Source organism: Macaca nemestrina, chromosome 4, assembly GCF_043159975.1.
Source record: "Macaca nemestrina isolate mMacNem1 chromosome 4, mMacNem.hap1, whole genome shotgun sequence".
NCBI lineage: Eukaryota > Metazoa > Chordata > Mammalia > Primates > Cercopithecidae > Macaca > Macaca nemestrina.
The window spans coordinates 159,303,150-159,879,865 of NC_092128.1; the positions used below are offsets into that span (position 1 = coordinate 159,303,150).

The following is a 576,716-nucleotide window of genomic DNA, read 5'->3' on the forward strand; positions in this document are numbered from 1 at the left end:
GTACTAGGGTGGAGGAGGGGGGCCAGTTAGCAAATATTTTGTGCAGCATAGCTTTCCTTGCAGCTTACTTGGAAATGGATGATTCACCTGTTCTACAGGAAAACATTCTAATTCTTTCCATTTTTTTTTTCCTCCTCTTTTCCCTTTTAAGATCAACCACCTCAGAAGAGCCAGATTCCACTTCTGTGGCCAGGACTTTTATATTATGGCTGGTCCGATTGTTTTACCCTGCGTTCTATGCTACTAAACCTTGGATCATTCCTAAAGTACAAATTCTGTTCTCGAACCACAAACAAGGCTAAAAGATCGGAGGAAATTCATTGAATATACAGGATTGGGGTTGTGTATTTTTAAAAGTATTGAGCTTTATAATGTAATTATTCAAGGAATAGAATCATGGTTTTTTTATGATGTTGCCAGCATTTTAAATTACATGTTTATCAAGTGGCATTGCTCAAATAACTACAGAGTATGCGTGGAAATATTTGCTGTCTGAATAGTTTGGAGATTCAAAGAGAAAAATCAAGCTTCAGAGGTATTAAATTATGACATGCAGAAAAGTTTTTGTTTTGTTCTTAACTGCAACGGTATATATTTGAATCCGATGTAAAGTGTTATATGTCCTGGGCCCACCTTACCAGTTGTGCTGTATAGCAGTGTAATGAGAAGCAAAATTTCAATTAGGGTCCCATTAACTGGCATATAATCCTTCTTTAATGTAATAGAGGCTATGGTGTTGCTGTACAAATCTGCTAGAAGCAGATTTTAACCCATGTTTAGTCTCTTTCTATGGATCTAATGGAATGACTCTTACGTGTTCATTGTCTGCCTTGTTTCTCATATTCTTCATTATTTTAAGGTCTGGAATTAGTCTATAAACGGTCGTCGTGATTACTCAGCTCATCCTAACTTTTATATATCATATATATTTCTACTTATGTATTTTAAATAGTATTTAGAGGTAAAAGCCTAAGTGAACCCAACTGTAATTTCTAAGCTATCCTTATTTCTGGAAGAAGAATTCTACTGCATCAAACCAGACTTTTCCTAGTCCCTGAGACCCTAACTTGTGAGGTATTTTAGTAACATCACAAGTCAGGCTCTTGGGACCTAGGCGGAGGGGAACCAGCAGCTTTGGACCTTATTGATTGTCTGCAGTTACCACCAGAACAAAAGAACATACATAGATTCTGCCTAGGAGAAACGAACAATGCTTTTCCTTATCATCAGTAATGTTTTCACCACGACCCAGCCCCAAAAATACTATTGTCAGAAACTGTACTCTAAAGTGATTACACAGTTGCACTGAAATAGCATTTGTATTATAACGATCATACAAAAGCAATATAAGAAACCTGTGTAAGAAGCAAAATTAAAATATAAGTGTTTTAAAATGCTTCTTTTCGTGCATTTTATGGTGGCTAGTATAAGAGGATATCTCTTCAGTTAATGAAGAGAGGGAATTATATTTATAACTTCTTTCATATGCATTGAAATATATACATTAGCTACTTAAATAAATCCTGTATGTCTCCATATAACTATGGCTTAGACTATGTCATACACAGCTATAATCATGCTTGAGGCCTAGAAATAACATGATTTACAATCTTCTTTATTGACCCTATTAGATTTTACTACCGATTTAAGAAGAATGCTGTTTTATACTTTGTATTTATTGCCAGTGCTTTCTGAGTCTTCTATCCAAACAACATACTTTATATGTCTTAACAACTCTAACAATTCTTTTGTTACGAGAGTCCAAGAGTGAAAGTTTCATTAATAAATTGGGAAAATATGTCTCTTTAAAAAATTTCTACAGTTTACTGTGTACATATCATGGGCCTATGTGAGATAAAACAGTAAATGCCACCTATGAAGTCAAACTGCTTTGACTAGCAACTGCATATGAACTGCATAGTTTTAGTTTTATAAGAATTTTAGTTTTATCAGAGGTAACTCTTCCAACCATAAGTAACATGTCATCTTTGAAAGTTTAATAGCCATTGCCACATCAGATATGTCTTTATTGGAGATAGAATCAGTATACTAAATATATTTTAAAATTTTACAGTAACGTTACGAATATCAAGATTCAAAATGGAGATGACAGACTTTCCATAATAGAAGCAACAAAGTGGCTTCATTCTTTCAACTATTGCCTTAGATGGGTGCCATAAATTATGTGTCTTCTGCATTGCTAAAATAAATTTGTGAATGTATTTTAGAATACTGTATGGAGTCTTTGTTCATCTTTTTAAAAATGTTTTATAATACCTACTTGAAATATTATAGAATACAAATCATCTAGTAGTCATAGTTATTAAAAATTAATATAACAATATCGTAAACATGCATCTGTACAAAGCATGCAGAATATGTTTAAGCATGTATGCACACTGTACCTATTCAGATCCTTTATTTATATCATCTAGTTCATTTATCTAGAAGTTCTGAAATTTTAGGTGTGTGTATGTGTATGTATAAATATAAGGTTTAAAGCTCCAAATGAAAGGAGGTAATATAAACAGTAAAGAGTTTTGGTAGTATTTATCTCTTATTTCTTTTGACCTGATTCTCATTGGAATTGAGTACTTTTTAAAACCATAAGTTTGTTAATACAAAGAAATCTATGTATGTGTGTCTACTTGTACACAGAAACTTGATTACATTTAATAGCAATGTTCACACAATGGATCTGAAAGCACTTCTTATATAAAAGAATATCACATACAAGTATGTGTTTACTGACACCTGTTTTAACATGATCATAAATAACATCTATAAGAGGTTCCATCAAGTTAGTTCCAAAACAGTGTAAGGGGTAGATGTTTATTGGCTATAGTGATATCAGATATAGGTTATTCAAATGTGAAAATTTTTCAATGTTATCATATTCATGAACCACACTATATATTAACTTCTGTCTCATAAAAGAAATATACCAAAGCTGAATTGAGAATGCAGTGATGTTTGTTCATTTTCACCATAAACATATAAAGTGTTTTTTTACTGATCATCCTGCACGAATGGAACTTCTCTATGTAACCCTCCTATGTGAACTGTCTTTTGAGAGCCTCATGATAAAGCTTTTCTCTTACTTCATAAAGGTGTGTGTAGATTTAAGTGGGTGACTTTGTTTCTATAAGCCACTTTATGCGGTATGTGCATAGACAGATGCCACTTTTTCTGCATTTCTGTCTCAGCTGTCACAGGACAATATTGTTTTAGGGCTTTATGATATGATTTGGAAAATCAGATCATACTAAGCTTAAAATAAAAAGGAGAGATCTACAACAAAGAGCGAGAAAATGATGTGTGTTGCATACAAAAAAAGCAGTGATATTAACAATTCGATGGCTTCCTGGTTGGGAGACCAGCCTGAGCCAGACGCATATATTAAGGGCTGTCTGCTGCCGATGTGAGCTTGCTCAATGCGGTGGAAATGAGGAATCATCTCCTTTCTGACACCAGCTTATTTGTACATTTTAATTTCGAAATAGCCAATCACTGTTTTACATAAATATACTAACCCCTGCCTGATTCATTTTCTTTCCCATGTTGTTTGTTCATTTACTGTGAACTTCAAGTTCCTTTTTTTAGCAAAAAAAAAAAAAAATCAACTTCAACATCTACCAAAGACCAATGAAGTATTAGTTTTTCTTTTGTCTCTTCTGTGTTGCTCTGCTCATATTGTGACACTCATGCTTTGAACTTTTAATCTCTGTAAGGAAAACATCAATTTTCAAAAATAGCATTTTTTAAAGGCTTTTAGGATCCATCAAGGAAGCCACTCTGGAATTTTGCCAAATCTAAATATGATTATATTTCATTTCAGGGTTCATGGGATCAATATCTTTTTCAGTATAAAAGTCCCAAACACTTTAGTATTCCAGTGGAACTACAGAAGAGGTGTAGAGATATTCTGAAATCATTTAAGCATTAGGCTACATTAATAATATCTTGAAGAGAAATAAGTATCTCAGGAGAATTACAGTACCAGTTAATTACTAATGAAATTAGAAAGGGATGTTCTGCCTTAAACTCCTCTTCAAATGGACATGCTGGTACATGTGCCTAGGCTTGGTCTAATACACCTTAAATATGTAAACGGTTTTACAAGCTGTCATGTTTGGATGAGTTTGAGAAAAGCAGTATATAAAGGGTTAGCTAATGCTCAAATTTTCTTGCCATTTACACATGCAATGCAGCCTACATTTCTGTAGGCAGCAAATGCAGGCATCATTTTGATTGCCTGGATTCTTTTGTTTAATTTTTTACTAGACATTTAACTTAGCACTCAAATCCCACTGATCCCTTAGAGACTGCATTTGGATAAGGAAAACAAAGTTCCTAATATAGATAAGTTTAAAAAAAAAATCCTGGGCCATTGTAAACATTTGAGAAATAGACGTTTAGTGTAGCTCTGAAAATACATATTTAGTATGCAGAAACTTAGGTACCGTCATTATATATCATCATCCTATTTAGTTTTCATATCTTTCAGTGACCAACTATACAGTGAGTCGCATATATATTTCCTATATGTCTTTATTTCTTGAAAAGGTTTAGTAAAAATAGTGTAAAAATTGAGATATCTTCATAAAATGATTCACACCATTTTTTCAATGAGCTAGCTTCAATTTTCATTAAATGTTGCTTTTCTCCACATCTCTACATGTTAAATGTAACTTTATGAAGTACGTTATCAGCCAATAATATTAACTTGTATGTAATAGTTTACTTGTAGGAATTTGAAAGCAGGTGGAACTTGAAGGTAATTGAGATTAAGTGAATTTAAGATTAAATAGCTTCATTTTATATAAGCAGTTAATTTCATGCATATTTTATGGACAACTTAAAAGTGAAAAATTCTGAAAAGGTGAACTAAATTTTTCATTATTGATTTAAGTAATGTGCTTTAAGTCTGTTACCTTAATAATTAATTTCTAAACGAACAATACAGGTGTAAAAATAATCATGGGCTATATCCGTTAGGTCAAGTAAATAAGAATAAAAACTTCCTAGGTTTTGTCTTGGCCATATAAGGTTTTGGAGGTGTTTTGGGTTCTTTTGTGTTGGCAGATTTAACTTTGCCTCTTTTCTGAGAAGTTTCTCCCTCTTTGTCAATAGGTGTCTGATGATTTGTGAGCCTCAAGTGACTACTCTGTGGAATCATCTGTCCTTGCCTTTGAATTAGCTTTTCCTAGGCCTTGAGTCAACATTGGTAGTTTATACATCCAAATTGGTAGGTCTTTATGAAATCCTTCTACGTATTTGTTCCAGACATATAAGTGAAGTATCAGAAATTATAGATTTACATTGTGGTTGTTTTTACAGCTTCTGGACATCTCTAGGAAAATCCTTGGGTGGCAATGAAACACCAGTCAATGGAAGCACTTGATTTTGTAGAATTTTGAAACACAGTGCCTTACGCATAGTACACTTCCTAGTCTTGGGCATGGGAGGACCAGAGTGTAGCTAACTTACTACTGTCTTATACATCACACTAAAGCCCAGCCTGGGCGTTTGTAAACCTCGGGGAGGTTTCTACTTTAGACAACATTTTTTGTTGGGGGATTACACCACAGCAGTTCCCTCCATTTCTCCCTCTCTTCCTGGCCTCCCTCCCACCCAACATGGAGCCTTTTCAACTTCTTCAAAGAAGTGGGGGAAAAAAAGTAGACTCTTTATTAATGGCAGAAAACAAACTGGCTGCTGTACTTCCGAGGCAGCTCTCTAATAATAAAGCAGAGAAGGCACGGCAACAAAGAATTCTTGAATGTACTAAATATATAGGGAAGCCTATTTAAATTCACCAGAGGGGCTCAGAGGACAGGCAGCAGAAAGTTTAGAATTCAATTCAAGCCATGCCAGAAAATGAAAATGTACTTAAAAAAGGATTTCTGAAACAATTGTTCAAAGAAATGTCAACTTTTAAGGTTCTTTCTAGAAGAATGAAATTTGTACTCTAATTTGTGTGGTGACTTTCTCAATTAGAGAGGAAAAGTAATTAACAGAATCTCAAAGGAATTGTATCTTACGTTTAAAGAAAACGTGTTTTCTTTCCATAGGATGTTCTCTAGTGAGGGCCACCTAGTGCACTGACTAAAAACAACCAAATATATTTATGGGACAAAGAGATAATGTATTTTTGTTCGCAATTAGACATATAACAAGTGCTCATCTTACTTTGAAAGAAAAATATTCAGCTTGTATATTCTTTCTAGGTCATCTTCTCGCATTCAGCTCTACGATTTAAAATATTTTAATTGTAACTCTGAAAGAGCAATTTGCTGATAAATAATAGGACTATGTGTTTCTAAATTTAAGAGATGAAAAAGTGATCCCTACCTTGTCTCTTAGTGATTGAGTCAAGAAATTATCTCTGCCCATTATTTACCTATTTATAAGATGTGCTTCTATATGGAATACCCACATCTATAAGAATGCATATTTTATTAATCATAATGTTGACTTTCTTTATGAAAACTGCTTATAAAGTTTATTCAAGGCCAGTATGGTCTTGACGGATGAATGAAATTTCATGCAGGCTTTCCTTAATATCTTCTTTTAGAAGTAACATAAATATTGGGAAAAAAAGAAAAATATCGTTTTTCTTTGTCCTCAAGGATTGCAAGTTTGAAAGAGAATGGAGGCTTGGACTAGCTAGTGACCATCTTTGTTGCCATTGTGGAGAGATTCTACCTGAGATTGAAACCCACATGGAATTCGTCAGTTCCTCAGTATAATTTGGCAGTTTAAAATAAGATATTTATTGATCAATTCATCTATTCTGCCCACCTTCCCCCAAGTTCTCTCTACTGGTTCTGCCTCCCCTCTCACCTGATATTTCTCCCTCTTTCTTTCTATTTCTCTCCAATGCTGACTTCATTCTCAGGTAAGCTTTCTGAATGTGGTGGCAAAGATGGCCACATACAACTTCAGACTTGCATCATGCGTCATCATCCTACAGCCTGTGAATCCAGAAAAAATAAACAAAAAGATTCTCTTTATGCCAACATCAGTGTCAGTTGTCAGAAAATCTTGGATTGGCTCTGTTTTGGTGACATGCCCATATGTGGATCCACTTATTTGATGAACAAGCACTACTCTGATTGGATGGCCAATGTAGGGAGGCAAAAGAAGACTAGCCTATCAAGGTCATGAGGAATGAGTGAGGGTCTGTCAATGGTAGAAAGTGAAAGGATTTTAAAGCAGGTGGGAATGTAAAGGAACACACAACCACCAATACACATTTTTTAATTACTGAATATAATGATGATTGATAGGCTTTTGAAATGTTTGTCTTGGTAAACTTACTGTTACCTATCAATGTGCAGGCAACATTAGTTTATTTTGCCAAATGTCCTCTTACAGCATGGAAACTATAAAACATCTGCCGCAGCAAATCTCAACCTTGAGCGTCATGAGATTAATTACCTTTATTAAACTTTCCATAAGCATTTAATATACGACATATACCAGGAAAGTCAGCATTTGGTTTCATTTAGGAATTTGAAATTTTAAAAATTATTTAGGATTACTATAAATCGTTCAGTAAAGAAGAGATGATTATTTTTTCTGTAGCTTATTGTGTCTATACTTAACCACCATATAATCAGGCCATTTCCTTACAGCAAATTTTATATCCTCCCCACTTTTACCTCCAGTGTTAGAGATAATTATGTGCTGATTCTTGGAAATTTTTATTTTTGTTTGTGAATTAATTTGTGTGTATGATGTATGTATGATGGCTACAATTATAAAATAAGGATGTTAGATTCTTATTCCTTATCCTTTACCTTTTTGCTCTTTTGTTTATCATAGTATGACCTGGGTGGTTTTTAACATTTTACTATCAAGAACTACTGTTTAGGAATCTTTCTCAATGAGAAAGAGATTAAATTACTATGAATAATGGTTCTAATGCAAAACATTTTGGGCTTTTGTTGTGATGCAGATGAGCAAAGCCATAAATATAATTTAGAGAGTTTGAAAATGTATTTTAACATTCACAATTCTTCTTACTAATTAATCAAATTACAAAATTATGCTGTGGCTTCCAGTATATTAAAATAAGTTGTCATATTTGGAACATCTGTTTATGGTCCTATTATGAATATGTATTTCTAAAGGGCTGAAATATAGATTGCCATAAATAATGTTTGCAATTTAGTCTGTGGAAAAATGATACCTATTTCCCTTCACAATGCTTGTTTATTTCCCACGAAGTAAATCTTCCAGATTGTATTTTATCATTCCCTTATCAAGACAGAGGAAGAAAGACTCGGGTCTTACTTAAGCCTTGCTGATTGGTTAAGAAAAGAGGTGGCTGTCATCGGCAGCCTTGCCAGACACTGTACCATGGCTCCAGACAGTCAGCTGGTACTATCGCTTTGTCTCAACTATAAATCACAGTCTCGTAATGGCCAAGGCTGACACCTTGACATTTTCAAGAAGAGTAAAAGACCTGATTTGAATGGAAATCAATTTCATTTCACAAATCTTGGGTTACTACTCCAAGCCTTTTCTTGTGTCTTCTTGAGACTTATTTGGGATTTCCATGACCATCAGAGGATTATTTGAGTGTTTTATTATGACTTTTTAAAGCTATAAAGCCATATTCTTACTTCCTTCTTCATTCTTAACATGAGAAAATTGGTTTTTAAAGTTTTATGTAAGAAAAATCACTAATAAGCACTGATAGTTTTTAAAATGGCAAGAGCAGCCAGTGCTATTTAGTTTTGCAAAACTTTTATAAAATGTTCTCTGATTTAAAAATACAAGCTGTGTATACACATATCCAGATTAACTTTTGATTACCTAATAATAAATGTTAACAATTATCAAGTGATTTTGCACTTCAATCAAGCACGTCTCAATGAAACTTCAAATCTTTTGAAAAGTATTTTCACTTTTATGTTCTTAGACATAACAAGAAAGTTTTAAGCTTTAAATTTTAAGTATTCTAGAGCCAATGATGACTAATAAGTACTTAATTATGTTAGGTGGGACCTTGCATTAAATTGCATCAGAGCTTTTGACCCTTCAACCCACGTGACATAGAAATAATTTCATACTTTACTAGTATGAAAAGAAATTCTTTTTAGGGCTTTTAGGAGCTTGGCATTGAATGTTTAAAATTTTTAATTTACTTATTCTGTTACATCTTTCTCCTTCGGAAGAATACTACAATTTCTTTAAAAGCATGGAGGGGAAGACATTTCTTCTTTCCAGGTGTTTTGTCTTGATCCCTCTCCAAGAGTGATCTAAGCTCAGTAAAGCCTTGGGTCTTCTACACACAAATTTAATGGAAAATGTTAACATCACCTATCTCTCGTTTTAAAGTATGGAGGGATTACCACAATGCCTTGTGATGATTTATCTTCATCTTCATTATTAGTCCTCAACGTTGTCTCAAGTCATAATTTTAAACAGATAAACTTTGATTGTTAAATTCATTATTTTATAAAGCCCTATGAACCAATGAAATTACATACAGTTGTAAACAGGATTCCCAACCCTTAAATCTTTTTATTCATCCTTCTATCCATCTACTCATTCATTCATAATCTACACAGAACATGATCCTACTGAGGTCATGAGTTCGAGACCAGGCCGACCAACATGGATAAACCCCATGTCTACTAAAAATAAATAATTAGCCAGGCATGGTGGTGCATGCCTGTAATCCCAGCTACTCGGGAGGCTGAGACAGGAGAATCGCTTGAACCCAGGAGGCAGAGGTTGTGGTGAGCCAAGATTGTGCCATTGAACTCCAGCCTGGGCAACAAGAGCAAAACTCCATCAAAAAAAAAAAAAAGAAAAAGGAAAACACACACACACACACACACACACACACACACGATCCTATGTGACGTAGGTGGGAAATACAAAATAAAATTAGAATTCCTTCCTTACAAAATACATTCTTAAGAGAATTTGTTTAAAAAACAAAAAAGTTATAAAGTCAGAATGTGATCTATCTTCAAGGAGATGTAAACACAATGTTTTGACGTTTTGGGATTCTAGAAAAGGCCTTTTTTTTTTTTTTTTTTTTGAGTCTTGCTCTGTCACCCAGGCTGTAGTGCACTGGTACAATCTTGGCTCCCTGCAACCTCCATCTCCCGAGTTCAAGCAATTCTCCTACCTCAGCCTCCAGAGTAACTGGGACTACAGGCGCCGGCCACCACACCTGACTAATTTTTTTGTATTTTTAGTAGAGATGGGGTTTCCCCGTGTTAGCCAGGATGGTCTCGATCTCCCGACCTCATGATCCGCCCACCTCGGCCTCCCAAAGTGTTGGGTTTACAAGTGTGAGCCACCACGCCCGGCCTGAAAAGTCATTTGTTTTACTCATTGAAAATCAAGAACAATTCCCCGGTGGAGGCTACATTTAGCTGGTCCCTAGATAGGAAGAATTTCTAGAGAAAGAGATAGAAGGGCTTGGGTTTCTGGGAGAATATACAGTATATACAAATGTTTAGGAACAGGAAAGATGGGCTATGTTTGGCAATGAATGTTGTTGCAAAGTTAGGTGCATTTGTTGGAAAGTTAGAATTTGAGTGCCTAATAAAAGGTAAGCTTAAATCAGTTGTTGGAGTAGCTACAGAGTTCAGGGAGGCTCTCCTGGGGACTGTGCAATTTTACAATCAAGTAGGCACTGAGGACCTTTTAAATATTTGGGGACAGACGCAAGGATGTGAAGTGCAAGATTAATGTTTCCAGTCAGTATGGCTTGATACTCCAATCCAGAGGACCTGTCACAACTGCTGAGCAAGCTTTATGTAGGCACACCATTTTTCCTACCCCCTAAATTCTGACTCACTAGGTCTGGGGTAGAGAATGTGCAGGTGTGTTTCATAAAAGCTCCTAGATGACTGGCTAGCACACAAATTGAGAAAGAGTTGGACAGAGAATGCTGAAATAAGAAGATATAAGGGATTATTAGATAGAAATAAAAACTATTGCAATGTGTAGGAAGAACAAAAATGGAGATATAAACCAGGGTTTCCTAACATGAATTTCACATGCCCCTAGACTTTTAGGGTTTTATGTTCCTATGAGAGTACATGTAATATTTTGAGTGTATGTCTATTTTTTTCTGGAAAAGGTGATCTAATCATGTATATAATATTTTCGAAGGAGACTAAAATCACCCAAAGTTAAGAACTACTAGGGCCAGTTAGTATGAAGTAAGTGGGAGAAATTTCATGAATCTACAATTGGCAGTATTTAATGACACAGTAGATTACATAGGGATGCAATTTGTGGCAACAAAGAAAGGCAGAGAAGATTTCATAAAGTTTTTCTACCTGTTGGTACTAAAAGAATTAGAATCATCATATTCCTTTTGTGAATTAGCATTAACTTCCCCTTGGACTTGTATTTCAGTTAATAGAACTTTGATATTAGGCATGGTATGAATGTGGTACCACAGGAAGATGTTGAAGCAGTAGTGAAAAATTTAGAGACGACTACATAGCTTAGGAAATCATTCTTCTAGAAACATGGTTGAATACTTTGAAGTTAGGAATCAGGTTGCTTCCATCTTGTTGCTCTGGTAGAAACGAAAGGAGAAAAATAAAGGCACTGCACTCCCTTTTAAGGAAACAATTTGGAATTTTTACAAACAGAATCTACTACGCCCTTAGAACTTAATCACAAGTTACACAAAGTTTTGGAGAAGAGGGGTGAACGAAAATGCAGACTTAATTCTAGGTAGTTATTTACCCAGCTAAAAATCAGAAGAAAAAAAGGAGTAGATATTGAAGAAAAACTATGAACCTGTCATAATGAACATCAACAATTTTGAAGCATCTGATAATAAATGAACCTAACCATAATATAAGGACATTTTATCTCAACCTTCTCCTTAAATAATATATTTTGCTTAGAAAGATATGCAGATTTCTTTATAACACATTTTATGACACATTTTAACACCTGTCTTATTCAGGTGGTTCATATCCTGAAAAGATTGGAACCCTTCCATGTTCAACTGGAAAGATAATATTACTGGTTGCAAATGCAGTTAAACTTACTATTCCAATGTTAGTAAACTTGCTAGTCTTGAACTATTTTAAAACAATTTAAGATATTTTCACATTATCTAAAGATAACTAGGTTTTTTTACAAAATAAATGAAAGTCTGGGGAGGCACAAAAGAAAAACAAAATAAAGTCTTATAGATCAATAATAGCAAATGTTCATTGTATAAAATTATAAAATGAAAAATTCCAGACTAAATAGAAAAACAAAAACATTATTAATCTCATCAGCCAGAGCATATCTCCTATTATCATGCAATGTAAACTCATGTGTCCTATCTCTCTCCCCCATCACATACATGCACTCAATATTTTTATAATCTTTTGTCACTTGTTTTTCAATTGTTATATACTGAATACTTTCCCACATATTATTTTATCATATGCTTATTGTGTTACTGTCTTATGATACACTAATACAATTTATTTAACCAGTCAGCTCACAGATGTACATTGAATTTACTTCCACCTTATTTTTAACTAATATAAACACTACTATGTTGATAAATACACTTATATATAATTATATGTAATGATTCCCTGTGGATATTCATTGGAACAGATGATAATGGCCTGAATGAAGGTGATGGCAGTGGGATTAGAAAGGCAAAGAGGGATCAGAGAAAATTTAGAAGGTAGAATTAATAGAGTCAAGTGATCGACTGTATAGTTGAATGATATCAGGAAAACCAAAATAATTACCTCCTAACATTATGCTGTTGCTCTATTTTTGTCCACTCATTTGATCTATAACGTTTATTTCTTTCATGGGAAGGAAGATGCAATCAAGAATAGAATAAACAGAGGATTTGAAGTGACGGTTAGATTATTTTTTAAACTTATAGCAAGTATAATGAGCTCTAAACAAATTGGTCTGGTTTGGAAGAGATAGAATCGTAAGAAAGAAATGGTTTCACTTTTAATTTCTAAAGTGCATGGCCAGAAATATTAACCTAATCCTAGAGATCTGGATCATAGAATTTATCATAGTTAACTATCAAACAGAGAAGACTTTACGACACGATCTGAAGGTAGTCATCCATCATATAGAACACCATGAAACTTTCCAGACTGGGGTCAGTGAAGAGACTAGTGTCCTAGAGAGAGAAGATAAAATTGAATATAGGAAAATATTCCTTATTTGACTCCTAGTTTTACACTAGTGGTCACTAGTGTCCTAGAGAGAGAAGAGAAAATTGAATATAGGCAAACATTCCCTATTTCACTGCTAGTTTTACAACCTCTACGGGAGGGAGTGAAAATCAGAGATGTGTAATTCCACCTTCATTATACACTAAATTTTCATACATTCTAGAATATTCTAGTCCATTTTAACATTGTAGATACAATAGTAATAACTATTGTTCTAGATTTTCTTTTCCTTTTCAGTGAGTGAATTAAGAACCTTGAAAACTGGAATCTTTTTTCATGGAGCTATCCAGGGGTAGCATAGGGCATAGTCTTTTTTGTTTTTTCTAAGTTTCATTCAGACTTTAGTTTTTCTTCTTTTGTCTTTATGCAGATAATCAAATCTTGATCCTTAGCAGATAGGCTCAATTATTCACTTACTCAGTCAACAAATACATTAAATACCTTCCATATGGAAAGCAAATTATTTTAAGTTGTAAAATTAGTTTCAGCTACATTTTATTGTATTGTATTTTTTTAATGTTAATTGAACACATCAAGGCTCTTATGCTGGTTGGAGCATATGCTTCACACAGATCTCACTTGGTATTTTAGGATTATAATTAGAAATAAAGCAGGCCAGGCGCAGTGACTCACGCCTGTAATCCTCTCACTTTGGGAGGCTGAGGCAGGTGGATCACCTGAGGTCAGGAGTTTGAGACCTGCCTGGCCAACATGGCGAAACTCCATCTCTACTAAAAATACAAAAATTAGCCAGGCGTGGTGGCACATGCCTATAATCTCAGCTGCTTGGGAGGCTGAGGCAGGAGAATTGCTTGAACCTGGGAGGTTGCAGTAAGCCAAGATCGCACCACTGCACTCCAACCTGGGTGACAGTGAGACTTTTAAACAAACTACAACAACAAAAAACAAAGCACACACACACACAAACACACCTACCCACAAGCCTGTAAGAAATATTGATGATGGAGCTAAAGAAACTGTGCAAAGAAACAGTTCAGAAGGACTGTCATGGCACATCTTTTCAAAATCATTGACTAAACACACCAAGAGAAAAAAAAAAGTATGATTTCTTTGTTAGTGCTTCTAATATCTTTCCCGAGAATTAAAGTGGAACAGAGAATCCGGTGAAATTTGATGCTTTGCATCATTAGTAAGCTCATATCTGCAAGCTAATCATGTGTGATAAGACTAAAATGTAAAAGCATTTGAGTCAATAGCTCTTTCAGATGGTTTTCTGATAAAATTGCTTCATTTACTTTCCTAACTAATTTATATAAGTGAAAAGATTAAGAGAAAAACTTATAGTAGGAGTAACAATATCCAAATAATGTATTGAACTTCATTGTTTTAGTTGGCATCTTTGCAAGCCTTTTAATAATCTGATCTCAGAAACATCTATCTTAGAAAGGGGTATACTTTTTGGCTTCCTTTACTTGAAAATAAATTAAGTTAGGGTCACAAGCAGAGGTTAGGTTACTTCTACCTGGAAATTAATCAGAAATTTGATTTTGCCCTTTGGTGTTGCTTTCCTGCCTACAGACCTCAACACACCTTCTGTCATACAATCCTAAAGCTCCCTTTCTTGCATAGTGGCAGTTTAAAGGAATTTGAAGTTGTGGATTTCCATATTTACATAATTATATACTGAATATATAATATAATAGGGTAGGGTAAAGTGTTTTTAAAAGATGTGACATCTTAAAGAAAATCCACAGATATCATAAGTGAGTCTAATTTATTGACAAATTTCAGGCTATGTTCTTAGTCATATTTCTGCTAGAAGAAACCTACTTTCCATTTTGTGTTTTCTCATTTGCATTACTGCAAAGTTATTCATGCATATGAAAAGGATATTATTCATCTCCATATTCCTTTCTCTCCTTATTCCAAACCCAATGGGTTCATGAGTTATACACAAAGAAACACGCTGCTATATCTATATGTTTATACGTAGATATCTATGTGATTGAAATTTGGTATTACAGCTGGATAGCAACCCCAAGTGATAGCATTATGTGCTACATGTGTCTTATTACATCATTAATGACATACCAAAATTGTCAAATATGTTGAAATCCAATAATTGTAACTGACAAGCTTTAGCATGATTTGCCTCCATTGGGAATGAAAAAGAAATAGAGGAATATATTTCTGAATTCTTCCTCAAAGTGCATATGGATGTATGATAAGCCCTTGTTTCTTACCTGCTGATATTTTTAGTGAGATGTTGTTTTCACAGTATTCAAGGTAACTGGTTTCTGAAGTTTTTATGTGCATAAAGCCATATGATCTCCTAAATTGAAATTCCAGTGGTATTCCAGAAAGAACTATGAAGGTGAACTGGCAAGAAGAAAAATGACCAACCTGACAGGGCTTTTCCCTTTCTCTAGTATTTGAATCTTCTTATCTCAATATCCCAAGGAAATCATTTCACTGGAAAGTTTAGGCAGAATCCACAGAAAAAAAAATTTCTCTTTTCCACTCTCCAGTTCTCCTACCCCTTAGAAAAGCAAATGGTATTGCTTCAATTCCTGAAAGTTTTCCTTAAAATATCTTGGCATTTGCAAGGCAGAGGAAAATAGGGTTGACAGTGAATTTCATGGACACAGACCTCATTCATGACAATGATGAGGTAGTCAAGAATTCTCACCCTTTGTGTCCTGCTTTATCTGTATTTAGGGATGGCATGAAGGAGGAGAAAGAGGAAGCTTATACTTTTCTCTTTAAAATTAATTCCCATTTAGCCATTAAAGAGTGGAATCGTTTTTAAGCCCAGAAGACATTGTAATTGCATTTTCCTTTTCAATAATTGTAGCAGATATTAAAGTGAATAGACAATGGCAGTCACATACAGAATAACCTGGTTTCCTAGATAGACCCACTTGTCGGAGATCAAACGGCTACAGCACATTTAGGGTTACACTCTCTTTCCCTTCCTCCTTATTCTCAACTGCAGTGGAGCTTTTTCCAAAGTTGCCATGGTAACACTATATCTGGCTGCTAGCTCTGTCGTAAGTTATTGAACTGAGACTGGCTTTTGGTTTAGCAGATAATTAGGTTCTGTCTCACAGGTTCATTTTCCTGTGACTGGGACGTGAATATGACCTACAGCTGGCCTCAATTTCAGTGTCACAGACAAAACTTTAACCCTTCCAAGCTCCTCTGGCACACTCCTGAGCACTGCTTGTGTGGTAGAGGAAGTCCAGTGTAGCTCACCCATACCTTGGGGAGGATTACCAAGTCCTCATTTTATTTTTTATCTTTAGCATAACACTAAAGAAGATATAGTTAAGGTTGTACACATAGAGTATTTTCAAAATTAAAAATATAACAACAACGTGATATATAGTTATATATTTTATATATACTACATGAAACTTTTTGCAGTCATATTATTTCCTTGATTCTCTAATAATTTTTAAGTCACACTGAAATTTCATTTGTTATAATTAGGAATCCACAGAATTTCAATTTCAAAACCTCTATTCTCAGAAATATTAGGTGGGTATTTTTATTCTCAGCTTTAAGAACTGTTTGCCAGTTCATTTACACCCCTCTCTCTACTCTTATATACCCTGAATTATAGATGACATTAAAAGGTTCCATTGGAGTCACAGGCAGACCCATGTGACAGGGAACACCGCTACCACTCTACTAAATGCCAAAATGTTCACTCCCAGGGCTTAAATCTTGCTGGTTTGAAAAACCAGCTACTTTTGAATGTTTCATTTGGAAGATTTCAATCAGTTAAATAGCTGCCCTTTGTTTAAGACAAAGAAAGAAACATAACTTTGGGAACAGATATTGAATTCACAATATCCATGGCAACACAGAGAGCTGTGGAATTACCAAGAGAAGATGTACCTCTGTATGTCAAACAATGGGAAAGACCTTCAAGGAAATCAGTTTAAAATTTTTAGCATATGTCGCATAGAAGCTTAACATGAACAGGTAAGAAAGGAATAGGGAGAGTTGAGTTTACCAGAATTAAAACATGAGTTAAAGGAATTCCATACCTTAATTGGCTGAAGGATCACCTAACCATGTTAATAGTGAGAGGTAAAATTTGTGAAAGGGAAGATTAGAAGATTCAACAATCGCATATTGGACTTACGATGTGTGTGTGTGTCTGTGCGCGTGTGTGTGCGCACGTGCGCGTGCGCATGTTCCTCATAGACTGTATTCTATTTTAATCCGTGCCTTTCATTCTCAAACTCTAGATGACAAGAGCACCTCAAAGGCAGCAGCCTCTAGGAGCAGCCATGGTCCCAGAGTTGTCCCACGGATGCAGAAAACGTAATGGAAGAGTCTGAGGTCAGAATGGGAAAAGGTTTTAAAAAGTAAAAAGGGGAGCTAATATGTGAGGAACCGATTGCTGTGCATTATTTTCCACTGAACAGACCTTCTTTTAACTTCTAATCTCAAGCACATAGCAGCTGTTGTTTTCAATATTAAAGATCAGTGTTTGTTGAATGAATGTGTAAATTCTTCCCCAATCTCTGTTCCATGAAGTAAGAACTCAGTTAGCATTCAATTATAAAGAGGACTTAGAAAGTCTGTAGGCATTTTTGATCAAAAATCCTTTTAACTGTCTTCTCATGGTTCCCGGTAACACCTAAGCCCAAAAAACTCAGGTCATTTCTTGCCTGTACTGTTGCAATAGCCTCATAATAACTGGTCTTCTCCTTTATCAACCACAGTAGTCTCCACGACATAAAGAAGAGAGGGTGCTAAAGTGTAAATTATTTCAAATCGGCACCCTCCTTGTAATTTCCCAGTGGTTTTTCCTGTCATAAGAATAACATGCAAAACTCCTTGCTTGCCGAAGCCAGATATGACCTTGCCCCTGTCTACCTTACTGCCATCATCTCTCATGACTCTTCCCCTTTTTCACTCTCCATCTTGCCCTTTCCCAGCCATGCCTGCTAGTGAGCCTTAGCCTATGATCTCTCTGCCAGGGATGCATGACTGGCTCCTTTACTTTATTCTGATCTCTCTGCTCAAATGTCATCTTTTTAGAGATACCTTTCCTAAACATCTTTAAAAGCACCCCATTCACTGTGGAACACCTTTCTTGCTTTAAGTTTTCTTCATAGTGCTTATCACTTCCTGATATTATATTAGACAACGAGCAAATAAATGTATGCCTATATGCTGTTCCCACTAAAATATAAGCTCCGTTTGAACAGGAGCCTTGATTATTCATGAGTATACCCCCAGTGCCCAGAACCTAGTAGGGCTTTAATAAATATTAGGGCTTTAATAAATATTAGATTAATTTGTTGAATGAAAAAATGAATGAATAATTGAATAAAGATATCCAGGTAGAGTGTCTGGGCAGCCCAACTTATGTGAAGCCAGTATAAGAATATTTCTGTGACAAAATGAATGCAATTATTCCTCTAAATGATGAAATTGCACGAGTCCACGAGTATAAAATTAAGCACGTAGTTTAGATTTCTGCTAGTCTCTTCTTCAGATTGAGGAAAAGCAAAGAAATTGAGCTTATTGCCACCTCATTCTTACATGAACTAAATCCAGAATAAAACATCATTTATATACCAAACACATGCCTACCTCAGCCACTCATGGAATGCTTTATCTTTAAAGGGACAGATAGTAAATATTTTTGGCTTTGGGGACCGTACAGTCTGTGTCACCACTACTCAGCACTTCTGTTGAGGTGTGGAAGCAGCCCTAGACAACACATAAGCAAATAGGTGTGGCTCTGTTCCAATAAAATGCTATTTGTAAAACCAGGAAATCGGCAGATTTAGCCCACAGGCTGTAGTTTGCTGACCCTTGAATTAGAGAGTCTTCCCCAAATCCTCTTCCCAAGTTCTTGAAAGAATGCCCATAGGACCGCGGCTCCCTCACCTGGTTCTTTCAAGAAATTAGACAAATTCAGAGATGGTTGGAGGGTGGAATGCCTACCTGTGACTTCACTATTTAGCCTGATTTCTTTCCTTTTATCTCTTTAAAGTGAATCAAGTCTTAATGTTAAACTGTCTCTAAAGTAGCAATAACTGGGCCATGTCAAATACTCCCAATGACAAAATTTCTTCTTGGAGAATGAATGAGGGTTGCATACAGCGGTGTGTTGGCAAATGTTTAGCAACTGGCTCTCTTACTGATTTCTCCCATCCTGGCCATCTGAAACTACCAGTATGATGTCACTTAATGTAGAGTTGGGAAAAGACAGTCTCTTGAATCAGTATGAGCTGGGTCCAACCCACTGCTGAACACTTATGTAAAAGCTACAATAGCTCTGCTCACTGCCATTGCAAAGTCTGGAGGAAAGAGTAGTGGGCTTGATAGGAGCAATTGGTTGGATAATCTTTTGCAATGCCAATAAATAATGAAAAAGTGTATAAATATAATGCTGTATAGAAAGCTCTCAAGTTCAGTGTTTGGTTAAAATACATATTCAGTAAATGGTAGCTATTATCGTCTTAGTTTAAGTTACTGAAAGCATTAAAATTAAATGTGTAGCTACAGACTCAATCCAGTTTTAATGTCATTGTGTTAATAAGGCCTCTTAACATTGAAGCAACAAAGATAAAGGAATTTTTTTGTAGCTATTCACGATTCTGCCCAGCTCAAGGTAAAGATAGTAACAAAATACTCCAACCAGAATAAAAGAAGTCTCCGCTTGACTGTAGCTCTTCACAACACTTCACAAGGGTCAAGCTGTGTTAGTTTCCTTCAGTGTTAAACAGAATGCATCTTAGGAGAATAGTTCAACTATTGATTAAATAGTAGGTTCAAGTTGACTATAATCCCGACTAGTACACTCTAAGACCAGGGATGGGCCAACAGAAGAGTAAAGTTTTCCACTGAAGTTTCGAGGCAAACACTCAGACAGAAGTAGTAATATGGATGCCTTGTATTATTTGGTCCCATACAATACTGTCCCAGCCCAGTTGTGCAAAACTGGTGGAATAAAAGGCAAAAATATTGACAACAGTTTCGATAACTGGATTCCAAAATGGACGTCCATCTAAGAGAAATTAATGAAAAAAAAGTATATGGACCTTGAAAGACATTATTACACAGTTTAGTTTTAAACACTCCGTTTTTGTTAGAAAAGGCTAATATTTGCTGTTTTGAACACTACAAAAGTGCTTTTTGAACTATTTACTCGCAAACCTCCTCCACCCATTCCACTCCATCTATAATGCTTTCTGCACACCTATGAAAGGTATGACTTAGTGTTTGGTCTGTGAAGTAAAGTTAAAAAGGAAGCATTTCTTTTTACATTCTAGCTAATGTTGATATTTTTCTCACGCTTCTATTAGCACATAATTCAGGTACATTAGTTTTGAAGTTTTTAATCTGCTGTGCATCCTGAGGGCTCTCTGTTCTAGATCAACGTTATCTGTGGAACACCAGCCACGTCCTGGGCAGAAATATTTCTCCCTGTTGTCCAAATATTACTGAATCGGTTGAGTTTTCTCTGTTTTCAATGAATTATTCCATATGTTTCTTTGCTACATTTTCTTTTGGCTTTCTGTTCACAGTAAATGATAGCTTTTGTTTTTAAAAACTTATGTTATGAAAATTCCAAATATATGCCGATTAGAGAGAATAGCATAATGAACCTCTATGTGCTTATCACACATATAGTTCAACTAATTAAATTATATCAATTTATGGCCAATCTGGTTTCATTTATTACATCATTTGCTCATTCCTAACTCCCTGGATTATTTTGAAGTGAACTCATACATCATATAATATCCATATATCAATAAATATCTCAATATGCATCTTTAAAAAGAAGGCACTGTTTTTTAAACCTCAATAGCATAATGACACCTACCAATATTTGCAGTATTTCCTTAGTATTATCAAATTCCATAAGTCTGCAAGCTTCTGATTATCTCATTTTTGTTTATACAGTTAATTTGTTTGAATGAAGATGGCATTTGATTGATATGTTTCTGAAGTCCCTTTTAATCTATAGGTTCCCCTCTCATTTAATCTTTTGCAACTTATTTATTGATGAAACTGGATTTTTTGTCCTTTATTGGTTCTCTCATTCTGAAATTTGCTGTAATGTCATTAACCATGTTCTTCTTTCCTGTATTTTCTGCAAGCTTTGAGGTAGGCAAAAATATTTTAATCAGATTCCTTTTTTTTATTTTAGCAAGATTTACTCATAAATAATATTGTATATGTTCATGAAAATAGAAATAAAAATTGAAATAAAAAAGAAATAACAGAAAAAGGACAGAAAATTTTAATAAGTAATATTGTAATAAATCCCAATACAACATAGAGAACCTGACTTTATTGAAGTTAGTGTGAGGATATTTGTGATTTTAAAACTATACATTATGGTTATGTCATCTAGAAATCAAATATTCAAGCTCATATGTTAAAATTAGTCATCGTTACGTTTTTCCAAAATAAAAAATAAAACGAAACCAACCTTAACCATCAGTGATTCCATCAACTGAGCAAGTTTGAGTAGCATTACCCTGGTGAATATCATACTATCGATTATTCTACTCTTGTACCTGAAACTGGATAACAGTATGAAGAACATCCTGAACAAATACAGGATACATATTTAGACCTTCTCCAATCTAGAGGAATACTTGGTTTTCATCAGAATGAAGAATGCGGAGTATAGTTTTAGAACCAGACTTCTTTGATGACCCTTAAGTAAACCAGTGTGGACCAGGTAACAGGAGCAATTCAAGGCATCAGAATTTTAGGGGGTTCTTGTGGTGGAGCACAATGAGGCATTTTAGCCTACTCTAAGAAAATAGTTCATCCCTGTCTATATCCTGGGAAGCAGAGTTCAGATAAAACTATGAAGACACAATGTGAAATGTCAGTTGTCTTTGCAAAACATAAGTATATGGGAATGGGGGAAAAGTATGTAATTATTTATGGCTTTTCAAAAATGTATGGCTTTTAAAAAGCCACCTGTATAGTGCCTTTTTGATTCCTCTTCTGAAAAAATAAACCTGGAAAAATTAGTAGTCTTTAATTTATAGTTAGTTAGCACATTATGACAGAACTTCAATTTCATATCTCACTTGATAGAAATGAAATAATACGTTTTCCCATTATATAATGATTGGAGTTAATTAAATATAGTTAGTATTCCATCAACATTGATGCTTTTTGTTCAAATCTATGGTATTATGTGTAAATATGCCAGTTATTCAGTAAAACATCACTAAAATTAGACCTATATTGTTTTGAAACTGTTAGAGAATATCTTCTCCGAATTCTGAGAGCTGTATTATATTAGTTTAACTAGTTATCTTCACATTCTGAAGTTCCCCGAATCTGTTTTAATTTTGTATCAGGAATTGGAGAGATTTTTCGAGAAAAATGTTACTTGAATTCACCAAACACAATGTGGGAATTTTGACCCACTTCTTGTACTTCTATTTTCCTGCTCCTTTTGCCCCCATAGGAAGAATATAAACATTTTGCTTACTGTAACACATTGCTTTGTTATGATATATTATTGTTACCATTTTTTTAAAAAAAGAATGTTTCTATATTTTAATTAAGCTCCTTCATCTAATATGTAATTTTAAAGTTATTATTTTATATAATATCTAACTTGCCACAGTTAGGAACCTGGAGCAGGCTGAACCTTTGGACAAAATGATGCTGTTATTATGAAAATAGAAAAGCATAGGCCAGGCACGGCGGCTCGCACCTGTAATTCTAGCACTTTGAGAAGCCGAGGTGGTTGGATCATTTGAGGTCAGGTGGTCAAAACCAGCCTGGCCAACACAGCAAAACGCCATCTCTACTAAAAATACAAAAATTAGCCTGAAATGGTGGTGGACACCTGTAGTCCCAGCTACTCTGGAGGCTGAGGCAGGAGAATCACTTGAACCCATAGGTAGAGGTTGCAGTGAGCTGAGATTGCACCACTGCACTCCAGCCTGGGTGACAGAGTGAGACTCTGTCTCAAAAAACAATAAATAAATAAATAAATAAATATAAAAAGAAAGAAAACCATAGCTGGCTGTAGGCAACTTCAGGCTTATAATTTTGCAGAGCAATAGCAGTAATATACTCTGTACAAAGTTAAGTCAGGGATTATTGCACATCTCATATGATGAGATTCTTTTTTTAAAAAAGTTTTATTTTATTGTCGTAAGACAATAAAGTGTCTATAAAATGTCTGTATGACAGCACTTTGAATATTGGAGGTCAGTTTTCATGTCCTTCTCCTCAGACAAACCTTTAATTTGTTACAATAATTTGTAAGGATCTCTGGAATTTTGGCATTATTGTTATGCATCTACATGAACTTATGATAAAGTTTTCCAGACCACAGAGTCTGCCCCAAATTTTGGAGTTTAACTGAACGAAATTAGAATCCAGCTACAAAGTTAAAGAGTAGACCACCTTTACTTCTGACACCCACCACTAGTTCCATATTGCCCCTAATCACCTTCAGATTCCATAATTTACTAGAAATACTCACAGAACTCGTTGAAACTTACTATACTCACCGTTTTATTTATTACAGGGGAATGATTCATAAAATCAGTCAAAGAAAGAGATACCTGGTACAGAGTCTGGAAGGGTTCCAAATGGGAGATTTGTGCTGTCTTTAGGATGTATACCTCTTCTACTATTGATGTGTGATGGTATATTTTTGGCCTATTTTGTGTTGGTATAACAGAACACCACACACTGGGTAATTAATAATGAACAGAAATTGATTTATCACAGTTCTGGAGGCTGGGGAGTCCAAGACCAAGCGAACAGCATCTAGGCCTTCTCAGTGTGTCATTGCATGGCAGAAGGTGGAAAGGCAAGAGAGGGAGAGAGAGTAAAAGAGGGACAAGAGGGTCAGTAAAAGAGGGACAAGGGGTACCTTTTGTAACAAACTCACTCCCATGATAACAGCATTGATCCATTCACTTTGCCCTCATGGACTAATCACCTCTCATTAGGCCCTACCACTCAACACTCTGGAATTGGATATTTAACTTTTAAATGCATGCTTTTGGGGGGAAGTATTCAAAACATTGCAATGCACATGAATACTTCATTCTATCAAACAGGGAAGCTCAATTGAGCTTCTGTGCTTCTGTGCTCAAAGATTTTGTTGGAATTTCAATACATAGGCATGACTGATTGATTGATTAATAATATAGCAAGTTGTCCAAAGAGCCCATCATGAATAACAAAGACATTCCTATTACCTGGTGAATTTCCAGTGTTTAACGGTTACCTCCAAAGAACCAGGTACAAAGACTAGGCCTCTCTTTGAGTGAGGCCAAATTTCTTTCTATACTGTATCATTTGCTATTTTCTTGGCTCCAAACACTCCAATTTCTTCAACTTACATGAGATATAGTTTCTGAAGTTCAACATGACTTGGATGTGTTTCTCTAGATAATCTCTAACATTTCAATTTCCTCTTTTGAAATATATACTTCCTATTGCTTGTCTTCAGAAGCTATCTCTATATTAAAGTATTAGAACCCCACTAGGAAGTGTAAAATAATACTTTGGGGTCAACCAACTTGGAGAATCCTGACATTTAACAGCTGTTAAAACTTGGAAACATTATATGTACTTTCTGAGCTTCCAGTTCATCATAGATAACAGTGTTACCAATAATACCCACTTCATATTTTATGGAGGCTAAATGAGATCACGTGTAAAATTTTTAATGCATCATAGGAGCTTGATAGATATTAGTTATTTTCTGGGACAAATACTGGACAGTCTGAATTTGTGAAAAGGTATCTTAAGCACTGCTTGCTTACCAAGTCTTCTAGACTAGATGTATGCATACATTATTAAAAACATAATTCAATTCAGTTCATTAAATATTTATCTAAGTTCAACTAAGAAGTGCACAGCATTATGCTAGTGACTGAGAGAGAAGAAGACAGTTTCTGCCTTCCTGGAGTGATAACATTTTCATAAATATCTTTGATGTAAGTAGACTGGAATAGGTGTTAAATTCAGATACATAACTAGTACAGCAATGGAAGTCCAAGAGAGAAAAAACATCTGATTGGGGTTATTGGAAGAATGCATCTCCAAGAAGGTAATATGTCCCTGGAGGCCCAGTACTGAGTAACTTTTTGAGAATTTCTGAGTGAGTTTACTTGGTAGAAAAGTAGATTTAGCAACAAGATAGAAATAAATTAATCATGAATACAGAAATAAACTTTAAACAAAATTATAAGAGAAATAAGAGCTGTCTAAAATAATTAGCAATGTTAAAAAAACAAACATAACTTTTAGCCATGAGTTTAATCTTTGCATGAAAAATATTTTATTGATTTTTATTGGAATGCAAAGAGATTGCTTTTGTGCCTCACTCTTTGAACACCCAGGAAACTTTACCCAAGTTCTGAAATTCATTATGTCAGTTTTTGATTTCAAGGAAAATATGTGTAGATTTTATTTGAGGTAGTTCGTTTGAAAACTATGAAGGAATTAAACATACATCATTTATTCCTCAAACAATTGATTCAACAAATATTCATTGCATGTATACTGTGTGCCAGGAGCTCTTCTAGGCTCTGGGAAATATGTCTCAAAGAAAGCAGACAATACCCCTGCCCTCTGTGGAAGACTGACGAATATACAAATGCATATGTATATATAGAATGTCAGATGATGTAAGTATGATGAAGAAAATGAAAGCCATATAATGGGTGATGGAGGGGGGCATAGAAAGGTGGCATTTGCTATTTTATAGAAGTAGATCAGGGAAGACCTCATGATAGACATCTGAGCAGAGACCATTCCAGATGTGGGAGCATGTCAGAGAGGTATCCAGGGGCGAAAGTTCCAGGCAGAGAAAGCATGAAGAGCAAGGTGCCCAAGGCCAGAGCATGTGTGCTTAGCATTTTCCACGAGCAGTAAGGACTCTAGTGTGGCTGAAGGAGAATGAGCAAGGGAGAAAGCAGTAGGAGAGTGCACATGAGGCCTGTGTGCCCTTACGAAGACTCTACATTTTATGACCTCACCCTCCCTACCTTTAGCCTCTGCCCACCTCTTGTCTCTGTGTTCTTCTACACCTGTGCTGTCTCGTATAGTCACCACTAGCCACTATTGTCTACTGAGAACTTGGAATGGGGCTAGCCCAAAGGGACAATATAAGAAAAATGTAAAATATCTCAATACTTTTCATATAGTTTCATATGTTGAAATAAAAAGGCTTTGAATATATTTGATTAATTAAGAAAAATGAATTTCATATTTCTTTTCTTGTAACTAACATTTTTGTTTTGAGATAATTCTAGATTTCCTTGCAGTTGTGAAAGATAATGCAGAGAAATCCTGTGTAGCCTTTATCCAGTTTTCCCAATAGCAATATCTTGCAAATCTTAGTACAATATTGTTACTAGAATATTGACAATGATACTATCTTATTCATCTTTTCCTAATTTTAATTGTACTCATTTGTGTGTGTGTGTTTGTGAGTGTGTGTAGGTGTTTAGTTCTGTGCAACTTTATCACATGTGTAGGTGTATCTACCACCACATCAGAGTACAGAACTGTTCCTTCATCACAGATTCCTTATAATTCCCTTTGATAATCACTCTGCCCTCTTTCCTGTGCCCTGTCCCCGCCCCAGTCCTGACCTCTAGCAACTACTAGTCTTTTCTCCATTTCTAGAATTTTGTCATTTAAAGAATTTTGCGTAAATGAAATCATACAGTGTGTGTCCTTTGGGGATTGCCTTTTTTTTCCCCTTAGTATAATTATCTGAAGTTTAATCCAAGTCATTTTAATAGTTCATTCTTCTTTTTTGCTGAGTAGTATCCCCTGGTAGGGATGTACCACAGATTTTATTTAACTACTCGCCCATTTAAGTACTAGGTTGGTTCCTGTTTTTGCTCTAATCATTTCTGTACAGGTTTTTGTATAATCGTGAATTGTATTTGTCTAGTGTAAAGGCTCAAGAGTCTAATTGCTAAATTGTATGGTAAGGGCATGTTTATTTTATAAGACTGCCCAATTGTTTTCCATAGTAGCTATACCCATCTGTTGCATTTTGCTCTTTTTCACTGTGGCTATTAGACAATTTAAAATTATATACATAATTTTTCACATTTGTAATAATTTTTCACATTTCAAAAGAACAGAACTCAGACAGTTCTTGTTCTCAAGAACAGGACTTGAGACAGTCCTGTTTTCCGGTACCAAGCTCTTCCCACCTCAGGCTTTCCCAGGTGCCTCGATTTCTAGCTGGAGTGTGTTCTCATTGTCCTCTCACAGATGCACAGACTTCTATGGCACAGTGAGTGGTTGCAACCTGGGTTTGGATGCTGGGTCTATCCCTTACTGGCTCTGTGATTAATTATTAAAGTATTTAATGCCTTTGTTCCTCAGTTTTCTTATCTGTGAACCGGGTGACTGTAGCAGTAGTGATCTCATTAGGTTGGTGTGAGGGTTGAGTGAGTTAGCACGTGTGAAATTATGTCCTGTTGAGACCTTCTGACTCTTTACCCAAGACTGGGTTTAAATCCTCATATATGAGGATTTCCATTGCAGTCAGTATCCTTGTCAAAATTGTAATTATATTAGTCAATTTTCATGCTGCTGATAAAGACATACCCAATACTGGGCAATTTACAAAAGAAAGAGATTTAATGAACTTACAGTTCCACATGGCTGGGGAGGCCTCACAATCATAGTGGAGGGCAAAAAGGAGCAAGTCGTGTCTTACATGGATGGCAACAGGCAAAGAGAGAGCTTGTCTAGGGAAACTCCTGTTTTTAAAACCATCAGATCTCATGAGACCCATTCATCATCATGAGAACAATGTAGGAAAGACCTGCCCCCATAAATCAATCACCTCCCACCAGGTTCCTCCCACAACACGTGGGAATTGTGTGAGTTGCAATTCAAGATGATTTTTGGGTGGAGACATGGCCATATCATATCAATGATTATTTCATATTTTTCTCCACTACTGGAATCTAAAGACCTATGAGGCCAGTGATCTCCTCTATCTGATTTACTGCTGTATCCTCATTGCTAGCACAGAACTAGTTAAGAGAAGGCACTTAAGATATCACTCAAGAATGAATGAATGAATGAATTTCCTTCAATGTAAACATTTACTCGCTATTTACTTAAAGTACTATTTTGTTTAATTTATCTTTTCTTAATGTTTAAAAGATCATGTATTATTCATGTTTCTCTGATTCAGAAGACTAGGCCTCTAACTTTATCTCAACAGTTTTTACATGAAGATCCCATGTATTCTGAAATAAAAATTGTTCCAGCATAATGACAAAATTCAAATGAAAAAATAATTAGACATATCTATAATATGATAGTTATTTGATTGTTAGTTTTGGTTAATGTGTGTGGCTTAAATAATCATTTTACTGTTATACTAGAATCCCCTAAGGTTGACAGAATCCATGTTACTTCACTGCTTCCTTTAGCTTTATGGGTCTTTTGAAGACTTAGTCCCCAAAGCATCAGTCGGTGATATTGACATTGAAGTACTTCTTCATCTCTCTGCAGATAATTTTGTCTCGTTATTTCAATTATTTATGGCTTCAATTAGGTAACCTCCATGATAATCTCAGGAAATTCAGAGAAAAACATGGCAGAACTTCAATGATTTTCGATTAGCCACTCTCTGTTTAAAACCCAAACTGTGTACCAACCGTCATGATCAACAGAAGCGCAATTTAACTTCACACAGTTATGTGATGAGACTGTGGTAAAAAACCATGACTTAAATCCGTACTGATCCTTGAGGAATAAAATGTCCCTTTTCTTCATTAACAAAATTTATACTAAAGCATATCCAGGAATAAAAGAAAGGTTTTGATGATATTTGCTTTCTAGTTTAATAAGTTTTAATACTGAATAGGTTAAATTAATACAAAATAACATAAAATGCTAATGTTTATTGAGTATTTACTTTGCACCCAGTACGATCTTACGTAATTTACTGGGATTATTTTATTTTAGTATAACAATGCAGGTAGCTACTATAGTCGTCCTTATTTTACACTTGAGGAAACAGGCTAAGAGAGATTAAATTAGTGGCTCAAGGTCAGAAAGCTAGTAATTATTGAAACCAGGATATGATTCTGTATAATGTGAGGGTTCAAGCCTTTACCTGTGATGCATGTTGCCTCTTATTTCATTAATTTAAATTGGTCATTTGGGTTAATCACATAGAAGGTGACGTTCCCTTTTTGTTTTTGTATGACTTACATTCTTCAACATTTTTCATCCACAGTGTGATAAAATAAAATCATGTTCATTCTCTTCTATACTTTTATGTTTGTGTTTCCCTATCGCCTTTACAAATAAAACAAACAATCTCAATAGCAAATCCTTGTGTGAAGTGAGTTAATGAATCTGGTTCCAGCCATTTTCCTGTTGCAACCCAAGGACTTTGAGGTTCATCATAAATATCTACCTATAGGCCAACAAAAATTTTCATGAGTGGGTAACTCTAGTACTGTAGACATGAAAATGTAATACTATATATTTTTTTAAAATTACTTCTATTTTAGTAGATCTCTATATAACTACCTTCTGGAATAACAATATTATGTGGATTATTTTTCTAATTAAAATATTAAATCCTTATTTAAAGACTGCTGTTTATTTGGCTATTTATTTACACATTACTTATGAGTCTCTGTTTGGAATTTGTTAGTTTCTATACATCTGCTCCATAAGCTATTTTTATGTGAAAGTTGCTGCTTTATAAGAACATTTGCCTCTACATGTTGCTCTTTTATTATTGCTATATTTAATTGGAATGCCTCTATTGTGTAACCAGAAAGAGTTTTTCAAACTTGGGAATGTTTGCATCACATAGTACAGAGATATGTATTTATTTATTTAATTTCATTTCCCTAAGATATCAACTTTGATTAATAATTATATACAGGCTTTGTTCTTCTTATCTGGGTGTCAACAGTAATTGGAATCCATATCCATATCCTACCTTGCAATCATGCTGCAAAAGGCCAATAAATTCCCGCTGAGTGTGTTACTTGTTAAATTTAGTGCATTACATTCAGGGTAATGAATAAAAGCAGTGGACCGTTACCGTCTGGCTGGCTAAGGAAGGCTAGAACAGCCAGACTCCCCTGAGGCCTTGAGCCAGCTTAAAAACGGTGACAGGCAGAATCAAGGGAGTCCCCAAGCATCACAGTTCAGTTTGTCTCCCTTAATTTCCTCTTCTGTAGAGACTCAGGCTGTAGGGAGGGGAGGAAATCTTATCCATTAATTCACCACACTTTCATAAAATGCTGCATGCTCTGGTTTCATTAACAAGCAAATACAGTTTAGATAAATAGTTGTGTATTTACATTTGAGCAGGGAGGTGAGAATGCTACTGAATGTAAATGAGTGGCTGTGCCTTCATGCACTTCACTTTGCATATCCACATATGTCTATTGTGTATTCATTTGTCTGTATTAAAAATGCACATAGATATTTTTGTGAGTGAATAATCAATAAAGCAAGCGCCATAGGTATATATGTCTACTTACTTCCCTCTCATATTTATTAAACATACATAAGCAGTCACTGAAAAAAGGACTACAACATTTCTAAGGCTACTTACAACTCTTTTTTAATAAATAAATATACGCTTCATATAAAAATATTATTTTAAAAACTGTAATGTGAAAATTTCAGATGTATGGTAAATATGCAAATGTGAAGATATTAGAAAAAACTGGTCTATACTCTCAGTTTACTGTTTACAGTTGTGAGAACTGAGAGTCTTTATTCTCCCAGCGTAATAATTATTACACATTATGCTTCCTGCCAAAACTAGCTGACTCCCTTAGTCCTTTGAGCTGTTGTGAATATCTATATCAATTCAAAAACAACTAGATTCTTAAAGAAAGGAAGAAAATATAATTTTGTGAAATGACCACTTTTATTATTCTTGAGTGTCTCAGAAAATTTAGTGTAAAGTGTCCTTTGCTATCCAGGATAGAACAGCTGGTTCCAGATAACATGGTGTATCTCATTAGAGAGATATTAGATCTAATTATGCAACATATAAGCGAGATCATTACAGAAACATTATCTTGATGAGGTAAGTAAAGTACATGTGAAATCTAACTCTGCTGTTTTAAAGAACTTTTGAAAGCAAATGTAAGGAATTAATGATTACTTAAGTGTATGAAGAAAGCTGTTGCAAACTACTTATGAATCTTTGACATGTAATGAAAAAATATAATAGAATGATAAGTACCCTGATTATTTGTGCTAGAGATAAAAATCAACTTCTGGGCAAATATTATCTTTTGTTATGGACAATTTTTTTTTCTAAACATAATAAAAATCAGTGCCTTTTCATAGCATTTCTACTGTGTGAGAACTTCTCAAACTTTAGAGTGTAACTGAATCACAGAGAGGGCTTATTAAAACAAAGATTGCCGGGCTCAAATCTCAGATTCTGTTCAATAAGGGTAGACCCAGAAAATTTGCATTTCTAAAATTCCCAAGTGATGTTCATGCTGCTGGCCCCGGTCCACTATTTGAGAACCACTGCACTATGTGAAAATCACTAAAGAAGATGCTTAACTTACATTATCTTCTTGATTATTTTTCTGTAAGATGAAAGTCCATGGATTCTATTCTGTTAGGTATTTTGCTTCCTTTCCTTTTTATTTTTGGAGACAGGGACTCATTATGTTGCCCAGGCTGGTATTGAACTCCTGGGCTCAAGTGGTCTTCTCACTTCAGCCTCCCAAAGTGCTGGGATTATAGGTATGAGCCACCATGCCCAGCTTGCTTGATATATTTCCATCAAGCTATCTATATTTGAAAATTTAGATTCTTTTACAAATAAATCTATCTTCAAAATGTGGTTAAGACTAGATGCCGGTCGGGCACAGGGGCTCACACCTGTAATCCCAGCACTATGGGAGGCCGAGGCGGGCGGATCACGAAGTCAGAAGTTTGAGACCAACCTGACCAACATGGTGAAACCCCATCTCTACTAAAAAATACAAAAAAGTTATCCAGGTGTGGTAGCATGTGCCTGTAATCCCAGCTACTCAGGAGGCTGAGGCGGGAGAATCGCTTGAACCTGTGAGGCAGAGGTTGCAGTGAGCCAAGATCACACCACTGCACTCCAGCTTGGATGACAGGGCAAGACTCCATCTTACAAAAAAAAAAAAAAAAAAAAAAGGCTATATGCCAAGCATTAGGCATATTTATAATAGCGTGTTTATAAACATCAGCACAAATAATAAAATGAATAGACATTACCAGTTTAATAATTGACTTAGCAAGGAAGATGCCAGGAATAAAGAGGTTTCAGCTCCACAAAGCTAATTTCGCTTACTCTTATCTGTAGACATTGTCTTTTTCCTAAGAGTTCTGAGTTTGTTTACTGAGTTTACCAATTCTGTTCATATCAATGTTAAATTTATAAAAAAGTAGCCACAGGATCAAAGTTCTTGATTTTGAAAAACTGGATTATGATCTGTTTTCCAAGTTGATTTAAACTAAGCGATTTGACTAACTCTCGTCTCCATCTTCACAGCAAAACAGAGCGTGACACTCCCAATCATCTGCATGTTGGAAATGAGGAAATGGTTACTGAATGATGCAACTGCTTTTCTATCATTTAGAAAGTTCTGTTTCCCAAGATCACTTTTTTTTGAGATGATGTCTCGCTCTGTGGCCCAGGCTGGAGTGCAGTGGTGCGATCTCGGCTCACTGCAACCTCTGCCTCCTGGGTTCAAGTGATTCTCCTGCCTCAGCCTCCTGAGTAGCTGGGACTACAAGCGTGTGCCACCAAGCCACCGACTAATTTTTGTATTTTTAGTAGAGACAGGGTTTCACTATGCTGGCCAGGCTGGTTTCAAACTCCTGACCTCGTGATCCACCCACCTTGGACTCCCAAAGTGCTGGGATTACAGTTGTGAGCCACTGTGCCTGGCCTACCAAGATCACTTTTTAAGTATCCAGAAAAGCTCTTTCTTATATTGAATTATATCCAGAGGCATAACTAGTGAAGGTTTAGACTCCATTCATTCTCCTATGTTTTTGTTCTTAACTGCATTCAGCAGTAGCATCAGGAACTTTAGAAAATACTGATGCCTGGGTCTCAACCAGAGAGAACTGAATTGAATTGGTCTGGTGAGTAGCTAGGTTATAAGGACCTTTTAAAAATCTTCTCATGTGATTACAATGTGTAGCTGAGAGTTTGAGACCAATGCGTACCGTTATTTACAGGTGAATTCATTAAAAGAGCTAACAACAATGAAGTTAATGTGCTCATCTCACCTCTCAAGAGTATTAACAGGCCAGGCATGGTGGCTCACGCCTGTAATCCCAACACTTTGGGTGGTCGAGACAGGCGGATCACCTGAGGTAAGGAGTTCAAGACCAGCCTGACCAACATGGTGAAACCCCGTCTCTACTAAAAATACAAAATTAGCCAAGCGTGGTGGTGCATCCCTGTAGTCCCAGCCACTCGGCAGGCTGAGGCACAAGAACTGCTTGAACCCAGGAGGCAGAGGTTGCGGTGAGCCAAGATCCTGCCATTGTACTCCAGCCTGGGCAACAAGAGCAAAACTCTGTCTCAAAAAAAAAAAAAAAAAAAAAGAGTATTAACACACAGGAAATCACAAAGTTTTCATTTTGAGTAGTGTAATCCACTCTATGGATTTACTATAATCATGGTGGTAACATGCTAACAGAAGCAATGTTTATTATGAGAGTTAAAGTTTCATTTGGTTTAGGTTCATATTTTCTTTCTCCTGTCAGTCTGCAATGCATCCCTAACAGAATTCCAGAGAGCATATGATGTGCCAGGCTCTGTGTATGGGACAGGGACACAGTGGTGAACCAACACAAAGGTAGGTTTATAGAATCATGAGTAATATGTTTAGAACAAATACAAATGTGAAAATCATTGGCAAAATAAAAGATTTAAATATTTAAAAAAGATTTACAAATCAACAATAATTTGATGTTAAAACATAGATTATATTGGCAAAAAGTAGAAAGGGAATGTGGATGTGAAGAGAAGGAATAAAAGGAGTACAGATGGAAAAATGTATTAATATTTTGGTCCTCACTGGGCAGGGACAACTATGTTGCTTCATTCTTGGCTTTGATACTAACACAGGTATAAAGCATAAGAAACATATGTAGACATTTTAAGGAGACATACAAAATAAATATAAAATATAAACATTGTGTATCTTATCAAATCACTAGTCAAGAATCATATAATTTAAATAACTAAAATCAAGGCAATAAAAGACAAAGTTAATAACTGTTATTTAAAAGGATTTGTACCCTACAAACAGAACTACACAGTTTTCAGCCATCTATGATTTATTTACCAAAATAGACTAGTATTCGTTAAGAACAAGATAATAATAATAAATAACAGAAATTTCAGGAATTACATAAAGTCACAACTTAATAATACAAAAAAAAAGTTTTCATAAAACATTCCCCCAAAATATTAAAATCAAACAACAAATCAATAATAACATTAAAATAAGCAAGCTATTTGCCTAAATAACTGTTGGGACAGAAAGGAAACTACACCATAATTGTAGGCCATTTAGGAACCTACTAAATTACAGCACCACATTTTAACACTGATGTATCACCAAACCTGTTCTTAGAGACAAATTCATAGGCTTTAACAGTCTATTAAAAAGAAATGTAAAAGAATCATGTCTTTATCACAGGGACTTAACTGGACTACAATAAAGCAAAGATGAAACTTAGAAGGAACACAAATATAATTGAATTCAAGAAATTGGAAAATCAACAAGTAAATCACAGAACTAATATTTTTAAAGAAAAAATTCTTTAATATTTTATAAGGAGTAAGAAGCAAGAAAAAAATGAGAAAGAATATAACATGCAGAAAATTTTTTAAAAATACTGAGGGTAATGCTTAAGAAGGTAATCGCAAATTTCTAGAAGAAACGCTAGCAAATATAATTTGTATAGGATGTTAAAACAATACCTAATAATGCATTACTACTTTATCTTAGTAATGTATAGATGATTTCAATAATCAATTTATAATATTTGACCTTATGTAATGGCATTCTCTCTCCGTGTGTTCAAATTTTCTTATAGGACTAATACATATGTTTTAATATACTTCTGACAAGTTTATGCTTTTTGTGAAAATTAGAAAGATTTTTTTCCATTACATTTTTTACCTGGTTATTGCTGGATTAGAAGAGTCACAAAATTCCACACACACAACTTGGATGTAAACAAAAAAATATATCACACATAATCTGGTCTTTTTCTGAATTCCACTTCCAAAACTTGGCAGAAAATCAAAGTGTTCAATCTCCTATGAATCTACTCTGATCTACTATACTAAAACACACCTAGTCTTTTTGTCTTGCATTTTTTCCCCTTCCCCATTATCTCTTCCTAAATCTTGCCTGGGAATTGAAAGCCCAGTAGAGATCTTATTCTGTCACTAAGCAAAATCTCATTTACAATTTTGGTTAAGGAGAGGGAACATATTAAAACATATCAACAATTTTAAAATCGATATTAATTATTAAATTTCATGTAGGTTTTAGAAATTTTTTACTTGTATACTTTTGACTTTATTTTATAAAATTACATTTTGAAAACTTCTACATTTTTAGGAAATACATGGTAGCTAAAAAGCTGTGTTTGCTCTCTGCTACATTTGCTTATCCTATCCTTCATTGCTCCTTGGATTTTAGTCTGATTGGTCTTGGGACATGCCTGTTCCCCACAAACACCCCCACCACCATACCCCATTGTTGTGACACATCTTGCTTATTAATGTGGTGGGAGTGGACCTCACTTACAGAATGTTTGCAGACTAGACATTAGGCTATAGGCCTTTACCATGGAGCAGCAAAGTGGTGTCTCACACCTCATCCACAAAGGTTGATCGAGTCCAAGCCCCTCTCCAGGTTCATGTTCATGTACAGCTCTTTGTTCTTATTGTAACAACCTACATTTTAGAATAGGCAGTGAGGACCATTACCAAGAGAAGTAGGAGGGGCAACCTTCGGCTGTTTGTTTTACAGGATCTCAACTTGTGAATTTACTCTTCTCTTCACAGAATGGGATACCTGCCTGGCACTTACCAAGCTACACTTGAAGAGGATCAGTCCATATCATCATGTCCCCAATTTCACAGCACCAAGTATTTTATTTGTTCATAAATGCCCTATTGTGGACATCTAGCAAAAAACAATACATCAAAAATGAGATATGCATAAATTTTCATGGAATAAGGTATAAAGCCCAACTCTCAATACATACTGAACATAACAGGAGTCTAGGAAATATTCTAAAACAAATGGGAATGCAGAATGTGCCACAGAAAATAAGACACATCAATGAGGGTAGGTTTGAAATACCAATTTAAGGCAGACTTTCACCCTTTGGCCAGGCTGTAACATGAAAATTCCATAGTTAAGAACTTACTATATATTCAGGCGTTTTAAGAACTCTGCATATATAATTACATTTGACCCTTCTAATGCCTTTATCAGATAGGTTCTATTATTGCTGTTTTTTAAATAAAGAAGATAAACTTTGAAGAGATTAATAAATTAATAAATTGGTCCTCCATGGCACAGATTAATAAATAGCAGAACCTTGATTCAAATTCTAATTTTGTCCTCGATATTAACTTCCTAATCCTAACGTTATAATGTTGTTTCATGTTGTTATGTGTTACTTTTATGGATTACAAAAGGTTAAAAACCCATTTATATCAGTTTAAGAAAAAGCAGAAATCATAGGAAGGTACTTCCCCCTTTCTATGAGGGGTTTCATAGAAACCAAGTACAGGAATGCAGCTGGGCCTCAGGAATAGCAGAAACCAGGGAATAAAGACGGACCAAACTTTGTTTCCACCTCTGCCCCCGCCACCTCACCACCTTCCACCACACTCCACCAATTCCCTCCACCCCCGCTCTACCCCCACCCCCACCCCCGCCCCGCAGTGTCTTACTCACTCAGTCCACTTAGTGGAAACCATAGTTACTGTGAGCTTTCTATCTTTTAGTCCAAATATTCAATGCCCAAAAAGAGATGCTTGACTGCTTGACTTTTTTTTTTCTAATCACAAACAACACTAATTGTGGGGATGGAACACTTTGGCTAGGTTTAGGTCATTGTGCATTCTAAAACTATTATCTATTCATTTTCTTAAATCAAGAATATTTTGAAAATGTTTTATATGTCTGACACTGTCTGTAGTACTGTGAATCCAGCAGTGAACCAGACAAACAAGATCTTATATTCTATAGAGAGAGACAGGGAATAAGTAAGTTAAAATATATAATAAATATCCAAGAGGCAAATACATATATAAGAGAAATACATAAGCTAATTTCAAATAGTACTATGTTAAAACAAGGTAATATAAAGCAAATGATTGATGGGGTGGAGGAGTGGAGGTCAATATTAGATATATAAGAGAATAGTTATCTGAGATAATATCTAAATAGAGACCCAGATGACAGGAAAAAAACAGCCGTCAAAAAATCAGGAAAATGATGGCAGGCAGAGAGGATGAAGGGTACAAACGCAATGAGCTGAGAATATTAGGCAGCCAGGATGGCTAGAACCTAGTAAGCAAATGGGAAAAATGTAGGAAATAAGTTAGAGGCAGGGAGGCAGATAGGGACTAAAGTTATGTATAGGAGGCTCTGCAAGGCATTTGAATGTTATTCATGTGGAAAAAGTTATAGCCAAAGGGAGGATGCTATGATTTTCTCAAGTTGGGTTAGGTACCCTTTGGGTTATGTTTTAATTTGACAGCTTTTGTTGCAGCCAGAAGATTGTAGAATGAAGTGGAGTGTTTCCCATGGGAGCTGTGGTTCTGGGCAGATAAAGCAATGCACAGTTCTATTCTCTTCACAATTCTGTTCAAGTACTTCTGCTATAAATCCCCTTAACAGTCAGTCCCCCCACTGTCAATCACAGTAGCCACTGCTCTTCCAAAACCAGCTTTAGCTAGGTTTATTTTCTACCAGTTTTCCATATTTTAAATTTTCTTATCTTTTATACAATTTTAAGGCTGTTTAAAAGGGCTAGCTCAATTGAAATATGAATAACTTTCCAGCGTTGGAAAGTGATCTTTGTTATGCTGAATTCATTGATTGATTACCTGATAGTAACACTTATTTGAATTACTGTCTCTTGCCTCTAGGCATTGGCTTCCAGGTAGATTTCACTGGGCTTTGTATTTTAAAGTTTCCTATCTTCCAAGCTCTGTTATTTGCCATGCTTATTTTCAGCTTTCTTAGGAAAAAAATGATTGGATCCTGGGGGCATTTGCTAGATATCTGGCAAGGAGCATCACACAGGTATAAAAGCAAGTCAACCTAACTGAGGAAAATGGAGTAAAATGGAAAAGGATGCCAGTAGAAAGGAGAGAATCTGGGAAGGGGAAAAAAAAAGGGAAACTATAGACAGTCAGGTAGTAGTCATATCAAAAAACAAAGGAATGCCCCCAAAGAGTTATGAATTGCTGCAGGAGAATTAATGAGATGGAAAATTTCTCAAGGAAAAAGAGCCAAGTATATATAAAGGGGAGAAAAGCATAAAAGGAAGAAAAAAAATAAGGGAAAAGAAAAAATTTTTTAAAACCCCAAGTGCAAAGTGAAAGAGTAAAACAAAAGAAAGGATAAATTAGGAAATGGTGCATTGCATTAAAGCAAATGTATTCTGTTTTCTTTATTCTTATCTTTAACTGGCTTTGCATTTCTCGGGTAGCAAAGCCAAACTGAAAGGATAATTTTGTTTATGTACCCAATTTGCATAATTGTGCAATATAAATTACAATGCTAATTAAGGACAGCCCTTGGGCTTCTGGAATTGGGTCAAAGTGGCTCCCCAAGTGCAGGGAGGTTGGGGCATTGGCTCTGTCCCCTCTCCCACTGCAGGGAAGCTGGGCAACAAAAAAGAACCTCTCTGACAGTGTGTGAAATCTTGTCAGAATTTGTTGAAGACCCAGAACTGTATGTCTCATTCCCAGACTTGGCTTTTAAAATCATTTTTGTGTGATTCCGCAATGAGGCTCTTGAAAGCTAAAATTTCTTCTAAATGTGGTGTTGGTTATCATTTTATGAGTCCCCTCCCATTTTTTTTTTTTTAATTCAGAGAATTTTGGTTGAAACACTGTAGATAACTGCACATGAACCTGGCATGCAATATTTTCTCACTGGACTCTTGCCAGAATTGTCTCAAACCAGTGGATGATATACTCTGCTCAGGCTTTTATGGAGCCAGGGGAAGATGACAAGCTGATTTCTGAGCTTGAGTTAAATCCATGTCCTTAAAACTAACTAAACAATTGTACCATAACTACATCAAATTCAGTTCCAGAGCATTTATTCCCTGCACTGTTCATAATAGAGAATTGAGAGGTATAGAGTTCTTATCATTTTTAGCTTGGGGTTTTCAAGGAAAGACTTACTTCTGAGTTACTGTTGTGAAGGCTGGCATAACTATTTTGGAGGAACCTCTGTTTAGGTCTGTTTTGAAGGTGGTGTTTGGCAAGCCTTTGGTAGCCATTGAAACTTGACCTCAAGCAAGTTGTATGCAAAGTAGAAACAAGCAGCTCTCAATCACTCAAGTACCTGAGGCACTAGTGAGGGAGACCGATTATCCTGTCTCCGTCATCTCTATTCACTTTCCTTTTTCTCCTTCTCCTTTTGAGAAAGTGTAAGCCACTTTTATAAGAGATTTATGATCTACCTTACTTGGGTAACAGCATAACAGTTAAGGCTGCTAGTTGTATACACATGATTTTGACTTTGAAATACCAAGAAGCTCTTTCCACTGGGATAATTATAGGAGTAATTGGAAAATACGTGACCTGTGTTACTTTGTTTGCTAGAGCAATGTTTTCCAAACTCTTTCATGTCCAGATATATGAAAAAACAAAAAGATAACTATGTGATCCTGGGGTGCTATAGTCCGAATATTTTTGTACCCCCTTGGAGGTAAAGATAACCCCCAAGGTAATGGGATGAGAAGGTGGGGCCTTTGGAAGGCAGTTGAATCATATTGGTGGAGTGCTCGTCAATGGAGTAAGTGCCCTTATAAAGGTGGCCTAAAAGAGGCTCCTTGCTCCTTCTGCCGTATGATATTTCAGTGAGAAGACAGCTATTTCTAAAGAAGCGGGCCCTCAGGAAACTTGGAACCTATCGTCCCTTGATCTTGGACTTTCCAACCTCCAGAACTAGGAGGAAAATATTGTGTTGTTTTTAAGCCACCCAGTCTATGGTATAGCAATCTGAATAGACTAAGACATAGGGTAAACTAGAGGAGAATTGGGACTGTGGGCAGGGCCGATCAGGTTCCAAGGTGACTGGATCTGTGGCTCTGACCAACTCAACCTTCAAATTTCCTGAAACTAAGGGGTTGGTATCTCGTGGCATGTCAGTATATCTCGAGCAAGGTCCCACACCGTAATCCATGCAGCAACAATGTTCAAGTGATCATTCGTAAGGAGTCCATGGTCAAACCAGCATGGCGTAAGTTGGGTTAAACACACAGACTTAAACATGTTTATCGCAAGGATTGTGACATTAGCAACCCTTATTTTTACCACTTATTCTCTTTTTCCCTGTGGAACCCACCTCTCTGTGCTCTCGCTTTTCTCCACGTGGTTTGGGTGGAACTAGCCTACCCTTGGCTGTAAAGGAGGGCGCTTGACCTGTTCCGGTCAGTGAGAGTAGCGTATGCCCCAGGCCATAGGGATTGGTTCAGGCTGACAGGAGACTAGAGCATGGCAAATCAGAGTCAGACTCAGGAACACTAGACAAATTTGGGAAATTCTTCGTAGTATTTTTTGAGCAGGTAGATAAAACTACGAATGAATTTTCTAAGTTACTACTGGTATCCAAGATAATATACTTCTCATTTTGCTGAAGCTAGTCTGAATTGGGTATTATTTTCAACTGGAGAAGACTTGATATTTATTTTTATTTCCTAAGATTCAGGCCTAATAGATCATGTTCCTGCTTAAAAGTCTCCAGGACTCACCGTTGCATATGGGATAAAGTCTGAGTAATTGTAACTGATCTATATGTTTTACCTATAATTGCAGTAAATGTGGGGGCGGGTTCTCTCTCACTAGTTTATTGATGAGAGTGTTAGCTAAGAGTAAACAGGGTGGTGAGAGTCTGTAGTCTAGTTAAGTATCCTTTTAATATGTTGGTTGAGGGGTCCTCAACAAACAGATTGCTTTTTGCTCCTAGAGTTGGTCATGCCTTTGGGTAGATTTTTTTTTTCTTTTTTTCTGCAATTGTTCAGGTGGATTTAGTAACTCCAGCCTTTCTTTCTGGCCTATACTTTGGTACTAATTATAAAGGCATAATCTTGACAATGTAGACATTTTAGAGAATACTCCTTCTGATGGTTGTATATGTATTGAGAACAATTACTCTAAAGCAGTGATTCTTAAAGTGTCGTCCCTGTACCAGCAGTATTGCCACCTGGGAAATTGTTAGCGATGTAAAGTCTTGGGCCAAACCTCAGATCCATTGAATCAGAAAATCTGGGGATGATGGCCAGCAATTTGTATTTTAACAAGGTGATTCTCTTGCATGACAGTTTTCAAATGGTTGACAAGAAAGGTCAAAGCCTGGAGAATATCTTGGTTGAGGACTTCCTAAAATCTTCTATCTCATTACCCCAGTATACTTTCCTCATACCTTTTTAATTGCTATTTCACTAGAGTTTTTACTTCTCTCAGGAACTCATCCTATTTAACTGGGTTTTTAGTTTTGCAATTTTATGCCCCCTCTGCATGGATGTCTATTGTCAGGTTCTCACTTTTCTTGATTGTTTTCCTGGAAAATTAAAAGATCAAGTCAACTGGATTTTTATTAGTTCAACTTCCATTATATCTTCTTCAGGGTGGAGTTTAAAATTATCATATATACTTGCTCCCCCCCCCAACTCCTTAGATTTACCATCTTGTTGATTTCAGACTAGTATTTAAATCATATTTCCTAGATAGGCAACTGATGCCATTGTGAGATACAAAATAGTTCATATAACATAGCAAGGGGATATCATTCTAGAATTAAACTCATGTTATAGAAATTTCATCACGAAGGTAAAACACATTTGTACAAATTGAATTTTGACTGTATTTGCATCCCAAGCAGTAGACCAAGACAGACACTGTTTAATCGTTTAGAGCATCAGCTATGAAGTCAGACTTCCTGAGTTCAGATCTAACCCACCACTTGCTGATTATGTGGCCTTGGGCAAACCCTCTGTACCTCAGTTTCTTTTTCTGCCTGAATAAGGAAAATGCTCAGTAAATTTTAGTTAATGTTATAGCTTTTGAGGCAACATTCTGAGAAAGGTGCCTTCACGTAATAGCCAGGCAAGGTTTGTCTAAACTAAAATCGTGTCTGTATAAACACACATAAAGGCTCGTATTTTGAAGACAAAGATAATTGGTTGAGAATGATTAAACCTATACTGGTAAATGAAAATAACAAACAGTTCTTATAAAACTTGCAGTATGTACTCAAACTTAACATAACTTTAATTGATGTGCTATCAGATTTAGTTTAGTTCACATTAACCCAAGCCCAGAAACTTGCACCAATTTTAGCTAAGATAATAGTCTCTGTTATTTCTAATCTACTCTCTTTTTATTTGACTAGAAGTTCTTATTTTCCTTTTCTGAGGGCCTGATTCTCTTCTAACTCCACTTACTCAGATGTTATCATCATGTTTATAAATGGATCAGTCTCCGGTGTTGTTACTTTCATGCCTGTGAGCACATATTATTGTTTGAAAAAAAGTGTTCTAAAGTTTTTAAATAGCTAAAAATTTATGTAAAAATTCTTGCTATACCGCAGCCCAGAAGAGCTATGGCTTTTCTCCACTATGGCTATGATGCCTGCCAGGAATTGTTAGTTGTCCCAGTAATGTCCCTAATACCTGTATGAATAATCTTTGGGTGACTGGGCATAGAATTTTACACTCTACAGCATACTGGCTATATTTGCTTCTTCACAGTTACACCCATCATATACTGTCTGGTCTTAAAAATTCACTTGCATATTACATATATACCTGCATTTGCTTATTTAAAAACTATTAAATGTCAGATACTGTTCTAGGCTTAAGGGTTAAGCAAGCTAGGCTTAAGTAAACTTAACGGTTTACTTAAGTCCCTGCCATTATGATGCTTATATTAACAATGAAATAAACTGTAATCATTCTAGAAGGCAGAAACAGAAAGTTTTCTTGTCGCCTTTTTCTTAGCAGAGCGCTGGAAACATAAGTAGGTGCTTAATAAAGACTCCTGGATTATTGAAATGCATACTATACTTAAACATTAGGAACTCCTGAGGAGCCTGGCTGAAGAAGGAAGCTCAGCAAATGCAGGCTTATGAAGTGGAAGATTATTTGAGCAGCAAATCACTTTAGAGAATACCGAGTAGAACTTTCTTAGGTGAAATAACAGAAAATACCTGTTGTTTTAGTAAGGGAGGAGACCACCCCTCATATTGTCTTATGCTGAATTTCTGCCTCCAAAGAAAAAACAAGTAAAAACTAAAAGACAGAAATGAAATCCACAGGCAGGCAGCCCAGCACCACACCCTGGGCCTGGTAGTTAAAGATCAACCCCTGACCTAATTGGTTCTGTTATCTATAAATTACAGACGTTGTATAGAAAAGCACTGTGAAAATCCCTGTCCTGCTCTGTTCCATTCTAATTACCGGTGCAAGCAGCCCCCAGTCACGTACCCCCTGCTTGCTCAATTGATCATGACCCTCTCACGTGGACCCCCTTAGAGTTGTGAGCCCTTAAAAGGGACAGGAACTGCTCACTCAGGGAACTCAGTTGTTGGAGACATGAGTCTTGCCGAAGCTCCCGGCCGAATAAAGTCCTTCCTTCTTTAACTCAGTGTCTGAGGGGTTTTGTCTGTGGCTTGTCCTGCTACACTAGCAATTAAAACTTAGCTGTACCATACAGTCAATTGACTGTACCAAAATTGACCGTACCATACAGTGTACCCTATAGTATACCCCCTGCCCCTTGCTGACCTAGTGAAGACTTGTGGGAGGTATCGGAAAGAGAACTGGAATTAAGGTGGGAAAATCAAGATCTGTGACTTTAGCCAAATGTCTTGGTTTCACGAAACCCACGTAAAATGGGACATTTTGGGGGATATTGTGAGAATTAAAAGAATAGAATATTTGAAAACACTTTGGTACATTTTTCTAGGCAGGACAGAATTGAGTCTTGGGCAAGGTGTCTTGAGTTAAAATGGTGATGAAAAAAATGAATCATTGAAAGAGAAGGAAGCATCCTAATTTACAGTCATTAAGGACTGCCATGAAATTCCACCCCATGAAACTCTGAAATGGGTGTATATACCTTCAGGAATGTGTAGCTTGATCATCAAGAGATTCCAGTATACTGCCACAACACACTTTTATAGTTTAGACCATGATCGTGTGGTGGAGATAGTTAAAAATATTTAATCTCTCTTATTCTCAAATAATGAGTATAGGAAACAAATAAGAATTTAAATATTTCTGAAGATCATTGTGAAAATGTCTAGCATATTTTGTAAACAACAATTTCTTGGATTATTAGATACTTTGCTGTTTGCTTTTCAGTAGGCACAAACATATTGTGAGATGTTCTGTATTTATGAAGTTACAATAAACTGTGAAAATAACAGAATGCATTCTGGGTAAGCTAAAGCAGTAGTCCAAATATTTCATTAATATTCAGATCCATACTTTGTGTTGTATTCTTATTCAAAAATATATTTTAAAATATTATTGTAAGTACGTTTCTTATTGCCACTTTTTAATTTTCATTTGTAGGTTGTGGAAAATGCACTAGAATCAACAAACATGGGGACAAATTCAACTCGGATATCAAGTCTTCAGAGAAGTTTTTCCTGCCTTTCTCTCCCTGTAGAATTAAGTATTCTTCCACTGTGACACCATCTAACTTGTGCTCACATCTTCCTCTATTGTAGTTATGTGTTCACACGCCTGTTTTTTTGTACCAGGTTCTCCCAAAGGGAGACATTTAGTCTTACTCTTCTTGGTAACTTTAGCACAGACCTGGCAGATTGTTGATGCTCAACAAATGTTTATTGACTCAGATACGTTCAATTGAACATTGACTTTTGATCAACTCTGGGAAAAGTCTGCAAAGCTAGTGAGGACATTCAGAAATTCATTTCATTTCAATCTTAACTAAATAAATTATTGAAGTCTCAGAACTTCTCAGTACTTATGTGTCTCAGATTTAGACACATAGAAACTTGGGTAAATAACATCTATATTGTTATATTCCTCAAAAAAGTTTATCTTTTCATGAAATGAATCTACTGAGGATATTTATAGAAGCTGAATGTAAGTGAGCAGAATAAAGTGGCGTGTGTGTGTGTATGTGTGTGTATGTAATTTGAAGAGTAGGTGGGAGAAGGTTGTGATAGGATAGCAGATCTTGATTATAATAGTCACTAGCTATAACAGACACTGACTGATGCCTTTCCAATATCCACATCCCTTTTCTTTCTTTCTTTCTTTTTTTTTTTTTTTTTTTTTTTTTTTTTTGGAACAGAGTCTCGCTCTGTCCCCCAGGCTGAAATGCAATGGCACGATCTCGGCTTACTGCATCCTCTGCCTCCCAGGTTCAAGCAATTCTCGTGCCTCAGCCTCCCGAGTAGCTGGGATTACAGGCTCCTGCCACCACGCCCAGCTAATTTTTGTATTTTTAGTAGCAGTGGGGTTTTGCCATGTTGGCCAGGCTGGTCTTGAACTCCTGACCTCAGGTGATCCACCTGCCTCAGCCTCCCAAAGTGCTGGGATTACAGGCATGAGCCACCGTGTCTGGCTCCCTTTTCTTACTTAATGGCTGTGCCAATTAACTAGAAATGTATCAAGTTAAAAACCTTCCTTCAGTAGCTTCCAATACAAATAAAGGTACCCATGTAATCCCAGTCTGGCCAACATTAAAATTGACGGAAGACTGTGGTTGGGGCTTCAAGGAAAGCGTTATAGAAAGATAAACTGACTGGATTTGTCCCTTAGTTCACTGGTCCCCAACCTTTTTGGCACCAAGAGACCAGTTTGTGGAAGACAGTTTTTTCCATGGACCAGGAGGGTGCTGGGGGATGGTTTTGGGATGAAACTGTTTCACCTCAGATATCATCAGGCCTTAGATTCTCATAAGGAGCATGCAACCTAGATACCTTACATGTGCAGTTCACAATAGGGTTCGTGCTCCTATGAGAATCTAATGCCACTGCTGATCTGACAGGAGGCAGAGCTCAGGCAGTAGTGCTCGCTGGTTCCGCTGCTCGCCTCCTGCTGTGCAGCCCAGTTCCTAACAGGCCACAGACCAGTAATGGTTTGCAGCCCAGGGTTTGGGGGCCCCTGTCTTAGTTCCTTTGCCTTCCTCCCAGATGGATGCCTGGAGGAACGATCATCCCACAATTGTGAAAATTAAAGCCACATTTTAGAGTTGGTTTCAATTGTAATACAGAAGAAATCTGGACCTTGATGACATTTGAGCTAGAGTACTAATCTTGATCTTCCTATTCATGAGCTTGTTGCAAGAGACAGATAAATCTTTTACTGATTTAACTCATTGTTGAGATTTCTTGGAACTAAACGTAGTCCTAATACATTTTTTCTTCCCCAGGAAAATGGTAGATCATGACTTTTCAAATCTAATAAAACTCGTGTAGCTAAAACCACTCTGCTGAAACAATTCCATCTCAGCCCATGGTACAAGGGATTTTCCTGGATGAAAAATGGTGTCTGATCATTTTGTTGATTTCTTTGTTGGTTTTTCCTGAAACCTAGGGTTAAAGAATCCAGGAAAGTTGTCTTAGATAGAGATATAATTTCTGTGGACATCAACTGATAAATGCAATTACAGTTTGTATGCCTAGGTTTGGCAAAAATCATATGAGCAACATCCCTCACATAATATTGTTCTAATTAAATTTTATTTCTTTCTTGGTATGAAACATGCTGCAGAAGCACAATCAATGAACACTGGACAGTTTCCTTAAATCTTGCTCTTCGTCCTATTTATATAATTTATTGTGTCAGTGGTTCTCAAGTGGTATGCTCCTGCAACTCAGCATCTGAAAATCCTTCCCAGATGTGCTGAAAAATTTTCATTAATTTGTATATTCTGTTTTATTTTTATAACCAAGTACACATGCTTGTGACTGGAAAACACCCCTCATTTAATCCCAGGGGAATATTTGGGCTTGATTCATGCCCTGCTCACTCCACCCCATTATTCAAATAGAGATCACTGAAGAAATCCCTGCCCTATAAATTTAGCTGATCCAAAAACAAAATGGAAAATTCATTATTTTAAAGGTTTCTACAAGATCTTTGTACCACTCCATTTTTTTTTCCTATTAAGAATTATATGATTCTAAAATAAGTTCCAACCCTAAGTATCAAAACTGGAACACAACTTTAAAACAGGAAGTGATTATCTCTACAGTGGTATTTAATACAGAGGTGATAGCTCTGGTTAGTGAATTTCAGGACTAGAAATCAGGCCTGCTGCCTCTTATCTTAGAGGAGGTACAATAAGAAGAGGATTAGAACTACTGTATATATTAACAAGAAGAACTCTCTATTATGTTCAGCTATGATTATATATGGTATTATGTTTCTTTTTATGAACTACAGTTCACTGTCTTTAAACATAATGTTTGCCCAAGGTGGGGGTGGGTGTGTGTCTGTGTGTATATGCATGTGTGCACATATGTGTATGTATATTTGATTCATTCATTCTGACCTACTGAATTTACTGAAGCAATGAAAAGAAATACCTTGAACTGAGGGACCTGGCTTAACTCAACATCTGTACCATCTACCTTTGAGTATACATTCCTTTACTATGAAACATGGAACCTAAAACTAAAATTGCATTTGCTAAACTACTTTGGGTGAGATTAGCTTTGGTCAATTAGATGTTCTTGTGTAACATTTAGAAGGTGATAGTAAGGCAAAGGTCATGTGACTGGCTGAATTTATGTTCAATGATCTTTATTGGGGTACACTTTGTATATAATAATAAATAATGCACACATTTAAAGTGTACAATTTGATGAGTTCTGACAAACTTACGTGCATGTATAACCAGCATCAATATCAAGATACATAATGATCCCCTCATTCCGGAATAGTCTCTTGTGTTCTTTCCAGCCAATGCCCCACCCCTGGATTCTGGCAACAATTGATCTGCTTTTTATTACCATGGATCATATTTGTCTTTCCTAGCGATACAAATAAATGAAATAACGTAGTGTGTCCTCTTTAACTTTGGCTTGTTTCTCTCAGCACACTATTTCTGAAATTTGTCCATACCGTTGATATGGCAGACAGAATTTTAAGGTGGTTCCTAAAATTCTTGCCTCCTGGTGTATATATAATTTTCTCTCAGTTTTCCACTGAACACTAATCTAGGTGCCATTGTAAAGGGATTTTTCTAGTGTAATTAAAGTCCCTAATAAGTTTGTTTTAAGTTAGAAAAATTTTCCTGGGTGAGCTTGAGTTAAGTGAGTGACCTACGCATGTGAGTCTTTAGAAAAAAATTAAGAGAGATTTGAAGCATAGACAAAATTCTGTTGGCTTTTAAAAGAAAACTTCCACGTGATAGAGAAAGCCCAGATGTTAGGGAACACCAGGTTACCTCTACATTGACAGCCAGCAAAAAAGCTAAGACCTCAGTCTTATTATCATAAAGAATTGAATTCTGTCAACAGCCAGATGACCTTAGAGGAGGACCCTGAGCCTCAGATGAGATCACGACCCTGGCCAATACCTTAAATTCAGCCTGGTGAGATATGGACAGAGAACTCAGCTATGCCGTGTTCAGATTTCTCACCTGTAGAGCGGTGAATTAATAAGTGAACATTATTTGAACCTGCTAAGTTTGTGGTGATTTGTTACACACCAAGAGAAAACATATACTGTATATATCATTAGATTTTTCCTTTATATTGGTGAGTATATTTGTTATAACTTCCTAACAAATCGACAATAATTAAATGTCTTAAGACAACACATATTTATTACCTCATAGTTTCTGTGGGTCAGAAATCTGGGCATGGTTTATGTAAGTTCTTTGATTTAAAGTTGTAGGTAAACCTGTAAACAAGGAAGCAGTCAAGACCGAGGTCTCATCTGAAAGTCAACTCGGGATGGGTCTGGTTCCAGCCTCACTTAACATAACAGTTGGCAGGATTCAGTTGCACTTGGGTAGTTGGATTGATGGCCTGAGATAATTACGTAGCTATTAGCTAGATTTCACCCTCAGTTTGTTGCCATGTGGCACTCCCCAAGGTGTCAATTTACTTCATCAAAACCAGCAAGGGAGAGAATCCGCTAGCAAGATGCTACAATCTCTAGTAATGTAGCTACAGAAATGACATCACCTTAGCAATGGGATATTTTATTGATTAGAAAGAAATTACTCAACAGGAGGGGATTACACAATGTAGTGAATACCAGGAAGCTGAGATCAGAAGGAGCTAGTTTAGAAGTTGCCTACCACAGTGAGTAGTGTTCTATTACCTGAATATACCAGAATGTCTGTATCCACTCAACGGGGCATAGACATTTGTGTTCATTCAAGATGCAGACTATTATTATTTGAACAATAAAAGTTACTATGAACATGTAAGTATAAGCTTCTGTGTGGGCATGTTTCATTTGTTTTGAGTGCAATTGCTGGGTCACATAGAAAATGCATGTTTAATCTTACAAGAAACTGCTTAAAATGCTTTACAAAGTGATTTTACCATTTTACACTTCCAGCAATGTCTAGCAATATATCATAGATCTAGTGGTTTCATATCTCCACAAACACTTGATATTGTCACTCAGTTTAATTGTAGCTCTTTAGATAGGCTTCTAATGGTACTCGTTATGATTTTAATATGCATTTCCCTAATGCTTATTAGGGACTAATTATGTTAAGCATCTTTTCATGTATTTAGAGGCCATTTCTGTATCTTTTTTTGTAAAATATCTGTTTAAGTAGCTTGCCCATTTGGATCGCTTTACATTTTATTATAGAGTCATAAGAGTTCTTTATATATTCTGAATATAACTCTTTTATCAGACATACATGTATATATATCAAATATTTTTTTCCAAGTTTGTGGCTTGTGTTTTTACTTTTTATACTGTTTATTGAACAGTAGATTTTAGATTCATTTTATCCATTCTTCTGTTATGATCGATACTTTTTGAACTACCTGTGAAAATATTGCTATGTAAAAATAAAAAATATATTTTCATCCTGAGTTTCATAATTAGCTTTCACTCATGTCTGTGATTCATTCTGAGTTGTTTTCTTGTATAGTTTAAAGTCAGAGTGGGTATTTGTTTGCTTATATATGTATAGATATTTCTAATTATTTCTAGCACCATTTATTAAAAAGTCTCTTTTTTTACCCATTGCATTATTTTGTTTAAATTATTATGACTAAAATCAAATTACCAAATACACATGGTCTATTTTGAACTATTTATTCTGTTTCATTGATTTTTATGTGTTCCTTTTCTCCAATATGATTGTCTTAATTACTGTAAATTTGTTGGAAATATGGGAGTCAAATTTAAGGATTTTAATTTTGTCCTCTTATCAAGTTGTTTTGGCTCTTCTAGGTCCTTTGCATTTTCCTGTAACATTTGGAATTAGATGGTCAATATTTCCCTGAAATAAAGCCTGCTGGGATTTTTAACAGGATTGTATGGAATCTATAAATCAATTTAGTGAGAATTAATAACTTACATTAATTAGTCTAATTGATGAACATAGTATCATCTTCCATTTATTTAGGTCTTTGACTTCTCAGAAATATTTTATAGTTTTCAGTGTGTAGGTCTGGAAGTTCACAAAATTCTAAGTGTTTTATGGTTTTGACTGTAATTGTAAATACCTCCCATTGTTAATTGTTAGTATACAGAAATACAATAAATTTTATAGTAATTTTGTCTTATGCAATCTTCTATACTCACTTCTTTCCAATAGTTTTATGTGGAATTCTTAGAAGCTTCCACTTATATCATCATGTCATTTGGTAATTAAAACAATTTTACATCCTTAATCTGTATGTCTTTTTTAAAATTTTGCTTTATTGCACTTCAGTACAATGTTGAATAGGAGTGTTGAACACTGATTCTTCCCTTATTCCTAATGCTGAGGAGAAAAGTCTTTCATTTTAAGTGTGATGTTAACTGTAACTTTTTATAGGTGCCTTTCATTGGATTGAGAATGTTCCTTTTTATCGCTCGTTTACCGATATGTTTTTATCAAAAATGGAATTTTGTCAAATGCTTTTTCTGGAATGGTGTGATGGTTCTTTTTCTGTTAATGTGGTGAATTATAATGATCGATATTCAAGTTAAACAGTGCATTCCTGGAAAAGCCCTATAGGGTTATGATATACTCCCTTTTAAAAGATTTGCGGGATTAATTTGCTAATATTTGTTCAGGATTTTGTGTCTAAATTCACGAGAAATATTTGTCTATACTTTTCTTGTAATATCATTTTAAATCAGGGAAATGCTGGCCTCATAAAATGAATTAAAGAATGCTCCACTCTCCTATAATTTTCTGGAACAGTTTGCATAGGACTGGTATTATTTTTCCTTAAAAGTGTGATAAAATTCACCAGTGAAGCCATCTGATCTGAGGATTTCTTTGTGGAATCATTTAAAATTATAATTCCAATTTTTAAATTGGAATTTTAAATTGAATTTAACTCAGATTTTCTATTTCTATTTCTTTTTGAGTCAGCTGGGTTTTTTTTTTCTGTTTAAGCAATTTGTTCATTTAATTTAATTTTTCCAACATATTGACTCAAAGCTGGTTATAGTATGCTCTTACTGTCCTTTTAATGTTAGCAGAATTTAAATTGATATGTCCCCCCTTTTTTTCATTTCTGATATTGTGAACATTTCTTCCCATGCATACTCAGTGTATTTTTTCTTTGTATTTGTCCTGCTTAGGGTTCATTGTGATTTTGTATATTTAAATTTTTCTTAAATTTGGACAAATTTTTCATTTTACCTGCAGATATTCGCTCTGCCACCCCTTATTTCTGGGCCTTAAATTATATAGCCTTTACACTGCTCAGTGTTGTCTCACAGCTCACAGAAATGCATTTCAAATTTTTTCACTCTCTCTCTGTCTTTCATTTTAGGTAGTTTTTATTGATAGTCTTCAAAAGTTCACTAATATTTTCTTTTGCAGTAAAGTTTACTAAGAGTTTTTGTCTGTAGTATCTAATCCCGTGTGGTGAACTTTTCATGCAAGATATTCTAGTTTTTATTTCTAGATAATCTAGTTTATTCTTTTTAAATTTCTTCTATCTATTAACATCATGTTTTCTTTACATAATTGAATAACACTATAACGGCTATTTTAATATCCTTGCCTTCTAATTTCATCACCTCTACCATTCATTGTTCTGTTTCTGTCGCCTAGTTTGTCTCCTCATTATGTGTCTCATTTTTCTATTTCTTAACATGCTTAATAATTTTTGGCTGGATGTTGGATGTGTGAATTTTACTGTGGTGATGGTCAGTCATAGTCATTTTTGTCCTCCATTGAAACCTAGTGAGTGGCCTTTGTTCTAGAAGGCACTTAAGATACCTGCATTTCATCTTGCTCTTTTTTGAGGTTTGTTTTTACTTTTTTTTTGATATGGCTGCAGCAGCCCTTATTCTAGGTATAATTGAACTCCACTACTAAAGATGGATTTTTTTAACATCTGTATTAAATTTTCAGAGTGATCAATGAGGATGCTCCACTCTGACTGGAATAAACCCAAGGATCCCCAGCCCTGTGTGAGCTCTAGGAACTGCTCACCTCACAACTCTCAGCCAATTTCTGCTTATTCTCATGGGGTTTTATCCTATCCAGATATATCTCACAGCTAAGTCTCAAGGGGTCCTCATTAAGATTTCTGCTGTTCTTTCTCTGTATGACTCCTTCCTCTTTGAAACTCAGATTTTTATTCCATATATGGTTGTATTCTGGGATTCCAGGTAGACATATCTTTTGGGGCCACAGTTCAACCTACTATAACACCTAATGAAAAATGTCATTTAGTATGGACCTCTTAAATTTCACGTTACAAGCTACAGAGAAACTGTGACTGTGAAATTCAACTTTTCAGGAAGTGACTATAATATCCTGAAATCAAACATATCTCTGTCTTCAAATGCTTTTACTAGATTCCTTGTACACAGATTTATGTGGTATACTATAATCGTCACAAAAGAATGACACAATACTCTCTTTCAGTATGTTTACTGTTTTTCCAGGAAGATAAGTCATGAATATACCAAAAAAAAAAAAAAAACCCCAGTTCAAGAGAGCAAATTAATAGACATCCAAAGGCAGTAATTGAGGGGTTTAAAATAGGTGAGTGCATAAGTTTAGAGAAGAAAGCTATCTGAGGTCTGGATTCAATTGAAAAGGTTTCATAAATAATAGGGAGCTAGAGAAGGAGGTTGGAGAATAAAGAATGGAATGGACCACATTCCAGAAAGGAAAAAGGAGGAAAACCACAGTGAACTAAGGGTTGAGGTAGGCAAGGGACTGGTGCTCAAGAGGAAGAGGTGGAAAATTTAGTAATTCGAGAGTAAACCATGAATTAAATGTAGAATGAGAGCTTGACTTTTATTCTACAATAAGTAAAAATCCACTGATTTTTGAAACATGGGTTATGAGTGAGCTTATCTTTTCTAGCTTATTTTTTCTACTCTCTCTCTTCTCCCATTTTATTCCAGGATAGTCTTTCCAAAACTCTACTCTGCACATCAAAAATTCCTTCCAATTTTTTTTTTATTTCTTCAGCTCCTCCCTCAAACTCATTATTTTCTCCCATCTTTTCCTCTAAACTATTTTTCTGAAAATTGTCCTAGAGCTTCTTTTGTCATTTTGATGTGCATATTTACAAACAAGTGGGCCTTACACAAAAGTACAATCACCTGCTAGGCACTTTTTTACACTTAAACCTACAGTCTATTTAGATGTTGATTATAGTTGAATATTCCTTAGATTAATAGCTGAGGTTTCTATATTTTATACAGATTTAATCCTACTGTAATGACATGCAAAGCAGATTTAAGTTCATATTTAGCAGGGATCTGTTCAAAATGTGAATGAAATTCTGTCTGAGCTGGAACCATGTTGTGCAGAGCCTGTGGTTCTTTGCTGGTGAGGCCCTTAACCCCTCTGGCTACAGAGTTATTTTTCTTTGGCACCCAAAGGTGGAGCAGGGACAGATGTTGAAGGGGACAGCAGTTCAAACATGCTGTTCTATCATGTAAATATTCTCTAAGCACCAGTGCTGGAATATTACTCTCAGCAGTTTATTAGTTCATAGGAAAAATACAAGTACATGTGGAAATAAACATTGCAGGCAAAGTTGCTTTTAATAGTGTATCTAGTCTTAATATTCCCAATTTAGTCATTTCTGGAAATGAACACAAATGAAGATTACAAGCTCGTTGCTGTATCTTTACAATGATTATTTCTAATACAATGAAAACAGATTGACAGCATAATCTACAGAGTAAGCTGTGGTTGGTTGTACATTTCCATTTCCCTTTCTGTGTCTTTTCCACCATAAATCACCTGACTACAAATAGCCAACTATCATAGACACGCTTTGTTTTCCAAACCTTGCACATTTTGAGTAGAGCACTTTAAAATGTCCCACATTGTAGAGCATAGCATGGCATAAGCCTCAGAAGAAATGCGACAGCATCAGTTGGTTGCAATCGGAAAACCATCCCAGAGCCACGATGAATAGAGAAAAGACAGAGACAGAATTAAAAATGTTGTAGACTTGCTAGACAAACCTTTTCTGAAATGTCTTCTCACCTTTCAAACAACACAAAGCTGTAGAGAAAAGGATGAGTGGCCTCTGATTCTGGATAAAGAAGAAGAATATTGTAGCTACTTTACACCAAAGTCATCCACATCCCTCCAATACCCAATCCTTCCTAAACGGTAACTAAACATATCCTTTAACAGTAAACTTGCTCCTAGATGGACTCATCTTCCACTTCACTCCCACAAATGTCAGAAAGGATTCTAAGGTTCTGAGGAAGAAAACTTATAACAAAAGGTAAAGGGTATTAGAGTTGCTGAGCCTAGAGAAAGGCAGAAAAAGCACAGGTGTAAGAATAGCCTTAGTATTGCATCTCGGCCTTTTGGCTAAGATCAAGTGAAGAATAGCCTTAGTATGTGAAGGAGCAAGCCGCTTATTCCCATGAGGATGAAAATTGTGTCTAAATTGATCTTGCCTCTGGCATGAATTTTAAAGACTGATACTTTTACGAATGTGGCTGCTGCTATTATGACTTAGCTGATGCATGTATAGAATAAAGGGTTTAGGTTCGACAGTTTAAATAATTTGTAGATTTTAGACTTTACAACAGGATTGTCAATTTGTTTCTGCAAAGGGACAGATAGTACATATTTTATGCTTTGGGGGCCATAGTCTGTCACCAGCACAGAAATGATATCGGAGCTGGAAGACAGCAATAGAGCATGGGCGTAGCAGGTTTCTGCAGACCACACATTGCAAATCCTGCTCTAAATTATTAACATTAGTTGCTAGAACGGAGCCAAAACATCGTTTTGGAGAAGTGGCTGATGTGGAGGTTTATTGACAAAGGGGAAGGCTAAACTCCAACTCCCATAGCTCCTATTAGTAAACATCTTTCTAAGAAAATAGTTCACTTGCAACGCAAAGGGAGCATCAGTGCATATTCCATAGGCCTCCTTCCAACTACACTGCTGCCCTCATGCTCCACCCCACAGCAGTATTGCAACTTGCATGGCACACAAAGATACAGAGGGTGTTTACTTAACAAAGGGAATCATTTAAGTGTCCTTTCTGCATGTTGGGGATATTGCTTCTCACAGCCAAATCAAAAGATTTTAACAGTTTCAATAAAATTGAATTTTAGTAGTGACATTACCTCAGTGGTGCTCAAGTAGGGTTTGATTTTGCCCCACAGGTGATGTTTGAAAACACCTGGAGATATAACTCCAAAATTGTCATAGCTTGGAAGGGGTTGTTACTGGCATCCTTTGGGAAGAGAGCAGGAGCTAAGATGTCTAGCGGGCATAGGTGCTGCTAAACATCCTACAGTGCACAAGGCATCTCCCCACAGCAAGGACTTATCCAATCCAAAATGTCAATAGTGTTGAGGTTGAGAAGCCCTCCAGTAGTACTTTAATAAGTTCTTCCTTTTGTGAAAATAATTACAACATAAAACATAAATTCATTTTTGGGAGGAATCTTGAGAGCCATCACTTCACAGAAGTTTTCAGATCAAAAGTCTTCCAAATAGTTTGCAGAAGGAACTCCCATGTAAATATTTTGCTTTTTGCAAATTAATACAGGAAGTAAAAGGAAGTCTCATATTTAAAGATCCGAATGCAGTATCTTTGAGAATATGAATTAAAATTACTGCTTTGAATAAAGGTGCTTGAATTCAGGTGTTTTGCAGTTTAATTTCTCTAATCCTGGCGTTGGATATAAAATACAGATATATTTAGTTTTTCTATTATGAGCATGATACAGTCTGGAATTATATCACGCCTGAGCAATAACTTACCAGATTAATGCTGAGAACTGGAACTATGTAAGAGAGAAGGCTTAAAGTACATGATAAAATAGAAGCAATGCTTTTGTAGAGTTGGAAAGAGATTAGTGGAGACTTGGAACTGCCTAAGAACTGTATGTTTTTATGTAGGGAAAGTGGTAGCTAAGATGCAGTTGAGGCTGGGCTGACAGAATCAGGTCAAAGTGTTCTGCTCCATTTTGTTGTGTCTTAATATGGAGTTACTCAGATGAAGTTAAATCTGTGTAAGTCCTGAGTCTGGATAAAGGAAAAACATTTCTGTGAACAAACGGAGTTCCCTCTAGTAGTTAAGTTTAGTCACATATATTAATCAAGGTTACCCCAAATGATCAGAAGTTATTAAAACTTATCAAAGCCTCCAAATTATCTAATGACTACGGAGTTAGGGGGCAGAAACCAACCAATAAATTCTACACTTAAAAAAAATCAACCAAGCCGGTCATTTGTGGAAATAAAAATGAAATTCCTGCTACTAGCTTATTTATTTTAATGTAAAAATTAACTTTTTACTTTAGAGTAAACTTAGATATACAGAAAAGTTTTCAAGATAGTACAGAATCCTAATACATTAGTATGGTAGACTTGTCACAAGTTACGAACCAATGTTAACACAGTATTATTAACTAAAGTCTACACTTCATTGAAATTTTCTTAGTGTTTCCCTAGCATTGCTTTTTCTGTTCCAGAATCTCATGCAAGATACTATATTACATTTGGTCAGCATGTCTTCTTAGGTTTCTCTTAGCTGTGACAGGTTCTTAGACTTTCTTTGTTTTTACTGGTGAGATATTTTACGGTATGTCCCTCCATTGGGATTCGACTGGTGTTTTCTCATAAACTAGGCTGGAGTTGTGTGTTTTGAGAAGGAGACTACAGAGATAAAATGCCAGTTCTAGAAAATCATCTCCAGGTGATACATTATCAACTTGACAGATCACTCGATAGAAACCTCACATCATCTAGCTAAAGTAGTGCACATAATTCAGTTTTAGACTGAACTCTATTTATATATTGAAATAATATATAATAAATACCACTTTTTTTTTTTTTTTTTTTTTTTTTTTTTTTTTGAGACGGAGTCTCGCTCTGCCGCTCAGGCTGGAGGGCAGTGGCCGGATCTCAGCTCACTGCAAGCTCCGCCTCCCGGGTTCCTGCCATTCTCCTGCCTCAGCCTCCCGAGTAGCTGGGACTACAGGCGCCGCCACCTCGCCCGGCTAGTTTAGCCTCCCGAGTAGCTGGGACTACAGGCGCCGCCACCTCGCCCGGCTAGTTTTTTGTAATAAATACCACATATTATGTAAAATGGTTTGGGAAAATGTTCAGACCTATATCTTTCTTTAATTTTAAAAAAAATCATTCTGTTTGCTTGAAAAGTGGTCACTAAAATATTTAACTGAAACCACAACTGTTTACTGCCTTGTTAACACCTAATCCTAGACTAACTTAGAGCTAGTATAACAAGCTTTAATTTACTTCTGTGAAATAATATTGAAGGTCATATTTTTTCCTAAAATGGAAAAAACACTACTACTACTCCTAATATTTTTAGTAAAAGTATCTTAAAATTTTTATAGCATTTTCACATGTATTATGTTTCTTGAGTATCATAACATTCCCATTAGACAATCAATGGATGTTATTTCTTTAGTCATAGTAACTGTGTTTTTGTACTTTGCTATCAAATATGACAATATTTGTCAAATATGTGTCTTTATTGCATGAGTGCAAAGATATATTAATAGATAAGGAAGTTTACCACTCTTCCTTCCCTGAAAAATTTACATTTGTACTCATTGTGTGTCTATATATATTTGTAAGAGGAATCTATCTGTTCAATAATTTCCATTATAAAGAAAATTTTGGGTTTTGCCAGGTGTGGTGACTCACGCCTGTAATCCCAGCACTTTGGGAGAACTAGGCGGGCAGATCATGAGGTCAGGAGATTGAGACCATCCTAGCCAACATGGTGAAACACCATCTCTACTAAAAATACAAAAATTAGATGGGAGTGGTGAAGCACACTTGTAGTCCCAGCTACTCTGGAAGCTGAGACAGGAGAATCCCTTGACCCCGAGGCAGAGGTTGCAGTGAGCCAAGATCGCGCCACTGCACTCCAGCTTAGTGACAGTGTGAGAGTCCATCTCAAAAAAAAAAAAAAGAAAAAAGAAAAAAAAAAAGAAAGGAAAAGAAAAGAAAAGAATGGGTTTTCCTATTTGCTAGCAGTTAGTTAAGATTTTGCATTTTACTACAATTAAGTTTCAAGCCTAGTGTGCCAATAAAAATAAACATTTTAATAGGTAAATACCAAAATCATCCTGACACTTGTAAACCAAGTTATCAGCTGAAATAGATGAAATTATTGTAGAGATTATTCTGAACATCTGATTGTTAGATTTCTAAAATATACTTAAATATTATACTGTAGTTAAGTTACTGTATAGGAATAGAAGAAATAAGCTATTATTTTTCTTTTCTTGGCATCTGCTCCCTCTAATTTGGACATTTCATGTGTTGTAATTACTTTTGAAAAGCTAATAAAACTAATATTTGCTTAGATTAAAACAATTTTTATATGGAAAAAGACCAGACTTTCCTTAGGACAGTTTATATTAATAAGCCATAATTGTTTAATGTTTGTGCTAATAAAAATAATCATCAGGCAATATTATGGACTAGATGGGTAAAGCAACTCTCCCAGTACAGAGCATCTAAATATGCTGATAAAAAATATTTTAAAATAGCTTTTCATAAAGCTACCTGGCTGATGTAAATTAATCTTAGTCCAGAAACAAAGATAAAAGATGATATCATAGGGCCAAGACATTATTAAAGCCTATTCTAACCCAAAAGGCATCTACTGATCTCTGGTAGCTTAAAGCCTAGGTTTTAATGGGACACTGAATACGAAGGACAGGAGACAGCATGTGGGCCTTAGCGTGGGAGGTCAAGGTTGCCTGCCAATAAGGGGCACAGAAAGATCAACCAGGCAATAGGGGTACACACACACATACACACACATACACAGATACATACACACATGGAAGCTTATATAGTTTCTCTGACTTGGGCGAGACTTTGCATAGAGTAGAATAAAATAAAGACTCGCTTGAAAATTCATGATCATAAACTCACATTCAAGCACATATGGGTAAGTTTAAAAAAATCCTTTTTGAAAATTTTGTTTAACATAGTCTCGGATTGTGCCTATAGTTACCTGACTGAAGCAAAAGTAAATTTTTCATGGAGAAATTCACGCTAAACACAGTTCCTAAATAATTCTTATAGCTAAAGCTCTAAGTCACATGACTCCATTATCAAAAGAAATTACAAAAGAAATAAGAAACAAGCCACCGATGATGAGTGATCATTAAAAAGTCTGGAAACAACAGATGCTGGTGAGGATGTGGAGAAATAGGAATGCTTTTACACTGTTGGTGGGAGTGTACATTAGTTCAACCACTATAAAAGACAGTGTGGTGATTCCTCAAGGATCTATAGCCAGAAATACCATTTGACCCAGCAATCCCATTACTGGGTATATACCCAAAGAATTATAAATCACCAATAAAAACACATGCATTCGTATGTTTATTGCAGCACTATTCACAATAGTAAAGGTTTGGAAACAACCCAAATGCCCATCAATGATAGTCTGGATGAGGAAAATGTGGCACATATACACCATGGAATACTATGCAGCCATAAAAAAGGATGAGTTCATGTCCTTTGCAGGGACATGGATGATGCTGGAAATAATCATCTTCAGCAAACTATCACAAGGACAGAAAACCAAACACCACATGTTCTCACTCATAAGTGGGAGTTGAACAATGAGAACACATGGACACAGGGAGGGGAACATCACACGCCAGGGCCTGTTGGGGGTTGGGGGAAAGGGGAAGGAGAGTAGTAGGACAAATACCTAGTGCATGAGGGACTCAAAACCTAGATGACAGGTTGACAGGTGCAGCAAACAACCATGACACATGTATACCTGTGTAACAAACCTGCATGTTCAGCACATGTATCCCAGAACTTAAAGTAAAATAATAATAAAAAAAAAATCAACAAACCATTATCAACAAGAATTACCAGAAACCATAAATTGTATGCTCAGACCCGTGAATATTATAGTCATTGGTACTGGTAAATGCAGAATATAAAATCTATGTATCTTACATATTTAAAAAAATGAATAAGAATTTAAAGTATAAACAAGAAATACAAGGCCATCCCATTTGATAAAGCTGTTTTAAAAGTGTTACCAACATAACTGGAAAGAATTAAAATATGTTTATGGAGGTAAAAATTTGTAAGCAAGTTTCGTATCAGGTCAGAGACAGTTGAAAACTGATTTAGTATCATGAGGACTTCCATTTGTATAATATAGTGGAATGGGTGCCAGGCCAATCATGTCACCTAAAACATCTTGCAATAACACATGAATTTAGATGATCAAATCAGACTCAAATGAATCAGAGATCTAACCCAGGATCAAGAATTACTAATTATTTTATGAATACAACTAATTTTATGGCACGGGCAAAGTGAGAAGAGACCTGGGATCATTATCAGAGCTCCCAGTTTTTCCTTTGTATATCAGAGGCACTCTGAACCCAGATTCATATATGAGGTCTCTAAGCGTGATGCAGAAGAAAATATTTCAGATTATGAAACATTTCCATTTTCATACATATTCATACAGTTACATGGCCTTTGTGACATTTTCCATTTCCCATGCCACAGAAGTCCATAGATTCCAAGTTCGTTTATGATAAACCAGTCTATGCAACCAAGAATATACTATTACAAGCTTTCCGTAAATAAGGGCTCTCCTGCTAACAAATACAATTTGCTAGTTTTCAGGAAATTCAAACTTTGGAATTTATAACCACAAACTAGTTCTGATATGGGTTTATTGCCCAAATTTATAGTCCACGAACGGCCCGAAACAACCCAAGCTGTGGACTTAGTTGAAATCCTAGACTAGTAGAGGAATATTACTAAAACAAAGACAGAAATGGTGTGATAGACCCCACATTTATTCCAGACTCCTCTATCTCTCCAAAAGAATTCACAATTAGCATTCCAACCAAAACACTCAGGAAACTATTAGAAATCAACAAATCCACAGGTAAACACATCACCATGTGCTAGAAAAATTATGATTGGAAGAACAGAAAACAGGATTCCAGCCACAAAATTGATAAAATCGAATTACTGAATACATAATATAAACTATATGATTTAATATATTTGAGATATTGATAAGAGGTTTACCTGGAATAAAGAACTTGTAAATTTACAAATGAGCTATTAGAACTCTTAGACTTGGAAAATATAATTGAAGTGAAATATTTAAAGGATTTAATAGCTGATTAAGTATGGTTGTAAAGAATTAACAAACTAATAAAATTTTAGAGAAGTTATTTGGAAGCAACCCAGAGAAAAGAGGTGGAAAATAGGGAAGAGAAGATAGAGGACAAGGATGCTAAAGACAGCAGGAAGTGATCCTAAAACAAAGTAAATATGTGAGTAAATCTAAACAAATACTGACTGCATGAAACGATGATATTAGTATTGTAAAGGGACAAAAAGTAATTAAAATAGTTGAAAATAATAGCAGAGAAATCAAAAGGCCATTTCTTGGAATTGTTTGAGAGTAAAAGACCCATTACTTTCATCATTTGGGAAAGTTAAGTATACATAGATACTTTCTAGGATAACAACTAAAATAATAGAAATAAAAAATCCAAACTAGTAGAAAAAATATGAAAAAGAAACCATAATCATTTTTTTAAAAAGGACAAAACACAAGCAAAAAATAAAACTAGGACAAATTGTTTACAATAAGATGGTAGAAATACATTTTTAAAAATCAGTATTTGCAATAAATATGAAAAGACTAACTGCTCCAAATTAGTGCTGCCATGCAAAGAAAAAAAGAATGCTTATACACTGTTAGTGGAGTGTAAACTAGTTCAACCATTGTTGAAGACATTGTGGCAATTCCTCAAAGACCTAAAAACACAAATATCATTTGACCCAGCAATCCCATTACTGGGTATATACCTAAAGGAATATAGATTGTTCTGTCATAAAGACACATGCACATGTTATGTTCATTGCAGCTCTAACAAATACAAACAAGACATGGATAATAACAAGCACAATAACAAAGACATGGAATCAACCAAAATGCCCATCAATAGTAGAATGGATAAAGAAAATGTGCTACACGTGCACCATGGAATACTATGCAATTATAAAAAAGAACAAGATCACGTGCTTTGCAGGAGCATGGATGGAGGTGGAGGACATTATTCTTAGCAAACAAATGCAGAAACGGAAACCCAAATACAGCATGTTCTCATTTATAAGTGGGAGTTAAATGATAAGAACACATGGACACATAGGATGGGAGTAGGGAGAGGATCAGGAAAAATACGAATCAGGAAAAATAATGAATGGATACTAGGCTTAATACCTGAGGTGCTAAAATAATCTGTACAACAGATCCCCATGACACAAAGTTTACCTGTGTAACAAACCTGTTCATGTGTCCCTGAACTTAAAATAAAAGTTAAATTAAAACACACACACACACACACACACACACACACACACACAAATTAATGCTGTGAGACAAAATCCTTAAGTTTTTTTAATGGATCTCTTATAAACAGAACACATAAACATTTAAGAAAATAATAACAAAACTTTCAGGCAGAAAAAATATGAGTTTCACTCATTAAACAACGATTTATTTATTCTCTGGTATGTGCCAGGCACAGTTTGGCATTCTGGAGACATCATTGCATAAAACAGTCAAAATACGTGACATCACGGAACATTAATTAACGACTTGTGGAAATGGACACATAACTAACTAAATAAATTACATTGAGTATTAGAGTACTGAAATAAACGCTATGACGAAAGATAAAACAAAGCCGAAAAGAAAGTTTTGGTGCTTAGGGAGGAATGTATACACTTGGATGTTTATGCTGAAAAAATAAAAGGCTAAAAATTTATGTGCTAGACATCTAAGTTTTAAAAGTAACTTAGATAAAGAACAACAGAATAAGCCCAAATAAAAATACAATAATAGAAATCACTTATCTAGTGCATATTATATGACAGGAAAGGTTCTAAGGATTTCCCTTATGACCTATAAACTCAACATTTATGAATCTGTTGCAATTTTAAACAGCAGCAGTAAAAAGGAAACCATTTGTAATAGCAGCAGCGAAAAAGAATGCATGTAGAAATACACCTTACAAAATGTGTTAAAACATTGTGCAAAAATTACAAAGCTACCGTGAGAGAGCGAAGATTTAAATCAATGAAGATATTTATCACTGTATGAATTGAACGATTCCATATCAATAAGATGTCAGGTTTCCCCAAACTGAATGAACTATAGATTTAGCATAATATTAGTCAGAATCCTAACAGAATATTTTGGGTGGAAATTGTCAAGCTGATTTTACATTCATATGAAAATACAAAGGAACAGCCAGGGCCATCTCGAAGAAGGCAAATTTAGAAGACTCAATCAAACATCAAGGCTTGTTAAAGCTTTAATAAGCCTTTAACAAGCCTTGATGTTTGATAATAAGAGTGTAGTATTAGTAAAAATATAAATAAAAATAAATAGAACAGAATAGAGAAATATCTCAATGTTAGTGGCAATTACACAGATTATATACCTATGAGAATATTTATCAAAATGTAGCATAATGACTTCTGTGCATTTATACATGTTTATCACACTCTAAGAAAATATATTTAACAAAGTGACAGAGAGAGCAATTGCAATGCATAGTCATACTTTAGACCCTGACTCAAACATCCTTTAAAAGATATATTTATGAGACAGTTTAAAAATTAAATACTTACTGTATATTTGAAGATATTAGGAACATTAATTTTGATGTGTACCAATTTAAAAAGAGTTCATGTATATTTATTTATTATATTTTAAGTTCTGGGGTACATGTGCGGAACGTGCAGGTTTGTTACATAGGCATACACGTGCCATGCCATGGTGTAGGCATACACGTGCCATGGTGGCTTGCTGCACCCATCAACCCATCATCTACATTAGGTATTTCTCCTAATGCTATCCCTGCCCTAGACCCCAGCCCCTGACAGGCCCTGGTGTGTGATGTTCCCCTCCCTGTGTCCGTGTGTTCTCATTGTTCAACTCCCACTTCTGAGTGAGAACACATGGTGTTTGGTTTTCTGTTCCTGTGTTAGTTTGCTGAGAATGATGGCTTCCAGCTTCATCCATGTCCCTGCAAAGGACATGAACTAATCCTAAAAAGAGTTCTTATCTTTTAGAGATACATACTAAAATAAATACAGATATAATCATGTGATGTCTGAAATTTGTTTTAAAATAATCTGGGGGGTGAGGTGGGTGCGGGTGAAGTATTCTTGGCCAGGATTTGATAAATCCTGAAGTTGAGAAAGAGGAACATTGAACTTTATATGGCTCTAATTTGTATAACCCTGAAGTTCTCCATAATAAAAAATATGTTTAAGAAAACTATTGAGAAAACCAAATACCATATGTTTTCACTTAAAAGTGGGACCTAAGCATTGGGTACACATGGACATAAAGACGGAAACAATAGGCCCTGGGGACTACTAAAATGAAGAGAGTGGAAGGGGGCAAGGGCTGAAAAACTACCTACTGGGCGTGATGCTCACTACCTGAGTGATTTAATCATTCGGACTCCAAACCTCATCACGCGATATACCCATGTAACAAACCTGCGTATATACCCCCTGAATCTACAATAAAAGTTGAAATTATTCAAAGAGGAATAAAACTGTTGGGAACTATCAGCATACATGTTTCTTCTATTAGCTACTTATTATTAAAGAATCAAATCGAAATTCTAGAACAAAAAACAGCTAATTAAAAGTGCAGTGCATCTATTCACAATAGCAAAGACTTGGAATCAACCCAAATGTCCATCAGTGACAGACTGGATTAAGAAAATGTGGCACATATACACCATGGAATACTATGCAGCCATACAAAATGATGAGTTTGTGTCCTTTGTGGGGACATGGATGAAGCTGGTAACCATCATTCTCAGCAAACTATTGCAAGAACAGAAAACCAAGCACCGCATGTCCTCACTCATAGGTGGGAACTGAACAATGAGATCACTTGGACATGGGAAGGAGAACATCACACTCCGGGGCCTATTATGGGGAGGCTGGAGGGGGGAGCGATGGCATTGGGAGTTATACCTGATGTAAATGACGAGTTGATGGGTGCTGACGAGTTGATGGGTGCAGCACACCAACATGGCACAAGTATGCATATGTAACAAACCTGCACGTTATGCATATATACCCTAGAACTTGAAGTATAATAATAATAAAAAAAAAAGTGCAGTGCATGCGTTTCATAGGGCATTAGGTGGAGCTAAAAGAGGTTTAATAAAAAAGAATACATGGGTAAGAAGAAAATGTGTGAACTGACACGATGGGCAAAGTGTCTATAACACACACACAAAGAGAGCATTATTGGCAAGTAGGGCACCAAGATCTAATATATGTGCAATTGGAGTTTTAGAAGGAGATATTAGAGAACATGGGGTAGAAACACTATACCTAATGTTAATGCTAAGAATTTCCCAATTTACAAAATAAATAATTCAAGATTTAATAATAACTACAATCTTCTGTCAGGATTCATATAGAGGAAGCTATCAAATCACAACTGCTGTAAACCCCAAACCAAGTAAAAATCCCAAAGTAGGGGAAAAAGACATGTTATTTTCAAAGGAGCGAATAGAAACAAAAACAAAAACAGACAGACTTCTCAATAGAAATAATTGAAATGAGCTGATTGGAGAATGTTAGGCTTAATGCTGAAAAAATGTACCAAACATTGTATACTCAATAAAACTTTGCTTCAAAATGAAATAAAGATGAAATAAAGATATTTTGAGATAAAAATTGAATTTGTCACCAAAAGACCTTCACTAAAGGTCATATTTGGCACTTGGAAAAGACCCACAATGGCAGCTTGAGGTAGACAAAAGAGCAAAAAGCAATGGAAAGTTAAACTATCTGGATAAACTTTAGTAAATATTTACAGCATAAATAATACTGAAGACTTTTGCAGTATAACATACATAACATATTAAAGTACAATAAGAACACATAATTAGGGAGGAAAAAAGAGAAGAAAAATTCTGAAGTATTTTCGTTTTTCTAGAAGTATTTTAGATTTATGTTAGACCTTATAAGAAAAGTATTGGTTTTGCAATCTCTATGTTAAACAAAAAAGTTCAAGTAGACCTAGAAAAATGAAATGGCAATAGAATGCAAAAAAATTCAAAAGAATGCAAAAAAGGAAAATAAATTAAAATTTAAAATAAATAGTACATTTGAAAAATTAAACTAAATTAATTATTATTTTACACTTAAAGGAAATAAAGGCTCCAATTAAAAAATTGTCACGGAGGGAAAACACCAAAATACAAGTAACTTACAAGAAATACAACTTAAATATTAGCACGCAAAAGAGGTGAAAAAAAAAAAAGACTAGAAAATGTGATCATTCAGACAGTACCCAAATAAAGCTGGTTTAAGTATACTAGCGAAGAAGACTCTCATGCCAGAAGCATAACTGACAATGAGGACATTTCATAATAATCAAAAATAAAATCTACCAAGAATATACAGCAATTTTAACTTTGTAATGAGTAAAATTCGTAACATATGAAGTAAAAGTAAAACAAAAAAGGAAAAAGAACCAAATATGTAATCATAATGAGGGATTTCAAAATTCTTTTCTCACCCCATAAATATATACACCTACTAAGTCCCCACAATAACTTTAAACAGCATCTTTTTCTCATGAAAGGCATATAACCATATGCTAGTCCATGAAACTAATCAACAAATATGAAAGAATGGCAATCTTACAGAATATGTAAGAAATTAGTGGAAATCAGCTAGAAATAAGAGCAAAAGATAACTAGAATGTTCTCAAATGTTTAGAAATTGTCCAATACATTTCTAAGTGGTCCTTGCATCAAAAAAGAAAACACAATTGAAATTAGAACATATTTTGAATTGAAGACAATAAAAATATCAAAATGTGTAGGATGTATTGAAGATTATCCTCACTGAAAAGAGCATTGTCTTACATTTCTACATTGGAAAAAAATGAAAGTTTAAAAATCTGTAATCCAAGCATTCAATTCACAAATAAAATCCAATGAGATAAAATATCTGATGAAATCCAAAGACTGCAGAAAGAAAGGAATCATAAGACAAAAGCAGAAAAATATCAATTATTTCTGTGTATTTGGAGCTTTTAAGAATCTCTCAATAAGGATATGTTAAAGTTAGTGCAGGAAATAAGAAGTTGGGTACGAAATAACTAACAATTCTTCACATTTAAAAATAGTTCATATATGATAAAGGTTAAATACCTTCACTTCTGCTCCAAAAAAGAAAAAAGGATAAAAATAGCAGAAACCAATGGGAAAACAAACAAAAAGAAAATAACCAAACCGCAAACCACAATATAGAAGATCAACAAAGCTAGAAGTTTGTTCTTTGATAAAACAAATAAAACTGGCAATCTCTTTGCAAGATAGATCAAGAATAAAAACAGAAAACACAAATTCCTAATATTCAGGAATGGATAAAGTAAACTCAATATAGATCCTAGAGACATTTAAATGATAACAACACATGTTTGAGATGCATTTATGCCAATACATTTTAAAATTTTAGATGAAACAAGACCAATTCCTAAAAGTACAAAATTTGCCAATGGAGGCAGGAATGAATAAAAATCTAAATAGTAAAAAAAATTTTTTGTTGTTGTTATTATACTTTAAGTTCTAGGGTACATGTGCACAACGTGCAGGTTTGTTACATAGGTATACGTGTAACATGTTGGTTTGCTGCACCCATTAACTTGTCATTTACATTAGGTATTTCTCCTACCCCCCCACCCCATGACAGGCCCTGGTGGGTAATGTTTTCCACCCTGTGTCCAAGTGTTCTTATTGTTCAATTCTCACCTATAAGTGAGAACATGTGGTGTTTGGTTTTCTGTCCTTGTGATAGTTTGCTCAGAATGATGGTTTCCAACTTCATCCATGTCCCTGCAAAGGACATGAACTCATCCTTTTTTATGACTGCATAGTATTCCATGGTGTATATGTGCCACATTTTCTTAATCCAGTCTATCATTGATGGACATTTGGGTTGGTTCCATGTCTTTGCTATTGTGAATAGTGCCACAATAAACATACACATGTATATGTCTTTATAGTAGCATGATTTATAATACTTTGGTTATATACCCAGTAATGGGATCACTGGGTCAAATGGTATTTCTAGCTCTAGATCCTTGAGGATTTACCACACTGTCTGGCACGATGGTTGAACTAGTTTACAGTCCCACCAACAGTGTAAAAGTGTTGCTATTTCTCCACATCCTCTCCATCATCTGTTATTTCCTGACTTTTTAATGATCGCCATTCTAACTGGTGTGAGATGGTATCTCATTGTGGTTTTGATTTTGATTTGCATTTCTCTTATGACCAGTGATGATGAACACTTTTTCATGTGTCTGTTAGCTGCATAAATGCCTTCTTTTGAGAAGTGTCTGTTCACATCCTTTGCCCACTTTTTGATGGGGTTGTTTGGTTTTTTTTCTTGTAAATTTGTTCAAGTTCTTTGTAGATTCTGGATATTAGCCCTTTGTCAAAAATATTAATCTGTAATTTAAAACTTTCCTATAAAGATAATCCCAGGAATAGATGGCTTTACCAGGCAATTCTACCAAACTTTTAAATAAAAACTAAAATGCGAAAGGTTGATAATAACAAATGTTGACAAGGATGTGGACTAACTGTATTTCTAATAAATGCATATTGGGAATTTAAATGGGTACAACCACTTTGGAAAACTGGCAATTTTTAATAGAAAGCATTTGTAAAAACTTTGTACACATGCATTAGAATTCAGTGCCGTATTTTTTTTCCAGCATATAATTTGATTATTTTGCCACATTTTTATGAAGAAACCCTTGCCATAATTCCACCCAGAGTACTTTTTCACATCCCACACAATTTTTTTGAAGCAGCACCATTTTGGATCTTTTTTCATCTGTCTCAATGTATTGCTATTATTATGTTTATAAGCTACAAAATTTATATTTCTAATTGTAGTTTCCTGTGATCAGTAAATTATTATACATTGTTAAATTCCTACTTTGTCTTGAAGTCATTCATATTAAAGAATTAATTTCACTTTAGAAATTAAATATGGCTGAGGTTTGTTTAATGAGGTCATTAAAAGGCACAGGCAGAAAAAAAAAAGATCCTGTTGCTGTTCTTTCTGTTCATGGCGATGGTGATCATAAAGAAGGACAGGCACGCAGGCTAAATGAGAGAATATACAGAATCTTCCAGGGACATGAGTGAGGAAATACAGTCTCTGGTTGGCCAATATTACTGACCTTTTGTTTTTTTGAGAAGAAAATGCAAGCCCAGTGCTTGTTTAATTGCTAGAAAAGACAAAAAGGGAGATCATGTAGAAATGAAAAAAGAAAGACAGCAATGAAGTGGTTTGTATAGGCACAAACTATGAGAAAAATACATTTTTAAAATATTTTAATGACATTTTAATATATGACATGTTAAAACCCTCTATCACATCTTCACTCAAAACATTAGGAAAATATTTTTTTTACTATTTGCATTTATTGGGTACATTTTTCATCAACATAAAGATCCCTGTTTCAATGTCAGGAGGTTGGAAATAAAATATGCCCATGAGAACCCCTCAGTATCATGATTACTACTAGAAATAACAGTACAGAAATATTTCTTAGAAAGCATCAAAGCAAAGAGAGCTTGATTTTTAAATCCTCAGGCAGTAGTGTGAAAACAGTAGAATCACTGGCTAACAAGCAGCAAATTATCTAACCTTTAAAAGCAGGAAATAGAATTTTTCTTGCTGACTTTTAGTTTACAGCCCTGTCCCTATGTCCAGAGCTCTTTATTCCACAACTTTATCAAATTCTGCCTTTACAAAACAATCTTTGTTTTCGAACTCATCATGACCCGAAATTACTAACACCAGAAATAAAATCCCAGCTGATGTCAATGTTTTAAAAAATGTAATGAGGTTTTTCTTAGAGACCCTGGATGAAAAATGCCTATTCAAAGATTCAGGATGCTTCAATTGACCCTCTCTGCATTCCTTCTATTTCTCAACAATTCTGGGAAAATCTGTTATAAAATCAAGTTATTTTTTCCAATTGAATCTCTAATTAAACTCTGATACAAAGCCAAGGGTCGCTGGAAAAATTTGGGTACTCTTGCAAGTCTCTGAAGTAGTAAAACTGTAGATTCATGAAATTATTACTATTATTCTTATTTTAAAGTTATGGAACTTCTTTGTTTGCTGTGTTCATGGACTTTCCAGGGAATTAAAGTTTCCTTAGTTTTAATTGAGAGATTTGTATGACAAATCAAATGTCACTGACCTTCTTTGAGCCTTCTTTCTTAGAAATGTGAATGATTTGGTAGTTTGATATTAAGAATCATATCTTACCTTCTTAATGGATTATTATCATGTTTTCCATGGTCTGAGATGGACAAATTGATTGCCATTTGGAAGGACTTTAATTTTTTGTTTTCTTATTTTTAAGAGCAAATGTATTCTCTGAAGACAGAAAAATATGTGAAATAATACTCATTCTTATCTTAATTGAAAATTTAATTAATTGATGAGTGAACCTTGCCATAATATTTACTTGCTAATCTTATTTTAATAACAAGCCTATAAAAAGCACAAATCTATTCATTTCAGGTAATAATGAATAGTTCACTTTAGAATGTGTCAAGGTATGTCCTAGTTCCTTAAATAAGTCTTAAAAATACACTGATGAAAAACAAGTCATTGTTTATTCTGTAGCTAGTGAAGAAAATAACAATGTATTTGGTTGTGATATTCCTTTGTTCCACATGTCCCTGTTTCTGAAGTGTTTACTTTCTCCTTTCTGGTCATCCTACATATATCCATTGTTAAAGGGCCAGCCCTGGTCTCCTCCCTGCATTCCTGGGTAGCTTGCCATACACAGCGCAGTGCATTACAGGACTTTGTACTGTTTGGTGTAATGGATTTCCCGAGTTCATGTCTTATCCCTTTAATTGGAAGCCAACAACAATTTATTTTGCTTCTTTTATATTTCCTGCATCACCTACAACATCCTGAACATTTTGTCTCTCAGTGGTATACATAATAAAATGAATACCGTGAGCAGTGGCTCACGCCTGTAATCACAGCACTTGGGAGGCCAAGGCAGGCGGATCACGAGCTCAGGAGATTGACACCATCCTGGCTAACACGGTGAAATCCCGTCTCTACTAAAAATACAAAAAATTAGCCGGGCGTGGTGGTGGCTCCTGCAGTCCCAGCTACTCAGGAGGCTGAGGCAGGAGAATGGTGGGAACCCGGGAGGCGGAGCTTGCAGGGAGCCGAGATCGCGCCACTGCACTCCAGCCTGGGCGACAAAGCAAGACTCCGCCTCCAAAAACAAAACAAACAAAGAAAAGGAATACCTGTTGACTGATAGTGTGAGGCCAGAACTCCTCTATGATGACACCAGGATGATATGATACTGTGATTAAATGAATCTGTGTGTGTCAAGAGAAGTACTGAGCTGAATTCTAATAAAACTCATAGAGTCCAGTACTTGTATAATATGCTGCTTAATATAGATTTCTTTTCAATTCAACTAAATTTAACAAGTATTGATTGAGCACCTACTATGTGTCAGACACTATATAGGTCGGTAATTGGTAGAAAATAGAGAATAGAACTGACAAAAATCTCTGCTCTTATAAAGCTTATATTCCATGGAGATTAGATAATATCTGACAGAATCATTCTGGACAAGGAAAAGACCAAGTGTGGAGACCCTGAGTCGAGAGTGTTGAGACTAGGAAGGAGGAAGTCACAGAGTTGACGGAGAGTGAGATTACATAAAGCCTTATGGCTGCTGAAGTGCAAAGAGAAGCCATTGGATGCTTCTGAGCAGAGGAATAACATAATATGACTTTAATAGCACCCGTAAAGGTACTGTATTGGATTTAAAGATTACCTGAAATTTCCCCTATAAATGAAATTCTGTGGCTGTGCGACTTTCTCTTCTATGTGGTGTTCACCCTAAAAAAAAAATATTAATTTATGATCCACATGAGTCTTTCTACTCATACCACATATGTTTTATACATGTTCATCATACATATGCAAGAATAAAATAATTTCCTTTTACATGCTTACCCAAAGAAAACTAAAACCTAACTTATAGATATTCACATGCTTTATATATGCCATTATTCCTAGCTTCACACAGAACTAGTTCTCTCTCTTAAACATGCTGATATTTAAACACAGGAGTGTTTCCAGAAAAGCTCTGAAAGTAAGCCAATATGATTTTTTAAATTATTATTTTTTATGATTATAGTCATAGTTATTTTCTATGCATATGCTTTTAACTTAAAAAAGCAATCCTTCCTCTCACCAATTAACATGTATGTCCTAGTATAGATGGATATATACAAAGCTAATTACATGTGTGTGAGTTTATTGGTTTTTATACATATTGTCCCTTTATGCTGACAGTCTTTAAGCAATAACATCCCAGTAATAACAAACATACCCAGAGCCCGGATCTTGGTTTCTACATACCATTCTTTATTGAAAGACAGCAGATACAGCTGTTTCTAGGGTTAGGACAAGGAAAACACAAGATGAGCCTACAGCATTTTGTAGTACCAAAAAGTAAGAAAGTGCTCAAAAACAAAAACATGGGGGTATTGTCAAAGGGATGAAGAAACCCACATGAAAGATTTTAATTGCCAAAGCAACAAAAAAGTAAGCAAAAAAATAAACAATGCATTATTGCTTTATAAAGCAAAGAATAAAATAAATACACCTGATTCCATTGTGGTAAAAAGAAATGATAAACAAATAGAGAAGGAGACAAATCTTCTTTACAGAATTTCAAATAATATATGTAGGGGTGGAGCTTAATTCTTATACCACTCCCTACACTTGAGGTTGAGCTTAGTGACTTGCTGTCAAAGAGCAGAGAAGGGAATGGGAAAAAAGCAAGTTTTCAGTGCAGTAACCTGGTGAACACTACTTTATCCAAATAGTCAAGGTTAACATTGTTAGTGATTTCATGTAACACCTGATATGATATGACAAAAATGGGGCTTTACCTCGTTAGTATTTTTTAAAACTCACAATCCCAATCTTATCTGAAAAAACATAAAACAAATACAGGTTGAGGAGCATTCTACAGGCTACCTGAAAATTTCTATGTAAGACTGTCAAGCTCATGAAAAACAGACAGAAATATTCACAGAGCAGAGGAGACTGAGGAGACTTGACAACTAAATGCAGTGTGGTACCCTTGATTGGATCGTAGAACACAGAGAGGAAATGATGGCATTAAAAACTGATGAAATTCAAGTAAGTTTGGAATACAGTTAACAGTAACATACTAATGTAAGGAAATTGACTGAGGGGTACATTTTGCAACCCCTTTATGCTATCTTTGCAACTTTTTCACAAATCTAAAATTATTCCAAAATAAAATTTTATTTAAAAGGTACAGTTATGAATTGCCATTTTTTATGACAAAGATGATTTGCTAGAAATAAAGGTGATTGTGTCTGAATCAAAATGCATGGGAAATGCATAAATACATTCTGCTTAGTTTCTTCTTTTTCCAGCGCTACAAAAATGAGTGCCGAATCTCTCTTTTCATCCCTTAGTGTGGTTCCTTCACTCACAATATGTATCTGAAATTAGTAAGATGAGACAAAGGAAGCACTGGCGTTTTTACTTTCATAAACATTAACAGATGCAGAGTCAGGAGGCCTTTCCAGTCACAGCCGGTGGGTGGTTTCAGTATTTTCTTCCCAGCAGGGTCTTACGTGAATAATGGGGGCAAATTATATATGACTTTATTAAGCACCTCTTTCTTTTTGGAAGAAAACTGCTTTTCATTAAATGTAAAATAATAATAGTTATATTCATAATGACACCAACCATCCATCACAAGCACCATATTCCTTTTTTTTTTTTCATTTACTATCGAAATCACCTCAGATTATGTATTGAGCTTGTTGCAAAGTCTAAATGCAACATAAATTGTCTACAGTATGACCTTTCGCAAACGTGAGTGCAAAGTGAAAATAAAATCCTGGGACTAAAAGCCTCAACTCACCATCTAGAGAAAATTTCAAGTAAAAACATAGATAAAAAATACTTTTTTTCTGAAAAATTGATAATTGAAAAGACAGGATGAGAAGTGCTACTGAAATTTGTTGATACTAGAAGCTGAACAGATTTATGAGACAGAGAGTCAACGTATCATTTTTTAAATTCCAAGTAATAGTAATAACTGTAGTAATTGGACAAATCAAGCGTTGGTGAAAAAATCACTACAAAATTTATTACAGTTCTTTTAACTCTCAAAAATGACACTGTTGTGGCTTCACTTATATTCTTGACACTCAGCAGAGGGTTCTTCCTTGAAGAATCTAAAATATGGTATATTAGGGGATCTCTGGGAATTTAATTACTAGAATAATTTGTGCTTCCTATTGCTTAAACTGATGCTGCTGTGAACAATTAATTAACCAAGTTAGCAAAATAAATTGAGCCTTTAAATCTTTTCTTTATTTGGCTTATATGTGTTATACTTTTTTTCAGAAATAAATAAGTAGGGATTTTGTACTTCAAATTAGTGAAAACTATTTTATTGAATGCCTTCCATTCATTTGACTGATAAAATAGTGGTAAATAGAAATATTGCTCATTAATGCCCACACTTAGCTATAATTCTAATTTGGGGAACTCTGAGCTCAAAACCAAACTAAATATATTTGGAAAGGAGATAGCCTATGGCCTTAAAAATAAACCATGTGAACTGACTGTCCTGTGTCTTTTTATTGTTATTTTCTTGAGACAGGCCTGTTGCTAGAACTTTCTTTTTCCAACTAATTTTCACAATTGCCGATAAAATATCTTCATTATTTTAACTCTAAATCAAGTAAGAACAATATAATTTTGTGCAAAAATCACAGAAAATTCAACATTTGGACATTCCATCATGACCTCCAATGCAACTTGTATGATGTTGAATTCATCATTTACTAATTTCCTCAAAGCTACAAACCTGTAAACAACACCATATGCTATTCTTTAATGTGAGAAATTTTGGCAATTTTTTTTTAAATCCCCCCTTTTTTTCAATTTTAAAAAAATAATTAATCACCAAAGTTGCTCATTTATCTTTTGAGATATCTTTTGGAATCACAGCTTCTTTGCCATTTTGTCCGCAATCACCATCATCCAGTTACTCACATCTAGACCACCAGGTGATCTTCCTGTTCTCAATCTCTCTCTCAGAGAATTCATCCTGCAAGAATCTCTATTGCCTAGCAAACTACAGCCAATGCCTTCTGCTAGAATTTCAGGATAATCACATTGCCCTTTACTTACTTCTCATTCTAGCTAAGTTGTTTTTCTCTGTCCCCTGGATATAACACGCAATTTTAGTTTTTGCTTCTCTTGACTCTACCTAGAAATTTATCTTAACTCTCTTCTATCTAAACTCTCATATCAACCCTTTTACCATTTTGTCTACTCATGCATACATAAATAAAACAGAAGCATTACATCTGTGTTTATAGAAGAAAGCAACAAAAAACATTTTGAGCTTATAGGAAATTCAGGGAACGTTGTTCTCAGGAAATTTTCTTATAGAAATTAGCAGAGAATCAACTTTAATCAATTAAGATATAAATCGAGAAATAACAGTAAATGAATCATGCACTGTAAATGGAACGTAAATGAATTAGTGCTGAACATGAATAAACCAAGGAATTATATTTACAGGAAGAAATATCAGTGTTATAAGCCTGACAAGGCCAAAATGAGATAATAATACTTAGTTTTAAAAAGAGAAGAGGAAGGTATACATCGTATATGTACATTATTTTCCTAATCTTCCTGGCTAAAAGTCTAGAGAGAATTTATTTTCAAAAAATCAAGGAATAAAATTACAAAATCAAAGATAAATAACATAATCAACTAAAATCATGCAGTAGAAAAAAAAAGAAAGAGGAAGGAAGAAGCAATGTATATGACATCATTGCTTATTGCAGAGAGTTCATATACCCTGTCTAAAATACAAAAAAACTTAGTGTATTACAAAAATGATAAGCAATAAACTCTGGAATATTTATTATGAAGTTATGAAGCTTAAACTGGAGGGCACCTCTTTTTCACAGACCCCTTCTACATTTTGCTGTGACTCCTTTTTAAATTCTAAAGAATTTTGTTCACTTGCCTGGTTACTTTTGATTTATTATTTTCTATTCTTTTCATTGAAGAAGTTCCCTCTAATTATGTAATCTTTAGAACTCACAAAACCTGAATCTACCCCTGATTTTAAAGATACTTCAGAAAAAAAAAAAAGCACAGCACACACACACACACGCACACACACAGCAAAAACAATAAGCAAACAAGAGTCTGTAAGTATATAAAAAGACATTGCTTGAAAAACAAAATAAACAGAATAATTATTTATAAGAACAGAACTAAACTGAAACACAAGTTTTAAAAATTATAAATTGACTTAACTCATTGAAATAATAACACTTTCATTTATATCATTATAAATATTCATCTACATAGTATGTAAAAGAGAATCACCTAAAACCAACTAAGAGAGATTGAAAAAAAATGATGGGAAACATACAGTAAATGAAAACCCAAAATAAATCAAGAGTCACAATATTAATATTTCAAAGAAGGTAAAATCCAAAGGAAAAGGCACTAAACAACATAAAGTGTACCACTATATAATAATGACTTAATCCATTCAGGCTGCTGTAACAAAATAACTTAGACTGTGTAGCTCATACGCAATAGAAATCTATTTCTCAGAGTTCTAGAGGCTGGAAATCTGAGATTAAGACACAAATTCAGTATGTGGTGAGAGCCAGTTTCCTGGGTCATAGATGGCACCTTCTCACTGCCTCCTCACAAGGTGGAAGAGGCTAATGAGCTCCTGTGGGCCTCTTTTATAAGGGCACCAATCCCATTCATGAGGACACTGTCCTTAAGATCTAATCACCTCCCAAAGGTCCTACTTCTTAATGCCATCACCTTGGAGGTTAGGATGTGAATGTATAAATTTGGGAGAGGGGACACAAATATATCTACCAAAGCAATGAATAAGGATAAAACCCACAGTCAACACCTAACAGATGAATTTCTATGCAGAAAAGGATATAGCATCAACAATCACACTGAAAATAATTTTTAAAACACTTGAAGAAAGTTATATGAATACATTAGTAGTAACTTTCATTTTCCTAAGTGCATAATAGATCAAGCAGTCATAAAATCAGTACCTAGAAGAAAGACCAAAGTATCAAAATTAATGAGATTGTAATAATTAATATTAATTTAACTTTGTTCCCTGAATATAAAGAGCAAGCCTAGTTTTCTGGTATCCTCAGAACATTCACATTGGGACACACACAGGTACACACACAACCCTTGGGCTGAAACCAGAGTAGTAAGTAAATGAAGAGCCATTGTACATACAATAACAATACATACAATAACAAATGTTGTTATTGGAAACTCAAGTTTTGAGGGAATTAGTGACCAACTCCTGTGGGTCTTCACAAGACATACAACTTAACCTGAAAGCCCTGCACAAAGCTGGGAATATCTAAGATACTATAAACTCAACGAGAGTCTTAGTTATAACAACAAATATGCCCACAAATGGAATCAGAAAGAGACGTGCTTGTCTCTGCTATAGCCCTGGACGGGGTAAGAATAGTATTTTCCACACATGATAGGCATAGGCCTACCTCATCAATTTATTCTACCTGAACAGGTCAGGAACTCCTCACATTGAGAAGTCAGTTTAAAGTTACAGGTTGTTAGCATTCTTGGGCACTACCAGAGGCAATCTCAGTTCTTCTCTGGAGATTCTTAGACTACTAGCTCAGGATTTTCCAAAATTAAAGCTAACACCTAGATTTAATTATTATGAAATGCCAAATACGTGACCTCCAAAACCCAAAAGCAAAACCAAAACAAAACCCAAGTTATCACGGTCCAAAGACAATGGAACCACAGAAAACAATTTGGTATATCAGATATTGGAATAACTAGAGAAGATAATTTAAAACTAAGTATAAAATATTTAAGACGATAAAACTGATTAAGAAAAATAGTCACATATCAAGAAACTACCATTGCTAAAATATCCAATTAGTTATGAACAACCAGAAATAGAGAACCAAGAATATAGATACTAATGGTAAATATAGGATGCATCCTAGCATTAGAAAAATTTCAAAACACAAAATGATAAAGAAATCCAACTACAGGACTCTGTAAACCAGACTTTGTATGGCAAAAACAAATCTTTTCCCTCCACTGCTACTACACAAAAGTTCAATCCTGCTGCTTTTCTTCCAAGAGGAATTGGTAATCACCTATCTGGGAGAATTGCCCTTTGAAACTGCAATCTAAATGCTAGCCTTTGCTTACTCTTGACAAATTTATCTAAAAACTGTGTAAAGGTCATTTTAACATTACCAATGAGACTAATGATAGACGTGTACTCCCTTGGCTGTAGTCACAGTGACTATTACCTGGGATATACATTTTCAACTTTAAAAATCATTTATGAGTGTGTTATCTGTCCAACAGTTACATCTGTTAGCAATGTACTATATAAACTTTACAGTTGGTAGAAAAACTTTAATATAGGCTTTTATATACTGAGATTACATGGGAAAGGAAAATAACATTTTAGTGTTGAAGGCCTTCTGGGCCTCTTTTCTTTTATTTCTCTGAGTCAGCAGCATGTGCAGGCTCATGTCTTTGAGCGGTTAGCCAAACTCTGCCAACCTTTTGCCCAATGTGAAATTCCCATTTAACAAAAAATCTAGGTCCTTTTAAAATTTAAAACATGTTGGCTCATGTCTACAGATTTAAAAGCAACAATACGAATTGCTCAAATGGAAAATCCTTAATTTAAAAATACAATCAATGCAAGCCACAACTCCTGCATACAATCTTTGAGGAATTCTCCCCTTCCCAAGGATCACATTTAATGAACTGGCAATAGCTGGATTCTGAAGGATACTCCCAGAAGTAGCACTGTAACTACGTCTTGAAACCTCAAGTGTTTAGATTGGACTTTCTTGAGGTGGTTATCTAATAAGTCGGCACTGTATGATTTTCTTTCATCTCCTATCACGGAAGTCTAATGGTCAGATATTCTGTCTTCTTGTTTCTGGCAGTAACACTTTGAGCATTTGACCTAGTGTGGAATTTGTAATCTTGGTGTGACCAAGAGCTAGCTGTGCCATTGACAGTCTAGCAGCTGCCGTCTTGTGTGTTCCAAGAAAGCCCTATGCAGGACAGCAGTACCAGGGTGAATCCTAACCCGACTGCTCTAGGGATGACTGTCTTGCTGTTTTCCTGTAGCCTCTCCTTCCTCGTTCCTTCCCCCTTTTTTGGTGCCCCCATTGTGCAAGCTATCAGATACCCTTCTAATATGATCCTTTCAGGCCAGACTATAGTCAGTTTCTGTCCCTTGCAATCAAGAAGCCTAACTGATATAATATCTCAACTAAAAAGTCAACTGTCAGTTATGAAGACTGCATATCTTTTCTCAGTCATTTGTTCAAGGTAATCCAAGTGAATTTATTGTACGTAGGTACCATTTCTCTTTATCCTCATCCCTTCCGGCTGTCTCATTTCTGAATTTGTGTATCAATAAGGAGAGTGCAAAATTAAATTAGTCTAACATCTTCTTCTCTTTTCATTGTTGCGCAGTATATATACATTGTTGTGAAGTGTATAGTTACAAGGGTTCTGGGCAGAAGCCAGAGATAGCAGTTATTAGGCTTAAATCCATTATCTAGTGTTCTGTGAATGTATTTCTCTGGGGCAAAATAAAAAATATTGGAGTAGTTTCACTCTGAAGTCAGCTGCTTCAGAAATTGCAGACTGTGTCAGATTTAACTCTCAAAGGAAAATACGAAGCACAGAAACAATGGTAAATGACAAATCATAGAAAAAGCTGTATACATTCAATAGAAGTAAAGAAACTTTAACATTTTCCAAAGAAGATTTAACTTTTTAAAAAGTATTTACTTGGTGTGAAGCATTGTGTCAAGTGATTCCAATCAGCTTTTCTCAAACTCAGTTCTGGTGACACGTGGCGTGGGAGAAAACTTTCTTGGCATTTTAGGATTGGCGGCAGCATCCTTGGCCTGTATTTATTAGATGCCAGTGGCACACACACAAACACACCATTTGCGATAAACAAAAGTGTTTTCAGGCGTGGCCAGTGTCACCTTGGCTGGGAGTTGGGGGGTGTGTGGGTGCGGCGGGGAGTCACCCCTTGTTGAGAACCACTATTTAGATGACGTAGTTATTTTAACCTTCAAAACAAACCCATGAGATAGGGATGATCATTATCTTCTACTTGTAAAGAGTTATCATTACCCTTTTACAGGCAAAGAAAAGGAGACACAAATATGTTTCATTAGTCAACCACACAAACAGCTAGTAAGTGGAAAAGCTGAGATTCAAACCTAGGCAGTCTGAGTCCAGAGTCTTTGTTCACATTGTCTGTCAGTTGTACCCAAAATGGTTGGGCTCAAGGGATAGTTGAATCCAAAGATTTATTAAATGTATCAAAGGATACAATTCAAAAAATCCTCATACATTCTGCTTATACATTCTGGTTTTTTTTTTTTTTTCAGGAACTCTTTCAAATATTCAGTGCCAGGGAAAAATTCACAATACTTAAGCTCATATTTAAGTCATTGTTCCTGGATTTTAGATATGCTTAAAAGAAGCCTGGGTAGGAAAAAGATATGGAAATATGACTTTTAAAAGTAAACCTTAGTATCTTCTAAAGTTAAACTAATAGCACATAGACAGTTCCAATCCCTCCTTTAAACATGCTATAGATCTGAGCTATGAGCTGTCTCAGTCCCATCCCGTACAAGTCCGCCTCGCATTCAAGTCCATGCTTGTCTCCAGACAGCTCACGTAGAACCAGAGTAGCACTTTGGTTTCGGCTTAAAGCAGTCTGAGTGGGAGCACCTACAGAGCTTATGGGAGAAAAACTTTGAATCTGTGGTATTTTCGTTTATGTTTTAAATTTCAAAAGGCTTGGTTTCCCCCTCACCCCCTCCTTCAAAAGCATAGGCTGTAGGTAAAAAAAGGGAGTGAAATATGGAGAAAAGGGGAATGTGGGAAGAGAAAGAAGGTCAGGAAAAGAAAAGAAGAACTGAATTTTTTACTCGAAAGCATTTTTTTTCCTTTAGAATATGTTGAAATCTGTAAGTATAATTTTGAACTGAAAGTTGAAAATGATAACTTGAGTCAGCAGAGTAATTACCTACATTGTGTCAGGAATCCTGCTTCTAGGAAACAAATGAATTCATAAAACGTCACTTTTCTTCCCAGATACACAAAAATTTATACTTACAAACTTAATATATTGAAACATACAACTTGCAGACATACTGTGTAAGAGTGTAACTTTCTAACTTGGCTAGGACAGAGCAGCAGGCTGGATGGAAATTGAGCTGTTTCTGCAAATTTTGGAGAACTAGTTCGTCAGAGATGGAGATTCCAAACAACATGCTGAAGCTAAATGGAATTAAGGGCCTATGGATTCAATGCAGGTCATAATTGAGTTTTTATTTGCCCTTTCAAGGACTTATGCAAAGCTTTATTCCCTTAGCACAGTACACACAAGGTGACATTTTTCAGCAGTCTGACTGTTCAATTATGGATCTTTTGGAAAGCTAATGATGTCTATATTGTTAATACTGCCAACATTGTGTCAGTACATTGAAGAACCTGTGATATTAAATATTCTGATGTAAAAATATATGTTATTTCTGTTCAGCCGTGTGCAAACAATCTGGCTGAAGTGCTAGAATTATAGGGAAATCCTCTCCAGAGATAAAAGCAGAATGGAATTCTGTTGAGAGCAGTTAAAAAGCTCTCTTGTTTTAAGTGGTTTCCTGAAGTACTGAGGCCAAAATTTTAGAAGCTAATTACATGGAGTCTCTCACTCAAGACTTCTGGTTAAAGTTAGAATACTCTTACCATATTATTTGTGCTTTAGGGGCAGGGGAGGGCATCATAATGTCTAAAGTTTTTAAAAATTTATACAAATAGAATTTTTGAGTAAATGATTGATGATATTAAAGGGTTTAAGAGAATAACAACTCTTCAGGCAGCAAAGAGTCTAAGACCAAATATTTTCCATCACACAGTTACTATAACAAATCCAGGATCATATTCTTAATGTTTATTCCTCACAGTAAACCCTCATTTATTAGTTATGAGCATTGGTGATTTTTCAGTGTGATGGGTTCCAGATGTCTAAATACAGTGACAACCCATTGATAAAACGAATTATAGTGACCGAAGTACCAAAAGCACATTCTCCTCAAAAGTAAAAGGAATAACAAATGTGATATTTAATTCCATATTTAAGATATTACCCTTCCATATTCTTTTCTCCGTATTTTATTACTTATTTCAAAATCTCTTGCCTACTATATCTCTTCTAGACAATAAATTCTAACAATGATTTTATTTCTCATGTATAAAAATGTCTATCTGATATTTCCAGAGAATAAAACCTTTTTGGCATGGAATTAAAATGCATGCCAAACTTAAGAAAAATTTCATTTGCTGGTAATGTCCAAATGCAACAAAATATTTGGTGCAGAATAGGACATTTGTAATGGTAACAACTAACAATAGGGCAGAAAGGTTTTTATTATAAAGGAAACTCAAGAAATAACTTCTTAGAGTAGTATACTCCTACTATCTTGGAATAGTAGTATTCTAGCATTAATTTAGAGGTAGTTAAGAAAAGTATGTGTTAAGAACTAGATAAATATTCCACAGACCATCACTATAATATAAATACTAGAATACATTATCTGAGACTATTATTTAATATAATCTTTGTCATGTTTCAGTAAATAGCTTGACTTATATTACAATATAAAAATAATTAATATTGCCTTTCAATCTATATAAATTTTAAGGTGATCATCTCATATATAAATTTCATATAATAATAATGATAAATATTTATAAAATAAAATAAAAATAAGCATGAATTAGGAAAAGGAGAGTTTTCTTTAGGTTAAATTCTGTATTATTTGTATTTGTTGATCATCTTGTACACATTTTGCAGTGAAAGTGAGTTTAATGATGGTGGAAAAGTGAAGAATAAGCACCCATCTAAAAAGAAAGACAAAATTAATCATTATATAGCAAAATTCAAAATGAGTATTACCTTTAAAAGTAACTTGTAATGATATAATTTTTTTATATTAGGTTGAAAACAATGTTTATCTTTTTTTTAACTACAAAAATGAGAAAGGTGATAAGTAATCCAGGTCCTTGAGCAGAAAGCAATATAAAAGTTTTGACATAGAAATAGTTTTGTAGGGGGCAGATTTTGGAAGAAAGAAGGGGGCAGATGCACATGAAATTATGGTTTAAAACTTTGCTAATCCTCAAACTTAAAGGTGATTCAACTATAGAAATAGCCAAAAATCTAGTAAATATTTGAGCACACTAACTGGGTAAAATTTTTATCCTCTTTTATTTTGTTGTTAATGGGTGATGAGACTAATACTAATTTTTGCATGATTTATAAAGTGCTTCTAAATATGACTCTAAATAACTCCAGAAAGTATTTTAAGTCATAACATAAAGTGAATTTCCTCTTTGAATAATTTATCTCTTTTGAATCAGTTTTCTGTTACTGTGTGATAAATTCCACAAATTTAGCAGCATGAAACAGTATTCACTTACTAGTTCATGGTTCTGTAGTTCAGAAATAAGGACATGGCATCATCAGTTCTCTGCTGAGATCTCAGAATACTAAAAATCAAGGTGTCGTCTGGTGATATGAGTTGGCTGTGTGCCCACTCAAATCTCATCTTGAATTGTAGATCCCATAATCCCCATGTGTTGTGGAGGGACCCAGTGGGAGGTAATTAAATTTAGAAGAGGATTTTTCCCATGCAGTTCCCATGATAGTGAATAACTCTCACGAGATCTGATGGTCTTGTAAAGGGCAGTTCCCCTGCACATGCTCTCTTGCCTGCTGCCATGTAAGATGTGTCTTTGCTCCTCCTTTGCCCTCCATCATGATTGTGAGGCCTCCCCAGCCATGTGGAACTGTGAGTCGATCAAACCTCTTTTTCTTTATAAACTACCCAGTCTCGGGTATATCTTTTAGCAGTGTGGGAATAAACTAATACATTTGGGCTGAATTTTTTTATGGAGCTTGAAATCTTTTTCTAAACATACATGTTTTGGGCAAGTTTCAGTTCCATGCAGTTATCACACTTAGGTCCCTGTTTCTAGCTGTCAGTCAGAGGCCACTCTCAGCTCCTTGCCAAGTGGCACCTCCAAGTTCAAAACCAGCAGCATAGTATTTCTCTTTCATCAAATCACCCTCACCTTCAAATCTCTTTGGCCAAGAATACTGCCAAGTGGATTCCCTGATTAGGTTCATCCCTCTCAAGACAATCTTCCTATATTAAAGTCAAATGGTTTGGAATCTTAATTACATTTACAGAATCCCTTTGGCATATAACACATCATCAGTGAAATGATATCTAATCATATTCACAGTTTCCACCCACACATATGGGTAAGAGATTACACAAAGGAGAGGGTCATTAGATTCATTTTGAAATTCTGGCTGCCACAACCCTCCTAACTGAGCTTTCCGCATCCTTCAACCTCTAATCTACTGCCAAATAGTTTTTTTTATAAATGCAGTTATGAAGAAGTTATTCAATACCACCATCACTATCATCTGTACCATTAATGTTTGAAGTATTTTGTTGGTTTTCACTTGTCAATTCTTATGATAGCACATTTGGCTATTGTTTCTTCCAATATTTTCTGCCTCTCAAATCTTCATACACAGTGCTCTAACTCCATTTACTTAGTTTTAGTACCTTTTGAAGACCTATTTCACCTCCAGACTCCCTTATCCTTACAGTTTGTATTTCTCCAAACCTACTGCTTATCTCTCAACTTCCACTTGTTTCTTTAGGTTCATTAAGATTCAGCTTGGATATCATATCTTTCAAGGACATTTTCTAGTACATTTCCCCATCCTCAGTTCCTTCATTTTAGAGAGATGCCTATTCTCTATAATCTCAGATAACTTGCATGATTCTCCTAAGTTCACTCTGTATTTTAATTGCCTGCTGTTTGCTTTACTCCACTGGATTGTGACCCTGTTAAGGAAGAAAGTTTCTAAAGTTTCTTCCATATCTCATTTGTTGTGTTTCTTTTTTTTTTTTTTTAATTTATTTATTATTATTATACTTTAAGTTGTAGGGTACATGTGCATAATGTGCAGGTTTGTTACATATGTATACTTGTGCCATGTTGCTGTGCTGCACCCATCAACTCGTCATTTACATCAGGTATAACTCCCAATGCAATCCCTCCCCCCTCCCCCCTCCCCATGATAGGCCCCTGTGTGTGATGTTCCCCTTCCTGAGTCCGAGTGATCTCATTGTTCAGTTCCCACCTATGAGTGAGAACATGCGGTGTTTGGTTTTCTGTTCTTGTGATAGTTTGCTAAGAATGATGGATTCCAGCTGCATCCAAGTCCCTACAAAGGACTCAAACTCATCCTTTTTGATGGCTGCATAGTATTCCATGGTGTATATGTGCCACATTTTCTTAATCCAATCTGTCACTGATGGACATTTGGGTTGATTCCAAGTCTTTGCTATTGTGAATAGTGCCGCAATAAACATACGTGTGCATGTGTCTTTATAGCAGCATAATTTATAATCCTTTGGGTATATACCCAGTAATGGGATGGCTGGGTCATATGGTACACCTAGTTCTAGATCCTTGAGGAATCGCCATACTGTTTTCCATAATGGTTGAACTAGTTTACAATCCCACCAACAGTGTAAAAGTGTTCCTATTTCTCCACATCCTCTCCAGCCCCTGTTGTTTCCTGACTTTTTAATGATCGCCATTCTAACTGGTGTGAGATGGTATCTCATTGTGGTTTTGATTTGCATTTCTCTGATGGCCAGTGATGATGAGCATTTTTTCATGTGTCTGTTGGCTGTATGAATGTCTTCTTTTGAGAAATGTCTGTTCATATCCTTTGCCCACTTTTTGATGGGGTTGTTTGTTTTTTTCTTGTAAATTTGTTTGAGTTCTTTGTAGATGCAGAAAAGGCTTTTGACAAAATTCAACAGCCCTTCATGCTAAAAATGCTCAATAAATTTGGTATTGATGGAACGTACCTCAAAATAATAAGAGCTATTTATGACAAACCCACAGCCAATATCATACTGAATGGGCAAAAACTGGAAAAATTCCCTTTGAAAACTGGCACAAGACAGGGATGCCCTCTCTCACCACTCCTATTCAACATAGTGTTGGAAGTTCTGGCTAGGGCAATCAGGCAAGAGAAAGAAATCAAGGGTATTCAGTTAGGAAAAGAAGAAGTCAAATTGTCCCTGTTTGCAGATGACATGATTGTATATTTAGAAAACCCCATTGTCTCAGCCCAAAATCTCCTTAAGCTGATAAGCAACTTCAGCAAAGTCTCAGGATACAAAATTAATGTGCAAAAATCACAAGCATTCTTATACACCAGTAACAGACAAACAGAGAGGCAAATCAGGAATGAACTTCCATTCACAATTGCTTCAAAGAGAATCAAATACCTAGGAATCCAACTTACAAGGGATGTAAAGGACCTCTTCAAGGAGAACTACAAACCACTGCTCAGTGAAATCAAAGAGGACACAAACAAATGGAAGAACATACCATGCTCCTGGATAGGAAGAATCAATATCGTGAAAATGGCCATACTGCCCAAGGTAATTTATAGATTCAATGCCATCCCCATCAAGCTACCAATGAGTTTCTTCACAGAATTGGAAAAAACTGCTTTAAAGTTCATATGGAACCAAAAAAGAGCCCGCATCTCCAAGACAATCCTAAGTCAAAAGAACAAAGCTGGAGGCATCACGCTACCTGACTTCAAACTATACTACAAGGCTACAGTAACCAAAACAGCATGGTACTGGTACCAAAACAGAGATATAGACCAATGGAACAGAACAGAGTCCTCAGAAATAATACCACACATCTACAGCCATTTGATCTTTGACAAACCTGAGAGAAACAAGAAATGGGGAAAGGATTCCCTATTTAATAAATGGTGCTGGGAAAATTGGCTAGCCATAAGTAGAAAGCTGAAACTGGATCCTTTCCTTACTCCTTATACGAAAATTAATTCAAGATGGATTAGAGACTTAAATGTTAGACCTAATACCATAAAAATCCTAGAGGAAAACCTAGGTAGTACCATTCAGGACATAGGCATGGGCAAAGACTTCATGTCTAAAACACCAAAAGCAACGGCAGCAAAAGCCAAAATTGACAAATGGGATCTCATTAAACTAAAGAGCTTCTGCACAGCAAAAGAAACTACCATCAGAGTGAACAGGCAACCTACAGAATGGGAGAAAATTTTTGCAATCTACTCATCTGACAAAGGGCTAATATCCAGAACCTACAAAGAACTCAAACAAATTTATTGTGTTTCTGATGTCCAAAATAGTTCCTGTGACCAGAAAAGAAATTTGTTAAAATTTGTGAAATTCTGACACTTTCTAATTTTCAAAACATTTCTGTAAATGACAAATAATTTGACTTTTCTGTATTCTGGTTATTTCAGTTACCTTATGGGTTAGACAAAATCCACAGTGTATTAGTCCATTCTCACGCTGCTCTAAATAAATACCCAAGACTGGGTACCTTATAAAGAAAAAGGCTTTAATTGATTCACAGTTCCACATGGCTGGGGAGGCCTCAGGAAACTTACAATCATGGCAGAAGGCAAAAGACCTTCGTTACATTGCAGCAGGAGAGAGAAGAGCAAGCACAGGAAATGCCAGACTCTTATAAAACCGTTAGATCTCATGAGAATTCACTCTCTATCACGAGAAGAGTGTGGGGGAAACCATGCCATGATCCAATCACCTCCCTGCCTCTACACGTGGGGATTACAGGTTCCTCCCTTGATACGTGGGGATTATAATTTGGGATGAGATTTGGACGGGGACACAGAGACAAACAATATCACACAGTATATTGGCTTTCATAATCAAGTGAAAGTTTAGAGCTAATTAAATAATTGAATAATTAAATAATTAAATAAATAATTAAATTTATTTAATTTAATTAAATAAATTAAATAATTAAATAATTGTCTAGGTAAATGGCTATTGTTTAGATAACTGGAAACAGGGTCTTAATTATATATATATATCAGTTATTATAACAGATAATGCTAGAGCATGGATCAAAAGGCAGAGCAACCATAAGGACCCTGTAATGGGACATAAATGAGGCAAAAGTATAAACTTCTAATAAAATTACAAAGTCAAATAGATTGGCATTGTTTATGCATTAAAGTATTACACTTATCTTGGCTGTGCTTTATATCCTAATTTGTAGTTTTCTCTTTAATTCATTATTTTAAAAAGTTTCCAATGTTAGAAAATTTCTACAGGAAACTTTAAGTCTGCTGGACATGCAAAAACATTTTTATAGTTTCTTTCATCAACATTAATTAAACGGCTACAAATGCCCTGTTAATTTTCTTATGAACTGCACACTTATTATACCATTTTATAGGCATCTTATCAGTCATGAGTACACATTGAAAGGTTTGCATTAGTTTTGCTAGCAAAGCATTTATCCTAAAATGCAGACGGTAGAATTATAGATACGATGCTTAAGGAAAATACCCTGCTGGTAAAATGAAGTATTAAATACAACATTCTCTCTCTCTCTCTCTCTCCACCCACATTTTAAAAACATATACATTAGGGAAACATTTCCTGTTGATACTGGAGAATGAGAACATATACCTTTATACTGAATCATTTTGAGTGTACAAAATTGGATATGTTCCTGAACAGAAAAAATACTTTAAGCATTAATTAGCATGTATAAATTAAGTTATAAGAAAAAACTCATCCAGTGTTTACACAACACTTCAATAAGCTGCACTAACAGAACCGTGCAAACCCATTGCACAAGTGTAGAAAAATACTTAATGGTTTTCATCTGACTTCTCCCTGAATATATTATCAAGTCTTAAAAATAACACTGTACCTTTCGTTGAGAAACATACAATAGTCTTGAAATAGACATTCATTTTCTACATTTCACTTTTAAGCAATTAACAGTTTATATTAGTTGTCAAGAGTTTGTGTTTCAAAAAAATTCTAAGTAGGATAAACATTTATAGGTGACTTTTAAACATTGGAAAACATTTATTTCAGAATCGATCATGTTTTTTAAAAGTGGTATATCTGACAAAAAAAAAACTGTCTTTTTCCTTTTCTATCTCATTTTTACGTATGAGAAATAGAGTTGTTCCAAGGATCATCTTGATTATCATACCTGCATTAAAAGTAACTGTATTTGGATTACAGTTTTGGTTATTGCTTTTTTAAAATGGAATAACGTTGACCTTGAAACTTTCACTTTTACGATGAGAATGACAGTGTTCTTCTGGGAGATATTCACATGTAATTATTAGTTGTTCTTTGCTTTGAATTTATTAAAGTGCATTCAAAGAAGTCTATTTCAAGACTCAATTTTTTATATTACATTTTTAAAATTCAATGTGAGAAACATCAAAAATGTGAAAAATTATACTGATCTCTTTCTGACCCAACAAAACACAAAATGCTATTCAGTACTTCTCAGCCTTGGCTATTTAGTAGAAGCACCTGGGGATGGAGGGGAAGATCATGAAGATTCCGATGTTCTGGCTGCACCTTGGATCATTTACACCACATTGAAATGTAGGAACTGGCACCAATATTTTTAAGAATTACCAGAAGTTTCCAGTGTGCAGACAAACTTGAGAAACACTCCTCAACTAGGTGCTCTCAATTTGTTTTACATTCTAATTACCTTTGGTGAGTTTTAAACTTTGTTTAAAAGTCAAAACTACACTCCATACCAATTAAATCAGGTAGAGTGAGACACAAGGAACAGCATTTAAAAATGTTTCAGTTGATTACAGTGTTCAGCTAAGTTTGAGAACAAGTGCTTTAGGTTGGAAATCAGTTTAGGCATATTGGTGTTCTATGTTTGTGGATTGTTTCAGTTTGTGATAGGGAGGTGGTGGGGAAGATGACAGGAAGGGAACAAATACTATTGCATTTTTTAACCAATGCTATTTTGTACATTCTACATATTTAAAGCAATTTAATAACAACTTAGCCTATATTAAAGGTAAAACACATTAACAAAAAATTTGCATGAAAACATAAGACTGTTTAATGAAGATCTGGTAGTTTTCCCTCAGAATTGCAAAGGAGAATGTAAACCGTGGTGTCATGCTTCCTTTATCTCTTCTACAGAGAAAATATACCATAAAAGTAAAAAGAACATGCTAAAGCAACTATTAGTAAAATATGTGTTTCCTTTCCTTACAAATTGTGCCCTTTGTTGAAAAAATGCGAAGTGATAGATGGCTTATTTGTTTATATTGTTAAGTTGTATAAGATATACTCTTTTCAAAAATTGTTTAACAGTTTGGTCTGAATTGAGCTTGGATTCTTCCAAATTCTATTGCCATATACATTAAGTTTCAGCCCAAGCTTTAATACGTACAGTTATGCCTTTTTCAAAAAGCATTCCAAAGAAAAGTTACAATCAGGTCAATTTGCTAAAATGTGCTAGAATAAAAAACCAATATAATAATGAACTTTTGCTCCATAATCATAATGCTTATCCCTTTATATGTCCAAATAATATTTGAAGTAGTTCACAGTCAACTGGGATAAAGTAGGGAGAGATGCCCAGTATTGTCTTTGTGTTATTCTTTCTGTAGCAAGTAAACTGTCAATTCATTACAGTATAAAGATACATAAACTCTAAAATATGGAATACATTAAATGTTGAATAAGTTTTTATTATCTAGCGATAAGGTCTGTGAAAATTATCTATTGGAACTTGAAACAAAAGCAAGAGTTTTACTAAATAGCTATTCATGTTCTTAAATTTCCATTTCTACATGTGACATCAAAATCACAATCCGGTCTTCAAAGGGATGTTATAATTATGTAGGTACAGATACAGAACTCCTACATCTCCCACTCACATAGCCACACACACTCACCTAAACATTTCTTTACAATAATTTCTCTACAGGCTTCTAAAATTATGAAGGTAATTATATTTCCACCTCCTGATTTTCACCATATTGCAGTGATCAAACATTGTACAAACAGGATTAAAGCATTTATGTTTTAATCAAGATCATTTCCCTGCTGGAACTATCATTTGCGTCAAGGGCAAATGTACGAACACAGTTTGAAAATCATCCAAGAAGCTAGAATGTGTGGAAGAGCATTTAACCAAGATTCTACATCATTAGCCAAGAACAACGTGTGTTCATGACTCTTTGTGGTGATTTATTCACATACTCCCCAGTTTACGTTGGATTAGTTTTCTAAAGATACGTTTCTATACCAGATGACTTTCTAAAGCCTTGTTGAGTATGCAACTCAATGAGTTAGGGGTTTCCTATGTTAGAAAACCTGCCCTTTCTTGACAATGAAAATTCTCACTGTGAGTGTTACATCTAGTCTGGTCTGCTGTGAAGCTCTAGCTGACATCTTGTCTCGACTGTGAGGCATACTGGATAATAAATTAGCTAAACACAGTGCTTGAGGAAAAGTAGTAGTACTTCGAGCTAATGGGTTAACGAACTCTAAGTTTAACTTCTCCGCTCCCTAGTTTTTGAAAACAGAATAGCCATCAAAGATGGAGCTATGTATACAGCTCCTGAATATAGATGTAAGGAATTCATAGCCCAACTCAATCTAATTATGCGGGAAATGTCTTATTTGTAGAAAGAACATGAGTTTCGTTTGAGATTACCAGAGAGCTCCATTACTTACTAGCTCTCTGACAAGGGCCAAATAATGTGACTTCTTAAAACCTTAGTTTATTCATCATAAAATGAAAATAATAAAACTACCAGAGTTTGTAGAGGCAATTAAATAGAATAAAACTTGTAATAAATCTAACAGGGCAAATTACACATAGCCAGGACCAAAATAATATCCATTTTCCTTCTGTATAACTGTGAGGAAAGAAATCTGGGTCTTTCCAAGAGTAAGCTGACATGCAAAGTGACAAGATAAATAATATCATCATAATACAAAACCATAAATATAATTTTTTCAACTTTTCCCTCTAATTACATTCCCTCTCCTGTGTGACCCCTTTGTTTTTCTCATTCATTTAGAAGATTGTATTTCCTTTTATTCAGCCTAACCACTCTGCATACACAGATACATACTTTGGCCATCATGCTTGAAAATATTTTTAAGAAAATGTATGAATATTAGACCAAGATATACACTGATAATCGAGTATGAATTATTTGACCTCTTAAAACGTATTTTTACATCAAGCAGTAACAACAAATGTGATAAATCAAGAAAATTAAGAGTCACCGCACATTACTGGCTTATCAAAAGCACATATATTCATGCTTCTGATGCGGTTATGCAAACACATCACCACGCTGTTTCCAAGCAGAAATTTGTGTGGCTTGGCAGTCCTAGAAGGACTGAAAAAGTTAAAAAGAATTATCACAGTATCCATTATAAAGCTCTATTCGAGATGTTTTGACGTAACTACTATTTTACTTTTTTGATTAACAAAAACTAATACTCATTTTTTTCTTAAAAAATTTTGACTCAAGAATATTATTAGATTAGTCTTGCTTTCACTGTAGGTATTTGCAGAAACTCATTCAACTTTCTAGAAACTTTTGCCCAGAATAACTCAAAAATGGCTGCTTTAAAAGAAAATTTGCTGAAAATTTGTTCAGCATTATCACCTACAAAATTGGTTTTGTAAGCTGGGCATGGGGGCTCACTCCTGTAATCCCAGAAGTCTGGGAGGCCAAGATTGGCAGATCTCTCAAGTTTAGGAGTTTGAGACCAGCCTGGGAAACCTGGCAAAAACCTGTCTGTAGTAAAAATACAAAAATTAGCTGGGTGTGATGGCGCAGTACTGTAATCCCAGTACTTGGGTGGCTGAGGCACGAGAATCCCTTGAATCCTGAAAGCAGAGGTTGCAGTGAGCCAGGATCAAGCCACTGTACCCCAGCCCGGGCGACAGAGTAAGACTCTGTCTCAAAAAAAAAAAAAAAAAAAAAAAAGAAAGAAAGAAAGAAAATAAAAGGTTTTGTGATACCATGTTCTACATACCGGTTATGATTGATGATTGTGATGTCTCAATTCACAGACATGTTCATTAGCTTTCATATTATTTTTTTTATTTTTATTTCTTTTTATTAGTAGTGTTATTTTTTTGAGACGGAGTCTCACTGTGTCACCCAGACCGGAGTGCAGTGGCGCGATCTCGGCTCAGTGCAAGCTCCGCCTCCCGGGTTCCCGCCATTCTCCTGCCTCAGCCTCCCGAGTAGCTGGGACTACAGGCGCCGCCACCTCGCCCAGCCAATTTTTTGTATTTTTAGCAGAGACGGGGTTTCACCGTGTTAGCCAGGACGGTCTCAATCTCCCGACCTTGTGATCTGCCGCCTCGGCCTCCCAAAGTGCTGGGATTACAGGCGTGAGCCACCGCGCAAAAATTAGCCTGTAAATGGTCGTTTCAAAATGCTTCCATCTGATCATGGAAAAAAATTATACAAATCCCAGTTGAAGGACATTCTGTAAAATACCTGACTAATATATCTCAAAATTATAAAAGTCGTTAAAAACAAGAAAAATACGAGAACTCTCACTATTGAAGCAACATGGCTGCTCAATATGATATACTGGATGAGATCTTGGAACAGAAAAAGATTAAGCAAACAACAGAATAAAATATGTATTATATTTCATAATGTGTCAATATTTTTTAATTGATAATAATAGATGTACCATACTAATATCTTAGTAAAAAGAAAAACTGGATGTGGGGTACATGAGAACTCTCTATATCATCTTCAGTTTTAAAATCAATCCTAACACTATTCTAAATTAAAATTTTAAATTAAAAAAGGCTCCCTTTTTGAAATTCATGATGGGTATTTGGTGTCAATCTGAAATCCCATAATAGTGTACAAATTCAAAGCAACAAGTGATTTTTAATTATTTAGCATTGAAAGTTTCCTTGCCCTTAAACTTTGCTATCTTGTGCAGATAACATATATAAGCAAGAAATATTTGACAAAAAGATCCAAGAACAATATACTATTACAGGATAAAATTAAGAGATAAGACAAAGAAGAACTCTTGGCATTGAGAAGTAAATGTGCAAAAAAGTTAACTGTCTCAGAAAAATCTTTCAGGGAAGTAGAACAGTGTTGTTTAATAAAACTTTCTGTGATGATAGAAATGATTTCATGTGCTGTATAATATGTAACCACAGCCACCTGTGGTTATAGAGAACTTGAAATATGGCTAGTGTGACTGAAGAAATGAATGTTTTATCTTCTCCAGTTTAAATGAAATTGGATTTAAATAGTGACATATGACTAGTGCCTACTGTATTAGTCAGTGTGGAATTAGTGTTTGAGCTGAACAAAAAAGCCCAAGTAAAACTTTGGTAGACAGCCCATTTCAGTGCAAGGAAACACTGTAGTTAAATAAGACACCATGCTTGTGGAACAGTGAGTAGATCCATGAGCTACTACATCAATCAACCTTCAGATCTATCCCACCTCTGTACTTCTTGTTCTTTCATCCAACTCATTGTCTATGTAAGCCAATTTTAGCTCTTCATATGAGCTATACACCCAAATTTAATCTTCTCTTTAAGGTGTTTTTCTCTTAGTTGAAACCTGGTCTTTAGAAGAGAAAATTGAGAGAAGCAAAATTACAAAAGAGAAAGAAAAAGTATATCTGATCCATGAGGGAGAACTTGCTTTTTTATGTCTCTGATGTTCTAATCTGATTTTATGCCATACTAAATTGTGATGAGTCTCATTTAACTTAACTTTATTTTTATACTAGTATGTTGGCAGCCATAGTTTTTAGATGGGTTAACTGGAGTTCTTATAAAAAGGATATCACTTTCGTCTTTCCTTACGACTCTTGTCTACCTCCATTGAAAAAGCTTGAAGAGGCCGGGCGCGGTGGCTCAAGCCTGTAATCCCAGCACTTTGGGAGGCCGAGACGAGCGGATCACGAGGTCAGGAGATCGAGACCATCCTGGCTAACACAATGAAACCCCGTCTCCACTAAAAATACAAAAAAATTAGCCGGGCGTGGTGGCGGCGCCTGTAGTCCCAGCTACTCGGGAGGCTGAGGCAGGAGAATGGCGTGAACCCGGGAGGCGGAGCTTGCAGTGAGCCGAGATCGCGCCACTGCACTCCAGCCTGGGCGACAGAGCGAGACTCCGCCTCAAAAAAAAAAAAAAAAAAAAAAAAGAAAAAAAGAAAAAGCTTGAAGAGATGAGTTGGATTTGAGATGAAGCTTCTTCAACAGGGGCAGGCACTCAACAGTCCTAGCTATAAGTGAGAGAAAGATGCATCAGGTACGTGAGGACTACTTCTACCACGTAGTTTTTCCATCAACCACTCTAAAATTGCCTAGAAGCCCGAGCCTAAGAAGAAGATTATAAGTATTGATTATTCATCTTCCCATAAAAAACCATTCAGAATAATTCCATTAAGCCTTATATCATGTTTGTATCATTGACCACCAAAAGTTCAATCCTCAAAGGTCATCCATCATCACCTGAGCACTTACACCCGAAGGCTCTATGTACCCCTCCACTAATGTGACCCTCTATCCCAACCCTCCCTGTGCTGCAAACATTTCCATTAAAGCTCCTGGGAATGTCCTTTCAGTTATCAACCAAATTGCCTATACACTCACCATCTTCTGTGACTGTTAGCTTCACTTTCTTGCTTTAATTGAAGTCTAGTGATTTCTGAGGTCACTTATTTCCTTGGAGATCTCTCTAGCAGAAAATAAATTTACTCTAGGCTCTGAGAAACCTTGAAGGTGGTATCATCCTTGCTTCTCATTGCTGGCCAATGGGTTGGCAGATCTATGCACTTCCGGAATATTTTTCTATCCTTCTCTCTCAGTCAAGCTGACTACTTTGAAGCACATGCCATCAGACTACACCAACTCTTATCCCTCCTTGTTTATTTTCCAAATTCCCAGTCACTTTCACTCATTGAAAACTTTAGTGACTGGTTCATGTGCTTCTCTTCAAAAACTACTGCAGTTGTTAGCCTCTTAAATAATAAATTCTAAATAGAAAATTAATCTATTAATAATATCTAGACTGCTTAGTCACTTTCAGTAACATATTTTTCTAAAATCCACTTCAGTCACACTCTTTTGTAATCATATCCTAAAACCTGGCATTAACTGTAACAATATTTGCAATTTAGCCATCTCTCTGAACAGAGATTCTTATTATTCCAGGTTTCTAGCACCCTATCCCCAAAATTTTATGAGCCCATTAGAGCTACCAGTCCATTGACCATTCTGTCACTTTTTCATCATGCATTAATCACCTGATATCATTATTATCCTCTTTACCTAATTTAAGTCAATGTTCAATCACTATGATTACTCTCTAGCCTTTACTCATAACTCCCTTACCTATAGTTACTCCACCATACTTCTTGGAAAAATCCTAATCAAGGTTAAACCCTACTTTCTGCTGTAATACACTTTTACTTAGGAAGTGTTGAAAAACACACAACTGTGTTGATTGGACTGTCTTTTAATTCATATGTTACAACGCTGAGGTTGTTCTTTATTAGAGTCTGTAAATCATGTTACTCTTACTTTACTCGTCTCTTAAACAATTCTTTCAAATTCTTACGTATGTTCTGTTCTGAAATACTAAACACTTGCTTTTTTTCCAACTGGTAGCTTCAATTTCTATTTGCTTGAAGACGGAAGCAATCAGGAGAGAATCCCTTAATTGCTTTCCCACTATATTTAGCAAACTCTGTTTGTGGGCACACTGTGTTCGGCGTCATGCAAGAAAAAGAGACTAAAATGCCAAGGCCTATTCTTTTACTTCTGCACCTGACCTCACCTCTTCTTTCCTATACAAGGACATTGCTCTTAATCATTATTCCTCTTTCCTAAATTATCTATTTTTTTCTGTACTGTATCTTTATGATCAGTTCGAAATTTCCATATATGTGTAATGTGAGCAACTCTCACATGGTAGCCTCTTTCACTCATTGTGGTATTCATTCAAGAATCCCCTCCACAGAGAGGCCTTCCCTGACTACCCTATCTAAATACAGGGTCTAAAGTTATCATTTTCTCTTGCTCTCGCCTGTTTTACCTTTTCTTCATAGCTCTAGTGATTACTGGAAGGTAAACCTACCACATTGGTGGCTTAGATGATTGACTCTGTTTTTAAAGTCAGGGATCAAAGCTATTGCATATTGGCACCTCCATTGTCTCATTCAGTTCCTGGATCACAGTAGGTTTTGATCATTTAAAAAAAAAACAAAAGTTCAAATTAATTGACTAGTCTTAGGCTTAAAACCATGGACTTAATATGTTACATTTCATGATATTATTGTTAGTGTCCTGAAGAAATGGCAGCCCACAAAAGAACACCATGAATGACAGGTAAAGGTCCTCAGTGCTACAGTTAAGATGGAAGTTTGTGGAATGTGACAGAAAGGGAGAGAAGCCCTCTTTCCCCCATGTGGATTTAAGTCAAGTGAGAAAAAGTAAAGAGATGGGCAAATGAAGCACAAACATTATTTTTATTAACCTAGATAGTTTATGTGAATAACCACAATGGGTTTCCAAATACAGAAGCTCAGAATTATCCAGACTTTCCATTTCTACTCAGAGTGAATAAACAAAGATTCTCATCTTGAGGTCCTGCCCTGTAAATAAAAGGGAAAAGAAGTGTATTGTAAGTTTCCTACAGGCAATAACTCTATGATTAGTTCTTACTAAAAATTCTCCAACTGGAATTCAATTCTCCTACTACTGGAAGATGCCAGTGAATTAGTAAATAAAGATGATGAGTTTTATACTAATGAATGTCACTCTACATGAAAACACAAAGAATGGAGCATAAGGACTCCATAAGAATAAGCCCTAAACCGTGGAAGACAAAATAATATTCTTGGTTTGTAGACCTAGAGAAAACACAGAGGCTCAGCTAAACTTTCTACTGCAAACTGATTAGTATATGAAAATGTTTTAATATTGGTGAGAAAAAAGCAAGTGAGAAATCATCGGTGGAATTTTTTGATATTAAATAATCTGGATATATTGTCTATGGAAGAACTTATGTGCCCCCTATTTATTGTCACAACAATACTGCAGTGATAACACCATAGAACAAACAACCACAAAAGTGTATATATGATTAATAATAATTAGTCATTGTGCATGTGTCTGTGAACAAGTGGGGGTCAGCTAAGGGGCTCCCCTGACATTGGTTATGCTTGCTTAGATACCTGGAGCACAGATGGCTGTTGAGTGAGGTAGGCTGGCTTCTGCCAGAGTGACCAGGGCAATTGAACATCTGTCATGTGACACTTAGGCCCAGTGACCCAGGCTAACTGCTGAGACACAAGAAAGAATATATTGAAGTATGTCAGACCTCTTAAGGTCTGGGTTCATACTAGGCACCTTCTCTTACAAATCATTCAATGGATCAAAGCAAGGTGTATGTCCTTGCTTTGGGATGAAGAGGTGAGTGAATATGCTCCACCTCTTTTATGGAAAGGATTGCAAGGTCACATGACAAAGGGAACAAATATAGTTAGGGAGTAAGAATTAGGGCTGTCAATGCAGTCCATCACAATGTAACACTGAGGCAGTGACTAGATTTTAAAATTTAATTACTGGCAGAAGAAAGATGGCATACATAGCCAAATTACAATGGAATTTTCCTCACTTCTAATATTTGCGACATATCCAATATATATTAATATAAATATATTCAATATATTATATCATTATCATCTTCTGCATAATTATTGTTATGTAAACAATTTATCTTGGCACGGGATACATTGTTTAGAAACAAACTTCTCTTTTAGGTTGTAAAGAATTTGTCGTCTCATAACCACTCACGTAAAGATGTAGAAACACTTGTTAATACAATGAGAACTCAAAAGTCATGATGATTCCTAATGAGGAGGTAATCCCACTCGGGGCAGCTTATGCAGAAGAATATAAACCAAACCTAGCATGTCAGGAAAATACCTACAAGTGCAAATGAGAGGCTTACTATTGAGCTACAGGATAAAGTGGAATAACAAACACTGTTTGTTCAGGTTGGCAGTCCCAGGTAACAGTTTAGTAGCTCAGCTGCAAGAGACATGAGTCTGGCCCACAGGACTCAGATTCATACGTGGGAATCCAGGGACCCAGACTGTCTATGCTAAGGAGATACTGAAGATCTTAAACAGCAAGCACTGGTGTCTCTGCTACTCCCAGACCCTAACTCATAAATTATTAATTCCTTCATCTTCGGCTTTCCTGCTTTCCTAAATAGTCTTCACATGAAATCTGTAGTTAGATTTTACTTAGTGTACAGAAAAAGAATCTTACCAAGGAAAAGCTAACATGAGAAGATTTTGAGTGCTAAAATTAGTAGTGCACTCATTGTGTTAGTCTGTTTTCTTTTTTTTTTTTTTTTGAGACGGAGTCTTGCTCTGTCACCCAGGCTGGAGTGCAGTGGCCGGATCTCAGCTCACTGCAAGCTCCGCCTCCCGGGTTTACGCCGTTCTCCTGCCTCAGCCTCCCGAGTAGCTGGGACTACAGGCGCCCGCCACCTCGCCCGGCTAGTTTTTTTTTTTTTTTTTGTATTTTTTAGTAGAGACGGGGTTTCACCGTGTTAGCCGGGATCGTCTCTCGATCTCCTGGCCTCATGATCCGCCCATCTCGGCCTCCCAAAGTGCTGGGATTACAGGCTTGAGCCACCGCGCCCAGCCAGTCTGTTTTCACACTGCTGTGAGAACTACCTGAGACTGAGAATGGGTTATTTGTAAATAAAAGAGTTTTAATTAAATCACAGTTCCACATGGCTGGGGAGGGCTCAAGAAACTTACAGTCATGGAGGAAGGCAAAGGGGAAGCAAGGCATGTCTTATATGGAGGCAGGAGAGAGAGCAAGGGAGGAAGTGCCAGACTTCTAAACCATCAGATCTCATGAGAATGGACTCAGTATCAGGAGAACAGCAAGGGAGAAGTCCACTCCCATTATTCAGTCATTTCCCACCATGTCCCTCCCTTGACATGTGGGGATTATAATTCAATATGAGATTTGGATGGGGACACAGAGCCAAACCATATCATTCCACCCCTGATCCCTGACAAATCTCATATTCTTCTCACATTGTAAAATCAATCATGCCTTCTCAACAGTGCCCCAAAGTCTTAACTCATTCCAGCATTAACTGGAAAGTCTAAGTCGAAAGTCTCATCTGAGACAAATCAAGTCTGTTCCACCTAGGACCCCGTGAAATAAAAAGTTAGTTACTTCCAAGATACAATCAGGATACAGGCATTGTGTAAATGCTGCCATTGCAGAAGGGGAAGTTGGCCAAAACAAAGGGGCTACAGGCCCCACACAAGTCCGAAACCCAGCAGGACAATCATTAAATCTTAAATCTCCAAAATAATCTCCTTTAACTTCATGTCTCACATGCAGGGCACACTAATGCAAGGGATGGGCTCCCAGAGCCTTGGACAGTTCCATCCTGTGCCTCTTCAGGGGACAGCCACCGAGGCTGCTTTCACCAGCTGGCATTGATTGCCTGTGTCCTTTACAGGGGCACAGCTGTTGGTAGATCTACCATTCTGGGGTTTGAAGGACAGTGGCCTCTTTCTCACAGTTCCACTATGCAGTGCCCCAGTGGGGATTATGTGTTTGGGGTCCAATCCCACATTTGCCCTCTACGGTGCCCTAGTGGAGGTTCTCCATGAGGGCTCCACTTCAGCAGAATTCTGACTGGACATCTAGGTGTTTCCATACATCCTCTGAAATCCAGACGGAGGTTCCCAAACCTCAGTTCTTGTCTTCTGCACACTTGCAAGACCAACACCACATGGAAGCTGCCAAGGCTTGGAGCTTTTACCCTCTGAAGCAATGGCCTGAGCTGTACCTTGTCCTCTTCTAGTTATGGCTGGACCTGGAGCAGCTGGGACACAGGGTGCCATGTCCTGAGGCTGCAGAGAACAGCAGGGTCCTGGGTTCTGCCCATGAAACCATTTTTTCCTCCTAGGCCTCCAGGCCTATGATGTGAGGGGCTGCCATGAAGGTCTCTGAAATGTCCTGGAGACATTTTCCCATTGTCTTGGTGATTAACATTCTGCTTCTCTTTAATTATGTAAATTTTTGCAGCTGGTGACTATAAAACTGCATTTTTCTTTTCTACTACATGATCAGGCTGCAAATTTTCCAAACTTTTACCCTCTGCTTCTCTTTTAAACATAAGTTCCAATTTCTGATAATCTCTTTGTGAATACATATGATTTTATGCTGTTAGGAGTGGCCAGGCCACATCTTAAATGCCTGGATGCTTAGAAATTTCTTCCACCTGATACCCTAATTAATTTCTCTCATGTCCAAAGCTCCACAGATCTCCATGACAGGGGGAAAAAGCCACCAGTCTCTTTGCTAAAGCACAGCAACAGTGACATTTACTACAGTTCCCAATAAGTTCCTCATCTCCATCTGAGACCACCTCAGCCTGGACTTCATTGTCCATATCACTATCAGCATTTTGGTCAAAAGCATCCAACAAGTCTCTAGGAAGTTCCAAACTTTCCCACATCTTCCTGTCGTTTTCTGAGCCCATCAAATTGTTTCACCCTCTGCCTGTTACCCCATTCCAATGTCACTTCCACATTTTCAGGTTCCTTTATCACACCTGGTACCAATTGTCTGTATTAGTTGGTTTTCCCACTGCTATAAAGAACTATCTGAGACTGGGCAATTTATAAAGAAAAGAGATTTAATTGACTCACAGTACAGTATGGCTGAAGAGGCCTTGGGAAACTTACAATTATGGTGGAAGGCAAAGGAGAAGGAAGGCGTGTTTTTCATGGTGGCAGGAGAGAGTGAAGGGGGAAAGTGTCATACTTTTAAACCATCAGATCTTGTGAGAACTCACTCACTATCATGATAACAGCAAGGGGGAAGTCCACCTCCATGATTCAATCACCTCCCACCATGCTCCTCCCCCAACACATGAGGATTGCAATTCAAGATGAGATTTGGGAGAGGACACAGTGCCAAATGATATCACTCTTTATGAATGACGTAAGAGTATAGCAAAGAAGATAAAAAGTCAATAAAAAGTGCTCTAGAAAAGAAAGAGAAAAAAGGAGTAAAGACTTAAAAGAGGGAAGATGAAAAAATGATATGTAGAAGAATCAGACTAAACTAGGACATAAACAGTTTTCTTCATATGTATAAAAATAGGATGATGGATTTGTCTTTTATTGCTTACATTTTTCTTGTTGACCATGATAGAGAAGAAAAATAACGGCAGAGGTTTTAGGCAAGTGTGTATCAGGGAAACATAGATCAGCCTTTGGCCCAAGAAGTATGGACTTTATGAAACTCATACTATATATACTCATTGGGTCAGTAAGTTTAATTCCAGTGAATGTGTTATATGTCAATGAGTGTGTAGAGTAAGTATATAATTATAATGTATTATGCCTTTGAATATGTGTTATGCGTGTTTTATGCCCATAAATGGGTGTGTTATTGCAGTGTTTTATGACATCAGTAGGTTAAACTACCACTTGCTTACTTTCTCCAAATGAAAGCCAGTTAAAACCATCAAAAAGCATGTCGAGGTCATTTGAATAGATCAGTGATAAAAACAGACAAAAAGGGCAGCTTTTTCATTCTGCCAGCAATATTTACTCTAAAAACCTATCTAAATAATTTAACTGGCTGCGAACAGTGCCTCACACCTGTAATCCCAACACTTTGGGAGGCCAAGGCAGCTGGATCACCTGAGGTCAACTGTTCGAGACCAGCCTGGCCAACATGGTGAAAACCCATCTCTACCAAAAATACAAAAATTAGTCAGACATGGTGTCAGGCACCTGTAATCCCAGCTACTCAGGACAATGAGGCAGGAGAATTGCTTGAACCAGGGAGGCAGAGGTTGCAGTGAGCAGAGATCATGCCACTGCACTCTAGCCTGGGTGACAGAGCAAGACTCCATCTCAAAAATAACAGTAACAACAATAATAATAATAATTTAACTGCTGACTGTATCTTAAGTAGAAAAAAAAAACTAAATTTATACTTTTAAAGCGAGAGAATGTAATTGAAATTCTTTAGCAATCTCTGTCCAGTCTACACCATTCAATTCCCTTTCATCTTAGAAGAAAATTACTGGGGTCAAAAATCACTGCTTTAAATTCCTATATATATGATATAAGGCACAGAATGCTAAACTCAAAAGCTATTATCAAGTTTCTGATAAGGGTTTTGTAATAGGAAGTCTAATTTTGTATGGCTATAGTTATTAATGAACATTGTGGAGATTTAGGCTCTCACTCCTACACATGGATTGCTGACTCAGTAGAAATGTGCTACAACTAAGTTCTCTGGGGTTGTACCTGAATTCTTTCTCCATGGCATTATTTTGGCTTAGTCTGCCTCAGGAAGTTATACCAACATGTTGCTTCCCAAGAGTGTCAATGTGTTTTCTCTTTCATGTGTTTGCTTGGAAATACAGCCTGTTGAGAGAAACAAGTGTCAACTTCTACTTAAACATATTTTACCTAAAATCTATAAAGCATCCATCCCTTTGAAGATTGTTACAGGTTTATATGTCAGTTTAATATGCCATATTCTCCTGGTAAGGCTGGTACTAGTTCACAGTAATCCCATACTTACAAAATACAAGTAGAAGTTGACAAGACCTTAAACATAATCAATTTTCTCTTTCATAAATGCATAGATCAATTGTGATGATAAATGTATTCTGACATTATTTAATCAGAATTTATTTTTGCCTTTTGGGCACTCTTGAGAATTCATATGCAGATTTTGCATTTTATAGATTTCATAAAATAAATGTTCTATACCAGGTTGATTTGGATGAGCATATAAGGGAAGCAGACATTTTTCAGTAGATGAATGTGTATTCATAATGAAAATGGGCATTCTAATCTTTGATGGGTTGTGCAAGGAAATGTCTTATATTTGCAATGCTTCCAAGCCAACGCCATGGTTCTGTGGAATATGAGACATATATTGTTTTATCTTATATTCATTTGTTTCACAGGTTATATTAAGTAAATGACATGTGTCAAATATTTATCAATAGAATTGAGGTCTTTTTATTCCCAATGTCTTTCACAGAGCCCTATCATAGAGGATGTTTAAAATGTTTGTGGTTGTATTGTCTCCCCTTCTGTAATGTTTAGTTGCTCTGTGCTTATTATTGTTACATTTTATGGAAAATTAAGTTTTTGGAAAAATCATGCTAAAATATCTATGCGACATTAGAAAGCCAAATAGAAATTTTCTCATGACTTGAGGCTGTGGAATGTTACTGCCACTGTACTTTTTCATGAGACTAAATTATTGAGAAGCAGTAAATTGCCTCAACAGCCTGAGATTTTTCCTCCTATGATTGCCTGAACATACATTTTAAATTTGGCTCTGTTTGTTTCTGCAGGAGTAAATCTACTCAGGTACTCCTAGTGAGATTTGTTAAGTATTAGAAAGTCTATTCTGCTCCCACATCCTCACAGCAATACCACAGCAGTTAAATTGAGTAGCATTACAATTTCTGTCTTTGTGGTTAAAACTTTCACCTAAAAATGTCAGTTTTGAAATGAGAGTACTCCCTAAAATAAGTTTCTTTTCTTATCCTTAACAGTTACAATTTGTCAAGTAGATGAAAAAGAAGAGAACATAGATCAAGCCGAAAATTTTAAATAACCAGTTTTATTGAACATGTTTTACATAAAGTTATTTCACTCACTTTATTACATTGAATAAGTTTTGTAAAAGGTATTACTGTGTTTTTGCCACAATCAAGAAACAGAAACCTCTTTTTTCGCCCAAAAATGATCTCTCATGGTCCTTGATATTGAAATGCATATTTCCATCCCCAGTTCATGGGAGCAGTGCTCTTTGGACCTATAGTTTGGTCTTTCATAGAGTTTCATATCCATTGAATCACACAGAATGTGGCTTTTTCGCTCAACATAATATCCATCCTTATGTTAAGGGTATTGGTAGTTTATTTAACCCTTTATATTTTGATGAAACATTAGTATTGTGTCCAGGTTTTAGCTATTACAAATACAGCTGCTACGCAAGTTCTTGTATGAGCCTTTGTACATTCATATGTTTTAATTTTTCCTGACAAATACCCGGAATTGGGATTGCTGAGCCATATGGAAAGTGTATGTTTAGCTTTATAAGAAACTGTCAAACTGTTTTCCAACGTGATCGTATAATATTACATTTCTACTAGCAATGTATGGGAATTTCAATTGCTCTACCTCCTCACCCACACGTAGTATTGTAAGCCTTTAATTTCTTCTATTCTAGTGGGTAGATAATGATGTCTAATTGTGGTTTCATTTACATTCCCTGGTGACTAAAAATGTTGATTATCTTCACATTTGATTTTTAGCTATTCACATAGTATTGTTAGTGAACTGTCTGCCCATATCTTTTGCCCATTTTAAAATTGAGTCATTAGTCTTATTATTCAGTTATGAGAGTTCTTTATATACTCTCCACACAAGTCTTTAATCAGATATAAGATTTACAAATATTTTCTCCCAGTTGTGACTTGCCTTTTCATTTTCTCAGCAGAGCCTTCAGAAAAGCAACAGTTTTCTTTTCTTATTTTCTTTTTTGGATGAAGTTCAATTTATCAAACTTTCCTTTATGTTTTGTTCTTTTGGTATTCTAGCTAAGAAGTCATTATTCAACCCAGGGCCAGGAAGAGTTTTTCCTCTATTTTCTTTTAGAAGTAGTATAATTTTAGCTCTTTCTTGTGTTCAGCTGTGAGGTAAAGGTCAAGTCCTATGTATGGATGTATGTACATATGTATACTATTTTGTATATCAATGTCCATTTCCTCATGTACCACTTGTTGAAAATATGACCTTTATTTCATTATTGAATATCACCATATTTGGGTGAGTCTATGTCCTGTTTACTGTGTTTCACTGATTATGTTTATCTACACATCAATATTTTGATGACAATCTCAATTACTACATAACTTGAAATTAGATACAAAAAATTATCTAATTTGGTTCCTCTTTTGTTAAATTGTTTTGATATTTTAGTTTCTTTGTATTTGTACTTAATTGTAGAACCAGCGTATCAATTATGACAACAAAGCTTTGTGGAAATTTGACTGCAGTGAGTCCACAGATAAATTTAAAGAAAATTGACATCTAAAAAACCTTAACTTTTCTGATCCATGCATATAGTATATTCCTCCATTTTGGGGTCTTCTTTAATTTCCTTTAGGAATATTTTAGTTTTCAGTGGATGTCTTATACATATTTTATAAAATATATTCCTAAGCATTTTGTAGTTGGATGCTATAATTAATGACATTGTTTAATTAATTTCAGTTTCTTCTTATTTATTTTTAGTGTATATCATTACAATTGACTTTTGCATAATGACCTTATATCATACAACTTTTTGAACTTACTTTTTGGCTATGAAAAGTCTGCTGTAATTATTATCTTCTTTACTTCGTATGTGATGTGTCTTTTCTCCAGCTTCTCTTCATTTTTAATTATTGGTTTCTAGTAAATTGATTATAATGTATCATGGTGTGGTTTTGTTCGTATTTATTCAAGTTAGTATCTCTTTTTAAATGTGACAATTAAAAAATTTTTTTGAAATATTTTTATTTTTATTTCTTCAACTATCTGACCTCTACCTCTATGACTCCAATTTCACTTATATATGTGTATAATGTGATGTCTTACAGCTTTCTAATGAACTACACTTTTCATTTCTTTTCTCTTACTGTGCTTTATTTTGGATAGTTTCTATTTGTAAGCCTTCAAATCCATTGGTGTTTCATTCGGTAGTGTCTAATCTTCAATTAATTGCCTCCAGTGTATTTTTTATTTTGAATATTATATTTTTCACTTTATCATTTCTAAAGTTTTTACTTTTCTACTATCCATTTCTCATTTCATGCTTTTCTTAACACCCTCAAGTAGATTTAAAAGGTTTAGACTAGAAGTTTAAAGCATTTTTATCTTACCATTCCAGTATTTTTGTCATTCTGAGCTTGTTTCTATGGGTATTTCATTCTCCTGGCTCTGTGTCATATGATCCTGTTCTTTGGTATCCCTGTTAATTCTTCATTAGATACAAGACTTTGTAAAATGTGTGGTCTTGAATGGTGATTTTTTTTTTTCTTTTAATAGTTCTTAACTTTTTTTCTGGCATGTAGTTAAGCTACCTAGAACAAGTTCAATCCTTTCAAGGATTTTTTTTCTTTTTTCTTTTTTTTTCTTTCTTTCTTTTTTTTTTTTTTTTTTTTTTTTTTTTGAGACGGAGTCTCCCTCTGTCGCCCAGGCTGGAGTGCAGTGGCCCGATCTCGGCTCACTGCAAGCTCCGCCTCCCGGGTTCCCGCCATTCTCCTACCTCAGCCTCCCGAGTAGCTGGAACCTCAGGCGCCGCCACCACGCCCGGCTAGTTTTTTGTATTTTTAATAGAGACGGGGTTTCACCATGTTAACCAGGATGGTCTCGATCTCCCGACCTCGTGATCCGCCCACTCCCGCCTCCCAAAGTGCTGGGATTACCCGAGTGAGCCACTGTGCCCAGCCCCGACTTTTTACTTGAAGTTTTAAACCAGTCTTCTAAAGCTACTGCACAGGTGTGTATCTTCTGAGGACTCTACCCATCACACATTTAACAAATCTGACTGTTGGGAACACAAATTCTTCTCAGCCTTAGGTGATCTCCAGATAATTTTCAAAATATTATTTTCTAGTTTTTTTTTTCCATGGCATTATAAAATATTACTCCATGCATTCAAGATTTCTAGTAAATCAAAGACCCAAGAAGACTCAACCGTATGCTACTCAAATTCTCTCTCTCTGTCTGAGTGTGTAAAACTTCCTCCGTTTAAATATTCTGCCACACAGAATTTAGCCACATTTTTCACTGAGCTCTAACCTTTGTCTTTTCAACTTAGCTAGATTGTTAGGTCCAGTTTGAATTTTTCCCTGGTGCACTGTGATCTGCGAACTGCTCTCTGTGTATAAACTGAGTACATTTTAAGATTCACCTAATTATTTTTCTAATCTCAGAGATCACAGTTCTGTACTATTGTCCTATGTGTGAAGTCAGTTGTTTTACATATTTTGTTCAATTTTATAAATTTTTTTGGCATAAAGGCAATTTTCAGAGCAGTTACTCTTTCATCAATGGTAGTGGAATTTCAGATACGTTTTGATGAAAGTGAGAGATAAAACATTTAGAAGAAAAAGCATGGTACTGAAGGGTAGCACTGAGTAGAGAATTGAAGCAGGGAATTTTGGAAAACCACAGGATAACAGCGAAGGACGCTTATGAATGAAAGAACAAAGACAAGTTTTACTTACTGCCCTATATTTCAAATCTAAGAATACTCTATTTTAGCCATGTTTATTTCCATGGAAAATTCTATGAAGCATTCAGCAAAGTTCCATAAGGAATCATTATCCTAAAATGACTTTTTACAGCTTCTGAACTGCTGCAGGACAGAGTCTGGGTTTGGCCTTTAAAAAATCTCAGATTGGGTAAATTTTTTTCTCCATCCTATTACTCTTTTTTGAGCTATGTGTTTACTCAGTTTGGCACCTCTGTCCTTTCTGTCCCTTGCTCCGTGCATTAAAGGTGTAAAATACCCTGCCAAGGTACTATTACCACATTTAAACCTATTTCTTCTCTAAGAATACTATTCATTTATATCATGCTTGTGCAAAGGGCTCTCATACACACATCTCAGAGAAGCAAACTCTGACATAGATTTTCCTTTCATAGTGTCAAATACCACCTATAATACTGAAAATTCCCAAACCAGTATGTGTGTCCAAAGTGTCTCTCCGACACTCAAGACTCGCACATCCAACTATTTTCCGAACACTTCCATTTCAGACAAAGCCAATATATCCCAAAGTGAATTCATCAACTTTCTTCACCAAATCTATTGTTGAAGGAAATTAGCTTTGACTATTGAGACTAGAAAGCAAGGATAGGAAGGACAAGAGATTCCTGGATTTCAATGCAAGATTTTAATATCTTTTTTTAAAAAAGTATACATTGATTACTTTTGTAAAGTTTATAAAACATTATAAATAACATAATTCAAAAAGGAAAAAAAAATACCCTCTGCCTTGAAAAACAAGTACATCCCAAATGGAATTAGGATCCTTGAACTATGGAGTAGTACAAAGCACTCTAGAGAGTCTTGAACTCCAGCCATAGGATGGCATAGAAGGCACAGATATTTTCCCCTTGACTTCAGGTTTATTCTTTCTCCTTCCACAATGGTCTAGCATAAAGTAAATCCTTTCTGTGTTTTTATTTAAGTGTGTATGCTAAAATAAATTTCGTGGAAAAAAGACAATTATCTTTTACATAGTCTAGTGATAAACTGACAGAAAATTTTTAAATACTTAGGTGATCAATTATATCAGACGATTCCCAATGAATAATGGGTGCCGATACAAACAATTCCTAATGTATAATGAGGCTGATCATTTTCCTTCTTTTGGTTTCTGTAATTAGGTTTAGAATATCCCTGCAAGGTGAAGGGAATTATACTTTTAATTTTTTAATATAATATTGAGCATATTCAATTAAGGTTGTCAACATAGCAGAGCTGATTCTATGCCTGCTATTTGGAGAGTTGCTATCACAGACCTGAGCTGTGAAGAACATTATGTTTTACTTTAAGAAGAAGATTTGTGTTATTAAATACATGGAGACACAAGGGAGAAGTCGAAGATTGGGTTAAAGAATGTAAATGTTCACTCTGAATTTATCTACTTCTAAAGACCCAAGTTAAGTAACTAAGTGTATTTTAATGTATTAAATACACTTTTTATTTAAAGTACACTTAGTGCATTTAGTTTAAATAAAACAAAATTTGCCTATATGTATTATGACTTCACTTTGAAACAATTTTCTGATGTAGTATTGTTCCAAATAGTCTAAGGAGATTGGATGGTTCATCTTGAACCATTTTATCCCTGTAGTTCTAAGTTAGAGCAAGCAACACATCTTAGTGATCAGAATGTATTTCTTGATTTAGTGATACTATGCCTTCTCCTCCATATTTGCTTTATAAAGGCTCACATAGTTGTGGTCACTGTATTTCTGCCTTGAGACTTCTATTTCATATAACAAATACTTCTGAATTCATTATATTTTCTTAAAGTTTATTCCTACCAACACATATTCTTTTATCTTCATCCTTTTGAAGTCAATTCAAGCAAATCAATGTAAATAGACTGCAAAATTTGCCATCTTCTTTGAAAATGGCCTGGCCAATTGTGACAAAGATTTTATGTTGACATTCTTAGTTTCCATTGGAATATTTCTATTTTTATTGTAGTGTAAGAAAAACCAAACATATGTGTGATATTAATGCATTACATTTGAGACTAAAAGTCTATTATTTTACTTTGTTTCTGCCTACAAAATAGATGACAGTAGAAGTTCATTTTCAGGATTCTAAATATTACAACTATTCAAATATTAAATTTTTTGAAATTATTTTCAAAATGATTACCTATTAAAAAGTCATAGCTGTATAATAATTGAGGAATCAATTGTAAAAATGAAGAGCCAAAATGTTTGCACTAGAGAGCCAAAAGGATAGATGAAGAACAAGGTGGTAGAAAAAAGATTGCTTTTTATGTCATTTCAATTTGTGAACCATATGATGTACTACCTATTTAAAACAAACTGAAAGGCTTATGATGGTGGCATTAGCCATTCTCACAAAAGCTAAAAATGAATGGTAGGTGTTCATTCAGTGGCCCAATCTATGTGACCCAGACAAGGTGTTGTCTTTTTAATGATGATTGAGAGTGTTACAAAAATTGCATAGATTTTATGAAAGATAATTTGGTACAAAACTGGAGATACTCCAGATGTACAAGATGAAAGAAGTATTTGAAAAGGAAAGACATAACAAGAGGAAGCAGATGACACTGATGGATGTTTTTTAAAATGCTCTCATATCATCCACTCCTTTGGTTTCACACATGCCGTTAGAACTAATCCTGATGAACTGTTTTCCTACAACACTATCCATAGATCAATAATGATTCTCTGGGAAATAAAGTTTATTGCTTTTTATTTGTTATTAAGCAAAATGCCTTTTGCCATTTTTAAGGGGAAAAAACCAATATTGCAAATTTATTTTCAAAATGGAATATTTGCAATGCTATTATTTTTCCACTTTTATTAAATATTTGGAATTTATTCTTCTCTACTTTTAAAGAAGGTATTTTAATATATGTAAATAGAGATATTTAATATATTTTTCTCCTGACTTACATGATACATTTATGGACAATATAAAGTTGTTTGGAACAAATATTATTAATAAATTATTGACTACTTATCATAAATCCATATTATGCAAATATATTAAAAACCACAATACCATCTTTACTTTTTATTACTGTTTTTTTCAGAATCCAAGCTATCAAATCATAGAAACACTGCTAAAATAGAGAAGGGCTAGTCCTAGACATCAAAGTTAGGTTATATATATATAAAACTTTTTTTTAGTGGAGTCTCACTCTGTCGCCCAGGCTGGAGTACAGTGGTGTGATCTCAGCTCACTGCAACCTCTGCCTCCCGGGTTCAAGCAATTATCCAGCCTCAGCCTCCAGAGTAGCTGGGATTACAGGTGCCCACTACCATACCCAGCAAATTTTTTTGTTATTTTTAGTAGAGACAGGGTTTCACCATGTTGGCCAATCTGGTCTTGAACTCCTGACCTCAAGTGATCTGCTCACTTAGGCCTCCCAAAGTGCTAGGATTACAGGCATGAACCACTGTTCCGGACCTAAAGTAATATTTTAATACAATGTAGCACCCTTTCCAAATATACTACAGTCTAATTTAAATTTATATTGAGCATTAGAAATACAAAGTTTGAAATTACTCATTGTTCAAATGAAGAAATTAAATGGATAAAAGTCTAATGATTTTATCAACACCACAGGACTAGCTAATAGACTGAGCATAGGAATGAAAGTTGCTGTCTTTTAGCCCAGTGTTCTTGCTTCTAACTCATAAACTCAATTTGCTTTTTGGAAGACTCTTCTAATGGTTATGAAAATTTGGAAATGAAATTGACTATATCCAGCTGATCTTAAGGCATAGTCATGTGTTTTGACATTGGATTGGATTTAGTTTTGAGACATTGTTCTTAATTCAAGAATGTTGACTACTGTTGGATATAGGACTGGTTTCTGGGCATTCCAAGATTGGAATCAAAGGATAAAGAAGTGTGAGAAAAAAAAGCAATCGGAAAGTCTTTTGGAAAACATTTGTAGAGCAAAGCAAAACACAATAAAGAACTGAAAAATTCAAGAAAGAAGATGAGCTGGAATACAAAGGCAAATGGTAAGCAAAGCAACATATACAACTTATATTTGGTATCAAGGAAATGTTGATGTGAAACACAGACTGAGTAAACTGAAACTAAATTGCCAGATGATATCAACATGTGTATTGGTATGAGTGACATGAAATAGGAGGCAATGAAAGCTTGATAACATTTTTGTCTCATTTGGGAACAGGTTATAGATGGTGTTAAACTTTAGATATTGATATAAAACTGTACTGGGATTAAATACTTGTACTCACAAAAGAAATAGGAAGAATTGAAATAGGATATAAAATTTCCAAATTGCCAGATAAAAACAACAAAAAGTGAGTCAAATGAAATACAAATATTAAAATTAAAAGGATGAAATGTGATAGACAGGGTAACTGTTAAAATCACTGTGGGTTGAGAAATTTTAATGTTATATATTTAATGTCTAAATATCAAAATGAAAGACTTTTTGTAATAAAAAAGTTCCAGTGACAAAAACACAAGAATAAATTAAAAATTCACAATTGTTAACTAAAAGTTTTAATATGTTTTTCCCAAATCAATGGAACAATTTTCCCAGTCATTTCATGTCATACGGTAGCTTTACATGAGATAAATTTTATTTTACATATATGTATTTATTTATATGAATTAATTAATTAATTTGTACCCAATATTTTTAACAAAGTAGACTGGACCTACATGTAATACCTTAAATTATCTTTACCCTTCATTCACATTTAAATCCATCCCATATGGTACCATACTGAGTAAAGAACTCTAAATTTGTTGTACTGTTTGCTATTGTTTCCGACAATGAATTGGGGGGAAGGAGTGGGTGGGCAGGAACAAACCCTACTTCAGAAATTTTCAAATTATAATGAAAATGTTTCATTCTTGCTCAGAATGTACATAGCATCCATGCGAATCTGGAGACTAACCAGTTTCTTTACAAGGAAGGTTTTCTAAATATGTAACAAGAGCTACAACTGCCAGATAATTCTAAATGAGAAGTTAACAGTTTTCTTCTAACTCTAAAAATACTAAGAAATCCTTCAGTGTTTCTGTTCTAATTTTCCTCATGCTAATTAGATGAGATTGTCATTTTAGAAACAACCCTACTATGTTCGTTTTCTCTTTTAATTAGCATATTAGATCATTATCTGTGTTTTAATGACCCAAAAGGGCAACAGTTACAGCTGTTACATTGAAGCCTCACTGGAATGCCCTACTTGGGGTCCATGCCACAGGCCCACTGGAGACCAAGCCATTTATGAGTCATAGTGTCTCTGTGGTAATTAAACTGCTTTTCAGCTGTGTCCCACATGTATCTTGTTCTCTGTCAGGAGAAACTCGGAATCCAGAAAACCTTCCACAAAACAAATGTCATCTACATTGTAAGACTCATCTGACTGGATCATACAAATTGTTATCTGAAGAAATAGCTCTCTATAAGATGGAGAGTTGTCATGATAAAATTCCCATTAACGTGGATCACCTCCTTGCACGAGTCAGTGTACTCTTAGATTTAAAACACTCATAAATTAATTGATGTAATGTCCCCAAAATATTTGTTGCTTTTTATATGACTTTTCCGTTGCATTATTTTTTGAGTAAATACTGGTTATGACTAATTTCTTTCATAATAAGAACTTTTGAATTAATACACTGAACTTATCCCAATGGAGTTAAGAAAGAAACAAATAATTTATATAACCCCATTCTCACGATGTTAATAAAGATATACCCAAAACTGGGTAATTTATGTAATGAAAAAAAGTTTAATGGACTCACAGTTCCACATGGCTGGGGAGGCCTCACAATCATGGTGGAAGGCAAAGGAGGAGCAAGGACACGTCTTACATAGCGGCAGGCAAGAAGGCATGTGCAGGGGAGCACTGCTTTACAAAATCAACAGATCTCGTGAGACTTATTCACTATCATGAGAACAGCACAGGGAAAACCCGCCCCATGATTCAATTACTTCCCAGTGGGACCCTCCCATGACAAGTGAGGATTATGGGAACTACAATTCAAGATGAGATTTGGGTGGAGACACCGCAAAACCATATCATAATTCCTGGTCAAAAATCTAAAATATGTGTTTCCATCAGTTTTGAAACAATGGAACTGTCATGTAAATTGATAGCCTTAGAGTCAATTATTTTTTCCTGAATGCATAATTTGGGAATCTTAATAACAACAATTTAAAAAAATAGATTGCTCAGTTACAAAAGTGCAGCAAATATTTTGGGAGGCTGAGGCAGGTAGATTGCCTGAGGTCAGGAGTTTGAGACCAGCCTGGGCAACACAGTGAAACCCCATCTCTATTAAAAATCCAAAAAGCTAGGTAGGCATGGTGGCAGGCACCTGCAATCCCAGCTACTCAGGAGGCAGAGGCAGGAAAATCATTTGAACCTGGGAGGTGGAGGTTGCAGTGAGCTGAGATTGTGCCATTACACGCCAGCCTGGGCAACAAGAGCGAAACTCCATCTCAAAAAACAAAAACAAAAACAAAAAATAGATTGCTCCATTACAAAAATATAACAAATCCCCATGGCACAACTTTACCTATGAAACAAACCTGTACTTGGACCCTGGACCTACAATGAAAGTTTAGAAAAGTACACAAACACATATTTTTATATTTAAAATAATTTCACATACCCCCACACAATGAAACCCGTTTTAATATTAAAATTATTAAGGATCTAGCTTCTCAAAAGTTTTAAATTATAAACGTCTGAATCTTGGAGGCCTAGCAGATGGGCGAGGAGAGAACAATAAACAAAGCCAAAAAAAAAAAAAATGCCTGGAATGTGATTGACTTTTGGAATTTGTGCAAACACATAGGGTGGTGCCTACTGAGGAGGCTGCAGAAAGGGAGTATAATAAAAAAATCATATTTTCCTGCTTTAAATCAGTAAAAGTAATTTTATAACAATGTGAAATAATTGTGGATGCAACTGACAGTTTGCTCAAGGGTAGTTCACTTTAAATACTCAGATACTTCCCTTGCCCTTATCACCTCAACTGTTCACTCTCCCAGAATGGACTGTGTTTATAAGTCATGAGCTGCTTCTTCCATGACTTTAGTGGCCTCTAAACTCAAGTGAAATTTATACATTTAAGTCTGGTCCAAAATGAATCACATCTGTTTTTTTGGAAACTGTGGCCAACTTAAAACTTTCAAAAGAAAATGAGAACTAAAAACGCTTCCTCTGCCTTAGCAAAGCAGAAGGAAAGGATGTGAAAGAATATACAATCTTGACATTATGGATATTACTTTATCCCCTTATATTTGCAGTTTTTATATTAGAAAAAAGTTCTAAAACTAACATTTGGACACATGTCACTGAGTGGCAGAGTTGTTTCAATCATAACTGAAATAGAACCATTCTTTCCTTTTTATAACAAAGACAAATTCTTCATTCTGTGAATGAGAATTAACAACTAAGGTTTTCAGGGGCTTAATATTGCAGAAGCTGTCATTAATTATAATGAAGCTGATTATAAAAATGGAATTGTAAGGCCGGGCGCGGTGGCTCACGCCTGTAATCCCAGCACTTCGGGAGGCCGAGGCGGGCGGATCACAAGGTCAGGAGATCGAGACCACGGTGAAACCCCGTCTCTACTAAAAATACAAAAAATTAGCCGGGCGCGGTTGTGGGCGCCTGTAGTCCCAGCTACTCGGGAGGCTGAGGCAGGAGAATGGCGTGAACCCGGGAGGCGGAGCTTGCAGTGAGCCGAGATCGCGCCACTGCACTCCAGCCTGGGCGACAGAGCGAGACTCTGTCTCAAAAAAAAAAAAAAAAAAAAAAAAAAAAAATGGAATTGTAATAAATCAGGCTGCAGTCAACTACCTTTGAACAGCTAGAATACTTACATACTCGTAATAGTTTACTTTTTTTCTTCTGTTTATTCCATATAATTACTTAGATCATCCTTTTTATCTCCTGATTCTTGTTTATGGTATTTTATTGCATAGGGAATGACAATTGAGGAAAGTATTGTAGTATTATATGAGTTTTGGTAGGGCAGTCTGGGTTAACAAATGTACTCCATAACATATAATAGACCAAAAACAATAGAAATGTATTGCTCCTACCCTTAATAGTTCAAGCAAGGGTCTACTTTTCAACTGGCAGCTCTCATCTTGTGATAATTCAGGAACCCACACTCCTTCATCTGTGACTGCCAATCCTGAGGCCAGGTTCTTCATATTTTTGTTTCTGTGCCATGAACTCATCTTTCACTCTGGTAAAGCCTAAAGATCCTTTTTAAGCACAATGCTTTAAAATACATACAATAATAAGAGGATTTAAAGGAAAACAATGATATTGACATACATTTATCAAAATACGTATATGAAATGAACTTGTGATACTGTCATATATGGTAATATATGTCCTTTTTTCTTTTTTTTTTTTTCAGAGACAAGGTCTTGTTCTCTTGCCCAGGCTAGAGTGGAGATCATGGCTCACTACAGCCTCAACTTCCTAGGCTCAACTGATCCTCCTACCTCAGCCTCTCGAGTAGCTGGGACTATAGACATGGACCACCTTGCCTGGCTAAGTTTTTCTTATTTTTTTGGAGAGACACGGTCTCACTACATTGCCCAGATTGGTCTTGAACTCGTGGCCTCAATTGATCTTCCCTCCTCACTTTCCCACAGGGCTGAGGTTACAGGTGTGACCCACTGTGCCCAGCCCTATGTGTTCTTTTAAATTAATGTTGAATAACCAGATCTTGCAACACAGTTCTAATAACCACCATAATTTTGAAGTAGTGATGAAGGCAAGCAATATTTTGATATATCTGCAGTAGAAGAACTGATATAAAAATATCTATGATTTTGACTGGCAGTCAAGTCACAGGTACTACTATGCTACTGGGATTTGTTGGCTGCCATCATAAGAGAAAGAAATTATAAATTTCAGTTAGATCCAGTTAAAACAGAGATGTAATTTGTTCCCATCCAAGTTCATGAACTCTCTGAATTCTATCCACAAATCCCCAAAGGCTAAGAATCTCAGCCCTTGTCTGCTCAAAGCCAGCGGGAGGGAAAAGTGAGCATGGAGGAGCATTTAGTTTTAGTACTTGGTGCTGATATTAACTGCAAGTACAATGGAATAAAATAATATCCACAATGTCAAAATTGTCTGTCTTTCCCCAGTTATAACCTTTGCCCCCAAAATGGCACATATAACTTTCTACGGACCATAATTCAGACATATAGGGAAGTAGGAAGGGAGGCACAGATTCCATGCAAAATATATTTTCTTTTTTTAAATTTTACTTTAATTTCTGGGATACATGTGCAGAACGTGAAGGTTTGTTATACAGGTATACATGTGCCATGGTGGTTTGCTACACCCATCAACCTGTCATCTAGGTTTTAAGCCCTGCGTGCATTAGGTGTTTGTCCTAATGCTCTCTCTCCTCTTTCCCCCAAACCCCTGACAGGCCCTGCTCTGTGATATTCCCCTCCCTGTGTCCATGCGGTCTCATTGTTCAACTCCCACTTATGAGTGGGAATATACAGTGTTTGGGTTTCTGTTCTTGTGTTAGTTTGTGGTGAATGATGGCTTCCAGCTTCCTTGATGTCCCTGCAAAGGACATGAACTCATTCTTTTTTAATGGCTGCATAGTATTCCATGGTGTACATGTGACATATTTTTTTTATTCAGTTTATCATAGGAACACTTTTACACTGTTATTGGAGTGTAAAGTAGTTCAACCATTGTGGAAGACAGTGTGGCAATTCCTCAAGTATCTAGAACCAGAAATACCATTTGACCCAGCAATCCCATTACTGGGTATATACCCAAAGGATTATAAATCATTCTACTATAAAGACACATGCACACGTATGTTTATTGCAGCACTATTTATAATTGCAAAGTCATGGAACCAACCCATAGACCCATCAATGACAGACTGGAAAATATATTTTCTAGTAGTCGAGTCAATTTACAGACCTGAAGGAGGCAGTCCAATTTAGTTCCTTTTAAAACTGTTGTGATCAGAAAGGTAAATTATCCTTGCTCGTAAAAATTGTCCCTGTCTATGTTTCCATGCCTTTAATGTTTTTGTTTTTTATTTTCTATGCCCATTTTAGTTTATTCGTCATTGTCACAAAATGTACTGACAAAGGGATGAAAATTACTGTTATAATAACACAGCATGTGGAACACATATTACTTTGTAAGTTCATGAACATCATATTTCTAGATCTAAGCTGGCTTTTAACCTAGTAACCATACATTAATGACTCATAGTCAGTACATATTCTATGTAAGTGCCACAGAAATCAAGTAAGTGTCCGATAAAGCCCAAATCACACCTCATGGCGCACCAAGGAGGAAGGGAATGACTCTCCTTGGAAATCAGAAAAATTTCTAAGTGGAGGGAAAGTTTGGGCTGTGAAGTTAGGAACTCACAGTACTTCAACTGGTGAACCTAAGGAAATTTTATCCCGGAAAACACTGTGAACAATCAACTGGTGAACCTAAGGAAATTTTATCCCGGAAAACACTGTGAACAATCAACTGGTGAACCTAAGGAAATTTTATCCCGGAAAACACTGTGAACAATCAACTGGTGGACCTAAGGAAATTTTATCCCAGAAAACACGGTGAACAAAGGAGAGGAAAAGCATATTCTGAAAATGATTATTATCTTGGGCTGACTGTAGTATGGAGTCATAAGGGAAAATAAAATGATAGTCCACTCTAAAAGGTATAAAAGGGCCAGATTGTGAATGGTCTTGATGTTCTGCCAAAATTGGCAGAGAGACTGGTTAGATAGCTATTGTAAAATTCAGAGAAGAGTAAGATATTGTACAAGTCATTGGCTACGGAAAGGGAAATAAGTGGTTTGTTTTGAAAGATAATTTAGATTTAGAAATAGTTCATTACAGAGAATGTGTTTCAGGAACAAGTGTGAGAGAGGAAGTTGAGAGAGCGGCTTCTGATGGTTAAACTAGAGGATGGTGGCGCTGTCTAAATCATGGCAGAAGACAAAGGCAGTGGGGCAGACTGAGGGAAAGAAGATAATGGGCTCAGTTTGGTACTTTTTATGTCTGCTGCATGAGCACGACATGCGTTTCACACTCAGAGAAACAGTCGAGGGTATAAGCCTGAAATGTAAGAGAGGACCAGTATTTGAGTCATATGTCTCCTGGGAACTCGTTAGGATATATGAGTAAATCAGTTAGGAAAGGACTGTCAAATAGAACATCAATTTTAAAGCACCTAGAAAAGCAGTTCCACACAGGAATCAAGACTTTCTCATACTAGCTGCATTTTTTCTTGTATTTAAGTAAAGGATGGATGAGAATAAAAAAAATCAAAAGACTCATAAGAGTAAGATTTTTAAAATATGCCCTGCTGCATTTTCAGGGACAAGATTAAAAGTAGGGGTTTACATATTCATTTCTTTTATATATTTCTTTTCTGTATTTCTTTTCTTTTATATATATATTTATTTCTCTTTATCGATGATGAATGACAAGCATGTCATTGTTAATAGTTTCACTCAAATATTGAAGAACTTAGAACCTCCAGTAGAAAATACTTCATAAGGCTGGGCATGGTGGCTCACGCCTGTAATCCCAGCACTTTGGGAGGCCAAGGAGGGTGGATCATGAGGTCAGGAGATCGAGACCATCCTGGCTAACATGGTGAAACCCCATCTCTACTGAAAAATAGAAAAAAAATTAGCCGGGCGTGGTGACGGGCACCTGTAGTCCCAGCTACTTGGGAGGCTGAGGTAGGAGAATGGCGGGAACCCGGCAGGCGGAGCTGGCAGTGAGCCGAGATCGCGCCACTGCACTCCAGCCTGGGCGACAGAGCGAGACTCTGACTCAAAAAAAAAAAAAAAAAGAAAAAGAAAAAGAAAAGAAAATACCTCATAAAGCAAAACTGGGCTGCATGTCCATTTCTGAACCAATCGCTGGCAGGGGAAATAGGGTAACTCCTTGGATTATTCGTCTTTTCCTGGAGGACGAATGGAATTTATTTCTCAAGATACTTAGTTGTGTGTATGGGGCGTGGGGTAGAGATTATCTGAAAACACAAGTCAGAATGTTCTTGGAAAGAAAGGAGGAGTGGATATTGTGAAGGCAAAAGTCATGTCTATTGTATCTTGATGATCTGGCTGATTAAACAACAATCAAAATAACAACAGCAACACATGTTTTCATTTTAACCCTTATTATTTTGTATTATTCTAAAAAGTATTAGTTATTCCTCCTTAATCGAATACAGTTTATAAAAGAGTTTGCCCTCAGGGTTATCACTCTGAATTAGCATGAATCATCAGTGTCAAAAATACACATGTAAAAGATGCAAATAATTGAGCCAAATACAAACAACATCAGAAAATATATTGGAAGATATTTGATGAATTTTTATGATATATTTATATCATAACTTTCCAATGGAGAGATGTTGTTTGTTATGTTTTCTGGTTAATGCCCAGTGCCTAAAATGAATAATAAATATGTGTGAAATGAAAAAATGATGAAAATCTTTATATCGCCTAAATTGTGATTTTATCTTTCTCTGAAAACAGAATTCTGTCTAAAGATTTTATTTCTGATGACTCTCATTCTACTATTCCCTTTTGTAATATTCTTTCTAAATTTCACTATGTGTAACCTCATTTGCCCTTCAACTTTATCCAAAGTTCTGGATGTATTCATATTCACTTCTTCTTTCCTTTTTTGGCTTTTAAATATCCTGGCATAATTTGTTTTGACTGGGTAGAACTGTGTTCTTTTGGATAGCCAACTTCCTTGAATTCTACTTTCTAGAAGAAGCCGGAGAATTCATCATACTAGTTTTCAAATTTGATACAATTAGCTTCCTAAAGTTAATTTTCTTAATTCTGCTGACATTTCCATTTCCTTCCCTTAGGGAAGAGAATTTGATTTCATTAACTTGTGATTGTTTCCTCAAGGTTTCTTTCTACTATTAGAATCCCATCTAATTTTTCCCTATGAACAAGAATAAAATCTGATGTCTGCCCTGGGAATTTTAGCTTTATTATAGAAGATCAAGCCATGAGATCTCATTGCTTCAGAACTTCTTTGTCATCAGTATTCAGTTTGATATGCGCCTGTCAATGCTTCTTCATCTTTATTTAAAATTGCTTTAAGTCAACTAAAGAAAACCTTATTAACCTTCTTTTACTGGTTTAGTGATTTATAAAATTTACATTAGGTTTATAATGTAGTTATTTTCTGTGTTCTTACCACATTAACTTTAATTCAATTATTATTTCCAAACAATCCCATTGCTACACCTTTATTCTGGATATAAAATAGCATTAATTTCACAAATAATTATGAAACGAGTTCTCTTTTCTAAGCTCATCCTCTAGTTCCAAGTGCTATTCTACTCATTGTCACCTATGTTAATAACATCTTAGCTCTGGCCCTAAGATGGGGCTTCCAGATATTCCTGATTAATTCCATCACTCAAAAGTCACCTCAAAGCCTATTTGCATCGTTGTATGATTATTTCCTCACAAAATAATATAGTAATTAATAGATAATGAGATATTTAAAACATATTATGATTGTCATTGAAATAATATGTCAATGTTCATAAGTCGATAATTTTATTAAAAAAACTTTAAAGAAAAAGAGCAAATGAAGTGACAAAAAACTAAAATCTTCAACTGGTTTGCATTAGAAAGAAAAAACAAATGGTAGAAGAGTTGGTGAGAACCCAGAGAAGAGTTAAACAGATAGCTAAACCTATTTATTAAATTAAACAGGAAGATATCAGATAGCTAAAGTGACAAGAGGGTTATTTTATAAAAACTTTAAAGTGCTTCAAATTATGCCTTATTAATTCTTTTTATTTATTCAACTAATATATTTTGAGTGTTAGTATGTGTGAGTTATTACAGAACTACTGGATGTGAGCTAGAGAAGTTGGATTAAAAATTATGGTATTGCACTTGAACTGTCTAAGGGATGTTTAGGGTAGGCCTCCACAGGTAAAGGAAGAACCTATAGAGTTAGTTATTTAAAGAAATATAGTCTATGTGTCTGTTTTTGTGCCAGGCCCATGCTGTTTTGGTTACTGTATCTTTGTAGTATAGTTTGAAGTGCCAGCTTTGTTTATTTTGCTTATAATTGCATTGGCTATTTGGGCTCTTTTTTGGTTTCATATGAGTTTTAGGATAGTTCTTTCTAATCCTATAAAAAATGACATTGGTGTAATAGTAATAACATAGAATGTGTAGATTGCTTTCAACACTGTGGCTATTTTAATGATATTGACTCTTCCAATCCATGAGTAGAGAATATTTTTCCATTTGTTTCTGTCACCTGTGATTTCTTTCAGCAATGTTTCATTGTTTTCCTTGTAGAGATCTTTCACCTCCTTGGTTAAAAGTATTCCTAGGTATTTTATCTTTTTTGTGGCTATTGTAAATGGGATTGTGTTCTTCATTTGGCTGTCAACATGAACGTAATTGATATATAGAAATGCTACTGGTTTTTGCACATTGATTTTCTATACTGAAACTTTACTGAAGTCATTTTTAAGTTCCAGGAGCCTTTTGATGGAGTCCTTGGGGTATTCTAGGAATAGAATCATATGGTCAGCAAAGATAGGCAGCTTAACTTCTTCTTTTCCCACTTGGATGAGTTTTATTTCTTTTACTTGTCTGATTGCTCTGGCTATGACTTCCAGGACTATGTTGAATAGGAGTGGTGAGAGTAGGCATTCTTGTCTTGTTCCAGTTCTTCAAGAAAATGCTTACAGCTTTTCCCATTTGTTATGATGTTGGCTGTGGGTTTTTCATAGATGGGCCTTATTATTTTGAGGTATGTTCCTTTGATGCCTAGTTTCTTGAGGGTTTTTTAAATCATGAAAAGATGTTAGATTTTATAGAAGGCTTCTTTTGCATCTATTGAGATAATTATATGGCATATGTTTTTAGTTCTGTTTATGTGGTGAATCATATGTTTGATTACTGTATGTTGAACAAACCTTGCATCCCAGTAATGAAGACTAGATACAAACAGCTCACAAACATGAGAAATTCTCAACATCACTGATCATCAGAGAAGTATAAATCAAAACCACAAAGCGATACCATTTCATACCAGTCAGAATGGCTATTATTAAAATGTCAAAAAACAACAGATGCTGGTGAGGTCATGGGTAAAAGGCAACACTTACGCACTGTTGTTGGGAATATAAATTAGTTCAGCTACTGTGTAAAGCAATTTGGAGATTTCTCAAAGAACTTTAAACGAAACTACCATTTGACACATCTATCTCATTACTGGGTATATACCCAGAAGAAAATAAATCATCCTACCCAAAAGACACATGCACTCATATGTTTGTTACAGCACTATTCACAATAGCAAAGACATGGAATCAACCTAGGTGCCCATCAGTGGTGGATTGGATAAATAAAATGTCATAAATATACACTGTGGAATACTACACAGCCATAAAAAAGAACAAAATCATATCCTTTGCAACAACATGGGTGTAACTGGAGGCCGTTAACCTAAGTAAATTAATGCAAGAACAGAAAAACAAACACCACATGTTCCCACTTATCAGTGGGAGCTAAACATCAGTTATCATGGACATAAAGATGGCAATAACAGACACTGGGGACTGCTAGAGAGGGGAGAGAAGATAGTAGTATCCAACTGACTGTTGGATACTATTTTCATTACCTGGGTGATGGGATCATTCATAAAAAAAAACCTTAACATCACACGATACATCCATGTAACAAACCTGCACACATACACCTGATCTAAAATAAAACATAAATTATTCAAAAAATAATTTAAAGTTTTTTAAAAAAAATTAGAAGTAAAGATAAATTATTTGAAGAGAAATGTGGTAATTAGGAATGGGTATTCTGTTTAATTAAAATTTACCAGTGTGTATTATGTATCAAAATACTTGATTTAAATTTTGTTCATGGCTTTCATCTCAACAATTCTACTTCTAGCAATCAGTCTAATGGAAATAACCTATAGTATCCACAAAGAATTACAGAAAGGACACTATCTGAACTGACTAGATCTTCCCACTGCTCAAGGCAGAGCCTGAAACAAGGACTTGTAATAGTGCAGTGATACCAGGCTGCTGGAATGAAGGATAGGAGAGATTAAGGGAAGGAGAAAAAGCTGTCATAATATTTGTTGTCAAGGTCACTACAGAGAGCAACTGGGACTTGGCTTTACCTGACATCTCAAAAGCCTATAGAATGCCTCTAAGTTTTTCTCTGGAGGATTAACTGAGAGATGAATTCCTCCATGAAGGCTTATATCTCATTGGCTGAGGGCTACTCTTCAGGGATTACCTATGTTATCCACTCCCACTCCACTCCCGCTACAATATGCATGAAGTAGTGCCAATTCTTGGGCATTCTTGGCCACAGAATGAGGGAAAGAAATCCGTTTCAGGAGAGATTTTGTCAGCTTACAGTAAGTTGAAACCCAAACAAAACTATCTACCGCACTTGTTGCCGAATTCGATGGGGAGACTTGGCAGGGGAGATAGCATGATCACAAAGGTGGTTTTCCCAGGGCAAGATTTATTCACTGCGCTCTGGATGTGCTGACCCCTATGACTTCCACCCAAGGGGGAAGCTTGACTGGTTAGTTAGTTGTAGCAGGGGACTATGTTCACACTTTCTCTGGGTCTAAAATATTAAACGACAACAGCAACAAAAAAATCAATGGGGAGATCTAGGACATGGAGGCAGGACATTAGAGCCATTTGATTTAAAAAATCATGGTGGTTATTTTAAAATATGTTCAAAAATTGGGGATGGCCAAATAAACAAAATATACACAAAAGTGGAGTTTGGTTACTATAGTGTACAGCTAACCTATATGACAAAATATTTTGTAGCCACCTAAATATTTTTAGAAGCGTATTTAATGCTTTAGGAAATTGTTCATAATATTAAGCGAACAAAATAAATAATAAAGTTATACAGGTCTTATTTATATATGCATAAAATTATTTGAAAAAATATATTAACGTATTAACAGTGGTGACTTGGGTGTAGTAGAATTATGGTTTATCTTCATTTACTCTTTTGTACTTCTTCATATTTCCTAAATGGTTTACAAAGATCACATATTATTTTAGTAATAAAAAATCGATGGAAACAAATTTTCATTGCATTGGACTCATTCTACAGTTCCACTTTCTAGGAATTCATCCAGGCTTTATGAACTATGGACTCACTGTAAAATCTTTTCTCAACCAAATATTCAATGTGCACCCTAAAGCCTCATTACAAATTTGACTGTCTGTGATTTGGTGATGTAGCCTCAGCTCAAGCTTCCTGTCTCACATTGACTGACCCTAAAAAGCAATACCGTGTACTTGGAGATCATCAGAATCTTCACTGTAGATAATAGCACATTCACTTAATTGAATAATTTATCCGTGATTCGGCCAGCAGAAACAGAAGAGTCAGAAAGAAAGAAAGAAAGAATGTTGAGAAAAACTCGGCAGTCACCAAACACATTTTGTGTGGAAAAATGCTTGCAGAATTATTTATTTGTTGAGAAAGAAACTATCTGGAAAGCTATAAGGGAAACTTCGTGGTTAGTTTTGTGGACACTTGATGCTCATGGAATGTGGAGCAGAGTTTAATGTCACATGACATAGCACTCGTGCTACCCTCTCTGGCTCATTTTCTGCTGCTTTTCTTTCTAAAGATTCTGACATAATAAATTGTGAATTGAGAAGATACACAGTTCCTCTGAAGATTTTATACATAAGACATAAACGATGTTGAAAAACCATGGAGATAGCCTATGATTAAGCTATGATTAAGTGAGTGAGAACAACTAGTTTGGGTATGAAAAACCTACATTACAGCTGAAAGCAACAAAATGCCAGCTGTAACCTGCTGAGAAAAGAACAATGGCAGAAAAAGAAACAAAGACTAAGCTGGTTTGTAGTAGTTGGAAATAGAGTGGCTTTTCCTGAGCAGAATTAAGACTGATGGTGAACTTAAGAGGGGAAAAAAAATTAAAAATTTGTGGCCAACAAACTTGATCATTAGAGAAATGCAAATCAAAACCACAATGAGATACCATCTCACGCCAGTTAGAATGGCGATCATTCCAAAGTCAGGAAACAACAGATGCTGGAGAGGATGTGGAGAAATAGGAATGATTTTACACTGTTGGTAGGAGTGTAAATTAGTTCAACCATTGTGGAAGACAGTGGTGATTCCTCAAGGATCTAGAACCAGAAATACTATTTGACCCAGCAATCCCATTACTGGGTATATACCCAAAGGATTATAAATCATTCTACTATAAAGAGACATGCACAAGTATGTTTACTGCAGCACTATTCACAATAGCAAAGTCATGGAGCCAACCCAAATGTCCATCAATGGTGGACTGGATGAAGAAAATGTGGCACATACACACCATGGAATACTATGCAGCCATAAAAAAGGATGAGTTCATGTCCTTTGCAGGGACATGGATGAAGCTGGAAACCGTCATTCTCAGCAAACTAAGCAGAAATACCTAATGTAGATGACGGGTTGATGGGTGTAGCAAACCACCATGACACGTGTATACCTATGTAGCAAACCTGCACATTCTGCACATGTATCCCAGAACTTAAAGTATAATTTAGAAAAGTTAGAGTTGGTGCCAGATTAAAACTATAACCCAAAAAATTATTATCAAATTTTTGAATGAATAGAAAAAAATGCTTATCTGAAAAACGGACTTTTTTCTTCTGTTACATTTTATTACTTGTACAGATAGTTGACCATCAGTAAATCACCACTGCATATGATAGAAATTTTGAAAAGTTTCAAGAGCAATAATTTATCTTGTAGTATTATCATATTGGTAAATTTCACTTCTCTGTGGAAACCTTAAAATCTACGTTCTTTTGACAAGGAAGTGCCTTCCAGTCTAAATTATAAATTCATATATTCAACACATATTTTTGCATATCTACAAGATACCAGAGAGTATAGTTGGTTCTGAAGACACAAAGACAAAAAAAAAAAAGTTTTGGTTATGAAGTTTGTTATGAACTCCCAGTATAAAAGAGAAGACGAAGATGTAGAGACAATATTGCTATACAATATACAAATACGAAGGTCAGAAAGAGACATTAGAGTGGAGTAGTAATTAACAACATAGATTCAGGAGCCATTCATCTGGGTTCAAGCTCCTCTTTCACCACTCACTGTTATGGGTACTTTTGGAGCATTTACCTAAACTACTTTTTTCTGTTTCCCCATCTATAAAATGAGGATAGTAATAATACATCTGCCTTTTATGATCTAAATGAAAACAAAGTGAATCAATATACGATTTACATATATGTAAATCAATATATGTAAAGAACAGTGTCTGGTATGTATTAGGCTTTAAGCAAATGCTAGCTAAAGCCATAAATGCGAGTAGTTGTGAATGACGAAAGGAGAAAAGGCTGCTGGGAAATTGTCAGGGAAAGGCTTGATGGGAGTATTCTGAAGATGATAGAGAATTTGTAAGATTGAATGGCAAAAATCTGATCTAACACTATTCTAGGTCATAAAGTCATTTTTAAGCAAAAAATATAATAAAACACATTTTAAAAATCTAAAACCAGTCTTGGTAGGTGGGGTTGATATTTGTGTGTGTGTGGAGGTCAAGATATTCCTGTAATAATGATATATATTGCAGCTCGTCTTTCACTGGGAAAGACTAAGGCACAGATTAATGTTTACCTCTCCTATTTTTACAATGACTTTCCACCCTGCTTTTCTCTAAACTTCAAATTTCTTAATAATTTAATCTGATATTTTTAATGTTTCAGCCACCTGGCCAGTATCTAAGTAAATTTACTGAATTAGTTTCTTAAAATGTCTGTGATCACTAACAAACTATTTTTATTCTGGAAGAGACTTTACCGTCTTTTGTTACATTTATAAGAATTGGCTCCAGAAACTTAAAGCTTACTGAAAAGAAAGCTCCTTAAGGGCTACAATTGTGTGTTTTTCATCTTAATATTCCATTTAACAAACACCCACAATGTGCAGGTACTGTATTATGAACATTTTTATATAACAGCTACCAGTTGAAACTATAACTAGATGTGGAGTAGGTGTTAAAAGCTTGTGTGTTATATTGCACTGCTGTTTGGAGTATGTTGACATATACAAGTGTTTTACTACTGTTATCTTCCTTCAATTTTTCCAGTTATTTTGATGATTATGGGATTGGGGTGTAGAAAACTAAAAGAAAATAGACTTTAATTTGGACCAACAGCTGGTGGTTACACATGTAATTAATGGGGAAGGCTGTTTACTGGTATTTATTTTAAAACTGATCCCATCCCTGCCAAAGAAAATGTCAGTACTGAAACTTCACATATTCAAACAGCCAAATTTGGCTGCCATGAACTTGTGGCTTGATAGATTTATTTAATTTTTTATACTGCTCATGTACAAGTCAGAATTTGTGTAGGTCATAGCATGTTATTTTCATTTGATAGTAATCCTCTGGTTTTAATGCAGACTAAGAGAACTTCATGGCATATACTTTGGGATATGAAATTGTCTTAAAATATATTTCGTTTGTGTTTTCCCATACTGTTGAGACATTTCAGTAGCTAATGGAAACCATAAGTTAGTCTAACGAAGCCCATGTATAATTTTATACCATAGTCTGTGCAACTTTGACATTTTCATAATTAACCAAAGTCTGGGAATTTAGTTCTAGGTTGGTCTTTTGCCCAAGCATTCAATTCTTAAATGTGATTAAGAAGCTGAATTTTATATTTGAGTACTTGGCTTCAGTTCCTAGAAGCCATGCTACTGAAATCATCTGGTTTCTAAGCATTTCCTTTTGGAGGGGATAATTGCCACAAAATAGTGTGTTTTTAAGATATATTTTGGTTCTCAGGTCTACATAACACCATTCTGTGTATGCAACATTCCCTTGCCTTTGTGTGGTTGGTTCTTCATCATTTTCTAGATTTTGGCTTAAATATCACGTCCTAAGTGACCTTTCCTAAAGAATCTCTGTAATTTATACTGGAACATTCTCTATCTCAGATTATTTTAACTAGTCATATATTTATCATTTGTGATATCTAGTATTAACTTGTATTTTTAATATACCCCAGATATATGGAAACTGTCAACTGCTCTTATTGTTTTCGCTCTTGGTGGGTGATTCAGGTAACTGTTTATTAACATTTTGAAGTTGTTCCTTTTCCTGACCTTGTGGGATACTAGCAAAGATTAATCAAAACAAAGTAACTTTTTCTTATTTTCTTAGCTGAATATGCAAGGTCAAAGAACTTAAACAACTAGAATTATTTGTATTTAGTTATATATTAGTGTATATAAGATTTTCAAAGGAACAAATCTTCAAAGCCTCTGATAGTGTTCTTCTTTTCAAGTACTCTCTTCTTTTCTCCTTTCTCCCTCCAGAGACAGTGCAACCGCTTCCCTGCTCTGCTTCAGGACTTTGCATATTTGCTCTCTGTTGCCACGCAGACCTCTCAAATTCAACATGTTTAAAGCTGAACTTATCATAAGCCACACAAACTACATTCCTAATGACTCCTCTTCTGATGTGCCTTACGTTGATTATTGCTACCACCCTTCCACCACCTTTTCTGAACCAAGATCTGAGAATGGTGTATAATTCTCTCTTAACCTACCAGCCCATAAGTCACCATACATAGCTATATGTCTGTGTATACATACATACGTATAGATTTGTAATGTTTATCTCTATCAATCACCTATTTACCTGTTTATGTTTATATTGCTCTTTCATAAAATTCAATTGAGTTCCATCCTCTCATCTCTACCACTTCTGTCACTTGTTGAATTCTGGCCATTTTTTGTGGTCTGACTACTCAATCAACCTCCTATATCGCTCCCTCCAGTTCATTCTATCATCCCTTACTGATTTTTTCTGAAAATCTTGCCCTTGATTCTTTTTATATACATCTTTCCTTCTCCCTACTTTGAACTTTCCACATGTAAAGGAGCTTCTTATAATACTTGAATGTACTCTACCCTTCCATGTCACCCATATGTTGCATATTCATTGTTTTTCTTTCTCTGAAATTGTCTCAATACTTTACTTATTCCAGTTAACTACTGTGTGCCCTTCAAATTTTACCTAAGCTACAGTTTCATCTCAAATGAGTTTTCAAACCTCTCATTTCAGGTGACTGTTTTCTATCTTCATAGTATCGTGAATGCCCTGTCAGTATTTATTACTCTGTATTTATTGTTTTTATTTTCTGCCTCTCTCACAAGGCTATAGGTGTATTTAAAAGAAGGATTATGTTCTTTATCTAAATCTCTGGTATATAGCATGGTGTCTGGCTCATGATTTATGCTCAACATATGTAAATAAAGGAGAAAATAGCCATGGAACCAAGAACATTGGCTTCTATTTGGAGAAATTTTGTGATTGGAAAAAGGTGATGTAAAAATAATTGGCACATAAACCTTTGCTTCAGGTTCTGCTTCCTGTACATCAGGAAATGTTCTAGGTGTTTTTTCATGTATAAATGCATTTGATTAGTGCAGCTATCCTAAGAGATAAGTTCTATTATTACCCATTTCCATATTAGGAAGCCAAAGTGCAAAGAAGTTAACTTACCTAAGATCGTGCGTTTTCTTAGCCTGGGTTCCTCTGAAAACTGAGTCTGTGGCAAAGGTTTATGTGCTAAAATTGGGTTAGATTAAGAGAAGCCAGGGAAGCAGGGGTTAGGGAAAAAAGATTGGAACTGGAAAGAAGAGAGTCAATGTGAGGCAGCATTACTGAGTTGATCAGCATTTGGCGACTAGTGCAAATGATGGGGATCTCTCCGGACCATCTTTTGACAGGCTTTGTAATGAATACATCTCGAGACTATCCATCGAAGGAGAGGGAAGGGGAAGAATCACCTATGGATTCATGTGTCCCATTGGTCAGACGTTTTTCTCATATTTATTTTTGGATCACGCAAGCACAGTTGTGCTTAGGATCTCCTGGTACTTTATTTTATCATCAACAGGGATGCACCAAAGAAAGGGGCACAGGGTTCAATGCAGGAGAATGATTCAAGGTAAAGTTGATTTGCTTCCTTTTGAAGTCCTTTGAAGCCCGTGCATAGTGTGTTTTTGCAGCAATGGCTTAGATGAAAGAGCAGCCAAAAGCTCTGGAGAAGTTCTGGCTGAAAGGATCTGCGGAGATGCATCAGGAAAGTCTGATATGTCCACCTAGTAAATGGTGAAACCCTAATTCAAATGCTAGAAGTCTGACTCCCGATCCTGTAGTCAGTGCCACTCTTCAGCCAGGACACAAGAGGCCTTGCCCAGTGCTTTGACTGGCCGCATATCACAAAGACACACACAAAATGAAATTATTGAAGAACACATGGATACCTCTGTTTCTAGCAAAACAACACCTTCAAGCCAATATAGTCTTTCTCTTGACTGTATACTGCTTAGGCCTCAGAGAAATGCTTCTCCACATCTCTTTTTCTGTCCCATACATCCAACGCCAGCACTGAGATTCATGGGACTGCTGACATGAAGATGGACATGACTCAGATTATGAAGAGGATGTGATCAGCTGAAGCACTTAAGTAAAAGACAAAGGGACTTGTCAAACTCTTCTTTCAGATAGAATGACAAAAGAAATTATTACCTAACAAAATGTCATTTCTCAGTGTTCCAATTTGTAGTTTAGGGGTATTCATGGAGAAGCATGATATTCTCAATAGTTGTATATAAGGTGTAAGGGATATTGCGATGATTCTAGTTCTCTACATGACCATCTGGATTACTACTGAATGTTCTGAATATGAGTAGTTTTATTTTTATAAAATTATTAGGATTCAATTAAATTTTTTATAAAATTAAACATTCAGCTCTATTATATAACCTAATTTAAAATTGTTCTATTCATCTATTATAATTTGTATTCTGTTCCTCAATTTTAGTAGATAATATTGAATCTGTTAGAGGAAAAATTACTTCTGAAGCACATATAAGAGAAAACTTTATTTTATTTTTACATTTAACTTAATGCATATTTCTTGATAAAAATCAACTCTTGTGACCTCTGAATGTAATTCAATGCTATTATTTTAGTTCTTTACATCTATAGATGGCATTAGAACACAAATTATGTGAAAAGCTTGATAATAGTACAATTCATGATTTTGCAGAAACAAAGGCACAAATAAGTGTGTGGAATCCAGATATAATAATTTATTAATTATATATGCTTATGGAATATCTATGCAGACCTCTTCAGCCATCAACAAAATACCAGCCACGTGCAATAACAATCCAATTTAGTAGCCTCTGGTATTTGGCTGACTTAGTCATTCAAAAACCATAAACTTAAAGATATTTGCTAGTTTGTTATTACTCAGGTGTATATAACACATTTTAACGGTTAGCTAGAAATATAACTTTTCCATATTTAGATATAATATATGTGTTTCTCTATTTGTACACTTGCCCCACAAATATTAGGAGTAGCTTTGCCCATGTTTACAATAAATGCCTGTGCTCTGCTCCACCGTGCTTCACCTCACTCTGCTCCACTCTGCAGAGTACACGCTCCTCTCTGTTCTGCTCCACGAGTCTACCACCCCGCCTCCTGACCATCTCATGGATTGGTTCTATGGAGCAACTTATTCCAGCTAAGCCATTGATACTAAATGGACAATACTAAGGTATCGTCGTAGCTCACTTAAACTGTACTATGTTTAACTGTCTGTAAACAAATATGAAAACAGTGACAGATGACAAAAACTAAATTTCCAAGCTACAGGACAGTACACGGTAATGCTTTGAGTTCTTGAGGAAAGCACTATTCAAATATCAGCTCCCTCCTCCAGCCTTTCACAGGACTTCATTTAAGTCATCTTATTTCATTGTTCTTCCTTGTTTTGTTCTTCCCTGACTGACTTAGTAACTCAGGTAAGTTCCCTGATACTATAAATTTCATAAGGCATTTGCTTATTGTCTCATTTTTGTTTATGACCAAATGCTTTCTAGACTTTTAAACATTTTATTGAGTAGTGCTGAAAATATTTCTAAAGGATTGTCGTTTTCTCATTTTATATATTCTCCTTTAAACGAATTTCCAAGAAGGAGCTTCTGGGGAGGGAAAAGGTAATAAAATATTGGATCATTTTTTTCCTTAACTGCTATTTCATTCCTACTTTCTCTGTTGACGTCACAGACATTGGGCAGTACTTTTAGAAGCTAAACTGTTGGTTTGACACTTAGATATTGTTTTTATGTTTATTTAACCTCATAATTTTGGCACGTTATATTCAATAAAAATCAGATGATTATAAAATGTTCCATTCTTGTTCTCCCTGGGTGGGCCACAGAGGAAGCCACGGCTGCTGTAGAGTTATCTTGAAGGAGTGCCTTCCAGTAATAAGCTCAGTTAAAACCACAGAGTAATTTAAACATGGTTTTGTTTTTCCCAACAACCATAATCTCCAACTTCTTCATAGAAATCTCCCATGATGTAAATTTTAATTATTTTGTGTTTTTGTATGACGGATATTTTGTATTTTTAATTTCTTATATATGACAACTGAAATAAAACCTCCCATTTCTTCTTCTTCAGTTCTTGTAAAATAATATTTGGTTATTCGAAAGCTCTATTTCTACTTATAGGTTATCTAGTTATCTTAATATGTTCTCCATTAAATTCAGAAATATAGAATGCAATCTTCAATATATTTCCTGAAGTTTAGTAGAGTTTAGGTCCATCATGTGAGATAGCAAAGTTATCCATCAGATAAGCATTTTTAAAATAATTCCAGTAGTCCCTCAAGTATCCATGACAATCAAACAAAAAATGGGCATAAATAATTAAATATTTATAAATAGTCTGCTCTGCTTTTTGTGGCAACACAGATGTATTATTGATGCTAAATCCTGTCATGGGAGGAAAATCAGGTGTCTAAGCATGACAGATTTCTCAGTATCAAGCAGCTCCATGTCTCAGAAATATGTTCTTAACCTTACTGGACCCAGCTGGAAGCAGGGCAGCAGCTGGGAGGAAAAGCACACTGGTGAGGGCAGAAGAATCTCTTACCCTTCTGGATGAGTTAGTTCTACAATGTATATTTTCTACTACAATTATTTGAAAGCTGAGTAAGAAGTCACGACATCCAGATAACACATCTCTTGTAAAATCCTCTTTGGTCCAGAGACATATACAGATGTCCTGCTCCAAGCCTGATTGATGTTCATGATCAAGACAATTCATGATACTCACTTGACCTCCTCAAACTACAAATATCCAGGGTATCTGGCCCTAAAGTAGGAACTTTTCAAAGTAAATTAATAATTTCTGTGGAAAATGTTTGGGTATTGAAAATCTAATGTGTGTGCATATTGTTGCTTCTGATGCTCTATACATCTCATTTATTTAGAGGTTGTAAAGTACCTTGACCTCTAACGTTAATAATATGTACCTTAAATAGCTATTATTGCAGTTATCTAAAATGACCCTTTTATCTGTGGGGAAAATGACTGCAGACGAATGGGTTATGGTTATATGTTTTAGCAATAGGTTGCTCTTTAAAGAAACATGTTTTCGAGAGCTGGCAATCTCCTACTAAGATCAAATAGCTTTTAAAGTCAAGTGGTGAAATTAAATGACTGTGAAATATTTGGAATGCAAGCTGCTGCTTAGAATGTACAAATAAGAATACTTTAGAAGATACCAACTAAAATAAAAATGTTTTGCTAAACACAGAAGTCAAAGGGTAGGCAAAGTAAAGTGCAAAGCACTTGAAGCAATATTGCCCCTACGGTGAAAGAGTAGATTCATTTATGAAAAATTTGTAGAATGATATGACAATTTACTCAACTGTAGGTAGATTATTTGTGCTGTGGTTTTCAATGTATGATAAATTCAAAATATTTTCTAATCCAGAATATATGGAACATCTCAGAATCTGTAGCGATTCCATTAAATGTCATGAGTTTTGGCTATATTGAAATGCTTTTACCGTCCTCTTCTCTACCCCTATGATTTGCAGAGAGAAACTCCTCTGCTTGTATGCTTTTCCCCCTCGTTTTTTTAAACCAATCTGAAAGACTCCTTCTCATCCCGCAAGAGCCAGCTTCAATATCACCATTGTTTTGAACATCCCTGAATTCTCCAGGCAAAGTGAATGATTCCCTCCACTCCTGAAGAAGATACTATATAACTATTAGAAACTTCAAACCTCAATGTCAAGCTATGCTTTATGAGGGAATAAAGTGTTTATGTTCTTCTCTGTATTCTTCAAACTTTCATAATGTGTTTGTATATAATAAGTACTTGAAGCACATTTATTGAATCATAGGTATGTACACGTCCTTACTTTCCATCAATCTATTTCTTCGTCTGCGTCGCTTCCTCTGTAGTTCTCCAGCTTTCATCCCCACCTTCACTCAAGCCTCCATGGGATGTGATTCTTAGTTCATAAATTCATATATGTAAAATATATAGTTTTATTTTTGCAACAACGCATTTTTTCCATCGAAACTCTATTCCTTTAGGTGGCGAAAATTTCATCTTCTTTTGTAAAGTGCTGCTGTTTCCTCTAGGGTTGTGTCTAGGTTCCAGCTGGCTCATCTACTGAAGCTTAGGGATGGGGAGATCACATGTGGTTTTCAATATTGCTTCAACCTTAGCACCCACGGAAATCTCAGGAGTCCCTTCTGGCCTTTGCTTCTCAATGCCACAGGTCATTGCTAACTTGTTCCTCTTCTCCATTTTCTGGGATTCATTCAGTTCTCTAGTTTGTCTGTTACCTCTGCAGCTCTTTAGAGAGCTCAAAAAATATTCAGTCACTCATGAGTAGTCCTGAGTGGTGAAGAATTTGAGGGATACTCTTCACTTCTTCATTACTTTATGCTCTCTCTAGGAACACAGACACCATCCCACAGTTTGCTATGTCCTACTAATAGATACAGGAATGTTCTGAGGCTTTTCTAGTTTCACCCACCTAGAAATGACATGCAGATATTTCCTTTGTCCATTCACCATGCTGGCCAAGAGTAGGCTGGAAGAGGGGAGTGCTAAGATTTTGACGACAGCAAGAACTCTACCCATGGAAGAGCTGTGCAGATCTTCTTCTGTAACCTGGGATTGGACTAGCAGTTGGTCCTGGCTGGAGATTAGAACTCAGTGCCATTTAGAGATATATCAGTATTCAAGTATTCTTTCCTTTCCTGACTTTTTATCTCCCCTGCAGGGAAAGAGAAAGTTTGGGAGAGGGTGAGTGGCACTAGAGTATAAACAATTAAGGGGGTGCAGGGAAAATGTCACTTAATAACTCAAATGTTATTCTGTAAACCAAAATTAAAATTTTAAGCCCCCCAATCAACTGAATGGACCCCTTCCTCTTGGCTAATGAGATTCCAAAGAAACCTGAAAAACTAGTTCAGGCCATGATGGGAAGGGGGACTAGATGTCTCATTATACCTTCCTCTTTTTGGAATTCAGGCACAACTAACCAGCATCAACAATAAAACCGAGACCTGCAGACTGACAAAATAGACTTTTTGTAGCAATAAGATACCAAATTCTAACTCATCTCTAGTATAGCATCACATAGCAGATAGCAGGCCCCAAAAGAAATACAAATATTTTACCCCAAAATATATTTATTTGACTTATTTTTAAATCACCCTGCAAAGCTGTCTCTTGTGGGAGAAATTTACATTCTGTAGAGAATTCCTTTCCCTTTCCATATCTTCTTCTTATCTCAAAGAGATTAGCTGAGAGCCTAGCATCTTTTAATGGTCTGAATAAGAAATGCTTGCCATCTACTGCCTCTAAGAGTGGTCATCTATGAGTCTTCACCTACAAAATAAGAGTCTTCCTCTCTATAACCCCTTATCTTAACCAAGAGACTCCTTTCTATTGATTACAGTTCCTCAGATAATAAATTAACTCTCTCAACCAGTTGCCAATCAAAAAACTTTTGAATCCTCCTGTGACCTGTAAGCCCCCTGCTTTGAGTTGTTCTGCCTTTCCAGATTGAAGCAATGTTTATACCTTACATATATTAATTGAAGTCTTATGTCTCCCTAAAACATATAAAGCAAAACTGTAACCTATTCATCTTGGGCATTTGTTCTTAGGACCTCTTGAGCCTGTTACATTGATTGTGGTCCTCACATTTGCCTCAGAATAAATCTCTTCAAATGCTTTACAGCGTTTGGCTTTTTTTCATCAATATTTATACACATGTGCACAAATATAATATGATTTTAATTACAGTCATTCAATATATTCAATTAGAATAATGGCACTCAACCATTTTGGTTACTGCAAATCCACCTATATTAAATTTGAATGCACACCCATAATATATTTATGTTTATTTATGGGTGATAAACAAGTAGTACTGCAGTAATATAATAATGTAATATCCACCTTAAAATATATGCAATGGAGATTTTAAAAGATAATATAAAAGTAACAAATAATTTTAGATAATTTATTTTATATATTAGCACTTTTTTCTTTCAATAAAACATCATTTGTGAGGTTTTGGAAGAAATTTTGTTAGTTTTCAATCATATTCCTTTTAAAAGGGTAATGTAAATATAAAATATTCAGTATTAAATTTTGTCTCTCAATAATTAAAAATTAAAAATGTTACTATCAAATGCTAATAAAGTATTTAGAAAAATTTTGAGTGACTCTATGTTAAGAAGTTATTACATTTCATTTACTCTAATGACAATTAGTAGTTCTTGGAAACTAATTGGAAGGTGTTGTGTTATCATATTTTTCATAAGTGAGTCAAATCACATTAAGATATGCACTTGGAAGATTATTTTTAAATGTTACAAACTTCTGGTTATTTAGTTTACTTTTTAAGTTTACAGATAAGACAGTTTTTGTTTTCAATTTTTACAAAGATAATCCTATCATTTAAAATGATATAATCTAAACCATACACAGACAAACATTTTGCAATAGGTATTTCAGGGGTCTGAAGGTGGATAAATCTGAAGGCACCACTGAGCTGCGGATTTTCTTCCCTCAAGATATCCTGAAAGCCATAACCAGTACCTGAGACCCTCTAACCCCACCCATGTACAGAATGAGACACATATGTGAGTTTGCATATTAAATGTCTGTAAAACTTAACATCTTTGTTCTTTATTCTAATATACATTAAGCATCACTAAAAGTTTTACTTTATTTCTTATTGGAGACCATTGCCTAAGTAATTTCTCTTTTAATTAGGTTCTACAAATGTTTTTATAGGGCTGTCTTGAAAATCACGAGGTTGCAGAGAAAAAGACATGTTTATATGCTGGTGGTAGGAGTGTAAATTAGTTCAACCATTGTGGAGGACAGTGTGGCAATTTCTCTAAGACCTAAAAATAGAACTACCATTTGACCCAGCAATCCCATTACTGGATATATAACCAAAGAAATGTAAATCATTCTATCATAAAGACACATGCATATGTATGTTCATTGCAGTACTATTCACAAAGCAAAGACACAGAATCAATATAAATGCCCATCAATAGTAGAATGGATAAAGAAAATATGGAACTTATACATTATGGAATACTATGCAGCCATTAAAAAACATCATGTCCTTTGCAAGGACATGAATGGAGCTGGAGGCCATTATCCTTAGCAAACTAATGCAGGAACAGAAAACCAAATACTGTGTGTTCTCACTTTTAAGTGGGAGCTAAATGATGGCAACACATCACATGGACACATGGGGGGAATTACACACACTGGGACCTTTCAGAGGTTGGGAGGAGGAAGAGGATCAAGAAAAATAAAACTAATGGGTACTAGGCTGAATATGTGGGTCATAGGATTGCAATATTATTTGAACTGTTACTACGAGTTTCCCTCCCTCCCTCTTTTTTTTTCTCTCTCTCTCTCTCTGTCTGTCTCTCCCATCTCTCCTTCCCCCATCCCCTTCCCCAGTAATGCTTAACCAAATTCCATTTGCCTTCCTAACGGATCTGTGAGCAACACAGGCAGTGAAAAGTCCATCTACAATTTTTCAGTTTCTCTTCTCTTGCTGCTGAGACGTCGGAAGTTTCTTCTAAGATGTCATTGTGGCCATGATCACTAAGGCCACTCCCTTAGTGATTATGTGAATAGAGGCTTTTGCTGACCTATGTTGGCCATATAACATGAATAAAGGATAAAATTCTACTATTTTAATTTGTATGTTTTATTTTGCTTTGTTTGTTTTGGCTGCCACAAACTATCATGTTCTCTCTTCACATATGTCCTTCTGCTAATTATTTTTTATTAGCTTCAAGAATCATGAGTTAGAATAGTTTTCAGGAAGGAATTTGGTGAAAATGCTTGGTTATTTAAAAGTGTCTGTCATGTGACCTGAAAGTACGATAATTTTTAGGTTACAAAATGTCTTACATAAGTTAAAATAATTTTTTCTTGTATTACAGAGGTAACAAAATTTGTATTAATACCTACTCTTGACAGATAAGGAAACTGGGGTTTAAAGTGGTTAAGCAAATTAATTGTTTAATATCGCATGCCTAGCCTGCAGTGAATTTAGGCTACAAATCTGTTCTATTTCTTTCTGGCTGATACACGTTCTACAACCCTGGGCTTCCAAGACTTCTAGGCCTTCTCTGTAAATTTTGTTCACTCATAATTTTCTAAGTTGCTGAATATATTGAGTATTTCATAGTGTTCAATGATTTGGGGTATTTCAAACAACTAGTATATTCAATCACAGCATTAATCCATTAGGTAATGATTAGAGTCATCCTCAAGTTTTTTTCAAAAGTTATCTGTGAAATCTTAAAAAAATCCAATGTGACCATGGGCCATAGGTTGGTTACCACCATTCAAAATACTTTCATATAGAAATTATGGAATTTCATAAGCCTAGTAAATATTACAAGGTACTGAAACTTGGCTGCAGCAAGACTCATTTGGTAGGGCATTTAGTAGCCTCCAGGCAAAGCTGTAATGCAAGTTGTCATGAGAGAATTCTTTTGATAGAGACTGCACGACAGTAAGATCAGGATGCATTTGGGGAATAAAGTTATGGAGAGTGAGGCATAGCACTATTCCACAAGACTTGATTCCTCTCACCTACCCATCCACCCAAATGACAAAGAAACCAGCATGTAATTAATATGAGATGCTCCTTTCTAGATGGTTGAGTATTGGTGGTATGGTTATAAAATATTGTGTCACCATAAGATCAAATTCCCTATAAAATATAAAATATTAAAAACATTAAATCTAGCTCTTAGAGACCTTTTCTTCCTGTCCAAAGAGACAACGAGAGCCAGCAAAATGCACAGTGGTTTATGTACTTTACTGTTCTGAGGTTTATTCGATACTGAATTACTCATGTGCTGAAAATTAGTTCTATTTTGGCAAAGGGATTCCAGGCAGAGAGAGCAACTGGGTTTGACTACTCTCTGACGTAATGACTAAGCAAGTGTATTCACAAGGTTAGTCCTTGAATATACGTGTGGTGCAACTTTGTACCTAAAAAGTCTAGACAGTGAGATGTTAGTAGTTTAGAACTCACTAAATTAAACAATTCTCTATTGACATACTTCTAGGAATGTTTAATGTGCTAAAGTGTGTTTTGAATTTTCCAGAAGAAGATAAAGTTCAAAATGTTTCCAATGTTTGGCAACACAATGTTATTTTTGTGGAATATCCATGGTGGAACACAATTTGGGAGATATAAATGTTGTGTTGAATATAACTCTGAGCTGGGGATAAGAATGCCTTGGACACTCAGTTCTAAAGTCTGGGGAAGCCATTTGATCTCTGGGCCTCCGTTCATAATACTATTCCTGCCTGTCTTGTGAGTAGGGTTAAGGGGACCACAAGAGTCAGAGGAATTTTTCATATTCATTGTTATATGCCCACTGCCCAGCACAGGATGAGGATATGGTGGATAATCAATACATATTTATTAAATATTTCTATAAAACAGTATCTTTGTATACATAATACATACACATATAATTTCAGATAATTATAAAGTACTTTACATATGTAGTATAGAATCTCATAATAATAGAATGACTCATCTTAACTTGAACATAATTTTTAAAGTTGTTTTATCTCTGCCATTAAAATTTCAGGTGACCCAGGATTTTTTTTCTCCTATGTAAAGAGTCATATAATTAGCCACTTCTAATGACTATTATTAATGACAAATATTATATCAGCAATAATCTTGAAAGGAGAATGATATTAGAATATGAAAAAATGTGGGGAATGTATGAGAGGAAGAGAATTAGATTACAGAATGCTATTAGCATTGATTCTTTTAACTTTTTAGATAATTTCTGTTTGGCTCAAGAATAATTATTTTAAAAATGGAGCATTTCTGTGGCATAACAAGTTACTGATAGTGACATAATTATTCTGAGGTACAAAGAATGACTTGAGATAGTGACAACAGTTTTATCGTCAAAAAAGTATTAGCCCTGGGATTTCTTCTATTGTGGCTTCTCATAAAAAAAAATTATTTATGCTTTAATCACTTCATTCTCTTCCCCTTATTCTTTTCTCTTCACAATAGTTGCTTAGAGAGCATTTACACACTTATTTGCACTGGTAGATTTCTCAAACAGTACTTATTTCAATAATCTTGATTCATGTCAACCTGGAAAGAAAAAGAAGAAAAAAATATGAAAAAGGTAAGAGTTTGGAGATCCAACATTTTGAACAAAATGATTTAGAAAATTAGGTTTTCATAGAGATTCATCATTTCAATATAAACAAAACTGCCTGTGAAATACAATGTATGATATTCCTAAAGACTCTCTGATTTTAACCAATCATTGACTGTACCTACTATAAATTCAGGAGCAGGTTTGCAAAGGCAGCATATATTTGTTCCAGATACACTTCCTTGAAGAAGTCAGCCATGTGTCCATTATACCCCCAAGGATGCAACAGGCTGATAACTTGTACAGAAACAAAGAAAAATGTGTTTTTGAAAGGGGGAAGTAAAAAATCACATCTAATTCTAAAAATATATTTCTGTTGCATTACTTTGAATAAATTATAATTCATGGGAATGGAAATTAAACATCCCAGAAATGAATAAAAATAACATTGCATTGTTTTTTGTGGTCAAAATCCAAAGTAGACTTGTGCAGCTGTGGGGGGAAGAAAAAGGCATTCAAAGCCTCTCAACACACATGCTTCAATAAGACATCCTACTGTTCTAGAAAACACCTCAACAAAAAGGTCAATTTTTAAGAAATCATTCAAAGGAATAAGCCAAAGTTAAAAGAAATTTGTCTGGGATCCTAGGTAACCTGACTTTGTCCCTTCTGAGTTGATTCTGTTTCAAGTCAGAGACACACTAGACAAGCAGATGTGAAAGGAAAGGGTGATTCAAACTTTATGGGCCAATCCATCATAGCCATTCTTGTTACATTTTCTCCATTGCCAACACTTCAAATAGAAACCATGATATGGATATTGCCAGCAAGAGATCTGGAAATGAACCACATCAATGACTCACCAACCTCCCCTTCAGGACCCCTCTGTTCCCTCAAGAATACATCAGAGCCTGGATGTCAAGATGGCCAAATAGGAAAGCTCAGGTCTGCAGCTCCCAGCGAGATCAACACAGAAGGCAGGTGATTTCTGCATTTCCAACTTAGGTACCCGGCTCACCTCTTGTATGAAGGGTCGACAGACACTTCATACAAGAGAGCTCTGCCTGGCATCTGGCAAATGCCCCTCTGGGACAAAGCTTCCAGAGGAAGGAACAGGCAGCAATCTTTGCTGTTCTGCAGCCTCCGCTAGTGATACCCAGGCAAACAGGGTCTGGAGTGGACCTCCAGCAAACTCCAGCAGATCTGCAGCAGAGGGGCCTAACTGTTAGAAAGAAAACTAACAAACAGAAAGGAATAGCATCAACATCAGCAAAAAGGATGTCCACACAGAAACCCCATGTGAAAGTCACCAACATCAACGACAAAAGGAAGATAAATCTATGGAGATGAGGAAAACCCAGCGCAAAAAGGCTGAAAATTCCAAAAACCAGAATATCTCTTCTGAGGATCATAACTCCTCACCAGCAAGGGAACAAAACTGGATGGAGAATGAGTTTGATGAATCACAGAAGTAGGCTTCAGAAGGTGGGTAATAACAAACTCCTCTGAGCTAAAGGAACATATTCTAATCTAATGCAAGGAAGCTAAGAACTTTGAAAAAAGGTTAGATGAATCACCAACTAGAATAACCAGTTTATAGAAAAACATAAATGACCTAATGGAGCTGAAAAACACAGCACAAGAACTTCATGAAGCATACTCAAGTATCAATAGCCGAATCAATCAAGCAGAAGAAAGGATATCAGAGATTGAAGATCAACTTAATGAAATAAAGTGTGAAGACATTATTAGAGAAAAAAGAATTCAAAGTAACAAAATAAAAGCCTGCAAGACATATGGGACTATGTGAAAAGACCAAATCTATGATTGATTGGTGTACCAGAAAGTGACGGAAAAAATGGAACCAAGTTGGAAAACACTCATCAGAATATTATCCAGGAGAACTTCCCCAGCCTAGCAACACAGGCCAACATTCAAATTCAGGATATACAGAGAACACCACAAAGATACTTCTTGAGAAGTGCAATCCCAAGACATATAATCATCAGATTTACCAAGGTTGATATGAAGGAAAAAATGTTAAGGGCAGCCAGACAGAAAGGTTAGGTTACTCAAAAAGGAAGCCCATCAGACTAACAGCAGACCTCTCTGCAGAAACTCTATCAAGCCAGAAGAGAGTAGGGGCCAATATACAACATTATTAAAGAACAAAATTTTCAATCCAGAATTTCATATCCAGTTAAACTAAGCTTCCTAAGCAAAGGAGAAAAAATACTTTTTCAGACAAGCAATTGCTGAGAGATTTTGTCAACACCAGGCCTGTCTTACAAGAGCTCCTGAGGAAAGCACTAAATAATGCAAAGGAAAAACTGGTAGCAGCCCCTGCAAAAACACATGAAACTGTAAAGACCATTGACATTATGAAGAAATGGCATCAACAAATAGGCAAAATAACCAGCTAGCATCACAATGACAGGATCAAATTCACACATAACAATATTAATCTTTAATGTAAATGGGCTAAATGCCCCAGTTAAAAGACACAGACTGGAAAATTGGATAAAGAGTAAAGATCCATCAGTGTGCTGTATTCAGGAGACCTATCTCATGTGCAAAGACACACATAGGCTCAAAATAAAGGGATGAAGGAATATTTTCCAAGCAAATGGAAAGTAAATAAATAAATAAATAAATAAATAAATAAATAAATAAAAGCAGGGGTTGCAATCCTAGTCTCTGATAAAACAGACTGTAAACCAACAAAGATAAAAAAAGACAAAGACGAGCATTACATATTGGTAAAGAGATCAATGCAACAAGAAGAGCTAACTATCCTAAATATATATGCGCCCCATACAGGAGCACCCAGATTCACAAAGCAAGTTTTTAGAGACCTACAAAGAGACTTAGACTCCCAGACAATAATAGTGGGATAATTTAACACCCCACTGCCAATATTAGACAGATTGACAAGATTGAGAATTAACAAGGATATTCAAGACTAGAACTCAGCTTTGGACCAAGCAGACTTAATAGATATCTACAGAACTCTCCAAACCAAATCAACAGAATATACATTCTTCTCAGCACCACATTGCAGTTATTCTAAAATTGATCACATAATTGTAAGTAAAACCTTCCTCAGCAAATCCAAAAGAATAGAAATCATAGAAAACAGTCTCTCAGACCACAGTGCAATCAAATTAGAACTCAGGATTAAGAAATTCACTCAAACCTGCACAACTACATGAAAACTGAACAACCTGCTCCTGAATGACTACTGGGTAAATAATGAAATTAAGGCAGAAATAAATAAGTTCTTTGAAACCAATGAGAACAAAGTCACAGTGTACCAGAATTTCTGGAACACAGCTAATGCAGTGTTTAGAGGGAAATTTATAGCACTAAACACCCACAGGAGAAAGCCAGAAAGATCTAAAGTTGACTCCATAACATCATGATTTAAAAAAACTAGAGAAACAAGAGCAAACAAATTCAAAGGCTAGCAGAAGATAAGAAATAACAAAGATCAGAGCAGAACTGAAGGAGATAGAGACATGAAAAACCGACAAATCAGGAGTTGGTTTTTTGAAAAGATTAACAAAATAGATAAACCACTAGCCAGACTAATAAAGAAGAAAAGAGAGAAGAATCAAATAGACACAATAAAAAATGATGAAGGGGATATCACCACTGATCCCACAGAATTACAAACTACCATCAGAGAATATTATAAACACCTCTATACAAATAATCCAGAAAATCTAGAAGAAATGGATACATTCCTGGTCACATACACCCTCCCAAGACCAAATCAGGAAGAAGTCAAATCCCTCAATAGACCAATACCAAGTTCTGAAATTGAGGCACTAATTAATAGCCTACCAACCAAAAAAAGCCCAGGACCAGACAGATTCACAGCCGAATTCTACCAGAGGTACAAAGAGCTGCTGGTACCATTCCTTCTGAAACTATTACAAACAACAGAAAATGAGGAACTCCTCCCTAACTCATTTTATGAGGCCAGCATCATCCTGATACCAAAACCAGGCAGAGACACAACAAAAAAAGAAAATTTAAGGCCAATATCCCTGATGAACATTGATGAGAAAATCCTCAATAAAACACAGGCAAACCAAATCCAGAAGCACATCAGAAAGCTTATCTACCAACATCCAGTTGGCTTCATCCCTGGAATGCAAGGCTATTTAAACATATACAAATCAATAAATGTAATCGATCATATAAACAGAACCAGTGACAAAAATCACATGATTACCTCAATAGATGCCGAAAGGCTTTTGATAAAATTCAACACTGCTTCATGCTAAAAACTCTCAATAAAGTAGGTATTGATGGAACGTATCTCAAAATAATAAGATCTATTTATGACAAACCCACAGCCAATATCATACTGAATGTGCAAAAGCTGGAAGCATTCCCTTTGAAAACCGGCACAAGACAAGGATGCCCTCTCTCACCACTCCTATTCAACACAGTATTGGAAGTTCTGGCCAGGGCAATAAGCCAACAGAAAGAAATAAAGGGTATTCAAATAGGAAGAAAGGAAGTCAAATTGTCTGTTTGCAGATGATGTGATTGTATATTTAGAAAATCCCATCATCTCAGCCCCAAATCTCCTTAAGTTGATAAGAAATTTCAGCAGTCTCAGGATACAAAATCAATGTGCAAAAATCACAAGCATTCCTATACACCAATAATAGACAGAGAGCCAAATCATGAGTGAACTCCCATTCACAATTGCTACAAAGAGAATTAAATACCTAGCAATATAACTTAAAGAGATGTGAAGGACCTCTTCAAGAACTATAAACCACTGCTCAAGGAAATAAGAGAGGACACAAACAAATGGGAAAAAATTCCATGCTTTATAAAAATATAAATATTTTTACAATATTTATAGGAAGAATAAATATTGTAAATATGGCCATACTGCCCAAAGTAGTTTACATGTGCAATGCTCTTCCCATCAAGCTACCATTGACTTTCCTCACAGAATTAGAAAAAAAACTACTTTAAATTTCATATGGAACCAAAAAAGAGCCCATATAGCCAAGACAATTCTAAGCAAAAAGAACAAAGCTGGAGGCATCATGCTACTTGATTTCGAACTATACCACAAGGTTACAGTAATCAAAACAGCATGGTACTGGCCAAAACAGATATATAGACGAATGGAACACAACAGAGGCCTCAGAAATAAAGCCACACATCTACAACCATCTGATCTTTGATAAACCTGACAAAAACAAGCAATGAGGAAAGGATTCCCTTTTTAATAAATGGTATTGGGAAAACTAGCTGGCTATATGCAGAAAACTGAAACTTGGCCGCTTCCTTACACCTTATACAATAATTAATTCAAGATGAAGTAAAGGCTTAAACATAAGACCTAAAGCCATAAAAACCCTAGAAGAAAACCTAGGCAATACCATTCAGGACATAGGCATGAGCAAAGACTTCATTACTAAAACACTAAAAGCAGTGGTAACAAAAGCCATAATTGACAAATGGGATCTAATTAAACTAAAGAGCTTCTGCAAAGCAAAAGAAACTATCATTAGAGTGAACAGGTAACCTACAGAATGGGAGAAAATTTTTGCAATCTAATCTGACAAAGGGCTAATATCCAGAATCTACATAGAACTAAAACAAATTTACGATTAAAAAGCAAACAACCCCATCAAAAAGTGGACATGAACAGACACTTCTCAAAAGAAGACATCTATGCGGCCAACAAATATATGAAAAAAGTTCATCATCACTGGTCATTAGGGAAATGCAAATCAAAACCACAGTGAGATACCATCTCATGCCAGTTAGTATGGTGATCATTCAAAAGTCAAGGAACAATGGGTTCTGGAGAGGATGTGGTGAAACAGGAACGCTTTTATATTGTTGATGGGAGTGTAAATTAGTTCAAACATTGTGGAAGACAATGTGACGATTCCTCAAGAATCTAGAACCAGAAATACCATTTGACCCAGCAATCCCATTACTGGGTATATAAGGAAAGGATTATAAATCATTCTACTATAAAGACACATGCACATGTATGTTTACTGTAGGACTGTTCATAATAGCAAAGACTTGGACCCAACCCAAATGCCCATCAATGATAGACTGGATAAAGAAAATGTGGCACATATACACCATGGAATATTATGCAGCCATAAAAAATGATGAGTTCATGTCCTTTGCAGGGACATGGATGAAGCTGGAAATCATTATTCTCAGCAAACTAACACAGGAATAGAAAGTCAAACACCACATGTTCTCACTTATAAGTGGGAGTTGAACAATGAAAACACATGGACACAGGGATGGGAACCTCACACACTGGGGCCTGTCGAAGGGGTGGGGGGAAAGGAGAGGAATAGCATTAGGACAAATACCTAATGTAGTTGATGGGTTGATGGGTGCAGCAAACCACCGTGGTATGTGTATACCTATGTAACAAACCTGCACGTTCTGTGCATGTATCCCAGAAATTAAAGTATATATATATATATAAAAAGAATACATCAGAGCTTGTTATCAAGATAATGTAAAAGAAATTGTGGGCAAATGAAGAGTCCCCTACATGCCTCAGAGTTGCCTTGTTCAACGGCATCCTGACACTTTTCAACAAAGCCTTCAACAATAAGTTTTAATCTAGCATTCCAACTTCAGGAAGAATGTTAGGGAATTCTAACACAAGTCATCTACCCATAAGTATTCAGCATGTTAATGGGATTTATCTTGAATACTCCAGTGTCTACAAGCACAGCAAGTAGCAAACTGGAATTGTGTGCTGATTTACTTTGAGCAAAAAGAAAAAACAAAGTTTTCTCCATATAGCAATATCATGCTTCAAAAGAAAACACATTATTCTGATGCTTAAATCACTGCTATTTCTACCAGCACATCGTGCTTCCCACTACTACAATAATGATTTTCCTTACACGATTATAGATATTAGAAATTTACCATATACTTTGCATTGTTGAATAAACAATGATAAACACTCTTCACATTATTTCAGCTCTTCTCTTACAGTTTACAGATGTTTACAAACAAATACAGAGTTGCAGAAATAGATAGATTATAGAGAGATGATAGATAGATAGATAGACAGAAAGATAGATATATAATTCTATATATAACTACTCCTACCCTTATTTATTTCTACTTTCATTCAGGAAAGAAAACTGAGAAACCCCAATAATCCATTTTGTAATATGAGATAGTATATTTTACCAGGACAACTATATCAAGTCACTCACTGGCTCTATTCTCTTTTGCACTCTGGTCTAGCCAGCATACCATTCCCAGATAACTATTTCCAAAACTCAGCTTTCATTGCTTAATCACCTGATGAAGAACCTGTAATGAACTCTTAATTCCTGTCACATCCTGTGCACATACAATCAACCTGAGTTCAGGTCTCTGTATAAATATTATAGCCACACGGGTCTCACTATTCTAGAATGAACAGCACTCTTCCTAAACGGATGACTCCTTCTTGGCCTTCTCCCTTTACTGGTTATATTTATTTCCAGTTCTGTTATTTTGCTTTTACAGCCACCCCAAACCTGGGTGCTCTGTTGTTGATTTTGAACTACTTAAATAAAACTATTGTTAATGACTCATTGTTCCCATGAAACTTCTCTGAGTTTTCCTGGAAACAGGTGAGAGTAGCCTTTTCTCTAGAGTGCAGGCTTCTCGTACCGTTGATCACTTCATCATTGGCTAAGATTATCATGATGATTAGTTTTCTTTTTCCCAATTTATAACCACCTATTGGTGAGAACATGTCCAGCTAATGATTATGTTTTGTTTTCGGTGCCTGCTACTGGTTCTAGTAATTAGGAGGACCTCTATATGCAGTTTGTTTTAACAAAGATCTGACTTAAGAAAGAAATTAATAAGAATCTCTCTCTTTCACTTTTTCGGTCTCTCTCTTAATGAATTGCATACACTTTGGGGTCAGGCCGACAAAAGCTGCTCATGTAGTTTCAGATTAGTTACTAATTACTGAAACTAAGCTTCAGTTTCCCTTTATAGACAACAGAATAGAATCTACTCATGGCTTATCTGAGGAGTATTAATATAGTATATGTGAAGTCATTAGCATTATTCCTGGCATATAGTAAGGATTAATGGTATTTTTTCCAATTAAGGAGAGAGAATCAGTCTAGTGATTAAGAGGACAAATCTTGAGAAACACATAAACCTGACTTCAAATTCTAGCTCTATTATTTATTAATTTGCTAAGTTCTCTTAAACTTAGAGACGTTACTTATTTTTCTCATTTCCAAAATTGCTGATACTTATTTTTCTCACTTCCAAAAACTGAGTAATATTTTCTGCAAAGCTTTGGGAAGATTAAATAGGTAATAAAGATGTGATCCATATGTCAACAAGCATGATGTGTGTGCACTGTGATCAAAAAAAAAAAATTAATGGAATAGTGGGAGAGGATAGAAACATCTCCTGTCCCTGGAGGGAACACTCAGGCAGCTTCCTTGGCTTCTGCTCTCGTTACTAGTTATAAAGGAAACCTAACTATTATTTTACATTGAAAACACACACTTCATTCAGTCATCAGAATGTTCCGTTAAATTTAATAATGAAAACCCTAAATCTGGCTGAACATGCATGTAACCCCTCAACCAGATGGTACCTGTTTGAGGCTGGGACTTACAATGGTGCAAAGGCTCTGCTCCTTCTTCTCTACCTGCTCGCAGTGCCTCCCAGTCCTCATCTGCACTTCTGGAGTAAAGTCGGGGAGAGCATGAAGAGAAATTGCCTGCGTGGCTTCATGCCTTCTGGTTTTAGCACATAGCTAAAGCTGGCAGTTCTTGGTGGAAGAGCCTGGCAGATGATTACAGATGATCTCCGGATTGCTGCTACAGACTGAATGTTTGTACGCTACCAAAATTCTATGCGGAATCCTAATCCCCCATGTGTTGGTATTTGAAATGGGGCGTTTGGGAGGTAATTAGGTTTAGATGAGGTCATGAAGGTAGAGCTCCCATGATGGGATTAGGTTTCTTATAAAGGGACGAAGAGCTCAGAGCTTTCTCTCCACCCTGTAAGGATGTAGTGTGAAGACGATTATATGCAAACCACAGAACCAGCCCTCACCAAAAGCCTGAAGTTGCTGTTACCCTGATCTTTAACTTACAGCCCCCAGAACTGTGAGAAATAATCCTTTGTTGTTTAAGCTACCCAGTCTATGACAGCTTGTTATAGTAGCCCGAACAGACTAGGACAGTTGCTTCAGGGAACTCTTTGAATGTTCTCTTTAGCCAATGTCTCTGGATCCCAGACAGATCCATCTCTACTCCAGCATCTCAAGATTCTTGCCTCAATTCCCACCCACAACCTGAACATTTTCCCCCTGGAGTGTCCTTATGTCTTCAGCAGCCCCAAGATAGACCTTGGAAGACCTGAGATAATTCTATACCAGTGCTGTCTTCCAGATGACCCATAGCTGACTCATGCATTATCCCTTGTTCCATTAAACTAGATCACCTCCTTTTGATTTCCCTATTTTAGCCCCACTCTTAGCTCTAGACTTTCCAAATATAATTTAGATCTAAGCCACAGTCCACGATAGCTTTCTCAGTCATGACTATCAGTAATTTGCACCCACCTTAAGTTTTATCTTTCATATAAAAGGGAGGAGGAATTGGGAGATATCTTCACATGGTTTTTTCTCTCTAAACCTTTTCATAAACCCTTGATCTGACTGAAGATTCTAGCATCCTGACATCTCTCCTGATATCGATCCTGTCCTACCTCAGTCAAAATTGAGGAGGAAGTTATCCCTCTAGAATCTTATTAGTATTTACAACACACAGAGAAAGGCTCAACATGAAGATTGGCTACATAATTTTCTGGGCCCCGTGCAGAATGAATATTCAGGTCCTCTTGCTCACAAATTACTAAGAATTCCAAGATGACAGTAACAGAGCGTTAAACTGCTCGTCGCAGCATGGAATCCCGACGGCCCAGGTTACATGCCCATGGAGTAGGCTCTAGAAAACAGATGGTAGAAGTTCTCATTGTTGTTAGTCCCTTGGTCCACCTCCCACATGATACCACTTCTCTCAGATGTGCTTGAGTGGCCTCAGCAGCACTGAGATTCTTACTAATAATCCATTACCAGAGACTCCACTGTGGCTCATTTGTGCATGGTTCATAACTGATTTCATGCTGAAACAAAAACCAGGCAATTTAGATCTGAGCAGTTTTTCCCAAAATTAACTGGCCACTTCCCTGATAATGAAATAGGGGCTCATTAATATCCTTTGTCATTTATTTTTTCCAATTTCACTCAGTTGAAGAAAGCAAAAATATCTAGAAAAAAGTGTAAAGACTACTACCTGTATCAGTAGCCTCTTTATTTTAGCTTTGAAAAAAAAAATACTCGAGTAATAAGACAAAAACAAAGAGTCTCATAGTCAGGAATTTTGAGGATGAAAGTACAATGTGTAATCCATCAAATATCTAATGCGTGTCATTATTTCCATTAAGGTATTTTGTGTTGGGAGAAAATAAGACATTTCTCGGAAAGGGGAAAGGTTTGTTTTTCTAATTCAATGGCACAGAATCTAACATCCCCGAGCTAAGGTTCAGCAGGAGCTCATAGAGTCAGCGTTGAGATGCAGACACTGCAGATATCATCCATCTCTCTGACACACGCAGGGCCTCATTGTGTGGCTGCCAGACACAGTCGGCTGAGATGAGAATGTCACAGAATACAGAAAAGGAAGCAACGCCATTGGGCTCGTTATTGCTCTTATCTATGAATAGCTCCATAAAAAGCAGCTCTGGGGAACATTATTCTGAGATGAAGAAAAGGAGGTTTGGTCCATGGCCATCATGATTAACATAGACAGTCAAGGAGTTAAGTGGACAGTGCATGGGGAATGTGGAAACTCTACATGTTAGCCAGAGAGTAAGGGGACTATATCTTTTTCAGAGCAATACTTTTGGTGCAGGAGCTGACTCATCAGATCACCAGGCTGTCAAGATCGATGATGTTCCAGCCTCTCTTGTTCCTCTAATTCTAAACCAAAATGATAAAGAATGCCCAATATAGACAACATCACTCAGTCATCACTGAGAAAGGCAATTAAAATGGCAGTGTGTGCCTAGAGTTGGGCAGAGTACTGGTAGAGAAACACCCAGGTACAGTCCATGCCTGAGCCTTCCTCAGTGTTTGAAAAAACAACAACAAAGAGAAGATTGTCACAAGTAATCTGGAACAGGCAGACCCTATAAGGACGAAGGACTTTGTCTAAATAAACATAACAAAACAGGGTAGCATACGGTCATTTATGTTCTATGACAAAGAAGAGGTTTGGGTCAGTCCCAAATGAGAAACATTTGGGGTGAGGTCAAACGCACACCTTATCGCCCTTTACTGCCATATACGAGCATTATCTGGTTTAGTGTAACATTTTGGGATACATAATTTGACCTGTGACCTTGAAATCTGCATAAAATAGATTATTCTTAAAAGGATCTCATGCTCTAAAAGATCCACACCTCTCATCCACTGTCTCACCCCCACCGCCTTTTGTTTTAAACAGAACTTCTTTTAGGAAAGTAGACAATTAGTGCAAAATCTATCAGAAGGCGTCTCAACCTGTCCTGCAGTCTCCAGCCAGGAACTCCCTGGAAGGAGGCCATGTAACTCATTATTTGTCAGGCCATGGCCTATTTTTTCCAGGCTGTTGTATAAGGCAAATCCATTGCCTCATTTCTCATAGCCTCTCTACAAAAGAAAAAAGCAGACAGATCTTCCCAAACTCAGACAGAATATTGTGCACAGCCAAGTGGGCTGAAAAAACATGCTGCCAAATTGGCTAGCATAGCTCCATGTATTGCTCTCTTTCCAGAGTTTCAGCAACAACAGAGATGCTGACCCCAAATAAATGCAAGAGAAGGCTCATATGCTTCTATCTGGACAGAACCAGGACTCTAAAACGCAAGCAAGAGATGTTTCCATCAAGGCTCGGTGCTCCTCAGAAGTATCACGGGGACGTCTGGTAACCAATACTTAAAAAAAATAAAATAAATCTGAGCCAGAAAAAGTTCACATAACACAGATAAATACTAAAATGGGCCAAATCATCACCACATATGGGACAGGTCAATTACACACACAGATGGGTCCTAGGTCAAGTCCTACTGTTAAAGCATTATCAACATTCCCTACAAGCATGTTATAACCTTTGTGATCCTAATAAATAATTAATAATAGCTATCATTTATTGAGTGTTTGCTAACTTTCCGGCTCTATGATAAGGACTTTACATGGCCTCTCATTCTGACCACAACTCATATTATTCCAACTTACAGATGAGAATATGGAAGTTTGGAGGAGTTTAGACACTTGCTCCAGCTGATCTCAGAACAGGCTGATTCTAACGCCTTTTGCTGCTACTTTGCTTCCAACATCATTCAGTTGCCTTTAAAATAAACAACTTCTGGCTTTTCACTCGCGTTGTTTTCACCAGCACTTACCATGTGTAGAGCAATGAACATCTACGACAAATAATATTCATACAACTTTTGCCCTTAGAGAATTAAAAAAAAAAATCTCTTAGATTATTGACAATAAGGAAAGAATAGAAACCGAATGACTACAGGTCAGATATTTCTCTCGTCCTAGTGGTACTCCTTGCCTACCCCAGCAGTTGATTCTCTCTCTCTCTCTCTCTCTCACTCCCCTTCTCTCTCTCATTTGTTTGATCACAGCAGTCCTTTTGGCCATGCAACACAATGTGAAGACCGACTCCCATCTGCCCTCTTTTCTCATAGACCCGATAGAGAGGCATTCAGCTTGTAAGGACCACATTCCCAGTAGCTGCAGGGCCTCTGGTGGTGGTCAGGAGATTGGAAACTCTATGGCCTCAAAACACTTCATCAAGCCATTCAGCCAGTGGCATTTCACATAATGCTACATGATTAAAGACCATGAAGGTTAAACATTCTAACCAGACACATATGTCTAGCAATGGTCTTTTGAAAACCCCCATTCTGAGGAACCATCTGGACATTCCAGGTGATCTCCATGCCTACTGATGGGAGTTTACTCCATCATACATAATCGTTTGGGCAATCCAGCAGAGAGTGTATTTGATGGCCCCTTTTGTTTTAGCTTCTTTAAGAAGAGAGCCAAAGATTGACTTCACTTTCATCAAAAGAATATTAAGTTACACATAAAGAATGTCCTGGCTCTTAAAGGGTGTTAGAATTTAGAACTTGTTCCTGAGCAGTGTAAAGATTCAGATTCCAACTGAGACTCTGAAGACTAAGAAAGAGAACTTGGAGAGTGGATGCTGAAATTTCAGAGGAGTAAGTTTTAGCTGCACTCATGGAAGAATTTTCCAATAGCAAGAACAATGCAAGATTTGAATAGACTCTCTGGCTTTCAGGAACTGAGATATTCATAAAATCAGACAGCCAGATGAGATGTTAGTAGTTATCTCTCTAGCACACTCCTTTATCAGAAGAGGAAAAGGGTCCAAAGGCTGACAACGTGAAGACTGGGCCCCAGACTCTCAGACGTCTGACACTGGATACAGCATTTTCCTCAAAACGGGCTGGATATGTTAAAACAGTGACTTGATAAATAACTGTTTGGAAGGGTACAATTATGATTCAATGTTTCGATGGGAGAAAGGGGGTCAAGTGTTATTTTTAATTCTAATAGCTTAAGATATTATGGGTAACTACTCAGGATAATTGGTATAAGCCTGCTAAGTGGCAATATGCTAGATAACCTTAAGATGCCTTCCTCATCCTGAATATATATGGAAAGAGGTATCATCTTTGATACAGAAAAATCATTCAAGATACATTCAATAAAAAACATCACTTCACATGAGCAAACTTTTGGTAGTGATGAATATGTTCATTATCTTGATTGTGCTAATGGTGTCACAGAGAAATCCATACGTCAAAACACCACATTATATGCTTTAAATATATACAGTGTTTAAATGTCAGTTATACTTCAATAGAGTGGTTAAAAATATTTTAAAAAATCACTTCAGTGGAATGCCACATATAGAACACAGTTTATATGCTTATATGTAGACGTGTGTGTCACTGCACAAAATTGTGAATATAGAAGCCAAAAACAATGCTACCCAGATCATTTTATTAGATTATCTAAATAAACATTGTACTAATATCAGTACTCTCTTCACCTCCCTTTTAGGAAGTAATTTTTTAAACACATTTTTTGGTTTTTGCCATGTGATATCAGGTCTTCCAAAGGATATTTAATTTGATTGGAAACTCACTGATTTATGAAATGCAAAATGGTCTTTTATAAAAAGTCTCTGGAATGTAAATGTTTTACAGTGGACCACAGAACTCATTTATTTCATATTTGAAGTTTGGAACCTTCAGAATATATTTGACTCTGGAGAGCCACACTATTTTGTGACGTAAAATTTTGCTCAATCATAAATACAAGGGTCACTTTGCAAAAAAAGAGTCACTTAAGAGGATAAATGAGATTGCGTAATAAACACATTGCCATGATTTTGTTGAATTCAGCCAAGAGTTTTTGACATTCTATTCTTCGGCATTATCAGCTAAGCAGTATTTCTCATTAAGCCTCTGAAGGATCACTTAAACAATTCAATATTGCTTGATTTCATTTTATATGAACATGTATATGTCACACTGACAGTTACAAATTTGAGATTTCTTGAACAAATACAAACTTAGCCCTTGTGGAAATCCAGGGTCTGATGTTGATTTTGTAAAACTAAAAGGAAGAAGAATTTAGGATTAAAGAGCATAATCTTGTCAGGGATTTTGGCACTTCATTCAGACATACATACTACATTTTTACTACCCTTTCCTTGAAAAGTTACGTGTATGACTCTGTATACAAATTGTGAATGGAAGAAAAAATATTGCCAGTGATTCTAGTATTTATTTACTAGAGTTAAACTCATCCTGATATAGAATACTGAATAAACCTAACATGTGATTTGTCAATTTCTACTTAAATTTCTTTTTCTTCATATGTTGTATCTACTCGATCTTGCCTACCTTTTTGCTTGCATAAACTGAATATAACATTCTCCCTAAATTAGTTATCAATGGATGTTACATTCACTATATTTTTTAAAAATCTTGATTTTCCTAGCCCTGGTCAGATTTAACTATAATTGAAAGAGGATCTAAACTAACCCCGATAAGAAACACTGAATCAAACAGAGAGAGAAGGCCCAGATTCATAGATTTGGATCCTGAAATACCTTATCTCAACTATTTTGCTCTCTACTGTTTTTTTTTTTTTTTCTTTCCCTGAGCGCTATTGGTTATCAGTATCATCAACATCTCCATTTATAGTGTCCTTTATCCTGCCAGTTTGGCCAAGGAGCCCATTCTCTTGCTTCTTAGTTCCCTTCCCTCCCTCTATTTTAATACCCAATGTCCAGAGAGGTGCGGGTTACCTCAAGTTTAAAAAATAAAAGTCTGATCATACCCTTTCTATGTCTTCCCTACTGAGAAGTAGGACCTAGACCAAGATGTATTTGACACTTTAGAGTCTATACAAAACACAGTCTAAAGCTCCAGGATTTCTGTGGCCACCGAAGAGGTTTACTCTGTGACAAATATAGAAGCTATGGCAGTTGATTCTATGGTTTTATGATTTCAAGGAGAAAACAGTCATCATTATTTAATTTCTGTAATGACATAGTTTGTATTAGGAACGTGTTTTAGTGCATTTGACTGTGACTGGTTCTTCTGTTATTGCTTTCTTCCCTTTGTTATATGTTAGTTCGAGGAATAAGGATTAAATGATTTCGTGAATTTCTTTTCATATGTTTAATATTAGATGGCATTATACCTGACTAGAGCTGTACCCTGGTTGTTAGTTAACTAGTAATCCTAAGGATGTTGATAACGGACTTTTTCCCAATTGGTTTCTTTGCTTTTAAAGTAAAAGAACAATTTAAAATAAAACAAATTAACTTTGTTCCAGTTTTTGATATTTCAGATAATAATTATATAGATGAGGACTCAGAATGGTTGATTTAATTGAAATGCCTAAGCCCAAGGCTACTAGACCTTAAAAAAGTGGATAGCTTATGCAGATACACAGATAATGGTTTAATAATATGCATTATCTCCTTCGAAGTTGGTACACTTGCATAAACAATGGCTCAAAAGCTATCAGCCAAACCGAAAGTGTACTGGTGTAAAAAGTGCTGAATGCTTCCATTATGCATTATTTTAGCCGAGGTCATGAATATTGTATGATCCTTTAATGTTGAGGTAGTTTGTACTATTTTGGTGTCTATTATTCTTAGAGGAACCTTAAGTAATGTAATGGAGCTAAGCTTAAATGCCATTTTGCTGTTTAGGTCATTATTGTTCCTTTTTTGTCTGCACTTTGGATTATATAAAATCCTGAAAAGGCAAGAAGACGCTTTAAAGATGCGACAGAATCAATGCTAACTTTAAAGTAGATCTTTCCCAGGAGAAACACAAAACATTTTCACTTATGATTTCTAATTAGAATATAGGTGCCTGAAAAATGGCCAGATATTTGATTCCTGGAAAAGGCATCATAAATAAGCATCCTTATAATCATGTATTAGATGAGGGAATTTAGGGGATTTTAAGATTAGGTGACTGCTTAGAACTAAATATATGTGTATATATATATAAATATATATAATGAAAAGGGAAGGGAATTAGACATTGAGTACCTACTATGTACTAGGAATTGACCTAAATGTTTCATAAATGAGATTTCCTTTTGACCTTCCTCCACGTGGTATCTTCTCCAAGCACTACAACTTTATAGTATTCAAAGCTACTGTTACCGAGTCAGCTCAACTAAAAGGATAGTTTCCCAGTCATACCTCAGTATAGTCAGCTACCTTCCCTATTGATATAGTTTGAATATTTGTCCCCGCTCAAATCTCATGTTGAAATATAGTTTCCAGTGTTGGGGATGGGGTCTGGTGGGAGGTGTTTGGGTTATGGGGGCAGATCCCTCCTGGCTTGGTGCTGTCGTTGCAATTGTGAGTGAGTGGTTTAAAAGTGTGAGGTAGGTGGCTCCTTCGCGCAATGGATAGCGCAATGGACTCCTGAAAATGTGAGGCGCCTCCCGCTCTCCTTGTTCCTATGCCCACCGTGTGATGTCCCAGCTCCCCCTTTGCCTTCCGCCGTGATTGTAAGCTTCCTGAAGTCCTCACCAGAAGCAAATGCCAGCATCATACTTCTTATACACCCTGCAGAACCGTGAGCCAATTAAACCTCTTTCCTTTATAAGTTACCCAGTCTCAGGTGATTCTGTATAGCAAAGCAAGAACAGTCCAATACACCTACTAATCAGACAAAAGCATTCAAGCAGCAATTACTTGTACTTGTTTCCATGACTCACTAGGGAGCCTAAAGTCCTCTGAGGCTTACTAAGCTTGGAAATGAGTCCACTGACGTATGTTCCAGATATTCAGGAGTCTCCTTCTTTCGTTCTCCTTCTCCACCCCACAGTGGTTCTTTCCCCCACTGTCTTATTTTGTCACTGCCACATCTATCAATAGCTGTGCACATGATATTCACTCCAGTTAATTATTTCCTTCATTGATTTGTTCCTTTTATTATCGAATTTGAAATAACAATGTTTATTCAGGAGTTTTATCTTTGAAGATAGTGGATTAGAGTCTATACAGTCATATTCTTTCTAACACAGCTAATTCATCTTGTTACACTTGATTAAATTCTTTCTCCACCTGATTGTTGTATGTGACCACCAGTAGTGATCATTCTTTCTAATTCAATTTTCTATATTTTCTAGAACTGGTTTGCTTATTCACTTTTACCAATATCCCTCCTTACTTACACAGAAGCAGATGAATTTATATCTACGTTTTATAGACAGCTATAAATATAATCTTATAAAAGAATACCTTCATAGTTCCACAGTCCTACTAATTTCAAAATTAATAAAATGGGTACACATCTCATTATGTTAATGTTTTCTTGGTATTACAATTACATTTTATATGCTTTGTGTTAACCCAATTACTATTTGGTTCTAACTGTTGAGTCAAAACTTTGAAAAAATTATTCATTTTCTTTTGGCTGAAATCAAACTTTTGGTACTCAACTTGTCACCGTTAGATCTCTACTATGTTTAGAAATTTACTTTAGACTCATTTCTTTTTCTGATCTCTAAAAAATGTCTTTATTGCTTTCAGGGGACTGTTATACAATGGCCCAACATCTTGGGGCTAAATTGACAGATTTAGAAGCAGGGTTCATTTGGTGACAGTTTTTTAAAGCAATGAACTGTACTTTCTCTAGTCACTTGCTTTCTTTTTCTTAATGAGATTTTAAAATTCATTCTCATGTTCTTTTTTATCTCAGTGATTTTCTCTTTCCACCTCCCATGCTGCATATTGTCACTCTAAGCCATGTGTTTTAATGACAGTTTTCCCTAAAGATCTAGAAAATTTTTATTTTTTTATTGTAAGATTAGATTTTATTTAACTAAGTCATAAAGGAACTTTTATGGTTCATTAGTCATCCTCCTCCCCTTTCCCTGTTTCTTATCCCACTCTGGCTTTGGGGAAAAGTAATATGCTAATAAGGATTATAATTACATAAGAATGCACGGGTAGAGTATGCTTCTATTGAGTGATGCCTACATATTATTTCTTTTGGGCTAGTGGCTAAAGCCACATAGAGTGATTCCTAGGTTTAAAAGTCCAGATATATCTACTACTTACACTTATTTTAGTAGTGACTAGCTCCCTGAAAAAAACAGGTTCAGCCACTTCCTGTTGCAAAGTAGCACAATGAATACAAAGAAACTTATTTCTGTAAATCAGATTATCTATTTCTTTTGTATTTTGCTTTTCCCGTTATTGTTATTATTATTTTATCATAGGCATCTCCAGTGTTGAATTTTACTTCTTCAGAGGAGCTCCTATATATGCACATAGATATTTAATACATGTTTTGAATAATCTTATCAAGCTAAAGTACAATAAATTTAGTCCTAAGAATAATCAGAAAGAAACATGTCAGACGATTGGATAGCATCCACCTTGAGATCATATAGCAGAATGTTTTATACACTCTATAAAAAGTTTACAATATTGCTTGCAATTTTAAATACCAATATACAAAAGATCCAAGCACATGAGCTGTAACTCATTCAAATTTTAACACCATGGTTACATTGCACTTTGCTATTCCTTCATATCATTCCAAACAGTCTTCACACATTTAACAAGGTCTTGAATTTTTTTGATTCAACTAAAGCAAGTCCAGGAAATTTAGAAGGCTACAGTGAGTTGGTTTGATTGCAAACATCTGTCACGGCATGAACTAGATACAGCTTACCTATGCCTTCACATTAGCACTCCATGGTAGCTGCATTGCTCCATTAACAGTCAGATGAAACCCAATCATCTTGAAATAGTTTTAAAGTTTTGGTTTTATATTTTAGTATAAGCAAGCCAACTGCATATTTTTTATATCACTTGACAATTTAAGCTTAACAAAAGTTCTGTTTGGGGATATGTTGCCATGTAAGGAAACTCCCATTTTTACTTTACCTATTAAATTTTTATTAAGGTGTTGTCAGTTCCAGTTCAGTTAAATAACTTTGTTTTTAATAAAAGTTTACATTATTGAAATTCAGAGTTAGTCATGTAAAATATATTGCTCTGTATTAGTTTTACGCCAGTAATAAAATATTCACAGTCACCCTGAGAAATGTGTTCTTTGATCCACTAGAGAGAGATAAAGAAAGTGAGGCTTAGAGAAGTTCGGTAACAAGCCAGGCAACACCAACTGCCATGGGGCATACTAGGATTTGATTCTAGGTCATTCTGACTCCAAAGACATACGTCCAGGTTAAATGCAATTAATATGTCTGTTCTCGTCTACCTTTTCACCTCTGAGTGAGTTAGTCACCATGTGAAAACTTCTCCGATGTACTGTCATCTGTAGAGATTTCTCTGTTGTAAAATGTATTGAGGGGATGGATTCTTCTAGTTTATTTTGCTGCTCCCATAACTTCAAAGCCTAGGTATGCTTTGCTACTGAAACAAAATGCCTAGTGACGCCACTAATACTAAATATCCTTAGTATATATAGAATACATTAAATGCTCTCTAACTACTATAAATCAATTTCAATAGGACAGCAGTTCCAGGCCTACCTACTGTTACTCTCTGCTCTTTTTTTTTTTTTTTTTTTTTTTTTAAGCAAAGACAGCTAAATTTGAATTAAAGGGCACTGTTGCACTGTTTTCTTTTCTCCTAGTTCATGACTGTGTCCTTGATTTGTAAAAGGAGGTAAAATATTACCAGAAACCTAAAAGAAGAAAGTCAGCTGCCTGCCTATTGAAGATGGATATAGCTGACTCATTGGGAAGCTTACTGGGAGGTTTAAAAAAAAAAATCTATAAATTAGATTGGTGACAATCTTGGCTGCAGGTGCTATCTTGGTACTTTCCAGACGCTTTTGTTAGAAGGCAAGCAGGGATTGACAGTGACTGAGTGCCCTATATCTGTCTTTCATGGGGGACATTTGGAGAAAAAACCTGTTAGCACTTGTTGGTTAGGAATCACCACAGGGTTTTCAGCTGTGGTTTCTAACTAAGGATACACCAGCGAGATGCCAGCTATTTGGTTCCTGGAAAATGTTTCAATGTTTTCCTCTTGCCATTGACATATAGATTTTTTTTTTTTTTTTTTTTTTTGAGACGGAGTCTTGCTCTGTCGCCCAGGCTGGAGTGCGGTGGCTGGATCTCAGCTCACTGCAAGCTCCGCCTCCCGGGTTCCCGCCATTCTCCTGCCTCAGCCTCCCGAGTAGCTGGGACTACAGGCGCCTGCCACCGCGCCCGGCTAGTTTTTTTGTATTTTTTAGTAGAGACAGGGTTTCACCGGGTTAGCAAGGATGGTCTCGATCTCCTGACCTCGTGATCCGCCCGTCTCGGCCTCCCAAAGTGCTGGGATTACAGGCTTGAGCCACCGCGCCCGGCCTTGACATATAGATTTGAAATTCATTATTTGTGAGCCATAGGAAAGAATTGCATTTTCTAACTGTCCAGATAAAATTAAAACACAAACCTTATCCAGAAAAAGTAACTGAGACTTTCTTAGTCAATGAATTATTTCAACAGTTGGCCACTGAGGGAACAGGACAATGTTTAACCCATAATTATGCTCTGAAATTTGCCAACTGCCCTGTCCCTTTGATCACTCTCAAAAGAAATATGTTCTTGTCTTTTTGAGAGAGAACCAGATACAATGTGCTTTGGCTGCATTCCCTATGCTTGGTCACCAGATTTATAAATGAAGTTGTTTACAACGCAAATGAATAAAGGAAAGGGGAAAAAACTGTTGGAAATTTATAAAATAATACCTGAAAAAGAAAAAAAAAGAGTTTCTTATGAATAAGTACTATAAGAAACAGACTCACAATGTACGATATTTGTGACTCAAAGAAGTTATCTCACAGAAATATGACATGTGATGTTCTTTTGTGCCAACAAGAAAGAAACTGACCACAGTTGTTCAAGGAAAAACTTTATTATTATTATTATTTTGGTTTAAAAAATTTAACGAGATAATTAGGAAGGAAATTTTGACATTTGCTCCTATTTCCAGAGATGCTAAACTGAAAATGCTGTTTGGAAGAACATCAGAGGATGCTTAAGAGCAACGGAGTGTTTTCTCAATTGAACATAATACACAGACGTAGACATTGTGAAGAATCTCTTTGATTTGAAATCTCACTTTCTGGATGAAACTTCATAAAAAATTCTCCAGTTTAACCTCTTGGTACTAGCTCTTCATGGGAAAAATATTTAAAACATTCGAAAGCATGATTTTAGAATAATTTATTTTTTCCTCACAGATTTGAAAAACTTACAAGGTGAAATTAGTTAAGCTTTAAAAGTAGGAGCAACCTACAAGCCTGTATAAGGGCCTAAAGTTGCATGAAGCAGCCTAGAAGCTAACGATTAAACATTTAATGTCTCTGTAGCTTTCATTTATTTTCCTCCATTTTTCTCTGACCCTTGTCTGGATGCGTTTCTGTGCTGTTCTTCCAATGTATATTTAAAAGACAGTTCTATTGACCTTGAAAGCGGAGAGGAAAATCTATAGTATTACTGGCAAAAGATGTGGTTAACTAAACTAGTTATCAACGCACTCCCCCCACAACTAAGGATTTGGGAGAGATTGTTCCAGATGTAAAAAAAAATGGCAGGGCTAAATGATTACATTCTTGGGTTATATCAGTGGGTTCCATTAAACATGTTTAGTTTGAGCATAGGTGAATATGACCTATTGTTACTCAAGAACAATTAGAAGTTTCAAGGCAGTTCTAAGAAAAGCATATTTTCTGTTAGGTTCTGGGTAGCTATTGCCACTTAACAAATGACCCCAGAACTTTGCATTTTAAAACAATAAGCATTGTATAATACCTCACAGTCTGGAAGTCAAGAATATAGTGACCCAGTTGCCAATTCTTCTGATGCCTATGGTGTTGACTAAGGCCATCAGGTGCTATTCAGCTGGCATATGGGCTTGTTTGGAGGGCCCAAGACAGCTTCACTCGCATATCTGATGTCTTGACTGGGATGACTGGAGCACTGGGTGTTGCTAGGACTCTTAACTAGAGTCCCTATTTGTGGCCTCTCCATAATTGTGCTTTCAGCATAGTAAGAGGTCTTGCATGGTAACTTAGAGTTTGCAAAGAGACTCTTCTAAGAAACAAAGCTGGGAGATTCTGGTTTCTTAAGTCCTGAGCCCTTAAATTGGCACACTATCATTTCTACCATATCCAGGTTTCCAAAGCATATTCAAGGGGAGAGGACACTACTTCCACTTCTTAATTGGAGGCATTTCAAAAAATGTGTAGTTATCTTTACTTTGTCATGCTTGTGATTACTAAAATTGAAGGGAAAATATCTGTATGTTCTTAGCTATCTGGTATAGAGACGTAAGTTATGAGATCTATTATTGAACAGATAATACTTTTTTAAACATATTACTATTTCCATAATAACAAAGTACAATAAGTAGACTTTATTTGGATGCTGAGTTGAGTAAAACAACTGTAAAAATAAATTTAGGTAAGAGAGGAAATCTGAATACGGAGTAGGTATTGTATATTGCCTGAATATTAAATTTTCTTAAGTGAGATAATGTCATTGTGGTTGTGCAAGAAAATATTCCTATTGATATTTCAAAGAAATGCACTGAAATATTTAGAAATTAAATGACTACTTTGGGGATTTGCCTTAAAAAACTTCACCAGGAAAAGTGGGTAGGTAGACAAAATGAGTATGCCGTAGCACTGGTGATTATTGATGTCAATGATGGGTATATAGGGTTCATTGTACTCTCTACCCTTGATCACATTTATACATTTTCCAATAAAGAAAAAAGAAATGTTCTGTTGTTTTATTAATGAATACGTTTTATAATTTCTACTGATTCAGAATCAGTTGCTTAATGGAGAAATATTTTAAAAGTCATAGCACATTTCTGAATATAAAGTTATTGGTGAGTCATTTTTAAATGATTATGCATAGGTTCTCTCAGGGTATAATTCTAATTCTTGCCTACTAGCAGATACCCCTGAGTCTGTTCTTAGCAGCATATTTGTATTAGCTTTCATCAATAACATAACATAATTTTCTTCATAAGTATTCATGTATTCCATCACAAGTATTTCTTGAATGCCTACTATGTGCCAGACGTGTGCTATGAGGTAGAGAGAGAGTTTTGAACAATAGCAATGAAACAGACCTACCTATTACCTTTAACGAGTTCACAATATAGTAAAATAGACAAAATTTTTGAAAAACTCAGGACTAAATAAGCATTATCACAAACTTTGATATGTGCTTTCTAGGAAAGACCACATTATTTTGAGAGTAAGGGCACATGACCTTACCTACGTAGTTGCTAAGACTTGACATTCAAAGTAATAATTAATTTAAATCCAAAAAATGAAATAGGAGTCAATTAAAGGAGGAAAGGGGTGTAGGTATATTTCAGGCAGAAAGAAGACTGTGTGTAAGGAAATTATGAATGGAGGAAGCACAGTATGTCTACAAAATAAGCTTAAACAAGGGATTTGGGGCTAGAGTGTTGAAAACCTGGGGATTGAGAAGCCCAAAGTATAGTCTGGAGCTAGGTACATGGAGTCTTGTAGGTCATAGTGGAGCTTTCTGTTCTCTTTTCCTTCCTTCCTTCCTTCCTTCCTTCCTTCCTTCCTTCCTTCCTTCTTTCCTTCCTTCCTTCCTTCCTTCCTTCCTTCCTTCCTCCCTCCCTCCCTCCCTCCCTCCCTCCCTCCAGGGTGGATTCAGGGTGAGACAAGGAGACAGTTTAAGAGGTAAACTCAACAAAATTTGGTGATGAGTTAAATATGAAAAATGAAACGGATTGAAAATTAAGTGCTTCCTGTTTACCAATAACTATTATCTCCTGCTTTACTAACATTCCTTTTAACCTAAAAACATTTAAGGATACCAAGCATGGTTCTAAATGCTTTATAAACACTTTCCTGGCTGGATGTGGTGGCTCACGTCTATAATGTCAGCACTTTGGGAGGCCGAAGTGGGTGGATCACCTGAGGTCAGGAGTTCGACACTAGCCTGGGCAACATGATGAAACTCTGTCTCTACTAAAAATACAAAATTAGGCAGACGTGATGGCACATGCCTGAATTCCCAGCTACTCGAGAGACTCAGGCAAGAGAATCGCTTGAACCTGAGAGGCAGAGGTTGTGGTGAGCTGAGATCACGCTGTTGCACTCCAGCATAGGCAACAAGAGCAAAACTCTGTCTCAAAAAAAAAAAAAACTTTCCAACAAATACATGGGGTTATGCACATTTTCCATATGAAGGATCTAGGATCTAGTACACAGAGAAGCAAAAATAACTTGCTCAAGATTACACGGTTGTTAAGTGGTAGAACAGGGATTTGAACCCAGGAAGTCTGTCCCAAAGTTCTGTAATTTTAACCCCAAACCATGCTAGATCATTCAGGTTCATGGCCAACCACCTAGATATTACATTTCTCAGATTACAACTTGTTTGCAGTTGATGTGTTCTTGTGACTAATTCTGGCCAGTGGCATGTGAGCAGTAATATATGCCACTGCTTGGATCATATGTTTTATTCCCTGCCTTTTCCCCTTTTCCATCGTTAAGAGATGATGAGTGGTGGAGCAGCTGCCTTAAACCCAGAAGTGGACGTTGTGTGCTGAAGGTAGCAGGGCTGGCTGCTCCAACAACCTGAAACCACGTTTTTAGAAACCATGTAAAAAAGATATGTGCTTTTGTGTTATTTATTCAATCTACACCAAATTAGGGACTATTTGTTACAGCATGTTAAACTCTTCCCTACTTGATGTATGAATCTGTCATAGAATACTTCTCTTTTTCTGGAGTACAGAAATGGAGGCATGAGGGGGCCATTCACTAGGAAGAGGAAATGCAGACGAGGAAGAGTGTGGGAAACAATCGTGGAGTTAGTTATAAACGAGGTAAGTTGAGATGACTTTAAAGCACTCACGGAGCGATGTACATACGGGTATGCAGCTGAATAAAAAGAGATACAGCTGAAGCCATACTTAAACTCTTTCATTATTACAGTTTTAATACCAGCTTCACATCAAATGAAAAAATATACATTGTTCTGAAATAGTTTGTAATAATATCAAGTGCTAAAGGGTAGGTTCTCCCCTGCGTTTTATTAACTTCCAACATTTATCTAAAAATACATTTTAAGATTATGAATGTTTGAAATAGATTACCCCATTTTATTTTATATTTGTGAATAAACACTTTTTTTCTAAAAAGCTGGCGTCTGAAAAGCTAGTTTAGAAATTTATGTCAGAAGAACTCCCTGATTTAGTGAGATTAGGTTATCGGTAATTATATTAGTTATGTACTGATGCATAACAAATTACGCCCAAAATGTAGTGAGTTTAAACAAGGAACATTTATTATCTCATAGTTTGTGTGGCTCAGGAATCTGGGCACAACTTAAATGGGAGCCTGAGGCTCAAAGTCTATCAGGAGGTTGTCATCAAGCTACAGGTCACATCTCAAAACTCAACTGGGGTTCAAAGATCTGTTTCCAAGCTCTTTGAGTCGTTATCAGAAAGCTTTAGTTCCTTGAAGCCTGTTGAATTGAGGCACTTATTATTCACCACGCTACACAGGGCTCTCCACAGGGCTGCTAACGACATGGCAGCTTGCTTCCCCCAGCATGAGTAATGACAGAAAGAGACACTGCTGAAGGAAGGTACAGCCTCTTTAAAACCATATCATGGATGTGTCATCCCATCACCTCTACAGTATTCTAGTCATTAAAAATGAGTCTGTAAGCCCAGCCCACTCAAGGGGAGGGGATTATGTAAAGATCAGGATATCCGAGGCAGAAATTATTGGAGGCCATTTTAGAGACTGACTACCACAGTAATCAATAATGATCTTAATGAACCAAGAAGAAATTCAGACCAGGCATGGTGGCTCATTCCTGTAATCCTAACACCTCAGAAGGTCAAGACAGGAGGAATTGCTTGAGCACAAGTGTATAAGATCAGTCTGGGCAACATGGAAAGACCCTGTCTCTATAAAAAATAATAATAAAAAAAAATTAGTTGGGCCTGGTGGCATGCATCTGTGGTCTCAGCTACTCAGGAGGCTGAAGTGGGAGGATCACTTTAGCATGAGAGGTTCAGACCAAGGTGAGCCATGATCATACCACTGCACTCCAGCCTGGGTGATGGAGTAAGATCCTGTCAAAAAAAAAATTCAAAACCTCAATGTATGAATAACAAATAACGAGATCAAAGCCATAATAAAAAGTCTCCCAGCAAAGAAAAGCCAAAGACCTTACAGCTTCACTGTTGAATTTTGCCAAACATTTAAAGAACAACTAATACCCATCCTACTCAAAGTATTCCAAACAAGAGAGGAGGAGGGCATACTTCCAAACTCATTCTATAAGACCAGTGTTACCCTGACACCAAAACCAGACAAAGACACATCGAAAAAATAAAACCACAGGCCAGTATCCCTGATGAACATGGATACAGAAATCCTCAACAAAATAAGTAGCAAACCAAATTCAATAACACATTAAAAAGATCATTTGTCCTGACCTAGTGAGATTTATCCCTGGGATGCAAGGAAGTTTCAACATTCACAAATCAATTGATATGATGCATCATATCAACAGAATGAAGGACAGAAACCATATGATCATTTTCATTGTTGCCAAAAAAGCATTTGATAAAATTCAACATCCTTTCATGATAAAAAAAAAACCCTCAAAAAACTGGATACAGAAGAAACATACCTCAACACAATAAAAGCCACAAGTGACAGACCCACAGCTAGTACTGTACTGAATGGAGAAAAACAAAGCCTTTCCTCTAAGATCTGAAACATGGCAAGTGTCTCCACTCTCACCACTGTTATTCAGCATAATACTACTGGAAGTCCTAGCTAGAGAAATCAAACAAGAGAAGGAAAGAAAGGGCATCCAAATTGGAAAGGAAGACGTCAAATTATCTTTGTTTGCAGATGATATAATTTTATATTTGAAAAAACCAAAAGACTCTACCAAAATATATTAGAATTGATAGACAAATCATAAAGTTGCAGTATACAAAATCAACATACAAAAATCAGTAGCATTTCTATATGCCAACAGCAAACATTTTAAAATAGAAATCACGAAGGTAATCCCATTTACAACAACCACAAAAAAATTAAATACCTAGGAATTAACTAAAAAGGTGAAAGATCTCTATAATGAAAACTATAAAACACTGATAAAAGAAACTGAAGAGGACATCAAAAATATGGAAAGATATTCTATGTTCATGTTCATGGACTGGAAGAATCAATGTTGTTAAAATCTCCACATTACCTAAAGTAATCTACTGATTCACTGCAATACCTATCAAAATATAATAAAGTTCTTCATAGAAATAGAAAAAGAATATCCAAAATTTTATATGGAACCACAAAAGATTCAAAATAGTCAAAAGTATCCTAAGCAAAAAACAAAAAAGAAAACTTGATGAATCACATTACCGTACCTCAAATTATACTGTGGAGCTATAATAACCCAAACAGCAGGGCACTGGCATAAAACCAGACACATACAGGCTGGGCATGGTGGCTCACACCTGTAATCCCAGCACTTTGGGAGGCCAAGGCAGGCAGATCGTGAGGTCAGGAGATCAAGACCATCCTGGCTAACATGGTGAAACCCCGTCTCTACTAAAAATACAAAAAATTAGCCAGGCGTGGTGGTGGGCACCTGTGGTCGCAGCTACTGGGGAGGCTGAGGCAGGAGAATGGCATGAACCCAGGAGGCAGAGCTTGCAGTGAGCCGAGATCTTGCCACTGCACTCCAACCTGGGTGACAGAGTGAGACTCCCATCTCAAAAAAAAAAAAAAAAAAAAAAAAAAAAATTCAGACACATACATCAATGGATCACAATAAAGCACCCAGAAACAGATCCATACATCTACAGTAAACTCATTTTCAACAAAGGTGCGACGAAGAACATACATTGGGAAAAGGATAATGTCTTCACTAAAAGGTGCTGGGAAAACAATATTTTTATGCAGAAGAAAAGTTTGCCATATACAAAAAATCAAATCAAACTGAATTAAAGGCTTAACTAAAAGATCTCAAACTGTGAAACTCCTACAAGAAATTATTGGGGAAACTCTCCGGGACACTGGACTGAGCAATGATTTCTTGAGTTATACTCCATAAGCACAGGCAACCGAAGCAAAAATGGACAAATGGGATCATATCAAGTTAAAAAGCTTCTGCACAGCAAAGAAACTAATCTACAAAATGGAAAGACTGCCCACAGAATGGGAGAAAAATACTTACAAACTATCCATTTAACAAGGGATTAAATTATTAGAATATGTAAGTGGCTTAAACAACTCTATAGGGAAAAAATCTGATTTTAGAATGGGCAAAATATCTGAATAGACATTTCTCAAAAAAGACATGCAAATGGAAAACAGATGTATAAAAAGGTGCTCAACATCATTACTTATCAGAGAAATTCAAATTAAAACTACAGTGAGATATCATCTCATAGCACTTAAAATGGCTAATATCCAAAAGACAGGCAATAACGAATGCTGGCAAGGATGTAGAGAAAGGGAACCCACATACACTCTTGGGTTAGTGGGAATGTAAATTAGTATAGCCACTATGGAAAACAGTTTGGAGGTTCCTCAAAAAACTAAAAATAGAACTACCATATGACCCAGCAATTGCACCACTAGGTATATACCCAAAAGAAAGGAAATCAGTACTTTGAAGAGATTGCAGTCCCACATTTATTGCAGCACTACTCACAATAGCCAAGATTTGGAAGCAGCATAAGTGCCCATCAACATATGAATGAATAAAGAAAATACACGTATGCACAATGGAGTACTCTTCAGCCAAAAAAAGAATGAGATCCTATCATTTGCAGCAACATGGGTAGAACTGAAGGTTATTATATTACATGAAATAAGACAGGCACGGAAAGACAAACTTAGCATGTTCTAACTTATTGTGGGAACTAAAAATTAAAACAATTGAACTCACAGAGATAAGAGAGTGAAAGGATGGTTACCAGAGGCTGGAAAGGGTAGCAGAAGGGAGGGGCAAGGGGGAATGGTTAATGGGTACAAAACATAGTTCGATGGAGTGAATAAGATCTAGTATTTGATAACACTAGAGGGTGACTACAGTCAGCAATAATTTAACACACATTTAAAAAATAACGGAAAATATAATTGGATTGTTTGTAACACAAAGAAAGGATAAATGCTTGAGGGAATGAACACTGCATTTACCCTGATGTGACGGTCATGCATTGTATGCCTCTGTATCAAAATATCTCACGTACCCCATAAATACATATACCTACTACGTATCCACAAAAATGTAAAAAGCATGATCCTAATAATATTAATATAGATTTATAGGCTTACTTCAATTCTCCCAGTTTTCAATTTTGAACAGTTTCAACCAATACTAAATTTATATATACATACGCACATATTACGGTAAGCATTTTGTAGAATACAAATATAAAATAAGTCACGCGACATGTCCTCTAATAGTTTCTGTTAAAAAATAGTTTCTGTGGGCTACTTACTTCCCAATTTGAACTTTTATATTACTTTCTGAGCTCATGTAAGGTATAGATAGGCACAGATAGACAGATATATAAGATATAGATACAGGTATACATGATATAGATATATGTGTATATATAGATAGATATACATGCACATATATACTTTTTCAACATGACAAAATGGGGTATGAGAGAGAAAATAATATATTTTTTCTTACATGAAGATAAATCAAATAATGTATTTTGTTTTGTTTTATTTTTGAGACGGAGTCTCGCTCTGTCACCCAGGCTGGAGTGCAGTAGTGTGATCTCTGCTCACTGTAAGCTCCACCTCCTGGGTTCACACCATTCTGCTGCCTCAGCCTCTCAAGTAGCTGGGACTACAGGTGCCCACCACCACACCCGGCTAATTTTCTGTATTAACACGGGGTTTCACCGTGTTAGCCAGTATGGTCTCGATCTCCTGACCTCGTGATCCTCCCACCTCGGCCTCCCAAAGTTCTGGGATTACAGGTGTGAGCCACCGCACCTGGCCCAAATAATGTCTTAATATTTATTATTATTAGAACATTTTCAACGTCAAATATAAATAGTTACATCATATTTAAAAATTGATGTTTTTAGTGTTCACCAATAAACATTTTTATTCTTAAAAAATGGAAATTAAATTTTTTTAATATGAAGATGAAGAATATAACACACTTTTGTATTTCATATATTTACAATGAAATTCAGGGGGTGAGTAATGATAAGCCTCTGCAAAGCTTCTTAAAAAATTCATTGCAGATATGATCCCATTTGTTAAATATTAAGATTAATAAAAAAGCAATTAAATTAAGATAATTAACACAAAATGCAGTATTCATGCTCAGTAGGGTTACTCTATACTGGATTGTAATTGAAAATTGACATCTTCTTAAGCAGCATACTAACTAAGGGCTTTTATTTTATCTTGAGAAGATTACATATCAGTATAAATCCAGAGATTAGAAAACTCTTTGTAATTACACAAATTGCCTCTGTAATATCATGTCAGTTTGAATGTTACATAAAGATAGAGCAACAAGGCTAAAAAATGAAAATAAACAACTATTCTACCACTGGGGAAAAGTCTATAAAAAGGGCATACTCTGTCTTCTCCTAAGAAAATATCAAAGAGTTTCAATTCTTTATTGATCAATTCATTTCTATGGTGTGAATTGCTGTAAACTATTGACCTAGGTAAAAGGGTACAGATAAATTCAAATGTTCAAATAAATGATTATGCTACTCGGATCCAAATATAAAACATTTCCTATACCATTGTTTTGTTTATCCTACATATCAAATGAATGTACATGATGAGAGAGTACATAGGAGCATTTTATATATCAGCACTACTGTCAAAATGTGAACTCTGTCAACAGTCATATTTAAAACCATTGTCCTACAATTTAAACAATAATCACATAGAAATAACTGAGTAAAGTGTTAACTCATTAGGTAGAGTTAATGGAACAGGCAAAAGATTCTTGGGTAGGTAGAGAATTTCTCATGTTGTGTCTAAGATGAGCAAAAAATAATTGCACCATTGTTTGGATATATGATATCCACTATTCATTCATCAAGATTCCAACAAACGTTGGTTAAGCTTTTCTTATGCAACAGATACTGTTCTAAGCACTCTGTGGGATACAAGGATAAATAAAAAGATAAGTATAAAGATAATATAAGAAGTGATGCGTGAAGCACACTGCTTATAATGTCATAGAACCTAACCTCAAATAGTGTATAATACAACATGAGTATTATTTATTTCCCACTTCGAAACTATATTACTTTTTGGAGCTCAGATAAGAAACTATTAAGAGAATTTCGCCGCATAAGTCAGCATCTTTCTTTTTCCTCTGCTAGAAATCATGCAAAAGGCACAATGATAATAAAGATCTCTCTAACTGCATTTTCAGGAAAACTAGAAAGCAGAACTGAAATGTGTATATTGAGAAAAGCTACATATCAGAAATTGCAGGAAATAATATGAGAGTTATAAAATTGATCAGCGGCAGCATACTTCAGAAAGCATCAGCAAAAGTATATTTCCTGAAGGTGAGTGGCTCACTGTGAATTGTGAAATTATATCCCTCTTTTTTTTCTTTTTCATTAATGGAAGTGGGAACTGGTCTGAGCAATGCTGATGACAAGTCTGCCCCCATCCCTATCCAGAGCCATTTGGATGAAGAGAACACAGGTGAGAGGGTTGCACAAAAACTCTCCCAGAAGAGACATTTTAGCAACAAGCAATCGAGAGAGATATTTGTCAGCAGAGGGAAGAAAATTTGGACTTTGATATGAAGAAGATCCTCTGGAATATCTAACCCTACAGAAACCTCCTGCAAATAGCTTGTCTGGGAAAATTTCAACTCATTGTGATGAGTAATAGAAAAGAGACTGGAACTGCATCTATACACTGATAGCACACAAAATGAAGCACAATGCACACCACTCAGTAAAAACATGGCTGTGGTACCTGTGATAGTTAGGGACAAACATCTCAGTATATATGGAGAAAAACAAACTCATTAAACAACAGCCTTCATGGCATTAGACTAGAAACACGAATAGAGAACTGAACTCAGATAAGAGATGTCAAGGAAGATGTGAGCTGAGCTGTGATCTGTCTTACCTCAGAAAAAAAAAAAGTAGATGATAATATAAATTTTTGCAAAAATGTAGGGAAAGAAGACCACAAAGAAAACTTGTTGCTATAAAAAATATAGTGAGATGGAGAATAGAAAACTAAAAAGTGAAAAATAAAGACAAAAATAGCTTAAAATGTTAGCTATTTAAATTAGGTAGTATAGGCATAATTGGAGTCTCTGTTGAAGAAAGCGAAGTAAGAAAACCAAATAATGGAAAACTATATTGGAAGGTATAATTTAAAAAAATTGATGGACAATCACAAAAGGACAAATATGGTATCATTACACTTATATGGAATAAAAGAATCAAATTCATAGAAAGTAAAATGGTAGATGGGGGTTGCCAGGCACTGCAGGAAAGAGGAAATGAAGAGTTATTGTTTAACGGATATGGAGTTTCAGTTGGGGAAGATGACAAATTCTTGGGGCAGATGCTACTAATGATTGCACAACAATGTGAATGTACTTAATGTCACTGAACTGTATCTGAAAAAAGATTAAAATGGTAAACTTTGTTATGGGTATTTTGTCACCAAAAAAAAAAAAAAAAATCATGAAAGAAGAAAAGACTTGACTTTTCATAAGATAAAGGATCACCTTCTGGTATAGAAAACTGACCTAGAGCAGGCCAAGACACAGTCTATAAAAATGTTGGACATTAAAGATAGACAGGCAAAATATTAAGACACCTGTATGGGGGAAAACAAATAAGTCTAGTCTCAGATTTCTCTACAGAAATTGTCAACACTGGAAGTCAGTGGAACAACATTTAAAAGATGCTTAACGATAGGAAGCATGAACCCAGGATTTTGTATGCAGATGAGCCATACTCGAGTATAAAGTTAGAGATCATTGTTTTAAATATGCAAGAAACCAGGAATTTTATTCCCAAGAGACCTTCTTAAGATAAACACTAGAGGAAGAGACTTCAGCTCATTAGGAAAGATTGATAAAAACATGACAAAAGAACTGGCAGAAAACTTTGAGTATGTTTGACTGTAAAATAAATGTGACAATTATGGTTAAGTTAGAGAAGGCAAAGGTATATTCTCTGACAATGAATAAATAATAAAAGTAGGAAAGAGAAGGTAGGAAAAGACTGAAAGAAGAATAATTTTCTGATTGTCTCATCTTGGAGTCAAAGAAGATCATTTACAGTTGACCAATAAAACACAAATACAGAGAATATATATTTGCAATGTTACACACTTACATTATACCTAATTGTTAGAATAATGCATAAAATCAGGAGTTAAAACCGTAACTAATTCTCAAGAATCTGCGGTTTGGCTGAGGCAGCGCTGCCTCAGGAGGCCAGTCTGTGGCTCCAAGTCTTCTTTGTATGGCTGTAACTCTTTTGGAGCTAGAAACTAGCTAACCAGACATGATTTTATGCTGATGATAGAGGCTCAAGAGACCAGGTGGAAACACACAATGCTTTTTGCCTCTAGGCATCGAAATGACCCTCACTTTTCTGAGCTCACTTTTTTTTGTTGTCGTACCTTCTCGTACATAACCTTTTGGTTATGTTATTGTTTAATGGTTATGGAGTTTTGCAACAAAACACGCTTCTGACATTCTGGAACCATCTTGCTCAACCTTCCATTCTGCCTGAGATCACAAGATGGTTGGCTGCATTTTATAATTTTTGATCTAAAGTAAGTAAACTTTTTGCTGTTTACCTTTTATAAATTTTAACCATGTGAGTATAATGACTTTATAAAAAATTTAAAAATACTATTTAGAGGGGTAGCATGATTTTGGGAAATATTAAACCATGAAACATAATATTCGGGTTTTGGTTCAGATTCAGTTACTAACTTGCTTGTGACTATAGATGAGCCACTTAATCCCCTGAGCTTAGTTCCCTGATCTGTAAAAATGATGGGGTTGGATTAGGCAATATTCAAGTTTCTTCCTCCTTTAATATTCAGTGCGTCTATGATTTAGTACAGTGTTCACCAAACTGTGGCCCAGGAAAATAGCTTTGGAGTCCAGCCATTATTCTGCCTTTTTATCAGCACTTCTGTCCTCTGCTTTCCTGAAACACACGAATAATGAATAACTGTTTTCTCAATCCTAAAATTATATAATTCAAGTCATGTAAAGGATAAATATTAGGAAACTCAAGAAACGGCATGCTTTCAAAGGCATTCAAAACAAATGATGACAGGAAAATTCCCTAAAAGACTTACACTGAACCATTGTTTTATCTGTTTTTTATTTTGCTTTGTTTTGTTTTGTTTGAGACGGAATCTCGCTCTGGGCGGCAGAGCATGGTGCAATCTTGGCTCACTGCAACCTCCACTTCTGGGTTCAAGAGATTCTCCTGCCTCAGCCTCCCGAATAGCTGGAATAGTGTGTGCCACCACTACTGGCATATATATACACAGAAACACATAGATAGTAGTTTTAGTAGAGATGGGGTATATAACAGTGGTATTTTTTGCTCTCCTATCCAAGGAGGATTTGACACCCAGATATTTCCCTTAACAAGAAGGGAAGGATGACTGTGCCTCTTTGTCTTAAAATGCAGATTGAATGAAGCTGTGGAGAGTAAGATTGCAACATTCAGTGCAATCTTCATACATCCTCTGCACACATGAAATATGCCTAGCTGGTGGACCATTTTAGTAGTGTCTTACTACATTTCTTCTTTCATTAATCTAAGTGTACTTTTTGTTTTCCACAGGAACTTTCTGGAAACCACGGTTTTTCTCATCTAAGAAATGATAGATCTCTTTCATATCTTACACTGCAGTCAGAATCATCATTCCTTAAATCAATAGTCTCACATAGTCCCAATTCTATATGATGACATCATCCTTGTTCCCTACACATGAAAGTATGTGTTTTGTGACTTTTTAAAAGTCAGTATCTCCTATGAAGCTGTATAAACCACTAAAATCAGACTGGCAGAACTGAACTTTTTTTTTTTTTTTCCCAGTCAGAGAAGGATTATGTAAATACAAACAAGATTCAATTAGGGCAATAAAACTCCATCTCACTTTTTTGTAGGTCTGAAACAGTTGCTTTATTATGTGAGTCAAGAGAAGTTTGGACGGCTCTACTAAGAGGAATTCTGTCCTAATTATCCTCAATCATCACAGATATCACCTGTTTTGACATCCTTGATTCAAAACTGGTCTTACTTCTTGATTAATTTTCTATTACAGAATTTGTGTTTGCATGAAGCACATCAGTGATACATAAAGTGTATCTGAATATTATTTTATATATATCTACTCTTTTTATTTTGTTAAATTACCACATTATTCCTTTGTAAAACTTATTACAATTATATCCAACTATAATAATATAGTATAATATTATTAAAAGCAATCCCCAAAATGCAATACTACAATAATGCTTTAAAAAATTGTTTCTTCTCTGACATTATATAAGATTTTCCCTGACTAAAAAGAAGTGCCTCCATTTGCTTAATTATTTATATATTTTCTCTTGCTTTCATCTTTCAAACGTCATAAAACTGAACTAGAAAATACCATTATTTGGATTAGCAGCTTTGTAGAAAAATGCTTTAAAATATTATAATTTGGATTAGTTGTTTTGGGAAAGTGAAATCCCACCAGTTCCAAAACTATTGTTTTCACTCATGAGAAATAACTGAAAATAAAATGTTATTTTACAGTGCTATTAAAATTGGGTAGGAGTTGATATGAGAAGTGAAATCAGTCATTTTTCAAAGAAGACAAGAAACAAACACAAGAAAATCTAAGAATTTAAAAAGAATCAATATATTAGATTCATAAATTAATCATGGCATTGGTCCAAGAGGGCCTCCAACTAAAAATACATATTGTGCTTGTTCTACTCCTACTGCTTCCTTATTTCCACTTCTATGACACAGTAGTATTATCTCAACAAACAATTTTCTACAAGCTAAGCTCCAAACTCTCATTTGGAAAGTGAGGCCTTTGCCATCTCACTCCTGACTATCGCTCCCATCTTAGTTCTCATCACTTCCCTCCAGGTCATGTAAGTTCCAGCTATTCTGAGCTACTTAGTTATCCTCAAACATGTATTTAAGCACATGCCTTTGCATGTGTCCATTCATCTGGAATGTCTTGTGCTACCCCACTGTATACCCTGTGTGGTTCACTGTGAACTCTTGTTCATCCTTCATTCTCAGTCCAAGCATCTTTTTCCTGTAATATATTTCATAATGCCTCAGATAATAATATAGCCATTTAACTACAATATAGAGCCGGTTGTCCTATGTTTTCACCACATTTCAATATGATATTGTATGTATTATCATGTCCGTCTCACCACGAGTTTGTGAACTTCTTGATGACAGAGACAATATGAGGTTTTTTTATGTTCATATCCCCAGTTCTTAGTGAAATACTGAACACACAGTAAATACACAATAACTATTGAATTAAAAATACAATTATAAAGTCATAACACAAGTCAGAATGTGAAAAATGCTATATCTCTAATAATAGTTAGATATGAGTTGAGAGAGAATATATAAAGATGAGAAAAACAGGAAAGGCTTTATGGTGCACGTTGCACTTGAGCCAATCATAGAAGAATGCATAGAATTTGCAAACACAAAAATGGAAGGGAGAAAACTTTTAGCTTGGGGAATTGCATGATTGGTAACAGAAAGTTGAAAAAAATATTTGCTGTGTATGAGGAACTGGTTTGAATAGAGAATAAGGCCAAGAAAAAAAATTACAATAAATAAGGTAGAAAAGTTACCTTAGAGAATAGATTCTTGGAGATCATGAATATCCAGTTAAAAGGTATAAAATTCATATTTTATCTCTAAGGAATGAAGTATGAATATATTGAAAAATTGTCTTCACACACACATATTGTATCAGGCAAGGGAACTATAATAAATTAAGTAGAAAAGTTAGCTTGGGAAAATATGGAAGTTCACATACAATGATTTTTCTCTAGGAAATATGGATATATTAAAAGATAAATAGATGATTCTGCTATAGTTTTTATGAGTTTTATAGACATTGATATTGATATCCTGGCCAATTAAGACCAAACAATTAAATAGAATACAAACAGTGTAGAAGAATGATTTTGACAATCTGAATTTGGATAATTGAAATTCAGAGCACATAAAATTTTAGGAGACATAATCCACACAATTTGGTACCTGGTAAGGAAAAGGGGAAAGAAAAGGGAGAGAGATATCAGTCAAATAACCCATTGATTGGGCACCTCCTCTCTGTTACCTTGTACCATTAATTTGCTTCCCTTGTATAAGCCAGATAAGTTTACTGAAAATGAGGCCCTTCATTATCTATTTTGAAACTCTGCCGCTCAGTTGAGGGTGTGGTTTATTTGAGTTAATCAACAAATTTTGAATGGATCTAACTACAGGTGAATAGTTAATAAGACTATGACTTATGTTAAGTTTACCAGTCTATGGTTTATCTTATGAAGGCTAGTCAAAAATCAAATCTGTACACTGTGCCTTTTGAAGACCTGGGACTATCGCATATAGCTCAATGGGTTCTTATAGCTCAGTGGCCCCTGCTGTTTAATCTTACTGAACATGGAAAACAAAATATGCCAGCTTGAGGAAGCACTCTCTTATTGTAACAGTAAATATACCGTTTTATGCTAAACATAGTGAGCCATACCATGTTTGCCAACAAATTATTCTTAGCAAAAGTAGCAACAATTGTGTATTTAAAGTTACCCCCCTAAAATACTGTTTGTCGTTCAAATGATGAAACGTAAATTTAGAAAACCAAGGGAATTAAGATACTGAATCTTTTATGCCCTCTTTGTTATGTTTTCTCTTTGTGGAAAATAAACTGTGCTGTATAAAGTATCACCTTGAGAAAAAGAAATACAAAAGTATGTTGGCTGCCACTTTAAAAAAATTCTGTTAGCTACTTTTATTTGCACACTTGTTCCTTTTTCTTTCCTAATGGTTTTCATTATAATTTAAACATACAGAGAAATTACCTCCTGGAATATACTAATCTTGAATATTTCCTTGTTATGTCTAGAATAGATTATTACAAAGCTTTCTAAAAATCCTTGATATTTCTAAGGAAATATAGGAACTACCAACTATTTTGGTTCCCTCCCCCTTTTCTCTGTAAATTCTAAAGTAATTGGATAGCATTAGGCTAATAATTATCTAATTTGAATTTTTAAAATATCAAAGTAGTCAAGGAAATGTCTTTCTGCGATGTGGGGCATTGAAAGGAAACTTGTGAATTACTACCCTTTTTTTCTGTGTCTATACATGACAGGATCTACTGTTCCTACAGTTAATTCAGTCAAAGAAACCATTTGATCTGAATGTGTGACCGAATGACCAGTGGTTTGACTGAATTCACAGCCACCATGGCTGCTCTGCCCATGCGAGTCCACAAGGGCTTTGTTTGCTTGCTGGCAGTCTCTGCACAGAGAACACACAGCATATGCCAGGTGGCCATGTGTCTGAGGCAGAGGGAAGGGAGAACAAAGCAAAAAAAGATTCCATTTGGACAGAGATGCTTTAAGCCATCCGACTGCCAGTAACATATTAAAGAGAGAAGAAAATGCAATGATGCTTGAATATACTCAATAGTAAACAACTTTAAGCCTGAGCTTCAGATCACAAATCTCCCCTGCCGCTGCTGACATGCTCAGCTTGAGCGTGGTTGCAGGAGACAAAGGAACCTGCTCCAGGAAGAAAACAGAAGAGAAAATTCTCACCCTGATTTTAATCTATCTCAGATGAATGTTGAAGAACCAGCGATAGCATAACCATTGTATTCTCAGGTCAGAAACCTGTTCTGTTGAAGGTGAGAATAGAGGAAGAAGGTTCTAGAATGGCAAAAACGAGAACTCACTTTCCTGTCCACCTCTTTTTCCTTTGTGTCTACCCTCCGTTTGGCATTTATCACACTGCTCACCACTGGCTTCCCAACAAACCGTGAAATGCAGAAGACAGATGTTAGTGCCGTCTCAGAAGTGTTGAGGGCTGCAAACTATCATTTTAGAAAGGCAGCAGGGCGATGTGAATTCCTTAAAAAGTGGAATATCATTTCTCATATACGTGTAATATTGCCCCCATTCCCTGCCTCATGATTTAGGATAAATTTTCTTTTCTGTATTATTTTCTCATTGCTTATTAATTGAGTAGCTGATACGGGCTAGATAGTGTGCTAGCAGCCTGATCTTCATGCAGTATTTTCAGTCTTCCCAGCAGTGCTACTGAGCCCCATTGTGTTCATCTTACAGATGGAAATACTGACATTCAGAGGAGTGAGTTAACTTGCCTGGGTGATTCAGCTAATAAGTGCAAGAAAGATTTAAATCCAAGGTGATTTGATTCCGAAGCCTGTGCTAATCACATTACACCAAGCTACAACTTCATTTATAAATAATAAGTCAGCTTTCAAGGGCCTTTCAGGTGTCCTGCACTTCTACAAGCTGTGCCATTTAGTGAACGCAAAAATGAGCCTTCTGACGAAGTAGTCTTTTCACTATTTCAGATATTAGAACACTAAAATTCTTAGCTGCCGGCTGATTCAAGACTGGGACAAAATTCAAACATGCGCCTACCCCAATGTATATCTCAATGTTAGTCTCCAAATTCTATTGATCTCAACTCAAGAGAACATAAAGAGCTAGTCTTTATACACTCTTTAAGGTATGATATCATCTGGAAATTAACAAAATTGATGCAAATTTGAATGAACTTTATCGTGGTGTATTTAAACAATGTGTTTCTTCTGCCTGGAATGTATTTCTTTCTCTAATTCCTTCCATTTGATCTTTCATATGTAATCTGGTTCTGATGTATGTCTTTTGGACACACTCTTCAATTCCAAAAGACAGAGCTAGTTACTTTCTTCCTGGTGCTCCAAGCACTGTATTTGTATCTGTATTCAAGCATTTTGCTATATTGTACTGGATCATTGTTTCACCTCTAGGATGGCTTCCCCAGGCAACTTGTGTTCACCCAGAGACTACATTTTGTATCTTGTTGACCTTTGAACTTCCACTAGTGTCTTAAAATAGTAGGTAGGCAAAATTACTTGCTATGAGAATGTATAATTAAATGATACAAAAAGGAGAAGCAAGCAGAGAAACACAGGTGTGTATATGTGTTTGTGTGTTTAAAAGGCAGTGTGGAAAAGGAAGAAATGTAATTTACAGTGAAGAGACAAAGTTATATTACCTCTTATCTGGCTTTTAAGGGGATTTTGCTGAGCTAAAAATCCTATATTCATAGAAAAGCCTTACCTGAGCTGCCAATACCATCTAAGATTATTCTTTCAAAAGGATTTTAAAGATCTCATTTACTTTTTGTCATGCACTGCTTGCTATTTGCATTCCACTCTGGCTGAACAGTGAAATGAGACGAGCCTTTATCACCTTTGTGTCTGGTCACGTCTGCTTCCTCGTCTCCCTGTGCTAGCACAGTGCTGCAGTACCAGTCTATAAACACAGCAGCAGAATCGCTCAGGAAAAGAAAAAGAATCAGAAAAGAGAAAGCTGCTTTGGCTCATAATTGGATGAAAATATATATAATAAAAACATTTCTATCGGTAGCAGGTTTTTTTTTTTATAAGTTCTTCTTTTCTTTATAACTAAATTTTTGAAAATGCAGACATTTGGCCTTAGAGATCTCGTGGATGTAAAATTGGCATCAGATCAGTACAGTTTGCTAGCCAAGCTTAAAAAGGAAAATATAATGGGAAAACACTGTGATTTTATAGTTCTTATAAAAATGAGAAAATCATAACCTGTACAAAAACCCCAAGTTGTACCTCCCCTAAATCTGCCCACGAAAAGACTGAGATACATGTTTTCAGTTTTGATGACCTTAGAAACCTACATGGGGTTTATTTTAGTTTACCCTAACGTAACTGTAGATCCATCTCAGCAAACAGATGTGCAGGACATGAGCTGTATGTTCATTGGCTCAGGAAACGGAATGGAGAATTTAAGCTAATTTCCATTTTTATTATGTAGTATGACTTTTGCTTCTTTGTTCCCTCATAATAAACTTCAGTCCCCTTGAAAATACCCTAACTGATAGCCTCTAACAGGGTTAGACTGTATGAGCGGAATGTAGACTTGTTTATGACTGCCTTACCCAAATATGCACCTGACATCCTTTCTCTCAGTGGAATAACAAATTGGATTTTTCCAGAGCAGAAGAGAGGTACAAGCTCTTCCTAATAAAATAAATATAATACCACTTGTGTATGGCAGAATCTTTTGAACCAAATTAAAACTGTGTTTTTGAGACAGACCTTAAGCATAGGAAACTCAGCATCTACAACCTTGCTAAAAAAGAGATTGCACTGAAAGATTGGCCACCCCCACAGTGGGCATTTGTACCAACTCTTTATTTTATTACCCACCAAAACCATTGTCCTCCCTTGTCTTGTCTCTCTGTGCTCCCAGAGATGATTGTTGCGAATTCATGTCCTCAGCTCTCCTGCAGGCTGGACTTCAGTTAGGTTTGGCCCACAAGCCCAACAACAAAAGAGGGTGGGAACACTTACTCTCCTTTTCCTTCCTGCTTTGGCGTCGCAACTGTGGCAATGACTTTTTCCTTCTCCCGTTATGCTTTTATTAGAGAGTCCTTTTCCATGGTCCTCATTCCAGTGATCCACCATCACTCTGGGTTGTTCCTGTGTCCCTTTCGCCCTTGGAGTGGCCACATCTTTCTAACATTGCTGGTATTTGGATGTCTGACCAACTCTTGTTTGCTTTCTTATCCCTGTTCATACTCTATCTGTTGTTTCTTTTTTAAAAACGTTTCATGTGAACCACTGGTGATGAATCCAGTGTCCTGCTGGGACCTTAATGATAAACAGTGCAACCATTTCTTTCTTTAAAATAAAAATAAATGCTTACTTGAACAAAATAATCTACTAGACCATCACAGATGGATTCTATTTGGCTTGCAGTAGTAGGAAGGCCATCGTGAGCAAGGTTGTCTAACTGACTTCACCTTTAATCTCAGTGGCAGAGACTGACAGAACATGAAGCAACTAAAGTCTGCGTCTTCTAAGAACAAGAAAGCTGTCAAAAGTCTTCCAGAGTCTTTAAGGAATCTGCTAGATTGAGTGGAAATATTTCATATTGATGGAGGCAGAGAGGGCAGATGTATATTCTCCTGGTTGAGACACAGCATAAAGTCAAGGAAGAAGGGGACAGAGAAGATCTACCAAAGCCTAGTTCCCTTTAGCTTGAAGTGGCAAGGATGGCTGAATTCTAGGACATCTCAGTAAAAGAAAAAGGTTTCTAAGACATCTTTTTGCCCAGAAAATAAAGACATCCTCACAAAATGACCTGAACATATCAGGACAACACAGGATTTAAAGATACAAAGGGGATCCCACTGACCAAATCTGGACATTTTAGCTAAAAAAAAAAAATGTAGTGATAATCTTTTATAAGTCACTGAGTTACATGAGCATCCCTGAGTTCATACAGAAAGAAAAAAAAAAAGAAAGGGAAAGAAAGCTCTTTCTTACATTAAAATGCCAACTAATACATGTAACATCATAATGGAGTTAGTAATCTAGCATTAATAATCAATGGATTTTAAATTAGTGGGTGAAAATTGGATGAAGAAGAGGCTATTTCAGAGTGTCAAAGAATGTCCCCACCAATTACTTATTAATTATTAAGAGAAAAATAACAGTTTTACCATGGAGAAACCTAACACATACCGTGGAAGGGTGGCAGAATATGCCACCCAAAATATGCCACTTTGGTATAAGAATTCCTTTGAGTTAAAGAGACTTTAAAAATAAATAGCAGGTGCAGGAAGGACAGTCTGATCCTCCTTTTATTCTTCCTGAAAATAGGAGATAAAACCCCCATATGGAAGATGTCTTGCCCATACCAGAAGGAAAGTAACATTCTTATCATCAAGGACACGAAGTGGAGACTGAGAGAATTTTGTACAAACAGACTTTAAATAATTCTTATCTTCCGTTAGCAACATCCCCCACCCCATGTACTCTAGTTACTTTTCCACAATTGCCTCTTTTTCAATCTAATATAAAAACATTTAGGTTTTGTTACTCCTTTGGGTCATCATTTTCTTATGAGGACTCCTGTGTTATGTAAAACTTTCATGAGATAAATCTGTATGCTTTTCTCTGTGAATCTGTCTTATGTCAGTTTAATTATTAGGCCCACTGAAAAACCCTAAGAGGCAAGAGGTAACATTTTGCCTCCCCTACACCATTTTAATCAAGGGTTCCATCAAAGTTACCAATATAGGAAAAAGTCTTATTACGTCCCTCCTGAGACGATGTGCTGAGAATAAACAACTCACTATTTTTGTAATATTCTTGTTGAAACTGAGTGATGGACTCCTCTGTCAACTCAGGGTCCCTGACAGAGAAATCACTCTTGCTTTTATGTTGCTCACCTGACAGAAACTTCAATCTCATGTGTTGGAAAATGTGTACCTGCTGAAACGGTACAAGGTGAAGCAGACAGAGAGAAATCTTCAAAGACTGTTGGCATTCCAAAAGGCTTTGCCTGAGGTCACTAATGTAAAACTGAAGACTGTGAGAAGAATGCAACTAGAAGAGAGGGTCTGAGAGATGTTGAAGAAAGAGAACAGAGCTGGGTGTGGTGGCTCATGCCTGTAATCTCAGTATTTTCAGGGGCTGAAGCTGGAGGATTTCTTGAGGCCAGGGGTTCAAGACCAGCCTGGGCAACACAATGAGACCTCATCTCCATAAAAAACTTAAAAGTTAGTCAAGTGAGGTGGCATACACCTATAGTCCCAGCTGCTGGGGAGGCTGAGGCAGGAGAGGAGGATCTCTTGAGCCCAGGAGTTGGAAGCTGCAGTGAGCTCTGATTGCACCATTGCACTATAGCCTGGGTGACAGAGGGAGATCCTGTCTCAAAACAGAAAAAATAAATAAAATAAAAGGCAGAGTGGACTAATGGAAGACCACAGATCTACTCTTTAGTCATTTCTTCTTCTTGCCTTGACTATGAATATTCCAGAACTTCTGCTTAAATAGAATATTTTATTTCACTTAGAATCTATGGCATGTCTATTAAACATTTTCTTTCTCCAATATTTCACCTCTCAAGGCTTCTGTCAGACAGGACCCCATTTATTATATCAGATATTTAAGCTGCCAACATTTTTAACTTGCTCATCATTTCTTTATTATTATTCAAATGTTAACATCTCATTCAATTCTAGAGCCCAGTGTTTGGTGAAATTCCTTCTTATATCAGTATCCGTATTGGCTGTCAAAGAAGTTTCTTTTATTTGTGCTTGTATTTTTCTCCTTGCAATTGTTTCAATATAATATGTAATATTCGTCTAGTTTGGATATCTATTTTGACATCCAACTCAATTGTATACCAACTGTGCTACTACGAATTCCATAACACTTCAATCTTTGACTCATACTCAATATAAATATATTTTAAATGAAGGTTAGAGTGTGTAAGGACTTTCAGATGTCTTTTTTAAGAAAAATAATGAACCCACATATACCATTGTGCTTTTCTTCCTTTGGATTTGGAATGAGAGGTACAATCATTTATCAGAGGACTTTAGGTAGCAAGTAGTGAAGCATCTATAAAAATATATTGCCACATATACTCTTAAAGTTACTACTCTTGGCACCTCTATTTAAAATAAGGCTATGGGAGGTGGCTGGCAGGATGGTCAAATAGGAACAGCTCTGGTTGGCAGTTCCAAGTGAGATCAACACAGAAGGTGGATGATTTCTGCATTTCTAATGGAGGCATCCAGCTTATCTAATTGGGACTGGTTAGACAGTGGGTGCAGCCCATGGAGGGTGAGCTGAAGCAGGGTAGGGCTTCCAGAGGAAGGAACACGCAGCAGTCTTTGCTGTTCTGCAGCCTCCGCTGGTGATACCAAGGCAAACGGGGTCTGGAGTGGACTTCCAGCAACCTCCAGTAGACCTGCAGCAGAGAGGCCTGACTGTCAAAAGGAAAACTAACTAATAGAAAGGAATAGCATGAACATCAACAAAAAGGACCTCCACACAGAAACCCCATCCTAAGGTCACCAACTTCAAAGACCAAAAGTAGATAACTCCATGAACATGAGGAAAAACCAGTTCAAAAGGTTTGAAAATTCCAAAAACCAGAACACCTCTTCTCCCCCAAAGAACTCCTCACCAGCAAGGGAACAAAACTGGATGGAGAATGAGTTTGACGAATTCACAGAAGTAGGCTTCAGAAGCTGGGTAATAACAAACTCCTTCAAGCTAAAGGAGCATGTTCTAACCCAATGCAAGGAAGCTAAGAACCTGGAACAAAGGTTAGACGAATTGCTAACTAGAATAACCAGTTTCGAGAAGAATATAAATGACCTCATGGATCTGAAAAACACAGCACGAGAACTTCATGAAGCATACACAAATATCAATAGCCGAATTGATCAAGCGGAAGTAAGGATATCGGAGATCGAAGATCAACTTAATAAAATAAAGTGTGAAGACAAGATTAGAGAGAAAAGAATGAAAAGGAATGAAGAAAGACTGCAAGAAATGTGACTATGTGATGAGACCAAACCTAAATTTGATTGCTGTACCTGAAAGTGATGGGGAGAAAGGAAGCAAGTTGGAAAACACTCACCAGAATATTATCCAGGAGAACTTCCCCAACCTAGCAAGATAGGGCAACATTCAAATTCAGGAAATACAGAGAACACCACAAAGATACTCCTCGAGAAGAGCAACCCCAAGACACATAATCATCAGATTTACCAAGGTGAAAACAAAAGAAAAAATGTTAAGGGCAGCCAGAGAGAAAGGTCGGATTACCGACAAGGGGAAGCCCATCAGACTAACAGTGGGTCTCTCAGCAGAAACCCTACAAGCAAGAAGAGAGTGGGGGCCAATATTCAATCTTGTTAAAGAAAAGAATTTTCAACCCAGAATTTCATATCCAGCCAAACTAAGCTTCATAAGCAAAGGAAAAATAAAATCCTTTACAGAGAAGCAAATGCTGAGAGATTTTTGTCACCACCAGGCCTGCCTTACAAGTGCTCCTGAAGGAAGCACTAAATATGGAAAGGAAAAACCAGGATCAGTCACTGCAAAAACATATCAAATTGCAAAGAACATAGATACTATGAAGAAACTGCATCAACTAAATGGACAAAATAACCAGCTAGCATCATAATGACAGGATCAGACTCACACATAATAATATTAACTTTAAATGTAAATGGGCTAAATGCCCCAATTAAAAGACACAGACTGGCAACTTGGATAAAAAGTCAAGACCCATTGGTGTGCTGTATTCAGAAGACCCATCTGATGAGCAAAGACACACATAGACTCAAAATAAAGGGATGGAGGAAGCAAATAGAAAGCAAAAAGAAAGGCAGGGGTTGCATTTCTACTCCCTGATAAAACAGACTTTAAACCAACAAGGATCAAAAAAGACAAAGAAGGGTATTACATAGTGGTAAACAGGTCAATGTGATAAGAAAACCTTACTATCCTAAATATATATGCACCAAATACAGGAGCACCTAGATTCATAAAGGAAGTTCTTAGAGACCTAACAGAGACTTCGACTCCCATGCAATAATAGTGGGAGACTTTAACACCTCAATGTCAATATTAGACAGATCAACGAGACAGAAAATTAACAAGGATATTCAGGACTAGAACTCAGCTCTGGACCAAGCGGACTAATAGATGTTTACAGAACTCTCCACCCCAAAACAACAGACTATACATTCTTCTCAGCACCACGTCGCACTTATTCTAAAACTGGCCACATAATTGGAAGTAAAACACTACTCAGCAAATGCAAAAAAAAAAAAAACAAACAACAAAAAAAACGAAAATCATAACAAATAGTCTCAGATCAAAGTGCAATCAAATTAGAACTCAGGTTAAGGAAACTCACTCAAAACCACACAACTGCATGGAAACTGAACAACCTGCTCCTGAATGACTACTGGGTAAATAATGACATTAAGGCAGAAATAAAGAAGTTCTTTGAAACCAATGAGAATGAAGACACAATGTACCAGAATCTCTGCAACACAGCCGAAGCAGTGATTAGAGGGAAATTTATGGCACTAAATGCCCACAGGGTAAAGCAGGAAAGATCTAAAATTGACACCCTAACATCACAATTAAAAAAAAAAACTAGAGAAGCAAGAGCAAACAAATTCAAAAGGTAGCAGAAGACAAGAAATAACTAAGATCAGAGCAGAAATGAAGGAGATGGAGACATGAAAAACCTTTCAAAAAAATCAATGAATCCAGGAGCTGGTTTTTAGAAAAGATCAACAAAATAGATAGACTACTAGCCAAACTAATAAAGGAAAAAAAAGAGAGAAGAATCAAATAGACACTATAAAAATGATAAAGGGGATATCACCACTGATCCCACAGAAATACAAACTACCATCAGAGAATACTGTAAACACCTCTTCACAAATAAACTAGAAAAACTAGAAGAAATGGATATATTCTTGGACACATACACCCTCCCAAGACTAAACCAGGAAGAAGTCGAATCCCTCAATAGACCAATAACAAGTTCTGAAATTGAGGCAGTAATTCATAGCCTATCAACCAAAAAAAGCCCAGGACCAGACAGATTCACAGCTGAATTCTACTAGAAGTACAAAGAGGAGCTGGTACCACCTCTTTTGAAACCATTCCAAACCATAGAAAAAGAGACTCCTCCCTAACTCATTTTATGAGGCCAGCATCATCCTGATACCAAAACCTGGCAGAGATACAACAACAACAAAAATTTTAGGCCAATATCGCTGATGAACATCGATGTGAAATCTTCAATAAAATACTGGGAAACTTAATCCAGCAGCACATCAAAAAGCATATCCACCACAACCAAGTCAGCTTCATCCCTGGGATGCAAGGCTGTTTAAACATACACAAATCAATAAATATAATCCATCACATAAACAGAACCAATGACAAAACCCACATGATTATCTCAATAGATGCAAAAAAGGTCTTCAATAAAATTCAACACCCCTGCATGCTAAAAACACTTGGTAAACTAGGTATTGAAGAAACATATCTCAAAATCTTAAAAGCTATTTATGATAAACCCACAAACGATATCTTACTGAATGTGCAAAAGCTGGAAGCATTCCCTTTGAAAACTGGCACAAAACAAGGATGCCCTCTCTCACCACTCCTATTCAACATAGTATTGGAAGTTCTGGCCAGGGCAATCAGGCAAGGGAAAAAAATAAAGAATATTCAAATAAGAAGAGAGGAAGTCAAATTGTCTCTGTTTGCAGATAACATGATTGTATATTTAGAAAACACCATCGTCTCAGTCCAAAATCTCAGGCTGTAAGCACCTTCAGCAAAGTCTCACAATACAAAGTCAATGTGCAAAAATCACAAGCATTCCTATATACCGATAATAGCCAGAGAGCCGAATAATGAGTGAATTCCCATTCACAATTGCTACAAAGAGAAGAAAATACCCAAGAATACAACTTACAAGGGATGTGAAGGACCTCTTCAAGGAGAAATACAAACCATTGCTCAAGGAAATAAGAGAGGACACAAACAAATGGGCAACATTCCATGCTCATGGATAGGAAGAATCAAGATCGTGAAAATGGCCATACAGCCCAAGGTAATTTATATATTCAATGCTATCGCCAGCAAACTACCGTTGACTTTCTTCACAGAATTAGAAAAAAAAAAAAACACTTTAAATTTCATATTGGACCAAAAAAAGAGCCTGTATAGCCAAGACAATGCTAAGCAAAAAGAACAAAGCTGGAGGTATCACACTACCTGACTTCAAACTATACTACAAGGCTACAGTAACCAAAACAGCATAGTAACAGTAACCAAAACAGATATATAGACCAATGGAAGAGGACAGAGGCCTCAGATATAATACCACACATCTACAACCATCTGATGTTTGACAAACCTGACAAAAACAAGCAATGGGGAAAGGATTCCCTATTTAATAAATGATGTTGGGAAAAATTGGCTAGTCATGTGCAGAAAACTGAAACTGAACCCTTCCTTACACCTTATACAAAAATTACCTCATGAGGGATTAAAGACTTAAACATAAGACTTAAATTTTAAAAACCTTAGAAGAAAACCCAGGCAATACCATTCAGGACTTAGGCATGGGCAAAGACTTCATGACTAAAACACCAAAAGCAATGGCAACAAAAGCCAAAATTGACAAATGGGATCTAATTGAACTAAAGAGCTTCTGCACAGGAAAAAAAACAAAAACAAAAACAAAAACAAAACAACTATCTTCAGAGTTAACAGGCAACTTATAGAATGGGAGAAAATTTTTGCACTCTATCCATCTGACAAAGGACTAATATCCAGAATATACAAGAAACTTAAACAAATTTACAAGAAAAAACAAACAACCCCATCGAAAAGTGGTCAAAGGATATGAACGGACACTTCTCAAAGAAGACGTTTATGTGGTCAACAAACATATGAAAAAAAAAGCTTATCATTAGAGAAATGCAAATCAAAACCATAATGAGATACCATCTCATTCCAGTTCCAATGACAATTATTAAAAAGTCAGGAAATAACAGATGCTGGAGAGGATGTGGAGAAATAGGAATGCTTTTACACTGTTGGTAGGAGTGTAAATTAGCTCATTGTGGAAGACAGTGTGGTGATTCCTCAAGTATCTAGAACCAGAAATACCATTTTACCCAGCAATCCCAGTACTGGGTATATACCGAAGGGACTATAAATCATTTTACTATAAAGACACATGCACATGTATGTTTATTGCAGCACTGTTCACAATAGCAAAGGCTTGGAACAAACTCAAATGCCCATCAATGATAGACTGGATACAGAAAATGTGGCACATATATACCATGGAATACTCTGCAGCCATAAAAAATGATGAGTTCATGTCCTTTGCATGGACTTGGATGAAGCTGGAAACCATCATTCTCAGCAAACTAACTCATTCTCACTCATAATTGGGAGTTCAACAATGAGAACATATGGACACAGGGAGGGGAATATTACACACCAGGGCCTGTCGGGGGATCAGGGGTTAGGGGAGGGATAGCATTAGGAGAAATACCTAATGTAGACGACAGGTCGATGGGTGCAGCAAACCACCATGGCACGTGTATACCTATGTAACAAACCTGCACGTTCTGCACATGTATCCTAGAAATGAAAGTATATATAAAAAAAAGAGTTGATTAGTCCAACTTTATTCAACTAGAGGTGTGTTCAAGGTGTTTTTGTAGTATGGTAATGACAATCTTACAGTGCGTTTCAAAAAGTTACTTCTATGAGAGCTATTTGTATTTAAAACTATAATAAAAAAGTATAATAAAAAATAAAATAAAATAAGGACATGGAAATGTTTTCTAAACATGATTCTTTGATGTAAAAGAGATCGATATAAACAATTTATATATATATAAATATATATAAATATATCTCTGATTGCAGATGACATGATTGTATATTTAGAAAACACCATCATCTCAGTCCAAAATCTCAAGCTGATAAGCACCTTCAGCAGTCTCACGATACAAAATCAATGTGCAAAAATCACAAGCAATATATATATATATAAATTGTTTATATATATATATATTCCTGTAAATACAAATATACCCTGCTATTAAGGGCTATAATTCAAATTTTGTATCAAATAGCCTTGAAATAAAATATAATGAAAAGAGGCAAAACATTGGACCTTGCTAATTGTATTTTAGTGTAGAAGTTATTCAGAATTTCTTTACTTTTGTTATTCTTTTTTTTTTTTTCCCTTTGGAATCTGTGAAAGACTAAAGAACCGAGGAACTTTTCCAAGGTGGTCCTCAAATGTTTTTGTTTCCCTTAGATGTTCTTGTCTACCCTCTCTTGCAGATGAACTTGACCCTTAGCTCTTCCTCTTCAAGAACAATTCTTACCCCTTCTGAGACCATCCTTGACCAACTATTCTCTGAAACTAGCGAGGCTTGACCTACTTTTCCTGCTAAAATCCTATAAAGCATTCTGTCATTTTTCTCAAGTTAGAATTTTCCCTGAGAGCTTTCTCATGCTCAGTATTTTTGAAATTTGATTAGGCTAATGGCATTCTTGTTGCTTTTCTTCCATGAACTATACTATGTATGTAGATGTATAGTTGTGTGTGCGTTTGTATATATATGTGTGTGTTTGTATATATATGTGTGTATGTGTGTGTGTATACACATATAATCAGAGTTTAACTTCATTATAGTTTAAAGTCAGTGAAATGTTTAACTTTAATTCTCCATTTAATTGTTATGGCAGAGAATAATTTTCCCCCCTATGTTACAGAAGGGAATGTAGGTTCAGGCAGGATATAGTAGGAAATATGGTATGGGAGACAAGATAGGGAATGTATAAGTAGGATAAGGTTAAAATAAAATGTGAGTTCAGTTCTGACATGAGTTTAAAGTCACTCCTCTGAGGTATCTAAGGGCAGGTGCAAGTAGTTTGATGTATGGTGTGAGGCTCAGTAGTTAGATCACAGCAAGACTGAGCGTCATGAAAAGATAGAAATGGAAAATTGTGCTTAGGGGCAATCCCACTATGTAAATTAGTTTAAAACGCTAATCATAAACATAGCCCAAGGAATTTTAAGTCATGGAATATCCCGCAAATAGATGTAATATTTCAAACCTAGTATCAATGTTCTAGTGAATTCTCTTGCAATGGACACAGTAAATCATCCATTACAAAGAATTTGGAATTATTCACATGTGAGTAGGCCTATAATACGCTTAATCATCATAATTCACTTTCCTTCTTTATGTTATAAAAATTCTCTTAATTGGTACATTTCCTCAATGGAGTTATGATGTTTCACTTTAGGATCTGTAAAGTGATCACAGCTATACCTTTTCTAAGTTAGGAACCTAAAATTACCAAAACCATATGAGATTCTGTCAGTTATTTTTCATTTTCTGTTCCAACATCTTAGCCTACTTGAAGGACTTTGCTAAATATTAGATTTCTTAATCTTCTCTTAAAATACTATGCTTTCATTTTGGAGAAGCGTCAATCTCTAACAAATACTCTAATAAACCAATTAATATATTTCATAATTTTAGCAATTACTAAGCCAGAATTTAGATGGCCCATTTGAAAGAGAATGTTTCCTTACTAAGGGAATCTTTACACTTACACCTCTATCTACCCACCATATCCTTTATTTAACCCCCCAATTGCTTCCTGTTGGGTTCCTTTGTTTCATTTCCATTTTTCAGCAAATATAGTTTGAGGAAAATTTTCTCAGACTCTATGGTGAATTTTTCCCTCTACAAAAAGCTAAACTAAAAAGACTGCAAATACTTCCTCATAAAGAACCAGTCATACTACTTGTGGAGTGTGCCTCAACCCGCAATGAATGACCTCATCTCTCTGAGACAGCCTGGCAGCCGTAAGGTTGTAGGCTAAATCCTGATAGGGTACAGTATCTGTATAGCAGACCTATCAAAAGCTAAGATTCCTCCTCCAGAATGCCACAAAATGGGTTTTCTATGAGAACTTCACTTTCAGGTTATTACATTATCTAATTAATTGTTTTCAAAACATTTACTCACTTGCAATATTTTAAAGTTATTTCTTTTCAGATTATAAAGGCAAAAGAAATGTAACAAAATTATATATTTTTTTCTGCAGAATCTTTTTACGTTTTCATTTCACTTTACTAAGTCTCATGAAGTCTATGTGCTAATTTTGACAACAGCTTCTATCCAGGTGTTATCAGACAAGATAACTCAGATGGTGGTCCAGGGATTCCCTAACTGTTATTACAGTAGAGTTTCTAGTGTTTCTCTAATATGTGTATGTACTTCCTCCAAAATTCTGCTTCCTTAACAGGTTCGTTTTTATTCTGTATGGCCAACCTAAGGAAGTAGAAAAGCCAGAATTATATTTAAGACTTTCCCAACTGTCAGTTTTGTACCCAAACAAACTAGTCATTGCTGTCCCTCAGAAGGAAAACTGCCTCTCACATATAAAGAACCTTCCTCTTGGAAGACTCTGTATCTTAAAAGGTTGTTTTGAAATGTTGATGTACCATATAAGTAAAAAAATTCTCCAGGCAGATTAAATGCATATATAAATTTATAATAGCCCACTGACTCCAGTTGGCAGAATTATAGCTTTAGGATAAGTGGCAAAACACTTTCCAAAGAAGTTTGGAGACTCTTTTTTGTCTTTCTGCCAAGTCCTCCCCACCGAATCTCACACACTGACTAATGCATATGCTTGTTGGTGTAAGATTCCAGGGAATGGTCTTTACTGAGGCTGGTAGGTGAGAATAGTTTCAGTTAAGACCTATCTGGATTCTTGACTTGGGCAGGTTTGGGCTTCCACTATATTTTTAATGGCTTTCCTGTTGTATACATACCCACATCAGCAAAATTGGTGCTCTTCCTCTTCTAATTCACATTCAGTCATCTCAAATATGAAGTATGTTTTGTAACTTTAAAATGTGAATTATGAAACATTTTGCAAAATACATATTGTTTAAAGGTAAGAAAAATAGGAGTAAATTTCCCACTTAGTCAGTTGTTTTTAATCATTTCTAGTCATTAGTCTAAAGAGTATTTTTACACCTTGTCCTTTTTCATTTACCCGTTAATGTTAGAAAATATCTACTTGCCCCCTACTCTATAAATGAAAAATTAAAATTCTAAAATTTCCTTTAACTATTCTTACTGACCTCTCACTTCTATCAGGCAACTACTTGTGCTTTTATGTTATCAGTGCTCACTGTAAGTAATTGTTATTATTCAGTGTTGCTAAATATTCCATTACAAAAATATATTATAATGTATTAATTTATTCTTCTGCATATGATGAATAATTGGGTTGTTTCCTGTTTGAAGATATTATGAAGTTACTATAAGAATTTTATGTACATTTTTGTTGCCATAAGCACTCGTTCCTATTGCGTATCTAACTCAGAGTAGAATCGGTTATGTATATATTTAGCTTTTGTCAATACTGAAAAACTCTTTTCCAGCAAAGTGATTATTGAGTTATGGAGTTTTAATTTGTATAATTTTTGAGAAATCTCTCTAATTCATGTTCTCACTAACACTTGGCATTTTTAACCTTTAAAATTGTAGTCATTCTTCTTTACAGTGTTCTGTTAAAAAAAAAAAAGTGTTTTTGATTTTGGGCTTTAATTTGTATTTAGCTGATGACTAATGATTCCAACCACATTTTCTTATGGCTACTGGCCCTTTGGCTATCCTATTTGGTTAAGTGACTGTTAAAGCATTTGGTTTATTTTTATTTTTTAGATACAATCTTACCCTGTCACTCAGCCTGTAGTGCAGTGGCACTATCATGGTTCACTGCAGCCTCAACCTCTAGGCTTAAGCAATCCTCTTACCTCAGCCTCCCACATAGTTGGAACTATAGGTGTGCACCACCATGCCAAGCTAATGTTTCCTTTATTTTTATTCATTTATTTATTTTTCTTCAGATGGAGTCTTGCTCTGTCGCCCAGGCTAGAGTGCAGTGGCGCGATCTCGGCTCACTGCAAGTTCCACCTGCCAGGTTCAAGCAATTCTCTGCCTCAGCCTCCCGAGTAGCTGGGATTACAGGTGCCCGTCACCACACCCAGCTAATTTTTGTATTTTTAGTAGAGATGGGGTTTCGCTATCTTGGCCAGGCTGGTCTTGAACTCCTGACCTCACGATCCACCCACCTTGGCCTCCCAAAGTGCTGGGATTACAGGCGTGAGCCACCGTGCCTGGCCTGATTTTTAATTTTTTTATAGAGATGGGGGTCCCACTATGTTGCTCAAGCTTATCTCAAACTCCTGGGCTCCAGCAGTCCTTCCACCTTGACCTCTCAAGGTGCTGGGATTACAGGCATGAGCCTCTACACCCAGCCCCTTTTTTTAGTTATTCTTTTTCTCATTGATTCATTGGAATTTTTTGTATAACTTGCATATGAGTACACACACATATATGTATGTATTAGACAACTTTCTGTATATATACGACTATTCAATTATTTTCTCCCATTACCTTGGTAGTCTTACTATTCACACAATTAAAGCTATCTTTTGGTAAACAGAATTAACTAATTTAAATTACCTTATTTATTAATCTTTTCTTTTATACTTAACAATCTAGAAATCCTCCTACCCTAATATCATGAAGGCATTTTCCTAAGATTTCTTCTAGAGAAGTATTGTCCTTTGGACTTCCACATGTATGTCTAAAATCCACTGCAAATTCAATTTTGTAAATGGTGTAAGTTAAGGTACAGATTTATTTTTCAAACAGTTATCCAATTGATGTAACCATTTAGCAAAGCCACCATTTTTTCCACACTGAGTTGCTGTGACATCTTTGTGATAAATCAGGTGATTATATGTGTGGGTTAGCTTCCGCATATCTTATTCTGTTCTGTTGGCCTATTTCTTTAATTTTACATTAACACTGCACTGTTTTAATTACTGCACGTTTGTAATAAGACTTGATCTTTGTTTGTACAATTCAACCAGATTTGTTCTTTTTCAAGATTGTCTTGTTATTCTAGATCCTTGGCATTTCCATAAGTGTTTTATTTATTTATTTATTATAGTTATTGATTTATTTTGAGACCAAATTTCACTCTGATGCCCAGGCTGGAATGCGGTGGCACAATCTTGGCTCACTGCAATTTCTGTCTACTGGGTTCAAGCGATTCTCCTACCTCAGCCTCCTGAGTATCTGGTACCAGAAGTGCCTGCCACCATGCCTGGCTAATTTTTGTGTTTTTAGTAGAGATGGGGTTTCATCCTGTTGTCCAGGCTGGTCTTGAACTTCTGACCTCAAGTGATCCACCCACCTCAGCCTCCCAAAGCGCTCGGATTATAGGCTTCATACATGTTTTAGAATTAGCATGCCAATCACTTCTCCCCAGTTTAAAAAGGAAAAAGAAAAATAGCTTTCTGTTATTTTGATTGTGAGAACATTGAATCTATGGATCAATTTGAGGAGAATTTTCATTTTTATAATATTGAGACTTCCAATGCAGGAACATATATTCCTTCATTTCTTTAGATTTAAAAAATTTTTCTCAGAAGTTTACTTGTGCACAACATAGAGGATTTGGGTGTCTCTCATAATTACTATTTTTAAGTATTTGAGGTTTTGATGTGTGCTATTGTAAATATTTATTGATTTCTTTCTTAACATGTGCTGCTAATTTATAGAAATCTAATTTTTTTATATGTTGATTTATTATTTTCCATGTACGTATGCTTTTTTTTTCAAGGGAAAGTTCCAATTAACTTTAAGCAAGTCATCTTCTTTTAGAGTTTGCTTGTTTGTTTGTTTTGTTTTGTTTAACAAATTGAGTTAGTTATTTCTGTGATTCAGTGGCTTTTGCCTAATGAGATTATTCCTTTACCTTTCTACCAGTAGAAGCAAGAAATAGCAAAAGAAACACAGATGAGGAGGTAGTACAAGATCCCTACCATAGATACCACTAGTTGCCAGAGAGTAACTTTCTCCTAAGTGTCAGGTAGACATGTAGTTTACAACTCTTGAATAAAATTGAAATTATAGAGTTTTGAATTCATGGAAGGCATTACAGAATACATATGCTGCTCTAATTCAGTTAAGTTCCTGAGATTTGAAAAGGACAAGTACCATTGCAAGGTCTAACTCACATCCCAAGTAACTAATATATTCATCTAGTTGATTCTGGCTCTTAGGGTTTCAAAGTAAGCAGAACTTTGCCACTGATCTCACTTCTAAGCTTTAGCAGATTTGTTTTATTGGGAAAATGAGTTATTTATATTTTAATAGTATTTTATGTCTTTTAAATTTTTTTCTGCCTAACCAACTGGAATAAATGTCTCTCAAGATAACCAATGAAATTTCAAAGCAAGACCATTTATCTTAGTTCCGTGGAAATTTAACTTGACAAAAATTATCCCTAAAATGTTACTGAAGTTCTTCCAGGGCCAATAGAAGCAGAGACTCCCTTTGCCTCGGCTTCCAGGATTCCGGTATGAAACCGCTGCCATTTGCACTGCACACTAATGACAAGCTGGATGTTTGCATGAAAGCCAATATGTTCTTACACTGCTTTTTGAGACAAGTAATAATCAGTCTGTCATCAATGTCATGCTGCAATCAGGCTTTGACAAGGTTTGCAAATAACTTGAAAGGAATTGCTCATCCCTGAACACTACAGATCAAAACCAGACCTGAACAAAAACTGGAAGTCTGCTGAGCGTCAGCTGCACAGTCTTAGGAAACGTACTGTGAATAAGCAGAAGCAACAGCAGAGGGAACAACCAAGGCTTAATCACCCCCAACCCATGTTTATAATTAAAAAAAAAAAAAATTGAGCATAGCTTTTTTCAGTTACTAACCCTGAGAACTCACTAGTCAAAATGATAATGTAGCCACCAGAAACGCCCAGCCTGGTTAGAAGTACCACCTGTATTATTCTTGAAGATGACTGGAAAAGCAAATAGCATGCCCATCTTGGTATGGTTTGTTCTCTCATCTCATAGACTGCGGCACGCAGGATTTCGGATCAAACTCAGCACTCCCATCAGTGAAGAGACTGTGTGCACAAAGACTGAACCACCAATTGCTTTCTTTTTCTTTCCTCCCTTCCTCAGTCCTTCCCATTTCGTTGAGGGAATGAAACATGTATCACTGCTGCTCCTGATGTACGTTAATCTGCAGGCCTATCCAGTACTAAGAAACAAATTAAATTTATATATAAAAGTTTTGAGAGCAAGATCTTTTGGAAGAAAATATTAAAAGATTTTTTTTTTTTTAAGTATCAGCTGGTCACAGTTCTGCTCAGAGCTTCAAGTCTTGTTTGTATTTTATGTTTGTATAAACAGCTGGACAATCATGGGACGTAGGTACTTAAGCATTCATGAATTATGCCTAATACATGAGTATAGACTTGAGATGTGAGGTATTGTTGATTTTTTTGTAGCCTACAATAAGAAGATATTTCAGAGTTATCTTGGTGATCTTTAAAAGGAACTCTGAAAATCAGGTGCTATTGACAGTCAAAGTAAAGATAGCAGTGAAAGAAAAAAGAATCAAAATGAAGTAAGTGAAAGTCCACATTCCAAAAAGAAAAAACTATAGACACATTTAAAATCCCATATCATGTGATTACAATCTTTTGAGATTATAGGCCATATAGTCCTAAAATAAATGTCCAATAAAGTATCCATTTTATAAATATATGGCTGAGCACCATAATATTGACTCAGCACCAAGTTAGATATTATGAGAGATAAGAATGATGAGTAAGAATTCCTGTTTTTCAAGGAGTTTGTGATCTGGTTAGGGAGAAGATATTAATGCACATGAATATGCATCAGTAACTTTGAAAGCTCATAATGTAAGCACTGAAATATGAGACAAGAACCACTCTTGAACAATACTGAGGACTTGTAACAAATGTCTATAAGTATATCGTTAAGCCACATTTGATTATCCTCCCACATTTCCTGTCTTCTGAGCTTACTTATCCTGTACCATTTCACAAATACCTAAGTCTCACCCCCATAAGAACAGAAACCCAGACCCCATTTTGCTGTTTCTGAGCTCCCACAGGGAGTGTGTTGGAGAGGTGGCAGTCATTTGTCATTTCTCAGTTTTGACTCTAGAGCTGGGATTCTTCAGCATTGTTTCAGTCCGTTCCATCATTGGTTCTCTTGGTTGAGCCTGTTCTGTCTAGTCAATTGCCCCTCCAAGACATGGATATGTATCTACACATTGTCTTCCTTACAGTAGCTTACTTGATATCACATTGGTTTAACAAATTAACTTGAAGTTTTAATGATTGCATTACAAAATTACAACACAGGGGGAAAGACTTTTAAAACTGATTATAAAGTAGCATGTCTCCTGGAGTGTATCAGCTATGCCTGTCCTTTTTTTATTCCAAGCCCCTTTTCTCTTCCCCTGAAATCTGAGACCCTTCTGTCCCAACCTACCTAATTCTCCAACCTCTTTCCTCTGGTTTCCTTAGTGCAAATCTTGAAATCAGTTATAACGTGACAACATTTCAGGTGTGTGGTTCTGCTCAGAATAAAACAAGACTTTTATATCATTGGCAGAGCTCTCTACACTCTCAACTCAAATACATGCTATAGGGTAAGCTTTGGGCCTTATTTAGATTTATCACTCTGATGTACTACAGAGGAAAACAAAGACTTATTTTTTGGCATCTGATAATTTAACATGAATAGGGTAGACTCTAAAACCACAAGAATTCTTTACACAAGAGTCCTTATTGTTAAAATGAGGGGGAAAAAACCCTAAACACTATTTGTTGAATTCTGCCTAAAAATGTAGCAATATTTATGCATTTTGTGACATCAGTCACTCAAATACACTACCAATCTAATTAGCAACTTTAACAATTGCTATGTATCTGTAATTGCTGAAAGAATTTACACAGGGGATGATACTCTCTGCGGAAAGAAGAAGTTTTAAATTACTATTCATTTTATGATTGAAGGCGAATGTCTTCATAGTAATTTTTTTTCAATAATTTACCTTCCTGAAAACTGTGCATTCTCATTCAATGACAAAGCTCAGTGTAGCAAATTTGTGTACCATTTAACAGAAAAGTTTTGTAGTGCTCTATGTATAATATGGAAGTCCATAAATAAATGTATTTATTCTTTCCCTGCTTCCTAGACACATTTTTGCTTCTCTTTCCATGATAGTACTGAAAAACTTTCAGTTAACCAATAATTTCCGTTAGAAAATCATCTTCCTCATGGAAAACTAAACTATGGTTATAATTTAGATATCTTAGAGAAATCACAAGGATATCATATTCTAAAATATTAAGTATGAGTCTCTTTAATATTGTGCTTCTCAATTCTATTTCAAATACATTACCAAGCTTTCAAAAAAATCTTGAAGAATAGCCAACTGTTTTAGGAGACTCAGAAGTAATTGAGCCCAGAATCAAGGACAGAGTTCTGTGGCATATACTAGAGATATCCTGGTGGACTCACTCCCTGAGTCGTTTGTTCAACAAATATTTGCTGAATGCCTACTATGGACACTGCTGTGCTGGGAGCTGGTGAATCAGTGATGAACTATGGCAGCTGGTGAGTCAGTGATGAACTAGGCAGCCAAGTACTGACCTTTAAGAATCCTACACAGTAACAGAAGAGAAAAATGATGACCAAGGACACAAGAAAAAAAATAATTAAACATTGTATTGAATGCAAGGAAGGAGATATCAACAAAGTTATGCTGCAGCAAAAATAAATGTAAAAGTCCTTAAACATAGTTTTTAAAGTTTCAACTTCAAAAACAGAAAAAAAAGTAATTGAAACTATGGTGAAAAATTTTGTCACTGTAGTTTGAAATTGAAAAGTTTGATGGCCCCTTCTGTAAGTAAGAATGAAGGAAAATGGCATTCTGATTGTGAATATATGAATTTATCCTGTGTGGGAGGCAATGTGGTAGTATCTATCAATATATAAAAATATACAACTTCTGTCCCTTAAATCAGAAATGGGAATATGACCTATTAAATTTGTTCTTATTTGTACAAGAGTGTCATACACAGGATTATTCACTGCAATTGTGTTTTTAGTGAGAGAAGATTAGAAAAATATCTAAACTTGCATCAACAAATGGTCACTTTCATACATTATACTACAAAGATAAAATAAAATGCAATGTAGCCACAACACAGAATGTGAACATAGCTTTTTGTTCATTTGTTTGTTTGCAGATATGGGCCTATCTACAAGATAGTGTTGAGGAAAAAAAATTAAGCTTCCATATTTGTATAAGATGTTAAAAAGAATGTGGGCACTTATATTCATATATGCTTAAAATAGCTCTGAAAGTGGAGTGAGTTTTTGCCAACGTACATATTTCATTTTGTTCCTTTTAAATTTTGAATTATGTGAATATATTCTCTTTAAATCATTTAAATATTTTGGTAAAGATAAAAATTTCCAGTAGTATCTATTATGGGATTCTCATTACCACCTCTATAAACTGTAGGGTTTGAGATCAAAGTTTTTAAAAAATTTATTGGGTCAGATTCAACTGAAGTAATATATATCAGAAACTACTGGGTTCAAACCACTGTGCTCTTGATAAATAAAATTAAAATAAGGATCTTGTACCCAGAAAATGCAACTTAATGGATGTATCTGTTTTTACAGAAAACATAAATTGTGATAAAAGTAAGTAGTGGAAGAACAAAGACTTAAGTTTTACTATACCTTTCAAAACATTTCCAGAGTAAGCACAAAGTATTGGATTTAAATAATTACTAAAAATTTCCAGCATCTTATTTGTAAAACTCAATTTATTTTATGTAAATCCCCAAAGGATTGTTTGGAATATCCTTTGAATATTATTGGCATATATGTGATGAACACTACTTATTAAAAGATTATGGAAAAGGAGTTCTAAAGGAATCGCCATTAAACATCTACTTAATTAAATTTATTGTTACTGTTAACATTATCCAAAAAAGTCAGAAATCTGATGTGTCCCTTGGAAATCACATAGACTAGACTCCAAAAAACCATGCTAGCAAAAAATGGACTACGTTAAAATGTCTTGATCTGTCCTGTGTATTTTCTATTATCTGCCATTTTATTTCCTACCTATAATTTTATTAAATGGCTTTGAAAGTACAATGATGCATGCAAACTGCACATTTTTTGTTATTGCTGTTTAAATATGCACAAGCCTGGAATTGATGGAGAATTTATTATATCCCCCAACATGAGAGGAAATAAAACAGACATGAATATTCAAAGCAGAACTACAAGGTTAGAAGTCTGAATGTCATAATACAAAAGCAACAATAAGTGATCACACAAGTCATTCATGTCCCTTTTCTTTTTCGGAGTGGATCTAGAATTTGTGGAGTTTAAAGCTTACATAATGGTGAGAGGGGGGAATAAGGATAAAAAAAAATTACAAATGCAAATTTAGTTACAGGGCCTTAGAAAGGAACCTTGCAAGAGAGGATCCTTGAAGATGAAAGTTATTTGCTTCATAGAAATTTGCTTTCCTTCTCTTAGCAAACAAATTTCCTTAAACTTCATTCTCTGGTTTGGTATGCATATTTATTTGGGATGGTGGCAGATGTACATCTCAATAAGTCATAAGTAATCAAAATAAGTTTTGCATATCACTATCTAGATGACATTCCCATTTATTAGGCTTTCCTCATTCGAGAAAGAAAAATTAAGTCTGCCATATCAGATTCAATAGAACAGACCAAAAATTTCTTCTCAGAGAACATAGCAACTTGCAATGCAATTTGCATACTGTTCTTTCAGCTTACTTGTGGAAAATTCAACAATGATGTTTTTATTTCTCAAAAGCAGTTTGCAGTTGCAGTTCTGACATTTAATTCTCTCACCATTGAGTATTTATTAGTATGATAGCAGGCAGCTCTTTCCCTTCTATTCAGTCTTCACTGCAGGTATAGGCAGAATTTCCCCTGATGGTAAGAAAAAGGCAGACATATCTAAGTTTTCCCCTTTTCATTATGCCAGGGGGAAACCAGTTTCTGTTAATTCTGGTAACCATGTTATCTAACTCTCAAAACAGGAAAATGATGGGGAAGAGAGGAGGCAGAAGTTCTGAGAAGCATCCCCTGGTTATTGTTGCTAGGGCAACTGAAACTTGGCATCCTCCAAGTAGTCATCGTCTGTCACACTTGGGGTATAATTCACAGGCATGCAACACATTTCAGTGGATCTTTGAAAAAAATAGTGGGGAAGGGGTGAGGAATAAATGAGAATTTTAAATAGGTACGTAAACAAAATGCGTGCCGAATATTTAGAGAGAGAATAGGCATAAGAGAAATACACTTTTGATAAATGTGTCACTATTATATATTACTCTGTTTCTTATTGCACAAATTACCCACTATGCAATCTCAATAATTGTCTACCCATCTGGCTTCTTTTACAAGCACCCCTTCTTCCTCCAAATAATAGTCTTCTGTAGTATTACTTCAGACTAACTGTATGCAAAGATTTAGATGTCATTTTCTTTTTCACAGTCCTTAAGAAAGCCAAGAATATTTTCAAATACTTTTCATTGTTTACCAGAATGTCTGACTTAGAGGCCAGCCTGGTTTTGCTATAAGAGAAGACAAAGTATTTATTACTCCCATATTCATTGAGAAAAACAGCCTTGAGCCTTGAAATGCCCTTGGCTAAATCTAAATCGTAAAATTCATTTTTCTTATGTTTGCATTTCTTAGAGCCAAGGTGTCTGCTTAATTTTTCTAATCACCAACAGGTTTTCTTAACATTATAGAAAATGTATTTTCTACATTAAAAAAAAAAAGGTACCATTCCTCAAATCACATAGCAGAAAGGAAGCCTTAAAAATACCTGTCATCAAAGTCACATAAAATCCTGACAGCTTCAACCTTCTCTTAGTATTTGCTAGTGTCAGCATCATAAAAATGTGAAGGAAACCCATATTAATGTATCACATTTACAAAATGGGTTTAATGGCCAATGCATTTTTGGAAGTAAACGGAAGAAGGAGAAAGAATATTAACAAATCGCACTGGATGAGCGCAAAAAAATCATAATGGATTAAAGAAGGAATAAAAATCAGAAACGTAACTTCTGGCAATGACTTTACTAAAAGGTTTCCTTTCCTCTTAGAATTGCTAAAGTCCTCTCACAAAAGCCAAATATATATTTTCATATAACCAAGATAATGAAACTAGGCACCAAAGCAAATAAAAAAGACTTCCTTAATTACTCGGCTGAACATTTCACATTGGCTCAGCCAAATCACCCTGGCTTTGGTACTATTTTACATGATGTTTTTAATGTCATCACCCACATTTTCTGAACCGATACACACACTACTTAGAACTCCAAAGAAGGAATAATCACATAATAGTATCCATAATAAAAATAATGGCTCGTTTTTGCTAAGCACATATTATATGCCAGTCACTATCATATATACTTTATAGAGATTACCTTATTTAATGCTTACATTATAAAAGTCTGAATTAAATTATTCTTATTGTACAGATAAAGGAATTAAGGCACAAAGAAGCTATGTAGGCTCAAGTCTGCATACAAGAAAATGTCCGTACCAGGATAGAAGATCTGCTTTTCACATTAGTGGCCCTTGCTGTGGCAATTTGGTTGGATGCCACTCTCCACTTGGGCCTGTGAGCTCCTCTTACCCAGAGTATTTCTGTGAGTTTGGGCTGCAACTTTTCTACCTAATCCTAACTTTTTATATGGCAGATGCTTCTGGTTGCCTTCTTTCTGGATCTCTTGTTCTCATCCAGATCCCTTTTTATATTTATGTTTGCATTAAACTCTAGTATTGTAGGTTGAAGCAACCAAAAGGCTCATCTGTGTATCCTAAGTTTTATTTCTTCCCTTGCCATTCTCTGATGGTATCACTGTGCCTAGGTAGATATCTAATCCTGGGTAATATCTTCTACTGCTTCCCACTTTGCTTTTTTGGTTTATGTACCTTGGATATGGGACCATTTGAATTTGCATTTACTATGGTTTGCACCTAGGGAATTGGTACCTGAAAAAAAAAATCTCATTTCCCATCCCCACACATAGACTCATAAACGGATACTCTACCCCTCAATGATTTTTATCCATGCGGAATAAAACCGTGCAGAATAGCATGTACCATCCTAGTTAACATAAACTTCCTGAGAGAATAAATTCTGAGCATCTTGACAGCAAAGACTGAATGCTGCTAATTTTTATACTTGCATCTTAAGTAAATACCTAGTGCTGTTCATTATATACAGAAGATCTCAATAACCAATTAGAAATTAAATGAGATCATATGCCGAGAAACTAGCTTTATAATTTACATTAATGAGTATACTAGTCAGGCTCTGCTAAGCTGTACTGCACTAACAAGCACACCCAAATCTCAGCAGCTTTTCAAAACACAAGTTGATTTTTCATTCCGTGTCTGTGGCTTGAAGGTTAGCCTGCAGACTCTGTTCATCGTAGGCATTCATGCTCCAGGTGATGAAATCTCCATCTCAGTACATGTTCTCATGTGGTTGAGACCAAAAAAAAAAAAAAGAAATATAACAAAACAAATACCTTGTTTAACTTTCTGTCCAGAAATGACTAATATTATCTTCATTCACCTATTATTGGGCAAAGTAAAACAATATGGCCATTCTTAACTACTAAAAAGGCAGGTACATGCAGTCTTTCTGTTGACTGGGAAGGCGAAATGAACAAGAATATCTGTGAACAGTCCAAATGACTATGGCAAGGGGCATGCCATTTATGCCTTTTCTCCAGAGTAATTCCTTATATTAGTGCGTATGTGCTCAGTTTATCATCTTAGCCCAGAAACTGTGTGGCAAGCAGTAAGGAGAGAAAAGGCAATAACAGGAGGGCAGATAGCAAGGATATATCAAGTTCAAGCAGAGTGGCACAGTCATAGAGCAGGGGAGGGGAGAGAGGACCATAAACAGTAGTCAACCCCAGTCAGTTTTATTGAGGGGGAAAGAACCTAGTCTCTGTGGCAATAATTTTAAGGAAAGTAAGATATTGGTCATACTTCATTGCATAAAATGGGGGAAGATATGATCAGTGCATCCAGGAAGTAATGTGCCCTACCCAATACATCCCAGAGAGAAACAAGACTACATGATCTAATTTCCATTTCCTCTTTGAGACATCTGTGAACTTTAGGAGGTTGAGTGCCCTGTTTGTGCCTAACCTAAGACCTCTTGATGTGTGTAGGTCAAAAAAGGCCAACAGTGTATCTGCAAAAATAGTAATCTTGTGTATGAATTATATGTACTGGATGAATCCAAACAAAAATTTCACTCATAAAATCTCCCAGTAATGAATACAAGCTGTACTGACTTAAACAAAGTGTGGGTAGGATGCAGTATGTTCAAATTTAACAGTAGGAAAATCACTTAACTTAAGATCACATTCCTACCTAGTGCCATGATTCACTCACACAGGTTGTGGAGAGTCACTGGTTCCAAGATGGTCTTCCCAAATAGTGAGGGTATTACAAGAATTACAAAAGGTAAGAGACATATATACTGGATTCTTTCTTTCCTCGATTAGTACTATCTTTATAAGGTAATTACAAAGCACTGCAGATATTCTAGAATGGGGAAAAAAGTAAGCCTATGCTTACTTTTATACAGTCAATCTTAGTTACTTGATTTTTCCATAGAATGAAATTTTTTCTGTTTTCCTTTTAGCTTCATATGTAATTTCTGAGATATATAATGAGAAATGTAAATACTCCAGCAATCATCTCCAAACATCACAGCTTCTGCCAAAAGGATTAGCATATCCGTTATCCTGCCTTACAGGGTGTATCTCTACTGTGATTCCACCTGGACATTCAGACATAACTGAGCAATTTGGGGATTATTAATGAGACAAAACTGAAAAACATCTATTTACATGGAGAGAGAGAATCCTCTGAGGAGAGACCTATTCTTGAGGTAACATGAATTTTGGAATCCTGAGTTTGAGCTAGTTATAAGAACTTAGTTGTCAGAAGGAAATAGAGATTCTGAGTACCATACAATGGCTCTTGTGTAAGTGATGCTGGGACATGCACTTGCATGCACATCTATATACCAGAGAGAGAAGCCTTAAAGTATAACTTAAGGCTTCCTCACAGTGTAATGTTAAAACATATTTTTAGGCTTCTCTCTTCCTAGCATAAGGGGAAGGTTTACTGAACTGTGTCACACACCGGTGCCCAAGAAACTATGCTCAGATCTCACGAAGAAGAGAGGACTTTTCTCTATCTCCTTCATGATCTCCACAGGCTTTGAGATCCCATGGGCTCATGAAACAACTGAAAGAGAACATCTCTGCCCAGCAATAGAAGAAACCACCAAACTCTGAAGTGGAACCACGTTATACCAGTGCATGCTACATCAAAAGGTGGAATGAGAATGACCGCTTTTCTGGCAGTGTGGAGACAAACATTAGAAAGAAGATGCTGGATCTGGGTAGCATGAAGCAGTGACGGTGTGCCCCACACCCAGTGAGCAGCGGGAACCCCCTCTATGACTTGCGGAGTTGTCATTAAAGGATAAACCGCTCATCTCAAACCAGAGGCAATTAAGTGACAGAGGGTTCTAGATCTGATGACTCCCAGCCTTTGGCAGTGGCCACAGCAATAAAAACAGCTATGCCATGCAGAATTGTCTTTGGCATTGTCAGTTATGTGTTTACATTTGTAAATACTGCTGAACGTTTGACAGACCCTTGGAGACTAACATATATGAGTCTAGAGTCTTTGCAGGAAGATAAAGTACATGTGTTATCAGTAGATGATAGTAATGATCTTACTTATTTACTGAAGCCTGTATATGACCTCACATATATTCATAAGCTGCTGAGATTACGAAAGTTCAAATTTCATAGTGTCACTATTTTCAAGCTTATAGGAAATTTTGTATTACATTATGCTTCATATTTGTTCATGGCAGCTCAAGGAGCAATTTGGTGCATTCATAATTGTTTGTAGAGAACACTGGAGGATGGAAAACTTTAAGAAAGGTTATATGTTGAAACTAATCTCAAACATGTTATATGGAGCCTCTCATTTTAAGTCACAAAGAGCAATCTTTCCTTAAATAATACATTTTGTGATTTCTGTGATCTGTTTCAATGATCATTTGTCCTAATAATTTATCTTATTAAATCTTGAGAATCTTTTGAAAATATAATTACTTTAATTTTCTGCTAAGAATCTGCCAGACAAATAGTTATTCTTGAACTTTCTTTGTTCTTTTTCTTTAAGAGTGTGTGTATGTATGTGTACATCAGTCTCAGCAGTAAAATTTCTTTAAAAAAGCTACAACTACAAATAAGGTGGGAAAATTATCTCTGAATTTCTCGTCAAGTGACAGTTTTTGGAAATAAACCCTCCCTACAGTATAAAATTATTTCCTCGTGATGTTGCATATACTAGGAACTCAATAAACATTTGTTGAATGGTGGAATCATACGTTTATGAATGTAGTTTGGGATTAAACTTATATATCACCTGATATGCATCTCTAAATGATACATAAATTGCCTTCATGTTCCTCAATTGATAAATTCAGTCCCTAAAACCAAGAAAAGGTATGAATGCAACTGCATCCTTGAGGCTTTTAATTCTAATGTGTATTCATTTATCTGAAAAAGAATTCCTGCTTATACAGAGCTGGAAATGTGCCTCTCTGAAACATTACATATTAGACTTAGTGAGTTTCTATAAAGCATTACAGAGAAAGCCTGCCACACAACCTATATAAGATAACTTCAAATATTTCAACACAGTCATTGTGTGCCCTCTTAGGGGTCTCTTTTCAATGTAACGTTGGTTTCTTTATCAATCATCCTTTCCACACATTTGACCATTTATTTAAGCCATTCTTTCCTCCATTGTATCTAATTTGTTGTGACCTTCTTGAATTATGATTCTCAGAATTGAATACAGAGTTATACACATAAACTCATCAGCATTCGTTGTTCAAACCTTCAATAAGTATTTAATGTATGCCCACTATAAGGCAGCTATTGTAGTAAGCACTAGTGGTTAAACAAGAAAGACATAGTCTTTACTTGCCTTAGGAAGCTTGGAGTCAAAGATGATGCCAAGATTGTAGTGGAGTTAACCATATGAATACTAAATTACAAGTGCAGTGAGATTATAATTAGAACAGATGGATCAAATGTTTATCTATGGGCATCACAATTATATTGTAAAAATCATATCATGTTTGCATTTTTAACATCACATTAAAATTTTTATTAAAATAAGTGTAGTGATCATCCCTGTTTTCATATATTGGGCTAATAAAGCCAGTCAGAAAATTAGGCACACTTGATGTTGAATTTCTCAGAATGAAGGAAAGAAGAAAATACAGAAAAGAAAAGCCTAAGTTAAAAAATGATATAAAAGTTCTGGAGTGCTGATAAATTGTAACTTGCAAAAAGAAAGCATGTGCTTAAACAGAGATCCAAAAGTCCAGAAAACATATACTTAAAAAACAAAAAGAAAATATTTTTCTTTAAAACAATATTTTTATAGTAGACAGAATACTAAATAAAAATTAGTAGACTGAATAGGAATTCAGGTTGTTTAAAGCAAATCAGTTATTCTCCTTTAGGCTTAATATCTTTATCAGAAATATGGAGCTTAAAATTTTCCTTCTTCCCTACCTATCATAAGTTCTAATTTATTTGATGGTATTTTGAGAATAATGTGATAAAATAACAATTGCTTTGTAAAGAATAAACCACAATGTAAAGATACCTACTTATTTTCACAGAAGAAGGAGAGAAATTATGGTTACAGTTAGGATAAAATAACAGTTGTTGGACTTTCTTACCATAAAAAGCTGTAAAATGATGCTATCATACACACATAGTTCAGAGCTCTGATCCTTTAAAAAGGAAAATACAAGTTCCACCTTTGCCTTAGTTTCCTATCTGGTGACACTCTCTAAACTGAGCCACAGAGAAGCAGAGACAGATACAAAGCAGTAGAATTGCTGGATAGACAAACAGAGATCTGTAGGATTTGGGGCTGCTGAGGTGGCTAAAATTTATGGGACAGAATTTTGAAGAGGCGAGACATATAACATACTGAGAAGGAAGCCCATAAATCTGCATGTGGTCTATCTTGATTCTTTTATGAAATATTAAGCTGCATTTGCACAGGCTGAGACATCATAACGGTTTCTGAAAGAGATCTGAATGGAAGTTAAATGAAAATTCTAGAGACTCCTTAGGGCTAAGAGGACTGATCCTCCCTGAAAACCATCAACTTCTATTTCAAACTTCAGAAAGACCAAGTTGTAGGACTGGCAGTATTTTAGACATACTCAAGTCTTGACACCATCAAGCTGATCTGTGTGTAAATTAATCACTTACCAGAACAATGAATAATATTCTTCAAAGAAGGTTACAAATTCAGATTTCAGCAATGTAGCTAGCATCCACAGTGTCTAGCATACAATCAAAAGTACAATGTTTGTAAATAAATAGAGAAAAATACAGAATAAACAGTCAATAGACATAGACACAGAGATGACACATAGAAGACATGAATATCAGCATTATAACACAGGGTTCTTCATTTAGTTATGATAAACATATTCAAGAAATTCAAGCACAAACTGGATATAATAAATAAACAGATGAAAAAAGGATGTTCTAAAACTGAAAAATACAATATCTGAAATGAAAAGGGAATCAGAGATTGGGCACCATGAAGAAAAGTTCAGTAAACTGAAGATAGACTATAAAACTATCCAAAAAGAAGCACTAACTGTAAAAGAATGAAAACCCAAAAAGCCTCATCCATGTGTAAAATACTTTAATACTCATCCCATAGATCCAATAATATCAAAGAATTAGGATAAACATAGGAAACAATATGCAGGTATGTCACTGTCAAATGACAACAACTCAAAAATAAAGAGAAAAGTCCTAAAAGCACTTAGATTAAAAAGATACATTATATACAGGAAAAATACAACAAGTGGCTTCACTTGCAGAAGACGATAAAACAACATTTTAAATAGTTGACATAAAAAGTCAATGTAGAATTCAATGTATTGCAAAAATAATCCTTCAAAAATAAAGAGAAGATTAAGATATTTTTGTTAAACAAAGCTTGACAGAATTTGTCACCCGTAGACTTAAAGCTCAATCAATAACAAAGTTCTTTAGAAGAAATAGATACCACATAGGAATTCAAATTTATTTGAAGAAATAATGAATAGGAACAGTTAACATGTAATTAAATATAAAATATGCTTTATCCTTCTTAATTTAAAAAAGGACTTTAAAGAAAATAGTAATAACAATGCCTTTTGAGGTTTATAACCTATTTAGAAGTAACTGATGTGATAAAGTAGCACAAAATAGAAGAGAAGTGATGAGAAATATATTGTCATTAGATTCTTATATTACGTAAGAAGTGATAGAATATTGCTTTGAAGTAGATAGTGATAAGGTAAAGATGTATACTATGAGCCTTAGAACAACAATTAAAATTAAAATACTAAATAAAGGATATGTATTTAATTAGATAATATATGAGATAGAGTGGATTTCTAAAGCCACATGAATAATACAACAGAATGCAATTTATTTAATGAGTCAGTACACCCCTGATACCAAATGGTGGAAAAAAAGAAGAAATAAATAACAAATGGTATTAATACTATAGAAAACAAATAACAGGATTAAAGACTTAAACCCAATGATAATAATTATATTAATGCAAATGCAAATACTATATACTATGTATATACTATATACATTTCAATTAACAGATAGATAACATCCAACCTGCCAAAAATAGAGAACAATCCTCAGCCCCCAGTATGGAACCATTTCACTAGGAGACTGAACAGACACTCAATGGCAATTTGACCACATTAGACCTCTTCTCTCTGAAAGGGACAGTGATTTATCTTGACTCAAAGTGACATATATTCTGTAGACAGTGTTGCCTTTTCTACTTCACAAGAATTCAGCCAGCACCAACATCCCAGAGCTTACAGTGTTAGATTTATAAGCTGAAACATTGCATGAAACCAAGGAATTTATTTTATAGCAAAAGGTATGGCAATTAGCACACAACAATGGGGTCCACTGGTCCTAATAATGCAGACACCACCACTCAGAATCTGTCAGACTGACCTTCTAGTAAGGTGACTTGCTGAAGTTGCAGCTGAGGCACCAGCTCAGATATGATACTATGTGAGGATGAGTATCATACTCAAGGATGAAATATATACTCTTAGTTCACAACTAATGTATGGTGCTATGTCTTCAACTGAGAGAAATCATGGATCCAGAAACCAAAATGTGAGTGTGAAAGTGGTCCTGCTTACTATCATTTTTCTTAAACCATGTTCATGGTGCTTTCAACACTGCACTCTGAAAAGGTCTTTGTAGATCCTAGTTATTCAAACAGTTAACATTTCCAATTAGTGACCCAACAAGGGTCTTCACAGATTTTATTCTCTGGCTACTGCCTGTGCACTCTGAACTTAAGCCAAGAAACGAGGAGAAACACAGAAGAGTCAATGACCTGATAATTGCCACTGATTATCACAAGGAAACAGTGCTACTGTCACACAATTGAGGAGTAAGTTTGGCACTCAGATGACACACTTGAACATTTTTTGTGCCTCCTTAGGACATTACCAGTTACTGGAGTATAGCAGTCACATCTTAAGAAGGTCATGACGATCAGGTCTTCAGCTACCTGAGGTATGAGGTTCTTGGTCTTACTCTAAGTAAACCAACTAAATGAGCAGAGTTGCTATCCTAATGTGAATGGACTCTTGAATGGCTAATAGAGAATAGAGATAATGAGTATCCTTTGTGGCCAAGAGAACAGCTTCTGTGGTAGAGGCTATAGTTCATCCCACTAAAATTCATTTTACAAATTTCCCCTGGGAAATAAGGCCTACCAGAGTCCTGATGGACTTTTTCAAGAAATCCTGTGAAGTAAGTGGGCCCAAGAGGCACAAAGAATGAAATATAGTGAATGGAGTTCTGTGCATCCTAGTAACCCAGCACCCTAGCCCTCTAGTTCTGAAAGAATTATTCTCTTAGCTGCTGGAAGGGGTGTTGGCAGATAAGTTTCATATATGAGTCCTCTCTGCCAATTACTCTCAGCTAAAGCGAGTCATTTCACCTAAGGTTATACCCTCTCTCAGTATAGTCTGAAACCAACCACCACTTAATAGAGAGTCGTAACAGTCCAGTTTCTTTGCCTCGATTCAGGATCTTAACAGGTTACTCCGGATTTTGATATTCTTATCAGATCAACTGACACATGTGTTGTGACTGCATTTTATCACAACTTCTCCTAACTAATCCCACTACCATCACTTTCATGGTAGATAGATAGTTATCCCAAGAGAGAACTCTGCAATAAATTTTCTGAAAGCCAGTGTGTCCCAGAATCTAACCTGTAATGCCAACACATGAAAACCACAAAATCTTTGCTGAAAATAAAGAATGCCTAAATAAGTTGGAAAATATATTCATAAAGCGCAAGGCACAAAATTGCTGAGGTGTCAAATACACCCCAAAGTGTCCTTTGGATTCAATATAAGCCCATTAAAATTTGTTGTAGTTGTTTTTGTGGAATTTGACAAAGATGCTAAATTGTATATGGAAATAATAAGCATTTAGATGATTCTCAAAAGCAGTCTTTACAAAGACAAATTTGGAGGATTTACAATACTTGCCTTTAAGACATAGAACAAGGTACCTTAAGACAATTTAGACTGCTGTAAAGAAACATGAATATATTTAATAAACTCAAAGAGTTTTTTTAGAAATATACCCAAAATGTACAATTAATTAATCTTTTAAAAGAACACCAAAATTAATATTTTAATTAATTAATGTTTTTAAGCAACACCAAATTACATTTAGTGAGAAATGAAAATCTTTCCACCAGATGGTGCCAAAATAGGCAAACACAAACATTCATATGGACAAAAGTTGGACATTGACCCCTCCACCAGTACTTTATCCCACAAAGACATTAATTCAAAATGGGTCCTATATCTAAATGTATACACCAAAATCATAAGACTTACACAAGAAATTGTTAGATAGTATCTCCAAGCTCTTAAAGTCTATTAGATAGAACAGAAAATGCATGGACCATGGAAACAACAAATAAATATGATCCCACCAAAAATTTAAGAAGCTCTTTCTCCAAAAACATCTGCTTTTCAAACAGTGAAAAGGCAAATCCTGGAGAAAATATTCAGAACATTTCTACCTGGCCAAGGACTTGTATCCAGGATATATAAAGGCCTCTTACAACTCAGTGAGAACAACACAAGAACCCAAATTATTTAGATGGGCATAAGACTTGAATAGAAACCTCACAATGAAGATAAGGAAGATATATGAAGGCAAATGAGCGTTAGAAAAGGTATTGTGTGTCATTAATCATCAAAGAAATGCAAATCAAGCCACAGTGAAATGTTTGACAACCTGAAATATTGGCTATTTGGAGAGCTACGGTTTGAATGCTTGTGTCTCCCCAGAATTTATATTTTGAAATCTAATTATTAATGTGATTGTGTGAGGAGGTAGTGCCTTTAAGAGGTGATTTGGTCATGATGGCAGAACCCCTGTGAATGGGATTAATTCCCTGGTTTAAAGGACTCCAGGAATCTCCTTTGCCCCTTCCACCATGGGAGGACACAGCTAGAAGGTGCTGTCTATGAACTGGAAAGCAAGCTGTCATCAAACACTGAATCTGCTGGCACCTTGATCTTGGACGTGCCAGCCTCTAGAACTTTGAGAAATAAATTTCTGTTTTTTTATAAGCCACTGATCTAAAGTATTTTGTTATAGCAGCCTAAATGGACTAAGACATGGAACAACCATAATTTTTATACATGGAAGGTGCAACAATGGCAATTTCTTACAAAATTAAACCCCCACTGGCCCTTTAATTTGTGATTCCATTCTTTGGCATTTAATGAAGTAAATAAAAACGTATGTCAACTAAAAGTTTCTAGAAGAATATATGTAGGACCCTTATTCATTGTAGCTCAAAGTTCAAAACAATACAGATGTTCCTCAACAGAAAAATGAGTAAACAAATATTTATGTAATGAAATATTACTCAGTAACAAAAAGAATGAACTATGATACATGCAATAACTTAGATAATTCCAGAAATATTTTATTTATATTAATTTCTAGAACAGAACAAATTCATCATTATAAGAATCAGGTAGCAATTAATTCTGAGGAATTAATTGACTGGGAAGTGCAGGGAAGAACATTTCTGGGTTGATAGAAATGTTCTATCTTGATAGGAATGTGTATAACACAGTTGTCTGTATTTGTAATACACTCTAGAAATATATACATTTGTCTTATACACAATGCACTATAGATTAGTGGATTAGTGTATTCCACTGTATAAAATTTTTACCTCAAAAAAATAGGACGCAGAATTATGTATCAGGAAGCTACTAGTGGGCAGCACATGGCAGGATTTCTGGGAGGTCAGAAGCAGATTATAAACTGGTCGTTTTTTGTGACCACACAACTGAGTTTTGTCTTCTCTTCTTCCTTGTAGAATGTTTCTCTTTTTCTTGTCAGTTAGCAGATAAATATTTAATGAGCCTCTGTTATATTCTAGGCACCATAATCTCAGGTTCTCTATATCTGACATGTCATGGCAGCAAGCTAGCTGGTTAGTTAAGTTATAAATTTGAAACTAATGCTTCCTTTTCTTTATAATTTTTAAGAAAGTGGGAAAAAATAAATTAAAAAATTAACTTGGAAAATGTTCTGTCAGTGATAAACCGGTGGTAGAGAAAGTTTTTGTTTGGGAAATTCCTAGTCCTCATGAAATAATTGAAGGTTTGTATTCTTCAAGTTGAATCTTTTCCAACTCTCAAAGAGTTTCATGGAAACACACACACAATAAAAGGACTAATTCAGAGTAGAGTTTTACTTTATTGTATCTTGTAGATCATGTCTTGCTGACTGTTTAAGCATCAGCTGAAGAGTTTGATAAATATGCAGATTTTTGAGCCCTAATTTTGGAAATTCTATTTTAGCAAAGCTATACAGCCAGGTTCTTAAAATATTATGATAGGCAGTCGGGTTTTAGAAAGACATACACAAAAACTCTATGAGGAAAAGAGACAGTCTATATAAGATATCATTATAGGCAAAATGGAAAAAAAAAAAAATAAAGGTGGCTGTATGAGTGGTTCCCCTTACACCTCCCTCTTGGTTCTCCTAATTTTGTCTTCACCACAGCCTCCAGGGGCACAGAGTTGGATCTGTGCTACAAGACCCAGACATGAGCAAAACCCCCCATCTTGCAAGCGGCAAGTTTTTTCAGATTTTAGTTTTTTCTCTACTAAGAACCCAGGAGAAAGTAAAAGAAAATGCAAAATTAGAAAAGGCTTAGCCTAATAAAACACAGATTTCTGAGCCAAACATAGTTAAATTGAAACCATCAGTTAGCTGGTCCAATTTACTGACATTCAGGTCAGAGTTTGTTCAGCTTCCTCCAACACATTCTACTGATTACAGATTCATCTGGGTTTAGAGGTAAAAAACAAAAAACCTTCATTTAAACTTATAAATTGCTTCTCAGGAAGGTTAAGTTGATCATAAATTTTAGTCATATAATCTTATGTTTTTTGTTTTGTTTTTTGTTTCTATCTAATACAAAGCTACAAAAATGATGGGAGTTTAGGGGATGGGAGAATAACTGAAATTACAATTTCTGAGCAAGAAACATATGGAAACAAGTCAGCATCTGAACTTTTAGCAGCTCCTTGCATGCCGAAGCTGCAGGCCCCAAGTGCCTTTCACAAATCAATCAATCCTTCTTTTATCACTCAGAGTTTCTCTCTAGATCCTACCTTTAGAAACTATCCCTCAATTCTCCTGGCTTTTTTTCTTGTCTTTGCATGGTCTCCTCTGAACATTGACTCAGTTGGCCAATCCTTGACTTGGCCATACATTACTCTTCTGTAGGTTCCCTCCCGTTTGATTGTCTTCAATCCTACACTCTGGTCTCTTCCCTGATTTTCATCTAGACTCAAAAATACTGCACCTACGCTCTGGGGTTCCTGCTTCTCTGAAAGTTGACATCAAATGCCTGAGGGGATAAATGTAGAATTCTAGATGGTCAGAAGCCCTATCAGGGCATTGAGAATAGATAAATATCATTTATCTGTTTACACGTTTTCACACAATTTTGGCCCTATGCTTTGAACTTCTCACTCTGCAGTCTAGGTTCAGCACTATCTCTTTCACTCTCTTATTTTTTCTTGAAAATGAATGTCATGACCTGTGACTCCCAATAGCTATCTTCCTCTTGCTGATAGAATTATTTGTTGACAAATTATTTGGATGACTTTACACCCAAAGCATATGTTTACTTTTTCCAGCCTCTTACACATTGCCATCTGGTTTCTGTTCCTGCCTTATCTCCATCTACATTATCTCTTAGACTTCTTTGCCGCATTAAAAACTACAAAGTCTGCTTTATTAAAGACCATGAAACCCTTTCAGTAAACTTACCTCCTTCCTAGTTTGCTTAAACCAAGTGGAGCAGGATTATATTATGAAGAAAGGTAGTACCAGTAAGACTAGGTACGAATTGGAAAGCAGCTGCCCTCCCAATTCAAGGTAACAAACCTTTATTGTGACCTTTTTATGTCCCAGAGATTTTGTTTAAATGCTAGATAAACAAGTTAGGGAAAAAAGATAAATTGTTGAATTCTTGAATGATTGAGAAACTCTTGAAAAGAACATGAAATTCTAAGGAAAGCTTTAACTGGGTGAACTTGAGTTCTAAAATACCATTTGCAAAGGCCTAACAGAAATATCTTGCCATAATCTTAATACCAACAAAACTAAACTCACCTGGTCTCTTTTCAATTGTCCCTGAAAAAAGACATTTTATGTTTCAGTCATCCAACTCCCTTATTAATACGTTTATTCCTTGTTTACATTGCTTCATGTACAATTAACAAGCTTTTCCTTTTTTGAGGTCTACAGACTGGACTGTTAATAGCTCTCATAGAATTTATTTATTGAGCTGAATTTTGCTTCATAAGCCTACATAACAATGCTATGGCATCATTAATGTTGGAAAACTAAAGCTTAAGATAAAATCAATAGAAAATACTAATTGGGATAGTCCATGCTGAAAAAGGAAAGATTCTTCCTATGAAAAAATTTAAAGAATTGTAAAAACCTTTTGAACCTAACAAAGGGGAAACTAACATTTTTACAATTATAATTAAAAATTTAAGCATACTTTTCCCCAAAACGAACATAAAATAAACCAAAATCCAGCAAGACAAGGAAAAATTTGCATAACATAAATAATAAAGTATTTAAAAGGTAACATATATTCAGTTGTAACCCACCTGCAATATTTACAAAAAAAATCAAAACACAGAGGTTACAAAGTAATGTCCTCAAAGTGAAAATGAATATAACTGTTCAATGCATACCAGCTATATTCACTATTAAAGCAAAGAAACCATAAAATTCAATAACCTTTCAAGTGAAACAAACCAAACCAAAACAAAAAACAATATTTTAGCAAACTGGAAAGATAATAAAACTCTTTTATTCTGATAGTGCCTGTTAATTGGAAGGCCATCATGAATATCATCCCTCAAACCACTAATAACATTACACACTTTCCTGCTAAAGTCAGAAGCAGTTATAATTTATGTTATTACTACTACTATCTATCCCTATACAATAGGTCTTAGCCAATGCAATAAGAGGTTTTTTTTTTTTTTAGAAAATTAGATTGGAAAGAGAGAATTTTAAGCTATTATGAATAGTTGTAAGAGGGAAAACTAGAGTATTTATGATACTACCAATAAGTGAATTTAGCAATATAGCCAGACTGAAATACAATGTATAAACATCAATAGCTTTCCTAAATCTTGCCAATGTAAGACAGGAACAATTATTTTCACGGTAATAACAGGAAATATAAAATACTTAGGATTATACCTTATAACAAAGATTTCAAAATAATGAGTAAAGTGTTCACCTTATAGCAGATAAAACTCAGGAGGGTAAATTATCAGAAAATGAATTTAAAAGATATACTAAAATTTACAAAATTAAAAAATCAAAGATAACCAAAAAGCCAACCTGAGTTCTGTGAAAAGTTTAAATTAATAACACAAAAATTAGGTAACACTGACACAGGAAAAATAAGAGAAGGCTTAAATAAAATACTAAGCATAAGAAAGAGATATAACTAGAGATGGAATAGAGATTTAAAAATCACAAGAGAATATTTTCACTTTTAAAGAGAAAATTGTAGAAGTTCACTCAATAGCATAATCACTCCTGAATAAATAAAGAGATATTCTTACGGATGAGAAGTCTCGACATGTTTTTTTTTTTTCCTATTTAATATAAAAATTATTTGCAATGTAAATCAATATCCAATAGGATTTTATAGAATTTTGTAGGCTGATTATAAATTTCATGTAAAAGATACATTTTCAGGAATAGATAATAGATGTCTGAAGATGAACAGAAAGGAAAACCTGACCTATGAGATGTAAAATCTTAAAAAGCTTATGTTTTAAAGAACTTAAGTGTTGACGGAAGGATAGGCAACAAAATCTGTAAAACTAAATGTAACATTCAGAAGGGCACCTATAGGAATAATTGAATATTTAGAAAAAATGGCATTTCAAATCAGTGAAGAAAACAAATACAACTCAATAAATGGTCTTAGAGTTTTGGGATCAATATTTAGAAAGATAAGTTAAATTTCATTTTACAGTCATCACAAAAAATAAATTCTAGATTAATCCAATAAACATAAAAGAAACTTCTACAGGGTTATAAGAAAATATAGCACAATGCTTTCTTTGGTACAATGTGGGGCAGTTAGGTAAATAAGACAACAAAGCCAAATTTATAAATAAAAATATTGACCCATTAACTAAATCAAAATTAATAGCAGGAGTTCCATTGCTAAATGATATTAAAATGTCACTAATAAAGCTAAATGGTAAGCAAACACAGAGAAAATATTTGTAATTTTTATGATGCTAAAGCATCCAGAGAGTACTTTTCAAACTCTGTGGTGGAGAGTCAACTTGTTTTTCTATTTTTAATATTTATGGGCCAACACATTTATATAATACAATAAAAATGAATTGCCAGAAAAAGAAAATGAAAAGAACATGTAACATGTAAGTCCTTTTTCTTACATGAGATTGAAGAGTAATAAAATTACTCAGTCCACCTTCTTTCAATTTCTCTGCGTACCTCGTTGTGGAACAGTAATAACCCACTGGTGGACAACACAGATCTACTGAAGACACCACGAGCTAAGCGGATCATAAGATGTCCCACAGATCAGTATGAAAATGGCAAAAGACCAAACACAAAAACACGTAATTTTTACTTCGTCTTATGCTCTGGGGAGAAAATTGCATACACGTAGCAAGAGATACTTATAAGGATGTCCATATCATGATTGTTTATAAAAGCAAGAAATTAAAGGAAAAAATCCATCTCCTAATCCTTGCTCTAAAACATACTTCAGTTCACCTATCCCCCTTTAACTCTGCTGTGACTTTCCTGGTCTACATGAGCTCCTGAAATAACCTAACTCTAACCCCAACCCTTGCATAAATGTCTGCTGCTTTTCCACCATCTAATCTTTCTCTACACATTAGCTAGAGTCTTCTCTCAGCATGTAGACATGATGCCTCACGCTCCCCTGAAAACCTTCAATGGTTTCATTTTACACTTACATTAAAATTCAAATTATTTACAACTCCTTGTGTCTTCTGGCCTCTGCCTGCCTCTTACGTTTGATCTTTAAGCCACGCTTTCCTCTACTGACTATTCCCCATATACACTGACCTTTCAGTATCTGCCCTGAAATTCTGTTTCTTGCATTTTATTTTGGCTAGTTCCTTCACATGCCTTTTCCTCAAACTCAAATGTCACTTCATGTTGCTTTCCATTGAGCCAACCAATCTAAATTGGGCATATCTCTACAGCCTGCTATTCTTTATAAAACCCAGTTCTTTTCTACATTTGGTTTTGTGCTTCTTCTACCTCCCATACTAACTACACGGAGAGCTACAAAAAAGTAGACAGTGACTTCTCGATTCCCATAACCTAGCTCAGTGATCAGCAGCTACCAGGTGCCAAATATGTATGAATTAAATAATTGAGTAAATGAGAAATGGCGGTTAAGAGAGAAGCTCAAAGCTAAGAATAGAAGAAAGTGGTTGTGAGAGAAGGAAAGAATAAAGACAAAATAATGAAGAAAAGAAGAAAAGAAAAGAAAAATTGTGTTGAATCTGAAAAATAAAAACAGTAAAGATAAATTTGGAAAAATTATAGTACTCGACTTAGTAACAGCAATGAAAATATTTTGTAGATAAACATGTCATGTCATAATTCCATAACTGCCCTACTTTCAGAATTATAAAGATAAGATAGTACCCTAAAATCATTTTTTCTAAATATATAACTATTCCTACTATATCATATATCAATACATTATTTAAATACAAAAAAATGGTTTATTCGCCTCATACTTTCCCACAGTACAATAAATGGAATTTTACATTCTCTAGGAACTTTTTTGAACCACTCAAAGAATTTCACTTTCTTGGAAGTGAGGTGAGACCAGGTGATTCCTGAGTAGATTTTTTAAAAATGCTAGAAAAGAATAAAAAGAGAGAAGAAACTAGAAACTTGAGTTTGCAATTTACTCATGAAATGATATAAATAATGGTAATGTGCCTTGTGCTTCCCACAGGCCCCATTTGGAGCCTAAGAATGGAGACCCAAACAATCGTTTTTTGCGGGCACAGAAAGTGAGTTTTTCTTCCTCACCCTGTCTTTTTGTTGGGTATCTATCAGTCAGTGTTCAGTTGCAGGGAAAGAAAAGAATCCACTCTAGCTAGTTTAAACAGAAAGGGTTTATTTAAGAGCATTAAATATCACACAGGATCATTAGGAGGACTAAAATTCCTAATTCTTGTTCGAGCTTTCAGGAATCATTCATGAAGCTACACTGCAAAATTGGGCTATCAGGGGAGCTACGGTTCCTGCCACAATCCTGTAAAATGAGAAAACTGCATGTGAAATGAGAAAAATGTTGCTACAACCTTTTATCAATTCCAGAACCTTGCTGCATTTATCATGGATACCATGGATTTGATACCCTGACTCCCTAGCCACATGATGGTGTGAAATAAACATTTTGTGCTGATTCATCTTATCAAAAGACTATAAATTGTATCTAGAACACTAGCCACAATAATGTCGAGGAAATGTTGTTTGTGGTTTATTTTTGTTTCATACGCTAAAAGGGTGTTGGAATGCCTGTTGAGCAAGCCATTTGTAGTAGCTATCCTATACAGGATGTTCACCTGTTCCTTTCTACCAGTTAAGAGAGAATAGATATGTGAATTAAGACAATAACAGTGAAGATATGGAAATTCTAAGAGATATTGAATATAGTTCTGTTTGGGCTAATAAGAAAATGTAGGTATTAGTTTAGAGATTCAGATGGATACTATATATCGTTATTGAACTATGTTATTGATTAAACTATCAATAATTTCCTGGATTTTTACAGGAAATATGAAGTTTCTAACAAGTTAGTTTAAAATAATTAAGCCTTGACTATTGATGCTTTGGGTCAGATAATTCTTTCTTGTAGGAGGCTACCCTGAGTATTGTGTGCAGGTATTTAGCAGCATGACTGGCCTCTGCCTACTAAGTGCCTATAGCACCTCTTTTCTTCAGATGTGACAATAAAAAATGTCCCAGATGTTGCCAAGTGTCCCCTGCGGTGAGTGCATGATTGTGTCATTTTGAATCACTAGTTTAGATGATCACATAAGGGGAAGAAGTCCAAATCTTGCTGTTCAAAAATAGAAACAGAAAATAACAACTTCCAGAATACATAACTGTTTCTTTTACTGTAATTTTCTGTTTTTCAATTTTAGAAGTATATTTTCTTTTCTTTTCTTCCTTTTTTTTTTTTTTTTTTTGAGATGGAGTTTTGCTCTTGTTGCCCAGGCTGGTGTGCAATGGTGCAATCTTGGCTCACTGCAAACTCTGCCTCCAGTTACAAGCGATTCTCTTGCCTCAGCCTCCTGAGTAACTGGGATTACAAGTGTCCGCAACCACACTTGCTAATTTTTTTGTATTTTTAGTAGAGACAGGGTTTCACCATGTTGGCTAGGCTGGTCTTGAACTTCTGAACTCAGGTGGTCCACACACCCTCGGCCTCCCAAAGGCTGGGATTACAGGTGCGAGCCACCATGCCCAGCCTAGAAGTATATTTTTTATAATGCTAGGATTTTAGAAAATATTTATAGTGATGAGAAATCTTATTTAGGCAAGCTAGTTCTAGTTATTAGCACCTATCTGTACATTTGCTGTTTTAAACAAAGTGAGTGGTTTCTCTACATGCGAGCTTACAATGTAATATAGACAGGTAAATTTTAAATCATCTTATTTTCAAAGGACATTTTATAAATTTGCACTAAGTGGATATCCTATTTTCTTTCTTTTTCTTTTTCTTTTCTTTCTTTTCTTTTTTTTTTGGGGGGGGGGGGGGACGGAGTCTCGTTCTGTCGCCCAGGCAGGAGTGCAGTGGGGCGATCTGTGCTCACTGCAAGCTCCGCCTCCCGGGTTCAGGCCATTCTCCTACCTCGGCCTCCTGAGTAGCTGGGACTACAGGTGCCCGCCACCACGCCTGGCTAATTTTTTTTTTTTAGTTTTAGTAGAGACAGGGTTTCACTGTGTTAGCCAGGATGGTCTCGGTCTCCTGACCTCATGATCCGCCCGTCTCGGCCTCCCAAAGTGCTGGGATTACAGGCGTGAGCCACCCCTCCTGGCCAGATATCCTATTTTCTATATGTTTAAAAATCATATAACTTTTACATTTCTGTTATTATTTTTAATTTATTGCATTTTTCCCATTTTATTGCTTAATTTCATTTTTAATGTTCATTACTTAATTTCAGCAGAGATTTTATAATTTCAAGAAACTGAAATTATCACTTACTTGTAAACTTACCACTTTCTCACAAAAATAAATCTAGAAATCTAGACATTAGAAAAACATGGTGAAACACTTATTCTATTTCTCACAAATGTGGGAAAAATAATTATTCATTAATATCACCTTTGCAATAATAGTGACAATGAGGTAAATAGTATTTCTAATTCCACCTTCTGTTGCTAGTTCTAAGTCAGGATCTTGCCCTATCCTTAAAAAAAACAGTGAGATTGAGGCTTTCAAAGTTTTCTGCCTCAAATTCCTTTAATTAGGGATAGTGGCCCCAGATGTCTGGGTACTTTTCGTGGAATGAGGGGAATCAGAAACAAGCTTCAGCCGGGTGCAGTGGCTCATGTCTGTGCTCCCAGCAGTTTGGGATGCTGAGGTGGGCAGATCACTTAAGCCAAGGAGTTGAAGACTAGCCAGGGCAAATAGGGAGATCCCGTTTCTGCAAATAATAATAATAATAAAAAGCCCAGAGTGGTGGTTCCTGTCTGTACTGCCAGCTACTCAGGAGGCTAAGGTGGGAGGATTGCTTGCCCAGGGAGGTCTAGGCTGCAGTGAGCCGTGATCACGCCACTGCACTTCAGCCAGGGCAACAGAGTGAGACTCTGTCTCAAGAAAAAAAGAAAGAATGAAAGAAACAAGTTCCTCCATGAAAGGAGTTTTAATTTCTCAATTGTGGTTACATGTGACAATCTCTTCAATATCACATACTAATGTCTAGAACTCATCCATAGAGAATTTGACTTAATTTGTCTGAGTGGTGCTGGCCATAGGTACTATTTTAGACCTCTCTGGATGAGTCTAATAATTGAGAAACATTGCTGGAAGGAAAGACTGGATGAGAATTCTCATCCTCTCTGGATGAGTCTAATAATTGAGAAACACTGCTGGAAGGAAATACTGTTCAACCATGATCAAGCTATATATAGTTTATGAAAAACTCTCAGACAATGTTCATATATCATTTTTAAAGGGACATGTTCTTAAAAGTTACAAAGCACATCCTGAAAATTAATTATTCATGATCCAAGAGTCAGTTTCTCTCTCTCTCTCTCTCTGTTTCTCTCTCTCTCTCTCTCTCTCTTTCACTCATTCTTTCTTTCTCTCTTCCTGCTTCCTCTGCTTCACCTCAGAAACCCTTAACAGGTACCTCCCAATGCAGAGCTGGTAGGATTTTGTGTGGAAGAGAATGCTTTCTTTAATATTATAACTAAATCTGGAAAAATGATGTCCAGTGTCATTTTCAACTGGAAATTTTCTGAAAGAATATGGAGCCAACAGACAAACCTGTGGTGAGGAAGGTAGCTTTATGTGAGTCTTCTCATTCACAAATCCGTCCAAGACACTGCATTCTTTCTGCCTTACTAGCTTATGTAACCTAGACACTAAAGGTCTCTCTGAGAGCCTGACTTTACTAGCTGCTATGCTGGCTCCCAATCACATTTTATGTTTGCTACAGACTACAAAACTACTTCCTTGCAGGGTTGTATGACTACGAAAATTTGGTTAATATTTCTGCATCTCTTATCTCATCTATAAAATAAAGTAAACAGATTTGAGAGGCTTTAAAATCTATTCTTACTCCAATAATTTATTTCCTTCTTTGCAAGACATTTGACAAAGTGTTTAATTACTGTGAGGAGCTTTAAAACTCCAACGGTATATTTTAAATTAAATAAAAATATTTTGGATATTCCTTTATTTTCAGTCAATCATGAAACCTCCTCTTCTCTTTCTCTTCTATCTGTTTTTTCTTGGCATTTCCTCTTCTGAGATCGACAAGGTGATAGATTATTATCTTTCTATAGAGAGAAATGGATGGGCTAAGTGTGAAGCACAGAAGATAGGGAATAACAAATTAAGTAAGAGAGAAAAGAGAGAGGAGGAAGTGAGATCATAGATACAAATGCTCATGACTTTTCAAGATGGGAACCTGTGATAATGAGGGGTCAGCAAGGTCAACTAGATAAGTACTAAACTTAGAGGATTCTGGTTACATCGATCAGCATTGTAGTTTGTAAGTATATTGCACACTTTCTACCAGTCCCCAACCACAGAAGGCTGCCACATACTCTCCTTCTCCTTTGACAACTCCCCTTGGGCCTTCTTCTCCTACAGAGAGTCATGAGTTATAACCCCAAAGCCCCTGCACAAATGTCTCTCACCCCCACTGTGGGCAGGTGCCATTATTCAAAATATACACAGATTCCATGGAGAAAAGGACATTATGATGCAATCACAATCGATCTCCTCACTCCTCAAGAAGTTATGTCCAAGTGACCTACATTCATATACAAATTAGGTCAGATGGAAAAATGAAAAGTAGTGACAATAAATCACACAGTAAACCCAGGAGCTCATAAATAGATAAAACCCCTGTGAGTAGGAAACTCAGAGTTGAAATAAGAATGCCTAATAAATGAAAAAGAAAAGAATAAAAGTTACAATCATAACATAAAACTTTGGGAAAACTGGTGTGAAAAATTTCTAGTATCTGTAAATATGCCTTTGCCCTGGATAAATTAAATGAGGGAGGTTGCAAAGGGTAGCTAAGTGACAGATACGACCTGAATTTAGGGATTGAATAATTCTGTTTTGACTGAATCTTAAAAAGTAAAGTAATAGCAATAGGGAAAAAAAGTAAAGTAATAAAGTAATAGTAAAAACAGTTCCAAAGAGTACAAGCAAAAAAAAACAAAAATCCCTTATTTTAGCCTTTCTTAGTTTCCAGTAGTAACCACTGTTACAAACTGTTGTGATTATATATGAACACACACACACACACACAACACATATATATGTATATACACACATAAATTTTTCAAATATGTTTATATTTCACATATAGTTATAAATATAGAGCTATATTTGCATCTACAAATGCTCATCTACGTTTGATACAAATAGGTTCAAATTTTACATCTTTATGCATATTCCCTTATTTATTTTTCCATAGATATAGTCCCACTTCCTGGTGCTAGGCCTGGCTCTACCACTTCCTACTTGTATGATCTTAAAATGTGCTTGCTGCTCAAATTCTCTGTGCCTCAGTTTCTCAATAAACAATGGAGACAATAGCAATACTTGACTCTAGATTAAATGTACTACATTACAAGTCTTAGAATAGTGTTCACACATCAGAATGCTATGGAACTGTCAGCTTTTACTTTGATTGTCATCATCAATATCATCTTCATCATTACACATAGCGGATGGTGTGGTACTTTGTCCAGATCCCCTCTTCATGTTACTTCTGATGACTCACAACCATGCCCCTTACTGGTAATCACCCTTTACCACAGGGAACAGCCATGCACAAAGTTATGTTCACATTCCAGGGTACATTCCACAGCCAAAGACTGGCTGATGTGGGAATGCAAATGCTCAGTTGCCCTAGCCGCAGTGTGGGTAATTCTGAGGGCCATCCCAGATTCAGAACTCTTTTGCAGGATTATGAGACAACTTTCTTTGCTCAATCCTATTTTCTTCTTTCACTTTATACATATACATGTAAATTCTGAAACTACCAACAATAAATGTGTTTCATGAAATGTACTATCTCAGAGTTTATTTCCAAGGAACCCCCAAATCTAAAACAATTGGTTCCACAGGTAACCCTAGGGGACATGTTCTTTTGTGTGGTTTTTGTTTTGAGATAGGGTCTTGCTTTGTCACTCAGGATGGAGTACAGTGGTGTGATCACAGTTCACTGTATTCTCCATCTCCCGGGTTCAAGAAATCCTCCCACCTCAGCCTCCTGTGTAGCTGGAACTACAGATGTGCGGCACCATGCCTGGCTAATTTTTTCTTATTTTTTGTAGAGTCAAGGTCTCACTATGTTGGCCAGTGTGGTCTCAAACTCCTAGGCTCATGGGATCCTCCCGCCTTGGCCTCCCAAAATACTGGGATTACGAGCAGGTGCTACCATGCCTGGCCAAGGGGGCATACTCTCTTATAAAACTTTGTATTTGTATTACCGCTGATCAACCAGTACTGAAGACACTGCAACTAGTGGATGGTGGTGTACGGATAGCCTGTACTGTGTTGTAGTGTTTGGTGTTAAAACTTTCACTGGTGATGAACAGGATGTGACACCTGTGAGAGGTGATGCACCACCTAGTGCAATTTCTCTTGGTTGTGTGATATATGAGAAAAATGGTAACTACAAGGTTAATGAAACTGGGTGACTAGCATTGATTTCCACTGAGTAGTTAGAGAGATGAATATAGCTCAGCATGATTAATCAACCATTCGAGGCAGAGTGTGAATGACTATGAGTAACTTGTAAGTGCTACATTTAAGAAAACCCTAATCTCCTGTAGCTGGAAGGCAGGGAGAATAAAAGACCACTCTCAGGGCTTAAGTAAAAGTGGAGCTTCAGAGATAGTTGACTCTTAGTCCCAGAAGATCTCCTAAGGAATTTATCTTCCAGCTCTGGAAGGAATGGGACTTGAGAATTGTAATGGTGACATCTAAATGGGTACATTTGAGAATCTTAAACACCCAAATTCCCTTAACCTTTCTGGGTTTGCAAAAATAGCCTCCTCCTCCTTTTTAATTGACAGCAGTCCTCCCTTTTCTTCCTCTCACCTGCTGCACTGACTTGAGATCACGCAGAGGTCTCATATAAATCAGAGACATTATAAGACAATGCTTACTCCTTCAGAATATCCTAACATCCATACCTGTAATAAGGATCAAATTCCAGTGAGGGAGTCATCATGCAGTTTTTCTTCTTCCTCCTCCTCCTCCTCCTCTTCTTCTTCTTATTATTCTTCTTCCTCCTCCTCCTCCTCTTCCTCCTCTTCCTCTTCCCCTTCTTCTTCTTCCTCTTCTTTCTTTTCTTCTTTTCTTTATTCTCTTCTCCTCTTCTCCTTCTTCTCCTTCTCTTCTTCTCCTTCTTCTCCTTCTCCTTCTTCTTCTTCCTCTTCTTTCTTTTCTTCTTTTCTTTCTCCTCTTCTCCTTCTTCTCCTCCTCCTCCTCCTTCTTCTTCTTCTTGACAGAATCTCACTTTTTTCATCTAGGCTAGAGTGCAGTGGCACGATTTTGGCTCACTTCAGCCTTGACCTCCTGGACTCAAGTGATCCTCCTGCCTCAACCCCTAAGTAACTGGAACTACAGGTGTGCGCCACCACTCTTGGCTAGTTTTTTGTATTTTTTTGTAGAGGGGAGGTTTCACCATGTTGCCCAGGCTGGTCTCAAACTCCTGATCTCAATTGATCCATCCAACTCGGCCTCCCAAAGTGCTAGGATGTCAGGCATGAGCCACTGCACCTGGCCACATTCTAAGGAAGATAGGAACTCTGTACAGAAGTTGCTGAAAGATCTGGCTAATATGTTTTGGTAGGAGTAGGTATGTAACTGGATCCTGAGGGTTCTGGATCAAAGGGGCAAAAAATAAAGTTGAAGATGAAAGAAAAACATATGAATATACGTTCAGTCTATAGATCTTAATACCATGTCAAGGACCACTGGAGATGATCTTTTCTAGGAAGGTCTTTGAAAGCTGGGAGAAAGTAATGATTCACAAAAATGAGAGAAAAATGCTAGAAAATATTATGACAAATAGAGAAGGAGGGGATCAAAAGACAAAACGAGAGCATGCTATTATAGAACGGATACTCTCTAAGGTCAGAAAACTCTCCAGACCACAATGTTCATTGGAATGGTCCAGACGATACTTCATTTATTACAGCAATAGGGATTGTGCTGATGAGAGGGATAGTGGCATTATTGAGAAGCTCAGTGGTGGAGATCATCTGAAGGTCAGGGTGAAAGGAGGAGAAGTTGTCACAGAACTAAACTTCCTGATAATAATGAAGATAACAGGATTGTGAAGTAACAGTGATAGGGCAGTGGCATGAACTGTCAGAAGCACGGTGCATGCAATCATTGCATTAAGTGAGAAGATTGAAATAGTAGCCAGGGGGGGCTGATCAGCAAAGCTATAAATACGGTAAATGAAACATAGTATCCCTAGAAATACTGGCAAGAAATACATGCTTAGGTTTTGTTTAAGGAATCAAAACTATATGTATGATCAGGAGTCAGTGGGTGGAAGCCCCAACAAAATTCATGATCTCTTATCAAAGCCATAGTGCACAGAACACCACAGCAAACATATTCAGTAGTAATTTCTTCCATCTTTCTCAAAAGGGATCTATGGCCATTTGCTCAGGCAATCATGTAAATTAAGTCTGAATTGACATTGATATTCAGGGACCCAAGCACCACTATTGCATCCTGTAAAGAGTAGGGATGTAGGAGGTGACAGGTGATAACTAAAATATTGGCCCATATGAGGATTAAGTGAATCCAGTGGGTCCGCAGACTTGTCCAGTGATAATTTTCCCAGTCCCTGAATGTATAATTGGAATAGACATACTGATTATTAGCAAAACCTGCACATTGGTTACTTGATGTGTGAAAGAACAATCTTAAGAAAGCCAACTGGAAACTTCTAAAAGTGTGGCACTTCCTTTCAAAACAATACAACATTACAGAGGAAATTCAGAGATTAGCGTTACCCTCAAAAGCTTAAAGAATGCAACTTCTGGCTCCTTCCATACCACAATTTAATTCACCAGACTGGCTCTTTAAAAAACAACAACAACAACAAAAATGAACCATAGCAGATGACCATGGATTATTGAAAACTGAACCAAGGAGTACTCCAATTTTCAGCCTCTGCCATATTGTTCCTAGAGCAGATTAACATAGACTCTAGCTACAGAATGTGGCCATTGACTGCAGCTGCATTCTTTTCTATCCCAATAAAGGAGGTCAAGAAGAAGATCATTTTCATGTAGGATGAACAATGGTACACATTTTCTGTCTTGGCCCAGAGCAATATTAATTTTCCCTCCGTCTGATATAATGTAGTCTGAAAGAACTAGACCATCAAGGGCATCTAGCAGAATATCACACAGGTCAACTAGATAGATTACATCATGCTAGTCAAACCAAGTGAGACAAAACTGGCAACTACATTGGAAACATTGTTAAGCCATATGTGCCAGAGAGGATAGGAGATAAACCCTCCTAAGATGCAGGGGCCCTCCACAGCAGTGAAGAAGATTTTAGGATTCGAGAAGACTGGAAAATGCCAAGACATTCTTTTTAAAGTAAAAAACAAATGATTTTCTCTTAAAACTTCTACCACTCGGAAGCAACACAATGATTGACAGGCCTCTTTGGAGTCTTTGGAATACAAAAGAAGCAAATTTAACAATTTAGAATACTGTTTCAATACTAAAAAAGAAATTAAAAAAAGAAAAGAACACTGTTTCAATCCATTTACTAGATAACATAGAAACCTGCTGGTATTGCAGCATAGACTCATCCTAATATAGATACAGAAAGGAGTCTGTGTCTGTATTAGGTATTCTTGCCTTGCTAAAAATATATATATCAGAGACCAGTCGCAATGGCTCATGCCTGTAATCCCAGCACTTTGGGAGGCTGAGGCGGGGGGATCACTTGAAGTCAGGAGCTTGAGACCAGCCTGGTCAACATGGTGAAACCCTGTCTCTACTAAAAATACAAAAATTAGCTGGGCGTGGTGGTGCACACCTGTAATCCCAGATGCTCTGGAGGCTGAGGCATGAGAATTGCTTGAACGCGGGAGGCAGAGGTTGCAGTGAGCCGAGATCAGGCCACTGTACTCCAGTCTGAGCAACAGAGTGAAATTGTCTCAAACAACAACAACAAAACCTGACTGGGTAATTAATAAAAAAAGGTTTAACTAGCTCACAGTTCCGCTGGCTGTCAGAAAACAAGATGTTGACATCTACTTGGCTTCCGGGGAAGTCTCAGGAAACTTACAATCATGGAAGAAGGCAAAGGGAAAGCAAGCACATCACATGGTGAAAGCAGAATCAAAAGTGAGGGAGGAAGGAGCCATGCACTTTCAGCAACAAGATATCACAAGAACTCACTCACTGCCATGAGAATAGCACCAAGAGGATGGAGTTAAACCGTTTATGAGAAATCTGTCCTCATAATCCAATCACCTCCCACCAGGCCCCACCTCCAATATTGGGGATTACAATTCAACATGAGATTTGGGCAGAGACGCACATCCAAACTGTATCAGCATCAGATCAAGACTGCAGTTCAAACAGCCCTACCATTTGGAACACATTAACTAGAAGACCATGGTACTAGAGGCATCTGTGGTGGAAAAAAAAATCTGTCATATGAAGTTTACATCCAACTTTAATAGAAAATCACAGTCATATGCTCTGTGAAACCCACTGCTATGGTCTGAATATGTTGCCCCAAAATTCATGTCGAAATCCTAATCCCAAGATGATGGTATTAGGAGTTGGCGCCTTTTAGAAGGTGATTAGGTCACGAGAGTGGAGCTATCATGAATGAAATTAGTACCCTTATGAAATAGGCCCAGGAGGCCCATTTATCCTTTCCATCATGTGAGGGCACAGTGAGAAGTCACTATCTATAAAGTAGGAAATGGGCTGTCTCCAGACACTGAATCTGGACAGTCCAGTGTCAAGAACTGGGAGAAATAATTTTCTGTTGTTTATAAACCATTCAGTTAATGGTATTTTGTTATAGCAGCTCAAACGGACTAAGACATACACCAATTAATAAGACAGATAAGACTTTGTAACATTGATAAATCAAATATTGGGCAAAAAGAAGGCCAAAGGGCATGAATAAGGTGTGGAAAGAGGAGTAAGCAATGTAAGAATACACACTCATGGGCAGTGGTTCATCTGACTTTTTCAGGGTCTTGAAAAGAGACAAATCATAAGACTGAGGGCAAGAAGTTCTGATGAAGTGGTATGTGACTGCATAAAATAAAAGAGGAAATTAGGTGTGAATACTTTTGTGCCACTTGTCAATTCTTTCCAGAGAGATTCCACTATTAAAGACTCTAAAGAATGGAGTAGATGACATATGTCATTAACAGTTTACATCAGCCAATCCCTGTTATCAGCCACTTCTGTGCTTAAACAATAGGTGTATGAACAAGTGGCCAAGGCAGCAAGGATAGAGCGTATGCATAGATCCCATAGAATGGGCTCCCCTAAACAATATCTTTCTTATGTAGCTACTGTCCCTGCTGAATATCCAATGTGCCAGCAACAGAGACCAAAACTGAGTCTCCATATTATTGGATGACGGAGACCAGCCAATCATCTACTTTGTGGCAAGTTGACCACCCTGGAAGCAACAGAAAATCATTGTGCCTTGTACTGACAAACATTTTTTATTACGTGTTTATTTTTTTCTCCTCAGAGGGCTACATTTAACCTGAGTTTTGAGGACTTCCAGAGTATTTAGCCACCAAAATGGAACCCCATATAGCATTGCCCAGAGTTTAAAAAATAAAAAAAAACTGCATTAGAATAGAAGTGATATATAAATAGGCACACAGTTGTGGGATCTACTTATTCTGTCACACATTGCAGAACCCAGAATTTGTCAGTCTGATAGTATGGCATATTTGCTTCTTTAAAACACAGCTAAGGTTCCATCCGTAAGATGATACTCTCTACCTGAAAAACCCTCATCCTGGATCAACCTTATTACTTTCATATTTAGCATTTGCAATTAAGCTGTGGAATGACAGTGCAGAATGGGACAATTTGGTTTCGTTACAAATTCACAATCACCATAGAAAAGGAACTCTTAAGATAGCACAAAAACTTCTGGTCAATTTTATCTCCTAAGAATATCTCTTTGTCCATTCTCTTCTTATGCCCTTTAATCCATACTCAAAGTTTTCATTACCACCTGTACATAGAAGACTCTCAACTTTTATCTCTAGCTCAAGATCCACATATACAATGGCCTCTTCAACATCTCAATTTAGGTAGCTCAATGTAGCAAGATTTTATATCCGTGCTTTTCCTTATTGCTGGCCCTCAGTCTGGTCTTGTGTGTTTCTTTTACCTCCAAACAACATCACCACATATCCCTACATGCCGATGAGAAACCCAATATATGCTTGGAATTTGCCTTGTTATCACCTATCATATCTAATCTATCATAATTCTTTTAAAATTATACATTTTTGCCTCCCTGGAACACCTGCTATCTTTTTCCACTGCAGCAATTTATGTGAAGTCACAAAATATTAGTGTGCTGGTACTCAGTGCAGTATTAATGAGTTGTTACCTCATAAAATTAAAGATGAGCACTTTTCAATCTTCTTAGAAAATGTCTTGCAGAATAATTTGGGGGTAAACACTCATTTTGGATGGAAAGAAGCCATATTATATAAACAAAATAACCATTTGCAATACATGTGATTTCTAGTGGAAAATGCGTATTTAAACTATGACTTCAAAGAAAGGTGGAACTTTGATCACTTTATCTTTTAGAAATGTTTATGTTTCTATATATAGTTATATAAATGTAAATCTAGTTTTATAGAAGTGATCGCTACAGCAAGTACTTTTCAGGAATGATAGGCTATAAAATAAATACCTCATCAAAAGGATTGGCTCAAAGCTGCAAATAAAATCACAGCACAATTATCTCTAAAGAACCCAAATAGAAGATGGATGGTTGAGTGACATAAGTGGCAATAGTTCTGGTGTGCGTAATAGTGTAATGGCAATATGGCTATAAAAAAATACCAAAGTGTCTGACCTTATCAAAATGCACTTTATAGAAGCTTTTCATTTTTATATTTTAAAACCTGAATAACTCCTTTAAAGTTGTTGATTTATATGATGCTTTTAAAAATATATTATTTATTTTAGACTTTCCACAGCCTTGGTGACATACATGCTTTCCGCTTTAACGTGTTGCCTAGTATTTTTTTTCTTTAAAATTTGAGAAAAGAATAATAAGAGCCTGATTTAATCCCTGCTTCAACATTTTTTTGTTACATGACTTTGGGTAATGTTGATAATGTATTGCATTTCTCTGAGCCTTGGTTTCTAACTGTATAGTTGGAACAATGGGAATGCTAATACCTACCTCAAACTGGTTATTGTGAGGGTAAAAAATGTAAAAGATTGCTAACAGTCATTACTTAGGTACTCTATAAGTAGTAGCTCTCAATGGCATTAATATTGATCTTTGTTTTTGAGCCTTTGCTTATGATCATGGGTAAAATTATACTGTTTAATTTTGCAAAGCCACAAAACATAATTTATAAGAATAATATGAGATCAAAGCTTAAGTAGTTTTATTATTATCTACAGAAGGCAGTGGTTTCTAAGGTTATTTTATTAGACAGAGATAATTTGGGACATGAATTTGAATCTATTGAATGAAGCAGTGAGAGTTCAAATGCAATATTTTATGGCAGATAACTGATAAATGAAAATTTAAATTTGGGAATGTTGAAATTGAATAGAACCATTGGGACAACATAAACCATCATTTTTCAGAATGTAACACTTGAGCCTAAAGAAGTTAATTAATTTCGCATAATCACATAACAGATTAGCAAAAGAGAAAGAAAAAAATATATTTTTAAACTCCAGTCCAAGGCTGTTTTTAATGCTGCATAATGAAATGAAGAGAAAATTAACTTCCAGGTTATTTGCTTATTTTATAGGCAGAGTGCTTTGGATAGAAAAATGTCTAAATTCTTTTTATATCATCACAGAGATATAAATCGTGGGCTGTGCTTGCAAACATCATTCTATGTATCTAAGTATTCCTGGAGAAACTTCGATGTTGGCTAAGCTTCTGGGTAAAATTTCTCATTTAACTGCACTCATTTATTAGTTATGACCTGGAGGAAATACATGGGCTTCATTCAGCATGCTATTCCAGTGAGAACAGTCACTTCACAATATAGATCCTGTTTTTGGGCTTGGTGTAAAGATATGTGGCCATGACCCTTGCCCTCTAAGAGTACATGGTCTAATGAAGAGAAAACCTATAAATGGATCAATGCAATTCAACAAAAAAGGTGCAGAGTTATGGGTAGAAAGGAGGTATTATGACAGTACCTAGCAGCAATATTTACCTGTTGTCAAATTATTACTGACTAATAGATTTTCTGGTCAAGAAACTGCAGAAACAATAACCAGATGTCTATGCAGATGGTAATAAGACTACCACCACCTTAACTTGCTTCCATTAGCAAAAAGGACTGTTGGAAAGTAGTACTCTGTTTTCAAAAAAACAAAACTATGTTAATAACATTACCATAACCGTGTATCATTTCTGTGTACTCCTTTGAGAAAACAGAGTGAGAATCTGTTTTCTAAACTTCCAGCTAGCAAGATTTATACTTCCACCTTCAGAAAACACACCCAACTTCAATCAAAAACAGGTTATTTTCCATACTTCCTTTCTTTCACAATATGAAAAGAAACTCTAAGCAAGAACAAAAAAGAAAGTCAGGCAGCTGTTTGGACCATTACTGAATAATCATGGTGCTCAGCACTATTGTTTCCTTTTAATGTTAATTTAAAATATGCCAGGCTCTGTCAAACACACTGGTAAATGCAGCATTTTAAGGAAACTTTGGGCTGAAACACATAATATTTTATTTCAAAGAAATAAAAGGAAAGCAACCAGATGCCACATTATAATTTCCTGTCAGTTGTCAGTTTGCAGGGAAGTAGCAGTCCGTTATTCTGGAGTAGAAAAAACATAGTGAATGGGATGTTCTAGAACCTCACTAAATCAGTTATATCTCATGAAATCAACACAGTAAACAAATGTAATTATTTTTCCCAGAGCCAACATTGTAGCCTTCTTGCAGAGATTTGTGCTGTTTGTGAGGTTCTTTTATTATGACAAAATAACAATAAATGACACCATGTAATAGCTAATACATTGTTAGGTCCCTTTATTATTTTTTCAGCATGATGAAATGTAACAAAGTGTTAACACTCATCCAAATCAAAAGGTAATTCATTTGAACCTTTTCAAAATTTTGTTGTTTAATATTTTATCTTAACTGAAGCCTTTTAGAATCCATCAAAATCAATGTCTGTCTAAGCTCTTCAGTCAATATTTTGGCCAAAAAATTCATTTATATGTTAACTTAACAATCATTATGTACATTCTTTATAAAAAGTATCAGTAAAGGAATTAAGTATAAAGAAAAAAAAATTGGTTAAGGAAGATTTTAACCAGAAAGTAAGTAGGAAATGTTTTCCCCAAATGATCTTCCCTTGTATAGTCAAGATGAAGAGAAGATTGGGCAAAAGAAATAAATCTTAAATTTGAAAGGAATGAAAAAATAAGAGGATAGAAAGCAACACACAGGCTGATTTGAAAAATCGGGTTCGCTTTTGAAATTAAGATTCAAATAAAAATAATGCTTTTTCTTGGATAACTCATTTGTTAATTTAACAATATTCATAAACCATCTACATATACTACACGGTGTTCTAATCTATGTAGGTCCAGGAAAAAAATAAAACCCAAATTCCTACTTAGTGGACTTTATAGTATAGTGGGTAGACAGAGACAATAAGCAAATTGAAAACATTCCACTATGTCTGGGAATTATAAAAACAGCAAAAAAATTGAACTCTGGGAATTGAGGGTCTGGGCAGGAGTGTGTAGATACCGTGGTCTAGGAAGGCCTCTCTAACGAGATACTCAAATAAAGTGAGGGAGTGAGGTTTGTTGATTTATGAAGTAAATGGAGATTAAGAGCTTCCTCTTATGGGAACTAAAGAAATATGGAAGTTTATATGTAACAATTTTCAAAATAGGAATCAAATACAAATAAAGAACAGGTAAGAGAACATTTCAGCATTCGTTAAAAAATAGATATATCCATATGACTCAATAAAGATTCAAAAAATAGGCTGCGAATAAAAATTAGGTTGTGGAAAAACAAAGTTTTATAGATATAATCATGGAATTAAATTATATATACATTAAAGTAATATTAAAATTAAATTAAAATGATATTTATATATGTACACAAACATATATAAATAAAAATAAAGGACTATCTAATATATATAAATGGAAATAAGAGGCATATTTTTGTGCCTTGAGAGCCAATGATCATCTTCCTAATAAGGATATCAAAATTAATTCTTGAAGAATGTGTGTGCTGACTTGTTTTCAGACTATTTTTTCCTACCCTTTTGAGAAATTTTAAAATACATTTTTTTTTCATCTTTAAAAAACATGCAGCGTGAGGTTGAAAGACAGAGTAGCTTGTTCTCAGCAGCTGTGCAATGCTAACAAGTTGTGAATATTCAACAAATATTAAGTGACATTGAAATATGAATTGATGGATAATGAATCACTTTAGGGAATTATTCTGCCAAAATGTTTTGGAAGATCTATGAAATGTTTGACAAATCCAAAAGATCCTAAGCTTTGCCTTTGCTGAGATTTATTTATTTATTTATTTGGAGGGATGGGGAGACAGTTCTTATTTTTCATCTGGCTCATTATGTCCTTCTGTTGGAGAGTAATTCACGTTCAAATCATATTACTTTAACTTTTGCTAAGCAATTGATTTCTTAGTGGTTATATAATTGGAAAAACAGAACATCTAGAAAAATTGCCTCTTTTTATTAAGTAGAGAAATAAAATTGATTAAGAAGAAACTTAATTATAGTAATGGATTGACCCAGGGGTGGTGAATAAGCACCGGGACAAGACACAAATATTACATTTAGAGAGTTTATACCTAACGGCATTATCTTTAGCATTACTTAATGGCATTATCTTTAGCACTACTTAAGTAAGGGGAAAAAAATCCATAGCTTATAAAATAATTTTTCCTCTATGTTCTTCTGTTACACGCAAGTTAACAGGATCTTTGTCTAAGATCTATATGGCTATTTTAACATAATAATTTAAAAATTATCTCACTTTAAATACCAAGTAATTTTAGCCTACTCTTGGCTCCTTTAACATCCCAGCCACATTTGTTCTGTGTATACTCATCACCGGAGTTACATAAAGCTTCTTATAATGCCTGTAATATGAAAAATTGTACGGATTAGTCAGGATTCTTAAAGTTGCAAATTAGAAAAGCCAGCTTAAGGAAAAAGAGGTGACTACTCATTAGAATATGGGGATTTATAATAATAAAGGAAAAAATGCAGCCAAACGTCAGAGAGGGCAGGATGCAGCAGTAAAAGACTGTTGGCAACTGGATCATTCTTTCACCATTTCTTGATCCTGTTTCTCTCTGTGCATTGACTTTATCCTTCTCTTTTGTCAGATTGTTCTTTTTTTTCTTTTTTCTTCTACTCAATCCACATGATGGCAGAAAAATAAAAGAGATACAGTCATATATGGTTGAATTCAAGCCATGCGAAGACATGAACTCTTTTGATCTTAATTCCTAATTCTCAAGGAAGTGACTTGAGCCCAGACAGGGTAGAGTGTACCATCATTTTAAGGTGCCATTGCATAAATATGGTGGCTAGGTGCTAACTCAATGGCTATCAGTAGGTCTGAAGTGGATGTGTAATTAAGTGGATCGTTGTGAGTTGGAAGATATCCAACAGAGTCCGCTAGTCACAAAAGTGAAGTTCTGTCTACAAGTCTCCTTCTCAAGTACTTTACTTTTCATACCAACTATAATTATTAGGACAACATCTTCATGATTCAAAATCAATTTTTCAATCTATCTCTTAAATCATGTTAAAAGAGAAATGATCAACAAAGCAATTCTCCTAGATATAGCTATAAAATGGAAAAAATTATTAACATAATTCCTGCGGGTTCAGGAAACCAAAGTACGACAAGCAGATTTGGGAGCAGAGACAAGACTTGGGGAAAACAATCAGAACACAGTGACTTCCTCATTTTTTGTACGTTTTGTTTTGCACTTTTGCCCTGAATGGAGCCACAGTCACAGTGGCATGGCTCAAACTCTGGTAGGAAGTTCACTGGCTTACTGGATAAGGGAAAGAGGGCAAGAAACAGGGCAACCAGAGTCTCCAGAGACTGATAGGAGAACATCAGAAAAGAGAGAGTCAGAGGAAGAGAACCCCAATGTTTGCATTTACACTCCACACAGAGACTGAGGCACGAACTGTGACTAACCGTTCAACCACATATTGAATGGGAAGAAATGGAAACCAGCTCACAGCTATAATTCAAGGAATTCAATTGAGATCCAAACTGCAGCCCACCGCAGATATTCCTGTTTGCACTTTGAGTCTAACCAAGTTAATTGCCTGCTAAAACAAAAGCATCAACACTTTTTGGAACAATATACAGAATCCAGATTCTCCACAACCTAATATTCAGAATGTCCAGGGTGCAGTCCAATATTATTCACATACAAACAGCCAGGAAAATGTGATACAGTTTCAGGAGAAAAGACTATAAACAGATGACAACAGATGAGGTTAGCAGATGTTGAAATTATTAGACAAGTATTTAAAGAAGCAGTTATAATTTTGCACAGTGACATAAAGAATATAGACTTACACTGAGTGAAACAATATATCTGCAAATATTTAAAAAATTGAAAACTTTAGAGCTAAAGATCTTAATATTTAAAATAAAAAATCCACCGGGTAGGCTTAAGAGGCTACTGGAAATGGAGATAAAAGGATCAGTAAATTTGAAAACATATTAAAAGGAAGCAACCAACATAAAGAATGGTAATCCCGCACAGCATACTTATTAATTTCAAAGGGAAAAGAGAAGCTTTATAGTGGAGAGACAGTAAGCCACACCTTTACAAAGTGATAGAGTTCATATCACCAGTAATGAGACATAGTGATACCGTCTGCCTTCTAATATGATGCCCTGGAAAGGGTACAGCATCACTTCTATGGTTTCCTTTATAAAAAAGAATAACTGAATTTAACATGGGGAAATTTCAGACAAACCAAAATTGAGAAGTATTCTACATAATAACTGACCAGTACTTAACGTGTCAAGGGTATGAATAATAAAGACTGAAGACCTCTTCCAGAATGAGAGATTAAGGAGACACGACAACTAACTGCAATGTATGACCATGTAATGAATGGTGAGTCAGAAAGAGAACATTATAGGGCAAAAGATGAAGCTTGAATAAAGCCTATACATTAGTTGTTAGCATGTTATCAATGTTAACAGTGAGATTTTGCTAATTGTATGTGCTTATGTCTGTATTGTCAAGAAATTCATTTTCTTTAAATAAATTTGTAATTCTAATGCAATCTAACTCAAAACCCCAGCATGTTTTTTTTTTTTGCAGAAATTGACAAGTTGATTCTAAAATTTATATAAACACCAAATGAACAAGAATAGACTCTTTTTAAAAAAAAAGAGAAAAAAATGGTAGAACTTAAATGATCTCATTTCATGACTTACTACCAATAAATAGTAATAAAAGAGTGTGGTATTGGAGAAAAAATAGCAAATAGATAAATGGAAGACAATAGATAGCCCAGAAATAGTCCCAAATATAACTGGCTGATTGATTTTTGGAAAAAAAAATTACAGAATTTCAATGGGGTAAAGAAATGCCATTTCCAAAATGATGTTGCAACACCTTGCTATTTATACAGAAAGAAATGGACATTGACTTTTACCTAACACTGTATACAACATTTAGCTAAAAGAATTTCATACTTAATATCAAAACTAGAAAACTCCTAAAAGAAATAAGGGAAGAAGTTATTTGTATTCTTGAGATGAGCCAATATGTCTTTCAAGGAATACAAAACGCTTGAATAATTTTTTTTCAGAAAGGATAAATTAGACCTCATCAAAATTAAGACATGAAGCTTCAGAATGGGGGTCAAGTATATATTTATACAACCAGGGAGTCCTCATTCCCCACCCCAACTTTCTTCATAATGTATTCTATCTCTGAGGCCTAATTTTACAAAAATCCAATTTGATAGGTACTGCCAAAGCAATTTTTGCTTGTAACTGACAAGAAGTCATGTTTCATGAGCTACGTTTACCTGTGTATTTGGTTGCTTTAAATTCACTTCTGTCTAAGCTGAATGTTTAGGAAGAATACTTTCTACTCAATACACGTAACATTCTCACTAAAGTGAAACCATATGGGAGTCATTTCCACTGAACGTATAGAGACTGGAAGGAGACAAAAAGCAATACATTTCCTATTTTCTTTCATTTGAGGGCTTAGCATGACCAAGGCACCTGTTCTGTGGTGAGACAAAGGCTCAAAAGTGAAGTGTGGAAAACTTTTTCCAAAAATGGGAGAGGTTGCACTCTAAACTGGAAAACCTGGAAATGTGGTAGCTAATAATCTCAGGATGGTCTAAGCTAACATTAGTAGCATGGAAACCTACATTAGGCCTTTCTACAGCTGACTTTTGCTCCTGAGAAACATTTCTAACAAATGGTAACGTGTCGAACAAAAAATCCCCCATTACATCTCTGACACTCTCACAGCGTTTGTCAATTATTTGGCTCAACAGCAACTCATAAAGCTTTTGCACAAGCAATTTTTCAAAGCTTTGAAATTCTTGTGGTTATGGATGTAATTCTCATTTTTGACTCTCTTTATGTTAAGACACCAGAACACAGGAACTTCTATTTTTAAATAAACACAATTTAGATGTCACAGAACCCTGCTGTGTATTTCTTAAAGTTTTCCTTTCCTTTTTGGTTAAAAGCTTTACGCTGCTTTCCTAAGAGCAAACATATTCCAACATTAAAAGGTTCCAATTAGAAATGAAACTCTAAACCCATGAATTTTGAGAGGGTTCTGAACTTGCCAAAACAATTTCTTGTAAGACTTGATAACTTGGATTACACACTCCCACTGCATATTTAAAAGCCTTTACTATAAAGGTTTCCTATAACAAAAGGGAGATGAAAAGATATTATAATTATTCATGGAACATTTTCAAGCCATCATTGCTGGTGAAATATGATATCTACGACATTCCTCTACTGTAAATAAGGCAGTGATTCAGAGTAGTGCCATTAGCTACAGAAAACCCATTCTTATCCTTATTAACACATAAAACAATAGCTTTTATCTCAGACTATGCTGCCTCTCAGTCTCAAACATACTAAATCTAGCTCTTTGGGAATAACATTTAAATTACAGGTTGGTTTCAGTTTTTTATACTTTTAATTCAAGTGGAAACTTTGGGTGCCTCTTCTCTAATGAGATGGTCAAGGGATTAGTGTTCACTCCCTAGAAAACAAAAACCAATAGTCTAAGCAGCCAGGTCCATTCTTTAGGTGGATCTGGGTTGGGAAAGTAGGCTGGAGACGAGCTGACCTCACCAGGGTGCAAACTGTCCTGACAGTTCTTTGCGAGTATTATGAGGCATAGATAGCTCTCATTACATGCAGTGTTGTAGAAAGCCACATCAATCCTGAATTGGATACCGAACACAGAAATTAGAGTGACGTATACAGAATATATAAATGTAGTCTGCAACCTGCAGAGTGATTGCTACCCTTGTATTCATTCTGAAAGCCATCCTTGAGACTGCATATAAACATACTCTGATAACAACAGAAATGCTGGTAAATGGACAAACAGTCGATTAGAAGAGTTTCACAGCTCCCTGTGTGATGCTTTCAGAGCATCTGTCCTTGCCACTGGCAATCCTTTCAGAAAAGGACTCCCGCACATTGCATCTCTTGATTTAATAAGGTGTCTAAGCTGCCATTGAAATTATTAAGGCTTTAAAAAGTGCCATGAGTAGCTTCGGTGCCCAGAGATCTTCTCCCTGATTTTGTCACAACAAACTAGTGTATTAAAAAAGTGAGGCAAAGGTGGCAAATTGACCCACATGCCATTTCTCCTATGTCATCAGAACCTGCTGCTACCTAAGTTTTCCTGAAACTGATGGTGCTATTAGGCATGACCTCGTCAGACTTAGAAAACCTGCATCTATTTTAGCCACTTACTGAAAGCACACAGAATTGCTGAAGATAAAATTTCCAATAATATATTAAAACAAAACTGCTAACTCAGCCAAATTTCCTACACACTTGGAGAGTCTGTAAAACAGCAGGCCAACATTAACACACAGAAAGACGATAGTGTAACTAAGTAGAAGCTGCTGTTTAAATGTCAAGGCTTTGAAAATTAGAGGAATGTTTACATGAGTGCCAGCTATCTTTTAGTGGCCACATGAGTTGTTTCAGCTTACCTTCAGGTTATTTTTAACATGAAAATTTGAGTTGCCATTTGCTGAATATTTCCATTTTATTTTTTTTTCTAAAGAAGTAATTTTGTAAATAAGATTTAGATTTCTGAGAAACCATCATGTGCTCCAATTGTAGAAAAAGATCCATTCCAAATATTGTCCCAAGCTGAGAAACACTGTAGGTACATGTGCAGCAATCACATGAAACTCATTATTATTGATATCAACAAGTAACTTGGGAATTGTTCGATACCATTCTGTCTTGTTCTAGGAACTGAATTTATAGTAAATCATTTCTATCTACTATTTACTCATCCTCCAAATATCTTCATAGCTCAAAAAGACTTCATTCATTTATCCCTGTGCGAAATGAGTGACCCAGCTCTTCCCCAGTATGGTTATAACTGCTAGGTTGTAGGTTTCTCACATGAACCCACTGGTTTATTCACCTCCACATTCCCTGTGTCTAATACTGTTCTTAGCAAATAGTGGTCACAGAAAACATATTTAACAGAACTAGAAATTACATTTCTCGTGTGATTTATTTTTATATTAGTCTGAAAAACACGAAGTGTAAAACATGTTCAATTATTCCACAAATAAAATATGATGAGTTTAACAACTGCTTTTACTAGTAGAACATGTTTAAACCACTTTGACTTCTATCTTGTACTCTTCTTAAATGTGTTGTGGCAGATTTAGTGTGCGTATATGATTTGCCCAATTGTTTGAAATGAGTAACTCTATCAGATGTGTTTTTCCCCTTAAAAACCCAGACCATGGCTAGATAGCAATCCTGTTGAACTAAGCTGAAATCAAATTAAGGAATTTAGAGTTTTCTTCATGAAAGACGGTCTTTGCCATTTAAATAAGCATTAACAGAATATGTTGATCACTTGACTTGATAATCCATTTTTTAAAATTACCATTTACATAGCCACTATTTGAGAGTTAAGAATTTTGTATCTTTATCTACCTAAGTAGTACTTATATGCGATTAATACGCCTTTTTAAAATGTCCTCAGTATTGAGGGGAAAATACAACAGAAAAAGATAAAAAGCTCTCTGCGAATTAATTACACACAACATGAATTTTAAAAAGGAATATTGGTGAATTCAAAATTAAAAGAATGTTATCAGCAATGTGTTAGATTTCTTTATGTTTAAGAATAAAATGAGGATATTTTAGGAAGTAAGAACTTAGATTTGTGAATTTTGACCTCTTGGCAAAAAACAAAAACAAAACAATAGAAATTGTCCTAATTATAAATAGATTTGCTAATCTAGATGTCAGATTGTATCAGGTTGATAACATTTCAACCAGGGATACTGAAATTAGAAATGATGCCATCCAGAATAAGCATCCATCTTGAAGTTCAAAGATCTGTTTTATAATCTAGCTCCTGTCACTCACTAGTTGTTGAGTTTGCATAGTCTTAATCACTGGCTCTTAGTTTCTTTTGATGCGATTGAGTTATCAAATCAGATGATCTATCAGTTCCTTTCTAGCCTTAAAATTTTCCAGTCTTTTAGAAGACCTCAATTCTACTTGGTAATGAAGAACTGATTAGGTATGGTAAAGTTGTGTTTAGCATTAGAGTTTTCTTCTGTCATTACTATTATATTAGATGATTTATCAAGGGTGGTTTTGGAAAATTATGTCTGAAAGTAGACAGTGGAAAAAAAGTTATGAGAAATCCATTTGGTTTGGGGTTACCTGTTTATGTATATGAGTGTGTGTGTTATATGTGTGCATTTTGTATGTTCTTCTGTTTGTTTATTTTTTTGCCTCTTTTATGTTCTTTAGCATTTCTTACATTCAGAGTCTTTCAAGTGCCAAAAGAACCACATTTATGTGAAAGATTTTTTGGAGCATTATTGCCAACCTCCATTTGAAGCTGGAGTTTACAAAATCTTCACAGAGCCTATTTTAATGAGGTTTCCAGCTTTAATAAGAAGAGTGTGGTTGCTTAACTGAAATGACCTGCCAAAACTTTCTTAGGTTCATCCATGGTTACACTGAATATTAAAACTACTGAATAATAGATTGAAACAAGAGCATCAACATTCATCTAGAAAACAGAGCATTTTCGTCAACCTTTTACATTAAGAACAAGTCTTCTCAGAGCATATGTAGCAACAACTAATAATTCTTATTAAGCAACATTTACCACAGGTATAATTTGTGGTAGCTAATATTCTGTAAAATTGAATTTGCTTCAGAGTTTTGATTAAAATTATTCACTTCAGGCTCTGTGAATAAAAGAATGCTAGTAAAAATGAAGATTTCGCAAGTTGCTAAAACAAACTAGCTTTTGTTCTTGAAGTCTGAAAAAATACGAAAGCATATTTGTTTCCAGATGGAAGATAATTAACACAAAAAAAATCTGCTTTATCCATAAATATGGTTCCTTTTTAAATTTCAGTAAGTTCACCAAAATATATAAATTCCTTGGAACAAATTAAAGTAAAGCTGGTATTGGAGAAAAATTAAATAAGTTAGAACTAGTTTTTTTTTTCATTTTATTCAAATCATGGGAAAGATGTGTATTACAAGTTGAGAAATCATGTCTTTGTTAGTCTCATTATTTCTTTGTTCAAGGTGTTTGTTAGAATGAGAATCAGGCTGTCTATTGACAAAATTATGTGACAATCTGCATAATTATGCTGCATATGTGTGAAGCTAGTTATGAATGATTAGATTTTTGTTCAAAGTTAGAATGTCTTCATTTTATAAAAGCCAGTGACTGTGAAATGAATGGGATTTTTTTCATGGCAGCAAAAATATTTCCAAATTTCAGAATTAGACTGCCAGTATGAAAAGGACTTAGACTGAGTAACATTATTTACATCTATCCATTAATGATAGAAGCTAAATGAAAGAATTTGCATAAACACAACAGTATAAGTCACCACTAAGTATGGTGTAACTTAAATTATTTCTGTTCAAGTGCATTTAAAGTGTCAATTAATTGCCTCCATTTCAAATGCACACCTTTTCCCCAATTATCAAATTAAAATTTGAGCTGAATCAATGAGCACAATGATAGTTTAATTATATTAAACCACATGAAATAAACAGTGAGGAAGTGTTTGTGCAGATGGCCACCTGAGTCTGTCACCTCCAGGCATAGCCAATGACAAGTATCATTTCCTTGGTAAATAAAATCGCTTTATTTTACTGTCACTGCAGCATCTTTACTTTTAAAAGAGAGGAGAATGGGTTGAGATAGAAAGATTTAAGGGAATTACAGAAGGAGAAATTGCAGACACAGATGTATTTTTTTTCTAAGGGCACCAGGTGTTTTAAATGCCACCAGAAGGGTGCTCCAGGCGATTCCGTGCTGTCCAAGATAGCTTGGCATAGATTATCTGAAAGCTTTTGTGTCTTTTCAGCTTTTGATTAAAGGCCAGTGTCAGGACTCCTCTGGGCTTTCGCTTGGTACAGTAAAGCCGAGGGATTTTTTTTTTAAGCTGCTGCCAAAAAGATGCCAGTTAGGATAATTACATTTCAATTTAAATTGGTAATTTTATGAAAATTTAAACCAGAATATGTGTCACCCAAATCTCCTTACTTTCATTCCTCCCAAACATGCACACACACACCCCTCTTGTTTTGGGGGAGACAATGACAGCAGCCCACCAGAACCTTCCCATGACCCAGAGATATGTGCCAGGAATTAAACAGATGAGAGAAAATTGAACAGAGCCTGTTTTCTCCGTCCAAATGTATTTTCTAGCCTGGATTTAACACTAGTGTACATTGGAACCATCCCAGGGCATCCTAGCTTCTAGTATCTTTTTCCCGTGGACTCCAGCAAAAGAGGCTTTGGACCATAACTGTAGTATTTAAGACATTGTTTTCCATTCACAGTGAAGCTTTGTATTTGTTAACAGGATGTAGAAAAGGAATCAAACCTACTGAGAGTCTCTCACCCTCTTGGTGAAAGGACCAGGGACACAAGTGGCCAGATGAACCCTGAATTTTCTGTCTGCCACTTTCTTTTTCCAGGACACATACGCAAGCTTGGCAGCACCAACAAAGTGGAAGTAATGTTCCTTTGTTTAGAATGCAGTGTGTACGAACATTTACATAATAAAATACACACACAAATAACAGATGGTGAAGAGCCACTCATTTCGCCACATGTTGTAAGCACGATATCGTTCCTTGATGATCTCATTTCTCTTACTTCTGCCTACAGATGTCTACCAGCTATTTAACCTCAGAGGTTATTCAAATGGTGAAAGGTTTGAAGACAGGCACAAATCTGTCTACAGAATTTTCCTCTTCCATCAGGTACAAATGCCCTTTCTGGGTGGAGTTATCAATCCACAAAAATGCTATCTTCCGTCTAAAACACTAAACAATAAACTTCATTTCTCATGACACTTGTTGGGCAGACAATGTCTACGAAAGAGCACAATAAATACTGCCAATATGCTGACTTTGAAAGAGGTCTTTTCCCTTTAACCTTTTGTTCTGAACGGAAAGTGTATTAATAATTTTGGTTATTAAGTGAATAGCCTTCTTTTATAGATGTGAGGAAGGGCCTTCGGAAATGAGTGGAAGTCTCCCGGATGCTGTTTGCTCACATGTCCAATCTGTAATTAGAGTTAAGCCTCAAATGTGTGGTAATAGATACGTTGTATAGATTTAACTGCCACTTCCCTCCCTAATTTACACTTAGATAACACTTCTCCTCCCAAAAGCACAAATTACATTCCTTTTAATTAGCTGCCAATGTACTTTGTTAAAGTACATTGAGAATGCAAATTACTAACCTATTAATTTATAAGCATACATTATTCAAAAGCACATAATCATTAATTAAATATCACAACACATAAGGAGGCAGAATTATCATACCCATTTTACAGAAATGAATGCCTATTAGATTATTTGGACTATGACTGATCCAGAATAAGAATCTGTGTTGATCTGTCTAGGATTCATTATTTTGTCCAAGAGGACATATCTTTGACTCAATTCTATTTCTTCTTATATAAAATGAATCATAATTTTTAAGCAAAAATCGTTTAAACACAAGTGATGAATTTAAATCAGTTAGCACTTTAGGGAAATCTCATGTTTTAACAAGTACATGTATCTTACATTTTATGTAGGAGAGTGTGTAAGAAGTACTTAATATCAACACTAGAAAAAGGCAATAAATGTGGCTATTGAAAATAATCTGCCAAACAAGAACTATCTCAAGAAAAGAACAATGAACTTCACTCAGAATGGTTGAAAACAAGCAAATAATCTTATCTTTCAGAGAATATCTAGACAATAATATTCAGAAATAGGTTTGGTGACTGAATGGAATGTAAATGAAAGATTTTAAGAGATCAGAATGATTTTGGAAAAGGAAAATAAACGAAAAAGAGAGTTCATTTAGCTGTATACCTGAAGGCTAATGAAGACATACTTAGTGATCAACTGAACATAAACATATTCCAGATTATCAGATTATTCATCCACAAGCAGAAGAAGAAATAGTGGCCACCATAAGGAAGAAAGGGTTAGAGTAAAGATGGACAGGAAAGAGCAGATAGTAAGGTGGTTGGACTAGGTGGCAAAAGAGCCTTTGGCACAAAAAACTTTAGGACAAAGGAAGAGAAATGTAAGAGAGGTCAATTAAATGCTTGTAAAAACAGAAAAGGAAAAAAATGTTAATAATCTGACAAAATTTACCAGCAAGTACCAAATTTGAGAGCATTACAATTTCCAAGAATAGGATGTGCACTTACAAAATTATGACCTTACAGAAAAAAATAATAAAAACAAACAATATATTTCTGAGGACAGGTGCTTATTCAAATGACCTCACTTGCTTATTTTAGTCACATCATGGTGGTTTTTCCAGTTGGTAAGTAGCAGAAGACCCTTGCCCTAACTAAGGCTTTTCCTATCCTCCACACTCTCCTTGCTCTCTCAGGTTCCACATGTGTAGATCACCCAGGCCTCTATGTTCTTATCGTTCTTGCTCTTCACTGGTGCAGCCAACAACTGGGATAAAACAGTCATGGTAGACTGTTTCATTTGTCAAACACCTAAGTTGACATACTAGATGACAGAAACCAGCCACTAACATACTAGATGACAGAAACCTTGAGCTGTGATACTGATATACCAAATATTAGATAAAATTGCAGTTCTCAGCCTCTGGACTCATGTATGGCACCTTTCTAGGAAATAAGCAAGGAAAGCTGGACTGGGAAGGGCGGCCTAGGGGAGGAGCCTAGCAGGAGCTAGGTAAAGTCCCAACGATAGGCTGGTCCTCCAGGGACTTGGGGCCTTAAAAAGATGAAAATAAAGCAAGTAACAATTTTTCTCTCCATGGAGTTTACAGGGAATCCTAGCAGGGCAAAAAAAAAAAAAAAAAAAAATGCCCATTGGTGTCTTCACAAAAATTTTACTGCCAGTATACTTTTCCCTAGCCTGGAATGTCTCTTTTATCACTCTAAACTCTTTTTTCCCCCATCCTGATCTCAGTCTCAAAGACAGAAAGTTGCATAACAAAATACTTGTGGGTTGAATATCTACCTAGATGCTAAATGCTAGGCGAATTGTTTACATGTGTGTTAATTTATTCACTCCTCTCAACAACGTCCTAAAAGAGACTTCCTTATAGTCAATAATGAGGGAAGTGTACTAATCTGCAAAAACCTGAGTTCAAGACAGGGCCTAGGATCAAATCTGTAACTCTCTTCCTCATGCAGCTACCCTTACTAAAGTGTTAACAGTCTTACTGTGTTTGAAAATCCTCAATCACTCTTTAGTTTCCTTAAGATCGATATGTTTGGAGCATCATTTTGTAATGCATTGAACTCCCAGACACCCACCCCCAGCATACTCCAAACTCTCACACAATTTAACATGTAGGTCATAATCTGCTGTCTCACAAAGCTCCTTCCTTAGGCTCTCTTCTTCCTCTTAACCTTCCTGCTGCTCTGAATTCCAAAAGTATTTATTACATTTTCTGAACCATCCATTTTAATTCTTCTTTTCATAATTGCCTCCACAGCTTCAAGATAGAGATGGGCCTAAAAACAAAAAAAAAAACAAAAAAAAAAACAACCTTGGGAGGCCGAGACGGGCGGATCACAAGGTCAGGAGATCGAGACCATCCTGGCTAACATGGTGAAACCCCGTCTCTATTAAAAAATACAAAAAAACTAGCCGGGCGAGGTGGCGGACGCCTGTAGTCCCAGCTACTGGGGAGGCTGAGGCAGGAGAATGGCGCGAACCTGGGAGGTGGAGCTTGCAGTGAGCTGAGATCCGGCCACTGCACTCCAGCCTGGGCGACACAGCAAGACTCCGTCTCAAAAAAAAAAACAAAAAACCAAGCCAAACAAAATGCTTTCCCAGCACTTAAAACTGAAAAAAAAAAATCATTGGTTTATTACAGCTGTTATTTTTCTTCTTCCTTTTTATAAGACATGGGGTCTTGCTATGTTGCCCAGGCTAGTTTCAAATTCCTGGCCTCAAGTGATCCTCCTGCTTCAGCCTCCTGAGTAGCAGTTTTATTTCTCATTAATAAGATATATAATATCTGAATGACAAATTGAGGATGTAGAATATTCATCATTGTTGAATTGTATTAAATAGTTTCATATTGCATTTGTTTGTATGAAAAAGAAAAGTTTTACTTAACAAAAAACACAAACTAATGACTAGTTATTGTCAGATTACAGTGTCTTAGTCTATTTGTTGCTGCTATAGTAGAATATTACAGACTAGGTAATTTATACATAATAGAAGCTTATTTGGCATATGGTTCTGAAGGCTGAGAAGTCCAAGATTGAGGGACTGAATCTAGTCAGGGTCATCTTACTGTGTCATAACATGGCAGAAGGCATCACATGATAACCATGTAAGACAGGAAACAAGAAACCAAATTCATCCTTTATAGAAACTCGTTAACACAATAACTAAACCACTCCTATGATAACAGCGTCAGTCTATTTATGAGGGCTATACTCTCATGACCTAATCATCTCTTAAAGGCCTCACCTCTTAATAGTATCAACAATGATAATTAAATTTTAACCTGAGTTTTGCAGGGGATATTCAAACCATAGCAGACAGGTGCTATCCTATGTTCTAGATAATAGTTACATACATGTATGTGTGCAGACAACCACACATACACACACACACACACACACACACACACAGACATAAGGCTTGACAAATCAAGGATTTCTTGAACAGATATACAACCAATGAAAATCAGAAATGAGTTGATGCTTTATACTGACACTTCATTTGTACTTGATTTTCATTAAGTATCCTTTCTTTGTTTTCAGTCTCTGCTTAGTTTTTACTTAAAAATATTTTCCTAATTTATTTCTCAACATCTTTTCCTGCTGGTATTTCTTTTTTTCCATCATTTATTTCTAATGAAGGCTCCTCCAAATACTACTTGGTCTGAGTTTCTGGAATCCTTCTGGCAATTTCTTTGCAAAAGTAATATTTGGGATTAGTGTGTAGCTCTGTTGCCCAGTTGGAACTGAACATAGCATCAAGCTATATTGACTGCTACATTTTATTCCTTTTTATGCTTTTTTTAAAAAAAATAATCAAATAACAACTACGTAAGGAAAACTATAGGTATCTTCAATGTAGGGCTCAAGTCAAAACTCTGCAACTCAGGCTGAACTGAATTCAAAAATTAATTTAACACTTCTTTGCCTTGCAATAAATATTGACAATGACCTCCACTTTAAGAGAGATTCTCAGGCAGAAATTTTAACTCTAGAGATATTATTAGGAAATACTATAAGTTCTTTTGCTTCCAAGCTTCCATCTTATGCTTTACATTTTACATTTGTCCCTAGAGATCATTTCCCTACATTTTTCCAGTTTTTCCTACCCTGTTCTGTGGCCGAGAGACTGGCCTCTATCCATCACACCATGCTGACTCTCTTACTCCACATTTCTTGTTGGTTCAACTATGGGAGAAAAGAGAGGTTAAAGGAAAGAGAAATAGGAGTATTTACTCCCTCAGCTCCCTCCTTGTTTGACTGAGGGTTAGCTGAGGCTGTGTTCCACTCACCAAAAGACACTTCCCAGCAGATGTCCCTGTCTTATAGTTACAGGTCTCATTGACATTCAATAACTGCTCCCTCTCCTCATTCCTTTGGTCTCAGGAGTGATCAAGGCTTCCTAAAATATTGCTAACCATTAAGATCTACACCATAAGTCATCACTTACCCAGTATTCTTTCCTAATAATTGTAAATAGTCTCTTTATTAAACTCAGTTCTAGTACCCTAATTTGAGTGTGCTACCTCCTTCTTTCTGGAGCACTAGCGGATACTTGTGTCTTTTTCTTAACCTGCTCAATTACTTGTGTCACAGACCTAATTCAGTATTAACCATTTATGAAACTAACTAGTAATCACAATTTTAAAAATATAAAAATAAAACAATCACAATTTTAAAAAATCATTCTGTGTAAGCCACAAAACCTATAACTATCATTTCCTTACTTCCTCCTCTTGAAACTCTAATAGGCGTCTTGCTGTGTTGTGTTCTTATTTTAGTTAGTCTAACAAACTTAGCTTTGCTTCACTAAGAAAAAGTGAGGATAGTCTTGAATGCTTGAAAATGTAAGTTGAAATTTTAAATGCTACAGTTTTATATTTATTTAAATAATTGTTATACTTTTTCCCACTATAACTTGTATTAAGAATGCCTCCCTCAACATAGCTAAAAGAATATGAAAGCAAAATCATATTTCATAATTGCTATAAAGTTGCCAAAGTACTTTTTGAATTAATGGCTTTAAAACTAAGAGTGACATAACATTTGATATCTAAAATTTAGCTTTTTCAAAAATAGCTCATCTGTATTCCCACCTGCTTGTTTGGAAAACTAAAACTCAAAATATTCATCCTCGAGAGAGATGAGTGATTCACTCCCTTTATCATTAATATTATATTAGTGACTATACAATTGCTTTTGAACTTTAAAGGCAGATTGTCTAAAGAGAATCGAGTTTCCAAGCAAATCTCTGCATGCTTCAGTCGTAAAACAGGTAGAATCTTTAAATATTTTGCATGGCTCTTTCGTTGAGGACATACCTTGATGAAAGTAGTCTTAAAAACTTTCAGTCCTTGAAAACTTTCTTAGAGATTGAATACTGATAGCATCACTGATTTAATGTTTTTTAAGGGATTCATCTACATTTATTTTCTTTTCATTTGAGAATAATGAAGAACCTTGAAAATGCTTCATGACTATGTGGGCTTCTTTGAAAGAGTTACCTTAACTAAAACTGAAATGTAGTTACCACACAAAGACAAGGATAGAATAGGAAAAGACAATGAAGAAAACTCTTTTAGGCATAGGCTCCTGATGACGTTTGGGCTTCTTTCTCTCCACTGGATCATAACAATGTAAGAAATGTTCTTTGATACACCACTTCTCATTCTTTTCTCAGTCTCTACCCTGTACTGACTTTTCTCCACCTGTCCCTTCCATCATCTGCCCTGCACCACCCTATGCTTTGCTGTAGAGGCTAACAGCACAAATTACAAAACCTCGGCATCATTGCCCTCTGATTCCAGGATAGGCCATAAGGTGGGTGTGGGTACCAGCAGAGAGTACCGAAGGTATTCCTGCCCCCACTCCCTCTGTGGTTCAGTTCTACGTCTGGGGATTTGCTGTTGCCCCTCTATAACTGTAACCTTGCCAGGCAGCATTTCTCCAGGTCTTTGGCTCTGACTGCCCTTCCATAACAGTTTCCTTTGCTTGCCTGTTTAGGACTAAAGGCAGTGACGGCCTCCCACTGTTGTTAGTCCCTGAGTACCTCAGCATCTCTTGATTCCCTTAACGGTGCTCTGTTCCAGGCCTCCAGAGTTTTATTTGAGTAAGCCCTATTTCAATTTAGAATTCTGACTGATACATCCCCTTTTATCCCTTCTCCTGACTCCTTCCACGTACCAGTATGTTCATAGTCCATGACCACTATCCACAGGATGCTGTAATGGACGTAACGTGTTTCTCCTGCATAGATGTATTTTCAGATAAAGATGTATATATGGTGGGTGCTCAACTATTCTAGTAGAAGTAAGAAGGTGATCATTGTTTACCAAATTGGATCTCCTAGAGTTCTAAGATTTTCCCTGTGTGGTATCACCTATTCATTTGCCCATCAGGTTCCCTAGCTCTTATTCCCTTGATTCACTGCTGTGGTTAAGGATTCAAAAGGATGAATGACTTTTATATAGCCAGAAAAATATCTAACAGCTGCCAAAACGAACAGGTCAGCATTGCAATAGAACCATAAAAGTTCTAGTCTCTGGAGAGTAGGTGTCCAGAGGAAAATTTCAGTGTAGATAATTGGTCTGCCTTTTTCTGTTTTTCCCCTTACCTTCCCTATTTTCTAGTGACCTGTATGTGACATTTAAGAAGGCAAACACTTGCTTTTGAGAAAATAAATACCTTGGTGAGAAAATATGGCAAAGTCATGTCTTGGGAGGAGGAGGAGTTAGAGCACAGTGGACATAGACATCGCATTCTGAGTTCCTCTGTACCACTTGTGTTTTGTCTCCATTATGCCTCGTCCTTTTGGTAAAAATGTGTCTGGTGACAAAATGGAAACATGGAGTCATACGAATCCTTCTGGTCCCCTTTTTCTTTCTTGCACTAAACACAGTGAAGTAAAGAGAACCCACAGGGCTTAAAGTTATAGCTGCCAGTCCACTCTGAACTTGTCATGTAAGCCATTAGACCTGTGCTGGAGAGTACATTCTACTTCTCTAGCATGGGACCAGACTCCTAGACAAGTAACAAAGACAAGACTCAAACGGAAGATACTTTGTATTCAGCAGACTGATGAATCAAAAATTCTGCTCAGCCAACAGCACATTACAAGAAAAAAGGGAAAGATAGATCTCTAATACAGAAAATATGATTTTATATTTATATTTATATATTTCACATAAGTATACATAATATATAAATATTTATATATATTTTATATATTATATAATATATAAATATTTAAAAATATTTATATATAATATATAAATATTTAGATATATACTTGTATATTATCAACATACAATGTATTATCAACATAAAATATCCTCCTCTTTCTTGTTCTTTGCCTGTGTAATGTGTCAGAGGCCTCAAATTCTTTTCTTTAATACTACCCCATTCATTGATACTTGCATTATAAATTATAATTTGTCCTGTTTAAAGCATCTACATTACTGATTTATCAACTTTGAAAATTGTATAACTTTAATTCCACAGATTTGCATAAAGTTAGTTATGACCACCAAAAACATAAGAAGTTCTTACCGTGAGAACAGAATACAATTATTAGAGGAGGTAAAATGCAATGTTTAAGAGTCCAGGTTCTGCAATCATGCTTCCTGCATTTGTAGTCAAATGCTCTACCCCTGGACTATACCCTGCTTGCTGCTTGTATTTGAATCCTGGCTCCACTACTTCTAGGTCTGTGGCCTTAAGCAAATTACTTAACTTTCTCTGTATTAATTTTACCTGTACAATGAAGATAATGAGAATATCTGCCTTAGTATGTTAAGTACTAAATTTGTTAGAACAGCGCCTGAAAATAGTACCAAAGGAAATAAATTTATGTAAAAGGCCTTAGGCCAACCTTCAAACCAATATTATGATTGACTCCCACCCAATAAATAATGAAGTCTTAAGCTAACATTGTCTGATGTCATCCCCACTTTCACCTGCAGGGTGAGTGTTAGAATAAAAGTCTTTAGTACGTTTTCTCCATTTGCAAAGAGCTGCCAGTGTAACCCTACGTCAGGCAGCGTAAGAAGACAGAAGCTGGGAACACATGGCCATAAACAATATCCTGGCCCCTTTCCTGATTTTCTATACTTATTATCGAGACTGTCTTAAATAATATTTATAAATATTTATGATTTATAAAATATGTTGTATATTAATATACCATATATGATGTACTTCAAAATATATTTACTATTTATAAAATATCTATGCTCTAAAGGGACTTGTCCATTAAACCATCAGGTTTTAATATTTTCTACTGTAGCATGCTTATTCTTTTGAGAATTGAGGAATGGCTGGCCCAAGGTAAGAACTCAATATACAAGTTGACATGATGCTTCTCATTTTTCTCTCTCTTCTAATGCAGGTCCAAGTTATGAAAGAAAGAATTGAAGCCATTGTGCGTTACTCTTATTCTAACACTGCCTGATCTTGGGAAGGGATCAATTGCAAAGTTTATATGAATTGAACTTGGACGAGTGGAGTAAGCTTGGAGAACCTATCTTGGGAAGGATTCCATTTCATAGGCCTTGTTGATTAGCCCAGGAGATATGAGACATGGCAAACCTATGAGTGACTGGAAAATACAGAGTAGCAAATCCAATTTGGGAGAAATAGTTTTCCCAAGGGATAATGTCTTAAAAATTAAGAAGCTAGAGATTATTTCAAAAGATTATAGGTGAGCAATACAAAGAACAATCCATAAAATACTCTGGAAATATTAGGTCAGAGAGTAATTTAACTGTATTGTGTATTTCTGGAACAGACTATTTTATATTATATTTGTAGACTGTCCTGAAGCACAGAAGAAAAAATAAAAGAGATGGATCCACGTTGGATGGAATTGAAATTCATAGATGACACTCAAATTCAGGTTGGAGTATAAACTGGAGGGGTGTGTGTGTATGTCTTGATTTTTTACATTAGCCTATATTGCCTGCATAATAATTTATTTAAAATGTATAATGAAAGATAAGATCATTATCTAATCAATTGAGAATTATAGCAGAAGTAAAAAATACAAGAAACATTTATGAATCTTGGAGTAGACTCAATTTTACTGAGTTCTTAGTAAACATTCAAATTTTCAGAGTAATGATCAGGGCTCAGGTTCATTGACCCTTGCAAAGACAATACCAGAATACTACCCAGTTTAAGTTGAGAACAATTGATCTATTAAAACAATACCCTGGTTAAATCACTATAGAGTATTCTGGAGCAACTAGCTGGAAAATGCCTGAAATAGATATGATTAAGACTGATATACACTGGGATTTAATGTTAAGCCAAGATAGCATGTGAGGAAGATGCAGTCATTTTTCTAAAATGTGAGGAAGTATACTGAATCTTGAAAATTGTAAAAGGTGCTGTGTGGAGAATGGCTACATGTCCTTCTGACCCATGTAAAACAACAAAGGAAACATCTGACCAAAATATAAGACTTTTGAAGCTCTGTTACACAAAGAGACAGCCTAACTTCTCTGGTCTACACGTTCTCTTTCTCTTTGTAGACAGTTACATAAGTTGCTAATGTCTCTGGACATCACTTTTTGAACTCGTATTCCAAGTTCAAATTCCCTTATTGTGCCCTCATGTTGCTTTGCTAACCAGCCTAAGCATAAGAATAAAGGCGGGTTAGGTGTTCATCCAATTGTTACCCATATCTGAATTCTGTTATTGCTCCAGTCTTAAACAACATGAAGATCTAGGCATATAAATTTTGTCAAAAGTAGCATGGCATCCTGAGGCAGATGAAGAATAAAGCCATAGTAGAAACTATATAAATTTTGAAAACCAGCTACAAATTAGGCAATACAAAGATTTAGCAGGTTCCTCTGGAGGCCAAAATAAAGAAGAAAGAAAGGAACGAAGGTAAGGAGGGAAGCAGGGAGATAGGAAGGAAGGGAAGGAAAGAAAAGAGAAAGGAATGGATGCAAAGAAGTTTCAGCTATTATTATTAGGATGTAAAAATTCTACACTGGATTGCCAGGTAAGATAACGATTTTCTTGGAATTCAAAAACAGTCAGAAAAACCTTGACTCTAAGGATATATCTGGCCACTATTAGATATGTGCCCTCTTTGACTGACATTTTCTTTTGGGAACTGATAAACCTCATAGAGATTTTCTGTGATTTATGTAAGTAACATTTGAATAAGAAGTCTTTCATGTAGCAGACATTCGGTGAACTCCGGTTCTCTTGCCTATAACCAATTACAAGAGACTGGTTGGATACGTATTTCTTTTTCACATTCACTTCTTTAGGCCATTAGATAATGAAAGAAAATTTATAATGTCTAGCTGGGAAATCATATAAATTTTAAATCACAGAAAATATTCAGGCAGCGTGATAAAGATCTTATATTTAAAAATGAATAGACTACTAATGCACATGTATTAAATTATGCCATTACAACCTAAAATTCTCTCTTATTTTCTAACAATAACATTTGTATCTGGCATTATAAACCTTCATCATATATACCCAGAAACTGGGGAGTGTTCACTTAAGTGGAAGTTGAAATTTATTTTCTGTGTAATGTAAAAATGTACATTTTAAAGGATGGGAGGAAAAAGGTAGAATTTTTTGGAAAGACACATGCCGGTATAAGAAAAAATTATGATCAGGGTAATTCCTAGAACACGTAGAAAGCAGAGATTGCTGCAGAATTCATTTTTCAGGCATCTTTTGCTAAAGCTTGGCAGCAACTTAGAAGATGAAAATGGAGAGCAGAAGAGTATATGACATCACCAACTGATAGAAAAAGAATTAAGAAGCTTTTATGTACATCCAGATAGGCCATAATCCTTAATTCCTGTGCCAGAAAAAAAATGCCAAGATGAAAAAGTAAAAATGTCCACCTCTTCCTTGGTTACACAAGGATTGCTTATTTTATTCTCTTTTGTACTATTTTTCAAGTATCTCTAATGTTTACATATGTAAAAATAAGTGTCAAAATATTGAGCTTCCAGACCCAGTCAGTTATACTTGGCACTAAGGTATAACTAATGCAAAAAAGAAAATAGAAGGTATTCACTTTGTAGCCAATTACTCCTACATGCCCAGAAACAAAGGAGCTAGTCCACACCTGTCTACATGCATATCATGTCCTGGAGAATTATCTTATTAGATGTAATCATATGAAGATATATGACCAAATTAAAAGTATATGTACTTCCTTAATTATTCCAAATTACCCCATATTTTATACTTTGTTGTAAAATATAATTTATAATATGAATCTACAATTTTTAGATAGCTGAAAGAAATAACTTCTTCACAATGAAAATAATAGAGTTAAAAGTTTGCATGCAGAAAACAAGGAAGTCAAGTATTTTTGTTTTGTTTTTGATTATTTTTAAAATTATATTTAAAAAACACATAACATAAAACGTAACACTTAACATCTTAACATTTTTTTTTTTTTGAGACAGGGTCTTGTTCTGTCACCAGGCTGGACAAATGTGTTGAGCATATTCACATTTTTGTTAAACAGATTTTCAGAGCTTTTTATCTTGCGCATTTGAAAGTCAATACCCACAATTACATAAAATATCTTAAAGTTATAGCATTCTATTTTAAACCAAAAACATCCTACCTTCAATCACGTAAAATAACTCTACTCCTTTATGGTCTAACCCTCTACACTTTATGTTATTGATGTCACAAGTTATGTCTTTATATGCTGCATATGCATTAACATAGATGTAAATTTTTAAAAATGTTTTGTACATTCAAATCGATACACCAAATTCACAATAGTGCAGGTTAGTTAATATATTTGTCCATGTATTTACCTTTACCAGGCAACCTTATATTTTCATATGGTTTCATGTTGCTATCTCCTATCCTCTTATTTTAACTTGAAGGACTGACGCCCTTTGTCATTTCTTGTAGAACAGATCTAATAATAATAAACTTTCTCAACTTTTGTTAAAAATCTTAATTTCTTCTTCATTGTGGAAGAACAGTTTTCTAGATACGTAGTCTTGGTAGACTTTTTTTTCTTCATCAGCATTTTAAATATATCTTTATCTTCCTTCTGGCTTGCAAAGTTTCTGCTGAAAAATCTGCCATTAATCTTATGGAAGCTCCTTTGTAGGTGATTAATCATTTTCTCTTTCTGCTTCTAAGATTCTCTTTGTTATTGACTTTAGGTAGTTTGATTTATGTGTCTTGTTTTGGTTCTCTTTGAATTTATCTTTGAACTTCTTAAATCTGTATGTTCAGTTCTTTCCTGATATTTGTAGAGTTTTCAGATTGTTCCTTCAAATAAGCCCTCTGCCTCTTTCTCTTTTCCTTCTGGGATTTTCATAATGCATATGTTGATCTGCTTGATGGTGTCCATAACCATGAGTTCCTTGAGTTCTCTTCACTTTTCTTCACTGTTCTTTGTTTTTGCTCCTCTGACTCAATGATTTCAAATGACCTGTCTTGAAAGGCACTTATTTTTTTTCTGCTGTTGAAACTCTGATTAATTTTTTCATTTAGTTATTTTATTTTCAGCTCCAGAATTTTTGGATTCTTTTTATAGTTTCTATTTCTTTGCTGATATTCTCATTTTGTTCATGCTTTGTTTTCCTGAAACAAGATATTTTCATTTTGTTTTCATTTCAATTAAATAAAATTAGTGTCTATGTTCTTTTTATTTTAAGCATCTTCAAAAAGTTATTTTAAATTCTTTGTCAGGAAACTCATTGATATCTGTTTTCTTAGGGTCCATTTCTGAAGTTTTATTTTGTTCCTTTAATTTGGCTATTTTTTTTGTTTCCTTGAAAGATTTATAATTTTTTTGATGAGATTTGAACATCTGTAAAAATGATCAACTCATCCAGTCTTCGCATCCTGGCTTCCTTCAGTGGAAGACCTATTCCAATCAGCCCAACCAGAGGACCTAGGACCTCTCAAACTTTTTCCAATCTATTGCTCTTCCTGGCATCTGTCTGCAGAACTGCAATTGTAATATGCTGCTCATCTCTGTTTTCAGCAGCTTCCAAACTCTGACACTGGTCCTGTCAGTGCTCCAAGTCACACAAGATAGAAATCAGTCTCTTTGACATCCTCCAGAAAAGCCAGAATATTGAGTGCAAGGTCTAGTCATTTGTTTCTAACCTGAGGGTCCAGCACTAGTATAGGAGGTCTCCTCTTGGTTGCTCCCTACTATGCCACACAAGAGAAGGAGCACAGGCACAGATTGTGCACCCAATGTGGTAAATCTTTCTTGTCCTTTTGCTGGGACTCCTTCTTGGTTTTGTAATGGTCTGGGTATTACAGATTTTCAACTGCTCTCTAGCCTTCTCACAAAAATATTCTGGTCCATACATTATGATTAACATAGTGTCTCTGTGAGGGAAGGAGTGTCTGTTACTCTCTAGCCATCATTTTACTGATATCACCTCAAGTTGTTTTTTTTTTTAAATACCAAATACTTGGTCAACAGGTTAACTCAATAGAAAATATGTTTTAAAATGTTTTATATTCTTGTAACATGATATCACAAGTATCAAGTTTGGGAGAGGCTATAGTCAAAAGCGGATCTCCAGTAAACATATGATGATTGAGCACTAGCTAATGTTGATATTAGCCACCTGAGCTCTTTGCCATATTCTTACAGTGAGTAGAATGATCTCTTCAGTAAAGTTATGTAAATGTTTTTTCAGTAAGGAAATAGAAAAGTTAGAATATTTGTTTAAATCCCTCAAGAAAGTGCCAATAAGAAACAATTGAGAGCCAAAAAGTGACAGAGTATGGGAACAGAAACGATTAAAAAAAAAAAAAAAAAGTGTTATAATAGAATTTTCTAAATTGTATAAGGAAGCATGGAATAATAGAAAGTCTTATCAGTGAGTAATATTCAATAAATCATTAAGCCATTCTGAGACTTACCTCATCTGTAGAGGAAAATGTAGATATCTATTGGTTGACTATATGACAGTTCTATGAGGTTCAAAGGAAATAATGTGTGAAAATATGTGATAAATTATCCTACTCATTTTAATCACATGATTTCTGCACTTTCACTCTCTTCCTCTGTTAAATACAAAGTAGGGCATTGAAATTCTCCAGTCTCTTCCCTGTCTTATCTTCCTCATACTTGATTTGACAAAACCTTAAATCTGTAAAGAAGCCAGTGCTCCCTATTCACCTATTCTGTGGAAGAATTTTTCTGCTACTTACATGAAGCATTTAGTTTCAGATGTTCTAAAGGTCTTCAGGGAGCTTGTAGAGCTCAACCTTTTTGTGATGCTAAGTCTGGGACTATTCACAAATGTCAGTTTCAGTTTGGGAGGCATTTTAGACAGACTAGCTGTAAGCACAGTTGGACATTATTTTGGTACAATGGAATCAATTACAATTAGCTCTTACAAGACTGACTCTACCCAGTGCTACATGCTACCACTGAGGAATATTGAGGAGCACAAAATATTTATACCAGATGACATAACCTGGAATAAGCATAAGTAAAAGAAGTGGAGTAAAAAGCTAATCACTGCTGAAACTATCCTTTATGACAGTCCCTAGGAGAAGTTCTTAAGCTAGGTATTTTTGCAACTACTTTATAATGTAGGCATTCTAATATCCATATTACTGTAGATGAAATCAATACTAGAAAAGATAAAATAACTCACACAAAGTTTGTAAAAGTAGTAAACAGGAAACCAAAGATGTGAACTTGTGTGTAAGTGTATCTCAATTATATTTATCTATATTTTAAAATGTAGATCTATAGCTAAATTTTATAAATTGAATATTTCCCATTAAAAATAATTAGAAATTTAGAGATAAAACAGATTTCAGACACGATACAACTTATTCTTAGAAAAAAATAGCATCTTTGAAAATCACATTTAAAAGAGTTCTAATAACCATTTAATAACATTCAGTTGAATCAAATGTTAAAAAGAAAATACTTACTATTAAATACAAGAAATTGTGGTGTTTACCTGTAAGATCCACACAGGAAGAAGTTTTAAAGAAAAATAACCGTGGGGGAAAAAAACAACTTTAATGTCTATTATCGAATAAGGGCCATAAGTACTTTTGCAAAATAAAATAACAAATAAAACTAACTGTAGTATAAACATCATCTGTATGCTTTTTGATGAAACAATTAAGTAGGTTGCCCATTTACAATTAGCCTGATTTTCTCCTATGTCGTAGTACGTGTACTTAACAATAGAACCCAGTGGAAATTCACTCATTTAACAAAGTCTGCCTACATGGTTTCAAATATGGGCCTAACTTGAAAATTAAGTCATGATTAAATCTAAAGAGTAAAGCAAATCTGTATAAAAAGATTCTGCTAAATAAGGGAAAATTCAAGTCTAGGGCTACATTCTGAAAGATACTGAATTGGAACCTCTGCAGCAAGACTAACCTTGGAAAGTGCGAGGAGGAGGAAAAAGAAACAGATTAAAGTTGATATGCAGTAAACTAATTTTGTTCAAAACACATAAATTTGGCAAGATCATCAGACTGCAAATAATTGTCATGGTTACAAACAAAAATATGTTTTTCATAGTCTTAATGCAGAAAAATCAAATTCGTCTTTTTAGTGTGGGTCATGAAATCCTAGCAAATTCATAAATGGCAGAATGATTTTAAAGGAAAGCTGTGCAGCTATGTATCATGCACAGAACTAAATATGGATAAGCATCCCTTTTGTGTAGTTTTTGTTCGTCCTGTGTAATTGTTCATTGTTTCTCTGTTGTTTCTCTACTCCTCTCACATCCCTGGCTTTTTTTGTCCTTTTTATTCTTTTTTTTTTTTTTTTTTTTTTTTTCATTGAGACAGAGTCTCGCTTTGTCGCCCAGACTGGAGTGCAGTGGCCGGATCTCAGCTCACTGCAAGCTCCGCCTCCCGGGTTCATGCCATTCTCCTGCCTCAGCCTCCCGAGTAGCTGGGACTACAGGTGTCCGCCACCTCGCCCGGCTAGTTTTTGTATTTTTTAGTAGAGACGGGGTTTCACCGTGTTAGCCAGGATGGTCTCGATCTCCTGACCTTGTGATCCGCCCGTCTCGGCCTCCCAAAGTGCTGGGATTACAGGCTTGAGCCACCGCGCCCGGCCCCTTTTTATTCTTAATGAAATTTTGAGTACTATTTCACAATAGAGGGTTATTTTGAAAAAAGGGTTCTGTTAGCAAATGATCTCTTGTAAAAATATTTGTTTTTTGACCTTATGGTTGCGTAAAAAATGACCTTTTTTCAAGTAACAAATCGGGATACCACTAGAGCATAAAAAGCAAACTTTTCAACTATAAAAGTATTCGCATTATTTGTTTTTCAATATAAAGAGAGGATAAGAAAATGTATAAAGTGATCTACTCTCATATGGCCTATAATGAAAACTTAGAATAAATAAAAATTAAATTGGGTAATAAAGGGCAGAAATGTACCATAAGTGAAGAAAAGGAAAAAATGTAAAGAGGCTTTGTGAAATAAACAATATACAAATATCACTGAAAATAAATGATCCTTAGAAAGACTTCAGAGCTGGGCACTGTGGCTCATGCCTGTAATCTCAGCACTTTGGGAGGCTGAGGCAGGTGGAATGTTCGAGCACAGGAGTTTGAGACCAGCCTGGACAACTTGACGAACCCTGTCTCTACTAAAAATACAAAAAAATAGCTGGGCATGGTGGCGCACGCCTGTAATCCCAGCAACTTGGGAGGCTGAGGTGAGAGGATGGCCTGAACCCAGGAAGTTGAGGTTGCAGTGAACAACCTCGGGATCCTGCCACTGCACTCTCGTCTGGGTGACAGAGCGAGACTTTGGTTTTGTTCCATATTTTTGCAATTGCAAATTGTGCTGCTACAAACATGTATGTCCAAGTATCTTTTTTGTATAATGACTTATTTTCCTGTGGGTAGATACCTAGTAGTAGGATTGCTGGATCAAATGGTAGATCTACTTTTAGTTCTTTAAGAAATCTCCACACTGTTTTCCATAGTGGTTGTACTATACTAGTTCACATTCGCACTAGCAGTGTAAAAGTGTTCCCTTTTCACCACATCCATGCTAACATCTATTTTTTTTTTTATTTTTAAGTTATGGCCATTCTTGTAGGAGTACAGTATCACACTGTGGTTTTGATTTGCATTTTCTTGATCATTAGTGTTGTTGAGCACTCTTTGCATATGTTTGTTGGCCATTTGTATGTCTTCTTTTGAGAATTGTCTATTCATGTCCTCAGCCCACTTTCTGATGGGACTGTTTTTTCTTGCTAATTTGTTTGAGTTCTTTGTGTATTCTGGATATATTAGTCCTTGGTCAGATATAGATGGTAAAGATTTTCCCCCACCCTGTGGGTTGTCTGTTAAATCTGCTGATTATTTCTTTTGCTGTGAAGAAGCTCTTTAGTTTAATTAAGTCCCATCTATTTATCTTTGTTTTTGTTGCATTTGCTTTTGGGTTCTTGGTCATGAAGTCTTTGCCTAAGCCAATGTCTGGAAAGTTTTTTTCCAATGTTATCTTCTAGAATTTTTTAAAAGATGACTAGACTGATGTCTCATAGAACTAATTTTATTTTGACATTTTGTCATCAGCCAAGTTCAAAGTTCCATAGCTTTTTACATTGTCTGCCTATTAATGAAGTTGCCATTTCGTTTCCTGGATTATTATGTGCTTTTTTTTTTTTTTTTTTTTTTTTTTTTAATGTCTACCCTTCTTCAAAACGTGGCTCAAACCTTAACACCTCACAGAAAAATTTTCTTAATGTCTTCTGATATTTATCACCCTTTTACTGCATTTCAGCCTGCAACTTATTCTGTTTGTGGATGTTGGTCAGTAAGTTTCTCCAAGTGTGTGTGTGTGTGTGTGTGTGTGTGTGTGTGTGTGTGTGTGTGTGTGTCTGTATATGTATATGTATGAATATTCATGTGAGTGTTTTTATGAGCTTTTCAGAGGACTATTTCTACCCTATTACCCCTACCTTCTAGAATAGGGCTCCAATACAAAGGAAAAGCTAAATAAATGTTACTAAACTACTAACTGTAGTAATAGTGATTTTAATTATTAGGATAAAAACATAATTAGCACTTGTAGATCACATTAGGGCTTAACAAAAGCTTTCAGATATATTAGCTAATATGTTCATTATTTTATAATATATGGTTTAGTTTATTTGCTGACAATTAAAGTGTATAATAACAATGATTTGTATTTAGCTTTGAAGTGTGGGGATTTCTTTTGTATTTATGTATGAAGATATCCTGGGAATTAATAACATTGCAAACTAATAATGGATTCTTTAACTAACCAGCTCAGTAATTCCATTATCCTTCTCTGCTTCAGACAGTTCTACTATGTACACCGTCTACCTCCATTCTATTTTCCAGTATGAGTCAGACTTCTTTCCATCCTTGAGTGACAATAAAGATTTCAGTTTTTAAAAAAAATTTGAATGAAAGCTATGCTGTAAATATCCACACTCTCTTCTCTTCTACTCCTCCCAGGCCTTAGGCAGTAGGCAGAACAGTTAATACATTCTTTTGTTAACTATTCTTTGAATAGTTAATACATTCAATTGTTTTAAAATTCAGAATCTTACTATTTTATTTTCCAGTTTTTACACAAATGATAGAATACTATCTATATTTACACTGAACTATATTATTATTTAATAGCAAATCTGAGAGTTCTTCATATAGCAGTACATCAAAATTTCTCCTCTTCTTTTATGTGACTGAATATGTCTTCTCTGTGAAGGGGCTTTACATTATTTTCAGTTTTCTGACCCTTGCAAAACAGTGACTCACTGAATAGCTAGATATACCCATCATCTTGCCTATTAACACACTTAGGCATAAGATAAAGTCTTAGAAGTGGAATCGTTGGGTCAAAAGCTATGCACCTTTTTCATTTTGGCAGATATTGACAAATTCTTATTTTAAAGAATTATGCCAATTTAAACCTTCACAAAAAATATGCATACTGCTTGGGGTTTTGTTGTTGTTGTTGTTACATCTTTACCGACACAATGAATAATTAAGACTAGATCTTTGACTAACTTCTGGGTGCAAGCAGTAAAATAGTATAGTTTTAATTTGTATTTATTATTTGACAAATGGTATTGAGAATGTTTTCATATTTACTGAGTTTCAAAGTTCATAGAGTTGATTTCCTGCTTGCTCAGACCTGTAAAATGGAAAAGCTCTTCCTTAACACCTTACTGAAGTAATCCTTTGCCTTTCTGGACTTTAACTACTTGCTAACCTCCATCCTACTTTCATGTAACTTCACTCTTAGCACAACCTTCCTCCACCACACCAATCACTCCTGTCCTGATGCATTTCAGAGAGAGGGGAAACTGTTGACACAGAAGTTTCTGGAAACAAAGTACCTACTGGGTAGGGTGAGGAGGGGAACTTATAAAGACTAAAATATGTAACTTTGTGCAGCTACTCTGGACATGTTGATGTTGATATACACATATAACAATATAGCCTTCTGAAATAAAATCTGTGTTTTACTTTGTTAAAGGTTTGGCATTCCTATATTCAGAGATGTATTTTCCTTGTTTGTTGACTTCACGTTTTTTTGTGCGGTTGCGGTTTTTACCACCTAGAATTTCCTCGTGTTTCCAGTGTGGAAAGGAAAGTATGAGAATATCAGTCAGAGAATCTTCCGTTATATAATAATCACTCTGATGATTTGTAGCAGAGTTTACTAAAGAACAAATGTTCACAGTATCAGGTTATGAGTAACAAAAGGCCTAAGTTCAGAATGGGCCTACTTTCATTGTATTGCCATAAATTATACTGTTTATGTGTAACATATCTGGTCAAGGTTACATTTATTTTTGAGCAATCTCTAACAGATATTCCAAATTACTGAAGAGTTGGCTCATTCTCCATTAATAAGATGCTATTGAGCAACCTGTCTTTCGAGAAACTTATTTATTTGCTTGATGTATGGATGATGCAACCAGTTCAAATGGTAGAAAGAGTATATTAATACAAAATCATTACAATATATTACCTACTGATTTATTAAGAGGTCCAGGTTTTCTTAAACTAAAAGGAAGTAATTCCTTGTGGTTTATCTTGCTTTTAGAGTCTGGTGTTGTCTGAGTTTAAGTCATCTATCACCATGTCTGTTTTAAAAGCAGAGGCTTTTAAAAGGTCTGATGATAAATGTCTCATATTGATATTTAGAATATAAAATTAGGAAAATAGCATTCTTTACCTAGCTCATTTTTTAATAATTGCCCAATGCTGTATCCAAGTAAAACCTAATTATAGCTTCTACCCTCATTTTCCAAGCTTTTTCTGGCATGAAATATAACCCGACTATTTATTCAAACTAAGTGATCAGACACATTATTAGACCAGAGTCCCCTTCAGGTGTAGGGCGCCTTGTTTTCACACTGATCTCAAATGTCTGATGTTATGTTAACAAAGGCTGAACATGTGAAGATTGAAATAATTACGATGTCTCAGATTGAGAAATACAGAAATATAAACAAACTCTCTGACTATGCGTTACACTGATAATATAACAACTCTACAGAGATTTTCACTAAATACTCATCACATTTTACATATTATTATTCATTCCAGAATACCTTGTGATAAAAACCATTTAAACAATATTCTGTATGAACAAGACTGATTTATCAGTAATTTCCTAGTTACAGTGGTAAAATTTTAAAAGGGTGCTTTTTAAAAAAAAAAAAAGAAAGGGGGGGGCCTTGCATGGCGATCCTTTAAGTAGAGACTATAATTCACAGATAATGACAAAGACACAAGTTAGATTTAAAGCCTCCATGTTTTTAAGACCAAGTAGTGAAGAAATTTATTACAGCTCAAGAAAAGAGTTAAGGGCATAAGAAACTTGCTCGTTGTGCATGTGTACCCTAGAACTTAAAGTATAATAATAAAAGAAAAAAAAGAGTTAAGGGCAACAATAATATCTTACTACTCCAGGTAAGAAAGTACACATTTTAATGACAGAGAAGACTGGTGACCATTGTTACCAAATGTGTAGTTTCCAGAAAGCACAATTATTTTATGTATAGACCTTGGAGAGACAGAACTTCATTATAACCTAAGAGAGTCCCTCATAAGAACAGGTAGATAAGAATAGGTATATAGAAATAAGCACCTAAATTACACCCAATATTGAACTAAGATTTTTGTCTTTATTTACGTATAAAATAAGGAAAATGATATTTTTTAGTACCAACACTAATACGGATAATTTGATTTAACTTATGAGAAAATACCTCACTGGCTGTTCAACTTTAAAATTCAGAAGAAAAACAAAACTCACTGGCCAGATAAGATACTTACTAATATTTGGGGACTAATGATGACATAGAAATTGTCAGTGCAGTAAAGAGTGAAAACCAGAAAACGTATATGCACTTCAAACATTATTCCTTGAGTTGATTTAGCCTTTAGCTTGTCGTTTGTTATAGTTTGCTGCAAATCTATATCTTAAATTCCTAGTTTTTTAATAATGAAACAAGCTTATCAAGATCTCTTGAAAGTAAAATTCACACTAGTATATAGTGTGTAAATTTGAATTTAGTTGCCTTTTTTAACCCAAGGATGATCATGTTATGTGCAGAAGGTCATGTGATTGTCCCAAACTATCAAGTTATTCTGGAGTGTCCCATAAATATTTTTTAATAAATGTATTTTTCATGCTTTCATGCTTAATTGTATGCACTAAATAACTCATAGTAGTTGTTCTAAACTAACCTGGAAACATATAGCATCTTGATCCATGCTTTCCTTATTAAACATTCATTTATACTAGGGACATGTCAAGGACACAAAATTTCTTTCTCACAGAAACAAAAACCACATCCAGATGGCCAAAGTCTCTTCCAGGAGAGTATGGTTAACAGAAACACAGATGAACCATAAGAACAAAATAGTGTTAATAATTTGTTAAAAGAAGTCCTCTGTAAAAGAATTAAAGGAGGCCTGGGAAATCAGCAGAACCTACCTGACGTGTCTTTCCCTTGTTGCTGGTGTTTGGCCAGCTTTTTGGCCGTTGGAAGCACCAGGTCTCTTGTTTCCAAAGAGCTGCCTGTGTTGGCCTGTCTTTCAGACTATCATGTTGCAAAATCTGAAGTTCTGTTGCAATAAACACCAGATTTCAAAGGAAAAGCAATGGAAATTGTGCAGATTAAACTTCATTTTTATAGCAACAGTCAGTAGTACATAACTATGTGTCTAAACAACGCTTCTTCTTCCAATATAATATTAAATTGAGAAAGACACTGATTTTGAGGGTGCATTTAGAAAAATATATATATATTTAGGCTTGGGGGGAAAAAGGGCTGTCTTTCACAGAAACACAATAAATTTATCCTTTGAATCCCTCCTGAATCAACCATATGCAAACAGATAACTTTAGAACTGTGTTATTCTAGAGTAAGCCTCAGCCAAGTGTAGTTGAAAAGTGGTTGGGTATAATGAGGGCAACCCTGACACAAACATAGACAATATGCTTCCCGAGATAAAGAATTTAAAAAAAGAAAAAAAAAAAAAAAAACCAAAGTCAACTGAGAGCACAATATTTCAGGAGTAACTGTTTTCTCTTGATGCTCATTTAATTTGAAATTAGTTATGAAGACTTCAAACAACAGCACCTCAAGAATTACGTTTTTTGATCTTTCAAGGACATTGTCATTAGTACTATAATGTCTGTAACCTTCAAGGTTCAGGGGATAATGTTTAAAGAAGACTACGAAGTTAACATGTCAAAAAGTCAAGAATATGCTCAAGGCCAGGCACGGTGGCTCACACCTGTAATCCCAGCACTTTGGGAGGCCGAGGCGGGTGGATCACGAAGTCCTGAGATCGAGACCATCCTGGCTAACACGGCGAAACCCCGTCTCTACTAAAAATACAAAAATCAGCCGGGCGTGACGGCGGCGCCTGTAGTCCCAGCTACTCGGGAGGCTGAGGCGGGAGAATGGCGGGAACCCGGGAGGCGGAGCTTGCAGTGAGCCGAGATCGCGCCGCTGCACTGCAGCCTGGGCGACAGAGACTCCGCCTCAAAAAAAAAAAAAAAAAAAATGCTTATAAGCTACTGAGAAAACCTGTAAGAATATGCCCAGGGTACCAAGGAAACTGTAACTTCTTTTGGGGGGGGGGTACAAGGTATCCTTTACATTTTAACTCACTATTTTTTGTCTTAGCCTCTTTTCATTCCTTCTTGGCTTTATAGGGCCAGTGCTCTCACGATGTAATCGCTATAGAAGTGAAATCGCTCAGATCCCTATCATAACAGAATGGTAGAGTTACAGTTTCAGTGCACATATTTTACAGATGAGAAAGCTGAAGCTTGATAAGGTTGTGATTTGCCCCAAAGTGATGGCTAGCTGCGTCAAAATGGAGGAAAAAATCCAATTCTTCCCCTTATCAGGTAAGAGCATCTTTTCTAGTACACTGTGATTAAACTTTTCTGGGTAAATATTTCTTAAATGGTCTAACATTAGATACATTGGAATGGAAGACATGGCAGAATTAAAACTAAGGTTATAACAAATGATACGGATAAATTGGAGACTTGGCTGAGTCAATGCTGAATAGTATATGGTGGTTGATGGGGTGTTGACATTCTTTCTAACAGCAAATGTTTATCTGGCGTTGCAGGCTGAAACTGCATTTAGCATGGCTGAATTTACTTGGAATATGATTCCTGTAGAAATGATCTTAAGCCTTCGCACAACAGTTGCGCTAGAGAAAATTCATTCGCAAATGCTGGTCAGTATAGATATCATGTGGGTAAGACGTATATTCTTTCAGAATTCACTCTCTCGATTTTTCCTTTTGCACTACCGGCCATGACTAATTTTTCATAACCTTTGGGACTGATGATGTTACTTTGATATTTTGTCTACTTTTCTACTCCTCATAAGACCAGCAAAACTATTTGATTATTTATCCCTGCTAGGCTGTCATCCCAGGTATCCCCTATTGAACTTCTGTGCCTTCCCCTTTCCCCAGTATAAGGCCAACCACATGGAAGTGGGTGTAATTGTGTTGGAGAGTTGGGGTGTTTGAGTGTGCATGGAGATCAACCACAAGGATACCTGCAGGATAATGCAAAAGTAGACCAAAACATCAGCCAACTGTTACAACAGGATGGCAATCACTATGGCTAGTTTAAAAATAAAATAGAAAAAACAATGATTTTGGTTCTTTTCCTCTAGACAAAAAAATAAAATGTCAGGATAATTGGACCGTTATAAGGTATAAAATGTTAAGACTCATTTAGGGAAAAGAAAATGCAAATTGTAGTAGTTTGCAGTGGATCATAACCTGCTGAGTCAAAACTGGGACAAAAAAAAAATTAGGCCGGGCACAGTGGCTCACACCTGTAATCCCAGCACTTTGGGAGGCCAAGGTGGGTGAACACTTGAGGTCAGGAGTTCGAAACCAGCCTGGTAAAAATGGTGAAACCTCGTCTCTACTAAAAACACACAAAAAAACGGGGCACCTGTTTTTCCAGCTACTTGGGAGGCTGAGGCATGAGAATCACTTGAACCCAGGAGGAGGAGGTTGCAGTGAGCCGAGATCATGCCATTGCACTCCAGCCTGGGCAGCAGAGTAAGTCTCCATCTCAAAAAAAAAAAAAAAAGAAAAAGAAAGAAAAGAAAGCAGGTCATTGACATATAAGCCTTTAATCTTGTGTTTACCATTAGAATGAGTAAAGAAACCATGGTTTATTTTTGCATAATTTATAAATACCAATTTGTGGCATTTAATTTAAAATAAGAACATATTTGTATGTTGTATGTTGCCAAACATATAAAAATGTCACAAAACATGAGTTGATATTCCAGTTAGGAGAAAATTCAATTAAATGATCAAAATATTTCTCTGGCAAAGGTAGTGTCCACCCTGAGGTGAGTCCCTCTTGATGGAACCATGATAAATGACTTCCTTTTCAACACAAACATAGTCCCTCTTACCCATCAAATGGATAATGTCATATTTTATAGTCATGAATTTGTGTTTGCATTGTCAATGAGAAAGGATTATCAAATCACACATAGCTCCAAATTAAAATTGGCCAAAACCCAGGGACACCGCAAGACAAAGGCAAACATGTTAGCTCATCACAATGTAATATAACTCTTATAGTTCTGAAATATTCAAGGGATTGTGTACTTCCCCAATAAATAGGATGATAAACCAGTAAGTAGAATAATACTTTGGGATCAGTGCCAAAATAATATCTATTACTTTAACTTAAGAAAAATTCAAATTCAGAAAGATAAATTTGTATGTCCTCACCTATATGTGGAAGCTAAAAATACGGAACTCGCCGAAGTAGAAACTGGAATGGTGGTTACCAGCGGCTGGGGGTGGGGAAAGGCAAGGTGATGATCAAAGAATATAATGTTTCAACTAGATGGGAGGAATAAATGATAGTGTTTGAGGTGATGGATATTAATTAGCTTGAGCCAATCATTCCACATTGTATACACATATCACAGCATCATTTTTTACCTTATGAATATATACAGTTATAACTTGCCAATATCCAATTAAAAAGTTAAAAAAATATAAAGAGGCAAATTTTTCTTTTCAATTATTTTGTATAAATGAAGATCCTTTTTAAAAAATAGTTTCTTGCCTTTTGTTAGTCTCATTAACAAAAAAACTTACATTAATGACAGTAGCTGAAAGGGCACGTTCCAGTGGGTCACCAAGACTGCTTATTGGAGAATGTACAGCCAGGAGTCCACAGAAAGGCAATGTAATCTGGGGGTTACGAAGGCAAATATGAGTAGGTCAGATACAGCCTTGACCCTGGCTTTCATATGTAATTGCTGCATGTCTATTTTCATCTCTGAGCCTTGACTTTCCTATTTCTAAAGTGGATATTATAATGGTATCTACTGTATTCATCCTGCTGAAAGAAATACATGGTGTAATATGTGCAAAACAATTAGCAGAGGGTCCAGGTTATCGTAAATTCTAAATAAATCTTAGATTTTATTTTGTGTTTAATATTTTTACTATTACAAAAGTGGCCCAAGTCAGAGCTTCATTATAACTTGGAAATTTTTTTTATCACTGAGCTGACATGTTTGAGTCTTTCATTAACGAAGAATAGTTTTCACAGGTAGGTGACTACATAGGTAATTTGATGACAACTGAAGTCATAAAAAGAGAAGACTTTTAAAAATGTTCTCATGATATTGAAGCAAAAGGAGCACCAGACAGGGAGATGGGGTACAGGAGTGCTAGTCCTGACTCTCTTACTAAATTGCTGAGTGATGTACAAGTTGTTTGGGGGCCTTAGTTTCCTTAATCAATATACAGATTTTTATTGTCACTTCCAGTTCAAACATCATATGATTGGGTTGCGTAGGACTGTGAAGTCAGAAAACTCTTCCTTTTGTTTGGTACACAGAGAACTTGGCCAATTTTTCTGTGATGTGTCTTAGGGTGCTCTGGAAGCACTTCTTATCATGGAAATTCTTGTGCAAGGGACTTTTTTTTTTTTATGGGAATGTTCCTAGGAAAAATGTGTAAGGGAGTAAGGAAAGAAGGAGAAAGAAAGAGGAAGAAGCTAAGTAGCGATATGGTTTAGGTGAAGTCTTGCTCCAGACTGATCTTGTGGGGAACTCTGGAACATAAACTACACCACAACATCTACCTCACTTTTTAGATAAGAAAGGAGGACTTTATCCCCGCAGAGGTCACCTGGATGCCCAAGGCTGGGGGTAAGACGGCTCCGGTTACCCAAGATCTAAGCAGCAGAACCTTTGTCAACCGGTAAAAGAAATTGCTAAGTACTCAGAAGAGGCACCAGCCACTCTAGTGCATTACTTGATGTGCTGCATACTGAAAGCGCTTGAACTTACACAACAGCTTCCATAAATCAGCCTCATCATTATAGGATATCACTGTGCAACATTTCCTGTTTTACTGGGCAGATGCTATAAACTTTTTAAAATTGTTTGCTTGATCTTTCCTAACTTATGGTTACAAAGTTCACCATCTCCTCTATTTTCTGAGGGTCACAAGGCCCTTCAACTGATTGGAAGGCAATTTAAGGAGATGATCTTTGGATGTACTTGTGTATTAGAAAAATCTAGACATTGAAACCAAAGTAGGGTGTGGAAGCCCTTAGGAACTGACCATCAGTCACGTCCCTCTTTTCTTCCTGAAAAGCGATTCTTATATTTTTATTCTAAAACATTATCTTCCTTTTCCACAGCAAGTGTCAACTTCATCAGAAGTATACCTTATGCTAAGAAAGTACCTTTTGAAAGAAAAATGTGAAACCCAGACATCAAGTTTTTCTTTTAAAATAGGTAAAGAGGTGGATGTTCATGTTTTAAACTAACAAGTAAAACATCGTTTTGGATACCAAGATCACCGCTCATTCTACTGTAACACGTGATCTAGTAAGAGACTGCATGGCATTTCAGTGGCTGTTGACTTCCAACCTCTCTGGTCTAGCATAAATCCTGAGAGAGTGTGACACATTTTCCTCTTAGGCTTCTAGAATAGAATATCCCTGGTTTTCATTTTCTTTGAGATAAATTATGTTACACTGGACTCTCTTACATTATTTCAGTCAAAGTATCTTCCTTCAAGTACTGATTTATTTCCATCATTGTGGCAAGATATAGTAGATGACAAAAGTTAAGAAGCTTTTACCTGTAAAACAAATTACTGGAAGTTTTTCTAGTAAGAAAGGGAAATTAGATCCAAAGTTGGATATCACCTTTTAGACCTAATATATCCTATTAATAAAATTTGCATAAATTTTTAAAGAATTTAAATTATATCTAAATGTATATAAGTTAGTCCTGATTTGGTTTGAAGGGTAGAGTTTATTTATTTATTTATTTAACTTGTGGGATTATTTTCTCTTCTCTCTTTCTTCTTTCTTTTTTCTTTCTCTTCTTTCTTCTTCCTTTCTTAGGAGACACAAATTTACGTAAAGAATATCACTATTATTCAGTTTTTAAATGTATTAACTCTAAAAGCTTTGAAATATTAAGCAATGAATTTCATTTCATAGTTTATGAACAAATGTGAATTTCACAATTACTTTGATGTGTAGGGTTTGTTTTCTGGCTAAGACATTTGTGGTAAGTTGAATGCTCACTGTGCAGAGTTAATTCTTTTTAACTACATTAAATTTTCATTATAACTGCTCATATAAAACTAATGCCACTTCACTATAGCAGAAAGTGCTCATATCACCGTATGGCTCACAAAACTGTTTCTCTGTTAATATCTTACCTTATTTTCAGGCACCTATAAAATACTCATGAACATTTATTCAATATTGAAATGTAACATAAATATCATTCCAAAAGCAAGTTTTATTTTTCTTAACCTTCAGTCTTTAAATGAGAAAGGGAAAAAAAACAGATGTCTTCTCCCCCAGCAGAGCACATTTCAGAAACAAATACGCTACATCTGTTTAAGCTGGCATGGATGGGGCCCTGCAGGGTAATGCATTACTTCAGATTTCAAAACTGACAGTCTTCAGACTAGTGGTTCTCCATGCTGCAAATAAAGATTTTATTTTCCAATGATATTTATTTAGGATTTTTTTTGCTAGGTGAATTGAGCTTGTGAGTTTATGAATTCTACTAAAGCAATTATCTCCCCAATTCAGAAGGAGCTGCTAGAACCTCTCATGTGAGTACCACACAGCCAGCAGGTTCCCTCATCATAGATCATCACAATAGGCATTTTGGTGGTTTATTTGGAAGGCATTTTTATGCTAAATCCCATTTTTCAATACTTTGCAACTTCTTCAAAAGCTTTTCTTTAGCCTTAATGTGGAGTTAAGAGCAATTTATCCATTTTTTGAGAGATTGATGCATGAGTAAAGCATTTCTCAGGTATTTGAAGACTGGATAATATCAAATTAGGCCATGATAAAATATAGTTGAATCTAGCATTTTAAATTGAAGAACCGTATGAAAGCACTGAATTCAGATATTTTGATTCTGAAGAATACACAGGGAATATTTCGCATTCACAAAGGATTTTCTTCCTAACCCCTCTTTCCCTATACCCACCATTCCCCAAACACAAACATGCACACATTCTTTTGAAGTATGTGAAGGCGAAATCATAGCAGGCATACCCCTCAGTCTATGCCTGTGGGCATGATTTGAAACAGAAACCTTGAGGGGGTTTATTTCTGTTAAAATGCATAGACAAGTCCATGGTTTTTTCAAATTTGCACACAAAAACTCAATACAAGGGGAGTCAATACATGTTTATATGTATGTACAAACATATACAGGAACTTATTAATATATAATATATTTACGCTACTGGCAGAGACAGGCAATTAAACAATGTGCAATTGAGCATGTAAAACTGAGGTCCGGTCACCAGATGGAAGTGTATTTGGGGACAAGTCTGCCAACTTGTGCTATACGCAATATGCTTATACTCAGAAAATACATCATCCATGAAAGGAATGAAATGAAAGTTTGCTTTCTTTATTCAGTTTCAACAGGAGTAGTGTTTTGATGGGTTTTCTTTTTTTGTATTGCTTTCATTACAGGAGAAAAAGCAATAATGCCCTAATTGCCAGAAAACGTGCATACAACATAAGAGTTGGGAATCTGAGCTTTTGAAAGCCATACCAGAGATTTTCTCTAATACCTTTATTTTCAAAGTGTCTTTCCCCAAGGGGAAAACATATCTCTGCAGACGTCATCTCATTGATCCTCACATGATCATTGTTAAGGAGTCAGGAAGGCTAGGACTTCTGTAGATTCCACCAGTGAAACAGACAGACAATAGCCATTAGAATGACTTGATTGAAATTATAGAGTAAGTTGGGAGCACAGCTGGTGCAAGAATCTGGGTCTGCTGTTTGCCAGAGCTTTCTTCTATCCGACAGAACATATTGCCTAAAGCTGAGAATCCCACAGTGTCCTTGATTACGTATTTTCAAATTATAGCTCACTTTAGAGATTCCTATTAAAAATGGAGTATGGCAGCAGGCCTGGAAATCATTTAGGAAACCCCAGGTTTCAAGAGGGTGGGAGATTTAAGAAGCAGGGCTGGAGGGATGAAATATCTAAAACACGGGTGGGGATGGAATGTCTAAATGGCGGTCTACTGGATCTTTCTGCATAGAGGGCATCATGCTAGGTACTCTGCTGGTTAATCAGAAAGATGCAGAAGGTATTCCCTAGGAGTTTATTTATTTACTTGACAAGGGTCTTCTTGTGAAAGCCTCATTTCTTGCAAAAGCCTTCCTGTAAGTTGCTGGAGAAGGCAGATGAAGACTAGGACGATGTATAGCTATTTTAGAAGCCCAAGGGCAGCTTGAAATGAACTCCCTCATAAAGTAGAGGGGAGAGCTCTCTTGGGAAGAATTCAGTAGGCTCCCTCTTGTCTCACTTGGATTTTTTTAAGATGTAGTCTAGTAGGAATAGACATTTCCCTCATGAATTATTGATAGCCTAAAGCAGTTTTAATTGTTTTTCCTTTCAGTGCTATATAGAGAAACTCAATAATGATTCTCACTGCAATATTAGCATATATTTTAGCATGCCATAATACCGAGGGAAAGCACCTAATTTTCCTGAAACAATATGCTTCTTTAACTTTGAGAAATATGATTTAAATTAGTAATAAAAATGAGAAGTGATCCAACTTAGATTATAAAATTGCTTTCTGTACTGAAATATTCTGTAGGAAAAGAAGAAAAGAATACATTTATGTACAATTTAATTTAATCATGTGAAAGCATAGTTAAACATTGAAATATGGGATTTGTAGATATCAGATAAATTTCACTACTACATGAGGGTCTTTTCTTGGTCACAGATTTTAACTCTTTATATAACTTTTTTTCAAGCATGAATATGCACAATGTAGTGAACCTTTGCCACAAAACAAACAAAAAAGAAAAAACACTGAAATATAACTATCTATAGTCCCACTCTCAAAAAATAACAACTCTTAATATTTTGATGTATACTTCTAGTCCTTTTCATTTTACATACATTTATTTTTAAATAATATTCTATTACACTTGTATAGTCTGCTTCTCCCTCTTATTAATATGCTATCAATGGCTTTCCATTAAAAAAATTATTCTACAATGGGATTTTTACACTATGAATTGCAATGTATCATAAGGATGTTTATAATTTACAAATTATTCTTCAACTTAGGTAAATAATTCCAGTTTTTTTACTATTGTGATAAACATCATTATTAACTGATCCTAGTACATATTTCTCATCTCTTCTAGAATTCCTTAAAGTCAGTGTTATAAATACCAATATAGAAGCACATAAATACTTGGTCTTTTGTGAGTTTATGTCAAATTATTGATTAGGGAGAGACTTCTGGTTCCAAAATGGCAGCATAGAAGCAACCTGGCTTCACTTTCTACAAGAGAAAACCAAAAACAAATATATAGTGCTGGAATTATCAGCAGCAGTATCACACAACTCAAATACGATAAGGCAACAGTGCCTGGACTGACAGAGATATGAAAAAGCTTTGAGTAGATGGTAAGAGAATTAGACTTTCATCTCCACAACACCCTTCTTCCCAATCTGCCCAGCACCAAGTACACAGAAAGCTTCTTCCTGACTCGTGGTTTTTACATTTGAAAAAGGGAGATTAAGGTGGACAACTAGCTTCCCCACCATCTTGGGTTCCTTGGCAGGAGACCTGTCCCTGTTTCAAGTCAAAGAAAGCATGGCGAGTGCCTGAAGGGTGAAATATGCCTGCGGACAGCCAGAGACAAAAGTGGAAGGTGGGACTATCATTCCCAGCTCTGAAAACTCTGCTCTATAACTCAGCCAATGGAGAGACATTAAAAAAAATCATTAACCAGAAACAAGTGGGATTTATCCCAGGGATGCCAAAGATGGCTCAACAAACACAGAACCAAGAATAAAACCGCATGATCATTTCAACAGGTTCTGAAAAAGCGTTTGATGAAATTCAAAATCCCTTTATGGCAAAAATCCTAACAAAACTGAGTATAGAAAGATCATACTTCAAAATGATAAAGGTCATATATGACAGACCCACAGTTAACATCATACTTAACAGAAAAAAACTGAAAGGCTTTACTCTAAAATTTGGAGCAAGACAAAGATGCCCACTTTCACCACTTTTATTCAAAATAATACTGGAAGTCCCAGTCAGAACAATTAGGCAGGAAGAAGGGCATTCAAGTTGGAAAGAAAAAGTCATATTATCCTTGTTTGTAGATGACACCGTCTTATACTTAGGAAAACCTAAAGACTCTACCAAATACTTGTTAGAACTGATAAATGAATTCAGTAAAATTACAAGACACAAAATTAGCATACAATTATCAGTAGCATTTATACATGTCAATAGTGAGCAATCTAAAGAAAAATCAAGAAAGAAATCTAATTTTAAGTAGCTACAAGGAATATAGAATGCTAGGAATGAACTTAACCAAAGAAGTGAAAGATACATACAAGCAAAACTATAAAACACTGATGAAAGACATTTAAGAAGACATACAAGAATGAAAAGATATTCTGTACTTATGAATTAGAAATATTAATATTATTAAAACGATAACAGTACCCAAGAAAATTTACATATTCAATGCAATCCCTATCAAAATACCAATGACATTCTTCTCAGCTGTAGAAAAAGCAATCCTACAATTTATGTGGAACCACAAAGACTCTGAACAGGCAAAGCAATCCTGAGCAACAGCAACAAAAAAAGCAAAACTAAAGACATTACACCACTGGACACCAAAAAATACTACAAATCTCTAGTGACTAAATCAGCACAGTATTGGCATAAAAGCAGACACACAGAACAATGAAACAGAATAGAGAACCCAGATATTAATCCATGCACTTCCAGCTACCTCGTCTTCGACAAAGACACCAAAAACATACAATGAGGAAAGGACAGTCTCTTTAATAAATGGTGCTGGGAAAACTGGATAAACCATATGTAGAAAAACAAAACAAGACCTCTATCTCTCACTATATACAAAAATCGACTCAAAAATTAAGTAAAGATTTAACTCTAAGCCTTGAAACTTTGAAATTACTAGAAGAAAACATTGGGAAAACACTCCAAGACATTGGTCTAGGCAAAATTTTTTGTGTAAGCCTAGGCAACCAAAGCAAAAAAAAGACAAATATATATATTTTTTCCACGCCAGAAGTCTGTTTATTTTGCAAAGGAAGAGTCCAGAAAACCATATGGAATGCAATTGATGATGATATTTAGTTCAGAACGTGCAAGAACAGAATAAATAATAAATTATTAAGACATGATACAGAATCACTGAGAATTAAGTTTAAAATACTTTAAAAAGTTTTTAAAATTACAGATTGATATAATCATTTTAAAATGAATCTTATATAAAACGAAAATCAGAATAGTGTATCGGATTATGAAATGAAGTTACGATGGAAAACAATTATGCACAGGACATTGATGAAACTAAATTCTCTATACTAAATAAATTAATCAGGAAGAATTACATGAAACATTATGACTGAATGAGAATAGAAAATATCACAGGCTTAAACTATGTAAATGATATTACATGATTAATCTTTAATATGGATGTGAAAGGTGACATAAACATTAAATTAACACTAGATTGCAATGTTAAGGAAATAAGGGATAGAACTAACAATGTGAGAGAAATAAGTGTCTCATCTGTCTCCACGTCCTGTTGAATCCTCCCATAAAATACGTCTTAAATTAAAAGACAAATATTTTTATCTATTTATGTAAAACTGAAAAGCTTCTGCACAGCTAAGGCAACAATCAACAAAGGGATAACCTGCAGTATCAGAGACATTATTTGCAAACTATCCATCTGACAAGGGATTACGAACCAGATTATATATGGAGCTCAAACAACTTAGTAGCAAAAATAATGATAATAATAATTATCCATCTGAAAAACGGGGAAAATATCTGAATAGATATTTCTCAAAAGATGACACACAAGTGGTCAACAGGTATCTGGAAATATGCTCAACATCACTAATTATCAGAGAAATGCAAATCAAAACCAAAATGAGATATCACCTTACCCTAGTTAAAATGCTTTTATTAAAAAGAAAGAATAACAGATGCTGGCAAGGATGTGAAGGAAGGAGAACTCTAATACACTGTTGGTACGAATGTAAATTAGTACAGCCACTACGAAAAATTATGTGGAGGTTTCTTAAAAAACTTAAAATAGAGCTCCATATGATCTAGCAATTCTGCTAATGAGCATAAAAGAAAGGAAATCAATATATTGAAGAGATATCTGCACTTCCATGTTAATTACAGCACTATTCACAATAGTCAAAATACGAAATCAATTTAAGTGTCCATCAGTGAATAAATGGATAAAGAAACTGTAGTATATATAAACAATGGAATATTTTTCAGCCACAAAAAATAAAATCATGTGATTTGCAGCAACATGGATGGAACCTGAGTTCATTATGTTAAGTGAAATAAGCCAGACACAGAAAGAAAAATATCATATTTTCACTCACGTGTGTGAGCTAAAAAGTGAAGCTAGATATTAGATTGGTAGTTATCAGAAGCTGTGAAGGGTAGTGAAAAGGGGCTGATGAAAAGAAGTTGATTAATGAATACAAATATACAGCTTGATACAAGAAATACAACCTAGTGTGAGATCAGTAGACTGACTACAGTTTACAATAATGTTGTATATTTCAAAACTGCTGGAAAAGAATCATTTGGATGTTTCTAGCATAGAAAAAAAACAAATATTTAAGGTTATAGATATCTCAGTTACACTGATTTGATCTTCAGAAAGTATATGAATATATCAAATTACCACGTGTACCCTGAAAAATACATGGATCAACTTAAAAATATTTTATATATTTTTAGGTCTGTCATAAGCCTTATTGTGGTAACCATCTACACTCTCTCCCAAAATGATCTCATCTACCCCCTTAGCATTATTACATCTACCAAATGTATATATCCAGCCCTGAACTTTCTTCTGGATACAGACTCATGTATCCCTCTCCCTATTTGATGTCTCTATCTTGCTGTACCACAAGCATGTAAAATGTGACACATCCAAAACTGACTCTTGATGTTTTTCTTTTCCTAAATCTTTTCCTTTTTAATGTTTTTCTTACCATTAATAGCAGCTACAATTTCCTCTAAGTTGCTTAAGTCAAGAAAATGGAAAACATTTTTGATTATTATCTTTCTCTCTCTTCAATAGTCAATCCATCTTAAGCCATCTAATGCTATCATTGTTTTCTGTATGGCATTGCTTGTTACTAAGAAAGTCTCCCTGTCATCTTTACAAAAGAAAGAATTTAGATTTGTATAATCCAAGGTCTGTAACTGTATTGTCTTTGTGTATTTCCTGATGCCATTTTCTTTTGGAAGTATTATTAAAATATTATAAATCGTAGGAATTTCATTTCCATGTACTCTAAAGATATCTAATTAAAACAGGCAGATTTATTATCAAAAAGTAGAAAGATTGGTTAATAATCAAAGGAAGAGAACTTGGTTTGGTATGGCTTAGAGGAAATGGGCCTTCTTTGATGTTAACATTTGTTTAAAGGAGCCTGAAAGCATAATGGCATAAGAAGGTGAAAGGAAAGGCAGTGATCTGCTTACTTGTACAAAGCTTCACGAGCTTCTTTTATTATTATTATTATTATACTCCTCAAGAAACCTATAAAGGTATAGATCTTTCCCTTTCGTAAGTAAAACATAATAGACATTTTAGTGATAAACTCCTTACCCCATTTTTTTTAGCTTAATGCATTCTAAGTTCCACAGCTTAATGCTAGGAAAAATAAAATATTCTGGAGGGAAAGGATGACACATAAGTCCCCTAGCCTGACCAAAAGTCTGATAAGATTATTTCATTGTACAAATGTTAAATATTTCTTGAAAAAATCCTAACTGGTATACATTTGCCTTTCTCAGAAGGAGACTAATATACTCCATTGTCTAGTTTATTTCATTTTAAAAAGATAAGTTAAAATTTTTTTTGCTTTGAATGTATTGTTCCTTAAAGAAAAAAAGTTCCTCTCTGCACTTTAAGAAAAATCAAACTATGATGATAAAGTTTGATTGCTAAACATGAAATAATTTTTTGAGGCTGGGTGCTGTGGCTCAAGGCCTGTAATCCCAGAACTTTGGGAGGCCGAGGCGGGTGGATCACGAGGTCAGGAGATCGAGACCATCCTGGCTAACACGGTGAAACCCCGCCTCTTCTAAAAATACAAAACATTAGCCAGGAGAGGTGGTGAGCGCCTTTAATCCCAGCTACTCAGGAGGCTGAGGCAGGAGAATGGCATGAACCCGGGAGGCGGAGCTTGCAGTGAGCAGAGGTCGTACCACTGCACTCCAGTTTGTGAGACAGAGAGAGACTCCATCTCAAAAAAAAAAGAAGGAAGGAAGGAAGGAAGGAAGGAAGGAGGGAAAGAAAGAAAGAAAGAAAAAAGAAAGAAAGAAAGAAAGAAAGAAAGAAAGAAAGAAAGAAAGAAAGAAAGAAAGAAAGAAAGAGAAAGAAAGAAAAGAAATAATTTTTTGAAATAGTCATTTGGCTATACCTCATTTAATAGTTATTAAATGAGCTAATGGAAGCTTCTTTGTGGAACTCAGGCAGCCCAGAAGAGTGGGTTTCACCCAGAGCAGAACACCCCTTCACCAAGGGACAGCCAAAGTGCTTTGTTAAATGGGTTCTAGTTCCCATAACCCCCTAACTGGGTGAGATCCGCCAACAGGTGTAACCAGATACCCTATACAGGGGCCTTCCTACTGGTATCAGGTTGGTGCCTCTTGAGGTCGGAGATCCCAGGGGAAGGAGTAGGCACCCATCTTTGCTGTTCTCCATTTTCTTAGGGTGACATATCTAGGTGCAGAAGCAACTCAGATGAATAGGGCCTAAAGTGAACCCCCAGCAAACCGCAGAAGCGCTACAGAAGAGGAACCTGACTGCTGAAAGAAAAATAAGCAAACAGAAAGCAACAACAGCATCAACAAGAAAAGTCCCCACAAAAACCTCATCCAAGGATCAGCAACCTTGGAAATCAAAACTAGACAAACTCATGAAGAAGAGAAAGAATTGATGAATAAATGCTGAAAACCCAAGTGACCAGAGTGCCTCTTCTCCCCCAAATGACAGAAACACCTCCCCAGCAAGGGCTCAGAGCTGGATGGAGGATAAGATGTATGAATTGACAGAATCAGGCTTCAGAAGGTGGGTAGTAACAAACTTCGCTGACATAAAGGAGCATGTTCTAACCCAATGCAAAGAAGCTGAGAACCATGATACAAGGTTACAGGAGCTGCTAACTAGAATGACCAGTTTAGAGAGGAACATAAATGACCTAATGGAGCTGAAAAACACAGTACGAGAACTTTGTGAAACATACAAGTATCAATAGCTGAATCGATCAAAAGGAAGAAAGAATATCAGAGCTTCAAGACTATCTTGCTGAGGTAAGGCTGGCAGACAAGATTAGAGAAAAAAGAATGAAAAGGAGCAAACAAAATCTCCGAGAATTATGGGACTATGTAAAAAGACTGAACCTACGACTGATTGGAGTACCTGAAAGAGACAGGGAGAATGGAACCAAGTTGGAAAACACACTTCAGGATATCATCCAGCAGAATTTCCCCAACCTAGAAAGACAGGACAACATTCAAATTCAGAAAATACAGAGAATTCCAGTAAAATACTCCATGAGAGGATCAGTCCCAACATACATAATCATCAGATTGTCCAAGGTCAAAATGAAAAAAAAAAAAAAATAGAAGTTAAGGGCAGCTAGAGAGAAAGGCCACATCACTTACAAAGGGAAGACCATCAAACTAACAGGGATCGCTCAGCAGGAACTCTACAAGTCAGAAGACAGTGGGGGCCAATATGAAACATTCTTAAAGAAAAGAGTTTTCAACCCAGAATTTCATATCTGGCCAAACTAAGCTTCATAAACAAAGGAGAAATAAAATCCTTTTCAGACAAGCAAATGCCGAGGGAATTCATCACCACCAGGCATGCCTTCCTGAAGGAAGCACTCGACGTGAAAAGGAAAAAGCAGTTCCAGCAACTACAAAAACACATTAAAATACAAAGACACTGTGAAGAAACTGCATCAACTAATGTGCAAAATAACCGGCTAGCATCATTATGACAGGATCAAATTCACACATAACCTGAATGTAAATGGGCTAAATGTCCCCATTAAAAGATGCAGACTGGAATATTCGATAAAGAGTAAAGACCCATCAGTGTGCTATATTCAGAAGACCCATCTCACGTGCAAAGACACACACCGGTTCAAAATAAAGGGATGGAGAAATATTTACCAAGCAAATAGAAAACAAAAAAAAAAAAGGCAGGGATTGCAATTCTAGTCTCTGATAAAACAGACCTTAAACAAACAAAGATAAAAAAGACAAAGAAGGGCGTTACATAATGGTTAAGGGATCAATTCAACAGGAAGAGCTAACTATTGTAAATATATATGCACCCAATACAGGAACACCCAGATTCATTAAAAAAAAAAAAAAAGTTCTTTGAAACCTGCAAAGAGACTTAGACACCCACACAATAATAGTGGGAGACTTCAACACTCCACTGTCAATATGAGACAGATCAACGAGACAGAAAATTAACAAGGATATTGAGGACTTGAGCTCAGTTCTGGATCAAGTGTACCTAACAGATATCTACAGAACACTCTACCCCAAAACAACACAATACACATTCTTCTTAGTGCCACATGGCACTTATTCTAAAATTGACCACATAATTGGAAGTAAAACACTCCTCAGCAAATGCAGAAGAACTGAAATCATAACAACCAATCTCTCAGACCACAGTGCAATCAAATCAGAGCTCAAAATTAATAAATTGGCTCAAAACCACACAACTACATTAAAATTGAACAACCTGCTCCTGAATGAATCCTGGGTAAATAATGAAATTAAGGAAGAAACCAAGAAGTTATTTGAAACCAGTGAGAACAAAGACACAATGTACCAGAATCTCTGGGATGCAGCTAAAGCATTGTTAAGAGAGAAATTTAAGGCACTAAATGCTCACATCAGAAAGCTATAAAGATCTCAAACTGACACTTTAACATCACAACTAAAAAAAATAGAGAACCAACAGCAAACAAATCCAAAAGCTAGCAGAAGACAAGAAATAACTGAGATTGGAGTGGAACTGAAAGAGATGGAAACACACAAAAAACCCTTAAAAAATCAATGCATCCAAGAGCTGTTTATTTTTTGAAAAAATTAATAAAATTTGTAGACCACTAGCTAGACTAATAAAGAAGAAAAGACAGAAGAATCAAATAGACACAAAAAAGATAAAGGGGCTATCAACACTGATCCCACTAAAATACAAACAAACATTAGAGAATACTATAAACACCTCTTTGCAAATAAACTAGAAAATCTAGAAGACATGGATAAATTCCTGGACACATACACCCTCCCAAGACTAAACCAGGAATAAGTCAAATCCCTGAATAGACAAATAACAAGTTCTGAAATTGAGGCAGTAATTAATAGCCTACCAACCAAAACAAGCCCAGGACCACAAGGATTCACAGCCAAATTCTACCAGAGATAAAAAGAGGAGCTTGTACCATTCCTTCTGAAACTATTCAAAATGGTTGAAAAGGAGGGACTCCTCCCTAACTCATTTTATGAGGTGAGCATTATCCTGATTCCAAAACCTGGCAGAGATGCAACAACAACAAAAAAAACTTCAAGTCAATATCGCTGATGAACATCAATGTGAAAATCCTCAATAAAATACTGGCAAACCAAATTCAGCAGCACATCAAAAAGCTTATTGACCACGATCAAGTTGGCTTCATTCTTGGGATGCAAGGCTGGTTCAACATATGCAAATCAATAAACATAATCCATCACAGAAACAGAACCAGTGACAAAAACCACATGATTATGTCAATAGATGCAGAAAAGGCCTTGGATAAAATTCAACATTGCTTCATGTTAAAAACTCTCAATAAACTAGGTATTGATGGAACATATCTCAAAATAATAAGAGCCAATATTATACTGAATAAGCAAAAGCTGGAAGCATTCCCTTTGAAAATCAGCACAAGACAAGGATGCCCTCTCTCACCACTCCTATTCAACATAGTATTGGAAGCTCTGGCTAGAACAATCAGGCAAGAGAAATAAATAATCGGTATTCGAATAGAAGGAGAAGAAATCAAAATGCCTCTGTTTACAGACACATGATCCTATATCTAGAAAACATCATCATCATCTCAGTCCAAAAGCTCCTTAAGCTGACAGGCAACTTCAGCAAAGTCTGAGGATACAAAATCAATGTGCAAAAATCACAAGCATTTCTACACACCAACAAAATACAAGCAGAGAGCCAAATCATGAATGAACTCCCATTCACAATTGCTACGAAGAGAATAAAATAAGTAGGAATACAGCTAATAAGGCACATGAAGGACCTCTTCAAGAAGAACTACAAACCACTGCTCAAGGAAATAAAACAGGATGCAAACAAATGGAAAAAAATTCCATCCTCATGGATGGGAGGAATCAATATTGTGAAAACGGCCATACTGCCCAAAGTAATTTATAGATTCATGCTATTCCCATCAAACTACCATTGACATTCTTCACAGAATTAGAAAAAAAATACTTTGAAATTCATATGGAATCAAAAAAGAGCCGTATAGCCAAGACAATCCCAAGCAAAAAGAACAAAGCAGGAGGCATCACACTACCTGACTTCAAACTATACTTAAGCTGACAGGCAACAGTAACCAAAACAGCATGGTACTGGTACCAAAACAGACATATAGACCAATGAAGCAGAATAGAGGCCTCAGAAATAAGATCATACATTTACAACTATTGGATCTTTGACAAACCTGGGAAAAACAGGCAATGGGGAGAGGATTCCTTATTTAATAAATGATGCTGGGAGAACTGGCTAGTCATATGCAGAAAACTGAAACTGGACCCCTTCCTTACACCTTATACAAAAATTAACTCAAGATGGATTAAAAACTTTAATGTAAAACCCAAAACCATAAAAACCCTAGAATAAAATCTAGGCAAAACCATTCGGGACATAGGCATGGGCAAAGATTTGAAGCAATTGCAACAAAAGCTAAAATTGACAAATGGGATCTAATTAAACTAAAGAATTTCTGCACAGCAAAAGAAACTATCATCAGAGCAAACAGGCAACCTAGAGAATGGGAGAAAATGTTTGCAATCTACCCATCTGACAAAGGTCTAATATCCAGAATTTACAAGGAACTTAAATAAATTTACAAGAAAAAAACAACAACCCTATCAAAAAGTGGGCAAAGGGCATGAACAGAAACTTCTCAAAAGAAGATATTTATATGTCCAACAAACATGAAAAAAAAGCTCAACATCACTAATCATTAGAGAAATGCAAATCAAAACCACAATGCGATACCATATCATGCCAGTCAGAATGATTATTAAAAAGTCAAGAAACGACAGATGCTGGCAAGACATAGGAGAAACAGGAATGCTTTTACACTGTTGGTGGGAATGTAAATTAGTTCAACCATTGTGGAAGACAGTATGGCGATTCCTTAAGAATCTAGAACCAGAAATACCATTTCACCCAGAAATACCATTACTGGGAATATGCCCAAAGGAATATAAATCGTTGTATTATAAACATCTATGTTCATTGCGGCACTACTAACAATAGCAAAGACAGGGATCCAACCCAAATGCCCATCAATGACAGACTGGATAAAGAAAATGTGTTACATATACACCATGGAATATGCTGCAGCCATAAGTAGGAATGAGATCATATCCTTTGCAGGGGCATGGATGATGTTCAAATCCATCATCCTCAGCAAACTAACACAGGAACAGAAAACCAAACATTGCATGTTCTCACTCATAAGTGGGAGCTGAACAATGAGAACACATGGACACAGGGAGGGGAACATCACACACTGGGGCTTGTCAGAGGGGAAAGGGAAGGGAGAGCATCAGGAAAAATAGCTAATGCATTCAGGGCTTAATACCTAGGTGATGGATTGATAGGTGCAGCAAACTACCCTGGCACACATTTACCTGTGTAACACACCTGCACGTTCTGCACATGTATCCTGGAACTTAAAATAAAATAAAATATTCTTTAAAATATTTAACATTTGATAAATGAATACCGAAGAATTATAAGTATCCTCATTTATGTAACATTTATTTTAATCAAAGTAAATCTTTCAATGAATTAAGTTGCTTTGGAATTTTGGCTTAAAGAAATTATGCATCTTTTCTTTGACCTTATCCCCATGAAGAACATAATATATAAGTCAGTTTCTGACGAATCAGAATCCACCCTAACAGTAGTTTCAAACCGCAATAATTTATTATTTCATATGATGCTTCTTGTCTGAGCTGTTTCAGCTGAAGGTGGATGGTCTAGGATGGCTTCAGGCAGTTGACTCAATGTCACCTTGGGTGATGGAGGTGATTCAGCTATAATCATCCAGGAGGCTAGTCAGGGCTTGTTCACATGATGGCAATTGCAGAATTCCAAGTACAGAAAATGAGAGCAAGCTCCAATATGCAAGTCTTTTAAAGCCTCTGCTTGCATCATATATGTTCATGTCTCATTGACCAAAGTAATTCACACGACCAAGCCTAGAAAGAACAGGTAGATTCACGAAATAGACCAACCGTTGATGGAAGGAACTACAAAATCAGGTTGTAAAATGATATGTATAAAGAGATGAAACATTTGTAGCAATTTTAAAAATCTGCTGCAGACTGTTTTCAGCCACAGATTATTTCTCCTAAATGAAAAATATGCTTACTTCCAGAATTTCAACAGTCTCATTCCATTATGTCTTCTGGTTCAAAGTCCAGGTTCTTATAATTTGTTTCTAATATAGGTATAAATGTGACCCATTGGATGTAGCTGCTCTTCATCCAGAGACTTACAAACTAAAAACGTTAAGTTATCTGTGGTCAAACCAACCTAATATACAAGGGTGAGATGGGAGCAGAGTAATTGTAAAAGATACCTCTCATCAGAAAAATGAGAAATGAGAGGCATAGAGCAGCCATTGTTCTAAGCAATTCTGAAATCCATCCAGGCACATGTTAAAAGGATCCCCTGCTCTAGGTCTGTGAAAGTTCCTTGATTAAGTTCTATTTCTGCTCCTTGAGAGTGATTTATTTGTCTGTTTTTCTCTGGATCTCTTGCCTCCACCTCTAGGATTTTCATCTTTCTAACTAGAAATGGCCATGATTCGCAGTCTGATTTCTGCCTCCAAAATGTTGGAAGCCTAGAAACCTTTCTTTTTGTAATCGATTTTAGTCCAAGCTGGCAGTGCTTTTGTTAGTATAATGGTCTTTAAAACTCATAGATTGCTTATGAATCTGATTTACATCTATTGTATGTAATTTCTAAAATTCTCCACTTCCAAAATTCATATCTAATTCATTTCAAAACAGGCCTTCCTCCACTTTAGATGTGGTAGGCTGCTATGAAAAAAAAAAAAAATGCCCTTAGAATTATTAGGAGACAATTTATCTTGCTGAGGGTTCTTCTGTCCACCTTAGAACCTTTAAAGATTTTTAAAAAATGGATCTTATAACCAGTCACACCTTTGTCTATTTTTGTACTAAGGCCATTTCCTACTTTGTGGATTTTTACCAACATGGGAGACAATTTGTTTTTTGACCCAGCAATTACTGGCTTCTTTTTTATTCTTCTAAAATCTGCTTATAAACAAAACTGTTCATTTTTAAACTTATTCTCTCTGTTTCCATACTTATTATATGCAGCTAACAGGGGTCAGTTGACACACTCAGCATCTGTCATAAAATCTCTTTAGATGCACAAGTTCATTAGGTACATTTTCTATCTTCCAAGTTTCTGCAGATTAAAGCTTTGCCAAATATTCCACTATAGCACAACTTTGTCTACCACTGTCTCAACCTTCACTAACAGTTTCTTCACTGTATTTCCAGCCTCTATCCAAAGCCAATATTACATATTTTAGTATTTTATTACATGTTTTAGGTTTTGTTATAGCAACACCCCACACTGGATACTAGGTTTTCTTTTTGAGACGGAGTCTCGCTCTGTCGCCCAGGCTGGAGTGCAGTGGCGTGATCGCGGCTCATTGCAAGCTCCGCCTCCCGGGTTCCCGCCATTCTCCTGCCTCAGCCTCCCAAGTAGCTGGGACTACAGGCGCCGCCACCACGCCCGGCTAGTTTTTTTGTATTTTTTGTATTTTTAGTAGAGAGGGGGTTTCACCGTGTTAGCCAGGATGGTCTCGATCTCCTGACCTCGTGATCCGCCCGCCTTGGACTCCCAAAGTGCTAGGATTACAGGCGTGAGCCACCGTGCCCGGCCACTAGTTTTTATATCAGTTAACTTTTTTGTGTTAAACAACAATTTGCTTTAGACAATAAATGTTTACTTTTATGCTTTAGTGGTTCACCTGGCTGGTTCTTCTTCTCTGAGCCAGATTCATCGGTGCTGGGCCTCATTCATGTATCAGGCAGTAGGCTTGCTGTCGGTTGGATAATGGCAATGACTTTGCCATCTGTTTCTTCATCCAGCAGGTTTACGTGGACTAATTCAGTGATTGCAAGGTTCTCAAGATCAGAGACAGCAAGTCTCATTTTGTTTTTTAGCCACTGCTTATGTCACTTTTGATATGTCCCTTTGCCCAAAGCAAGTCACATGGCCAAGCCCAGATTCAAGAAATGGTGAAAAGATTTCCACCTTCTGATGAATGGAGCTGCAAAGTCACATTACAAAAGGAAGGATGCATAAAAGGGCAGAAGAATGTCCAGCCGTTTTTGCAGTCTATCACAGCAAGCATATTTTATGTAAGACCTGAGTATAATTTTTTATTGCTAATCTAATCATTAGAGTTTGCCAAATTTTCTATGCTATGTTTATGGGAAAGATTATTATTGTTTCCATAAATTATGTAAGGTTTTGAGAATATAAGCACATGTGTTTAACTAAATTGAATTATAAATATTAATACCTTTTATAAGAACTTGTGAAGTGGAACCAATGTTGCAAATCCTGTGAACTTAATCACTAATACTCCGCCTACTCTGTCTTGGTGAAATTATGAAAGGTTATCTCTCTGACAAACAGTTTATATCCATTTTGATTGTGTTGTTCTGTAGGGGCAATTTAAATGCAATTTCCAAGATTATTAATGGACTTTAAGACTTTGGGCTAGTATTAAGTTAAGTTAATGAATAAGTAATCGTTCTTATTAAAGTAAAAATTTAGCAACTTCTATGCATCATCTTATAATATGCTGATAAGTTAATATTTTAAAGCTAAAGTTGAAAGCTTTAATTTAGCATCTCATCATATGTTTTTATAAGGGTATGTAAACATATCCCAATTATTAGACAGATAAAGCTTGGCATGATAAATAATAGAGTATAAAAAATTTAAAATTGGTCTGGAAGTATTTAGCCTTTTCATAAAAAAGGTTAATGGATTATTCTCTGTAATCAGCCCAGATAGCAGAGTTTCCTTAACCCATCAGAATTCTCTCACCTGCAGTCCTGGTAAGTTTTCATCCTACTTATAAATTATTTTATAATAAACAATAAAATGTTTCACTTCTGAAATAAGTAGTTATTTGGTTACCTTCTTCTATTATTTAATATACCGTCATTCTAATAAATAGAATTCAAGATTATAATAATTTACTCATGACTTATGCTCATATTTTGATATAGTGATCAGTGTCCTCTCACCAATCTTTTGGATATTGTCTTTCCCAAACTCAAGCACGAAATTTAAAATTATAAAACTATTTAGATATATTTGACATCCTTACTCTTTTGTGCCATATTTGCTCATTTTCCTTCTAACAAGGAGTGACTAGAAATAATTAGATAGGTTTGGTATTTTCTATTGTTTATTAGATTGTGAATGACAGCCATTCTATTTATCAAACTAACAGTATAGGAAGAGCTGTCAAATCAAATATAGAAGCTCAGCCTTCATAGGTCAAGTATGTACAAATAAGATATTGTTCATAAGAACTTATTTCCAGTCATTTGGTTTCAGGATAGACTGAAGTGTTCTCATGTTCATGTGCAAAACCTGGTACGATATTGCTAGAACAAATCGATTCTTTAAAATATGTTGTCTTAATGTTTGTAATACCCTTCTCAGCTGGCTGCACATGTAGCACATATTCTACCGAATGGCTCAAAAGTTCTGGAGGTTTTTCAGTGTCCCTAGTATTCACATTATGTTCTTATATACAGGGTAAACTTTAACTGGATCCTTTTTAAAGAATGAAAGATTATGCCTCAACAGGAAATTTTAATCTCCTCTGTTCTTATATTTTTGGTGACTATTATAAAATGTACAGTGAGTGTTCAGTCATATCATGAAACATGTTCCCCCCAACCGCAACATTGCCCTTAAAGCTCATGCTATATAAGCTATAGGAAAGAAATTACATCTTTTAGAGGAAACTTCTGAGGAATGACAATCTCAGTAAGGGCTATATCAGCAACTGTAGGCTCTTAGTAGTTAAAGGAGTAGATAAATGCTTACAAGAGTCCTGGTGTAAGCTGACATTACCACCTGCCAAACTATGCCAGAGGACTAAATCAGAATTTCCAAAACACCTTGGTCCAGGAGTGGATGACTTCCTGCATGCTTATTGATGCCTTTGGTTCTGAATGGATAAAAACTAATTATGTGAGGCCGGGCGCGGTGGCTCAAGCCTGTAATCCCAGCACTTTGGGAGGCCGAGACGGGCGGATCACAAGGTCAGGAGATCGAAACCAGCCTGGCTAATACGGTGAAACCCCGTATCTACTAAAAAATACAAAAAACTAGCCGGGTGAGGTGGTGGGCGCCTGTAGTCCCAGCTACTCGGGAGGCTGAGGCAGGAGAATGGCGTAGACCCGGGAGGCGGAGCTTGCAGTGAGCTGACATGCGGCCACTGCACTCCAGCCTGGGCGACAGAGCGGGACTCCGTCTCAAAAAAAAAAAAAAAAAACTAATTATGTGAGACTAAATTAAACTGGTAACAAGATTTCAATTGCTTTTTGTTTTTGCTTTTGAGATGGGGTCTCGGGCTATCACCTACGCTGGAGTACAGTGACACAATCATAGCTCACTGCAGCTTCAACTTCCCAGACTCCAGGGGTCCTCCCACCTTACCCTCTCAAGTAGCTGGGACCACAGATGGATACCACAATGCCCACCTAATTTTTTTTTTTTTCTGGAGAGACGGGGTCTCCCTCTGTTGCCCACACTGGTCTCAACCTCCTGAACTCAAGCATTCCTCCTGCCTCAGCCTCCCAGTGTGCTGAGATTACAGGCATGAGATACCACATGTGGCTTAATTGGTATTTTTAATTGAAATATTGATGGTATTGTTTATAATGTTCAAAATTCTGATGGTCATCTGGAAGAAGTCTTTTTCCTGTTTTCACATATGTAAAACCCTTGTTTCTGCAAAATAAATATGCACAAACTGGAATAAAACACTTTTATAATTTCCTCTAACTCACCATTCAGAAATAAAGAAAGGTGTTCTATGAGAAATATTAAATAAATTGTAACCCTATGAAGCAAAGGATGAAAATTATGTAGAATATTAATGCTTCTTGATGGTTTTGTCTGGAAAACTGTTCAAAATGTATTCAAAAATGCTGAAAATGCCATAAAACCTATAATAAGAAATGTATACTATATTTATGAAATTTTTACTCATACTTCCTACCAGGATAAAATAGATAAAATATGTAAGAAATATCCCATTTAAAGGCAAATCTTATTTAATTAGGACAAGTCCACAATTAAATAAAAAGGACAGTGTGTAAATAATGCCTACAAAATCATTTCAAGACATTTCTCTCCACCTACTCTGTAGCTTATGGAGCTTATCCTTACATGTAGTCAAGACATCACTTTCTAGGAAATCAGAAACACTGGTAAACTTAGGGATCTCAAATTTGGATTTGAAGGGAATTTTCCTATAGTTAAAAGCCCTGAGGGTAAAACACAAAAGAGGCAAATTGAATGATTCTTGGTTTTACTCCTTGGAATACAGGAACTGGTGAAAACAATAAAGGTATTTATGATACAATAAATGTGACCTGAAAAATGTCGCCAGGGGATCTGCAAAGCTAATAAATAAAATAAATTCCCTAACATTAATATTGTATGATTCTAGTTATGTTAAACATTGTAACAGGAATGCCTTTGAATATTTATCAATCTGCAAGTCAAGAAAACAGTTCTGAAGGAGAAATACATAAATTAATACCATTGAATCAAAATATTGGAAAGCAAACTTTTTTGATCAAATTTGTGCCTTAGGGAGGACTACGACTACAATTAGGGTCTGACTTCACTCTTTCCGACTTATATATTTTTTTATTACATCTTTTCTAAGACATGGTTTATGATTTAGAGATGGGCCCTGGAAAGCAGAAGCTTTCTCTTATCAGCCAACTCTACAAAGCTAATTTTGTAAAGTCCTTATGAAATCCCTGTTTCCTGAAACAAGCTCTAAAGGAGAGAGGGTGTTTTGTTACACAAACCCCAGGAATCTTTGGTTTTGTTTTGTTGACAAAACCAACCCAAAAATTATGATATCAAAATTTTTGATGGTCAAATAATTTGAACTATAAATGCTCTGATTTTCTCTGATTATTCTGTTAGCCTACTTGAAAGCTAAATGCTCTTGCATAATATCCTTATGAAAACCTTTATTCAACAACCAAAATTACCTATTAGGATTTCTTATTTTTAATATGTAAAAATGATTTGTTGTTTGTCGTTAGAGTTGTTTGTGCGCATATGTATAAATATGGGTGCAATTTCTGACTATATGGAAATCCACATATTCCCACATTCATGCCATGTCTTCTATGAGGACTCCTGCTGTGCTCATTTTACCACCCATTGTAGGCAGATTAATGCCCTTTCCACCCAAAGATGCCCATGTGTTAATCTCCAACCGGTGAATATGTTAGGTTATATGGCAAAGGGAAAATCAGGTTGTCAATGAAATTGAGGTTACTAATCAGCTGACCTGAAAATGAGGAAATTTTCTTACTGGGTAGGGACAATCTAATAACACGTGGGGGATAGGTCAAATTCAGAAAGATATTTGAACATGCTATGCTGCTGGCATTGAAGGTGGAGGAAGCAGCCATAAGCCAAGGAATGTAGGTGGTCACTAGAAGCTGGGAAAAGCAAGGAAATAGATTATCTCCAAGAGACTTCAGAAAGGAATACAGCCCTGGTGACACCTTGATTTAGCTCAAGGGCAGCCATTTCAGACTTCTGAAGTCAAGAACTGCACGATAATAAACATGTGTTGTTTTAAGCCATTAAAGTTGTGGTTATTTATTATAACAGGTATAGCAAATTAATACACTTCAGTATTTCTGATATCTATTAGAATAATAGCCCAACTCCTTCCCATGTCCTAAGAGGCATTGCATAAACAAGTCCCTCCTTCTCCTCTCATGGCATCTTGCCACATTCCTCTCTTTGTTACTCTGCTCAAGCAATGCTAACATTCTCTCATTTCTTTGAATGTGCCGAAGTCTTCTACCAGAGGACTTTACACTTGCCACTCCTTTGTCTAGATTGTTTCTCTCCCTGCTCTTTGCTGGACTGGCTCTTTCTCATTCTTCAAGTTGTGGGTATATGTCATCTTTACAGTAAGGCATCTGGGACCACTTTTAAAATATCTCACCACATATACATGCAGAGTTATTCTTATATTCTTATTATTCCTTTTTTTCTGCTTCTATTACTATTTGATACACTCTTATTCAGTTGTTTGTTTACCTTTGTTTCTCACCCCTGCTTGAATGTAAGCTCCACAAAATTGGAAACAAACTTGTTTTCTGTTGAGTGCCCCAGAATATAAACTGGACTCTCATACACATGAAAAGCTCGTAGTTTTTGAAGGAAATAAGCAGAGTGCTTCAACAATACCAAACGACCTGTGGTTATCAAAATATTGTGTTTGTATTAGTCCATTCTCACATTACTATAAAGAACTGCCCAAGACTGGGTAATTTACAAAAACAGGAGGTTTAATTGACTTACAGTTCCACATGGCTGGGGAGGCTCAGAAAATTTACAATCATGGAGGAAGTGGAAGCAGGTACATCTTACATGGTGGCAGGTGAGAGAGAGCAAGCAAAGGGGGAAGGCCCCTCTATAAAACCATCAGATCTTGTGAGAACTCACTGACTATCATGAGAACAGCATGGGGGGAAACTGTCCCCATGATCCAATCACCTCCCACCAGGGCCCTCCCTAGATAGCTGGAGATCACAATTTGAGATGAGATTTGGGTAAGGACACAAAGCCAAACCATATCAGTGTTCATTCTTGCCTATATGCCTTGTGAACATAGTATTCACTCTATTTTGTTCCCCTTGCTTGCTGAGACAATGCCAATGTGTTCTTTAACATTTAATTTTAATGTATCATCTCTATGAAGATTTTGGTGACTGTCTTCATTCCTATTTCAGTATTCATTGCTATGTAAAAAACCATCCCCAATCATAGTGGCTTAAAACACTTATAGTTGAAGTATCTCATCTTTATTAGGCTTAGCTTGGTGGTTCTCTGCTCTGTGTATGGTCATTCACTTAGCAGCATTGAGCTTGGAAGCTGGACTGGTTGGTCTGGGGCTATAAGGACAAATAAGGCTTTACTAAATGGTGTAGTGACTTGACACTCCATGTGTTCACTCCATTTGGCTAGTGTGGGCTTCCTCCGGGCATCATGGTTTCAGACTAATGTCCCTTCTTACATAGCAGCTAATTTCAAGAGAGAACATGAAATATACCAGGTTTCTTAAAATCAAAACCCAGAATGGACATGGCACAATGACATATCTGCTATATTCTATTGGCCAAAGAAAGCAACAAATACAGCCCAGTTTCAAAAACAAGTATGATCATTCATTTTGATTCGGCCACAGAGTGCCCAGATACTTTTTCAAACATTATGCTGGGTGTGTCTGTCCGTGGTGTGTCTGGATGAGATTAACATTTGAATTGGAGTAAAGGAGATTACACTTTCTAATGTGGGTGGCCCTTATCCAATCAGTTCAAGGCCTGAATGCAATAAAAAGGCTGATCCTTCCTTGAATAAGAAAAAATTTCTCCTATCTGCCTATCTTTGAGCTGGCACATCAACTGTTTTTCCTGCCTTTGGACTCAGATTGAAACATCCGCTCTTCCAGGACCTCAAGCCTTCCAGCCTTTGTACAGGAAGTATAGGAACTATACCATTGGCTTCCCTGAGTCTCTAGCTTGCTATTCATCATGCATATCTTGGGACTTTACAGAGTATGTCATTGGAGAGTACATAATTGCACAAGAATTGCACACACACACATATACATATATACATATATTTATGAAACATATACATGTAATAAGTCTACATAAAATGGTTTGCTCTTCCTTTGAAGAGCGACAGCATCCTGTGCTCCCCTGTTAAGTCATTCACTACATACCCCTACAATCTGATGATTTATCTATCTTTTCTACTGGATTTTTAATACTTTAAGAGAGGAGATAACATTTATCACTATATTCCTAGCATTTAATCTCAATATAGTATTTAATGATACTTGGTGAATGAATGACTGAATAATAAATGTACTCTATATTTATAAATTTTTAATGCTTACTTTTATAAACTTTATAATTCCTTTTTAACTTCCATTTAGTTACTATATACTCTAAGAAATACGTTGCACTATTTCTCTAAGACACCATTTCTACCTTTAAGATCTTTAAATAAGTCAGAACAATATAGAACCAACAATATACAATTGTTACTGTGCAGTATCTCTTCTTCATTTGAGCAAAAGGAAGATAACCTGGTTCTAACTAATAACATTATCCTATAGAACATTTTTTGAGATAAATTTTAAATTATAAAATTATTTTTATACTTAGAAAATTTTAAAAATCACACTAAAAATAGCTATATTTTTAAAAATCTATGAAAGAAGATCATATACTTTTCTAAAGATTTTGTGCTGAATTGATACTTTTTTGTCTGAAAATATTAGATATCCCAGTATCGGAATTATCATGGGGTGTAAAGATTTCAGCACATATCTCTTACAAAGATTGTGTCTGGGCTAATATCCCCCCTACCTCATTCTTTCCCCTCACACTGGGACCTCTACATCTTTAACAAAGAAAAGACAATAAAAGACAATTTTAGAGCTTTGGAACGGCCTGAAGTTTGCTTTATCAAGGACAATACTGGCAACTTTCCAGAAACCTGGAGGCCATGGCTCATCTGCAAATCATGTACATATATTTGCATGAATTTTATTTTGATTAGTAGCCTCAACCCATGATGGTACTTAGGATGAATGAAGCATTTTACATATATGAATAAATGAAGACAATTTAGTAGTCTTAATGCTCATGGCTGTTTTTTCCCTATTTCTTAACTCTAATTCTCCTCATCCATCTCCTTCTTGTTATTCCTTCTCTTTAAATTCATATGGGTGTTGCTTTTCTTTTTTATTGTTGCTATTTTCTTTTTTTTAGCATAATGATTCTGTGTACATGGTGGGAAGGAAGATGCCCTGCTATTGTGTTTTATTGATCCATTTAACCTAGATCTACTATAAAATCATTATGACTTAGTGATTTTTGCAAAGTCTTTTTTTATCTCACCTGAAATAAATTGGCATCTTTTTGGGCTAAGTGGAGTACATGAAGCCTGAAAACTGTGCAATTTTGTTTTGAAGAGGTTGTCCTTAAGGTGCTCCATAAACTAAAACATAATTGTAGGGACAAATATATAAAAGCTGCATATAAACGTGCTAAAAGTACAGGCAAAAAAGAATTACTATTCTATTAACAGCTTTTAATTTTTATGAAGCTTTGTATTGAAATAACAGAAAGTTCTTGACAGCATATGAGGAGTGATTAAATGGTGGTTAATAACTAGTTTAATGATCAACCACGTAAGTCTGTAAACTTTACCAAAAACTCCTTATGCACTTAATGTAGTCAATGACTGATACAGAAAATGATTTTTCTCTGTGTATTCAATGTAGATTTTTCCCAGAGAATGAAAGGCCATCAATTCTAGATTTGGGGAAACAAAATTTTTTCTTCCTTGCCTTGCTAATTCATTTTGTGTTCTTTCCTCTTTTCTGTTGTTTTCTCTCTTATTTTATTCTTCTGTGCTCTAACACACTTAATTTCTTTCTAAGCTGGGCACAGTGGCTCATGCTAGTAATCCCAGCACTTTGAGAGGCCGAGGTGGGTGGATCACCTGAGGTCAGGAGTTCAAGACCAGCCTGACCAACATGGTGAAACCCTGTCTCTACTAAAATGCAAAAAATTAGCCAGGCGTGGTGGCGCATGCCTGTAATCCCAGCTACTCGAGAGGCTGAGTCAGGAGAATCGCTTGAACCCAGGAGGCAGAGGTTGCAGTGAGCCAAGATTGTGCCATTGCACTCTAGCCTGGGCAACAAAAGTGAAATTCTGTCTCAAAAAAAAAAGAAAGAAAGAAATTTATAGTATTTTAGTACAGTCAGATCTTCTACAAGCAATAATATATTTACATTTGTGTTAGTTATTCCTCAGTAGGGCCTAGTTTATTTATGAGGAATAATATTTATTTATTCCACTTATATTTGGAGCAATGGAAAAATGTATGAAATTATTTCAGAATATGATTAATGTTTCTCATTTATAAGCTGTAAGGATAGTAATACAGTTATAAATATTTAAAGATAAAAATCCACAAATGTTATAGAGAACTCAATGTTACTAAGTAATAGAAATGTTACTGTGAATAGTACTTTAGGAATTTAGGTTAAAATGAATTTGGAATTTGGATCCATTGGTGTTTGATCACAGAAGCAGATGAGGAGGAGAGATATAGAATAAAGAATTTATTATGAGGTAATCCTTTATACAACTATGGGATCTGATGAGGAAGATCATGGAGAGGCTGTTGGTTGTCAGAGTCAGCAGTTGGGAAGGATGGCTATGCTGGATAGAGGAGAATCAAGTGGAGACAAACTAGGTAGGACTCATTGGGATAAAGCTGAACTCATGAGGATAAATTAGAACTCAGATCCGATTTTCACAACCTCTAACCTGGCCCGAGTGACCTGCAGGAGAATGTAGTGTCCTTTGTCACAGAGTTGCTAATGTACCTGTTCCAGAACTTGAAAATTCTGAAATGGAAGATCCAGTAGGATCTGGAGGGCTTGTCAGCCTGGCTCCTGGCACATACCAACAAGATGAGTTGGCCGGGTGCGGTGGCTCACGCCTGTAATCCCTGCACTTTGGGAGGCCGAGGCAGGCGGATCACGAGGTCAGGAGATCGAGACCATCCTGGCTAACACGGTGAAACCCCGTCTCTACTAAAATACAAAAAATTAGCCGGGCGCAGTGGCGGGCGCCTGTGGTCCCAGCTACTCAGGAGGCTGAGGCAGGAGAATGGCGTGAACCCGGGAGGCGGAGCTTGCAGTGAGCCGAGATGGTGCCACTGTACTCCAGCCTGGGTGACAGAGTGAAGACTCCGCCTCAAAAAAAAAAAAAAAAAAAAAAAAAAAAGATGAGCTACCAGATGCACAAAAACACGAGAAAGCAGAAGCAATATCTAGTGCCCTACACTGAATTTCTGCTTTACTCCTGCTTTACTTCTGCCGTCTGACTTTTATGCAAATTTCTCTTGCAGACTGTCCTAACCAGGAAACATACCAGAGGAGCATTCAGGAAAAAGTACTTTCAGCTTAACCTAAGCTGATACAGAAAAATACATCACCATCAACCTTTTGTCTACTTTTCAAACATATGAACTTCTCTCCATTATATCCATCATTCAAATAAAGACAATATTTGAGTCACGAAAAGTGCCATGCAACCTCCTTTGTCAATTAATTGCATTATAAACTTTTCTCCAGAAGAAAACACAAGTCCCTTTATCGATCTTAGGGTGGTTTTACTGTTTTTCTAGCTGACACCTCCTTCCCTTTCAATATTCCATCACTTAAGTATTGATTTTTTCTTGAGGCAAATTTTCTTAAGTATTTTATATTTCTGCATGTCACCAAAGACATTAACAGCTATTTTGCTTTGTACTGTCTTTCTAAGGACATTTGGAAGACAGAAATTGTTACCTCCTAGGATAATAAAAATAGGGGTTATTATTCTAGAGTAAGAAAGAAAATGTTTTTTATCAAGAGGAGAGTATAATCAGGTTTGCCAAGATTTTCCTCTATAGGATCTAGGACTGTTAATATCAGTATTACTTTCCTGTAGTGCCTTCAATGCAATGGGCAGGCAACATATAGCTCTCATCACATCATTCTGTAAGAATTGGGGCTTGAATAACATTGGGGCACAATACTGTTACTTAGGCTAGTGCTATTGTTGTGAGTAATAACCTGTCTTTTGTCCCTGACCCGAGTATGTCATGTCTTCTGTTACTATCTGTGGAACTGGCTAATCTGTTAACTTGCAAGTAGGGTAAAAACTCAGACCCTGAACACTTTCTAATGACACTGAGATATCAAAATGAAATTAAGTCATCTATACACATGCAACATGTCATGTAGTACGAAAATAAGGAAAATGGTTAATGTATCCAGAAAAATATCCATGTGAAAATAATAAAGGAACATTCATAGCTATTATAATGCCCTTTTCTGCAACTGATCCATGGTTGTAGCTGATATTACTTTCTTCTGTCATTGTTGATCCATATTTCCTTAGCTCTCAGAAAGCTCTAGTTGGTTGTGGTCTCTTACCTGTCAGAGTCAGCCAAATATTCACTGTTGTTTTTTAAATTGATACAAAATATTTGTTTGGATTTATGGGGTAAATGTGATATTTTATTACATGCATAGAATTTGTAATGATCAAGTCAGGGTATTTAGGGTATCATCACCTTAAATATGTATTATTTCTTTGTGTTGGGAACATTTCAAGTCCTCTTTTCCAGATCACCAAATGGGCCTAATAGATAGGGTATATTTCATCCAACAGCTTCATAATATACATCTTTCTATTTAGTACATAAAACAGTGTCCAGGATAGGTGATATTTTAAGCCATAAATAGAGTCTCAATAAATTTAAAAAAAATAGAAACTATGTCAAGTATTTTCTCAAATAATATTGTAATAAAACTATAAATCAGTAACAATAAAAAAATTTGGAAGTATACAAATACATGAATATTTTATCAAATAATAATGTACTAAAACTATAAATCAGTAACAAGAAAAATTTGGAAAGTATACAAATACATAAAAATTAAACAACATGCTCCTGAATGGCCATTGAGTCAATGAAGATATTAAGAGGAAATCAAAAAGTTTCTTGAAAAAAATGAAGATGGAAACGTAAAACACCAAAACCTATGAGATACAGCAAAAGCAGTACCAAGAAGAAAGTTTATAATAATAAATGCATACATCAAAAAATAGAAATATTGAAATAAACAGTCTAATAATGATTCACTTCAAGGAACCAGAAAAGCAAGAATGAACCAAATCCAAATTAGTATAAGGAAAGAAATAATAAATATCAGAGGAGAACTAAACAAAATAGAGACTAAAAAAAATTACAAGAAATCAATGAAACAAAAGTTGATTTTTTTTGTAAAGATAAACAAAACTGATAAACCTGTAGCTAGACTAACCAAGACAAAAAAATAAAAGACCCAAATAAATAAAATCAGATACAAAGACATTACAATTGAAACAACAGAAATACAAAAGATCATCAGAGAGACTACTATGGACAACAATACTACCTAACTGGAAAGCCTACAGGAAATGGATAAATTTCTGAACATACACAACCTCGCAAGACTGAATCAGAAAAAAAAAAAAAAGAAAACATGAACAGACCAATAATGAGTAATGAGATTGAATCAGTGATTAAAAAGTCTCACAACAAAGAAAAGCCAATGACCAGATGGCTTCACTGCTGAATTCTATCAAACTATTAAAGAAAAACTGACACCAATACTCTCAATCTGTTTCAAAAGAATTGGAGAGGGAAAGGAACACTCCCTAATTCATTCTAAGAAGCCAACATTATCCTGATACTAAAGCCAGACAAGGATGGAACAAAAAAAGAAAACAGGCTAATATATCTTAAGACCACAGACCCAAAAATCTTCAATACAATATTAGCAAACTGAATCCAACAGCATATCAAAAAGCTGATATGCTATGATGAAGAAGGATTTATATCAGGGATGCAAGGATGGCATTTGATGAACTTCAGCATCCTTTCATGATAAAAACTCTCAGCAAATTAGGCATAGAAGGAACATACTACAACATAATAAAGGCCATATATGACAAACCCATGGCTAACATCATACTGAACGAGGAGGAACAGAAAGCCTTTCCTGTAAGAACTGGAGCAAGACAATGTCCACTTTCACCACACTTTTTAAATGTAGTACTAGACATTCTAGCTGGAGCAATCAGACAAGAGAAAGAAATAAGACCTCCAACCACAAAAAAAGGAAGTAAATTTGTTGCTTTATGCAGATGACATAATCTTATAATTAGAAAAATCTGAGGACTCAATCAAAAAACTCTTAGATCCAATGAAGACATTCAGTAAAGTTGCAGGATTCAAAATCAATATACAAAATAAGTAGCATTTCTACACATCAATGATAAACTAACTGAAAAAAATCAAAAAGGCAACTCTATTTGTAGTAGCTACAGAAAAGGAAAACCTAAGAATAAATTTAACCAAGGAGGTAAAAGATCACTACAAAGAAAGCTACAAAACATCGATGAAAGAAATTGAAGAGGACATACAGATGGAAAGCCTTCCTAAGTTTATGGATTGGAAAATCTAATATTGTTAAAATGACCATACTACCCAAATAAATATACAGATTCAATGCAATCTCTACCAAAATACCATTGTCATTTTTCAGAGAAATCAATAAAACAATCCTAAAGTTTGTATGGAACTAAGAAAGACCCAAAATGGCCAAAGCCATCCTGAGCAAAAAGAACAAAACTGGAAGCACCACACAACCTAACTTTGAAATATATTACAAGGATATAGTAACCAAAGAGCATGGTATTGGTGTAAAAACAGAACATAGAATAATGAAATAGAATAGAGAACCTAGAAATAAATCCACATATTTACAGCCAACTAGTCTTCAACAAAGGTGCCAAGAACACGTATCGAAGAAAGGACACTCTCTTGAATATATCATGCAGGGAAAACCAGATCCATATAAAGAAGAACGAAACTAAACTCCTATTTCGCAGTGTATATATAAATCAACTCAAAATGGATTAAAGACTTAAATGTAAAACTGAAAGCTCTAAAACTACAAGAAGAAAATGTAGGGAAAGTACTTCAGGGCATTGTTCTAGGCAAAGATTTTATGGCGAAGGCCTTAAAAGCACATTTTAAAAAAAATCCAAATAAGACCGTATTGAACTAAGAAGTTTCTGCACAGTAAATGAAACAATCAACAAAGTAAAGAGATAACACACAGAATCAGAGAAAATATTTGCAAACTATTCATCTAACAAGGAACTGATAATCCAGAATATACAAGGAACTCAAACAACTCAATAGTAGAAAGCAAACAATCGCATTAAAAGGTGGGCAAAGGACATTTCACAAAAGACACACAAATAGCCAATAGTTATGAAGAAAATGCTCAACATCACAAATTATCAAAGATATGCAAATCAAAACCAAAACGAGATATCATCTTACCCCAGTTAAAATGGTCATTATTGGCTGGGAGTGGTGGCTCATTTCTGTAATCCCAGCACTTTGGAAGGCCAAGGCCTGTGGATCACTTGAGGTTAGGAGTTCGAGACCAGCCTGACCAACATGGTGAAACCTCATCTTTACCAAAAAAATTAAAAATAAAAAAATAAAAATACAAAAATTATCCAGGTGAGGTGACAAGCGCCTGAAACCCCAGCTACTCAGGAGGCTGAGGCAGGAGAATCGCTTGAGCCCAGGAGGCAGTGCACTCCACCCTGGGTGGCAGAGCAACACTCCATCTCAAAAAAAGAATGGTCATTATTAAAAAGACAAAAAAAGAAAGAAAGAAAGAAACCATGCTCACAATGTTATGGAGAAAATGGGACTCATGCACTTTTGGTGGGAATGTAAATTAGTACAGCCACTATTGCAAACAGTATGAAGATTTCTCAAAAAAAGAAAAAGTAAAAATACAACTATCATATGATCTGGCAATTCCACTACTGGATATTATTCAAATAAAATAAAACCAGTTTATCAAAGGGATACTTTCACCCCTATGTTTATTGCAATACCATTTAAAATAACAGAGATACGGAATCAACATAAGTGTCATCAATGGATGAATGGATTGTTTTAAATGTGCTATATATTCACAATGGCATACTATTTAGCCATTAAAAAGAATGAAATTGTATCATCTGCAGGAACAGTGATGAAATTGGAGGTCATTATGTTAAGTGAAATAAGTCAGATACAGAAAGACAAATATGTTCTCATGCATATGTGAGAGCTAAAAAAGCTAATCTCATCTCATGTAGGTAGAGAGTAGAATGATAGAACAGATACCAGAGCTGGAAAGGAGGAGTGGTGGGGGGAACAAATATACAGGTATTGGGTTAAAACATAAAGTTAGATAGAAGAAATGAATTCTAATACTTAAGAGCAAAGTAAGGTGACTATAGTTAACAACAATGCATTATATATTTTAAACTTTCATTTCTGAAAAGATTGGATTAGTAGCCAACTTGCCTGATTCAGTTGTAGTATTCTGTTGAATTTAATCACAGGACATAAAAATGGTAATAGGATCTCCGGGAAATCTCCAGCATTTCAGACTTAGTCCTCCTTGCCTCTATTATGTAATAGTGACCCAAGTTTCCCTTGACAGTCATAATTAATCACTCACCAATAAAGTAAACCTCTTGATTCACTGGCATGAGGAAGGCAGGTGGCCAATTTGGCAATGTTAACTCCCTGTTTAATGAAACCATTGCTATGTCCCCTAATAGAAGTATTTCTTCCTTGGGAACAAGACTAATATAACCCACAGTTATGTAGATAGAAAACAAATGTTTCCACTGTGGAACACTAGACATAGCAGTAAAAAAAAATTACTTCAATTTTCAGCTCTTGATCCCTGGAACCTTTAAACCAGGCTTTAAGAGAAAAAACAAAGACATCCCAGTAAAAGCATTCTAGAAAAAACAAAAACACCCTGAAAAACATTACCTCGGCCTCATGAACTATTGCCACCAAGCTGGTGCCATAACTCAATTATCAAAAATTTAGTTCAATATTCAATGGGGTAACAGGGCGAAGTTAATTGGTTGGATAAGCATAAGCCCATTGCCACACTGCTGTAAAATGAATATCTGTTCCAGTGTAAACAAAGAATTGCCTCTTTGATGGAAGAGGGCCTATGTAATCAAACTGTTGTCAGATGGCTCATTGATCTTCCAAGATTAGTGCCATATTAGAGATTCAGTTTTGCTCTCTGCTGCTGGAAAGATAGAGACTCAGAATGGCTGCCACCATCTTGACTGTGGTAAGTGAAAGTCCATGTTGCCGTTTCCAGGTATCAACACCATTGTTCTGTTTACCGCCTTGGAAAACCACATGGGGCAGACATGCATAGAATGAGTCATTGCGTCCCCTGCGTGTCCTCAGTAAGTAATCATATGGAATACAATATTTTCATACCTCATATTCCACCCCCAAAACTTTTCCTCGGACCTCCTTATCATCAGTTTTCCAATCACATTTCTTAGAAGTCTCTAACCATCTTTCCTTCCAGAAAAAAATGAACAATAGTTGTGCTACTTAAAGTTCTGCCTCGGAAAGTTTCCTTACACTACTGCTGTTCCCCAAGCCAACACCAGAATGGGGCCGTAATACTTAGTAAGACTATAACTTTTGGAATATTAAGAACACCAAGCACACAATCGTATGATTACTGAGTGATATGTAAGTGTTGTATTTAATACACTTGACTCAATGTACTAGAAATTATTAGAAGAATGTTTAGATAGAGAGAAATAAAATTATGTTTGTATTAATATATATTACACTAAAACATATTATCCCATAGGTACTACTGTTTTATTCATGGCAATATCCTTAGAATCCAGGGCAAGGCTTGGTCCAAACTGAGGCCTAAATAAATATCAGTTGAATAAATGATGATGTGTAGTGTTTTGCAAGATTTGAGGCAAAACTGGAAAGTCACACCATGAATAGTTGAATCTTTTATTTTGGGCTACAGATCCTTGCCTTGTTCCTTCCTGTTACCAGGTAGCAAGGTTAGGGAATTGGGCAAATAGGTAGAAATCCCTCTGCCAACTTATAGCCTTTTCAGAGATACAGATACATAGACACATACATATTCATTCATACACGTCAGAGCATACATGTGTAATTACACACACATGTGTAAGTAACATAGATGAAAGGTTGTAATGTAACATTTCATTATGGCAATTTATAACAAATGAGTGGTATGTAATGTAGCATTTTATTAGGAGAGGAAGGATTCCTGAACCTGAAGATTTAAGAGTAAGAGTTAAGGAAGTACTATTTGAACCAGTACTTGAAAGAATGTGAAGACAAGAAGAGGCAGAGAGTTCCTGGAGGCAAGAAAATAGATAAGCAAAATAATTGGAAGTGGAAATTGTCATAGTTTCAAAGAATGTGTTAGTTGAAGAAGAGATTTTGTGCAGAAGGATAGTCAAGATTCATGGTTAGATCTATCATTGCCTTTCACATTTAAATACACTCACTGCGACGTTAGTGAGAAGCACCCAAAAGCCACGCAGCCCTGTCTGCTGCACTCTGTGAGATCTTCTCACTGCTTTTCAGCTACATGTCTGTATTCAGATGTCATATGCATCCAAAGAGTCAAATATACACAGTCAGCACAACACATTGGGATGACACATATTGTGTCTACTCAGGCAGCCAAATTCATTTGGATCCCAGATTGTAGACAGTATAAAGACCCAGCAAACATCCCTCCCAGAATAAAAACAGTAAATTGTCAAGACTGGAATGCAATAAAGGACTATGTTATTAATCCATAGGATTTTCATGAAAAATAAATGTTATTTATTCTAACACTAAGCTCAAAGATAGAGATCAAAGATATCTATTTTACTTATTCTTCAATTTGAACTCATTTCAAAACAATGGGGGGAAAGATAAAAAATTTGTTTATCGTGTCTTATCTTCTTTCTAAATATGTGCTGCCAATTTAATTCCCATTTTGAGTTCTTTTGTGACTACTACGAAGAGTGAGGAGAATTTCTGTCTACTACAGTGTTCTGTACACTGTGTCCTGCTTTTGACATAGAATGTTTCATAATGGTGATCTATTATGACATCAATAATTGTCTGAAATTTCAGTCTACAAAGCCTGAAACTGCGAAAGTATAATTAGATTGCCTAGGGACATCACAAAATTAAATGAAAGCTGGTTTGAACCTAGCTGTCTATTTAAAGTTTGGCCAGCAAACAACCAACATGGAAATGAAATACAGAGATATACATAAAATAGATGAGACTGCATTCTCAAATCTCCTGAACTAGCTCTGGGTTCCCAAGTAGTGGGTATCTGCTGTGTAATTTGCCCAAATTATACAGCTTTCCCTCAGAAACAGCTTTACAAGTTTGTCATTTATTTCAGATGTTGGCTGACTTCCAAATGAAAATGGTCAACATTTAGCGAATGAGCTTAAACTGAAGTGAAAGTGAGTTGGGGTAATCATATTGGGTTCGGTTATGATCGAGAACACATGCAGAACACAAATTCTTGAATTAAAAGAAAAATACTTTGAAACTGATAGCTTTAAATATCACTAGGGTATATATTTCATTACAGCTAGGCCCTGCTTATACAGTAGATATAATTAGCAGATCCTGAGTTTAGAATGTTGGTCACTGCCACCCTCCCTGAGGACCTGTATCCTTTTAAAAGTACTTACGATGGTAGAACCAATGAATATCAGATCTGGAAACATAAAGTTAGTGTTTATTTAGCCCTCATTTTAGAGAGGGGCACATTATCACCCTAAGAAGTGTAGCATTGCACTATGTAACAAAAGTCCTAAGAAGAGAAGGTGGAACAAAATTCCTTGGGAATTCTAGGATAGTGATTATTTTGGCAGAATGCAGGTTCCTAAAATAAGGAGGCAGCTGCTTTGAGATAAGGCTTCTTGGTGGGAGTCATTGGGATTTGGGTGGTTTGCCAATGCCAGACCAATGACAAAGGTGAGGGTTTAATTTTTATAGAAAATTGCTTTTCTTATTCTAATGACCTTCCTTTTTTGCCCTAAATATTGTGACCAACACGACTGCAAGGTATCCAGTGGAAGGACCTTCCAGTTATCTGGATGGGAATAAAGCCAAGAGCACATACCCCCACGCTAGTGAGGTTGATATATGTTTGACAGCTCATGATAGATTTCAAGGAAATAGATAAATTTCTCCTGCACTCTAATCTAAATTGTATCTTTTGCATTGTCAACTTTGTGCCCTGCCAAGCCCTCTTTCCAGAAATGCTTTTACAGGGTAAAAGTGACTAACTAGAATGTCATCTTGTCTTCTTCACCCTCTCTTTTCCTTGCTCTGTTATTTGGTCCACAAATCTAGCCTAAAAACCACCGAAATGGTTTCAGTCATTTGTCTTGTAAACTATGCTACCCTGAGGAATCGTTTATAAACTTCCTTACACATATTTGTAAGTTTATTTCTAAGCTACTCTTAAAAATAGATCAAAAGTTGAGATTGTTTAAAACCTTAACTACAGTCGAAACTTCTGTAAATGTTTTACCTCTTTATATTTCACTAACAACACATAAGAGAGTTAGTACCTGTGACCCTCCCCACATTTGTATATCCATATTAACGCAGTATATTTTCTCTCAGTATCAGTGTTTGACTTATTTTCCTATATTTCATGGTACTGGATGCCTTTTCACATTCTCTGTTCATTTTTCTAAACGTCCTTCATAAAAGACTAGTTGAATACATTCTGTGTAAACATGCAATAAAATAATGGGCAGTCATTAATAAAAGCCAGGAAATTCTGTATGACCTAATATGGGAAACGCCCAATATATAGCTAACATTAGTTTTCTCGGGAACGTGTATACTTCCATGCTTGCATGAGTAGAAAGTATCTCTGAAATGATCTACATGAAACTGGAAAGCATGCATGCTTCTGAGATGACACATGATGGATTCAGAGGCAGGGCTAGGAGGAAAACTTTCTCTTCACAATGTCATGTGTTAATTTTTTATTTCTTTTGATTTTACCATATATATTGTTACCAATTTAAATAAAAAACAGTAATATCCACAAAACTGAAAAAAATGGCATATAAAATGGAAATAGTGAGGAGCAAAGTAGGGTGAAATCAAAGAGCTGTTAGTGACTATTTCTCCAAGCAGCTAGTGGTGGCTGAAAACAGATTGTTGGTTGTGACTGTCAGTGAACAGCCAGAGGGCGATGTGATCAGGGCCTGCTGTGTTGGCATCTATACCCTAGGGTGACTGGTAATTCCAGTCTCCCCAGTCCACTCCCATCCTCCCTTGCAGAAACCCTGAGGCACACAAGTAGCACCAAGTTTTCCACAGGCCTAGCTAACAGTGAATCTTTCTCAGAGAAGCAAAACAAAACAACAAGAAAGTCAAATCCAAATCATGTGCAATAACGTTTGTTGCTGTACTTGTCTAGAAACCATGTAACACTCTGTGATATATTTTCTCATAAGATGAACACCATAATTAAAGTATGAATTATTTATTTATGTTTATAATAATAACAGAAATAAATTAAAAGTACAAGGAATTTCAAGCAAACATAAAAGGTGAAATCACCTATAATCCCAGCTTACATGGAAGTCAAATACTAGTATTTCCATTTCTCATACATATGCATAGGTACATTATATGCTTTATATGTTCCATATGTGTTTTTAATGTTTACATGTATATTAATTTTTGTATACTTATTTATTTTTTTCTTTTTTATTTTTACTTATTTTTTTATTTTTGGAGACAGAGTCTCCCTCTATCCCCCAGGCTAGAGTGTAGTGATGCGATCCCGGCTCACTGCAACCTCCACCTCAGGGGTTCAAGCAATTCTCATGCCTCAGCCTCTCAAGCAGCTGGGATTACAGGCGCCTCCTACCACGCCCGGCTAATTTTTGTATTTTTAGTAGGCAGAGAGTTTCGCCATGTTGGTCAGACTGGTCTCGAACTCCTTACCTCAGGTGATCTGCCCTCCTCGGCCTCCCAAAGTGCTGGGATTACAGGCGTGAGCCACTGCGTCCGTCCTCATTTACTTTTACGTACTTGAGATAATGCTTTTTAAAAAACATATTTACAAGGAGATACAACCAGTTATCGCAGGAAATGCTTTAAGAAGTAAAATTTATGTTGAGGTCCAAAGAATTTAGTTATTCTATTACCTGTAAGTATGATTGTTGAGGCTGTTTTCTGATTTGTATGGCGTTTGTCAAGTTTTGATATTAGGTTTAATGCTAGTTTTGGAAAAGCAATTTGGAAGCCTGTGTGTGTGTGTGTGTGTGTGTGTGTATGTGTGTACACACAAACAGCATACACATAAATTCTTCCATAGTTGTTGTTCTATGTAGTTTTTATTCTTTTCTGGCTTCATTTTAATAATGTGTATTTTTCCATAACACACCCACTTCAAAAAATTGTCTAATGTATACATTTATCTTCTCTAGTTTTTAATACATGTCTTCTCATTTTCCAAAATTTGGAAGTGGGGGTGGTGGAACTGCTTTTGTTCTTTTTTTATTGACTACAACTGTGTATTTAACTGACTTAAAAAAAATCAACTCTTCAATTTGCTTATTTACAATTAACCATTTATTTAGTTCTATAATTCTACTCTTTGACATTTTCTGGATATATTTATTATCTTTATTAGTCACTTTCTCCTAAATATTAATAATTTAAATTCGTGAGTTGAATGTTTATTTATTTTCTTTCTTTTATTTCTAAGTAATAAAGGCTTTTAGGGCTAGATTGCATTATTGATCAATATTGAACAATATTTCATAAAGCAAGATAAGTTGTATAGATATCTAAAACCTATAAAATATCTTGCAATTTGAATATTATGCTCAAAGACACGTAAAATGTATTAGACATGTTAATTATAGAAAAATCTCCAAAGTACTACAAAAATATAGAGAATATTAAAAATGACATTAGTAGGCCAGGCACAGTGGCTCAAGCCTGTAATCCCAGCACTTTGGGAGGCCGAGACGGGCGGATCACGAGGTCAGGAGATCGAGACCATCCTGGCTGACACAGTGAAACCCCGTCTCTACTAAAAAATACAAAAAACTAGCCGGGCGAGGTGGCGGGCGCCTGTAGTCCCTGCTGTAGGGAGGCTGAGGCAGGAGAATGGCGTAAACCCGGGAGGCGGAGCTTGCAGTGAGCTGAGATCCGGCCACTGCACTCCAGCCTGGGCGACAGCGCGAGACTCCCTCTCAAAAAAAAAAAAAAAAAGACATTAGTTTAGAATAAATTTGACCCATATAAAATGAATACATGATTGATAAATAAAAAGCAAATAAATTTTCAAAAACTTTACCTTCTAAGACTTCAGAAAACCATTTGAAAATAAACTTTACTGTGTCTTTTAAAATATCCATGAATAATGGATTTGAGCTTAAAGTTCAGATCACTTCTTCAACAGAAAAATACCTTCAATGAATCTGAATATTAAAATAGCTCATTAAGAAATTTTTCCCCTAGCAATTTAGCGAGTTCTCAAAATAATCTCTTATTTTCATTTTTCTATTATTTAACTTATGATTATTGCCTCCCCTCTAAATTTAATGTGATTTGAGAACTGTGATTAAATAGATACATTATTAAAGCTTTCCTTTGTTGAAATACAGCTCTGGATATTTTCAAATGCTATTGGCTATCAACTATATATTTATCATGTAAACCTGATATCAACAGCAGCGGTAAAAAATGCTCCTTATTTATTTGGAGGTTTCAACAAAGTCCACTTAGGTGTTTTAATGACCAAATAAATAAAAGTGCCAAGAGAGTAACCATAAGATTTTATCTGGCAATACCAAATAATCAGATTCATATCAACAATATCAAATGTTAATCCCCACATTTGAGTCTTTGAAGAAACTTAGTGTTTTCTTTATGTCCAGCCATTGTCAGACATTTTGAAGGAATGATTTTCTCTTCTGAATAGAAAATAGACAGTAAGCAAAATTTAAATGAAATGAGAGAACTTCTGATAAAAATACATAAATTATGTTTTAAAGAAAGAATTTATCTATTCTACCTTTTTTCTTTTCCTTCTTTTAAACAAGAATTGATTCTTTATAAATGATAGCAAAAATTTAAAAAAACAACTTATTGTAGTCAAAGACTCAGTATTACATTTTATAATATGGCTGGAATTATGAAATATGTGCTGGTATAATTAATATCAGATAGATAAAAAATAATATTCTTTATTTATCTTTGTTCTGTTACTAATCCTTAGAAATTAAACAATAAGATCTCTTTGAAAAGTGTATACATTAATTCTCTTGACCTGGGCACCATTGCAAGAATGTATATAATAGACAAGCAATAATGAAATGTCAAAGAAGTTGCCTGCAATTTTTCCTCAGAAGAATTTAAAAAGCACATATAAATTTTAAATGTGAAACAAGAATGTTATTTAAATCAGGAGGGAGTGTGGTTTCTCCCTAATGCCCTTGTCAAACAACTACTCTAAAATAGCATTCCATGTAATTCTGAAATGCCATGGATTAGCAAGAGACGTTCACATCCTACAGTGCAATTCAGTTTTTACCTCCAGTCATGATTTTCTTTTCCATGGCCTTTGATTTTGTCTTTAAACTCATATATGTGTAAATTGACAAATTTTCTTTTGTAATGTAAATTTAAAAGAAGAGATAAAAATGCACAGTACAATTAAGAAGAGGGGAAGAATTATTGATTCACATACAGTTATCAGTGTGCACTTAGTCAATTCACAATCAATTTGAATTGTTATTTTTTTAACAGAACTTCAGGAAAGTTTGGGACCTACAAAGTAGAAATTGAATTCTAGACAAGAATTTATTATATAGCAGGTATAAAACATGGTGAGTATCAACAATTGAATGTTTGTACCCTTCCCCCAAATTCATGGGCTGAAGCCCTAAGCCCCAGCGTGGCTATATTTGAAAACGGAGCCTTTAAGAAGGTGGTTAAGAGTAAATGAGGCTGTACTGGTGGAGACCTAATCCAACAGGATCAATATTATCAGAAGAGACACCAGAGAGTTTGCTCTTCCCTTTCCCGTAACACATGGATTGAGAGGGCTAAAGCCAAGAGTAGCCATCTACAAGCCAGGAAGAGAGTCCTCGCCAGAAAATGAATTCATCATAACCTTGATCGTGGACTTTTAGCCTCCAGAATTGTGAGAAAAACTACTGTTGTTTAAGCCACCCAGTCTACGGTATTTTGTTGTGGCAGCCTGAGCAGACTAAAACAGTCAGATAGAAACTAAGTGATTGTTCAGTATAGCATTGATTACATAATAACATTGGCATAAATATCCTAATTGCAGCTATGAGAAGTTTGATAGATGGTGAAACAAATTCAAGAAGTTTTTTCTAATTTTTCAGCAAATTTTTAAAACTACAAAAAGGAATTACTATTTTAAACTCTAGGTCAATTAACAATCTTCATTTTGTTTAAAAACAGTGTTTTGAATAGATTTTAAAAGGACAAATTTTACAGCAACATCTAAACTCAATTTTCATAATTTCCAGTATTGCCCAAATAAGATGAGATTCTTTATTAGTCACCGTCATAAAGGAAATTCAACTTTAAATGGGATCTTTGACATCTTTCTTTCCCTAATCTTCTTTAGTGAATTTCCTTGCAGAAAAAAATAAAAGCTAAATGGTTAACCCAGATTTTAAGGCTCTCATCTCAACGTTTTCAAACTTGTAACTCCCCAAATATGTTTGCCCAACACTAACTCCTGCCCTCAACCGAAGCCATCTTGTATCCCTAGCCTCCATCCCCAACTTATTATTTCCTTCATCAAAAACACAGGCTCCCTCCCTGATTCCAGGTTGTCACTGTCTATCATGGTTTACCCACTCTTGAGACTTACCTCAAGCAACATCATCATGACACATTTCTATTCCCTCCCGATCGGAATCAACCACTGCCTTGGAACTCTATAGATTTTTAAAAATTTTCTGTAATAGTAGCATTTATCACACACTATTTTGTTTTATACTGTTTTACTTCATTGTCTTTCCCCTCTAATAGAGTGTGATCTCTATAACAGGAAAGCCAGAGTCTAGTTTCTTTTTACATTTTCCAAAAAAACTAACCCAGTACCTATTGGCATAATCAGTCCTAATTTTTTGTTCTGAATCAATAAATCTGTAATGCCTTGGGAAAGTAAAATTATGTCACTGATGTTCAATTGTTGGGATTCTTTAATTTTAGTAATTTATTTTTTATAGCAGGCATTGGCAAACTATGGTCCATGGGTCAAATCTTGGCATATTTTTATTTTTGTATAGCCTTCAAGCTAAAGAATAATTTTTACACTTTCCAGTGTTTACAAAAATCAAAAGTAGAATAATATTCTGTGGCTCATGGCAATTACATAAAATTTAAAATTTTATGTTTGTAAATAAAGTTTTACTGGAATGTAACCATGCTCATTCACTGCACTGGGTATTATCTGTGGGTGCTTTTGTGCTACAACAGCAGGATTCAGTAGTTGTGATGGATTGTATAGCCCACAAAGCCTGAAATCTTTACTATTTGACCTCTTACAGAAAAAGAACTTAGCAACACCTTTTAAGAATATTTGATTTGCAGTGTTTGTTGTATCAATTTTGCACTTTCTTTTTGCCTTAATAAAACATTTCCTTATTTGACAATATATTTTGATGTTCTATTTGAAAGAATTTTAAAAAGCAATGGGGGTAATATAAAAAAGTTTAGTTATCCAACAAGTACTAGAAGAATTATTTTCAAAAGTTATGCCACGAAGGACTGAATTATCCAGGCTTGTCAAAGTTGTAACATTTTATCATGTTATATAAAATAAGTTCTGCTTAGGTAGAAAGCCAATATCAGTAAATGATCACTATGTACAAAGATGAAGAAAAGAGGACAATGGAAAAAAGGGGCCAGATACAAGAGAAATCAAGAAAGCAAGATAACAACATCAGGAAATTTAATGAAGAATGATGAGAGCTAGTTGTTTGACCAGGGTGAGGAGACTATTTGCAGTGTCTTTAACAGATATAAAATTCACAGCAATTAAAAATATGTGGAGGAGCTTGATACAGTCAATTCTGAAAGTACCATGTTTGGGAAACTTGTATGATGTTCAGGAAGAGATGTTCAACAGACAACTAGAAATACGATACTCAAGCTCAGGATACACCGTTGAGGGTCATCTTACAAATAATAGTTGAAGATATGAGCAGATAGAAACAGCAAAGAGCCAAGGACAGAAGTTAGGTAGAACATGTATAACATTGGCTTGGAGTAAGAGTTTATAGAAAAAAAAAATTAAGTAGGTAATAGGATTAGTAGAAAAGAGCATGATAAAATGAGATTTTCAAGAATACAGAGGTAATCAATGTAATACTGCTGATAACAGAAAGGCTCAGAAAATAAAATACATAGAGATGTCACTGGATTTAGAAAGGAGCAGATCACTGCGAGTACCAACTTTAGATTCAGAGAAGGAGGCATCTTATACCACTAAAGAGTCCTTCAAACCACAAACATACTCATACACTACATTGTTATAAAAGAAGATATGGGCATCTCCTTCTCTCAGGATTCAGCTCTCAGCTCTAAAAAGATGTGACCCCCAAATATCGTCTTTAATAAGCCCAAGAAACATTTGTCATTATGGCACTATGTGTTAAACATGTCCCCCAAAATTCATATGTTAAAAACGTATTCCCCAGTGCAACAGTGTCAGGTGGGGCCTAAAAGGAAGTGTTTAGGTCATATGGGTTCTGGCCTCATGAATAGATTAATGTCACTATAAATAAGATTTGCATAAATTAGTTAGGTGTGGTGGTGCATATCTGTAATCCCAGCTACTTAGGAGGGTGCGGTGGGAGGATCACTTGAGCTAGGTAGGTTGAGGCTGCAGTGAGCCATGATCATGCGATCATGCCATTGCAATCCAGCCTGGGTGACAGAGTAAGATCCTGTCTCAAAAAAAAAAAAGAAAAAGAAAAAGAATAAAAAAGAACTTTCAGGAGCGGGGAGCGGGTTCTCTCTCCTGCTTTTCTCCATGTGAGGACATGGTGTTTAACCACCCTTGCCCTTCCGCCTTACACTATGGGAGGATGGAGCAAGAGGACCCACACCAGATGCCAGCCCCATGCTCTTGAATCTCCCCACCTCCATCATGTGAAAAATAAATTTCTGTTTTTTATAAATTACCCAGTCTCAGACGCAGCTGCAGAAAACAGACTGAGACAGTGCTCTAAACAAAGGCAATTGAATTTCAGTGTTGTCAAGATCTGTGGTTTGTGCTACTAGCAAAGACAGGGATGGGATGCTAGGAGGATTTGAATAATGACGTTACATAGAAAAAAATCGACAATTTAATTAATTTTTCAATTTTTTTCCTCAGATAACTCATATTCAGTAAACTCTTGCGTTACAAAATGTGTTTTCTCAGCAGTGCCAAATAACCATTTTCTTCTTTTTCTTTTTCAATTGGTGTGAAGTACTTACAAATTAATGCTGTATTTGCAGCAATTGTAATACTTACTGGGAAATATTTGACTATATTTTACAATTTATATTGCTCTAAAATTTGTATATAACTAACTAGGTATAGAATTAATATGGTTGGACAGTAGCACTTTTTTTTAAAACATTTCCACCTAAATTCTATTTGAATGCTAGAATATCTGATGTTAGAATGGCTAATAATAATACACCTTTCCAAACTCTTTGAGTAAAAATTTATATATAATTTAATTTCCCAAAAGATAAAAACAAAATTATTTAGTTTTATTGAAACATTTTATCATTAAAATGTTCATACTTATTAACTATGTTTTCCTTTACATTTTAATAGATATACTATTTTAGAAGAAAAATGTATTTTAACATATACAAAAATAATTTTAATTTTTTATGTTTACATGTGTTTATAACATTTTTAATTAAAATATGTTAAGTTTCATCCAGGTGCGGTGGCACAGGCCTATAGTGCTTGGGTGCTTGAAGTAGGAGCACCACTTGAGCCCAGGGGTTCAAGGTTCAAGTTAGCAAGACCCTGTCTCTATTTAAAAAAAAAAGTTAAATTTAATAAATTTTGTATATGATTACATTTAATTTTTAATCTCTTTAATAATGATAATAAAGTTGCTCTCTTAAAATAAATATAAAAAATAAGCAGAGCTTTTAAATATTTTAAAAATCTGAAAAGATAAAAGAAATAGAAAATCTTCAAAGAGGATGATTGCCTAAATGTTTAAAAAGAAAAGATAATTAAAGGAAGCAGACTTCGGTAGAGCATGATTTATACAAAAAAAAAAATTATAAACAGAACATTATGAAGTTTTTTATATTCAAAAGTTATAATTTCTGATCAAAGCAATGAGATGAATCATACAATTGTTCTTATCAGGTGCAAAACTGAAATAGGTTAAATAAATTCCTATTATTTCTCACACATCAATAAAGATTGATTACTGATCAAAACAATAAAATTGAGAAAAATAATTATACCAGATTTGCAACAAATGCAACTCTGGCCTGCTATTTAGAAGACAAGTTAAATTCATGAAAACAAGAAATTGAGAAAAAAACAAGACCTCGGTTTTTCTGTTTATGAGATCACAAGTCTTGAAAATGGCTATGGCATTCCTCTTACAGTATGAGAATGATTGTAGCTACACACAGTCTGACTCAAAAGTTTGAAATTTTCTATGAAAATGAACATGGTTGAAAATTTACTATTTAACTATACACCAAAGTTAATTCCCATAAAGAAAAAAGTACAGAAGTTATAGTTTGGGTTATTGTTACATATTTCACAATCAATTTTTGAAATCAGCTCTGTAAAAGCTGTTACTGGAAACATTTTGATTTCCAGTTAAAACAATATAAAACTTCACTTACACAGGAAAAAAAAACACACTTAATGACTACTCTGAAAAAAGGAATTGAATAGATAGCAAATGAATAATGGTATTAAATAAATATAAATAAATCCTAATACAAAATGTGGTGTTCTTAAAGAATATATTATGTGGCAAATAATTAGCCAATCATAATAGTTCTTTACAAGCCTCAAACAACACAGTAATTATAGAAAATAATATAAATTGTCTGGTAGAAATCGTTTTGAAATTGAGACCAAAATAGCGAAAATGTAAGCTGCATTTAAAATAATAAAGTATTATCACTACTCAGAATGGATAAATCAAAATCAAATTATTAACTTAATAGACAGTAAAGTGAGAAAAGAAATTTTATACAAAATTATAAGTAAATACTATTTATTATCCAACTAGATTGTACAGGAGAAGAAATCTGAGCTGAAAATGACATTAACTGTGGATAATTCAATTATTAGAGGAAGAAAACAAGGATGTTAAAATTAATAAGTCTTTCACTGTTTTTATACCTGATGTTTTTTAAAAAATGCATGGTTTTGACTTCAGTGAAGGACTGAAAAAAACAAAGTGTTTTTAAGCCTTGGATAGAAAGATTATGAAGGACAACACTATGATAATGTTATTAGAATGATTGATTAAGAAGTAATATCATAAAGTAGAATTTTGGCCAATAATTCCAAGACATTCTTCATGTCATGTGCAGCCCATAATTTGAATTTGCTATCCAGAGGCCTCAACTGGACCCAAAGAAGTGATAAAATAATTTGAAAGGATTCAAAGACTGTAGATGATGGTTTTTTTGGATCTGTCTAAAGATGTAATATCTTGAAAAAAGATATTAATTTTACAAAAATTGTTGAGGCATGATGAAAACGCTAAGTGATGTTAAGATATCCAAAATTTTTTAAAATGCACTTTAAAAGATAAGCAAAACATTTTGGAAGGCCGAGTCAGGCAGATCACTTGAGGTCAGGAGTTCAAGACCAGCCTGGATAACATGATGACACTCCGTCTCTACTAAAAATACAAAAATCAGCTGGGTGTGGTGGAGCATGCCTGTAATCCCAGCTACTCAGGAAGCTGAGGCACGAGGATCACTTGAACTTGGGGCGGGGGAATGCTGCAATGAGCCAAGATTGCAATGGAGTGCAAGATAAAAATGCACAGTACAATTAAGAAGAGGGGAAGAATTATTGATTCACATACAGTTATCAGTGTGCACTTAGTCAATTCACAATCAATTTGAATTGTTATTTTTTTAACAGAACTTCAGGAAAGTTTGGGACCTACAAAGTAGAAATTGAATTCTAGACAAGAATTTATTATATAGCAGGTATAAAACATGGTGAGTATCAACAATTGAATGTTTGTACCCTTCCCCCAAATTCATGGGCTGAAGCCCTAAGCCCCAGCGTGGCTATATTTGAAAACGGAGCACAGTATGATCACAGGAAGAAACACTCAAACAAGACTCAGATTATTTTGAGGACTGAATAAAGGGAAAGCACAATGAGATACCCACCTTACTCCAGGCCTAATTACAACAGGCCGGTCACCACCTCTCGATATAACTTGGGGGAAGGAAGTAGAGTTGTTGTTATCAGACTCCAGAAGTGGAGAGGGTTATAAACAAGACCACCTTGAAAAGACAGGTAATTTTTAGTTAAAGATCATAGCGAGCCAGAGGCACAAGACAGGGAGCTGGAGAATAAATCTCCTGACCCTTCAATCGTCTCTTCCTCTTATCCACTTCAGAAACTTCCCATTGGCCCAACACAAGAAACTAGTAGATAAGAAAACCCATTGAAGTAAGTCACTTGGAGCAGAGAATAGAATGCAAAAAAAAAAAAAAAAAAATGGAGAATAGTGCTAGAGGGACAAAGGTAACCACCCAGTGCATCACAATTCAATATTCACATTACAATAAGAAATATGAATGCCAAAGGTAGAAGAGCCTTAAATATTTTGCAGAATATTTTCTTCCAGAAGGCAAATTATCACAGGAAAGGATATTAGAATCAGAAATTTGCTTGGTGAAAAGAGCAAAAGCACAAGAACGTTAGTTAGATTTAATGATTATTAACAAGTTATAATAACCTAATGTAGTCATCTTCACTATAGTGACATTCTTCACCCATTTTCTTTCACAATTTGAATTTCTAGATACCAAGCCATATGTTTGGCACTGGGAACACAAAGAAGATTAAAACATTGTCTATGTCTCCAAGAAGCTCACAGCTCTAATTGGAAAGCAGACACAGAGAATATAATTCACTATAACTCATATTATGTCAGAGGTAAGAACAAAGTTCATAAGATCTTAAAATGAGGGTACTTAGGTAGACTAATGGATCAAGGACATTTCTTAGCAGGAATTATTTGTGCAGTGTTAAGGATTAGGAGGTGTTAACTAAGAAAGAAGCATGAGAAACATATTCAGGAGAAACATTATCTACAGAAATAGTAGGAAATGCACATAAAATTGCATGTATCTGCCCAGTATGTCTGGGATATATCTAAAATACATAGTAGGATCAAAATAACTACAGTCATGTACTCAGGGACAAAATTATGCCAATCTTTACATATTAAGAAATTTATACTTTACCCAGGAGTGACTGAGAAGCTATAGAAAAATGTAAAACTTTGGAATAGCCTGAATCCTGAAAAAACAGTCATCTGCTAATTAGCTACTCTTCTTCCTAGATCGTGTTAAAGATATCCTAGCAAATCCTTGTGCTTCAGGCTCCACTTTTTTAGGGATTAAGCTAATGACTACCCTTCTACCTATATGTTTGTGCTTCTGACAGTGGTCAACTAACTTAGGTTCAATTTTCTATGTTACAATCAGATTCCAAATTTCCTAAGTCTCATTAACTAAAAATGGATATCCAAGAACTCTTCAGTCACGTATTTATGTATTATTTCCATACATAAATATTTATGTATGTCAGTTATTTACATAGTAGCATATCCCAAGAAGATTTTTCATGAAGTTTATTCTTAGGTAATGGTAATATCTTTTGGATTTAGAATTTAATTGCTGTTATTCTTAGACCTTCATGAATTTTTTTAATTGAAATAGAATAGATGTACATATCTTGAAGGCACATGTAATACTTTATACATTCATATATGTGTAAAGACCAAATCAACATAACTGGGATATCCATTATGTTAAATATTTATCTTTTCTTTATGTTAGAAAGATTCAAATTATTCACTGCTAGCTATTTTGAAATGTGGTATTTTGATTATTTTGATTATAGTCACCCTATCGATTGATCTACAGAATATTGGCTATCATTTATTTCATCTAACTGTATATTTGTACCCATTATTCAACTTCTATTCATCCCCCTCTCTTCTACTCACCCTAGAATGAGGTAATCACCAGTCTACTCTCTGTCTTTATGAGATTCACTTTTTTGGCTCCCACATGTGAGTGAGAACATGTGATATTTGTCTTTCTATGTTTGGCTTATTTCATTTAACATAATGACATTTAGTTCCATGCATGTTGCTGTAAATGTCAGGACTTTATTCCTTTTATGGCTGAATAATATTTCTCTGTGAATGTATATCACACTTTATCCATTCATTCTCTGTTGGGCAGTAAGATTAATTCCATGTCTTGGCTATTGTGAGTAGTAGTGCTGCAATAAACATGGGAGTGCAGACATTTCTTTCATTTTTCCTTTTTTTTTTTTTTTTGTGACAGTCTCACTCTGTCACCCAAGCTGGAGTGCAGTGTTGTGATCTGGACTTGCTGCAACCTCCACTTCCTGGGTTCAAGTGATTCTTGTGCCTCAGTCTCCAGAGTGGTAGGGATTACAGGCACGTACCACCACACCCAACTAATTTTTGTATTTTTAGTAGAGCAAGAGTTTTGCCATGTTGCCTAGGGTGGTCTCGAACTCCTGGCCTCAAGTGGTCTGCTCCCTCAGCCTTCCAAAGTGCTGGGATTACAGGCGTGAGCCCCTGCGCCCAGCCAGATTTTCTCTCTTTTGGATGTACACTCAGCAGTGGGATTGCTGGATCATATGATAGACATATTTTTAGTTTTTTGAGGAATTTGTGTAAAGTTTTTTATACTAGTGGCACTGATTTACATTCCTATCAACAGTGTCCAAGAGATCTTCTTTCTCAACATCCTCACCATCATCTATTATTTTCTGTCTTTTTGATAAAAGCCATTTTAACTGAGGTAAGATGATATCTCATTGTGGTTTTGATTTGCATTTCTCTAATGATTAGTGATATTGAGGATTTTTTCATATACCAGTTGTCCATTTGTATGGTTTTTTTTTTTTTGGAGAAATGTCCATTCAAATCCTTTGGCCATTTCTATTTTTATTTCTATTTATTTATTATACTTTAAGTTCCGGGATAAATCTGCAGAACGTGCAGGTTTGTTTGTTACATCAATATACATGTGTCATGGTGGTTTGCTGCACCCATGAACCCAACATCTACATTAGGTATTTTTCCTAATGCTTTCCCTCCCCTTGCCCCTGACCCCTCAACAGACCCTGTGTGTGACATTCCTCTCCCTGTGTCCATGTGTTCTCATTGTTCAGCTCCCACTTATGAGTGAGAACATGAGGTGGTTTGGTTTTCTATTCCTGTGTTAGTTTGCTGAGAATGATGGCTTCCAGCTTCATCCATGTCCCTGCAAAGGACATGAACTCATCATTTTTTATGGCTGCGTAGTATTCCATGGTGTATATATGCCACATTTTCTTAATCCAGTCTATCACTGATGGGCATTTGGGTTGGTTCCAAGTCTTTGCTGTTGTGGATAGTGCTGCAATAAACATGCCTGTGCTTCTGTCTTTATAGTAGAATGATTTGTAATTCTTTGGATAAATACCCAGTAATGGGATTGCTGGGTCAAATGATATTTCTGTTTCTAGATCCTTGAGGAATTGCCATACTGTCTTTCACAATGGTTAAACTAATTTACACTCCCACTAACAGTGTAAAAGTGTTCCTAGTTCTCCACATCCTCTCCAGCATCTGTTGTTTCCTGGCTTTTTTTTTTTTTTTTTTTTAATGTTTTTGAGATGTTGACTCACTCTGTTACCAAGGCTGAGTGCAATGGCATGATTTCAGCTCACTACAATATCCACTCCAGTCTCAAGCGATCCTCATGCCTCAGCCTCCCGAGTAGCTGGGACTACAGATGTGATACCACGATCAGCTAATTTTTATTTTTACTAGAGAGGGGGGGGTTTGTCAGCTAGTCTGGAACTCCTGGGCTCAAATGATACACCCGCTTTGGCCTCCCAAAGTGCTGGGATTACAGACATGAGCCACTGTGCCCAGCCCCTTAGCCCATTTTTAATTGGATTGTTTAGTTTTTGTTTGTTTGTTTTGCTGTTGAGTTGTTTGAGGTCCTCATATATTCTGGTTAATTTTTTTGTCACATGGATAGTTTGCAAATATTTTCTCCCATCCTGTGTGTTGTCTCTTGACTCTGTTTCTTGTTTCTTTTGCTAGGCAGAAGCTCTTTCGCTTGATATAATCCCATTTGTCTATTTTCTTGGTTGTCTCTGCTTTTGAGGTCTTAAACACAAAAAAGTTTGCCCACACCAATGGCCTGGAGCATTTCTCCAATGTTTCCTTCTAGTAGTTTCATAGTTTCAGGTCTTAGATTTAAGTACTTAATTTATTTTGGGTTGATTTCCATATATGCTGAGAGGCAGGGGTCTAGTTTCATTCTTCTGCATATGCATATACAGTTTTTTTTCATAACTATTTATTGATGAGACTGTCCTTTCCCCATTTTTATATTCTTGGTGACTTTGCTGTAGATGACTTAGCTATAAATGCCTGGATTTACATCTGGGATCTCTATTATTTTCCATTAGTCTATGTGTCTGTTTTTAATGCAAATATCAGGCTGATATCATCACTGTAGCTTTGTAGTATGTTTTGAAGTCAAATATTGTGATGCTTCCAGCTTTGTCCTCTTTGCTCAGAGTTACCTTGGCTATCATGGGTCTTTGTGGTTCCATATAAATATTAAAGTTATTTTTTTTCTAGTTCTAAGAAGACTGTTGTTGGTATTTTGACAGGGATTGTACCAGGTAGTATTATAATTTTAACAATATTAGTCCTTCCAATTCAAGAGCATGGAATATATTTCCATTTTTCATGTGTGTCTTCTTCAATTTCTTTATTAGTGTTTTATTATTTTTCTTGTATATATTTTTTACTTCTTTAGCTAAATTGATTCTTAGGTATTTTACATTCTTTTTAGCTATATTAAGTGAGAGTGCCTTCTTGATGTCCTTATCAGTTGTTTGCTATTGCTGTATATAAATGCTGCTGATTTTCTATATGTTGATTTTGAATGCTGCCACTTTATAAATTAACTTATTAGCCCTAACATTTTTTGACAGAGTAAGTTTTTCTAAGTATAGGATCGTATTGTCTGTGAACAAAGATAATTTGGTTTCTTCCTTTCCAATTTGGATGCCCTGTATGTCTTTTAGTTGTCTGATTGCTCTGGCCAGGACTTCCAGTATTATGTTGGATAATGTGTTAAAAAGTGGTGAAAGGGCACATTCTTGTCTTGTTCCTGTTTTTACAGAAAAGGCTTTCAATTTTTCCTTACTCAGTATGATGTTAGTAGTGGGTTTGTCATGCATGGCCTTTATTATTTTGAGACATATTCTTTCTACACCCAGTTTGTTGAGGGTTTTTGTTAAGAATTTGAATTTTACTGAATAATTTTTAAACATCTATTGAAATGATTATGTGGTTTTGGGATTCAGTTCTGTTAATGGTGAATGATATTTTTAATGTGATGTTGAATTTAATTTGCTGGTATTTTGTTGAGGATTTTTGCATCTCTGTTTCTAAGTGATATTGGCCTGCAGTTTTCTCTACTGATGTGTCCTTCTCTGATTTTGTTATCACAGTAATGCTGTCCTTGTAGAACGAATTTGGAAGTATTCCATTCTCTTCAATATTTTTGAAGACTTTGAGGACAAATAGCATTAATTTTTTAAAAATATTTGGTAGAATTTGGCAGTGAAGCTATCAGGTCCATGGATTCTCTTTGATAGAATATTTATTACAGATTTGATATTGTTACTCATTATTGGTTTGTTGCAATTTTATGTTTCTTCGTGGTTCAATTTTCAGTGGTTATATATGTCCAGGAATTTATCCATTTCCTCTAGGTTTTCCCATTTTTTGGCATATAATTATTTATAATAATCTTTAATGATTCTTTGTATTTCTGTTGTCTCAGTTGGTATGTGTCGTTTTTTATTTCTGATTTATTTCAGTCTTCTCATTTTTTGTTAGTCTACCTCAGGGTTTGTTAATTTTGTTAATCTTTTCAAAAAATCCGACTTCTTTTTATTTTGATCTTGTGTATTATTTGAGTCTCAATCTCATTTATTTCTTCTCTAATCCTTATTATTTCATTTCTCCTACTAATAGGTGTTTGGTTTCTTCTTGCTTTCTACTTCCTTAGGGTGCATCATTTGGTGGTTCACTTGAAGTATTTTTACTTTTTTCTATATAGGCATTTATTGATACAAACTTTCCTCTGTGAACTGCTTTTGCTGTATCCCATAGATTTTGGTATATTATACTTCCATTTTCATTCATTTCAAAATTTTTTATAACTACCTTCTTAGTATCTTGTTTGACCAATAGTCATCCGGAAGCATGTTTTTAAATTTCCACGTTTGTGTAATTTCCAAGGTTCTGCTTCTCCACTCATCTCTGGTTTTATCACTGTGGTCAGAAAAGATACTAATATGATTTCTACTTGTTAAGACTCGTTTTGTGGTCTAAGAGGTTATTTATTCTTGAGAATGTTTCATGTGTTGATGAAAAGAATATGTATTCTGTAGCTGTTGGGTGAAATATTCGGTAAATGTCAGTCAGGCTTCTTTGGTCATATGTGAAGTTTAACTCATATTTCTTTGTTCATTTTCTGTCTGAGTGATATGTCTGTAACTGAGAATGGGATGTTGAAGTCTCTTACTATTATTGTATTGCACTCTATCTCTCCCTTAGATCTATTAATGCTTGCTTTATGTACTTGGGTGCTCTGGTGTTAAGTGCATATATATTTACAATTGTTATATCCTCTCACTGAATTGACCCCTTTATCATTATTGAGTAGCATTCTTTGTATCTTTTTACAGTCTTTGACTTGTGGTTTATTTTATTTGATATACGAATAGTTATTCCTGGTCTTTTTTGGTTTCCAGTTGCATGGAAACCAATCTTTTTCCACCTCTTCACTCTCAGTCTGTGTGTGTCTTTATAGGTAAAGTGGGCTTCTTATAGGCAGCGTATAGCTGGGTCTTATTTTGTTTTTACCCATTCTGCCACTCAGTGCCTTTTCATTGGAGAATTTAGTCCATTTGAATTCAGTATTATTATTGATGAGTAAGGACTTACTATTGACATTTTGTTGCTTATTTTCCTGTTGTTTTATAACTCTGTCTTTTTTCCTTTCCTACTACTGTCTTATGTGATAAGTAATATTCTCTAATGGTAAGATTTTATTTGTTGCCTTTTTATTTTTAGTGTATCTTTTATAGTTTGTGTGTGTGTGTGTGTGTGTGTGTGTGTGTGGTTTCCATAAGGCCTACAAAGAATATCTTAAAGATTAACAAATTAGCTTAAATCTATGACAAATTATCTTAGATCACAAATAAAAGAATAGAAACAAAGAACAAGTGAAAAAAAATTATATGCATTAACTTCATCTCTGTCCCTCAACATTTTGACTTCAAGTTGGCTCAGTTTACATGTTTCTATATCACATATATCTTAATAGGTTGTTACAGCTATAATTGTTTTCTCATAGATTTGCCTTTTGGGCTTCATACTAGTTATGAGTGGGTTGTACACCATAATTCTAATTAGTAGAGTATTCTGGGTTTGTCAATGTACTAAATTTTCCCAGGGGGTTTTATACTTTCAATTTTTTTTTTTTTTTTTTTGGTACATTACTTTTTTTTTTTTTTCAGATTGAAGAACTCCCTCTAGCATTTCTCTTAAGACATGTTGGTAGTGGTAAAGTCTCTCAGCTTAAGTAAAACTTTATTTCTCCATATTTGAAATAAAGGTTTGCTGCATATAATATTCTTGCATGGCAAGTTGTTTTCTTTCAGCAGTATGAAAATGTGCCACTTCCTACTGACTCATATGGTTTCTGTTGAGAAGTCTGTTGTCAGATAAACTGGAACTCCTTCATATGTTATTTGCTTATTTTTTTTCTTGCTGCTTTTAGGATAATTTCTTTGCTTTGACATTTGAGAGTTCAATTATTATATACCTTGGGGGAGTCTTTTTTGGTCCATGTCTGTTTGGTGTTCTCTGAGCTTCCTGTACTTAGATATTTAGGTCTTTCTCAAGTATTGGAAATTTTTCTATTATTTCTTTGAATACACTTTCTATCCATTATTCTGGCTTAGTTTCCTTTTGAACACCAATAATTCTTAGAGTTGGTATCTTAAGGTAATTTTCTACATCTTTAGGTGATCTTCATTTCTTTTCATTCATATTTCTTTTTTCTTCTTTGTGTATTTTCAACTAACCTGTTTTTGAACTCACTGATTCTTTCCTCTGCTTGTTCCATTGTGCTGTTGAGAGCCTCTAGTGAGATTTTCAGTTTAGCAAATGTATTTCTCACTTCTAAGATGTATGTTTGATTTGTAAAAATTACAATCTATATTGAATTTCTCTGATAAATTTCTAAGTTGCCTTTCTGTGCTATCTTGGAGATCACTGTGTTTCCTTAAAACTGCTTTTTTGAATGCTTGTTCAGAGAGTTCACACATCACAGTCATTAGGGTCAGTCACTGGTTTCTTGCTTTGTCCATTGGGAAGATCATGATTCCCTCTTTGCTGGTGTGTGTGTGTGTGTGTGTACATCAGTGTTTTTGTACTAAAGGATTAGTTGTTTAATTCAGTCTTTTCTGTGGTCAGGCTTATTTTGTTTTTTATTGGACATGTTTTTTTAGATGTTTTCAAAATTAGCTGCTGGTTTTCTTCCTCCATTTTTTTTTTTTTTTTTTTTTTTTTCCTGCTAGGTTGCTGCCTCCTTTTTAGCACTAGGTGGCACCTTAAGCCCAGGTTGGACACAGCTCTGGTAAACAGTCGGAGGGCTGCTCATCTTAAGTAGGAGGGGTTCCAAAGGGAATGTCCCAGTAGTGTGGGAATGCTGGCTAGAAGTCTGTGCCCTGGGAACCTACAGAACATACCTCCTATAGTATAGTGCTGCTGAACGGCCATTCTGATTTGGTGTCAACTTTGGCCAAGTTCCATATCAGAGTTTCCAGGGTTGCGGATGATAGTCTTATCACCCCACTTTTTCTCTGGCTGTCTTCAGAGCTATTTCTCCCTTCAGGCGCTTGTAATGCTTCCTGTGGATTGAGACCGGAATAGACTTCCTTTCATGGATCCCAAGATGATGGGGAAGCTGGCTGCTAGCCTTGATTTCACTTTTTTCTGTGTATAAATTGTGAACAAGGGGAAATTTCTGTGCACTTGGTTACAGTCAGATTGAAGGGAGAGGCATCAAGGATATAGCAGTCCAGTTCTCTTCCCATCTGCTCAGAGTCTTTTCACTTCTCTTTGGCCCTGGGAACTGTGTCTTCCTCGTATTTTAGTTCTGAGACATTGGCAGTGATACTCAGTGCTGCATATTTGTTTTTGGTTTTCTGTGGTGGGGGGGGTTAAGTCAGCTTTCTTCTACACTGCTATTTTGGAACCAGAAATCCTATACATCGGTAAAAATAAACTGGGAGGCCAGGTGCGGTGGCTCACGCCCCTAAACCAAGCACTTTGGGAAGCTGAGGTGGGCAGATTGCGAGGTCAGGAGATCGAGACCATCCTGGCTAACACGTTTTTAGTCTCTACTAAAAAATACAAAAAATTAGCTGGGCGTGGTGACGGGCGCCTGTAGTCCCAGCTACTCGGGAAACTGAGGCAGGAGAATGGCCTGAACCCGGAGGAGGAGCTTGCAGTGAGCTGAGATTGCGCCACTGCACTACAGCCTGGGTGACAGAGCAAGACTCCATCTCAAAAATAAATAAATAAATAAATAATAAAGTAGGAAAGAACAGAAAGCACTAGACCAACTCTTCATGAAATTTTTGTGTGAATTAAAGGAAATATGTCTATGCTTATTAGAATATACTCAAAAATTGTTGCAATCATAAATATACAGATTATAGACAGGTGTTAGATGGATAGATATACAACATATAGAGGAATTAAGCCTGATGGCTTCCAAATGGAAGGAAACCTCTAGAAGAGTAAGACTGAACAGTAGAAGCAAGAAAGTGAATTTATGAAAGAACAAGTTCTCCAAATAAGCAAAAATATTAAAATATAAAAACAAACCTAATTATGTATAAAATTGGAAGACAAACCAGGAAAGGAAAAAAATAGAGTATCTTCCTTAAAGAAGTATTTTTAAGAAAAGGAAGAAGTGGGTGAAGGTAGAAAACTTTTGAGACATGATGTAGGACAGAGGAAACTTTCATACAACAGCCTTATTTTCTAAAAACTTGAAAGGTCATCCATGGTAACCAAAAGCAGAAGAATAGAAGTTAAGTATTTACTGAGTCTCGAAATGTGTTTTATACAGAACATGAAAGTGTACATTCACAATGACTAGAAGCCTTATTGAGCAAGAATAAAGAGGCTGACTAAAATTAAACAGAAGGACACACTAGTGAACATATTCCACCCTTGGTTAATTGTTTCTATCAAGCCTTAGCAGGAAGCAAAATTGGAAAAAAGAAAAAAATAAATTCACCTACTATGTAAAGTAGACGAATTTATGTTAGGAAGAAAAATCTTAAGGACATTAAGAAAACAAATATTATCATTTTATAATTTTATAAAAAATTTAAAACTTAGCTTTTACAAAGTTTGAGGTTTTTATTTTACCTTAGGAAAATAAAATTCAGAAATTGTAGAATGATATTGAAAAAAATTTGTTTAGAAATGCAAGTACTATCAACATCACTGCCTACTATGTACAAAGATAAGTATTAGCACTTATGTTATCTGAAACAGGAATAAAAATAAAAACTGTGCTGAATGGGACCATAAGATTTTTCTCCTTTTTCAACAACAGAAGTGATTAACTACACATCATTAATGCTTTTATGTAGTAATGCTATATTCCTCAACAATGGTCTTTCGCAAAATGTGTCTCTGTTTGTTTCTGAATGACAATAACCAAGAGTTATGGGCTGAATTGTGTCACTCCACAGTTCATATATTGAAGCCCTCACCCCCAGTATCTCACAATGTGTCTGTATCTAGAGATAGAGCCTTTAAACACGTATTTAATTTATATTAAAATGAGGCCATTAGGGTGAATCCTTATTTAATCTGACTTGCGACTTTATAGAAACAATGAATTCCGGAAAGGAGGTGGAGCAAGATGGCCTAATAGAAGCCTTCACTGATTGTCGACCCCATAGGAACACCAAATTGAACAATTATTCACACAAGAAAACACCTTCAGAACAACCAAAAATCAGATGAGTGATCACCGTACCTGATTTAAACTTCTTATTACTGAAAGAAGAATGGAAGAGGGGTAAGACAGTCTTGAATTGCCAACACTACCACTCCCACAGTCCCTAGTGGTGGCCACATAGCACAGAGAGAAAATCTGTTTTCTTGGGGGAAGAAGAATGCAGAGACTTCAAGACTTTGCTTTGGAACTCACTGCTGTCCTCTCACCCCAGAAAGCAATACCTGGCACAATGCAGCCAGTGCCTATGGAGGGAGCATTTAGACCAGCCCTAGCCAGTGGGGAATTGTCCATCCCAGATGTCAGAAGACGAATTCAGGCAAGCCCCACCACCTCAGGACAAAGTGTTCTATGGTCCTAAATAAAACTGAATGGCAGTCTAGGCCACAAGAACTGCAATTACTGGGCAAGTCCTGGTGCTATGCTGGGTGCAGAGCCAGTGCACTTGAGAAGCACATGACCTAGTGAAACACCAGCCCGGGTGGCTGAGAGAATGCTTACATCACTCCACGCCAACCACAGGAAGTATAACTTGCAGCTCTAGAAGACACTCTTTCCCTCCACTTGAGGATAAGAAAGAGAATAAGGAGGACTTCATCTTGAAACTTGGATAGCATCTCAGCTACGGAATAGGGCACTAGGCAGAGTCCTGAGGCCCCTATTCCAGACCTTAGCTCCCAGATGACATTTCTAGGCACCTTGGGCCAAAAGTAAGCCCTGTCTTGAAGGGAAGGACCCAGTTCTGGCAGGATTTACAACCTGCTGACTCAATAGCCCTTGGGCACTGAATAATCAACAGTGGAACCCAGGTAGTATTTGCTGTGGTCCTTGGGTGAGACTCAGAGAGCTGCTGACTTCAGGTGTAACCCAGCACATTCCCAGCTGTGGTGGCTCTGGGAAGAGACTCCTTCTGCTTGAGTAAAGGAGAGGGGAGAGTAAAGAGGATTCTGTCTTGAAGCTTAAGTATGGCTTGACCACAAGGAAGTAGAGCACCAAGCGGGCTCTTGGGATATTTGATTGAAGGCCTTGGCTCTTAGATGGCAATTCTAGACTTGCCTGGGGCCAAAGGGGAGCCTGGTGTCCTGAAGGGAGAGTCCCAGGCCTGGAAGCATTCACCAAGGCTGACAGAAGAGCCCTTGGGCCTTGAGTGAACATCACTAGAGCCAGGCAGTACTTGTCCACGGCCCTGGGGCAGTGGTGGCCATGGTGAGAGACTCCTCTGCTTGTAGAAAGGAGAGAAAGAGTGAAAAGGACATTGACTTATGACTGGGGTGCCAGCTCAGCCACAGAATAGATCACTAAGTGGATTCCTAAGATTTCCAACTCCAGACGCTGGCTCCAAGATAGCTTCTCTGGACTCACCTGGATCCGGGGGTAACTTGCCACCTTGAAAGGAAGGCCACAAGCCTGACTGACTTTGCCATCTGCAGATTGCAGAACCCTCAGGCCTTGGCTAAACATAATCAGTAGCCAGGGAGTGGTTACTGTAGGCTATGAGCAAGACCCATTATCGTGCTAGCTTCAGTTCTCACACAATGCAGTCCTAGTGGTGGTGGCCACAGGTATGCTGGTTCCACCTCTCCATCAGCTCCAGGCAGCTCATCACAGAGACAGGGAGACAACACTTGTTTGGGAGAAAGTAAGGGAAGATAACAAGGGTCTGTGCCTGGTAATCCACAGAATTCCTCTAGATATTATCATAGACCATCAATGCCATACTTCGCAGATATGGCGGCAGTGACCAAAAATCTAGACAACACCACCCAAGTCACTTCAAATACCTGGAAAGCCTTCCCTGGAAAAATTGATACAAACAAGCCCAGACTGTCAAGACTAAAATGAATATTTAACTCCTCAGTGTGCAGACAGCAATAACATCCACAAGCAACAAGACCATTTAGGAAAACATGGCCTCACAAGATGAACTAAATAAGGTACCAGGGACCAATCCTGGACAGAAAGAGATATGTATGTGACCTTTCAAAAAGAGAATTCAAAATAGCTGCTTTGAGGAAACTTGACAAAATTCAAGCTAACACAGAGGAGAAATTCAGAATCCTATCAGATAACGTTAACAAATAGATTGAAATAATTAAAAGAAATCAAGCAGAAATTCTGGTATTGAAAATGCAATTGACATATTGAAGAATGCATCAGAGTCTCTTAGCAGCAGAACTGATTTAAAAAAAAAAAGAATTAGTGAGCTAGAGACAGACTATTTGACAATGCATAGTCAGAGGAGACAAAGGAAAAAATAATAAAAAAATAAGGAGGCACACCTACAAGTCTAGAAAATAGCCTCAAAAGGCCAAATTTAGAGATATTGGTCTTAAAGAAAAAGTACAGAGATATGAGGTAGAAAGTGTATTCAGAGGGATAATAACAGAGAACTTCCCAAACCTACAAAAAGATGTCAATATTCAGGTACAAGAAAGTTAAAGAATACCAAGCAGACTTAACACAAAGAAGACCACCTAATGGAATTTAATAATCAAACTCCCAAACATCAAGGATAAAGAAAGGATCCTAAAAGCAAGAGGAGAGAAGAACAAAATAACATACAATGAAGCTTCACTATGTCTGGCAGCAGACTTTTCAGTGGAAACCTTACAGGCCAGAACAGAGTGGCATGGCATATTTAAAGTGCTGAAGGAAAAAACTTTTGCCCTAGAGTAATACAACCAGTGAAAACACCATTCAAACATCAAGAAGAAATAAAGATGTTTAAACACAAGGAAGAAATATATATATACACACACATATATACATATAAAAATATATATATACATATATATATATCCTTCAAACATGAAGGAGAAATAAAGACTTTCTCAAACAAAAGCTGAGAGATTTCATCAACACCAGAGATGATGTACAAGAAATGCTAAAGAAGTCCTTCCACTTGAAAGAAAAGAATACGGATAAGCAATAAAAAATCATCTGAAGGTACAAAACTTGCTAGTAACAGTAAGTACACAGGAAAACACAGAATATGAGGATATTGCAATTGTGATGTACTGAATTCCTTTCTATTGAGTAGAAAGACTAAAAGATGAACTTATCAAAAATATTAACAACAACCACATTTCAAGACATAGACAGTAGAATGAGACATAAATAGAAACAACAAAAAGGTAAAAAGCAAGCGAATGAAGTTAAAGTGTAGAGTTTTTGTTAGTTTTCTCTTTGCTTGTTTGTAAGTTTGTTTATGCAATGAGGGTTGTCGTCTGTTTAAAATAATGGATTCAAAGATATTATTTGCAAGCCTCATGCTGACCTCAACCCAAAGAACATACACTAGATATACAAAAAATACAAAGCAAGAAATTAAATCATACCACCTGCAAAAATCACCTTAAATAAAAGGAAGATGGGAAGGAAGGAAAGAAGAAAGAAAAGACCACAAAACAATCAGAAAATAAAACAAAATGGCAAGAGTAAGTTCTTACTTATCAATAATAACAATCAATCTAAGTGGACTAAACTCTCTAATCAGAAGACTTAGAGTGGCTGAATGGATAAAATAACAAGACACAGTATCTGTTTGCTATAAGGAACATACTTCACCTATAAAGAAACATACAAACTAAAAATAAAGAAATGGAAAAACATATCCCATGCAAACAGATGCCAGAAAAGAACAAGAGTAGCTATACTTACATCAGACAAAATAGACATTGAAATGAAAACTATAAAAAGAGAAAAAGAAGGTAATTATAGAGTGATAAAGTGGTCAGTCCAGCGAGAAGATATAACAATTGTAAATATATATGCACTCAACACTGGAGCACCTAGATATATAAACCACATATTATTAGAGCTAAAGAGAGAGATAAACCCCAACACAATAATAGCTGTAGACCTCAACACCTTACAAATCATCCAAACAGAAAATCAGCAAATAAACATAGAACATGATCTGCATGATAGACCAAATGGGTCTAATAGATGTTTACAGAACATTTCATCCAATGACTGTGGAATACACATTCCTCTTCTCAGCACATGGATCATTCTCAAGGATAGACCATATTTTAGGCAACAAAACATATCTTTAAAAATTCAAAAATACGCAATTACATGAGTATCTTCTCTGATCACAATTTAATAAAGCTAGAAAGTCAGTAACAAGAGGAAAGTTAGAAACTATACAAACATATGTAAATTAAACAATATTCCTCTAAATGACTAGTGGTTCTCTGAAGAAATTAAGAAGAAAATTGAAAAATTTCTTGAAACAAAGAATAATGGAAACATAACACACCAAAATCTAGAGGATACATGAAAGCAGTACCAAGAAGGAAGTTTATAGCTACAAGCACCTACGTCAAAAATGTGCAAAAGTTTCAAATAAACTGTGTATGTATCTTAAAATAAACTATGATGTATCTTAAAGAACTAGGAAAGCAAGAGCAAACTGAACCCAAAATTAGTAGAAGAAAATATAATAAAGATCAGAGCAGAAAACAAATGAAATTGAAACAAAGAAAACAATATAAAAGACCAATGAAGCAAAAAGTTGTTTTTTTCTTTCTTTCTTTCTTTTTTTTTTTGTAAAAACTAAACAAAATTGACAAACTTTAGCCACAATCACTAAGAAAAAAAGAGAGAAGATCTAAATTTTAAAAACCAGGGATGAAAAAGGAGACATTATAAATGATACCACAGAAATTAAAAGGATAATGAATGGCCACTATCAGCAACTATATAGCAATACATTGGAAAACCTAGAAGAAATGGATAAATTCCTACACACATATGACCTACCAAGATTGAACCATGAAGAAATCCCAAATCTTAACAGACCAAAAACAAGTAATAAGACAGAAGCCAGAGTAAAAATTCTCCCAGCATAAAAATCTCAGCACCCAGTGGCTTTGGTGTTGAATTTTACCAAACCATTTAAATAACTTATACCAATCTTACTCAAACTATTAAAAAAAAATAGAGGGAGGAATACTTCCAAACTCATACTACTAGGCCAGTGTTACCCTGATACCAAAACCAGACAAAGACATACCAGACAAACAAACAAAAACCTATAGGCCAATATCACTGATGAAAATTGATGCAAAAATCCTCAACAAGCAAACTAAATTCAACAATACATTGAAAATATCATTCATCTTTTAAGAAGACCAAGTAGGATTTATGCCAGGGATGCAAGGATGGTTCAACATGTATAAATCAATCAATGTGAGACATTATATCAAAAGAATAAAGGACAAAAATCATAGGATCATTCCAATTGATGCTGGAAAAGCATTTGATAAAATTCAACATACCTTCATAATAAAAATCCTAAAAAAACTGGGGGTAGAAGGAACACAATAAAAGCCATATATAACAGGCCCACAGATACAATAACACTGAATGAGAAAAACATGAAAGTGTTTTCTTTAAGATCTGGACCACAACAAGGTTGCCCACTTTCACCACTGTTACTCAACATAGTACTGGAAGTCCCAGCTAGAGCAATCAGACAGGAGAAAGAAAGAAAGGGCATGCAACTTGGAAAGGAATAAGTACAATCACCTTTGTCTGCAGATGATATAATTTAATAATTGGAAAGAACTGAAGACTGCACCAAAAAAAGATGAGCACTAAGAAATTCTGCAAAGTTGCAGGATACAAAATCAACATACAAAAATAGGTAGCACTTTTATATGTCAAAAGTAAACAATCTGAAAAATAAATCAAGAAAGTAATCCCATTAACAATAGCTACAAATAAAATTAAATATCTAGGAACTAAGTTAATCAAAGAAGTAAAAGGTCTCAATGATGAAAATGAAAATGCTGTTAAAAAAATTGAAGAGGACCTAAAATTGGAAAGATATTCTATGTGCATAGATTGGAAGAATAAATATTGTTAAATTGTCTATATCACCTAAAGCAATCTATAGGTTCAATACAATTCCCATCAAAATACCAGTGACATTCTTCACAGAAATAGAAGAAAAATCAAAAAAATTTATATGGAACCACAAAATACACAGAATAACCAAAATTATCCTGTACAAAAAGAACAAAACTGGATAAAGCATACTACCTGACTTCACATTATACTACAATATTACAGTAACCAAAGCAACATGGTACTGGCATAAAAACAAACACACAGACCAATGGAAACAGAATAGACAACAAAGAAACAAATTCATACATCTACAGTAAACTCATTTTTCACAAAGTTGCCAAGAATATACATCGGGGAAAAAAATAGCCACTTAGTAAATGGTGCTGGGAAAAATGAGTATCTATAAGGAGAAGAATCAAATTAGAACCCCATCTCTTGCCACATACAAAAATAGAATCAAAATGGATTATTAAAGACTTGCCAAAAACCTCAAACTATAAAACTACTAAAATAAAACTTTGGGGAAACTCTTCAGAACATTGCACTGGGCAAAAATTTCTTGAGTAGTACCCCGCAAGCACAGGTCACCAAACCAAAAATGGGCAAATGGGATTACATCAAGCTAAAACACTTCCACAGCAAAGGAAACAATCAACATAGAGGAGTGTCAACCCACAAAACGGGAAAATATATTTGCAAACTATGCATCTGACAAAGGATTAATAACCAGAATATATAAGGAGCTCAAACAGCTCTATAGGAAAAAATCTAATAATCCGATCAAAATATGGGCAAAGGATTTGAATATACATTTCTCAAAAGAAGACACACGAATGGCAAACAGGTATATCAAAAGGTGCTCAACATCATTGGCCATCAGAGTAATACAAATCAAAACTACAATGTGATATTGTCTCATCCCAGTTAAAATGGCTTTTATCCAATAGTCAGGCAATAACAAATTCTGGCAAGAATGTGGAGAAAAGGGAGCATTCATACACTGTTAGTGGGAATGTAAATTACTACAACCACTATAGAGAACCGTTTAGAGGTTACCCAAAAACCAAAAATACAATTATCATATGATCCAGCAGTCCCACTGTTAAGTATACCCAAAAGAAAAGAAATCAGCATATTAGAGGGATATCTGCATGCCTATGTTTATTGCAGCACTATTCACAATAACCAAGATTTGGTAGCAACCTAAGTGTCCATCAACAGATGCATGGATAAAGAAAATGTGGTCCATATAAACAATTCAGTACTATTCAGCCATAAAAACGAATGACATCCAGACATCTGCAACAATATGGATGGAACTGGAGACCATTACATTAAGTGAAATAAGCCAGACACAGAAAGAGAAACTGTCCATGTTCGCATTTATTTGTGGGAGTTAAAAATTAAAATAATTGAACTCATGGAGACAGAGAGTAGAAGGATAGTTACCAGAGGCTGGGAAGGGTAGTGAAAAGGTGGGGGGTCATGGTAGATAGTCAACGGATACAAAAATATAGTTAGGATAAAAAAAGATCTAGTATTTAACAATAGTTTATTATAAACTTAAAAATAATTAAAATAATGTAACTAGATTGCTTGTAACATAAAGAATAAATGCTTTAGGTGATAGATCCCCTATTTACCCTGATATGACTGTTATGCATTGTATGCTTATTTCAAAGTATCCCATGTACCCCAAAAATATATGCACCTACTATGGACCCACAAAAATTAAATAGAAATTTAAAAAATTAATTAATGAGTGAATTTTACGGCATATAAATTACACCTCAATAAAGCTGTTACAAAAATGGGAAAAAAAGAATAAATTTGAATACGCAGAAATACCAAGAATGAGGAAGCACAGAGAAAAGACTACCATTTGCGAGCAAAAAGGCTGCCATCTGCAAGCCAAGGAAAGTTGCCCCAGAAGAAACTAAACCTGCCAACACCTTGATTTGGACATCTAGCCTCAAGAACTGTGGGAAAATAAATCTATCTTTTTTAAGCCATCCAGTCTGTGGTATTTCATTATGGTAGCCTCAGCAAACTAATATACCCATTTTTTCTGTTTTTGTTTTTTTCTTTTTTTTTTTTACCCTTTTATTGTAATTCACAATGTGGATTTTTTTCTAATGTGCCTTTCAGTATTTTACTACCTGCCCCTGCTAGATTTCCTGTCTTTTTCAATCAAGTCTAGCAAAGCTGACCTAGAGCAGGGTAAGTATCTCCATTCTGAAAGACTGAGCTTTCCTAGAACCCCACAATTCAGAATGCTTTCGTGCTAGTTAAAATTAAAGACGGCTGCTAAAACAAGAATTTGCAGGTAGCCATTTAGCAACGTTTAAAAGGTAGGTTAGAGTTCATTCAATTTTGTCTTTAGTGTGAGGCCCAAGTGTTTGGCACCTTCTTCATCAGCTTCCAAAGGAAAATGTTAGGTTTTGCTGGTTGCTTATTTATTTTGTTTTTATTTATTTATTTATTTTTGAGACTGAGTCTTGCTCTATCGCCCAGGCTGGAATGCAGTGGTGTGATCTTGGCTGGCTGCAACCTCCACTTCCTGGGTTCAAGTGATTCTCATGCCTCAGCCTCTGAAAAGCTGGGATTACAGGTGTGTGCCACCATGCCCAACTAATTTTTCTATTTTTAGTAGAGACGGGGTTTCACCATGTTGGTCAGGATGGTCTCAAACTCCTGACCTCAGGTGATCCATCCGCCTCGGCCTCCCAAAGTGCTGGGATTACAGGCGTGAGCCACAGTACCCAACCTGGTTGCAGATTTATTGATGATCATTTTAGGTTTCACAAATACTACTCTTATCATTGCACAAGATTATGAACAGATTATCTTGTTTTCTCTAGTCAATTCTTATGTTAAACGTTGGCTTGATATCTTTATCTCCATATAATCGTATTTTTCCCTCTTAATTATAGAGCAAATGAACAATGAGATGGTATGACTCAATTAGATTGCTGCATTACTGAGTGCAGAAAAACTGTCCTGTTCTCCTACCACCTTAGTACCTACTCCACTCCAACATTCATTCACAGTGTATTTGTTCGTAGGTAAATGCTGAGAAAGCTAGATTAATGAGAGCTCTTCCCTAGGTATTTTTTGCAAACTAGACTAAGAAAGAAAATATGTCTTGGTTGAAGGAGTTCAAGTTATGACCCTAACAACTATGTGCCGTGTGCCACCAATTTGGAATAATTACTTTTACAGTGAGAGGGAATAAAGTGGAGATGAGAAATAATGGCATCCAGCTCACAGGGTTGTAAGATTTACATGGGAGTATGTACGTAAAGTGCTTACCACTATTCGATAGACGCTGGCAAAAACAATTAAAACTAAGAAGGGTCTCAGATTTTAGCCTGCTTGTAAGCCAGCAAGCAGCCTGCCACTGTTTCATGAATGCTGGCAGGAGACACAAGACTCTTCAGCTAGAAAAAAAGGGAGTTATTACTTGTGACACAGTGGGCAGCAAGAGCTTCATGTTTACATTGGCGTCTAAGTCTCCTGGTCATGATAGAGGCAGGCACAGGTGGATGTAGTAAACACAATGAGTGTGTGTCACAGCTGAGGAATCCAATCTTAGGAATCTCCAGTTGTTTATAATGGGCTGCCTGAAAACCTGCTCAACCTTTGCCCTGGAGGAAGGCATTATCTTTATTATACTTGACAACAAACAAATCTGTCATCTGATCTAGGGGCAAGACCCTGTCTCTATCTTGCAAGGCTATTTCCTATACATACATCCTTGAAAAGACAGTCTGGACAAAACTGTGAATGCCTCTGGTTAAAAGAAGTGCAGGTATGAGAGACCCATGGAGAATTCTCTTTCAATAATAATTAATAGATATTTAGAATTGAGAGCACTCAGATATTTATTGAGCATCAGTAAATAAAGAAACATGGATTTAGAAGCTAAATTGTTGGTAATATTATGTAATCTTCAGTTTAATAGATGGGAACCCTTGTCCTGGGTAAGGAAATTAATTTAGTTTTAGCATAGAGAATATGAGTTTTCTATAGGACATACAATGAAAATATTCAAGGAGAAACTGGAAATTGATTCAGATGATGGAAAAATATTGAAATCTGGTTATACCAACATTGCAATCATACTTACCAAAAGGTCAACTAGTACTTTCTTTTCCTCATTATAATGATTTTCAAGCTCAGGGGTCAACAAATCAGCCCATATGTCAAATTCTATTTACTACCTGTTTTTGTATAAAGTTGCATTGAAACACTCCATCCTGCATTTTTTTTTAAATCTTAGATTCAAGCGATACATGTGTAGGTTTGTTACATGGATATGCTGCATGATGCTGAGGTTTGGGCTTCAGTTGAACATATCACCCAATTAGTGAACATAGTACCCAATAGACAGTTTATCAACCGTTGTCCCCCTCCCTCCCTTTCCTCTTAGGCATCCCTAGTGTCTCTTGTTTCCATCCTGATGGGCACTTACGTAGATGCCATGTCTTTTCTATTGTGAATAGCACAACACACCCTTTCATTGATATATTGTCTGTGGCTGCATTCATACTACAATGGTAGAGTTTGATAGCAACAGAAATGACCCACCAAGCCAAAGATATTTACTATCTAATTCTTTACAGAAAAAGCTGGCTGCCTTCTGTTCTAAACTCTTACGTTTGTGGATCAGCTCATGGAATCAACTTAAGTGTCCATAAAGGACGGATTGGATAAAGAAAATGTGGTACATATGCACCATGAAATACTACACAGACATAAAAAAAATCAGGTCCTTTTCAGCAACATGGATGCAGCTGGAGGCCATTCTCCTAAGTGAATCAACACAGAAACAGAAAATCAAACACTGCATCTTCTCATAAGTGGGAGCTAAACTGTGGGTACACAGGAACATAAAGATGAAAATCATAGACACTGGTGGCTCTAAAAGTAGGGAGGGAAAGAGGAGGACAAGGGTTGAAAAACTACCTATTGGGTATCTGTGTTCACTATTTGGGTGATGGGTTCAGTAGAATCCCAAATGCCAGCATTATGCGATACACCCATGTAATAAACCTGCACATGTACCCCTGAATTTGTAATAAAAATGTGTACATCATCAGTCCTTCTCTCCAAACTTTTATATTATAAAACCATATCCACTTTTTCTCTGAGGCTAATTTGCATTTACCTAGTTGTGTTTTCCCCAAGTAATTATGATCCAGAGAAAGAATGAGTTACATGCTATATTAGTGGTATTCATTGCAATGAAATGAAAAAATAGAAATTCGCACGGGAAAATTCTGGAATGTTCTTCAGAAGACGTGGTTTAAGGAGGGCCTTGAAGGACAGTGAAAACACTGACAAGCAAAACTTCATCATTGGTGAGGAAATCACATGAGTAAAGGATAGGAGTTTGTGGCAAACAAGAATACATAGAAGATCAGGGAACCAACCAAGGTTAGGTCAAAGCAATAGGATACAAACACACTTTTTTTTTCATATTGTTTTGTGATTCAAATTCTTTAACTGCTTAAAAGTCTGGGACATGTGTGCATTATGCAGAATGAGAAGGAAAAGTTAGAGTCAGCAAAAAGAAGGCCAAGGTAACCTGCTGTGACAAGCAAAGCAAATGAGAAGCTTGTTTGACAAAAATAGATTCTACAATCCAGTGCCTTTTCCTGATGTTGACAGAGCAGAGAAGATGTGCATAATATGGAGCATCTATCAAGGTGATGTCAAAAGATGCTGCTTCCCGCCTGGGAACTTAGCTAGGATCATGGCTTACAAAGGCAAGGAAAGTCGTAAGTGCAGAGATCATTGCAAAAAAAAAATCTGTCATAAGAAGTTTTTATATAGTCTAATTATATAAATTTGGAATACAAATTGAAAAGCTATCTTCAAAAGAGGTTGTTTTGAGGTTTTATATCATGTTTGTAAAAAGAATTTGAGGTAAAAAGTGTCTTCTATTTGCATCAGGCTATGACAAGTCATGATTTCATCAACTCCGTAGTTTGCCATAAAAATCCACTTGTATGGCTGTAAAGGGCATTGCAAATTATGTGTTAATATTTAATTCCCTTTTTAAATATTTGTGTGGTTATCTTATACTACTTCCATATGTGGTGGCTATGAATTTCAATCCATAAACCTGAGGGCTCAGGAAATAGCACTTTATTTGCTGTAACTGAGTTTTATTTCTGATCTGAAGCTGATTTTTCCTCAGTCACTTTTATATTTTCTTCCATCCCCAAGACCAATCCATGGTTCCAGTGTCTTCAGTTAATGTCGAGGTATTGTGGGAAGGGGCACTGTCTGGACATCAATCATTTTTCTTCACAGACAACTTCAGTTCTGTCAACTCCCTTTAGCTTCCATGCCTTGACTGAGGCCCAGTAACTTTTCTCTTTTTTTGAGATCCTGCAAGAAAAGATCCCCCGTGTTGCCCTGGCTGGAGTGCAGTGGTGTGAACACAGCTCACTGGAGCCTCAATCTCCTGGGCTCAAGCTATTCTCCTGCCTCAGGCTCCCGAGTAGCTGGGACCACAGGTACATGCCACCATGCATGACTAATTTTTAAAATGTTTTGTAGAAACAGGGTCTCACTATATTCCCCTGGCTGGTCTCAAACTCCTGGGCTCAAGTGATACTCCAACCTCAGCCTGCCAAAGTACTGGGATTATAGGTGTGAGCCACCATACCAACCTCCAGGAACTTTTTTAAAGGCTCTCTTCAATTCTTCTTACTAGAATTATCACACAGCCAGTTCTCTTTACGATTTTTTTATTTTACTCCCTCCACAGAGGCACTTACTAGGAAAGAGAAGATCATCTCTACTCAGGATTTACCATCCTCTTTATCTCATTTTATCTCATTGCTAAGGTAATTTCTTTTATGATCTCTGTGTTAGTCAATTTGTGTTACTGTGAAGAAACACCCAAGACTGGGCAATTCATTAAAAAAAGAGGTTTGTTTCAGCTCACACTTCTGCAGACTGTTAGGAAGCATGGTGCCCGCATCTGTTTCTGGTGAGTCCTCAGGAAGCTTACAATCATGGTGGAAGGGGAAGCGGGAGCAGGCACATCACATGGCAAGAGAGAGAGCAGGTAAGTGCCAGGCTATTTTAAATGACTGACTCTCACGTGAATATGTGTGAACTGACAGTGAGAACTCACTCATTACCGGGAGAAGAGCCCCCAAGCCGCTCATGAAGGCTCTGCCTTCATGATCCATACATCTCCACCAGGCCTCACCTCCAAACTGGGGATCACATTTCAACATGAGATTTGGAGAAGACACACATCAAAACCGTATTAGTCTGTAAGAAAATGCCCCTTCAAAATGCTCTAGCTAGCTCCTTCTCAATCCCTTTCCTGTGGAGACTCAACTCCTCAGTAGTATGAGTCAGTGACTTTGGAGCTAGGAAGGAACTTGGTCAGCAAAACCAGCGTGTTTCACAAGACTGACACCAACAAAGCTCTTCAAATTTTCAAATCAGTTGAAGACAAGAAGATTTAGCAAATAAGTAAGAGAATTCAGAATAATAGATATTGGGTGTCTACTGTTGAATAAAGAAGGTACAAATACTTAAGGGAGAATGGCTAGAGTAAATTTGAGGTATCAGTGTGAACTTATCAATGAAATATAGATACATCGATATGTGTGTATGTGAGTTTGTGTATGCACCCACATAGTTTTCTAGCTGTCCTGTAAGGAGTCCTGAAAGTAACGGCACACTGGCAGTAATGAACACATACCGAGTCCCCAGATTTTGGGTTCTACATTCATTCTCCAGTAAAAGAAATCTGATTCTTTGAGAAATGGCTGTTTTCAGGGCATGAGTTAGAAAACAAATGAGATCAATCTAGAGCATTCTATCATGGCAGAATGTAAGAAAGCTTATTCAAAGATTAATGGGGACATTTTAAAAGAACAAAAAAAAATTGAGTTGAAGGGAACCCACTGATTAAACCTGCAAAAATTTTAGCATCAAAATAATGATAATAACATACTGTGACCTCTTGAATAAAGTAGGAATAGAAAATAAGCTCCTGCCTTATAGTAGAATGCCAACTAACAAATGTAGAAGGGATGATGGAATTAGAAAATCACCACTTGGCAATAATTTTAGTAATCATTGATTCAGAAAAGAATTATCAATGGATGCTAAAATTAGTAGATGACTATTTAATAAGGAACAGGCTATTTACATAGTTTGAAAGTATGTTTCCAGGAATACTTTTATTTACTTGTTATTTAATAAGTTTGAGATACTTATTAATTAACATTAAAATGAAGAAAATCTAACAGATTATTTTTAAACAAATGGTAAATGATATCATCAATAGTCCAAATATTTATGCCTTCTATTAGGATGGAGTAAGAAGAACACTGTATTACTTTTGTGGTATTTCTGCCAAAAACATGCATAACTGAAAACGAATTATAAGAAAACACCACAGAAAATCTGTATCTTTTTAAAAAGTCAAGGCCATGATACATGAAGAAAGATTTCAAAAGTCTGAAGAGGTATGGCCTTTAAATGCAATGTGTGCTCCTGAATTGGTTCATTGACCAAAAAGGAAATGAAGAAAAGGGAAACAATTTATTTTACTCTATAATAGGCATGATGAGGAAAACTGGAAAAATCTGAAGTTCTAGAAATTAGACAAAAGTATTGCATTAACGTTAATTTTCTTATTTTGTTGGGTGTATTAGGATTATAAAGAAGAATTCCTTTGCTTTTAGGAAACAGAAAATTTTGGAAATTTGGGCCACCATGTTTGCAACTTGTAAACAGCTCAAAACAGTAAAAGAGAAAGAAGAAAAATGTACAATGTTAAAAATTGTGGGATCTGGACAATGGTTGTAGAGTTCTTTGCACTGTTCTTGCAACTATTCTGAAAGTTCAAAATTAAAATGTAACCCAAAAATACTATCGATATATCTTAAAATTCAAACTCTCTTTTACTTCCTCACTGTAATTCTGTTAAGGCCATAAGGTTTGTAAAATAAATGCCAGAAAAGCTTGCAGACAACTTTTATTTTCTACTCTTCCACGTATCTCTTTTAAACATTTTTTTTTCAAAATTTTATGAGTATATAGTAGGTATATATATTTATGGGATAAATTAGATGTTTTGATACAGGCATGCAATGTGAAATAAGCACATCATGGAGAATAGAGTATCCATCCCACATGCGTTTCTTCTTTGAGTTACAAACAATGTAATTACAGTCTTTAAGTTATTAAAACATACACAGTTAAGTTATTATTGACTATAATCACCCTATTGTGCTATCAGATAGTAGGTCTTATTCATTCTTTCCATTTTTTTGTACCCATTTACCATGCCTTCCCGCAACCTCCAACTAGCCTTTTCCCCACCTCTGGTAACCACCCTTCTATTCTCTATGCCCATGAGTTCAATTAATTTGATTTTTAGATCCCACAAATTAGTGAGAACGTGTGATGTTTGTCTTTCTGTGTCTGGTTTATTTCACTTAACATAATAATCTCCAGTTCCATCTATGCTGTTGCAAATGACTGGATGTCATTTTTTATGGCAGAATACTACTCTATTGTTCATATTTACCACAATTGGACACTTCGGTTGCTCCCTAAACTTAGTTATTACAAACAGTGCTGCAATAAACACAGGTGTGAATTTATCTCTTCAATATACTTATTTCCTTTCTTTTGGGTATATACCCAGCAGTGGGATTGCTGGATCATATGGTAGTTATATTTTTAGTTTTTGAGGAACCTTCAAACTGTTCTCTACAGTGACTACACTAATTTACTTTCCCACCAACAGTGTGCAATGGCTCCCTTTTCTCCACATCCTCACCAGCATTTGTTATTTGCTATCTTTTGGATATTAGTATTTCTAAAATGCTTTTGATTTGCATTTCTCGGATGGTCAATGATATTAAGCACATTTTCTTATCTGTTTGCCATTCGTGTGTCTTCTTTTGAGAAATAGCTATTCAAACATTTTGCCCATTTTTTCTTATAGTTGTTTAAGCTCCTTATATATACTGGTTATTAATCCCTAATCAGATGAATAGTTTGCAAATACTTTTTCTCATCCTGTGAGTTGGCTCTTCCCTTTGTTGCTCATTTTTCTATGCAAAAGCTTTTTAGCTTGATGTGATCTTATTTGTTCATTGTTGCTTTAGTTGCCCGTGCTTGTAGGGTAATACTCAAGGAATTCTTGCTCAGACCAATATCCTGGAGATTTTCCCCAATGTTTCTTTTAGTAGTTTTATAGTTTGAGGTTTTAGATTTAAGTCTTTAATCGATTTTCATTTTATTTTTGTGGATGGACAGAGACAGAGGTCTAGTTTCATTCTTCTGCATATGGATATCCTGTTTACCCAACACTACCTTTGCCCATTTGTAGTGATGTTGTTGTTGTCGTTTTTTGCTTTTTGACTTAAGTTTCCTAGAGATTCTTGATCTTGATATTAAACCTTTGTCTGATGCATAGTTTGTGAATATCTTCTTCAATTCTGTAGTTGTCTGTTTATTCTGTTGATACTTTTTTTGTTCGTTTGTTTTTTAACTGTGCAAATGCTGTTTAGTTTTATTAGGTTCCACTTGTCAATTTTTGTTATTGTTGCAGTGGCTTTTGGGCACTTAGCCAAAAATTATTTGCCAAGACTGATGTTGAGAAGAGTATCCCCTAGGTTGTGTCCCATTATTTTTATAGTTTGAGATATTCAATTCAAACTTTGATCTATTTTGCATTAATCTTTACAAATGATGAAAGGTAGGGGTCTAGCTTTGTTATTGGGCATATGGTTAGTCAGTTGTCCCAGAACCATTTACTGAATGGGAAGTCCTATCCCCATTGCTTGTTTTTGTCAGCCTTGTTGAATATCAGATGGCTGCAGGTGTCTGACTTTATTTCTGAGTTCTCTACTCTATTTCATGGGCCTATGTGTCTGGTTTTTGTACCATTACCACACTGTTTTGGTTACTGTAGACTAGTATAGTTTGAAGTCAAATAGTATGCTGCCTCTGGCTTTGTCCTTTTTCCTTAGCATTACTTTGGCTATTTAGACTCTGTGTTGCTTCCATATAAATTTTAGAATAGTTTTTTTTCCTAATTCTGTGATGAATGACATTGGTCCTTTGATAGGAATAGTGTTGAATCTGTAAATTTCCTGAGACAGAATGCTCATTTTTAAAATACTGATTCTTCCAATCCATAAGCATGAAATGTTTTGCCATTTGTTTATTTCATTTTCTTTGTGACTGTTGTAAATGGGATTGTGTCCTTGATTTCATTCTTAGCCTGGATATTGTTGGTTAATAGAAATGCTACTGATATTTGTACATCGATTTTGCATCCTGAAAGTTTACTAAAATTGTTTATCACTTCTAAAAGTCTTTGAGTAGAGTTCTTTGGATAGTCTAGGTATATAATCATATAAGCAGTGAAGGGAGATAGTTTGACTTTCTCTTTTCCTATTGGATGCCTTTTAATTCTTTCTCTTGCCTGATTGCTCTGAGAAGGACTTCCAGTACTTAGTTGAATAGGAATGGTTGTTCCAGTTCTCAAGGGAAATGATTTGTGCTTTTACCCATTCAGTATAATGTTGGCTGTGTATTTGTCATAAATGGCTCTTATTATTTTGAGATATGTTCCTTTGATTCCTAGCCTATTGACAGATTTTATCACGTAGGAATGCTGGATTTTATCAAAAGCTTTTTTTTTTCCATCTATTGAAGAGGTCATAGAGTTTTTGCTTTTAATTCTGTTTATGTGGTGAATCACATTTATTGATATGTGTATGTTGAACCAGCCTCACATACTAGGAATAAAGCCTACTTAATCATGCTGTATTACGTTTTGATATGCTGCTGGATTTAGTCTGCTAATATTTTGTTGATGATATTTGCATGTATGTTCATAAGAAATATTGGCCTAAAGTTTTCTACTTTTGTTGTGTCTCTGCCAGACTTTAATATCAGGCTGATTTTTAAAAATTAATTTTGTAAAATGCCATGGCAATTATTTAGCGCTACAACTGCCTGAGGCACCAATACTAGTTGGTCAAACAAAAAGCTGACCAAGAAGAAAACAAACAAACAAACTAAATCAGGTAATTATGCAATTAAAAGTATTATAAGCCATCTGGGTTTGAAGGAACAAGTAAAACTATGTATACTAACAAATGACTTCATTTTTTTTTTTTTTTGTGAGACAGAGTCTCGCTGTGTCCGCCAGGCTGGAGTGCAGTGGCGCGATCTCGGCTCACTGCAAGCTCCGCCTCCCGGGTTCCCGCCATTCTCCTGCCTCAGCCTCCCGAGTAGCTGGGACTACAGGCAACGCCACCTCGCCCGGCTGACTTTTTGTACTTTTAGTAGAGACGGGGTTTCACCGTGTTACCCAGGATGGTCTCGAACTCCCGACCTCGTGATCCGCCCACCTCGGCCTCCCAAAGTGTTGGGATTACAGGTGTGACTTAATCTTAAATGAAGAAAGTTCTAAGGGTTCCACACACGCCTGAAAAGCTATTCGAACTAATCAGTGACTTTAGCTAAATTGCAGGACCAATATACCAACTGTATTTATCTAATAGCAGTGAAGACTCCAGATATAAAATTTAAAGAAAAATTTCATTCACAATTGCCTCAGGAAAGAACAAAACACTTAAAAATAACTTTAACAAACATGTTAAGACTTGTACATTGGAAACAACAAACATTGTTGAAATGAAGTAAAGAAGACATAAGTAAATGAAAAGACATTATGTTCATAAATTGAAAGACTTGATGTGGTTAAGATAGCAACATTCCTCAAATTTATCCACAGATTCCACACAATACCTATCCAAATCTTAACTATTTTTCTTTTTGCAGAAATTGACAGGATACTCCTCAAATTTATGTGGCAATGCAAAGGACCTAGAATGGGGAAAGCAATCTTGAAAAAGAATAAAGTTGGCACACTCATTCTTCCTAATTTGAAATTCTCTACAGAGTTACAGTAAGCAAGACAGTGTGGTTCTGGCAAAAGGTTGTAAATAAATAATGGAGGCTTTTCGTTGTTGTTGTTTTTTGTTTTGTTTTGTTGAGACGGAGTCTTTTTCTGTCACCCAGGCTGGAGTGCAGTGGCGTGATCTCAGCTCACTGCAACCTCTGCCTTTGGGGTCCAAACGATTCTTCTGCCTCAGCCTCCTGAGTAGCTGGGACTACAGGTGCGTGCCACCATGCCCAGATAATTTTTGTATTTTTAGTAGAGAGAGGGTTTCACCATATTTGCCAGACTGGTCTCGAACTTGTGACCTTGTGATCCACCCACCTTGGCCTCCCAAAGTGCTGAAATTACAGGCATGAGCCACCAGGCCCGGCCGTTAATGGAGTATTGAAGAGTGCAATACTCCACTTTCCCCAGTGCATGTTCTTGGCACTTGTGTCAAAAGACAGCTAGATTAAAATGCATACATTTATTTCTAAATTCTATATTCTGTTCCTGTTTTGCAGCCTAATCTGTGGTTTACCCTGGAGAATGTTTTATGCATTGATGAAAAGAATGTCTATAGAGCAGCTGTTCAATAAAATGTTCTGTAAAAGTCTATTAGGTTTGTTTGTTCTACCATGCAGTTTAAATCCAATGCTTCTTTGTTGATTTACTGTGTGGATGATCTGTCCAATGCTTAGAGTAGGGTGTTGAAGTTTTCAACTAATTTGGCATTGGAGTCTCTCTCTCCCTTTAGATTTAATAATATTTGCTTTATATATCTGGGTGCAGTAGTATAGGGAGCATAAATATTTACAATTGTTATATCCTTTTGTGGAATTGATCCCTTTATATTTATATAATGACTACTTTGTTTATGGTTTTTTAATCAATGACTGTTCTCTTTAAGTATAGCTACTCCTGCTCATTCTCGTTTTTGGCTTTCATTTACACAGAAATTTTTTCCCATTCTTTCTCTTTTTGTCTATATGTGTTTTTATAGGTGAAAAAAGATTCTTGAAGGCAGCATACAGTATAGTCAGGTAGAGAATTAAATCTGTTCACATTCAAGATTATTATCAATAGATGAAGACTTACTCCTGTCATTTTGTTCATCGTTTTCTGGTTGTTTTGTATATCATTATTTCCTTTCTTTCTCTTTTATTGTTTATCATTGCAGCTGGGTGGTATTCTGTAGTGGTAATATCTGACTCTTTTCTCACACTCCTTTGTGAATCTGCTGTACCAGTGAGTTTTATGCTTTTGTACATTTGCATGATGATGATGATTATCTTTTCACTTTCAAACAGGACTCCCTTGAATGTTTCTTGTATGGCTGATCTATTGGTGATTAATTTCTTTTTTCTTTTTTTTTGAGATGGAGTCTCGCTCTGTTGCCCAGGCTAGAGTGCAGTGGCACCATCTCGGCACACTGCAAGCTCCACCTCCCAGGTTCATGCCATTCTCCTGCCTCAGCCTCCCCAGTAGCTGGGACGACAGGCGCCTGCCACCACACCCAGCTAATTTTTTGTAATTTTCGTGGAGACAGGGTTTCACTGTGTTAGTCAGGAGGGTCTCCATCTCCTGACCTCGTGATCTGTCAGACTCGGCCTCCCAAAGTGCTGGGATTACCGCGCCCGGCCTGAATTTCTTGTTTGGGAAAGACTTCCTTCCTCCCTCATTTCTGAAGAATAGCTTTGCTCAGTATAGTATTTTTGGCTGCCAAACTTTTTTCTTTCAGTACTTTGAATATACCATTTCATTCTCTACTTGTCAGTAAGGTTTCTGCTAACAAATCGGCTATTAGTTTAATGGGCATTCCTTTATATGTAACTTGATGCTTTTCTCTTGCAGTTTTCAGAATTCTTTGTCTTTCACTTTTAACAATTTGGCTAACATGTGATTCAAAGAAGGCCTTTTTGGGTTAAACATATTTGGGGACTTTTGAGCTTCCTTGATCTGAATGTCCATATCTCTTTCCAGACTTAGAAAGTTTTCAGCAATTTTTTAAATTAAATCAGTTTTCTATGCCTTCTTAAATCTATTTTCCTTCTGGAAATTCCATAATACAAGTATTTCTTTGCTTAATGCCATTTCATAAATCTTGTAGACTTCTTGACGCTTTTTCATTCTTATATTGATTTTTTCTAAGTGTATCATTTCAAATGACCTATCTTCAAGTTCAGAAATTCTTTCTTCTGTTTGATGAAGTCTGCTGTTAAAGCTCTCTATTGTATGTAAAATTTTTCATCCATTGGATTCTTCAGCTGCAGGATTTCTGTTGATTCTTCTTTTATGATATCTATGTCATTGATGAATTTCATGTTCATATCATGAAGTGTCTTCCTAGGAATTGTCTGTATTTTCTTGGGTCTCCTTGAGTTTCCCAAATATCATTATTTTGAATTCCTTTTATGGCTATTTGTTGATTTCCTTTTTATTGGAATCTAATACTGTGGACTTCTTATGTTCTTTGGTTGTGTCATATTTCTTTGCTTTTTCATGTTTCTTGTGTTTCTATGTTGATGTCTATGCATCTGATAGAACAATCACCTTTTTCAGATTTTCTAGAGTGGCTTTTGTAGAGAAACACTTTCATCTGTTGTTGAGTCTTAGAACACCATTTGGGAAAGGAATGGTGACCCCTGCACAGACAGCTAAGTGCAGGGGTAGTCTTTTAGATTCTTTAGCTGCATTCAACATTAGTAATAACTTTGGGTGTGTCAGTGGCCTATGTAGTAGAGATTTGTAGTAATAGCAGTGGTGGCATAGATTGTAAATATCTTTGGAGGTATGGGATTTGGGGGTTTTCTGTACCTCCGCCCGCATTCCATATAATGGAGAGATATAGATGGGGATATTTCTCTTAGTAGTAAATCTAATACGGCCTACAAGGGCTGCCATGGTCCTAGTTCTGGGTGCAGATACTCAGAGTGGCTGTGGAGCCAGGGCCTAGGCTCAGGGTCTTGTGAATCCACTGTGGCACCTAAATCTTAGGGTGCAGGTTGGCGTTCTCTCTCAGAGTTGGATGTAGGTTGCCCATGGCACAAGGATCTGACTCTGATGCACCCTGCAGCAGCTCCGGTCCAAGAGGTATAGTCATAGTTGTCCAGTATAGGTATAGTATGGATGGCAGAGCACAGACCTGGCCTGACTCTAAGGGAGAAAGAGTTCTCTGGGTTTAAGCCTGGAGTGCAGGATACAGTTGTGATTCAGGAGCCTGAGATAATAGGGTTCAGTGGCAACTTGGGTCCCTGCAGATGAGACACCATGTAATGGTGAATCTAGACCTTAGGATGATGGGGCTCAGCAGTATCTCAGGTTGAGGCCAGGTGCAGCAGCAGCAAGTGCCCTAAAATGACTGAGCATGGCTATTGCTCGAGCCCGGTGGGGGAAGGCAAGAAGCAACACAGCAATGATTATACTCCATCCTGGGAATAGAGTCACTGCTGTGCTACTTCTTGCCCCCAAAGGGGTGTCTCAGAAGCTCAGACGTTAGGGGACTAGTCCAGCTTCAGGGAAGCAAGATTCTACAGTTGTTTGGCCTATAGCGTGGGGTGTCTCAGCTCAGCCTCTATGCTGCTTCCCTAGAACGGGTGGTGCGATCTCAGCCCAGCTCTGGCAAGTGCAGCTGCTTAGCTCAGTCAAGGTACTAGTTACCCGGGTGCAATGTGCCACTTCATCTCAGGCCCGGGAAGTGTGCCTGTTCTTGGTGGCCCAGGCCTAGAAATGGGTTTTCAGCCTGACTCTCTATAATGTCAACTATGTAAAACTTAGGAATCTCTAAGAAACAAGTAAGGCAGAAGCATGGAATTCATTATTTCATCTTGCTGTCCAACTTTTTAAAATAGTCCCCTCTCAACATCCCATATATAGTATATAAATAGAATACTTTCAGCAATATTACTATTGACATAGTACAGGACAGAATATAATTCTGGAAGACTTTTGTTCTTGTGTTTCCAAACGGAACTTCATAATAAAATCCACAGCTTGGGCAAATCTCATAAATTCTTTATCTTCAGTGCTGAAAATGCTAGGCAGTTTATGGCAATAATTTTCACAAACTTATTTAAATGTTTAGTCTCCATAGATTCAGAACTGTAAGAAATTAATTTGTATGGAATGTATTGTTTTCAGGTTTAATTAAATATGCTTTGTTAGGACATTCTGCTTATTAATTCATTTTCATAAGCTGTAAAATATTAACCAGTAAGACTTTTCCTTGAAAGATTCCTGTCCTAATTGCTATTCTAATTGAAATTAAATAATTAAAAATCAAACATATTTTAAAATGGTTTAACGCTATAAGTGCTCTTCCCTTATTTTTAATTACTTAAAATTCTTAACTACACTATAAACATACAATTTTACAGTGATCATTAATTATTGAAGTATTTTACCTTTGAAATAACATATATACATATCAACTTATTGATGAATTTTCAACACAGAAAACATTTAAGGGAATTTTCCACATCAACTTATATCTAGAATGTTCTATCTATTTATAATGCATATTCAGATATCAAAAATAAAATCAAATAGTATAACTTTCTGTGTTTCTGAAATTGGATATGATGATAATCTATGGTATCAAATGCTTATTGGCATCATTATTTATTGGAAATTTTAAATAAAGTGACGGTGTAGTAGGCATTCACTATTTGGTTATCACAATAGCTGAAGTCAAATCCAAGGCTGAGGAGTTATTTGTGGCCAAACACCAAGACCGAAGTTGAACTTTGGCACATACAAAAGCAGCAGCATACGAAACAAAAGTAGAGCACGTCACCAAACATTCTTTGAAAACTTGCCAGGAATTGGCCAGGCCATCCGGACATTCTAGAGAAGGTGTGAATTTTACAGTTTGCTTCAAACGAAAACACATCCACACAGAGAGGTATTCTTAATGTTCCTTACTCAAGGTAGCCAGCATCATTACTATTTATTTTCTTGTAAAGCCACAAAAATTTGCAAATAACATCCGCCTTCTCTTACTAATTCAGTTTCAAGAGACTACAATGTCTTCAAACTGCCATAGAGACTTTTCAATGTAATATTTTTATGTTTTTGTTCACAGCTTTTTAATTTTATTTTTTCAGTTATTAAAATCCACTGGCTCATATGAACTGACCTATCAAAACAGATGCCTGAATAGTGCAACTCCTATTTGCCATGGACATATAGGCAAATCCGAAAGTATTAGTTATTAGGTTTCCAGAGAGGTGGTAGAAAATATGAATCTATGTGACTGGAAGGGTCTTGAATATATTTTGGAGAAGATATTTGTATCATGTCATTTGTGTACCTTGATACTTTCAAAGTTAAATACCCATTCTTGGTACTAGCACTCGTCTTTCCTAAACTTAACTCCACTTTATTCCCATGTATCTCTGCAAAATGCAGTATTTCTATTGATATCCAAGCAAGTTCTAAACCTTGATGCATTCTGAAGTTGAGGACAGTGACTGGGGGCACTGGGGGCAGAGGGGAGGGTTCAATAGAAATCTATTCTCTTAGGTTTCATCATAAACATATTTTATTTCAAGCACTGTTAATACTTAAAGCAAAGAGAGAAAAATTCCCAGGGTACACTACATCTTAAATTATTTGAACCACAAAAGTAAACATTCAGGGAACAGATCTATTTCAGTGTTTTGTCAATACCAGCTTTAGTATTGCCACTGGGCTTTATAAGATTTTGAAGACTTAGATTTCCTCCTTTTCTAAAGAAGCTTTGGAGCTAAATTTAAGTTATTATCAATTTGAGGACTAGACTATTTTTTTAAGGTCTGACTTATCATTTGAAAAGAGTTTAAGAATTTTAACTTACTCTGTTCCCCCAAGAGTACTCATGTAGATTTTTCTATTCTTCCTTTCAAATCCCACACAAGATATATCCATTGTGCCTTATTGCGAACCAGAACTCTTCCTGCGTTGCCTTAATCTTATTTCCTTTGGCATAGAGCAGCCCTAAAAAGGATATGAGATGAATAAAAAAATTCATGAGATTTTACAAAATAAACCCAGGGGTTTGTTTTAAAAACAAATACTAAATGTTGTTTCAGGAAAGTCTTGCCATTTTAGTAGAATCTGTAAAGGAAAAACATTTTCGACATCACGTTCACATATTGGGTTAATTGCAGCCTATACAAACATAATCTTTCTTATTTTCTTTTTAAGGAAAAAAGAGATATATGCTGATATACATCATATATAAATACACATATACACAAATTATGGGTTCTTGTTTAAAGTCACTTAACAAAAAGATGAAACACAAACACTGACCAAACATAAATGGATTAAATCAGAGTTTAGAAAAATAGTTCCCAGGGATTTCAATCCCCCAAAAGAAGTCATTTTAACCTTATCAAAAACAAAATTAACTTCACACGGGTCCACTGATTTTCTCAGCAACTTGGAGTGAAATAAACGACATAGAAAAGCATTTTGAAAGTGGGTCAGATCCGGGAGGCTTATAGGCAGTTGTGTCACATAGCTATATATTTTAGAAACTGCAAATGCATTTATTAGAAAATAAAATCTTAAAATGGAGAATCAAATACTCAGTTGCCAGTTCGAATTTTTGCAATAGCCATATGCAGGAGTTTGGCAACTTTCTTCAAACAGACACATCATTCTGGAACTTTGCATCCTGTCTCATACTGAGTCTACATCATAATAGTCAAGTATCTTCTCACCCAAGCAATGTCTCATTCTGAATCTCCTCCTCTCTGTTCCCCTACCACTCAGTGTATACCTTTATTATTGTATTTCTCAACCTAAATATTTGATTTAACTCTCCATTTTTTCCACTACACTGCTATCATTTTGAAGGCATAGGTTATGTCTTCTCCATTTTGTATAGCCAGTGCATGACCCATAGCAGTGTGTCTTATTATGAGCCAAATAAACCTCAAATATATATCCTTTGTGTTGCCATAGAGGAATACCTGAAGATGGGTAATTTATATATTTGTATATATACATAAATTATTATATATTATATAATACAAATATACGAATATTATATTATATTATATATTATTATTATATAAAATTTTATATAATTATAAAATATATAATGTTATATATTTAATTATATAATATAATTTTTATGTTATATATTATATTATATTATTTTATTTTATTTATTTATTATTATATATAATATACAATTTATATATAACTTAAAATATATAATATATATTTATATATTAATATATATTATTTAAATAATATATAATTTAATATATATTATTTAAATATATAACTTAATATATAATTTTTATATATATTACTTAAATCTATATTAAATTAATATATTTTATTTAAATATATAACTTCATATATAATTTTAAATATATAACTTAATATATAATTTATGTATAACTTAAAATATATATAATATATAATATTTTAATATATAATAATATATAAATATAATTTATATTTATATATTACCAAATAAATAATGTTATATATTTCATATATAATTTATATTTATATTATTTGTATATATAATACATATAAATTATATTTACATTATTTTTAATATATTTTAAATATATTATATTTATATTATATATATCATATATTATATTAAATATATAATATATTTTATATATATAATATATATTATACTATATAATATATTATAATAAATATATATTATATATTATAATAAATATATATTATATTAAAAATAATATAAGTATAATTTATTATATTATATATTAATTATATATAAATATAATTTATATTTATATTATTTTAATATATTATTATAAATTTAATATTTATATTTATAATATATTATATATAATATTATATTACATATATAAAATAGAATTTATATATGTAAATATAATTTATATTTATATAATATTTATACATATAAATATAATTTTATTTATATAATATATAATATATTTATATATTTATATAATATGTAAATAATAATTTATATTTATATAATATTATATTTCACATATATAGAGAGAGAGAGGGAGACCTAGATCTACTTTAGGACCTACATAGGTCCTAAAGTAAACACACTGACACAGTGTAGGAGTAAATTCTAATATATTATATATTATATAATATATACTATATTTGTACATAATATATAAAATGTAATAAAATATATAATAATATATATATACAAATACATAAATTACCCATCTTCAGTTATGCCTCTATGGCAACACAAAGGATATATACATGAGGTTTGTTTGGCTCCTGGTTCTGTGGGCTGTACGAGAAACATGGTGTACTTTCGGTGAAGGTTTCAGGCTGCTTCCAGGCAGAAGAAGAAAGGGAGCCAGCATGTGCAGAGATCACGTGCTAAGAGAGGGAGCAAGAGAGAGAGATGAGAGGAAGGTGCCAGGCTCTTTTTACTAACCAGCTGTCATAGGAACGAATAGAGTGAGAACTCACTCACTTCCCCCAGGGAGGGCATTAATCTATTCATGAGGGATCTGTCCCCATGACCCAAATTCTTGGCAGTTAGACTCCACTTCAACACTGAGGGTCAAATTTCAGCATGATATGTGGAGGGTCAAATATCCAAACTATAGCACCATTATATTCCCAAAGTCTATGCCCTTCCCCCTACAGCAGACAAATCTTCTAATGAATTTAACATGATTTTGTTTGTATGTGTTCTTTCAAAATGCGTGTTTTTAGTGCACATACATTTTTAGTGTGTATAAATTGGGTTTTTAATATACCGATCCTTTTTTATTTTTTATGAACACTACATTTAGAAAATACATCTATGTAGATATTTATATATTTAATACATTGCTGCATAGTACATATCTAATTTTCTACCAGAATCACCTGGAAATATGCATCTCAAAACAAATAAATTTCTTTCTCAAAGAAAACCAAATAAGTGAGAAGGAAAATCAATTCAGTGTCACCTAATCTTTCACTATAAAGAGTAAAGTGAGTTATATTTAATATACAATATTAATGAAGTTCTTTGAGCGTGCTTACGCTACGCACGCTCAGAGCAGTCACATGTTTACATTTAGGGATATTACAGGGATTTTGCTTGATATATAGCAGATAGCCTGCAGTAGAGAAACCATAAAAAAACTGGGAGAATAAATAATAAGAACTAGAGATGAGTTATAGATCAGTAACAAAGATTAAAATAAAAATTTGGGTTTCTTTTCAATCACTGGCAAATAGTAAACCTTTTCTTGGGAAACAAGAAAGTATCATTATTTAAACAAGTTTTATGTATCTTCTTTTATAAACTCTTTAATTTCTTCCTTCCTTTAAAAGCTAAGTTGATGGAGCCTGAACTACAGTACAGTCATTTTAATTTAATTTTGATAAGGATCCAGCAGGCTTGCAGTTATGATCCCCATTTTATTGATAAAGAAACAGGTGTTAAGAATGTGAAAAAGTCATGGGGCTAACGCAAAGGAGGAATTAATTCAAACCTAGGGTTGGAAGAACACAGGCTTTAGTCGGAAATATTTTATTGAAATCCTAAAACGCTGCTACTTATCAATTCTCTGACATTTGGCATTTACCTACGTTCTCTGTGCCCTGGTTCCTAATCTGTCTAATGAAGTTACTGATGCCTATTTAAAGAATTGCTGTGAGTGTTACAGGGAGTACATAACTGGCACTCACTCATTTATTTATTTATTCTTACTAAGCCCACATATTTCAGGGCCGAAACAGGATTTGAACCCATGGTTTTGGGTATTAATTCATGATTTGTTCCAGGAGACTAGTTACATCCTTAACTAATCAACATACAATATCCTTATATCCAAAGCATCTGATGTCTAAATTACACTGTGTATCTTTGTCTTACTCTCTCTTCTCAATGCCTATTGGCCATAGTATCCTCCTCTACCACTAGAGTCATCTTCCTTCTGGCCCTGTGACTTGATCGTGTTACTAATTTTGGCAGGAAAATACCATATTTAAAACCCTTCACAACATGACCTGTGACTGCTTTTGAAATTCATCTGCTTCTATTGCTTGGGCTCCAGCTTGGGGCAGGTCTGAGTTTTAATCCCATCTTCACTTTGACTCATGAATTCACTTACTCCCATATATATCTGCATCTTTGTTTCACATTTCCACCTTTCTTTAAGGCCTGTGAAGCCTTTTTCCTTCCCCCTAACATAAACACAGCTTCTTTGAATCTTTGCACTTTTTTTTTTTTGATGGAGTCTCACTCTGTTGTCCAGGCTGGAGTGCAGTGGTGCAGTCATGGCTCACTGCAGCCTTGACCTCCTGGGCTCAAGCAATCCTCCCACCTCAGCCTCCCATGTAGCTAGGCCTATAGGCATGTGCCACCACACCTGGCTTCCCTTCCCTTCCCTTCCCTTCCCTTCCCCTCCCTTCCTCTCCCTTCCCCTCCCTTCCCCTCCCTCCCCCTCCCCTCCCCTCCCCTCCCTTCCCTTCTTTCTTTCCTTCTTTCTTTCTTTCTTCTTTTGTAGAGAAGGAATCCTGCTTTTTTGCCCGGGCTGGTCTTGAACTCCTGGGTTCAAGCAATCCTCCTACCTCAGCTTCCCAAAGTGCTGGGATTACAGGCATTAGCTACCACACCTAGTGAATCATTGAACTCAGAACAAAGTTTTCTTCTTCTTCTTCTTCTTCTTCTTCTTCTTCTTCTTCTTCTTCTTCTTCTTCTTCTTCTTCTTCTTCTTCCTCCTCCTCCTCCTCCTCCTCCTCCTCCTCCTCCTCCTCCTTCTTCTTCTTCTTCTTCTTCTTCCTTCTTCTTCTTCCTCTTCCTCTTCCTCTTCTTCTTCTGTACATAGAACTTCAAATTGTAGACATTTGTATTCTTAACTCATTCTCCCTATTAAACTACACCTTCTTGAAAACAAATGTTCTTACTCATCTCTTGTCACTTAATGCATCATGAGACCTTATGCATGGTTCATACTTAGTAAATATCAAATGAACATAACTAAATTAAAAGCTTGAAAGTTTTCACTTCTGGGCTGCAAGACCTGTGTTTCTTAAACTACTTTGGCCTTCCCGGTAACTTTTATAAAAGCAAAATAAATTATCAAGAAGACGACAAAGAACAGTTGACAAATAAAAGAGCTAAACTTCCAGAAAGCAGTGACAGCATTCATTTGACTCACAAGCCAAGACAGCTCAACAACACAATTAAAAGCTACTGAAGTAAGTTGGGATTCTTGGTGAAACAACGTTGCATAATATCTCACAGTGGCTTTAAGTCACCACAGTGCAGAGGGTGAAAGCATTTTCCACTTGGAATCTAAGGCAACTTAAAAGGATTATTGATTTTTTCCTCTACTTATAAATGAGACTCACGTATTAGGAGTGAAAGCTGCAGACCCAACGTAATGACCTTTCTGCTTGGCTTCTATTTCCTAACATAAACAGAGTCACTTTCTGTGGTTAAGAGGATATTAAGCAGTCAATCTTGTAATTGTGTGTGTGTGTGACTGCCTGCTCCTTGAAAGCAAAAATTAGTAGCAACATTTTTAATTTTATAAATTTTGGTTCTGTTCACTTAGTGTTAGAAATCTCAATATCTTACCTAATGTAAATGATGAGTTAATGAGTGCAGCACACCAACATGGCACATGTATACCTATGTAACAAACCTGCACGTTGTGCACATGTACCCTAGAACTTAAAGTATAATTTTTTAAAAAAAGAAATCTCAATATCTAATTGTGTGTTTTCTCTTCCTGCTCTGGTGTTGAAGAGTCTTGTGTTTACTTAACGCCTCATCACTAACACACAAGTTCAGCTGGAAACAGTCGCTTTATTGAAGACATAAGACGTGGCTTGACCTTGTTTAAGATGTAAGATTTAAAATCAACTTATCGTTTCCTGATGCATTATCATAAGAAGAAAGATTCTAAAATATAAAACAGTGGGAAAGCCCATCTTAAAACTGCCCCCAAAACAAAAGCTGTGGGGGTGACAAAGTCATTAAAATCAGATTTTGTTTCGTGTCTGTCAGATTTCAATTTTGTGATTTAATTAGGGATTTTCTGAAAACAAGTAGAGCCTTGGTGGATTTCCTGCTCTTTGTTGCTAGTTCCTTTCTCAGGGATTTACAGTGACTGTATTTTCTCCAGCTTCTCACTCTTTTGAGTGGACTCTAAATTATTTCTGTGTTTATTTTAAGATTTTCTTTCTTTCTTGACTATTCAAAGACATCTACCTTCTCTTTTAATGATAGAAAAGTGATGATCTTGGATGATCATCTGCAACTGCTTCACTGTAAGAAGCAGGAACATTTTGTGATTTGAAAGGTACCAAGTAGATCCTTTCTCTGTCTAAAACTGTTACCTCTAACACACACACACACACACACACACACACACACACACACACACACACAGAGAGACAGTTGTTATGTCTGAAGTTCTCCCATTGAAGGGTTCCCATCAATTCATTCTAACAAACACAAGTTTCACATACCATGTGAGAGAGTCATTCCTTTAGATACTGAAATTACAAAAAGAATATCTGCGATTTACCCAGCACTACTTATGCATCAAGCACAGAACTGAGTGTTCTATTCATATTCTCTCATTTCGTCCTCACATCATCACAATAAGGTAAATATTAGAGCCCTCAATTTCCATATGAAGAAAGTGAGGACCAGAGAAGTAAGTGACTTGGCCAAGGTCACAGAGCCTGTAAGTGCTAAAATGAGCAGGTTTTTCTGATGTGAAAGATTGAACTCTACCTGACACTGCTTCTGTGAATAAGGAAGTCTCTGTCAAGAGGTTGATAGCCAGAAACAAAAGGGAAGTAATTCTTAAGAGTTTGAAAAGAGCCTTCAATTCTGGCAAGAATTCCATTTTTACAGATAAGAAAACAGGTTCAGGGGATTTTCAAAGTTTCTCAGGCTTATAAACCTAGTGTGTCAGTTACCAATTGTAATGTCTCAGCTTCAAATCTCCTCTCCATTGCCTGGTATCCACGATAGAAACAGACCCTGGGTATTAGTTTTCTGTAGTTTCCATAACAAAGTACCACAAGCAGGGCAACTTAAACAACAGGAATTGCTTTTCTGTTCTGGAGGCTAGAAGTCTGAGATCAAGGTGTTGGCAGGCTTGGTTTAATTGAGGCCTGTCTCCTTGGCTTGCAGATGGCTGTCTTCTCGTGTCATTACATGGTCTTCTCCCTGTACGTGTCTGTGTCCTAATTTCTTCCTATAAGGACATTAGTCATATTGGATCAGCTGCCATCCTAGTGAACTCAGCTAGCCTCAATCACCTGTCTAAAGATCGTACCTCCAAACACAGTGCCATCCTGAGGTACTAGGAGTAGAAACTTCCACATGCAAATTTTAGGAGACACCATTCAGCCCTTAACCCTGTACATGTTTTCTCTTGCAGCTACACAGTATTAAATTTTGTCCGTAGAAGGTGCTGAAGGCACACTGGAAGAGAAAGGGTTTCTCATCCTGGTTCTGGTACTGCACTAGACAACCCCTGTGGCATTTGCAGCACAGCCTCTGTAGAACCAGACTCCTGTAGTATGTGTGGCTTCTGTAGCACATGGCTCCAGCAACACCCACCAGACAGCAGCACGTGGCAATTCCCCACAGACAGCTGCTACCAGCTTCCTCTTAGAAGGCTTTCTGGTAAAGGATCACCAGCATGGGGCCTACCATGGGCAGCTTCTCCAGGCGCCCTCTTGGGTGGCTACACAACAGAATCCTGCCAGCCAGCCCAGCACTGCCCCATCTACGGCTTCTCTAGGGAGCTGCCTTGGGGCAGCGTCACAGTGAGTTCCAAGGTACGGCGGTTCTCCAGAGCAGCTTCTCCCAGCAGCTCAGAGAGAGGCTTCTCAGTAAATGCTGCCAACATGGCACCTCACGGTGGATGGCTTTCCCTGGAACTTTTCTGGAATCCCCTTGAGTGTCCTTGCAGTCTTGTGAACGTCTCTGCCATACGTGAGCTACTGCTGCTCCGTCTCCAAAGAAATCCAGACTGTCTCAGGATGAGAAGGGGCATCCAGATTTGACTTTTTTTATTCCTTGGATATTGTTTCTTATACCTAGAGGGTAGTGGCTGTTTCCTATACCTGCTAATCTTCTATTTATTTATTTATTTATTTATTTATTTATTTATTTATTTATTTATTTTTAGTGGTTTTACTTCTAGTCAATCTCCTGTTAGTCCAATACCCTGTTAATAATTTCTTATATTAATTGTTTCTTTTTAAAATTATCTTTAAATTCAAAAAAATCTTTGTGGTTTCTATCTACCAATTAGACCCTAAAACAATTGGTAAGTGGCAAATCTAGTACCCAGATAAGCCTATAAAAAAAAGAAAATGCATAGGTGTTACAGAGGTTGAAAAGGAAAATGTAAAACTGTCATTCTTTCCAGAGGATAAGGTCATCTATCTAGAAATGCCAGCAGAATGGAGATGAGGACCATAGATGACAGAAATACAATGGAAAAGAAATTAACAATGAAATTTAAACTGCAGGTCCTTACATAAATTAACAACGATAAATAGCTATAAGCTTGGGATTGTAATTAATTTGTCTCTCTACCAAAATTCTAAAAAGTGTAGAATTGAAGAAAATAAAAGTCTATAGGAATGAATGACATCAGCTAGGGACTAGTTTTATAAGCAGAGGGAAGAGGGCTGATAACAATGAGAAATGTAGTAGAGATAGAATAGCCAGCAAAGAGACTGACAAGGAAGGAACAAGAAAAAATGTGGGCATATAATGTGGAATCCTAGTAAAAAGGAATCAGCAAAACTGTGGCCCATGAGCCAAATCTGACCATCCTCCCACCACACCCTCCAACCTTCCACCCCCACCTGTTTTCGGACAGCTCCTGAGCGAAGAATCAGTTTTATGCTAACACAGAAAAGTTGAATAGTTGCAACCGAGACCGTAGAGCAGCCAAAGTCTAAAATACTATCACCTGGCACTTTACAGGAAAAGTGTCATGACCCTGCTTAAGAAGTGTCTCAAATGCCTTTGTGAGACAGAGGAAAATAAGGACAAAAATATGACCATTTGTTTGCTTGAATTCTGTGTCCTCTGAATGTGGATTTCCCCTCCCTGAAACTCAGATCAGATACAACCTAAACTTTTTCTCCTTAAAATGGAACTTTACCAACTCTTGAACTCCCATTCTCTACAATTCAGGATATATTCAGTCTTATTTCATATACTTATCCTACCTAGGGAATATCTAAATTCCAGGCAGCTTACTCATCCCTCTAAAATTGAGGAGAAGGTCAGCCTGGTCTACGGCAATCCTCCATCATCTACTGACCTCTATCAAGATGCACATTCTCACCAATCTTTGATGCTTGGCACTGACCTCTGGTGTATTATCTACCCTTTGATCACCAGGCTGATGCCAGCCATATGCGGTCTTCCTCACACCAACGATGCCAGGCGAAGTCTTCAGCTTACTCACCATTCCTTTTTCACTGCTCTCACTTGAACTCTAGGAGACTTTGCTGGGCTTTTTCATGTACCATACTGGATGGGCAGAAATCTGTGAGAACTTACCCCTCTACTGACATCCTTCTATTCAACCAGTTCTCTGGGGGCTTGGGTTCACACCAGGCCACCCCAAGAAAGGAAGGCACAAGTGTTGTTCAGTCCAAACTTATCAGAAACAGAGAGAAAGTGGGTGTATGATTTTTGAACTTGCTTAGAGACATTCTCCAAGGTCTGACTCTTCATTTTCTCTCACAGATCTGAAGCTTTTCCCAATTTTAACAATTCTTTCCATGGAAGAAAAACTAATTCTTACAGCATTTTAATTTTTTTAATCATCTTTAATACATCAGAATAAGTAATGAGTGAGGCGATATCATGGCATATTTCATATGTATTAAAAATTAATAAAGGAATTTTATTAAAAATTTAATGCCCATAAATTTTACAACTTAGATAAAATAGATAATTTCCTTAAAAGGCATAAATTACCAAACTCAATAAAGAGAAAATAGATAACTCAGATAGCTGTATGTATCAAATAAATTGAAATTGTATTTAACAGTCTTTCTCAAAAGAAAACTAGAGATCCACATGTTTTCACTGGTGAATTCTACCTAACATTTATGAAGAAAATAATGCCAAGTCCACATTAACTCTTCCAAAAAATTAAAGAAGATGAAATACTCATCGTATGAAGCAAGGATTACTCTGATACCAAAACAAAATACAAGAAAAGAAAACAACAGACCATATCCCTTATAAATGTAGCTGCAAATATTCTAAACAAAATTTTAGCAAATCAAATTTTACAGTACATTGAGATGATAATACATCATGACCAAGCTGAGTTTTTCTCATAAATGCAAGGTTGGCTTTATATCTTCAGAAAAAATCAATGTATTAAAAGGCTTAAAAAATAAAAACCATGTGACCATCTCAATAAATGCAAAAAAAAAGCCTTTGACAAATTCTAACACCTGTTTCTGACAAAAATAAATAAAAGTCTCCATATCAGGAATGAAAGGGAACTTTCTCGAACCGATAAAAAGCATCTACAAAAAAAGTGGAGCTAAGATCATATCTAATTGTATAAGTTAAAGTAAGAGCAGAATGTGAATTGTGTTGATGTCAGGTTAAACACTGATACTTTGTCCTACAGGCCAGAGATGGCCTATTGGTTTTATCTCAAATGCCAAATCTAGTAAACTACATTGACAAGACTTCTGAGACTACATTCAACCTTTGCAAGAAATAGAGTTTTAAGATAAGGGCAATATGAAATAGTACGTGCATGTTATCCTTGCTACGAACAATAGGAAATTACTGACAGTACAGGAGCCACATCAATAGAGAACACAATAGAATTTCAAACTTGAAGGGACATAAAAATTTAAACTTGTGCTCTATTTTTATTTTTATTTTTTTATTGTAGTTTAAGTTCTGGGATACATGTGCAGAACCTGCAGGTTTGTTACATAGGTATACATGTGCCGTGGTGGTTTGCTGCACCTATCAACCCGTCATCTAGGTTTTAAACCCCATATGCATTAGGTATTTCTCCTAATGCTCTCCCTCCCCTTGTCCCCCATTCCCTAACAGGCCCCAGTGTGTGATGTTCCTCTCCCAGTGCCCATGTGTTCTCATTGTTCAACTCCCACTAATGAGTGAGAACATATGGTATCAAATTTGTATTTTAAAAAGAACATACTGATGAGGGGGTGCAGAATAACTCATATAAGAGACTAAATATGAAGCTATTATACTTGGAATAATGAGGTGCCTTTCCAAGATTTAGAAAAAGTATAGACTACTTATGCCTACAAAGATAAGAACGAAAATATTATGAACCATATTAAAGAGGCCAAATAATTCTTACACTAAAGCTCTAAAAGAATTCAATGAGGGCTTGGTCATAGATAAAGAAATAATTTATTAATCAAAAGGAGGATGACAATTGTTATGATTATTGAAAGTGAAACATCAGTAAAGAAATATCAGTTGGTCTATAGCACTCTTCAATGGAAAGGATGCGCTGAACCATAAAAGGAATTGTCTGGTACTCACAGCCACTATGACGCTAAGCCACTATGTTCACTAAGTTCATAGTGAACTCATAAAATTCCTTTTATGAGTTCATTAGATTTCCATAGCTCCATAAGACTAGTCATTAAAATCATCTGATCAACACCCCTTACTCTGATTCTATTCCTACCATCGACTTTCTGGTTATCTTTTGGTTTGCATGTGATTTACCTTTAAAGAAAGTATACTGATCACTGAACTCTGCTCTCTGGTTCAATCTGTTTTGTATTATTAATTTCAAAATTAGCATTACATTTTATATATGCATCTATTATGACTCAGGCAGTTAAGTTTCAGCACCCTCTAAGTTCTACATATATTAATTCCCATGTTTCTAAGACCCATCCAATGCTGAAATGTAATGACTAAACGAAGTTACCACTATTATGGAAATATATAGCTCCGTCTCACTGCTTACCTCCAAATTGTAACAAATAGCATAATACATATTTGTTTTGTTGTACTATAAAGAAAGGTGGAATATATATATATGTATAGTAAAGATCTTAAAACTAATTCCTTGCTATGTACCCAAACCCAGGTAAAATTATGTTATGGAACACGATAAGAATAATGCAGTTATTGTGTTAAAAACAAACAAACAAAAAATCTATCATATACTTTTGAATTTTAGAGCTAAATTGGCCGTTACAAAAGATAAGAAGATATTGCCTAGAAATCTGATGATCTAATGTGACATATTTCATTCTTCTCCCCCTTCTGGTATTGAACAATGAAAATACAAAATGTTACCAATAATAGCTACCTTACTTGAATATAATTGTCCATGCTGCATTAATTTTTAATTAATTTTTGATAGGCAAGCATTGTGATATCTTTCTGCAAAAATATTAAACATGTAAATTATATTCTCCTTTAATCAGCTTATTATGTTAAGAAAAGAAAAAAATTATTTTGGCAACTTCAGCCTTCATTGGCTTTCTTTTTTCTTGATTTCCATGAAGACTTTAAGGGCATGTTCTCATTAGATCTTCCACATATTTGCCCATTTTTCATTTTTTGAAATTAAAAAATATATATATGAATGATATCAGGCATGCTCTTGGCACTTCTACATTTTAAAGCTTACAAATGGAGTTCAAGATAACAAACTGCCAAAGACTGTAGGGAAAACAGAGAGCAAACACTGAGTGTGCCAAGCAAGTTGTTTGCCATCAGTCATATTGACATAATGTGCCTACATTGAGAGAGACATAACAGCATCCTGCTAGATAATTCTAGGGCAAGGGGGTGAAAGCTTTATAGAACAATTAGTGGGTTATTCTTTTTACCTATTTAAAGAATGATTACAAAATGACATCTTAGTTTGGACTGCTGATTGACATTGACTCATTTGTAGTCAAGAATTTTTAGCACAACACCTGGAGAAAGAGATATGGACGTAACCAGACCAGTATTGTGTTTTTATGTGACCCAGGCGATAACCTTGAAACAATAGAAAGACAACAAATTGAAAACTGGCATATTTTTATATAAAAATATAATTTTTACCCTCAAGAAATTTACAATAAAATATAAAATTTGAAAATATGAATGTAAGGAAATCTATGCATATTCTTTTTCTCTTGTCAATAAATTTACATATATTAGGTAACTTAAAAGAGCTCTGAGAAATAAGCAAAAGATGAAAACCATACAAAGAAGAACAAAACTTTCTTATTTCGTATTTTGAGGGAAAAAGTATTCATCTGAAAGTCTTAGTTTGGTAGTGGTAGACAGTCGCGATATTATTTTAGAACTTGCCTGATGGGCTGGAGATATTACATAAGGGTATCTACATCATAGGACCAGGAAAACTCACATTCTTTGATTCATTCAGCTAGTTAGCCCCTCTAGTGTGGAGTACAAGTTTAGGGTGAACAAAAATACACATACAGAAATTATGTCATAACATGATAAAATGTAATAAAAAATAATGAATATCATATGGCTGAAATGCCCTTCATTTAATTCCCAGACTGATTATTAAGATATTCAACTGACCAGTTTAAAACCAGACAGCTAAAAATTCTACCTAGATGTGTCGTGCACTGCAAACCCATCATGCTGAAAATTAGATTCACTATATATTCATCTAAAAATTATTTTTAGAACATACTGTGTTCAAGGCAACGTGACTTTTCCTTCTCCTTATTTCTGCTCCCATGTTCAGAAAACATCACATATGAAAGTAGACCAAAGACTAAATATTACCGGCTACTATATACACCAAAATCAGTTTTTATCAAGTATTTGTACTTCTTCATAAGTATGGACATTATTCAGCAAATAATTGCACAAAATAACCTATTAACTTGGCCAGTTGCCTTTGGTTCCCTCTGCACCTTCTTGTTTCAGAAACTTCCCGTCTCAGTATGGTACAACATCCACAGGTCCCTGTTTGTGGAATCTCTACAGTGGATCTCCACTAGGGTCAGAGTTTTTATTGGCTTTAGTAAAATCAAAGGCATGTAACTATCATTCTTGGAGAGTGTAGAATTTTGTTTCTATCATAAAATGTTTTCATATGATTGACGATATACCAGAAATATCACTGCTTTACAGTACATACCTCTAGAAATAGTGAGGGAATTTCAAAATGTTGGTTTATACCCCAAAAAGACAGTAAGAGAATAAAAGATGTGCTAACTGATGAATTCAGTGAATAATCTCTCAATGGAATTCTCTCATTCTTTTCTTACTACTATACCCTCTTTTATAATTTCCTGTCTCTGAACAAGCATGTACATGTGTATTCACAAGTGCACAAACAGAGAAAGTTACATGAATCACTTTTTTTTTTTTAATTACAACCTGAAATGGTTTCCTCTACTTAAGGTCTGTGATACTTGACACTATTAAATGATGGGCTCTTTTTCTATTTTAGTTTTCTTTTACTTTACTTGCTATGTAACAATAAATATTTACGCCATACTGACCAAGATTTAAGAAAAAAAGAGGGAAAGGAAAATAAAACGTTAGCTCTGTTTGTGGTATTCACTTAATCTTTTTCAAAATGAATTCCATAGTATTGAAAAATAAGAAAAAAATTATCTTACCTGGCAAGGTCAAATTTATTATAAACTATATTTGTTCATTTTGCAAGTCAGTTTTTGCTAAAAGAAGAAATTTATAATCCTCAGAAGACTATGAACACAGATCATAATATTGGCAAAAATAATTCTCTAAAAATATTTGGTATGTTTATAATTGGTATACAGTCTTTGGGAAATTACTTAAGCATTGGATAACATAAAAATTGTTTTTATCTATCTCTAATAACAGTATTTCTAATTTGTCACTACTTATATAAGGCATGATGGCACTAGTAAAAGAGTAAAGTATCAAATAGGAATACTATATTATTTAGGGTAAGGTAAGGTAAAGTAATAAATAAAATCAAAATTTTAGCAGCTTGATACAATTGAAGTTTATTTCTCAGTCATAAGTGTGTGCTCCTGGTTGGTGGAGACTCTTCCTCACACTATAATTTAGGTACCCAAACTTTTTCTAAACTGTGACTCTGCTCTGTCCTAAAGGCTTCAACATTATTACCTGGCTGTAGGTGTATGAGACAAGCACCATTGCTTCTTAAAAGTCTTACCTAGAAATTGAACACATCACTTCCTCTCACATTTCAGAATTATTTACAAGGTCATACCTAACTTCAAGGGAAATTAAGAGATAAAATTCCACTGGGAACAGCCATCATGCTAAACCATGAAAATGTGAATAATTTTTGGTAGACAAACCTTTAACCCCATTATGTTCAGATAAGCCCAACGTATTCAACCAAGAAATACGATTTTTGAATAAGACACTAAAAATTTAGTAGAAGCCATAAAATCTTTTGGAAAACATGTGTTAATACATCTCTGTGGCATACTTGTTTTATTTCTTCATATTTCTTAAATTGTTTAAAATTACTGTTTTGTTCACCAAGCGCATCAATTTATTCATTTTAGTACTGACCAAACAAAAATGTTGCATAAATGTATAATAACGCAACAATGTAACCCTGATTCATTTAGTTTCCTAATCATAATTTCAAGAACATATCTACAGAAAGCAAATACATATCTACATTTGTTCCAGCTCTTTTTTTATATGAAATTCCAGTAGATGTCTGTGATCCTGACCAAGTGAATACTGACATTAAAAATCAAGATGGATTACCCATAAATTTTTCACATTTGTCTACTACTTATGAATAGGTAATTTTGGTTGCCTGTGCTCATGGGGTATTGCTCAAGAAATGTTTTCCCAACCAATATCCTGTAGACTTTCCCCGATGTTTTCTTGTAGTAGTTTCACAGTTTGAGATCTTAGATTTAAGTCTTTAATCCATTTTGACTTGATTTTTGTGTATGGTGAGAGATAGGGGTCCAGTTTCATTCTTCAGCATATGGATATCCAGTTTTTCCAGCACCATTTATTTAAAAGATTCTGCTTTCCTTAGTATGTTCTTGGCATTATGTCAAAAGTGAGTTCACTTTAGGTGTGTGGATTTATTTCTGGGTTCTCTATTCTGTTCCATCGGTCTACGTGTCTGTTTTTACGCCAACACCATGCTGTTTTGTTTACCACAACTCTGTAGCAAGATCTGAAGTGTGTTTGCTCCAGTTTTGTTCTTTTTGTTTAAGACAACTTTGGCTATTCTGAGTCTTTTGTGGCTCTATATAAATTATAGGATTTTTAAAAAATTCTTTGCAGAATAATATTTGTATTTTGGGATAGGGATTGCATTGAATCTGTACATTGCTTTGGGTAGTATAGACATTTTAACAATATTGAGTCTTCCAATACATGAACATGGAATATTTTTCCATTTCTTTCATTAGTGTTTTATAGTTTTCATTATAGTGATCTTTCTATTCTCTGGGTAATTTCTAGGTATTTATTTTATGCATGGCTATTATAGATGTCATTACTTTTTTTTTTTTTTATACTTTAAGTTCTAGGGTACATGTGCATAACGTGCAGGTTTGTTACATATGTATACTTGCGCCATGTTGGTGTGCTGCACCCATCAACTCGTCAGCACCCATCAACTCGTCATTTACATCAGGTATAACTCCCAATGCAATCCCTCCCACCTCCCCCCTCCCCATGATAGGCCCCGGTGTGTGATGTTCCCCTTCCCGAGTCCAAGTGGTCTCATTGTTCAGTTCCCACCTATGAGTGAGAACATGCGGTGTTTGGTTTTCTGTTCTGATGTCATTACTTTTTAATTTCTTTTTCACATTATTCACTGTAAGCATATAGAAATGCTACTGAGCTTTGTATGTTGATTTTTGTATCCTGCAACTTCACTGACTTTATCAGTTCTAACAGTTTTCTTATAGAGTCTTTAGGTTTTCCTAATTATAAGATCATATCATGAGCAAACAAAGTTAATTTGATGTCTTTCTTTCCAATTTGGATGCCCTTTATATCCTTCTCTTGTCTGATTGCTCTAGCCAGGACTTCCAGTAGTATGTTGAATAACAGTGGTGAAAGTGGGCATCCTTGTCATTTCCAGATCTCAGAGGAAAAGCTTTTAGGTTTTTTTCCCATTTAGTATGATAATACCTGTGGGTCTGTTGTATGTGGTTCTTAATGTATTGAGGTATCTTCCTTCTGCTCCCAGTTTTTTGAGGGTTATTATCATGAAGGGATGCTGAATTTTATCAAATGCCTTTTCAGAGACAATGGAAATAATCACAAGGTTTTTGTCATTCATTCTGTTGATATAATGTATCATGTTGATTGATTTGCCTATGTTGAAGCATCCTTGCATCCCAGGGATAAATCCTAGTTGGTCAGGATGAATGTCCTTTATAATGTATTGTGGAATAAGTTTGCTAGTATTTTGTTGAGGATTCTTGCATCAATATTCATCAGAGATACTGGTCTGCAATTTTCATTTTTTGATGTGTCTTTGGTTTTGGTATCAGGGTAACACTGGCCTCACAGAATACGTTTGAAAGTATTCTCTCATCCTCTATTTTTTGGAATAGTTTGAGTAGGATTGGTATTAGTTCTTCTTTAAGTGTTTGGTAGAATTTGACAGTGGGGCCATCAGGCTCTTTACTGGGAGACTTTTTATTACAGCTTCGGTATCATTACTTGTTATTGGTATTTTCATGGTTTGGATTTCTTCCTAGTTTAATCTTGGTAGGTTGTATGTATCTAGAAATTTATTTCTTTTAGATTTTCCAATTTATTGGCATATAGTTGCATGTAGTACCCATTAATGAGCCTTTGAAGTTCTGCATTATCAGCTGTCTCCTTCTTCATTTCTGATTTTATTGATATGGATCTCCTCTTTTTCTTATTCTGGCTAAAAGTTTGTAATTTTGTGTAATTTTTTTTTAAAAAAACAACTTTTTGCTTCATTGACCTTTTGTGCTTTTAATTTCAATGTCACTTATTTCTGCTCTGATATTTATTATTTCTTTTCTACTACTAATTTTGGATTTGGTCTGCTCTTGCTTTTCTAGTTCTTTAGGATGCAATGTTAGATTGTTCATTTGAAGTTTTTCCTCCTCTTGGATGTAGGCACTTACAGTTATAAATTTCCCTCTTAGTACTGATTTTACTGTATCCCAGAGGTTTTTGTATGTTGTGTTTACATTATCATTTGTTTCAAGAAATTTTTCAATTTCCTTCTAATTTCTTCATCAACCCACTGACCATTCAAGAGCATATTGTTTGATTTTCCATGTGTTTGTATAGTTTCCAAAATCCCTCTTTTTATTATTTTCTCATTTTATTTCATTGTGGTTAGAGAAGATGCTTGATATTATTTCAAATGTTTTAATGTTTTAAGATTTGTTTTGTGACCTAACATATGGTCTATTCTGGAGAACGATTCATGTGCTGAGGAAAAAATTGTGAATTCCATAGTTCTTGGATAAAGCATTCTTTAATCTATTAGATGCATTTGGTTTACAGTGCAGATTATATCTAATGTTTCTTTGTTGATTTTCTGTCTAGAAAATCTGTCCAATGCTGAAAGTGAGGTGTTGAAGTCTCCAGCTATTACTTTATTGGGGCCAATCTATCTCTTTAGCTCTAATAATATTTCCTTTATATATATTGGTGGTCTAGTGTTGGGTGCCTATATATTTAAAATTGTTATATCCTTTTGCTGAATTGATTTCTTTATTATTATATAGTGACCTTCTTTGGCTCTTCTTATAGTTTTTGTCTTGAGGTCTATTTTGTCTGATATAAGTACAGCTACTGCTATATTTTTGGCTTTTGCTGGCATGGAATATCTTTTTTCATCCCTTTATTTTCATTCTATGTATGTCTTTATAGGTGAAGTATGTTTCTTGTAGGCAACAGATCGATTGACTTTGTTTTTTTTCAACTATGCAGCCATCTTAGGTCTTTTGATTGGAGAGTTTAGTCTATTTACATTTAAAGTCATTATTGATAAGTAGGAGCTTACTCCTGCCATTTTGTTATTTATTTTTTCTTTTTTTTAGTTGCCTTCTCTTCCTTCTTTCTTTTCTTCCTGTCTTCCTTTAGTGTAGATGGTTTGATTTAGTTCCTCTCTTTTTATTTTTTTTATGCCTCTATTGTATGCTTTTTGGTTTAAGGTTGCCATGAGGTTTGCAAATACTGCCTTATGGCCCTTTATTTTAACCCAATAACAACTTAACACTATATAAACAAACAAAAAGAAAAGTAATAAAAACTCTACTCTTAACTTTGTCCCCCTACTTTTTAACTTTTTGTTATTTCTACTTATATCTTATTATACTGCCTGTGCCTCAAAAAGTTGTTGTAGTAATTATTTTGATTAGTTCATTGGTTATTCTTTTTACTTAGGATAAGAGTAGTTTACACACCACAGTTACAGCATTATCATATTCTGTGTTGTTCTATGTACTTACTATTACCAATGAGTTTTCTACCTTTAGATGATTTCTTACTGCTTATTAATATTAAATAAGTAATTTCAATATCTCTAACTGATCTGCAACAATTCACCCAAAGTCCAGATGAATTTCCAGCTGATTAGTTCGATTTTTAACACTGACACTGTTTTCTCCAAATTAACACATCCAAATCAAACTGGATCTTTTTCCCCTTCAAACATAAAACTTGATGGTCTTCAGATATTTTGGTGAATGATGCACTCATTCATTAATCAAATAAAATTTTGCCTGGAGCTCATGTGAGAGGTGTCAACTCTTTGTCAACAGACTCGAAAAGAGGGTCATTTTGGTAAAACAGACATACACAACGACCAATAAAAAGCAATGCTGCTACCTATCCTAATCAAAATAGCCCTGCATGCATAATTGTTAAACAGTCAAAAAGGGTGACCAAACATTGAAAGACATTCAATAGGTAGGAGGAGATGAAAAATGAATAAATCAAACTGATTTTAAATAAAAATGCAATAATTCAAGAAGAGATCATTTTATTTCAAATCCATGATTATGTCAAGTAAAGAGAATGTTGACTTCATAAAAAGAGACTGCTAGAGACATAAAAGAATAAGAAATCAAATAGTTCATAGAAACTATTAATAAAAAATTAATTTCCATTAAATCACCAAATGAGTATTTCTCAGTCTAAAGTCCTATCTTAGGATTTCAGATATAATACAGGACACCCATCTAGATTGGAACTTCAGATGCCTAATGAGTACTGTTTTAGTCTAAGTATGACCCAAATATTGCATAGAATATGCCTATGAAAAGGTAATTCATTGACAAGGAAAGGACAAAGTAATTTGTTGCTTCTCTGGAATTCGGATTTGACTGGGTGCCTTGTATCTGTATTTGCTAAATCTGACATCCTTACCTATTATATAGTTAGTGAGAGGAGATTAGATAATACACAAAGAGATCATAAAGAAACTATAAAGTAAGTTTGTATTACTTTTCTCTTAAAAAATATAATTTCCAGTTAAAATGAAAATCACTAAATACAAAAAAATGCATGACTAAAGACTTAAGTAGGAGTCTAAAAGACAGAGTCTAGAAATTCTCTTATAAATTAGATAGAAAAAGATAAAGAGGAAAAGCATGAGGGAAAATTCATGGGATATATAAAGATTAGATTCAAAAACCTAACATCTATCCAATAAGAGTTCTGGAGGGAAAAACAAGGACAATGCAGAGGAGGAGGTAATTTTCAGAATACCATGTTTGAATTTTACATAACAAAAAGTTAACAGAAATTTTCTAAAATTGGAATTCCTAATAAAAATATTTTAAGGTGAGACAGAAAACCAAAAATGAATTTATAATAACAATTATCAAGGTGGCAGAGAAAACAGAAGGGAAGAAGAAAAAATATGCTAAAATCATTATTTTCAAATGGAAGAGAATAACATGACTCAAGATAGATGTATTTATTATTTAGACCTGTAGTTATATATTTAGCCCAGATTTCTCAAAACAAAGCTTCAGGTTAAGGCTTGAATGAAGGTAGTTTATTTGGGAAGTGAATTCACTAATCAGGAATGAAATAATTAGTGAGTGAGACAGGGAAGGAAGAAAAGCAAATGTAAGAACGGGTTGTTGAGTTGGCTACCATAACAGGTGACTAAAACGCAATTCTAATGTATTTTCTGCGGAGTATTAGGAAAATTATTTTGCATTAATCTCCCAGGAAATGAAAGAGGAAAAACTTAGCCATATATTTCATGCCCCGTTGGTTAAAGCCAATAATGTGTTCTATCTAATGTCAACACAATCAAAACTGTGATCAGAAGCAAAAGACTTAACACAAACCTGAGGCAAGTGAATGTGTACAGTTGTCTTTTCCATGTGAAAGCAAGTTGCATTTAATCATCTGTATTGATTGGCATTAAGAAGATTACATTCACCAAATCAATAGCCATATCTGAAGTGCTTAAAGTTGTGTCTATATTTTCTAGTCTGCCAAGGTTAGACATTTATTATTTCTCAGCTACACTTAAAATTAGATGCTGGGCCTCATTTTTATAACAGAAAGTCTGGAAATGTAGGAGATAAGAATCTCCTCAGAAGCTGCCACACAGCCCTTCTGGTTTTAACAGTATGCCTTAAATTGATCATTAGCTAAAAATAGTCATTTTCTTTTTTTCAGTGCATCATAACAGTTTATAATAGCCAGACAACTCCACTATTCCTAAAACTGCTATTTTTTTCCTTCCATTCAAGTGCAGCAATTTCTGCATAACCCAACATTTTCTCTTCCCCCATTCCTTCATTCAAATTCATCACTTGTCTGATGCTTAATTTTATGTAACAACTTGGCTGGGCCAAGATGCCCTGATATATGATCAAACATTATGCTGGATGTTTCCATCAGGGTGTTTTGGGATGAGATTAACATTGAAATCAGTGAACTTTGAGTAAAGTAGGTTGCCTTCCCTGATGTGGGGTGGGGGTCAGGGGGACAGAGTTTCATCCAATCCGTGCACTCCTGTATAGAACAAAAGACGCCCTTGATTGACAATAAGGAATTCCACCACTAGAGGCCTTCGAACTTGAACTGCAACATTGACTTTTCCTAGGTTGTCTCTAGTCTACCAGCGCACCCTGTAGATTTTGGACTTACCAGCTTCTATAATCATATCAGCCAATTCTTATAACTATAACACATAATAAATTGTATAACTCTATATATGTATATATACATATATACAAAAGAAGGACTATGTATGTGTTTGTGTATGTGTGCACATATATACATTTATTATATACATATGCATGTATTATATATCCTATATATAATACATCTATAGGTACATATCAATATTTTATTCCACTTATTTAATATGCATTTTTTATCAAAGTCTTCTTTGTAATTCCTATGATCTCAGCTAAAAAGAATTTCCTTTTCTAGCATTCAGCACGTTGGTAGTAATAGAATTTTGATCATATTCACATAATCTAAAATTCATTTACTTTAAAATCTTTAGAATCTTATTTTATTTTATAAATATTTTTCAATAGTCAAAGAGCAGCATTGAAATCTCAACAAAGATTCCACTATCCCAGTGGGAATAAATCTCTATTTTACAAGCTGTAGCTATCTGAGTCAAAGTAATTTTCTATATTATGTCCCTTTATAAGTAATTACATTATTTTTACACTGTTCATCCAATATTAGAGAAAATACTTGAACTCTGCTGCCTGAACATTACTCTAGGCACGATCCAAGAGAAAATGTAATCATAATATCGACAGCTCTGTTTCAACTCCCTTCAAAGAAGTTTGGATCAGTCTCACACTGTGTCTGAAAGCAGATATTTATAAATTGCTTTGAATTATATGACACCTTTCTTCTCCCAAGGAGCTTATTCTTATAGTATTTATTCTGTGGCATTTCAAATAATTGATTTGTTTCAGTGTGCAAGTCCAGAGGCCCCAAGGACATGGCCATGTTTTCCGCAGACCTAATAACTAAAATTAACTTGGGGCAAAAACCAATGAAGGTAGGCTAATGCAATCAAGTGGGAGGCACGAAGACCCAGTGTGTTGTGTGTTGTTCATCTCACGGAATATTTTTTGTGTGTGCTGCAAGGATATTGAAGATATATAAGATATTGAATTTTCTGTTTCTATTTCTGACCCTCTGCTGACTCAGTAACTGACTGTGGACAAGGAGACACTAAACATTTTGCAGCTGCACCACAATTATTTAGTAGAAATTATGTTATGGGTGAGCTGTGTTCAAACAGCATTACCTGCCAGACATTACACTGACTAAAGACATCATATTATAAATAAATTGAAATTCCTCAGATGATGAGAACTTGCAAACATAGCTTGTGTCTTATTTTACTGAATAAGACAGAACTCCCACTGCAGCTCCACTCAGAGCCCAACCTAGTGTTACTTGACCCATGAAAATTCCTTGAAGTCTCTAATAAACGTTTGCCTCAAGAGAATTTAGCAATATTGTCTGAGTTGCACCAGTAATCAAAGATCTTATCTAATATAACAACAGAAATTGAAACAGAAGATGACAAAGATGATGCTAAAGACCCAATATTCAATAGGTAGCTTTTTATAAGACATTAACACTGTTCCTTGAACTTACAATATGACTATTTTCTATTCTCAGCCCAGAATACAACTATAATGTGTGAAGTTGTATTTAGTTAAATTAAGTTGGTACGAAACACTGTAATCTAAAAAGAAACCAGCAAGAATATCAGCCACTGTTGATGTTGTTTCCATCTGAATCTAGAGTTAATTTCTACTTTCCATAAGGTATTTGTTTTGTTTGGTTTGGTTTTACACAGATGTCAAATGCCTATGAATTTCCTAGGAGTATATTTCTCATCATTGTTATATGCTCAAGCTGTCACTATGTCAGACATAGAGAAGAAAGGAGTAAGGAGTATGATACGCATCTGTACACTTATTTTGTATAAATTAATGATGACAATCTCACTTGAAATTGAATTAACATATTAATATTAAATGCAATCTAGATTTCTTGGTAAAATCTCAACAAGAATAAAAACAGATTTAAATCTGAAAAAAAAACTATTGCTTTTTGTGTGTATGTGTTTTTCACATAGCCCATTTTCCATTTCTTTTTCCATTAGTTAATAGCTCGATGGGGCTTTCCCCTGGGCCAGTAGCTGGGCTTTGAGCTCACATTTCTAACAAATCTCTGCCAATGGAGGCAATAGTGTTGCCTGCCGTGTCAATTCAGTCCTTATCTCTTTTTCTAATTGTTCTGATGTCCTCAGAATCCCATGTGCCAAAATAAGCCCTTGTCTGTCTGTTTCAGAGCTCTATGTGCCTGAGCTAGTTTCCACAAACACAGAAACATCTCCTGCACTAATGATCTTCTACACAAGTATAGGTTTGAAAAGAGCTGTGTATGGGATTCACTTCAGAAAAGTATTCCTCTCTTCAGTTATGAAGATAAGGATTAGGTTCACCTTTTCAAGTTATTCTATGTTACTAAAACTTTTGTTTTCTTTAATGACCTTGATATTAGCCTTTCATCTTAATACATATAGAGTTAATGATTATGGATTTTAAGGAGGAACAGCTGTCTTCTGTGTTTTTCTTCAGTGATGTTCAATTGCACAGATGTAGATACTATGTGGATATTTGGATTTAACTTTGGTTATTGTCTCTTCAAGCAGGTACCACACAACAAGACTTAAAGGTATTGTATGCATACACAATAGTATTCAAAATAATGAATCTCTTGACACTTTCTAAATGTTTAGCCCACCTAAGCACATCTCTCAATATGTCTATAGTAAGAATACAATTAAGAAGTAATCTGTTTTGTTTCTGCCTCAGCCATGATGGAGTAACAGGGCTAAGATTTATCCTCCCATTGTAAACAACAAACAACTAAAAAATAAAGTAAAAAGAATCAACGGTTTTCAGATATTAGACAATGGGTAGAACAATCACCTCTGAGAAAAGGGAAAAAAATAAAGTGAGCTCTACAATTGTCCCATCTTGCTAACTACAAATGTTTCCAGGCGAGAGCACGGGAAGAAGAAATGCAGACAGAGTCTACCAGTAGTGCTGAGTTGAGAAGACAAGTACAGAGTTCACACATGCCAAGGCATCTAGAATTCACAGGGCAGCATACTGGAAAGAGGCAACTACCTAAGAAAGAAGCTCAGAGGTCTGCAAAGGGCTCCCCTTGAGGCTTCGTCATGAGCATGAGCATGATTAGCACATGCAGAGTGAAAAGCTCCCTAATTCATGGGGCATCGAGTAGAGTCCTCAGAAGGGCACTGCTTCAAGCCCACCTAGAAGGGATCAGCTTCTTTTCAAGCAGCTTACTGTTTTGCAGAATAACGTCCAAAACTCCTAAAAAGAATGCAAATACTCTAGAATGCCACATATAAAATTTCAGTTAAAAAATATGCATAAAACAAAAACTGGGGAAAACTCAATCAGTACCAACAGACACAGGTATGACAGACGTGAGAGAATTAATAGATATGAAAATTAAAGCAGTCATTATAAATATACTCATTATGTCCAGGAAAATAAATGAAAACAAGCATAATAAGGAGAGACATGGGGGAAAAAAGATCAAAATCAAAATTCCAAATAAGAAAAATAAAGCAAAAGACACATTCTTTTAGAACACGCTTCTAACATTCACCAAAACAGAGCATATTATGACTCACGAAGCAAGTCTCAATAAATGTAAAAGATTTTAAAACATGCAAAATGTGTTGTCTAGCCAGAATTAAATTAAAAATTAATAACAAAAATATATAAATTTCATAAATATATTGAAATGAAACAACCTAATTGTAAATAATTGATGGGTCATAGAAGAAATCACAAAGGAGATTACAAAATATATGAACAAAATTCAAATGAAAGCATACTATGTCAAAATTTTGAGGATGCAAATAAAGCAGTTCTTAGAGAAATGTTTATAACTTTATAGGTGTATATAAGAAAAGCAGAAGGGTCTACAATCTATATACTAAGCTTCCACAATGAGTAATTAGAAAAAGAAGAGAAATTATATTAAAAATAAGCAGAAGAAAGAAAATAACACAAATCGATGAAATAGTAAAGTTATATAAACCTATACCACTTTGTATACATAAAACTACACACACATTCACACACACACACACATATATATTATACATATATATTGAGAGAGAGAGAAACAGACATAGAAAATCAACTAAAACATAAGTGGCTTATCTGAGATCAATAAAATTGATAAACTTCTAGACCGATTAAAAGGAGAGAAGATGTATATTTCCAGTATCAGAAATGAGAGAAGAAAACTCACTACAGAGGCTACAAACATTAAAGGAATATTATAAATAATTGCATGCCAATCATTCCAACAACTTAGATGAAATGAACTTTAAAAAATAAACTAACAAAGCTCATTCCTGAAAAACTAGATAACACAAATAGCCCCTTATCTCTCTAAAAATTGGATTTGTACCAAAATGGTCACAATGATTAAAATCTAGGGATATATAAGACTTCATTGGTGAATTCTAACAACATTTAAGGAAAAATAATACAAGCTATTATTTCAGCTCATTCTGATGAGCTACATACAATGACACTCACAAACACAGATCCAAAATTGTCAGCCTAATTTTAGAAAATGAAATTTAACAATATTAAAAAGACTAATACATCATGACTAAGTGGGATTTATCTCAGAAATAAAAGTTTTGTTTAGCATTGGAAAATCAAACAGCATAATTCACCATCATACAGACTCAAACTGAAAGAAAAGATATTCTCAATATAAGTGGAAAAGCATTTTACAAAATGTAACATCAACTCATGACTTTAAAACTCAGTGAATAGAAATCGAAATTGTGGAATTGTGGCAGTTTGAATAACTGACTCCTGATCACTGAAAGCTGTGAGTGTTACCTTATAAGGCAAGAGGGGCTCTGCAGGTATGATTAAATCTTGAAATGAGGTAATCATCCTGGATTATCTATGTGGGTCCTAAAACAGCCACAGGCATTCTTATAAAAGGGAGGCGGGGGAGATTCTAGTCCAAAGAAAGGGATATGATGACCTCTGCGTGAGATTGGAGCATGGAAGGACCAATCCGGAGCCAGGGAATACAAGGAATGCAGTTCTAGAAGCTGGAAAAGGCAAGAAAATAGACTCTCTCCCTAGAGCTTCCGGAGGGTACATGACCCTGGTGACACCTTGGTTTTGTTCCAGTATATCCGATTTCAGATCTCTAGCCTCCAGAAGTGCAAGAAAATAATTTTGAGTTGTGCTAACACACCAGATTTGTGGTAATTTGTTAAAGCTGTCGTAGGAAACTAGTATGGAAGAAAACTTCCTCAGCCCAATAAAGACATCTAAGAACAATCAATAGCTAACATCATGCTTAATCATAAAACTGAATGCTTTTTCCTTAAGATTGAAAACCAGGATTGGAAGCAAGTATGTCCAACATTATGCTGTAGATGCTAGTAAATTCAATAAACAAAAATGTAAATAAAAAGTATAATGATAAAAAAGCAGATTTAGGTAGAAAATTGTTTATTTTTTTAAAAAGCTAGTGAAACTAATGAGTGAGTTTAGCAAAATTACCTGACTCAATTTCAACACTACAAAACTAAATATAGTGGCAAAAAGCCCAGAAAATGAAATAGAAAAAAAACCTAATACCATTTACAGAAACATAAAAATATTAAATACCTAAGACTGAAATTTGACAAAACTTGTGGAAGGTTTATACACTGAAATCTACAAAATATTGTCTTCAGAATAAAGGAAGACTTAAATAAATGGAGAAATGTAGCACAATCAGAAGATCCAATATTGTTAAAATGTTAAACTCTTGCCAGACTGACCAAGGTCAAGGGTTGGCAAACTTTTTCTGTGAGGAACCAGATAGTAAATATTTTAGGCTTTTCAAGCTATATGTCATCTCTATTATACATTCTTTGTTTTTTGCTTAGGTTTGTTTTTTGCAACCACTTAAAACTGTAATAATAGCTATTTTTAGCTCAAAGTCACTACAAGAACAGACTCTGGGGTGAATTTGACACATGGACTGTACATTATTGACTCCTGCTATATTCAGTGAATACCAGTGAAAATCCCAACAGACTTCTATTATGAAATTATATGGAAACACAAAAGTGCTAAAATAGCTAAAGATTGAAAATGAAAAACAAAGTTGAAAGACTTATACTTCCTGACTTGAAGACTTATTTTTCAACCCCCAATTAATCAAGTTAGTGTTAGATTCATATCAAGTTATATAAACATATACAGATCAGTGGAACTGGAAAGAAAGTAAACAAAAAAAATGCACATATGGTAAATTTATTTTGACAAAGAGACCAAGCAATTCCACAAAAAGGATACTCTTTCAACCAATAACTCTGGAACAACTGGATGTCCATTTAGGGGTAAAAGAGAAAACATCAATCATCCCTTACTTCAGAAAAATAATTTACAAGTAAGTCTGTGATTAGGCAAAGATTTCTAAAGAGAACATGAAGATCATGACTCTGTTAGTCCATTTTCACACTGCGGATAAAAACATACCCAAGACTGGGCAATTTACAAAAGAAAGAGGTTTAATGTACTTACAGTTTCACATGGCTGGGGAGGCCTCACAATCATGGCAGAAGGCAAGGAGGAGCAAATCACATCTTACATGGATGGCAGCAGGCCAAGAGAAAACTTGTGCAAAGAAACTTTTATAAGGCTCTGCCTTATAAAGCCATCCGATCTCATGAAACTTATTCACTATCATGAGAACAGCAAGGGAAAGATCTGCCCCCTGTGCGTCAATTACTTCCCAACGGATCCCTCCCACAACATTTGTGAATTCAAGATGAGATTTGGGTGGGGACACAGCCAAACATATCAATGACCTTTTGAAACTATCACTAAAGTGTTGGATTTTATGAAAATATAAAACCTTTGTTTTTTGTAGGACATTATTAAGGAAATGGAAGGACAAACCACAAACAGGGAAAATATATTTTTAAAATGTATATCTCATAAAGAACTTCTAGCTAGAACAGGAATCAGCCAACCAAAGCATGGGGCAAACCTGGTCTGCAAATTTTTGAAAGGAAAGTTACATTCATTTATTTATGTCTTGTACGTAGCTCTTTTCATAATAGAAGGCCAGAGTTGAATAGCTGCAACAGAAATCTTGTGGCCCATAAAGCCAAAATATTCACTGTTTGATCCTTTACAGACACAGTATACCAACCCCTGAGCTGGAATAAATATAAAGAACTTGTGTGGCTCAACAATAAATAACCCAATTTTCATAAATGGGCAAAGATTTGAACAGACACTTCACAAATGAAGATATATGAATGGCCAATCAACATATGAAAAGCTTTTCAAAATCATTAGTCATTAGGGAAATGCAAATTAACAACACAATAGACAGCACTTGAAACCTATTAAAATGGCTAAAATTAAGGACTGTTCACACCAACTGAAAAATGGGAGGAGAAGCAACCGGAATTCACAAATATTGCTGGTGGGAATGTGAAAAAAAAATTGTAAATCACATTTGATAATTTGATAATGTCTTTAAAAGCTGAATGTACACCAACTATACAACTCAGTCATTCTACACGTAGGTGTTTACCTAGAAAAATACAAGAATATGCCAATACAAAGGTATGTTCATGAATGTTTAGCACAGCTTAGTATGTTACAGCCCAAACTAGTAACAGTACAAACATCTATTCACAGCTGAATGTATACACAAGTTGTGGTATGTCTACTCAATGTAATAGTACTCAGCAATAAAAAGAGTGATAGAAGCAACTGAATAATAAGGCAAACAACCTGATTTTCAAAGTAATGGGCAAATGAATGATTCTCAAAATAATTATGCTTAGTGAAAGAAGGAAAAGGGGCTAAATAGTAAAAGAGTACATATTATATGATTCTAAAAAATATGAAATAATCTAAAATAACAGAAAGCAGATTCGTGGATGCATGGAGATGGGGTAGGTAGAATAAGGGATAAATTAAAAGGGGAATGAAGAAATCTTTGAGATTGATAGAAATGTTTATTATCCTTATTGTCATAATGATTTCATAGTTGTATACATATGTCAAAACTAATCAAATTGTACTCTTTAAAATGTTACCTTCTTGTGCATCAATTTCACCTCAATAAAGCTGTACAATAATAGAAACTTTTCTTAGACAAAATTTTTATAACTACAATTTCTCCAACGTAAATATTACTCTTGGAGTGTTACTTGTGAAGGAAAAAATAATTATAGTGACATTCAGCCTAGCTACTCAGATTGTTGTCTGAGAAGAGACAGCTTTGACATTGACTGAGAGCTTTTAGAAACACTGAATCTGTTCACTAGCCATACCACCACCCCAGAGCTTTTGATCAAATTATGCATTTTAAAAAGGTCTCTAGGTGATTTACATGTACTTTAAAGTTTGAGACATACTGCTCTGCACACAAGAGCTCTGACTCAAATGAAAGGTAAAAATCAATATAAAAATTTCTCGTCAGAGATGTTATTTACAAAATTCAGCTATCATATCATGGGTGTTACTAGATAATTCTACAATGTTCTTTGATTCTGATTCCACAGTCCCATGTCATTCCCTTTTCTTACTAGACCTGCCCCCATTTTTCATGTGTCATTTTCCCCCACCTCTTCTAATCTCCCCATACTTGAGCATAAGTGTTCATTTTTTCATAGATAATGTTGGGTGGTTGCAATCACTTTAAAATCATATTGGCTTTCCTTGCCTCCATTCCTATCTATGATTTCTTTATATTGTGGTAAAGTCAACAGGCGGTGGTTTCAGAGAGTTAGTCACCTAATCTGAATCAAAATCTCTAAAATTAATTCCAGAAATTATTAACAAAAATAAACAAAGAGGAAAAAACTGAATGATATATACAACTATGCATTTAATTCTTCTTTAATACATTTTCAATGAAATCTAAGTACAATTGGAAAAACAAGCTAAAAATAAAGACTTGAAGAGATCATAATACAAAGCAAGTGCACTGAGTAAAGGGCAAACTCTGGGGAAACGATTATCTTATTTTAAACTTGAGGTTTTACTACATAGGTTTTACTAGGTACTCACATGTATTACATTGTTTTTTGTTTTTTTTTTAAATAAATTTGTGAGATAAGAAGTCAAATACCATCATTTTCTAGATGGCTATGCAATTTGTCCACTGTCACTCAGCTGGGATTCAAATCCAATTGTTTTGACATTCAGCCTAGTATTCTCTGCACAGCCCATATTACATGTATGAAATGTCCTTGGGAAAAAACACTGTGAAGATCTCTTTCAAATTTCACATATAAGTGTTTGAGTCAAAAACTCAAACAATGCCTTGAAGCTTTTGTTCTTATGATGAACCAAAATTTGAAAGAGTTTGATGCTAAAATCAAAATTACTTTTGAATTATAAAAGCATGTAAATACAACTTTATCTCCAAGACTTATATTGTCTTTTTCCCTAAAAGGAAATTGCAGGCTTACATTTCATTTGGTAAAATACAAAACTGGAAGATATTTTTATCTGAATAGTTTTTTTTAATTATTAATCAAGTTGTTAATTCTAGTGTTTCTAGTGTTTTCGCTGAAAACTAGAGATCCAGATACCATATTTTAAAAGGCACTGTTTGCAGATTTCTACCAACTAAAGAAATATTTCCCCCTTTAGGTAAATGTACTGTATTTGTCCTACCTTTTATCATGGGGGTCAGCCATCATTTGAATCCTTTTTTCTTTCCTTAAGTGACTATTTCTTTGATTTCTTATTAAAAGGCTTGGTAGAAATAGATAGAAATGACACCTAGAAAAGAATATTTCTGCACCTGAAAGTCATAAACTTTCCAATCTAAACTTGGAAAAGTATCTGAAGCAAGCCAAAATGAGCACAGAGCAAGTCCAATGACAAATGCTTCATTCTTTTTTTCTCTCGATTTTTCTTTTCTTTTTTTTTTTTTTTTAAAGAGGTTGGGGGTTAATTGTTTTGTTTTATTTTACATTTGGTCAGCTGGCACACTGCACAGAAACTTGAGATTTTTTTTTTTACCCTTTCTCATTTCAGTTGCTTTAACCATGTCCTAAATTAGCTTTTCTTTAAGTCTTGAAGGGAGTTGGCTTCCACTCCCCAAATGGAACAATAGTTCCTCCTGAGTGAGAGCGCCAGCTACATATATTATCTGTCCTGTTCCCAGCAGGAGCATTCCAGCGCCTGCTTAGAAAAATTAGTCACATGGACTTTTAGTTTGGGGAAGGGGTGGCTAGCCTTAGTTGTCATCTTTAATTTGTGAGAGAATTGAGCTGTTTTTCTCCTTTCAAGTCTTCCATTTACCCATTTTAGACTCTTGTAGATGCTTTACCTTTTCTTCATGCAGTCAAGAATGAGCCCATCTTCGGAAGGCTCCAAGAACTGGGGACACATTTAGCCTCTTAATGCTGCTTTGTTGGCCCAATTCCACTTTGGTTAATTGCATTCTGTTCCACAAACATATCTCTGCATTTTCATTTGGTGATGAAAAGAGATTGCTTTTCAACCTCCTCTTCTGAGCTCAATCCTCAAAGGCCCAGCATGGATCCGTCCAAAGTTGCCTAAGGAAAAATTCCCCAAGTGTGGGAGAATCCAAAAGAGCACGGCCATTCTCAGCCCTCCTCACACCCACACCAAAATCAGTATTGACAGAAAAATGTATGTTTGTCTGACTGCAGAAGTTTGCCCTTTGCTTTAAAAGAGGTACTTATTTACCAAGGGGCAGTGATGACACACTTGAGGATCCATACCAAATACCATTCAAGAGAGTCAGGAATTCCTTGGAAACACATTGTCTGTTTCTTCTTTGAAAAATGAAAAGCACTGCAAAGAAATTCTAAAAAGTCAGTTTTTGTAGTTTCTATGCTCCAAAGGTAGCTAGTGTACTAGAGACAGTAACTAAATAGATGCATCTTATCATGATGACATTTTTTTTTTTTTTTTTTTTGCGCTACAATGTTTATAGCAAGGGCTCTTCACTTTTATTTCAATTGTGTGAAACAACGTGACAGTTGCCTTTGTTATTTTAGCTTCAGAAGTTTCTAAAACACTTGTCTCTGCAAGATTATCTTGATGTTAAGGCACAGGAAATTTGCTTTAAGGCTCTGATGACTCCACATTTACACATTTTTCTTCTGATGAAGTATTTTGTTTCCTTTAAAACCAAATGATATCATGTAACTCAAACAATGTAGAACTATACTAATTATGATCTAAAATGACAGATGTAGATGGAGTCATACTTTATGTCTGTTCTTGTAGTATATATAGTCATTATCCATCAAGTATTCACATGTACACTGGGAATTTTCATACCAACTGCCAAAACTTCAAACTAACCACTTAAAAAAAAAGTTCGACTTCAAAAGGTTTACAGTTTTAATTTGGACAGCACCGCCAGGAAGTGATCCGTGAACACATTCATTTCGCTAGTCTTTGTAACTACAAAGTTCTCATGATTAAGCTTTTTACTTTCTCTTTCTCTTCCTTTTTTCTTTTCCTTTTTTTTTTTTTTTTTTTTTTTGGTGTGTGTGTAGCTTAACTTTATGATTCATGGGCTAAAATAGGATCCTGAGAGCTTTACTGTTGGTGTCATACTTTCACATTTTCTATTACAAGTTTCATATGAATGTAAAATTGTATTAATTTGTGTTATAAATAGCCTTAAAAAGGGATTAATCATCATAGAACCAAATTGTTTTTCCCAGATATCAGTCATGATAAAGTCTTAGGAAATATAGTTTTAGGTAAAAAAGAAGAAGAGAACACTCTGAAATATCTAAATGTTTGGTTAACACTAAGCTTTCTCATACAGAAAAATTACAAATTTGCCCCCTCCCCCAAAAAATCATACTCAGTTCAATGAGATGGCAGAACAGTGATATTTTCACTTAAAAAAAAAAAAAGGAAGAAAATCTATTTATTAAAAATCACTAGGCTGGGTGCGATGGCTCATGCATGTAATCCCAGAACTTTGGAAGGCTGTCAAGGGCAGATCAGGAGGTCAGGAGTTTGAGACCAGCCTGGTCAATATGGTGAAACCCTGTCTCTTCTAAAAATACAAAAATTAGCCAGGTGTAGTGGCACACTCCAGTAGTCCCAGCTTCTTGGGAGGCTGAGGCAGAAGAATCTCTTGAACCTGGGAATCGGAAGTTGCAGTGAGCCAAGATCACGCCACTGAACTCTAGCCTGGGCAACAGAGTGAGATTCTGTCTCAAAAAAAAAAAAAAAAAAAATTAAAAATCACGAATTAAATGTGAATCATATAACTGCTCCTAGAAGAAAATAGCCTAATAAAGAAGGGTATTTTTAAAATTACATAGTTTTGCCTGTTTACTAAAACATGTATCTTGTCTTTGGAAGTTCTGAAATCCACATCTCAGGGAAAAAAGAAACCCTGGAAAGTATATATTCCTAGAAAAGCATCCATAGTGAATAATGAGCTCATTTTCATTTAAGGATAAAAAATGTAGATATCTTTATCTAAAATTGTGAGAAATTTTCAGAAAATATGGCTAAAATAAAAATATACTTGAAGAAAATGGATAAAGTCCATGTCATAAAATATTGGATTTAGATGACACTAATATTTGAAGAAAGTATAAAGTTAAGCCAAGAACTAATTACTCCAAGAAGCTGAAAATATTCTGTGCTCGGGATGAGTGTATATTACTGCTTTAAATATACATTATAAACAATAGGGAGAATTTCAGAAATACTAATCTTAGTGTTTAGTTGTGGTCCTGACTCTTTGACATTTTACAAGTATGAATTATCTTATTGTACTTTGCAGATGTTGCAATTTTCTACAAATTGAAAGTATGCGGCAACCCCGTGTCAAGCAACCTTGTGCCGGTGCCTTTTTTCCAACATCTTGTGCTCATTTTGTGTCTCTGTGTCGCATTTTCTTAATTCTCACAATATTTGAAAGCGTTTTGTATTTTCCTCCCTGTTATGGTGATCTGTTATCATTGATCTTTGACGTTACTGTTGTAATTGTTTTGAGGGAGCCACATCCACACTTCTACAAGATGATAAACTTAAACTATAATGGTGTGTGTGTTCTAACTAACTTCCTCTCTGACCAGTCATTCTTCCATCTCTCTCCCTCTCCATGGGCCTCCATATTCCCTGAGACACAACAATATTGAAACTAAACCAGTTAATAACACTTCAATGGCCTCCAGTTGTTCAAGTGAAAGAAAAGTCACATGTCTCCTGCTTTACATCGAAAGCTAGAAATGATTAGTCTTAGTGAGAAAGACATGTTGAAAGTCAAGACAGGTAGAAGGCTAGGCCTTCTTAAATTGAGAAGCAACTTCAGCAAAGTCTCAGGATACAAAATTAATGTGCGAAAATCGCTACCCTTCCTATACACCAACAACAGGCAAGCAGAGAGCCAAATCATGAATGAACTCCCATTCATAATTGCTGCAAAAAGAGTAAACTATCTAGGAATACAGGTAACTAGGGAGATGAAAGATTTCTACAAGGAGAACCTCTAACCACTGTTCAAAGAAATCAGTGATGAATCCAACAAATGGAAAAAAAACATTTCATGCTCATGGATAGGCAGAATCAACATCATGAAAATGGCCATATTGCCCAAAGCAATTTATATATTCAACGCTATTCCCGTTAAACTACCAATGGCATTCATTACAGAACTAGAGAAAACTCTTTTAAAATTCACATGGAACCAAAAAAGAACCTGAAAATCCAAGGTAATCCTAAGCAAAAAGAACAAAGCTAGAGGCATCACACTACCTGACTTCACACCACACTAAAGGGATACAGTAACCACAACAGCGTGCTACTGGTCCAAAAACAGACACATAAACCAATAGAAAAGAAGAGAAAACCAGGAAATAAGACTGCATACCTACAACTATCTGATCTTTAACAAACCTGACAAAAACAAACATTGGGAAAAGAATTCCTATTAAATAAATAGTGCTGGGATAACTGGCTAGCCATATGTAGAGGAGGGAAATGGGACCCCTTCTTTGCACCATATACAAAAGTTACCTCAAGATGGATTAAAGACTTAAATGTAAAACTCAAAACTACAAAATATCCTGGAAGACAATCGACCCAATACCATTCAGGACATAGGCACAGGCAAAGATTTCATGACAAAGACACCAAAAGCAATTGCAACAACAGCAAAAATTGACAAATGGGATCTAATTAAAGTTAGGAGCATTTGCACAGCAAAACCATCAACAGAGTAAACAGACGACCTACAGAATAAGAGAATATTTTTGCAAACTAGGCATCTAACAATGGTCTAATACTCAGCATCTATAAGGAATTTAAACAGATTTCCAAGAAATAAACAAACAAAACAATTAAAAAGTGGGCGAAAATATATGAACAGACACTTTTCAAAAGAAGACATACCTGCAGACAACAATCAGATGAGAAAAAGCTCAACATCACTGATCATTAGAGAAATGCAAATTAAAACCACAATGAGATACCATCTCACACCTGTCGGAATGGCTATTACTATTATAAAAAGGCAAAAAATAATAGATGCTGGTAAGGTTGTGGAGAAAAAGGAACACTTACACTCTGTTGGTGGAAGTGTAAATTAGTTCAACCATTGTAAAAGACAGTGTGGTGATTCCTCAAAGACCTAAAGATGGAAATACCATTCGACCCAACATTCCCATTACTGGATATATATCCAAAGGAATAGAAATATTTTTATTATAAAGACACATGCATGTGTATGTTCATTGCAGCACTATTCACTATAGCAAAGACATGGAATCAACGTAAACGCCCACCAATGATAGGCTGGATAAAGAAAATGTGGTACTTATATACCATGAAATAATATGCAGCCATGAAAAAGAATGAGATCATGTCTTTTACAGGGACGTGGATGGAGCTGGAGGCCACTATCCTTAGCAAACGAGCACAGTAATAGAAAATCAAATACAGCATGTTTTCACTTATAAGTGTGGGCTAAATTCACATGGACACATAGAGGGAAACGATACACATTGGGGCCTATCAAAGAGCAGAGGTTAGGAGGAGGTAAAGGATCAGGAAAAATAAGTAATGGATACTAGACTTAACACATGGGTGATGAAATAATCTGTACAATAAATCCCCATGACACACGGTTGCCTATATAACAAAACTGCACATCCTGCACATGTACCCATGAAACTAAAATAAAATTTAAAAATAAATAAATAAAATTAAAAGAAACAAAAATAAGGAAAAATTATGGAAAAGAAATCCCTAGTTTGACCTGGAATATCTTAATATTTTTCTTTATAAAAATCTGACGCTTATCTATAGGATGAAATTCTAGTGGTAGATGGAACACTGAAGAACAATAAGTGGTGCAATACAGAGAAATTTGACCTGGGAAAGAAAAGAAATTCCATAATGATTGTAGATTCACCAGAATCTTTTATTTCCCTCTCTTCACCATTAGTCCTTAGGTCACTTTTTGGACTTGGAAGAGTCCCAGATACCTCACAGATATATTTTCATTTATAATCTTGATTTCTATTCAAATTATCAAATGTCAAGACTCTTACAGTGGCCCTAGCCTACATTTTCAAGTTTCTAAGAACACATAAAATGAGAGCCAGATTTCTGTTTCTAATGTAAAATGTCAACTTCTCTCCGAGGGACCAGAGTCTATTGGTCCTTAACATTTTATCTTACTTGCACTTATTTTCTTTTACTTTAAATATTTTACTTTCACTTTACTTTTTTCTCCTACTTCCACTTACTTTCCACATTTCGATGAATCAAACTAAAGGTAATAAAATGAATATCTAGTAAGGCTAAAGCTACATGGGATCCTTAATTTAAAGAATAATTTTCTTAATTATTTTACCAAGAGTTAAATAATTTTCTTAATTATTTTACCACGAGTTACATGACAAACTTAAGAATGGCATTATTTTGACAGTAGCAACAACTCAAAGGACAAAAGAAAATATTATAATGCTAGTACCCTCTGATGATACTATGGAAGTTCAGAAATTTACAATTTAAAAATGCCAAGCTACTTTAACAATATGAAAGTCATTTTATTCATAATTTCACTGATTCACTCAATTTTAACTACATTATTTGGCTGATTTAGTAAAATAACAAACAAAAATGTTAATAACAGTGCCATTTGAGAGTTACCTGTCATGAGTGATGAAATTACTCCAAATTCTAACAATACATATAGCAAATGATATGTTTGCATGGGTATTGGCCTGAGTATTTTGGCTTACATTTCAACTTTTGTAATAGCTGCAGCAAAAATTAGATGGTCTAAAAATTTTTTTTAAGGCAGAATGTCATCCTAAATGAACAAAAGTTTGGGTATTTGGACACTCCCTGAAAGCAGAACACAGACGAGTGTTCAAATACAAACTTTGTCATTTGTATTCATTGGTTTTTAATATACACTTCTATTCAGCTTTTTCTTAATTAGGGATTTGGGTATAACTATGCTCTTTAGGACTTTCTCCGTCTACCTGCTTGGCATAATATCCTGAGACCAACTGTGGGAAAAAATCCATGATGGAGAACTGATAAAGCAATCCCTGGATGTTCAGAAACAATTTGGTTGTTTCTGGCTTATAAAACTCAGGAACTACTTTAATAAGAAGTAGAGGGTAGAAAGTGTGGAAAGCTTGTATATGTACCAAAATTGTGGATTGATAAACCAAAAAAATGATATTTTAGGCAAAGAGACATTTTGGATGAATATGTAAACAAGAGAGTTAAAGTAATATTTAAATGAGAAGCTGAAGCAGAAAAAATAATCAAAACAAAAAAATGAATTAAAAGTGCAAATAAAGGGAAGGTACTAGGACTGAAAATCCCAAGAGTAAGGTAGCTAAACCTAAGTCAGAACAGTCAGAAGTACACTAGAGGAAAGTAAGAGAGTGATATGGTTTGGCTGTGTCCCCACCCAAATCTCATCTTGAATTGCCACAATTCCCATGTGTTGTAGGAAGGACTCAGTGGGAGGTAACTGAATCATGGGGGCACATCTTTCCTGTGCTGTTCTCATGATGGTGAATAAAATCTCAAGAGATCTGATTGTTTTATAAAGGGGAGTTTCCCTGCACAAGTTCTCTTCTCTTGTCTGCCACCACGTGAAATGTGCCTTTCACCTTCTGCCATGTGAAATGTGCCTTTCACTTTCTGCCATGATTGTGAGTCCTCTTCAGCCATGTGGAACTGAGAGTTTATTAAACCTCTTTCTTTTGTAAATTGCCCAGTCTCATATCTTTATTCACAGCATGAAAATGGACTAATACAGAGACATTAAAAAGAGGTAAAAGAATCAAATGATGATTTTATTTTATTGCAGCTTGAGTTTCCATCCCAAGGTCAGCTCATTATCTTGGGATGACTAATAGAATTAGTGACTAATTTCATAGTGACTATGAATTAGTGACTAATTTTATTTACATGGAATTTGTAACATCCTCTCCTCTCCTTTCTTTCTTGAAATAACTCTTTGAAAAAGAGAAAACAGGAAATGGAAAATTAGCATTTCTTGATGGCATATGATGAGCCAGGGCAGGTGCCTCATTGTCAACATATTATCTCCTTTAGTGCTTATACTAAAGAATGGTCAGGATGCTTTACAGCAGTCTGTTAAGTTTGGAGGTACACTGTACTGAGATTCTCAAGAAAGCCAATTCCTCATTAGATGAAAGAAGTAAACAATCATTTACCTGGATGCTTACAGTATGATGAGTAAGAACATCCATTTCATTCCTGGAGTAAAATTAAAGAGAGGAGACGTGTAATCTGATGAACCCTATCTTTAGAAATAAAAGTTAGTAGCAGAAATGTAATACGGATTACCAGACAGTGAGAAAACAAAAGAGTTAGCATCTCTCAATGTGGAACAACTATAAAAAATAACATTTCTTAAACTTTCTGTGTTTCCACAGCCTATTTTATTTGTGATTTCCAATCTACTGTCATAAAGTTATTGGCCTTAAAGCAAAACATGGTATTATACTTTTAGTCATAAAATAGATCGGTCACTGGAGAAACTGCATCTTGCGGTTGCAGGTTGAGAAATGACATCCCCAAAGGATATTTGAGATTTTGTTTGCTACAACCCAAAGGGAAGAAGGAAGGAAGGAAGGAAGGAAAGAAGGGAAGGAGGGAAGGAAGAAAGAGAGAAAGAGAGAGAGAGAGAGAGAGAAAGAAAGAAAGAAAGAACGAAAGAAAAAGAAAGAAAGAAAGAAAAGGAAAGAACGAAAGAACGAAAGAACGAAAGAAAGAAAGAAAGAAAGAAAGAAAGAAAGAAAGAAGAAAAGAAAATAAATTAAGGACAAGAGGAACATAAAAAGTGAGATTTCTATCGCTATCTCATCAGTGCTCAAATCCCTGAATTGGCTATAGGGCCTACAAAAATTCATTTGGGAAGATTCTCCATTCCTCTTTCCAAAGGATAGGAAGGTTGGGGAGGATACTTCTGTTATTCCATCACAGTAAAAGAAGATGAATTACTGCCATCCAAAATTGAAAATGCATGATTGATTTTTCATAGAAACTTTTTAGTATGCAGTGTTAGGTTTGTGGCATTATTGACACGGTACGCTACTTTGTATGCAGTGTGATTACTGAGCTGACCTTGGGACGGAAACTCAAGCTGCAACACCATGCTTGTCCTTTTAGAATATAGGCTGATCATGAAATGGAGATTGTCTGCACTTATTTTCAGGAAAGAAAGGGACTGTACTGAGGTTTCTGTAATCCAGAATAGTTTAAACATAGAAAATGTTTCAGAGGAAGGCAATCAAAATGATGAATGAGCTAGAGTATTTTATTTATGTGAAAATATAAACGAGGCATAAATTATACAAAAGAAACTTGCTGGGGTAAAAAAAACAACTTTGGAAAATTGTGTGATGGTCCACAGAATGTAGAAAGCACAAACATCAAGGCTAGAGAAATAATTTACTAGGTTTCAAGGGTTACTAGTACAGATAATGAGAATAATTTAAAAGTAAAACAAAAGCTGCCTCCTCTATTTAAAAAATAGCTGAAAAACTACACTAACTTGAATGTGGTCTAGGATCCAAAGCAGAAGTCTTAGGAGTAGAGTCTAACATTATATAATACTCATGCTAAAGGAGGTAAAACTGCCTACCTAGGGGCCAATAACAATTCATCGACATTTCCTAGATATGTTTTTTGACTCATCAGCATCATATTCTTTTATGAATAATAAGCTCAACTAATTTGTTGTCAATTCTTTCCACTATTGGAAAAGTCTGTTGGGTACATTAATGTTTGAATGACAAGCAGCTTGTGCTCTTCTCTGGGCATCTAAAAAATTCACCAGATGCATCATGAGCAATTTAAAAGCCATAATTGGCTTACTTCCAATGACAAATGAATAGCAGCTTCACACATCCTTAAGAGTTTCCAATGTTGTTCATTAGAAATATAATGAGAGCCACATACGTAATTTTAAATTTCTTAGTAGCTACATTTTAAAAAGTAAAACAAAGAGGTAAGATTTATTTTAATAATACATTTAATTTAACCCAATATATGGAAAGTATTATAGTTACAATTTGTGGCACTAGCCATATTTTAAGTCCCGAGTAGGTACATGTAGCCAATGTATTTTGTTGTACAGCAAAGGAACTAAGAGAACAGTAGAGGCATAATTTGGGGGAAGAAAAAAAAGCATAGGTCAGTGAAGAGACTTTTTTTTTTCTTTTTACTTAAGGTAATGCACATAATGATTGGATTGTGCTCTCTGTAAGTGACTTCACTGAGAAGGGAAAGGAGGACTTGGTCCTGTGTATGAGGTGAGGTGAGAATATCATCAAAATAAGAATGAACCTCTGTTTGCAATGAAGAAGTAGAGCAATTTGGTAATAAAATGATTGCCTTTATATCCCCTCTAAGGATCAATAAAATTATATCAAAACATAATTTTAAAAATCTTCATGGTTGGCAATTGCAATGATATTAAAATGCTGTGAGAAGAAAAGCATGTTGTGATGAAAGTTATACATAAAATGATCAAGAAAAACACTTAAATTTAGCACTTAAAAACATTTTGAGGAAGTTAAAGTTGCCCAGATTCAGAGTGCCACTTACAGATCATCATCCAGAAATATGCCAACAATATATTCCTTTGTTCACTAAAAATATCCTTAGTATTTACTATAAACCCAGAGCTTTTCTAGCCTGGGGTCCAATAGAAACAAGAATAGGTAAAATCCATGCTTGATAGGAGCAAATATTCTAAGGTACCTACATTTGTCTACCAAAGCTTTTTAAATGGCTTCTAAAGAACTTTCTTCATTCTTTACCAACTAATATGATCTAGAGTTTGGTCTTATAAGGAAACATATTCAATCTGATTGCCAAACTCAAGAAGTCTGGAATCTGTTTTATCTCTCTCTGAATCTGCCTCAGTACATATCAGACTGCCTTATACATTATTTAATGATGGTATTGAGTTGAATCAAACTGAATTAAATCAAATTGAATTTAATTGAACAAAATAGCTATTGCATTGTTAAAAGTACCAACTCATAAAGTAGAAATATCACCATTAAAAATGAATACCAAAACCAGATAAAGACTATTGTAGGGAACGGAAAGTACAAACCAATATCTTTCATTAACAGAGATGCAAAAATCATCAAGAGACTATTAGCACATTAAATCCAACAATGTATAAAAAGAATCACACACCATGACTGAGATTTATCACAGGTATATAAAATTGGCAGTATGTGTCATAATTAATTAATGTAAACAATGATATAAACAGGCTACAGAAGAAAATAAATATGATTACATCAGTTGATTCAGAAAAAAACATCTCAGCATCCAAAATCAATTCATGGTAAAGACTTTCAGCAAACTAGGAAGATAGGGGAACTTTCTCAATGCAATAAAGAACATCTATAAAGAACCTACAGCTAACATCATACTCAGTGGTGAGAAACCAGATGCATTTCCATTTGGAACAGCTTCTCTTTAACATTGTGCTAGAAGTCCTAGCTAACACAATAAGACAAAAAGTAAAAATAAAATGTATACAGACTGTGAAACAAGAAATAAAATTGTCTTTGTTTACAGATTACATAATTATCTATGTATTAAACTCCAAAGAATCAACAAAAATCCCTAGGAGCAAGCAAACGACTATAGTAAGAATGCAGGATACAAAGTTAATATACAAAGTCGTTTGCTTTTCTACATACCAACAATAAACAATAGGAATTTTAAATGAAAAATACAATACCATTTACATTGGCACTGAAGATAATAATTCACTCAGGCAGAAACCTAATAAAATATATACAGGATCTATACAAGAAAAACTACAAACCTTTCATCAAAAACACAAAGGAATATCTGAAAAAAAAAAAAAAATAGAGATATACCATACTCATGGATACTTAATCTCTAGATTAAAGCAATCCCAATCAAAATTTCAAGTTACCTTGTAGATATCAACAAACTCATTCCAAATTCTATATGAAAAGATGAAAGACCCAGAACACCCAACACTATGTTGAAGGAGAACAAATTAGCAAACAAATTCTATCTGACATCAAGACTAAGTATAAACTGCTGTAATCCAGACAGTATAATATTGGCAGTAGACACATAGATTAGAATAAAGAACCCCAAAATAGACTATCACAAACATAGCCAACTGATCTTTGACAAAGGAACAAAATCAGTTACATGAAAAAAAAAAAAAAAAGATAGTCTTTTCAACAAGTGGTACTGGAACAACTGGACATCCATGTAAAGAAAAGAATCTAGATATGAAACTTAACTGCTTTCACAAAAATTAACTTAAAATAGATTGCAAACGAAATGTAAAATGCAAAACTATAAAGATTTTGAAGATAATACCGGAGAAAATCAAGACAATCTTTGATGATGAGTTTCTATATATATCAAAAGCATAAATTACAGAAAAAATTAAAAATTGACTGTTAAAATTGAAAACTGCTCTGTGAAAGACATTGTTAATAGAATAAAATTACAAGCCACATACTGTGAGAAAATTATCACAAAACACATATCTGATAGAGGACTTGTATTCAAAATACAAAAAGAACTCTTAAAACTCAACAATAAGAACTCAAACAATTCCAAAAAAAGGTGGTCATATAACCTGAATATATTGACAAATGGGATGCAATTAAAGAGCTTCTGCACAGCAAAAGAAACTATCATCATAGCAAACAGGCAACCTACAGAGTGAGAGAAAAGTTTTGCAATCTACCCATCTGACAAAGGTCTAATATCCAGAATTTACAAGGAACTTAAACAAATTTACAAGAATAAAAAAAAAACCCTATTGAAAAGTGGGCAAAGGATATGAAGAGACACTTTTCAAAAGAAGGCATTTACATGACCAACAAACATATGAATAAAAATCTCAACATCACTGATCATTAGAGAAATGCAAATCAAAACCCACAATGAGATACCATCTCATGCCAGTCAGAATGGCAATTATTAAAAAGTCTAGAAACAATAGATGCTGGCGAGGCTGTGGAGAAATAAGGATGCTTTTACACTGTTGGTGGGAATGTAAATTAGTTCAACCATTGTGGAAGATAGTATGGTGTTTCTTCAAGAATCTAGAACCAGAAATACCATTTGACCCAACAATCCCATTACTGGGTATATACCCAAAGGAATATAAATCATTCTACTATAAAGACACATGCATATGTATGTTTATTGCAACACTATTTACAATAATAAAGACATGGAACCAACCCAAATGCCCATCAGTGATAGACTGGATAAAGGAAATGTTGTACATATACACCATGGAATACTACGCAGTCAAAAAAGGAATGAGACCATGTCCTTTGCAGGGACATGGATGAAGCTGGAAACCACCATCCTGAGCAAACTAACACAGGAACAAAAAACCAAACACCGAATGTTGTCACTCACAGGTGGAAATTGAACAATGAGAACACATGGACACAGGGAGGAAAGAAACACACACCAGGGCCTATTGGGAAGTTGGGGGGAAGGGGGGAAACATAGATTATGGGTCACTAGGTGCAGCAAACCACCATGGCACACATATATCTGTATAACAAACCTGCACGTTCTTCACATGCATCCTGGAACTTAAAGTAAAATAAAACAAAATAAAAACAATAAGAACTCATACAATCCAACAAAAAAAGTCAAATGACCTGAACATACACCTCATAAAAAAAAGACATACAAATGGCAAATAACCATATGAAAAGACGTGCAACATCATTTTTCATTAAATAATTGCAAATTAAACAATGAGATACCGTTATACACCTATTAAAGTGACTAAAATCCAAACATCTGACAATTACAAATGCCGACAATGAAGCACAGCAAAAGAAACTCTCACTCATTGCTGGTGGGAATGCAAGATGGTACAGCCACTTTGGAAGACAGTTTGGCACATTCTTACAAAGCTAAACATAGTCTTATCATATGATCAGGCTCCCAGTTATTTATCCAATTCACTTGAAAACTTATGTACACAAAAATACCTGTACCCAAATGTTTATAACAGCTTTACTTATAACTACCCAAAGTGGAACCAACCAAGATGTTTTCCAATAAGTGAATGGATAAGCAAATTAGGACATCCAAACAATGGAACAGTATTCAGTGATAAAAGGAAATGATCTATCAAGCCACAAAAAGGCAGGTCATGGTTAAATGCAAGCTACATTTAAATGCATGTGAATACATATTGCAAGCAACAGAAGCTAGCCTGAAAATGCTACATGGTGTATGATTTCAATTATATCATATTCTGGCAAGGGCAAACTATAGAGACAAAAATATCAATGGTTGCCATAGCTTACGCCATTAAGGCAAGAGCGGGAGGAATGAATAGGTGAAGCACAGTGCTCAAAACATACACACATACACGCACACACACACAAACTCACAATAATTAGGGTATGTCAAAGTGCCACAGGAGCCAACTGAAAGAGCTCTCAATGCCCAAAGCTGGGACAATTGGAACAATAAAATAAAAGTAGTATTGGATAAAATAAATATCCATGAGTCCTTATGGATATAAAAAATTAAATAAACTAGTAAATGGGAGAGAAGAAACAAATCTATCCAGAAGAATTCCAAAAAACCTTTCTAGACATTTCACCCTAAAATAGGGGAAGCATAACTCCCAGATCCTTAAGTCTTGGAAGCACATAGTAACTTTCTGCCAAAGAATACAGTATGGAAGAAAGGGGATAAGAAAAACAGTGAAGAAAACTGACAAACACTACATCAGCCATCAAAATCAACATCAATAGTCATAAATGCTGTAAATCGTACATACCCCGGATATAACGTGATTAAAAATTATACTTTGTCTTTATGATCTTTCTCCACAAAATCCATAACTCTAGTACAATAGTGAGAAAAGCATGAAATTCTAATAGAAAGGCATCCCAACAATGTACATGACCAGCACTTCTCAAAACTAACAAGATCATCAAAAACAAGGAAAATGTGATAAATTATCACAGCCAAAAGGGAACTAAGGACTCATGACCCTAGAGTAGAAAAGAAACATTAGGTAAAACCTAAAAAAAAAATCAGAATAAATTATGGACATCAGTTAATAATATATCAATACTGGTTCATTAATTTTAACAAACTGTACTAATGTACGATGTTAGCAATAAGGGAAACTGTTGTGAGACTGAAGGGTAGAGGAAGGATATATGCAAATTCTCCCTACTATCTGCTCCATCTTTCTGTAAATTTAAAACTTTTAGAAAAAATAAAGTCAATTAGCCAGACTCAGTGGTTCATGCTTGTAATCCCAGCGCTCTGTGAGGCAGAGGCGGGTTGATCACCTAAGGTCAGGAGTTCGAGACCAATCTGATGAATGTGGCAAAATCACCTCTCTACTAAAAATATAAAAAATTGGCCGGGTGTGGTGGCTCATGCCTGTAATCCCGCTACCTGGGAGGCCGAGGCAGGAGAATCGCTTGAATCCAGGAGGTAGAGGTCGCAGTAAGCTGAGATCAGGCCATTGCACTCCAGCCTGGGCCACAAGAGTGAAACTCTGTCTCAAAAAATAATAAATAAATAAAGTCAATTAATAATATCAATATTCTGACTAACTCATGATATAGTTTAATATATAAGTAAGATCAAGTTTTGGAACCCATATAACTGAGAGCCAGTCTAGGGATCTTAATGATGTCCACAAAAATGCAGTGCCAAGAAGATCCAGCCTAAAGGAACTTGCCATCATTACTCATTTATTATAAAATCTATAATACTACAATTTTCTATGATACCAGTGCTTGTCAGAATATGAAGTACTTACATCTCCATCTTAGTCCTGCAACCTCATCTAGTAATTACCCTAATTCTTTCTTCTCATCTTGAAAGATTTCTCTCTCTCATGAAATCATTTTCCATTCATTCTTCAATCCATAATAATCTGGGATCGGCCCCAAATCACTCCCATGGTCAATAATGGCCTACCTATTGCCAAAATCAATGGTCCCTCACCCATTATCTTATTTTACTTTTCAGAAGTGTTAGACACATTATTTATTCCTTCCTTTTTTAACACGTGCTTCTTTTGTATTCATCCCATCTTGGGGTGTGTGTTTGTGTGTGTGTGTGTGTGTGTGTAAATAAAGGGGGAAAGAGAGAGAGGGAGACAGAGATTCCTGTTCTGTCCTTAAATGTTATTGTCCATAAAGTGCAGTTTAGCAAGTTCTTTTCACTCTGTTACTCTCTCCATGTGACCGCCTTAATTCCCAGCACTTCAGTAACTACTATATGTTAATGTATCCCAAAGTTTCATCTCCTGTCCAGAGCTCTTTCATGAGAGGGAGAAGATGTCTTCCTACTTATAATGGTACTTTCACCTGACAGCCCCACTCACATATCAAAATCAACATGTCCCAGGATGACCTGTCATCCCCATCATTCAAAACTGCTTATACACTTACATTCTATGTGTTAGTATATGTATGCCTATTGTTTACTCAAGACAATAGCATAGTTGTTAAAATCAGTTTCATCCTTACTTCAAATATTAAATTACCTTAATTACTTTCAATTGTCTGTTAATTTTTAAAAATCCATCAATTTCTATCTGTCCTAGAACTCCCATTCTCGTTTAAGCCATTATCTCCTGCCAGCCTAGTTTTCCACGACAGCCTCACACTGGTCTCCACACCTCCTTGCTTCTTCCTTCAAATCTATTCTCCAGTCTCTCTCATCATTCCCCAATTCAAAGCACTTTATTAACTCCTCTTCGTTATCTGTTTGAGGTTCAAATTATTTCATTTTGCCTACAGGGCTTGTCAGAATTAGGATCCTGGATAACCCTCCAGTCTACTTTTCTCCTTCCTTCCCTCCTTCTACCTCACATTGTGCTAAACTGCTTTTAGTTCCTCCAGTGTCTATGCTGCTGCTTCTGCAGAGGTCATTTCTCTACCCAATTCTCATTGTCAATCTAACTTCAGAGTTTTGCCTAAAGAGGCTTTCTTTCAGGATGCCTTCTCTAAAGTCACACATCTCAAGTAGTTACCTCTCTCTATGTTGCCACACCCTCTCCTTCTCTCTCTCTCTCTGTCTCTCTCGCTCTCTCTCCCCCACCACACACACACACTTCTAAATTTCCTGACTGCTTACCCATACTGCTAATTAAACTCCAAGCACCATGAAGTTAGTGAGAATATCTAAATTATTATTATCTCCCCAAGAATATCTAGGACAATGACGCAGAAATGTTCGATAGATGGATTGATTGATTGAAGGAAAGATGGATGGATGATTAAAACATGAAAGTTGAAAAATCTAAGCTCAGACTTCTTTTTTTAAAAAAATAAATAAATAAAACCTCTCTGGATTGAGTTACTCCTTGCTTGGTGCTTTTGATTCTAATACATCATCTCAGAAATAGCCTTGGTTTCTGTGAGTATAAAAAACAAATGTATAAAGAAGACTCGCTGTGTCCCAAGTTTAAAGCAAGGATTTTCCAAGAGACCATTATTGCTCTAGGTTTGCAATCAGCATGCGAATCACCTAATACCATGTTTGGAACTACACATGAATGGACAGGACCAAAATTCCAAGACATCAAAGGACTCAAGTTTAATAATATCAGCTTGAAAGTAATCAGAGAATGGTTAAGAAATGAATTGTCAGCAACTGAAGAATAACAGTGGGAATTAACCAGGACATACTATGGGGCTATGACGGCAAATTGAATATGGGATGTATAAATAGCTACATAAGCCAGAATCAAATACTTGCTTCAGGCAGCCTTTAGACGTGACAGTTGGACAGTCCAGAAAGATTTCAAAGTTTTAAGGGAATAAATCTCTAGCAGATTAGGAAAGTCTGAATATTAATAGCAGCAAAATATATCAAATAATAGGAGGTGAGATCAAAGATATTTTGCTATGCCTAAGTGCAGGAGAAGACTGAAAAACAAAACTACGGAGTGAAAAACTTGGAGGTCAAAGATACATACTCTATTTTCTCCAAATCAGTTTTTTTCATTCAAAACCAGCAATAGCCAAACAGCTTCAAAATGACGTTTTAAACTTTTTCCTTAAGTTATACTTTAAAATTAAAAAAATCTCCACAGAAAAACTGCTAGATATTTCCCTTTTGAAATGTATAATTATGTTTTATGTTACAAATAAATAAATAGGCACTAAAATGGCATTAATGATAAACTCAAGGTTAATCCAATTAAAAATAATAGGCCAGGCATGGTGGCTCATGCCTGTAATCCCAGCACTTTGGGAGGCCAAGGCGGGAGGATCACTGAGGTCACAAGTTCGAGACCAGCCTTGTCAACATGGTGAAACCCTGTCTATACTAAAAATGCAAAAGTTAGCTGGGCGTGGTGGCATATGCCTGTAGTCCCAGCTACTCGAGAGGCTGAGGCAGGAGAATCGCTTGAACCTGGGAGGCAGAGGTTGCAGTGAGCTGAGATCGTGCCACTGCACTCCAGCCTGGGTGACAGAGTGAAACTGTGTCTCAAAATAATAATATTAATAGATTGACAGCTGAAATCTTTCTTTTGATGTCTACTCTGAAGTCCACTATATCTTATTATTGCTTGTATTGTTTTGTTTTGTAAATGAAGACATCATCAAAGAGGAAATGGCTATTAATTTTTATAATTTTGAAATCCTACCTTTACATCTGCCTTCACTCATGTCACCTCCACTTAGATCATTCAGAAAATAGTTGGGCAAGAAAATGATTATTCTTTATTTTTGTCCCAAATGTTTTAGCTTCTCTGATTCTAAAGATCCAAATCACCAGGTTATTGCAAATCTTCCATTTGATTTTTTCAGTATAAATTTGACCTACCACATGTTTAAAATTCCTGAAATACAGGAATGTGGTTCAGCTTTTCTCTGCTGTCACCTATGTGTCACACAATAACAAGAGGGGGAAAAAAAAAACCTAAATGCTCAAAAAGTACCTGTGTGGTAAACGAGTAAACCAAGAGCAAGAGAAATAAGTCCCTTAATCATTTGCTCACTTCGTGCTGGGTATAATGCCTAGGTGAAAAGAATGGTTAGAACATACTTGACCACCTCTCTTTTACCCATAATATCAAGCTACCAAATTGCTAATTTCTGAAAGGTCTGAGATACCTTGCCGTATCTTTTTTCCTACCTTTTCTGTTGATTTATTTCTAGGGGTTCCACATTTTCTCATTATCTTTATTTTCCTGCAGCTATTTGTGTATATAATTGCTTTTAATCCATAAAGTTATTGTTACAAATAGCACTCTCTTTGATGAAGAACACTGTAGTTGACAGGTTAATGATATTAAATTATTTAATAACTTCCTATATTTAAATAAATAATAAGAGATGCAATTCATTTGTTTATTTTTAGTCTTTCGACCCTCTACAGGCAGTTAATATAGAGGAAGAAATTAAGGCAAACTCATTTCTGCCTCAGGAACTAGAGTTGAGCTCTTCTCCCACTGTCAAATATTTATTTGAATTTCCACACAGAATTAAGTGCCAATTACATTAAAATAATCTAGACACCTTCAAAATCTAAAGGCCCATTCATGGGATAAGTCAGAATCCAAAATTTACGGAAACAGTGATTTCATAGGTGTCTGTAGTAACTTGTTCCCTTGGCTAATGTGCCCATTGAACTAAACAACACTGATGCAAAATTTTATGGGAAAATTATATTAGGTAGCCATAGGTGGAAACAACATCTGACTTTTTGGCTAGTTTCTCTTAAATAAAGAGCATTAAGTGCCACGAAGTAAAATCTATAATTAGATTTATGTTCCCCAAAACTAACACTCCAAAGGTTAGAAACAGGCATACCTGTTTATTTCAATTTATAAATTTTTTTCCTTGGAATTCTTCTCTGAATCCAGGGTATTTTTCTACAGTTCTTTGACTTAATATTGTCTGAGGGTGGATTTTTTTGTGTGCATTTACTCATTTGCTTGATTTTGGTTTTGCTCAGTAAAAAGATACTTCATCTAATTTCCTTTCCATACTTCCATTTGCTTTGTAAAATTAACTTAAAGCATGTGTACAGACTTGAATGAAACTCAAAGTAGAAATACATAACTTTCTTAGTGAGAAACGTAATTTGGTTTTTATGAAATAGTGTATCTTTTTTAATTGATGGACAAGTTTTAGAAACCACATATTCTTGGTTTGTGGCTACACTATCTAATTTTTTAAAATAGACTTATCCAGTTACTCCCTGTTTATACTAGTTGTGACATTCCCTTGTCATTTCACAACATATTTTTTTTTAAATCTTAGCATATAAGAGTTCCCCTCCCTTGGGTATATTTATTCAAACTTGGATGGTGTGACAACAGGTATCAGGATTTTGCTACAGACACATAAAAAAAACTTGAGTCACACTCTTGTTTTCTTGAAGGTTCCAGATGGCGGTGGCTGGCTGCTCCTCACCTAAGTATGAATGTTCAAAATTGTAACTTTTCCTTAAGGCAGAACAAAAATTTTAAACCTGTTATTTGGAAAGACTTTTTTCTGAGCAATCTTAAGAAAACGAATGCCTTGGAAAATTTTTATTATTGATTCATAACATTCATTTTTAATAGATTTTATATCCTAGCTCATGTTTCACATTTTACGCAATCTTCTTCTCAGGCCTGAAGGCAAAATTCTCATGGCTACCTATCTCTGGGCAGTGATTTTCTTTCTCTCTATTCTCTTTCAGCAACAGTTTAATCAAAGTTTACTTTTTCAGACCCTCTACTCCCATAATGACTTTCACATATTTTATTAAATGTAGTAGGAGAAAAATCAAGCACTGTTAAACAGGGATAGATGTTGGTCAAAACAAAATATTTCAGTTACAATTTTGAACGTTTAAGGGAAAATCAGTTCAAGATAATCTGTTGTAAATCATGGTGACTATACTAAATAACATGTATTTTAAAGAATAAAATAAAAGCTCTTATAGCATGACTCTGTTTTACATATCCAACATCATTGAGAAATATGAATAAAGTGTCCTAATTTCCCCTCTCCCTTTGGCTTTCTGATCTAGGCACTCTTGATTTCCATTGATATCAACTCCTTGAGCCTATCATGAGTGCATCCACACCCCTCTTTCTCTAATACTCTATTCCCAGCCTTTTCTCTTTCCAACATGCTCCTTCCCCAAGCATTCTCTGCCTTGCTTTGGCAGTCTTTCTCCAAGCCCACTCTCTTCTCTTCCTCTCTCTTCAAATTCCCATATACCTCCTCCATTCTCATTTCTGCTGAATTTCTGCTCATTTCTGATGGGATTTTCAGCTCCCATCCAAGAATTTTTGTTTCTTTTCTTTCTGCCAAGCTAGATATGAAATTTGGCTTCTTTTTTTCTTGAATTTCACTTAAATAATAATAAACCCCAAAAAACCCCACAAATACAAAGTATATGGTAGACATTATTGAATGTTTTGGTGTCAGAGTTCTACATCAAAGTCATGCAAATACCTTAAAATTAAATATTACATATCCCCACTCTTAAATTTTTTTCAGCCATTTGTCCAGTCTCATCTACCACTATAACCTGAGCTGGCTCCCCCTACACATAATTTCAAGCTAATTTTTCATGTAGAGGGATTCAACAATATTTTTTAATCCTTATCACTTGCTAACTCATGCCTTGTTTTCAAGCCATGCCTTGAAAATCTCACTTTCAAGCCCCAAACACTTATGTTATTTTCCTTACTTACTAAAAAATAGTGTCATCTCTTAAGATCATAATCTTGTACTACTATAGGTGATATTTTAACACTTTATGATGTCTTCAAAATAATGATTAACTCTATTCACATTATGTATCTTAATTATGAAAACTGCATAGTAATGAATTGCATTCAGCTGAAAAAAATGACAAATTAGGGTGTTTACTTTTCTTACTTGAAGGGAGTTCAGGGCTAGGCTGCTGTGGCAGGTCTGAATGTGTTCAGGAATCTAGGCTTCATCTCCTTTCCACTCAGATGTCATTAACATCATTGTCACCTCACAGTCACAAGATGCATGCCCATCCTGAACATTACATCAATGTCCCAGGAAGGAAGATGGGAAGACAAAAGACAGAAGGTATGTGCCAACTTAACCTAGCTGTCTTGAGCTTTGAAGGAAGCACCACCAGTATTTCCACTTACATCTCATTCTGTAGATCTGTTTCACACAGCCATTCCTAGCTTCAATGGAGGTACATTGTTACCCTCAACTAAATTGAAGTCCTGTTGTTAGGGAGAAAAGATTCTGACTATAGGGTCATAGTGTCTACCAAAATAAAAGTTCTAATTATTACAATTTCAGTGAAAACCTATCTATTCTTCAGCTCATAACAAGGATCAGATCATATGGTTTTGGCATAGTGTATTGTAACTTTATATATCTTGTACTGTTTTAAATTGTTAAATAACATGTTACTTGCAGTGGTCAGTATCGATGAATAATTTTGATGGTTTGCAGGTCCAGGTCTTGGACTAGGTTTATCAATCTTATTGCTATTAATATTTGGGTCAGAAAATTCTTTGTTATGGAGGCTGTTCTCTGCCTTGCAAAATGTTTAACAGCACCCCTGGCTTCTACACACTAGAAGCCAGCAGCCCTCCCCACCTCTAGTTGAGACAATGAAAAATGCCTCCAAACATTGCCCATGCTCTCTGGGAGGAAAAAATGTTGTTGGCTGAGAAACACTCTCTTAGATTGATGAGGTTTTTTTTTTTTTTTTTTTTTTTTTTTTGTGTAATAGCATTAGAATTACCTGGGATGTCTTTTAAAAAAGACTCTACTCTCAAATTTCTGATTCAGTGGATATCCTTTGAAGCTTCCTAATTTGTTTTCAGAAAGTCCCTTGCATAATTCTGACACATACCCAAGTTTGGAAATCATTATATCATACGAAGTCTAAATTACCCACCAGTCAAGATGGAGCCTGACGCTTAGACAAATGATAAAAGGGAAAAAGCTAGATGCACTTGGAACCAGGCTTGGAGAGGCACTGTGTGCTGAGGTCACCTACAAAGGAGCACAGCAAATTGTCTAAATCATGGTGTTCGAAGGAAAAAGGTGCTCTCAGGATAGTACTTGCAGCTGTTATTACAATAGCTATTCAATCTTTCTGGACACAATTAGACAAGCAACAATCTTATACATTTACAATTTAAAAGAAAGGGCCAGGTACAGTGGCTCACTCCTGTAATCCCAACACTTTGCGAGGCAAAGGCGGGAGGAGCACTTGAGCTCACGAGTTCAAGACCAGCCTGGACAACATGGTGAAACCCCGTCCCTACAAAAAATACAAGAAATTAGCCGGACATGGTGGCGGGTGCCTGTAGTCCCAGCTACTCGGGAGGCTGAGGCAGGAGAATGGCGTGAACCCGGGAGGCGGAGCTTGCAGTGAGCCGAGATCGCGCCACTGTGCTCCTGCCTGAGTGATAGAGTCAGACCTTGTCTCGAAAAAATAAAATAAAATAAAATAAAATAAAGAAGTAATATTATCTTTCATTTATAATGATCACAAACATGATAATTATGATAGTAATATTATCGTTAATATTAATGACTTCATTATAATGAAGTAAAATTATCAAATTTTACACTTAAATAGAATCAATAGGAAAACAGAAAGGTTATTAAATGCCTGGAGAAAAGAGTATACAGAAAAACAAATATACATACTCTATAATATATATATCTACACACACGCATATGACATACTCACAAGCAACAACTAGCTAGAAGATATGATGGAAGATTTCATTTATGATGGCAATAAATATCTAAAAATAAAATTACGAATAAATGTGAATATTTATATTTAGGAGACTAAAGTGTACTGGAATGAATAAAAGTATAAGTCTGGTTCTTGGATAAAAAGACTCAACATCGTAAAGATAAATATTCTCCCCAAGCTAATCTATAAATTTATTAATACATCAAGAAACTCACTAGCCATACATTTTTTTTAATTAGCAAGGTGATTCTAAAGATTATGAACAATAATAAAGGAAGAACAATGTAGCAGATAGCACTACCAGATATTAAAACAGATTTTAAAGGTTAAATAATTTAAAGTATGTTGTTAGTGCATGAGTAGAGAGAATCATGAAAGAAACAGACTAAGATGAGAAATATGCAAAATACAAATGGGAATTTGTAACATAATTAAAGTGCTATTTTAAATCAGTAGAAAAAATAATTATTATTCATTCTATGAGAAGATCAAAGATTTAAATTTCAAAAATAAAACCAAAAAGTAATTTTAAACAATCAGTAAATTTTCTGTTTAAAACATTTACCTAGGAAAGACCTTTGTAGCATATACCATCAAATCTGTAAGCTATTAAATAAAAGACAAATACATTTGACTCTTTAAAAACTAAAATAAAAAATATGAATTAAAATACCACCACGAACAGAGTCAAAGGCAAATGTCCAAGTGAGGGGAAGATGCAGTCTATAGACAAAGGACACATTTCTACAGTATGTAAACAACTTTATAAATCAACAAGATACATTGGCCAATCTTATTGAAAAAATCTTTTGTTCAAAAGGTATCAAGTACAAGTTCATATATATGGAAATAACAGTTGTATTTTTAAAATGCGAAAGATGCAAAATTTTACTTATAATAAGATAAATGTAAATTAGAAAATTGAGATACCATCCTCTATCTATGTAACAAACATCCAAAAGCCTGATACCAGTGGAAAAATCTGGACTCTCACTGATTACTGGAGAATGACTTGCTCCTTTTTGCAAGCAATTTTGAAAAATCTGCTAAAATTATCATTGTACAAACTTTTTGACCCAATAATTCAACTGTAGAAATTTACTGTGTAGGTACAGATGTATTAGTTTTCTATTGCTAACATACTTATATTGGTTTTCTGTCACTGCTGTAACAAATTGCCACAGATTTAAACTTAAACTTACACATTTATTGTCTCACAGTTCTGTAGATCAAAAGACAGATGGGTTTGACTGTTTTTTTAGTTTAGAATCTCTCAAGGTTTTGACAGGACTGTACTTTAATCTTAAGCTTCTGCTTATTCAAATGGTTGGCAGAATTCAGTCCCTTGCAGTTCTAGGGAAAAGAACCCCATTTATTTGCATATCCATTCATTCATTCAATTATTCATTGATTGATTGATTTGTTGTTGACTGTCAGCTAAGAAGAGTCACCAGCTTCTAAAGGCTACCTGCCTGGAGTCCCTGAATTCTGACTCACTTCCTCCATCTTAAAAGCCACAAAGATGGGTCAAGTTCCTGTCACACTTCAAATCTCTTCTGCCTCTGTTTCCATATTGTGTCACTCTGACTAACCTCTTCTAGTCTACTCAGGTTGCAAAAGTTCCTCTTCCACTTTTAAGAACCTGTGTGATTACATTAGGCCCACCTAGGTAATCTTCCTATTTGAAGATCCATGACCATAATTTCATCTGCACAATTCCTTGTACCATGTAATATAACATGCATACAACGTAACACTAGAGGTTGAAAATTATAGGGTTAAAATTCTCCCTACCACATTGATATATATTCAAAACTATTTACAGCACCACTGTTTGCAATAGGAAAAATAAATGAAAACAATCTAAAAATCCTCCAAAAAGGACAGCTTAAGGACATTATGGGACCTCATACAATGGAACATTATTCAATTGTGAGTAAAAATTGAGGAAGAGCCCTATTTTCAAATACAAAAAGCTCTTAAGGACTTGTTAAGTGAAAAAAGCAATGAGCAGAACTATGCATACTATGCTACAGAATATTTTTTCTAGATAAACAAAAGGAAAAGGAAAGTAAATATAAGGTTTTTGTTTAAAGCTGAGACTGGTTCTTTCAAGCAGAATAAAAGATATTTAACAGACTTGAAATTTTCATAACATATAATCTTATTTCAAACAAAATTTTTAAAAAGAGAGTTAAATAAATTTCTTTGTGCATTCTGGTCTCTGTGGTTTTATTGTTGCTATTGTTGTTCATAGTTAGATACAGGTAAAGAAATAAAGCTGGTCTAAAATTAAAATTAGCTATGGAATTGCCTGCCACAAAAAGCTATATATCCTTCACAGGTTTCCACTAAGTATTTCATTTTCTCCTTCAGTTCCTTGTGCATACTATGTATGAGCTATTGCTGCTGCATCTCTAAAGATATCTTAATAACTAACAAAAACTGCAAAATGTTACTTTAAATTAAATCATCACATTATTACTGGCCTTGAACCAATATTTTTAATGAAAGCATATTGTAAAGTTGAATTACAAATTTGAAGCCTCTAGTTGACTAAATTGCAAAAGGAAAAACTCACATCTCAGAAAGTGGCATTTTATGGACTCCTTCAAAAAATATGGGGAAAATCTTACAATCTGTCTTTCTCAAAAACTGCTATTTACTTTTACTTTATTTGTTTTTGAGCAAATTTAAAATCACGTGTACGTGTTTCTCTTCTCATTGCCTTTTTGGCTATTTCATTGATATTTCAGCCTCGATAGATCCACAGTCAGAACATGTTCCTTTCTCCCCACCACCTAACCCCAAACATATCCCTTTTCTTAATGTCTCTGTCTCTGTTAATATTATATATCTGTCTTAGTTTGCTCCAAATGCCTAACAAAATACCACAGACTGGGTGGTTTAAACAACAAAAAAATCCATTTTCTTACAGTTCTAGAGGCTAGAAATCCAAGATCAAGGCACTGGCAAGGTTAGTGTCCCCTAAGGCCTCTCTCCGAGGCTTGTAGGTGGCCCAGGTCTCAGGTGGTCATCTCTCGGTACACGTGTACAGGCACCCCTGTTCTCTCTCCACTCTCCACTCTGTATGTGTCTTAATCTTTTCTTCTTTCAAATATAAGTTAGATTGAATGAGGACCCTCCCTGAAAGCCTATTTAACGAAATCCCTTCCTAAAGGTCCTGTCTCTCACATTCATAGGATACTAGGGGTCAGGACCTCAACATAGGAATTCTAGGAAACACAGTCCAGCCCATAATAACATCCAAATATTCTAATCACTCAAGAAGGGCTGATGCCATCTGACTCCTTCTTCTCTTTACCTCTTTCCTTTCAAATAGGTTTTGTACAAATTCTACTATGCCACCGTTTTGTATTCTCCATTTCTACTCTAATGAAGATTTCTTATTTAGACTAATTCCTATAGCATGTTAACAAACTCTCCAATACTGCCTTACACTTTGCCAATAGATCTGTCTAAAATTTTGCACCGATAATTCTATATAAATTCAAAGATCTTCAGTGACTCTTAAGTTATTTTGCAACACTTGCCTAATAATTACTTAAACTACTTTTTAGAAATGTCATTAGACTGCCTTTTAAGGCCTATTCTCATCTCCTTCCTAAGCCTCTAGTGTTATGTCCCATGACTGCCCTGTGGAGACTTTAGTCTTTGGAACAGTGTGTTCACACTGTGAAGAAATAATTATTGGTGAATCATGACACTAATTTTGGCTGGCACTTATTAACATAGAATAGAATAGAATAGAATAGAATAGAATAGAATAGAATAGAATAGAATAGAATGGAATGGAATAGAATAGAACGGATCAGAGTAATATTAAAGAGTATCTAGACATTCATCCACATTATAAAGTTTTAGTTCAGGTCTCTTTATTTTTCTTCTCCATCAAGTTATTCCTTGAGGCTTCCCTGAACTTTTTATTTCATGCCTTTCTTTGAATATTTTCCTGACATTATTACCTTATAGGTAATTAGACTGTACAATGCATAAATATAAATTACATTTATTTTCCCAAGCAACAACTGAATTCTGTGCATAGAGGTCCTTATTTTCTAAAATCTTTCCTCTGACTCTTGACTCACAGGTGGGTTCAAAACCTAGGAATGTGCCACGTGGCAACTCTGCACAGCAGCACGACAGCAGTTAAGGCATTAAAAATGCCACATTCCCTAACATTTATCAGAGTTTGAAAACTCCTAAGAACCCATTTTGAATTTAACACTGAGCAATTTAAATGTAACACTGAATGGACCTGAACTATTAGTCATGTACAAGTGCTGCTGGAAGTACTTAAAAAGATTTGTGTTAGTTAAACATCCACAGAGTTAGGGTGCTGCAAACCAACCAACAAAACAAAAACCTAGGAGCCAAAGTCTTCCTGACTACTGGGAATAGAAGTGAAGTTTGGCTGTTACAGCAAAAGACTTCGTGGGATGGGAGGACCCTTTTTTGGTAAAATCAGGTGAGAATATAACACAATATCTGGTCTAGACAAAGGAGAGACATAAATAACAGCAAATTATTTCTGATGTGTTTTATTTTTTTAAGGAAATTTCAAAACAAATCAATGCTATATGTCTTAGTCCATTTGGGCTGCTACAACAAAAATACCATAGACTGGATGGCTTAAACCACAAGCTTTATTTCTCATGATTCTGAAGACTGGGAGTCCAAGATCAAGGTACTGACTGATTCAGTGCCTGGTGAGAACCCCCTTCTTAGTTCATAGATAGCTGCCTTCTTATTGTGTCCTCACATAGAAGACAGAGGGAGGGAGCTCACGCACACCGGTTCATGCCTGTAATCCCAGCAATTTGGGAGGCCAAGGCAGGTGGATCACTTGAGATCAGGAGTTTGAGATCAGCCTGGCCAACATGGCAAAACCCCATCTCTACTAAAAATACAAACATTTGCTGGGTATGGTGGTGGATGCCTGTATTCCCAGCTACTGAGGAGGCTGAGGCAAGAGAATCATTTGAACTCAGGAGGTGGAGGCTGCAGTGAGCTGAGATCACGCCACTGCAATCCAGGCTAGGCAACACAGCGAGACTGTCACAAAAAAAAAAAAAAATGAGTGAGGAGTTTTTTGGGGTCTCTTTTGTGAGGGCACTAATCCCATTTGTGAAGGCTGCACTCTCATGACCTAATTACCTCCCAAACTCCTGATACCTCACCTGGGGTGTTAGAATTTCAACATATAAATTTTGAGTGAACACAAACATTTAGTCATTAACTTCATATAATTAAAATTAATTTTAAACTATTTTATCTATCCAGTGATGTTACAAAGTCCATTTGATTGGCACCTGCATGTGTCCCAGAAACCAAATGAACTGATTTGGGTTACCTCTGTCCTGCCACTCCTTGCTGTATGTGCATTTTGAGTAACACTAAGGAAATCACTGAGGCAGAGAGGGGTTTGTCTTCCACTAGTCAAAACATGGGCGCATGTGTGAAGACTACTTTTCTTCTTTTCAAAAAAAAAACACATAGAAACATTGGATGAGGAATTACAAGCAGTTCAAGTTAACCATAATGCATGTCATCAGAACTTTGGGGGGCATTGAGAGCTTTGGTCACACGAGGTTTGTGCTTGAAAGAAAATGTACAGACCATAAAAAATAAAGAGTACACACTTCAAATTACAGGAAAATTTATATTTTAAATTGTGTTCTTTATTATCCACAAAATTACAAGACTAATACTTACACATTTATGATTTAAACGGCACCAAATTTCTCATTATAGCTAAGAATAATTCTTCCACTGGCCATTTATTTCTGATATTATCTGGACTGATTATTCCTCAGTTAAAATTCCCCATTTCTCATGTTATCTGGTCTGATTATCCCCCAGTACTAAAGTACTGTGTCAATATATTGGGTATTTTCCTTATTAGGACACAGTTAATATACATATAGCAATTTGGAGCAACCTCTTAAGACTAATACAATCGGAGTAGGAACAGCTCCAGTCTGCGGCTCCCAGCACGATCCTTGCAGAATATGGGTGATTTCTGCATTTCCAACTGAGGTACCTGATTCATCTCATTGGTACTAGTTGGATAGAGGGTGCAGCCCATGGAGGGTGAGCTGAAGCAGGGTGGGGCATCACCTCACCTGAGAAGTGCAAGGGGTCTGGGGAATTCCCTTTCCTAGCCAAGAGAAGCTGTGACAGACTGTACCTGGAAAAAAGGGACACTCTCACTCAAATATTATGCTTTTCCAATGGTCTTGGCAAACTGCACACCAGGAGATTATATCCCACACCTGGCTCAGTGGGTCCCATGTCCACAGAGACTTGCTCACTGCTAGTGCAGCAGTCTGAGATCAACCTGTAAGGCAGCAACCCAGCAGGAGGAGAGGTGTCCACCATTGCTGAGGCTTGAGTAGGTAAACAAAGTACTGGGAAGCTCAAACTTGACACAGCCCACCACAGTGCAGCAAGGCTGGCTGCCTCTATGGACTCCACCTCTGGGAGCAGGGCATAGCTGAACAAAGGGCAGCAGAAACTTCTGCAGACTTAAATGTCCCTGTCTGACAGCTCTGAAGAGAACAGTGGTTCTCCTAGCACGTTGTTTAAGCTCTGAGAACAGACAGACTGCCTCTTCAAATGGGTCCCTGACCCTTGGGCAGGCTAACTGGGAGACACCTCCCAACAGGGACTGACTGACACCTCATACAGGTGGGTGCCCCTTTACAAAGCTTCCAGAGGAAGGATCAGGCAGCAATATTTGCTGTTCTGCAATATTTGCTGTTCTACAGCCTCCGCTGGTGATACCATGGCAAACAGGGTCTGCAGCAAACCCCAACAGACCTGCAGCTGAGGGACCTGACTGTTAGAAGGAAAACTAACAAACAGAAAGGAGTAGCATCAACATCAACAAACAGGACATCCACACCAAAACCTCATCTGTAGGTCACCAACATCAAAGACCAAAGATAAATAAAACCACAAAGATGAGGATAAACCAGAGCAGAAAAGCTGAAAATTCTAAAAACCAGAGTGCCTCTTCTCCTCCAAAGGATCACAGCTCCTCACCAGCAATGGAACAAAGCTGGATGGAGAATGACTTTGATGAGTTGACAGAAGTAGGCTTCAGAATGTAGGTAATAACAAACTTTTCTGAGCTAAAGAAGGATGTTTGAACCCATTGCAAGGAAGCTAAAAACTTTGAAAAAAGATAAGATGACTGGCTAACTAGAATAAACAGTGCAGAGAAGATATTAAATGACCTGATGGAGCTGAAAATCATGGCACAAGAATTACGTTAGACATGCACAAGCTTCAGTAAACGATTTGATCAAGTGGAAGAAAGGGTATCAGTGATTGAAGATCAAATGAATGAAATAAAGCAACAAGAGAAGTTTAGAGAAAAAAGAGTAAAAATAAATAAACAAAGCCTCCAAGAAATATGGGACTATGTGAAAAGACCAAATCTACGTTTGATTGGTGTACCTGAAAGTGATGAGGAGAATGAAACCAAGTTGGAAAACACTCTTCAGGATATTATCCAGGAGAATGTCCCCAACATAGTAAGGCAGGCCAACATTCAGGAAATACAGAGAATATCACAAAGATACTCCTCGAGAAGAGCAACTACAAGACACATAATTGTCAGACTCACCAAGGTTGAAATGTAGGAGAAAATGTTAAAGGCAGCCAGAGAGAGAGGTCGGGTTACCCACAAAGGGAAGCCGATCAGACTAACAGCAGATCTCTCTGCAGAAACCCTACAAGCCAAAGAGAGTGGGGGCCAATATTCAACATTCTTAAAGAAAAGAATTTTCAAACCAGAATTTCATATCAAACTAAGCTTCATAAGTGAAGGAGAAATAAAATTCTCCTTCAACACAAGCAAATGCTGAGAAATTTTGTTACCACCAGGTCTGCCTTACAAGAGCTCCTGAAGGAAGCACTAAACATGGAAAGGAACAACTGGTACCACCCACTGCAAAAAAAAAAAAAAAAAGCCAGATTGTAAAGACCGTCGATGTTAGGAAGAAACTGCATCAATTAACAGGCAAAATAACCAGCTATCATGATAATGACAGGATCAAATTCACACATAACAATATTAACCTTAAATGTAAATGGGCTAAATGCCCCAGTTAAAAGACACAGACTGGCAAATGAATAAAGAATCAAGACCTATCAGTGGACTGTATTCAGGAGACCCATCTCACATGCAAAGACACACACAGGTTCAAAATAAAGGGATGGAGAAAGATCTAACAAGCAAATGGAAAGCAGGAAAAGACAGGGGTTGCAATCCTAGTCTCTGATTAAACAGATGTTAAACCAACAAAGATCAAAAGAAACAAATAAGGCCATTACATAACGGTAAGGGGATCAATTCAACAAGAAGAGCTAACTATCCTAAATATATATCCACCCAGTACAGGAGCACCCAGATTCATAAAGCAAGTCCTTAGAGACCTGCAAAGAGACTTAGACTCCCACACAATAATAATGGGAGACACCCCACTGTCAATATTAGACAGATCAATGAGACAGAAGGTTAACAAGGACATCCAGGACATGAACTCAGCTCTGCACCAAGCAGACCTAATAGACATTTACAGAACTCTCCACCCCAAATCAACAGACCATACATTCTTATCAGCACCACAACTCACTTATTCTAAAATTGACCACGTAGTTTCAACAAAAGCACCCCTCAGCAAATGTAAAAGAACAGAAATCACAAGAAACTGTCTCTCAGACCACAGTGCAATCAAATTAGAACTCAGGATTAAGAAACTCACTCAAAATCGCACAACTACATGGAAACTGAACAACCTCCTCCTGAATGACTACTGGGTAAATAACAAAATGAAGGCAGAAGTAAAGATGTTCTTTGAAACCAATAAGAACAAAGACACAATGTACCAAAACCTCTGGGACACACTTAAAGCAGTGTGTAGAGGGAAATTTATAGCACTAAATGCCCAAGAGAAAGCAGGAACGATCTAAAATCAACACCCTAACATCACAATTAAAAGAACTAGAGAAGCAGAGCAAACACATTCAAAAGCTAGCAGAAGGCAAGAAATAACTAAGATCAGAGCAGAACTGAAGGAGATAGAGACAAAAAAAAAAACCCTTCAAAAAATCAATGAATCCAGGAACTGGTTTTTTGAAAAGATCAACAAAATTGATAGACCACTAGCAAGACTAATAAAGGAAAAAAGAGAGAAAAATCAAATAGATGCAATAAAAAATGATAAAGGGGATATCACCACCAATCCCACAGAAATACAAATTATCGTCAGATAATACTATAAAAACCTCTACGTAAATAAACTAGAAAATCTAGAAGAAATGGATGAAATCCTGGACACACACACCCTCCCAAGACTAAACCAGGAAGAAGTTGAATCTCTGAATAGACCAACAACAGGCTCTGAAATTGAGGCAATAATTAATAGCCCACCAACCAAAAAAATTCCCGGACCAGACAGATTCACAGGCAAATTCTACCAGAGGTACAAAGAGGAGCTGGTATCATTCCTTCTGAAATTATTCCAATCAATAGAAAAAGAGGGAATCCTCCCTAACTCATTTTATGAGGCCAGCATCATCCTGATATCAAAGCCTGGCAGAGACACAACAAAAAAAGAGAATTTCAGACCAATACCCCTGATGAACATCCATGAGGATTTTTATAAAAATCCTCAATAAAATACTGGCAAACTGAATCCAGCAGCACATCAAAAAGCTTATCCACCACGATCAACTTGGCTTCATCCCTGGGATGCAAAGCTGATTCAACATATGCAAATCAATAAACATAATGCATCACATAAACAGAACCAAAGACAAAAACCACAATATTATCTCAATAGATGCAGAATAGGCCTTCAACAAAATTCAGCAGCTCTTCATGCTAAAAACTCAATAAACTAAGTATTGATGGGACATATCTCAAAATAATAAGAGCTGTTTATGACAAACCCACAGCCAATATCATACAGAATAGGCAAAAACTGGAAAAATTCCCTTTGAAAACTGGCACAAGACAGGGATGACCTCTCTCACCACTCCTATTCAACATAGCATTGGAAATTCTGGCCAGGGCAATCAGGCAAGAGAAAGAAATAAGGGGTATTCAATTAGGAAAAGAGGAAGTCAAATTGTTCCTGTTTGCAGATGACATGATTGCATATTTAGAAAACCCCATCGTCCCCAGCACAAAATCTTCTAAAGCTAATAAGCAACTTCAGCAAAGTCTCAGGATACAAAATCATTGTGCAAAAATCACAAGCATTCCTATACACCATAACAGACAGAGATCCAAATCATGATTTGAGTCAACTCCCATTCACAATTGCTACAGAGAGAATAATACCTAGGAATCAAACTTACAAGGGATGTGAAAGACCTCTTCAAGGAGAACTGCAAACCACTGCTCAACGAAATAAAAGAGGACACAAACAAATGGAAAAACATTCGATGCTCATGGATAGGAAGAATCAATATTGTGAAAATGGTCATACTGCCTAAGGTAATGTATAGATTCAATGCCATCCCCATCAAGCTACCAATGTCTTTCTTCACAGAACTGGAAAAAACTACTTTAAAGTTCATGTGGAACCAAAAAAGAGCCTGCATAGCCAAGACAATCCTAAGTCAAAAGAGCAAAGCTGGAGGCATCATGCTACCTGACTTCAAACTATACCACAAGGCTACAGTAATCAAAACAGCATGGTATTGGTACCAAAACAGATATATACACCAATGAAACAGAATAGAGGACTCAGAAATAACACCACACATCTATAGCCATCTGATCTTTGACAAACCTGATGAAAACAAGAAATGGGGAAAGGATTCGCTATTTAATAAATGGTGCTGGCAAAACCGGCTAGCCATATGTAGAAAGCTGAAACTGGATCCTTTCCTTACAACTGACACAAAAATTATTTCAACATGGATTAAAGACTGAAATGTCAGACCTGAAACCATAAAATCCCTAGAAGAAAACCTAGGAAATACCATTCAGGACATAGATACAGTCAAGGACTTCATGACTAAAATACCAAAAGCAAGGGAAACAAAAGCCAAAATTGACAAATGGGATTTAATTAAACTAAAGAGCTTCTGCACAGCAAAAGAAACTACCATCAGAGTGAACAGGCAACCTACAGAACAGGAGAAAATTTTTGCAATCTACTCATCTGACACAGAGCTAATATCCAGAATCTACGAAGAACTCAAACAAATTTTCAAGAAAAAAGCAAACAACCCCATCAAAAAGTGGGCAAAGGATATGAACAGACACTTCTCAAAAGAAGACATTGATGCAGCCAACAGACACATGAAAACATGCTCATCATCACTGGTCATCAGAGAAACACCAATCAAAACCACGATGAGATACCATCTCACACACGTTAGAATGGCAATCATTAAAAAGTCAAGAAACAACAGATGCTGGAGAGGATGTGGAGAAATAGGAATGCTTTTACACTGTCGGTGGGAGTGTAAATTACTTCAACCATTATGGAAGACAGTGTGGCAATTCTTCAATGATCTTGAACTAGAAATACCATTTGACCCAGCGATCCATTACTGAGTATATACCCAAAGGATTATAGATCATGCTACTATAAAGACACATGCACACATGTTTATTGCGGCACTATTCACAATGCAAAGACTTGTTACCAACCCAAATGCCCATCAATGATAGACTGGATTAAGACAATGTGGCACATATACACCATGTAATACTATACAGCCATAAAAAATATGAGTCCATGACCCTGCAAAGGACAAAGCTGGAAATCATCATTCTGAGCAAGCTATGGCAAGGACAGAAAAGCAAACACTGCATGTTCTCACTCATAGGTGGGAAATGAACAATGAGAACACTTGGACACAGGAAAGGGAATATCACACACTAGGACCTGTCATGGTGTTGGGGGAAGGGGAGGGATAGCATTAAGAGAAATATGTAATGTAAATGACGAGTTAATGGGTGCAGCAAACCAACATGGCACATGTATACCTATGTAACAAACCTGCACGTTGTGCACATGTACCCTAGAATTAAAGTATAATAAATAAATAAATAAAATGACTTACACAATCAAACCAACATGGCACATGTATACCTACGTAACAAACCTGCACGTTGTGCACATGTACCCTAGAATTAAAGTATAATAAATAAATAAATAAATAAATAAATAAAATGACTTATACGATCAAGCCTTTTTTTTTTTTTTTTTTTTTTTTTTTTGAGACAGAGTGTCACTCTGTTGCCCAGGCTGGAGTGCAGTGGTGCAATCACGACTCACTGCAACCTCCATCTCCCAGGTTTAAGCAATTCTCCTGCCTTAGCCTCCCAAGTTGCTGGAATTACAGGTATGCACTACCATGCCCAGCTAATTTTTTTTTTTTTTTTTTTTTTTTTTGAGACAGAGTCTCGCTCTGCCGCCCAGGCTGAAGTGCAGTGGCCGGATCTCAGCTCACTGCAAGCTCTGCCTCTCGGGTTTACGCCATTCTCCTGCCTCAGCCTCCGAGTAGCTGGGACTACTTTTTTGAATTTTTTTCTGTAGAGATGGGGTTTTACCATGTTAGCCAGGATAGTCTCGATCTCCTGACCTCATGATCCACCCGTCTCGGCCTCCCAAAGTGCTGGGATTACGGGTATGAGCCACCACGCCTGGCCATGACTTCCTGTTATATTAATTAGGATGTTTCTCACACCACCTCCATCAAAATCAGTGGGGCTGGTTTTTCCAAACTGAAGGTTTTTGGTACCTCCCTCAGCTCTATTTAACATGAACCTCTGGGTCATGGCTTACATTTCTGAATTCTTAGCAAACCCCTAGACTTTCTTTTACACCACTGCCAATTTCCCTCTGTTGAGGATTTATAAGACAAATATATTTGCAATTTCTACTTAACTTCATTTTCCAACTTTGGAGCAAATATATAGCACTCAGGTACCGGGAAGAGGAATACAGGGAGTAGGGAAATGAGGAAAAGAAGTGGAATCTAATGAGATTATGAAAGGGAATCCTGAATAGGAGAAAATTGCTGGCAGAAATTATCTTCTAAGTTCACAATTTTGCCCTCATATCCAACCATGTTTTTAGTACGACATTGTTGGGATAAAGGGGAGATATCAGCTTCTAGGAGGACTTTTGTCCCTTGTTATGTTTCAATACGGGTGAGAAATCTTCACTGAGTAGCTGTAGCCGTGGTCACTTGATGTAGAGAGGACAGAGATTGTCAATTCCTTTAACACATTAACTGTTAATGCTATTATTACTCATGATGTTATTGTTCTTTGGAACCTGTTTGTACTGAAGCAATATCTTTGTGTTACTTTTATTTATTATTATTTGTTTTTAACTTTTATTTTAGGTTTAGGGGTACATGTGCAGGTTTGTTATACAGGCAAATTGTATGTCATCGAGGTTTGGCGCACAGATTATTTCATTACCAGCTAATAGACACAGTGCCTGATAGGTAGTTTTTTGGTCCTCACTCCCCTCCTACATTTTACCCTGAAGTAGGCCCTGTTGTTTTTTGTTCCGTTCTCTGTGTCCATGTGTACTCAATGTTTAGCTACCACTTAAAAGTAAGAACATGCTTAAACTACTTACTTACTGCTAATGATATCATCAGTCATGGTGCTGTATCGCCCATCATGCTGCCCATAAATATCAGCACTCATTTTCTCTCTCAAAAGTTGTACTATGCTTTGTTGATGATGACCATAAGTGCAAGTCTTACCCAGAGGATGGAAGAAACTAAATGGTCGTTTGCTTTCTCGTCATGTTACATTTGCCATTTGGAATTTAATATTGCAATCACGTATCAACATATTTTCACACCCTCACTTCTACATATTGCCACCAGCAGAAATGATAGACAAGTCTCTCTGTGGGGTGATAAGAATGATCTTTCTGTACACGGAATATCTGTCCGTTGACAACCATGTGTTAAGACCAACCCGGAAGAGTATGACATCAGTGAAGCATTAGTGTTAAGGAGAAAATAGTCTTAAAGACCTCAGAGGACATAGAAGGAGAGAGGGGCTGAGGCCATTTCTGGAGGATTACCTGACATGCAGTGTGGAGCCCCAGAAGGATTGGGGTAACCGCTCTGAATGTCAGTGGTGGGGATGCACAGGGTAAATGATGTCTGCTATTACCCCTGTGTATGGGTGCGAGAGACTGGAGACTACACTATTGTCAGAACAGACACGTTCATGAGCCATTGTATTAGCCCACACTGTTGCTTAAGCCCAGGGGGTGGTAATGAACATGGGCGGCCCACAGCCTTAAAGTCTTCCTGCAGTCCACAATGTGCACGAGGGTCACCCAAATTCAGTGCATCAGCACTAATGCAGCTGTCCAGTCCCATGCAACCATACAAACAAATAGACCACCACCACCACCACCAAGAAACCCATCGCTCTGGCCAGTGAGAATGATCTGCTTGCTAGTCTGGGCTCCTGGAACTGGGACCTGGAATGGGGATCAGGGACAACTGAAACTAGGCCGCATAAAACTTAGAAACTAGGCCTCATAAAAAAAGAACTTAAAAAATTAACACCAGGTGGCTCTGGATAGGGTCCCACCCTGCCTCAATAAGGTCCCACCCTGATAGGGTCCCACCCTGCCAATTCCGGGAAACAACCTCATGGGGTCCCACCCTGCCAATTCCGGGGGTCCCACCCTGCCTCGAAGTTCCCGGAATCAACAACTCCAGGAAAAAAACCTCATAAGGTCCTGCTCTAACCAATTAGAACAAGACACCTTGCTCAGGCCATAGACAGACCCAATTACCACGCGCCTAAAGCTTTGTTTGAATTTCGCGCCCTAAGCTGTGTTTGAACTTGTGTTTGCCTATGTAAACAGCCTGTAACAAGCAGTCGGGGTCCCAGGGCCAACTTAGAGCTTGGGACCCTAGCGCGCTAGTAATAAATAACTCTCTGCTGTGAATCTCGTGTCGGTGATCCTTCGCAGCGACCCCTGCCCAGGAGGGAATCGACAGTTCGGTTCCAACACAACCCCATAGGAACAGATCTCGGATCTCCTTGTGACATCTGGTCAACCTCACCCAGAGTAGAATACTGAAAAGTGTCCCTGAGAAGAGAACTGGGGGCTCAGTTCAGGCTCAGATGCTTCACATAAAATGCACTGAATTCTCAGGTATGAGAGAAGGACTTAGAAAATGTGAAAATAGCACACAAAAGCACAAAACTGTTAATCTCAGACCAGGGAAGGGGCCTGGCTTGCATGGACTTAAGGAAAGTAAGTTTCATAATAAAGCTCTAATGTTAAAGGTCTGATGAATGGACATAAACCTTGGTCAATGGTAATCTCTTTCAACTGTGCTTAAAATTTCTTTTTGCTTAAATTCACAACAGTAATGGTATGTATTTGAGGTCAGGTTAATTAAGTCTTTAAGTTCTTCCAAATAGACTGTTCTCTGTCCTCTCTACATCAGCATTGCTTTCTTTTCCTCACGGAGGAAGAAATGAGGTTATTCAAGAATGATGCATTTGACAACGAAGAAGAGGAAGAGATGGATCCTAGACCTGAAGCTAACGAGATAGTGCCTCAACTCTGTAACAAAACTTCATGCACACTGAACAATATTTTTAAAAAATAAGTGCCCTTCTCTACTTCTATTTTAAATGATCATTAACAATTCACTGTTCTTCATATGGAACCATAAATTTTGTAATAAATTCGTAATCAAATTATAATAAATTTTGTAACAAATTGGTAATCGAATTGCTCTTAGTTCTCTCTTTCTCCACTATGAGGGCATGAAACTTATGGCCCTCCATGGAGAGGGTCATAAGACATAAGAAAGTTGTCAACTATTCCAAATCATTATCTAGACAGGTGCCTCCCAAAAATATTTACCTGGAGGACTTCAAACCCTGGTGGTGGACTTGATTATCAATTCCCTTCCAGTAAATCTCTCTCTCTCTCTCTTTCTCTCCTGTTTCCCACTCTTCAACCTCTCCTCTATTCCAACTGGTATCTCATAACTATCAGTGAAGCTGGAACGACAGACTACATCTATGATCTCATCTGATGATTTTATGTCCTGATATTTTTAAGAAACTAGTATTGTTGAAGTTTGGAATCTTACCACACGGCAGGAGGATAGACATATCTAGGGTTTACTGATGAAGAAGTTAAAGTCTTGTCTGTCTTCTAAAGCTAATTGAATAACAAATGTATTGCTTAAATAGCCAAAGGGTGTAGCTGGCTTGTTAAAATGGTGTGTGGGCTGAGAGACTAATTGTGACATCTTTCCTACTTATGCTTTTGCTTGAAAAAGTATTCAGGTTGGTTTGAGTTGTTCATATGCTGGTGAAGATGCCTGATTGTAAGAAGCTAAAGCCTTCTAAACAACAAAAGTTGAGGGTGACTTCAAGCTGTCATCATTTAGCTTTAGAAATAAACTTTGTGGACAGGAAATTAATATTAACTTAAAATGCTGGAAAAAGCATAAAGAAATGTGTCAATCCATACCTATAAAGTGTATTTCTTGAAATCTTGCTTATGATATTTTCCTCTAAGATATATATCTGTATATAAATAATTTGAAATTAATAAATTCCCCACTATATTTTAATAAATATTTTTATGTATTTTGTTTAAAATCCCTGACTATTAGGCTGCATTGTCTATTTTGCTTCCTTACAATAACGTGCGCTTGAGGAATACAGACCTGCTAAGGTTGATTGGGTGAAAAAGCCATTACATTTGGCAGAGTGCCTTGGAGAAATCAACAAATGCCTGAAGGCCTGGCCTTTAGATTCAAACCTCTCTTAGCACGTAAGAAAGAAGCAAAGTGTCATTTCTGAGCGACATGTCTTCCCAAGAAGTCGTAACATCCAGCTCCATTCTACCACCTAAAAATGGCTCTTGCAAGCTCTCTTGTCTCCTGCCCCCCTCAACCCTTATCTTTCTGTCCCCATTAAACTCTAATGCTTTATCTGGTATGAGTGAGAAACAAATGGTACTCAGCAGAAACCTAGATAACTGGTGAGTCAAGGTCAGTGGTCCCAAAGAGAGCCCCTTTAATTTTCCCCTTAAAAGAAAAAGACAGCTGAAAAAAGCAGATTTCACAAAATGGGAAATGGTAAACATATTGTATGCATTTAAAATGGGTGATTTGAATACAAAGGAAATCCCTTTTGCCCTTAGTTCTCTTTTCCTCCACTATGAGGGCATGAAACTTTAGAAGGTACCAAGAGGGCCGTAAGACATGAGAAAGTTTTCAACTATTCCAAATCATTATCCATATGTGAATTTTAAAAACCATTACTCCTATGAGATTGGTTTTTAATTTCTAAGGCTCCATAGGGCATTCTTTGTCTTATATCCTGTATTCCTCCTTTGTTTGGATGTTATAAAGCAGTACTTAAACTCCATAGTTCATTCTGATGAATAGTTTTATTTACCCAGGAATATGATCTTCATCTCAAAAGGACTAGATGTAGCATTTGATACAAAGGTCACCACTGCTATATTGCTTACAAATTACGAATTTTAATAGCCCCTCTGTCTTTCTCTTTACCCCCACCATCCATATAGGACTAGCATGAAAGAAAGACCTGTTCTTCTGGCAGGTTGAATATAAAACACTGGAGTTTTTGTTTAAATGAAAATCGTTTCATTTTTCATTTCTGAAACCAAACCAATGGCCTCTCGGTGGTTCAATTAATGCGTATGAAAACCTGATGGAAGCTGTAACTTACTACTGCTGTTACATTATTCTTTGGGAAATATGATATTTCAAAATATATTTTTGATTTACCACATTCTATGCTAAAATATTTTAAACTAAAATTTTCTATCCATTGAAGATTATGGCCAATCATCAAGTAATTAAGAGAATCTGTAATGTAAGTCAACAAGTCAAAAAGATCATAAAGAAGAAAACCGTGATCCCTGCTCTGTCCCATGTAGTTGTGGGCTCAGTGAGAGGTATGCTTTCAAAAAAAAGATCATTAATAAATAATTATGAAGAAATCACCATTTAGACTGCCCTCTAGTGTTTGTAAATTCAAAGGCCCTATAGAACCTAGATTGGATGTGAAGCAATGGGGAGACCAGAGAACACATAATCCATGTCACTGAGTATCCACTGCTGGCTCCAGCCAATATTTTCCAAGTAGGACTGTGGTCCTTGATTTGCCAGTTCTTCTGGATTCTCCAAAATGTCAGTTCAGGTTTTGTATGTGAAATCTATCAATTTATCAATGTTGGCCCCTAACTCCATTTTTAAATATAACATTCTGTAAACGAAACTAAAAACATCTGCAGGCCAGATGTGGCCAAAAAGCCATCAGTTTGCAAGCTCTATTCTAGATTAGTGACTTCTAACCTTGTTTATTGTCAGCATCTTTCAATTATTCACTGCTTCTGCATTTAACATTTATCCCTGTATACCTCCCTCTCTCTTCTACTTATTTGCTGGGGTGTGATGGGTTCTTCAATACCTCATTTCCCAAAAAATGCCACTTAGTCTATGGAAATATACTTCTCTAAGCACATAATCATGATTCAAAGTTATAATAAACCCTATGACATATCTGTAGGACACAATTTGGTGAGGATGAGAACAGTCAGATAAATAGACACACAATTGAAAGAACTTTAAGTAAAATGTTCATAGTGAATTCCTCTGAGCAGTGAGAGGATGAGTACATTTAAAAAGATAAATATCTGTGTTTAGGCAATAAATTTATATATATTTTATATATATATATATATATATATATATTCATTGCAAGAGTTTTCAATTACTTAGCCTTTTTGGCTATGATCAAGTGAAAGAGTTTTCAGAGTACGTTTCTCTGGGTTGATGAAGGAGAGGGACATATAGGGAAGAAAGTATTAGAAGAAAACTTATTTTTTCTGGAAGAAATTGACAAGATTGATGATGTTCATGCCTTTTCAAACATGAATGTACATCTTGCTATTTAAAAAAATTATAACTTGTAAGCATAAAAACTAATGTTCATCAACAAATAAATACAATTTAATTATTTTTCTTTTTATGCTTACAATCCACTTTGACAAGTTGGGGAAAAAAAATGTGCTTTGTCTCAGAAAATCCAAAAGAGAATGTCCACAGAGTGGACAGAACTATCCCATGGAAATCCACATTCACTAACTCAGATTGTGTTTACTCCTCCGAGCTTCACCACCTTCTTCCCGAAACTGAATGCCCACATCTTTATAAAACAGTATTGTCTGTTATTTTACAGGCATTTAAAAATATTTGAATAAATTAAGGCACACAGACTAATGCAGATGATTAAGAATATAAATTATACTTATATTCATTTTCAAGTTGACTATTAAATTTGTTTCTTTTTAAATTTACCCTTTATTTTTCTTTCAAGAGAACTTCCTGCTACTTTTCTCTCTCATGATCATTTCTTTTCTATCTTTTCTCTTTCTGTTTTGCTTTTTCTTTCTTTCCTCATTTTTCTTTATTTTTCCACTTATGGGTGGATTTTGACTACAAGTGACAAAATGCCTAAGAGTGATTTTAACAAATGGAATTAATTTTTTTCTTTTCTTTTTTTTTTTTTTTTGAGACGGAGTCTCGCTCTGTCGCCCAGGCTGGAGTGTAGTGGTGCAATCTCAGCTCACCTTGGCTCACTGTAAGCTCCACCTCCCAGGTTCACGCCATTCTCCTGCCTCAGTCTCCCAAGTAGCTGGGACTCCAGGCGTCTGCCACCACACCTGGCTAATTTTTTGTATTTTTAGTAGAGATGGGGTTTCACCATGTTAGCCAGGATGGTCTCGATCTCCTGATCTTGTGATCTGCCCACCTCAGCCTCCCAGAGTGCTGGGATTACAGGCGTGAGCCACCATGCCTGACCAAACAGAATTAATTTTTCTCAAAAAACAAGAAGTGAAAAGATCGGCATTTTCTAGCATTAGTTTGACTGTTCTGTGATGCCATCAGGACCTCATGTCTTTCCATTCTCTCACTCCACCATTGTAACAGTGTTGACTTTCATCTGCATGTTTGTTACTGCATAGTTACAAGTTCCAGTTCATGCTACAACTTCAGACATTGTGTCAATAGTATAATGTAGAAGAAATATGAAAAGCAGTACTAGACACTCTGTCCTTTCATCAAGAAAGATAAAGCTTTTCCAAAATCCCTAGGAAATATTCACTTTGATTTTATTGGTTACATATAACAATTCAAACTCTTAGAACTATAAATGTCACATGGTCAAACCTAGCTGCAAAGGAAGCCAGAAAAGAGAATATACACCTGAAGATATTGTTGTGTCATATAAAATCCAGGTTTTGTTCACATAAGAAGAGGAAAATATACATTGGATAAGCAATTAACAGTACTTGCCACAATGACCTACTCAAAGAGTAGCAAATATTGCCTATTTTTATATATTCACTAATTCAACTGGGCTAACAGAGGACCCAGTAAGACCCTTACACAACTATTTGAAAAATAAATTTAAATACCCTCTAATTAGTACAATGGGTGTTCTTAGTGCAGTGGGTACTTTTAAAGTGCTTTGTGCTTTTGACAAAAAAGTCTTAGTATTTAAAACTTTTTCTTACCCAATTTTTTGCCCCATTGAATTAGCAATGCTATAAAGAAAGGCATCTTATTCCATTTTTTGTTGCTATAAAGGAATACTTGAGGCTGGGTAATTCATAAAGACGAAAAGTTCATTTGGCTAGCAATTCTGGATGGCTGGAAAGTTAAGTACTGAGCCTCAGCATCTGGTGGGGCCTCGAGCTGCTTCTAGTCATAATGGAAGGTGAAGGCTGCAAAGATCATGTGACAAGGGAGGAAAGAAGAGAAGGGAGGAGGTGCTGGGTTATTTCTATCAACCAGCTCTCAAAAGAACTAACAGAGAAAGAACTCACCCCTGTGCGAACACATTAATCTATTCATAAGGGATCTGGCTATATGACACAAACACCTCCCATTAGGCCCCGCCTCCAAATTGTATCCCATTGGGGATCAAATTTCAAAAAGAGATTTGGAGGGAACAAACAAACCATATCTAAGCCATAGTAAAAGGAATGGCTTTTCACAGGTAAAATTTACTGAGTGTATTAATATTTTATCGATTTCTAGCCAGTAGAGTATGAATGTTGCATTATTACATTGCTTTGAAACAAAACATTATTCTTAATTCAGAAGTTTAAATTCAGATGTTAAAGTTCCATATTTAATAATGCACAACCAGTACTGAAATCCTCATTGAAATGACAAATAATTTTATTTCAAATCCCTTATAGAGGTTCACAATGTTTTAACAATGTAGTTTTGACTAAATGGAAGTAGTCAAAACCTGTGAGCTTGGAAATAGTGTTTATAAAACATAAACAACTCATAGTAGGATCCCACATTGCCAAAAATAGTAATAATGATGATTTCAAACAATTCTGATTTTCTGACTTGCGAGATTGGTAAATTCTTTCTAGGAAGAAATTGCTTAACTCAGAAACTCCCATGGTTGCTTTCCTATTCTAAATCTTCTGAGATGTAGAGATGTCAAGATTGCAAAAGAGTTTAAATCACTTTTTTCTCCCACTTATGCCATACCTCTTAATTTTTCTCTCTCCTTCAGGTCTTCTCTGTGCTATGCAGATTGTTCCTTACCTCTCTCCCTTCATCCTTTCTTTTTCCTTCTCATCTTACCAATCTACCAATTGTTTCCCTTTTGAATTTCCTTGAAGATTGCTCCAGGTCTCTCTCAGAGTGTCAGCAGCAGAACCAAGGGAAACAGATCTGGCTGACTAATCCTGAGGCAGGGTGCTGTCTGCACGCCCTTGTAACTCAGAGCTTGGCTGGTGCATGAGTAACAACCCAAATTACCAAAACACTGCTTAAAAGATTTATAAATTCAGTTTGGGGTTTTGTTTTAGAAGAGTTTTCAGCTCTTTGCCACTTTTTCTTACTCTCATTTTCTTTTTCTCCTTTTAGGTTTAGTTATTGTTTTTAGATATTTGATAATGATTTAAATTAAACTTAATTTGTGGTAAGTGATAGAATTTTCAATTTTAGAAAATGAAAGGCCGCTGGGTAAATGCCACCTCCATTCCCTCCCCACAGCCACCCACACAAACCTATTTATCCAGCACAAAGCCCCATTAATACATTCTGATAACGGCTACAAAGAAGTAAGAAATTTTTCCAAATAAAACTCCCCTTTGTTCTTTTAGGCCTCTCTAAATAGTCAAAATACGTGTCATTAAGTTCATCTTTAAAGTGCCTCTTTAAATGACTAACAATTCTCATTTCAACTGTTATGGCATAAAATGTAAATTTAATTATATACAAAGAAATAGTCTTCTTCCTTTGTACCTGATAATGATAAAGTCATAAGCTGCCTTAAATTTATCTCTCTGCTTAGCCATTTCCAACATAGTTTATTGTAGGTATTAAGTGCTATTTAATGAAATTACATATAAAATTAAGTAAGTATTCAGTCCTCCAGAGGTGAAATGGTAGCAATTCAGACCTTAACTCAAAAACCTCTTGAAAACATTATGGTTTCAACTTAGTTCTGGTAATGTGAATCAATTGTGTAGCTATCTGAATACTTCACCCCTGCCCATCGCTCTCCACATTCTTGCATCATAAAAGCAGAGACTAAAGGCACAACATTGACTTTCTGAGAGTAAAAATGTCTCAAATATGAGAACTAGATACTTTTTCGTTTAGTTTATTCACATATTCTTTCCCTGATGTAATACATGGATGCTGTTTATGTTTTGCTTAATTTAGGAAGAAAAAGGTCACTAAGAAATAGGTTGCCATAATTGAGTCAGCCAGGGCTGAAGAACAGTAATCACTCTAATGACTAATTAAAGTTCAACTCCTGAAACATACCAAATAATTTAAGAGGAAAAGTGAGAAGGAATCTAATGGCTTGAAAATTAGAATTTGCTGATTTTGAAAGTTTTTTTTTTCCTCTGGAATTGGCAATTGATAGCATCAGGAGGCAGACAAAGTTCTAGGCAGACAGGGGCAGGTCCCTGGTGAAACCAGACCTTTAAACCAAAGACAGATTAAAGCCTGAAAACTGAGCTGCCAGAGTCCACAACTGGAATGAGAACTTCCTCAACGCCTTTTAGCCAATTGAATGGTGCTTTTTCCAGCCCATGGACCAATTAACACACACTTCCCCCTTCTGAGTCCATAAAAACCCCAGACTCAGTGACACATTGAGACTACCCACCTTTGGGTAGGGGCTATGCACTTCAGGACCCATCTTGTATCGAGAGCTGGCCTGTTGCTCAAGAAAACCCTCCTCTGCCTTGCTCACTCTCTGGTTGTCCACATAATCTCATTCTCCTTGGACATGAGACAAAAATCCAGGACCCACCGAACGGTGGGTGCAAAAGGTGCTGTAACACTGTAGTTCTCCTGCCCTCTGCCGGTACTGGGTGGCTGCACCACATATATGACAGGAAGCGGTGGTGGGGCTGGGCCAGTCCAGGAGCCATGGGCTGTAGCTGGGTTGCACTGAACAAGCTGTAGCACAAATGAACTGAAACATGTACCTCCTGCTCATGGCACTGTGGGCGGTAGGAAAGAAACACAGTGGTAATGATCTTTTTGAGCTCAGACCCCAGGACTCCCCAGGCAAGAGCCATAACACCCCTTGGGATTCTGCAGTTGCTGGCATCTCCTAGTTTTGGGGCACTGCTGCACCCCCCTCATCCAGACAACAGCACCCAAGGTGGAAGATGGTTACAGCATGCCCAGGCCAGCCGCAGGCTGAGCACAGAACCACGGCAGGTGCAGAATCCAGGCCAGTAGCACAAGCTGAGTGCAGCCAGCCAGGCCCAGTGGGTGGAGCAAGCCCAGCAGCCAGGCAGGAGCCAAGCAAGGCCCAGGCAGGGGCACCACTGGCTGCGAAGATTTCTGGCTGGCAAAGAGGCACCAAAAGAATCCTGTGTCAAAATGACTTTAGATGTCATCTATAACAGACTCCTCACTTTGTAATGACTGAAATGCAGAGAGGCAGAGACATGCTTCAGTCCCAAGCTGTTCATTGCCAAATCCAGACTTGAATGAGGTCGTTTTCCTACCAACACTGAGAGTAGCCCCCAGTGTCTATTGTTACCTCTTTATGTCCACGAGTACTCCGCGTTTATCTCCTACTTATAAGGGAGACTTCCCACTGAAGCTTGAGGCCGCTGACATAATATCTAAGCATTTTTCAGTAGCTACTATTTGGACTAGATAATACATTCAGGGTGATTTTTAAAGTTGGCCATTTTCCTTCATAGGTGAGAAATTAAACAGTATGGAAATAATAATTACCTTTCACACAGTTTTTAACTAAGAGAATGTATATGATAATATTAATGTGAATAAAAATCCAGAGCCAAGGTGTTTCCAAGAGTGTGTGTGACAGGTATTCAAAACTAGTAAGAATGCTCAAACTAATGTTCATGGCTCTGCCTGTTGGCTTATGACTTGCCAAATGTGAATTCTCTCCTCAAATACACACGTGAATTGGCTGCTGATGATTATTTGACAGGACACATTTTACCTGCAACAATATTCAACATTTTACTACCCGCGGCATTATTTGAAAGATAATCAATACTTTTTGCTAAAGCTCCAGGCACTAGACGCTAATCATATGCAACACTGCTAGACAGAAAATATAAAGCCAGATTTACATGTTTCTGCCACTCTTTAAAATGATAGTAGGGTTGTGATTATCAGGTAAGATTTGCTATTGAACCATGAGGTTTTGGATTAGCTGTTAGGACATGGGAGTTTCAGCAAACATTGATTGTGCTTCTGATATTTTCACACTTAATGAGATGGTCGATGTCAGGTTAACTAAAAGAATGACTGAGAACTCCATTTTGGCTCAGAAAGGCAGAAAAAGGTAAAAGAACCTAATAGTAGAAACCATCTAAGGGGCTGCTTGCTTTTGGCTCAATCTAATAGATGAGAACTTGAACAGGAAACTCATATCAATCCAAAGATTCAAACTTATCCTGATATAAGGAGACTTTTGGACCAAGAGAAGAAAGCTTATCTGTGATTAAATTGAAATTTGCTTAGGATAATTATTCACCATCAGTCACACAATTTAGACTTAAAATTCACAGATGCAGGAAACCAGGATTACATTATCTTTTCCAAATTACAATATCTTTTCAGTTACTTATTTAGTTACTGAAATATTATAGAATAGTTGATTGTAAATGCTTCTGAGAACTTAAAAATTACATCCTTTCTCTCGATTATGTGTTTTTAAACTTGTCTCTTGGGATTAGTCAAGCTATTATGATCACATTTCACAGAGATGACAAAGACAGGAAGCTAATATGCTAACACGAAAGATTAACTTCAATTATGTTCTCCCATGGCTTGTGTATTGTTTGAATGTAGACATTCATGTTGTATCTGTCTACATTTATGTTGCATCTATCATATGTCGTCCAGACGCAATCAACATTCACTTCTTTAAACTATTCACAATAAACTGAAGCATTTGTTAGCATGCTGGTTGATTTACATTTGAAACCTAATTCTCCATCCAACACTTTAATGTAAAACTGAGCACTGGATTAAACAGCATTAGTTTTTCCTTGCTAAAATAATAAGTTTGCCTTTAAAATAGTTTACTGTTATAACCTATGAATTAATGTGCCTTGTAAATATGCCTTGTTAACTGATTAATGAAATGTTTATAATTGCAAATTGTAAATTAGATTGAGGCAGATGGATAGATAAATGCATCTATTTGAAGTGTGCTTCCTATTGCATTCACCTAGGCCTTATGTGGGGCTTGGTTAATAATAAATTTTCAGGTAATTCAGGGTGATTTTCTGCCCTGTGCACAGATCACACTCGCTGCCAGCTTTAGTGACTGAAATGAGCATTGTTCTCCACCTCTACCTTCACCACATTAACTCAAAATTGATGTTTTTGCTCATTTTTCCAGAATGGTGCAATCAGCAGGTGATCACCTCAGGAAGAAAATCAATGTCTTTATTCCAATTGTTTTTATTTTTCCCAGACTCCTAACAATGATGGCTTGTGGAAACATATGGCCTATACACTCACTATGAATGTTAGTTGGATTTCACGAATATTCCTCCCATTTGCACCTATTTTCTTAATAATCCCTTTGAGACTTCAGCCCTCATTTGTTTACTTAGCATACATGCAATAAGGGCTGGCTAAACACAGCCATGACAGGATGTTCTGCAGGAAAGCCTGTTCTACACGAGAGACAGATAAACATGACATTTCATTAAATGCAATAGGAAGAGTACTGACCTGGTGGATGGAACAAAAGAAGTAACGATTACTCGAGTGGAAGGAGGAGAGTTCATTTGAAATGGTTTTAAAGATTAAGTGGAATTTTCTCAAATGCTTCAGATTGACATAGCATTTTAGGCAAAAGAGAAAATTTGAGGAAATAACATAGAGGTTAATTTCCCTTTCTTAAAATTTAACATGTCAGGCCGGGCGCGGTGGCTCAAGCCTGTAATCCCAGCACTTTGGGAGGCCGAGACGGGCAGATCACGAGGTCAGGAGATCGAGACCATCCTGGCTAACACGGTAAAACCCCGTCTCTACTAAAACACACACACACACACACAAAAACTAGCCGGCGAGGTGGCGGCGCCTGTAGTCACTGCTACTCGGGAGGCTGAGGCAGGAGAATGGCGGGAACCCGGGAGGCGGAGCTTGCAGTGAGCTGAGATCGCGCCACTGCACTCCAGCCTAGGAGAAAGAGCAAGACTCCGTCTCAAAAAAAAAAAAAAAAAAAAAAAAAAATTTAACATGTCAAACTACATCATGACACCTACTCAGAAAATTGAGTAAATTAAAAACCACTCCCAATGAAGATACTGAGAAAAAATTTTAATTGGTATCAGAAAAATAAAAGGTAAATAATGCAGATGGAAAAGATCCTCTTGGGAGAAATCAAGTAGATAAAACAAAACTATCTTGGTGTGGAACACTTCAAATTAATTTTAAATTTCTTTTTTTAACTTTTTGTATAATGTTAACTTTGTTTGTTTGTTCGTTTGTTTAGATTCAGTGGGTACACATGCAGGTGCGCCACATGCGTATATGGCGTAATGCTGAGGTTTCAGGTATGAATGTGGTCCTCAGCAGAGTACCCAGCAGGTAGTTTTTCAATGCTTGCCCCTTCCTCCTCTGCCCCTTCTAGTAGTCCCCACTGTCTGTTGTTACCTCTTTATGTCCATGAGTACTCAGCATTTATCTCCTACTTATAAGGGAGAACATCAGTTATTTCTGCTCCTGTGTTAATTTGCTTAGAATAATAGCCCCAACTGAATCCACGTTTCTGAATTTTTTTTTTTTTATGGCTAAGTAGCATTCCATGGTGTCTATGTCCACATTTTCTTTATCCAATCCACCCTTGATGGGCACCTACATCATGTCTTTTCTATTATGAATAGTGTTGCAATGAACATATAAGGGCATGGGTCTTTTTGACAGAATGGTTTAGTTTCCTTTAAGTATATACCCAGTAATGGGATCGTTGGGTCAAATGGTAGTTTCGTTTTAAATTCTTTGAGAAATCTCCAAACAGCATTCCAAAGTGGCTGAAATAATTTACAGTCCCACCAACAGTGAGAAAAGGGAAAAGCATTCCCTTTTCTCCACTGCCTCACCAGCATCTGCTGTTTTTTGATTTTTTTTTTCTTTTTTTTTTTTTTTTTTGAGACACAGTCTTCCTCTGTCACCCAGGCTGGTGTGCAGTGGCACCATCTTGCCTCACTGCAAACTCCACCTCCTGGGTTCAAGTATTCTCCTGCCTCAGCCTCCCAAGTAGCTGGGATGACAGGCATGCACCAACACACCTGGCTAATATTTATATTTTTAGTAGAGATGGGGTTTTGCCATGTTGACCAGGCTGGTCTCAAATTCCTGACCTCAAGTGATCCTCCTGCCCCAGCCTCCCAAAGTGCTGGGATTACATGTGTGAGTCACTGTGCCTGGCCACATTTTTTTGCCTTTTTAATAATAGCCATTCTGATTGATGTGAAATAGTGTCTCATTGTGGTTTTTATTTGCATGTCTTTGATAATTAGTGATGTTGAGCATTTTTTCATGTTTGTTGGCTGCTTATATGTCATCTTTTGAGAAGCATCTGTTCATGTTTTTTGCCCATTTTTAATGAAGTTATTTGGTTTTTGCTTATTGAATTATGTTCCTTATGGATTCTGGATATTAGATTTTGTCAGAACCATAGCTTATGACTATTTTTCCCATTTTATAGGCTGCTTACTGTATTGATAGTATCTTTTAATGTACAGAAGTTCTTTACTTTAATTAAGTCCTTCTTGTCAATTTTTGTTTTGTTGCAATTGCTTTGGGAGACCTAGTCATAAATTATTTCCCAGGGCTAATGTCCAGAATGGTGTTTCCTAGGTTTTTTTTTTAGAATTCCTATAGTTTGAGGTCTTACATTTAAATCTTTAATCCATTCTATGTTAATTTTTGTATATGGTGAAAGGTAGGGTTCCAGTTTCATTCTTCTGCATGGCTAGCTCATTATCCCTGCACCATTTATTGAATAGGGAATCCTTTCTCTTGTTTTCATCAACTTTGTTGAAGATCAGATGACTGTGGGTGTGCAGCTTTATTTCTGCTTTTCCTGTTTTGTTCCGTTGGTCTATGTGTCTGGTTTTTTATCAGTACCATGTTGTTTTAGTTACTGTGGCCTCATAAAAATAGTGTGAAATCAGATAATGTGATGCTTCCAGCTTTGTTCTTTTTGCTTCAGATTGCTTTATCTATTTGGGCTCCTCTTTGGTTCCATATAAAATTGAAAATAGCTTTTTTTAAATTCTGTAAAATATGACATTGGAATTTTTATAGGAATAGCGTTGAATCTGTAGTTTGCTTTTGGCCATATGGCCATTTTAATGATACTGACTTTTCCAGTTCATGAGCATAGAATATTTTTCCATTTGTTTGTGTACTCTATGATGTCTTTCGGCAGTGTTTTGTATAATATTCTCCTTACAGACATCTTTCACCTCCTTAGTTAGATATATTCCTAGGTAACTTAGATTTTGGGGGCCATTGTAAATAGGATTGCAGTCTTGATTTGACTCTTAGCTTGAACACCATTGGTGTATAGAAATGCTCCTGATTTTGCTCAAACCTGTAATCCCAGCACTTTGGGAGGCCGAGATGGGCAGATCACGAGGTCAGGAGATCGAGACCATCCTGCCTAATACGGTGAAACCCCGTCTCTACTAAAAAATACAAAAAACTAGCCGGGCAAGGTGGCGGGCGCCTGTAGTCCCAGTTACTCAGGAGGCTGAGGCAGGAGAATGGCAGGAACCCGGGAGGCGGAGCTTGCAGTGAGCTGAGATCCGGCCACTGCACTCCAGCCTGGGCGACAGAGCGAGACTCCGTCTCAAAACAAAAAAAAAAAAAAAAAAAAAAAAGCTCCTGATTTTTGTGCTTTGCTTTTGTATCCCAAAACTTTTTTCTCATTTGTCTGAATCACCTAGGGTTTGTTTCAGCAGTGTCTTGTAGTTCCCCTTGTAGAGATCCTTCACCTCCTGGGTAAGATGTATTCCTGAATATTTTACTTATGTTTTTGGTAGCTATTGTAAATGAGGTTGTGTTCTTGATTTGGCTCTCATCTTGAACATTATTAATGTATAGAACTGCTACTGATTTTTGTGCATTGATTTTTGTGTCCTGAAACTTCATTGTGCTCAATTCCAGCAGCCTTTTGGTGGAGTCTTTATGATTTTCTAGGTATAGAATTATATGTCAGCAAAGATAGTTTGGTTTCTTCTTTTCTTCTTTGGATGCCTTTTATTTCTTTCTCCTTCCTGAGCGCTCTAACTAGGACTTCTAGTACTATGTTGAATAGGAGTGGTGAGAGTGGGCATCCTTGTCTCGTTTCAGTTCTTCAGGGGAATGCTTCCAGCTTTTCCCATTTGATATGATGTTGGTTGTGGGTTTTTCATAGACGGGTCTTATTATTTTGAAGTATGTTCCTTTGATGATTGGTTTGTTGAGGGTTTTGTTCATAAAGGGATGTTGGATTTTATCAAATTTCAAATATGTTCTAAAGCAAGAGATGGATACAGTTCAGGGTATGTAGCTATTTACTTTTGTGCCCATTGTATCTTTGTGACGCTCTGGAATTTTTCATGAACTTACCTTGCCATTCTTGAAATATGCCTACAAAGGAATATTAAAGAAAGTCATAAGATATTTGTGAAAAGAGTATAAAGTGGGTGGGAAGGATGGGAGACAGTTGCACCTAATTGACAAAGGTTTTCTCTGAAATAATTCAAAAACTAGTTACAAATGTTATGAAACTGCTTAAAGAAGACTTGAGTTTGAATCTGGGTGCTTTCTGTATCTTTGACTTGAGCCTTTGATTAAAGTACTAATACTCTTTATTTAAAAAAGCAATAATAATCCCTGTCATACCCAATTTGCTCGGTCAGTTAAGTATTTATTATGCACTCTACTCATTTGTACATTCTAACTGAGCCTTATAACAGGTAAGTGTGGTATGTGTATACACTGTAGATCAGAGACATCTAGTATCCCACAAATGAGTAACAACCTTCAAATATTCATCAACAGCTTGCCAGATAATCCAGCAGAACCTACCCTACCATAATCTGTGTCTGTATTTTGCAACTCATGATCCCTTAATCTCAACTTTGTCTCTAACTCCCTTGCCTTCAAAGTCCAAATGGGCATGTTTCTTCATCTCTGTCCTTGCTTTCTATCTCACCCTCTTGCCATGCACCCAAGGCTGAGGAAAGAGATTCTCACCTCATCTCACTCCAAACCACATCCTGGTTGGGGCAATAAAGTACAGAGCTGCTGTGGAGTGGTCAGAAAACTACAGGATGACAGGGGCTGCAGGTCCTAAAATGGTCACATCCCAGGAGCTCATTTTCTAATTGGTGACATATAAACAAATAATTATAATTTATGGATTTGACATGAGTGTTTCCTAAATATACATCTAAGGAGAATGTGGATGAAGTAATTATGCCTGAAGAGCTCTGAGAGGGAGGAGAAGTGTCAGGATTCCAGGTCAAGGAAGGAAAAGTGCCAAAGCACCGGGGCAAAGAACATTGTGTGTACAGGCAACGGCACACATTCTTCTGATAAGCACAAAACAGACAATTCCTACAATTAATTTCTCCAAGTAAGTATTTGGGGAAAAAATGGGTTGGGACATTAGTTAGGAGACTCAGATTACTGTAAAGAATTATAGTAGCAGGTGAGACGAATAGATCATTGACAAGATAAAAGATTACCAAATCACTTTCTTTCAGAATGCAACTGAGATTAAAAATTTAAAGACTGTTCATGGTTTTGGAATTTCTCCAGCATCACTTATTAATACAAGAATCAAAGACTAGGACAGAGGACAGGCAGGCACAATGAGGTCAGAGGACAGATTTAATAGAGGACAATGAAAGAGATGAGTAAAAATAAGGGAACTGGGGACAGGGAGAGGTTTCTTGTTTCAAATTATGTGAATATGGATGCATCTTATGGGCTCTAACACCTTGCGCAGATGGGAGGTATTGTTTTCATTATTAGTCCAATAATGTGTATATGTTTCCTTAAATCCCTTCGAAAACGGCTATAGGTAACAACCAGGTAAGGAAAAAACATACACAGGACATGTGCTTGCATTCCAATTCAACAAAACCTTACAAAGTGTCTAGAATTAAGACCTAAAACTTATTCTAGAGAAGCTTATTATCTACTACAGGAGACAAATATAAGCAGAGAATTCCAAACTAATATGCCAGGAACTACATAAAAAGTGAGGATATGCATTTAGTCCAATCTTCCTAGAGGAGATGATGCTGAGGACATTTTAAAATATAAGTAGGATTTAGTCAGAAAGCTAGAAGGACATTTCAGGCAGAGGGAACTGCATGAGAAAAGGCCAGGAGACTGGAAAGAGCATTTAGCTAAGTTACTGAATCCAAGAAAATACTTTGCACTACAATATTCATACTGTTTATAAGGTGGAGAAAAGCCTAAAAAAAGGAACATCATGAATATTGTTCACGACATCTTCACTTCTCTGCTTCTTCCCGCTGTGAATATAGCATATTTCACTGTCCCACTGATTTTAGGATTAGCCATATGATTAACTGTGACTTACGGAATGTTAGCAGAAGGAGGGCGAAAACATGAATTGTCCTTACCCAGTGGCTACTCGCTCTCTTTCTCCTCTGCCAGTGCACTAAGATCATGCTCCGACTAGCCCACTGCCCCAAGGAGAATGGAAAACACAGGGAAGAGTCCATCCATCCCACAGACTTGAAGTCTGGAAGCAAACCCAGCTAAGTCTAGCCTAGATCTGCTCGCCCTAAGCTGGCTGGTAGACATGTGAGTGATTTAAATGATTCATCTCCTAAACCTCCCAATGTTAGAGCAGATATCATGCAGCAATAGCTGCCTATACATTGCTGAACATAGCTGTCTATTGAAGGAATACAAATATTTTTGAATTTATTATTTTTTGCTTCACATCTGCAAATGTGTTGCTTACTTTTGTATTAAAGAGAATTCTACAAATAAATCATATATGTAAAATATTATTTATGAAGTGAGAATGTCTCTAAAATTATGTGTTATATTTCTTCTTAAACAATTGTCAGTCATTATCTTTGTTTGAATGAATTTTGTTGTGTATATTTAATGTATAAAACACGATATTATGAGATACACATAGATAGTAAAATAGTTATTAGAGTGAAGCAAATTAACATTATCTCACATAAGTATTCATTTCCCCCCCACCCACCCATGGCAAGAGCAACTATAATCTAATCACTTAGCAAAAATCCCAAATACAATACTCTATTATTAACTATAGTCCTCATTTGTACATTCGATCCTTAGGTTCATTAGCTTTACCTTGAGGGTTGTTTTACGTGACTGTACTGTCATTATCAATCGTCTTTGATGACCCACAGGTAGTGAACTAAAATCTTCTTTATTCCTAAGACTTCTTTTCAGTACATTGTTTTGGTTACTGTCTCAGGAAAAGAGAAGGCCCAGGTGGGAAGCAGAAAAAACAAGTTTTAGGTACAGGGAGATTTGATTTAATATACTTAGACAATTATATAAAAGTCCTTATTACCATGGCTGATGTATAGTAATAGATGATTAAGAAGTATTTAGTTCATTCTCACAGCCTCCCCTATTCCCATTAGCCAGTTCTGGAAAATCTCCCTTTAAGGTTTTCGAGTTCATGATCATTTGCATTTTGATGGTGGCCAAGGTAAATCGAGCTGTTTCTTTATTGGTGCAATTAAGAGAAAAAAAGTCAGAACAATCCTGGCTTTTTGGATTTTGATGAAATTTTCAGTCTGTTTTGACATTGGAGTTTCTGATTTTCTGTGATCTGTCATTTATGAGTGCTGCAATGAATCAGTGAGAGCCATTAAACAGCTGCACAATTTGGGGGACTTTTCACAGCCCAGTCGTAGGACTCAGCGGGAGATCAGTAAGGATTAGACACAAAGAAACAGGCATTTTAATTTGAGTAATATTAACATTCACAAACTGTCATATTATGAAAATCACTGGGAGTGTGTGCGCTCTGCTATTGAAGCAAAGGCAGAAAAAACAACAAGAGGAGCTTAGAATTTGCAGGATGTCCTCAATGGCTGGAAGATGATACACTCAGGTGAGCCTGAAAAGTGGCATTCAGGAGGAACAAATTTGGGACTGAAGGAGACACTTAGGGGAATCCTCTGAAAACTTCCAGGTTCTCCAAAACACGTAGCAGACCTCTCTACGAAGAGGCTGTCATATCCTGGTCCTGGGCAGTTAGCTAGCAATGTTTCCGTATTGACAAAAGGACGTTATGGAGACACAAGGAAGTATAAGAAATCCATGACGGCCGGGCGCGGTGGCTCAAGCCTGTAATCCCAGCACTTTGGGAGGCCGAGGCGGGCGGATCACGAGGTCAGGAGATAGAGACCATCCTGGCTAACACGGTGAAACCCCGTCTCTACTAAAAAAATACAAAAAAAAAAACTAGCCGGGCGAGGTGGCGGGCGCCTGTAGTCCCAGCTATTCGGGAGGCTGAGGCAGGAGAATGGCGTAAACCCGGGAGGCGGAGCTTGCAGTGAGCTGAGATCCGGCCACTGCACTCCAGCCCGGGCTACGAGACTCCGTCTCAAAAAAAAAAAAAAAAAAAAAAAATCCATGACACAGTTCTTCACTTCAGGGATTCTTGAAACTATTTATACACACAGGAATCTACACTGAAACAACAACTGAAGTACACATGAGGGAATACCATGTAAGCGAACTTAATACAATCAGTATCACTTAATCTAACTCAAATTTCATTTTAGAATTTTGTAGCAATAAAGTTATCAAAAACATCAAGTCAGGCTAATTATGAATAACCCCTTGTAAGAAATTAACTTTGAGATGAGTTTTGACAACAACGAAGGCTAAAGATTGGTGTAGAGAGTGGAAAATGTGTGAACAAGAAAATGACAATAATAACAGCATTTCTAAAAGTGCTGAGACAAAACCAGAGTCTGCAAAGAAGGAAAAAAAAAACATATAAATGCTACAAAATCAATCTTGTGCAACCTCACACATTGTTGACACAGGTTTAAGCTTTTGTGAGGGCCAAGTGACCACAAATCTGGTAACACCTCTGCTAAATCCGATCTCTTTACTCCTCTGTAACTTCCGAAATCAAAGACTCATGTGCAATTCCACAGAGGAGACACACTTAGAAGCAGAACTGAAGGTCGCCAGAGTAGATATGGCAGATATGAGGTATGGTAAGGGGTCAAAATGACAATAACTGTTCTTCTCTGAGTAGTGAAGCACCAATTAACAACACACATCTTTTAATTATAGTTTGCTGATAAGATCATTGAGAAAGGAGAGCTCATGTCTACTGTTCTGTAGTATGTATGAAGAGAGCACTGTAAATAATCTTCTCTTGATCTCACAAAAGTTCCTCTCCTCCTCATACCACCATGAAAAATCAGCTTCATCCACATGCACAATAGCTAACAAAGTAAAACAAGCCTTTCTAGTTGACAACTAAAGAGAATATAAAGTTTCCTCCTGAACTTACCCAAAAGAAGTGCTGAAAAAAATGTGAATATATAAAATTCTGATAAATCCTTACATGTGTTCAGTTTAATTTTATGAAGATATCAGTTCTTTTGTCTTTATTTTCTATTATTTTTTAATCACCCCTCAGCATTTTGGACTTTAGGGTCTTTGTCTCTTAAGAGCCAGAAAATAATCATTTGACACCTGATGCTTAAATAAACCTGAAGAGGAGTCCTTAAAGAAATCTCTCCAAAATGCTAAGACACACTTATATATGGATCAAAGAGTGAGCTTGCTAAGAATTAAACATATCCTTCTTTGTTTTCTTTTATTTTATTATTACTTTCATCATTATGCTTGGGCTTCTCTGATATTAGTGCATACTTATTAAAGGCAGATGCTTATCTTCTTCAATCTTCTTCAATCTAATGATACACGAAGCAGCAAAGTTATTAAGCACGTTCATGAAGGAGGAATACAAGCAGCGCCAAAACAGTCTTGGAGAATAGAATTGACCTTTCTAATTTTTGTAATCTATCCATCTGACAAAGGTCTAATATCCAGAACCTACAAGGAATTTAAACACATTTTTTTAAAAAGTTAAAAACTTGGCAAAGGACATGAAGAGACACTTCTCAAAAGAAGACATGACCTTTATGCAGCCAACAAAAATGGGGAAAAAAGCTCAACATCACTGATCATTAGAGAAATGAAAATCAAAACCACAATGAGATACCATCTCACACCAATCACAATGATGATGATTAAAAAGTGAAGAAACAACAGATGCTGGCAAGGTTGTGAAGAAATACGAATGCTTTTAAACTGTTGGCAGGAATGAATGCAAATTAGTTCAACCATTGTGGAAGACAGTGTGGCGATTCCTCAAAGATCTAGAACCAGAAATACCATTTGACCCAGCAATCCCATTACTGGGTATATACCCAAAGGAATATACATCATTTTATTGCAAAGATACACGCACATGTCTCTTCACTGCAACACTATTCACAATAGCAAAGACGTGGAATCAACCCAAATGCCCATCAGTGATAGACTGGATAAAGAAAATGTGGTACATATACACCATGGAATACTATGCAGCCATAAAAAGGAATGAGGTAATGTCGTTTGCAGGGACATGGATGGAGCATGAAGCCATTTTGCTCAGCAAACTAACACAGGAAGAGAAAACCAAACACTATATATTCTCATGTATAAGTGGGAGCTGAACAATGAGAACACATGGACATAGGAAGAACAACACACGCTGGGGCCTGCCAGGAGATGGGATGGGGGGAGGGAGGGCATTAGGAAAAACAGGTAATGCATGCTTGGCTTAATACCTAGGTGATGGGTTGATAGGTGCAGCAAACCACCATGGCACATGTTTACTTATGTAACAAACCTGCACATTCTGTACACGTACCCCAGAATTTAAAAATAAAAGTAACATTTTTTAAAATAACATTTTTATAGTTTAATGATTTCTGAAAATTAATAAAGCTTCTCTATCCTGGAAAAGGCACCACCTCTCACACTTCAGAGTGAAATACATGCTTAGCCAATAGCAAAATGTACAGCGGGATAGGCGATGGGGAACATGGCAGAGTAGAATAAAGTCAAGAAGAAGGAATAAAAAAATGAAATGACATAATAAGATGGTAACAATGAGCCGGGCGCGGTGGCTCAAGCCTGTAATCCCAGCACTTTGGGAGGCCGAGGCGGGCGGATCACAAGGTCAGGAGATCGAGACCACAGTGAAACCCCGTCTCTACTAAAAATACAAAAAATTAGCCGGGCGCGGTGGCGGGCGCCTGTAGTCCCAGCTACTCAGGAGGCTGAGGCAGGAGAATGGCGTGAACCCAGGAGGCGGAGCTTGCAGTGAGCCGAGATCGCGCCACTGCACTCCATCCTGGGCAACAGCGTGAGACTCCGTCTCAAAAAAAAAAAAAAAAAAAAAAAAAAATGACAGTATCAAATCGAGATTCTGTTTTATGGGATGAGTTTCCCCTGTCCTTCCCCTAGGAACTTCCCCTGCAAGTACTTCTGCCCCGGCCTCACCTGTACCTCACTGCTGCGTTAGGTTCCATGCATAGTGCTCTAAAGATAATACTCTCTTGCCTTATGGCTTTGAGAGATCTTGGATTATTGATTAATTGCACAGAATTTATACTCTTCAGTTACCAATCCCATATATTCTGTGGCCTCTTATTTTTCCTTCAGTCAGTGCCATATGAATTCTCTGCTCAAATCATCTCAGCCTTTTTTTTGTATTTCTTCTTTTCTTTCCCCTTTCTTTGGCCCTAAATTTCTACACACATTTCAAGCTCTATACCTTTGATTTCACCCTTTCTCCCAAGTACAATTATTTATTTCCCACAAACCTAAATCCTCCACTACTTTCAGAGAAATGTAGAAAACATTAGCCAAATTTTCTCTGTCTCCTTGTTCAAATTCCTAGTTCAGTGGGTATACAAGCTCATGCTGACCAACCTACGTTCACGGGTCCGTTTCACATCCCATTCATACTGACTTGGAGAGAAGGAAGAGAGTTCTGTGTGGGTGTGTGTATGTGTGTTGGGAGAGTATCCTGTCTCTACACGGGGCTGCTATTTAATCAAATCTCAAGGTGTGAGTTTCTCACATAGACAGGAGTGTGGGCTATTAATGTGCTTATCCATAACTCAAAACCTTTGCTTTGTATGTTTCTGTGCCTTTACACAGGGTGTCAGCTCCTTGACTGTTCCCTCTTTTCAGCTAGTAGAGAAACCCGTTTCCTCTAAGTCAGTTTGCCACATTGGGGTAATGATTAACAAAAGAATTCAGTTCTTCCTATGAAGTACCATATCCAGGATCATGGAGAATTTCCATAACTGAGGAAGGCATACATATTGTTTCTAGAGATAATAAATTTTGGCTGGATATAAAAGAGACGTCAACCTTAATCTTGAAAAATTCTGGTTTGGAGCCAACAACCTTATAGTATTGTGCCTGGTTTAATCCAACCAGGCAGTGAGACAGATATATAACCTCTCACTTTGATTTTTCTTATTTTTCAGTGAAGCTCAAATGCCTTCCAAGGAAAGCTGAACATTAACAAATGATCAACATATATTATTATTTCCAAAAGAAGTACTTATAAGCATCCTACACATCTTCCCTTTAAGTAAAATATTTTTAACTTTCTTCTATAGGCCAGAATACCCGTCTGCATTAGTAATAAATAGGAGGTATTTGTCTGAACTTAATTATCAAGTAGGCCTTCCCCACATATACTTTGAAAAGGCCAATATCAATAATTCATTTTACGTTTTGCAACATCTTCCCTTTCCTACCCCAAGCAAGTCTCCTCTCATGAGACTTATAGAAATTCCAGTTAAACTTTTTGGTTTTACACTGCTGTAAATGCTGGAATCCATAATATGTTACTTGTCTTCTCCCATTAAAACCTATTTTCCTGCACATCTATTAAATTTATATCAAAGCCAATTTGTTTCATTTCAAAGTTAGTTAGCTTTAAATTTAATCTTGATAAGGCACACTATTTTTAGTCAAATCAGGCTGTGATAACAAAATGCCATGGATGGAATGGCTTATAAATAACAGAAATTTATTTCATTTATTTCACACAGTTCTGGAGGCTGGAAGTCCAAGAACAGGGGACAATATGATTGGTTTCTGAAGAGTGACCTCTTCTGGTTGCAGACCTTTGCCTGACTGTTGTATCCTCACTTGGTGAGAAGAGGGCTTGAAAACTCTCTGGGGTCCTTTCTATTAGGCCACTAATCCCATTAATGAGGGCTCTGCCCTCATGACCTAATTACCCCTCAAAGGCTGTAACTCTTTATATTGCATACTGGAGGTTCGGATTTTAATACATGAATTTGGGGGAATGCAGTCCATTACATACAAATTACTTTTAGAGGAAATATCTTTTTCTCCAGGAGAATTTTCTGATTTAGTTTTTAAAATTTTTAGTACTTTGATTCTCATATGTTCTCATTATTTTAATAGTGTCTGTGACATAAACTACAGCACAGTCTTCCTTCCAGTTAGATGATCCTTTACATCTTACAGGTAAAATCTCAGAATGATGCTATATTGTCATAAAGGGACAATGGAGCTTGGAGCCACTAAGGCGCCCTTCTGCCTTATCTAATTTAAATTGATGAGTTAGTTTCTCCTACAAATTCTCTATGGCATACTAGAAATTACATTAAATTGCAAGTCAAATTCCAATGATTTGGATACAATTAAGAAAGCCCACTCACACCACTAAAGTGTGTGACACAGAAAGGTTTCATATTTGCGTAACTGTAACATTGGAAGGAATCTTAGATGTGCTCTAGTTCAGAGGATTCAATCCCTTTTCCCTAGGGACTTCAGGGGGTATATTCTTTCCTAGGGAGGGGCCAGTGTCGAGAAGATGCAACTTTCCTCCCCTAACTCCATTTAATCAGAGGCCGCTAATTCGTTCTGTTTTACAAATTGGTACAATCTGAGTATCTTCCCCAATTCTCTGTCTCTGTTCTTCAGCATGAGAGACTGTGTATCAGATAATATTTTTTACTCAGTTAAAGCATCTGAATCCCCAACCTGAATGACTACAAGAAAAATCCATTTGGAATCACGTTTCTCTATCTTAATATTTTCAAGAATTTCCAGAGGATATTTACACATCTCACAAATGTGCTGTGGTTTTGATTTACGGTCTTATCATAGACATCTCCAAACTATGCCTTCTTTCGACATAACTCTATCTCAAACACGGATTCAGTGTAGTCTCAGTACTTCCGAAAGTAAACACTGAGAATACTGCTTAACACAACTTCACTAAAGGTTTGTGAGCCACTGAGTTTTCCAAGCCTCCCAAAGACATTCCAAGGGCATGTTAGCACCATATGTTAGTGTTCTTGACAGTGGGTTAAACGGTGTATCCTGAAAAAGCACATCCATAAACTTCCCCTTTTCTGGCTTTATTTCCCACTCCTCTTAATCTGCCATCCTGAGAATGCAATCCCAATATCCTATCCCATGTATTCTACATTCTCTTTCCAGAACATCTGAGCTAGGTCTTGTAGCTCAGTTCTCCGCTAGTGCAACAATACACTTAGTTATTTGGCTTAACCTTAGTGAATTGTCTTAGTGGCCAGGACATATGGTAGACACAAATGCTGAGGAGGACATCTGCTGTCTTATGCAGTAGTGCCTCTGTGTCACCTTCAAACAAGGCTGCTCTTAAAGGAGTGGTGGGCACTTCTGCAGGCTCAAAGGATCCAGGAAATCTGAGGGGACAAGATTTTCAAATGTATCAAACAAATGTCTTCATCCAATATCTTTGGGTCTCCTTTATTGCAGCCAGGGCCCTACTCTTGTCATGGTAGACTTAACTAGGTGGGGAATTTTACTTTCTCTGGAGCTCTTCTGTCCTTAGTTCCTGAGCCTGATTCTTAGCCTTTCCTGTCCTCCAGCTGCAAGAAATAGGAATCTCTCTCTGTGTTTCCAAAGAGTTCCTTTGGCTTTCACATTTAGCCTTTTATCAATAGTTAATCTTTTTCAGTCTTTCACTCTTGCTTCCCAAAGCATCAATTGCCCCCAGCAAGTACTGTCCAATACCACTGCCCTTATAATAACTATTTCCCTCATTTATCTCTAATGATTAATACCCTGTACCTAATACTGCATTTCCTTCCACCAGTATAGCATCCCAGTTTACCTATGATGAAAGCTTTATAATTTCCATCTTGTGTCACAGAATCTTTGTTCTCTACCTCATTCTCCACTGAATAATGGGTGATCCAGCTTCAAAATCTCATTTGAGCCTCTGCATTTTCAGACCATTCTCAGACCAACTATCAGCCCTAGTTCTGCAGTAAGAAGGCTCAGATGACATTTAGAAAATTGAAGGTTCATTAAGAAATGCTCTTGGGATCAACAACTGTGGGAGAAGGAAACAAAAGCAAATTTACATGGTGTGTAAAGTCACAACAAGCCCTCAGCCAAATTTACAGGATGCTCTGAAGCTGCCATACCTCTTCAGAACTAAAGAAAGGGGTGAAGCCTTTAATATGCCATGATTAACCAGCCATTGGTTGCAAGCTACCACCTGTCCCACAGGGAACCCAATCCCAGAAAGGGGGTATGATCTTGAATGAGGCAGCTACTGTCTGTCAAGGACAAGTTTCCGAATGGGTAGACAGCTAAGAAATTTTAACCCTCAACCTTTGGGATAACTGAGGAATAAATCCTTTAGTCTTAAAGTGGAGATCCGAGTGGCAAAGGCCGGCCTCCATTACAGAAGGATTAAGTACTGATGAGGACATGTCAAAAAGACACAGGAACCAGGTTGAAAGATGCTCACTAGTTAATTTTTGGCTAATGTAAATATCGAAAAGAATAATGAGAAATAATGAGTTTTCAAATAAAGACATCGTGAGTTTTCAAATATTGAATGAGAAAATAATATGACCAAATATATTCTGAATATATTTAGTATATCCAAAGGTATCCTGAAAAGGAGAGTGGGTGGAAGCTCTTTTTGGTAGAATAATGTCAGTTCATTAATGTGAAATGACCAAATTAAAAAACTTAGATCATTTTCAAACATCATTGTATGAATTGATTTAGTTATCAATAGTTGCTAAAACTTTCGACTGATAATTTGTTGAGGATCAGGATTTCACATAAATTACAAAGTATCAACATACAGAATACACATTAATGACCAAGGGGAAGAAAGCACCTTTACAATGCAGTAGGGGAGGGGGGGTTGTAGATACTACCTTAACCAAGAGATCGAATTTGACATCACCAATAAGAGAAGGAAAAAAAACCAGACTTCATTAGCTTTCTAATTTAATGCAATGGGAAGTACACTGTATTACTGTTGACAAAATGTTTAACTTGAGTCTAATCATAAGGAAGCAATTGGACAAATCAAGATTGTAGGTTAGTTTGTAAGACAACCAGCCTGGATTATTTAAAAATATCATAATCATGAAAAAAAATGTAAAGAGACTGTCCTAAATTAAAGGTTTTTTTCAATGACAAATGTACTATGAGATCATTAATCAGATCCTTAATTGAACATAAAAATAGCTAAAAAGCACATTGTGGGCTCAACCGAGTAAATATGAGTATAAATTATATATTAGATATTACTGTATCAATATTAAATTTTCTGAGTTTGATCATGCATTTGTGATTATATCATGGCTACCTACTAAAATACTGAAGGACCAAGTGTTGATATTAGCAATGTACTTTCCAAAGAATTTTTTGAAAAAAGACATGGAGAGAGATGGCAGAGTGTTAACAGCTGGTGAATTGTTAATGCAAGTGAAGTTTCTATGGGTATTTGTAATATTATTCTTTTAATTTTTCTATTGGTTTTATTTTTTTAAAAATATATAGGGGGAAAATTCTAAAGTTAAATTTAACCCAAGTCCTAATCTAGTGTCCACAAATCTATTAGTGAGGTCTGCGTTCATGAACTTTAACTGTGTTTTGAATTCTGATTATAGCCTTCTCTACACCAACCCTTTTCTTTCTAGCATTACAAGCAAAGTGGTTTTTAAGAAAAAGTACATAGCCGGGTGCGGTGGCTCACGCCTGCAGTCCCAACACTTTGGGAGGCTGGGGTGGGCGGATCACGAGGTCAGGAGATCGAGACCATCCTGGCTAACACAGTGAAACCCCGTCTCTACTAAAAATACAAAAAATTAGCCGGTGGCGGCGCCTGTAGTCCCAGCTACTCGGGAGGCTGAAGCAGGAGAATGGCGGGAACCCGGGAGGCGGAGCTTGCAGTGAGCCGAGATGGCGCCACTGCACTCCTGCCTGGGCGACAGAGCGAGACTCTGTCTCAAAAAAAAAAAAAAAAAAAGAAAAGAAAAGAAAAAATACGTGAAGCTAACACACTTGTTTTAACTATGTTTCTATGACTCCGATCCAGGTCCTTTTCTTAACAGTTATTTTCACCCTGACAAATTCTTACAACTGTCAAAATGAAATCTCAACCTTAGTTATTTTCACTAAATGTTTTCTTTTTATATCTTTTATGTTTCAAGAGACTACTTCCATTAACTGAACTGAAAGAGATTTGAACTACTCTCTCTATGTATAATGTGTGTATGTGTGTGTGTGTGTGTGTATATATATATATGTTTTTTAATAAAACTTTGTAGCTGGATATGGTTGCCATGTCTGTAGTCCCAGCTATTTGGGAGGCTGAGGTTGGAGGACTTTGAGTTTGAGTCCAGCTTGGGCAACATAGGGAAACCCCATCTCTTAAAAAAAAAAAAAAAGTTTTCTTTCACTTTCCTATTCTGATAAATATTTTTTCCCTACTCATTACCTCATTCCATCAGAATCACGTATCAAACCTGTTTTTGAAAAAAAAAAAAAGTAAAATTGAAGTTCTATATCAGCCAATCTTCAGAAGGATTAGGGAAAAATAGAACACAAATATATCTCAAAGTATATCCAGTAGGACCCAAAGAAACTAATGCCTAGTTTAAAGAGAAGAGCTAACCCTCTGTCTTACCATTTTTCAGAGCTTTGGGACAGTCATTTAAGGAATATGTCTCGCATTTCCTACATTTACAGGCTTTACTATTCTTATAGAAAAAATATATCAAAATAATGTAAACATATTCATAAAGCTTCAACCCCATAGATACATATGCAATCTTAGAAGCATCTTCTCTTAACTTCAGGTTTTCAATTTCAAAAGCGAACATTTACCTTCTCCAGTGCAGTTTCTGAAACAACAACTCTTCAATAGAACTCAAGTAGATTTTAACAAGTATGTATTCCTTTGATTGTTTTTTTTTTGCTTTCCCTCATCTCTCAAATGCCTTAGTACCTATAGACTCATGTATTAAAATATATACACATAATTATAAACCTTTATAATATACTTTTATAAAGGTACTCCTAGCACAATACATAAAACAGGTGAGCTATTTTTAAATTTCATCATGGGAAATATGTGAAGTTAATGTAGAAGAAGATAAAGAAGATCCCGAGTCATTGTTTTTTATTGGAAAAATACACTAGATGTTTTGTAAGGAGAGAAAAATCTCTATAGGATTGAATTGCAACAGAACCTTTATGTAAAGCAGTTTTATTTGAAATATATTGTTCCAGACAGCAGTGAAAAAAAAAAAAAACAGTTTTAATCTAAAATGCTTCCAGGCTCAGTCTCCTCTGGCCAATTAATTTGATTTCAGTAATGTTCTGGTTGCCTCTGCTTAGCAATAGCTATTAAATATAGTGCTGTGCCTTTCGGAAAACTTTTACTTTACATGAGAGCCAAAAGGTACATCTGTGAAAAATTGGACTAGGAAGTGAAATATGATTTTGAAATGGAAAAATATATTAGCTCAAACTCTGATAAATGAGAATCATTTTGAAAAAAAAATAGGTGACAACAAGTGTCAGTTGGCATCCATCAGTCATCAGTCATGTTTAGACAAAGACTGGGCAAGCCTCATTTACCTATCTACTTAGCTACCCAGGTTTTCAAATATTTCTTTTGTAATTTATTCAAGTTTGGGGAAGAGATGCCAACATTTTCTGACAACATTAGGATTAACTTCAATGAGTATTTATTGGAATGTACTGGAGGAGACACTTGTATGAAAATGATTTAGACACATATAAGGTAGTACGTGCCCTTGAGGCAATCTAATGTTTAAAATTAGGCAAATCTTATAATACAAGAAGAAATAAGGTGTATTATTCCATTCTCACATTGCTATAAGAAAATACCCGAGACCAGGTTATTTATAAAGGAAAGAGATTTAATTGACTCACAGCTCCACGTGGCTGGGAAGGCTTCAGGACACTTGACAATGCTGGTAGAAGGCAAAGGGAAAGAAAGGCACCTTCTTCACAGAGCGGCAGGAAGCGGAAGTGCCAAGCAAAGGGGCAAAAGCCCTTTAAATAAACTCTCAGATCTCCTGAGAACTCACTCATTATCATGAGAACAGCAAGGGAGTAACTGCCCCCATGACTCGTCTACCTCCCATCAGGTCCCTCCCGTGACACATGGGGATTATGGGAACTACAATTCAACATGAGATTTGCTGGGGGGACACAGCCAAACCATATCATAAGATGACCGAATTAGTTATCTACCTCAGTATTAAGTAATTTAAACAACAACCAGTTATTTAGCTTACAATTCTTATGAGCAGTTGCTGGTCTGTACCAGCTTTTGCTAATTTGGCCTGGGCTTGCCCATGTACCTGTGGTATTTGGAAGTTCGGTTGTGGCCTAGTTTCAGACTGCCTTTGTCACATGTCTTTCCATTTGGCAAATAGCAATAATAACTGCAACTAGGATAATTGGGGAGGAAGTCAGTTGAATGTGATAGAATTAGAAATAGAAAGAATATGCGTTTTGAATTTCAAGTTTACTCTATTGTAATATAATTAGATTAGCTTATTTTTAAATGAGCTATTTTTACACTGGTCCATTTGATCCCATTTTGGTCATTTTACTGTTGCCTCAAACAGTAGTTTCTTTTCCCCATCCTCCCAGAACTAGTATATATAAAGTCAGATTAAGATCTTACCCTTTATCCACCCAACATGTCATAACTTATTTAATTTCTTCAAATAGCACAGATTAAAAGCTTTCAAATATGATTTGCCTCTCTCTTTTTCTTTCCTTTTCATATTCAATTAGTTGCCAATATCTTCTAAGTACCAGCTCCAGCATCTTTTTCCCACTGCTTTCACCATGTCTCAGACTCTCTTTGCTTCTTGCTTGGGCTGATGTAATATGTCCCTCAGGCTTATTATACCCAGGTTTGCTCTTCATAATCTACTTACTGCCTACAAATCAATCTTCTTAACTCACAGTTCTGATCAAGCCATTTCCTTATGCAAAAATTTCTATGGTTCTTGATTCTCACCTGAAGCTCTCAGCCTAGTATTAAAAGTTTTCCACGCTTAGCCCCATTTTGCTTCTAAACTTATTTCCCACTGTTCCATCAATGTGCGCATCAGCCCAGCTGAAAGCTTCAACTTTCTTTTAAACCCCAAGACATATTTGATTATTCCTACCACATGGAATATTTTCCCTGGTCTAAAAATTCCCAGCTATGACATTCAGCTCATTCTTTTACTCTGAAACATATTCATGGTTATTCCATCAACATGATATTAATTTCTATCATAGCTATTTAAATACATAAAATACACATTTTGCCTGCCTTAGGAGGTTATATTTTCCTGAATAAAGTCACATGCTTCACTCAGCTTTGACTACCCCCACAATATTTTATTTATCTACTTTTATTATTTTATTTTTGAGATGGAGTCTTGCTCTGTCACCCAGGCTGGAGTGCAGTGGCGCCATCTCGGTTCACTGCAACTTCTACCTCCTGAATTCAAGCTATTCTCCTGCCTCAGCCTCCTGAATAGCAGGGATTACAGGCATGCTCCCAGCTAACTTTTGTATTTTTAGTGGAGACGGGGTTTCACCATGTTGGATAGGCTGGTCTTGAACTCCTAACCTCAAGTGATCCACCCACCTCGGCCTCCCAAAGTACTAGAACTACCAGCCTGAGCCATTGCACCCAGCCCAGTGTTTTACTTTATTTTATTTTTTTTTAATTTATTTATTATTATTATACTTTAAGTTGTAGGGTACATGTGCATAACGTGCAGGTTTGTTACATATGTATACTTGTGCCATGTTGGTGTGCTGCACCCATCAACTTGTCATTTACATCAGGTAGTGTTTTACTTTAATATTACACATGAGCATGAACAATTGTTCACAGTGTTGAGGGACCACTATACATTGTGAAAATGGGGATAGACAGTAGAGAATTTTTGCCAAGGAAGTAAACATATTAAATGTTAGATGAGAGTCCTGAAAGACCAACATGTAGACTATTTTGGTAAAGAATAAGAATATAGGAAGAGGAATCGATGTTGAAAACATCCAGAAGACAAATGATCAAAGATGAGGGCTTGGAATGTGGTATTAAGTCATAGAGCATCAGGGCAGAGGAAGATATTATGAATGTTAAATCAGCAAAATGTGCTGACTACTTAAGAAAGGCTGGCCAGATGCAGTGGCTCATGCCTGTAATTCTAGCACTTTGGGAGTCCAAGGCAGGTGGAACACCCAAGGTCGAGAATTTGAGACCAGCCTGGCCAACATGGTAAAACCCCACCTCTACTAAAATACAAAATTAGCCAGACGTGGCAGTGTGTGCCTGTAATTCCAGCTACTCGGGAGGCTGAGGGAGAATCGCTGGAACCCAGGAGGCGGAGGTTGCAATGAGCCGAGATCCTGCCACCGCACTCCAGCCTGGGCAACAAGAGCGAAACTCCATCGAAGAAGAAGGAAGAAGAGGAGGAGGAGAAGGAGGAGGAGGAGGAGGAGGAGGAAGAGGAGGAGGAGGAGGGGGAGGGAGAGGAAGGAGGAGAAGAAGAAGAGGAGGAGGAGGAGGAGAAGGAGAAGGAGAAGAAGGAAGAAGGGAGAAGGGAGAAGGGAGAAGGGAGAAGGGAGAAGGGAGAAGGGAGAAGGGAGAAGGGAGAAGGGAGAAGGGAGAAGGGAGAAGGGAGAAGGGAGAAGGAGAAGGAGAAGGAGAAGAAGAAGAAGAAGAAGAAGAAGAAGAAGAAGAAGAAGAAGAAGAAGAAGAAGAAGAAGAAGAGGAGGAGGAAGAAGAAGAAGGAGAAGGAGAAGGAGGAGGAGGAGGAGAAGGAAGAAGAAGAAGAGAAAAAGAAAGGTGAACAAAATGGATATTTCTGATTTGGGGATCTACAGAATCAAAGGAAAAAAACACAAGTGTGTGATATAAAAACAATAATTAGTTCAGTTTTAAACACCATATAGTTATTTATTGTTGCATAGCAAATCATCTCAAAACATAATGACTTAAGACAGTAAACATTTATTATCTCACAGTTTCTGTGTGTGGGAAATTTAGGAGGGCTTTCCTGGGTGATTCTGGGTCTGAGTCATTCATGAGGTTGCATTCAAGATATTGGTCAGGACTACAGGCATCTGAAGGATTGGCTGGAACCGAAGAATCTGCTTCCAAACTCACTGCTATGATTTGGATGCTTTGCAAATCTCATGTTGACATTTGATCACCAGTGTTGGAGTTGGGGCCTGCTGGTACATGTTTGGGTTATGGGAGCAGATCCCTCATGAATAGATTAACACCCTCTCTGAGGGAGTGGTGAGTGATTTCTCACTCTATTAGTTCCTGCAAGAGCTAGTTATTTAAAAGAGGCTATCACCTTCCCCTTCTCTCTCTTTCCTCTTCTTCTGGCAAGTGATCCCGGCACAGGCTGGCTCCCCTTCACCTTCTACCATGAGTGGTAGCAGCCTGAGGCTCTCACTGGAAGAAGATGCTGGTGCCACACTTCTTGTTCAGCCTGCAGAAATGTGAGCTGAATAAACCTCTTTTCTTTATTCGTTACCCAGCCTCAGGTATTTCTTTACAGCAACACAAATGTACTAAGACATTCACCCATGTGACTGTGGCTGCAGGCCTGTTTCTTACCTCCTGAATCTCTCCATATGGTTATTGTTGAGTGCTAACAACATGGCAGCTAGCTTACCTCAAGCTAGTGATCCAAAGGAGAGCAAAAAGGAAGTGACTATGCCTGCCATGACTTAGCCAGAAATCATACATCCCTTCTGCTATATTCCATTCATTAGAAGTAAGTTACTAAGTCCAGCTCACACTCAAAGGGTAGGAAATTAAGCTTCAACTCTTGAAGAGAAGAATGTCAAAAATATGTGGACATATTTTAGAAACTTCACAGACATGTTGAGTTTGAGTTTCGTGAGGATACACAGATGGAGATATCTAGTAGCTAGGCTACAGTTTAGAATCAAAATCTAGAAAGGAGAGCACACATTTGAAAATCATTAGCTATTTGTGGAAATGGAAGCTATGAATGGTGGAAATTTTAGACAAGATTGAGATCATTCAGAGACTATGTGAAGGCTGAAAAGGAAGAGAACCAAATGTGGATGTATGAGAGATATCTACACAAAAGGCAAAAGCAGTGAAAGAGTCAACTAGTAGGGCTGAAAAGAAAAAAACAGAGCAGTTTTCATTCCTTCTCATAAAATTCAAGAGAAAAATATTGATTTATTCAGAAAATATTGTGTGCCTCAACATTGGGTAATAATAATAAATTCCAAGAAAATATCAAGTGAAGTAAGAATTATGGTTTTTCCTTAATTTTTCAATACAGAGTTTACTGGTGACCTTGTTACAGTTTCAAAGGTCTATAGGAGGTAGATAATGGACCACAGTGGCATGCCCAGAGAACAGAGAATGAGGCAGTGATACAGTTGTTCTTGCAAGTTTAACTGAGAAGCCAAGGAGAGAAAGATAAAACCACGGCATGTGTAAAGGTTTTGTGCCCTTTTGCTTAAGTCATCTCAGGCTTCCATTACAAAATACTGTAGTCTGGGCAGTTTAAACAAAACAAAGTTATTCCTCACAGTTATGGAGGCTGTAAATCACAGATCAGATTGCTAGCATTTGCCCTCTTCCTGGCTTGCAGAAGGCTGCTTCTTTCTGTATTCTTACAAGATGGAGTAGGCAGCAGGGAGAGGGAGGGTGGATCCCTCCATCCTCTTCCTCTTATTGTAAGGACCCCAATCCCATCATGGGAGCCCTGCCCTCATTATCTCATTTAAACCTAATTACCTCCTAATGACCCTACCTCCAAATAACATCTCATCAGAGGTTAGGGCTTCAACATATAAATTTGGGGATAGGGGGACACAGGCATTCAGTCCATAACCCTTTCACATTGTTTTTTTCCTCTCCACTTTGTATTAGAAAGTTGTCAATCATGTAATAAGTAGAGACTAGTATAACAAACCCCACGTACCCAGCTTTTCTTCTCTCTTGCAACCCCGTTTCCTACAAACTGTAGGCAGAAGAAGCAGCTTCAATAAACTTTTTAAAAATGTAGAATCTTGAGCATGATCTCATGAATTGAAAGTCAATAGAAATCAAGGCTAAATGCTCAGAAAATAGATAATAAATGTCTAGTCAGTTTTAAAATGTTATTCTCACATTCAGTAGGAAATTAGATGCTATGGAGAAGGAAAATGAGCATGGGATTTTGAGTCAGCAAACCTGTCTAGGATGCTGTCCACAATATCAGCCCTATGACTTTTATGGCAAAATTTCTTAACATCACCAAGTTGAGCTTCCTTATTTTGGTGACATTGATAGAGGATACCAAGGTGATAATACTTAAATAAATAATACATAAAGGGCTTCTTCTAAGAAGTAACTGAAAAAAGAAATAAATGGAATAACATAAACAGCAATATCTGGAAACCTAAAAAACTGTAGCGTCAATTTACTATTCCCAATGTACCAAGAGAAACAGGTACTGGTTAAGTATGCTACCTAATATCACTCAGCCAGGAGTAAATGAAAGGGCCTGAATGTTAGTCACCCCACCTCAAATTCATGGCTCTTTCTGCTTTACTATGCTGTCTTTCTTGCTTATAGGTGATATTCAACAAATACAGGAGGATAAATAAGACTAAATTCCATCCTCTAATTGTACTAGTACCTAACATCTTCATCAGGCCATTTTTTAAGATTTTTTTAGAACAATTTTGATTTTAGCTGGTAATAAAATATATTTCCCCAATTCACTCTTTCGATATGTTAATTTTTAAAGTTGAATTTTCTATTGTCCAAAGGCACAGAGCAATTTATGTGTAAAGAATGGGGCTCTAATTCCTGAATCTCTACACCTGCTGTTTCAAGACATACGGCTTTCTTTTGAAAATACTTAACATATATGGTTTTTAAATGGTTTCTTAGGAATGCCTGAAATAAGGTGAACATAAATTTTTATTTATTTATTTATTTATTTATTTATTTTGAGACAGAGTCTCGCTTTGTCACCCAGGCTGGAGTGCAGTGGGCGATCTCGGCTCACTGCAAGCTCCGCCTCCCGGGTTCACGCCATTCTCCTGCCTCAGCCTCCCGAGTAGCTGGGACTACAGGCGCCGCCACCACGCCCGGCTAATTTTTTGTATTTTTAGTAGAGACGGGGTTTCACCGTGTTAGTCAGGATGGTCTCCATCTCCTGACCTCCTGATCCACCCGCCTCAGCCTCCCAAAGTGCTGGGATTACAGGCGTGAGCCACCACGCCCGGCCTGTGAACATAAATTTTGCAAAAGGAAGTGTAATAAGTGTTTCTAATGCCAATTTAAGAAATGGTTAAAAATAAAACAGTAATGTTTAATCCATCATTCGAAATAAATTCATGCTAGCTTTTAAGATGACTGAAACTATCATCTTTAAATTTTTGAATGCATATCATTTTAAGTATTTTTAAATAAAATATTTGTGAAATAAATAGCACTTCTTACATTCTATGCGGAAATACATTGGGCATTATTTAATTTATTCTTGGTGAATCACGGTTATTGCTATGAACCTAAGTTATTTTCATGCTCTATGACAGAGATGCTATAAGACTTCTGGAAGCTTGCTTGATCGTACATAAAGAGCCAAGCTCCTAAGCTTTTAACTTTAAATCTACTCTTTGTCATTTTTTCATCTCTTCCCATGCTATCAATCATCATCATGAGATGTTACATCTTACTGCTATAGTGCACCTTCTTGTTCTGTCCATTATTTTTCGATTTATAACTTATAACTTCTATGGACCTGAAATTCCAAAATCAATGAAGCTAGTTGAATAAGATTGACCCTTAGAAAAGTTGTACACACAAAACTGAAGACGAGTAGAATGAACATTGAGGACTTCATTTCATGATGAAATGGATTCTGAGATATAAAGAATAGTAAACTACACAGAACTGGGGATGGAATAAATCAGAGGATAAGGAATCTTTCACAAATAACATGCGAAGTTACCTGCTCCAGGGGAAGCACACAAGTAACAAAAGTGCAAAATAGCTTTCTTTTTTTTTCCTATAACTTGATTCCTACAAATACGATCTGTAAGAGAAAGATCGGATATAGAACTGCAGAATCCATGCTCTTCAAATTCAACATCGTACTCTATCCCCCTAAGTAGATGCCTCTTTATGTGGTATATACACTTTATGGCTACCACAGATCCCATCTAAACCATAACTCCACAGATTTAAAGAACAGAATCATAAACAAGGAACTTTGTGCATTCAAGAAATTGTTGTTTCTCTTGAATACTATGAGATGTTGCTGAATTTACTCACTCCAGATAGTATTTCTCAAGGTCTATTTCTTGTATTTAGCATGTTCATTACATGGTAAATTCATTCCCATTAACCATGAAGCTGATTTTCTCCCAGGTTGACCTCCTTCAAATTACTTTTTTCTTCTCCCCTCAGAGCCTGTGAATCCAATTAATTTCTATATGTTTCAATCCTATAGTTTTACTAGAATATGAGTCTTTGTGTTTCTTTCCTGGTCTTGAGCTAGTGAATACTTTCCGCACAGAAACAGTTTTAGATCACCTGATGGTTATGAAGGACATGAGCAGAACACACAAAAGACACAGTCTCTGTTTTCACTCTTACTAGAAGATGTTAATTTGTGTTTGAGCTTATTTATTTCCCTACTCTGCTACTCACAGAAAAGCCACAGGACTTTAGGAAGAAGCATAATTTAACCACCCTGAGGAAATAAGAACCAGAAGATCTAGACTAGAGTGACAGGAGCGAATACATATATATTATAACAAATCTTTAGCAAACCGCAAAAGTGATCTGCTACATGTATCCAAAAAGGTGGGAGAGGAGGCAATGATCACCTACATCCATGGCTTAACCTGCAAAATGAACATAGGTGCTACCAATAGCATTATATCTTGACAGGAGTCGGGGTAGACGCTGGGTAGTGTGGTAGGAGATGAGGGAACTGTGAAAATAACTTAAGCGTTTGGCCTGATCGGGACTAGATGGAGGTCATGTCCGGATCTACCTTCCGAGCCTCAGCCAGACCAAGCTTTTTTTATTATAGTGTGACTGTTGTGCTCCTAAAATATAAACCATTTTGCATTTCGGTTACTTGTGTGCTGCCCCTGAAGCAGATAACTTAGCATGTTCGTGCCCTCTAATTTCTCACCTATAAAACTTGAGGTCCAAATTCATCCTCCATAACAAATTTTAGAAACCTAATCACGAAATGGTCCTTGCATTGCTATTGAGTGTGGGAATGAGAATTACTCACTTACTGTCATAGAAATCACTAAAAATTCTAAAACTGGTTTGTGTTTTAGGAGCACAGCAGTTGCACTCCAGAATAGAAGCAGCTTGGTCTGGCTCAGGCTCCAGCCAGAGAACCTGAGCTCTCAGAAGGTAGATCTGGACATGACGTCAATCTAGTCCCGTGACTAGAAAAATCACTCTGGGACCACCAAGGATTAAGAAAAGGTGTTTGATAACTGCCCTTACCGACAATAATACAAATAAACTAATAAACATTTTGAGCAAAATTATGAAATAAATCAGAACTCCAGAATCTTCCTGTCATCTGAGGAAATGAACCCAAAATAGCAAAATGTAGTAAAATTTTTATAAAATCAAATACCAAAAGGGAAATACCCCTATACCATGAACACAAAAGAGTGCTTACCAAGGAAAAAGACAGTAGATCTGACATGACTGGCTCCATCGTTCACATACTAAGATTTCAACATCAAAGATGCTGAAATCAGTAAATGAAAAGTAGTTGGTCCAGCTTGCAATACCAGAAGATTTTTGCTCTAAACGAGGCCCCCAAATACATTAAAATAACTCAGAAGAGAACAAACTGTGGCCTAGACAACTTCTCTCCTATAAAGCAGTTCGCTTTTCTTGTCAATATGTCAGAGAGTTCCAGAAAAAAGTGGGTGGTAGAGGATGATACAAGATATCTGAGATATACAAGTACTAAGAAGAAAACATTACAAGAAAAATAAATGGATAAGACAGATAAACCCATTTAATAAGCTTTTTAAAGAAAGTAGGAAAGTGAATTTACCACCTAATTTATGAATTTGTATAATCTTGATAAATAAACTAAATATGAAGTAAGATGTAATGTGAAAGCTAATCCAAATCCAAAAAATGTAATGTTTAGAGATACAGATATAATGATGCTCATGGAGAAATTGTTTCAATCACACAAAGATGATTTAATCTCATCTATGCAACTCAATTTATCATAGACATAAAGGAGAAAAGAAACCACAATCTTCTGAAAAAATGCAAATACATATATATATATATATATAAAATAACATTCAAGGCCTACTTATGATTTTGAGAAAAGGACAAAAACTCTTACAAAACTGAAAGCAGACAGTTCCCTGCTTTAATGAAAACTATACTGCAACAAATGTCATACTTAATGAAGAAACTTTAGGTGTGCAATTAGACAAGGATGCTCAGAACTGCTACTATAGTTCTAGAGAGAACATGAGATTCTAGTTAAAGCAATAATATAAGGGAAAAAAGTCCAGGCACTCTGGCTTACCCCTGTAATCCCAGCACTTTGGGAGTCTGAGGCAGGAGGATCCCTCGAGCCCAGGAGTTTGAGGTTACAGTGAGCTATGATCGCACCGCCGCACTCCACACTGGGCAACAGAGCAAGGCCCTGTCTCAATAAAAAATTAAAATTAAAAATCTCAAGGTGTAGTGGTTGGAAAACAAGGAGTAAAAATATCTCTATGTACAGTTGGTGAATAATTTTTGCATAACCAAAAGAATCCTCAAACCCTTAGAACTATTAAATGTGCTCATCAAGTTTATTAAATATAAGATTAACATGCAAAACACCACCACCACCAAAAAAAAAACTGTTCCTCTATACCAGTGATTATCAAAATGGGGATGATTTTTCCTGCGAGCAGACATTTGACAAAATATGAAAACATTCTCGTTATCACAGTTGGGCGGTGTGAGATGTGGGTGCTAGAGCCATCTACTGAGTAGAGACCAGAGACGCTCCTAAATATCCTACAATGCACAGGAAAGCCTCCCATAACGAAGAATGATCTAACCCAAAACATTAATTATAAGGCTGTTGAGAAGTGCTGCTCCTCATCAGAACAATAACCAGTGAAAAAATATTATAAAAAATGAGAAAACATTCACAATAGCACTACAAACTGTATTTACAGATAACCTAACAAGGTATTTATACCAGCTTAATGGAGAAAATCTTAAGCTCTCTTCAACGGCTGAAATGAAAATGTGAATTAATAGAACAATATTTTATATTTGTGGCCATACTTATTTAATTTAATAAAATTATTAATTATTTTCTAAAGTCACCAATATATTTTTTAAACACAATTTTTTAAAATTATCAGTATTTGAAGAATTTGTTCATCTGATTCTGAAGTTTTTAGTGGGGTAGCAGAGGAATCTTACCCTTCACTTTTTGGGTGGTTGGTAACTTCTCCAAAAAGTATAATAAGAAACAAGATGTAGAAACATACAGGAGGGCAGTATTTACGGGCATCGATTTCTAAGCCCAGTGACAATTGTAGCAATCTTCAATATATAGAGTTTAGCTTATTTGAAGATAACCAAAGTTTTGCATCTTAAAGAATAAAATTACACATCTATGCTCACTAGAAAATTAGTTTTTAAAACAATATTCATGGTATTTTAACATCATTGTTGTTTAAAGCATACATCCTATAGCTGCACACTAAATAAAGACTAGATGATCAGATAGACAGTGTGAAATGTCATTTTTCCTTTGTTCTTTCCTAACATGGCATTCTGCTAATTTTAGTGCATGTTTTATATCAAAACTCTCTAACTCTAATCTCCCAGAAACTCATTAATCTGCATTAATAGCCTTTCTGGGAAGTTGTAAGTTTAATCAATTTTTATTTGATAAGGGTCTCTAATGCTTTTAGCGATGGGTGACTTACTGAGCAACAAACTGTTTCAAAACCATCAGCATTTTCTGAAGTTATGTCAGATGTTGATAAAGTGAAATTCTTCATACAATGCAGGAATGTAATTCTCAATTCTTTATCCACCGAGGTTAACAAAATAGAGGGCCCTCAAAATATTAACCAAATACTGAAGAGAGAGAACTTATTAAAACAGTATTTCTTCATAATCTGGACACTGATGGACCTATAGAAGTCGCTGTTTGGCTCGGTTTTTAAATGTCTATCTACTGCATTGAAGGTGGTAACTGTGGTTAACTGTCACTTTTTGGAGTGAATGCCCTGCCTCTGAACTACACCCTAATTCATTATATCTATAGAGTTTTTTAGAGTTTACATAACCTTTACATCAATCAGCTTATTTCACCCTTACAACAACCTTACAAGGCAAAAGAGAACAGGAATGTTGCTTTACCAGTGGGGAGATGAGCTCAATGACCTCATGTCCTGCAAAGTTTTGATGGTTTTGTACTAACTCCTACCACTTTTTACCTGGGAGTGCTCCCGTCCAATCTGTCAGGACACACCAAGGGGCTTGATGTGGGCAGGATGCAGTTTGTGGCTGGCAGACTTGTAGGATTCTTGAGGGTAAAGCTCTCTTATTCTTCTCTGTGTCCTCAGTGCCCAGTATAATATCTATGTAGAGGACAAGAAATATGTTTCCTCGTTCATCACTAGATTTATGGCTGAAGCCCCTATTATGAAAGACAGAATATCAGGAGAAAACCACACAAATGTATTTAATGTAAGTTTTACAAGACACTAATATAAGTTTTCCTTATTAAGGAAATGAAGACCCAGAAAAATGAGTTTACCTGTATTTTTTCTTTTTGACACATTCTTGTCGTGTTACCTAAACTGCAGTGCAGTGGCACGATAGTGGCTCATTGCAGCCTTGATTTCCTGGGCTCAGCCTCCTGCGTAGATGGGACTATAGGCACATACCACCACACCCAGCTAACTTTTTGTACTTTTTGTTGAGACAGGGTTTCACCACATTGCCCAGGATGGTCTTGAACACCTCAGCTCAAGTCATCTACCTGCTTTGACCTCCCAAAGTGTGTCTGTATTGTTTTAATGCTAAGTTTGATGACGCAGGTAGTCATGAAGATGTAGAATTAGACAAAGGGGCTATGAGCTAATGGTAATAAACTGGGGGAAGTTAACAAGACCCGTTTGTTCATGTCCTTCTCTGTGTCCCTGTGTCTTCAGATATAAGGATGTTCCTTTCCTCCAGGTATAGGGAGGGCGTCTCTCAAATGAGGATCTTATGACCCGCTTCAGGGGAACGTCAGAAAATTCTCCCTAGGATTTATTACCTGCGTCGAGGGAGAAGGGCAGGAGAAAATCAAAGAGGACTTTTCCTACTTCTTCGGTTTGCTCAAATTCCTTACTTTAAAAGATTTGAGGGTAGCATGTCCTGAACCCCATCGCCTATATGCATACAGAAATCACACACACGCGTGCGGATGCACACACACAGACACACACACTTTAAATTAAATTAAATCCTGAACTCCAGTGGTCTGTTCCTCTGCTGCCACCCACTGCCCCAGCAAGCCCACACAGCTTTACACACCATATGGACCCACCATTTGTGCCTAGAGTTTGTTAAATTACTTATTTGGCAATGCACGACCCCAAACACTCTGCTTTCTCTCAAATCCACATCTGCATGCCTTTACACCTAGTATTTCTCTCCCTCTTTGTCTTGCAGAACTAAGTCCCCCTCTTCCTTCCAGATGCCGGCCAAATGTCGAGTCTTCTCTGATTCCCACCTCGGGCAAGATCAAAGAGTAAATCACTCCCTGCCATCCCACCCTTTACTGCCCTCAATTACTGCAGAGCAAGATAAGATCTGTTCTGTAAGTGGCTGGTCTTAGGAGAGATTATAACACTGAAGTGCTTGAAGGAAAGAAAGAAAACTATTCTGTTTGACACTATTTAAATAAGCTATTTCAATGAAGATTTACTGCCCTGTGTGCAACAGAAAATTTTAGTGCCTGACTATCATCGCTTTGTTTAAGAATTAAAATTAAGACTCACTCCAGAATGGAAACGCAAAAAGAGTGTTCCAATACTATAGAACCACTTTTTAGTATCATGCAATTTCCACGTTGCTATGATTTTAATACAGTTTGGCCAATATTTGTGTCGAAAATTTGGTCCCCAATGTGGCAGTGCTGGGAATAGGATATAATGGAAGGTGTTTGGGTCATGGGGGCAGGTCTCTCATGAATAGATTAATGCCCTTCCTCAGGGATGAGGGAGTTCTCTCTCTCAAGAAAATGGATTGGTTCCAATGAGAGTGGGTTGTTTAAAAACAGTACGGCTTTCTTGGCTTCTGTCTCCCGTGCTTCCTCTCTCACCGTATGGCCTCTGCACACGCCAGCTCACCTTCTGCTTTCTGCCATGAGTGAAAGCAGTATGAGGCCCTCACCAGATGCAGCTGTCCATTCTTGGACTTTTCAGCCACCAGAATCATAAGCCAAATAATCTTTTTATATATATATATAAATTACCCAGCCTTGGGTTTTCTGTTACAGCAATGAACAAACAGAGATATATAATATAGTTTTAAAGCAAACATGAAACAACCATGGCAGGGATGACCAGTTAGCAAATGTATTGCCTAAAATTCTATATAAAATGCATATTATTATCTTCAGACAATTCTTTGAGTAAACTATTGTCTTACCTTCAATATTATCAATGTCATTAAAAATAATAGTTGTTTTATTTACCAAGTACGGTTCCACCTGGACTAGACTCAGTCATTTTTGTTTAAGATTTTGTTTTTGTTTTTGGGCATAAAACCATGATATAACTAAAATCAATTTCTAAAAAAATTGATTTTATTTTTGTAGACAGTGGATTGTCTTTATTAATTACAATGTACAATTGGGCTTTGTCTTTGATCAGGTTTTAGTACATACTAATATTTGAGAACCTTATAGTAAAAAGTCATGATTTATAAATATAAAATAATATATCTTGGGATCTAATTTCAAGTCTAAAAGCTTTAATAAATTAGCTTTGTAAATACAAGCATTAATGGAAATATGATTTGTTAAATTGCTAATTCTTCTCTTAATATTTTTCTGGCTGTCTAAACACAGAAATCTCTGTATACAAAAGCCATGTAGAAATAAATCAATCTATATATTTCTCTCTTTTTTTTTTTCGAGACAGAGTCTTGCTCTGTCGCCCAGGCTGGAGTGCAGTGGCACCATCTCGACTCACTGCAAGCTCTGCCTCCCGGGTTCCCGCCATTCTCCTGCCTCAGCCTCCCGAGTAGCTGGGACTACAGGCACCGCCACCATGCCCAGCTAATTTTTTTGTATTTTTAGTAGAGGTGGGGTTTCACCGTGTCAGCCAGGATGGTCTTGATCTCCTGACCTCGTGATCTGCCCACCTCAGTCTCCCAAAGTACTGGGATTACAGGCATGAGCCACCGCACCCAGCCTATTTCTTAACTTTGGATTGACCCTCTCTCCCCGAATGATTTCTTTAAATGATAAATTAAAACCGATCAAGTGAGAAAATATATGTGAAATCATTTGAAGGTTAAAAAGCTATAAAAATGTAAGATACTATTATTTAACTGCACTCAGTGAAACCATCTGAAGACTAGTGTTTTACCATCTAGCTTTTTCCTTTCAAAGTTCCAAACTGATAATTGGTTTACATTACCTCTGTCAGAATTTCTACTATAGTATAGTCTAGGGAGAAAAGCAAACAAAATCTAAATATTGTATCCCTGAGTATTAAAGGCAAATGCTATCAACACTTCTAAATAGGTAATCAAATCACTTTTTAAAAATTATTATAGCAAGGAAATGAGTTGTATATTGTATTTTCAGTTCTCGTGCATTTTTTTATTTTCCTTTTCACTTGATTACATGTTAGAAATGATATATGTTTTTCTCTGTTCTCATTTCCTAGAAACCATATATGTAGATATAGATATAGATACATAGATATATAGATATATTGACTTGGGTCACTGGTGGTGTTATTGATTTTTCTCATGTGGCATGGTAATGTAGCTTCAACTTTTCTAACAATATGAAAGAAGACCAAGTTTCCAAGAAGGCTTGAATGGTCTTTCCCATCATGCATGCTCAACATAAACTTGGGTAGACCAGGCCAGACCAACAAAGGTGAAGGAAAGTCAGGATGCAAGCTGGCTCAGGGGAATGAGATCGCGATAACCCTCAAAAACAAAGAATGGAAATCTAGCTTTCATGTGACCTATGAAATTAAAAGTACTTTAATATTACCTAGAAATAAAATGCATTTTCATTTTTTGCTTTATTTAAGCATTTCTCTTCCTGCCATGAACTAAAGATTTGGGTCCTGAAGACATAAATATCACAAAAACCTGAAACACCTACCAATGAACTATTTTCTCTGCTGATACAGCAGAAAGAAGACTGAGCTTGTATTTGGTATATTGCAAGCTGCTCTAGTTTGCCTTTTAAGCTGAACAGGACAGTGACATTTTACAGTATTGTATACACTAGAGTGTTGAAATGCTTTCACAAGCAAGACCTCACTCAGATTTCTTGGAAGTGTTTCAGAATTACATCATTCTCATTACTAAGAAGTATCTCTTTTTTGCTTTCTTGATGTTTAGCCAAAATGTTTTTTTCTCTATATGCTGTCTTATTCATTATAATTTCACTACTTCATACCATGTTAAATAATTTTCTTCTTTGCTCTCTGAATTTTTCAAATGTTATGTTCTCCTCTCTGTTCTTTGGCCAGATTATGCATATTTTATACCCTTTATTTTGTCTTATAAAATCACTTCTTCTGCTTCATAAATGATTTATGTTACTCTCTTCTGAATCCTTCTCCTCCAAGATTGTTTCCAAATCTGAAGTGATTAGATTCACCAACATTAACTGCCCTGTGCAGTCGCTGCTCTGAGCTCTTAATATTCATTAACATATTCAATCCTCACAACAGTTTTATAAGGTACAGCCTAGTATTTTAGGCTGATTAGCGACAGGTATGGAGAAGTTAAGCAATTTACCTGTGTTTACTCATCTAGTTACGTAGCAAAACTAGACCTGGAACTCACATTTTCTGGTTCCAGAGCCTATTCTTAACCACTCTACCACATTGTCTCTCTATAGCAAACTGGTTCATTAGATTAAATCTAAATTGTTACTTCCTTTATTCATAAAATAAGCATATTTATGAAAAATCAGAAATTAAATCAGAGTCAAGAGAGATTGTATTAAAATAATGTTTGTGTGCTACGGCAATATAACTCAGTATACATTCTAGCCTCTCTTACAACTTAAACCCAACCTAAAACATGAATTTAACAGCCTGCCATTCTGCGTTATTATTTCCTGGGATCTTTGAGATATTTTGACTCTGAGAGCTGCTTTTTACAACACAAGTATTTCCAAGGATAGTTATATCTTAGCTACTATCAGCTACCATTGTATGTATCTCTTGTTAACATAAGACTAAGTGGAAGTTAGGGGACAACATGGATTGCACACTTACGTATCCACTTACATATCTTTTGCTCGTCTGTATCTTCCTGATTTTCTACAATCAACACTACCAGTCTGTTGTTAAAATATATACATATTTTTTAAACACATAAATCTGAATCATAGAGTATGTTCAGGATTAAAAGTTACCTGCAATTGTTTTTTCAAGTTGAATAGTCTAGAAAATCACATAATAATTTATTCTCCAAATTTTTATTATATACCTATGATTTTGTGATACTGCAGGCACCAAAATAGGTGTGGTAGATTTAAAAGGGAGAGACAGAAAGAGAGCAGTCAAACGGGTACTCTGCCCGGGAGCACAGTAATGAAGATAAAACAATAATTGAAAACATATAATTCTAATAAAACCACTACAGACAAGGCATATTCCCAAATAGATGACAGATTATACTTTTCATGTTAAACTAAACTTTAATAAACAAATGTACTTAAAAGTAATTAAGTACATTTGTACTTAAAAGTAATTAAGTACATTTGTACTTAAAATTAATTAAGTACATTTGTACTTAATTAGTGAAAAGGGCAACATACAGTCATAATAAATTGTGTACTGAAAAGTTAAGAAGTTAAAATAAAAATTCCTTAGCCCAATGCCTTGTTTATAGCAGGTATCCATAAATATTTGTAGATCAAGTAATAATATACACAATAAAACTCGAATTGTGCAAAAGTTTGTTGCTGTCACATAATGAAGATGAATCTGCCATCTAAGAATCCATCATCCACTGGATGTCTGGAGAAAATAGCAATAGAAGAAGAATAGGAAGAGGATGAGGAATAAAAAGAAGAAGAAAAGAAGAAGAGGAAGAAGAAGGAGGAGGAGGAGGAGGAGAATTATAAGAAGAAGAATTATAAGAAGAAAAGAGGAGGAAGAAGAAGAAGGTTGAGGAGGAGGAGGAGGAGGAAGGGAGGAGGGGAAGAAGGGAGGAAGGGAAAGAGGGAGGAAGGGAAAGAGGGAGGAGGGGAAGGGGGAGGAGGAAGAATTGAATTATCTTACTCTATTCTATAATAAAACATCATCTTTCAGGTAAATCCAGCCTCTAAATTCTAGACGTTCAGTAATTTCCCAGTCACACTCTACATATATCAAATAAAGCAAAGAAATAACATGCCAAGATGGAGAAGGAGCCTGTCACTCACCTTCCCCCAGGACTTCACTGTTGTGTAATGATGGGTGGATGCTCCAATCAGGGCCCCACACAGCTGAATACTGTTCCATCTGAAGTTGTAGCTAGCAGAACCCTTGTCTCCTCTCTCCTGAATCTAATTGTAGTGTCCTCACACCTGATGTCAAATGTCTGGCTATTGATGAATGTAGCTGATGGCTTTATCCAAGCAGCACCTTCAATGACATTTGGGTGACTGACTGGCTTCACTCTGCAACCTCTTTTTGCCATCTTGTTTCTTTTACCTGAATCTCATTCACACTTATCAACAGGGTTGAATCTGAAAACTCAAACGCTAGAAACAGAGCAGAAGGAATGACCCAATGTCTTCTTAGAATGACGACAGCCACTCAGTTGCTTTCCATTACTTTCTGAATTTGCAAGTCATGTTCCAGTTTGCTAGTGTCTTCTAAGAGTTTGAATATTTGTGAATCAGTTCACTTTATTTTAACTTTTGACCTTTATTGGGTTTGCTTCAAATGTATTGTCTTTATGTAAGGCACATTCAATTTCTTAACCAAACTTTGTTAGTAAAGAAAAAAACATTTTGTCTTTTCCTCATAAAGTATGGAATGACTGGCTGCACTGAAATACTAGCTTCATTTTCTCCCTAGTCAGATTGATGTTGTAACATGTAAATTTTAAAAGAGAAAGAGAGAAGAGAAGCATACTGAGACAAAGCTATCTTTATAACTGCTGCGGACTTGCCCTTTCCCTCATCCCAGTTTCAAAAAAGATAATATAAAGCTTCGTGTTGGCAAGTTAATCACAGTCAGAGAGAGAATGAGCTCAACTGTGTATGTAAAAACTTAGTTGTTTTTCTTTGATTCATCCGATAGCATTACACTGGGTCAGTTTCTTGTTTATGCTGTCTTTATTGTTTCTGGTCTTAGAACAATAAACAGCCCTAAGTGGTTTCAATTACAGCAGCAAAACTGTGCAAATGAACTTTGGCTTTGTTTCATATTGAATAGAGGGTTTTTATGATTTTATAAATGGTGATGTTTAGGAATCTTGCCAAACCTGTTCTATAAACAGTGAAGAGTCACATTTGCCAGCTCTAGGCCTTTAAATATCCTTCCCTTGATATGGATAAAATATTTTTAACGTTGTCCTATGGAGATGAATAGGAAGGATGAAATTATCTGCAGATTTAGCATCAATTTGCAGAAACAAAGTATTGGAATGTTTTTGCTTGTCATGTATCCATAAGCCAATACCTGATTTTTTGTATGTCTTCGTTAATTGCAGGACAGTATTAGTCGGCTGTCACTCACTTTTATCAAATTTAACATACAATTGTAACAGCAAGGATACATGACATTCTGCTGTGGTTACAAATAAACCCCCGCCTTCCAATCTTGGTGGCTTCTCAACATAAAAATTTATGGATAAAAGTATTCAGTAAGTCAGGGAAATATCCTACCTCATGTTCCCACAATCACCTGGATGGGGGAAAATAATTCTACAGATTCCTACACAACCAATTAAACACTCCAGAACTGGTAACACAGTCCCTGCATCCACAGGGGGTCCAGAAAAGACAACCTTTTATTTACTTTCGTGCAGAGACGTGGCAAAGGCAAGGCACTGATTCACTTAGAGAACTTGAAGTTTCAATCTTTTTTTTTTTTTTTTTTTTTTTTTTTTGTGATGGAGTCTCGCTCTGTCGCCCAGGCTGGGGTGCAGTGGCCGGATCTCGGCTCACTGCAAGCTCCGCCTCCCGGGTTCCCGCCATTCTCCTGCCTCAGCCTCCCGAGTAGCTGGGACTACAGGCGCCGCCACCACGCCCCGCTAGTTTTTTGTATTTTTAGTAGAGACGGGGTTTCACCGTGTTAGTCAGGATGGTCTCGATCTCCTGACCCTCGTGATCCACCCGTCTCGGCCTCCCAAAGTGCTGGGATGACGGGCTTGAGCCACCGCGCCCGGCCTGAAGTTTCAATCTCATAGAATATTTTGGAAGTCATCATTGGTGAAGGTATTAGTCGGCTAGGACTGACATAACAAAATATCACAGACTGATGGCATAAACAACAGAAATTAATCTCTCACAGTTCTGGAAGGTGGAAATCTAAGATTACAATGTCAGCATGTTTGGTTTCTGTTGAGAATTCTCCTCTTGGCTTACAAATGGCTAGCTTCTTGCCATGTTTTTATAGGGTCTTTTCTCAGTGCACATGCATCCCTGGTGTCTCTTTCTCATTAGAATATTGGATTGGAACCCACCATATGAACCCATTTAACATTAATTATCTCTCTGAAGGCCATATCTCCAAATACGGTTACATTCTGAGGTTCTGGGGGTTGGGACTTCATCAAATGAATTTTCAGGGGACGCAGTTCAGCCTGTCACAGTGAATGAACCATCACAAATCGGTCAGTGGGTCTTTGCAGTTAAGATTTACAAGTTGGAAATAATTTGCAAGCGAAAGTAAGACTGACCAATGTTAGGAATCCTATGTGCAGAATGTAGAGTCTGAAGTATGAGGAAGTTTTCTAACTACTATACAAAATCTTCTTTGATTCCAGTTTATTTCAGGATTTTAATAAAAATAGTTGACTAGAAAATGTAGAACGTTGCCTGCATTGTTCATATATTAGCTGTTTCCATTTTTTACAGAATATGCTTGATATGGTTTGGAAGTTTGTTTCCTCCAAATCTCATGTTGAAATGTGATTCCCAGTGTTGGACATGGGTCCTGGAGGGAGGTGTTTGGATCATGGCTTAGCACCATGCCCTTGGTGATAAGTGAGTTCTCACTCAGTTCACATGAGATCTAGTTGTTTAAAAGAGTCTGGGACCTCCCACTTCTCTCTCTCTTGCTCCTGCTCTTGCTGTGTGATACTCCAGCTCCCCTTTTGCCTTCCACCACGAGTGGAAGCTTCCTGAGACCCTCACCAGGAACAGATCCAGTACTATGCTTCCTGTATAGCCCGCAGAACTATGAGCCAAATAAACCACTTTTTAAAATAAATTACCTAGTCTCAGATATTCCTTTATAATAACACAAATGGACTAACACAATGCTGTTTCAATTATCATTAAATATTTTTAAGAGAAGAGAAATCCAAGTAAAAAACTAACTGATATCAAAAATCATAATTTAGTCCTTATCAAAATGAAGAAATTATGTCAATATAATGACTTGCCTTTAGAGTGCTGTTGCTTATTTTTCGTCTGACCGACTGTTAAGAATCTTGATTCAATGGAATTAGGAAAAATTGTATTTTAATTTATGTGCTACGCATTCTCAAAATGTGGTTCTGCAAAATGAATCTATATTGCACTTTAACACTAAGCACATAAGTATTTACAATTTTTTATGTATCCTTGTGTTAATCAGTTAACCTCGTTAAGCTTCAATTTCATTATGTGCATAAGAGAAGATAATAAGACTGACTTTTCACCTTTAGGAGAGGATAATATTTGAAAATAGGTTGTAAATAGGCAATCACATAAAATGTAATGAAAGTCAACTTCAAAAGATAAAGATTCCTAAGATATAAAAACTGAGTTTTATGAGGGGTTGCTGGAGATGGTGAACTATCAACAGAGAAAGGTTATTAATTTTTGTAGGATTCATTTCTACTCTTCTCTACTACAGATGTAAACACAAATTCAATAATTCAATTCATATTTCTTTCATTGAATCCTTTATTAAATCAAAGAACTGTATTTCAACTAATATAACTCTTAGAGGTCACCTGACATAAGGGATAATGCTGATCACATTAAAGCTAATCAATTTTAAATATATTTACACATGCCAAGACTGTGTAACTTAAAAAAAATCTTTTCTTAACTACACAAATATTTCTGCTGACAAAACAATATTGCCAGTATGAGTCCTGAAGAAAAGTTAAATGCTATTTTTAAAATATAAAATGGAAAAGATAGTATAATAAAACGCAAAATTTAAGGACAGTTCGTATGTTGAACTGAGATTGTCCAAACTGTGTAAATACAGGTTTTGTGCAATGGTTTAAATTTTATTAATGTCATTGCCTTTTAAAAGCAATTATATCATTACAAAGATAGAATGATAGATATGAGAGTCTGGGAAGAGTATGTGGGTGGGCACGGGAAACAGAGGGGTTGATTAGTGGGTGCAAACATACAGTTAGATAGATGAAACAACCGATATAGCAGAATAGGGTGACTATAGTTAGCAACAATGTAATATATATTTCAAAGTAGATACAGGAGAGAACTGGAAATGTTACCAACACATAGAAATGATAAATGCTCAAGGTGATGGATACCCACAAAGGCTCTGACTCAGTCATTATACATTTTTATGTACATAAAAAAATACATGTACCCCCACAAATATGTAAAACATTTTGTATCAATAAAAAAACTTAGGGGTGACTAAAGATTGTGAGTTGTGGAAAATAATTAATTTACCCTGTTAAGTTCACATATCTGCTAGTCAAATAAATAAATGTAATAATATTACTAATATTAACAAGTATATAAAACATAGTGTTCCAATTCTTGACACTTAAGACCATTGTTAGTTTTTGCTTCAAGTAATATCCTCTAGGAAAATATTGGGTGACAGTTGCTTACTCTGCACAACTCAAATGACATTCATTTGGCAAACTTACTTCAACTCCTTAAAGGAAACATTTATTCTTTCTACTCTGAATCCCATTACTCTGAATGTTTTAACTTCTGAAATCCAGAACTCAGAAATTTCCCTTAACCTGCCATCAGGTCCCTCCTAAGGAATCCAGTGTCATTTGTCCTCTCAAGCACTATTTCTTCCATAGCCAATCTGTCTCTCCACACTTCTTAGCCTCCTAGTCTGCCCTGAAGCCCACAGGTTGTCCCTTTAACCAGTTTCTCACCATTAGAAGCCCCTCTACCACCCTCTTTATTTATCTCTTAATATTTAGTATATGTCACAACCTTTTTCTCCACTCTGACCCATAGGCTGCCAACGCAGTGACAAATTCACTTCATTTTACCTCAATTTCTTATAATTTAAACACCTTCAATTCATAATCACTTTTTAATTTATCTTTTATTAAAATTAAAAGTTAGTTTACTCATAAGAATTTCTTTTCTTGTAAAAAATACAGAAAAGTATACAAATGAGGATGGAAATGACTCCAAATTCAAACATCTAGAGATAATTATTATTAACATTTTGGTTAATGTCTTTCTGTAATTCTCTCTCTCTCTTTCTACCTATATATATTATATATATATGAAATTCGTATCTATTAGTCTTTTTCTCTCAGTTTTGACTTTTTTGTTCTTATAAAGAACCACCTCAAGAATTAGCAAAATATCCATTATTTTTATTTATTTTTATAATTTTGGAGTTTTTAAAATAACAAAATCTGTATTAGTTAGGTTTCTCCAGATAAACAGGACCAGTAAAATATATGTGTAAATAAAACAAGATTTATTACAAAGAATCAGCTCATACAATTACAGAAGCTAAGAAGTCCCATCATCTGCCATTTACAAGCTGGAAACCCAGGAGACCCCTATAATTCCAGTTGGAGTGTGAAGACCAATGTTCCAGCTTGAAAACAGTCGTCTGCAATTTTTGATACATGGAATAAGAAAAATATTGGATTGTTTTACTTTTACAAGTTTAGCCAGGTTTTTAACAATTGTAAAATTTTAGCAATTTTACAAAGTTGATCCAACATTATATATTAAAAAAAAAATCATCCTTCCTTCTGTTGATTCATTATATCCTCCTCATCATACGCTAACTTTTCTAGTTTACTCAAATCTATTTCCAAACTATGTATTTTGATCCACTTATCAGTCGGCCAGGTCATGTTGCAAATTCATGATGTTTTTAATTATTTCAGCCTTTTTTATGTTTTAATATTTCATCAAGTATATGTTCCCTCATTATTCATCTTTGCAAACCACCTTAAAGAATAATTCTAGCTAATTCCCTTTTAGACTAGCAGCTGTAATTGTTCAGTTTTCCTCTTCCTTTAGATTTTCTACCACTCAATTTCTTTCACTCTCAGAAAATCCATTCCCCTCAATGTGTCAGAGACATAAAAGTTGTTCATCCTGAAATTTTTTAACCCCTCCTTTCAAAAATCTCTACTTATGCTATGAATACTCTTGGCTCTTCAAACACATCAGACATCTTTGCCTGTAGACCCAAGTCCAAAACTTCTAAACACGGCATTCAGTGTTCTCTAAACTTTGAATTGGTATCTACCTTTCCATCCTATCTCCTGTTAGGCTTTTTTTCACATATTATATTTCAAGCAAACCAGTCTTTTCCCCTCTTCCTAAATTAAAAAAAAAAAAAATACCTGTTTTATTTTGCCACCATTTTTTAGTTTATATTACTTCTCTCAATAAAACATCCCTCTCCTTCACTATTCCTGCTGCCTCCACCTGCCTTTCCGCTTACCTAATTTAACACAAGTAATGGCTATATAATGGTGCCCACTCTGATGACCTCCCATCCTATCATCTGGAATATATTATCTATATACATTAAGCTCCAATATCACTTTATATATATCTCTCTCTCTGAACTTACACTTTGCCTTGATTTGCAGTTATTTGTGTATTTGTTTTATTTCACTAATAGATTATAAACCCCAGGAGGTCAAATATTCTTCTTTGTATCATACACATCTTCTAGTCATAGTTTATAATCAAACATGCTAAAATTAGGTAACAGACCAAAATAAATTCCTATTTCCATCATCACTGTATTCTGAATTTTGTTTAAATGGCGCAATGAAATTAATATTGATCCATATAACTCTATTAGACCAGGTTAGTAAAAGTAACCTAGAAATAATCTATATGAGGACCACAATTCTCCTATTAGTTTGTGCTAAGATTTGTTTATTTGTCCCCTTCAAAATTCAACTTCCTGAGATAAGGAGGAACTGACCAGAACAGCCTGGGACCTGTTCCTGTTCCTTCTAGAATAAGATGTCCTACAATATTTTAAGCCCAGTAAGTCACATTCCCCGAAGGATAAATCTCAGGACAGGCTGCTTTTCCAGGACCCTCAGCTACAGTGCAACATGGGACACACACAGATGCGATTCTACCGTAGGTAGCTTTCCTGAGCCTTGGATGAGCCATGAATCCCAGGCTTCTACTATCCCTTGCTGCTGATACGTGAGTAATAAAGTTGCTTCATTCAATGTGTTGTGTGTGTTTCCTTTCCCCTCAGATTCATGTATGCAGCAGAAACTGCATTCCAAGATGCAGTGGGCTGAATCAGTAACCAGCGTAGAGTGATCTGCTTTGCAATAGGTTCCAAGGATTAGAATATGAACATTTTTGGATGATCTTATCAAGCCTTCAAAAGGTTAATCCAAAAAGTATTACAATCTAAAATCTTGAGAAAACACAAAGTTCAATCACAACCACTAGAGCCATATGTCTAGAGGATCACTGTGTTCTCTAGGTGACGAAAAATCTCTAAACGGGATGGAAAAGCCTAAATATGACTAAGTGGTAAGTTTCACAAAAAGACAAAACAGAATGGTAGGAGGATGGAAAGTGGTATTTCTGGGAAAGCTGCATTTACCGCCTCCTAAATGTCTTCTTCTCCCATTGATTCTGATCTCCTTTTACCAGTAAGTCAACTAGGAGGAGAAACACTGGACGTAATGAACAAAATAGATAGTGCTGAGCAAAAGAGAAACAGAAGGCATGGACAATGTGCCCATGAAGAGAAATATCTGAGTATACGGCCAATCCAAGGCAGGGGAATTCTATAAACAAACAATAACAAAAATAATTATAATTATAATGACTACTTAGACCCCCTTTGCCATTTGCAAGATAGCCCCGAGCAGAGAATTCTGGTGAACTCACAATGTACAGGAGTTCAGCAAAATTCAGAGAGTACAAGATAAGCTCGTTACCTATATGAATGAATAAAAGTGGATGTTGATACCTCAGACAGGCCACACTTACCATTCAAACAAGAACTAGTTTCAAATGCAGAAAGAAGGCAATCTAACAGATAGAAATGATACAGCAAACCCTACCATATCTTTTCTTTCTTTTTTTTTTTTTTTCTTTGAGACGGAGTCTCGCTCTGTCACCCAGGCTGGAGTGCAGTGGCGCGATCTCGGCTCACTGCAAGCTCTGCCTCCCGGATTCACACGATTCTCCTGCCTCAGCCTCCCGAGTAGCTGGGACTACAGGTGCCTGCCACCTCACCCAGCTAGTTTTTTGTATTTTTTAGTAGAGACGGGGTTTCACTGTGTTAGCCAGGATGGTCTCAATCTCCTGACCTCATGATCCGCCCGTCTCAGCCTCCCAAAGTGCTGGGATTACAGGCTTGAGCCACCGCGCCCAGCTATCTTTTCTTACTTATATTACTTTCCTATGTTAACTAACCACTCATGCTTAAAATGATAATATAGAAGGAAAGGGAAAGAGAGGTGATATGTTTGACTGTGTCCCCACCCAAATCTCAACTCAAATTATATCTCCCAGAACTCACACATGTTGTGGGAGGGACCCAGGAGGAGGTACTTGAATCATGGGACCAGTCTTTCCATGCTGGTCTCATGACAGTGAATAAGTTTCACAAGATCAGATGGGTTTATCAAGGGTTTCCACTTTTGCTTCTTCCTCATTTTCTCTTGCCGCCACCATGTAAGAAGTGCCTTTCACCTCCTGCCATGATTCTGAAGCCTCCTCAGCCATGTGGAACTGCAAGTCCAATTAAACCTCTTTTTGTTCCCAGTCTCAGGTAGGTCTTTATCAGTAGTGCAAAAATGTACTAACTCAATAAAGCAACCATTGTTCCTTTTCCTTTCAGTCCTTCCTTAATTATCAGTAAGCCAAAAGTAAAAAGTATTAGAAGGTGTGCATATTAAAAAGTGATATAAAAACAGTTGCGTTAGTTTAGGGTAGTGTTTGCACTGTTTCAGAAAATATATTCGCACATACATGCTACCAAATATGAATTATGTGATTTTGGTGATTCCACATAAGAATTATATTCTCTGAGATTTGTATTAAAACTGTCATTGTATGAGAAAAAGAGTAACAGTAAAATTTATGTTAATGATTTAAAATTTCATTTTATTTTTACTTTGACATTAAATAGCAAATAAAAATAAATAACTCAGAAACATGAAATGAAGAAAAAAATATTATATTGTAATACCTTCAGCAGCATGTTTTTCCTGAATTTTGAATAAGAGTCCTCACATTTTCATTTTTACTGGGCCTCACAAATTACTTAAGACCCTGCACCCCTACCCACTGACTGGTTTGAGCATAAGATAATTGATGCAGAATCAGTTTTCATTAAGATCAAAACCTTGGAGGAATTCAATTACATTTTTGCTGCCCTTTCCTGAGGATAGTTTAGTTCTAAATGTTCACTGCTTCTTGTAATAACTGCATGGTGCAAGTCTCAAAGCTTTCTTTGTCTTGCCAGGACTTAAAACGCTAGATAATCTGCCTGTTTCCATAAATTTAAAAAAAAAAAAATTGTCTTCTATTTCTCAAGTTACCTGTACTCCATAACCTTGGTTCCATGATACCAAACCACAGGTTATTTTCTCTCACATTAAAATGAGAGGCCCTGTATGTAAGTGCCTGAATAAATCTTTCATGACTTTAATTATAGGAAATACTATGTTAAATTTGCCTCCAATAGATGACAGCAAAATCATCTTACTGGAAATGTTGAAATTAAAATATTTTCTTGATAGAAATTATAAACTCCTGAAAGCTGACCATAATTTATAAGATTATAGATTTTTAGTGAAGTTATTTTAAAGTGGTGGTGGTCGGTTGGATGATATATGGATTTACTTCTGACAGCAAAGCTGTGTTGCTTTATACTTCAAATTAGTGGTTAAAACCAGATTCTTGTAGAGGCCAGGAGAGCTCTAAAGTTGTATTAAGGGCCAACAAGAGGACTGGATCAAGGATGCCAATTGGATAGCAGTCCAGATCTTTTTTCCTATACCATTGCTCCAACTGTCGAAGTTTCATTCAATAAGCTAGACCTCTAGATAAGCTTTCATTGGGGGAAGCCATTGTGGGGTTTAAAGGACAACACAGCAACAAATCTCTCCCCATCACTTTGCCAAATAACCTGATCTTTATAAGACAAAAATAATTAAAGATAAAGAGAACATAAAGAATTTTATAGGAGTTGGCCATAAGATGGCTGATTGGAAGAATATGCAGTCCATGGCACTCACAAAGAGGAACAAAAGGGGTGAGTGAATACAGCACCTTCAACTGAAACATCCAGATTCTTGCATTGGGACTGATTAGGCAAACAACTTGGCCCATGGAGAATGAAGAAAAGCAGGGTGGGGCAAAGGCCCACCAGGGAACAACACAGTGCCAAGGGAGCCCTCACCCCTAACCAAGGGAAGCAGTGAGTGATTGTGTGATCCTACTTGGGAAACCATCTTCTCCCACAGATCTTTGCAACCTTCAGATCAGGAGGTCCCCTCATGAGCCCACACCACCAGGACCTTGGGTCCAACACACAGAACTGTGTAGTCTCAGCAGAGCAGCTGCTCAGTCACACACGGAGACCCAGGAGCTTTCCATACTCTGGCCCTGGGATTTCCAACAAACGTGTCTGCAACTCAGGCAAAACAGGAGGTCTGTACGGACCTCTAGGAAGGGGAATGAATCCAAGGAGCCCAGCAGTGTCATTCTGCAGGCCCCACTTCCATGGCACTTCACAAGATAAGACTCACTGGTTTGGAATTCCAGCGAGCCCATGGCAACAGGGTAGAGGCTGCCTGAGACAGGACAGAGTTCCCCGGGGGAGGAGTGGCTGCCATTTCTGTAGTCCAGTCAACTCAGCTGTTCCAGCTTGCCAGTTTTGGAGAGTGCAAATGGCCCAGTCAAGGAAGGGTCTCCCACCAAGGCAGCACAGCTGCTTTGCCAGATCATTGCCAGACTGCTTCTTCAAATGGGACCCTGATCCATTCCCCCTCACTGGGCAGGACCTCCATGCCAGTGCTTCAACTACCCCAGCCAGTTTCCTATGAACGGAGCTCTGATCTCTCCCTGGGGCGGAGCCCCTGGAGGAGGGGCAAGCCATGATCGCCACTCTTTGGTTGACTCAGTCATTTCATCTGGCTTTGGAAAGTCCAAACAATCCAGACAAGAAAGACTACCCCCAAATCACGTGACCACTTTGCCAAATCACGGACAGATACTTGCTTGCTTGGGGTCCACTCCAGACCCTAAGTGCCTTGGTTTTTCCTGTATCTAGAGTTATCACCAACAAAGGTTGGGAAACAGAAAAGATGACAGCCTGCTCCTTCTTCTGGAAACTTCATCCCAGCAGGGTATTGACCTGTTGCTGGCCCAAAAAGTGTCCCATGGGTGGGGCAGGCTGCCATGGTGGCTGTTCAGGAGTCTCAGTCAATCCAGCCTGTGGGCCCTGGAGAGCTCATAGTGAACGGAGTCTGAAAGGATTCCCAACACAGCATTCCTGCTCTACCAAAAAACACCCAGACTACTCCTTTAAGTGAGCCCCTGATCCTGTTCCTCCTGGCAGGGTGAGACCTCCAAACAGGGGTTTCCAGCCACCTCCTACTGGCACATTTGGGCCGGCAACAGGTCAATACCTTGCTGGGATGAAGCTTCCAGAGGAAGGAGCAGGCTGTCATCTTTTCTCTTTCCCAACCTTCACTGGTGATACCTCTAGATACAGAAAAAACCAAGGCAATTAGGGTCTGGAGTGGACCCCAAGCAAGCTTCAGCAGCCCTACAGAAGAGTGGCATATTTAAAGAAAAATAAGCAAACAGAAAACAACCACAACAAAAAGACCCCACAAAACTCCGTGGAAAGGTCAGCATCCTCAAAGATCAAAGGTAGATAAGCCCACAAAGATGAGAAAGAATCAGCACAAAAACACTGAAAACTCAAAAAGCCAGAAGGCCCTTCTCTTCCAGATGACTGCAACACCTCTGAAGCAAGAGCTCAGAACTGAGCTGAAGCTGAGATGGCTGAAATGATAGAGGTAGAATTCAGAGGGTGGGTAATAATGAACTTGCCTGAGCTAAAGGAGCATGTTGTAACCTAATGCAAAGAAGATAAGAATCGTAGTAAAACAATACAGGAGCTGACAGCCAAAATAGCCAGTTTAGAGAGAAACACCAACCTGTTAGACCTGAGAAACACACTACAGGAACTTCAGTGCAATCACAAACATTCATAGCAGAATAGACCAAGTGAAGAAAAGAATTTCAGAGCTTGAAGACCGTCTTTCTGAAATAAGACAAGCAGACAAGAATAGAGAAAAAAAATAATGAAAAGGAATGAAAGAAAACCTCTGAGAAATATGGAATTATATAAAGAGACTGAACCTATGACTGATTGCGATACCTGAATGAGACAAAGAGAATGGAACCAATTTGAAAAAAATACTTTAGGATATCAACCATAAGGACTTCCCCAACCTGGCTAGACAGGCCAACAATCAAATTCAGGAAATTTAGAGAACTTCAGTAAGATACTCCGTGAGAAGATCATCTCCAAAACACATAATAATCAGATGCTCCAAGGTCGAAATGAAAGAAAAAAATGTTAATGGCAGCCAGAGAGAAAGGCCAGGTCACTTAAAAAGGGACCCATCTCACAACAGACCCATTTCACAAGCAACGATACACATAGGCTCAAAGTAAAGGGATGGAGAAAAATTTACCAAGCAAATGGAAAACAGAAAAAAGCAAAGGTTGCAATCCTAGTTTTTGACAAAACACACTTTAAACCCACAAAGATCAAAAAAGACAAAGAAAGGCATTACACAATGGTAAAGGGTCATTTCAACAAGAAGAGCTAACTAGCCTGAAAATGTATGCACCCAATACAGGAACAACGAGATTCAAAAAGCAGGTTCTTAGAGACTTTCAAAGAGACTTAGACTCACACATAATTGGGAGACTTTAATACTCCACTGACAATGTTAAACAGATTATAGAGACAGAAAATTAACAAAGATATTCAGTACCTTACTCAGCTCTGAATCAAGTGGATCTGATAGATATCTCTAGAACTCTTCACCCAAAAGCAACAGAATATACATTCTTCTCATCTCCACATGGCACTTACTCTAAAATTGATCACAGAATTGGAAGTAAAACATTCTTCAGCAACTGCAAAAGAACTGAAGTCATAACAGACAGGCTCTCAGACCACAGCACAATCAAATTAGAACCCAATATTAAGAAACTCACTCAAAACCACACAACTACATAAAAATCAAACAACCTGCTCCTGAATGACTCTTAGGTGAAAAATGAAATTAAGGTAGAAACCGAGAAGTTCTTTGAAACCAGTGAGAACAAAGATATCAGGTACCGGAATTCCTGGGACACAGCTAAAGCATGATAAATAGGGAAATTTGTAGCACTAAATGCCTATATCAAAAAGCTAGACAGATCTTAAGTCAAAAACCTAACATCACAACTGAAAGAACTAGAGAACCTAGACCAAACAAATTCCAAAGCAAGCAGAAGACAAGAAATAACCAAGATCAGAGTGGAACTGAAGGAGATAAAGACACAAAGACTCTTCAAAAAATCAACAAATTCAGGAGCAGGTTTTTTGAAAAAATTATTAAAATAGACTGCCAGCTATACTAATAAAGAAGAAATGAAGGAAAAATCAAACACAATCAGAAATGATCAGGAGTGTATTACCACTTACCCCACAGATATATAAACAATCATAAAAGAATACTATAAACACTTCTACACACATAAGCTACAAAATATATAAAAAATTTATAAATTTCTAGACACATACACCCTCCCAAGACTGAACCAGGAAGAAACTGAATCCCTGAATAGACCAATAATGAGTTCTAAAACTGAGGCAGTAATAAAGAGCCTACCAACCATAAATAGCCCAGGACCAGATGAATTCACAGCTGAATTCTACCACAGGTACAAAGAAGAGCTGGTACCATTTCTACTGAAACTATATCAAAAAAATTGAAAAGGAGAGACTCCTCCCTAACTTATTTCATGAGGCTACCATCATAGTGACACCAAAGCCTGACAGACATACAGAAAAAAAAAAAAAAAAAAAAAACTTCAGGCCAATATCCTTGATGAACATTGATGCAAAAATCATCAGTAAAATACTGGAAAACCAAATCCAGCAGCACATCAAAAAGTGTATCCATCACAATCAAGTAGGCTTCCTCCTTGGGATGCAAGGTTGGTTCAACATATGCAAATCAAGAAATGTGATTCATCACATATAAACAGAAATAGACCAAAAAAGACACATAATTATTTCAACAGATGCAGAAAAGGCTTTTGATCTGATTCAGTATTCCTTCATGTTAAAAACACTCAATAAACTAAGTAATGAAGGAAAATACCTCAAAATCATAAAAGCCATATATGACAAATATGCCAAACCCAGAGCCAATATCATACTAAGTGGGCAAAAGATGGAAACATTCCCCTTGAAAACCAGCACAAGACAAGGAAGTCCTCTCTCGCCACTCCTATTCAACATAGGAAACATAGGAAACTTCTGGATAGGGCAATAAGGCAACAGAAAGAAATAAAGGGCATTCAAATAGAAAGAGACGAAGTCTGTTTGCAGATGACGCAATCCTACATCTAGAAAACCCCATCATCTCACCCCAAAAGCTTCTTAAGCTGATAAGCAACTTTAGCAAAGTCTCAGAGTACAAACTCAATGTGCAAAAATCTCTAGCATTCCTATATACTGACAACAAGCAACCAGAGAGACGAGTCATGAATGAACTCCCTTTCACAATTGCCACAAAAAGAATAAAATACCTAGGAATACAGCTAACAAGGGAAGTGAAGGACCTTTTCAAGGAGAACTACAAACCACTGCTCAAGGAAATCAGAGAGGACACAGCAGAGAAAAACATTCCATGCTCGTTGTATTAGTTTGTTTTCACACTGCTGATAAAGACATATCTAAGACTGGAAACAAAAAAAGGTTTAATTGGAATTACAGTTCCACATGGCTGGGGAGTCTTCAGAATCATGGCAGGAGGTGAAAGGCACTTCTTACATGGCAACATCAAGAGAAAAATGAGGAAGAAGCAGAAGCAGAAACTCTTATAAACCCATCAGATCTTGTGAGACTTATTCACTATCACGAGAATAATACAGGAAAGACCAGACCCCATGATTCCATTGTCTCCTCCTGGGTCCCTCCCACAACACAAGGGAATTCTGGGAGATACACTCGAGATGAGATTTGGGGGAGGACACAGCCAAACCATATCATGTCCTCACATTTCAAAACCAGTTATGAATTCCCCACAGTCCCCCAAATTCTTAACTCATTTCAGCATTAACCCAAAAGTACACAAGTCCAAAGTCTCATCTGAGACAAGACAAGTCGCTTCCACTTCTGATCCTGTAAAATCAAAAGCAAGCTAGTTATTTTCTAGATACAATGGGGGTACAGGTATTGGGTAAATTCAGCCATTCCAAATAGGAGAAATTGGCCACAACAAATAAGTTACAGGGGCCCATACAGGTCCAAAATCTAGCAGGGCAGTCAAATTTTAAAGCTCCAAAATGATCTCCTTTGATTCTATGTCCCAAATCCAGATTACACTGATGCAAGAGGTAAATTCCCATAATCTGGGGCAGCTCCACCCCTGTGGCTTCACAGCGTACAGACTCCCTCCTGGCTGCTTTCACAAGCTGGCATTGAGTGTCTGCAACTTTTGCAGGTGCACGGTTCAAGCTGCCAGTGGATCTACCATTCTGGGGTCGGGAGGATGGTGGCCCTCTTCTCACAGCTCCACCAGGCAGTGCCCTAGGAGGGACTCTGTGTAGTTGCTCTCACCACACATTTCCCTTCTGTGCTGCTCTAGCAGAAGTTCTCCATGAGGACCCCACCGCTGCAGCAAACTTTTGCCTGGGCATCCAGGCGTTTTCATACATCTTCTGAAATCTACGTGGAGGTCCCAAACCTCAAATCTTGACTTCCGTGTACCCGCAGACTGAACACCACATGGAAGCTTCTGAGGTTTGGGACTTCCACCCTCTGAAGCCACAACCCAAGCTCTATGTTGGCCCCTTTCAGTCACAGCTAGAGTGGCTGGAACACAGGGCACCAACTCCCTAGGCTGTACGCAGCATGGGGCCCCTGGGCCTGGCCCACAAAACCACTTTTTCCTCCTGGGCATCCAGGCCTCTGATGGGAAGGGCTGCTGTGAAGGTCTGTGACATGGCCTGGAGAAATTTTTACCATGGTCTTGGGGATTAGGCTCCTGGTTACTTATGCAAATTTCTGCAGCCAGCTTGAATTTCTCCCCAGAAAATTGGCTTTTCTTTTCTATCACACTGTCAGGCTACAAATTTTCTGAACTTTTACACTCTGAGCCCATTATAAAATTGAATGCCATTAACAGTACTCATGTCACCTCTTGAATGATTTGCTGCTTAACAAATTTATTCTGCTAGATACCCTAAATCATCTCTCCGAAGTTCAAAGTTCCACAAATCTCTAGGGCAGGGGCAAAATGCTGCCAGTCTCTTTGCTAAAACATAACAAGAGTCACGTTTGCTCCAGTTCCCAACAAGTTCCTTATCTCCATCTGAGACCACCTCAGCCTGGATCTTAATGTCCATATCGCTATCAGCATTTTGGGCAAAGCCATTCAACAAGTCTCTAGGAAGTTCCAAACTTTCTCACAGTTTCCTGTATTCTTCTGAGCCCTCCAACCTGTTCCAACCTCTGCCTGTTACCGAGTTCCAAAGTCGCTTCCACGTTTTGGAGTATCTTTTCAGCAACTCCCCACTCTACTGGTACCAACTTACTGTATTAGTTTGTTACACGCTGCTTATAAAGACATAGCCAAAACTGAGAACAAAAAGAGGTTTAATTGGACTAACAGTTCCACATGACTGGGGAGGCCTCAGAATCATGATGGGAGGCAAAAGGCACTTCTTACATGGCCACAGCAAGAAAAAAATGAGGGAGAAACAAAAGCAGATACTCCTGATAAATTCATCAGATCTTGTGAGGCTTATTCACTATAATGAGAATAGCATGGGAAAGACCAGCCCCCATGATTCAATTACCTCCTCCTGGGTGCCTCCCACAACACATGGGAATTCTGGGAGATACAATTCAAGTTGAGATTTGGGCAGGGACACAGCCAAACCATATCACTCATGGATAGAAGGAATCAATATCATTGAAATGTCGATACTTCCCAAAGTAATTTATAGATTCAATGCTATTCCCATTAAAATATCATTGACATCCTTCACAGAATTAGAAGAAAAAAAACTATTTTAAAATTCATATGGAACCAAAAAGGAGCCTGAACAGCTGAGACAATCCTAAGAAAAAAGAACAAAGCTGGAGTCATCACACTACCTGACTTCAAACTATACTACAAGGCTACAGTAACCAAAATAGCATGGCATTGGTACAAAAACAGACACATAGACCAATGGAACAGAATAGAGAACTCAGAAATAAGATCACACACCTACAACCATCTGATCTTCAACAAACCTGACAAAAACAAGCAATGGGAAAAGGATTTTCTATTAAATAAATGGTGCTGGGATAACTGGCTGGCCAGATGAAAAAAAAAATTGCACCCAAACCCCTTGCTTATACCTTCTTCAAAAATTAGCTCAAGATGGATTAAAGATTTAAGTGTAAAACCCAAAACTATAAAAATCCTAGAAGACAATCTAGGCAGTACCATTCAGGACATAGGCACGGGCAAAGATTTTATGATAAAAATGCTTAAAGCAATTGCAACAAAAGCTAAAATTGACAAATGGGGTCTAGTTGAACTAAAGAGCTTCTCCACAGCAAAAGAAACTATCATCAAAGTGAACAGACAACCTATAGAACAGGAGAAAACTTACAATCTATTCATCTGACAAAGGTCTAACAACCAGCATCTACAGGGAACTTAAGCAAATTTACAGGGGAAAAAAAAAACCCTCATTAAAAAGTGGGCAATGGGCACAAGCAGATATTTCTCAAAAGGAGACATACATGTGGACAAAAAACATTGGAAAAAAGCTCAAAATCACTAATCATTAGAGAAATGCAAATAAAAACTACAGTGAGATATCATTTCTCACCAATAAGAATGGCTATTATTAAAAAGTCAAAAATTTACAGATGCTCGTGAGGTTGTGGAGAAAAAGGAATGCTTATATACTGTTAGTGGGACAGGAAATTAGTTCAAACATTATGGAAGACAGTGTGGCCATTCCTCAAAGATCTAGAAGCAGAAATACCATTTGACCCAGCAATCCCATTACTGTATATATACCCAAAGGAATATAAATAATTCTATTATAAAGATACATGCATATGTATGTTCACTGCAGCACTAATCACATTAGCAAAGACATGGAACCAAACTAAACATCCTTCAATGACAGACTGGATAAAGAACACATCATGGACTACTACGCAGCCATAAAAAGAAACAAGATCGTGTCCTTTGCAGGGACACAGACGGAGCTGGAAGCCCATCATCCTCAGGAAACTAATCCAGGAACACAAAACCAAATATCATGTTTTCTCATTTGTAAGTTGGAGCTGAATGATGAGAACGCATGGACACATGGGAGAGAGGGACAAAGTACACTGGGCCCTGTTAGAGGGTCGGGGGTTGGAGGAGGAAGAGCATCATGAAGAATAGCTAATGGATGCTGGGCTTAATACCCAGGTAATGGGTTGATCTGTGAGGCAAACCACCATGGTACATTTACCTATGTAACAAACCTGCACATCCTACACAGGTACCCCTGAACTTAAAAGTGTGGGAGAAAAAGAACCACATTTTGAGCAGCCAGATTTTATATTTTCCCCGAGCTCTTTCAATATTACCTACAGTGTATTAGCATGGGTGGAGATTTTTGCATGTAATAGTTCTAATTTTTGTTCCATTTTTATTTTGCTTGCTTTGTAAATGTCATTCTAGGTACTTGTTTCATAACAGAATAGCAGAATTGATGCAACTACATTAAAATAGAAAGGGAGACACAGTGTCTGGCTGCCTTGGGCATTTCTGTGAAGTCTTTCAGAGGTCTTAATTTTTAATAGCTATGCTATCAGATTCTCAGTCTTGGCATTAGGGCTAGGTGTTAGAACTTCCCATCAAGTGTTCTGATTATGGACTCTGCTCCTTACCATAAAATGAAGATAAATGAATAAATATTTTTAAAAGAATTTTCTAAATAAACACACTGGGGCCTTTTGGAGAATGGAAGTTGGGAGGAGGGAGAGCATCAGGAAAAATGACCAATAGGTACTAGGCTTAATACTGGGGTGATGAAATAATCTGTACAACAAACCTGTACTTGTAACAAATCTGCACTTGTACCCCTGAACTTAAAATAAAAGTTTTTAAAAAAAAATTTCTAAATAAATGAAGTTTCTTTTTTCAGCAAATATTTTTCATTAAGATCACCACTGATTGAACCATTAAAATTATGCAATTTATACTCCTCTCTTCCTAGACTCTTTACTTACCTTGAAAATTAAAGCCACTGGAATGAAATATAACATATTAATACACCAGGAACCATTGTGCATTGTAAGCCATTTGCACCTCCCCTAACAGGTCCCACAATAGTGTAATCTGTAATATTGGAGTTTGTTTCTACTTTCTGCCTTCTCCTCCTGTCTATTCAGAATAGCATCATACTTACATTAACTTTATTATGTATTTGCTGTTTACTTAGTTTACCAATCTAAAACTATATTCATTTGGCATTTAAGGGGGAAAAATAATTTGCAAAGTCCCTACAATTCCATCCAAACATTTCATTTAATTAGCCTGTGCCCCAGGTATTAGGTCTAGAATTCAAGTCTGAAAAAAATCAGATCAAGTAGGCTAAATGGAATGAATGTGTGAATTAACTCTAAAAATACCCTATTGCTGGTGGAGTTGAAAAACAAAATGTATGGTTGTTTTGAATATACACACCTTTTAAGACAGTCGATGGCCTCTTTTAAAACAGCCTCAGAGAACTCTCAACCGTCAGAGTCACAGGCATCCACATTTCCAGGTTGGAAATCATTCAGGGCTTCTGACATAGTACATGCAAGAAAAGCTCCTGCTTTCCAACTGTGATGCATCAAAGGAGCCTTTTCTAATCAGCTTGATGTTATAAAATCAAGTGAATAACAAGAAACCAAAAGGTGGCTCTAGGTTCCTTTTTAAATTCTAATATTTGGGAAAATAGTCTAGATTATTAAAATCTCCAGAGAATGACAATACATCCTCCCCGTATCACAGGACACTGACAGTCTAAGCTCTGATTTAAAGGTACTCCAGTAGCATTTGGATGTTTTGATTAGTGTTATCCAAATTAATATTACTTAAGAATAAAAATCACCAATCCATTAATAACAATCTTAAAAGATCAAAATCTGTGTGTCAGAATTAACCTGTGCAAAATCTGGGTGCATCCTGTGCTATTACTTATTATCCCTTTGAGTTTATGAATAAAAAGTTGCATTTTCAGAATTATTTATATCAAGGATCTCCCGATTTTTCACCACGTCGTATTGCTTATGATTTTTTATATTGAAAAAACTGCATGTTCTTTTAAGAACACAAAAAGTAGGCCAGGCATGGTGACTCACACCTGTAATCCCAGCACTTTGGGAAGCCGAGGTGGGTGGATAACCTGAGGTCAGGAGATCGAGACCAGCCTGACTAACATGGCAAAACCCCATCTCTACTAAAAGTACAAATTAGCCAGGCTTGGTGGCAGGCACCTGTAATCCCAGATACTTGGTAGGCTGAGGCAGGAGAATCGCTTAAACCCAGGAGGCGGAGGTTGCAGTGAGCCAAGATTGCACAATTGCACACAGCCTGGGCAACAAAGGGGAAACTCCATCTCCATCTCCATCTGAGCCTGTGAATTAGAACAGAAATACACATTCTTTTGCAGCCCAAATGAAGGGCATAATAAAATTTGTGAGGGATGTAGAACAGCAAGAAACTCATGTGCATACACCAGAAGGAACATGGCCAGTCTTTAACAGCAACTTCAGACAGCGACCTGAGCAGGGATGGTATCAGTGAATGGAGCAGATTACCAATTCCTTCCCACCGACCCTTTAATTTTTCATTGTGATAAGAACATTTAACTCAAGATCTATCTTCTTAACAAAGTTTTAAGGGCACAAAATTGCTAACTACAGGAACAGTGTTATACAACAGATCTCTAGAATCTATTTATCTTGCATCACTGACACCTTACACCCATTGATTAGCAACTCCCTATCCCTTCCTCCTCCCGTCCCCTGGCAACCATAATTCTACTCTTTGCTTTGATTAATTTAACTATTTCATATGCCTCATATAAGTGGAACCATGCAATATTTGTCCATCTGCAGCTGGTTTATTCCACTTAGCATGATGTTGCCAAGGTTCATCCACGTTGTCACATATTATAAGAGTTCCTTCTTTTTTAAGGTGGAATAATATTTCATTGTATGTTCATGCCACATTTCCTTCATCCATTCATCTGTGATAAACATTTAACTTCTTTCCCCATCTTGGTTATTGTGAGTAGTGCTCTAGTGAACTTGGGAGTGTACATATTTCCTTATCATCTCTAGTCCAATTATTTTAAATGCCCAGAAGTGAAATTGCTAGATCATATGGTAGTTCTACTTTTTTAATATTTAAAAAAGAAGTCTGTACAATTTTTCGTAAAGGCTGCATCATTTTACATTTCCAACCACAGTGCAAAAGGGTTCCAATTACTCCACATCCTGTTAACACTTGTCTTTTATTTTGTTTTTATTATAGCTATTCTAACAGACGTGAGGGGATATCTCATTGTGGTTTTTATTAATGTCACCAAAGAAGCACAAGCCTGGGCATCATGGAGAAACCGCCTCTACAGAAAATACAAAAATTAGTCAGGCATGGTGGTGTGTGCCTGTAGTCTGAGCTACTCAGGAGGTTAAGGTGATAAGATCACTTGAGCCAAGGAGGCTCTGAGGCTGCAGTGAACCGTGATCACCCTACCACACTCCAGCCTAAGTGACAGAGTGAGACCCTGTCTCAAACAAACAAACAAACAAACAAACAAAAAAGTACAAGTGGCCAACAGATAGATGAAAAAATGCTCATGCTCAACATTACTAATCATCAGGGAAATGCAAATCAAACCCATCTGGTTTTTGAAAGCAGGATTTATGCTCCTGGATTGAGTAAACCTGAAGGGCTCTTGGACAATTTGGGGTGAAGAAATCTCAAGAAAAAAAATATTTATTGGCACCAATAACAGCATGTTGGAGGTCCCAAATAATTAACTGGAGAGAAAGAAAGGAATTCTAGGTACCTTATACTGGAGAATCAGTTCATAACAGCTAGATTGCAGATTATGGTCTTCTTTTCAGAATTAGCCATTGATAATTCGGCTTCATTAATTACCTGTTCTTATTCTGTGTCAGTTTTTAGCGTACATTCTTTCCTAATTGCTGTGAAAGTTCCTTCATACATTTTTGCTCCTATTCTAATTTTTAACTCCTAATTGTTTTCCTTCCTTATAAAATCTAATCTTATTTATTTTTTCTTACCATTTTTTGTCAGTTGCAAAATGTATCCCCTAGTCATTCTTTAATTCATGGATTTACACATTTTTCACAGGAAGAAACCAAGGCCAGGCAGCAAGCTGAAATTCCATACATTTGAACTCTTAAATCTATGTTTTGACCCTAAAAGGTTGTTAATTCATATTGTGACCTAGAAACTTCTCAACAACCAGCATAGTTCAAAGCCAGCCTCTTGATCATTTATCTAGTTTCTCAGTCCTCTGAACTTGTGTTAGTTCTTAAGGGCATTCTTTTTCTCATTTGGGCTTTTTTTTTGCCATGTCATGAAAAAAATAATAAAATTGAGGAGCATATTGGTTTGACTTGTGAGCTAATGGGTTAGGAAAGGCAATCACCAGAAATAAGAGAAGTTTCTGTTAGAATCATGTAAATTTCTCTTCTCCTATTTTAAAATACAAAAGTTCATTATTTTTAACTAGTTGAATTTTTCTTGTTAAGCTAGTTTCCAATGTCTAGGTGGATGCCAAGTCTATGAATTATTTGAATTAAAACCTGTGGAAGGATAAAAAATTACACAAAAAGGGAATTGTTTGTATATGTATATTATACCCTGTTGCTTTGGAGGCCTTGGCTTGACATTGCTCTTATTTTTCTATAAAAAATGTGAGAAAGTCAATAAAATAATTAGAGCAAATGTTGAAAACACAGGATGGTGAAGTGCTCTTCTCTGCTCATATTTACCTGCCATTTTCTCAAGAGATTCAAACCTTATTACAATGCTAGATCTGCACACATAAAAGTAAAGTACAGTGAAAGTTGATTGTTATTTATCTTGGGATTCAGGGATTGGAAGACAGACAGTGGATGGGAGCAGGCATGTTTGGCCAATTTAACCCACTTTTCCTCTGATGATCTGGAAAATAAAATAAATATGATCTTAGAACTTCAATCTCTTGTTACTCTACCCTTCCAGTGAGATGCCTTGCAAATCATAGACACTCAGTAAACATCTGTGTACTTATTCAATATAAGCGGGCACTCACAATATAATAATGGTAGCCTGTTTTTGTATGCATGTCTTCCCTTTATCTATAATCCAACTCCTCTCACAAGTGTGGCTAAACACCCAGCACAGTACTCTCATCTCAGCTGTAATGAGTTTGCCTCAAAACTGAGAAAAAGAGACAACCAAATGTGGACTTCAGGTTTCATTTTGCCACCACAAAATTCTATCAACTTTCCCACTATATGTACCAAATAACCTACTCTTTTATAACTGATGAAATCTCACTTATAAAATCTAGGGCTAACCTCAATACTTGAGTCTGTTCTTGACTACACAGACTTCAAAATTCCCCTTCCTGCCTCATCTTCTCCCTTTCTATGGGAATATTCTCACGGTATACCAGCAAGCCATTATTGGTCCTTTTTGACAAATGCTCCCTCTAGTTACAACACAATTTCTCCCCTCCCCTTCACATACAATCAGAGTTGATCATTCATGATCTCTATTTCCTCAACCCATTCCAACTGGCATTTTCCCTGCCATGCCACTGTACACGATCTTGCCAAAGTCACCTCAGGCTACTATCTTATAAAATCTAAGAATTCATTTTTCTCCATTCTACTTGACACAAGTGACTACTCATCTTCATTCATTTTTTAACAAATATGTATTGATTATTTACTACCTGAGAGTACTGAGAGTACTGGCCTAAGTGCTGGAGAGAAAGAAGTAAAAAAGAAAAACTGAAAAATACCCCTGTCCTTGTAGAGTTTGCACTCCAAAAATAAGCAATGTAAATACATAAAATACATACTATATTAGATAGTGATAAGTTCAAAGTTTCCTAAGTCTGGTCTGGTGAGAGAGAACACTCACACCACAGGTCAAGCAAACCAACTTTAATATTCACAGATAGGTAGCAAAGACAAACAGAAGCCTAGGATGCACGGTGAGCCAGTCCCTCAAGGGTCAGGAAAACCTGCCCAGGGCAAATGAAGTCTCCTCTGTGAATGCCCCTTATCACACCACAGCTGAGCAACCTTGAAAGCACTATGCTCTGGGTTTTGTACCCTGGGCATTTCTTGGTTCACTGACCCAAGCATTGCAGAATATACTGTTCTGGGAAGACGAAGACACAGCTCAAGTTGTTCCAGACATTTTCTCTTTATCTCAGGATGTTGCATTCTCAGTACATTCTGCCTAATAATTGCCAGTAAGAGGGAGATAAGCTGGCTTGGCCAAGGTCATTTGGGACCTGTCTTTCAAGAGCAAAAGTTACAAATATAAAGTAGAAAAAGGGAATAAGAAGAATTGGGAAGAAGATTTGACATTTAGATAGTAAGATCAGGAAAGACCTTTCTAAAAGGTGACATTTTAGCAAAGATCAGAAGGAAGGACTTGACTTATCTAACGAAACGTAATTGCAGGCATGTGGGAAGAGTGAAGTTAGTGCAAAGGCCCAGAGGCATAAGTGTGACTAGTGTACTGAAGAAAAAGCAAGAATACCACTGTGGAAAGAGTGGAGCAAGAGGAACAGAGGGTGGCAGGAGATGAGGTCAGAGAAGAAACTGAGGGTCAACCCATAGTAAGCACATTTTGGATTTTAATCTAAGTGAGATGAGAGATACATTTTCAACAGTGAAGAGATTCTATCTGTATTTAACAGAATAACTCCAGCTGCTTTGTTGTGACGAAACTGTAAAGGGGTGAATGCAAAATTAGGGAGACTGTGAAGTGCTATTGCAAAAATCCAGCAAAGTGATGATGGTGGCACGAGGAGCATGGTATTGTGGGAGTGGTAAGAAGCGAATGAGTTCTAGATGTATTTTTGAGAGAGCGCTGACAATATTTGCTAAAAACCTGGATTGTGGGGGGTGAGACAAAATGAGAGTTAAAGAATGACTACAAAATTTCCGACATGAAAAACAGATGATTCACTGAAGTAGAAAGCATTGCATAATAGGCTTGGCAGGGAATTATCTGGAGCTCTGATATGAATTTGTTAACTTTTAGAGGCCTATTAATTATCCTAGTAGAGATAGATATGAGTCTGGAGTCTGCAAAAGAGGGTTGAGCCGAACCTAATTTTGGGAAGATAAGGAGGAGCCAGCAACAAAGACAGAGAGCAGCCACTCAGGTAGGAGGAGAATAGGTGAATGTGGCCATCTGAAATTCAAGTCAGGAAAGTGTTTCAGGAGGAGAGAGTAATCAACATGTCAAATGCTACAGTTATGTCAAAACAAATGAGGAGTGTGCACTAAGCATGGATTTAGCACAGTGAACTGATGGATTGGTGACTCTGGATAGGCTAGTGAAAGGCTGATTGGTGAAGAGCCAAGAGAGACCATTAGGGAGAAATTGGGTACAGAAAGTGTAGACAACTGTTCCAAGCAGTTTTGCTATAAAAAGAAAAAAATGGAATAGTAGTAGGATGAGAGAGTAAACTCAAGAGAAATAGTAGCATGTTCGTATGCTGATGAGATATTTCCCATCTCAGCCGATGGTAACCCCATCCTTCCAAGTTGCTCTGGCCCAATTCTCAAAGCTATCCTTGATTCCTATTTTTTTTTTCCTGAGACTACAGAGAAACAATGGAAAATTTTGATGGTTATACTTTCAATATCTAGAAATAAAGAGAATTGAAAGAATTAGAAGATTCCCCGTCTCTAATGAGTCTAAGAAATAATCATCAATGGCTGCTCAAAACCAAAGAGACTATGAAAATCACGTGTCTTCCAATAAGTATCCAACACCATCTCTGAAGAAAATCAAACCTGGGTACAATCAAGCCATTGGATATAACCACAAATGCTCAAAAATTATACAAGACAGAAGAACTTATGTGACCCAACAGGCACACAATTAACATTATTCAGGATGTGGCAAATTCCAGAGGACACAGTGACCTAGTCTTCAGGAAATAAACTAAAAGGGAAAAAGAGAAAGAGAGAGAAGAGAGAGAGAGACAGCAAGAAAACCTAAAGGTTAAAAGACATAAAGGATAGGGTAATAAACATCTCCATAAAGTGTGTGAATCTTGTCTGAATAATTATTTAAACAAACCAATTTAAAAATTACAAGACATTTGGGGGAAATGTGCACACTGAATGGATGTTTGATATTCAAGACACAATATTTTAGGTGTGACAATTATGCTGTGGTTTTATTTATTTATTTATTTATTTATTATTTATTTATTTTTTTAGAGACAGTGTCTCACTCTGTCACCCAGGCTGGAGTGCAGTGGTGTGATCACGGCTCACTGCAGCCTCAACTTCGTGGACCGAGATAATCCTCCTATCTCAGCCTTCTGAGTAGCTGGGACTATAGACACCACCCACCACACCTGGCTACATTTTGCAGTTTTAGAGATGGGGTTTTGCCATGTTGCACAAGCTGGTCTCAAACTCCTGGGCTCAAGCGATCCTCCTGCCTCGGCTTCTCAAAGTCCTGGGATTACAGGTGTAACCCACCACACCCCGCTTGTGGTTACGCTTTTAAATTGCTTTTATCTTTTACACTAAAATAATTACAGAGGGACTAATATTATACCTGGTGATAGTTTCAAAACAACTCAATAGAGGGAAGTGGAGGGGATGACTACAAACGCAAATGGATTGGCCATGAGTGGCACTTTGTAGGTGAATGATTCGGGTTCATGCTACTACTCTCTCTCCACTTCTGCTCATGTCTGATGTTTCATGTAATAAAAAGCTTTTTTAACTCTATTAAAATTGGCTGTCACAATCACGAAAAAAGAGCAATGAAAACAAATTGTTACAAAGATGGCAAGAGAGGACGGATCTCAATTACTCAAAGTGTTTTTGTTGACATTTTTCTAACAGAAAAACAATGCATTCTGAGAAACAGAATAATAACGTGGAACAACTGCTTCTTCTTGCCAAAACTTTATTTGAAGTTTGTTAAAAAAAAAAAGTTAAGACAAACAATTATAATGACTTTTCATTAGTGAAAAGCTCTACTTTAAAAATAAAACTCTAGAGCAACTTTTTTTCAGATTCGGCATACAGGTGAAATTCAATTTATAAATCTCTGAAAACCTGTTGGAGCACTTTCCTGTTTCTTTTCTCATTGTTCATATCTTTTGACTGGTTTTGCTCAAATGAAGGCAAAGCCATGCTCATCGGGAATTTCAAAATCATTGAAATTCACGGAAGATCAACTCCTATGATCAGCCTGTGGACATTACCAGTTATTTTCAAACCAGTCCTTAGTCACCAGGATTCTTGACAGGCTCCTGCATAGCAGACATAGGTTTGTCTTGGTGGAAGTTGCTGACTGTCATCCCCTCGGTTTGAAACTCGAGGTCCTGCTTTGGTGTGGAAGCGGAGCGTTTCTTGGCAGGTGAAAGACTGCTTAGCAAAGGAAACGGTGTCAAATGGAATATGTCAGAACCTATCTGAGAACAAGGTCACCCTGACCCTAAATGAATTCCATAAAAACTCATTGGACACACTGTTTTTCAAATCTGGACTTCAACCCAAAAGAAAGAAAAGTGGACCACAGTAACCAAAGCTTTCCTCATCCTTCAGGTTGAGGTCTGGAAAACAGAATCAAAGCCTCCCCTCAATTCCTCCTCACCACCTGCCTTACCCAGATATACATTTTAAACTTAATCATAAATCACATACAACAGAGTAACACAGATGAATCCAAATGAGGTTGGATTGCATGCATGGAAGACCAGTGCAGTATAGTTTACCAATGATTACAAATATACTTTCTGCTTAATGTACATCACAACCATGTTAAGTGAGTTACTACTAACCACATTTCATGAGTGATGAAATCAGATATCCCATTTTGGGGACCTGCCTATGATAGGCCACACAGAAAGTAAAGAGGAAAATGCTTCCTTAAGCTAGGTTCTTTCCGATCTTTCTCCCAACATTCTTTCGATGGCAGCAGCTCAGAGACAATGAGGACCTTTCAATCTGCCTTTCTCCAATTCTCCTACCCCACTCGCCTGATGTTACCTAAACCCAAGATGGAAATACATACAACTTCAAACTCTTCTCTAAACACTAATTCTCCTGGTCGAAGCTTCAGCAAGGATGCCTTCCACCTCTCAAGAGCACCCCACTGACTGATTCCTCTGTGTCCTGAAGATCCCTATTGTGGCTAGCAGATGATAACGCTCAGGAATGTACTATCTACCCCATGAACCAGAACACTGTAAAACTGTTGTTCGCATTTCCCCAATAAAATCCAGACAATACATCTGGTTCTTTTTATATTTTTAATAGTGGAAATGTGTTTGTGATTTAAAAAATTAGTTTCTGTCAAAAGGAGTATAATACATAGTATTCAACAGTTTCAAGATCTCTTGTCAAAAGAGATAATTGCAGAACTTTCACAGAGTAATATGGTACTATATAGAAAAATGACCTGTAAAATATAACACACGGTTTTAGCTTATAGGGATGATATCTGCAAGTTAAGCCAACATTTATAATCAAGTGACCAGGATGTTCAAAAAGTCATGGCCCCAAGGCTTCTAGGAGACAATTAAGAAGAATGGACATTTCCCACAGTGGGAACAATTCCCAGATTTGCAGAGGAACACAGATTTGGGGGACTTTGCGGCAGTCCCTCATAATAGGAACAATTCGTATTTTCTTCCCTTAGAGAATTAAGAGTGATGTTTTCCATAATGAACAGTTTATAAAGATAATACAAAGGAACTCTATGGGCCGGACGCCATGGCTCACGCCCTGTAAGGAGGCCGAGGCAGGAGAATCATTTGAACCTGGGAGGCAAAGGTTGTAGTGAGCCAAGATGGCGCCGTTGCACCCCATGTTGCACCCCCATCAAGAGCCAAACACCATTTCAAAAAAGAAAAAGAGAGAGAAAGAACGTTGTGAAAGTGTGGTTAGAAAACTAGAATTGGATAGTTAGGCTTATTTTAAGAAGTTCACATATTATTTAGAAGAGAAAAAGAAACTACTTCATATCCCTGACTCACCCACTCTTTCTCATTTTCATGTTTTTGCCTGACGTTGTTGCTCATCAGTTTTGACTTAAGAAAATTCTGGCAACCTTTATAGATTTTGCTGAAATTCAGCTTCTTTCCAGATCAATCTATAAGACGACTCTTCCTTAAACATAATTTTCATATCTATGAACTGCACTAGCATTTACTATATATTTTTATCACTCTCACCATTACTGGATAATAAATAAAAGCTCATTAAAAGAGTTAACAAAACATATTTATTTTAGGCATCCTGAAAAAAAGATTCAATTTTATTGTCATTTCTACAATAAGTATTGAAGAAAGGAGAATTTAAATTACTTCATATACCTGATAAACGAAAACACATATAAGGCAAATAAGTATCTTAGATCACGATATATAAAACAATAGATTATTACTGAAGACTAAAATACTTTCTTACTGATTAAAGCAATTCTAAAAGCAATAGTAAATAACATTCTTTCTAGTGATCAAAGACACTGGATACTATGTTTGAGATAGACAGTGAATTGGAAATGTTGTTTTAGAGAAGCTCCTACCTTCCAAAGACAGGCAAGTGTAAATGTTAGCTAGAATACTATCTTGAGTTTTCAGTAATGTAAGATTTTCCTATTCCATTTCACACTCTAAATTTTATATATATATATGTAAAATGTCATGAGTCTATTGAAAAAAATTCTAAATTGGTACATTTAACTTTATATTCTATTATTATAAAATGCAAGCAGATAATTAAGCACAGCTGCACAAAGTCATCATCTCAAGAGAGTTTTACAAACTGGACAGGCAAATAAGTGTAACCTTAGTCATGTTAGGAATAAGAGAATTCAGTGGAACAATAGTGTGTGAGTTTCCTTTCAGTTTTTTCATCCTCAGAACGGAGAATCAGCTGGGGAGCCAGATTTACAAATAATATTTATTCCACTGGTGTTACATAGAGTGTTCTTATGTTAAGAAATTTGTCAGGATTTTAATTAACATTGTGAAAATTTATTTACATAAATATGCAAAGAAATCACATTAACATTGAAGAGCCACAAAACAATAAAAAATTCTTAAAGAAAGGCAATCTCAGAGCACTAGCGACCTAGTCCTTAGTGTGTTCCATACAAATTTGTTGTATTGCCTGTAAGCCATTTATCTCTTCCTTATCGATTCTTTCCTTTCTTTCCCCAAAATTACCCCTAGCTAGTTCACAGGATTGTTATAAACATCAAATGAAATGATGAATATTCATGTACTTCATAAGGTATAAAATGCTTACCCAATATGAAACAGTGTTTTTATTGTGTGTGTTGAATAAGAAAGGAAAGTTTGAGGTTTCCAGCTAATTGTCTTTCAAATTTGAAACACGTGTCATAGTAATTATCCTTTTGTATATCTTTATTTAGAATTCTTGAGTGATGGGTGCTACAGATCTGAAAATCATTATGCTGGAATATTTCCACTCCTCCCAACCACAAATATGTGTCTATCAAGAGAGGCTGTATGTTGCTGTGAATCCCAAATGGTATTAATTGAATTAGAGGTTCTAAAATATCATTGTGAACATTTCAAAAGTTATGCCATTTCTAATTGGTTCGTGGTTGTGTAACAAAAATTGTGAATGTATTTTGAAGCAACTCAGAATGATAAAATGAGATTTTACTCAAACCCTTCATATAATTTCACCTCGATTCTCGAATCACTGGGTCAGTTACATCAAGTATTTCAATAAGCAATAAAAAAGTTAGACTGGGGGGAAGGGACCAGATGGCCAACTAGATGCAGCTGGGAAATACCTCTCCCACTGAAAGAAGCAAGATATGAAGTAAACCATCATATTTTGAACAGATCTTTTGTGAGAAAATACTGAAAGTCAACAGATGGGGGATGCAGAAACTGAAGTTGAAGAGAGAGGAAGCCGGGAAGGCTACACTGAGTCACCGAGTGTCAGACTGGCTCCTGGTCCTGAACAAGTCCTAAGGAAGGGACAAGTGAAGGAACTCCAGGACACCACACTCCCATCATGGACCTCTGGCATCCCAGCTATGAAAGATCCCATGACTCCGTAGACATTGGAATTGGCAGGGGGAACTGCCTGGAAAGTAAGGAGAAGAAGAGCTCAAAACTGTGTGGTGCTCAGAAGGTGTCTTAGCCCATGGGACAGCTGCAGCAAAACATGACCCCTGACACTCATCCCCCAAGGCTCTCCATCTGGATCCAAGCGACTATAACACCTGCTGACTGCCAGGCCACGAGAGAGCAGGATTGTCTTTCCTCTGGTACTGGAAAGCATCTGATCCATGTGTTGCCAGTCCCTTGGCTGCCAGCCCCTTCCAAGGCTACTGGTCCAGCCATTCCCACAAGAGAGTGAACACAGAACAGCCTCCACTTCCCATCTGAGTGTTTTGCTGGCAACCTGGGAGTAGTTCAGCACCTCAACTACAACTGGTGCTTGACCCTAAGGGGCCAGAGGGAAAAGCTGTGGCCTGGTTCCCAAACCCCTAGAGTTTAAGTACACCACCCACAGGTATTGAGCTGAGATCTGTGGCTAGAGTGTGAGCAGAGGAGGAGCCTCTACTCTCAGAACACAGAAAAGAGTGAGGCACAGGTTTGTGTTCAGGCATGGGAGCTGAGCATCCCTCCCTCAGCAAGACTGGTGTAGCCTGTTGGCCAGCCGCAGCTTTTGCCCAAGCAGCCCCATGGCATGGAACACCTGGAATAGCCCAGTGATCTGGGTGCAGAAGGTTTTGGACAAATCTAGCTGTTCAGGCCTACTCCTGGGGCAGACAGCAGAGGGAAACTGGGTCAGGGCAACACAAGTTGGGGAGGCCCCACAGCCTGAAGAGATTGGGGGCCTATTTTCAGCATTTTTTAAATGAAATTCGAGTCAAGAATTTTATATTCTTCCAAACTAAGCTTCATAAGCCAAGGAGAAATAAAATCTTCCAGACAAGCAATCACTAAGGGAATCTATTACTGCTAGACCAGCCTTACAAGAGATTCTAAGGGAGTTCTAAACATGAAAGCAAAAGAACACCTGCTACCACAGAGTTACATTTAAGTACATAGTCTACTAATTACATAAAGAAACTACACAATTGAGATTACAAAGCAACCAGCTAACAACATCATGAGAGGATCAAAACCTCACATATCAGTATTAACCTTGAGTGCAAATGATCTAAACACCCCACTTAAAAAGCACAGAGTGGCAAGTTAGATTTTTTAAAAACCAAGACCTGGGCCAGGCATGGTGGCTCACGCCTGTAAACCCAGCACTTTAGGAGGCAGAGGTGGGTGGATCACGAGGTCAGGACTTCGGGACTAGCCTGGCCAACATGGTAAAAACCCATCTCTACTAAAAATACAAAAATTAGCTGGGCATGGTGGCAGGCACCTGTAATCCCAGCTACTTGGGAGGCTGAGGCAGGGGAATAATTTGAATCCAGGGGCGGGGTGGGGGTAGGTTGCAGTGAGCCAAAATCACTGCATTGCACTCCAGTCTGGGCAACAGGGCAAGACTCTGTCTCAAAAAAAACAGAAAAGAAAAAAGAAAAGAAAAGAAAAGAGAACACCAAGACCCAACAATCTGCAGTCTTAAAGATATCCTTCTCACATGTAAGTACACCCACAGGCAAAAAATCAAGAAATGGAGAAAGATCTATCATGCAAACAGAAAACAAAAAGCAACAAGGGCCAAGGGTCACTATTCTTATATCAGATAAAACAGAATTTAAATCAAAAGGAGAAGAAAAAAAAAAAAAGAACAAAGATAGGCATTACATCACATAAAGGGTTCAATTCAACAAGAAGACTTAATTATCCCTAAGTATATAAATACCCAACATTGGAGCACCCCGATTCATAAAACAAGTACTTATAGACCTACAAAAAAAAAAATAGACAACCCCACAATAAAAGCTGGGGGCCTTCCACACCGCATTGGCAGCATTAGATCATCAAGGCAGAAAACTAACAAAGAAACTCTGGACTTAAATTCAACACTTGGCCCATTGGACCTAAGAGACATCTGCAGAACACTACACCCAACAACCACAGAATACACATTCTTCTCGTTTACACACAGAACACTCTCTAAAATAGAATTCATGCTTGGCCATAAAACAAGTCTCAGTAAATTCAAAAAAATCAAAATTATATCAAGCACACTCTTGGAACACAGTGGAATAAAAACAGAAATCAATACCAGGAAGATACCTCAAAACCACACAATCACATGGAAATTAAACAACTTGCCCATAAATGACTTTTGGGTAAACAGCAAATTTAAGGCAGAAATCAAAAAAATGATTTGAAATTAATGAAAACCACAATCACATGGAAATTAAACAACTTGCTCATAAATGACTTTTGGGTAAACAACAAATTTAAGGCAGAAATCAAAAAAATGATTTGAAATTAATGAAAACAGAAATACAACATATCAAAATCTCTGTGATGCAACAAAAGCAGTGTTAAGAGGAAAGTTTATAGCAATAAATATCTAGATCAAGAAGTTAGAAAGATCTCAAATTTACAATCTAATATCACATCTAGAAGAACTAGAAAAACGAGAACAAACTGACTCCAGCGCTAGCATAAGAAAAGAAATAATTAAAATCAGAGCAGAACTGAACAAAAGTAAGACCCAAAAATCCATACAAAGCATCAGTGAAAACACAACTTGGTTCCTTGAAAGGATAAAGAAGATTGATAGACCACTAGATAGATTTAAAAAGAAAAAAGATCAAAAGAAGCATAACCAGAAATGACAAAGATTACATCACAACTGATCCCGCAGAATTACAAAAGTGCCTTAGAAACTACCGTGAATACTGCTAGGCACACAAATTAGAAAATCCACAGGAAATGGATAAATTTCGGGAAAACACAATCTTCCAAGACTGAATCAGGAAGAAGTTGAAATTCTAAACAGAACTATAATGAGTTCCAAAGCCAAATCAGTAATAAAAAGAAAAACCTATCAACCAAAAAGAGCTCCTATAGCAGATGGATTCAGAGGCAGATTCTACCAGACATACAAAGAAGAGCTTATACCAATGTTACTGTAATTCAAAAAAGTGAGGAGGAGAGACTCCTGAATAACTCATTCCATTAATCCAGCATCATCCTGATACCAAAATCTGGCAAAAAAAAAAAAATGAAAAAGGAAAACTACAGGCCGATATCTCTGAGGAACACAAATACAAAAATTCACAACAAAATACTAGCAACCCAAATCCAGCTGCACATCAAAAAGTTAATTCACCATGATCAAGTAGGCTTCCTTCCTGGGATGCAAGTTTAGTTCAACACATACAAATTGATAAATGCAATTAACCACATAAACAGAATTAAAAACAAAAACCATATGGTCATCTTAATAGATGCAGACAATGCTTTTGATAAAATCCAACATCCCTTTATGATTTAAAAACAAACCCTCAACTAGGCATCGAAAAAACACCTCAAAATAATAAGGGTCATCTATTAAAAAACCCATAGCCAAAGTTATACTGAATGGAACCATTTATCTTGAGAACTGGAATAAGACAAGGTTGCCTACTGTTAGCACTCCTCTCCAATACAGTACTGGAAGGCCTACCCCAAGCAGTCAGGTAAGAGAAATAAAAGGCATTCAAATAGCAATAGAAGAAGTCAAATTATTTCTCTTCACTGATTATATAATTCTATACCTAGAAAACACTAAAGGCTCCACCAAAAGGTTCCTAGAACTAAAAAGTGACTTCAATAAAGTTTCCAGATATAAAACCAACGTACAAAACTCAGCAGTATTTCTCTACACTAATAGCATTCAAGCTGAAAGAGAAGTCATGAATGCAATCCCATTTATAGTAGCCACACAAATAAAATACCTAGGAAATACACATAAAAACAATGAGATACCATCTCACACCTATCAGAATGACTATTACTGAAAAAAAAAAAAAAACAAAACTGGTTCTGGTGAGGCTTTGGAGAAAAAGGAATGCTTATACCCTGCTGGTGGAACTGTAAATTAGCTCAGCCATTGTGGAAAGCCATTTGGAGATTTCTCAAAGAACTAAATACAGAACCACCATTCGACCCAGCAATCACATTACTAGGTGTATACCCAAAGGAAAATAAACCTTTGTACCAAAAAGACACATGCCTTCATATATTTACCACAACACTATTCACAACGGGAAAAGTATGGAGTCAACCTAGGTGCCCGTCATCAGTGGATTGGATAAAGAAAATGTGATACATATACACCATGGAATACTATGTAGCCATTAAAAATGAAATCATGTCCCTGACAGCAACATGGATGCAAGTAGTCGCCATTATCCTAAGGAATTAATGCAGTAACAGAAAACCAAATACCTTAAATTCTCACTTAGAAGTGGGAGCTAAATATTGATTACTCATGGACGTAAAGCTGGTAACAGTAGACACTGGGGACTATTAAGGGAGGAGGAGGAAGGGGAGCAAAGGTTGAAAAACTTCCTGTGGGGTACTATGCTCACTCCCTGGGTGACAGGATCAATCATAGCCCAAGCCTCAGCATCACACAATATACCCAGGTAACAAACCTGCACAGGTACCCTCTGAATCTAAATACAATTTTAAATAAAACTAACAAGCAAACAAACAAAACAAAGAAGTGAAAAAAGGGTAATTATATGGGAATTTTCCTTATCACCTTAGGCATGGTATTTATCAGAATAAAAATTAACAAAGTATTAGTAGTGAAAGTACACCAGCTTATAAATAGAGTTACTTTTCTGCTAGTGGGCACCAAATTGGGGTACATACACCCCAGAATATATGCAAGAGGGATCATGGAGATATGTGAAGAATTTATTAAAAATTCTAATAATTTTTATCCAAAATTTGGTGATTAAGCTTCATTAATGTTTAGACTAGTAAGGTACATATTACTAATGCACAGATAATTATCTTTATATTGTAGGGTGCATGGTTGCTCAAATATGCTTACTGATAGAAATACAAATTTAATTAAGGCTAGGTGTAGTGGCTCATGCCTGCAATCCCAGCACTTTGGGATTGTAGTCTGAGACCAACCTGGGGAATGTAGTAAGATGCAGAAAGAAAGAAAAAGAAAAAGGAAAAGGAAAGAAGAAAGGAAGGAAGGGAGAGACAGAGAGAGAGAGAAAGAGAGAGAGAGAGAGAGAGAGAGAGAAAGAAAGAAAGAAAGAAAGGAAGGAAGGAAGGAAGGAAGGAAGGAAGGAAGGAAGGAAGGAAGGAAGGAAGGAAGGAAGGAAGGAAGGAAGGAAGGAAGGAAGGAAGGAAGGAGCCAAGTATAGTTGTGTGTGAAAGAAAGAAAGAAAAAGAGGAAAGAAAGAGAGAAAGAGGAAGGAAGGAAGGAAGGAAGGAAGGGAGAGACAGAGAGAGAGAGAGAAAGAGAGAGAGAGAGAAAGAAAGAAAGAAAGAAAGAAAGAAAGAAAGAAAGAAAGGAAGGAAGGAAGGAAGGAAGGAAGGAAGGAAGGAAGGAAGGAAGGAAGGGCGGGCAGGCAGGCAGGAGCCAAGTATAGTTGTGTGTGAAAGAAAGAAAGAAAAAGAGGAAAGAAAGAGAGAAAGAGGAAAGAAAGAGAGAAAGAGGAAAGAAAGAGAGAAAGAGGAAGGAAGGAAGGAAGGAAGGAAGGAAGGAAGGAAGGAAGGAAGGAAGGAAGGAAGGAAGGAAGGAAAGAAAAGAAAAGAAAAAGAAAGAAAAGAAAAAAGTTAGCCAGGTATAGTAGTGTGTGGAAGGAAGGAAGGAAGGAAGGAAGGAAGGAAGGAAGGAAGGAAGGAAGGAAGGAAGGAAGGAAGGAAGGAAGGAAAGAAAAGAAAAGAAAAGAAAAAAGTTAGCCAGGTATAGTTGTGTGTGGAAGGAAGGCAGGAAGGCAGGAAGGCAGGAAGGCAGGAAGGCAGGAAGGCAGGAAGGCAGGAAGGCAGGAAGGAAGGAAGGAAGGAAGGAAGGAAGGAAGGAAGGAAGTTAGCCAGATATAGTTGTGTGTACTTGTGTTCCCGGCTACTCAAGAGGCTGAGGCAGGAGGATCACTTGAGCCCAGGAGGTTGAAGCTGCAGTGTGCAATGATCATGCCACTGTACTCCAGCCTGGGTGATGGAGTCAGACCCTGTCTCAAAAAAGAGAGATAGAGAGAAATTTAAAATTTTGAAAAGCACCAACCTAAACAATAAGGGAAATGTTACATTAGGTTACATTGTCTCTAGACTATACTGTAGCAACTTTTTAGAATAACAGGAGTCCACAGGAGCAAAGTCTTTGAAGAAAACCTAAGTAACAATTTTAAACAAAGGAAACATGTTTTAAGCATAAAGTTCAGTGTTTCTGAAAATGGATAATGCTAACTCAACAACACACATAGCTGACATCTGCACTAGGAAAATGTGAGAGAGAAAGGAAGGGGGGGGAGGGAGGCACGGAGGGAGGGAGGGAGGGAATGTGAAGAGAAAGTAAATACAGTGTAAAAGTAAAGACCAGTGCCAGCTGAGTGCGGTGGCTCATGCCTGTAATCTCAGCACTTTGGGAGGCTGAGGCCGGTGGATCACAAGGTCAGGAGTCCAAGAGCAGCCTGGCCAACACGGTGAAACTCCGTCTCTACTAAAAATACAAAAAAGAAAAAATTAATCTGGCATAGGGGCACATGCCTGTAGTCCCAGCTACTCAGGAGGCTGAGGCAAAACGATCACTTGAACCTGGGAAGCAGAGGCTGTAGTGAGCTGAGCTCACTTCACTGCACTCCAGCCAGGGCGACAGAAAGAAACTCCTCTCAAAAATAAATAAATAAATAAATAAATAAATAAATAAATAAATAAATAAATAAAGACTAGTGCTTTACTAGTAACTGATAATAACTAAAGATTTTAGTGTCTAATATATTGTTTTTAAAAAAAAAACCTGCTTGTCTTTAGTAAACCATAATTTTTTGTTTCCTCAGCTAAAGACACTCTGACAAATTCAGGTGCCAATGAAAATGAAAACAAAACTGCTCTACTCATATTTTTTTCCTTCATTCTCGATGTTGTTCCTCTGCCTCCAGGTCGGTGCAGTGTCTGATCTGAAGGAGCAGACAACAAGCCACTGAGCATTCTTCCTCCTGAGAACTGTAGATTGCACAACCTGATACCAATCATAGCTCAAGACCGTTATACTAGAAATCAGAAAACTTAGACTGGAGAACATTCACTTTGGAATGGTTGGGTTTAAATTCCCTTTCTGTGAAATCCTATGTTGCCCCTGTTTATTTCCAAAATCCTAGCTGGAATTGTCTATGATCCTATATTATTTCATCATATCAATTTGAAATGTACTATAGGGGAAAAATATACAACCTGTAAATTTCTCTGATCTATCGTATAATTTCATCTATGAATTGCAGTGTTCCAAATGTGATCATAAGATTCATTCATGGCCGGGCGCGGTGGCTCAAGCCTGTAATCCCAGCACTTTGAGAGGCCGAGACAGGCGGATCACGAGGCCAGGAGATCGAGAGACGATCCCGGCTAACACGGTGAAACCCCGTCTCTACTAAAAAATACAAAAAAAAAAAAACTAGGTGGCGGGCGCCTGTAGTCCCAGCTACTCGGGAGGCTGAGGCAGGAGAATGGCGTGAACCCGGGAGGCGGAGCTTGCAGTGAGCTGAGATCCGGCCACTGCACTCCAGCCTGGGTGACAGAGCAAGACTCCGTCTCAAAAAAAAAAGATTCATTCATATGTTTATTTAGGAAGTATTTATCAATTCCCCCGTGATCTGTCAGATAACGTGCCAAATGCTTCACCTATGACAGTAAATAGAGATACCTCTTTTGTGTATTCACAGAGTTTAGGGGCTGCTGGAAAAGACAGATTAGGAAGCATTTACACAAGCAAGGTGCTAAGAACTACGACGGGGGCATGTGAGGCATATAAGAACATAGATAAATATTTAATTCTGACTTAAAGGGTTAACATTTCCTGGAGGAAGTAACTTACAAGTCACCCTAAAATATAAATAAGAATTGACCAGGCAAAGGGGTGACAAAGTCCAGATGAAGAAAAGTCATTGGCACCATACACATCCAAAAGAGACATTTTAAGAAATCTAAAGTCTGGGCTGCTATACTATACATCTCTGGGGACAGTACCAGAGCCCATGAGGTCCTCCCTTGAATTGTGCAGGCCACAGTATTTTTGGCATAAGGTCATCCCTTCAAAACTTCCTTTATTATGGTTGAGGTCAGAAGTATCCGTGAAGACATGAAGAGGTAAGAAGAGGTCAAATATAACAGAGCATCGTAATCCAAGTGTTGAAGCTGGGTGAAAGTATTTTTTTCTTTTTTATTATACTTTAAGTTCTAGGGTACATGTGCACAACGTGCAGTTTGTTACATATGTATACATGTGCCATGTTGGTGTGCTGCACCCATTAACTCGTCACTTACATTAGGTATGTCTCCTAATGCTGTCCCTCTCCCCTCCCCACACCCCACAACAGGCCCTGGTGTGTGATGTTCCCCTTCCTGTGTCCAAGTGTCCTCATTGTTCACTTCCCACCTATGAGTGAGAATATGCGGTGTTTGGTTTTCTTTTCTTGCGATAGTTTGCTGAGAATGATGGTTTCCAGCTGTATCCATGTCCCTACAAAGGACATGAACTCATCCTTTTTTATGGCTGCATAGTAGTCCATGGTGTGTATGTGCCACACTTTCTTAATCCAGTCTGTCATTGATGGACATTTAGGTTGGTGGGTGAAAGTATTTGAAGCAGAGAAAACAAAAACAGTCATATCACCAATGTGATACCCAAGGACTCTCAGTGGGTCAAGAGAGGCCTGAGCTACTTCTGTTTCTTCAGATATAGTATTTACCATTTCTAGAATTTCCATTTGGTTCTTTTTCAGAGTTTGCATTTTTCTAATGTAATACTCCATCTTATTTTACTTATTATACTTATTTTCCTCTGAATTCTTCAACATGTTTGCAATCATTATTTTAAATTTCTTGTCTGCTAAATTCAACATCTGGGTCACCTGTAAGTCTATTTTTATTGAGGTTTCCCTCCTGATTGTGAGTCTCGTATTCCCGCTTTTGTGCCTGTCTCATGTTTAGTCAAATGATCTTAGACACTGGGAGCAAGTAATAGTTTCCTCTATAAAGGGCTTGCTTTTTATCCTGTCAGAAAGCCAGGATGAGGGACGAGCTCTTTGATCCAACCAAGACTAAAACTGGGTTAGGAATGAGTAGTTGCTGTAGATAGTTTTGCCTGGTTTCAAATGTCTTGAGTATGGGATCAAGACCCTTTCTCCAGCAGGACGTTGAGATCTAAGCATTGCAAGACTAAGATTTCTCTTTGCTTTTCAGTCCAGTCCTTGGGCTCCCATGCCACCATTTATTCAGCAGAAGTCCTATGGAGAAAATTGGTGGGCAGGAAGAATTCACTACACATCTGAAACTCCTGCATGTTTCAAGCCACCATCGCAGTCCGTGTGCAGCGAATAAAAGTCTGGCTGGATTTTCCTTCTCACAGGAGTGTTTCTGCCGATGTCAAGTGTGTTATTCTGACTGCCTGGGCACCCAGATGCAGTAGGTATGCTCAGAGGAGAAAGTAGCTCCCACTGTCTGCTCATGTCAGAAGGGGTAATCCCTCTCTGTACTCCACTGCATGTAGACACTTTTGCATCCATACTTTTTGATAGTCTTAAGGAAAACATGACTTGTGAATCTGGCCAACGTTGTCTCATTGCCAGAGCAAGTGAAATGGTCTTTCCTAATCCACCACAAATTAAGTGATAGTGGAAGTCTCTACTTCTATTATTTTCTGTTTGGAGAGGTTTCTTATACTGCACAGTTTACCTAGCAGAGCTCCAAGCAATGCCACATTATTAGAGTGCTGATTATCTAATGAACATTTAATATTGTTTCATATTTGCAAAAATTTATAACTCTATTGCCATGAGCAGTGTAGTCAGTATTTTTCTCATTAGAGATCATCAAGTCATGCAAAGTAAGTACTTTCCAAGTTTAAATGATAATGGTCAATCTATTTACTCCTTTGACATTATGAAGAAGATCATGATCGTCACTAACACCTATGTAATGGATACTCACAGGGCCCCGTCTCACATTCTTACAACCCATCTTTTTACTTCAGACATCGCTATAAAATCAGCTGCATGCATTTGTAAACTGACAACAGCTGCTTCAGCTGCCTCCTGTATCTCTCATTCTGATTCCTGAGGCTTTTTTACCACCACCTCATGGGACTCCTTTAAGAACTCGCTAAGTCATTCTGACCCACACACAAATCAGAGGTGTGAGGGAGCTAACACTACAAGGACAATCCTTGACCAATGGAAAAAGGAGAGTAGTGAATAAACGCTACCCTCAGTCATCTCTAAACTGGACAGTTCTGAGGTTCGCTTTACACAGGTCCTCAAGGGTATCTGGTAGGATTGATTGAGCTCCAGTTGTCCACAGTAGCGATTAGATGAATAAAGCACCCTGGGATTGGTTTTCTCCCTTCCTCTGCCTCACTCTTTCCAGTCCCTAGTACTGTTTCTTGGGATCACTTCCTAAAATAAACTATCGGCATGCAAGCTGTCATATGACGCTGTACTTTAGGGAGCATCATGGATAAAACAGCTTGGAAAGACTGAACAACAATTACAGGAAAGGCAAATAAAATAAACTAGAGGTGAGGGTGCATGATGATTTCAGAGAGATGAAAAGATCAGAAGAACTATCACTACGGCATCATGCAAAGGGTGTCTTTATTTTAAAAACCTCTAACAACCTATTTCGTGCATCCATTTCCTAGAATGCACTCTCATGTTAACAGTATATGAGTATTTTTAAAATAAAAAATTGCCAAAATTTGTCCTAAAACTTGAGATATATTTTAAGTATTTCCACTTACACTATCAACACTTTAATGCACATACAAAAAGATCAGTGGCATAAAATAGTGCCATGCTAAATATATTATAGAACACATGGAAAAATTCGCAGGGCACCACAGGCCATTGCCTCTCGTAATAAAACACAAATATGGCATAATTTAAAGTTGTGCGATAACGTCTGTCACCCGTGTGACAGACGGGTGACATATACACACATGTGTGTATGCATATCATAGATAAAATGACCTTTTTAGTCCAGTCTACACTAATCCCTCCACAAGCTCATACCTGAGGGATGAAGAATCAATGATGAGGATGAGTGTGAATATCCAAATGGCTGCTGGAAGACTGGGCAACCAGAGTGATAACAAACTGTTGGTTTTGCCAGGCGCGGTAGCTCATGCCTGTAATCCCAGCACTTTGGGAGGCCGAGGCGGGCGGATCACAAGGTCAGGAGATCGAGACCACGGTGAAACCCCGTCTCTACTAAAAATACAAAAAATTAGCCGGGCGCGGTGGCGGGCGCCTGTAGTCCCAGCTACTCAGGAGGCTGAGGCAGGAGAATGGCGTGAACCTGGGAGGCGGAGCTTGCAGTGAGCCGAGATCGCGCCACTGCACTCCAGCCTGGGCGACAGAGCGAGACTCTGTCTCAAAAAAAAAAAAAAAAAAAAAAACTGTTGGTTTTCATCAACTCTCACTCCCACTATTTGCCTCAAACAAAGCTACTTCTACAATTACCTGTGTTATTACTGCTATTACTATACTACCCATAATAACAACCTTGGACAATTGTCAACAGACAATTGACATTCTCTTGATTAGTAAATTTTTAGTAAAAATCTTTATGACATCTCTATTTTATTACCTTTAACTTAAAATATACATGAAAGTTTAAGCAAATAAAGCTTTAAGACCAGTTTCCTTGACACCTTTCCTTTTCCAATAAATGTACCTGATTTTTGCACCCATATGAAAGTACCAGAGCCAACAAGTAGGGTACCGATCTCAGTGAGACATAACAGTGGACTGAAACAGGGATGAAGTAAAGTCAAAGATTTGAAAGATATTTAGGAAATAAAACTGCTAGAACTTGGTGATTAGATATGTGGAATGACAATCTAACACATACTACTAGAAATGGGTTTTACTTTCCCTTCTAATCTAACAGTAGCTACGAGTGAACCACTCCGTGTAGGTGATAGAGCTTTAATCAGGATGAAATAGAGCTTGATGAAGAAAATGTAGGTGATTTAGGGAAAAAAGGATTTGAAGAAAGCATTAAAAAAATATTCAATCCTGCGTAGAGGATCGAAGAGAGAAGTATTTGCACCCTGATGAAGTCTGACCAAGAGAAGTACAGTCAATTAACATCTAAATGAAATAAATACTGATTCTCTTAGACTAAACTTTCATTAAGTGCTGAATGTCACCCTTTGTTCATGTAAGCCTCTGTTTATAAATGAGGGGTGAATCACCCCCCTCCCTCCAGGGGCGCTTGGCAATGTCTAAAGACATTTTTGGCTATGATAACACAGGTCAGGATGTTAGCACTACTGGAATCTCATACATAGAGACCAAGAGTGTTGCTAAATATCTTATAATGCACAAGATAGCCCCCTACAACAAATAATTATCCAGCACTAATGTCAATGGTGCCATGTCTGAGAAACCCTAGAATTCATTGACATAAGAAATATCAAATTAGACACCCAGACACTGTCATGTTGTAGGAGGCATGAAGAAAAGAAAGTCATAGGTCCTGCCCATGAAGAAGAAATCACTTAAACTTATTAATTTTCAATGTAAGAACAACTATTCAAATAATGTCACAGATAGTAATAAGACATATGTCATAAATCAGTTATGTCTGTGATTGCTAGATAAATGGCATCAATAAGTGCTCAATCTATATTTTTGTAGAGTGGAGAGCAAAAGTCAGCCTAGAAAAAAAAGCATACCTGTTTTGTGAACACAGCATTTCTGAGGTGTCTGGAGGAGAAATAACTTAGGATTTAGCTAAGAGAAAAAAAAAAAAAAAAGTCATGTGAAACACAAAATATTCTATTTTGGGCAACTTCATGAGTTTTCCAGAGAAAAAAAGATACACTCCATTGCTTAAGGCCAGATTCAGGATGGTCTTTTTTTTTTTTTTTTTTTTTTCTACCTGAAAGTGGAGTTTTGAGCAGTAAAGTGACAGAATGAAATTTATCTTTCAGAAAAAGCAATTACGTGGCAGTAGGTGGAACTGACTGTATATCAGAGGCACTGTGGACAAAGAAAGATATCAAGAAGGAAAAAATGTTTGAATAGTGACATTAAAGATTCTTGCAAAAAAATGGTGGCTCTGAGTAAGAAGACAAAACATATAAGATCAACCTGAGAATCAGGAATGGACAGGATTATCCAAATGTTTATAAAAGCAAAGAAGAAAGCAATTTGTTTTGTTAAAGGGAATATTAAAGATCCTCATGCATGTGTAAAACTAATAAACTTGATATGCTTTTCTTTTATTAAAAAACCTTACTTACACCAACTTGACCATCATCTTCTGTGACCTCTTTTTGGTGTAAATAATGGCAGTCTCTGGTAATTAGAGGTAGAGAATGACTACATATGATTATAATGATAGGTATAGCAACTACCTTTAAGGCACCATGGAGAAATATTTCAGCTTCACCTGGCTTTTATTCCAGCACTTCGGCAACAACGGTCCTGCATAAGCTCTGTCCAGCTTCCTGTAGGTAACTTCTGACCACGGTTTGTCTCAGGTCTGTGTTGTGTGCCTCCTCCCTCCTTACCCTGGGCTTTTCCAAGTCGGATGTGCTTGATGTCCATATTTTCACAACCTGAGGGTCAATGAGAGTTAACATCCCATGTGGGCACAGTAAGGAATCAAGGACAGAAGCCAGTAGATATATGCTCCCCACCCAAACCCTGCCTACATGAGATTTCAAGGTGTAGATTATATTGTTTCTCAGGTGGTCCTATAAAATTTAAGAAACCAATCACCTCTATCAGTAGCCAACTAAAGAAGACATCTTTGCATTGCTTCTTTCTTGTTTCTGCTTCCTTCCCCTGTCACTCTCATTTGATCTCTGGGTTTAAACACCAGAATAAAGCATTTGTCCTTAACTCTGTGTTCCAAGTATGCTTTCTGAAGAACTTAGGTAAAGGCAATCATAATGACATTGATGATGATGATGATAACAACAACTAATGTTGTGGATACATCGTTTTCGTTTTTACAGGTGAAGAAACTAAGGAAGAGAGACGTTGCCTTCATTTCCTCATAATAAGTTTAGTCACAATAAAGAAAACAACAAAACAAAAAATAAATAAAATAGAGTAAGTTATAATGTCTTGCTAATGAGACTACATGTTTACTCATTGACATTTCCCCTCTCCAAATAAAGCAAGATAAGCACGAGGGGAAAATAGGTGGCTACATTAAGTAGACATTTCTAGTTTGTTTTGGTCACAGATGAAACACTGATTCAGTGAACACATTACAAAGTAGACTTGTAAATTACCCATTATTTATTATCATCGCATTAACTCTAGTAGTGGAGTTATTTATTTATGTGTGACTATTATTTGAGAAGCTTCTTCAATACCAGATTGCCTTTTAAAATTTGAGAAATAATGGCATTCTGGGGACAGAATAGCAAGCACCTTGTTGGGTGATGAGTCATGTCTTCAGGGTATATATTAGCTGTTTCTAGCAGTCCTCAGCATTTGAAGAGTATCTTAATGATGCTTCTCCAAAGCATTTTTAAAAATAGAAAATAAATGAATAAATATAAAACATTATTTACATTTCTTCCTGAGATACTTAAATTTTGTGGTTGTGACACCTTTGGCATGCCAGGCAGGATTATGTGACTCTGCAAGAACCATAGCATTATTGAACTTGGAGTACCCTCTAATGCAGAAATGACTCCAGTGGCAGAAAACATAGATCAAAACATTCAATTCCCATCGAAACACCTGGAAAGCTTTCCCAAGAAGGACGAGTACAGCAAAGACCACAATAAATACTACTAACTCCCCAGACATTGATAGGCATCCATCCACAGGCATCAAGACCATCCGGGAAAACATGATCTCACCAAACTAAATAAGGCACCCATCACCAATTCTGGAGAGACAGAGATACGTGATCTTTCAGACAGAGAATTCAAAAGAGCTCTTTTTTGTTTGTTTATTGCCTTTTTTTTTTTTTTTTTTTTTTTTGAGAGTTTTGCTCTTGTTGCCCAGGCTGGAGTGCAATGGTGCAATCTCGGCTCACCACAACTTCCACCTCCCGGGTTCATGTGATTCTCCTGCCTCAGCCTCCTGAGTAGCTGGGATTACAGGCATGCACCACCATGCCCAGCTAAGTTTGTATTTTTAGTAGAGACAAGGTTTCTGCATGTTGGTCAGGCTGGTCTCAAACTCCCGACCTCAGGTGATCTGCCTGCCTCGGCCTCCCAAAGTGCTGGGAATACAGGCGTGAACCACTGCGCCCAGCTGAAAATAGTTGCTTTGAGGAAATTCAATGATATCTAAAATAATGCAGAGAACTAATTCAGAATCCTATTGGATAAATTCAACAATGAAATGGAAATAACTAATAAGAACCAAGCAAAGACTCTGAAGCTGAAAAATGTAATTGACATACTGAAGAATGCATCAGAGTCTCTCAAGAACAGAAGTGATCAAGCAGAATAAACAATTAGTGATCTTGAAGATGGGCTCTTTGGAAATGCACAGTCAGAGAAGACAAAAAACAAAGGAGAATGAAACACAACTACAAGATCTAGAAAACAGGCTCAAAAGGGCAAATGTAAAAGTTATTGGTCTTAAAGAGGAGATAGAGAGAGAGAGATCAGGGTAGAAAGTTTATTCAAAGGGATAATAACAGAAATCATCTCAAATCTAGAAAAAGATATCAATATTAAAGTATGATAAAGTTATAGAACACGAAGCAGATTTTATCCAAAGAAGACTAAATCAAGACATGTGGTAATTAAACTCCCAGAGGTCAAGAATAAAGAAAAGATCCTAAAAGTAGCAAGATAAAAGAAACTAATAACGTACAAAGGAGATCCAATACATCTATCAGCAGGCTTTTTGGTGGAAACTTTAGATGCCAGGAGAGACTGGTATGACATAGTAAAAGAGCTGAAGGAATTAAAAAACCTGTCCCAGAATAGTACAACCAGCAAAAATATTCTTCAAACATGAAGGAGAAATAAAGACTCTCCCAGACAAGAAAAACCTGAAGGATTTCATCAATGCCAGACCTGTTCTACAAGCAATGTTAAAGGGAATTCTTCAGTCTGAATAAAATGATATTAATGAGCAATAAGAAATCATCTGAAGGTACAAAACTCACTGGTAATAGAAAGTATACAAAAAACACAGAATAATATAACACTGTAATTGTGGTGTGTAAACTACTCATATGTTGAGTAGAAAGACTAAAATATGAACCAATCAAAAATAATAACTACAGCAATGTTTCAAGGCATAGGCAGTACAATAAGAGACAAATAGAAACAACGAAAAGTTTAAAAAGCCAGGAGATAAAGCTGAAGTGTGGAGTTTCTGTTTTTGTTAGTTTTTTCTTTGTTTGTTCCTGTAATCAGTGTTAAGTTGTCATTAGTGTAAAATAATGAATTATAAGATATTATTCACAAGTCTCAAGGTAACTTCAAATTAAAAAACATACAACAGATACACAAAATATAAAAAGTAAGACATTAAAACCACCAGTAAAAATCACTTTCACTAAGAGGAAGACAGAAAGTAAGGAAAGAACAAAGAAAAGATCACAAAGCAAGCGGAAAACAAATAACAAAATGGCAGAGGTAAATTCTTACAAATAATAACATTGAATGTAAATGGACTAAACTCTCCAATTCAAAGACTCAGAATGGCTGAATGAATTTTTTTTAAATGCCTGATGATGTGTTGGCAACAAGAAACAAACTTCACATATAAAGACACACATAGACTGAAAATAAACAGAGAAAGATATCACATGCAAATGGAAACCAAAAAAGAGCAGGGGTCATTATACTTATATGGGACACAATATATTTCAAGACAAAGGCCATTAAAAGAGACAAAGAAGGTCAATATATGATGATAAGCAGTCAATTCAACAAGAATACATACAATTATAAATATATATGCACACAACACAGAAGCACCTAGATATATAAAGCTAATTGGATTAGAGCTAAAGAGAGAGAGAGACCCAAATATAAGAATAGCCAGAAATTTCAACACTACACTTTCAACAATAGACAGATTATCCAGAGAGAAAATCAACAAAAAAAATATGGACCTAATCTGCACTATAAACCAAATGTACCTCATAGATATGTACAGAACATTTCAACCAATGGCAGCAGAATACACATTCTTCTCCTCAGCACATTGATCATTCTCGAGGTAGACCACATGTTACGCCACAAAATGAGTCTTAAGAATTTCAAAAAATGTAAAGTTATATCAAGTATCTTCTTTGCCCACAAAAGAGTCAATCTAAAAGTCAATAACAAGGGAGATTTTGGAGACTATGCCAAAATGTACAAATTAAACAATATGCTCCTGAATGACCAGTGGGTTAATGAACAAATAAATAGAAAATTTTAAAACTTTTCAAAGCAAATAACAATGGAAATACAACATATCAAAATGTGTGGCATACAGCAACAGGAGTACAAAGAGTAAAGTTTAACCTATAAGTGCCTACATCAAAAAAGTATAAAAATTTCAAATATGGCCGGGTGCGGTGGCTCACGCCTGTAATCCGAGCACTTTGGGAGGCTGAGGCGGGCGGATCATGAGGTCAGGAGATGGAGACCACTCTGGCTAACACGATGAAACCCTGTCTCTACCGAAAATACAAAAAATTAGCCGGGCTTGATGGTGGGCGCCTGTAGTCCCAGCTACTCGGGAGGCTGAGGCAGGAGAATGGCGTGAACTTGTAAGTTAGAACTTGCAGTGAGCCGAGATCACGCCACTGCACACTCCAGCCTGGGTGACAGGGCAAGACTCCGTCTCAAAAAAAAAAAAACAAAAAAAAAACAAAAAAAAAACAACAAAAAAAACACTTCAAATAAACAATTTAATAGTGCATCTTAAAGAGCTGGAAAAGCAAGAGCAAATTAAACCCCAAATTAGTAGAAGAAAACAAATAGTAAAGATCAAGCAGAAATAAATGAAATTGAAATGAAAAAACAATACAAAAGATCAATGAAATAAAATATTGGTTCTTTGAAAAGATAAAATTGACAAGCCTTTAGCAGACTAATAAAGAAAAAAGAGAGATGATCCAAATAAATAAAGTCAGAGAAGAATAAGGAGAATCTAGAATAGATGGAGAAATTCTTAGACATAGATGTCCGCCTACCAAGAGTAAACCATGAAGAAATTTAAAACATAAATAGAGGCTGGGCATGGTGGCTCATGCCTGTAATCCCAGCACTTTTGGGAGCCCAAGGTAGGTGGATTACTTGAGGTCCAGAGTTTGAGACCAACCTGGCCAACATAGTGAAACCCTATCTCTACTAAAAATACAAAAGAAAATTAGACAGACATGGTGACATGCAATTGTAATCCCAGCTACTCAAGAGGCAGAGGCAGGAGAGTCTCTTTAATGTAGGAGGCAGAGACTGTAGTGAGCTGAATTTGCACCACTGCACTCCAGCCTGGGCAACAGAGTAAAACTCCATCTCAAAAAACAAACAAACAAACAAACAAAAGCATAAATAGACCAATAACAAAAAACAAGATTTAAACCATAAAAAACTGTATCACAGCAAAGAAAAGCCTGGAACCCGATGAATTCTTTGCTGAATTTTAGTTTGCAGTTGGGTAGTGTGATGCCTCCAGCTTTGTTCTTTTAGCTTAGGATGCTATATTAGTCTGTTCTCATGCTGCTGATGAAGACATACCTGAGACTGGGCAATTTTCAAAAGAAAGCCATTTAATGGACTTACAGTTCCATGTAGCTGGGGAGGCCTCAGAACCATGGTGGAGGGTGAAAGGCATGTCTCACATGGTGGCGGACAAGAGAAGGAGGTTGTGCAGGGGAACACCCCCTTATATAGTCTCATGAGACTTATTCACTATCATCAGAACAGCACAAGAAAGACCTGCCCCTATGATTCAATTTCCTCCCACCAGGTCCCTTCCACATGGGAATTCAAGAAGAGATTTGGGGGGGTGGGAAACACAACCAAATCATATCAGATGCATTGGCTATTCAGGCTCTCTTTTGGTTCCATATGAATTTTAAAATGGTTTTTTTCTAATTCTGTGAAGAATGTCAATGGTAGTTTAATGGAAATGCCATTGAATGTATAAATTGCTTTGGATAGTACGGTCATTTTAATACTATTGATTCTTCCTATGCATGAGCATGGAATGTTTTTCTATTTGTTCGTGTCATCTCTGATTTCTTCGAGCAGTGGTTTGTAGTTCACCTCTCTTGTTCACTGTATTCCTCAGTATTTTATTATTTTTGTGGCAATTATGAATGGGAGTTTGTTTGTGATTTGGCTCTTGGTTTAATTGTTGTTGGTGTATAGAAATGTTAGTGATTTTGCACATTGATTTTGAGACTTTGCTGAAGTTGTTTATAACCTCAAGAGGCTTTTGGACCAAGACTATAGGGTTTTCTAGATATAGGATTATGTCATCTACAAACAGAAATAATTTGACTGCCTCTCTTCCCGTTTGACTGCCATTTCTTTCTTTCTTTTGCTGATTGCCTGGCCAGAAGTTCCAACACTATGTTGAATAGGAGTGGTGAGAGAGGGCATTCTTGTTTTCTGCTGGCTTTCAAGGGGAGTGCTTCCAGTATTTGCCCACTCAGTATGATATTGGTTGTGGGTTTGTCACAGATGGCTCTTATTATTTTGAGGTATGTTCCATCACTACTTAGTTTATTGAGAGTTTTTAAAATGAAGGAATGTTAAATTCTATCAAAACCCTTTTCTGCATCTACTGAAATAATCATGTGGTTTTTGTCTTTAGTTCTGTTTATGTGATGAATCACATTTATTGATTTGCATATGATGAACCAGCCTAGCATCTAGGACATGAATCCTACTTAATCATAGTGAATACATTTTTTGATGCTGAATTTGGTTTGCCAGCATTTTGTTGGATTTTTTGCATTAATATTCATCAAGGATATTGGCCTGAAGTTTTCTTATTTTGTTGTATCTCTGCCAGGTTGGTATCAGGATGATGCTGGCCTCATAGAATGAGTTATAGATGAGTCCTCTTCCACACTTCTTTGGAATAGTTTCAGTAGAGATGGTATCAGCTCTTCTTTGCACATCTGGTAAATTTCAGCTGTGAATCTGTCTTATCCTGAACTTTTTAAGGTAAGTAGGCTATTTATTACTACCTCAATTTGAAAACTCACTTTTGGTCTGTTCAGGAATTCCATTTCGTCCTGGTTCAGTATTGGGAAGGTGTATGTGCCTGTGAATTTATTCATTTCTTCTAGATTTTCTGGTTTACATGTATAGAGGTATTTATAATATTCTCTGATAGCTGTTTGTATTTCTGTGGGGTCAGTGGCAACATCTCCCTTATCATTTCTGATTGTGTTTATTTGAATCTTCCCCTTTTCATTATTAGTCTAGCTGGTGGTCTAACTCTTTTATTTATTTGTTCAAAAAAACCAGTTCCTGAATTTGTTGGGGTTTTGAATGGTCTCTCATACCTCTATCTCCTTCAGTTCAGCTCTGATTTCAGTTACTTCTTGTCTTCTGCTAAGTTTGAAATTTGTTTACTCTTGGTTCTCTAGTTCTTTTAGGTAAAATGTTAGGTTGTTAACTTAAGATCCTTCTAATTTTTTGATGTGGTCACTTAATGCTATAAATTTTCATTTTATCACTGCCTTAGCTGTGTCCCAAAGATTCTGGTAGGTTGTATCTTTTTTTCTCATTAGTTTCAAATAACTTCTTGCTTTCTGCCTTAATTTCATTATTTGCCCAAAAGTCATTCAGGAGCAGGTTATTCAATTTCCTTGTAATTGTATGGTTTTGAGTTAACGTCTTCATCTTGAGTTCTAATCTAATTGTGCTATTGTCTGAAAGACTGTGTGTCGTGATTTCAACTCTTTTGCATTTGCTGAGGAATGTTGTATTTCTCATTATATGATTAATTTTAGAGTAAGTAATATGTAGTAATGAGAAAAATGTATATTCAGTTGTTCTGGGGTGGAGAATTCAGATTTAGATCAGGTTTATTTTAATCCAGAGCTGAGTTCAGGTCCTGAATATCTTTCTTAGGTTTCTGTCTCAATGATCTAATATTGACAGTGGGGTGTTAAATTCTCCCACTCTTATTGTGTGTGAGTCTAAGTCTCTTTGAAGATCTCTAAGAAATTGATTTATGAATATGGATGTTCCTGTGTTGGGTGCATATATATTTAAGATAGTTAGCTCTTCTTAGGTTGGTAATAACAAGCTTCTCTGAGCTAAAGGAGGATGTTTAAAACCATAGCAAGGAAGCTAAACACTTGAAAAAAGATTAGATGAATGGCTAACTAGAATAAACACTGTAGAGAAGACCTTAAATATCCTGATGGAGCTGAAACCATGGCATGAGAACTTCTTGATGCATGCACAAGCTTCAATAACTGATGCAATCAAGGGGAAGAAAGGGTATCAGTGACTGAAGATCAAATTAATGAAATAAAGTCAGAAGAGAAGTTTACAGAGAAAAGAGTAAAAAGGAACAAACAAGCCTCTAAAAAATATGGGAACATGTCAAAAGACCAAATCTACATCTGATTGATGTACCTGAAAGTAACGGGGAGAATGGAACCAAGTTGGAAAACACTCTCGGGATATTACCCAGGAGAACTTCCCCACCCTAGTAAGGCAGGCCAACATTCAAATTCAGGAAATACAGAGATCGCCACAAAGATACTCCCTGAGAACAGTAACCCCAAGACACATAATTGTCAGATTCACCAAGGTTGAAATGAAGGAAAAAATGTTAAGGGCAGCCAGAGAGAAAGGTCAGGTTACCAACAAAGGGAAGCCCATCAGACTAACAGTGGATCTCTCAGCACAAACTCTACAAGCCAGAAGAGAGTGGGGGCCAATATTCAACATTCTTAAAGAAAAGAATTTTCAACCCAGAATTTCATATCCAGCCAAACTAAGCTGCATAAGTGAAGGAGAAATAAAATTCTTCACAGACAAGCAAATGCCGAGAGTTTCTGTCACCACCAGGCCTGCCTTACAAGAGCTCCTGAAGGAAGCACTAAACATAGAAAGGAACAACTGATACCAGTCACTGCAAAAACATGCATATTGTAAAGACCATCAATGCAAGGAAGAAACTACATCAACTAAGGGGCAAAATAACCAGCTAACATCATAATAACAGGATCAAATTCACACAAAACAATATTAACCTTAAATGTAAATGGGCTAAATGCCCCAATTAAAAGACATAGACTGGAAAATTGGATGAAAAAAGAGTCAAGACCCATCAGTGTGCTGTATTCAGGAGACCCATCTCACATGCAGAGACACACATAGGCTCAAAATAAAGGGATGGAGGAAGATCTACAAAGCAAATAGCAAACAAACAAACAAACAAACAAAAAAAAAACCCAGGGGTTACAATCCTAGTCTCTGATGAAATAGACTTTAAACCATCAAAGATCAAAAGAGACAAAGAAGGCCATTACTTAATGGTAAAGGGATCAGTTCAACAAGAAAAGCTAATTATCCTAAATATATATGCACCCAATACAGGAGCACCCAGATTCATAAAGCAAGCCCTTAGAGACCTACAAAGAGACTTAGACTCCCACACAATAATAATAGGAGACTTTAACACCCCACTGTCAACATTAGACAGATCAATGAGACAGAAAGTTAACAAGGATATCCAGGACTTAAACTCAGCTCTGCAGACCTAATAAACATCTACAGAATGCTCCATCCCAAATCAACAGAATATACATTCTTCTCAGCACCACTTCGCACTTATTCCAAAATTGACCACATAGTTGGAAGTAAAGCACTCCTCAGAAAATGTAAAAGAACACAAATTATAACAAACTGTCTCTCAGCCCACAGTACAATCAAATTGGAACGCAGGATTAAGAAACTCACTCAAAACTGCACAGCTACATGGAAACTGAAAAACCTCCTCCTGAATGACTACTGGGTACATAACAAAATGAAGGTAGAAATAAAGATGTTCTTTGAAACCAATGAGAACAAAGACACAACATACCAGAATCTCTGGGACACATTTAAAGCAGTGTGTAGAGGGAAATTTATAGCACTAAATGCCCACCAGAGAAAGCAGGAAAGATCTAAAATCAACACCCTAACATCACAATTAAAAGAACTAGAGAAGCAGAGCAAAAACATTCAAAAGCTAGCAGAAGGCAAGAAATAACTAACATCAGAGCAGAACTGCAGGAGATAGAGACACAAAGAAAACTTCAAAAAATCAATGAATCTAGGAGCTGGTTTTTTGAAAAGATCAACAAAGTTGATAGACCACTAGCAAGAATAATAAAGATGAAAAGAGAGAAAAATCAAATAGATGCAATAAAAAATGATAAAGGGGATATCACTACTGATCCCACAGAAATACAAACTACCATCAGAGAATACTATAAACACCTCTACAAAAATAAACTAGAAAATCTAGAAGAAATGGATACATTCCTGGACACATACACCCTCCCAAGAATAAACCAGGAAGAAGTTGAATTCCTGAATAGACCAATAACAGCTCTGAAATTGAAGCAATAATTAATAGCCTACCAACAAAAAAAGTTCAGGACCAGATAGATTCACAGCCGAATTCAACCAGAGGTACAAAGAGGAGCTGGTACCATTCCCTCTGAAACAATTCCAATCAATAGCAAAAGAGGGAATCCTCCCTAACTCATTATATGAGGCCAGCATCATCTTGATACCAAAGCCTGGCAGAGACACGACAAAAAAAAGAGAATTTCAGACCAATATCCCTGATGAATATTAATGCAAAAAAAACTCAATAAAATATTGGCAAACTAAATCCAGCAGAACATCAAAAAGCTTATCCACCACGATCATGTTGGTTTCATCCCTGAGATGCAAGACTGGTTCAACATACACAAATCAATAAATGTAATCCATCTTATAAACAGAATCAAAGACAAAAACCACATGATTATCTCAATAGACGCAGAAAAGACCTTGGACAAAATTCAACAGCCCTTCATGCTAAAAACTGTCAATAAATTCAGTATTGATGGGACGTATCACAAAATAATAAGAGCTATTTATTACAAACCCATAGCCAATATCATACTGAATGGGCAAAAACTGGAAGCATTCCTTTTGAAAACTGGCACAAGACAGGGATGCCCTCTCTCACAACTCCTATTTAACATAGTGTTGGAAGCTCTGGCCAGGGCAATCAGGCAGGAGAAAGACATAAAGGGTATTCAATTAGGAAAAGAGGGAGTCACATTGCCCCTGTTTGTAGATGATGTGATTGTATATTTAGAAAACCCCATCATCTCAGCCCAAAATCTCCTTAAGCTGATAAGCAACTTCAGCAAAGTCTCAGGATACAAAATCAATGTGCAAAATTCACAAGCATTCCTATACACCAATAACAGACAAACAGAGAGCCAAATAATGAGTCAACTCCCATTCACAATTGCTTCAAAGAGAATAAATACCTAGGAATCCAACTTACAAGGGATGTGAAGGACCTCTTCAAGGAGAACTACAAACCACTGCTCAACGAAATAAAAGAGGACACAAACAAATGGAAGAACAGACCATGCTCATGGATAGAAAGAATCAATATCGTGAAAATGGCCATACTGCCAAAAGTAATTGATAGATTCAATGCCATCCCCATCAAGCTACCAGTGACTTTCTTCACAGACTTGGAAAAAACTGCTTTAAAGTTCATATGGAACCAAAAAAGAGCCGACATTGCCAAGACAATCCTAAGCCAAAAGAACAAAGCTGGAGGCATCATGCTACCTTACTTCAAACTATACTACAAGGCTACAGTAACCAAAACAGCATGGTACTGGTACCAAAACAGAGATATAGACCAATGGAACAGAACGCAGCCCTCAGAAATAATACCACACGTCTACAATCATCTGATCTTTGACAAACCTGACAAAAACAAGAAATGGGGAAGGGATTCTCTATTTAATAAATGGTGCTATGCCATGGAATACTATGCAGCCATAAAAAAGGATGAGTTTGTGTCCTTTGTAGGGACATGGATGCAGCTGGAAACCATCATTCTCAGCAAACTATCGCAAAAACAGAAAACCAAACACCACGTGTTCTCACTCATAGGTGGGAACTAAACAATGAGATCACTTGGACTCGGGAAGGGGAACATCATACACCGGGGCCTATCATGGGGAGGGGGGAGGGGGGAGGGATTGCATTGGGAGTTATACCTGATGTAAATGATGAGTTGATGGGTGCTGATGAGTTGATGGGTGCAGCACACCAACATGGCACAAGTATACATATGTAACAAACCTGCACGTTATGCACATGTACCCTAGAACTTAAAGTATAATAAAAATATAAAAAATAAAAAATAAATGGTGCTATGAAAACTGGCTAGCCATATGTAGAAAGCTGAAACTGGATCCCTTCCTTACATCTTATACAAAAATTAATTCAAGATGAATTACTTAAATGTTAGACCTAAAACCACAAAAATCCTAGAAGAAAACCTAGGCAATACCATTCAGGACATAGGCATGGGCAAGGACTTCATGACTAAAACACCAAAAGCAATGGCAACAAAAGCCAAAATTGACAAATGGGATCTAATTAGACTAAAGAGCTTCTGCACATCAAAAGAAACTACCATCAGAGTGAACAGGCAACCTACAGAATGGGAGAAAATTTTTGTAGTCTACCCATCTGACAAATGGCTAATATCCAGAATTGACAAAGAACTTAAACAAATTTACAAGAAAAAAATCAAACAACCCCATCAAAAAGTGGGCAAAGGATATGAACAGACACTTCTCAAAAGAAGACATTTGTACAGCCAACCGACACATGAAAAAAATGCTCATCACTGGCCATCAGAGAAATGCAAATCAAAACCACAATGAGATACCATCTCACACCAGTTAGAATGGCAATCATTAAAAAGTCAGGAAACAACAGGTGCTGGAGAGGATGTGGATAAATAGGAACACTGTTGGTGGGACTGTAAACTAGTTCAACCGTTGTGGAAGACAATACGGCGATTCCTCAAGGATCTAAAACTAGAAACACCGTCTGACCCAGCCATCCCATTACTGAGTATATACCCAAAGGATTATAAATCATGCTTCTATAAAGACATATGCACACGTATGTTTATCGTGGCACTATTCACAATAGCAAAGACTTGGAACCAACCCAAATGTCCATCAGTGACAGACTGGATTAAGAAAACATGACACATATACACCATGGAATACTATGTAGCCATAAAAAACGATGACTTCTTCTCCTTTGTAGGGACATGGATGCAGCTGGAAACCATCATTCTGAGCAAACTATCGCAAGGACAGAAAACCAAACACCGCATGTTCTCATTCATAGGTGGGAACTGAACAATGAGAACACTTGGACACAGGAAGGGGAACATCACACACTGGGGCCTGTCATGGCATGGGGGGCAGGGGGAGGTGTAGCATTAGAAGAAATACCTAATGTAAATGACAAGTTAATGGGTGCAGCACACCAACATGGTGTTACATATATATATATATGTAACAAACCTGCACCTTGTGCACCTGTACCCTAGAATTTAAAGTATAATTTTAAAAAAAGAAAAACTAAACTAAAATAAATAAATCTAAAATAAATAAATAAATCTAAAATAAATAAATAAATCTAAAATAAATAAATAAATCCTGAAAAAAATTAAAAACCAAAATATCTATAAGAGAAGTATGGAAATAAATTCCGGTAGGAAAAAAGCTATTGTGTAAGCTAACTGAATTATATTGTGTAACCTAAATGAATTAAATATTAATTTTTTTGACTAACTCTTACTCTAACTGCTGTAGCTCACAAATTACAATAATTTCTGGCTGCTTTTAAACTACATATATGATTCTGATAGAAGGAGAAACTTTCTAACATAAATAGAGATGACCCTTGAGCAACATGTATTTAACTGCACACGTCCAATTAGACATGGATTTTTTTTTTTCAACCAAATACAGATTGCACATACAGCCTTCCTGGGGTGTAAAACCTGCACATCTGGAAAGCCAACTTTTTCTATACACAGATTCCACAGGGCCAAGTGTGAGACTTCACCATGTATAGGTTTGGGTCTACGTGGAAGTCCTGGTACCACTGCCCCGCCCGTACTGAGGGTCGAGTGTACTATGCATAAGAGATTTCTGCCTTAAAATGGCATCTAATGATTCCCAAATTCCCCACAAAAGCATTTGTAAATACTCTGGAAAATGCAAAAATGTATAATGCTACAAAAATTTGGTCTGCACAAATGTATTTACTTACCTAAGGAAACCAAATTGAAAAATGAAATGAGTAGCCCTCCATGCAGTATTTGCCTGAAAATATGTCTTTGGTTCTCCTCAGACCTCACCCAAGTGCCATGGGAAATAGCACAGGGGAACGGCTAAGAGCAAAGACCCTGGAGTAAGGCTGTGCTCGTAAGTGTGAATCAGATGCATTCGAAGTTGACATCCTGGTTTTATGGCAACTTGGTGCAAACACCAGTGATACTATTTTTACAGAAGGTTAGAGGGGGGAGAAAAGAGAATTCATAGGCCCTTGAATATTTTCTACATGTGGAAACAAATGACAAATATTGTCTGGCTAACTAAAAGCCAAAAGTTAAAACCAAAATATACATGGTTAAGGATTAGAGAAAAGGAAACAGATAGGAATAGCCTTAGGAATTCAAAATTAGAGGAACAATGTAGATCACTGTGAGGTGGCTTCTTTTTTAGCAGTTAATTTGGATACATTAATCATAATCAATTCTTTTTAATCAGAAATTGGGATTTCCTGAGGACTTTTCATTAATTGCAAACCAGAGCAGTAGGCAAATTATTCTTCACTGTAGATCAGAGTATTCCTTTGTGGGTTATGTTCGTATCCCACAGAATGAAGTTCAAATAGAATTTTTACTGAATTTTGCTATCACATTACCACACATCCCCCATTAATTCATTACTGCTAATAGGATACATGTGTGTTCCTCAAATGGTAGCCCATGAAATGACTGAGCTAATGAGTAAAAGTGAGCTTCTACAAGTACAGCTGGGAGCATGCAGGGGAATGGTGTAAGGGCTGTTGTTCTATTCAGCACAGAAGCAGTTAAGCGAGCTTCATATTCTCCTCTATTTTGCACTGGCTTTTAATGACATTAAATCAAATTATATTTTCTTAGAAGATTTAATGTTTAGCTTTTCTAATTTTACCTTCATAATGAAATTGAAGTAGGGCTGTGTGCAGTCATTTGGATGAAATTGAAAGTGCCATCAGTTACACACTCTAAACAAAATAGCAGCCTTTCTGTTTAACTTTAGTAAATGGTCTCATAGTTTCACATAAAAACTTTCTACCTCTTTTGTTGGAATTTGACTAAAAGCTTTGAAACTACAAGCACAGTTGCTTATCACAAATGGAGAATTCCCAGAAACAAAAGCTTATCTTAATGCAGTTATTCAAATTAAAATGTTTGTATTTGATGACACACATATTCGAGGACAATCGCCCACCTTTTTTATGTTTACATTTAGTAATTCATGTCCTTTCTGTTTCAAGGCAGCTTCACTGGTACAGTGGTTTCCAGAGTCACTTCTCACTGTCATCATGAACTTCTTAAAAACTCAGTGAGAGGAGCAGCCTTGCACAGAGAAAGGCACCAGTGTGAAAGTCAGTGACCAAAATGTTTTTCAGGTTCTGAAGCTACTAAGCAGACATCATTGCCCAAATTCTTTAATTCTCCAAGCCTCCTGTTTCTTCAACTATAAGGTTAAGTATCAATAGTAATTATTAGTGATGTTATTACTGTTATTCTGAAAATAACAGTAAGTAGCTAATATTTACTGGGTATTTGCCACGTGGCACATTGTGAGCTGGGCACTGGTCTCTATAAGATCTCATTTCATTACCATGAAAGCTTTATATACAGTCAATGATTTCCTCATTTTGCTGATGAAGATATTGAGATTCAGAGAGGTTTAGAAATTTATGTAAGCTCTCACAGCTAGCAAAGGTCAGAACCAGAAAGTTAAATAAGGTCTGAATTAAGAATAAAAGACATTAAAAGACCCTTTAAGTTCCAAATTTCACAGTAAAATAGGAGTCACTGACTGAATTTTAGCTTTACATAAACACAAGACTTCTTTTCAAAAAGTATCATATGAAAATTATACTTATGAAACATCCATATTTCTAAAACTAATTTCCTGTTGGAATATCTTTATAATTATATCGAACATAGTTTAATTTATAGTTATTTTAGATGCACAGCTACCATTTGAAAGGAGAATGACCTGTAATTTTTATATAAAATACCATGCAGTGTAATATTACTCTCGTTAATTTTCAATTAACAATTTGCCTTTTTTAAATCATGTCTCCAATTACTGTGTGTGCCCTTTTTCAGCTGTGCAACTGCAATCTTTGACTGAAGTGTAATTTCATTATTTGTAAAGGCAGAAACAATGGAACTGTCTGTGCTCATATTAATTTTAGTAGAGCATGCACTCTAAAATGTTTAGCCAGAGCAACAAAGTTTATGTCAATCCTGGTTATTATCAGCCTAGAAATCTCTTGGACTTAGAATCCATTGCAAAGCCAAATTAAAGGTTTGAGTCTCTTGGTAAAGCAGGACTCTCTCACTTATTACATTTCAGAGAAAAATATACTGCTTATATAGTTTTCTTCACAACATGTTGGAACTTATCCTTATGCCTTTGCTCACACTGAGTTGGGCTTAAAATATTTCCTCCTCCTTTGTAAAGTTTTAGATATCCTTTTATTTATTCTTTAAGACTAATGTTTGTGTCACCTTCTAAAACATCTTCTTTATTGCCCTACTAAAATCCACACATACCTAGTCCCAGGCAAAATGATGTTCCTTTATAAAGATCTTGATTGCTGCACATATGGCATTATGGTACAATTAATAGTTTATATGTCATTCTTCCTTACAAGACAGAATATTGCTTCAGGAAGGTTTTTCGTTTTTTTAAGTGACAGCCTCTCTATGCACCTAGGCTGGACTGCAGTGGTTACTCATGGGCACAATTATGGGACATTATATTCTTGAAATCCTGAGCAAAGTGATCCTCCTACCTTGGCCTCTGGAGTAGCTGGAACTACAGCGATGCATCACCATGATTAGCTTCAGGCAGCTTTTGAGTGTAGAAGAATAACCCAGTAGTTGCCTGATCTAGGCTGCCTTTTTGGCCTGTTCTGCATCACGCTGTGGGTCAGACCGGATATGAGTCCTTGCTTAGATCTGTCTGTGTATTACTTCTGGGGCCCAGCTTCTACTTATGGTGATGGGGGAACAATCAATAAATCAACCTGCACTACACAAGCACATCTTGTGCAACTGCTTTCATCACATCTGCTAACATTGTTTTGGCAAAAGCAAATCATATGAGCAAACCCGACATCAGGGGGCAGCCCAAGATGAGGCCGTGAATGCATATTATCACGACAAGGAAGTGAACAGTTGTAACCAATAGGTCAAATACTAGAGAATAACAACCACTTCTCATTTATCTTTATTTGTATATCCAGTGCCTGGGACTATACTTGACCATTGTGAGTCCTCAAGACATGTTTGAAGAATGAATGCTCTGATACTGCTGATAGGGTTCCCACACTCATTCGTGTTGTGAGGCATACTCCAAACCACATCAAACTACCAAAGATTTGAAACACAGGATGTTGAACTCTTCATTTCTATTTATTGAGACACTCAACAGCTTCCAAACAGAAATACAAAGATAGAGATTTTCATACAGTAAACTGTTAGGTTATAATTTGGGCAGAAGAACATAAAGTTGTAGCCTTAGACATGGAATTTATTCATTTCCATTTGGGGCCTATTGTTTTCCAAAATGGCTACAACAATACCTCCTTTCCCACACGCCCCTTTGCAATAGGACCATGCCACCCATCCCAGCAAGGGATACAGTCTATTTCTACATTTCTCCAATCTAGGATATCCTTGCAACTTGCTTGACCAGTAGCATATGGTGGAAGTGACCCTATGCAGTTATGGGTCTACAATATAAGAGGTCTTGCAATATTTTTCTTAGTTTCTGCAGAATTTTATCTTTTACATAAAGAAACATGGGTGAGACAACTGAATGATGAGCAACCATGTGAAGAGAGCCAAGACACTTGGAGGAGGACCAAAAGACACTGCCAACATTCACCACCAGCAGACCATCCTGGATCCCTTGGTCCCAGTTGAAATTTCTCAGCCAATACCAGGTGAAACAGAGACAAGCCATACCCTCTGCGCACTGCCTGAATTCCTGACCCACAGAATCATGAGTAATAAAACAGTTATTTTAAGTTTCTAAGTTTTGGAGTGGTTCATAATACAGCAATAGATAACTAAAGGAGTTCAAAGCTACTCCTAAAAGAAGGGAGAAAATTGATACCGAGAACTCTGACATAAACCAGCTGGAATCATTTTAAAAATAACCGTTACAGAAATGCTACATCTGAAATAATGAACACTTTGAACTGATACCTAAAAAAATAAGCACAGAAAATTTCAGACTAAAAGATAGCCAACCTCCAAATATTTCTTGTCTAAACATGATATGTGGATACAAATATTGTTCACTTCGACTTTTTTAGAAAAATCATCAAAATGTCAAAGCATTTTAAACATTTATAAATATGATACAAATAATAGATTTAAGTATATTATAACTTTAAGTGTTTTCACTTTTATATAAATAATCTTTGTTCCATTAAAAAAAAACTTCAATTTCTATAAACATTTAAACTCATATAAAAATAGTTATTAGTAAGTAAGTAAACCAGGAGATGAATTCCCAGCAAAATTCAACTAGCTATTTTTGGGAAAGTCCACTGATAATATGAACTTAAGATTAACTGATCTTCTGAAAGGTGCAATTTCAAATCAAGCAGAAGAGGTAACATTTTTTAGGAATTCTTTTTTTCCATTTTAGTGAGATAAAAACTCACTCATTTAGATGCCAAAATCATTTAAAGCTTGTGTAATGAATGTAAAAATAAATATACTTTAAGATTGAATTCAATTCCACCTGAATATATTATAGGGAGAATATGTCACATCCAATATTGAGGGAAACATGAAGCTTCTTAGGAAATGTAAACGTTTCTACTTTAGCAAGTCTAATCTGATTCATCATCATCAGTGTGTCCCCTCCACCGCGACCAAAAAAAAAAAAGAAGAAGAAGAAATAGTTTGGAAAGAGTCCAAAGATCATTAAAAGTGAACAAAAAAAAAAGCCTGTTAATTTTGCATTTTGACTATAGAATTAGCAACAGGATGGCATTTTAATTAAGGTTACACTCATTTTATATTATATTTTCTAATCTGTTATTGTTATGAGGCATATGTGCTTCTGGCAACATGATGAAGAGAATCTCTCTGAATATTCATCTTTCCTCCTGAGTGAAAATGCTCATGATTTCTATGGCAGGACTAGTGGGGGCCATGGAGTGAAGTGGCATAACCAAGAGTTGGAAGAACCACACACAGAAAAAAAATTCCAACTTTCATAGCAGATAAGACATCTAAAGCCTAGTGACAGTAAACAACATATTCAAGATCACCCAATATTACTAATTAAGTCAGCAACAATGACAAGACAAGACCTTAAAAGAAAATTTATCATGACATAATTCACACACCTCTTAACTGAAGTGGCCTTATAAAGGATTAGAACCGAATAGCCACATGTTGTTTGAATAGTGAGTTAGAAGAGAGCAGTACTTTGCTGAAACAATGGCCTAAGGAAGCAGTGAGGCACATCTTCAAACAACATGCTGTGGCTGTGACTGGCAGGGAAACAAGTGACTGATAGACTGGCTTGCACACTACATTCAAAGATGAGTGGATCCTTCTAAACAAAGCTTTCTTTTTTTTTTTTTTTTTTTTTTTTTTGAGACGGAGTCTCGCTGTGTCACCCAGGCTGGAGTGCAGTGGCGCGATCTCGGCTCACTGCAAGCTCCGCCTCCCGGGTTTACGCCATTCTCCTGCCTCAGCCTCCGAGTAGCTGGGACTACAGGCGCCCGCCACCTTGCCCGGCTAGTTTTTTGTATTTTTAGTAGAGACGGGGTTTCACCATGTTAGCCAGGATGGTCTCGATCTCCTGACTTCGTGATCCACCCGCCTCGGCCTCCCAAAGTACTGGGATTACAGGCTTGAGCCACCGCGCCCGGCCTAAACAAAGCTTTCAACTGTCCATAGTACCCAAAGAGAGAAGTCAAGACACAACACGCACTACAAAAAGCCCACATCACTGACCATCAGGAAATCATTGTTATCTGAGTACCAAATAAGGAAAGACTCTAAGGCATGCTTTCTACTTTCTTGCTCCTTTAGATGAGGTGTGACCGTGTGACTGGCATTCACCAAGAATACAAATAGAAGTGGCATGAGATACTTTGGGGTGGAAATTTTAAGTGTGAGTAGGCAGTTTGCATAAGAGAATAAATTCAGTTTGATAATGCATAAAAACAGCAAGAATTCTAGCAACCTGAGAGGAAAAGTCAATCATCTCTAACTATTGAGTGATAAAGGCTGTACTTTGAGTAAGACTATTAATAGCGGGTGAGAAGTAGAAGCCAGGTACACAAACATGACATCAAACTACAGAAGGCAGTGGGACAAGAATACTTCACAATGAAAAGGTGAATCAGGAGAGAACAAAGGGAACAGGTATTCAAACAAAACCAGATTCAAAATTTGAGAAAATAGTTTGTGTCTACACGATAAAATAAAAATTTTATTAGAACTTTATTAGCTTATTAATTATACTTGCCTACAATTAGGCTTCATTTCATCACATAATGTAGGATTTCCTTTTTAAAAATTATTTGTATAAATCAATGGGGTACAAGTGCAATTTTCTTACATGTGTAGATTGTGTAGTGGTGAAGTTAGAGCTTTTAGTGTATCCATCACCCAAATAATGTACATTGTATCCATTAAGCAATTTCTCATCATCCACCCTCATTTCATCCCCTCACCCTTCCAAGTATCCATTGTCTATCATCCATCACATCACATAATGCAGGATTTCTTTTGCCACCCTTAAAGTCCACTCCAGAGCAAGACCCTGACACAAAAAAAAAAAAAAGAAAAGAAAAAAAAAAGTCAGAAAAGAAATTAAAAAGTTACAAATATTTATACACTTTCTAATTGTTATTCAAAGTTATACTCCCCAGAGTAAGCAAACCAGAAAAACAGCATCAAGTATATGGTGTTGTTCTGCCCAATTTAGTTTCTGTTGGTGTGGTACATCTCATGAAATGGATGGCCTCTAAAGTGCTTGTCAGTTTTAGAATATGACAAATCTAGATTTCACTAATGAAGTATTCCAGAAGCTGAATATACCAGGAGTCTCACCTCACAGATATGTATATATTTACAATTGCTTTAGTTTGATCTACTGCTTACTATCATGTTGGCTACTATGTACTCTCTGCTAGCTTTAAAGTTCTGTATTCACTTGAAATGCCCGTCTTATAAAAAGTAGTGGTATATTATGACATACAGTGATTTTAGGGAACTCCACTGAAGAAATAAATTTAAAATTCTGTTATGTACGATTTTAAAAATCAAAAACTACTGGGACTTTTCCCAGAGATTATCATTATTCCTTTTTACTAATAATAATTTCTACCCCTTATGGACTGTATCATTATGTTCATGTTCAGCTAGACAATGGTGAGGTTGAAATCTAAAGACATTTTTCAAAGGAAGACTGTACTCTTTTCTTTGTGGCACACTGCCTTTATTTTATTAAGCAAGGGTAACTAAAATGTCTTACAATCTTACAAAAGGTGGTCTGTCAGATTCCTTCCCTTATTCTTAGCTGATTTTAATTGTTGTAGTAGATTTGTTTTTGTTTCATGGGTTTTATGTTTTTTCTTTACACCTGTTTGTTCTTGGTTTCATTATCAATAATTTCTTAAATTTGGAGGGGGGTTGGTCAGACAGTTATCTAGCCTCTGGAGACTCAACTATGGTCCCTTTTCTCAATGATTTTAACATCTGGTGAAAAAATTCACTACCTGGTAAAGCTAAAGTACAGGCTTTCTTCACTGTTCTCTGAGTATGCGTGATTGTCAGATATATCAACTTTCAGATAATGAAAGCATGGCACCATTGTTTTCTCTAAGAGTTGAGGATGAGATGAGGAAAATCATCAATGTCGGCTGAATTTCTACGATTCCAGGATTCCTATAAAGCATGGACAAGGTGTCATAGATAGGGTATAAGTGGAGGGCAGGATGTAGAGTTCCACTTGTACGTGAAACTCTGAGCTTTTGATTCCTGACACATAATTGGATATAAACAGCTTTACTGTTTGTAAAGGGGAAGGCATTAGGAGCTTTTCAGTATATCCTTCCATGTCTAAAAATGAAAATGGGGGAGGTAGCTTTTGGTCCAAAACACCAAGAAAAACAAAACTAATAACTTCCAAACAGGATTAATATGTTATGTCTACAGAAGAAGAGAGGTGACTAATAAATTTTACATCTCAATGTACTCTCTTATTTTAATATGAATGTGTAGTATATGGCTTTCTCACAGGATTCTCAGAACACATTTTCAATGTTCTCTGAGGACTTCTTGCGTTTTTTTAATTGATGGGATAAAGTGGGTACAGAGAACAAATAAGCACATGGAGTTTCAAAGGCTGCTTTGAAGCATGCTCCATTAAGTGCCTATTATATGTAATTTCAAATGGAGGGCCATAAAATCCTATAAGCACCTTTTAATTTAATTTAGTCCATAATTAATTCATAATTTAATTCATATTTTAATAGGGGTAGTTTTAGGCTTCATATTTATAGAAAACAATAAAATTGTGATTAATATCAGGAAAAAAATCAGAAGAAGGCCAAAGATAACATCCATTGCAAAGGCATTTTTGAGAAGAAGAGTGTATAATACCCATTGCAAAAGAGCTCGTAAACACTAACTCTATAACTAGTGTTTAAAATAAGAGGTTTCGAGGAGCCAAATAAATAATTTCCAAGTAGAAGGAGCAGAAAAACTTCATTTATACAGTGCCAGGATATTAGTCTGGAATCAACATGTAGAAAATCCCAGACAAGGATCTGAAGAAGATTGTTAAAACAAGGCTATTTAAGAATGGAAAAACAAAACTCCCTGTTAGGCAAAAAATTTTCCTTTCCTTAGGGAATTAGAGGGGCCAATTAATTATCTGCCCTCTTCATCAACTTTATAAAACATTTTTTTGAGTCCTTACTAGGACCAGCACTTACGCTATGATAGCATCCCATTGATCGTGTCATTTAGTATTAACAATAGCACTTGCAGATCATAACTGTCATTATCTCTCCATTTTTCCTGGTGAGGAAACTAAAGCTTTAAGATATTTCTAAATACTCAAGTTTGAGAATATATTTTTATAATTTTATGACAATAATAGAACAAAAAAGTGTCAGGAAATGGAGCTATAGTGAAACAATTTTTTTTTTCTTGAGGTGGAGTCTCACTCTGTCACCCAGGCTGGAGTGCAGGGACGTGATCTCGGCTCACTGCAACCTCTTCCTCCCAGGTCCAAGCGATTTTCCTGCCGCAGCCTCCCAAGTAGCTGGGATTACAGGCACGTGCCACTACACCTGGCCAATTTTTTGTATTTTTAGTAGAGAAGGAGTTTCACCGTGTTACCCAGGATGGTCTTGATCTTCTGACCTTGTGATCTGCCTGCCTTGGCCTCCCAAAGTGCTGGGATTACAGGTGTGAGCCACCTCGCCTGGCTTAGTGAAACACAATTTTTGTACAGTTTTGAAATCAAGTTTGTATTAATCCAAACCGGGTATTTCCAAGTTATAATTATTAACTATAATCTCTAGGGCAACTAATAACAAAATATCTTTTAAAATATAGTAAAAGTGGCAATAAGGAAATTAAAGTGACACACTAGAAAATGTCTATTTTTTAAAAAATAGGGCAGAAATGGAGGAATCAAGGAACAAAAAAGACATGAAACACAAACTAAGGGAGGAAACCACCCCTCATATTGTCTTATGCCAATTTCTGCCTCCAAAGAAAGAAAAAGTAAAAACTAAAAGGCAGAAATGAAATCCACAAGCAGACAGCCTGGCGCTGCACCCTGGGCCTGGTGGTTAAAGATCGACCCCTGACCTAATCGGTTATGTTATTTATAGATTACAGACATTGTATAGGAAAGCACTGTGAAAATCCCTATCCTGTTTTGTTCCGATCTAATTACCGGTGCACGCAACCCCCAGTCACGTACCCTCTGTTTGCTCAATCAATCATGACCTTCTCATGTGCACCCCCTTAGAGTTGTGAGCCCTTAAAAGGGACAGGAATTGCTCACTCAGGGAGCTCGGCTCTTGACACAGGAGTCTTGCCGATGCCCCCGGCCGAATAAACCCCTTCCTTCTTTAACTCAGTGTCTGAGGAGTTTTGTCTGCGGCTCGTCCTACTACAAAACCAATACCAACATGGTGAACATAAATCCAACCTTTTCAGTAAAAGCATTAAATGCAAATGGATGAAACACTTCATTCAAATGATGGAGATTAATGAAATAAATAAAAGGAAAAATAATTGAATTATATACTATCCACAAGAGACACACATTAGATTCAAAGATGTATAAGTTAAAATTCAAGGATGAAACAGTGTATATCATGCAAATAGTAAATAAAAGAGAACTAAAGTAGCTATATCAATATAAATCATTCACAAACTCTTCCAAAAAAAATAGAAGATGAGAAACACTTCCCAGTTTATCTTATTTGACCAGTATTACCATAATACCAGTCCAAAGAAATCATAACCCCAAAAAATACAAAATATATTGTAAAAGAAAAAGTGAAACCAGAGACAAAAATGGGCATACTGTAGTGATAAAACAGACAAGCCATCAGGAAGACAAAACAATTAAAAACATGTATGCACTAACAAAAGGACCTCAAATACATGAAGCAAAAAAACAACAGTATTGAATGGAGAAATGGACAATTCAACAAAACAATTTATGACTTTAATACCTCACTTTCAGTAATGGGTAGAAAAACTAGGAAAAATATCAGCCAGGAAACAGATGCTTGAACAATACTGTAAACCAACTATATCTAACAGAAATATGTAGAATATTGCCCAACGATGGCAGAATACACATTCTACTTAAGTATGCCTGGAACATGCTCTATTATAGACCACATGTTAGGTCATAGTCAAGCCTCAATAAATATAAAATGATTAAAATCATACAAAGTGTGTTTCTCAACCACAATGGAATGAAATTAAAAACCACCTACCAAAATAAATTTGGGAAATTTACAAATATGTAAAAATTAAACAACATGCTTGTAAAAGAAGGGTCAAAGAATAAATCTCAGGCAAATTATAAATATTTTTAGATGAATGAAAGCAAAAACAAAACATCACCAAAATTTACAAATGCTGCTAAAGCAGTCCTTAGAGGAAAATTTACAGTTGTAAATGCCTGTGTTATAAAGGAAAGTTCTTAAATCAAAAGCACAGTCTTCTACCATAGGAAACCAAAGAAAATAAAAAGAGAGAGAGAGAGGAAACTAAAACCAAAGCAAGCAGAATGAAGGAAATAATAAAGATTCAAGCATAAACAAGTAAAAGAGATAATACAAAAAACAACTTTAAAAATAAACAAAATCATATTTGCTTATTTGAAAAAGTCAGCATTGTCTGGCTGTGGTGGCTCCTGCCTGTAATCTCAACACTTTGGCAGGCCAAGATAGGTAGATCACTTGAGGCCAGGAGTTCGAGACCAAACTGGCCAATATACATCTCTACTAAAATACAAAAATTAGCTGGGCGTGGTGGCACGTGCCTATAATCCCAGCTGTTTGGAAGGCTGAAGCAGGAGAATCGCTTGAACCAGGGAGGTGGAAGTTGCAGTGAGCCAAGATTGCACCACTGCACTCCAGCCTGGGTGACACAATGAAACTCTGTCCTGTAAAAATAAAGGAAAAGTCAACAATGGCAAACCTTTAGCTAGAGTGACAATGAGAAAAATAGAAGATTCAAGTTATTAAAATCAGGAGTGAAAAAAGGGACATCACTGCCAAACTTATAGAACTTTCATTTTGAAAGATTATAAGAAAATTATTTGAACAATTGTATGCAAAAATTTTGACAACCTAGATGAAATGGACAAATTTCTGAAAAGATGCAAAACTGATTCTAAAAGAAACAGAAATCTGAGTAGATCTATAATAATTAGAAATATTGAATTAAAAATTTTTAAAATTCCATAAGAAAAGCCCAGACTTGGATGGCTTCACTGGTTCAGTTTATAAATATTTTTAAATGAGTTAACATCAATCCTTCACAAACTCTTCCAAAAAAAAATAGAAGATGAGAAAACACTTCCCATTTTATTTTATTTGACCAGTATTACCATAATACCAAACCAAAGAAATCATAACAACAAAGAAACCCACAAACCAATGTTTCTTATGTATATTAATGCAAAATCTTCAAATGTCAGCAAACCAAAGTGACACTTTAAAAAAATTATATACCATGACTAACTGGGATTTATCTCAATAGTACAAATTTGACTTGATATATGAAAATCAACTAATGTGATACACCATATTAGCGCAATGAAAACTAAAAGCACATGATCATTTCTATAGATAAAGTAAAATCCTCTGACATAACCCAACACTGCTTCATGATAAAAACACTCATCCAACTAGAAACAGAAGGAAACTTTTTCAACTACATAAAGGCCATCTGCAAAATAACAGCAGCTAAAATTATATCTAATTGTGAAAAATTGAATGCTTTCCTTCTAAAATCAGGAAATAGAAATAAAATCATCCCTATTCATGATCTTCTATTTAGAAAATACTAAGAAATTGACACAAAAAATGGTAAAACTAATAAGTACAGCAAAGTTGCAGAATACAAGCTCAATATACAAAGATTAATTGTATTTTTGTACATTACTAACATATAATCCAAATAAGAAATTAAGAAAACAATTATATTTACAAAAGCATCAGAATAAAATAGAAATAAATTTAACAAAAAACATGGATCACTTGTACACTGGAAACTATAAAACATAATTGAGAAAAAAATATGGAAGATAGGAGGCAAGACTCACTTGCAGCTCCTACTCAGATTAACAGAACAAGATGTGGAGACTCACATTATGAACTTTTGCTCCAAGACATATTGCAGGAACATACTGGGAAAACAAACAAACAAACAAAAAAATTACAGACTTTTTGAAAGAAGGAGCTTCCTGCTGCAAATTCTGTGAGATAGTTAAAAACTGACTGCCCAAAGTTTGAGAGGGAGAAAGTCCGCATCTGAATACAGATTCTCCCTGGGGAACCTGAAAATCAAGATTACAGGAGAAAGATTTAACCTTACCTAAAGCTGAAACAAATTTAGAGAGCCAAGTGAAGTATAAAAGTAAAAGAAGCAGTGAGAAGAGCTGGTCCAGCAGGACTCCTGGTCCCCAGGGAAGCCATTTCTGACTTCATCTCACAGGGGTCCTTTGAGAGGACTGCCAGCAGAATTGTAGAAGGACTAAAGGAACAAGAAAACTTCCAGGTGAACTTTTTAATAATTTTGACCTAACGTGAAATTTCCGGGGCAGAATCGGTTGGGGAGTGGGGGCGGTGAATGCGAAGAGCAGGTGCAAGCACAGAACACATGGCAGGCAGGGATGGAAAAGGCCTGAAAGTCCGGCTTGCTTTCTCAGGGGGAAGGTTTGTAGCCTGGGTCAAGAACTCCACCCTGCTCACTGGCTGTCTGGGTGTAAACTTAGTGCTGTTGGTGGGGCATGGTGAAAGTGAGCCTTTCTGGCTACATAAGAGCTGGGAGAGGCAGGTCATGCTGGCATTCCCCTACTTCCCTAGTGACCTGTATGATGCAGCAGAGGAAGTCATAATCTCCCCAGATTCCCTCTCTGAAGAAAGAACTTAAGAACTTAAAAACAAAGCATTCAAATTAACCTAATACAACAAAGACAAAGAAAATAAAGTTTGAAAAACATGAACAAAGACTCCACGAAGTTTTGGATTATGTTAAGCAACCAAACCTAAGAATAATTGGTGTTCATGAGAAAGATGATACATCTAAAAGTTTGGAAAACATATTTGAGAGAATAATCAAGGAATACTTCCCTAGCCTTTCTAGAGATCTAGACATACAAGTACAAGAAGCTCAAAGAACACCCGAGGAATTCATCACAAAAAGATCTTTACCTAGGCACATGGCCATCAGGTAATCTAAAGTCAAAACAAAAGAAACGATCTTGAGAGCTGTGAGGCAAAAGCATCAGGTAGCCTGTAAAGGAAAACCTATGAGACAAACAGCAGATTTTTTAGCAGAAACCCTACAAGCTAGAAGGGATTGAGGTCTATCTTTATTCTCCTTAAAAAAAAAAAATTATCAGCCAAGAATATTGTATCCAGCAAAACTAAGCTTCATTAATGAGCAAAAGATAAAATCTTTTTTCAAACAAACAAATGCTGAGAGGATTTGTCACTACCAAATGAATACTAAAAGAATTACTAAAAGGAGCTCCAAATTTTGGAAGAAATTCTCAAAATACACCAAAATAGAACCTTCTTAAGGTTCCTAAAGCACAAATCTCACAGGGCCTATAAAACAATAACACAATGGAAAAAAAAAGGTATTCAGGCAACAAATGGCATGATGAATAAAAAAGTACCTCACATGTCAATACCAACATTGAATATAAATGGTCTAATTGCTCAACTTAAGAGATACAGAATGGCAGAATGGATAAAAATTCACCAAGCAAGGTTCTGCTGTCTTCAAGAGACTCACCTAACATAAAAGGATTTACATAAACTTAAGGTTAAAGGGTAGAAAAATATATTCCATGCAAATAAACACCAAGAGCCAACACAAGTATCTATTTTTATATTAGACAAAACAGACTTTAAAGAAACAGTAGTTAAAAAGACAAAGAAGTACATTATGTAATGATAAAAGGACTAGTCCAACAGGAAAATATCACAATTCTAAATATATATGCACCTAACACCGGAGATTCCAAATTTATAAAACAATTACTACTAGACCTAAGAAATGAGATAGACAGCATATAATAATAGTGGGGACTTTAATACCCCACTGACTGAACTCGCATCAAGACAGAAAGTCAACAAAGAAACAATGGACTTAAACTATACCTTCAACAAACGGACTTAACAGATATTTACAGAACATTCTACCCAATGATTGCAGAATATACATTCTATTCATCAGCACATAGAACATTCTCCAAGATAGACCATATGATAGACCACAAAACAAGTCTCAATAAATTTAAGAAAATCAAAATTATACCAAGTACTCCTTCAGACCACAGTGGAATAAAATTGGAAATCAACTCCAAAGGGAACCCTCAAAAACATGCAAATACACGGAAATTAAATAGTCTGCTCCTAAATGGTCCTTGGAGAAACAATAAAATCAAGATGGATATTAAAAATTTGTTTGAACTGAATGATAATAATGACACAACCTAACAAAACCTCAGGTATAGAGCAAAAGCAGTGCTAAAAGGAAAGTTCATAGCATTAAATGTCTACATCAAAAAGTCAGAAAGAGCACACATAGGCAATCTAAGGTCATACCTTGAGGAGCTATAGAAACAAGAACAAATCAAACCCAAACCCAAACCCAAACCCTACAGAAGAAAAGAAATAACAAAGATCAGAGCAAAACTAAGTGAAATTGAAACAAAAATAAATACAAAAGATAAATGAAAGAAAAAACTGGTTCATTGAAAAGATAAACTAAAACTAATAGAACATGAGTGAAATTAACCAAGACAAGAAGAGAGAAGTTCCAAATAAGCTCAGTTATAAACAAAACAGGAAATACCACAGAAATACAGAAGATCATTCAAGGCTACTATAAACACTTTTATGTGCATGAACTAAAATCCTAGAGGAAATGGATAAATTCCTGGAAATATAAAACCCTCCTAGATTAAAACAGGAAGAAATAGAAACTCTGAATAGACCAATAACAAATAGCAAGATTGAAATGGTAATTTAAAAATTGCCAACAAAAAAAAAGTCTAGGACCAGATGGATTCACAGCTGAATTCTATCAGACATTCAAAGATTTGATACCAATCCTATTGAAACTATTCCAAACGATAGAGAAAGAGGGACTCTCCCTAAATTATTTTATGGCACCAGTGTCACCCTACTACCAAAACCAGGAAAGAACATGACAAAAAAAGAAAACTAGAGACAAACGTCTCTGATGAACATTAATGCAAAAATTCTCAACAAAACATTAGCTAACCAAATCCAACAGCATATCAAAAAGATAATCCACCATGAATCAAGTTGGTTTCATACCGAGGATTTAAAGATAGTTTAATATACATAAATCAATAAACATGATGCACCACATAAGCAGAATCAAAAAGAAAAAAATCACATGATCATCTCAATACACACAGAAAAGCATTTGATAAAATCCAATATGGCTTTATGATTAAAACTCTCAGTAAAACTGGTATAGAAGGGACATACCTTAAAGTAATAGAAGATATCTATGACAAACTCACAGCCAACATTGTACTGAATGGGATAATGTTGAAAGCATTCCCCTGAGAACTTTGACAAGCCAAGAATGCCCACTTTCACCACATCTATTCAACATAATATTGGAAGTCCTAACCGAAGCAATCAGAGAAGAAAAATATAAAGGATATCTAAATCGGTAAAGATGAAGTCAAACTGTTGCTGTTCACCAATGATACCATCATATAACTAGAAAACTCTGAAGACTCATCCAAAAAGCTCCTAGGTCTGATAAATGAATTCAGTAAAGTTTCAGGATACAAAATCAATGTACACAAATCAGTAGCACTGCTATACACCAAGGGCAACCAAGCTGAGAATCAATTGACAGGGACAGGAGGCAGGGAAATTCTGGGTAGAAGAGTGCAGGTCTCCAGTGAATCTCCAGGGCCCTGCTGATTCTCACCAAATCCTTGGTCTATCATGGATAGCTTGGTATAATTGAGAGGCTTAGTTCTAGTCCTCCATTATGCACACCCGAAAGTGTCTCCTCTTCCATTCTCCCATCTCATCATTAGGATCCCATTTAGGGTCATCCAGTGGTACTGTTTCTCTTCCACTTGGATAAAGTTTGACCCCCTCCCTGACACTATATGTGATACAAAGCTCGATCCTTCCTGGAAAGGCTAAGAAGGGCTTTGATAAAGCACAACTCTCTATCTCCTGATTCAGTTGAGGGACAATTAATCCCTAAATGTATTTAAAAGTAGATGTATTACTAAAAAATAAGTGTGTTAGTCAGGCAGCCCCTTATAGCAGGAGGAAGTTGCAGAATTGGGCCCTGAGACCAGATAGTACTTTAGAGAACCTCCTTAAAGTGACCACCTTCATCTTTTATAATAGAGATAGGGAAACCCAAGAGAGAGAGAGGAGACAAAGGAAAGAGGCAGGGGATTTAATGGCCACCGTGCAAGCCCACAAACCCAGAATCCCTGAGGTGCACCTCTTAACTGCTACAGATGTGCTAAGCCAGGAAATTTTAGGAAGAACTCCCCAGGCAGCATAAGGAACCCACCTTGACCCTGTCCAATCCATAAAGGGGACCACTGGAAGGTAGACTGTCACCGGGGACACTAGTAACTGAGTCCAGAGTCAATCACCCAAACGTTCCAGCAGGACTGATGGCTCCCAGGGTTCCTCTTTCCAGCTCCAGTGGTCTGGACCACTATTACCATCCAGGAGCCCCAGGTAATTCTGGAAACCGAAGGGAGGAAAGTGGATCTCCCTCTGCACACCACGGCCGGTCTCTCAGTTCTCCTCTCCAATCTGAGCCCCCTCTACTCTCTTAGCATGACTTAGTAAGGAGTGTCTCAGGAAGTCCTTTAATCCAATATTTTTCTCAACTCCTTAATTGTAGTTTAGGAGACCTCTTGTTCACCCATGCCTTTCTAATTATGCCTGAAAGCACAAATCCTCTGTTGGGCAGGAATATTCTGACCTATATGGGGACCACCATCCTGATGGCCACAGGACAAACTCTTTGTCTTTCCCTAGTGAAGACTAATATTATCCCAGAAGTTTGGGCAATTCAAGGGAAAATTGGCTGAGCCACAACCACCATACTGGTCTGGGTATTACAGTACCTTAAGGCTCTCACCTCCTTTCCTAACCAGAAACAATATCCCCTGAAACCAGAAATTAGGAAAGGACTAGAAGCCGTCATTGATAACAAAGTTGCAGGGCCTTCTCAAACCCTGGAACAGTCCTTTAATACCCCAATATTGAGGGCACAAAAACCCAATGGGGAATGGAGACTAGTTCAGGACCTCCACCTCATTAATGAGGCTGTGGTTTCAGTTCACCTGGTGGTTCCCAATCCACATTCCCTACTAGCTCAAATACCTGAGGGAACTAAATGGTTCACAGTCCCAGACCTAAAGGATGCCTTCTTCTGCATACCATTGCACCCCAACTCCCAATATTTGTTTGCATTTGAGGATCCCTCCAAGCAAACCACCCAGTTAACCTGAATGATGTTACCTCAGGGACCCTGAGATGGCCCCCACGTGTTCGGACAGGCACTGTCAAGAGAACCCTCTGAGTTACTTTATCCTCAGGTTAAAGTTTTACAGTTTATAGATGACATTCTTCTCTGCACTTCAACTGAGGAAACCTCTCAGGAGGGCAGTAAAGCTCTTCTTAATTTTCTGGCTAACAGAGAATACAAATTTTCAAAATCTAAAGCTCAGCTCTGTCAGACTTAAGTGAAGTACCTAGGTCTGGTCTTGGCAGAGTGGACCAGGGCATTGAGCAAAGAAAGGATTAATCCCATTTCCTCCTTTCCTTTCTCCAAAACACTCAAGGAACATTACAGGATTAGGTATTACAGGATTCTGCAGACTACGGATACCTGGGTACAGTGAATAACTCATCCCTTATATCAACTAATAAAGGAGACTTGGGTAGCTAAAACTCACTAATTTGGGAACCAGAGGCTAATTTTTTTGTATTTTTAGTAGAGACGGGGTTTCACCATGTTAGCCTTGGGAGTTCTAACCCACATCTGTGGTCCAGCCCAGAAGCCTGTAGGCTACCTAAGTAAGGAGCTTGATTTTGTAGCCAAAGGACAGCTGGCCTGCCTCCAGGCAGTTGCAGCTGGTACCAGAATGTCCTGAATGATGTCCTGGTACCAGAGGTTACTGAGTTAACCACAGGGAATAACTTAACCATCTATACTCTGCATAATGTTGCAGGACTTTGGTCTTCTAAGGGGAGTCTCTGGCTAAGGGATAACGGCCTCCTCAGGTATCAAACTCTGCTATTAGAGGGATCTGCAGTCCAAACAAGAACCTGTCCCTCCCTAAATTCAGCCACCTTCCTCCCAGGGGAAGCTGAGAGCTTGAACATGATTGTGAAGAGATAGTAGTATCCAGCCAGAGAGGGCCTAGGAAACCCCCTTAGAGAACCAAGACAAAATTCTCTTTACAGATGGAAATTCTTCTGTAAAACAAGAGATCCATAAAGCTGGGTACACTACAGTTACTCTGAATGACATTTTTGAGAGCACGTTTCTCTCCTAGGGCACAAGAGCTCAACTAACTGAGCTCATTGCCCTCAGGAGGGCACTCAAATTAAGCAAAGGGAAAGCAGTTAACATTTACACTGATTCTAAGTATCCTTCCCTAGACCTCCATGCCCATGCTGCTATCTGGAAAGACAGGACCTTTCCCACAGCTAATGGATCTCCCATTAAATACCATCAGGAAATTAATTGACTATCATCCTTGGTTTTTATCCCATGGGAAGTGGCAGTAACACAATGTAAAGGCCCCCAAAAGGGATGAATAAAGTAACTGAGGGAAATAGGTTGGAAGACTAAGCAGCTAAGTCAGCAGAGAGAGGGCCTCAGGTTTCTGATCCACTTGAAGCCCCACTGATCTGGGAGGGCCTCATAGGAGAAATAAAACTTCAATATTCCCCTACGGAAATAGAATGGGGCACTTCTTGGGGATACATCTTTCGGTCCTCAGGATGGCTACAGTTGGAGGATGCCAAGCTTTACCTACTGGCTGCCAAACAATGGAAAGTTCTTAAAAGCCTTCACCAGGCCTTTCACCTGGGTAAGGATAAAACCTTTCAAATGGCTCAGAGATTGTTCTCAGGTAAAAACCTGACACAAATGGTTAAACAGGTTGTTAATGCTTTCAAGACTTGCCTTAAAAATCATCCCCTCAACTGACCGCTCCTGCACCCAGGAACCCAAAGGACAGCAGACTACCTGAGGGAAAACTGACAAATAGATTTCACCCATATGTCAAAGGTAAGGGACATCCAGTACCTTCTAGAATGAATAGATACCTTCACTAACTGAGTAGAGCCATTCCATGTGGGACAAAGAAAGCCTCTGAGGTGATAAAAGTACTAATTAATGAGATAATTCCTTGCCTTGGCCTGCCTAAGTACCTTCAGAGAGATAATCACCCCTCATTGAAGGCAGCTGTCACCCAGGGGGTCACAAAGGCACTAGGAATACACTACCATCTTCATTGTGCTTGGAGACCGCAATGCTCAGGAAAGACAGAAAAGACAAATGATATTATAAAAAGGCACATCAGGAAACTATCTCCCTCAGACTCACCTTCCCTAGACTACCCTTCTCACCATAGCCTTACTACATGTTTAAAACACCCCTTTAGCGATAGGTTTGAGTCCTTTTGAAATGATGTATGGACAGCCTTTTCTCACCAATGATTTCTTGCAAGACAAATAAATCTCTGATTTGATTAAATGTATATCTTCTTTGGCCCACTTCCAACAGGAACTGGAGCAACTGTCGGAGGCCTAATCCCATTCACTTGGGCCACTTCTATTCAACCCAGGGGACCTAGTACTGATGAAGGTTCTTCCTTTCCTTTCTCCCTCTATAAACCCAGATAGGAAGGGACTTTATGCTGTACTTATTTCTACTCCTACAGCACTGAAGGTCACTGGATTTGGTTATATAAATCTAGCTCTTGGATTTATTATATCCAAGTAAAGGCCTGGAAAGCTGACAGAGTTACCTCCATCAACCCAGAAGACCACCCAAAGTACCAATGTGAAGAGATCAGAGATCTCAAGCTAAAAATTTTAAAACTAAGTGTTAATAATTAGCCTTTCAGGTATATTCTCTTTAGAGTCTTGCCTATGCTTGCTGTTGTTACCTTCATTCTATTGTATACCACAGGGTACAAATGTTGCTTTCGGAATGATTAGTATATTTCACTTATTTCTGTATTCTTTGGCACAAGATTCTTTCCTTTTAACTCCTCTTTGTATAATACACATATTTGATCCACACATACTTAACTTTGTAAAAGTTGTTTCTTCTTGCCTAGAGGTCATCAAACTCCAAGTTGTCAAACAACCGGAGCCTCAGACAATGGTTTCCTTTTGCTGGGGACCTCTGGGAGGAATCTGACTGCTGTTCTCCCTAAAACAACATCCCCTGTCACCAAAAAACCTGATACCATGGCTCAAGTGAGGATTTATATCATTGTCTTCCTGCTTAAATGTTGCCTTTTCCAAAACCATTCATGTTCTGCCCTGCCCACATCCTGTACAGACAAAAATCCCATGCTCAGCCAACAAAAGAGGAGAAGCAACTGGACGTCAGAGACTGTGGTTGCATGTGGCAGAGAAGCAGCTTAACTTCAAAGAGACAGCTTGATGATGTTGCTTCAGAGAGGAGTCTGGCTAGGGATGGTCAGACTTCAAGGGAGGGTTTCCTTCCCACTCTATCCCCTTTTCAACTCCCCATCCCACTAAGAGCCACTTTCATCAGCAATATAATCCCCTGCATTTACCATCTTCAATTCATTCATGCAACTTCATGTTTCCTGGATACCAGAAAAGAGCTTAGAGCCACAAATGTGGTGCAAAAGGCTGTCACACTGACTCTCCATTGAGCTGTTAACACTGAAGCCATCACAGATGGCAAAGGTAAAAGTGCACTGTAACACTCATTCTGGGGCTTCAGGGATTGTGAGCACCCTTCAAGATGGTGCCATGAGTTTTGTTCCTGCTGGTGCCCAAAAGCACTCACCCTGGTTTCTGCACCTACTCACCTGCATGCTCCCTCTTGTGATGGGTTGAGAACTGTGGGATTAGTAAGTGAGGCACTCCTTTCATGAGGCCTATGAAGGGGTCAGAGAAATATCCTGCTTCAAAATTAATAACTCAACATCTTTTACGGTAGCTGCAAAAAGAAAAAAGAAAAAAAAACCTTAGGAATACATCTAACCAAGGAGGTGAAAGACCACTACAAAGAAAACTACAAAACATTTCTGAAAGAATTCATAGATGACACAAACAAATGGAAACATATCCCATGTTCATGGATGGGTAGAATCAATATAGTGAAAATGATCATACTGTCAAAAGCAATCTAGACATTCAATGCAATTCTCATAAAAATGCCATCATCAGTCTTCACACAACTAGAAAACGCAATCCCCAAATTCACGGAACCCAAAAAGAGCTCACATACTCAAAGCAAGACTAAACAAAAAGAACAAATCTGGAGGCATCACATTACATGACTTCAAACTATACTATAATGCCATAGTCACCAAAACAGCAAGGTACTGCTATAAAAACAGGCACAAAGACCAATGGAACAGGATAGAGAACACAGAAATAAAGCAAAATACATACAGCCAACCAGTCTTTGACAAAGCAAACAAAAACATAAAGTGGGGAAAGGACACCCTATTCAACAAATGGTGCTGGGATAATTGAAAAGCCACACATAGAAAAATGAAACTGGATTCTCATCTCTCACCTTATGCAAAATCTACTCAAGATGGATCAAACACTTAAATCTAAGACCTAAAACCATAACGATTCTAGAAGATAACATCGGAAGAACCCTTCTATACATTGGCATAGGCAAAGACTTCCTGACTTAGAACAGAAAAGCAAATGCAACAAAAACAAAGATAAATAGATGGAGTTTAAACTAAAAAGCTTCTGCACAGCAAAATAAATAATCATCAGAATAAACAGACAACCCACAGAGTGGGAAAAATTTTTTGCAAACTATGCATCTGACAAAGAACTAATATCCAGACTCTACAAAGAACTCAAACAAATCAGAAAGAAAAAAAAAAAAACAATCCCATCAAAAAGTGGGCAATGGACATAAATAGATAATTCTCAGTTTGGGCCATATACAATGGCCATATACAAATGGCCAAAAAAACATATAAAAATGCTCAACATCACTAATTTTCAGGAAAATGCAAATCAAAACCACAATGCCATACCATGCCACCTTATTCCTACAAGAATGGCCATAATTAAAAATTCAAAAAATAATAAATGTTGGTATAGATGTGATGAAAAGGGAACACTTTTACACTGCTATTGGGAACGTAAACTAGCACAACCACTGTGGAATACAGTTTGGAAAGTCTCTAAAGAACTAAAAATAGATCTACCATTTGATACAGCAATTCTACTACTGGGTATCTACTCAGAGGAAAATAAGTTATTATATGAACAAGACACTTGCACACACCTATTTATGGCAGCACATTCACAATTGCAAAAATATGGAACCAGCCCAAATGCCCATCGATCAACAAGTGGTAAAGAAAATGTGGTATGTATATATCATGGAAAACTACTCAGTCATATAAAGGAATAAAATAATGGCATTTGCAACCACCTGGATGTAGTTGGTGACCATTATTCTAAGTGAATTAACTGAGGAATGGAAAACCAAACATTGTACGTTCTCACTTGTAAGTGGGAGTTAAGCTATGAGGATGCAAAGACATACAAATGATACAGTAGACTTTGGGGACTTGGGGGGAAGGGAAGAGGGATGAGGAATAAAAGACTACACATTGGGTGCAGTGTACACTGCTCAGATAATGAGTGCACCAAATCTCAGAAATCACCACTAAAGAACTTGTTCACGTAACCAGACACCACCTGTTCCCAAAAACCCATTAGAAATAAAAATAATACTTGAAATAAACTAAAAAGGAAGTGAATGGAAGGGCATTAATGTATGGATTGGAAGACTTAGTATTGTTGCAATAGCAATACTCCCCAAATTGATCTATAGATTTGATGCAATTTTAATGAAAGTGTCAGCTGCCTTTTTTAGAAATTCACAAAATGATCTTAAAATTCACGTGGATGCAAGGGACCCAGAATAGCTAAAACAACCTCTAAAAGGAAGGACAAAGTTGGAGGACTCCCATTTCCAATTTCCAAATTTAATACAAAGTGCCCACAATCAATATAGCATGGTACTTGCATAAGGACAGACATACAGGCCAATGGAATGAAATTTTGAATCCAAAAATGCACCCTTCTATTTTTGGTGAATTGATTTTCACAAGGGTACCAAAGAAGTTCAATGAGCAAAAATTCATCTTTAAAGAATGACACAGAGACAACTGGATATAATGCACAAGAATGAAATTAGGCCCCTATCCCACACTGTATATAAGCATTAATTTTTTAAAAAAGAGCAGAGTATTAAGTATGAGAGTTAAAACTATAAAACTCTTAGAAGTCAACATAGTAGTAAATCTTTGTGACCTTGAATTAGGCAATGATTTTCTAGTTATGAAACCAAAAGCAATAATAAACAGATAAAATTACACCTCATCAAAGTATTTTTGCATTTCAAAGGAAAACATCAAGAAAGTGAAAAAACCCACATAATGGGAGCATTATTTGCAAATTGTATATCTGATGGGAGATTTGTATCCAGAATATTTAAAGAATTCTCGTAACTCAACAACAAAAAGACAAATAACCCAATTTAAAAATAGACAAAGAATTTCAATAGCTATTTCTGCAATATACAAGTGGTCAATAAGCACATGAAAAGATACTTAACATCATTAATCATTAGGGAAATGCAAATTAAAACAACAATGAGATACAAATTTGCACATACTAAGATGGTTATAATCAAAAGGACAGGCAATGACAAGCATTAGTGAGAATAATTGGAACCTTCATACAATGCTGGTGGAAATTTTAAATTATGCAGCCACTTTTGAAAACAACGTGTCAGCTCCTTTAAAAAAAAGTTAAACATAAAGTTACCATTTGATCAAGCAATTTCACTCCTAAGTATATAACCAAGAGAATTAAAAGCATATGTCTACACAAAATCTTGCAGAGAAATGTCATAGCAGCATTATTCATAACAGATCACAAGTGGAAACAATCCAAATGTCCATCAATTGATGAATGGATAAATAAAATGTGTCAGATCCATACAATGAAATATTATTCAGCAATGAAAAGAAATGAAATGTAATACATGTTATAATGTGGATGACCTTTAAAACTTTATGCTAAGTAAAAGAGGCCAGAAACAAAAAGGCCACATATTGTATGGATCCTTTTATATACGAGGTAGAGTAGTTAAATCTATAAAGACAAAAGGTCAGTCAGTGGTTGCCAGGACTTAGGAAGTATGGGAGAAAGGAGAGAATTGCTAAAGGGCATGAGCTTTCCTTTGGGATGATAAAAATACTCTTTTAAAAGAAATGTATGAGGTACAAGTGCAATTTTATTACATGCATAGATTATGTTGTAGCGAAGTCAGGGCTTTCAGGGTATCCATCACCCAAATAATGTACATTGTTTCCATAAGGTAATTTCTCATCATTCACCCTTCTTTTACCCTTTCACCCTTCCAGGGCACCATTATCTATCATCCCACACTCTACGTCCATGTGTACATATTATTTAACTCCCACTTATAAGTGAGAACATGCAATATTTGTCTTTCTGTATCTGACTTGTTTCACTTAAGGAAATGACCTCCAGTTCTATCCATGTTGCTGCAAATGACATAATTTTTTAATGGATGAATAGTATTCCATTGTGTATATGTACCACATTTTTTATCCAATCATCTGTTGATAGACACATGGGTTGATTCCATATCTTTGCTATCGTGAATAGTGCCACAATAAATATACAAGTGTAAGTATCTTTTTGATATCATGACTTATTTTCTTTTGAGTATATACCAAGTAGTACAATTGCTGGATCCAATGGTAGCTTTGTATTTAGTTCTCTGAGAAATCTTTATACTGTTTTCTATAGAGGTTGAACTAATTTATATTCCCACCAACAACATATAAGAGTTCCCTTATCTCCACATCCTCAGAAACACCTATTTTTTTTTACTTTTTAATAGTAACCATTCTGACTAGAATAAGATGATATCTTGTTGTAGCTATAATTTGATTTATTGCTAATTAGTGAAGGGATGATAAAAATATTCTAAAATTAGATACTGATGATGCTTACACAACCCTGTGAATATACACTGCAAAAGGGTGAATTTTATGTGTGAATTATATCTCAATAACATATAAAATATTTTAATTAATAAATAAAATACATCTGTTTACCACCCCTCCCCCAAAAAATACCCAGATCAATGGCTAGAAGGCAAAGAAGCTAGAAAATACACTATTCCTATTCTAAGACTGATAATCATTTTACCATGTTGTAGATATCTCTAAGTAAGAAGTTCAAAAAGATCAACAAAAATATGTGTTCCATTCCAAAAAGTTCTCGATTCTATAATTTAGTGCAGAAAGATTGTGCAAGTTTATACTTTAGTAATATGAACAAAGTTGGTACTGGTGATAGAGGCAGGAGGCAGACACATTTCTAGGCAGATAGGGGTGAGTCCCCAGTAAAACTGAACCTTCAAACCAAGCACAGGTTAAAGCCTGAAAACGGAGCTGGCAGAATGCACAACCAGAGTGAGAACTTCCTCAGTGCCTTTTAGCGAATTTAATGGTGCTTTGTCTAGGCCCACTTATGGACCAATCAGCACACACTCTCCCATTCTGATCCCATATAAACCCTGGACTCAGCCACATATTGGGACTACTACATGCTTTCAGGTAGACGCTAACCACTTCAGGTCCCCTCTCGTGTCAAGAGCTGTTCTGTTGTTCTCTTCTCTGCCTTGCTTATTCTCTAGTTGTCCATGTAACCTCATTCTTCTTGGACATGGGACAAGAACCCAGTACCTGCTCACAAAAAATGCTGTAACACTGTAACCCTCCCACCCTCCGCTGGTGCCAGGCAGCTGCTCCACATAACAGAAAGCAGTAGCAGTGGGGCCAGGTCAGCCCAGAAGCTATGAGCTGGAGTGGAGCAGCAGGACTGAACAAGCTGTAAAACAAATGAGCTGAAACTTGCTGCCCTCCCACCCCCATTCACTGTGCCACAGGCAGTGGACAGGAGACAGAGACGTAACACTCCTTGAGGGCTCAGACCTCAGGACTCCCCAAGCAAGACTGTAACACCCCCTGGGGCTCCACAGTTGCTGGCATCTCTGAGTTTTCAGGAGCCACTGCAGCCCCCTTGTCCAGACACTGGCACCCAAGCAGAAGTGATTCAAGACAGCACACCTGGACCAGTCATGGACTGAGCACAGAGCTGGCAGGCACCGGATCCAGGTCCATAGCACAAGCTGAGTGCAACTGCTGGGCTGAAGGAGAGGAGTGAGCCTAGCAGCAAGCCCAGTGCCAAGCAAAGCCTAAGCAAAGACACCACTGGCCACAGAGGTCTCCTGCTGGCAAAGGAGCACCAAAAGAATCCTGTGTCATTTCTGGGGACTCATCTGAGATCTGCAAAAGGGTGAGTAAAAGTGGACCTCTTTCACTTTCATTTTGAGGCTTCTTGTCCTCAGACTTTTTTTCTGAAAACAGATAAAGCACTAGGCCTCTAGCAGCCAGTTAAGAGCTCATAGAATGGCTGCAGAGGACAGATTTGCTGGGGGGGACTTTGACAACGCATCCTCTTGCCCCCATCACCCTCAGGTATTGAGAATATTGGCTTTTTTCTAATCCAGTCTCCCTTCACAGAAGTCTAGTCATCACGTGGGATCAAAATAAGGTCCTGGGGCAACTGAAAGTATCTGGCCAAGGCTAAACCTCTGCATTACCTGAAGCTTCCTGGGCCAGCCACCAATCCCTGACAGCCCATTCGAGTGTCAGTCAAGACCTTCAATCTTTCTTATGGCCTTTTTTTTTCTTTTGCAGCAGTCACAGCTCCTATCTCTTCCTTATATACAATGTTACGGGTGTTGTTGCAAACTACAGAGATAATATGACTGGGTAGCATGAGCATTTGGCTCAGGCATCAGGAGTATAATTCAGAACAATGTAGTATCTGTCTAATCTTAGAAACTAGGAGGATGTAAACATTGAGAGCTTTCTTTCCCCTGTTAAAGGAATCTATTTGCTTAGGGGAAGAGCCTATTTCCCCCCCCAAGCACCTTACCCTCCCCTGCATTTAAGGGTTGTTTTTTTTTTGTTTTTTTTTTCTCCACCTTGTCAAGAGTCAACGACTTCACCTTAGCATTGTGCTTATGATGGAGAAGCAACAGAGGAGTTGCCCTACTGGTTGTTGGCTGCAATTTGGTGAGGGCCACCTGGGACTAGTTTAATGGGTCTGTGTACACTCCTGAGGCACCTTATTGTCCCAAATTCAATTCCAAGCTTCAAGTTGAAGGCCTAAAAAGGGAAAACTAGATCTGAGGGACCCAGAGGCAGTTACAGCGGAAGGCTAGCGCACAGCCCAAGTGAGCATGACTCTCCCTGCTAATTAGGCCTTCCCACTTCACTGGGAAGAATTATCATCATGACTTTGATGTGAAATCAGAATTAAGAACTAATTCTCTGAACTTACAGTGTGAGGATTACATCTACAGAGCAGACAGGCAAGTGGTTCTCAGAAACCATTCAGTTTTTAAAATACAATTTCTGGCAATATGTAAGATTGCTCATTATGGACCCTGCTCTTCTGTCCCTACCTTAATAACCAGGACCCCACTTTTCAACATTCTGAATATCACCAGTCTTAGGGAACCAAATCCTCCACTCCATCAAACACTTCTAGAAACTTCTTTGTAAAAGTGTCACTTGTGAATCCAGAAGAAGTGACTGACAGAGCAGGAGCATCACCATCTTGGACAAGTCCCTCATTCTGAAGTTCACCTTAACAGAAGCCACCTAAATCCAAAGGGCATCAGCCTAATGGCTAAGGTCAGCATGAATATAAACCACAAATAACATCTCCAACCAGAAACATGCCGAACTCCTCCACAACCAGGGACATGCTAGCCCCAAGATAAATCCCACTCCAGGCCAGAAGGATGCCTGCCCCAAGACAACCCCCCTCCTCCCAGAGAGATTCCAACCCCGCCATAAACTTCTCCAACACATAAACATTCCAGGTTGTAATAAGCCCTCCCACCCTAAAACCAATATATACTCTTAGTCTGTACGAGAAAGCGCTCCTGACTGAAATCGGCCAGCAGCGCCTCTCAGGTTTTAACTAAAGGAAACCAGTCTTTAACTGCCAGCCACATTTCATGTTTCTTTCCTCTTTAACTCTTAAACTGACTATGTTCAATAATAAAGTCAATAAACAGGTCAAATAATATAAACATCCAGTTGATGTTTTCTGAATGTTAAATTTGTAAGACAAGTTCTACAATTCTATGGAACAGGGATATGAAAGGTAGTGGGAAGTGGGGAGAACATTCAAAGATTCAAATCTTCATAGGTCTTTGCCAGATATTTATGACATGTTCTCAGGACACTGAACAACAGCAAGTGTTTGAGTTCTTAGAATAAATCACATCCAAAAACATTAGTTTTCAGAGCTTGAATAGACCTTAGAGATCATCAAAACCAAACTCCTTATTTTATGAACTAGAAAACTGCAGTGCTAAGAAAAACAATACCAGATATGATTAGCTTATACAGTTAGTTGGAGATGGGGGATTTGAATGCAGGTTTCTTGATGCATGGACCAGTCATTCTTTGGTAGTTTTAGTTCCACCTCTTCAGAGAAACTACAAATTATTTGAGAGAGTTGTGCTGTCATCTCTATCAATACAAAGTGTGCAATCTATAGGTAAAGTCTATTTAAGGAAGCTTTTAAATTACTCCTCTCAGCCTCTTAAGTTGTTCAGAGACAATCTCGACTCCATGAAATATATTTTCTAGTTAGTCTCATAGTATCCTCTTGATTTAATACTTTGGAGATTGGTTGAATATCTCAAAAACATGACTTAAGAATGACAGCAAGGGTCACCAGGCAATGTCTTTTCCACAGAAACAAAGAATTCAATCTTATAGATAACTCAAGAGAACAGAATCTCCTCATGATCATTCCCTCCTACTTTTCTGTTCTGTTCTTCTTTGCTGCTTTTAAACTCCTTTCCATTTCCTCTTTGCTTCTTTACATCTCTCTGCTCAAATATATACCAGAAACATTGGGACCAAGTCAGAGGTTTGAAGACTGAAAATTCTTTTCCTTTTGCTCACCACAGTGACTCTACCTATTCTCCTAACCCAGAATATATGAACAAGCTGCAACTCACTGCCTACTCTCTATTAGTTCCATTCTCCTTTGTTTTAAGGCCTCGGAATATTGCATATGGATAATAACATAAAAAGTAATAAGTCCTCTCACAGTTCCTTGTGAAGTAAAAATCTAGCAAGGGGGGTGGGGAGGATTGACAGTCTAATCATCTATTATAATAGCAGTATTTTGTTTTTTGTTTTAAACAAACTGCAGTTTGGAATAGCAATGTGTTTTGTTTATCATGTCAAGTTCTTATGAAAGTATTTCAGTTGGATTTCATCCAAAATCTATAACTCACCATGTAATGCATAATTTTGCTGTCATATGGTTGCAAATTTTGACACTTATTTTGCCAGAAAATACAGGTATGAATATGAAAGAGGTCCCCTCAGAGATGTATTGCTTAGTATCCCACTAGTTCCTCAGCCTTTCTTTGTCAAAGCTTAACCAGCCAGTATTTTACCAAGTAGATTTTGTTGCCCTTTGTTTCTGTTTAGAGTTCCTTAAAAATTGCCCTTCAAAAAAATCCATAGGCTAATTTTTTTTATTTTTATTGCTAATTCTTCCTAATTCTTCAACATTAAATGACATACACTGTCTTGGATATTCATAGCTAAAATAATTGCAGACAATCTTACAATTTCCTTGAACGGTCATGGTTGTACAAAGAAACTTTTTATTACTCTTTCAATTGCACATAAAAATTATTCTTTTTCTTTATGGCTATGTACCTCAAAATTCTTTGTTTCAAGTATACACATAAGTCGTTAGTGAAAGCAAAATGGGTACTTTTTATCTAAGAAATGTTAAACTTAAGTTACTTTAAAATTCAGCATTTTCTGGGTTAAATTAGAACACTACTTCAATATCTGCAATTCAAATAAGTCCTCTGAGAAATTGGCCTCCATAACCAGTGACGTGCTGCTGAACTGAACAGATCTCCAAAATATCCTAACAGATTTCTTTCTTTCATTGTAGAATTGTTTCCATCTGGTGCTTAGATATTAAACCTGGAATATGTAAAGGCTCTCCTCTCTCACCCTGTTTGACTTCCAAATGCTGGCAAATAATTTGCATTGTCAATGAATTGAGGATTAAAATTTTGAACTTAACTGAGTAGTTGTAAGATGTGAAATTTAAAGTGATAGATCTTCAAAGTAGTGAATTTTTCTTTCTTTTAATTTTGAGAAATGGAGACTTGAAATGTTAGCTGTTTGTAGAACAGTCTAATTTGAATCTTATTTGCTTAAAAAGAATAAAAATTTTTAACCCAGGTTCAGGATATCAAAACATGAATTTATGAACAGTATTATAGGCCAAATTTTTGAGTACTTATATCAGAATGTTAGCATCTAAAAATACTTGTATGCATATATTTCAAGAGATAAGCAGATAGCTATTTAGATGTATGCATGTGGAAGTTTCCAAGACCCTCGGTCATTGACAGTGATTTCTTCATGAGAATTTTAAGGAGGCTTCACAGTAATATAAATTAATGTCTGACTTTTACGACTAGCAACATTTTTCATGGCATCTTAACTGGAAAGCACAGAGTTACTTCTGAGAAACATAATTGCTTCCAGAAATGTTTAACCCACTAGGAGAATGTTTACATGAAGTGAGCAATAGTCACAAGAAATGAATAAACCAATTCTATGCACACAGCAGTGTAAAAGGCTGGGAGCACGCATACAGGGATCTATAAGAGAATCAATGCAGGACACAATCATTCTGTTCAATTATTTTCTTATTGTCAGTAGTCTGGCAACTTCCACCCATTCCCCTTTAACACAGCGGTGGATAGCACATGGCTTCCAGAGCAAATAGTCAACCAGTTCTCGTTTCCAAACCTTCACACTTAGGTCTGTCTTCCCCCTCACCATTCATTTCTTTCTTACATTCCATTATACTTTCTTCACATTGTCTCTCATTTAATTGCTTCCTTTAATCTCTTTTTCTTAAATTTGATCTGCTTTGATCTGGAATATTCTCTGATACGCTGAAGTAAAACTGGTCATTCTCCATTCCATACCTAGTTAAAAAGATAACTTAGAGTTCCTACACACACTTGGAACTGCTCACCATCTCTGCTGGTGTGCTCACATTTACTTTAAAAAAAAAAAAAAGTCTAAGAAGGCTTACAGGAAAGGGATCGACATTACCTTGAGAAGGACAGTTAAGAATGTTTTGCTGATAGGCATATAATCACTTGACTGATTCTCACAAACATTTGTGGGAATCTTTTGAAGTATCTTAGTCCAGTTCGGTCTCAGCAGGACCCAACATCTTGACCCAAAGGCCTCCAAACCAAAAGACTTTTTTTTTTTTTTTTTTTTGGTGAAAAAAAAATGTGAAAATTTTTTTCACATTCAAAAAAAAATGTGGTGAAAATTTTCCATAAAACTGTAAGGCGTCAAAGAATGAATTTCTGTAGTTCCCTGTCATGCAAAATATTACAGTATAAGTTTAGAGCTAATATTGGAACTAGACTAATCTAGAACAGATATTCTCAAAATATTGTACATAAACTAAAATCTAAAAGATCCAAAAACACCCTTTGCAGTTTGCAACATCAGTCTTACAGAAAATTACAATGTGTACATCTAGCTAAAAGGAGCAAACAAAAAAAAATCAATGCTAAGTGAATGATGTAACTGTTTTGTGTCTTTTCACACTCAAAAAGCAGAAAGAAAGAAGAAAGAAAGAAAGAAAGAAAGAAAGGAAGGAGGGAGGGAGGGAGGGAGGGAGGGAGGGAGGAAGGAAGGAAGGAAGGAAGGAGAGAGAGAGAGAGAGAGAGAGAGAGAGAGAAAGAAAGAAAGAAAGAAAGAAAGAAAGAAAGAAAGAAAGAAAGAAAGAAAGAAAGAAAGAGAGAGAGAGAGAGAGAGAGAGAGGGAGGGAGGGAGGGAGGGAGGGAGGGAAGAAAGAAAGAAAGAGAAGAAAGAAAGAGAGAAAGAGGAAGGAAGGAAGGAAGGAAGGAAGGAAGGAAGGAAGGAAGGAAGGAAAATTTTATTTCCTCTGATTGAAAGTCGCATTTTCTTTTCTGTCTCCTTTTTTCCTTCCTCTCCCCCATCTTCCCTCTGTTCCCTCTTTCCTTTTCTCCATTTGTATGACAGTGGCACTGATTCAGAGAAGGGGTGGAGTCCGATATTTTGGGTGGTCTTAGTAAAGCTTTAGTTTTTGGCTAACCTCTCCCTAAATTGGTCAGAAGCTAAGAATTTCCAGTTTTAGGGAGAGTCACTTTGAAAAGCTCTATATGCACGTCTGTGTGCATGTCAATATATTTGCTCTGGCTTAACAAGAAAAACTGAACAACAACTTGTCAGCCAGAGCAACAACTATTTCTCCCAAACTTAAAACATATCCCTGTGTAAGTTGTGGTTCTTCTTTGGTTTCAGTGTTCATTTATTTCAGTTGATTGTTTGACATCTCCTACTAGCTAAGCCAGGAAACTGATGGCAGATCTTCAAAAAATAACTCCACTCCCACATTTATTTTTTCTTTGTTCTGATTATTTACTCTCTCTTGCCCTCATAAAGTTTAATGAAACAAGTGTTCAGGGAAAGATAGTATTTGCTTATTGTATCTTAGTATGGTTTTAAGAACCACACAAAAAGTCTCCTTAAAAGCTCTCCATTTTATTATAAAATTATACTTGATTCAGCCTTGTTTTGAAAGACCTTTTACACTATTTTTAATTAAAAAGAGGAATACAATGTCCTTTTTTCCATAAGTAGACTCACAAAGAAGGTAGGAGTTATTTTTTCCATTAATGTCTTAACAAAACAGTCTTACATCTTCTGAATTAGAGTGAAAATTAGAGGAAAAAAACCACCTCCATGATGAGCATACATTATCATGGAATTTTAGAAGGCCTTATCTTTTGGGTACCTGGCAATACTTAGCAAAAATAACCAACAGGGTAAAAAAGATGTCAACATCATTTCAATGAAAATAGCCAAACTGCTGCCAGAAAACAAAGTAGCAGATCCATTTAGGCTCATTGGGGCATGTCGGGAACTTTCCAAATGAAACCTTGCATCAAAGGAAAGTTTGAACACTTTTCTTCAAGATCAACCAAAACTAAACTAAAATTGCAGGTTTTAAGAGTTACAAATTTCCATTCTTAAGAGCAATCTTATTTTGTTTGATTGCAGTTGGTCCAAAGCAAGAAATGAAATATTTAAAATGGAGGATTTGTAATATACTGCTGGTATCCTTTCTTAAGTGGCTGTCCCTCCAAAGAATGCCAAAACTTTGTAGATTTGATTGGATTGGTACTGGAAATGGTAAACAACACTGCAAAATAATGAAGAGAACATTTTATCCAAGTTAGCACAAATGAATAAGCTTTATTTTTAAATGAAAAATTCCAAGGATACTGATTCACAAAAAGAGGGAGCATTTCAAGTTCACATTAGAAAAGTCATTGGTAGGAACCAACAATACAGTATTTAGTGTAGCTGTTCTGGAACAAAATGGAGCTAAATTGATTAAGCAGGAATTTGAGCTACAAAATGAATATCAGGTAAAACAGACTAATGTTTTAAAGAACTACAAGCTACTGATTCTCAACATCCTTATGATTTTTGAATTCTTATATTATAGAACTCTATAAACCAAATCACCTTCAAAATAATGAACTGAAAATCTTCAAAATAATCAATCTTCTTTGAATGTGCTTCTATTCAAAAAGAGTGTGAGAATTGAGTTTTTCGAAAAAGTGACAAACCTAATTTCAATGATGATGACTTTTTTTATTTCCAGCTGGAGAAAGAGGCAAAGATCTAGTTGCTATTTAAGTTTGACAAAGTCTACATTTTGAGGAAATCTTGTTATCCTTAGAATATTTAGAATAATGCTAGTAGTTAAGAGTGAACAATATCGGCTCTGTTTCAATACAGTAGTGTGAGCACGTGCATCTAATTGCAATAATATCTGACAGCCTACTCAAACTAAAGTATTTTTTAAAAGATTTAAACCCACAAAGACACAAAGAATAAAAGATAACACTGCATTTTGAGAGTTGAATCACACACACACACACACACACACACACACACACACACACACAGAAAGAGAGAGATAGATGGACTAATGGCTATTTCCTCCCACCAGTAGTTATGGGAAATGTAAGATAAAATCTAATTTATGTCAGAGAATACTCAAAAGGCATAGGAACTAACAGCAACAGGTGACTTTATAATGAGAGTTTATGGGAGAATGGAGATAAAATAAAGAGGCCCAGAGAAAAGCTTTTTTAAGAAACAATGAGATCTCAGGATCCTCTACTTGATTCCATCTTGCTGAGCAAGTGCCCTACCAGCACACTTGTAGAATGCTGCAAGCTTATTTTCTAGAAATGGAAAAAAAAAAAAAAAGAGGATATGTTCATTTCCTGTGGTTGTTGTAAAAGAAGTCACCACAAATGGGGGCTTCAAACATCAAAAATGTATTCTCTCTCAGTTCTAGAGGTCAGAACTCTACAATCAGTTTCACTGACTCAAATGCAAGGTGTTGGCAGGACCTCATTTCCTCCATGAGAGCGTCCCTCCCTGGTTTCTTCTAGCTTTCTCAAATGACTGTGGATCTCCAAACTCTTCCTGTATAGTCACACCATCTCCTTTCCTGTGTATGTCAAATCTCCCTCTGCCTCTCTTTTACAAGGTTACAAGAGATTTCACCCAAATGATACAATATAGTCCTACTATGTCAAGATTCTTAGTTAGATCTGCTAACTAAAAAGACTCTTATTTCTTGTAAGGTAATATTTTCAGGTCCCAGGGATTAGGACTTGATGTGTTTTGGTGGCCATTAAGAATACTAACCTTGCTCGAATACAAAGAATATGTAATTTGTGAATGTCAGGCACTGTTGAGGGCATAGGTACCATAAATGACTATATGAATAGAAACACACCAACTTCTTCCTCACTTAGCTTCCATAATGCCAAAAAAGTGGACTCTTATCTTCTCTTAAATAGATTTAAAAGCTCTACTGTAGGGAACTTGATTAGTCCAAAAAGAAAGTTCTAAAGTTGGTGCCCTCAAAATGCCCCCATCAGATCATTCTGCAGTGAAGCTCAAAGTCAA

At 36.2% G+C, this 576,716-nt stretch overlaps 1 protein-coding gene, 2 long non-coding RNA genes and 1 other non-coding gene across 36 annotated transcripts in view; 3 read left to right on the forward strand and 1 right to left on the reverse strand.

The window, feature by feature from the left end:
* Positions 1–56,730, forward strand: part of LOC105483467 (uncharacterized) — a 573,731-nt gene extending 517,001 nt beyond the window's left edge. For 14 of the 29 annotated variants that reach the window (XR_011622689.1, XR_011622686.1, XR_011622688.1 and 11 more), the window contains 3 exons: positions 17,426–34,039; positions 36,271–36,446; positions 45,042–56,730. Coding sequence is in view for 6 of the 29 variants with exons in the window: in XM_071095501.1 (XP_070951602.1) it covers positions 152–302 (151 nt within the window). In the remaining 23 variants the exon portion in view is untranslated. The other 15 variants (XR_011622707.1, XM_071095501.1, XM_071095502.1 and 12 more) reach the window with 8 other exon arrangements.
* A 69,532-nt stretch (positions 56,731–126,262) lies between these two features.
* On the forward strand, positions 126,263–126,422 carry LOC112427003 (U1 spliceosomal RNA). The gene has a single exon (XR_003018427.2). It is a non-coding gene; the product is annotated as a U1 spliceosomal RNA (small nuclear RNA).
* A 6,453-nt stretch (positions 126,423–132,875) lies between these two features.
* LOC105483471 (uncharacterized) lies at positions 132,876–410,464 on the reverse strand. 5 transcript variants are annotated; one of them, XR_003018404.2, is made up of 8 exons: positions 410,359–410,464; positions 363,164–363,303; positions 278,351–278,446; positions 275,857–275,951; positions 274,671–274,801; positions 143,355–143,415; positions 137,755–137,997; positions 132,876–133,357 (listed from the first exon to the last, which is right to left on the reverse strand). It is a non-coding gene; the product is annotated as an uncharacterized lncRNA (long non-coding RNA). The 5 variants fall into 5 exon arrangements; XR_011622712.1 differs by lacking the exons at positions 132,876–133,357; positions 137,755–137,997 and adding exons at positions 277,176–277,297; positions 277,976–278,089 and having other exon boundaries at positions 142,706–143,415; XR_011622713.1 differs by lacking the exon at positions 143,355–143,415.
* Positions 177,750–211,483, forward strand: LOC105483472 (uncharacterized). The gene is made up of 3 exons (XR_011622715.1): positions 177,750–177,937; positions 210,521–210,769; positions 211,102–211,483. It is a non-coding gene; the product is annotated as an uncharacterized lncRNA (long non-coding RNA).
* Positions 410,465–576,716: the final 166,252 nt, after the last annotated feature.